General features: G+C 39.7%; 7 protein-coding genes and 1 long non-coding RNA gene across 9 annotated transcripts; 5 read left to right on the top strand and 3 right to left on the bottom strand.

Moving 5' to 3' along the window:
• Window positions 1–22,758: 22,758 nt before the first annotated feature.
• BCO1 (beta-carotene oxygenase 1) lies at window positions 22,759–195,559 on the bottom strand. Of its 2 annotated transcripts, none has more exons than XM_036752323.1 (12): window positions 195,307–195,559; window positions 66,616–66,708; window positions 64,888–65,016; window positions 52,850–52,979; window positions 45,838–45,985; window positions 44,358–44,505; window positions 43,136–43,356; window positions 41,246–41,503; window positions 35,259–35,364; window positions 31,270–31,364; window positions 26,239–26,350; window positions 22,759–23,047 (listed from the first exon to the last, which is right to left on the bottom strand). In XM_036752323.1, exons 2-12 carry the CDS (start codon window positions 66,677–66,679, stop codon window positions 22,857–22,859), a joined length of 1,602 nt encoding a protein of 533 aa, XP_036608218.1. In that variant the 5' UTR covers window positions 66,680–66,708; window positions 195,307–195,559; the 3' UTR covers window positions 22,759–22,856. The 2 variants fall into 2 exon arrangements, with proteins under 2 accessions (XP_036608218.1, XP_036608217.1); XM_036752322.1 differs by lacking the exon at window positions 195,307–195,559 and adding an exon at window positions 67,144–67,290.
• LOC118844434 lies at window positions 55,715–57,726 on the top strand. The gene is made up of 2 exons (XR_005009969.1): window positions 55,715–56,120; window positions 56,717–57,726. It is a non-coding gene; the product is annotated as an uncharacterized LOC118844434 (long non-coding RNA).
• Window positions 117,553–272,195, top strand: PKD1L2 (polycystin 1 like 2). Its single transcript, XM_036749929.1, has 48 exons — window positions 117,553–117,853; window positions 120,749–120,913; window positions 125,035–125,220; window positions 127,312–127,422; window positions 128,105–128,252; window positions 135,089–135,318; window positions 138,047–138,451; window positions 141,511–141,609; window positions 143,969–144,018; window positions 145,582–145,699; window positions 147,989–148,196; window positions 149,647–149,764; window positions 150,417–150,567; window positions 153,341–153,517; window positions 157,655–157,800; window positions 158,697–158,891; window positions 160,788–160,913; window positions 166,131–166,319; window positions 166,930–167,048; window positions 167,257–167,383; window positions 171,804–171,935; window positions 176,170–176,395; window positions 180,033–180,226; window positions 181,519–181,749; window positions 186,078–186,179; window positions 189,617–189,795; window positions 193,612–193,758; window positions 207,379–207,578; window positions 209,017–209,231; window positions 210,566–210,782; window positions 213,336–213,564; window positions 214,427–214,658; window positions 216,023–216,119; window positions 219,835–219,972; window positions 220,797–220,982; window positions 221,776–222,103; window positions 226,245–226,378; window positions 228,747–228,874; window positions 233,171–233,331; window positions 237,236–237,446; window positions 240,508–240,609; window positions 241,352–241,483; window positions 247,268–247,402; window positions 260,366–260,445; window positions 261,839–261,866; window positions 263,923–263,986; window positions 269,832–269,963; window positions 271,557–272,195. The coding sequence occupies exons 1-48, from the start codon at window positions 117,553–117,555 to the stop codon at window positions 271,652–271,654; spliced, it is 7,827 nt and encodes a 2,608-aa protein (XP_036605824.1). The 3' UTR covers window positions 271,655–272,195.
• Window positions 199,429–200,202, top strand: LOC118844433 (ARL14 effector protein-like). Its single transcript, XM_036752324.1, has one exon. It carries the CDS (start codon window positions 199,429–199,431, stop codon window positions 200,200–200,202), a length of 774 nt encoding a protein of 257 aa, XP_036608219.1.
• Window positions 272,196–315,950: 43,755 nt separating the features above from the next.
• Window positions 315,951–343,102, top strand: C3H16orf46 (chromosome 3 C16orf46 homolog). The gene is made up of 3 exons (XM_036748798.1): window positions 315,951–316,024; window positions 316,642–316,881; window positions 342,062–343,102. The coding sequence occupies exons 2-3, from the start codon at window positions 316,669–316,671 to the stop codon at window positions 343,100–343,102; spliced, it is 1,254 nt and encodes a 417-aa protein (XP_036604693.1). The 5' UTR covers window positions 315,951–316,024; window positions 316,642–316,668.
• A 24,430-nt stretch (window positions 343,103–367,532) lies between these two features.
• ATMIN (ATM interactor) lies at window positions 367,533–382,672 on the bottom strand. Its single transcript, XM_036748797.1, has 4 exons — window positions 382,245–382,672; window positions 376,692–376,817; window positions 375,633–375,832; window positions 367,533–373,480 (listed from the first exon to the last, which is right to left on the bottom strand). Exons 1-4 carry the CDS (start codon window positions 382,605–382,607, stop codon window positions 371,677–371,679), a joined length of 2,493 nt encoding a protein of 830 aa, XP_036604692.1. The 5' UTR covers window positions 382,608–382,672; the 3' UTR covers window positions 367,533–371,676.
• Window positions 382,673–389,857: 7,185 nt separating this feature from the next.
• On the bottom strand, window positions 389,858–438,508 carry CENPN (centromere protein N). The gene is made up of 11 exons (XM_036748796.1): window positions 438,423–438,508; window positions 433,978–434,158; window positions 433,374–433,419; window positions 430,285–430,344; window positions 427,854–427,930; window positions 418,186–418,362; window positions 416,965–417,066; window positions 407,659–407,716; window positions 395,909–396,021; window positions 390,743–390,869; window positions 389,858–390,472 (listed from the first exon to the last, which is right to left on the bottom strand). Exons 2-11 carry the CDS (start codon window positions 434,146–434,148, stop codon window positions 390,390–390,392), a joined length of 1,014 nt encoding a protein of 337 aa, XP_036604691.1. The 5' UTR covers window positions 434,149–434,158; window positions 438,423–438,508; the 3' UTR covers window positions 389,858–390,389.
• A 298-nt stretch (window positions 438,509–438,806) lies between these two features.
• CMC2 (C-X9-C motif containing 2) lies at window positions 438,807–454,823 on the top strand. Its single transcript, XM_036748795.1, has 4 exons — window positions 438,807–439,140; window positions 452,605–452,726; window positions 453,560–453,631; window positions 454,159–454,823. The coding sequence occupies exons 2-4, from the start codon at window positions 452,646–452,648 to the stop codon at window positions 454,243–454,245; spliced, it is 240 nt and encodes a 79-aa protein (XP_036604690.1). The 5' UTR covers window positions 438,807–439,140; window positions 452,605–452,645; the 3' UTR covers window positions 454,246–454,823.
• Window positions 454,824–455,287: the final 464 nt, after the last annotated feature.

Here is a 455,287-nt window from a genome sequence, read left to right as displayed (position 1 = left end):
TGGGGATAAGACATATAGACAAATAGCAGAGGTCCAGATAAAATGAAACCTGACGTTGACAAAAGTACTTTTCAACTGAGAGATCAAGGAAGATTGTAAGAAATGAAATGACTTCAGCATGGGGCCCTGAAGAAGAGAATTTCAGTGCATAAAGTTATAGAAGGAGTGTGTTCACAGGTATTGAGAACATACTTTGCTTGAATGCTGAAGAGGGCAGACCAAGAACTAGAAACACTTAGTACAATTTGGCCAGAACAGCTTGCATAGACAGGAGCAGAATGAAATAAAAGTGAAAAGGAAATCATAAAAGTGATGTTGGAAGGAACCTCAAAGGTCATTTAGTTTAACCCCCTCCAGAGCCTAGCACAAATGAGGAAACTAAATTCTAAAGAGATTGAGAGATTTGCTCCAAGCTATGTAAGTAGTAAGGGGGCAGAGATATTAGGATTCAAACTCAGGCATTTGATTCCCAATCCAGTATTTTTTTTTTGTCATATACCACTCATCTCTTTGTGAGTCTGATTGTAAAAGGCCTTAAATACCAAGCCAAGAAGTTTTTCTTTTATATTGTTAATGGGAAACCACTAAAAGTTTCTGAACAGAATACTGATCAAGTGTGACAGAGATTTGTGTGACAGCAGGCCTTTCTGCAATACACCTGTGCATATAAAAACTCCTTCAGTTTACTGATGATATAGCAGTAATACATTGGATTTGGAGTGGGAAGATCCAAGTTTGAGTTTCATTTCCACTACTTAATAGTTTTGTGAGCTTAAGCAAACCTTAGTTACCTCATCTGTAAGATGGGGACAATTATACTACTATTACATAACTCATAAGGTTGTTGTGAAGATCAAATGATAGAATGTAAATGAAAATGCTTCAGATTCCCAAAGTACAATGTAAATGGGGACTACTAAGCTCTTCTAAGGGATTATGTGAAGTATACTGTCTTCCGGGATATTAAGGCTTAAACTATTGCAAATAAGCATAGTCATTTTCCATACAAGTTCTGAACGTTAAAAATGGGTGTCCCAACACTGAGGGAGATTGTAAGGGACTTAGAGAGGCAGGGCCTCTAAGTCAGGATCTACATTATACTCAGATCACCAGGGAAATTTGTCAGAAAGGAGTGGGTTACCAGTGATCAATTTAATTTTTAAACCTGAAATTGCCTGGGTAGGATCACAGGAGGGACTGAGACCCACCTCCCATATAATATAACATGGCTATGTTTTCATCTTTCTCTCTTGCTCAGAACAGTAAACAATGACAATTTCAACATCAGTAATTTGTAGGTTGAGAATATAAGGTGTGCTCTGTAATTGATACAATGCAATCTTTCCAGAGGAACAGGTTGTCACTTTTTAAAAAATTTGTCCCATTTAACAAGTTCCTTGAGGGTATGTTCTGGGTTCTTCATAGTATTTAACACAAAACTTTTTGCATAGTAGATCCTCAATATTTGTTAAATATATTAATGAATGATTATATATTTTAGCAGTATTTCACATAATCTGAATTAAAAGGAACCTTTGATACTATTTAGACTTACCCAGAGATGATCAAGAATCTCTCCTTGTCTCTCTGGCCCTGCATGGGAAGTATCTTGGAGTCCTCTGGCTCAGCCTGTGCTCTCCACACAAAGATCACTGAGGCCATTGAAATGGTCCAGGGTACATCTATTTTCACTAGGAAGACTTCTGGTCAGTAGTGTTTTTAGTTCCCTCCTTGATCTAACCCTCATGTAAACCTTCAGAGGCTATAACTTAGGTCAAAATCTGAGTTTCTGAATCATTTTTTCAAAGCTTACATCAAGTCCTATATTTAATTGTTTATAGAAAATCTGAACTTGGATAAGTTATTGAATTATATGGGGTGGGGTTATTTTAAGGAACAATCTGATTATATAATGAGTGAATTTTTCTAGTGACCCTTAGCTTATTTCGGAAACTTGAGCCCAACACAGATTTAAGGCAACAAATTCATTATTGTTTATCTCTTAAAACTTGAAACATTTAGCACAGGGTATCATGAATTTCTGCAAAAACAGTAGTGGAAGCAAAGTATAAGTCATTACAATAAAAGACAACTTCAATTAGAGGTCATTTGCCTTCATGATACTTTTATTTTAATTTTAAAAGATTCATCCTCAGGTTATTTTTAGAGTCAAAGGAATTTATTGTGAAGGAATGTTCACGTTCTCAGGAGCATCTCTCAAGAGAAGCCTCAGGAATAGTCTATCAGACCCCAGCCCATCTATTAGTGTATTCTCTGGCATTGTCTTAACACTTATTTGATAGTGATCTTCTATTGTCAGCTTCAGTTAGGCAGAAACCCCACCCTGCCCCCAGTTCAGCCTCATCCACAGATGTACAAAATGGGTGTACCCTATTGCACTCAGGGATTCTGCCCTCTAAGAGTACACACTCTTAGTATATTCTGCCCTAAAGTCCATATACTCTCAGGGAAACTCAGAGAAGTCAATCCAATGGATAGATATAAAGGAATTTCCAAGATAGCTGGCATTAATGCAGATTCCCTGGGTTCACAGCTGTGAGTGAACAACATTTAGTTGCCAGATGCCCAGCAGTTGCTCATAGTAATACCCCAGACTTATCTGCAGGCCAAGGGGAATAATCCAAAGTAACTGACAGGTAAACAGTGAAGATCTGCATCTTTTTCTGACTTTTAATCTCTGATTTTTAGTTGATTTGCTCAGGGGAGGGAGTAGAAGTAAAAGTAGCTATACTATGGGAAGGGGGCTACTGGGGCTATTCATACAGCATCTCCATTCCCCTAATGACAGTATGGGCCACCTGGTTATGTGTGGCGCATATATCTGCTTGTGACCTTGTTAATGTCTCCCCTGCTAAAGAATTTGTAGGGATGCTATTTTATGTTTACTTACCTGTGTTTCCTGAGCCTTGATCAAAATGGGAATAGTAATACTCTATATTTTGTGGAGACCAAAATTACCAATGTGGATATAGGTTGATGGAGTGGGGGTGGGGCCCGGTGTATGATTAACTTAGCCTTCTGAAATCCTTTCTTTCTAATGAAGAGAGAAATATGTACCAGAGTTAGGAGAATGACCAAACCAGATTTTTAAAACCACATGCATTACATTGAAATCGTTGCATGGTAAGTACCAGAATTACTACAAAGATGTTGACTGTGACACCTCCGAAAAGGAAGTTGGGGGCTGGTTAGGTGACAGTAGAAGATAAATGACATCATATTATGCACTCTCTCCCGTGAACCCTTCCATGGTCCCCTAGGGTTGGTAATGACCTTCAGTATGGACCTCACATAGCAATATGTTCGCCCTTTTTTTAATGCGCTTAATGGCAAAATTATATATTAGAATTATATGTGTTTTTACCTTATCTCCTTACCAGATTATGAGGTCCTGAAAGTCAGGTATTATGGTCAAGTATCATATTTTTCTCAGTGTCTAGCTGGGTCTTGAAAAGGCAGAGAGAAAGAGAGAAAAGGGAACAAAGACACTAATAATAAAGATAGCTTATTTTTATAGAGAACCTTCACAACAACCTTGTGAAATAAGAAGTACAAGTATTATTACCTCTATTTTACAGATGAGGAAATGGAGACTCAGAGAGTAAGACTCAGAGAGACTCAGAGAGAGGGTAAGTACTTGCCCATGAGGACACATCGATCTAGTAAGTATTGGAGGTAGCATTGAAATTCAAATCTTTTAACTTCAGACTATTAAGATATCAAAACACATGAAACAGTATGGGCAAAGGCAGGTGTTAACTGACTGAGCAACCAGGAATATAGACCAGTAGATGAGAGAGCAATAAACTGACAAATACAAACCAGGACTGATACATGAAGATCAGATGAATAGAATAGGACAGGAAAAAAAATGTAGGGGAATAAGACCTTAATACATGGAGAGGAAATGGGAACTATGAGCCAACTCCTCTTTCCCCAGGGAAATGTTTTAAAAAAAAAAACAGCAGAAGAGAGTTGGAGCTACTTAGTTGACACTTCATTGGATTAAGAACTGGAAGAGATTTTAGACTCTGGACCAATGCCCTAAGTTTATGGAAAAGGAAATGGGTCCAGACAGGGGAAGTGTTCATTGTTATAGAGGTAGTGGGATTGAAACCTAAGTTTTCTGATTCCAAAGCCAGTATTCTATTATACCACAACTGTGACCAGGCCAAGAACCTCTAGATAACTCAAAACAAGTGATGTATTGAAGACAGAACAAAATATCAGGACAACCAGCACACTATAAGAAGACTTACAAGCAACCAAAACTCACCCATGGATTTGTACCACTGCATGTTAAGAGGTAAATTGTTGATAAAACTCAGAAAAGGTCAGCTATAAAATTAATCAGACAACCTAAGATAATTAACAGTATTGATTCAAAGAGCCCCAGGAAGAAAGCAGAAAGAAAATGCTGCTGTCATGACCAAAAGTAGATGAAAAAGGCAACTGAATTAGACATTTAACCGGTTTTGTTTCCTCGTTATTAGATTAAGCTTTTGACTCTCCACAAAAGTGCTGAGAATTGTGCTCTATGGGCTTCTTCCAAGTAAAAGAAGGCAGCCAGAAGTCTCCTAAGAAGTCATGGAAGAAGAAAGCCTAACCTGCAGAGTTTGATCAATGAATCAATGAACAACTATCACAAATATATAGTCAATACAACTATTGATGAATGTATCGTTTGTTTTTTTTGATTATCAGAATTTATGCTGAGCATTGTCTCCACCACTTGGCTTAGTCCTGGACTTCCAGATTCTATTTTGGTAGGGAATCAATTCATCTTCCCACTCCCCAATTTCCTCATTTGCTTTGCTTTCCCTCCATGCCACTGACCGACCCCATTAATCCTTCCAAGCAAGTTTATCCAACTCTTTTGCTCAATCAACTCATTTCCTACCTCCAAACATTCTTCTAAGGCTCACCCTCTCCTTGGCATAGCCCCCCCCCCCACTTTGCCGAATTCATTTCCTTTCATCACTGAAATACTACCTCTTCCACTCTGCCTTTCCAGATTAACCAGAAGAGAGGTACTTTCCTTCCCCACCCAATCTAAGCATGCAACTCCCACAACTCTTCATTCACTATTCTGCTAAACATATTTTGTTCTTTTGCTAGGACATAATTTCAGTGTTCTATGCCTGTACTTTTAGAATTGGAATATATGCAGTATGGCCATCAAGTGTTTGCCTAGGTCAGTGTCACCTGTCCTGGAATATAATCTGGAAGGCAGTAGAGGTTTCCATTTAATTTTTGATAGTGCTCAAGACAGTGTATGGCTCTGTGTGTGTGTGTGTGTGTGTGTGTGTGTGTGTGTTTGTAAGGGAGGATGATGATAGTAATGATGATAATAAGGATAAGGACTGAACCTGTGATTTCATTATAGGGAACTCCCAAATGAGGAAATTACCTCTCCTAATGTAGGTTGGTACCTTCTCTGCAACTTACAGTCTTTAGATTCTTGGAGAAGAACACTGAGAGGTTAAATGATTTATTCAGGGTCGTACATCCATTGTATGTCAGAGGCAGGACTTGAGCCCAAGTCTTGCTGGCTCTGAGGCTGTCTTTGCTACACTATACTGACATTTCTATAGCATTCGAACGTTTGTAAAATGTGTTTTATATGTTATATCATTGGTGATAACTTCCAGTTTGACTATCGTACTTGTCAAGGAAAGAGAATATATTTAGTGCCAGTTTTTAAATGATCAAAAACCATCTTTTAAACAGTCTTATGGTCTACTTTGACTTAGACTTTTGTACACAAGAACTCTTCTAAATTTCCTAAATTCAAAGAAAAACCTCCAAAAGAGATTAAAATTGCAAAGAACTTGGTCATAAAGCTAGGGCTTGTGAAGTATAGGTGCCTTTATTACTAAAGCAGTAAACATAAAGACTGAATTATTATCCTGTATGACTTCACTGTCACATAGTGAACCCACATAGTATGATTACAAAGTAGGTTTGAAGGAAGCCACCTACATTCTTCAGAAGATAAGACTGCTGTAATAATAAAAATTCCCGATTTTATAATGCTTTAATATTTACAAGGTATTTTTTCACACAACTACCCTATGTAAAATAGGGGAAATATTACAGATGGGCAAATGGAGGCTCAGAAATATATAGTGATTTGTCTAGACTGCATAGCTTATAAATGTCAGAAATAGGATTCAATTTCAGATCTTTCTTGATTCCAAGTTCAGAATTATTTGTACTAACCCCCCTCCTACTGCTGTACAATGTTTATAGTTCCTTGAATAATATTATATTTACCTTAATTACTTACTTCATTTCATCTCAGATCTTGTAGAGAAATGAATAAAAAATTGAACATGAACCAAGGAGTACACTTGAAGAAGTCACATACACATTGTGGTGTTCTTTATCCTTGGTTTATATTCGGTTTAGCACTTATATCTATGCAGTGAATGATGTGAAATATAATCAGTGGTAAAGATAAAGTTAACCTCAATAGCCCTGGCTATCAAGAATAATGTTTAGTTACCAGATCTGGTGGCTCATAGGTATACTATTTGCTATTCAACCTTAAACACAGGAAATAAACTCCGAACATGTTTGTTTTTCTGAACAAAACTCTTACCCTTTTCAGACCTCCAAAGCAAGGGCTATAACACCTGAATAAGATTAGGGATTGGAGAAGAAGTTTTCATTTCTTTCCTTTCTCAGGAAACTTCTTCAATCTTAAATCTGACAAGGGATTAGGAAAAAGAATGTTTATTGCTCAGTGTTCTCATTTCTTTTTCCACTGTCATTACCCTCGTCTAGGCCCTTATTATCTCTTGCTTGGATTATTGCGGGAGCCTCCTAACTGTAGTCTCGGCTGCTGTCCCTCTCAGCTCATATCTATTTTGTTCAGATTCTTGTTCAGATGCTACATACATCTGACCACTTTACTTGTCTTCTCGAAACCCTCCAGTTATTCTCCAAGGCCTACTGAATAAAGTTATAAATTCATATTCTGTCAAGATTAGAAGGAAAATTAGAGATTTCAGTCCTCTAATTTTACAGATGATAACATAGAGGTTGAGAAAGGGGAAGTGATTTGGAAGTGACATGGTCATACACTTTATTAGTAGCAAAACTGAAATTTAAAAAACCTTGGATACTTAACTCTTATGTAGTCTGGTTTAACTGCACCACACGCCAAACTCAAGCAGGCATTAAAAACCTTCTACAATTTGGTTCCAGTCTACCTAGACAGGTAGCCTGATCTCCTATTACTCCCTGACATAAACCCTGTATTCCAGCCATACTGGTTTCCTTATACTTCCCCAAATACACTAATATTTTTGTGCTTCGGTCTTTTTGTTCATGCTATTTCCTCCACCTGCAATGCCATTCCTTCTCTTTTTCTATTTATGGAACTCTCTTAAGGCTCAAATCAGTCATCCCTGATCAACCCAGTTAGAAGTCGTCTTCCCCTCTCCATTCCTATAACGTTTTGTTTATACCTCATCATATAATTTTTTGTAGTTATATCTGTACATAATAACTGTAGAACCTATGTCACATGATTGTTGGGAGGTCAAGTGAAATAATGTATATCATTTCATATTATAAAATTATTTCATGTTATAAAAGCACTATATAAATGTCAGTTTTTATTACATGTATTACCTTATGGATTATAAACTCCTTAAGGACAGATACTATAACTTATTCATCTTTATGCCCCCTACAAGGCCTACTACAGTCTCTTACACATGTACACATTAAGGCCTGTTGAATAAATAAATGTTGTGAGTAGTGTACTTCTCTTTATTTGTTTCACTACTCCCTTTGGGCAGTGTTCTCACAGAGACTTGGAGACCAGATCTTCATTCTGTGCCTTTTTCAGCCCTTGAAGCCAGATTAAGATGATCATGAAGTATATTATAAAGAAAAAGGATGCATAAATTACATATGAGTCCCCACCTGATTGAAACGTTTTGCTAGACCACAGAGAAAGTGAGAAGTTCCTAAATATGATAACACCTTAGTGACAATTTTTGGAAATAATTTGCTTTCTTTTTCAGTCTTTGATTTTGTTTTAATGTTTTTTGGTTATCTCATAGAGTCATTAATTTCTGTTTGGTCCATTCTAATTTTCAGGGATTCTATTTCTTAGGTAAGGTACCTCTTATGCTAAATTGTTAATTCTCTTTCCATCTACTTCATGGTTTGCATTCCTTTTCCAATTCTTTCTTTTAGCTCTCTCATTTCATCTACAATATTTTTAACTTTTTTTTTAAATCTGGCTTCACTTCTTCTAGGAATTCTAATTGATGTTGTGAGGATTTACTTGTAGGTGTTCTGGAGTAATTTTCCTCTTCTGGGTTTAGGTCTTGATCATCCTTGACATCACAATAGCTCTTTATCCTTTTAAAATTTACTCATTCTTCTAACCTTACTTCCCAGATTGGGACTTTGTGTTAGGGTCAAATTCTTCATACTTCTGATGGAATTGTCATGGCCTCGTATGGACCTAGCTTGTCTTATCTATGTTACTATACTCTCTAAGTATTATGTGCTACATTCTTCAAGCAAAATGGGGTGTCTTAGGCCAAGGGTTATAAAATTCCTCAGGGCCCTATTATTATTATTTTTTTAAGTTAATGTAATTGCATACTGGGCTTTAGATGTGATTAGTATAAAATGCCAAAGTAATAAGGTTATGATTTTCTATATAAGGTAGCTTGGAAATGCATTTAGCTGAATTGATGTCATCTGACTGGTAATAAGTTTTGTTTCATGTTTTAAATGCATGATATTGTACATGTTATTATTAAATTTCTAAATTCTCTTATGAAATTTGGGAAATTATATCAGCATTGTTATTAGAAAAAACAACTTTTTAAAAAATCTGGATGCTATTAGATTATGAATTGATCTGTTGAAGGAATGTGATAAAAATTTTTAGATATTTGAAAACTATTAAATATTTAATGGGGTATATTTTGTTTTAAAACATAATTTTACTATAATAAAGTAAGTTTTAATCTGAAAATTCTTGGCTATCACTTATAAAAAGTTTGAAAATATAAAGGATAGTTTAAAGATGTAACTTCATTAATATGAGTCAACTCTCAGGTATTTGCTATATATCCGAAACCCTAGAATGTGGCTGGTTTTAATTTATAAGTAAAGGATAAATGAAATGTAACTGTTAGGGAAATATGAGGAAATTAATAATTTTCAAGTCCTAAGCTGTGGTTAGTGAAAATTTGTTATTTAAGGGTAAAAACTCTTGGGACTATAATTTTGTTTTTGAGTTTTGATCACAGGAATGATTGAATTGTTATGAAGTCAGTAGTAAAAAATGGCATTGCTACAGTCTGAGAACTGCTACAGGTGGATATCTATCCCAGGAAAAAGTTGAGGGGATGACCTTGGCATGGCCTAAGGCAAGATCTTCATGTCTTAGTTTCCCCATGATGATATTTCCTTTCTGAACAGGAAATTTCCTCACCTTGTTAATTCTGAGCCTGGCTTTTGATACCTTGTAACTGACTAGCTATCAGATATGACTTATGTCTGGAACCAAACAGAGCTAAAGGTTTTTTTTCCCCCCCTGTTATGATATATGACATTGTTATAACTATATCCCTCCTTTTCCATTCATAGCAAATTTCTATAATCAGGGCAGGTGAGAAATAGAAGTTTTGTAAGTACAATACTAAATCTGTTAATTAATAGATTGACACTGGAACATCCCTGAGTTAATAATAGGATGCAAGTATAAAAAAGCTTAAAATTTTAATCTGTATTTATAATCAAATTACAATATATGGATGATATCCGAAGGGGTTAGTTAGACAAATTAATAAGACAAAGATGTAGTGTAAAACTTCTAATTAAGTGAAATAGTAAATTTTGAGAAAGCAACAGGATTAGACTATTTTTTCTAAGAAACATATACATATGTTTATGACTGTCTTCCAAAGGTATCCAGCATGGAAATTCAGGCTTTGTTTATGTTTTAGTAATAAATTCTCAAAATTGGATTAAGGATTTTACATATAAAAGTATATTGATAATTATAAAGAAAGCAAAACCATTTCCCCATTTTTAAAGTAACTAATAATTTTAAAAGACAGAAGACTACATTTTACAAGTGTTAGACCCTCATGAATTTTTTTTTAAGGTTGTTGTTGTATCAGGTACAGGGTTTAGGTAAAGGAAGAGACAGCAAATAAAATTCTCTGAAGTTTCAGTTTTGGAAAACCAAATTTAAGAGATCGTACTAAATTGTTTTAATCTTGTTACTGGTAGATTTTAGCAGAATTATCTAGGAACCTTTACAAATGATTTGGAATCAGAAAAGCAAAACCCCTTTCAGAGTTACCCTGAGAATGAAGTCTATTCCAGAATGTCCAAGAGAAGATGCGCAGGGACAAGTTGACTTACATGAAACATCTGGGATTCAAAATGTGTTGATTAAATGGACATTGGGAGTGGGTTACTAGGATACACGGAGACTTGATGTTAGTTAATATTGATGACCATTATTGTACTGCTTTGGCTTTTTTTAAAAATGGTGTTTATGTTTCTGCTGTTTTCTTGGTTACCTTGTTGATGTGCAAATCTCTCTTCTCAAAATTAGTTCTTTGTGAGCCCTCTAAGTAGTTTGATCTATTACCTGACTTACATAATTCTGATTATAAATATATGAAAAAACCTTATAGATTTGACTTACAGATAAGTGATCCATGGAGGGAGCGGGCTTCCCATTTCCCCATGAATCAAAAGGGGGAAATTGAGGGAATTAAGGAGATTAGGACAGCAAGTGGTTAATTGTGGAAGTTGAGGGAAGCACACTGACTCCATCTTGTGACTCAATTCTGCAGCTAGCTCACTTCCCTTTCTATTCAATTATGGGTATAGTCCAACTTCTGTCTTGTGTGAAAACTTTATTCAATTTTGGGAATTGAGAGAAAACCTTATTTATTGTTTAAACCTAGCCCTGTATGTCTAGGAAGCTGGACCAACTCTACCTGCTATTTTAGAGACCCTTAACTAAGGACATGGGTTATGCTGACCAGAAACCTGGTCAGATCCAAAGATTGATGCAAGGAGTTTTCTCACAATGATATATCTCAATGCAAACAGGGTTATGGGGTGTTCAAGGAGGACTGGCACCTGTGGTGTGAAGGCTTGCTGAGCCCTTTTCAGAGTTGCTTATCTACCTTTGGTGTCTACCTGTAGCTCCAAGAAAATGTAGCATTTGCAGTGGTCACACCCTGGTAAACCGTCTTGGCAGACAGGCTAAACCAGGTTGAGGGTAACTGACAGATTTCAAACCCATTAGTGAGCTAGTGGGGTGTCTACCCCAAGCATGCGAAGACTTCCCTAGCAGAATGGGCAGATGAAAACAGTTTGTTCCAGTGGCTATGAAGGCAGCTGAAGTAGGCACTGTTGAGCACTTAGTGCTTGGTGAGCCATCAAAGACATCAATTCATCCACTGCATTCTGGGGCATTGCCAGTTGTCTTGACTTTTGTCTTGCCAGTGGACTTCGTTAATTCCGCAGAAAAGAATGAGGCTAATGATTTTGTGCAGCTCTGCCTTACTTAAACCCAATTCATACACAAATCGGGACATCATTCCATGATGTCACTGGTCCTCTTTGAAAACAAAGTATAAACAACAATATCTCAAACAACCTATATGTTTTATCTGAAAACTGGCCCCATGCTGATCAATTAGTTATTGTTTCCATGCTCCTTTGATTGAATAGAGATACTTTGGGGGGATTAGGACACCTTCTTCCCTGATTTCGGGGAGTTACACCTGTTCACTCTTCCCTTCTCAACTTGTAGAGTCCCTAATCTTTCCTCCAATTAGATATTAGATTACCTAATGTATCCTAGTTAATGATATTCGCTTAATTTATTGGTCATATTTGATTACTTGTTTTTAATGTATAAAAATCTTTCTCCCTCTGTATTTAGGGTCTACCCCTAAGCGGAGGAAGACAACTGGTCCCAATTTGTTATGCAATTGGCATGTGCTGCTTAATAAATCAATATGCTTGGAAGTTCCAACCTTTCTTTCCTCAGTCATTTCATCTTTCACCCACCATAACCCTATGTGTCTTATATGAGGGGACAGTCTGATTTGCCCTCCTGGGCTTTCCAGGTTCCAGACCCTAATTTGAATCTAGGCAAAACACCTGTAGAATTACCCCTAGGTAGCGCTCCAGTAGAAAGTTGCTCGCCCAACCCCTATCAACTAGCTGGAGATTTCTGCATGTTCAGGATAAAAGTGCTGCCTGATTATCTCTATTCTTCACCCTGGGGCTGAGTCTGGGATCTCTTCACAGAGGGACAGTACTTGTCCTTGTGCTAGGGTGTTTGCTCTCTCCACACTGGGAGTAAGGGGTAACTATAAGGCCCAATTCTATACCTAGTGTCTAACTCCCCAATCTGTGCCCACATCTTTTCCATCATTCCTATCCTGGTTGCTTGCCTGTGCGCTGATGGTGATCTGAGGAAGCCAGGTGGTACAGTGGATAGCATGCTGGACCTGAAGTCTGGGAGATCAGAGTTCAAATCTAGTTTCAGACACTTAGTAGCTGTTTGACCCCAGGCAAGACACTTATCCTCTATCTGCTTCAGCTTCATGATCTATAAAATTAGGATAATAATATCACCTACCTCCCAGGATTATTGTGAAGATCAAATGGGATATTTGTAAATCATTCTACAAACCTTAAAGCACTACACAAGTGCTAGCTATTATTATTAGAATTATCTTATCGTGAAAGATAGCCCGCTGTGCTTTACTCCTCAGTATGGTGCTCTTCTTGGATCTTTGTTGGAATAGTTGTGGGAGAAACTGGGTTATACTTCTTTTTCTTACTCTGCTACCTGGGCTTGTCTCTTCTATTTCTTTTTTTCTTCAATTATTTAAAATAATCTGGCTTCTACATGGATTTTGAAACTGTATTTTCTGATAATTGGTGGGCAAATAGAAAGTAACTACTTATATCTCTGGCATACTCAGTCACTCATCATGTATTTATCAAGTGCTTACTATGTACCAGACACTGCCCTTCCCTCTAGGATTTCATATTCTAATGCAGAGATAAAATGCAACCAGCTATCTATGTACATACAAGATATATGCCAAGTAAGTGAGAAGTATTGTTTGAGGGAAGGCATTAGCCTCTGATGGAAGGTGAGATTTTAGCTGAATATTCCAGAAAGCCAAGAAAGCCTGGAGATAAGAGTGAGGAGAGCATTCCAGGCTTAGAGAACAGCCAGTGAAAAGGCATAGAATCAGTAGAAGAACTTCAAGTAGGTCACTGTTTCTAGATGGTAGAATATTCAGAGGGGAGTAAAGTATAAGACTGGTAGAAAAGGGCTAGGTTGAGAAAGTCTTTAAAAGTCAAATAAAGGATTTTTTTTTATTTGATCCTGTAGGCAATAAAGAGCCAAAGTTGATTGAGTAGGGGAATGACTTGGTCAGACAACTTTAGCAACATTATTTTAGGAGCTAAGTAGAGGATAGACCAGAATAGGGAGAGACTGCAGCAAGGAGACCAACTAGATGGCTAGCCTAGGCATGAGGTAATGAGGGCCTGCCCTAGGGTGGTGGCTATGTGAGCACAGGAGTAGACATATATAAGAGACATTATTATGAAGGTAAAAATGGCAGTGGGGCAGCTAAGATGATATGGTGGATAGAGTGCCAGGCTTGAGTTCAAATGCAGCCTCAGACACTTACTAGCTATGTGACCTTGGGCAAGTTACTTCACCATGCTTCCCTCAGTTTCTTCATCTATAAAATGAGCTGGAGAAGGAAATGGCAAATGACTCAAGTATCTTTGCCCAAAAAACCTCAAATTGGGGTCATAAAGAGTCCTGCACAACTAATTGATTAAAAAAATATATATGACAGCACTTGGCAACAGATTGGAAATATAGAGTAAGTGCCAATGTGGGATAAAGGATGACATGGAAGTATCCAACCTAGGTGGCTGATAGTGATGGGGTGATGGGACCTGGACCCCTAAAGACTCAGAATTTTCCCATACATCCCAGCAGCCCAGACCACCGACCCACCTCTCAGTACTTGATCACCTAAATACCTGGCCCATCCCAGACTACTTACCACTTCTTAATCCCATCCAGATCCTTTCACTGTCCTTACTGTATATAAGCATCAGTTTCATCCCCATTAACTGCAGGTTCACTAAGAACCTTGCCTGCATCTATCGGTGTTACAATAAAATTTTGTCCCTTGCCTGGAAGACAGTTTGAGTGCATGAATTCATTCCAGGTAGAGGCTGCCCTGTACCTTGACATTTAGGGGTTCCCAGCAATCCTAAACCGCATCAATAGTATGTTGTTGTTCAGTCATTTCAGTTGTGTTTGTTTGCCATTTCTCCAGCTCATTTTACAGATGAGGGACTGAAGCAAATAGGCTTAAGTGACTGGCCCAGGGTCACACAACTAGCAAAGTAAGTGTCAGAGGCTTTAGTTGAACTCATGAAGATGAGTATCCCTGACGCTAGGTCCAGCACTCTATCTACTGTGCAACCTAGCTGATGGTATACCCAACAGTAAAAAGGAAACTGGGAAGAGGAGAAGGGATTTGGAGGAAAGAAAAGGAATTCTGTTTTACTCATGTTGAGTTTGAGATGTCCAATAGGCAGTTGGTGATATGAGAATGAAGGTCAGCAGAGATTAAGGCTAGAAAATAAATAGATCTGAAACCATCTTCATAGAGATGGTAATTGGACCCTTAGGATTGATAAGATCACCAAATGGGATAGTATAAAGGGAGAAGAGGGTCTGGGACAGAAACTTGGGGGATATCCATAGTCAATGGGCATGAGTTGGAGGAAGATACAGTAAAGGAGACTGAGAAAGAGCAGTCAGACAGGGAAGTAGAGGGAAAACCAGGAGGAAGCAGTGTCATGAAGACCTGAAAGAGAGTGAGTATCAAAGAGGAGAAGGGGATCAACAGTATCACAAACTGCAGAAAGTTCAAGAAGGATAAGGATGGAGAAAATGCCATCAGATTTGGCAATTAAAAGGTTTCTGGTAATTCTGGAGACAGCAGTTTAAGTTGAGTGATGAGATGAAAAACCAGATTGCAGAGGGGTTAGAGACAAGTGAGAAAGGGGCAAGTAGAGGCACCTAGTGCAAATAGATTTCTTTAAGGAGTTTAGCCAAGAAAGAGGGTGGGGTGGCATGGTTAGGGCAGAGAAATATAAGGCGAGAGATAGGGTTTTTTTTAAAGGATGGAGAAAGCATGGCATATTTGTAGACAGCAGAAAAGGTGTCAATAGATCAGGAGAGATTGAAGATTAGAGAGAGGTTAGGATGGTAGTGGGAGCAATTTCCTGGAGACAATGGGAGAGGATGGGATCAAGGATGCATGTAGAAGGGTTTACCTTGGCAAAGAGAAGGGCCACCAGTTCATGCAAGACAGAGGTAAAAGAGAAGATAGTGGGGGAAGATGTCTGAGTTATGTGACAAGAGGAAGAGGGGGAAAGGGAAAACTCTTGGTGAATGGCCCCAGTTTTGTCATCAAAGTATCAGTTAAGATTCTCTCCTGAGAGAGTAGGGGAGAGGATGTTGTGGGAAGTCTGAGAAAGAATGAAAAGGTTTGGCATAGCAACTATGGTGAATGGAATAGTGACTCAATTAGGGAAGCGTAAAAGGATTTCCTTGCTGTAGAGAGGGCCCATTTAAGATTATGTAACAAATTTGTGGTAGACTCAGTCATCACATTTTAAAAATTTTCTCCAGCTCTGTTCAGAAGCATGTGAATTGGAACAAAGGGAGATGGTGGGAGTAATTCAAGATTGGGGTTTGGCAAAATATGATTGATGATAGGATAAGGATAATGCATAATTATATAAATAAGTCAAATATGGGACAAGTGATCATGAATAATTTTGCAAGAAGTCTACCAGATCAGCAAGGATGTGGTAAAGTGCTATTCATTGCAATTATATGCAAAGGGAAAATAATGGCCTTAGTTTGACATACAGCCTAAACGTTGGGAAAGCAGATTTCAAAAGGTTGAGGAAAAGGATAGGTAGGATCCCATAGATGAAAATTAAAGAGGGGAAGGCAACCGGGGAGGAATGGGAAAATCTTAAGGATTAAATTCTGAAGACACAAAAGGAAACAATTTCAGTGAGAAGAAACAAAAGCAGTGGTTGTCTAAAGTAATTGATGAAGATACATAGGAAATACAGAATCAACTTAGATTTTTAACTTATATACAGAAGATGGAATCAACGACAGGCAGCAAAGGATGAATATAAGAGGGAAGCATAGTCCTAGAAAAACAATAACAAAAGTGCTAAAGCTCAGAATGACCTAAGGCTAAGGAGAAGAGCCATCAGTAAATATAAGTTTATTAAGCCCTACCTCATGTCCAAGTTAGCAATGGAAATAGAGAAAAAAGTGAAATTGTCCCTCAAGGATTGTACAAGGGAGACAATGTGCACATATATAGCTTTATAATCAACACTTTCAGAGCAGATACACTATAAGGGGAAGTGTCAGCAGCTGGGGGAGGTAGGGGAGAGTCTCAGAAAGGCCTCATGCAAAAGATGAGATATTACCTAAATCTTAAAGGAAAGCAGGGATTCTGAGAGATGGGGGAAACAGGAGTACTTTCCATGCACAGGGAATAGCCAATGCAAAGGCATAGAGAAAGGAGATGTGTGTGAGGAATAGTAAGAAGGCCAGTTTGTCTAGACTAATTTGTAGAAGAAGAGATTAATATATAATAAGACTGGAAAGGCAGATTAGGACCAGGTTTTGAAGCATATTAAATGCAGAAGACTTTCTTTTTGATCCTAGAGGTAACTGGGAGACCTGTGCTTTAGGAAAATCATTTTGGTAGCAGTGTGGAGGATAGATTAGTGTGAAGAGAGACCAATTGGAATAGTTCCAGGTGAGTAGAAAGAAGGGGATATATAAAAAGAATGTTGTAGAGTAAGAAATGACAAAATTTGTAAACTGATTGGAGATATGGGTGGAGTGAAAGTGAGGAGTCAAAGATAATATAGGTTATGAAACCGTGACTTGAAAGATGATGGTGCCTATGATAATAATAGGGTAGTTTGGAAGAGGATTTGGTTTGGGGGCAATAAAGTTCTGGTTTTGACATACTGAGTTTAAGATTCCCACAGGATGGATATCCAGTTTGAAATGTCAATTGGGGTTATGATACGATAGCTCAGGAAAGTGGTAAGGACTGGTTATTTAGATTTGAGAGTCATCTGAATAGCAATGATAATTGAATCCATGGGAACTGAGATCAATAAGTGGGCACAGAGAAGTAAAAAGGAAGAAGTTTCTAGAACAGTGTGGGAGTATAACAGAGGGAGTGACATAGTTGATGACCCAGCAAAGAGTGGTCAGACAGGAAGGGGGAGAAACCAGGAGAGAGTGTTATGAAAACTTAGGAAGTTGTATTCAGGAGTATATGGTAGTTTACAGGAATGATAACTGAGAAAAGGCCAATTTAGATTTGGCAGTTGAGATCATTTGAGAGAGCAATTTGACAACTGAGGGCGGCTTTGGAGAGAACAGTTTCAAATGCATTCAGAAGTCAGATGGACGCTAGTGTAGAAGAAGTAAAGAGGAGAGGAAATGGAGACATTGAATGTAGACTGCTTTTTCAAGGAATTTGGCTGAAAAAAACAGAGAAGAAATATAGTACAATAATAGGTAGTGAAGACAGTAGGACCTAGCAAAGGTTTGTTTGTTTTTTAGTTTTTATTTTTAGGATAAGGGAGAGTTGGGTATATTTGTAGGCATCAGGGAAGGAGTCAGTATATATGGAAAGAGGGAAGACTAGAGAGAGGGAATGTAGGAGAAAACGGGATTAACCGCAGGGTTAGTGTTGGTGAGCAAGAGGATTGGCATTTTTTTTAGCCATATGGGAGAAAAGAGGAAGATCAAAGAAAAGTCCTGACTGAGCTCAGGAGGAATGAGATAATGATCACTGACAACAGAGGTAAGACAGAGCTGTTCAGTTTTATTTTGTTTTTGTTTTCTTTTCCAAGGAGAATGACTCTCACACTGGAAATGACAAAACAAAAATGACTTAGGATGAATTCACACCCAAGATAGATAAAGAGATAAGAGAACACCTAACTGACCTTAATGAATTCAAGTTACCTGGCCCAGATAAACAAAGTGCAAATATTGTCTAATCATCATGAAAGCAAAGATAATATAGTCAGCATATTCTAGACAAGGAAGTTTGACCTCAATTTCTTGCAAAATTCCTTTTTAAAAAAAATATTATTTATTTATTTTTAACATTCTTTTCTTTTTAAATTTTGAATTCCAAATTCTCTCCCTCTCTCCAACCCCCCTCCCACACCTACTGAGAAGGAAAGCAATATTATACCAACTGTACATGTGAAATAGCCATATTTTTTTAAAAAGCAAGAAAAATGAGCAAAGTTAGAAAATTCTACTTCATTTTGCTCTCAGAGTTCATCAGTTCTCTCCCTGGAGGTGGATAGCATTTTTCCATCATGAATACTTTAGAATTGTCTTGGATCATTGTATTGATTAGAGTAGCCAAGTCTTTCACAGTTGATCATTATTACAACATTGCTATTACTGTGCACAATGATCATCCAGTTCTTCTCACTTCACTTTGCATCAGTTCATATAGGTTCTGTCATGTTTTTCTAAAAGTATCTCCTCATCATTTCTTATAGCACAATAGTATTCTGTCACAATCATATGCCACAACTTGTTCAGCCATTCCCCAGTTGATGGGCATCTCCTCAATTTCCAATTCTTTGCCGCCACAAAAAGAGCTGCTATAAACATTTTTGTACATATAGGTCCTTTTTCTTTTTCTTTGATCTTTTTGTGATATAGACCTAATGGTGATATTTCCTGCAAAATTTCTAGAATGGAGCATCCCAACTAAAATACCATCTTCTAACAGGAAACAGTTTCCAATCCTCAATTCTATTGCCTTCGCTCTATTAATTATTTCCTACTTATCCTATATGTAGCTTGCATAAATACATACATGTGTGTATATATATATATATATACATACACACACACACACACACACACACACACACACACACACACATACTTCTGTGTGTATGCTAGTTTATCATCCCCTTCTCCAATTAGATTGTGAGTTCCTTAAGGGCTGGGACTGTCTTTTGTCTCTTTTTGTATCCTCAGAGCTTAGCACAGTATCTGGCACATAGTAGGCACTTAATAAATGTTTATTGATTGATAAACATCTAGAAAAGGAAGTAGTGATTAGAAATTAGACTTGTTCTGCTTGATCCTACTAGCCAGAACCAGCAGCAGTGGGTGGAAGCTGTAAAAAGGCAAATTTAGACTTGAGTAAAAGAACAGCTTTCTAACAATTATACCTGTCCAAAACTGGAATGGAATATCTTGAGACATAGCTCTTCCTTAATAGAGGTCTTCAAGCAGAGACTGGATGACCACTTGTCCAGTATGCTGTAGTGTGGATACCTTTTAGACATGCATTGGACTAGAAGATCAATGTGGTCCCTTCTAGCTCCAAAATTCTTTGAGTCTATTATGAACTACAGTTTTAGAGGTGAAAAATGAACATTTTTCAAACTGCTAACCAGCTTCGAAACTAACCTTTAACTTTTAAAAATAGCACATTGAGGAACAACTGAACAAATTATGGCATATTATTTAGTGGAATACTGGTGGTGGTTGTCCTTTGTTCTTCAAGAGTACCAAAATGACATCACTATGTTAGAGTCAAATTACAGTGTGTCCGACTATGGCTGATCAGATCAATACAAGCTCGGAATGTTCTACCACAGGTCAGGATGGATTCTCTAAATTTGCACATCTCATATTTCTTTTGAGCTACTTCATTTCTGCTTTACTCATAGAACACAGCACTTTCTCTGATGAGGGCATGTCATGCTGGGCAGTCCTGTGTCAGTGCCTCCCATGTTACATAATTCCAAAGTTCTTCAGAGAGGAGAATACTACTGTTACAAGAAATGATGAAAGGGTCAGATTCAGAGTAATCTAGGAAGACTCGTAGGAACTAATGCAGAGTGAGGTAAGCAGAACTAGGAGAACAATGTATATTCTAAAACACAACATTCTAAAGGCAACTTTTTAAAGACTTAAGAACTCTGATTAATGCAATGACCAATCATGTCTACAGAAGACCAATAGCTCATGCCACACACACTCTAAAAGAGGTAATGGACTCCAGACGCAGACAAGTATTTTTTTTTAATATGGCCTATGTGGGGATTTGTCTTAATTATGCATGTTTGTTACAAGAGAATTTTTTAAAATGTTTTCAATGTGGGGAGTGGGGTGGAGTAGGTAGAAAGGAAAGGATACAAACTTGTTATTTGGAAAAAATACAGAAAAAATCTTAAAGCCCATGTTTAAGTTTAATATTTCCAATGAAAAAAGTCGTAGACCAAAGACTTTTTTTTGTATTAGGTACTATAAGACTGAGGCAGTTCTAGTATTTTTTTTCTTTCTTCTGAACTAGTAGATTTGGCCTTATAATATAAGCTAAATTAGGAATGACTGAAGGTTTCTATATAAACTTGATATGATTATTGTTTCTATATAAATTTGAATTCAGTTGATATCATTACCCTGCTATACCATTCAGTGATACCATTACCCTGTGAAGTAATAGAATTTGACAAAGTTTTAGAAGTATTATTATGTATCTCACAGTGGGGGACTTTGTTTATGGTTTAGCACCCTTTTGATGTGTGCTCATATTCCTGATTTAGATTCCTAGAAGGCAGCTACCACCCTCAGGTTCTGGGGTAACCTATGTGTCTGCAGTACTAAAACTATAGTTCATAGGTAGGGAATGCTAGTAAATGTTTAACAACTGACTCAAAAAATGTGTACATGACATCCTTTTAAATTTAATTTGCAATATGATCATTTTCCTCATCACAGTCTTAAGACTAGACAATCAACAAAACAATAAATCAAACCCTGATTTGTAGTGTTTGCTGATTTTTGAGGTGTGAATACTCACACTGAAATTTTAACGATCCCGAACTATTTTGAATTGGCTCCAGCACACAACTTGTTCATAAGCCTCCACTTATATCCTTAGCTTTGATAGTCAGTCAGTAGACACAAGTAGCTCAAAGCCAAGGCTTTGACTAAAATGGTATAGTAAGAAAAGTAAAACATTTCCTTCCAGAAACCTGGGGCACAGTGTCCCTCAAATATATCAATGTCTTTAGGAAGGGTAGGTGCACATTTGGAGTATAATAATAGTGAGATACAAATGTAGGAATGTATGAGCCAAAACAACTCACATCTCAAGAACTGAAAGTCCTCAATGTCCTTTATCTCATCATGGAGTTCTTTAGCCCGTTCCCCGTGAGCACAGTGTCTCTGCTGGTGGGTTGCTTAGGTGGGCTCCCATCATCTACCCCTTCTCATAGTTCAGTTCTTCATTGGTACAGCTAACTCTCTCTTAAGTGTATAACCAGCTCTCTCTGCTGTCAGAGGTCCCTCTCCTGAAAGCCATTTGAATACTGCCTTTCTGTTTCTGTGTCTGCTTGGAAAGTGTTATTTCCAACTTGTCACTTACCCTCTTAGGGCCTACATTCTTTCTCAGCTGCTGGTTCCTGCCTGAATCGTGTCCAGGATTGTGACCGATTTTCATGCAGCCAATCCTAAACTTGCTTACTAATTTCACTAGAGAAAAATTTTCACACTTTATAAAGGGATAATCAGTGCATGGAGTTTGTGGGAACCGATTTACTGAAACTGAGGGCTGAAGGTACCTGGAAGTTCTACAAATGAAATTCTTAAATGACAATGCACAAGTTTCCTAATTGTGTAGTTTTATAAACCTAACTAAAAATGCCAGACCAGGATTTAGGAAGGAGAGAACCTGTATTTAGTCAAGTCCTTCTTTAACAAATTAAAATATTTTCCTTCTGATAAATATTTGCATGTTCCTAATGGGTAAATCCTTCCCTTCTATAGTTAGTAGCATTGCAATATTGCTTTAATGGAGTATATAGTTTATTGTAGTGAAAATTTTTGTGTAATGGTTGCTCAAAAAGTTTCCTTTTTCTTCAGTGCTAGATACATAGTATTTGCTCAATAAATATTTGTTGACTAATTTCAAGCCAAGACAAAAAAGAGGCAGTATGATATATCTGAAAGAGAATTGAATTAGACTGTGTGTCAGGAGAGAGCTGCATTCAAATCCTATCTCTGATACCTATTTCCTGTATGACCATGGATAAGTCACTGAACCTAAACCTCTCTGAGACCTTAGTTTCTTCATCTGTAAAATAAGGATAATAGTAGTACCTACTTCTCAGAGTAGTTATAAAGATCAAATGAGATAATGTACATAAGTGCTTTACAATTTTTAAAGTATTATCGAAATGTCAGCTATTGACATTACTATTTTTTAAACCAGACTTGTAATTTCACTGGTATGAGAATCCCCTACACCAGTGCAGGTTAGCAATTCACCCATGAGTTATAGTCTTATAGAGTTTCCCTGGGCATTAAAACTTAAGTGTCTTGCTACTGGTTACTTAACCACTATGTGTCAGAAGCAGACCTTACAAGCCTTCTCAACTCCAAGGCTGACCGTCTGTACACCACGCCATGCTGCCTCTAATTGTTATTATGATTTAAATGAAATAAAAGGCATTGAATGTACCATCCCAAGAATAACAATCAAATAAAACTGTACCAAGTAAAGAAAAAATTTCCAGGTTTATGACCCTATAAGATCCCACTCAGTTTGCCTATTCCCAACTATCAAAGTAGCATCACTATAGGCCAGTCCACTAGATTAGTTCCTAAACACATTGTCCTCTGCCTCTTCAGGAGAACCCACAGAGGGAATGAATAGCCCATGTAGATCCAGGTGTATCTCTGTATCAACTGATGCCCGAGCCAATTCTGTAAATTGTTTTGCATCCAGTATGAGCAGAAAAGGTGGTTTCTTGGGATCAGTGGAGACAATCACTGACAATATAATACCTTTAAAAGAAAAAAATGAACAAGTTTGGAAAATGGAGGGGTATTTTTTTCTATTTCCAAGATGAAAAGAATCTTCATTGATGTTGAAAATCTGAGCCTAAGAAAAACAATGTAGTTGGGGTAACCAAGATTTAAATCCAAATAAGAAAACTTGTAGGCAAAACTTAGACTTTTCTTATTTTGATCTTCAACATTCAAAGCAAAAGAATGACCATTAGCTTGGGCCATCTTGACAGTTGCCTCTTTAATATGAGGCAAGGACATAACAATGCTATCTAGTGTAACTTTGGAATACTTTTGAAAGGTCTGATTGTGATTGGCTCAGAATAGTTGCAGATGTGACTTTCCTTGTGCCAGTGTTGAAACCCCTATTGCTACTAGCATATATGCTTCCTCATTGTCAGCCCATTAGTAGAAAAACCCAAAGCATATAAGACATTCCACACAAATGGTTGGAGAAGCAGGCCCAAGTAGAGATCTATGCTTCAGGCCCAATGTCCAAGACAGAGCCCCCGGAGGAGGTTTCCTAGCTTCTGCTCCAGAAATGTTTAACTGGATGGAAGGAAGTTTGTAATCTGGTTCTACTCTTGTAAGGGAGGAGGTATTAGCATTGTATACTGGACTTGGAGTCAGGAAGACCTGGGTTCAAATCCTGCCTCTGACCCTTACTAGTGTGTCACAGGAAAGTCCTTAATTACTGTGTGCCTCAGTTTCCTCATCTGTTACATAGGGATGATAATATCTGTAATGACTACCTCATAAGATTGTTGTAAGGCTCAAATGAGATTAAAATAATGTTAAAGAATATACAAATGTCAACTATTATTATTAATGCTGAAGTAAAGTTGAATCTGAGAAATAAGAATTAGGGGTGGTATGCTGTGTGGGTCTATGGACAAACCTGATGGATTAGGAGGATGAGCCACAGGTGCTGTTGTGACTCACAATTTGCTGAATTCCTTTCTTAGTGAAATAGATTTCACTTTTCAAATCTTCATGTCACTTTTTTACATTTTCTCCTTGCCAGTGTCATGTAGTGGAAAGAACATTGGATTTTGATTTAGAGGACCTGAATTTGAATCCTGTTTCGGCTACTTCCTAACTATGATTTGGAACAACCATGACTGGTCCTCAGTTTTGTTTGTTTATTTTTTGTTTATTTTTGTGAAATGGGGGGGTTGGACTAGTTGACCTGCAGCTTGTTGGATGGCCAGTGACTAGACTGTTGAGGTAAACATATTGGCATGTTAGAGGAACAGCACAGAGGCCAAGAATCAAAGCTTGAACCTTCAGTGATTACAAATTAGGTGTCTTTCTGCACCTCCATGTGCTTTCCTCACTGTGTGTGGTAGTTAGTAGGGGCATTCTTATCCCTGTTTTACATGGAGGGAGCTGAGGCCCAGAGCAATGAAGTTACTTGACCAAAGTGAAACAGCCAGTAAGTCTGTAAGTTGTGGCTCAACTTTATATCTTGTAACCCTGAGACCAATGCTCTTGCCACTATCATGTTGCTATGTGAACTGTAGGAGAAGGTTTTGGGTAGCAAAGGGATTGAGGTAAACCTCTAACAGGGTGCTCTCCCATTTCTTCCTATTTTGACTGAAACTGGATGGCTCCATCAAAAGGTGGAAGTGCTGTAAGATACTGCCTGCTATAAATGTGGGGTATAGAATATGATTTTCTGGAATATCTGTTTTTCTTGGGTCTGATTAGTGTCATGCATGTGTCAATGAATCTGACCATTGTTAACAGAGTTTTCTTTTAGAAAGCTAAAAGGGCCCTTAGAGACAAGTCATGAATGAAGAAACTAGGACCCAGTGAAGTTAAATGACTTACTCAAGGATACACACAGAAGTCGACTAGAACCCAGATCTCCTAATTTCTAGCCCCTTGATGTTTTGATATTATTCAAACATTTTAAAACACTTTAAAGTTCCTTTGTTCCTTTCTATAAATCCCCCATATCTTTGTTGTGGGGTGGAAGGAGTAGCATCTCCACTAAGATTTGGGACTGAGGCAACTTTTTGTTACCATCAGAATTGGCCTCCAATTGCAACTGCCTCCAGCCCTCAATATTATGCATCTTTAAGGAGTGTGGAAGAAAGCGATGAAGTAAGACCATGGGGGTAGATGAATCACAATAGAAGTAGAGACATATCATGTGAAAAATGATTCTATATTTACATAAGGAGAAGTTGAAGACCTCTCTTCTCCCCACCCCTACCCCCACCCTTAACATCACCCTACCACCACACACATACATCTATAAGGGACTTCATCCCTATGAAGGGTCATGACCTTTTCAACCTGGATCCACTTAGGGTTACATAGGCAGTAAATGTCAAAACTAAGTCTCAAACCCAGGCTTCTGGACTCTTATGTCCAGAAAACTTCCCATTACAGTCTAAGGGTTCTTAACTGGGATCTGTGAAATAGTTCATCTGTCTCTCCATCTATTGTCTATTATTGTATTTCAATATAATATATCTCCTTTGTGATTCTACACATTTCTTTTTATTCATTTAGAAACTATTCTGAGAATAGGACTCTCTAGACTGTCGTAGACTGTGTCATGACACAGAAAAAGTTAAGGACCCCTGCATTACACCATGTTGCCTTTCATGGATTTCCTCTATCTGCCTGCATGCTGTGTGTGCCCCTGGAGTATCTGTAAACATATTCTTTCCCCCTTCCCTTTCCAACCCAGTAAAATGTAAGTTTCTCAAGGCCAGGGACAGTGTTAGTTTTTAATCTTTGTATTTATTCCGAGTGCCAAACACCTTATATATAGCTAAGTAAAAGCTTAGAGATAGGGACAGAACCTATGATTAAATTGGTATAGGAAGCTCCTAGATGAGGATCCTCCTTCTGCCAATGCAGGTTGGCTCTTTCTCTGCCATTTACAATCTTACTGAATTGCCTAAAGAGTGAGAGCTGAAGTGACTTCCCTGGGGTCACACAACTAGTTTATCAGAGGTGGAACTTGAAACCAGGTCTCCCTGGTTTAGAGACCAGCTCTGTATCCACTAGGATGCACTGCTTCTTAGTAAGTCAATGCTAGATTGAATTGAATAGGTTTGACAGGGAAACAATTAAATTTTCTGACCCTCCCAAATTAGTTGCTTTGGAAGTTGATTCCATGGCTTACTGTGAAAACAAAGCAGAGTATTCATGAGGCCAAAAGCTCTTACCATCATCTTCTTGTTGTGCATTAGGGGCAGGCACAAACACAGGCTCAGCAGGCCAACAGTGCTCCTCCTCCCATTTTAATGATGACTTTGTCAGAATATCAAATTTCGTTATCTGTGTATTTAAAGGAAAGACAAATAGTGACTAAAGTTTTGTGATACTGTGTTTTTTATATCTGGCATGCAATCAGACTTTCAAACTAACACATTTAAACCTGGAGTAAACATTTGTGGAAAGTTTGAGCATCTGTATAATGTTGACAGAAGAGCCACAGGTCTGGTGTCTATTCCCTATGAGCTTTATAGTAGAAATCCGTCTCATAAGGAAAAGAAAATCCTAAAACCTGAAAAGGTTTTACTTGCATCTCCAAATAAAACTTGAAGTTAGCTTTTTCAGCTCTATGTTAATTGACAGTTATGTCCATAGGCCAGGAAACCAGTTAGATTAGGCCCACACCTGGCAAAAGGGAGCTGATGCACAGTTCTCCGTCATCATTGACAAGCTGACATGTGGACATTGTTGGTTTTGTTGAGTCCCTGTGTTCCTCCATCCAGTTATGGCTCAGTGTTTATTTCAACTAAAAGGCTTTGTAATTAAGTTGCTGTTCATTCATTTTTCATCTTCCTTTCTTCCATGACACCAAGAAAGAGCCATTTTGCCATTCCACCACCATATTAACTCTAGAGGATTGATTGTTTTTCTTTCTATATGTTTATAATTCCTTTGCATGAATTCAAAAGAGTATTCTCTTTCATTTAATATCTTCTTCACCTTACCATGTCTGCCTTTATTGTGATCTTCTCAAGCTTCTCCCAAGTGTGATAGAAAAAGGTATCACTTTTCTTTGAATTGAGTTTCCCCATGGTACTAAGAACCAGGTAATTTTGCAGCTGAGGCAAGAATATAAAGTTACATCACCTAACCTAAAAGTATGGTATACTTGGGAGAGTAGATGCATATTCCATATATTTTCTTCCCCTGTCAACCTCATGTAGCCAAAGTAAATGCTTCTTTTGTCCCACCCTTGTTATGACTCTGCCAAGAACCTATACCTTCTTGACCCAGAATCACAGGATCTCAGGGTTGAAAATAACTTCAGAGGTCATCTACTCTGTTCTATACCAGAATAAGAATCCACTCATCAACGTGCAGCTTTTTCTTGAAGACTTCATGTCCCAATTCAAAGTGGCCTTGCTTCTTCATATATCTTCCTTTTTTCTTTCATCTTCTACATCTCATTGACTCCTTCCCCTCTGCTTTGTAATATCCCTAGTTCTCTTCAACTTTGAAAAATTTATTATTTTTCTATACTCTTTAGCATGCACAAAAGAGAGACTCAGGGAGAACACAATACCTCTCTAAAAGTATTTGAAGGATTGTTGTGGAGGAGGGATTAAACTTGTTCTCCCTGGCCCTAGTGTTAGAATTAGAGACAATGGGTAGAGGCTTCAGAGAGACAGATTTAAGCTTGATATTGGTTGGGGGTGTGTGTGATGGAATAAAACCTTTCCTAACAATTAGAAGTATTCAAAAGAATGGGCTGGTTCACAAATTATTAGGATACCTTCCAGTGGAGATCTTCAGTTGGTTAAATAATCCCTTGAAGGAAATTATGTAGAGATTTTTAGATCATGTACAGGTTGGATTGGTTGAGGTTCCTTCCAACCCTAAGCTTTTTTCACTTTATGCTGACCACTCTAGACACTGACCTATTTTTCTCTTTCCTTTCATTGCTAAACTGTCTCCTGTGAGTGGTTTCTATGTACTGCTTTCATTTCTTCAAACAAGGATCCATTATTTTGTCATTTTAGGTTTTACCCCCATCTGATGCAGATCAACATTTTTCTGGGTCTTTGTGAGTTCTAGTGGCCAAAACATTCATCACCTGTGGCCAACTGAGTTATGAGTTTAGCTATGAGTAGTAGCTAGGGGTCTTCAGTTGGCATTCACTATTGTCCCTAACTAATCCTCAAAACCTTTCCAAAGCTTGCGCTTTACTGGCCTAGCCTTCAAAAAGCACAGAGTCAACACCATACTGTGAGGAAGAATTAGAGTTAAACGTTTAGTAGTTGATTCCCTATTGAAAACTCCCTGTAATGTAGCTTCTTCCCCTAACACTTCCCTGAAACTACTGTCTTAAAAGTTCACCAACAACTTTATAGCTGCCAAATCAGAGAATCTTAGCATCTAGGATTAGAAGGATCCTTAGTGGCTATCTAGCCTAAACAACTCCCAAAAGAAATCACAAATACAATATAACCAACAGTGGTTTTCCAGCCACTATTCAAAGACCTTCAATGAGAGGGAATCTGCCACCTTCCAAGGCAACTCGTTTCAATTTATTATGACATCAAGCCTGAATTTGCCTCTTTGTAATTTGTATGCATTGTTCCTGATTCTGCCCTGTGAAGCAAAGCAGAACAAAGTTTTATCCCTTTCCCATGACAGCCCTTCAAATGCTTAAATAAAACTATCATGTTCTCCCTTGAGTCTTCTTTTCTCCAGGCTAACCATAACCAGTTTCTTCCAAGCAATCCTCATACAACATCAAGGTTTGGAGTCTTGACTCCATTTATTTTCTAATCCTTCCCCAACTATATTTTCCTCAAAGGATTCAAGGTCCTTCATCATCTTGGTTTCTCTCCTTTGGATACTCTCTAGCTTATAGATGTCCTGTTAAAGTTATGGCGTCTACCTATGGGTACCAAAATACTTAGATTTTGTGGTGGCAAAGAATTGAAATTGAGGAAATCTCCATCAATTGAGGAATGGCTCAACAAGTTGTAGTCTATGATTGTGACAGAATACTATTGTGCTATTAAAAATGATGAGCAGGATACTTTCAGAAAAACCTGAAAAGAATTACATGAACTGATACAAAGTGAAGTGAGCAGAACCAGGAAAACATTGTACGCAGTGACAGCAATATTGTACAATGTTCAGCTGTGAATGACTTAGTTATTCTCAGCAGTACAAAGATCCAAGACAATTCTGAAGGACATATGATGAAAAATGTTATCTACTTCCAGAGAAAGAACCTATGGAATCTGAATGCAGATCAAAGCGTACTGTGGTTTTTTTTTAACTTTCTTTTTCTTTTTTTGTCTACTTTTTCTTTCACAACATGACTAAGATGGAAATATGTTTTGCATGACTGCATATGTATAACCATTATAAAATTGCTTGCCTTTAGAAAGAGGGGGGAAGGGAGGGAGAAGGAAGAGAATTTGGAACTCAAAATTATTTTTAAAATGAAGGCTAAAAATTATTTTTATGTGTAATTGGAAAACATAAAATATTAAAATTTTAAAAAATAAAGTTATGATGCCTAGAACTGAACACAATACTCTATCTCTAGATAGAGTCTGACTAGGACAGAAAAGATTATCACTTCTTTATCACTGGAAGTTATACCTACCTTTTATGGCTGCCACATCATACTGCTGATTCCAACTGAGCTTATAGTCCACTCAAACCTGAAGATCTTCTTCACATAAGCTGCTAACTATTCCTCCTCAGTCCTGTACTTGTGAAGTTATTTTTTCAGTCCAGCTGGATACTTTATACTTATCTTAATTGAAACTCCTTTTAGATTCAGCCCCATGCTTTAGACCATCAAGATCCTTTTGGATCCCAACTCTATCATCCAGTCTGTTAGCTAGCCCTCCCAGCCTTATGTCACTTGTAAATTTGAGAGCAGGCAATCTCTGCCTTTACCCAAATATTGATAAAAAATTTGAAACAGAACAGGGTCAAGCACAGATCCCTTAGGGTACTCTCCTAGAAACCTTTTAAGTTGACATTGGATCATTAAATAACTACTGTTTGTGTTAGGCCATTCAATCAGTTATGAATCCATCCAACTGTTTTATCATCCTGTCCAGATCTCTCCATCTTTTGCAGGATAGAGTTTTGGGCCTGCAGTTTGGAAAACCTGAGTTCAAATACTGCATCAAATGCCTTTGCCTGTATGACCCCAGGCAAATCACTTAACCTCTTTCAGGCTCTGTTTCTTCATCTGTAAATTAGGAATAATAATATTATCTATATCACAGAATTGATATGAAGACCAAATGAAACTGCATACATAAAGCACTTTGTGAACCGTATACCACTCTATAAATGCTAGCTATCATTATTATTATTACAAATACTTTGTAAATTATATCTGTATCATATCTCTATTCTACTAGTTTAGTAATTTTCTCAAAAAAGGAAATAAGGAAGTCCAATGACCTTTTCTCAGTCCTCAATACTCCTTGAATTTCTGCCACATTTGACAATACCTCTTTCTTGCAACTCTCTCTTATCTTAACGTGTGACACCCCAGTAATCTTGGGGGCAGCTATGTGGCTCAGTGGATAGAGTTCTGGGCCTGGAGTCAGGAAGACCAGAGTTCAAATCCGGCCCCAGACACTATCTGTGTGACCTTGGGCAAGTCACTTAACCCTGTTTGGCTCAGTTTCCTCACCTGTAAAATGAGCTGGACAAGGATATGGTAAGTCACTCCAGTATCTTTGCTAAGAAAACCCCAAATACAGTAACAGAGAGTTAGACATACACTGAAATGACTGAACAACAACAGCAATGCAGTATCCTATTTGTCCTCTTGCCTTTTCTGACCCCTCTTCTGTCTCCTTCACTAGTTTCTCTTCTTTATTATCCTTTTAATATGGATATTTCTGAAGGCTTGGTATTGAACTGCTTCTCTTCCTTTTCAACACTATCTCCCATTGAGAGTTGAACCATTTTCATGATTTTAGCTATTGCCAATATGCTAATGACTTGGAAATGATCTCTCTCCTAAGCTTTAGTCTCTACTAGATACTTAGATATCTTGTCACCTCAAATTCAGTGCATTCAAAACATCACCTCCCTTTCTTCTTTGAATTGGCACCCCCTCCCAGCTTGCCTATTTTTGTTATTGGCATCAGCAGTCTTCTATCCATTTGGGTGTGTCCCACTTAGAAGCAAATTGATTCATCATCACAGAAACCAGTGTGTGATATTTTAATGACCTTTAAATATGTTACCTTTGTTGGAACTGGATTCCACTGCACTTCCGCTGCATAAATGTATCTGTATTTTTTCCCATTATGAGCATAATTAATACGGGGCAGCTCAATCCCTAAAAGAAAGGTGATTCATCAAATGAAGAATTAAAATAGACCATCAAGGAGACATCAAAAGGAAAAGGATAATTCACATCTTCATTGGCAAATTCTCCAGCCTTGTCTCTGTTGTGGATCTTAATGGTTTTAAGCTCACATGTATGTGGGTCTTAATGGTTTTAAAAAGGTGCTTTATCAAGATAAGCAACAGGACATTAAGTGGAAAGGCACAGGCATTGGAGTCCAAAGAGCCATTCTGATTCCTGACTCTGCTCTTTATGTGCACCGTAACTTTGGGCAGGTGACTTCTCCTTTCTGGGCCTTGATTTCCTCATCTATAAAATTATGGAGTTGGGTTGGAGAGCTCTAATATGGTGTCCAGCTTTGCAAACCTATGTTAATTTGAGCTTTACAACAATCCTGTGAAGTAGATAGAGATTATTATCCCCATTGAAGATGAAAATGAACATCAGAGAGATGGAATTGAATTTCCAAAGGTCAGTGGCAGATTTAAGACTCAAGACCAGATCCTCTGACTCCAATCCTAGGCTCTTTAGCCATAGCACTACCTAGCACCCTGTAAAACTGATTTATAGCTGGCCAGGATAAACTCCAGGGAAAATATAATTCATTTAAATATGATATCCAAAGGTAAACAAAACCCTCTCTGTTAATTGATTTGACTGCTGAAGAGTATTTAATAAATTAGGAAAGATATATATCTTTTGAGTGTATAAAATTATATAAGACAAACCCAATGTAGTTTAATGAGTACAAAATCACAACTGTCTTAGCTCTTTAGAAAAAAAGGAAATTCAGATCCTTGTGATTACACACATACATACACACACATTTTATGTACCTGTGTTTAAATATATTTTTATAAGTTAACAAAATCAACATTAGGCATTAGAACTAGACTGACAAATAATTTTATGAAATGTTTTTAATAAAATGTGAAGAAATACAAATGAAGGCAAGATGTCAGAGAAAATCAGAAAATCCTTCAGAAGAGACTTTAAAGGGTGAATAATCTTTCCAGCTGAGTTTCAAAAGAGGAACTTAAGGGTGCACGAGACTATTGGGTGTAGCAGGAAAGTTTCAGTGGGGGTGGGATATTGATCTGGGGAGGAGTGCCTTGCTCCATACATTAGTAATTAAGAACTCTTTCATGTACATACTTAGATAGATACCAAGGTGAGAAGCTCCTGGGAAGAATTTCTCAAGCCCCCTGGGGTGAAGAGATAATATCTTGGCTCTAATAGAGAGTATTTAGACTGAGATGATCTTCATGAAGCAAACCAGGAAACCTGATATGTTGTTACGCTAGTCTGCTAGGCTGCTACCTTTTTATATGCATTGGCTATGGCACAGGTCAAAGACAATTTCCTGATTCAGAGTGTAATCAGATTTCAAAAGCAGAACCCATGGTCCATATGCCCTCAAGAAAAGAAATAAGGCTCTGAGAGAAGAGACCTACAAAACAGGAGATTAATGGGACAGAAGGGTCGGGACTCAGGGAGATGAAAAGCCAGGGAACAAGGACTTAAGGGGACAGGAATACAAGGAGAGAAGGATAGGACATTAATTATAAAGTAGGCCTGAGACCACAAAAAAAAAAATGGAGTAAAATCGTTCATTTTTCTAAGGAATACCAAAGCCAGGTCTGACAGAAACTGTCCCAGGTATTGCTATACTTTACCAGAAGAGGGTTTGTTTTTATTGGCAAATTCAAATGTTTTGCCAAGTATGAGGCTATTAGTGACAGCATCTTATTTTCAGTGACTTCCTGCCTTTCTGGGAGTGGCCCTGCACCTGCCCACAGATCTGGGTGTTTGGTGCTTCCTGCTCAGAGAAACTGATAGTGGCTTCTTTAATGATGAAACTAAAGACTTAGGAACTCCAAGCCTCAAATACAATTTCACATTATTTCTGGTCTACATTCCAACCAAATTAGGCTAGCAGCTGTTCAATGCATGCCATCTCTTGCCTCTGTGTATTTGTGCAGGCAGAATCCACCATGCCTGGAATGCGCTCCCTTCTCCATTAGGAGAGGCAGTGGGGTATAGCACTAGTTTTAGAGTCAGAAAGACCTGGGTTCAAATCCTGTCTCAAATACTGGGCAATTAACTCTCTTAACCTCAGTTTCCTTATCTGTAAAATGGAGATAATAAGGTACCTATATCATAGGGTTGTTGTGAAGACCAAATAAGATAATGTTTGTAAAACACTTCATAAGTACTTAAAGTATTATGTAAATATGAGCTGCTGTTATTACTATTTCAACCTTTTGGAATCCTTATCTTAGCCTTAGCTAAGGGGCTACCTTCTTTACATAATATGCCCTGATCCCTTCAGCTTGAAGTATATTGATCTTCCTATAATTTTCCCAAATATTTGTCTGACCTCTCCTTTGCCACTATCACACCCTACCTTACATAATAATTCTCTGTTCACAGTAATATGTAAGTAATGAGGACAGGGATGGTTCATTTTTGTCTTTGTGTCCCCTAGTGTCTAGCACTGGGCTTTTCACGTAGCAAGTGCTTCATAAATGTTCAATTGAATTGAAGATCATGTCAGCAGCTCACTCAGACCCAGCTCATTCCTAGGAGCTGAACTGAAGCTTCCTTTTGCAAGGAACTATTTGACACCTGGGAAAATAAACTTCCGTGATTACTAGTTTGTTGGGGTTTTTCTTGTTGTTGAGGTGTTTAAAGACTAGTTCAAAGAGATATCCTAATCTACCAACTTAGGTTCCCTTCAGATTTTATTCAGACAAACTCTTCATTAGCTACATAGTTTTCATCATCTACAACATTTAATTATAGGCAGCCTTCTTCCACAGAGTAGTTCTGGGACACTATTAATTGGTATATTCTTAAGGAGCACAAATTTATTTTAATATTTGTCTAAGCAAAGAATAATTATGAAGGGAAAACTGTGACCCCCAAACCCATCATATATTGCATAGTCAAATAAACTAGAAATAATTTTTGAGTAGTTTGTTCAGGCCACTACCTTTTATTAGCACAGATAATTACTTCATTATCTCTTTTCTTCCCTGTATGCACAGGAAGGAATGGCTGAGCATGGAGAGGAGATGAACCAACCCGCATCCTCTTCTTTTTCTCTGTCAATTTCTACCCCTCTTTACAAGGCTGTATTTTATTTAGCAGGAGTATAGACTCTATCTTCACCTCAGTTTTTCACATAAAGCAGGTAGTAGATATAGAATTGCCAAATAAAAAAAGGTAAATCTGGTTCTCTGAGGTGATGGGAAAGTCCAGCCTCACCTTACTGGAGCTGTTCAATAGCACAGTAACAACAACAGCAACTTCCATTTCTGTATTGTTTAAAAGTTTACAAAATATTGCTCATAACAACCCCTTGGGGTGGACAGGGCAAGTGTTACTATCCTTATTTTATAGATGAGGAAACAGGTTGAAAGAAATAGAAATGACATACTTCAGAAACCATGACTAGTAAGGTGGGTATCTGAAGTAGGATGCGAATGTTTTCATTCTTTGGTAGTTAACCTATGGGAGTTTTTCCTTTCTGTCTTTATCTGGAAGAGGCAGTGTGGTACAGGGGCCAAGGCATTCAATTTGGAGTCCAAGGATTTCTATTCCAATTCTGGCTCTGCCACTTATTACCTCTATAGCCTTGGGCAGGTCACTTCCCCTCCCTGGGCCTCAGTTTCCTCATCTCTAAAATGAGAGGTTTGGGCTAGATGAATTCTAGGTGTTGTGAAACACAGATTTCAAGCCATATGTGCCTTCAAGGTTAGTGTGGCCCAGCTGGGTGATGATGCTGTGCTGAAATAGGGTGTAGGTTCAAAGTGAAGATGCTTCATGAAACTATAAAAATCTGTCCCCCTCACTAAATATGAGCGGAGAAAACCCATTTACCTTCACATAGTTCTTCTGCTTGGCAGTAGACTTGGTCATCTTTTTCCTTCAGAGCAGTTGCTGTTGTCGACTCAAGTTTGACTAAATTTTCACCCATTTTTGCATCCTAAAAGTGAAGAGCTATTCTATTAGAATGTTTCTTTTAGATGAAATTTACATGCATAAGAATCAGTTTTCCTTTTTAAAAAAGTCACAAGTGATCCAGCTAAAGTCTAATAGTTGTTACATTTAGAATGATAGAAATTCATTGCTAGATCATCTAATCTGGCTCTTTCATTTTACATATGGGAACTCTGATGTTCAGAGACCAAAAACTCTGCTGAATTGGTTAGTGACGGATTTTCTGACTCCTACTCTTTCCATTGTACCAGGTGGCCCACCTATTGAACGTTGCAATAAGAATAATAAAAATAATATTGAAAACTCTACTTCATAAATGCTCTGTGCTTATAAAACACCTTTCTCATAACAGTCCTGGGAGGTGGCTATGGCAAGTGTTACGATCCTCATTTTTCAAATGAGAAAAAGAAGACTCACAGAAGTTCAGTGACTTGCCCATGGTCACACAACTAGTGGATCCTAAGTTCAAACCGAGTTTTCTTGATTCTGTCATCACTCAACAAGCATTTATTAAGTGCCTACTATAGGCCAAGCACTGATTTAAGTGCTGAGAATACAAAGAAAGGCCAAAATATGATCCCTGCCCCCAGGGAGCTCATATTCTAATGGAGAAGATGAGAAAGAAACCACTACGTACATATAAGATCTATACAATGTAGATGGGAAGTCATCTTATAGGGAAGGTACTAGTGGTGGAGTAGGGAGTGGGAGTGGGGTCCCTGGCCTTTTCCATGACCCCATGTTCCCTCTGTATTACCAAATCCTTTCACTCCTAGTTATAAACCCCGGCCACCGTACCACACTGCCTCTCCCAGAAAGGTTTAATAGGTTTAATCATCACATTTTGAAGCAGCATGGCATACTGGAAAGGTCTCATTTAGGAGAGAGAATACCTGGGCTCTTCCTCTAGAACTTTAGGCAAAGTGCTTCATCTGTGTGAGCCTCAGTTCCTTATTTATAAAATAGGGAGGATAATCGGAACCTGCCTGCCTGAAGGAATATTGTGAGATCAACTGAAGTAATTTCTGTTTTAAAGCCAATCAGTCAATAAACATTTATTAAGTACCTACTGTGTGTCAGGCACTGGGCTAAGCTCTGGGGATGCAAAGGCAAAAGACAGTCCTTGATCTCAAGGAGCTCACAGTCTAATGAAGGAGACAAGATGCAAACAACTATGTACAAAAGTGTTTTATAAACTGTAGAGTGCTATGCCTGGTGTTGCTATTCTTCTATAAGTAAATCAGTGGCCTAATTCCTTTATTTTTCTCTGTACTCATGTCTCCCTGGTGGCTAACTATTCAGGGAGTCTTTCAGGCCACTAATATATGATTTACAGTAGTAAAGGCAGGAAGGGAGGATTGAGCAGGACCAATATTTGCAAAGAGGGCAAAGCAGGCATATTGTGTAGGTGCCTTCTATGGATCCACTCTGGGTGCTGGCAGCTCTGCCGCAGTTCTTGACTGCTAGGGTGGGTGATCCTGTTACCTATCAGGAATCATGAGTTGATGAGGATTTGGTAGGCAGGGGAAAGGAAGTATGGCAGTTGAATTGAAATTTGAAGTTGATGTGGCAGGTGGTTCTGCCATTAGAATTAGGTGATCTCTAAGGTCCTAGTGCTAACATTCTATGTGTATATATGAGTCATGCACTAGCTAATACCCCAATTACTTCCTTCCCTTTTCGCTAAAATTTTTGAAAAAGCTATCTACAAATTTTTTGCTATATGGGATGTATGTCTAGGAAAAGGAAGATATCAAAGGGAAATATAGGGGATGTAAAAGCAAATTATCAAATTATCAATAATATATTTCAAAAATTACATTGCCTAAACTTCTGGATTTAAAAAAATTAATTTAATTTAAATTTCTTTAAAGAAAAATGCAATGCTTCCATTTCCTTTCCTCTTATTCTCTTCTAAGCCCTCTGCAAAGTCTTCCATCTGCATTACTAAGATGAAACAACTGTCTGCACTGATCTCTTAATTGCTAGATCTAATGGCCTTTACTTAACTGGCATCTTTCTTGACTTCTCTGGAGCATCTGACAATATTGGCCATATTCTCCTGAATACTCTGTCTTCTCTGCGATTTTCCTAACTGCTTTCTCTTGGTTTTCCTTCTACCTATCTGACCACTTCTCAGTCTGTTTTTCTGGATCATTATCCGTATCACTCTCTAAACTGTGAGTGTACCCCAAAGGCTCTGTCCAGGGCCCTCTTTTCTTTTCTTTCTATACTCTCTCACTTAGTGATCTCATCAGTTCCTATGGGATGAACTATCATCTCTTTGCGGATGATTTCCAGATAGGTAGGTCCATATCTAGTCTCGAGCCCCAGTAACACATCACCAACTGCCTATTGGACATTTCAAAAAGATAAAAGAGAACTCATCTTTCCCCTAAAATCCACCCTTCTTTCAAACTTCCTTATTGTCAAGGGCTCCACTGTTCTCCTAGTCACGTAGATTCACAACCTTCACAATTCACAACACATCTCTTCTCTTCATGAACTACATATGTTCCATCCAACCATTTCAACTTCTCTCTCTCTTTACTTACCCCACACATTTAATCAGTAGCCAAATCTTGTTGTTTCTATCTTCACATCTCTTGCACGTGTCCCCTTCTCTGTACTCACACAGCCACCACGCTAGTTCAGGCCCTTAATTACTTCTCACCTGAACTATTACATGTATTGTCCCTGCTTCAAGTCTCTCCCCGTTCCAAACTACACTCTACCCATATGCCAAAATGTTTTTTCCTAAAACACAGATGTGATCATGTCAAACCCTCCCCTCTCCTTCCCCCCACCTCCATAAACTCTAGTACTCTATATTACCCCTAGGGTCAAATATAACCTTTTTTTTATTTAAAGCTCTTCACAATCTAGCCTTTCCTACCTTCTCAATCTTCTTGTGCATTACTTCCCTCCATTCACTTTACAATTTAGCCATACTAGCTACTCTATTCTTTCTATTCATTGCACACAATACTCACTCTCTCATCTCCATGACTTTATACTGATTGTCCCCCATGCTGGAATATTTTTCTTCCTCATTTCTTCCTCTTACAATCTCTGGCTTCCTTCAAGATTCAACTCCAGTGTCACTTTTATTAAGCTCCTACGAGGTACCAGACTTTCTGCTAGGAGATACAAATACAAAAGTGAGACAGTCCCTGCCCTCAAGGAGCTTATATTTCACAAGGGAACATTCAGCAAGATAGGCCTTTCCCTCTAGAGTCACTTTTATCTCCTTTGTATGTATGTTGTATAACTGATATATGTGCATGTTGTTTCCCCCATTAGAATGTAAATTCCTTGAAAATAGGGACTTTTTCACTGTTTCTTTGTATCCACAATACTTAGCACAGATGCTGACACACAATACTGTCTTAATAAATGCTTGTTGATTAATCCACTGTGTTCGTGTCCCTCATTCTTGGTGTACTTTTAGGCTAATTTCTAAAGCCTAGGTCTGACTGTTATTTCCATGCTCAAGAAGCTTCAGTGGCTCCCCATTGCTTTTAAGTAAAAATACAAATTCCTCTGCTAGGCATATAAAACCTTTCAACTATCTGGCTCCAGCTTCTCTTTCCAGGCTGATTAGACATCTCTTCCCTTCATGCACTATATATGTTCCATCCAAACTGGCCTACATGCTGTTTCCTGTACATGACATCCTGTCTCCTGCCTACCTGCCTTTGCAGGCTGTCCCTATGCCTTGAATGCTCTCCCTCTTTACCTCTGCCTCCTGGAATCCTTACCTTCTTTAGGAGGTCTTTCCTGATTCCCCCCAACTGTTAGGGCCACCCTCCAAATCACTACATGTATGTACACACATTTTTGTATGTACTTGTATCTGCAAACATGTTGAATTTCCCTTGTGAAAGATAAGCCCTTGAGAGCAGGGACTGTCTCATTTTTGTATTTGTATTCCCTAGTAGAATGTCTGGTACCTCGTAGGAATTTAATAAATGCTTGTTGATTGATTATCTGATATAAGCTGTACAATACTACACACAAGAATCACTGTTGATCCTAGACTTTCTAATTGATAGAGGTTCCTGTGTCATATCCATTGAAGAGTCTGAGAAAATACCAACTATAAGACCCATGATAATCTGCCCTTCCTTACCCCAACCCCTCTACTCATTATCACCTTGAAAAACTCCTTGCCCTCCCCTAAAATCTTCAACAAGGAATAAGTTCTCCAGAGATCTATAAATTAGATCATTATGTGTGAGCCCTTTATTTGTTGCTCAATTCATTTCAATAAAAAGTTGTTACTATGTATCCCCTGTGTGCTTCAAAGTTAAGCTCAATGTAATATAGTCACAGACCTCCAGCTGCATTTCCCAAACTTGATTTTCAAGGTGTAGGTCTACATAGTCATATTGGAACCACAGCTCAAAACCAGTCAGGCAACTTATGGGACAAAATGGGACTTTTCTATATAAGCAGCAATAAAAATAACTTGGACTCTTTCTGATGGTAATAGGTGGTAAGTGGCTTGGTCAAGCCCTAATAAACACAAAAAAGTCTCACGCATTTTTCTTAGGATAGCAACGGAAGGATAAAAGTTCCAGATCTTTATGTCAAAATCGCATGAAAAAGTAGGTGTGATTTCCTTGAGGTTTTAAACAGGACTACTTAAAAGTGTCTATGTTTCTACATTTGAAAAAAGCCATCAAATATGCTGAGTTCATTTTCTTATATTTGAGTTCAAGTGGCCCCCTTCTTGTAATTCTGCCTTGAAGGGGATGGGAGGATCCCCCAGGCAGCCGCCAGGATTTTGGCCTAGTTATAACCCCACTTCACAATGAGCCCTTCAGTAGGAGTGTAGACAAGCCAGTTCTGTGGAGTGTCTGTACATGTCTGCCCTGCCCTGCCTCTCCCCTGCTCTGCCTCAGCCTGGCTCTACCCTGCCCTGGACACCTCCACATATCCCCATGTAAACATGTTCAAGGGTGCCAGGGGTATCTGTCCTTCTACACCTTTGTTCTGACCTCAATTGGTCTGCACATTCAGGGGATCTAGGACAATGAGTAATTGTGTGTGTGTGTGTGTGTGTGTGTGTGTGTGTGTGTGTATGTGCATTACCCAATTTTTCTAAGAAATGTTCCTCTGTGAAAATGTTTCCTTGGCGAAAGCATAGCTAATTATTATTTGCAGAGATCCAGCCCCCAAATGGGCAAGTTCCCCTTCCTTTCTCTGATCTTCACCTCAGTTTCCTGATCTAAAAAATGAGAGGGTTGGACTTGATGGCTTGTGAAATTCTTTCATTCTTAAATCCTATGGCCCCATAAGAACATTTTTGAGAGAGGATGATAGATATGTCTATCATCATTCAACCAAGATGTCTTTAGATAGAATTGAGCCATGGGAACCTTGTTTGGCAAAGTGAGGCCACGTACATGATTTATGCATTCTATTTTAAGTTGCAGATTGACCTTTTCTTTGACAGAATAAAAAAAAAAGGTTGAGAAGACACTTTTATCAGAAGACAAACATTCCAAAATGACTAAGGCAATTCTCTTTTCAGGATTTTTTCCTCTTTGAACTAGAAATAACATTTTCTGTTTCATCAGTCATCATGGACAAAGAATTTATACTCTGTTATCTAGCCTCTCAGTGCTTAGCTAGATTGGTCCTTGGTCAGTAGTCTAGCTCTGGCTTCATAATTGAAACTTTTCTAACTTAGTAGAACCTGTTAAGTGTTTTCCTTAGTTGGCATAGCCTTCAAGAACTCAAGCTCACCTTCATACCATAATGAGGCATAGAAAGAGGACTTTTGTGGAGGTAGAAAGTTACTTACTTTTAAAAATCCATTTCACTAGTTTTTTGGTTGTTTTATTTTTTAATCACACTACCTTGTCCACCTGAAGAGGAACGACAAATCTCTTGAGGGATGGTATGGAAGTAAGTTTAGAGTTCTGCTCAAAGTATTGATTCAAGTTTGCCAAATAGAAGAGCTGATAAAGACTATGGTCCCTGTAGGAAATGACATCAAACACGATATGGCCATCTTCTTCATAGGCATTTACATGATGGAAGACAACCATGGGATCAGCATAAAACTTGGTCATCAGGATCCGTCTTGTCCTTCGGTCAATGATGTGAATGTAAGTCTGAAAGAAGATGGACATAAAACATTGGTAAGCAAAAGATGTGGGTTTTCCCATGATCCCATGAATCTAGGTGGCAAGTAATGTTTGTTAAATTTCCATGCCACACCACCCCAAACCTCCCTTTGAAGATGATCTTAGGGTAGTGTTTGCTTTCATGCTGAACATGAGGATTCCCTAAGAAGATACTGAGCAGAATTTCATTTCATTAGAGTACTCTTGCCTTGCCCCCACCCTCAGGTCACTGGAGTCACTCCATACATTTCTCATCCTCTCATCTCTATATCTCAATCCCATGTTTAACATTTACTACTTATCGAGTGATGTGTCGGGGGAAGGAATTCCAACACTTGGAAAAGTCTCCTTTTGGAATTTCCTCATAGGTCATTTGCACATGTTTGCACACTGGAGTTGTCTCATATATTTGTTTATTCTTTGTGTTTTTACTTTTCACTAGCCTCCTTGCCTGATTATCCTGGATTAACCAAAAAGTTTGAGGTGGGAGAAGTGGTAGTTTTGTTTTCTCATAGGCTAGTTCTAGACTGTCCCCCCATACCTCTTCCCTTTCCTCTTTTCCTCCCCACTTTCTTGTTTTTCTCTTCCCTTTTCTTTCTCCATCCTCAGAACCAAGCAATGCACAGGGGAGTGTGCATATATGTGGTTGGGGGGAGGGTCAGGCTGGGGAGAGTGTGGTCAGATTTGTCAGTAGCTATGATGGGAAGCAGTTTCAGTTCCTTTTATGTTCCATGTCATGACCTCATGATCTGGGTTTACTCGAGTAATTTGAGAAACATTTCTCTTCTGATATACAAATTCAGCCTTTAGGCCCCCTCTGATGTTTTCTGCTTGACATGGGCTGTTAAGCTGAGTAGCTTCTACCCATTTCTATGGCAATTCGATTCAACAAACATTTATTAAGTACTTGTGTGCAATGAATGTTTATTGAAATGAATTGAATTGCAAGGTGCCACAGTCAGATAAAAATGGCATGACCTCTGTCCTCAGGGAACTTACATTCATCTGTATGCAGGAAGAAAGAAATTCAGGAAGCCATAGGACCCATATTCTGACTTGCCATTCCCTACTGAGAGTAGGTGGATAGGGAAGTGCCTGAGCCCTTCAGGGACTCTACTTGGTAAACATCTGCTGTGGACACAACCATATTTTATTTGGCTTCCTTCCCGTCTCAGCTCCAACCACATCCTGCCTTCTACTTGGTCTGCCAGGCCAGAGGCCTGGGTGGAAGGGGCCAGTGGGTAGGCTAGAATGTGTTGGGAAAGCTGAAGTGGCAAAGGGAACAGAAGGAAGGAAGCAAGCAAGCAAGCATATTTACTAAGTGCCTACTGTGTGCCAGGTACTTTACAAATATGATCTCATTTGATCCTCTCAACAACCCTGGGAGGTAGGTGCTATCATTATCACCATTTCACAGATGAAGAAACCGAGGCAGACAAGTTAAGTGACTTGTCCAGCTAGGAAGTGTCTGAGAGGCTGGATTTGAACTCTGGTCTTCTTTATTCCAGGCCCAGTGCTCTCTCCACTGGGCCACCTCACTGGCCTGGCTCTCTTTGGAATGTCTGCTGGGATTGCTGATGCCCCACTGGCAGGTGCCTGTGATCATAGAATGTGATGTACCTTGTCTTCTTCATGGAAGGTAATGCAGGAAGCCCAGTTTGTGCCTCGAATGTAGGCAGTGGCCATCTTTAGAATATCCAATTTAAAGGGCTGCTCTAGGAAAATGATGTAGTTTTCAGTAACTCCAAAACTGTGGTAGTAGCTTGGGCTGAGAAGAGAGCGGGATGGGATAGAGCAGATGACTTCCAGGTGTTTTAAGTTGTTTTTCTTCTTTTTTTCCTCTAAAGAAAAATTCCCAAAATGTCAGTCCATATTCATAGCACACTACATAATTAGAACACATGCATAGGGTCACATAGGGTGTTAGTTTCCCACTGTCTCCATTGTAAAGGAAATTAGGCTGAGAATCCTAAGACTTCTGCTACAAATAGAACCACAGAATTTCAGTGTGGGCTGGAAGGAGTCTCTTCCCCTCTGACTCTCAGTTCTCTCCTCTATAAAATGAGGGTGTTAAACTATGAATTGCTGAGGTGGTCCCTTCCCAGTCTAGAGCCCTTGATTCTAAGTGTCTACAGTATTTTTTCAGCTCTAGTCAGGTAAGTTCACAACTCACCCCACTCTGAAGGAAGACCAGGAGACATCCCTACAAGGAAGCCTTGGGCTTGGCACAGAATATGCCTATGCTAGGCAATGAAACTAACAGATATGTGCAAGGGGCCTGACAGGAGAGGGGTGGGAAGGTAGTTATTAAGATGGTTTCTGTGGTGAGGCCAGGAGCGGGCCTCTGAGCTTCCTTATGCACTCTCAGGGAGCAGTGCTACCATATAACCAGGAGTCAGGTTTCAGGCAGCAGCTAAGGCATATTTAATCACACCCAGGTATCAGTGAAAAGTAGGGGTGGGGTTGGGGACAATTTAGTGAAAGAGGACCTTTCTTCCTTTAGCACCCAGATGTTGGTTCCAGAACTGTCCCTGCTATCATGATGCTATCATAGGATCCTAAGAGTTAGAGCTGGAGAGGACCTTAGAGACCACCTGGTTGAGGATAATAAGGCCTGATATATCAGAGAATCTCAGAATCACAAGGTTAAAGGGGACCTCTGAGGTCACGAAGTCTAAACCAAAACAAGGGAAAGAACTTCTTGTTATTAGAGGAGGAAAATGATGAAGCAGTCTGACTGAGTGTCACATGCTAATAAAATCCTCAGAAAAGAATCCTAGGGCAGATTTTTCATTCCTGATTATTGGTGATGGAAGAGAAGCTGCTCATCAGGAATCCATACCTGGTGTTGTGGGAGGTATTTTAAACACCAAATACTTAGTTTTTCCCTTGTCAACTATGGATGTGCCCATGTTGAGAACATTCCCTTGAGCATCATAGTGAGGATGAGAAGTTGCCACATTTACAGCTGCATAATTACGGTAATCAACCTGCAAAATACCATACAACATGTTGGTCAACAGAATGAACATTCATATGCAATCTGGGTCAAATGACCTTCTGGGAAACACAAATAAATGCATGCAGCAAAATCCTGATAAACCAGAAGAGGTTTGGAAATAGGCATTAGTCCTGCCGCCTAGTACAAGTTGTATAAAGGGTGAAAATACTGAGGAACAGGTCACTTCTTGTTCTCTGACTATCCTCAATGATCTGACTGAATCAGGAATAGAGGTAGGTACCTCATTGGTCTCAGCAACTGCCTGGGGATCTGAGGATTATTGTGTTAATCCTGACTCTACTGGGCTTCAGTTATTTCTGGTTAATTCTGGTTAATTTCTGCCAACTGAATTTCCTGCAGGCATAAATCGTCAGGTTCTCCTCATAGGCTGACAGGGAAGTAAAGACTTGCAGATGTCAGTTCACTAAAATTGTTGAATCAGAAACACTGCTGCTGTCCCCACAGGAAGGCCCTGCATTGATGGCTGTGGGGCAGAAGAGACTGAACTAGAATGTCTCAACTCTCTTCCAATTATAATAGTTGCTTACCAAGGCCACAAGACCCTCCCAAAATTCTTTATTAGGATCAAGGACTTAGAGTTGAAAAGGGTCCCTAAAGGCCCTCTAGTCTAGCCCCCTCATTTTACTGATAAGGAAACTGAGGCTTAAAGAGATTAAGTAACTTGTTCCATAGTCTAGAAATCACTAGAAAATGTGACATTTTTAGATTTGAACCCAGGTCTTCCTGACTACAATTCTAAGAAGAAGAACATAGCATTACATTGATAAAAACCACTCTCTTTAAAGAACTTCCCAGGGGCATTGTAGAAGTACCCGAACTTGGAGCTAGTCCTGGAGAAAAGGATGAAGCATTTGTCTATGGGTCAGAGGAACTGTGTGACTGCTTTTATACTGGCTAGAAAGTTAGTTTGGCTTCCCTACCACACTCGTGCTCATTACTCAGATTCATAGACATTCAGAGCTGGAAGAGATCTTGGAGATCATCTTGTTTAATCCCCTCCTTTGACAAAAGAGGAACTGATCAATGAGTACAGTGATTTGGCCAAGGTCCTTCTGAGTTAATGGCAGAACCAGAATTCGATCTCAGGTCTCCTGTAACACACTCCAACAGACTAGACCAATGCCTTCAGGCCATATGCTTCTGGAAACCAGGCTGCAGGGCCATGGAGTCACATCTCTATACTCTAAGGTTATGGTCAGTCTCTTCAGATCCAAGGAAGCTCAATCAGAACACTTTCTTATTGAGTTAGAGCTTGGAGGGCAAAGACAAGCATTGCTGTTGATTTGAAATTCATAGCTACCTTCTCCAGGGTCTCCAGAGTTTCTGGATTGATTTTCCTAATGTAATTTGTCTCCGTAGTAGCATAGAAGTCCTCTCCACATTTCATGATGTTGATTAGGCAGTTATCGGTGAAGTCTGGAATAGTGTGGGACAAGTAGGAAAACGCTCTGGGGAGAGAAAGAAGAAATAATTTCATTCTACATTCCTCTGCTTTAACCATTTAGCACAGAGAAGAGATTTCAGAGTCTACTGTAACTACTGTGCTCAGGAAGAGTAGTTTCCTGGGACATTTCCCTAGCTAGCAGTCTGGTCTGATGGGTGGAAGCTAGAAAGCACAGTGCCTCTCACAAAGCTGAGAAAAGCTAAAGAGGTATCCAGGAGTACAAGGTACTAAGAAATCACAGAATTCTACTCTCCACTGCTTGTAGAAAGACAATCTAGTACAGTGGAAAAGTGTATAGGATGTAGAACCAGAGATTTAGAGCTGGAACTTTAGTGGCCATCTAGTCCCATGCTCATCATTTTACAGGTCATGAAGCTGCAGTGTGGAGAGTGGAAATGACTTGACCAAGGTCACATAGTAGCAAAAGTTTGTCAGTATTTAACTCATGCCTTTTGGCTCTAAATCTAGGGCTCTTTCCACTTATATTATTAGAGGAATTGGATTTGAATCCTAGATCTGGAAGGGCACATCCTTAGCCCTCGAGCTTTAGCTTCCTCCTCTGTAAAATGAGGGGTTTGATCTAGATGAGTCCTAAGGTCTCATTATGTGTATTTCAGCTTTCAATCCTTCTGCTGGTGGAGACTGTAACAGAAGTCACCTAACCATGAGAGGCAGTTTGGTACATTTGAAAGAATGATGACTCTAAAATCAAAGGACTAGGTTTTAAATTATGTCATTGCCACTTATTATTTGTTTGGCTTTGGGCATCTCTTCACCTCTGGGCTGGGTTGTATTAGTTAGTCAAATATTGCTTCTGCCTCTAGGTCTATGATCCAGTATCCTTCAATTCAATCCAACAAACATTCATTAATGTCAACGTCAAAAACTGTGTTAGACAGAAACAAAAACAGCAACAAAGAAAAAACCCAAAACTAACCTGGTCCTCAAGGAACTTACATTCTGCTGGGGAGGAGGTAGAGAGGAAGCAGGAGAGGATACAACATATACATAAGCAAGTAAATACAAAGTAAGTTCATGAGACAAAGAATGCTAATTACATTAGATCAGGAAACATTTTTGGTAAGAGGTGACCTTTGACAGAAAGTAGGGGTTCTATAAAATGAAGGTAAGTATGAAATGTAGGCACAGGGAATTGCATGTGTAAAGGAAGGAAATTGAAGGGGAGCCATAGTGTGGAGGGCTCTAAATTTTTTAAATTAATTTATTTTTAGTTTATAACATTCAGTTCCACAAACTTTTGAGTTTTAAATTTTCTTACCCCTCCTCTCCTCCTCCCTCCCCAAGACAGCATGCAATCTGATATAGGCTCTACATATACATTCATATTAAGCATATTTTCACATTAGTCATGTTGTAAAATAGAATTATAACCAATGGAATGAACCATGAGAAAGAAGAAACAAAACAAAAAAAGGGAAAGAGCAAATAGCATACTTCAATCTGCATTCAGACTGTAATTCTTTCTCTGGATGTGGATAGCATTTTCCATCATGAGCCTTTTGGAGTTGTCTTAGAACCTTGCATTACTGAGAAAATCTGAGTCTATCAAAGTCATTACGCAATGTGTCTGTAACTGTGTACAATGTCCTCCTGGTTTTGCTCCCCTCACTCAGCATCAGTTCATATAAGTCTTTCCAGGTTTTTCTGAAGTCTGCCTGCTCATCATTTCTTATAGCACAATAGTATTCCATTACATTCATATGCCACAACTTGTTCAGCCATTTCCCAATTGATAGGCATCCCCTTGATTTCCAATTCTTTGCCACCACAAAAAGAGCTGCTATACATATTTTTGTACATATGGGTCCTTTTCCCATTTGTATGATCTCTTTGGGATACAGCCCTAGAAGTGGTATTGCTGGGTCAAAGGGATGCACATTTTTATAGCCCTTTGGGCAAAGTTCCAAATTGCTCTCCAGAATAGTTACATCAGTTCACAACTCCAATAATGCATTAGTGTTCCAATTTTTCCACATCTCCAGCATTTATAGTTTTCCTGTTTTGTCATGTTAGCCAATCTGACAGGTGTGATGTGATACCTAAGAGTTGTTTTGATTTGCATTTCTCTAATCAATAGTGATTTAGAGCATTTTTTCATATGACTATAGATATCTTTAATTTCTTCCTTTGAAAACTGCCTGTTCATATTGTCTGAACATTTATCAACTGAGGAATGACTTGTATTCTTATAAATTTGACACAGTTCTCTATATATTTTAGAAATGAGGCCAGAGACACTGGTTGTAAAAATTCTTTCCTAGTTTTCTGTTTCCTTCCTAATCTTGGTTGCATTGGCTTTGTTTGTACAAAAATTTTTCAATTTAATGTAATCAAAATTATCCATTTTGCATTTCATAATGTTCTCTATCTCCTCTTTGGTCATAAATTCTTCCATTCTCCATAAATCTGACAGGTAAACTATTCCTTGCTCTCCCAGCTCAGCCTTTATACCTAAATTGTGTACCCATTTTGACTTTATTTTGGTATATGGTGTATTGTATATGGGTCTATGCCCAGTTTCTGCCATACTATTTTTCAGTTTTCCCAGCAGTTTTTGTCAAATAGTGAGTTCTTATCTCAGAAGCTGGAGTCTTTGGGTTCATCAAACAATAGATTACTTTGGACATTGACTACTGTGTCTTGTGTACCTAATCTATTCCACTGATCCATCACTCTATTTCTTAGCCAGTACCAAGTAGTTTTGATGATTGATGATTTCTAACATAAGATCTGGTATGGCTAGGCCACTTTTCCTAGCATTTGTTTTCATTAATTCCCTTGATATTCTGGACCTTTTGTTCTTCCAGATGAATTTTGTTGTTATTTTTTCTAGCTCCATAAAATAATCTTTTGGTAGTTTGCTATGGCACTGAATAAGTAAATTATTTTAGGTAGAATCGTTATTTTTATTATATTAGCTTGGCCTACCCACGAGCAACTGATATTTTTCCAGTTATTTAGATGTGACTTTATGTGTGTGAAAAGTGTTTTGTAATTATGTTCATATAGTTCCTGGGTTTGTTTTGGCAGGTAGACTCCCAAATATTTTATTATATCTACAGTAACTTTAAATGGAATTTCTCTTTCTATCTCTTGCTTTTGGGTTTTGTTAGTAGTATATAGAAATGCTGAGGATTTATGTGGGTTTTGCAACTTTGCTAAAGTTATTTATTATTTCAAGTATTTTTTTTACTTGATTCTCTTAAGTATATCATCATATCATCTGCAAAGAGTGATAACTTTGTTTCTTCTTTGCCTATTTTAATTCCTTCAATTTCTTTTTCTTCTCTGATTGCTAAAGCTAACATTTCTAGTACCATATTGAATGGAGAGCTCTAAGTTGCAGGTTGAAAAGTTTGTTTAAACTCAAGATATTAAGTACATAGTCACTGGACATTGTTGAGTAAGAGATTAACATGGTCAGATCTTTGTTTTTAGGAATACAAATTTGGCATCTGTATAGACTAAATTAAAGATTGCTAGTGTTTAGTCATTTCAGTCATATCCAACTCTTTGTGACCCCATTTGGGATTTTCTTGGCAAAGAATCTGGGGTGGTTTGCCATTTCATTTTCCAGCTCATTCTACAGATGAGGAAATTGAGGCAAACAGGGTTAGGTAACATACCCAGGATCACATAGCTAGTGGGTGTCTAAGGTGAGATTTGAACTCAGGAAAATTAGTCTTCCTGACTCCAGGCCCAGCACTCTTTCCACTGTGCCACCTAGCTGCCCCTAAATTGAAAATAGGAAAAACTAACAGGAGAGAGAAGAATTGGGGATTTATTGCAATAGTCCAGGTGCGAGATGATGAGAGCCTACATTAGGGGAGAAGATGTGTAAATGGGGAGAAAAGGACAAATTCAAAGGATACTGTGGAGGAAGAATCAACAATAACAGCTAGCATTTATATAGCATTTTAAGGTTTGCAAAGCACTTTACAATATCTCATTGTATCCTCACAACAACCCTTCAAGGTAGGTGCTATTATTGTCCCCATTTTACAGATTCTTCATCTGAATTGCTCCAACTGAAGCAGACAGAGGTTAAATTACTTGCCTGAGGTCATAGAGCTAGTAAAAGTCTAAGTCAAGATTTGAACTCAGGTTTTCCTTACTCCAAGTGCAACACTCTATCCATTGATACCTACTGCCTCCCATTATCTGGCAATCGATTGGATGTGGGGAGTGAAATAGTCAAGGATGACTCCAAGGTTTTGAAGCTGAATGATTGGAAGAATGATGATGCCATTAACAGAAATAAGGAAAGTGAGAGTAGGGATGAACTGAGGGGAAAATATAATATGTTCTATTTTGGACATGTTGAGTTTGAGATGACTGTGGGGTGTGAAGATAGAGATATATAACTGTGAGTTGGTAATGTGAGACTGGAGTTCAGGAGAGAGATGAGGGCTAGATATATAGGATTGGGAATCCCCTGCATAGAGATGATAGCCCAGATGAGTTCACCAAAGGAGAGAGTACAGAGACTGAATAGAAGAGAGCCCAGGACAGAGCCTTGGGTGATGCCCACGCTTATTGGGAGAGAGGAGGAAGATCGAGCAAAGTAACTGAGGAGGAACAGGAAGTCATGTAGGGGACAAAACCAAAGAGAAAAGTGATAGAGAAGCCAACTGAGGGCAGTGTCCAGGAGGAGGGAGTGATCAATAGGACCAGAGGGTACAGAGAGGTCAAATATAATAAGAAGAGAGGAAAACGATTGTATTTTGAGATTGTTGGTAACCTTAGACAGAGCAGTTTCAATTGAATGATGGAGTAGAAAGCTAGGTTATAAGGGATTAAGAAGTAAAATGTGAGTAAATGGAGTCAATGAGTATAGACTACCCTTTCTGGTGGTTTGGCTGTGAAAGAGAGAGGACATAAAAGATGATAGTTTAAAAGGGAATGGCAGGTCCAAGTGGTGGATTATTTTTTAAAGGATGGAAGCTACCTGGGTGTGTTTATAGGTATAGACAAAGTAGCCCATGGGAAAGAGACATGGAGGACAAGAGTAAGAAAGGGAATGATTGATGCTCCTAGAAGAGACTGATATGACTAGGATCAAGAGTAAAAGAGTGGTTGGTCTAATGAGACTTCAGTGCATTGTTGGTGGAGTTGTGAGCTGATTTAACCATTCTGTAGAGCAATTTGGAACTATGCTCAAAGGGCTAGAAAACCATGCATACCTTTTGACCTCGCAATACCACTACTAGGTCTGTATTCCAAAAGAGATAAAAAACCCAAAAAAAGAAAAAGGACTAATATGAACAAAAATATTTATAGCAGCTTTTTTTCTTGGGATAAAGAATTAGAAGTTGAAGGGAAGTCCATCAATTGGGGAATGGCTGAACAAGTTGTGGTACGTGACTATGATGGAACACTATGGCACTATAAGAAATGATGAGTAGGATGCTCTCAGAAAAACCTGGAAAGACTTGCATGGGCTGATGCAAAGGGAAATGTACTGTGTACAAAGTAACAGTAATATTGTTAAGATGATCAATGACTTCACTATTCTCAGCAAAACAATGATCCAAGACAACCCTGAAGGACTTATGATAAAAAATGCTATCTATTCCCAGAGAAAGAAGTGGTGGTGTCTGAATATAGATTGAAGCATACTTTTAAAAAAAACTTTATTTTTCTTGAGTTTTTTTTTTGTATCTATGTTTTCTTTCACAATGTGACTATTATGGCTATGTTTTGCTTGACTACCCAGGTATAACCTATATCGAATTGCTTGCCTTCTCAATGGGGATGGGGGAGGTGGGGAGGGAGGAAGAGAATTTGAAACTCAAAGTTTTAAAAACAAATATTAAAAATTGTTTTTACATGTACCTGGGGAAAAATAAAATACTAAATAAAAGCTAGAAAACAAAAACAAAAGAGTGGTTGGTCTTGGCAAGAAGAAAGAGGAGGAAGGGAGAGAACAGGGGATGATGAAGAAGGATTTTGAAATGTGAAGTAGGATAGAAGAGGGAACTCCCTTTAGATGAACTCTCTTTTTCCAGTAAAGGAGGAAATGCGATTCTCTGCCTCTACACTTAGGTCGTCCTACCCAAAAGCCCTACTATTATTTAATTATGCCCTATGTTTGAGAGCCATGTGATCAGGAGTCTGGGAAAGATGTAGCTAGCTACCTCTTGGCAGATCTTGCCAACTGTTGCCATCTCAATTCTGCTCTTTATTACTTGTATTACAAGTTACTTCACTCTGGGTCTCTAATTCTTCATCTTTAATGTGAGTAGCATGGAAAGATTACTTTATTTGGAGTCATAGGATCCAGGTTCAGTTTCCAGGTTACTTCCTATCTGGGTAACCATGTGCCAGTCAACACCCTTTCATCAGCCCTTAGTTTCCTCATGTGCAAAATGAAGGGGGTAGAACAAAGTGATATTTCGGAACTCTATGAATCTATGTTCCCTGGCTGCTCAAGCTCCCTTCACAAGTGCTTCGGGCCAGATTTGAAAGCAGGTCTTCCAGACTCCGGGCCTTGGCTCTTTATCCAGTATGCCAACCTAGCTATCTCTAAGAAGGCTTCCATGTATGTAATTGAGACATCTATCATATTAACCTCAACTTAAATGTTTGTAGAATTGAATTGACTGTTTTCCAGTAGCCCTATTGGCAGTCACTAGTCTGATAGATAAGAATTTATCCCATGCCTAAAGGGCCCTGGGGTTACAAATCTAAAATACTGTGATAGTGTGGTTTTAATAGATGGTACAGACAAAGGAAGGACAGAAGACCTACAAAGCAAGATAGGAAAGAATAGGCAGAGGAGCGAAAAAGAGTTGTTTTAACAGTGAGAGCTTCTGAAAGCAGATCACAATTTAAAACAGGTAGTTACTTGGAAAATATATTTTTGCAGGGATCTGGATAAGCCATAGTTCCAAACTCTGACACCACAATCCTGTTGGCTTCAATATTGGAATTGTAGGTGTCACTTCGGAGGTATTTACTTCGGTAATAAACTTCACCTAGAACAGAAGCAACAGAATCTGTTTAGACCCAGATTGTTTTCACTGCTTCAAAACTTGTTTTAGTTATTTCCTTTCCATTATGCCTTAGCCCAATGTACCAAGAAATGTTTGTTTTTGTGTCCTCAGAGCCTCGAATAATGATAATAATTTATAATAACAGAATAATAATAATTTATATAATGCCTACTATGTATATGGCACTGGGTAAAGTGCCTTAAAAATATTATCTTATTTGGTTCTTACAGTAACCTTGGGGGGTGGGTAGGGGTAGGTGCTATTGTTATCCCCATTTTACAGATGAGCAAACTGAAGTGGATAGAGGTTAAATGACTCACCCAGAGTCACAAAAATCACAAGTGCTTAGGGCCAGATTTGAAAGCAGGTCTTCCAGACTCCGGGCCTTGGCTCTTTATCCAGTATGCCAACCTAGCTATCTCTAAGAAGGGTTCCATGTATGTAATAGGCATATAAATAAATGTTGAATTGGACTAAATTCAGTGCTACTCTTGCAGTTTTATATCCAACTAGTCCTCTTCACACACTGCATGCTCCAGCGAAACTGGTCTGTTCTTTGTCTCCAGAACACACCTTCTGCCTTTGCTCCCTTGGAATCTTCTTAAGCCTGGAATTCCCACCCCAACCTGCTGATTTCTTACCCAACCCAAATCAAAGGTCTCCACCTCCTGCAGGAAGCCTTCTCTGATCCTTCCAGCTGTGACAGGCCTAGGTCAGAATCTCCTTTGTTGTTTGAAAGATAGGGTCTCCATAGTGTGTATGATAATTAACTGGTTGATATTTAAGGAAGAGCAGATCAATCAGGGCCAGCAGCTACCAGCTCCTTCTTGTGATTGGTTCTTGGACATTTCCAGTGGGAGAGGGGTCTATGCTACACAGTCTCTGACCCAGTCCCAGACCCAGCTTCAAATTCATTCCTAGTTACCACCTTAGCCCTGACTTTGGCTTCTCCTTCATCTCCAATCCCAGGCCTTAGCCTAGCCTCAGAACCCAAGGATATTTTTTTTTATTCTAGGAGAATAAAAATAAGATCTTTTGGGAAAAGTTCAGTGGAAACTCTATTTTAAAGCAATTTTGGGGTGTTTTTCCTAATACCCTTTAGGGAGAAATAACTATACTAAAACTAGGTTTGACAACAGATTAAAATTTGACCATCTTGGGGATATTTTAATTTAGAAACTGTTTGCTTGTTACTGATTATTGTGTTAAGGCTTGTTTTGTGGTTGATTTGATATTGATATTCCTAAGACTCATTTATTCAGCAAGCATTTACTAGGTGCCTACGATGCATTAGGCACTGTACTAGGTAGGCACAGGAAATAATCTCTTTCCTCAAGGAACTTACAATATATAGGGAGGTTGGGGTGGAGGGGGCCCAACAAGAACACAGAGAAGTAAAAACAAAATATTTTCATGTACTGGACCTGTGATTTCATTGGTATGGGAACTCCCAGGAAGCAAACTCCTGCCAATGCAGATTGGTATCTTCAACATATAGTAGTAGGGTTGCCTGGGGCACCAAGAGATTACTATGACTTAAACAGGATCACAGTATGTGTCAAATGCCAAATTTGAATTCAGTTTTTCTGAAGATTCAAAAGGCAGCTCTCTAAAGCTATTTTATCTCTTAAATACAAACATATCCACAGCACATACAAAGTAGTTTCAGAGGGCTGGACACTAGCAAATGCGGGGGGGGGGGGAGGGGGGGAGGGGGTGGAGAGGAAGGGGGTCAGGATCGGCTTGTACTTGAATTTAGCTTTGAAGGAATGATTGCTAATGTTTTGATTCGCATAACTAGGGGTGTGCTGGTAAATTTTTTAACAACTGTGTCTCAGGAGAAAAAATGACCACAGAACATACTCTTAAGTTTAATATGCATTATTAGCTTTTTCTCCATCACTTTCTAAAGTCTAGACAATTAACAAAACAACAAATCAAACCCTGACTTGTACCATTTGCTGATTTTTGAAGTGGAAGTGCTTACACTGAAAATTTAACAATCAGCTTTCCAGAACCAGTAAGAGTTGTCCCCGGCACACCCCTGTGTATAACCCTAAATAAGACCCTTTAGATCTGGGTTGCACCTTCTCAGTGCTTTATTTTGGCTTCTGGCCAATTCAATGCAGCAAATATTTCTTGCACTTACAAACTGCAGAAACGTGCTGGGGCTCTTAGCCAGAGCTGCAAGTACAAATGAAGCCAGATTTATGCCCCCAGGGAGCTCACTGCTGAAACACATTCCCTCCTCATCTCTTACTTTCAAAATCTTTATCTTCTTTTAAGGTTTAAATCTGGTTATACCTTCTCCTGGGTAAATTTCCTTGATTCCCTCATCCAAAAGTTCTCTTCTACCTCAAAATTTCCTGGAACATTTTGTCAGTTTCTCTCCTTTTCACCATCCCTACCTAGTTTAGATTATGCTTCTTGGAATACTTGCCGTATCTCACTTTCAGAATGAACTTTTGGCAGGGGTTGGGGATGGAGTAGGATTGTGTTTTTGCTTATCTTTGTGTCTCCAGTGCTAAACACAGGCCTTTTCACATAAAAGTCTCTAATAAATGTTCAACTGCACTGAAGACAGGGATACAAATAGTTAAGACTAAGATCGATCTTACTGTTTACTAATACATAGTTCACTAGGTCACTATGAACCACTCCTTCTAAAGTTACTGTAGCTCCACCTAAAATCTCTCCACTTCCAGGAAGCTCTTCCAGTCATATATAAAATGGATGATAATGTTTGCCATTTCATTCTGACCACAAAATTCCTCTGGCACCTTCCCCTATCCCGCGAATACATGGATTTACATCTGATATGAATAAAGAAGCATATTTATGCTTTTGTATATCAGCTGTTTGGTTGCTAAAAGGGGAAGAAAATGAACTGCTGTATAAAGAAAAAGGATTAAGTCAACATGTAAAAGATATAAAGTATCTTTCCTATGTGAACAGTCTGGTTGCAGAAAGGGACGGAAAAAGATTTTTTATACATAGAAAAATGGCTAAAATCTATATTTGAAGAAAGAGCTGTTCCGTTAAAATATGAGAACAGACATAGGAGGACTGGCCTAAGAACTGAAGAGGACTTATATGAGAACAGGGAAATGACCTGGCCTGCAGGTATGGTGGTCCCTCTGCTCATTTGCATGTAATATTTTTAGAGCTTGACAGGCTAATACTCACAAAGCACTAAATCAAATAGCTGTTTTGAGATGATGGCATGACTTGGTTTCATAACTAATGGAAAATTGGATTTTGTGAGTTTTGTATCATAATAGAAAGAGGAGTCCCAGAGAACCAGGAACTTCTGATTTGAGACATTAATAGTAGTGAAGAACCAAACAAGAAAAGCTGGGTGAGAGGAGTAGTCCAGAGGTTCTTAAACTGGGGTTATGAGTCTGTAAGGGGTCTGTGGATAGATTCTGGGGCATCTGTGAACTTAAATGGGAAAGATATATATCTTTGTTTCAATGTAATTGGTGTCCTTTGTAATCTTGTATATTTTATTTTATGCATTTAAAAACACAATTCTGAAAAGAAGTCCATGGTCACCACACTGCCAAGAGGTTCATGAGACAAAGAAATTTGCAGCAGAAATACTCAGCTGATAGGATGGCTGTAGCTGCTACACTGGGAGTTGCTAATTGACTGGGGAAAAAATGGCTAAAGTTCATTGAAAGAGAGCTGAATTTTCACTATTGCCCTTTATTTCCCAGGCACACCGTCTGAATTCCACTTCCTTGTCACCAGAGAATGGGACTCTACCCCAGGAGCTACCCTTTGTTTTGATAGGCCAGCATTGGCCTTGTATTATTTGGTTCCAAGACTTCACTGGCACTTGAAGACATCTCTAGCCATGCTACTTTGCTTAGCCATTTGCCTCTTCCCCTTTATGTGTTGTCTTCTCTCATTAGAATGTAAACTCTGAGAGCAGGGACTACCTTACTTCTGTTTGTATCCTGAGCACTTAATAACCATCTATCTATCTATCTATCACATATCTTTAGCATCATCCATAGTTTGAAAGAGGTAACTCCTCTCAAAAGTGCCTGGTAGTTCTCTGTTGTCTTCCTCTGGTTTGAGAGGAAATAGCAGAGGAGAAAGACAAGCTCTGTGTCTTTGTTAGAAGAAGCTAGCAGTATGATGCAGCATCCTGTTGACTGAAGAGTTGGCTAGGCTTGTTTGTATTTCCCAGAGAACCAATCTGAGAAGTTTTGTAGTTTTCTGGCTTAAAGGAATCACAAACTCGAAACAGTACTTCAGGACGCTTTCAAGGGTGATTATGACTTAAAAGAACTTATTACTATTTCATCACTTTGAGACCAGGAAACTTGATTTGCCCAACAACAGAACACTAACAACCAGTCAGTGAACAGTTAAGCAGAGAAGCAAGTTTGTGTGGTTCAGATTGTTAAAGAAGGGAACAAAGACATCAAGACCATCAGCAAAGGTGATAGTTTCCCTGAACAAATGAGTTGTCATTATTCATGTTTCTCCCTTCTAGACACACAAACACACACATACTCACACATACCCACACACATATATGTTCATTCTTCTCAACAGCTACTGTTTCCACGAAGGGAGAGTGAGAGTCAGGTTTATGTGAGGACTGTCATGTATTGATTATTCCTACATTTACTTTCTATTGTGTAGCTGTGACGTATTTGATTATTTTTGCTTTTGCTTTATTGCTTAAATAAATGTCCTGTATTTCAAGAGTTAATGGGATCATCATTGTGAATGATTTTGCATAGATCGGAAGCATACCACTGGGGACTCAGGAGCTACAGTGGAGAGTAGGAGGAGTAGATTCCTCCCACAACAGGTTACCCCCTAGCACGCTGAGAGAGTTTGAGTTATAGCTGTATGGTAGTACCCTTTCTTTACAAACTCAGATCCACTAATCATTGGTCCTGCTAATATGAGGGCAGGTGGAGGTGAGAAAACCAATTTGAGAGAGAGAGAGAGAGAGAGAGAGAGAGAGAGAGAGAAATGTTCTGCGTCAGGGGGTGGAGGGCAAGGGGCTTTCCAATGTATGAGTTATACTTTGATTCAATGTAGGTTCTCTGTGTATTCCCTCTGTGCTAATAAACAGCATTGTATTTTCCTAGATTGTAAAATAAGAAGGCAGAGACCACATCTAGCTGATATGATTAGTGCAACTTGGCTCTATCCCATAAATATTTAGTAATGCCTACTGTGTACAGGATACTGTGCTAGGCTCAAAAGATACAAATACAAAACAGAAAGCAATGTATGTCCTCAAGGAGTTTACATTCTACAGATTGACTTAAGCTCCAGAGCTGCATTCCAAGTACTCATAAATGCCTAGTTGATTGTGAAAAAGAGCTTCACAAATATCCTTTGATGATGAAGATAATTTTAATTATAACTGAAGCTTTTTATTTGCTATTTTTCCCTCATAGGTAGCATCACATTTGTCATTATCATTATAATATCCCACTGAAGTATAAAATGGTGGGTATAATCACTAATATCATTCTAGGACACCAACCAAGTTCAGTATTTCCCCCTCATAGGATCAATACAGCCTTCTTCTTTAGCCTCAGAACTTCTAGGGTACACGCCATCTGTTTCCATTTTTGTTTCATATGAGGTAGAAAGTAAGGGGCGAAATGGATGGAATGGTCCTTCTGAGACCCCTCCCAGCCCTGGAATTCCTCTGACTGTCCACTGGGAAGCTGTTGCACATCACATAGGAGCATGTTCCATCTGACCATGGAGCTAGAAATGAAATGATTCTTAGGCTCCAGAGAAGATACTCAGGGTGTATTAGTGTTTGCTCTGACCTTATAGGATCTGAGAGGTGGAAGACACTTAAAAGACCATCTAGTCTAACCTGAACAGAAATCCCCTCTACAACAACCCTAACAAGTAATCAGTGAACCTGTGCTGAGAGACCAACTGTGAAGGGGACCTCACCACCTCTGGGGCAGCCTATTTCTACTTTAGTATAGACCTAATTGCTCAGAGGTTTGTTTGGGTTTTTTCCTTATGAACGACCTAAATCTGCTTTTCTGCATTTTCTCCCCATTGTTCCTAGTTCTGCCATTGAGACCAAACACAATAAGTCTGATCTCTCTTCTACATTCCACAGTCCTTCAAAAATACTTGAAGACAGCACTTGTGTCCTTTTACCTAAGTATTTTCAGTTGAAGGCTACATATCTGTCATAGGCATGAGGTACTACAGAAAGAGCACTGCACTTGTACAGCAGAATTTTGGCCCTGCCTCCATACTATCTATGTGACTTTAGGGAAGTCACTTAAACTTGCTGGGAATCAGTTTCCTGAACAAAGAAGTTGGATTAGAATAATCAGGGGTGGGGAACCTGCGGCCTTGAGGTTACATGTCCCTCTTGGTCCTCAAGTGCATCCTGATTCAGTCAAAGGGCTGTACTTGAGGACCCAGAGGGACATATCTGGCCTCAAGGCCACAGGTTCCCCACCCCTGGATTACATGATCTCTTAGGTTCCTTACAGCTCTAGATCATATATTCCTATAAACATAGAATGTCAGAACTGGAAGATACTATAGAGACAGCAAATCCAGAATTCTGTCCATGGTACCACACTGACCCTAAAATGGAAGTACTGATTTGTGTGAATCACTGTCTAACAATTAGGCGATAAATCTTAAAAGAACACATATCCCCCTAATATTTTAACAAGGAAAATGACAATCTTGCTGCCATCTGCCCAAGTACATAGAAGGCACCTAATAAGTGTTTATTGATTAATTGCTCAAGATCACAGAGATTTTAAGTGGCAGAACAGAATTTGAATACAGAATCTCTGATTCCAAATCCAACAGTCTTTCCATTATACTCTGCTGCTTCCTAATCCTCTGATTGTGTGGCCCTTTCCTCAGTAGGTAAGTTTTTACTTCCTAATGGATCACCCCTTTCCTGCTCAGAGACTCAGGAATGGCCTCAGATCACTGTCAGAGATAGCCTTCTGAATCTGATTCAGACCTTAGGACAATACTCATTCTCTCTTCTGGACACATAATGATGATGCCCCTACCTTTGCCCATACCAGAGGCTAGGAGAGTAACTTTGTACCTTGGCATTCAACATATCAGAGCTATCAATCAGCTATGTCTCTCACCTTGGTTAATTAGAGGGATCATTTTACTATTTGGATAACAGTGAGATAATGCCAGTTTGTAAACTTACCTCATAAAATAGAAACATTAACTTGTTTCAGGTAAAAAAAAATTAATGAGCTCAGTGAGGGCAGAGACTATGTCTTATCTGAACATTACTTCTTCCTCACAACTAAGAACAGGGATGTTTAATAAGTATTTATTGAATTGAATGAAACTGAGAAATTCATGAGAAATATAGACTTGTAAAAGCTGTCTTTTTGGTTCTTAAACTAACTATCACTGGGAAACAGCAGGATACTTACAGGGAGAGACAGAAGACAGCATGTACCAAGCAAGTCAAATCCCTACCACCACCCTGACCACCATCTCCCCTAAGGTACTGATACAGACAACCCAGGATCCTGAGCCCAAGAGCCTTGGGAATAGCAATGCTTTCAGCCCCATACCCTCAGCTAACATCCTGGGAAGCAACCCCTGCAGAAATGCAGCCTGGCCACTACTCTTGCAGGTGCTACAAAGTACCAAAGGCCCAGAATAGCAAGTTCTTGCCACCAAGAATCCTTGGCATAGTCAAATTGTTCAGCATTAGAAACTGATGTCATTTCATCAGTTGGAAATGACATTAGAGAAGAGGCATTACCATCTACCTTGCTGCTGTGGCCTGAGGACCCTGGGACCTCTCCTTCTGACTTGCAGCTGAAACCTTCCCTATGTGTCATTTTCTTCATAAGAATGTGAGCTCCTAAAGAACGGGAGCTGTCTTACTTTTCTATTTGTATCATTAATGCTTATCACAATGGTTTGTACATAGTCACAACTTAATAAATGCTTTATTCTTTCAATCCTCTTGTTTTGGAAAGATTTGTTATTTTGAAATCTCAATCAGATTTCTTGTAATAGTCATATTTGTAAAGGAATGGCATAGATTTTGGATCACTCTGCATTTGAAAGTGAGTGAGCCCTGCTGTATCTCTTGATAAACATATATAGTAGACTGAATTTTGAAAATAATTTTCAGTTTTTCATTTTAAAAAGGTAATAGATAGCTAGGGGGCACACTGGATAGAGCACAGGGTCTAGTCAGGAAGGTCTGAGCTCAAATCCAGTCTTAGACACTTACTGTGTGACCCCTGAGCAAGCCAACTAAACTCTGTTTGCCTCAGTTTTCTCAACTGTAAGATGGGTGTTATAACAGCTCCTACCTACCAGGGTTGTTGGGGGGATCAAATGAGATATTTGTAAAGTGCTTAGCATAGTACCTGGCATATAGTTGGTGCTATATAAATGCTTTTTCTCTTCCCCCTTTCCTTTCCCCTTTCAAAGACTATAGAACAGTAAATCTAGTTCTGCTGCTTACTACCATACAGGGTAACCCAAAAGTCTTTATGCTCTTTTTAGCTATTAATACTTAAATTGCCACTGAGACTTTTGGGATGCCCCAGATATGGCCTTAGGGATATCTCTTAATTGCTCTGGGATTTACTTTCATTATCCATAAATGAAGGGTTTGGTCTAGATAACCTTTAAGGTCCCTTGCAACTCTAAATCTCATGGATGAAATTTAGGGAAATCAATCTGTCCTATAAGATTCTCTTTAATTTGCTTCTATCTCCCTAAGCATACACATATTCCCATAGACAGAAATCCTTAAAGTGTTACTATCAAATATATTGGCTGCTTGGTGAATTTGACCAGTGATCTCTACAAAGCACCTGTCTGTACAATTCCTTCAACATCCCTATGTCCCCATAAATGTCCTTAAACGTTTAGACATATAAATCACCAGTGCAAAACATGTATCACCTAGAGAGAAGATCCTTGACAAAAAGAATTCCATGTACATCAAAATATTTACAGCAGCACTTTTGTGATAGCAAATAACTGGAAACAAAGTGAATGCCCTTCAGTTGGGGTATGGCTAAACAAACTTGTGTTAATGGAATATTACTATGCTTTAAGAATTGATGAACATGATATACACAGAGCAGCTTAGAAAAACATGAATAGATAGATATAGAGGGAGAGAAGAGGCAGAGGGAGAGAAACATACATAGTGACTAAAATATCAAAAACAAAACAATGTTTCAAAGGTATAAAAAAATAAGCTTGGCTCCAAAGAAGAGATGAAAGGATACCTCCCCCTTGCTCAATGGCAGATGTGGGGGTTCATGGGCTTGAAATATTATATATAACAGCATATTTTTCCCATGTGTTGATTGGTTTAGTTCAATTTTTAAAAATTCTGTTGTAAGGAATAGCTTTCTGGGAGGGCAGAGAGAAGGGTGAAGGGAAATATTTGCATAGTGTAAAAACAAATTATACTAATAAAAATATCACAGGAAAAAAATAAATGTGGAAACCTGGAAAGGATCATTGGATAAAAGATTCATAGCTAGACTGGTTCTTAGAGGTCATCTGGTCCAACCTCTTCACTTTACAGAAGAGGAAATTGAAGCCAAGAGAGGGTATCTACTTGCCCAAGGCCATACTGGTAGAAAGCAGGAGATCTAGGAAGCAAAGCCAGGTTGGCTGACTCCAAAACCAGTGTTCTTTTCACTGTACCACAGCTGCCTCCAAGGGACTGTCAACAATTTCATGGCCATGTGAACAAACGTATAAATAAAATCTACTTTGAAGCTTTCTCTGAGTAATATCTTTGTGCTTTGATTTTGCTCATGAAAGTTATGTTAAGGGTTTAATTTGGCATAAAATGGGATTAAGTAATTTCACCTTTGTCATTTGCATTCCATAAAATGATGATCCTGACAAATAAAAGTCGTTAAGAGATGAAAAAGAAAATGAAACATCTATACATACTGAGAGTTTCTGTCAATAATACATTCATTAGATACCTTGGGCCTCTGATCTGGTCTTTTGCCAAACAATGAATTCAGTTTGTCCCAAAATGTAAACATAAAATCCAGTTGGGTTGTAAACATGCCAACCTCTTCTTATAAATGACTAAGCTGTGAGTGCAGTGAACTTGAGGGCTCAGAGAAAACATGTCTCTGGAATTCCTCACAGATGGGCCACCATACATCTTGACACTACAGAACAAGATTAAAGAGAAGAGACTCCAGAATTCTCCTCTCTTGCTCATTATTCAGCATAATTAAATGTGTGCCTTTTGAAGGGCAGGGAATAAACAAATAAGTTATGGCATTTACTTTCACAGTCTCTGGCCAAACTTTGGATTAATGAAAACAGTCCTTTCACCTAAGCCAGGAAGTGGGTTTTTGTTTTTTGGGTTTTTTTTTTTATTTTTAAAGTTAGCTTGTGACTCCCACATCAGAAAGAGAGGCTTCTTTGAGATAGCTAAGGACCAGGAATAAGACATTTATTTTCCTTTTATTCTGGGTGGTGGTCACTTTCCCCTCATGACCATGTTCCCTTCAGAATTCAAAGCTCAATATTGAGAAAGGAAATTTTTTGAGGCAGTACTTGTATTTCTTCTTGTCTCTATACTCCCATTGTCTAAGACCTAATATGTAGCAGATACTTGTTAAATGTTGCTGATTTGGATTAGAGGTCATGTTTTGGACACTGGCTTTTACTAAACTCAAATTACCCTTGGGTGCACCTATTTATCGGACAGAGACAACAGCTTCTACTTAGCAAAGGCAGAAATATATATTAAGTGGCTCAGAAGTAACTAGGTTGGAGGGAGACTGGACACTAGGATCTGGTTAAGAAACTAGGAATATTTATCCTAAAGGAGACTTAATTGGAAGATTGGGTTAGCATCGGGACAAGAATAGTAAGAAAGAAACTATATAAAGCTGTGCAGAGTGAGTGATGTGTTCAAATAGTGACTGGATGGACACCTGTCCAGGTTCTTGTAGATGTGATTCAGTCTTTACTCAGAGGACTGGACTCTAGCCCAGTGTTCTCTCTGGACTCTAGCCCAATGCCCTTCGAGGTCCCTTCCAACTTAATAAAAGTCTATGAGTTTGTGAGAGCTTTCTAGATCTGTGATTCTGCACCTCAGCTGTCCAAGACTATAGGTACTTGTACTGTAGGTAGCTAACAAAAAAAAAGGCAAAAATTCATAGCTGCAGAGGGAAAGAAGACTTTCCCCTTCACCTCCTTCAGGCTCTTGGGAGAAGAGAACCTAATAATGCACATGACTGACTACGTCACTCCTGGTGAGTCATTATCATCTCTAGAATAACATACAAACTCCTTAGCCTGGTATTTCAGGCTCTCAGTCATCTGGCTCCACCTCACCTTTCCAACTTTGTTTCACATTATTTCTCTTCTCACACTCTGCATTCTAGTCTAACTGATTAAACTGGCTATTCTCTGAACTCGGACATTCCATCTTCCTCTCTGTATTTGGGCAATTTGTCTCTCGTTCCTGGAATGCACTCCCCTCTTCACTTCTTCTTTCCTTTAAGATCAAGCTCAGGTGCCACATTCTCTGGGAAGCCTTCTCCATAGCCCCATGTGAAAGGATTCTCTCCCTCTTCAGATTTTCCCAGATAATTTTTTCTGACTTTTTCCCCATCACTGGCTCCCTTGTATTCTTCCAATTTTCATACATGTTATATCCCCTCCCTGCCACCACTACCATGAAATTGGAAATTCCTTGAAGGTCAAGGACTGTGCTGTTTTTCATCTTTGCATTCTAGGCACTTAGCACAGTGACTTGTATGTATTAGGTAATTAACAAGTGTTTATTAAACTGAATTATTGACATTAACTCTTAAGCAAATAGCTATGTCTACTTTCCAAAATGATTTGCTGGTCTTACCTTTTTGAATGGTAAAGCTATGCAACAAGGCCAAACCATCAAACCAATGATTATATGTAGTCTCCCCAATGGTGTGCATGCCAGGGCCATTCCGTAGGAGAGTCCCATGAAGCCAAGTTGGCAGCTCACCTACAGACAGAAAAAATATTTTACTTTCATTTTTGAAATTAGAACTGAGCCACTGAAAGAAGTATAACATGAACAGAAATCACACAGCCCTGAATATGTAAAATACAAAACACTAGAAATGAGCGTTTACTAGGTGGATACTAGTTTTTCACTAGGGACTGTTAGGACATCAAAATTAAGCCTGTTCTGCACCCCAAGGTTGGTTTTCTAAAACAATTTTTATGCCTCTACTGAGAGGCATAAAATAAAATTAAGAAGGATTAATTACCACACTCTATTCTTATTGTTGAAAGATAATTGATTAGAGATCATAGGATTATAGAGTTAGAGCTCGGAAGAAACTTAAATGTTATCTAGTTCAGCCCCTTCCACTTTACCGATGAGGAAAGTAAGGCCTAGAGATGTTAGATGATTGGTAGTCAGGTGGCAGAGTGAAAAGAATGATGGACTTGGACAAAGGAAAACCTGAGTTCAAATCCTGCCTCTGGCACTTACTAGAATCTCCTTAGACATCTTTAAAAATAAAAACTGTCAGTATTACTTATGTGATCCTAGACAAATCACTTAAACATGTCTCAGCCTCAGTTTCATTATATATAAAGTAAGAATAATAATAGCACCTATCTCACAGGGTTGTTGTAAGGATCGAATAAATAATATTTGTAAGGCATGCTCAGGCAAAACTATGGATTCTAGCTAAACCAGATTAAAATAATTAGGAAATGGTTAACAAAATAAATAAAAATACAATACAACATAATGTTAATTTCTGGTTTTCTAAGTTACTATGGGAACCTCATCCTCTATTTGAGTTTGACTCTACTGAATGTAAAGCATTTTGCAAACCCTAACATGCTATTATTATTATTATTATTAATTTCCCAAGATCACATAGGCAGCCCTGATCTATCTTATTTTGAAAGAAGATTCTCCAATCTCCAAACACTAGTTACAAGCCAGTCCTTCTTTCATTATGTTCCTCACTGGTACCACTGCTTTTAGGAATGACAATCAAGCCAATTGCTACCATGCCACATGCAGAGGACCAAAACCTCTCTGTCTCCCTCGTGCTCTGGAGCTGAACAACACGAGCTATTCTCATCATTGGATATAATCATGCTGCTGCTTCCCAGGTTTGAGTGACACTGTCCTACTTAGGTACCTGTCCGAAAATTTAGAATTAGTTACTTTCCCCAACAGCCTAAGGGACATACAATAAAAGTGGCAGCAACTAGAGAGATCATAAAAAAAGGCCTGAACTAAACTCAATCTGTCTGTTAAGTGCCTACTATGCTCAGTGCTGTGCTAAAGGATGAAGGGAATAAAGCATGAAGTCTAGTAGGGGGTGTTCACCTTCAAGAAGAATGAGTAGATGTATATGAGCATATGAATTATATATAAATATGTGAAAGTATATATTTGGATAAATAAATATATTTATACATGCAGGTACACGTATAGGAGGGTTTTATGCATGTATATGAGTTTGCGAGCATGTTTCTAGCCTAGTCTTCCTCAGACTTCCTTATCCTCAGTTTGCCCAAAGGTTTCATCCATCTGAGACAGCCCAAGTTTTCCACCATATCTATCATTTCTTACCTCTAATTTTGGCTCTCAAAGGCTCTGGCTGTTCCTTCGTGTTCTTGCCAAAGATCATATCCATGGCAGGGGAGAGAATGTATTGCTGCTGTCCTGATGAGTAACAACAATGACGATACGATTAGAGGAAGGAGAAATGAACTGGAAAGAGCTTTTTCAGCCTCTCACCCTCTCTTTTTCTCCCTTTCTTTCCTTCCCCTATGAGAACCCTTCCCAGCTCTGTCTTCCTGCCCCCCCCCCCCTTGCTTCTCTCTCTTTATCTGGCCCTTCTCCTTCACAAGTTACTGGTGCCTTTATCTCTCTTTCTGCACGCACATTCTTTATTTATAAAAGGTCTTGACTGAAGGTCAATTGCCTGTCATTCTGTACTAGCAGATCTTTAATGCTCTGTGCACTCTGCAGTCTGTCATCTAACTAGTTTCTTTTGGGAACTAAACTCAATGGTTTAGGAGAGTGCAGAGAGAAACCAAGCTATTGGGGTTTAATAGTGCTGGTGGGAGATTTCAACACTAAGTTGCTTATACATACAAAGCACAAGGGGTGAGACTTTTAGGATGTTGATCCTGAAGGGGATGGAATTCAGGAAGCCCTGGAGGAGACTTGGTGTAGCACATCACCCAAGTCATTAATCCCATGTCTCTCCTTCTGGCAGCAGGACATCACAGCATTAGTTGGGATTGGGCAAAGCTGAGAAATTAAAAAAAAATAGAGCTAGGGTTCTTAACCTGGGATGCACAAACTTGGGGTCTGTAAATATATTTTAGGTCTATGAATTTGGATAGGAAAAAAATCCCAACTTTTAAAAATTAACCTCTAACTGAAATTTAGCATTTCCTTCAATTACTTAAAAATGTTATTCTGAGAAGGGGTCAATATATGACACAGAAGAAAGGTTAAGAACCATTGGTATAGAAAGATAGAAGGTCACTGTCTCAGGAAGAAAAAAAAAGGCAACTCAGGGCTATTAAAGAAAAAGCACAGTCACTTTTGAAAATATTTTTTATTTTTAGCTTACAACACTCAGTTCCACAAGTTTTTGAGTTCCAAATTTTCTCCCCCTCCCTCTCCTATCCCCTCTCCAAGAAGGCATGTAATCCAATATAGGTTCTACATATACCTTCACATTAAACCTAGTTACACAGTAGTCAAGTTGTAAAGAATAATAACCAATGGAATGAATCATGAGAAAGAAGAAACAAAACCAAAAAAGAAGTAAAAAAAAGAGAGAGAGCAAATAGTTTGCCTCAATCTGCATTCAGACTCTGTTATTCTTTCTCTGGATGTGGATAGTTTTTTCCATCATGAGTCTTTTGGAGCTGTCTTTGAACCTTGTATTGCTGAGAAGAGCCAAGTCTATCAAAGTTAGTCATCACAGATACGGTGTGTCTGTAATCATGTATAATGTTCTCTTGGTTCTGCTCCCCTCACTCAGCATCAGATATTTCCAGGTTATTCAGGTAAGTCATTCCAGGTTATTATGAAGTCCATCTGCTTCTCATTTCTTATAGCCCAGTAGCATTTTACATTCATATACCACAACTTGTTTAGCCATTTTCCAATTGATAGGCATCCCCTTGATTTCCAATTCTTTGCCACCACAAAAAGAACTGCTATAAATATTTTTGTACATGAGTCCCTTTCCTACTTGTATGATCTCTTTGAGATACAGCCCTAGAAGTGGTATTGCTGGGTAAAAGGGTATGCACATTTTTGTAGCCCTTTGGTCATAGTTCCAAACTGTTCTCCAGAATGGTTGGATCACTTCACGACTCCACCAACAACATAACAGTGTTCCTATTTTCCCACATCTTCTCCAGCATTTGTGATTTTCCTGTTTTGTTATGTTAGCCAATCTGACAGGTGAGATATAGTACCTAAGAGTTGTTTTGATTTGCATTTCTCTAATCAATAGTGATTTAGGGCATTTTTTCATATGACTATAGATATTTCTGTTTGTTCACTTTTAAAATTAAAACAGGAAATAACCTATTCAATTATGATGGTGAATAATGGAAATTGATTTCAGTTCTTATGGCCAATTAGCAAAAAAAGGCAGAAAGTGGAAGGAGAGAGGAGGGAAAATCAAGAGAAAGATTACTGAAGCTGGGAAAAACAGGAAGGGAAAACTGTAGACAGAAGAAGGAGAGAGAAACACATGTAGAAGTACTTAAGGGAGGATGTAGACTGCCCAGATCAGGTGGTCCATCTGTAGGAGAAAGTGGTTTTGGTCAAAGACAGAACCGTAATGTGCAAGGATTTCACCCTTGTAGAAGATAATCTGAGCTAAAAATCAGGGCATTTTGACCACAGTGGGATTCTGTCCCAATTCTATCCACAAGTGGAACCTGGAATTCCAAACTTGTGAATTTGTGGCAGTTAGGTGCTTGATTGAGAACAACTTAATAAATCATCGTGGGGGGGGGGGCAGTGTGAGGACGTGGGGAGAGAACAAATGGCTTTTGAAGTGGTGGGTATTTGGATTACAGTTTTAAGATATATTTCTTTGTGCCTACCAGGCCTGATAAGACAAAACACCACTGATTCCAAAAAAATGTTTTTAAAAAAGATGTAGGAAAGATTGACAAAAGTAATGATGAAACTAACTAATATAACCACATTAAGGATGTTTCTAATGTTAAAATTGTACAGTTTTTAGTTTTTTTGATGTTTAAAGTTAATTACATAAATTATTGTTAAAAATAAAAGAAGAGAGCATTGAGTGTCAGCTCATCAGGTTTGGCCTTATGGGGTACTTGTTCCTGGGTGAGATCACCATTGGTCCACTGAAGATCTTCTTGTTTCCACATTCAGAAACCTGGTTTTGTCAGCTTACCCAGAAGTGATTGGGCTCTGAGGAACATACTGATTCAAAAGGAACAAAAGCCAATGCCAATGCATTAGTTTATGAAGGCAAAACAATGTTTGGGAGAGCATAGGATTTGGATTCCAAGGACCTGGGTTGGAATCCTGGCTCTGCTATTTGATATCCCTTCCCAGGTTTGAGCTTCAGTTTCTAGAAACATAAAAATGATGTGATAAATCTAGGTAATCTCTAAAGGTCCTCCCAACTTGAAATTCTATGAGGACCTTATGACAACCCCTTGGTCTGAGCCTAGATGTCACTGTAATACCAGATACAGTAGAAAGATCACTAACTCTGGAGTTCTCATACTCTGGAGTTCAAATCTCAGGCTCAAACTCTGCTTCGAGCTGTCTGTATGACTTTGAGTAAGCTATTTAAGCTACTTGAGCCTCAGTTTCCTCATCCATAAGTCGACAAACATTTATTAAGCTCTTACTTTGCTCTAGGCATGATAGTAAGACCTGGGAATGCACAGGAAGGCAAAAGACAGTCTCTGCTCTCAGGGTGTTCATAGTCTAATGGGGAAGACAACATGCAAACAACCATGTACAAACAAGATAGAAACAGGATAAATTGGAGATAATAAACAGAGGAAAGGAATTAGCCTTAAAGGGGATTAGGAAAGACTTCTTTGAGAAGGTGGTATGTTTGATGGGATTTGAAGGAAGCCAGAAAAGCCCAGGAGAAGGAGATGAGGAAAGAGAGCATCCCAGGCATGGGGGACAATAATAGTAGCTAACATTTATTTAGCACTTCTTTATATTTGTTGTCTTCATAAAAATCCTGGGAGTAGGTGTCATTATCCCCTTTTGTTTCAACAATCCGGCTAGCAGCTGTTGTGGGGGTGAAAGACCAACACAAGCCCAACAACAAGAACACTGCCAAAGCCCAGATTCTTTTGATCTGCTTTACTAAGGAAAGCAACGTTAAGGGGTTAACAAGCTTATTTTAATCCAGCATACAAATATCACTCACTTAGTTCAGGGGAAAAAGCCAGCACCCTGAACTTCAAAGCAAAATACAAAGAAAGTACAAACATCGACAGACAGACCTTGTCTGATTCAAGTCCCAATACATAGTTACCAGAGTTTAACAAAGTCCCAGCATCCGGGTTTACGAGCTGGAGGGCTCTTAGCTACAGCTGCCCGGAGTCTCTGCATCAGCGTGCCACCAAGAGTGAGAGCCCCTGAGCAAATAGCTCTGTCTTCTCTTCTTATACCATTTCAGATGTCATCAAATGTCATCTGAATGACTAGAACTTAGGCTCCTATGATTGGCTCTTGAGTTAGCCCCTCCCCTTAGTACCCTGGGAGCTTCACACCCACATAGGCTTGGCACCTAATAGGGGTTTGGGCCTAGGGCTTAGCACCTAGTAAGACTCAGTGAAATACACTGAATTAATCAAAGGAAACAAAAGCCAAACTCTTCAAGGGCATTTGGTTGAACTGAGTGCTAAGAGTCCATTTTGCTTACCAACACACCTTTTTACAGATGAGGACACTGAGGCTGAGTCACACAGCTAGCAGGTATCTTGGGCAGGATTCAAACTGAGGTCTTCCTGACTCCATGTCCAACGTCTGTCCATGGTGCCACCCACATGCATAGTGAGGAGGTTGGACTTGGTATTTGAAGTTTCTTCCCACTTTAGATCTATGATTCTATGATATTCCTATTATACTATATTCCAACGACCAGATGCTCATAAGCACTTTCCAAGTTTTCCTCTTCTCAGTATCAAGGTAATTTGGGAAATCATATTAGTCATCAGAAGGTTGCTTGGTGAGTCAATACGAGGTCATTAGATGGTTTCATGAAAGCTATGATAGAGCCTGGAGTGGAATACCTGTTCCAACATAGTCAGTGGCACAAGGGTGAGGCAAATAAAGTGCTTGCCTTGGGCACTCAAGCAGAGAAAATTATATATGCATGTACCCAAAGATACTCAAGGAAAAATCCATAAAATATATATCTACTATCCAAAGTACTTTGTGCTATTATACATAGAAGTATAATTTTGTATTCTCACTTAAAGAGCAAAATTAGTTACTTATGAATCTGACATAAGGCCATACCTTCTAAGACAAGCTCCTGATATCTGCCAGATATGTCATCTTTCTTGCTTACTCCATGCTAGGAGAATACAAGACAAATTTTCATTGTTGAGCTTTCCTTTTTCACTATTGTGGAAAGAGCACTAATTTTGGAGTCGGGGACCTCAGTTCAAATCCTGCCCCTGACGCACACTAGGTGCGTAAATAACTCATACTCCTTGGGTTTTAGTTTCCTCACTTATAAAAGGAAAGTGTTGAACTAGATAGCCTTGGAGGCCCCTTCCAACTCTAAATCTACGCTTCTATGCTTCCCACTGGTCACCAAAACTTTCTGCCATTAAAGCACTTTGATACAAAGCTGGGAGGATAGCTAATACACTGGATAAGAGAGCAGAGATCCCATAAGAGCTTGACAAACTACAGCATTTTAATAAACTTGTAAGAGAAAATGCAGTAGAGATGATTGTTAAATATTACACTTGAGTGAAAACAAATCTTCACAAGTATAAGAATGGGTAATCTATGATTAGTCAGTAGACTGTCTGAAGCAGGTAAGTTTTAGTGAACCACAGCTCAATACAAGGCAGCACTGTGATGTAACAGTCAGAAAGAGTGAATTTGATCCCTGGCTGTATTCAAAGACGCAGGGGTTCTAGGAATAAGGGGGTGATGGTTTCACTATTTTCTACTTTCATTGGGCCTCATCTGGAGTACTGAGTTGAGCTCTGGGTGCCAGTTTATGAAGGACATTGATAAGCTGGAAAGTATCCAAAGGAGGGTAACCAGGACCTTATTTCCATGTCACCTGAGGATCATTTGAAAGAACTGAGAATGTAAATAGTCTGAACAAGAGAAGACTAGAGGATTCATCATTTAAATGGTTGTCACTTCTTTCTGGTCCTATACGGCAGGGCCAGGAGAAATGGATATAAGTTGCAAAGAGGCCAATTTAGACTTGATGTGAAGAAAAACAACCTAACAATTGTTGTTCAGTCGTGTCCGACTCTATGTGGTTTTCTTGGCAAAGATACTGGAGTGGTTTATCATTTCCCTCTCCACTGTGTCCTCATTTTACAGATGAGGAACTGAGGCAAACAGGATTAAGTGACTTGGCCAGGATCACATAAGTGTCTGAAGCCAGAATTGAACTCAGATCTTCCTGACTCTAGGCCCAGTGCTCTAACCACTGTTCCACCTAGCTACCCTAACAATTGGAGCTGTCCAGAAGTGGAATGGGTTGCCTTAAGAGACAATGGCTTTGGGGCAGCTAGGTGGCACAGTGGATAGAGCACCTGCCCTGAAGTCAAGCAGACCTGAATTCAAATCTGGTCTCAGACACCTGACACTTACTAGCTGTGTGACCCTGAGCAAGTCATTTAACCCTGACTGCCTCACCAGAACAGAGAGATGGGGGGAGCCGGGGGGGGGAGGCGGGGAGAGAGAGAAAGAGAGAGAGAGAGAGAAAGAGAGAGAGAGAGAGAGAAAGAGAGAGAGAGAGAGAGAAAGAGAGAGAGAGAGATGGAAAGAGAGAGAGAGGGAGAGAGAGAGACGGAAAGAGAGAAAGAGAGAAAGAGAGAGAATGAGAGAGAATGGCTTTCCTTTCCTTGGAAGTTTTCAGAGTTTGGGCTATATGTTAGTTAGAATTGCAGTATTTCTTCCATGTATGGATTTGCCACCAAGGGCCTTTCTAACTCTAAAATTCTGTAATTCTCATTCTATGATTCACTTTCGTGTGGCAGGTAGCTTTTAAAGGAATATCCTCATTTTAGGAAGGCTCTTTAAGTCTCTTTCTGAAAACACTCTGGTCTTAACAACTCAGTTACAAACCATACTTGGCAAAGAAGAGGCATATGCATATCTACATTTGAAAGGGTAACATTTTTAAACTTTGTGCCACACTGTTGGCATGTGTTCCCACTTCCTTTACCCCAAATGGTGGACTGCTTTCTCCCTTTAAAGAGTAGGAGAAATTTGATGAAAACATAAGTTTTGGTCTGAAGTCAAGTTTGCTGGCTTATAATTTGCAGGTTCTATGCTCTTCTGTTTTCATAAAATCAGTTACAGCATTTGACCTTCTCTATTCTAACTGTATGTCTCTCATTTTCCTTGGTCTTTCAGTACCCTGCAATAACAACAATAATAATTAGCATGTATATGGAGATTTAAGTTTTTCAAAGCACTTTACAAATGGCATCTCAGCTTATCTTCACAACGACCCTGATAGGGAGGTGCTATTAATATGCCCATTTTACAGAGAGATTGAGAAAGATTAAGTGACTTGCCCAGGGTCACACAGCTCAGCAGGATTTGAACTTTCTGATTCCAAGTCAAGTGCTCCTCTAGCCTTGGAGGCTGCTGGACCCCGCCTTCCTGACTCCAACACTTAGCTGCCTCCTGGTCTGCTGCCTTGAAACCAAAGGCAATTAGGTACTTTCTACTATCTTCCCATTACATCAGATGCTTCTTAGACATTTTTGTCTCTTTTGTAATCCAAAGATCATTTCCCCTCAGCAGAGAAAATAGAAACACAGTAACAACTCCAGAGGATTGTAGAACAGTAAGTTGAACAGGGATGCCTTCTCCCGGCCATCTGCTATCAGACTCTCCACCAACACTAGTTCTAGTTCTATTATACTTAGTTGTGTAGAGACTACATTCTCCCAATAGAATCTAAGCTCTCTGAGGGCAAGGACTATTCATTTTTGGTTTCATATACTCAGTGTCTACCACAGTGCCAGAATGCCAAATAACCAATGATTCCATTGCTGAAAGATATGCTCAATAACGGCAGAACATAAAACAAAAATTGGCACGTGCCAACTCCACCTAGCCCTTTGGTTCTTATCTCCCTAAGATTATGTTAATGCCAATCGGAAGCAACATGGGAGCTGTGGGAAGTCTTGTCACCTCAATCCCAAAACAGGTCCTGTGAGGTTCTGTTGGAGTAGAGTCCTTAAATGTGTTTTGGTGATTGTGATTGACAACTGGAGACTTTGGAGGAGTTTAAAGGAATTTTGTAACTTCAAGTCAAATGACTAGCTTGGCTCAGGCCTTCTGATCCAGCACCAGCAGAGAGAGAGACAAAACAACAATCCTCCCTTGGGTTTTCTGGTGGCTTTTGCTCGTTGCCCAGGGAAGTGGAATGGCTCAGAGACCTCAGCTATGCACTAAAAGAACTTTAGCCCTCCCTCACCACAGACTTCTTCCTGGTTGAGCAGCTGAGGACCAGGAGACACGAAGGCCTTCCTGAACTGCCCTCCTGGAGTTACTACTGGGGGCAGGGAAGACGCAATCCATCGTTGGGCGTGCTCAGTTCTCCCACCATGAAGCTCCCTTACCTAAGCGCGCGTGCGTGTGTGTACGTGTGTTGGAAGGGGGGAAAGGTGTTGCGCCTGCCGGTTCACCTTCTTTTCCAAGGTCCTTAGGCAATCCTCTTAGCTGCTGTGTTCACCTTCAGACGGAAACTGAGTTCAAATAACACAAAGTAGAAACAAACATCCCCAGGCTCATTTCTCAGAATGGGGAGAGGGGAGGCAGGGGTAAATGAGGGAGAGCTTCCAAGGCTGTTCGTGAGGCCGATGCGCAGGGTTGAAGGAGAGATCAAGCCGATCACTGAAAGAGAGCGAGCCGCGGATTTTAAAGACCAAGGCAGCCAATCAAAGGAGGCTACCTCAGCCACGTGGTCGGGAGGCGTCGGATTCCACGTCACCGACGCTAGGCTTACTCAAGAGCTGGGTTACAAAGGTAAGGTGTGGACCGCAATACTGTACCTGGGGCAGCATGTGCTTAGTGCCATAAGGGATGAGAGCCCCGGGAGATAAGAAGAGTGACAGGTCATTTTTATGGGGGCTATCGGAGTTTTTAGATTCCCACTTTCCCCATGAATCTTGCCGCAGGTTAATTATGAAAGAGAAGCTTTGTGGCTTTATACTCTCCGTCAGCCCATGGGAGCAGAGCCCTGGACCTTTGTAGTTTTTCTGGAAGAGCACCAAATGGAGGGCCCAAAGAAAGGTGTCAGATGCTGAATGAAGATGTTTTGGTGATAGTCCAGTGATGGTTCAGGTAGCAATGACTGGAGGTCAGTGTCCAGTGTCGAGTCTTAAAAGAAATGATCAAATGTGGGCCTCTATACCTTCAATTTTCCATTGGAAGTTAACGTGGCCCCACCTCATAGTAAATAATGGGAATAGATCTCCTCAATGTTTGTGCTGCCTCTAGGCTGCTCTGCCTTCTCCAGCTCTGTTTGTAGACAAGAGATAATGAGGATAAAGACTGGGCCGGTGAAAACTAGAATGAAGGCCAGCAGGGAGGCTTTCTGACCCTCTGGTCAATTGGGAAAGGCCACAGCAAGTACAGTTGACCAGGGTGCAGTTCTCTCCTCACATACCACTGAAGGGTAGCCCTTGTCATAAATATGGAAAACCCTCAGTGGTATGTGAGGAGAGAATAAACAGGAAATCTGCGAGCAAAAACTAAATGAAACAAGTAGCTGGGCCTCAGGCTCCTCTGTCAATGAGGGCATTGGACTAGATAACATTTAACAAAAATGTATTAAGCTCCTAATCTATGTAGTTTGCTGTGCTACATAAAGGACGCAGTCCCCACTTTCAAAGAGCTTTCATTCTACTGTGATGATCTCTAAGTCCTTTACCAACTCTTAACATTTTCTGTTCTATGGGGGACCTATTGCTTGAATAAAGGCAAGTGAAAGAATGATATGTAAGTATTTACTCTGATCTTAGCATTCAAGGCCCTCCACAGTCTGGCTCCAGCTGAGCTTTCTGGGATTTCCTCATGTTGTTCCCCTTCACCTTGTCATTGCAGATAAACTGGACCCCTTTCCACCCCTCATACTTGCCCTGCCTTCTCCTATTTATTTGCATTTATTCCTGTCACCTTCTATTCCTTGAATGTACTCCCCATTCTCATTTCTCATCTCCATCTGTTAAAGTCTCTCCCTCTTTCATGGCCACATTAAAATATCACTTCCTTGGGGAAGCTTTCTTTAGAACTTCTCCTCTTGCAACTTAATGTGATTCCTTCCTTCTCAAGTTTCTCACAGCATTTTATCTGGATCTTTCCTTTGCACTGATCTCATTTCTCTTCTAGCGGAGTTATGTCAATCTTTCCCACCATTACATTGTAAGCTCCTTGAGGACAGGACCTATCTCATACCTAGCTTTGTGTTCCTAGCAACTAGCACAAGGCCTTACCCATCGTAGGTACTTAATAAATATTTATTCAATTAGTTCATTTTCATTTAATTTCATCAATAGCAGTTGGAACGAAACAGACAAGTAAAGGTTAGGTATAGGAGCAAATGCAAAGAGATAGGAGAAGGTGGGGGGTGTGTAGAGACAAACCAGAAAATCAGAAGAGCTTAGGGTACTGGACTTGGAGTCAGGAAGACCTAAGTTTGAATCTTTGTGTCCGAGGCTTACTAACTGTGTCACCCTAACCAAAGCACTTAACCTTCTTTCAGCCTTAGTTTCTTCATTTTACAAATGAAGATAATAATAGCATCTACCTCCCAGGGTTGTTGTGAGGATCAAGAGAAATAACATTTGTAGAGTGCCTAGCACAGTGCCTGGCACTGGCACAGTGCTTAATGAATGCTGATTTCCTTCCTTCTTTCCTTGATTTGTTCGTTCATTCCTTCCTTCCTACCTACCTGTTTTCCTGCTATCATAGACCTAGATGTAGAAGGGACTTGAGAGGCCACGAGGAAGCCTAGACCTAGGGAACTGACATGACAAGCCCAAGGTCATGAAGGCAGTAAGCACTGCTTCCATTCTGTTTAAAGGTTCAGGGTTTACAAAGTCCTCTCTCTATATTGTCTCATTTGATCCTCACAACGCTGTAAGTATTGTTATCTCCGTTTCATAGAAAACTGTGACTTAGATTGGGGAAGTGACTTACTGTACAATAAGAACATATTGTTGTTGTCCTTCGGACTCAAAAGAGGAGCGAAATGGTAAGAAGGGTGGGATTTTTTTTTATTGTTTTCTCTTTTGGAATGCTAAGGCAATCAAGTGCCTTTAATGAGTCTTGCCTTTGTTTGAATCAGGCAGATAAAGTGGGACCTTTTGTTGTCCTTTGTTTTGGAGTGCTTCTCAACACTGAGGTAATCAAGTACCTCTGATGAGTCTTGCCTTTCAAATGTAATGGCAAGCAAAGTGGAACCTTTTGTTTTGTTTTGGAGTGCTTCTCAGCACTGAGGCGATAGGGTGTCTTTGAGTCTTGCCTTTGTTTGAATCAAGAGTCATTGATTGGAAACAGTGTATTTGATGTGGTGTTAGTGATTAAAGAGCTTTCCCACACCCCTTTTGCTAAGTAGCTACTGAGCCCTCAGGGCCCTGAACTGCATATTAGCTCTGAGGTTGGCGGTTCACTTTTGGGAGCACACTCATTGGAAGAATGTTGGTGAATTTTCCAGACAAGACTCTGAGTAGCCATTTGAGACCTCACCCCCTCACCCCCCACTTTGGAAACCCAGAGGTTGGTGCTTCTCTCTGTGGTAACTATGTATGTAATGTCTTTGGTCAGACAGATAGAAGCCTGTCTGTTGATTTGTGTTATTTTTCTCTGTTTATAATTTCTATTTGTAAGTTCTGTTTGTATTTGCTCTGAAGTTCAGGCTGTATGTCTAATTAAAGTGAGATTGTTAACCTTTTAAAGTTGCTTTCCTTAGAAAAGCAGATCAAAGAACCTGTGCTAGAAGCCCTCCTGTGTGCTCTTGTTGTTGGTGTTTCATCTCCACAGCAGCTGCTAGCAACTTTGTTGTTACAATGACATCACAATGCCCAGATCGGTGGCTAATCAGAGATAATATGAGCTTGGAAGGCTCTACCACAGTTTGGGCACAAATAGTTTGTATGAACATTTGAAGGAGTGATGTCTCTAAATTTGTGCATCTCACATTTCTTTTGAAATACTGCAGTTCTGCTTTGCTCACAGAGCACAGTACCTTCTTTGATGTGGACATGCCATGCTGGATGGTCCCATGTCATTGGCTCCTATGTCTCACAATTGATACCAAAACTCTTTAAAAAGCAATATAGGCCAAATGTAAAAAGAGGTACAGAAGCTCACTTAAGAAAATAATTCCTTAAAATTAGAATTGGATAAGTGGAAACTAATGACTCAGTGAGATTTCAAGAAACAGTAAAACCAAGTCAAAAGAATTGGAAAAAAATAAGAAAATGTGAAATACCTCACTGGAAAAACAACTGATGTGGAAAATACATCAAAGAGAGATAGTTTAGAATTGTTGGACTACCAGGAAACCATGATCAAAAAAAGAGCCTAGACATGATCTTTCAAGAAGTTATCAATTAAGATTTTCTAGAACCAGATGGTAAAATGGAAATTGAAAGAATCTACTCATCCCCTCCTGAAAGAGATCCCAAAATGAGGATTCTCAAGAATATTACAGCCAAATTTCAGAGCTTCAGGTCAAGGTGAAAATATTGCAAGCAGAAAGAAAAAAACAATTAAAATATTGTAGAGCCACAGTTAGGATCACACAAGATTTAGCAGCTTCCACATTAAAGGAGTGGAGACTTTGAAATGTGACATTCCAGAAGGTAAAGGAGCTAGGATTACAACCAAGAATAACTTACCCAGTGAAACTGACTATAATTCTTCAGGGGAAAAAATTGGTATTTTATTAAAGAGGGACTTTAAAGCATTCTTGATGAAAAGACCAGAGCTGAATAGGAAATATGACTTTCAAATATAAGACTAAAGAGAAGCATGAAAGAGTATCAATGGAATTAAACTGTTTACATTCCTCTATTGGAAGATGATACATGTAACTCCTAAGAACTTTATCATTATTAAGGAAATTAGGAGGAGTCTGCATAGACAGAGGGTAGGAGTGTGAGTTGATTTTGTTGGGATGCTTGCCAAAAAAAAGAACCTAGGGGTGAGAAAGAGGTATTCTCTGGGAGACAGGCAAACTGAGATATAGAATTGGACTAATTTTTTCATATAAAGGAAATACACAAAGAAGAGGCTTTATAGTGGAGGGGAAAATGGGGTAGGGTAAGCTCAATCCTCACTTTCATATTAGTCATATCAGAATTGGTTCAAAGGAGAAAGTGTGTGTGTGTGTGTGTGTGTGTGTGTGTGTGTGTGTGTCTGTACACACACTTTGGCATAGAAATCTATCTTACCCAATAGGGACATAAGAAGGGAAAGGGATAAGAGAAATGGAGGAGGGATGATAAGGGGGAGGGTGGATTGGGGGAGGCAGTGGTCAGAGACAAGACAGACTTGAGGAGAGATAGGATAAAAAGAGAGGGAAGGATAAATAGGAAAATGGGATGGAAGGAAATAACATAACTAGTGATTGTAACTGTGAATGTGAATGGAATGAACTAACCCATAGAACAGAAGCAGATAGCAAAATTGGTCGGAAACCAGAATCCAACAATACATTGTGTACAAAAGACACACACTTGGAACGGAATGAAAGACCCAGAATTGAAATGAAAGGTTGGAACAGAGTCTGCTATGTTTCGGCTGAAGTGAAGAGGGCAGGGGTGGCAATCACAAACTCAGACAAAGAAAAAGCAAAATTTGACTAATTGAAAGAGATAAAGAAACCACATTTTACTAAAAGGCACCATAGGCAATGAATTAATATAAAAAAATTTATAGCAAGTTTGTCTGACAAAGGCCTCATTTCTCAAACATATAGGTAACTGAGTCAAATTTATAAAAATAAGAGCCATTCCCCAGTTGATAAATGGTAAAGGATGTGAACAGGCAGTTTTCAGAAGAAGAAATCAGAGCTATCTATAATCATATGAAAATGTGCTCTAAATCACTATTGATTAAAGAAAGGCAAATTAAAACAACCCTGGGGTACCACTTCACACCTATCAGAAATGACAAATGCTGGAGGGGATGAGGGAAATAGGTATATTGATGAACTGTTGGTGTAGTGAACTGGTCCATTCATTCTGGACAACAATCTGAAACTATGTTCAAAAGGCTATAAAACTGTGTACCCTTTGATTCGGCAATACCCCTACTAGTTCTGTACCCCAGAGAGATAAAAGGAAAAGGACCTATATGTATGAATATTTAGAGCAGCTCTTTTTGTATTGGCAAAGAATTGGAAATTGAGGGGATGTTCTTCATTAGGGAATGACTGAACAAGTTGTAGCATATGATTGTGATGGAGTACTATTGTGCTATAAGAAATGACAAGGCGGGGTGGTTTCAGAAAAAGAAAATGGCAAGACGTATATGAACTGTTGCAGAGGGAAGTGAGAAGAACCAGGAGATCATTGTGCATTGTAACAACAATGTGGTAATGATGATCGAGTGTGAAAAACTTGGCTACTCTGATCAATGCAGTGATCCAAGACAGTTCCAAAGGACTCATGATGAAAAAATGCTATCTATCTCCAGAGAGAGAGAACTGATGAACTCAGTGCAAACTGAAATCTAATTTTTCACTTTCCTTTAGCTTTTTTTGTGTTATGACTAATGTGAAATTATGTTTTGCATTATTTCACATGCATAATTTATACCATATTATTTGCCTTCTCAGTAGGTAGGGGGCAGGTGAGAGCGAGGGAGAGAATTTGGAACTTAAAATTTAAAAAGAAAAGAACATTAAAAATATTTTTTTAAAGAAAGTTCCCATGAGGTTATGGAGCATTGAAGAAACCAATCAGGTTGGAAGGAGGGTGGGAGGAATCAAGCCAGATGACACAAAGCCTTGCATTAATTTAGCTTTCCTCTTGTTGCTAGTGGGGAACCATTGAAGGTTAATGAGTAAACAATTAGATTAACAAATAGAAAGATAGAGTCCACACTTATAAAATACTTCCTTTGTAACAATTTGTGAGATAAAGTATTCTAAGTATTATTACTCAATATTACAGAGAAGGAAACTGAGGCTCCAGAAGGTTTAGTGGCTTGTCTATGACCACACAGTAAATGTTGGTTCTGGAATTCCTACCCTGGACTCCTGATTCCAAGTTGTTAAGGCAGCACAGATTTGTAAGCATTGGAGACAAAGGCAGGTGTGAGGGGCCAGCAATCCAGGCAAAAGGTTGATACTGACTAAACCAAGAGGGCCTGATATGTGAAAATCAGATTAAACGGGTGAGAGAGAAGACAGAAGGAATCGGGGAGACCTTAACAGATTAGGAGTAAAAGGAAATTTTCCTTCTTTCAAGGAAATTTGGAAAATGTGTAGTGGGGGAATTGGAATTATAGTGGTACCTAGTTGGCACTTTAGAAGATTTAGAGCTAGAAGAAATCAATCATTTAGTCCAGTCCCTTCTTTTTATTTATTCATCTTTTTGGAGCGGGGAAGGCAGGGCAATTGGGATTAAGTGACTTGCCCAAAGTCACACAGCTAGGAAATGTGTCAAGTATCTGAGGCCGGATTTGAACTTGGGTCCTCCTGACTCCAGGGCTGGTGCTGTACTCACTGCACCACCTAGATGCCCCCCCCCCTGCCTTCTTTTTATACATGAGAAAACTCTTCACCTTCTCATCCCCCCACTCATGTACAATTCGTTGCCAAGTTTTGTTGAGTCTGTTTCCTCAACATCTCTTGCCTCTGGCCTGTTCTTTCCACACCACAACCACTTAAGTTTAGTTCCTCATCCCCTCTTGCCTGGATTATTTACTCGTATATGAAGAGAAAAAAATCATTGTGGAGGAGGGGTTCACCTTCTTCACCAACACCTGCTAACCAACTGTCACCAAAAGGCTTTATAGGTACAGGAGCCTTGGGAGTGGCAGCACCCCCATAGACTACTAGTCCTCCTTCCACTCCAGTCCTCAAGGCCATCATCTGAAGAAGCAGTTCTTGTGGAGGAAGGGCCAGTCATCCCTACCAATTGCTAACCAAGTGTTGCCTACAGGGCAGGCAAGCCAGCCTAGCTAAGATTACAAGGCACCCTGAGGGAGAGACATGAGGCAGTATATGCCAGGCAAGTAAAACTACCCCATCCACTCCCTTGGCCATCATCCTGGGAAGCAACCCCTGAGGAGATGGAACCTGACACCTGCTCCTGCAGCTGCCACAGCCACAGCTACTGGTGACTTAGAATTGAAAATTCTTGCCACCAAAGTCCTTGGCAGTGAACATCAGAAACTGTTAAGATTTTATCAATGGAAATTGCATTAAAGCTAAAGCATTGGGCCAGCTAGGTGGTGCAGTGAGTAGAGCACCAGCCCTGGAGTCAGGAAGACCTGAGTTCAAATCTGGCCTCAGACACTTGACACACTTATTAGCTGTGTGACCTTGGGCAAGTCACTTAACCCCAATTAACCTGCCTTCCCTCCTGCAAAAAAAAAAAAGGCATTGTCATTTGCTTTGCTGCTGCCTTGGGACCTTTCTATGTAACTTGCAGCTGAACTCTTCCATATGTGTTTTCTCCCCCATTAGAATGTGAGCTCCTTGAGAGCAGGGACTGTCATATTTTTCTATTTTTATCCCCAGCAATTAGCACAGTGCTTTATACACAGTGATTAATGGTTTCTTCATTTATTCATTCATTCTGAATTGGTCCCCCTTTATCCAATCTCTCCCCTTTTTACTCTGTCTTCCACATAGCTGCCAAATTGATATTTCTATTCCCTTGCTAAAATAGCTTGAATCTTCCTCCATTGTCTTACATGTAGGTAAGATACCAACACTTATTTGGCATTTAAACCCATCACAATCTGACAGCAGTCTGATCTTTCCAGGCTGATTACTCCCCTTCCCATATTCCACATTCTAGCCAAACTGACCTATTTGCTGTTTCCTATCCATAACATTCAGTCTTCCTTTTGCACCGTATCCCCCATGCCTACAAACCTCTTATTCCTCAGCACTATCTTGTGGAACCACTAGCTCCTCTCAAGGCTCAGATCAGTGTTATCTTCTTCAAGAAACCTTTGTTGATTGCCTCAATTGTTCCAGTTCCCACTCCAAATCCTTGTGTGTAGTATAGATTTTAAGCAGAGAAAACATTGCAGCATCAGCTCTTCCATTAGAAAGATAAAGTATCTCTCTAGTCTTACTCTTCCAGAGTCCTGCTACATCTGACCCTGAGAGTTCAAGGAATACCTTGAGGAGTTGGGATTGTGTCTCTTCTCTAAAACATCAATGAGAACTAGGTGTGTTCTCTTCCATTTCTCCTGTTAGATACCAGTAACTGTTCTCAGTTCCACTTAACCACTTAACATTATTACTTCAAAGATATACCAATAACAAAAGTACATATTTTCCTCTCGATATCTCAGGGACATACTATCCACTATACTACCTCAGTCTTTGGGTTCAGAATTAGCACAGTTCCTCCATAGCATTGGTCCCACCAAATTCACGTCCAGATACTACATGACTGCTGGATGAGTACTTATCTCAGTCACTACTGGACTGGGTTCAGAAGAATGCCTTTTGGTATTGATGCTAGGCTGGCTGAAAAACCTGGCATGGATGTAGACTCCTCAAATTCAGACTTTGCGTAGCTCCTGGAATCCAGGAAGCTCATTCTCCTGACCTTTTGAAAGTCATAGGGTCATAGGCTCCAATCTATTCAACTTTAATGGAAAAGAACAAATGCAGAGGCAAAGGAATGAGGTGCATTTCATAGGGGCCACATGTTGGCCTTAGAGTGGAGTAGGCCAATATGGCATTGTCTTAACACATCAGCAAGTAATCAAACGAAGAGTAAGCAACTGAAGACAATAGCTGAAGCTCTGGTGGGCTAGTGCTTCTGAACTCCCTCCCAGTTCTAAATATGTTCTAAAGTCTCTCTAAGGTACTTCCATTATATGAATCTCATAGAAGCAGGTTTCTCAGCCTCTCCCATATGGTCAATAGCATCAAAGGCACTCTGTGCATGTGTCAGACTCCTATTACAAAGGTATATCCAGAGATTTCAGCTGATCCAGAATCTGGAGGTGGCAGAGGCTACAGCCTAAAGGCATCCAGTAGATGCAATCCATGCAGCAAAGCAGTATCCTGTAGAGACTCTAAGACTGATGGAAAGCAGACCCATCTAGTAGAGACAAGGAGGGAGCAGACCCTCCTGGAACAGGTCAGTAACATCTGTAGAAGACATCAGTGTTATTGGAGTTTTCCCTCCATATGTGTGCCTTAGCCATATGCTCCTGCTGTTTGTATATGTACCCCTATATATGTCCACTCTTTGTACTGATGCTGTTTGTATTTTATAGGAGAACATGCTCTAGATATGTGCAAGAAATGTTTTGTTGCTATGTTTCTTAGTATGATATTTCATGAAATATAATTGTTTTAAACTAATTGTGTCTTCTAGCTCACCATTAAAGGTAAATGTGGGCCATCACCATTCATCTTGACTTGCCACTGGACTCTGATGACTCTGGAGGAGAGAGTGAGGCTGATGAGTTTGCATAGCTCTGCCTCCCTTTAATCCAATTCACACACAAGTCAAGACATCACCCCCCTGATGTTGTTGGTCCTCTTTGAGAATGAATGCCGAACAGCAACAACAACAAAGGTAAATGCATTTGTGGGGGTTTGTGAGTTATGTTTTTATAGGATGTGGACCTACAGAATACTTTGAACCTGGGGTAGCCATCCCTTGGGAGACCTGCTCTGCAAAAATTTGTGGGTGTGCCCAGACGCTACACTTAAAAGAAGGTGAAAAGCTTTGGAGGACAGTTGTAGTCAGTAGGTTTTTTCAGTATTGCCATTTTTTCAGTCCTGTGAGCAAACCCTTCTAAATGACTAGTGTCTAAGGAGAACATTTCAGCTCAAACTCAGCATGGCACAAACCATACTTATTATTTCTCCTCAAAAAATTCTTCCTCCCTCTGATTTCATTACTTTTGCCTGTGGCACCACTTTTCACCTAGTCTCCTATATTCAAAGAGCTGGAGTTACCTTCAACTTTATTCCCTTCCTCAATTTTCATACCTCACTAGCTACCCTGGGCAAGACATTTAACCTCAATTTGCCTTAGTTTCCTCATCTGTAAAAACAATTATAACGATAGCACCTACCTCCCAGGGTCGTCACAAGGATCAAATGAGATTATAATTGTAACATGCTATTAATTACTATTGTTCTCTATTAATTCCACATGGATAATATCTCTCTAATCTAGTCTTTCCTCTCTTGCTCCCATAGGAACTCAGACTTTTATTTTTATTGCCTTAGACTCTTGCAATAACTTCCTAGTGATTTTTTCTGCTTCTGTTCATCTCTTCTTTCTTTGTGCATTCCTCTGTTCAGAAATCTTTGGTGCCTCACTATTCTTTGCCAAGTAGAGTTCAGACACCTTAGTTTGACATGCAAGGTGTTCCACAATCAGGTATCAGTGGATCTTTCCAGACTTATCTCATGTTTACTTCTCTCCCACTCTCTAAGCACTGCCAAACTGCCCCTTCATCACATGATATTCTTTCCCACCCTTGTGCCTTTGACCAAACTATTTCCTTTGCCTCTTTACTTATTGGATTTTTATCCAGCCTTTAAGTGAAGCTCAAATCCTAACTCCTTTGTCTTCCTTTAGTCTCTAGTCCTTTCACTAATGGGGATAGCTAGGTGACACAGTGGATAGAGCACTAGGCCTGGAGTTAGGAAGACCTGAGTTCAATTCCAGCCTCAGACACTTAGCAATTGTATGACCTTCAGCAAGTCACTTAACCCTGTTTACCTCAGTTTGCTCATCTGTAAAATGAGCTGGGAAAGAAAATGGCAAACTACTCCAGTATCTTTGCCAAGAAAACCCCAAATGGGTTCACAGAGAGTAGGAGCTGAAGAGTTGGACAAAACTGAACAAGAACCTAGCACTGAATTGCCCCTTTGACCTTTGAGGTCTAAGCTCTCAGTCTGTATCTCTAATGCATTTTTCATGTAATGTTATGATTTATGATTATCTCTCTTTGTCTTATCCCCTTATTAGGCTATGAGCTATAGGAAGGTAGGGGCTAAGTCACAGGATCATAGATTTAGATTTGGAAAGAATTGTAGAATTCATGTAGGGCTAGGGTATCAAACGTAAATAGAAACAGGAGCCTCTCTAAATAAGGATCTCTGTGGTTCACATATGGACTTAGAAAACCACATATTAACATTACACCATGTTCTGTTGTATTGTATTTTGTTAACTCTTTCCCAATTGCATTTCAATCCAGTTCCTGTACAACTCTCATCTTCACTAGAGTGCAGACAGGGAAGGGGTGTTACCTTAGAGCAATGGTTGTCAAAGTGTATTCTGGGGACTCTGGGAGTTCCAGAGTTTGACAGCTCTGATCTAGTCCAAACCCCTCATTCTACAGATGAGGAAACTGAGGCCCAGAGTAGTTAAGTCACTTGGCTAAGGTCACACAGATAGTAAGTAGCAGAGGCAGGATGTGAACCCAGGTACTCTGACTCCAAATCCAGCACTCTTTCCACTGTACCCTGAGTCTTATCTACACTTTTTCAGACAGTCAGTAAACATTTGTTGTGCTTGCTATGTGCCAAGCACTGTGCTAAGTGCTAGGGATACAAAGAAAGGTAAAGCATAGTCTGTGTTCTCAAGGAACTCACAGTCTAACATACAAATAAATATGTACAGTCAAGTTATAGGCAGGATAAATAGGAAATAAGAGAAAGAAGGCACTAGGATTGAGGGGGATTACGAAAGGCTTGTAGAAGGTGAGATCTTAAAAGAAGCCAGTAGGCAGAATTAAGGAGGGAGAGCAAAGGGGCGCTGCACATAGTGGGCACTTGTTGGGTAGAAATGCATTGAATAGAAGTGGAATGGCCCCTTCCATGCAGGAAAGAGGGAGGAAGATGTTGCACTGGGAGAGAGCTACCATTTCTTCCAAAGGGAAGGCCAAAGTCCTAAACTATCACAAGACTGGGAAATAAACAAATACTAATTTGCCAAGGGATGACTTCTTTGTCCTCACATCCATTAAGGTGGGACTTTTTTTTTATTGTTTTCTCTTTAGAATGCTAAAGTAATCAAGTGCCTTTGATTAAGTCTTGCTAGGTGCTAAGCCCCAGGCCTGCACCCTTTTGCTGATTAGGTATGAAGCCTTTGGGCCCTAAGAAGGGTATATAAACTCAGAGATTAGCATTTTATTTGGGACTCTCACTCATTGGAAGAGTGTCATATGATTTCACTAGATGAGACTCTGGGCAGCCGTTGTTAAGATCCCCTGGCTTGAAAACCCAAATGTTGGTGCTTCCCTGGTAACTATGTACTAAGATGTTGGACAGAGAGCTAGAAGCCTGTCTACTGGTTTGTGTTATTTGATCTGCTGATATTTTCCGTTTCTAATTTCTTTTTGTATTTGCTCTAAAGTTCAGGGTGCTGGCTCTCCCTCCTGAACTAAGTGAATGATAAAGGGATGTTTAATTAAAGTAAGATTGTTAGGCCCTTAAAGTTGCTTTCCTGAGAAAAGCAGATCAGAGAACCTGTGCTGGCAGCCCTCTTGTGTGCTGGTGTTATTGGTCTTACACCCCCACAGCAGTTGCTAGCAACATTGTTGTTATAACATCAAAACCTGTTTCATAGCTTTGCATTTCCAACAGATTCCTTAATTACAAAGACATGCATTAAGTGCTTAGGATATGGGATTTGCAAAATTTAAGAAAGTTAGCCCCTGTTCCCTAAAATTTTCCTCCTTGAATTATTGCCTAAAACAAGTTAACGTTTCCCTTTTATGAGATAAGCTATCAAATTTCTGTGACTTCGTTGCTATCCAATTAAGCTTCCATCAAAATGAGCCTTTTAATTAGGACAGACAAGGAACATTGTATTGGTTTAAAGCTCTGGTACCTTAGATGCCAGGGTTCAAAGTTAGACTCGCAGCCCATTCTGACAGAGAAGTCCTGTTACCTTAGAGTAGTGGTTATCAAAGTGTGTTGTGGAGACCCTGAGGGTTCCTGAAACCCTTTTAAGGGAGACTGTGAGGTCAAAATTATTTTCATAATAATACTAAAATGTTTTAATTTCTGATATAGTAAATATCAATAGAGATAACCCACATAAACAAAAGTTTTGGGGGCCCTCAATAACTTTTAGTAACATAAAGTGCTCCTGGGACCAAAATGTTTTGATAACTACTCCCTTAAGAGTCTAGCTGAGATGAAGGAAGGGGCCTCTAGAGGAAGTTAGCCATCCTTTTTGAGGTTCTGGACAGGTAAGGGATGACTCATCAGGGAACCAAAATTTGCCCACTAAAGAAAATGTCACAGTTAGTCCCCCAGAACCCCAGAGGTGGAGGGAAAAAGACTATCTAGTCCAGCCTTCCCTCATTTTACAGAGGAAGAAACTGAGACCTAGAGGTGAAGTAATTTGCCCCATAGCTATTTATCGCTTGAGGGTTTGCAAAGTGCTTTACATATATTATCTCAGTTGATCCTCATAACAACCCTGTATAGATAAAGAAACTGAGGCTAAGAGGTAAAGTAATTTGTCCAGGGCCACACAGCAAGCAAGTGCCTGAGACAGAATTTGAACCTGGGTCTTCCTGATTCCAAATCTAGCATTCTATCCATGGGGTGACCTAGCTGCCTCTAAGTGCCCCCACTCACAGGAAGTAGTCAGATTGAAAGGTTGGTCTTTTGATTTCAAAGCCAGGTCTCTTTCCACTATACCACGTCACTTCTAACATTGAACTAAAATTGAGGAAAGCATAGACTATATCATGATTATCACATTTAAAAAAACTAAATTTCAAATTCAAATTATTCAGATTCTACCAACTTTTGCTAAGTGCCTATTATGAGCAAAGAAAGGCAAAAATGTAACAGTCCATCTTCTAGGAGCTTACTTTCTGAGAGGAGGAGATTGAATACAGGTGGAGCGTATATCTAGAGAAGTATATTAACAGGTGATTTGAAGAGGGAGACTGAGGGGGTCAAAGGGGGGGAATCAATGATCAACCTTTCATTGAAGAAATGTAACCAAAGCTCAACCTGGATGGATTTCATAGATTTTGAGAGATAGAGACCATAGGATAATGGATCTAGAGTTGGAAGGGACCTTGAAGTCATCTAGCACTCAGTGAAGGCATCGAGGTGGGGAGATAGGATGTTTGTTGAACCAGGACTTTATTAGCTGGAACACAGGATTGATAAAAGGGAATACTATGCTATCTGACTTCAAAAGATAAGAACTACATAATCATATCATGATTCATTGGGTACCAGGGTCCAGCCCAGCTAATAAAATTGAAATACCATGATACAGCAATTAGGAGATTAGAAGCATAAGGAAAAATCAAGAGTGTATAGGGAGGCTCCATGTGTTGTGAAGGAACTAACATTATGTGGCTTGAAGGGAGGCTGAATAGGTATCTCTAGCCTCATTTCCCCGACACTTCTCCAAGAGAGACATTGCATTCCTGCCAGACAGGAAGCAGGAAAGACCACTCTGCTCCCCTCATAGAGATGGGGGGAGGGATGGGCTAGAAATATATCTATAGCCTCCTTTTACTATTAATCACCTAGGGAATATGATTGAGTTCAAGCTATTTTTTTTATTGCTTTATAATTTTTTAGGGAAGGGGGAACCTCAGGACAAAGAGAATTCTTTATTAAAAGTATGTCAAGGTAGTAACACATTGACTGGCTGATCACTGGAGATTAACAATGGCTTCAAGATGGAGCTAGTTTTTACTGTTTATGTCAACTCCTGAAATAAATCAAAACCATGAGTTGAGGAATAAAGCATTTTTGATTGAGATAACAGGGTAGCAAACCTGCCACGCTGTGGGATATCCAGTGGATTTTCCAACCAAAGAGACTCATGAAAAAATTTTTGTGATTTTAGGAGGAGAGTGGGAGGAGATAAGTATGTAACAAGGCCTGGTCATGAGACCCCAGTGGCCTTTGGCTCTCTAGGCAAGGAAAGCCATTTCATTCTGGCTGTTTTGCACTTCATGCCATGAATCCCAATGGAAGGGGACAAAGACACTGGAAATTGAGATCCAGCTTGAGCAGGGCTCCCCACAAGGCAACAATCCTGGGTGGAATCACCTAGGGCTTGGTTCAGCTCAACCTAATCTCATTATCCTAAAAGTAGCAATGTAAGGACATTACTGGAATTTTGACATTGTCCTGATGGCTAAGGTTTAAGCAGTCCATATTACAGTTTTCTGTCATTACATTAACAATTACACTAACAGTTTTGTCAATAACTTTCATAATGAGATAAAGACAATTTGGATAGGTCCATGTCAGTACAAGGGGGTGTGCCACTGCATCTTAGTTCCTCCCCAAGGTAGCAAGTTCATGACATTTTCCAGGTACAAATAGGTAGGGGGTGACTTTCTACCTGATGAATACCAGCTAACACAAAGCTACAAACTGGACAATGCCTTCCCCCAACACTGATTCCACCAGGTCTGAGAACAATGAGTCCCTGAGTCAGCATAATTTTCAATAAATGTAAACTCTGGAGAATATATACCAAACAATACAGAATGAAGAAGCTCTCCTATTGGGAATAAGGTAACTCAATTCAACCAAGAGATAATGTCCTTGATCTCACCCTAGGAGAAAACTCTCTGAAGTCTCCAAGTAGCAAGCTGGGAATAGGGACATGATGGAAACTACCTGCTCTTCTCATGTCTTGCCAGAGTTTTTTTCTTCTGCAACCTGAGACAGATTTGCCCTCTTCTGTCTTCTCTCTGGAAGGTGGAAGGTGACTGGATACTACACTAGAAGACTCTCGCTTAAAGAGTAAACAGAGAGGGACTCCAGAAGGGAACTGGCCGAGAACTGGTTCTCACCTCTCACTAACTGCTGGGACCCTCATGCGGGGCAGGGCCTTCATCTGCACCTATAAGGAGAAAGTCCCAAACCAATGGGCTTTGGGACAGAGGCTACACATACAAATAACAACTTCTGTCCTCAAACATGTAATCCTTCTGATATATTCCTCCTATAACCACAGATACCTACACCTATAGGAAAAAAAAAAGGAAAATACAAGCAACATTGGCCTCAGCTGTTTAAAGGATGGACTAAATTGAGCTTGAGTTGAGAAACAGCACTGCTAAGACTGTTCCTCAAATTCCCTCTCTAAGAAGTTTTCCCCATTATACCTAGAATGCAATAGGATGTAAACTACTTGAAGGCAGGGACTGGTTCACTTTTATTTTTGTATCCCCAGCACCTAGTAGAGTTTTGGCATGTAATAAGTGTTTAGCAAATGCTTGCTGGTTGATTGATTGATCTTAATCCTGGGAACTGTTTGATTTTAGGGACACAAAGAGTTTATTTGTCAGGAGAATGAAAACCTAAGTGATTCACCATGTAAAGCAACATATGAGTTTTTTTAAGTTCCAAAAGGAATGAGGTGATAGTCCTTCTATCCTCTACCTTTGTGTGGAGTATTGTGTTCAGTTCTGGGTACCACATTTTAGGACAAAATGTGTGGGTAAAAATGACACTGCTAAAAAGCTTCACTAAGGATTATGAAGTCTTGAAAAACTGGCCATAGAAACTGAAAGGGGGTAGCAGGTTGGTGGATAGTGATAGATACACACAAAAAAGGATATCAATAAAACATTTTTAATGCACAAAAGAAAACCAAAAGGATCTTAAGGGACAAACGAACAATTTTGTTAAATTTTGTATATTCACAGATGAATGTATATATTCCCGTAACGTACTGTGCGCGCGTGCGCGCACACACACACACACACACACACAGAGCTTTTCTTTATAAAGGAAAACATTTAGACTTTCCAGCTCACTCTCCACTTTCCACCTGCAGCTCTACTTGATTTCAACTCTACTTCTCTCATTAGATAGTAAGCTTCACGGTAGGCACTGTCTTTTTTTAATCTGTATCCAAAGAGCTTAGCACAGTACCTGGCACATAATAGGTGCTGCTTAATAAATGTTTATTGAAATGAAAAATTATTAGCATCCTAAAAAACAATGTAACAGCTTAAGACCTTCTTATACAGTCCACTTAAACTCGATCTGCTTTATATATTGAAATGTGTGTTGTTAGTGATTAAGTTCACAATAAAAAAGAAAGAAAATCAAGACCTTAGGATCAAAGGTGGTGTTTTCATCATTGGTACTAATGAAAAGTAGAAGCTTGAGAAGAGAATGGCAAGTTTAGGAAGTGAACAGCTGGTTAATGTATCTGAGAACAGAATTTGAATTTCTAGATCATAGTTTAAAACACAGTAATGACATATTCCTGAAAAGGAATGGAATACACCCAACAAGGGCTGGAAGAATATATTTGCTTGGAGCCCTCCCAGTCAAATTGAGAGAACTTTTAAAGGAGACAAGAAATAGAAAATTGTCTGCATATAACAGCTAAGCTAAATATTATAAAGAGGTGTTAAAAGAAAATCTTTATTGGGGCCTTGCTCTCAGTAATGAAGTAAACCCAGGAAGAGAAAATTTAAAGAAGTTTATTGTAGCACCCAAGGCAAAGACGCACTGAGTTCACAAGCTTTATGCTGTTTTTAAAGACAAGTTTGGCAATAAGAGAAGACAGCCCTGATAGGTGCACATTTCTAAAAAAGGAAGGGTTAGTCTTATCTTAAGCGATGAGTTTACAGTCCAGGTAGATGCAGTTTTCTAAAAAGAGGATCAAAGTGCATGGGGCTGCGGTTGGCTTGTACTGTGACCACCCTGTGAGAGGGCTGGCACCCACAACTACAAAAGGGGGATGGGAGATCATGGGTTCACTTGAATTAATGTGGTGGTGGTGGCTAAATTTTACACAGGAGCTATGATATTAGAAGAATAGCAATAGAAATACCCAGAAAATAACAGGAGACAAAATACAAGGAAGAAACCAACAATAAAATTTCCTGCCTCAGGTATCACTGCAGATGCGCAAAGTATAGGTAACAAGTAGTAGAGGTCTTACTGCTGAGAGGGAGGGAGGAAATAAGCATCTGTATAGCACCCACCATGTGCCAGGCACTGTGCTCTGCCCTTTACAGATATTATCTAATTTGGTCCTCACGACAGTCCTGCGAGGTAGTTACTGTTATCTCCATTTTTTACAATTGAGAAAACTGAAGCAAACAGGTTAAGTGCCCAGGGTTACACAGCTAGGAACTGTCTGAGGCTAGATTTGAACTCATGTTTTCCTGACCAGGCTCAGGATTCTATCCATTGCTGCTGCTTAGCTGCTGCTACATGAAATCCCTTAGCCTTCTAAATACTGTTGTTGTTGTTGATTCTCCAAGAGGACCGTGACATCAGGAAGGTGATGCCTTGACTTGCAAGTGAATTGGATTTAGGGGAGGGAGGGCTGTGCAAAGTCACCAGACTCACTTTCACTTTCCGAGCCATCCGGGTCCAGTTGCACTACGTAGATCAGGATGGCTGGAGATTTCCCCAGCATAAGTATCGTTAAATAACCTTGGTGGGATGAGACCTATTCCTGGAATATAGCTCTGGAAGGGCATGCCTTACTCAGAAGAATAGGATACATATATGGGGAAGCATTTTATATTGAGCTTTTTATTTTGAGTCTATTAAATTATGTGAGAATACAGGAACCAGAAGGGATAATATGGTGGAGAACGTCTGGGAAAAGATTAACAGGAGGAGAAAAAGCATACTCTCTTTGAAGTATAGTATAGACCACCTGACCAGAAAATAAAGAAATAAATGAGGCTGTCAGGAAACAGAATACAAGCTCGGCTTAGAGGCATGATGTAGTGAGTGAGGGTAGGGGTTAGCCAGAAATTTGCTGGTGCCATCTTTCCCTGAAAGTCATAGCCGCTTTTAATTTTTTGACAATGATCATTTCACCTTTCAAGAAGGGGAGGAACCAAAGAAGGGAACCACTATTTGGAGCAAGGTTCAAAGCCTTTATACACAATAAGTTGCCAAATCTTCTCTTCAATCTGACCCCTTCTCACTGCTCATACAACTACCACATTAGTTCAGGCCCTCATCACTTTTTGCCTACTTTATTGCAATAGTCTCCTAATTGGTTCCCTGCCTCAAGCGTCTCCCCACTCCCATCTATCTTTCAAACAACTGCCTATGTAATTTTTCCTTTTTTTTTCAAAAGTAATTTTTTCAGGTGTAAGTGTGACCAGTCTGTTACTCGAAAGACTCCAGTAGCTCCCTATTGCATTTAAAATAAAGTAAAAATTCCTCTACTTGACTTTTTAAAAGCCCTTCATAACTTGGCCCCACCCTGTCTTTTCAACTTCATTGTAGAGTACTGTTAACTCTTCACTCTGTGATCTTACAAACTGCTTACCATTCCTCACACATAGCCCTCGTCCAGTCTTTTGGCCTTTGCTCTGGTCACACCTGAAACATACTTCCTTCTCATCATTACTATGAAGAATCACTTAATTCCTTCAAAAATCAGTTCAATCACTACCTTTCCTGATTCAATAATCCTAGTGCCTTCTTTCTTTAGTTTGTAGTATACATATGTATATATGCATATGTACGTAGAGATTCCTATATATATATACATTCATAGAAACACATATAAGAACCTTTTAAACCTTTAAAAATGTTTTATTTTATGTTATTATTTTTTAGTTTTTATTTTCAGTTCTGAATTCTCTCCCTCTTTCCTGCCCCTCTTCCACTCGTTGAAAAGGCAAGAAGTATGATACCCATTACACATATGAAATTTATGCAGAACATTTCTACATTGCCATGTTGTGAAAGGAAAAAAAGGCAAGAAAAAGAAAGTGAAAGAAAATATGCTTCTATCTACACTCAGAGTTTATTATTTCTCTCTCTGGAGGTGGATAGTATTTTTCATCTTGGGTCCTTTGGAATTGTCATGGATCATTGTATTAATCAGAGTATTTAAGTCTTTTGCACTTGATAATCATAATATTGCTATTACTGTGTACAATGTTCTCCTAGTTCTGCTACTTTACTTTGCGTAAGCTCAAGTTTTCCAGAATCCATCCCCTCATTATTTCTTATAGCACAATAGTATTCTATCTTAAGCTTATACTATAATTTGTTCAGCCATTCTCCAATTGATGAACATTCCCTCAGTTTCTTTCTTTGCTGTCACAAAAGGAGCTGTTATAAATATTTTTGTACATATGGGTCTTTTTCCTTTGATCTCTTTGGGGTATTGCCAGTAGTGGTATTGCTGAGTCCAAAGGTATGCACAGTTTTATAGTCCTTTAGGCATAATTTCAGACTGTACTACAGAATGGATCAATCAGTTCACAGCTCCACCAACAGTGCATTAATAAACCTATCTTTCTACATCCCCTCTAGCATTTGTCATTTTCCTTTTATATAACGTTAGCCAATCTGATAGGTATGAGGTGTACCTCAAAGTTGTTTTAATTTGCATTTCTCTAATTATTAGTGATTTAGAGCATTTTTTCATTACTATTGATATTTGATTTCTTCTTCTGAAAACTGCCTGTTCATATCCTTTGATCATGTAGCAATTGGAGAATGGCTTGTATTTTTATAAATTTGTCTCAGTTCCCTATATATTTGAGAAATGAGGCCATTTTTTCATAAAAACTTGCTGTATATTTTTTTCCTAGTTTCCTTCTAATTTTGGCTGTATTGGTTTTGTTTGTGCAAAATCTTTTTAATTTCATGTAATTAAAATTATCCATTTTATCTCCCATGATTTTCTATATCTCTCACTTAGTCATAAACTCACCCCTTATAAATAAATCTTACAGGTATATTTTTTTATGCTCCCATAATTTGCTTATGACATCACCCTTTATATGTAAGTTACGTACTCATTTTGAGTTTATCTTGGTATTTGTTGTTTAATCATTTCAGTTGTATCCCGCTCTTCAGGGCCTCATTTGGGGTTTCCTTGGCAAAGATACTGGAGTGGTTTACCATTTCCTTCTCCAGCTCATTTTACAGATGAGGAACTAAGGCAAACAAGGTTAAGTAATTTGCCCACAGTCACACAAATGTCAGAGGCCAGATTTGAACTCAGATATTACTGATTCCCAGCCCAGTGCTCTATCCACTGTGCCACCTAGCTGCCCCCTATCTTGGTATATAGTTTGAGATATTGGTCTATGCTTCATTTCTGCCAGGCTGCTTTCCAGTTTCCCTTGCAATTTTTGTCAGATAGTCAGTTCTTGCCCTTGATAGCTTGAATCTTTGGGTTTATCAAACACTAAGTTATTGTGGTCATTTATTTCTGCATATTTTGTATCTAATCTATTCCACTGACAAACCATTCTGTTTCTTATCCAGTAATAGATTGTTTTGATGATTACTGTTTTGTTTGAGATTTGGTACTGCTAGGCTGTTTTCTCTCCCCTTTTTTCCTCTATTGATTCTCTTGATTTTCTTGACCTTTCCAGATGAATATTTTTATCATTTTTGTCTAGCTCTATAAAATATTCTTTAGTAGCTTGATTGGTATGCCATTGGATAAGTAAATTAATTTAGGTAATACTGTTATTGTATTGGCTTGGCCTACCCACGACCAATTAATATTTCTCTTGTTGTTTAGATCTGTCATTTTTTGTGTGAGAACTGTTTTTGTAATGGTGTTCATATAATTCCTGCATCTTTCTTGCCAGGTAGGCTCTCAAGTATTTTATACTGTCTGTAGTTATTTTAAATGCAATTTCTTTTTTTCTCTTCCTTCTGGACTTTGTTGTTTATGGAAATGATGATTTGTCTAAGTTTATTTTGTATCCTGAAACTTTGCTAAAGTTGTTCATTATTTTAACCAGTTTTTTAGTTGACTCTCTAGAGTTCTCTAAGTATACCATCATATCTTCTACAAAAAGTGATAGTTTTGTTTCCTTGTTGAATGTGCTTATTTCTTCAGTTTTTTTCTTGCGTTATGGCTATGCTAGCGTTTCTAGGACAATACTGAATAGTAATGGTGATAATGGACATCCTTACTTCACCTCTGCTTGCCTCAGTTTCCTCATCTGTAAAATGGGGATGATAATAATAGCACCTACCTTCTAGTGTTGTGAGGATCAAATTAGATATTTGTAGCACCTGGCACATAGTAGGCACTATATAAATGTTAGCTATTATTATTAGATTTAGGCTGAATGTAAGGAAAATTTTCTCTCTATAAAGAACTATCTGAAAGTGGAATGGGGGATTCCCCCCCTACTAAGGATCTTCAAGCAAAGGCTGGACTTGGGTATATATCCTCTAGAGATGAATCTTATTCTGGTATGGTTTAGACAAGCTGATCTTTGAGATTCTTTTATTTCTAATTCTTGGATTTGCAATTCTGTGATGTTATTACTTAGTAGAGCAGTTACTTTTAAAAGTGTCATTATGCCTTATTATGATGTGAAATCCATGAAGGCAGGGACTTTTATCTAGATAAAATGTTTACATTTTGATAAGATGTTTACTTTTTGTTTCACCCATTAGATTATAAGTTTCTTGAGGGCAAGGGCTGTCTTTTGCCTTTTTTTATATCCCCAACACTTAGCACAATGTAGGTGTCAACCTGAATTTTAATGAAAACAGTCAATACAACAAAATGGAGGTCTTTAACTGGGGCAAAGGAATTGCAGCTCATGGTACCACACAGCAAGTGCTGGAGTACCCAAGGAGGGGGGCTGAGAACAGGGTTTTTATATAGAGCACTAAAGCAGTAAGAATGACTGGGTTAGTATCTCACAGTTTCACCAGATAATGTGTTTTGTATACCATGCAGAAGTCTGTAAAGAAAGCTTGGGAACCTGGGGAAGGGAGAGTTTGGGAGATTTACTGTAGAGGGCCAGCTCTGAGAAAGTCCATTCTGGGAAAAGATATAGACCAGGTTTTCCTTGAAGCCTGTTGTTGCCCTTGGGCTGATAACTCAGCTTGTGGGCTCTCCAAACCCCCTTGGCACACACGTGCTAAACACCACCTGTGGGCTGTTAACACGATATTGTTACTGCAAAAAGGGAACAAAGCATGAGGAAATAACGCAATGTAACAAACGTTTCGCATGAGAACTTGTTGATCTGCTTGCCTAAAAAGTATTTAAGCTCCCTCCCCTCGGTTAATAAATGGAGTTGTGCTATGCTCTCCTGCCTGGCCCATGTATTCTTTTCACTCTCTGTGGCATCCTTTTTCCCTCTGGTGGCCTGGCTCCACAACTGCTGGCAGCAAGTGGCGCCCAAACAGATGGACCTAAAGACGAACTTAAAGCAGATGAAACCAGAGGACAGAGACTCTGAAAGAGTGAGTCCCCCGCAGAGAGGCCCTGACAAAAACGAAGCTCTGGTCAGCAAGCAGAGTTGACGAAGATAAGGGCAATAATCTTTCCTCTCCTTTACTTTTGTTTTCCTATTCTAAGGTATCACCAGGCTTATACGGGGATTAGAGAGATGGGGCAGATGCAATTAGAAGAGAGAGACACAGAATATTATATGAAAGTCTTAGAGAGGCTAGTAGGAGAAAGAGGTTTCTTAATAACTAACAACAGCCCAATTACAGGAATTTCTAGAAACAGTAGAAAGGTGTTGCCCCTGGTTCCCAATTAAATACCAAATTAGAAATACTGAAAATCAAAGGAGAGATTAATAAAATTGAAACCCAGAAAACTATTGAATTAATAAATAAAACAAAGAGCTGATTTTATGAAAAAACCAATAAAATTGATAAACCTTTGGTCAATTTGATTAAAAAAAAGAAAGAAGAAAATCAAATTACCAGTATCAAAAATGAAAAGGGTGAGTTCACCTCTAATGAAGAGGAAATCAAAACAATAATTAGGAATTATTTTGCCCAATTGTATGCCCATAAATTTGACAACCTTAGAGATATGGATGAATATCTACAAAAACATAAATTGCCCAGGTTAACAGAAAAGGAAGTAAAATTTGTAAATAACCCCATCTCAGAAAAAGAAATTGACCATGCCATCAATGAACTCCCTAGGAAAAAATCTCCAGGGCCAGATGGTTTTACATGTGAATTCTATCAAACATTTAAAGAACAACTAATTCCTATACGTTGTAGACTATTTCAGAAAATAGGTGAAGGAGTCCTACCAAATTCTTTTTATGACACAAATATGGTACTAATACCCAAACCAGGTAGAGTCAAAACAGAGAAAGAAAATTATAGACCAATTTCCCTAATGAATATTGATGCAAAAATTTTAAATAAAATATTAGCAAAAAGATTGCAGCAACTTATCATGAGAATAATACACTATGACCAGGTAGGATTTATTCCAGGAATGCAAGGCTGGTTCAATATTAGGAAAACTATTAGCATAATTGACCATATCAACAACAAAACTAGCAGAAACCATATGATCATCTCAATAGACGCAGAAAAAGCCTTTGACAAAATACAACACCCATTCCTATTAAAAACACTAGAAAGCATAGGAATAAATGGAACCTTCCTTAAAATTATAAATAGCATCTACCTAAAACCATCAACAAGCATTATTTGTAATGGAGATAAGCTAGATGCATTCCCAATAAGATCAGGGGTGAAACAAGGATGTCCATTATCACCCCTACTATTCAATTTGGTACTAGAAACGTTAGCTGTAGCAATAAGAGAAGAAAAAGAAATTGAAGGAATTAGAATAGGCAAAGAAGAAGCTAAACTATCACTTTTTGCAGATGATATGATGATTTACTTAGAGAATCCTAGAGAATCAAGTAAAAAACTACTTGAAATAATAAACAACTTTAGCAAAGTTGCAGGATATAAAATAAACCCACATAAATCCTCAGCTTTCCTATATATTGCTAACAAAGCCCAACAGCAAGAGATAGAAAGAGAAATTCCATTCAGAGTTACTGTAGACACTATAAAATATTTGGGAGTCTATCTGCCAAGACAAACCCAAGGCCTATATGAACAAAATTATGAAACACTTTTCACGCGAATAAAGTCAGATCTAAATAAATGGAAAAATATCAGTTGCTCATGGTTAGGCTGAGCTAATGTAATAAAAATGGCAATTTTACCTAAATTAATCTATCTATTCAGTGCCATACCAATTGAACTACCAAAAAATTATTTTACAGAGCTGGATAAAATAATAACAAAATTCATCTGGAAGAACAAGAGGTCTAGAATATCTAAGGTATTGATGAAAAGAAATGCTAGAGAAGGTGGCCTGGCCATACCAGATATTAAACTGTACTATAGAGCAGCAGTCGTCAAAACTACCTGGTACTGGCTAAGAAACAGAGTTGTGGATCAGTAGAATAGGATAGGAACACAAGATGGAGAAGACAACAACTACAGCAATCTACTATTTGATAAACCCAAAGAGGCCAGCTTCTGGACTATGAATTCACTAGTTCACAAAAACTGTTGGGAAAATTGGAAAATGGTAGGGCAGAAACTGGGCATAGACCAATATCTTATACCATATACCAAAATAAAGTCAAAATGGGTTCATGATTTAGGAGTAAAGGCTGATACTGTAAGTAATTTGGGAGAGGCAAGGAATAGTTTACTTATCAGATTTATGGAAAAGAAAACAATTCATGACACAACAAGAGATAGAGAGCATTACAAAATGCAAAATGGATAATTTTGATTATGTTAAATTGAAATGTTTTTGTACAAAAAAAGCCAATGCAACAAAAATTAAGAGGGAAGCAGAAAATTGGGAGAAAATCTTTACAGCTAGTGTCTATGTTAAAGGCCTCATTTCTAAAATATACAGGGAACTGAGCCAAATATATAGGAATACAAGTCATTCCCCAATTGAGAAATGGTCAAAGGATATGAACAGGCAGTTTTCAGAGGAAGAAATTAAAGATATCTATAGGCATATGAAAAAATGCTCTGAATCACTACTGATTAGAGAAATGCAAATCAAAACAACTCTTAGATACCACATCTCTCCTGTCAGATTGGCTAAAATAACAAAACAGGAAAATGATAAATGCTGGAGAGAATGTGGGAAAATTGGAACATTGTTACATTGCTGGTAGAGTTGTGAACTGATCCAGCCATTTTGGAGAGCAATTTGGAACTATGCCCAAAGATCTATAAAAGTGTTCATACCCTTTGACCCAGCAATACCACTTCTAGGGTTATATCCCAAAGAAATCACACAAGCGAGAAAAGGACCCATATGTACAAAAATATTTATAGTGGCTCTTTTTGTGGTAACTAAGAATTGGAAATCAAAGGGATGCCCATCAATTGGGGAATGGCTAAACAAGCTGTGGTATATGAAGGTAATGGAATACTATTGTACTATAAGAAATGGGGATGATATGGACTTCATAACATCCTGGAAAAACCTACAGGACATAATGCTGAGTGAGCAGAGCAGAGCCAGGAGAACATTATACACAACCACAGATATATGGATTATGTGAGGACCAACCCTGACAGACTTCGCTCTTCTCAGCAACACAAGGTACAAAGACAACTCCAAAGGACTCACGATGGAGAATACTATCTACATCCAGAGAAAGAACTATGAAGTATGAATGCAGATTGAGGCACACTTCATGCTAGCCTTCCCCCCCCCCTTTTTTTTTCTTTTTCTCTCTTTTGTTTTTGGGTTGTTTTTTTTTTTTGATCCTGTTTCTTCTTTCACATGATTCATTTCATTGATCACAGTTCTTCTCCATAACTTGACTACTGTGTAAATTAATTTGATGTGAAGTTATACATGGAAGCTATATGGGATTCCATGCCGTCTTGGGGAGGGATGGGGGGAGGGAGGGAAGAAAATCTGGAACTCAAAATTATGTAGAACCAAGTGTTGTAAACTAAAAATAAAAAAAATGCTATATAAAAAAAGAAGGAACAATGGATCTTAAAGAATGGGAGGTTGTAGGAAACCGAATGAGTGAATATTTCACAGAAGTAGGGCCCGCAGCCTTTCCAATAACAGCCTTTTCTATTTGGAACATACTAAAAATTTGCCTACAAAAGCCAGAGGTTGTACCTGTAGCCACAAAAATTTTAAAGATAAATGTAGCCACAGGAACATCTGAGGAGGAGCAGTCAGTCAAAATGCCAGAACATCCCTGCAAAATCACAAAAACACTTGATTCACAGCAGGAACAAGTCACTCCATCTGCTAAGTCAACATCACAAATCTGAGCAGGAGAGTTAACATCCCATGAACCTGAGGGAGTAGTAGAAAGAGCAATTAGGATTGCTCGAGAACGGAGAGAAGACGTGCCCATAGAAATGACACTCACTTTACCAGTCACCCAAAGGCCTAATCCTCAAAATGCTCAACAGGTCATTTGGGAGCATACAACAATAGATTTAAAAATACTTAAAAGAACTGAAGCAGGGGGCCTCCAGCTACGTAGCCAATAGCCCCTATGTACAATCTATCATAGAAAACAGCCAAACAAGCCATGTGCTCCCAAGACTGGTACATGCTAGCAAAAACCACACTTGCCTGAGGATATTACTTAGTCTGGAAATCAGAATTTTTTGAAAAGTGCCTAGAACAATCAAAAAGAAACCAATGAACAAATGTAAACGTTTCCTTTGAACAACTTACGGGCACAGGCGATTCACTGATCTGAGAGATCAGATCATATATGAATTACACACCTGTGAACAGACAATGAAATGTGCCAAGGCAACTTGGCAGAGGATACTGGGAAAACAGACCAGAACTCTTCATTCACTAAGATATTACAGGGGGCAACAGAAACATTCCCAGATTTTTTTTTAAAATCATTATTTATTTATTTAATATTTTTAGTTTTCAGCATTGATTTTCACGACAGTTTGAATTGCAAATTTTCTCCCCATTTCTACCCTCCCCCCACTCCAAGATGGCATATATTCTGATTGCCCCATTCCCCAGTCAGCCCTCCCTTCTGTCACCCCACTCCCCCACCATCCCCTTTTCCCTTATTTTCGTGTAGGGCAAGATAAATTTCTATGCCCCATTGCCTGTAAATCTTATTTCCTAGTTGTATGCAAAAACTTTCTTTTGAACATCTGTTTTTAAAACTTTGAGTTCCAAATTCTCTCCCCTCTTCCCTCCCCCACCCACCCTCCCTAAGAAAGCAAGCAATTCAACATAGGCCATGTGTGTATCATTATGTAAGACCCTTCCACAATACTCATGTTGTGAAAGACTAACTATACTTTTCTCCTTCCTATCCTATCCCCCTGTATTGAATTTTCTCCTTTGACCCTGTCCCTTTTCAAAAGTGTTTGCTTTTGATTACCTCATCCTCCTATCTGCCCTCCCTTCTATCGTCCCTGCTTTTTTATCTCCTTCCTCCTTTCCTGTGGGGGTAAGATGCCCAATTGAGTGTGTATGTTATTCCCTCCCCAGGTCAGATCCAATGAGAGCAAGATTCACTCATTCTCCCTCACCTTCCCCCTCTTCCTTTCCAGCAGAACTGTTTTTTCTTGCCATTCTTATGCGAGATTATTTACCCCATTCTGTCTCTCCCCTTCTTCCTCTCTCAATATATTCCTCTCTCATCCCTTAATTTGATTTTATTTTTTTAGATATCATCCCTTCATATTCAACTCATCCTGTGCCCTCTGTCTGTCTCTCTCTATATATGTGTATTCCCTTCAGCTACCCTAATACTGAGGTTTCATGAATTATACACATCATTTTTCCATGTAGGAATGTAAACAAAACAGTTCAACTTTAGTAAGTCCCTTGTGATTTCTCTTTCTTGTTTACCTTTTCATGCTTCTCTTGATTCTTGTGTTTGAAAGTCAGATTTTCTATTCAGCTCTGGTCTTTTCACTGAGAAAGTTTGAAAGTCCTCTATTTTATTGAAAGTCAATATTTTACCTTGGAGCATGATACTCAGTTTTGCTGGGTAGGTGATTCTTGGTTTTAATCCTAGCTCCATTGACCTCTGGAATATCATATTCCAAACCCTTTGATCCCTTAATGTAGAAGCTGCTGGATCTTGTGTTACCCTGATTGTGTTTCCACAGTACTCAAGTTGTTTCCTTCTGGCTGCTTTCAGTATTTTCTCCTTGATCTGGGAGCTCTGGAATTTGGCAACAATATTCCTAGGAGTTTTCTTTTTGGGATCTTTTTCAGGAGGCTATTGGTAGATTCTTTCAATTTCTGTTTTACCCTCTGGCTCTAGAATATCAGGGCAGTTCTCCTTGATAATTTCTTGAAAGATGATTATCTAGGCTCTTTTTTTGATCATGGCTTTCAGGTCATCCAATAATTTTTAAATAATTTCTCCTGGATCTATTTTCCAGGTCAGTGGTTTTTCAAATGAGATATTTCACATTTTCTTCCACTTTTTCATTCCTTTGGTTCTGTTTTATAATATCTTGATTTCTCATAAAGTCACTAGCTTGCACTTGCTCCAAACTAATTTTTAAGGTAGTATTTTCTTCAGTGGTCTTTTGGACCTCCTTTTCCATTTGGCTAATTCTGCCTTTCAAGGTATTCTTCTCCTCATTGGCTTTTTGGAGCTCTTTTGCCATTTGAGTTAGTTATTTTTTAAGGTGTTGTTTTCTTCAGTATTTTTTGGGGTCTCCTTTAGCCAGTCATTGACTTGTTTTTTATGGTTTTCTTGAATCATTCTTATTTCTCTTCCCAATTTTTCCTCTACTTCTCTAACTTGCTTTTTCCAAATCCTTTTTGAGCTCTTCCATGGCCTGAGACCAATTCATGTTTTTCTTGGAGGCTTTTGATGTAGGCTCTTTGACTTTGTTGACTTCTTCTGGCTGTATGTTTTGGTCTTCTTTGTCACCAAAGAAAGATTCCAAAGTCTGAGTCTGAATCTGAGTCCATTTTTGCTGCCTGGCCATGTTCCCAGCCAACTACTTGACCCTTGAGTTTTTCATCAGGGTATGACTGCTTGTAGAGCAGAGAGTACTTTGTCCCAAGCTTGAGGGGATGCGCTGTTGTTTTCAGATCTATTTCTACACAGCAAGCTCTGCCACACCAGTGCACCTCCTCCCCCAACAACCCCCAATCCGGATGGGACTCAGATCTTAAACAGGCTCTGCACTCCTGCTCTGCCACTTAATTCCTCCCACCAGTTGGGCCTGGGGTGAGAAGCAAGTGTAGCTGTAGTTCTGTAGCTATACCACCTCCACTTCCCCCTAGGGTGGTGGCTGAACCACAAACTCCTTTCACTCTGTCCCCACAGCTTTTCCCACTAACCTTCTCTGTTGTCTTTGGTGTTTGTGGGTTAAGAAGTCTGGTAACTGCCACAGCTCACTGATTCAGGGCACTAGGGCCTATTCTGCCTGGCTCCCGGTCTGATTGGTCTGGACACAGCCCATGCTGGGCTCTGCTCCTCTCTGCTCCACTCCCAGCTCTGTGCGTGATAGACCTTACCCAGCGACCATCCAGGTTGTCCTGAGCTGGAGCCCTGCTTCCCTCTGCTATCCGTGGGTTCTGCAGTTCTAGAATTTGTTCAGAGCCATTTTTTATTGATGTTTGGAGGGTCCTGGGGGAGAGCCCTAGGCAAGTCCCTGCTTTCCAGCCGCCATCTTCCCCAGATTTTCTTAACAGACTCACACAAGCCATCCAAAGGAGTTTAGGGGACACTGAAGCTGCCAATATATTGTTACAAAAGCTGGCAGTTGAAAATTGTAATGCCAGTTGTAAGAGAGCCCTGCTAGGTGGGGTACCTCATATACCTCCCCGCCCCCAGGATTTTTAGGAAGGGCCACTGTCATAAATTCTAAGAATAGGGTGCCTAAGATAACCTAGAAGGATGGGCCCCTGGTATGGGTTGAACAGTGGCCTTTAACATCAGAAAAACTACAGGCCCTTACCAATAGTGTTAATGAACAATTAAAGGCGGGGCACATTGAAAGCTCCAAAAGTCCTTGGAATTCTCCTAATTTCGCTATAAGAAAGAAATCTGGAAAATGGAAAATGCTTTCCGATTTGAGAAAAATTAATGATGAAATGGAAACTATGGGAAATCTACAACCAGGACTCCCCACACCTAACATGATACCCAAGGGCTGGCCTTTATGGATTATAGATTTAAAGGATTGTTTCTATACTATTTCATTACATCCCACAGAGTATAAATATTTCGCCTTCTCCTTGACTTCTGTTAATCTCAAGGAACCTCACAAGAGATTCCAATGGAAAGTCCTGCCACAAGGGATGAAAAATAGTCCCACCATGTGTCAACAGTATGCTGCACAAACTTTACAAGCTATAAGAGAGAAATAGCCAAAAGCTTATCTCACTCATTACATGGATGACATACTGTGCTCATATCCACAGGCAGAGATTTTGAGCCTCATTTTACAGGAAACTGAGGCACAGTTAAAAAATTATGGACTCATCATTGCCCCAGACAATACATCTTGCTCCTCCATATTCATATTTAGGGCAGACACTGAGTCCCACATCAGTAACACCTACAAAAATCTCTATTTGTGGACAAGAGCTTAAGACACTCAATGATTTTCAAAAGCTGCTTGGGGATATTAATTGGATTTGTCCTCAACTACAAATAAGTACCCAAGAGTTGGGAGAACTATTTAAGATCTTAAGGGGAGATCCACATCCCAGTTCTCCTTGACAATTGACCCCACAAGCCACACAACAACTGACAAAAGTTGAGGAGGCTCTTCAAAAGTTCCAAACATATAGGATTGATCCCAAGTGCCTGCTGGAAGTTACTATCCTCCCTACACCAAAAATTCCTTTTGGGGCTTTACACCAACAAAATGACATCACAGAATGGATTTATTTGCCATTTCAAGCCTCGAGAAACATTTCTCCTTACCCTCAAATGGTTGCTCAACTCCTTTAGAAAAGCATAAAAAGAGTCACATTGCTGACGAGGAGTAGACCACATGCTGTTCATCAGCCATATACTAAAGAACAGGTTGAACTTTCACTAGCTAATGACCTTGAGTGGCAAGTTTTTCTAATGATGTATCAAGGTAACCACCTAACATTATATCTGATAGCAAATATGCTATGTAATCCAACGTATTAAGAAGAAAGACGTAACAAGGACATTAAAATTCTGTTAGAAAAACAAAAGGAAGGGGGAAGTGGGCAGGAAAAAAGGATAAGAAGAAGGTTGGATCAAGTGCTATATGCTATAAATTTTCTAACACCAGATAACCAAAACTTAACCCCAGCACAAAAACATTTTAATAGATAAAAACAGAGGTTCCAGATTGATGAGGACATACTAATCATGTGGAAAGACCCCAAAACAGGATGTTGGGAGGGGCCAGCTAGGCTGCTAACATGGGGGCGAGGGTATGCTTGTGTCTCCCCAGATGACGCAGAAAAACCAATCTGGATCCCAGAAAAAAACATCCGACCCTGTGACTACATTGGCCAACTGGATAAGGATGCTCAAAATACAGAAAAAGCCCAGAACAAAGAAGAGGAGAAGAAACAAAAGACCTAGGAGGAGGAGCGGCTGCAAGAGCCTCACTACCCTTCTTGCCATGATGATGATTTTGGGGGTGAAAGAAAATAAGATTCACTAGGCATGTATGCCTTTTCCACCATGGCTTAGGCTCACCACCTGGCAGAATGCAACCAAGCTGCCAGACGGCCTTGAACTTGATGTCTGGTCTGGACAGATGGGGTGTCATGGTCACAGTGGGTCCCATCACTGTGAATCACAGTATGTGGTACACACATCATTTGGGGGAGGGGGATTACTATATACAAGTTTGTCTCCCATATCCCTATTTCTTTGTATCTACAAATTTATGGCATAATCATAATGTGACACGAGATAGAAGTGATTTAGAATTTATCACCCACCTAATTGAACACAGCAAAGCCCCAGGAATTGATCCGGAAGGCATCACCAATGAACTATTGGAACTCCTAAAGCAAGTCAAAGCAACACTGTTGCCACTTTCTTCCCTTGTTCGCCTTCCTAACACTATTGTGTCTCATAGGGCCCTGTCTTCTACAAGTCATTATTTGACTCATCATTAGCTTAAGCTCCATCTTAAAAAAAAATGGGGGGGGGGGCGGGGAGATGTAGAGGGCCAGCTCTGAGAAAGTCCATTCTGGGATAGGATACGGACTAGGTTTTCACTGAAGACTGTTCTTGCCCTTGGGTTGGTAACAAAGGTTGTAGGCTTTCCAAACCCCCTTGGCACACACGTGCTAAACACCACCTGTGGGCTGTTTAAGGTGTTGTTTTCTTCAGTATTTTTTTGGGTCTCCTTTAGCCAGTCATTGACTTGTTTTTTATGGTTTTCTTGCATCCTTCTCATTTCTCTTCCCAATTTTTCCTCTACTTCTCTAATTTGCTTTTCCAAATCCTTTTTGAGCTCTTCCATGGCCTGAGACCAATTCATGTTTTTCTTGGAGGCTTTTGATGTAGGCTCTTTGACTTTGTTGACTTCTTCTGGCTGTATGTTTTGGTCTTCTTTGTCACCAAAGAAAGATTCCAAAGTCTGAGTCTGAATCTGAGTCCATTTTTGCTGCCTGGCCATGTTCCCAGCCAACTACTTGACCCTTGAGTTTTTCATCAGGGTATGACTGCTTGTAGAGCAGAGAGTACTTTGTCCCAAGCTTGAGGGGATGCGCTGTTGTTTTCAGATCTGTTTCTACACAGCAAGCTCTGCCACACCAGTGCACCTCCTCCCCCAACAACCCCCAATCCGGATGGGACTCAGATCTTAAACAGGCTCTGCACTCCTGCTCTGCCACTTAATTCCTCCCACCAGTTGGGCCTGGGGTGAGAAGCAAGTGTAGCTGTAGTTCTGTAGCTATACCACCTCCACTTCCCCCTAGGGTGGTGGCTGAACCACAAACTCCTTTCACTCTGTCCCCACAGCTTTTCCCACTAACCTTCTCTGTTGTCTTTGGTGTTTGTGGGTTAAGAAGTCTGGTAACTGCCACAGCTCACTGATTCAGGGCACTAGGGCCTATTCTGCCTGGCTCCCGGTCTGGTTGGTCTGGACACAGCCCATGCTGGGCTCTGCTCCGCTCTGCTCCACTCCCAGCTCCGTGCGTGATAGACCTTACCCAGCGACCATCCAGGTTGTCCTGAGCTGGAGCCCTGCTTCCCTCTGCTATCCGTGGGTTCTGCAGTTCTAGAATTTGTTTAGAGCCATATCCTGTTGATATTGTTAACAGCAAAAAGGGAACAAAGCATGAGGAAATCACACAATGTAACAAACGTTTCACACGAGAACTTGTTGATTGCTTGCCTAAAAAGTATATAAGCCCTTTTCCTTAGCTTAATAAACGGAGCTGTGCTATACTCTCCTGCCTGGCCCGTGTATTCTTTTCACTCTCTGTGGTGTCCTTTTTCCCTCTGGTGGCCTGGCCCCACAGCCGCTGGCGGCAATTTACAAAATAATCAAAGGCCAGAGTGACTATGTCTGGTCAGCCCCATTGGCCTGGGAGCCAAAACCAGACCAAGATCAGTCAGTTCTCAGTCAATTGTGTTTGTCACTGGCGCTTACTGAATGTTTAATGATTTTGATTTGATCATGCAGTTGGCCATCATAACTCAGTAATAGAAGGAAGCGCTAGGTTTTTAGAGTGAGAACTTGCATTTTCACTTGACTTACACCCAGTCTTTGTCTCCCAATAAAGTCAGCTGTGTGTTGAATCTGCTTCAGAAAGATCTGTGAAGAAGGTTCATTTTATAAATGTATTGAATAAATACTGTATAACAAAAGGAGGCCAAGTAGGCAGTTTAGCTTTGGACTGAATGCAAACAGATCTCCACATCAAAGTATTCCCTTGCACACTGCCCTGCTCTGTCTGACCTTCAGAGAACAAAATGCCTTGTCCCCACTTAGGAAGAAAGATGGAGCCTGAGTGGGAGGAGCAGGATTCAGGGAGAAAGGCGAGCCCGCTTCATTTTTTTTTTTATTTAGAGGTGGTAAAAACTTTAAAAGCTGCGTTTTGTAAGTAAAAGTTTTACAGCCTGGTAGAAAGTTTCCTCTGACTAGTGTCAAAGTCCTGGAATCAGAGATCAGGAAACACTGAGTTGAAGCCAGCAGACCTGTCCCTTCCCCTGTTTGAGCCTCAGTTTCCTCATCTGGAAAATGGGAATAATAATATTACCTTCTCTGGGGCTGTTGGAGAGAGAGAATCAGATAATGCATTACATAAATGTGAACTATTACTATTAATCCTTTAACATGAGCATCTAAATGGAATGCTTAGTTTGTTGGTCTGTAGTCTGTCGCTGTTTCTCTATTTCCTGGAATGTTTTTCCTGCAGTTTAATCAGAGTCTGAAGAGTGCTGGAGTGGAATTTAGTCTTTGAAATTCTCTTATCAATGCTTCTAAGTAGGTTCCACCAGAAAACAAAGTTAAGCTTTTACTCTGGAGTGATAACACTATCAGTTTGCTAATTGAAATCTGTAGACATGGGGCCCCAGAGATAAAAAGCCTGGGCTGGTGTCCTCCCTGGCTTTTCCACTTTGGGTTAGTTTTCTACATCAGAAAGCTGGTGACTCTTTCATGCCAATACTGAAACATTACTATGTAATATCAATGCTCAGGATTATATTCATGAAGGAGAGTTATGGTGGGATGGGCTGGGGAAGAGTCTCCTCACTTTTTTTTTCCCACCAGTAAGCCTTCTTGACAGCCAAAACATCTCCTCCTACCAGGTTCTCTCTTTGCCTGCTGTTGTTCCTTCCTCTGCTGTCCTGTTCATCGAAAACAACACACAAGTTATTTTCTTGGGTGTTTTTTTCAAAGGTTTTGACTGCTAATTACTGCAAGAAGACACATGGTAGATTCTCTACAAACAAAAGGGCAAAGTGCAGTTTTAATCAGAAGTCTGATCAATGAGTGAGTGCTGGCCCTACAGTAGAGGATGGTGGGCAGGGAACTAAGCATTAACTGTTTGAGGCACTTCAGGGTGTGGCATCTTTTTCTCTCTTAAGCTAGAAGTCTCCTGGTCCTTTGCTGTGGGAAGCATGATCCCAAATCCATTCCTGGCTGTACCTTCAGCCCTAGGGGTGACTTTATAGAACTCTAGGGAGATGGTAGGTGTGAATGGACCCACCCAAGGCCAGGAAGAATTCCTTCTAAACCTCCGAGGCCTTCTAGCAAGATTGTCTGCTTTTTAAATTTTCCTAATTAAGTTTCCTTTTTGTTTATAAACTTAATATATATCAATAAAAATGAACTATATACAAAGAAAGAGGCAATTGTGTAAGAAACTGTAAACTATTATGTAGTCTGTTTTTTCTACTATGTACATATGTATTTTTTTTTAAAAATAATTTAAATTTAGCTTGGTAGGTCCCACACTTCTGTACTTGTCTGTGTCTCCTTCAGAACTTCTTTTTGCTCTCCTATTTCTAAAAATGATTCATTGATGCTCTTTTCTTTAAGTGGTGCAGTAGTTAGAGTGTTGAGCCTGGAGTCAGGATGACCTGGGTTTAAATCCAACCTCAGATGCAAAACAGTTCCAAAGAACTTATGATGAAAAATGCTCTCCACCTCCACAGAAGGAACTGGTGGAGTCTGAATGCAGATTGAAGCACCTTTTAAATTTTATTATTCTTGGGGCTTTGGGGCTGCGTTTTTTTTTTGCAACATAGGCAATATGGAAATGTTTTGCATGATTACACATGTGTAATCTATATATATATAATTGCTTGCCTTCTCAGGGAGGGAGTGGAAAGGGAGGTAGAAAATTCGAAACTCAAATTTTTAAAAATGAATTGTTAAAAATTTTTGTTTACATGTAATTGAGAAAAAATAAAACAAAATTTAAATGTCAAAAAAAGGAAAAGGAAAAAAAATCCTACCTCAGACACTTACTAACTGTGTGACCCTGGGCAAGTCCCTTAGCCTCGTTTGCCTTAATTTCCTTATTTGAAAATGGGGTTAATAATAGCATCTACCTCCCAGGGTTCTTTTGAGGATCAAATAAGATAATATTTGTAAAATGTTTAACACAGTGCCTGGCACATGGTAAACCTTATATAAATGTTAGCTATCATTAGCTATTTTTTTTTAACATGACTATTACTACTCCACTCCACCCTCCTCTGATTCTTCCTCCGAAAAGAGGAAAGTCAAAGATGTTATTTCCTTGTTGAGCTACTCCCTTCAGGCCTCATCAGGAAGGCCACCTTGGTTGACTTTCTCCACAATGCCAGACCAGCTTTTCCTAGCTCCTTTGCCACCTTCATGGCCAGCCCGGTGCCTTCTTCAAAGAGCAGAACAGCACATGGCAGGGCAGCTGAAACTGAGAATCTGGAGCTCACAATATCACTTTTTCTGAAATGGCTGTGCCCATGTTGGTTTGTCCTCTAGCTTGCATTAGTTAACACACAGTCCATGGAATGGGCCCTTGGGCAGGGCTTATAGGCACAGGTCAGACAGGCCACACAGTGGCCCTCATTTCCATATGACAATGAACACCTAGGACTCACAAGAAAGCAGAGGGAAACATGAGGGGGAAAGAGTGAACTCAAGAGGGAAAAAATCCTACTTGCTTTGTATATGAGTGAGTGAATTGGTGACACTAGGTTCTTACTGTGTGCCAGGCACTTTGCTAAGCACTGCACAAATACAAGTGAAAACAAAGTCTAGTAGATGCTAAGTGTATATGCTTGTGTATGCGTGTATGTATATCGGAGTGTGCATATATGTATATACGTACACAGACATACGCACACACATTCCAGTCCTTTGGCTACCAGTTGGATGGAGCTATGGTGTTCTCCACTTACCAGTTGCTCCCCTGAAACCACTATCTGGTCATCATTCACTATAGCAATCCTTGGAGTCCTCCAGAGGATCGGTGTGATCCAAAGAATAGCTTTGTAGAAGGGCCCAGGTTGCCCTGGCTTCATTCTCCTCCTGGCCCTGTTCTGATTTTCTCTACTTCCAAATCATGCCTTCCATACTACTGGCTCATTCTGAGAATAGAATGCTAACACCTAGTTATCCCATTAACACCTCATCATCAGTCATTATATCAACTCAGGGAGCCAAACCCACCCTCCTTATGTGAAGGATTTAAGAAAGCACACAGCAAGAATCACACAAGATAAAAAGGTACAGAGTTGCTGCAAACCACACCTATGGAAGGATCAAGTTTGGTAGGATGGATCACTGATCTTCCAAAGGAAAGTCAATTCAAGAAACATTTATTGAGCACCTGCTGTATGCAAGGCATTGGAGAATCAAAGGAAAGAGCAGCTCAGTCCAGTCTCTGACTTGAAGTAGCTTACATCCTAATGGGGGAAGCTACTATATAAGGGAGTGGCCAGGGAGGGGCACTTAGATCCAGAGATATAAATATGGTGAATGGGGCCCTAGGGGAATAGATTATGAGACTCCAGTTAAGAATGATACAGAGTTGATTTCATCATGACTCATGGTTCCAAAAGTAGTACTGTGGAGGTAAGTGAGGGAAGTGTACAGAGAGGGCAGTGAGATAGTTGGTGAGGAAGTTGTGGAGGTTCAATTGTGGCAATTCAGTAAACCCTTAATTAGATATTTACTGTACATGTGCTAGGCCCTGTGCTAGGTACTGAGAATAAAAAAGGAAAAATGAAATAGTCCCTGCACTCAGAGAACTTGTATTTTATTCTAGAGAATACAATCTGTATCCATGTTAAATATGATACAAGATAGAGAAGAGGGTGAAGGAGAGAGAAAAGAGTCCAGTAGGGGGATTTAGGAAAGTCTTCATAGAGGAGATAGCAAGCACATGGGCTAAGCCTTGAAAGAAGTTTAGAGGGGAGAATGAACAGGGAATTCCAGACGGCGGGGTAGTAGGGTGGTGGTAGGGATCAGGAGGTAAAAGGTAACATGTGAAGTCTGGAAAACAGAAACGGGTCCAGTTTTACTAGAATTCAGGGTAGGGCAGACCTAAGTCTTATTGCTAGAAAAGTTTCCAGTCTTGAGGATGTCGAGTCAGCCCAAGGGTGGGAAACCTGCAGCCTCAAGGCCACATGTGGCCCTCTAGATCTTCAGGTGTGCCCTTTGACTGAATCCAAACTTCACAGAACAAATCCCCTTAATAAAAGGATTTGTTCTGTAAAACTTGGACTCAGTCAAAACGCCATGCCCAAGGACCTAGAAGGCCACATGTGGCCTCAAGACCACAGGTTCCCCACCCTTGGATAGACCCTAATATCTTCACAACAGTTCCTCCCCCCGAACTGATTCAGGCACCAGTCCCTCGTTGCTCCAGCTGGCCAGGAGAGAGTGATTAGAAAAGGAAACATGACAATCTAGCTCCCATCTCCATGCTTTTGCATGGGCTATCCCAGATCCCTGAAGTACACTCACTCCCTCCCTACCTATTCCTCTTCGAGTGCCTTGCTTCCTTCAAGGCATCACCTCCTACAAGAGGCATCTTCTGATTTTACCACTTGTTTTGCCTGTATACATATAGCTGTAAACATATATAAATATAGAGCATATAATTGCATATGTGTGTATATTTATTTATGTGCTGTGCAAGTTGACAAGCATCTATAAATGCCTAATATGTATTAGGTAGGGTGCTAAGCATCGGGTTTACAAAGAAAGGCAAAAAAACAGTCCCGTGCTCAAGGAGTTCTCTTTCTAATGGAGGGGATCCAACAAGAGAGCAAGTTGGTGCATACAATATGTACACAGAATAAATAGATCTTAGAGAGAAAGGCACTAGCAGCTAGGGAGAGTAGAAAAGTCCTCCTGAATAAGTTGAGAATTGAGCTGCCTTGAAGGAAGCCATGAAAATTAGGTGGAAGAGGTGAGAATGACGATCATTTTCTGGGTGTAGGGGGAAAGCCATGCAAATGCACTGAGAAAGGAGGCAGTGTTTTGTCTGAGGAACCACAAGCAGGCCAGTGTGGCTGCTTCTTAGAATTTGTGGAGGGGATTAAAATGTAAGACTACAAAGGTAAAACAGGCCTCAGGAGAGAGATTTCAGTTGGATATATAAAATTTGGGAGTTATCTGTTTCAAAATTATTAAACCCTTGAGAGCTGATGAGTTCACTGGGAGAGACAGAGACAGAGAGAGAGAGAAGTCAGAGAAGTCCCAGGACAGAACCTTGGGGATTTACTCAAGCACTACTATAGCCTGCCTCCGGGCTAGGACTTAGGTCTCTTTCCTGAACTCATCTATTGCCACATTCTTTCCAGGTAATCTCTTTTGATGATTTCTATTTATCCTACCATTCATCATCTTCACCCAAATGCTCTCCATTATGCTTTTCCCTCTGGTTCGTGGATTTCCTCACGCAAATATACCTTATTAATATACAATGCTACACCTTCTCTCTTACCTACCTTTTTTTCTTTTGAATATCTAGAGTCATATTCTAGAAATGGGTCTCATTACATCATGCCTCAATAATAACCTCATGATCAAATTACCTCCTTATGTCAAAATCTCTGTTTAATTTTGCTTGTTACCCATACTTCATGTGTACATTGCAGAGATCATGGGTTTTATTATTGATGCGTTTCCTCGATTTTGTGAGCTTAGGACAAATGCATGGATCCAGAGCATGAACCACCATTGGAGGAGATTAAGTACTCCATTTCTCAATAGTCTGTGTACCCAAGATTTAGGAGATTGCTGAGGAGAATTAAGGAAAGGTTAAGAGGTCATGGGTGTCACTCATGACCACTTAGAGTGATGGAGGTTTGTGAGAATGAAAGAGATTTTTTTGTTGTCAGAATCTACATCGAGCCCCAACTAGAAGAGAGCAAGAACATGAGACATCCCAGCTATGAGAAAAATAGTATATGTCTTCCTCACCAGGAGTAACGAGTAGGTAGTGTGTGAGGCAGTCCAAGCCAGGAAGCAGGTAGGTCATTGACTAGATGCAGACGTACTGTGTCTTTTTGTTGAGATTAAGCCAACGTGGGGAGTATCCAGGAGCAAACTCTGAATATGCTGATACTTTTCACTATCAGAATTATGAGTTTGAAGGACTAGAGCTTCAAACAACCTTAAGGGAAAGGGAAATGAGATTCTAAGCCCCAGAGGTGGGATCAGTAACTGATTTTTTTTTGTGTGTTGCTGTTCATTTCTATCTTAATTAAATAATTTTCTATTAAAACACTGCTATTTGGTCTTTTAACATGCTGCAGAATCTTTTAACATAGTGAGCAAATGTAAATACCCAGACCTGAATTCATTTCAGAAGATCTCAGTTTTCAGTTTGGGTCTGGACAAAAGCAAACAAAGCAGATGAGGTAGCAATTAACCTAAGCTGGTCAAGGTCCAGGGTTGATTGGATCATGGGCCATTCTCCTCCAGTTCTGGTAACTGACACGTATGGGTTCTGAAACAGCATGCATGACCTTGATCCTAGACCAACACAGACACCTGGGAACATTGCCATGTACCATAATGTTTATACAGGGCAAAGGTCAAATATCATTCATCTTTACATCTCCCCCAGTAATGTGCATTAGGCCTTGCACATAGTAGGCATTTAATAAATATTTCTCAAGTTCAATTCATTGAATGAAAGTCAGCTGCAGATTCAAGAAGGAAATTCTATGTTGTAAAATCATCTCACTCAAAGAAAATGTCAGCAAGGTCTATCTGGGGTGCACAGGAGGCATGTTTCCACTTTTATGCTAGAGTCAGACTAATTTTTGTAATGTGGTCTTATTCACGGAGGTTTATATCACAAAGGCTGGTGAAGCTTAGATTAATAGCTATTCAGACCATCTGGGAGAGAGAACTGTTATCATGGGGCACAGCTGTCAATCTGAGACAATAGAAGGGGGGGGAGCAGTAATTGGGCTTCTCTTCCAGCCAGTAATTCTGATTTACCTAATATTCCTTGTCTATCATGTGATTTTCAGATGCTGGGAGCTTTTCACATGCTTTTATACCCTCTTGGCTCAAATCTGACTGATAGCAAAGAAGTTTTGTCTCAAGCTAGCAGATGTTCCAATCATTTTTTAAAAAGGTAACATTTATCAACCTGATCTGTCCGCCACCAAGAGCACTGTATAAATTAGTCTGATAAAAAAACAGGCATTTAAACAATAACTATTGTAAGGTGGGTATAGAGAGCACTAAGAGTGGGTGTCTGTTTATTCTAAGATAGTACTTTTGCTAATAGCTGCTGCTATTATAGGATGACGTGGGGAAGGAGAGATTGATGGAATCAGACACGGTTGAAAACCAACAGACCAAGCTCCCACAGTAGAACACTGCCTATGTGTGCTGGGGGTGGAGGTAGCCCTGGAGAGCTTAGAATGTGGCCTGTAGTCCTCATTCTGTTCTACTTATCTCTGGGTTTGAGGGCCATCGATGCAGACCCAGAAAAGGGGATCCATTGCTCCAAGAACCAAGTGGCCTTTAATCGTTCATGCTATGAGTTTGTGGGACATAAGCGCCCTTTTGCTGGTGCCCAGAAATGGTGTGAGAGGCAGGGGGGCCATCTTATCTTCATCAACAGTCCAGAAACCCAACAGTTCCTGCAAAGAAACATTCCTGAAGAAAGGGAGTGGTGGATAGGACTTACCTGGAACTATGCATGGAATAAAACTGCAGAAGGTAGGCTCTGAAATAAAGGTATGAATTCTCTATTTCTTAATCTGAATTTCATTAGACATATCACTTGTTCCCATCTCAAGGGAGACTCATGCCACATGGTATGGCTCTAAGATGCTTGGTGAAGCAGCATGGTGGAGAGGGATGATCATAGATAGAGAGTTGGAAGGAAACTTAGAGGTCATCTCATATAGCCCTGTCATTTTACAGTTAAGGAAACAGAGACCACAGAGAGGTCACACAGGAAGCAGTAGCAGAGTCAGGGTGTTGTCAAGTTTCTCCTCATCTCTGGACCTCAATTTCCTCATCTCTAAAATGAGACCCTCCCCCTTCTAGTTCTACATTTCTATAATGTAATTAACAAATCTAATTTTGATTATTCTCTATTTTGCTAATGGGTAGAAGATCCAGAACCCAAGACCTCTGACTCCATGTTTATCTCTCTATCACATTATAGTGCTTGACACGTAGTAAGTGTTTAACATATACTTGTTGACTGACAGACTGCCTGGATTTGAAATTGGCATACGTGGGTTCAAGTCTTGACTCTGCCATTTACTAGCTGTATGACTCCTGCTCCACAGCTTGGGCTGGAATAACAAGGTCAGGGTTTGTCAGAAACCATTATCTGGGCCATAATGCTAATGCTGTCTCTTAAGAAACCAACAAACCTTTTAAAAACCACATAAATGAAAATGGCAGGCTCCTTTATGTTTGGCACAATGACTTAAAGGAATAGAACACAGAGGACCAAATGATTTCCCAGCTTATGTCAAAACTCTCTCCGCAGTTAGAATAATCATATCTGCTATTTGAGCTTCCTCATCTGTGAAATGATGGAGCCAGATTTGATGGCTTCTAAAGTTGTTTTCGGCTCTATATTTATGATCCTATGATCTGCCCATAGTCACAAAGCCAATATATGTGAAAATCAGGATCTGAACCCAGTTTTCTTGAGATGTCAAGTACAGCTTCCTTTTAACTAGGACAGCAGCAAAAAGGGTAAGCCCTTTCTAGCCGGTCACGTAGGTTTTTTTAGGTTCACTTTGGTCTGTGGGAAAGGTGGGGCTTTGCAGAGGAATGGGTTGGGCTGAGTTGAAAAGAGATGTTGAAACATGGTCAATTCACCGATTCAGAGTTCAGCAATAATTACAATTGTCATTTCTAGATTGTTTTATAAAATGCTTTCCTTGAAAATACCCTATAAAGCAGGTAGTACCCATATTGTTACTCCTATTTTCCAGAAGAAGAGACTGAGACTCAGGGCAGAGGAAACAACTTATCAAAAGACCATAATAAATATTAAAATTAAAAATAAAATAATAGCAACATTTATATTTTTGTTCAGTCATTTTTTAGTTATGTCTGACTTTTTGTGACCCCATTTGAGGCTTTCTTGGCAGAGATACTGGAGTGGTTTGCCATTTCCTTCTCTAGCTCATTTTACAGATGAGGAAACTGAGGCAAACAATGTTAAGTGACTTGTCCAGAGTTACACAGCTAGAAAGTGTCTGAGGCCAGATTTAAACTCAGGAAGATGAGTCTTCCTGACTCCATGCCTGGCACGCTGTCTACTGCACCACCTAGCTGCCCAACATTTATATAATATTTGCCATGTGCCAGGCACTGTGCTAGGTGCTTTATAATTATTATTTAATTTGATCCCCACAACAATCCTGGGAAGGTAGGTGCTATTATTATCCCCATTTTACAGATAAGGAAACTGAGGCAAACAGAAGTTAAGTAACTTGCCCAGGATCACACAGCTAGTAAATGTCTGAGGCCAGATTAATTCACAACAGACCCAGGATTTCAATCTAGCTCTTCCTGAGGCAGGGTTGTAGAGTGAGTAGAGTGTTGGAGTTGGAGCAGGAAGATCTGGGTTAGAATCCATCTCAGACATTTACTAGTTGGGTATCTCTGGGTAGGTCACTGAACTTCCCTGAGCTTCATTCCTCATTTGTAAAATGGGATCCATAAATTCATCTTCCTTGCAGGGCTGTTGGGAAGCTCAAATCAGATGTTGTCTGTAAAGCCTCAAAGCAGTTTTATAAAGGCCCACTGTTATTGATTAAGGGACTCCAAATCAAGTCCTTTCCACCATACAAGCCCTTAGCAAAGAAGCAAATGGAGCATCCCATTTCTCAAAATGTATAACCTAACCAAGGCAATGCAGATTCTGACAGTCGAATCATCTGGTACGTTTACGAATTCCTTGTTTTATAACTTCTATAATGGACGATTTCTACATATTGAGCTTCAAATCCTATAGAATAGAATGAAATACTGGGGGAAAGCGAGATGCACATATGTAAATGAATACAAAATATATACACAATAGACTATAGTTTGCTATGGGAGGGCTACTAGTAGTTGGGGGAAGAGGTGCTTCAGGAAGGACCTCATGTAGAAAGTGGCCCTTGAATTGAGCTTTGAAGGAGGCTGGGAACTCTAAGAAATGGAGGGAGAGGCAGGAGATAGGAAATGGAACGCTGCCTATTCAGAACAACATGCAGGCCAGTTGTCTAGAAGGAAAAATATGTGAAGAACAATAATGTGTAATAAGTCTGGAAAAGTAGGCTGGAGCCACATACTGTGTTTCTGTGTGCCTTAGAGTGAATAGCTCTGAGATACATTTTTTGGACATGGCCAATATAGCAATTTGTTTTGTTTGACTATGCATATTTGAGATAAAGGTTTTGTTTTTCCTTTTTTTTTTTTTTTGGCCATTGGTGGGGGAGAGAAAATAGGTTTTTGATCACTGAAAAATAAATTTAAATAATAAAAGAGGGGGAGAATGAATAGCTCTAATGTGTATCTTATCTTGCTTAGTATAGGAAAGAGGTACCTACACTTTTTCTCTTTAACCAAGTCCTGACCATTTTGTTTCCATCACAGGATGGATGGTTTGGTTGGACATGTCCAACATAAGCTACAGCCATTGGCATGAGGACCAGCCTCCTCTCTTCTTAGCCAGGTGTGGCTACATTATGAAGAATTCCCACTATGAATGGGCTGCAATGGAAAACTGCACTCAGGAGTTTGCCTTCATTTGTGAATTTGGTAAGCTTTTACCAGGCTTTACAGAATCACTCTCACCTCTTCCTTGGTGCATGTGCAGGCAGACGTATACACACAAACATGTCTATTTGGGTAGCATTTATGTGCTCTTAGAAGGGCACAGTTTCTAAGTATTCTATGGATTCTGTCCTTCAGAGGTATTTTATGTTTAATTCTCCCATATTAGGAGATACCGAGGAAATGTTTACTTAACATTTTGCTTCAAATGAAAGTCAAAATGTGTATATTCTAAGGTAATTGGCATGCTCTCCACTGACAGTGATGAAAACTCCCCTTAACCTTAGTATTGTAGGTGTTTGTGACTTGGTGTGCTCTCCCCAAAATCATTCAGGGATATAAGGGACCCCAGATGCCACCTAGTTCAATTCCATTATTTTCCAAATAAGAAAACTCCAGCCCACTCAAGTTCAATTACTTGATCGAGGTCACCCAGTAAATGGCAAAGGTGGGATGTGAATGCAGGTCCTTTGACCCCAGGACTAGTGCTCTTTCCAGTATTCCTCCCTCTGAAGCCAACTTGGTGATAAACTGAGCTAAGCTGATCTCTGGAGTTAGGAAGACCAGAGCTCAACCCTGGAGCACGGCCATCACTTTCTCGATACATGAACCTGGGCAAATCTCTTAACTTCTCTCAGCCTCAGTTTCCCCTGCTGTAAAAAGGAGATAATCATAGCGTCTGCTTGGTAGTGTTGTCGTGATGATCGAATGTGGTAACGATATGTAAATGTTAGCAATTAGAGATATAGCTATATGTTATATATGATCATATATTAATATAAACTATAAACATATTATATGAGATATATACATATATAAGATCTATATAAAACTGTGATGTGGCTAGGTGGCACAGTGAACAGTGATGGGTCTGAAGTCAAGAAGACTCATTTTCATGAGTTCAAATCTGGCCTCAAATACATAGTAGCAGTATGACCCTGGGCAAGTCACTTACCCCTGTTTGTCTCAGTTTCCTCATCTATAAAATGAGCTGGAGAAGGAAATGGCAAACTACTCCAGTGTCTGACAAGAAAACTCTGAATGGGGTCACAGAGAGTCAGAAACGATTGAAACAACCAAAAAACGGCAACAAATATAAAACTGTATAACTACAACCATATACACACACATATATGTATCTATATATGTATGTGTATGTATATGTGTGTGTGTGTGTGTGTGCTCATATGTAACATATAGTCTATCCCTATAAATCTTTCCAAATTAGATTAGGGCTTTAAGAGTTTATGCTCTGGTGGCTTAGCCTTCGAGAAGACGAGGCCACAGCCACACCTTGGAGTCTTTGTATTAAAATTGATCCCTTATCCCCTTGCCCAAGGTTGATGGTTTCTTCACTGGGATTGGTCAGAGGCTTCTCCTCTCTCAGTCCCTGGCTGAGTGAGGAAGAGACTTGGCAGACCCCACCCATTATCCTGCTGGCCCTAGTCAGGGGTGAGGAATGCAATAAGAGATGATATAAAGAAGTCTAAAGCTTTGGGGAATCAGGTGAAGTCAGACAAAATGTCCATTCCCTCATGTTTCCTATATGTTGATCCCCTGATCTGCCTTCCTGGTTCTTCATTCTTGCTCTGGAAACCAGTTTCTACCCTTTGAATCTTGGTACTTTGGAGATAGTCTGGAATTAGTAGAAAATAAAAGAATTCAAGATTTAAAAATTCCTTCCCCACAGATTAATGTGTATATGTGAGGATTGGGAGTAGAGAGTCTTCTTTCTGCCATTGGAGGCACATTTTTTTGATTTATTCTTTGTCCACTACCAGCTCAGACCAGTCTCCGCTCTTCAGTACCCTTTACCCCATGCAAAGGTTTGCCTGATTACTGACACACATCAGCCCATTTTCTGGGTGGAACTGAACAGCAATCTCCCAGCTAGCCATTCTCTGGCTAAGGCAATGTGTTGGCCTGGTATTGAGGTCCTCACTTATTATTGGTGCAGTGCCCATTCTCTTTGCTTAGGTTTCTGGCCAGACTATTGCCTTGGATCCTGGACCTTTGATCTCCTTCCATCTTTGATATAGTTCTGTTCTCTAAAGCCTTATGAGGCCACCTGACTTACTACTGCCCAGCTTTGATTTTGAGTACTGGTAGAGTGATATAGGGGGAAGAATATTAGCTTTGGAGCTCAATCTTGGATTTGAATTTCAGTTCTGCCTGTACTACCTGTGCGACTTTAGGTGAATCTCATAACTTCCCAGAGCCTCATTTTCCTGAACTACCATCTCTAGTCTGTTGTTACCTATATTTTTGGCACCTACCTTCCTGGCCAGTTTAGGAAAACCTGGCCAAAAGACTGGACTAACTACTTCTACAGTCTGGGCTACTACTATAAGCTGGTTTTAGGCAGTTTGGGGAACTTGGGAAAGTTTGGTGCCCTCATCACAATTATTGAGAATAGCTGATTCCTTCCTTCCCCACAAATTCATGTGTGTGTGTGTGTGTGTATATATATATATGTATGTATGTATGTATATGTGTGTATGTGTGTATATATATGTATATATCTGTATATGTGTATATGTATATGTGTGTGTATATATCTATATATCTATATCTATATATTTATATCTATATCTATGCACACACACACACACATATATATATATATATATATATGTCTTCTCTCCTCCTTTGGAGGACTGGCCAACCTAAGGCAACCCTCAAAAAAAATCTGCCCCCCTCCCCAAAAGACCATATTTGCCAGATGTGTAGAGGTCCATGGCTAGGTCTTAAAAACCAGGTTACGCCAATCAGGGAGGGGAGCATTTGATACTGCTGTAATTGGCATGAGGGTAGGGGAACACTAGAGGCTCAGTTGGCACTGATGCTCTTGTTGCTGAATAGCAGTGAAGCAACCTAAGTGGATTCCTGTTGTGCTGCAAGCTGACCATGACTAACATGTTTGATGGGGAAATTCTCTATCTTGGGGACTGACCAGCCACCTTCTGCCACTCCTGATCACTTGGCTTGGATACTACCTTCAAGGTTAGAAGGGAAGAAAATATTTTCCTTAGTATTCTGGTGTTAATTTCAGGTTCCTTTGACCAAAGGGAAGGGCTCAGAAAATCTTTTTTTGAAAAAACAGCAAAAAAGAGTATTTCTGCACACAAAGAAAAATACACAAAAGGGATTCTTTATGAAACTGTGATTCTCCATTTGATTACTGCTTGCTTTCTTTAAAAAATGCAGACATATATATACATATATGTAATAAATTTTACATGTTACTTTCAAAACTGTCTTGCTTGTCCATGCTTCCTTCTAACCTTCAGAAAGTATTTTCAAAGATGCAATAATCATGTGATAAGAAGTTATCATTACCTAGCCCTTTTAATGTTCTCTGTGCTAAAGACCTCAGGAAGCTTACAGCAAAGCCCAAGACTTGAGATTCTCTGCAGGGATCGTAGTGAGCATAATATTATAGTGCTGAAATGTATCTTAGAGGCTATCTACTGCAGATCCTTAATTTTGTAAATGAGAAAGCTGAGGATGATTGGTGAACAAATTTGACCCAGTTCATATGGGCAATGAGTAGTGAGCTGGCATTTGAATACATGTACTCTGACTCAAGAGATCTATATAACACAAAAGGAATATTAGAAAAAGACACACAGTGTTTTTTTATCTAGTGAAAGCGCCTAGCACAGTGCCATACTTGCCTGACCTGTGTGACTCTTACCTATATCCTTCCATAGATTCATCAAAGGGGGTCCATCCTGTATGCTAGGAGCCTTCCTCACTCTCTCTCAACAAGCCTGAAATATTGTAGGCATTTAATAAATGTTTGTTGAATTGAAAGTTTTCCAAAAAAAAACTAGACTCCCTAGAGCTTCACTGCTCTAGGATCTCCATTGGCACTCATTTCCTTTCTCCTGCCAACACAGTATATTCTGCAGTAGAAGGTCCAATTTAGGCCTGACTGGCCCAAAAGCACGGTGATATCAGCTTTCAGAGCTGTAGGCAGCCCAATAGGGAAATAAGTGCCTTCCTATGAGATTTTGGCAGTACCTGCTGCCTTTCTGGCCCTACATCGGCACCCTAGACCTCCTAACTGTGGTGACAAAGAAGTCTTTTCTCCTTGGCCACAGGGTTTGGCCAGAGCCTAGCCTGTGAAGGTTCCAATGCCACCATGCACTGTGGCTCAGGAGAAGTCATTCAGATAGATGATGGCTTCTATGGACGGCAGACTCCTCATTACTGCACCATGGATGCAGCTATGCCTGCAGAGCAAGAGGAAGAATGTGATGGGATCAGCATCCAAGATGAAATAGCAGGTGAGACTCTAACTGCTCTCTGAAACTTTGTTCGAAGGGGAACAGTTATGTCAGCAACACCCTTCCATGGAGGAGAGTGTTTGACAGAAGCACCCTTTTCTGGGGGGACAGATATGATGGGGATACTGATCTGTGGTTCATGTGTGAAAGGGGTACTCCATCCCAGAGTAACATGGATGACAGGGAAACTCTCTGTCTTAGAAGCAGGGTGTGAGATTGTAAGTAATAAGCTCTGTGAGAGGTGGAACTAGACAACAGTTTATGGCGGAAAAGATATAGTGTTTTCAGTGTGGTATAAGTCAGTAGTGGGAACTAGGAATATTAGGTTGAAGAAGAGAAGGTTAGGGCCATGGTTACTGTCTTCAAGTATTTGAAGAGCTATTCTGTAGAAGGGGAATTGGACATGTTCTATTCGGCCACAGAAGGCAGAACTAACAGCGGTGGACAGAAATTGCAAAGAAGAGACAAATTTAGGCTTAATGTCAGGAAAAGCTTTGTGGAATGGGCTTTCTCAGGCAGACTTTTCTCTTACTGAAAGTCTTCGAGCAAAAGCTAGCTTTTTTTCAAGGATGAGTTGAGCTTGATAGCCATTAGAATCCCTTCTAAATCTAAAATCCTGTGATCCTATAAAGCATAACGTGGCAGCCGAAAAGGCTGATGGTGGAAGCAACTAGGTGGCTCAGTGGACAGAGTGCTGGGCCTGGAGTCAGGAAGACCTGCTTTAGCGGCTGAGTGATCCTGGACAAGTCATTTAACCCTCGTTTGGCTCAGTTTCTTCATCTGTAAAATGGGGATAAAAATAGCATCTACCTCCCAGGATTGTGAGATAATTCCTGTAAAGAGCTTTGCAGACCTTAAAGCACTATATAAGTGGTAGTTATTGTTATTGTATTGTTATTATTAGTTATTCCCTGGGCTACTGTGCTGAGAAGCAGTGTCCAGAACAAGGGAGCTGTTAGTTGCCCTGGACACTGCTAGTTGAACCATGTCTAGGGCATTATGTTTCATTCTGTCCACCACATTTTAGGAAGTTTTTTGACAAGCTCGAATGTATCCAGGCCAAGGCAGCCCAGTTGGTGAGGGAAAATGCTATATGAGGTTTGATTGATGGAAATAGGAATATTTAGCATGTAAGAAAGAAGTCTTGGGGGAACATGATAGCTGTCTTCAAATATTTGAAGGGCCTACTCTCACAGCCTGCTTCTAAGAGGGCCTAGACTTGGATCGACTGACCCCAGAGAGTAGAACTAGGTCAGCTAGTAGAAGTTGCAACTAAAAGTAGGGAAAAATTTTCTTCTAGTTAAAATATCCCAAATTAGAATGGCCTGACTGGGAAAAGAGGTATGCTGGAGCCAGCTCTTATGGCTTCGAAGACCTGGTTGTTAAATTTTCAGGGGAAGTATTTGCACCTCGGAAATAGCAAATACTACAAATCAGAGTTTGATTTATTGTTTTGTTGATTATCTGGATTTAAGAAAGTAGTGGAGAAAATAATAATAATAATGCAAGTTAGACTTAGAAGTGTATCATAGGAACATTGCTGTTAGGGTTTTTTTCCCCTTTCCCAGAAATCTGGTTGTTAAGTATTTACCAGTACACCTCTGATTGGCAGGTTCCTCCTCAGTGAGGTATTTTGGCAGAATGACCACTTGTCAGAGATACTGAGGAGAGGATTCCTGGACAGGTACAGGATTGGTTTAGATACGCTTTGAAGTCTTTTTCAACTCTGAGATTCTGTGAATATAGAACTCAGACAAAACTGTTAATTTGTTAACACGCAGGCAGCCCCATGCCACTGAACAAAAGAGTTTTAGAGCAGATCTCCCAATAGCCCTGGAGCTTAGCTCCAGGCCCTCTTAACTGAATTGGATTCAGTTTCCTTAGTAGAATTTCCGGAGCAGGTGTACATCAGGGTTCCTTTGTGTTCCTTGAAACTCCCATCTTGCCAACAAATACTCATTCTGCCTTTGGCACAATTGGTTTCCCTCTGCAGATTCATTGCAACTGTCAGAGAAAAAAAAATCTCTCTGAAACTTGTTCTCCATTTTTCTTGCATGTCATACCTGTCCCTGTGGGCTGCAATACTCTCAGGACAGTGCCATGGGCTCCAGGCATGCCAGGTGGCAGCAGATGGGGCATTCTTTGGAGATATGTGCCCTTCTCTTGGCAGTTACCTTTGGATCCAGTACCACTGTGTGGAAGGTGAGTGATCTAAATGGGCTGTGCGGGTGAAAGGACAAGCCAGGATAGCTCTGTGACTCATAGAAGGATGACCAGAGTAGGATCTTCAACCTTTTTTCATATCTCAGCATCCTGAAGGAGCATCTCGCAGTCAGGCTTATTTTATCTTTATAGCACACAATGTCCAGGCATATCATATGTGTAGGTATATATCACAAACAAAAGTCATGCCACTAAAAAAACATGTCACATCTGATTTCAGACAGACCTCCTTTTATTTGATCCTTAATTAAAACAAATGTGCTCACTGTGATTTCTGCCTGAAAAACTTTGCTTAGTTACTCTTTCTCTGTACCTAGGTTCTTATATCTCTTTTATTCTAGATTGCATAAAATGTAGTCAAAGATAGGCTCTTTCCAAATAGGAGAAAATTTCTTAGGCTAGCATCTTTCTCTCTGGGTTAACCTTTTCCATTCTGGCCTTTGGTGCTCACATTTGCATTAAAGTTAATTTGCTGCAAATTGCTTAAGCTTCTGCATTGGCCGCCCTAGCAAGCTCCAAGCTTCTTCCAAGGTCCTTTTAGAAGGGTGTTGCCTTTCCCTTCTGGACATTTTCAAACATGTTTGGACAGAGGAGAAGAGTTTTTAAATATATAGAGGGTGGTTTCATCACAGTGACACTTAGCATTTCTCATGTTTTACAGGTCTGCAAGTGATTGTGCCTAATGCATGTTTCATCTCTGACAATATCACCATTACCCTTACATGGCTGCTCTCACCCTATACTGGAAACCTGTCCTGCATTATCAACACTGGTGATGGTACAGCTATCGATCCGTATTATCCCCCAAGGTAAGAGAAAACTGGGCCATGCTTAGCAGTGTATGTTTGCAGGATAGCCACCAATCACTTATCTCTTCTGCTGACTAGACCTGAAGCTGCTTAAAAATCCCAAGTAAATGTGGGCATTATATGGCCAACCTATTTTGAGCCAGAGCTGTAACTAGCATGAGGCAAATGGGGCTTTGCACCAGGGTGCTAACGCCTAGAGGGGCATTCTTCCTGCTCTGTAGGGGTACACTTCCTTCTTGGGGAGGTGTGCTTCCTCTCAATAGCAGCTGTTTTCTCCGTGTCTCACGTCGGGGCTCTGTGCTGGTTTTCTCTTGCACTGTCCCATTTCCCAAGCCATCACGGTGGCACCCCTCTGTGAGTGGAGGGATAGCCCTCTCCTAGTCCTGTGCACCCTAGACTGCAGACACTCCTCGTGATGACTCTGCTGTGAGCAGCTCCTGCCCGCTCTGCTGTTTGCCCCACCCCGTGTGTCTATGGGGGTGCTGGGGGGAGCAGAAAGAGGCCTGTTCTTGGGCCAGACTCTCAGGGCCTGGAAGTCTCACCCCCAGTCCGCAGGGTCTGGGGCTAGAGGGGGTCTGAGATGAGTCGGTCCAGTCCCCCTCACTTTGTACATGAGGAAACAGAGGCCCAGAGAAATGACTGGTTCTGAGACCTTTCCTCTGGTCACTCGCAGGGGTTCTTAGCTCCACCAGAACCTCCAGGCAGTATACAAGCACTTATTAAATGTGCCGGCCAATGTGCCGCGTGCTGGGAATACAAATACAGGCAAACAGAAAGATAGTCCCTGCCCTCAAGAGGCTGATGTCCTGATGGGGAAGACAGCACTAAAAGGGAGCTGAAGGGAGTGGGCAAGAAGCTTCCCTGCGCATGGGGGTGAGGGAGAGAAGGCCAGAGAAGTGCAGAGCCTGGCGGGAGTGAAGAGAAATGTGCTAGAGTCAGGAATGTTTTAGATTGGAGTGAAAAGACCTAAGTTTGACTCTTAGCTCTGACACTCGCCAAGTTCATCTGTGTCAACTGAATGTGTTCTTCACCTCTTGAGCTTCAAATCTCCTCCCCTATAAAAAATTAAGTGGTTGGACTAGATGGACCTCTAAAGTTACTTTTCAATTTTAAACTCTCTGTGCCAAGAACTGCGCCTGAGCTGTCCTAGGTGCCTCCAGATTCCTCAGCACTGCTGGGGATGCAGTAGATTCTGCCCTCCTGCTCCTCTTACAGGGGTCTGGGGGTCCTGTAGGCCTTGGCTCCGGCCGAGCACCGTGGCCAGTGGGAAAAGGGGGGCCCATAGCCCATGGGGCCAGCTAGAAACTCACCATGGTCACATGCCGTGGGCCTAGCCTGCAGTTTACCCAGCCAGGGTCAGATAAGCAGCATTCCCCATGTTCCCAAGCCCTCAGGCTGCTGGGTCTTACACTGTCATCTAGTGGAAAGGGCATGAAGAAAGAGACCTGGTTTCCAGCTCTTATTCTACTGTTTGGGCCTTGAATAACCTTGGGCAAATTATTTAACCTAAATGAGCCTCACTTTCTTTTCCTGTAAAAAAGGGATGAGTTTGCAAAGATCTATCAGGGGCCTACTGTCCGTCATGAGCTAACTTAGAACTATTCACACCCAGTGGTATGCTAGACCCTGCTCAAACTGATTCCGAAAAGCAGATTGTTAAATTTTCAGTGTCAGTGTTTACACCACAGAAATCGGGAAATGCTACAAATTGGGGCTTAATTAATTTTTTTTTATTGATCATCTAGACATAAGGAAAAGATGGAGAAAATGTGAATAATACATATTAAACTTAAAAGTATGTCGTGAGTACATTTTATTTTCCTTCGGGAGAGTTAGTTATCAAACATTTGCCAGCACACCTCACACTCCAGGTCCATTTTTGCTTTTTAAGGTTCTCTCTTTTCCTGAGGAGAAACTACTAAGAGCTCAGAAGCTTGCTGTTCACGTTTAATGAAACCGCTTACTAGGTTTCCTTATCATAGATCACCAATACTGGTCACTGCATGAGGGGTCAATCTAAGAATGCAGCTTTTTCTGTCTACCCTACCCCCCATCATTTTCTCTCTACTCTCCTCCCTATCCTCACACACTTACATCAAGTCCTTAGACACCTAGCCTTAACTCACACTGAATCTCCTTAATGATTGGCTCTCTGAAAAAGATATGAGGGTAATAGTGGACCACGAGGTCAACATTAGTAAATAATATGCTATGGCACCTAAAAAAAAAGGTCAATGTAATCTTAACCTTCATCGAGAGACACAACTTCTGGGAACAAGCAGGTAATGATGTCACCACACTCTGACCTGGTCAAATCCTAGTTAGAAGACTATGTGACATTCTGCATACTACATTATAAGATGCTAAAAAGTATCCAGAGGAAGGCAGAGTGGTGAAGAGCATCAAATAAGTTCATGCTAGTTTAGGGCTAGTTGAAAGACTTGAGGATATTTAGCTTTCAGAAGAGAAGACTTATGGGGAATATAATAACCATCTTTAAGTATTTGAAGAGTTTTCATGTGGAAGAGGGATTGGACTTTTTCTCTTTGCCCCTCAAAGGGTAGAACCAGGAGAAAGGAGTGGAGGCTGCAAAAAGGCTGATTTAGGCTTGATATCAGGGAAAACTCCCTACCAACAACAACTGTCTATAGTGGAATGGGCTTCCTCCCTTACTTGAGGTCTTTAAGCCAAAGGTGGATGACCATTTGTTGTATATTGTAGAGAGGATGCTCTTTTAGGCATAAGTTGGACCAAATGGCCTCTGAAGTCCCTTTGAACTGTGACATTCTGGGATTTGGGATTCTGTCCCTGATTTGTCCAACTCATCATCTCAATTCTGTGCTTCTCTTTCTTGCTCTCCTGTTCACAGATTCATAGCTCCTTTTCCAAACTGCCAGAGCATCCAGAAGAGCACTTGTTGAATTAATTCTCGTTTATACAATTGACTCTCTCTCTCTCTGTCTCTCTCTCTCTCTCTCTCTGTCTCTCTGTCTCTGTCTCTGTCTCTCTCTCTCCCTCCCCTTAAACTGCCCCTTTCTGTCCCAACCCAGTTGTGCTGACAGCAGTGCCACACTTTTTCTTTCCCTACACATGGAGGAACTTAGCTTCTTTCCCCATGTCTCTAGCATCAGGTAAAGAGTATGTCCTAGTCCTGAATAGGACATCTGTGACAAGCTGTGTGTTGCTATAACTTCAGATAGCTGTTTCCCCTTTCCCAGCACCCAGAGCCTGACACTATTTGAGGTGTTCTGGGGATGGGCAATCTTAACTTCCCCAAGTATTTATTTCATAAGACTGTTGTGAGAATAAAGCAATATCTTTTTTTTTTAATTGTAGATTTGGAGCTGGAAAGAACCTTAGGAATCATCTAGTTCAACTCCTTAATTTTATAGATAAAGGAATAGAGGCCCAGAGAAGCGGCTTGCCCAAATTCAAACAGGTAACAGTATATGATACAACAGGTATAATGTAAGGAATTCAGATTTGGAGTCAGATGACATCTCTATTCACTACCTGTATGACCTTGGGCAAGTCACTTAAATTCTCTGTGCCTTGGTAAAAAGTTGGTTTTGGTCTTAGAGAATCTCTTCTAGGGCCAGGTCTGATGATCCTCAAACTCAGTGCTCTTTCTACTACAATAACCAATCCATAGAAATAAAATTGAAAAAGTAATAAAACAAACATGAAGAGGCAGTGAGGCACATAGCATCAGTGCTTCGATGCTGAAGTCAATGGACTTAGGCCCAAGTCTTCCTGTGTGATGATTCTTGGCATGTAGTAAGCCCTTAATAAATGTTTATTCGTTCAAGTTATTTAAGTTCCCTTGGCCTCAGTTTCATCATCTGTAATGTGAGGGAATTGGACTAGATGGTTTCTGACATGTCTTCCAGCTCTAAATTTATGATAATATAATATTATTCTTAGTAGTACAGTCATTTCCCTGCCTTCAGCTTCCAAAATCCAGGAGATTCACTTTCTGTCGTGCGCCATCTATTGACACATCTGTGAATTTACCTTTTAAAATTAGGAGCAATGTCAGTTGACTACTCCATACCAAGACCAAAGAGAATAACTCTTATTTTTAAAGCGCATCAGCTAGCAGAGTTGGAGGTTTAAGAAAAGCAAACAAAGCATGACTTCTAATTGTTTATCCTCTCAGGGAGATGGGACTGACACATGAGGAAAATGAGAGAACAATTACAAATAATATAGGAAGAAGTAGTGCAGATTGTGAATAGCTTAGGATTTCAAAGGACAGAAAGATGTTAAAGGGAATTTCCTAGAAGAGGTGAAGTTTGAGGTGGGCCTTGAAGAATGGGTAAGATTCGAGCAGGGTTGGGATAGTCTACGACATGAAGAGAATGCTTTCCTTTTTGCTTTCTGTTTTTCGGAGGGGGGAAGGCAGGGCAATTGGGGTGAAATGACTTGGCCCAAGGTCACACAGCTAGTTAAGTGTTTCAAGTGTCTGAGGCCGAATTTAAACTCAGGTCTTCCTGACACCAGGGCCAGTGCTCTACTCACTGTGCCACCTAGCTGTGCCCACTTGCTTTCTTTTTTTCAAAATTTTATTTTTAATTTGTGGAATAAAACAAGCATTTTCATAACATAATACAATAAAGAAGGCAATCGTACATGAAACTGCGAATCTACTATGCACAACTTGTTATTCTTTTCAAATATACAACAAAATTATCATGTAAATTTTATCATGTAAATTTCTTTTTCTTTCTTCCCTCCTTCCCCACTCCGCCCTCCCCTGCCTCAGAGATGGTTACCATTAGACACAAATAGGTTCTGTACATATTTCTGTTTATCAGTTCTTTCTCTAGATGCAGATGCTGTCTTTCTTCATATGTCCTTTATAGTTAATCTGGGCATTTATAATAGACAAAATAATTTATTTGCTCAAAATCATTCTTAAAACAACATTGCTGTTACTGTATACAATGTTCTCTTGGTTCTGCTCATTTCACTCTTCGTTATTGAAAATGATTCTCTCCCTTGTTTTCTGACAATGCTGCCTATCATTACTATGTTCTAGTTTTCTTTTTCATATGAGCTTTTTGGAGGAGAATATGAAAAAGGTATTTTTCTATTTTCCTTGGTTTTGGCAATCCCAACTGGCACCAGAGCTAGATTGCTTCTCTCGGGTCACCATTTGATTCCCCAACATCACTATTTCAAGGAACTGGGATGTATGGGGTGCTCAGGGAAGACTAGCACCTCGAGTGTGAGGGCTGTTCATCCATCTTTGGTATCCACCTGTCATCCAACTCTCATCTGTGGCTCTGAGAAGCCATAGCATGCTCAGCAGCCACCCCCAATAAAATAGTCTTGCAGATGGGCTAAACTAGGTCAAGGGTAAACAATGGGCCTCAAACCTGTGGGTGAGTTAGGGGGATGTCTACCCCAAGCATGTGAAGACTTTCCCCAGTGGAATGGGCTGATGAGAACAATCCAACGTCCATGAAGGTGGCTGAAGCAGGTACTGTGGAACCCTGAGAGTTTGATCAGACATAGAAGATGCCAAGGTCATCCATTATATTCTGGGCCATCAACAGTCATCTTGAATTTTGTCTTGCCACTGGACTTTGATGACTCTGGAAGAGAGAGTGAGGCTGACTTTGTGCAACTCTGCCTCACTTAACCCTAATTCACTTGCAAGTCAAGACATTACCTATGATGTCACCGGTTTTCTTCGAAAACAGATGAATAACAATTTCAAGGAACTATGATTCTCTCCATAAGATACACTTCTTAATTTGGGGCGGTGGGGGTGGGGAGAGAAGGAAATGAACGCTTATATAGTATCTATTATGTACCAGGCACCGTTCTAGCCACTTTTATAAATATTAACTTATTTGATCCTTGCAACAACCCTGGGAGGTAGGTGCTGTTATTATCTGCATTTTATAGTTGAGGAAACTGAGACAAACAGAAGTTAAGTGACTTGCCTAAGGTTTGAACCCAGTCTTCCTTGCTCCAGGCCCAGCACTGTGCTACACTTAGCTGCCTGTTTATTGGTGTTGTCATTATCACCTCATTCTTCTCATCTTTTTCAATGGAGTTCAGATAGAAACGGTCCTGAGACAAGTCATTATTCTGCTATTACCCTTTTATATTTAATATTCTACAAACTATTGCACAGGTAGATAAATTGGTATAATTATTATCATTATCCACTATTATCATTATAATGAATATATTTAATAATTTAATAATTATGACATATAATTAAATATAATTAATAATGATGATGGCAATGATAGCAGCTCCCATTTCTATTATATTTCAAGGTTTAAAAAATACCTTCCCAATCCCACTAAGAAGGAATGCATAATCATTATTTGCCCCATTTTGTAGAGGGGGAATCTGAGGTTCAGGAAAAGAGAGTGATTTGCCCCAAATCTTATAATTAGTAAGTATCAACATTTGAAGCCAGGTCTTCTGACTCTTAAGCCAGGACTCTTTCTAACAAATCCTACTGCCTCTCTCTCTGTTGAGGCAGATTCCAGGCCCATTGCGTCTTAGTAGACAGGTAAGTGAAGTGATACTAAGTTTAGCCTCTCATCATCCTATTATACCTCTAAAAAGAAAAATGGGTCAGATCTTAGGATTTGTGATTTCTCAGTTTAAATTTGTGTTTGAGTTAAAACATAGGAATTTGGATATTTTGTGGTTTTGTTGTTGTTGTCTTCTGGTGGTAACATGGCCTTTGATCAGTCTTGTAGGCCTCTTTCCTCCAGCTCTTCATCTTGGTAGAGATGTGCATTGAATGATGGAGGCCCATTTTCACAGGTGGGATGTTTGTAACATGTCTGATTTTTTACCAGTAGTTTGTCTAGCAATGTTACTCATCAATTTACATCTCCTGGAGAGTTTACCGTTTTTGTCGAGTGTACAGCCAGTGAGTGGCATGTGAGTGCCCAAAGGCAAGTGACTGTCTGGGACAAGATGGAGAAACTCGTTGTGACCGGTTGTTATAATCGATGGGAGTCTGGAAACAGCTCCCACTGCAGAACCCTCTATGGAGATGCCCTATGGATACAAGTTGAACTTGATGGAGGTAAGATTCTGTAGCCAGAATGGACTTTGTTTTCTTTGAATGACTCAGCTCGCCTCGTTGAGCTTCCCTGGACGCTGGGGCTTGCTCTTCCGGGGCAGGACCAGAGCTTCCTGTGTGATGAGTCGTGGTGCTGGCTGAGGGGAGGTGCGTTAACGTGGTCTACCCTGGGGGAGGGGCCCTGGTCATTCAGGCGGCGCTTGATGATGTCAAAAACTCTATAAGAGGGGAGAGGACAGCTTGAAGATCCTCCTTTCCTTTTCCGGTTGGAGCCAGAGACACCTACAGCCGAAGCTGAGCTGACTAGAGGCTAGTGGGTAATCTTCTTACTGTAGAGGGGAAGCATGTATACGATTTTGCCTTATACCATCTCGCTTCTCTGTGGCCTTCTGATTACCCTTGTAAGGCGGACTTATTGGGCCTGGAAGCTTTTGATGAAAATATCAAAATGGGGACGCTGGTTTGTGGGCTTGTTATTGTGGAGTGTAACTACATGCTTTAGTTCTCCTGCCTTCTGCCTAGAGAATTCCTTATATCCTGCGGTTCCGGACCTTTTAGGCACATATGAGATTCTCTTTGAAATCATAAATTCTGCCTTCCTAATATAGATTCTTGTTATTTGCAGCTTACTCACAATACAAAGTGGAAATTTTTTTGTCTTTGTCCCTCCTGTACCTAGCAAGGGCTTTACACACCTCAGGTATTTAATAGATGTTTAAGTGAACCTTTTTTTAAACCCAGGGTCATAGGACTAGAGGCTTATAGATCCAAAGAGGGAAGGTACCTCAGAGCCATCTAGCCCAGCCCCCTCATTTTACAGAGAAAAGATTTTGACAAGGTCATGCAGCTAATAAATGTCAGGTGTGAGATTTAAAGTCAGGGCCTCTGATTCCAGAGGTGGTGCTCTATGCAGAAAAGTATGTAGGATACTTGTATCTCTCGTGGTGGGGGAAGGTAGCGATTCCAGAATTAGTGCTGGCCCATCTTTACAGTGTCAGGGTTAAAGATGCACCACCCAAGGTGAGTAAGCGATCCTTATAGACACAAGGGGGCAGCAGTTACCACCTTCCCAATGACGATTTTCTTATTGGTGTCACTAAGCCAACTTAAGTCAAAGCTGGAATAGAAAATGACAACAGCTCCTATTTCCCAGCACAGTTTACAAAGCTCTTTCCTCATAAGAGCCCTGGGAGATAGGTAGTGCAAATATGATTATCTCTAAATTGCCATTGGGGAAACTGAGGCTAAGAGGGAAATGACTTGTCCATAATCGCACAGCAAGGACACTATTCTATTTCTGTGAACTCTTTCTTCATTCAGAATAAGGTTGAGGGGCTGAATCCCTGGAATCAAATGGATGAATTTAATTGTGTATAATCTAGGGAGAGATTTCACTATCAAAAAGAAGGGGAAAAATTACAGGGGTTTTAAAAGCATCTGTGGGCACCCATATGGGTGCATGTATTTTCTGGCCAAAGACTGACCTCTTGCTAATTTAGGTGGTACCAGTTATTATAAAGTTTATGAATGTGGGTTCTGTTTTATACTTCAGATGTCAAGGACAATCACTATGCGTTTTCAAAAGATCTTATGAATTACTCACAGTTATCAACACACAAACTGGCTCTGGCCTCATCAGTCTGTGCTTTGAGGGATTTTCATACTGCCATAATCAGGCTCTTTAGCAGTAATTCAAAGAGGCAGCCAGCTGGGTAGACAATGAGAAGCCCCACCAGCTGAGCCCATAATCTTCTACCATCAGGGCAAATGAATAGAACTTCTCTTTCCCTAATTCCACATACTCTGCTTAAGCTAAATGTCTTCTTTCGCCATTTGAGGTCTCTCTTAGTATTAAGTTTGTCTTTATAAAAATGTTGTAGACATGAATACACAAACACAATTTGCTTTAGTCTAGATTTTCTAGAAATGCCCCTGTCAGCACATTTGAAGACCCTGAGTCTTTGCTGTAAAGTGCAAGATATAAGTTCCTAATATATTTTCATTTATTCATGGCTTTTAGTGGGTTTAATCAAGCTTACTTAAAACTAACAAATTATGATCACTGACAATAGGTTATAAACAGAACTCTAGCTTGTGAAATTTCTAATTGTTTGATAAATACATATATATGTAGATATGTCTGTGGGTCTGTTTATGCTTATACCACAAGCACCTGGAGTATTGGAAGTGGTGGCATGTACTTGCTACTAGGGGAGGATGAGGCTGGTGGATCACTTGAGCTAAGGAGTTCTGAGTTGTAGTAGGGCTAAAACCCAATTTGGCATTCTCACTAAGTTTGGACAAATATGATGAGTCTTACTTGGGTGCTGAGGGTCAGTTGGCTGCCTAAGGAGGAACAAACCAGCCTAGGTCAGAAAAACAAAGCAGATTAAAGTTTCTCTGCTGGTAAATACAAAGATAAGACTTTATATTGTATGGCCACTGCACTTCCAACCTGGGTGAGATAGGGAAACCCATTCTATAGATCAGGCCTGCACAGCCTATGGTCCACCAAAGGATTTCAGGTGGCCTGCAAAAAATATAGAGGGAAATATCCTCTAAATTTTTTGTGGACTTCCTGAAATCCTTTGGTGTGCCCACGGGCCGCAGGTTGTACAGGCCTTTTCTAGATAGAGAGACAAGCTGACAGACAAGTAACAAACAAACAAACAAATAAATAATAGTGCACTTTGTTGTTTTACTGTACTGAAGATCCTCTTCCTCCACCTAGGAGCTGGGGTAACTTATACAATATTGTCAGATAACATCATTCTGGCAGAATCCTTCATCCAGCAAGGGGTTATCCCACATAATTTGACCCTGGTCAGCACAGCACAGCCATTGCTTCAGCCAGGAGTTCACCATCTGGAAATTCGGGCAGTCAGCAACACCACCACCTCCAAACTTTCCAAAAACCTCACTGTTCACATCATTGAGCCACTGTCGGGTCTTCAGGCCTTCTGGGTTTCTGACCACTTGGAGCTGGGACAAGATCTTCTCATTAATGTGTCTGTGGCGCAGGGCTCCCCTGAGGAGCTGACATTTGAGGTGACAGGAGCCAATAGAAACTTCTCCTATGTGAAAGAGTGTTTGGGGAAAGAATCCGAGGTTTACAGCATCCCCATTCCGGAAAAAGGTAATGCTTGTTTATTGTTCCCTTGCTTTAATATCAAAGAGTTAACATTCTTTATTATAACTTAGAGCCCACTTAATCTAACCCTCTAATTTTAGGTGGAAAAAAAATGAAGTTCAGAGAGAGGGGAAAGTGCTTTCTTTCTTAAGGACATTAAGCTTGTCTTGGCAGAGCTGAGACTAGACCATGTCCCCTCATTCTCAGGCCAGGATATTCTACTGCACTACTGCCTCCCAACTTGTCATTTTTTTCCTGCTGAAGTATGGGCTACATTAACATGCCAATTGCTTTAATTAAAAATCTTGGGCTAAATAAACAGTTATGGGTGTGTCATCTCAGAATTTACAGAATGCTTGCTCCATTGATGTGTTTTGAAGCAACCTGAGCCCTACCATTGGTTTTCCTTTGATGAGCCAGAGTACTGATATTCTTCCACAAAGAGAGGGCTGCAGAATTGTGGGAAGAATTTATGATATGCTTAATGATAGATTTATTGTTTTCTCTAAGGGCAGTCTCTTGGGTTTCCTTCAAGTGGCACAACTGCATAAACATACTGCCCTTTCCTGTTCCAAAAAAAACCAAAACCCTAAACCTACCTACTGCTCTAGGCTAGAAGACCTAGAACATACTCAAAAATTGTTTTTATGATACAGGAAGAAAAGATAAGGAGCAATGATGCATGATGATTTAAGGAGTCTTCTTCATTTTCCCTCCTAACTTGATCAACACCATACCGGTATCAATATTATACCAAGTGCACCCTGCACAGAATAAAAGCAAAGCAGTCTCTGACCTCAGGAAATTTATAGTTTAACAGAAGGCCTTCAGACATAAAAGTCAAAATACATAGGATGATTTCTGTAGTGCTTTGAGAGAGATGGGTCAGAGTGTTAGCGGACACAGGGTCAGGGCAGTCAAAGGGGATGGGGAAAGTAGCAGCTGTTGCCACTAGTCCTAAGAATACACCAACCCTTCTGCTGCTCTGCAGCTGCCTAGATGTAGGCGGTAAAAGCAGGGAAAGCCCAAGCTAGTAAGCTAACTAGCCGAGCCGCCAAGAAGCCAAGCAAGACATTGTCAGAGCATTGCGGTCGTGGGGCTATGGCTTTCCTTAGTGGCTTCTCCTGTGCATTTTTGTCTGTTTTCTTGTGTTACATTTGTTCTTGTGTGCACCGTGCTGTGTGGTGAGTTGCGTGAGGCCTTTGGCCTCAGAGAATGTTGAAGGGATTGGTGATGATAAAACTCTTGTGTCACAAGGTCAGCAACATGTATGTAACTTCCCTTGAGCATGACTGTGTCAGAGGTTATGGTCCCCTGTGGGTCAAAGGTTAAGGGACACAGAGATTCTATTGGCTAATTTTGAAATAGTGATATTGATGGGGAAAATCTTGTAGGAATTCATGACCTAGAATTACAATTTTTTCAAAATAAATTTTTACTGATGTCTTTTTGCTTTTACACAGCCTAAAATTTCTTCTCTATCCCTCCTCTGGAGCTACAGTATATTGCAGATTTAGGGTGGAGTTTTGGTGTATGGCACATAAGGACACTATGATGGGGTAGAATGGTTTATTGAAACAGCCAAGTGAAACGTAGGAGGGTGTATGCACCAATGCAGTCAGTGATAGTCACATATGAACTCCCTCAACCTCACAACCCCACTGTCCCAGAGGACAGGGAACATGAACCAATAGCAAAAGGGGAGGAGGGGGTTCCTAAAAATTAACCAGGAAGGCCAACTCAGGATGAGGAAAAAGGACTTATAACTATGCAGTATCAGCAAACTTGCTAGAGAGTTTTAGCAGCCAGTTTTAACTAGAACTAGGTGCAGTTTAAACCTCATTACCAGAGTTGTGTAACAGGAGAAAGTCCTAGGAGACTAGGGCCATGGACACCTCTGGCTATTCACATAGGATAGGAGTATGTGGTTTGGGCCCCCTAGTAAATTCTCAATTACTGTGTTTTTTTAGGGTGAGGGAGAAAACCTAATCTTAGGTCATTTTCTGCAGATAAATCTGAGTCAAACTTCTTCTTAGTTTTCTCATGCCCCAGGTCTACTGGCCCAAGGCTAGTTTCCCCACCATGACCCTCCTGTATTCAGTAGCTAAACAGCCCATGAAGGTCAAGGGGCCACAGAGTGGCACGATATGGTGAAATGCAAAATGGTGCAGTGGATAGGAAGATCTGGGTTCGAATTCCTGCCTCAGACACCACTAGCTATATGACCCTGGGCAGTTCACTTAACCTCTCTTTGAGCCTTGGCCTCCTCATAGATAAAATGGAAATACCTACTTGGCCACATGATTTTTGTGAGTATCAAACAAGATAATATATATGAAACATTTTGTAAATCTTAAAATGCTAGTTTAAGAGGAGCTATGATTATTATGCAAGAGAAAGAGGTCATTACTTTCCAGGGAACCTGAACCAGGTAATCCTATCCTGAGGCAGCAAATATTTCCAATCCTGGGAACAGCACACAAAAGGGATAGTGGTGGAGATGTGGGTCACCTGCCATTGTGAGGGTGGTATTAGCTTGATCCTACAGTCTTAGCCCAAGAGTTCTCTGTAGCAGCTGGCCAGACACCCTGCTGCAGGAAATGCTCATGAATTGATAAATGTGGAGCTCACACAAGCACTCACAAGGATGGATCCCCATCTGCTGGTTTTTCCCATGTTTTTCCCCAGCTGAGCAGAGAGACCTCACTCAGGCAGAACTGCCCTGGGGGACTATAAGAAATTTACCTTTTTTTATATAGGCTCATATTTATAATAATAACACACAAGCAGAGCATAACACAAGTATTTCTAGGACCATTTGTGTTGTGATAATGAGGCTCACCTGTGTGAACTGCTTCTCAATTCTCCTACTCCCACAATGGCAGGCCCCCTCAGGCGCCATCCTTACTTAGGGTCTCAGCCACAGCAACTAAGATGAAGCAGCAGGCACTGCCATCAATGGACAAGAAGACCAAAGGCAGGGAAAATTTTCTCACCAAACTCAGATGAGTAGAATTGTTACATACAAACTGTGATTCTTCATCTTCTTAACTCTTTCCTTGCAGGAACCTTTCTGATCACAGTGCTTGCTCAAAACATCTTCTCAAACCTGACCTTGACAATTGGGAGAGTCAGTGTATCTGCTAAGGAGCCTGTCCATGAGGGTATGAAAACACATTCATAGCACTAAGTGTGAGCACATGGGATTAGCCTCCTATAATGACAGTCCCATAGCATAAAATCCTAGACTCTCTGGATAGGAAGGAACCTCAGAGTAGATATTGTCCAACTTCTAGGTACCAGAGTAATAATTGCCTTTACTGCATCCCTAGCAAGTTCTCATAGGATTATGGATTTATCATAGACGGAGCTGGAAGGGACCTGAGAGGTCACCTAGTCCAATCCATCATCTGCAAAGATGATGGCACTAAGACACAGAGAGGATCATGAGACCAAAACTTCAGAGGCCATTGAACCTAACATCCTCTAAGTCTAAAGTCACATGGTTCTATGAACCATATGCTATATACAATATCTGTTTGATGTTGGATAAGTGGCTTTCCTTCCCCGGTCCTCAGTATCTCTATCTGTAAAATTAGGGGGTTGGACTAGATGGGCTTTGAGGGTCCTAAGAACATTGATATTTCACTTCTCTATCATGAGAGTAGATATTGTCTGCTAAAGTCTTCCCCCCTGCTTCATCTTGGCATTGGAGGTGACTTCTCAAAGATTAGGCCAGATATCTGAAACCTGAAGTTCATTCTGAACAAGCTGAAAAAACCTTTGCTATGGGCTTGGTAAATAGATCATAGATCCAAGGCTGGAAGGAACCTCAGAGGCCCCATAGACCAAACCCTTCATTTTGCAGATGTAGAAACTAAGGCCTAGGGAAGTTTAGCCACTTACCCAAGTTCCACAGATTATAAGAATCAAATAGGATTTGAACCCCCATTTTCTATCTCTAGAAGAAGTACTTTTGGCACCATATCACAGCTACATATCCATTTTTTGTGGATAAATATAATTAACTTCAAAGAGGCTCATCACTTATTTGGCTACAAGATGATGAATTTTTTGCCCATACGGACTCATAAAGTTCATCTATTGACCAGCTAGCAGTTTGGAAAACTCCTAGGAGTTTTAGTCAACTATAAGCTCAATATGTCAGCAGTGTGATGGGGCAGCCAAAAAATAAAACCAAAAATGAACTGTAATTTTGAACTTCACTAAGAGAAGCATTGCTCCCAGGAGTAAGGAGGTCACAGTCCTGTTGTATTTTACCTTGCCAGGCCATAGCTGGAATACTGGGTTTACTCCTGGACTCTTCCTTTTAGAAAGAACATTAATAAGATGGGGAACAAAAAGGGGTGGGCAGCCAGGATGGTGAAGGGCTTCAAGAACATGCCACATGAAGAAGATCAGTGGAAGGAGGTGTGGATGATTAGCCTGGAGAAGAGAAGATAGGGTGGGACATAAGAGTAATCTTCAAATATTTGAAAGGCTGTCATGATGGGAAAGAGGCACTATATTTTTTCTGCTTGGGTCCAGAGGGAAGAACTAAGAACAGTGGGTGGAAGTTGCAGAGAGGTAGGTTTAAGTTTGATGTAAGGGGAAAAACTTTCTCAATAATTGGAGGAAGGAAGGAAACAAGTATTTATTAAGTGCTTACCACGTGCCTGACACCATGCTAAGTGCTTTACAAATATTATCTCATTTGATCCTCACAACAGCCAGGGGTAGGTGCTATTATCCTCATTTTACAGTTGAGGAAACTGAGGCAGACAGGTTAAGTGATTTGTCCGGAGTCATATACAGTTAGTAAATTTCTGAGGCTGGATTTGAACTCAGGCGTTCCTGACTCCATGCCCAGTGCTCTATCCGCTCTGTCCCCTGCACTGCCTAGCTCTCCAAAAGTAGAACGAGAGACTTCTACGGGAAATAATGAACTGCCTTTGCCTGGAAGTCCTCAAGGGAAGTCTCTGTGAGCCCTTGGCCTGTAGGTCACAGAGGGGATTCTTGTCCAAGTACAGGTGGGATTACATGGCATCTGAGGTCCCTTCCTACCCCAAGATTCTATGGTCCTAAGGTGTAGAAGGTGGGCATCTGCAGCAGTGGAAGAAAGAGCTGTCTTGATGAAACCCCAGATCCTCAAAGGAGTGAAGTCTGTAGTAGTCAGACAATTTCTATAGCAATAATTTAGATGGGAGAACATGTGAATTGCAGGAGCATTTCTATATGTAAATTAAGTGATTCTTCCCATTTTTCTTTCTTGGTACGTGTGTGTCTGCTCCACCTGGGAGGGCACCATCCTTCCACCACATGCTCTTGATATACAACCAGCAATGAGGAGCTCATGGGCACGTTGCACTGTCATTGCCCAGTTGGAAGATATGTTTGCTGCAGTAGGATCATTTCCATAAATCAGTGAAAGTCATGTGAAGGAATAGAGGCAGGAGTCACCTGTTACACACTCACCCTCACTAAAATGTTCACTTTTCTTCTAATTACATGTGTCTCATACAGCAATTCCTGCTAACCAAGAGCCATCCAAGATGAACTTCCAGAAGGAAAATGTGAGTTATTTTCAAAGTCTTAATCTCATAATTAAAAAATACTCATGCAAATCCATGGAACTCTTACATACGATACTCACACATACAGAGTAGAAGAGTGATGGATTCCACCCTGAAAATATAGATCTCTCTCTCTTTTTTTAAAGTTAAAGAACATCTTTTGTTTTCATACCAACACCACTGGCCAAGGTATTTCTCCTATCACTGCACTGAATCTTCCTTTGTGACAAAGAAAAACAGTTAAAGTTGTGCCTGACAGTGTATACAGTAGTCTGCACTAGTAGTTTCCCACTTCTCTCCTGAGAGGAGGGAGTTGTGTTTCATCATCTGTTTTCTGAAGCCAAGATTGAGCAGAGTTTGGCTGCCTTTTAGTATTGGGTTCTTTTTTTTTCCCCATTTAATTAGTATTGTTTACAATACATTGTTGTAGTATTGTTTATTATGGTGTTGTTTGAGTACTGTTTTCATTTACTTTGTTGTGGTCATTCACTGACATCAGCTCTGCATCAGCTCATACAAATCTTCCCCGTGTAACTCTGAAATTCTTCATATTTGTCATTTCTTGTAGTATAGTAGTATTCCATTATATACACAAACTACAATTTGTTCAGTCATTCTCCAGCTGATAGACATTATCTTTGCTTCCATTTTTTTTGCTACTATACAGACACAAAATGCTGCTATGAATATTTATGATCTCTGTTTTGAGATAGTGCCAGTTTTCTATTGTCTGTAGAACCCAAAAGGCCCACTTTATAGTGCAGCAGGCCCATCTTTTTGCTGTGGACAATTTAGGTATTTAAAGGAAGGAAACAAGCATTTATTATTAAGCACTTACTATGTGCCAGAGACTGTACTAAGTGCTGGGGATACAAATACAAGCGGAAAGAAAAATTGTCCCAGTCCTCAGAAAGCTTACATATTAAGGGGGAAAACAAGAAGCTTGAATTTCAATGGGGGAAGACAACACACAAAAGGAAGAATTTTAAAGAGCTGGAGGGTAGAAAAGGTACTCAATATCGGGCCTGTCTCCTTCACAAAATGAAGGCTCCAGGAGGAACTAACCAATGGAAGAAGGGCCTTGCAGAGGGATATTCCATGGTGAGCAAGAATATTTTAAGAAGGCTCTGAGAAAACTTAATCTTGCTACCTCTCCCAGATTGTTTTTGCTAGGTGTGCACTAAAGCCAAATTGGACACGTTCCTGTTTTTTGTTCTGAGATTGAGAGGCCAGATTATGCCACCAGAACAGGTCATTCCTTTTTGAGGCAAAGGAAATCTGGCTATGTGTGTGTATGTTTATCCACCTGTGATCTTATTGGTGTAAGGAAATTTTAATGAGGAAAGCCCTGTACTAAGATAGATCAGTACCTGCTCTGTGACTTGTGGTCTCTAAGAGTAGCACAGGACACCAAGAGGTTAAATAACTTGCCCAGGGTCATCCAGCCTATCTGTGTATAGGCAGGATTTGAACCCCAAGCCTTCCTGACCCTCTTCTACAACCATAATGTCTCTTTGTATGTGCTGTTACTACCAATGATAATATTCTTCATTTCTTCCGTAGAAGGTTAAAGGGAAAAGCCAACTGTATATTAAGCCAAATCGGTATGTGGATCCTTTCACTGCGGTGACTCTGGGCTGGCCAGATTACAACAAGAGGCTGAACTTTGTGTGGTCATGTGGTAGGTGCAGAACCATTGCTACAATCTTGGTACCTAGGACAAGTGGTATAAACTATACCGTGTAATCAACTCAACTTTTAAATACGAATTCAGTGGGGTGCAAGGGACCATCCTGAGACACCATCATATGAGGAAGAGACAGAGACCAGGAGCACACCAAGGTCACTGGGAGGTCACTGCCAGAGAGGAGGGGTAACAAAATGGAGCTAAGCTACAGAGGAGCTCTCCTGGTGTGTAACTGCTCAGGGGAGAAAGCGCGCCATCTGGCAGATTATTATTTTTACTAACTATTCTTGCTTGCTAGGACCTAAGCTCAATTGTTTCAATGTTGCTGAAGGATTATAAGTACTCTTGGCACCCTCTACATTCTAGTATCCTGAGAAACAGCCCCACCTGCTCCCACAAAATCACTTATGGCTCGAGGGACATTCATTCAAGGAGTGTAGCTTGATTCTTACTGGCTACCCTCTGAGCCTCAAGCCTCCTCCCACCTAGACCAGGTCCCATCTAGGCATAAAAAAGAACCATCTTCCCCAGTCCTTGTTTTGAGTACATTCTTCTCCAAAGGTACAGTCTCACAGATTGCCTCCTTACTCACATAACAATTCCTGCTTAAGGGGCCTCTGGAGTTTCTTCTGACTGGTTGTTGCTGTTCAGTCTTGTCAGGCTCTTGGTGACTCTGTGGACCATGCTGTCAATGGGATTTTCTAGACAAAGATCCTGGAATGGTTTGCCATTTCCTTCTCCAGTGAATTAAAGCAAACAGAGGTTAAGTGACTTGCCAAGAGTCACACAGCTAGTAAATGCTTGAGGCCAGATTTGAATTCAGGTCTTCCTGACTCCAGGCCTAGCAGCTCCATCCACTGAGCCACCCAGCTGCCTCCTCTGACTCTATTCCATCATTATTTTCTAAAATCTCTTGCAGTGCTCTTAATTCTAGCCAGTAACCTGTTTCATTTGATTCAATTTAACAAATATGTATTAAATGCCTATAAGTTGGTTATACAAAGATCAAAATACCCCCAAGGTATTTTGTGGTTGTTCAGACATTTTTCAGTAAGTGTCTAACTCTTTGTGTCCTCATTTGGGGTTTTTCGGCAGAGATACTGGAGTGGTTTTGCCATTTCCTTCTCCAGCTCATTTTACAGGTTAGGAAACTGAGGCAAAAAGGGCTAAGTGACTTGTGCAGGACCACACAGCTATTAAGTGTCTGAGGCTACATTTGAGCTCAGGAAAATGAATCTATCTTGCTCCATGCCCAGCTCTATCCACTGTGCCATCTAGCTGCCCTCAAGGTATTTACATTCTAATTAGCTCATGGCTCCAAATGATGCCACTTCTCTTGGATTGCCCTCCTACCTAGATTCACAATGTGTTAGAACTCAGAGAATTCTTGGAACATAGAATACCAGAGCTGGTTTCATATTTCAGTCATGTCCAACTCTTCACGACCCCATTTAGGGTTTTCTTGGCAGAGACACTGAAGTAGTTTGCAGTTTCCTTCTCTAGCTCATTTTACAGATGAGGAAACTGAGGCAAATAGGATTAAGTGACTTACCTAGGGTTAAATAGCTAGGAAGTATCTGAGGCTAGATTTGAACTCAGGAAGATGAGTCTTTCAGATTCTAGGCCCAGCATCCCATGCACTGTGTCACCAAGCTGCCCCACAACTGAGAGAGACCCTAAAATATTAAAGGAAAGACCTTTAGAACGTAGATCTTCTAGTCCAGTCCCCTCTCTTTACAGAGGAGGAAACTAGTGCCCAGTAGGTAGATGTGATCTCTCTAAGATAACTCAACAAATTAGTGACAAAGCAACTTTCAAACCCCAGTTTCCTGATTCCTTTTCCAGGGAATCTTTTCATCACCCTTGACTGCCTTTCCTTGTGCCCAAATTGTACCACTGGAGTGAACCGACTCTTTGAGATTTTTATTACCTTTATTGTTTGGGAAATATGCACTTCTGGGTAGGAAAATTTTCTGGCCAGTTAGAGGCAGCTAGAGGTCCAACAAACTTTTCATTTTAACTCTTGCTGGAAATTTCTCCAAGGTTTGCTTCCTATCTAAGGAATTAGAGAAGAGGGAGCATAATTGGGCCTTTCTGTGCGACTGAGGATCTTCAGGAACTGAACACGAGTTGACTTTGGACACACTCTGGAAGGGCTTTGGGAACTAAATTGCACACAGTTTGCCTCCTCCTCCCCCAATAAAAATTGAGGATAAGCCAGACGAACCAGAGAATGCCCGGTTTTCTCCTTCTCACAGAGATTCTTGTTTGTTGTCCTGGCAGGGAGGTGCTGGCCTCAGTGGAAGGAATGTGTCCAGCAGCAGCTGCTCTTCACAGACCAAAGGGAAATGCTGATAGAGCCTTCCTGTCTGCCTCCTCCCAATTCCGCTATCACCCTCCGCATTCTGGTACATGGCGAGCAGGGAGAACGGTGGCAAGATGAACAGTGCCTGTATGTGACAGCAGAGCAGAAGCTGCATCCTCAGATCAGGTCTGGTATTTGTGAATCTGTTCCTTGAGGGCAAGGGAGGCCTATCAGTCTTCTCTGGTCTCCTTACTCCTGATGTATGTATGGGGCCCTCGCCATAGGAGCTTAGTACATATTTGTAAATGGATGAATAAATTAAACATTTCACATAGCCATGATCTAATAGTCCTCTCCTGGGAGTAAGCTGCTTTGGAAGGTCATGGGGGAAGGGAGCAAGCATTTGTTAAGCACCTACTATGTGCCAGGTACTGCGCTAAGTGTTTTACAAATACTGTCTCATTTGAACTACTGGGAGGTTCTGTGTTCTGTCGCCATCTAAGCTTTAGAGAAAGGGGAGAGGGAGGGAACTTACACCCTGTCTAAAGACTGGAAGGGAAGGTGGGGAAAGAATCAATCAGCATGTGATTGAGCACCTACTGTGGACTAGCTACTATGCTAGACAAATGGAATACAAAGACAAATTAAAACAGTCCCTGCTCTGAAGGAGCATACTTTCTATCTGGAGAGACAAAATGTAAATGTACAAAATAAATACCAGTTTCTTGGCAGCAGGGGTGGGGAGGGGGTGGGGATGTGTGTGTTAGGCAGTGGTAGCTGTGAGAATCAGAAAGGCCTAGTGCAGAAAATGTATTTGAGGTGAGTTTTAAAGGAAGAAAGCTAAGGAGTCTAAGAAACCGTGGTGAAAAAGAATGGATTCTCAGCATGGGGGAATAGCAGGTGTAAAGGCATGTGGATGGGAGACAGAGTGTCATGGTAGAACTAGGTTAAAAGGTTGAAAGGCGACAGGAAAAGGTGATGAATTTACTCTGATGAGCCTGAAGGTCTTTAACCAGTCTTTCCTGACTTTTCAGTCCAAAAAGTTCATGCAGTTTTGGGGATAAGAAAAATCTTTGAAGGGCTGTCATATGGAATAAAGATTAATTAATAAGTATAATAATAGCTCACATTTATATAGTGCCTTAAGGTGTGCAAAGTGCTTTACATATGTTATCTCATTTGATCCTCACAACAAACAGCCCTGGGGGGTAGGTGTGATTATTATACCCATTTTACAGATGAGGAATCTGAGGTTAGCAGAGCTCAAGTGACTTGCCCAGGCTCCCACTGCTAGTTTCTGAGGCAGGATGTGAACTCCGGTTTCCCTGACTCCCAGACCATTGATTGCTCTATTGACTTCACCATCTGGATGCTTATGGAAGTTCTTTTGTTTGACCCAACAACAGGGCAGAAACAGAAATAGTGGGTGGAAATTGAAAGGATGTCAGGGAAAAAAAACACCAAACTTTCTTTCTAATCATTAGAGCAGTCCCAAAGTGGAATGGACTGCTTCGATAGGTGGTGGGCTCTCTTCTCTTCTCACAGTATCTTATAGCAAGGCCTCATTAGTGAATGGTGACAGTGCTCCTGTCTAACTCTCCTATTTTGTATTTTTGTGATTTCTCACTTCTTCCAGTTGTGAAAAGAATTGCAAGCCAGTGAATACGAGTGAAGAAGTCGTGTTGAGGGCCACTTGTAATGACCGAGAGCCTGTGACATACAGCTGGTATTTAGACACGTCCGTCCAGGAGAAGGTGAGCCAGTCTTTTAAGTACATTAAAAACAGTAATCGTGGAGCACTAGTATTATGGTCACCCTTGCATGAAGCTTTAGGGGTAACTTCTCTAGAGTTTAAGTCTCTGAAATGATGTGATGAGGGTCTGGCTTCTGTATTTTGTTCTGAAGCCACTGGGGTCTAATTCTAGGACTTAGAGCACTGGAGGACCCCAGGGATGTGATCTCTGAGAAAATGATTTTAGGGGAAAGGACCATGGGTGAGGTTTATGCCATTTTGCCCACTCCCCAAATCACAAGACCAGGCTGTCTTAAATGTGCTTGACGAAACTGCTGAGGCTCCAAGCTATAGAAGAGAGGCCTTAATCCTGTTCTTAGTATACAAGTGTCCCAAGGACTCCTCCGTGTGGGATAGACAATGCCGGTGCTCCAGTCACTCTGGGCCGGATGGGAAAACCCCTGGGTGGTTTTCTTCGTGGATGGGAGAAAGCTGCCTGCGATCTCCAAGCAGCTGGCCAGGGTCCTGAAGGTCAGGGCCCAGAGTTGGGGTTCAGTGATGCAAACTGGCAGGAGCTGAATCAGAGGGGGTTTGTGGGGACTGGGGACCCTGTATCCTATACTGTTCATGAGCTTGGTGCATCACACAGAGCTCAGGTTCTATAAATGTTTCAGATGGACCTTCCTGCTGTCTGTGGTCTCAGTGGATTCAGGCCAAGTTCCTTAAAGCTGCTACAGAGGAATACTTCCATCTTGCTAATGAGTAGCTCCTTCCTGTCTGAACTTGGGGCCTCAGCCACTGGTGCACTTCGAATTAAAGTCACAGGTAGGCAGGTATATAGGAGAATTTTTTTTAACTGGATCTGTGATTCGTTGGCTTAGGGAAATCTCAGTGAGGAAATGACCGCTATTCATGTGGCTCGGCATCTGCTCTGCAATTTATGGTTTTAGAGAATTGCCTGGAGCCCTAAAAAGTTGATGACTTGCCTTGGGTCTACAGGTAGGACATGCTGGAAAGAGGCAAGACTGAACATAGGTTGTCTTGACTCCAAGGCTAGTTCTTTATCCAGTTTACCACAGTGCCTCTTGTGGGAGATAAATATAAATATAAGATATATATATATATAGATATATATATATATATATATGTAGTTATACCTATAGTTATCTATCTATTTAGTTATTTCCAAGAAAGCTCAGAAGTCAGTCCTTCCTTGGATTGGCACTAGGTACTGGAGTGGATATTCTGGGTGCAAGAGTGGAGTATTTCATAGGTCCATTCAGTTCTGCACTTACTCCAGCATGTATGTATTTCCGTTTAAACAAACCCAATATATGAAAATCTGAGTTTTCTAGTAATAGTAAAGAAAACAACTCATTATAGCCCATTAAGGTTTTAAAAGTGCTTTCCTCATAAGAATCTTATAAGATGGGTACTATGAGGAAACTGAGTCTCAGAGCAGTTAAGAGTGAGGTAATAGCTATGGAATTAAGCTAAATAGCGAGATCATTCGATTTTGGAGCCAGGGAACCTTTGTTCAAAGCTTGATTCTGTCTCTTACCACCTGTGTGACCTTGGACAAACCACGTAACCTCTGAATTGCAGTTTCCATATCTGTAAAATGAAGGGCTTGAATTGGATCACCTCTGGCTCTAGGTTTGTGATCTATGATCCTGTGATCCCAAATGAGGGGATGTGACTAGACTACCTCTAATGTCCTTTCTCCCCTCTATCCTGAGTTACTTGCCTAAGATCTTACAGCTAGTAAGTATTACAGGTGGGAGGCTAACGTAGGTCTGCTGATTCCAAGTTGGTTACCATTTTACTACACCCCATATCCTCTTAATATAAATTGAGGGGGGATGATTTGCTATACGGAGGATTTCCTTTATTTATTAAACACATATTTTTTCCCAGAGATACATCATTTACACACAACAAGGAATATTGATGTAAAACCCTGCTTTACTCCATTAGCAAAGAGCCTCCTTTAAGAGTTCCCATCCTCTCAGCCAAGCCTTAGAGGTTTCTGTCCTTTGCCTACCATGGCCTGTTATACACGGCCACCAGCGACCCCTCAGAGGCATAGCCCCGCTCCAATTCCACATCTAGGCTCCAGCACTGGCTCCTCCTCTAGGTTCAGTCACGTCTGTATCCATATCATAACGGGTATGTTTCCCTTTAAGCAAACCCAATTTATAAAAATCTGGGTTTGCAAAACAGTTATAACAACAACAACAATAGCTTGTATTTTTATTGTACTTTAAGGTTTACAAAACCCCTGGATAGAAGTGAGTCAGGAGAATAAAGCTCCCTTGAGCTGAAGTCGGTGCTTGGGTGAAGCGCATGGTAGAAATGGGACCCAGGACAGTGGTTTAAAAAACAGTTACACTTTAAAATTCATTTTTACAAATTTTGAGTTCCCCTTTCGCTCCCTTCCTCCAGTCCTTCCCCTACCCATTGAGAAGGCAGACAATAATGATAGCAATTATGTATGAAGTCATGCAAAATGTATTTCCATATTAGCCATGCTATTAAAAAAAAGACAAGAAAACTTACGTGAAAAAAGTATGCTTCAGTTTGCCCTCAGAATTTCTCTCTCTAGATGGAGATAGCTTTTTTCTTTGTGAGTCCTTTGGAATTATCTTGAATTGTATCGATTAAAGTAGCTGTCTTTCACAGTTGATCATTACACCATTGCTGTTATTATATACAATGACCTCCTGGTTCTGCTCACTTCATTCTGTATAATTTCATATAAGTCTTCCCAGGTTTTTCTGAACCCATCCCCCTCATCATTTTTTATAGGACAATAGTATTCTTTCACATTTATATAGCACAGCTTGCTCAGTCATTCCACAATTAATGGGTATTTCCTCAATTTCCAGTTCTTTGCCACTACAAAGAGAGATGCTACAAATATTTTTATACAAATAAGTCCTTTTCCCTTTTCTTTGATCTCTTTGAGATACAGACTTAGTAGTGATATTGCTGGGTCAAAGGGTATGCACAGTTTGATAGCCCTTTAGGCATAATTTCAAATTGCTGTCCAGAATGGGTTGGACTAGTTCACAGTTCTATCAACAGTACATTAGTGTACCTACTTTTTCATATCCCCTTCAGCATTTGTCATTTACCTTTTCTGCCATATTAGCTAATATGATGGGTGTAAGGTGATATCTAAGATTTTAAGTTGCATTTCTCTAGTTATTAATGATTTAGAGCATTTTTTCATGACTATTGATAACTTTGATTCTTTTTTTCTGAAAACTGCCTTTTGATCACTCATCAATTGGGGAATGGCTCTTATTTTTTATAAATTTGGCTCATTTCCCTATATATTTGAGAAGTGAGGCCTTTATCAGAGAAACTATAAAAAAAAATTTTTTCCAGCTTTCTGTTCTCCCATTTTGTCTGCATTGGTTTTGTTTGTGCAAACCTTTTTAATTTCATGTAATCAAAATTATCCATTTTACTTCCTGTGGTCCTCTTTCTTGTTTAGTCATAAACTCTCTCCTTATCTCTAGAACTGATAGGTAAATTTTTCCATGATTCCAAGGAATTGGTTTTAAAGCAGTCTTCTCTCTTTGATTTTCAGCAACAACCAAGTGGGCCTATGGAGAACAGACCTACATTGTCAGCACCCTTCATCCTCCCAAGGTGCCAGCTTGTTCTGTCATTCCAGAGCAGGGGACCATTCTGACAAGTTTTAGGATCTCCTGCAAGACATCTGCAGAGCCTGGTTTGCTCACCTATTGTTTCTGCCTGAAACCAGGTAGAATCTAAGGACCTCCTTTTTCTGTTGGCTGTCCCACAGAAACTGTCCAGAACTCTCTTTGTCTTTGCAGGGGCTAGTATGCAATTTGGGAACAAGTAGAACTGTCCATGTAGGGATGAAGTTTTCAATGTCAAGAGTTCCCCATGGTAGTCTAGGCTCCTGTTTTTCAGCTCACATTGGAAAGAAGACTAGCAGGGTATCCTGCTAGTGAGAGGCAGTGTGGCAGAGTCGAATGATCATGGGATCTAGAGTCAGAAAAGCTGTCTTGAAATCTCATTTTTCTACCTTCTCTTCTACTTGTGTGATATTGGGCAGTGCCATTTGGATTCTTTGTTCGTATGAAATGAAAGGAGTGAACTAGATGAAGTTTATTGGTAACTAGGTGGTGCAGTGGATAGAGCACTGGGCTTAGAATCAGGAAGACCCATCTTCATAAGTTCAAATCTGGCCTCAGAAGTTAAGTGACTTATCTAGGGTCACAGAGCTAGCAAATGTCTGAGGTTGGATTTGAATCCAGGTCTTTAGTACCCTATCCATTGTGTCACTTGTTCTCTGGTTTATTAACCTTAGTCAAGTAGCATCTGTGACCAACAGTATCTGGCACTCCCCCAAGGAAGCTATTAATTCCTGTTATGAGCACTAAAGTTCACAAAGCAAAAAATTAATAAACAGTTTTATTCACAAATGAGTGCCTCACACACAGTAGGCATTTAATGTTTATTGATGATTGACTTGACTCGAAAACTCTTATATCTGAATATGTGTAGAGTCAAGAGATCTCCCCAAAGTAGATGAGGCCTGGGTTTGTCCCGTAATGCTTGTGCTCCCTTCCAGGGCCTTTTTGTCTGTGTTTTATCACTCTTTCCTCAATAATTTTCAGTCACTACTCTGCCTTCTGCATCCTAGGACCACGGTCTTCTTCAGCTCTGCTTCTAATAGCACAGAATCTTTGCTGACTTCCTTGACCTCTCCTCTTCTTCTCGTCTTCTCTAGCAAATGGTGCTAATAATCTTCCCCAGGGGACCAACTTTCTAGGTATTAACCTACATAAAGCCGTCAGTCTGGAGCCCCTTCCTTACCCAAATAACTCAAAAACTGCCCTCAGAGGTCAGTTGCCTCTGCAGTTTCAAAAATCTTTATATTTCTGGATACCACAGCACCTGCCCTTCCACATCAAATGGGCCCCTTCGAGTGCTATGGGAATGGTCCCTTTTGTCACTATTCAGATAAGTATGTATCTTCAACTCCATACAGAGTAATGGTAAGCTGACACTTAGCACCCAGGCAGTGTGTCTCCTGCTAATGCCAGTACCACTCCCACCTCAGGACTTGGAGTTTGGAGGAACATCTTCATTCTCTTCCCAAATTGAACTCAGAGGACTTGAGTTCAAAACCTAGCTTCACTCCTCACCACTTCTCTGAACCTCCCTTTCCTCACCAGAAAACTAGATGTCTCATAGACATCTCAGACTCCATGTATCTAAAACAGAACTCACATTTCCCCCTAAACCAACCATTTCTGTTAAGGGCACCACCACCATCCTTCTACTCTCTGACATTTTCAACCTTGACATCATTCTCTCTCTCTCTCTCTCTCTCTCTCTCTCTCTCTCTCTCTCTCTCTCTCCCTTTCTCTCTCCCTCTTCCTCCATCCCTCCCTTTCTACCTCCCTCTCTCTCCTTCCTGTATCACCTTTCTCCCCTGCTCTCTCTTGCTCTCCATATTTTCCCTCTATCCTTCTCCTCTTCTCTCCCACCCCAGTGTTGCCAGATCTTGCCATTTCTACCATGACAACATCTCTGGCATCTGTCCTTTTCTCTCCCCTCACACAGCCACCACCTCAGTTTCAACCCTCATCACTTCTAACCTGGACTATCAAAAGATATCAGAAGCAGAACCAGCTTTCTTTAAAACACAGTACTCCATCTTCTTGTCCCCATGCTCTTTCATTCACCTCTATCTAGGGGGAATCCATGACTTTCTCCAAGACTCAGCTCAAACCCTACCTTCCTCATGAAACCTTTCTTTATCCCTCCTGTTGCTAGCGTCATTCCTCTCTAAACTGCCACATATTATATTATATTTATTCTGTATTTGCTTAGATTTATATTGTATTCTCATATTTTTTGCACATACTTGGATATGTACATATCATCCTCCCCAATAGAATGTAAAGCTCTTTGAGGGCAAGGAATGTTTCATTTTGGTCTTTGTATCCTAAGTGCCTAATATGGTGCCTGGCACATGGTAGGTATTTAATAAATGCTTGTTAATGGACAGAAGAGAGACAGCATGGCACAGTAGATAGAGAGCTGGCCTTGGAGTCAGAAAGACCTAGGTTCAAGTCCCAACTTGGAAACATCTTAGCTGTGTGATCCTCAGACTACAAATTTCTGAGCAAGTAATGGTCTGCATTGCTATATTGGGAGGAGTGCCCACTACCAAAGAAACCACAGGTCCAAATGTTAAAAATAACATTTTTTTAAAAAAAGGACAGTAGTACAAGATGAGCATACATGGATAGGTTGTGACCTGATGGAACACCCATGTCAGTGAAATTACTCTTCTCGCCTCTATGTCTTAGGACTCTGGGCCCTCTTTGAATATTAGCTCAAATACTAGCATCCACAAGAAGCCTTCCCTGATTCCTTGGTTATAATGAAATAGAGGTTTGTTACAGAATAACATTATTCATGTCATAGGGATGATCTAGACTGAGAAGGTCCATTTATACTCCAGCCCCCTCATTTTTACATATGGAGAAACTGAAGCCTAGAGAGGTTAAGTAACTTGTCCAAGGTCATACAGGTAACAAGTGAAAGGCAGGATTTGAACCTGGGTCTTCAGACCCCAAAGCCAATGGTCTTTCCACTGTACCATACTATCTCTTTAAAAAAAGAGAAAAAAGCCTTACCTTCTTGACTATTAGAACACCTAACATCCCTCCAAATTCTGATTCTATGATCCTATGATCCCATTTTGCCCCAAGGGAAGCTAGGCTGGGTTATTCAAATGATCTCTTCCTTCTCACCCAGGATTCTTCTAGGGAAAAATCTGCACAAGGGTTTGGGTGGGTGGGTGGGGGGTGGTAGAGACAGTGGAATTAGCTGTTCTTGGCATAGCTTGCACTAGAGAAAAGGAAATTTTAAAGTCATTGGATCATGGATTTAGAGCTTAAAGGTATTCTAGAGACCATCTAGTCCAAAGGAACATGTTTTTAGACCTGGAAGGACCCTAGAGGCCATGGAGTCCAACCTTCTTGATTTACAGATTAAGAACTGAGGCCCAGAGAGTTTAAATGATCTGTCCAAGATCACACAGAGAATAGATGGGAAAGCCAGGATTCCAATGTGTAGTCAGAATCTAAACCCAATACTCTTTCTGTTGTTCCACAGTGTCACAAGAAGTTATGGCTTAAGCTCAATCATGGTTGAGGTGACCATCTGTAAAGTTTCTCTCATGGTCACTGCCTCTTGGCAAAAATCTTTCAAGGTCAAAAGCCACAGAAACTTGGGGAATTCTGGATAATATATACAGAAACACTTCTAGTTTTACAGGTTTCCATGATGATATCTCTAAAGGACAGTCAGTCTAGCCCCAAGATGATGGCTATACATCTATATAAAATGGATCCTGAGAAAACTTTTCAGTGGGCACCACTTAGTTTTTTTAAAAATCATATTTTATTTTTTCCGCAATTACATGTACAAACAATTTTTAACATTCATTGGGTTTTTAAAGTTTTGAGTTCCAAATTCTATCCCTTTCTCCCTCCTGTCTTCTCCTCTCTGCAATAGTAAGCAATCTGATATAGATTATATATGTGCAATCATGTAAAATATTTCTATATTAGTCATTTTGGTACCATTTAATTTTAATAGATTTTGGTAAAATTTGCTCTGTGGTAGGGGGGTCCTGAAAATTATGACTGTGTTCAGGAAAAGTTACCAGTTATAAAACCACTAGGACTTAAATTTAGCTGAGTTTCTTGCATTATTATCGAATTTGGTGTTTGTAAGGTCTTTGTTATGAGTGCTTATGCTTCAGTGATCAATAGTGTTTCTTTTGTAGGGCTTACTATCTTTCCAGAACTCTAAGATTCTTTCCTCTGACTTTTCATCTTCTTATTTTTAGATTCATGCCTCTATTGTGGTCACAAGCCAGAACTCCCATCAGTTTATCTACCGCTTGGAGAGGAAGAAAATAACTTTGTTCTGAAGATCCTTGTTTCTGTTGCCAATAAGGCTGGAGACATAGTCCATACCCATGTAGCAGTCAAGGTAGGTAATATCCTTTCTCACTCCCTCCCTTCCTTCCAAAGCTGGAAGGGACCTCATAGGTTAACATCCAGTATCATCATTTTGTTTATGAAGAAACTGAGGTCCAGAGAGGTCGAGTAATTGGCCCAAAGTAAATAACAGAACTGGAATAGGAAGAGGCAGTGTGGTATAGTGGATGGGTCTTTGGAAGTGGCATCATTAACCTCTCATTCCTTTAAATGAGGTTAATAATTATACCTTCCTTGAGGGCTGTTGCATGGATAAATTGATAATATAGATGTAAAACACTTTTGTAAACCATAAGGAAATACATAAATATGAGCTATTATTTTCATTTGCATGCCTGATTATTAGAGAATTGGGACATAGGATAATGGATGCAGAACTAGAAGGGTCCTAAGGAGCTACAGAGTCTACTAGCCTCATTTTACAGATGAGGAAAATGAAGCTGCAAGATGATACATGATGAGATAAGAAAAATTAACCCCAGACAGGTTAATTTTAATGTGATTTTAAGCAATTTGTAGCCCTACCTTCCTTAAGTACCTGTTATATGACCATTTCTCCAATGGGATGTATGTATAACCTTTATAGATACGTATCAGTTTCTTATAGATTCTAAAATGTCAGCTCTTTATTTATGCTATATTTATCGCATATTTGCTGCAAATATTCTTTCCAGTGCCAGTATTTCTTAGCATGGAATTTCTTTGGCCTTTCCATTCTTTGCTGCTTTTCACATCTTTGTTTTTCACTCACCCCATACTAAACTTGCTATGGCCTACTATTATTTTCTATGAGAGAAATCACAACTTATGACTCTGGCATCTATCCATGTAGTCCTGGAGGCCAGGCCACTTTCTCAGCCTCTCCCAATCTTAATTTCTCCCATTCAGGTAGAACAAGAAGGCACAATCAAGGGGAACCAGATACTCCATGCACTAATGTCAGAGAAGATAAGCAGCATACCAATAAGAAAGAACAGCAGCATGGCACTTATCCAGTTGTCTAAGTCGGTGTCCTCTGTCTTGAATCTGGGGGACCAGGATGAAGGCTTCCCTCTATCTCTGAGAGCCAGCCCTGCAAAGGAGGTCCTTGATGTGGTTTCTCTTTTGTATTGTGGAAAAGACCAACCCTTGGATCAGCAAGCCTCTGGCCTAGTGGGGAGGGGTTAGGCTTTAGAGATGTCTGATCATGGCCATGAAGAAGTTGATGATAGAGTCATAGGACTTAAAGCTGAAAGGGGTCTTGCAGATCATCTAGTCAACCCTTCAGTTCCTCATTTGATACCAGTGTAATGCCTAACCAATAGACATTTAATAGATCCTTTTTAACTCATTTATTCATTCATTCACTTAATCCCCTGTTTTACAGATGACAACACTAAAGTCCACGGAGGGGGTGTAATTTGTCCAAGGTCACACAGGTAGCAAGAAGCAGAGCAGGAATTTAAATGCAGGTCTGCTGCATCTTTCACATCCATGACATTTCCTCATCCTTTTAATCCCTTCAATAGTTCAACGCCATCATTTTGTAAATGAAGGAAATGATGCCTGGGGAGGTTAAGTGACTTGCCCAGTATTCCACCAATAGGAAGTAGCAGAGGTGTAATTCCTCTGCCTCAAAATCCAATTCTCTTTCCACTGAATGAATCATGCTGCCTTCATTAAGTTAAACTTTGGAGTTATTTTCTTGTTTTTTTCTCCCTTAGGATCCTTTCTTCCACCCAGGGTTTAAGACACATGTCCAAGCCCGTGTCCTCAGTCATTAGAGATCCCTGAATATCCTGGGTTCCCTCTTGACTCAGCAGTTCCTGGGAAGATGTGGATTCCCTCATGGACCCTGGCAGCAGGACTCTGCAACCATGCCTACTAGGATGAGCATAGGGCTCCCCAGCAGAAAGCAAAGGAAAGAGTTCCCCACTAGGCCATGCCCACGTTCTCTCGTATTGACAAAAGGGTGGAACAACCAAGAAACTATTGGCCAGATTTGAGTCATGGGAAGAAACCTGTATTAGGAATCAGCAGGCCCAAATTCAAGGTCCAGCTCTGACACCAGATCACTGAATGATCTTAATCAAGTCTCTTCCCCCTCTCTAGTTTTCAGTTTTCTCTTTTATAAACTTAAGGTTCTGGACTAACTGGATTCTAAGTTCTGCTCTTCCTCTGCCTCAGTTGTATTATTCAATGTTCTGAAGTCCTTTTGAGCTCTGACATTCAGCATTCGGTGTTCCCAGAGGAGTAGAGACTAGACTGTGTGGGTAGCAGGATTGTGGCCAAAATATTTGGCGAACATCAGCCCATCTTAGCTGTGCCTCAGACCAGACCAGGCCAGGCCAGGCTCCCACTACTCTGAAAGGATAGAATGCAAAGTAAAGAGTTAGGAGGGTGCTTAAAGCCCAATTGGTTCAACTGGCTTATTTTACAGGAGAGAACACTGAGGTCCACAGGGGGACAAAGACTTTTATTCACTGAGTTAGAGACAGCCAAGAATAGAGCTCAGGCTTTCCTTAGGGCAGCATTCTTTATTTAATATCATGTTGCCTCTAGGGGTAGAAGAGATGCTAGGAATACTCTAGGCTCAATTCTCCTCCTTATATTAAAAAGCCTTGAGACTCTGAGGGTCTCCTATTTGTCGCCATGCCTTTCAAGGTTGGGTCTTAGAGAGTGGATGCCAATTTTACAACTATCTTTGATTTTTACATCCCTACTGAAAGACTGCCATGTCTAGAGAGCCAAGTATGTGTTTTTAAGTGAATACAGTGAAAGTAATTACAATTAAGAGATTTGTGACAGCCTTGGAGGTCAGTGTTGGATCTCTGGTGTGGTGAAGGACCATCGATTCCCAAGCTTTTGCAGAAACAGGCTTAACTTGATTTTACATTAATTGGTATTCATTGGCATTTATGTATAATATACCTTAATCAGTTTTTTATCCATCCAACAAACATTTGTTAACTGTTTGTAACTTCCTTTTTCCATCCTAAGGTCAGAGAGCTTATCTTGAGGACCTTGGCTTCTCTTCCTGCTGATGAAACGCAGCTGGCTCTAGGGATGGCGGAGGCACTGAAAGATGTCACCTTCCGCCATGAAGAGCTCTCCCCTTTAGCCCAGGTCAGCAGCATCCCAACTCCCACCCTGTCCTCTACCCTACTTGCATGCAAAGCCCTTCAGTCCACTTGGGCTAGGAGAAGCCTGAGATAACATTTCTTATCCTCAGTTTCCTCATCTGTAAAAGGAGAGGGTTGAACTCACTGGTGTCTAAGATACCTTCCAGCTCTAAAACTGTGGGCCTGGCAGGGTCAGAGTTTAATACCACGGCTACTTAAAGTTTCTTTTATGTTCTTGTGGATCTTGTGGCTTTTTTGGAATGAAGTTTGTGTTACCATTCTGTTCAAAGTACTATCATTTCTAAAAGCAAAGGCCAGTAGATTTACAGTTTTGATTCTGTGACTTTGTGAGCAGTCATGGTTCCCTAGGCTTCTCAGGGCAGTCGCAGAGTTGTCGCAGTGTAATGTGTCTGAAGGAACATAAAACTTGGAGACCTCAGTTTGAATCTTACATTTACATATGATTCCTTGCTTACTATGCCACAGTTTACTGGCCTGTAGAATGAGGATGATAACTCTTTCACTCTCTTCTACCCAGTGTTTTAAGGCATATATCCAAGCCCATGTCCTCAGGCATTGGGGTCTCTGAGTGTCCTGGGTCCCCTTCTGACTCAGCAGTGCCTGGGAAGCTGTGGACTCAGACAGAAAATGTTTTGTAAACCTGTTAAGTGCTGTTAATGTCACTTTCTCGATGCAAGTTGGAATTTCTCATGGTTTTACCTTTGTAGTATTTTCAAGTGTTTGCCATTTATGCTGCTGGGTGTCCAAGAATTTCATGTAAGTCAGATCTTTGAATGATACCCTAGTAGTTCTCAAAATGTGGTACAGGCACCCCTGGGAGTCCCCAAGATCCTTAAGGTCAAAATTATTTTCATAATAATACTAAGATGCTTTCATTTCTAATATGGTAAACATTGATAGATATAACCCACATAAATGAAACCTCTTTGCAGGGGGAGGGTAGATCCTCAATAATTTTTAAGAATATAAGAGGATCCTGAGATAAAAGAGTTTGAGAACTGCTAATCTAGACCAATCTAGATCTCACAACCACCCTGGGAGGTGGGTGCAGTTATTACTACCATTTTACAGTTTAGGAAACTGAGGCAGATAGAGGTTAAATGACTCACCTGTGATCACACAGCTAGTAAGTGTCTGAAGCCACATTTAAACTCAGTCATATGCTAGTCATAACAAGCATTTTTCATGCTCAGGGCAAGCAGTGTGAAATTGGACTGGGGGGAGTAGAAAGAGACCCTAGGAAATAGTAAAGGCATTGAGGGGAATCTGTCCTGGATGAGGGAAAGGGGAGAGGGAGCAGTCAGGGAGAGGAAGCTTATGGTAGCTCCTATTTTAACGAATTATTCTTAACTAGGTCCTAAGCAGGGAAGCTAGGTGGAACAGTAGATAGAATGCCAGGCCTAGAGTCAGGAAGACTCCTTTTCCTGAGTTAAAATCTTGTCTCAGACACTTACTAGCTGGGTGACCTTGGCCTGTTTGCTTCAGTTTCCTTATCTGTAAAAGGAGCTGGAGAAAGAAATGGCAAATCACTGTAGAATCTTTACCAAGAAAAACTTAAATGGGGTCTGAAGAGTCAGACACAATTGAAAATGACTGAACAAAAAAAGAAATAATTGTTTCTACCTGCTGAAAGTGTGTTGTTATGGTTATTGCCCTCTAAATTTAAAGGCAGCTTGGCACAAAGATTCAATTTACCTCATTCTGATTATGGCTTTTCCAAAACTCTCATTTTACAGAGGAAGAAACTGAGACCCAGAGAGAGAAAGAGATCCTGGATGCTGAAATTGCCCTCTCTAGAAGCAATTTCCTTTTCTTCTACTTTTTCCCCATTCCTTTACATCCCTCCTTCCCATAGCTGTTTTTCACCGTTATTATGACCTTCAGCCCTTTTATGCCTCTCTGTTTTCCCAGGCTGTCAACTCATTGATACCTGTCTTCTCTCACCTCAGTCTTGAGCTTGTGGTCAACTATTTTAGCCAATCATCCTCTTCCCCCTTTGGTTCCCTCGCTCCCTTGATCCTCTGTAGTTCCTGCCTTTGCTAGACTTCAGCCCTAAATAATTTCATTTGTCTGCCTCCTCTGCTCCTACCCTTTAGCTGCTGAATGGTGCTAGAGGAAATCACCGAACCACACTGACTGATTTCACTGCAGACTTATACCATTTAATATCAACAAGGACCTTGTTGCTATATAAGCATCCTCTAATTTCTCATTGAAACATCCCCACATTGGATTTTCTGGGCCTTTTTTTTCCTTTCTTCTGTACTGGATGACAAACTCCTTGAGAGTAAAAACTGTATCTTATCTAAACTTTGTCTTTTCCTAGAACTTAGCATAGGACCTAGTACATAGTAAGCACTTAATAGTAATAATGGTAATGAAAATGATAATGATGGAGGCAACTCAGTGATGCAGTGAATAGAGCACTAGGAAGACCTGAGTTTAAATATGGCCTCAGATACTTTCTCGTTGTGTGATCCTAGGCAAGTCCCTTAACTCTGTCTGCCTCAGTTTCTTCAACCATAAAATGAGGGTAATATCAGCACCTACTTCGTGGGGTGTTGTAAGTATCAAATGAGATATTTGTAAAGTGCTTAGTACAGTGCCTGGCACGTGGTAGGTGCCATATAAATGTTTATTCCCTTCCCACTTAATAAATGTTGGTTAAATTAAATCAAGCTGAAGTAACTACAACAGAGTCATCATCAAGTTAGTGGCAAAAATAGAATTAGAAACCAGGGCCTTGCACCCCATCAGGCTAGGTAAGGAAACTGTCAAGATATGGTAGAGTGAAAGAAAGTTGGCTTCAGGATAATTGAGGGAACTTGGCTGAGACTTTGAAGGTTTCTGAAAGATGAAATTAGAAGGCTTTGGATAAAGATACAAAGGATACCTTCCCTACTTTAGAAGGTGGGGGTGGTAGCTTTGTTACTTGATGCAGCCTCTCCAGGGAAGGGGATTAATTTCTTTGTTTGGACCTCATCAAGGTCTTTGTTGAGATTAGACAATAAACATTGTGAGACTGAGCTGCTGGTTACTACATCGCCTTCCCTGCATCCCAGGGCCACAAATACAGATTCACAGTACCTCAGAGTCAGAAAGTACCCAGATGGTCACAGGATCATTGATTTAGAGCTGAGAGGAACTTTAGAAACCATTTTGTCCAATCCTTGCTTTTACAGATGAAGAAACCAAGGCCCAAGAAGTGAATAGTGGTTTTCTCAGTCAAATAGGCAGTAAGTGAAAGAATCAAATCTTCTGACCTCAAACCCAGAACTCTTCCCAAGCAGCTAACCTTAGGAATGGGATCTAGAGCACAATATCCAGAAAGGACCACAGGATTTCTATCTGGAAGGGACCTTAGAAATAATTTCAACCACCCCTTCCATTTTATAGAGGCAGAAGAAAAGACTTTTTGTCACACAGCTAGCAATTATCAGATCTAGAATTTGAACCCAGGACTTTTAACTCCAAATTCAGTATTCTTTCCATAAAGCCACACTACCACTAAAGAATATGTACTGATAGGATCACAGGGTTAGAGACTGAGTGCTGGAAGGGACTTTAGAGGTAACCTAGACCAACCCTATCATTTTATAGATGGAGACATTGAGGCTCAGAAAGGTTGACTTGCCCAGGATCAGATAGATAGTATGTAACATATGCATGCATGCATATTCTCTCTCTCTCTCTCTCTCTCTCTCTCTCTCTCTCTCTCTCTCTCTCTCTCTCTCTCATCTCTCTCTCTCTCTCTCATCTCTCTCTCTCTCATCTCTCTGTCTGTCTTATCTCTCTCTGTCTCTCTCTGTCTCTCTCTCATCTCTCTCCCTCTCCCTCCCTCCCTCTCTCTCTCTCTCTCTCTCTGTGTGTGTGTGTGTATAAAGAGCCATTGAATCTACTACGTGTGGAAAAATATGCCTGTGCTTCTTGGCTCTACTTTACCTCCTCAGGCAGCAAAGCCTGCCAAGCTCGTAGGGAGGTCCCTGATTAATGCCAACCACCTGTACTTGAGTGGGGGCTCCCTTCTCCTCCCACTGTTTGCTCCTTGTAGATGCCATGCTTTCACATGCTCTCATTTAGAACTATTCTTTCCCATTTAGGAATGGATTAGTTTAGTATTAGAGAAAGAGATGAGGACAACATGTGGAGGGGAGCAGGCACAAGAGTGTCACTCTTCTTTGGTTTATAGTCATGGATATAGGGTTCGGAGGGTCTGAACTTCAAACAGTCTAGCCACCATGGCCTGGCCTTTACTCAGCAATGTTTGACATCAGTGTTTAAACAGCAAATGTTTACTGAGCAAGACCTTGCACTGGGCACCATGGGGGGGTACAAAAATAAAGTCAGTTCAACAAACATTTATTAAGTGCTTACTATGTGCATTGCTCTGTGCTTGTAGTGGGGAATATTTGGCAGGAGCGAGGCCCTGGACTTATGATTTCCTTGGCATAGAGAACACCCGATGTGGGAAGTCCTTCCATTGATGCATATCACCAACTCATCTATAACTCAGTCTCTGAGAGCAATGTGGGGTATTGAGCGCTAAATAACTCACCCATGGTTACCTAACTAGTATGTGTTAGAGGCGAGGTTTGAACCCTGGTCTTCCTTACTCCAAAGGAGCCTTTTATCCCCTCTGAAGCTCTGAAGTTGTGAATACAATAATGAAGTCAGCCACAGTCCCTTCCCTCAAACAGCTAACAATCTCATGGCTGGGAGAGAGGGGACTGACCACTGGAAGGAAGAGACACGATAGGGACACAAAAGACTATGAGGTAGAATATAAGAGGGGAAAAGGACAGATTCAGACAAAATGCTCTAGAAGAATTTGAGGAGGGAGAGAGCCCTCTTGATTGTGAAAATCAGGGAAAGCTTAATAGTGGAAATGGCTTCTAAGCTGGTTCTTGATGGGAGAGAAGGATTTTAATAGGCTGAGAATGGGGAATGTGGTTCCTATCCTCATGGAGCTCACAGTCTAGTTGGGAAGATAAGTAATTCTAAAACAAGGCAAGTCAATCAAAATCCTGGTCAGGTCCTACAGAATTTCCTCATTTGGGCTAAGTCTCTATGGCGCGAAGGGGACAATGTTAGTGGTTTACCTCTGGAAGGCTGTACCCTTGTGCAGATTGGCCTTGGGGTTGGTCAGCTGCTGTTTAGTTCTGTCCTCAACTAACTTTACCATTCTTTTTTGGGGAACAAGCTGGTGGCCAGCCACGTGCTTTGGAATGTCAGCAAATCTCTGGCAATGGGGATATCTACCCCTGAGGATGGCACTGTCAGACAGAAGCTCCAGATGATGGCCATGCACCTGTTTCATGCAGTGGGAAATGTGCTTGAAGCATCGAGGACCCAGCAGCCCGAAGAGCCACTGGGCTCTGGCACTAGCCAGGTCATTGTCACTGAGAGAGAGAGCAGCAAAAGGCACTGACTCTCATAGAGACCTCACAGGATTTGTGGAAGGGTTTCAGGGGATGGGGGAACCTGGGAACCACAGCTGCTCAGAGCTCAACACTAGTTCTGTGGTGGTATTAGTCAGTCATAGGCCAGGCACTGTGCTAAGCGTGGGATACAGAGAAGGGAAAAACCCCACCTCTCAAAGAGCTCACAGTCCAAAGGGGGAGATAATAAGAAATCAACTATGTATAAACATGGTACATACAGGATAAATTGAAGATAATCAACAGAGGGGAAGTACCAGCTTTGAGGGAGGGCCAGGATGAGATGGCAGTAGATACAATCTTTATCAACAGGGGACCATACGGGATAATTGGACCCTCTTACTGCTCCCCCTTTGCCAAAGTACCCACAGACCATCCTTCCTCTCACTCCTGTGGGAGTTACACTTGGCCAAGTCTAGCTCAGACCATAGGGAAGAATGGCCCTCCTTCTGTGGACCACTCTGCATTTCTGTACCACATCACTAAAAGCATAGTCTTGTGGGAGAGAAATCTGAGCCTAGGAAGGACAGATGGACTGAGCCATATTCCTCTCTTTGGCAGGTGGTTATACAGCTGCTCAGTGCCCTGGAGAATCTACAGAGTGCTCTCTTACTGGGAAGGCCTCCTAGAGACTATCCCACCATGCTGAGTGTACCTACCATCTCCATGTATATCAACAGGTACTAGAAAGCTCACAGCATCCTCAGGAAAGGCCTTGGTCCCTCACTGGGAGCCCTTTCACTGTCCAAAAGGTTATTGGGAGGCCGCATAGTGTAGTGGAAAAGGTATTGGATTAGTAGTGAAAGGACTTGGGGATGTGTATTTGTCTAATGTTGATTTTCCTCTTCTCTCTCCCCCTGGGGATTGTTTGTCTTTCATTGAGGTCAGAGTGCAGCCACAAAGTTTGGATGGTGCTTCCTTTCATCTCAACACAAGCAATTCTGCTGTTTTCACTCTGCCCAGCATTGCCTCCCTCAGCTCCTTAAGGGATGATGATGAACCTGTGGACATAAGGGTGGGTGTTCACACCCCTGCCTTGAAGATTGCAACACCTCAGATTCCTTCCATGTTTCCATTCATTTGTTACCCTACATGCAAATGACTAGTGAGAAGTGGTTTTCCAGGTATCCATGCTAGAGCAATGCTGGGAAGAATCTCTTCTCCAAGCCTCAGTTTATTCATTGGTAGAATGGAGGCAATAATCTTTGTGTTACCTTCCTCACTGCACTGTGTAAGGATCAAGTCAGATACTGTATGTAAAATATTTTACAACCGTTAAAGCGCTAGAGAAATGTCAGCTGTCATCGTTGAATTCTGCCTGTGCCACTTCCTAACTGCAAGACTGCAGACAATTCATTTAACCTTTCTGGAACTCAGTTTCCTTGTCTGTAAAATGAAAGGGCTGGAACAGATAACCCCTAAGGAAGACCCCCTTTAGATCTAAAGTCACTATTATTTATTTATTCATTCATTCATTTAAAAAGGTAAGTTAGAATTGATCCCTGTAAAAAAAATCACAAGAACTCAAAAATTAAAAAAAAAATTACTGGAAGAAATCAAGCTGGAATGAAAAAAGTAACATATTAACTCTACTTGGCCCTGGAAAGCAGAAGTAGGAAGCTGCAGCAAGGCAAAATTAGGCTTAAGGAAAAACTTCCTAGCAGTTATAGCTGTCCAAAAAATGAATTGGGCTGCATCCCCTTCACCGGAGGTCTTCAAGCAGGGGCTGATTGACTCCTTGCCAGGTAAGTTGTAATGGTGAGAGCTGGTCTAGAAAGCCTCTGAAATACTTTGCAACTTTGAGATTTTGTGCTTCTGTTCCTTCCCTTGGCTTGAGGGCCCAGGGAGGTTGATAATAGGAAAGTAGCCACTGGGATCCCCCAAGGCTTAAAGATTGATGTTTGTTTAGTCAAGAGAGCTGTTTTTAAAAAAATTAGGTTATTTGTTTATTTTTAGTTTTCAATATTCACTTCCATGAGCTTTTGAGTTTTAAATTTTCTCTTCCTCCCTCCCCAAGATGGCATGCAATCTGATATAGGCTCTACATATACATTCTTATTAAACATATTTTCACATTAGTCATGTTGTATAGAAGAAGTAAAACAAATGGGAGGCACCAAGAGAAAGAAAAAAAAAGAGCAAATACTATGCTTTAATCTGCGTTCAGACTCCCTAGTTCTTTCTCTGGATGTGGACAGCATTTTCCATCATGAGTCTTTTGGAGTTGTCTTAGATCCTTGCACTGCTAAGGGCTAAATCTATCAAAGTCAGTCTTTGCACAGTGTGGCTGTTACTGCGTACAATGTTCTCTTGGTTCTGCTCACTTCACTCATCATCAGTTCATATAAATAAGTCTTTCCTGCTCTTCATTTCTTCTAGCACAATAGTCTAATAGGGCTGCTTTTTAGTCTCACTCCTCACCCTCTGTCCCTGGGCTTCTTCCTCCCACACTTGACTCACAGGTGGTTGTGTTGAGAGTCAGTATTGTGTATGTGTGCTACACACCCCATTCCTTTCTTTATTGTGACCTCCCACTTCTCACTGGGCCCTCTTTCTTGCTCTCTCTTCCTCCCCCCTACTTTCCAATAGTTTTGTTCCAGTCCCACAGCCAAGATATATACCCAGCCCATCCCAGCCTAGACCAGATGGCCTGGGAAGCAGTGTGGTCATGGTAGGAGGTAAGAGCTACAGACTAGGAGCTAGGAGATTTGGGTTTAAGTCTTCTCTCTGCCACCAAGTCTGTATGTCTTCAGAAAAGTAATTTTCTCTCTCTAGGTCTCAGTGTTTTCATCTGTAAAATAGGGGATTTGGACTAAAATAATCTCTAAGACACCTTCTGGCTCTAATAATCTAGGATTCAGTGGATTCCAAAGGAGATTTCTTCCTGAGGACTGGGCTTGTTGGCCTGTGATCACCAAGGTCATTCATTCCTGCCTGAGAGACCAATGCCCACCTTAGTAGAGACAGCTGTTCCTAGTGAGCATCTTAAAGCAGCAGTGGGTTACCCTACATTGGAGGCCTCCAAAAAGAGGTTGAATAACCGTATTCTAGAGGAAAGTTCTGTTGAGGTATTGGTTGGACTAGCTGACCTCTGCTCCCTTCTAACTCTGACTTCCAACCATTCCTCCAAGTATGATTATGATGTACAGACATTGCTGTAGACCATTTGGACTTGGGAGGTAGGAGGGCTAGGGGAGGGCTGGAATGGACTGGAGAGCTGGGAAGCAGTGGCTTATAGCTGCCCATTTTATAAAATTATTCACTACTTTTGGATATGTGAGAGGGGATTACAGTCACTCTCCCCTCCTTTACTCCAGTATCTTTAACCTGCATACATCCATCCTGAATTGGAAAGCTTCTAATCTGGACCAAGTCATTCATGCTCACCCCACCCATTGTCCACCCCCTTCCGTACCAGAGATTTATGACCTGGTTTACATTGTTAAAGGAGCCCAGGAAAGTTTTGATCAGTGAGAAATCTGCCCTGGCAACAGCCTCTTGCTGATTCTACCGTCCATCTCTTTCATCATCCACCTCCTACCACCTGTCCTCTCATTACTCTTACCTCCCCAGATCCACTCACCCAGCCCCTATTTTCCTATCCACCCACTCTGCATCTCACTCCCCAATAACACCTGCTGGTAATTACTTCTGGTCTTAACAAAACTCATTCCTCATAATTGCTCAATGAGAGATAACTAGCATAAGTGTTGTTGTCTCCATTTTACAGATAAAGAAACTGAATTTCAGACGGGTTTGCCCAAGATCATAGAATTAGTAGTTAAGTATAGAACCAAGACCACCTAATCCTTAAGCTTCATGGCTCTTTCTACTTTGGGATTCAGCCTTGCATAAGTATTCTCTTCTTTTTAAAATTGTGTTTTCTCGGGGCAGCTAGGTGGCACAGTGAGTAGAGCACCAGCCCTGGAGTCAGGAGAACCTGAGTTCAAATCCTGTCTCAGACATCTGACACACTTACTAGCTGTGTGACCTTGGGCAAATCACTTAACCCTAATTGCCCTGCCTTCCCACCTCCAAAAAAATTGTGGGTTCTCATCTGATTCTTTTGTTCTGTTTGTTATAAGTATTTTTTAAATGCTTACTATGTGCCATGCGTGTGCTGAGCAGTGAGGATTCAAAGAAAGGCAAAAACACAGTCTTTGATTTTTAAGAGTCACCATTCTAATGGGAAAGCAAAACATAAACAATTATACAGGTACATACATTCGGTATAAATGCAAGGTCTGGTCTTGGCTAAAGCCCTGTTCTCTGCCCCTTCTCCCAGATGATAGCCACCAGCCTCATGCTAGGCAAATCTGGCCTTGCAGTTTGCTACATCCAGAACTTCAGAACTTTCAGAAAATTCAGAACTTCAGAAAATTCTTCCCTGGTTTTTCAGCTTCTCCCTTCTATGCTCCCTGTTTGGGAGAATGTTGTATCCTTGATTTCATTGGAGACCTGGCTGCCATTTGGACATTGAACATGTGTCTGAGTAGACTAGAAGGTGGGCCACCTAGATACTTTCCATCTTACTCATTGACCAACAACTTCTTACAATCTAATAAGCTCCTTGGATGGCCCAGGACCCCAGGCCAGCCTTGCCCAAAGAACTCACTGTTGTGAAGTTGGAAAAGAAAAAAACCAGAGAAGGGGTGGGAGGAAAGGGATTTCCATATAGCTCAGCCTGTGATGGATGGTCTGTAGTTCCAAGAAGCCTATAGTATTCTGTTCCTTGTGACACCTCAGCATGTTTGGAAAGAAGGCTAAGTGCAAAGAATGAATGGCAAACTGAGATAGCTTCAGTGGATGGGTCCCTCCTTACCTAACTGGATCAAACAAAAGCGTTCTATTTGTGGTGGTACCTGCTGCCATCACAGAGTTTAAGAATTGGAAGAGACTTCATATCTAGTTAAACCCAAAACTGAAAAAGAATGTTCACTCAATACATACAATAAATGGTCATCCATTCTTTGCTTGAAGACTTCCAATGAAAGGGGAACCCATTTCTAAGGCAGCTCATTCCACTTTTGAACAGCTCTGATTATTAAGAAGTTTTTTTCTGACCTCAAGCCTTATTTTATCTCTGCAGTTTCTACCCCATTGTACCTAGTTCTGCCCTCTAGGGCCAAACAGGACAATTCAAATGCTTCTTTCACATCCCAGCCTTTCAACTATTTGAAGACAGTCATCACATATCCACTTCCAAGCCTTTCTTCTCTAAGATAAACTTTCCCAATTCTATTACACATTGAAGTTCTAAATGTTGGTTAACTCAGCATGCCAGAGATGTAGGGCCCAAAAACATTACCAATGGAACCCCCATTGTATTCACGCCTCAAATGAAGCAACAGCTGGCTTCTTGTCCTATCCATCAGGGGATGGAACTTAAGTATGTTACACTGGCTCCTCCCTCAGCCTAGGCTTTTTGGTTCTAGATGGTGAGTTTTCCTGAGAATCCCTTCCCTGCAAGTGGCAACTTTGATGTTCAAGGGACTGTTGGAGGCCTTCATCTGACAAGCACTGGGGGTCAGCTCATCCCAGTGAGGGATCTGAAAGACAACATTGAGGTAAGCGTTTGGTTCTACTTTGAGCATGCTCTCCGACTTGACAATCAGAAGCTCTAAGAATGAGACCTATTAGTCTGGTTTCTCACTCAAGGTTGGAATTGTGCCAAAAAAAAAGATACCTTGGAAAAAGGTCTTCAGCAGAGCTTCCTTAGAAGCAGAGATTCTAAAGAGGGAATTAAGGTAGTGAGAATATGCCATCCTGCCCCTAGTGAGAAGCTTTTTGGACTTCTTCTGAATGTTTTCCTAGCAGATGAAGGTAACTCAACAGGCAAGGTGGCAGACCTGACAGTTTGACTTGTCAGTCAGTAAATATTTATTAAGCTCCTGTTATGTACCAAACCGAACTCTGAGGCTACAAAGAAAGTCAAAAGACAGTTCCTGCTCTCAAGTAGTTCACAAGATTCTTCTCTGAACTCATGGGTTTTGTAATAAGAATGGCTCTTGGAGGTTTTGCAAAGCACATTTGAGCCTCACAATAACCCTAGAAAGCAGAAACTACAGGTATTATTATCTCTGTTTCATAGATGAAGACTCATGAGACTCAGAAGAGGCTTGCTCATGATCTCACAATTAGTAAAATGTCTGTGACAGAACTGAAACTCAGGTCTTCCTGTTCCAGAGGTGGAATACAATATCTCTTGATCAGTCAATAGACTTCTTAGACTCTGAGGACTTAGAGCTAGAAGAGATCTGGGTGGGGCCAAATTCTGGAGGACCTTGAAAAGCCTGGTAGTTAGAATTTAGACTCCTACCAGTTGTAAACTGGGAATCACTTAAGCAAGGGTTCTTAAACTTCAGGTCTCTGGATGGATTTCAGGGGGTCCATGAACTTAGGAAAGAAAGATTTACATCTTTATTTTCACTAACATTTGTTTTCTTTTGTAATCTTTTGTATTTTATCTTATACATTTAAAAGCATCTTCTGAGAAGGGATCCATTGGCTTCACCAGACTTTCAAAGGAATCTGTGACCCCCCCCAAAAAAGGTTAAGAAGTCCACACTAAAGGATTTTAACCAGTATTGGGGGTGTGGGGGGATGATAGTTGTATGTTTAAATAATCTTAGTCTGGCAGAATGTGCCGGGGGGGTTGGGGAATGTACCAACAATGTTACTAGCAGCCGCTGTGGCTGTGTAAGACTAACAACACCAGTACACAGGAGGGCTGCCAGCACAGATTCTTTGATCCACTTTTCTAAGGAAAGCAACTTTAAGGAATTTACAGTCTCACTTTAATCAAACATACATATATTATCCACTTAGTTCAGGGGGAAAAGCCAGCACCCTGAACTTCAGAGCAAATACAAACAAATTACAAACAGAGACAATAGAAACAGATCAACATTTTTGTCTAACTAAATCACAATACATAGTTACCAGAGAAGTACCAACATCTGGGTTTTCAAAGGTGGGTGGTGGGGGGGGGGTGCCCTGCTTCAACGAGTCTCATCACCAACACTCTGAAGAGTGTGCCCCCAAAGGCAAACGCCAACCTCAGAGCTCTTATACCCTGTTCAGGGCCCTGGGGGCTCAGAGCCTACTTAGTAAAAAGTGTGGGGCTGGGGTCTCACACCTAGTTAGTGAAATACTATGGGCCTGCCTCTAATTAGGCCTCCCTTTGTTGGTGCCTCCTGAGGCCTATTCAATAGACAGGAAAGATCTTTCACTTACAGACTGGCCTTACCAGGAAGCCCTCTTTATGATGGAAAAAAAAACTAGAAATGACTAGGCCCCTCTTCCCTGGCGAAGCGACCAATCTTCAGCAGAGGCCACTCAGCAGCCACAGGCCTCGGAAAATCTGGGAGTAAGGAAGAGCAGTTTCCTTTTTGAGGCTTTGCTTAAGAAGACTGAAGCATGATACAATGTAAAAAGTGCTAGATTTGCAGTCAGAAAACATGGGCTTGGGGCAGCTAGGTGGCGCAGTGAGTAGAGGGTTGGCCCTGGAGTCAGGAGGACCTGAGTTCAAATCCAGCCTCAGACAGTTGACACATGTACTAGCTGTGTGACCTTGGGCAAGTCATTTAACCCCAATTGCCCTGCCAAAAAAAATAAAGAAAGAAAGAAAACATGGGCTTGAATCCCAGATCTTCTGCTTAATTCTTATGTAACCTTGAGCAAGTCACGTAACCTTGAAGGGCCTCCATTTTCTCCTCTATAACACAGAGAGATTGAACTAGACTATTTCTATGGTCCCATCCAATTTTGGTGACATTCTCATCACCCGGAAAGACCCCATCAACTCTGAAACTCATAACTACTTAGTATCTCCTGGGCTTCTCCCTCCCTTTGATTGGAGTGAGTAGAGGGTGAACAGTGGAGTACTCCTCCCAGATCTTCCATTTAAGGACAATTGCCTGGGGCAGCCACCTCTGTATTTCTCACCTGGCTGTACTCCTCTGGACCTATCATGTTCCTGCCTGGTATATTCCTCTCCCTTTCAATATATTTTTAGGTGTGGTCTTCTCTCTTTAGATTTTGAGCTTTCTTTCTTTCTCTCTCTCCGTCCCTCCTTTTTTTTCTTTCTTTCCCTTTCTTCTCCATTGTTTAGCAAAGTACCTGACATATAGTAGGTGCTTAATACATGTTTACAGACTGGTATTCCATATGTATTGTGGGAAGAATACTCTGGACTCAGAAAACACATGACTGATTGACCAATGCTCTGATTATGGGTCATTCTCTCATGTTTTGACCCTGTCATCCTAGACTATAAGTTTACTTTAGAAAAGGGTTGGGAAATGAACAGGACTTTCAGTAACCATGTCTCTGGAGAATCACATGAAGATAGGAAAGGGCATGATGGGCTATGCTGATCATAGGATTTAGAGAAGGAAGGGAACTTGAAGTCAAATCAACTAGTTTGTTGAGAATTTATTAAGTATTATTTAACAAGTATTTATTAAGAATCTATTATATGACAGGCACTGTGCTAAGGGCTGGGAACATAAAGAAAGGAAAAACAGTAACATTTTCAACTGGCATCTGGATATTCCTGTCAGTACATCAAACTCAGTATGTTCAAAGCCATTTAAGATTTCTCTTCAAAATCTACCTTTCCTTCCAGCTTCCCTATTTCATTGGCCACCCAAGTCACCCAGACTCAAAAGTCTTTCTCAGATCCATCCTCTGCTTTCCCTTCCCATAGCCATCATTCTATTATACTCTCCCCCTTACTTGATTGGATTATTGTTATAGCCTTGTAGCTTGTCTCCTTGCCTCCATCCAGTCTCTCCCTTCTCCAAGCCATCTTTCACATAGCTTATGGAGTAATCTTAGAATCCTGGGACCATAGGACTTGAGAGACATGGAACCTTATAGATGATCTTCCTAGTGCATAGCTCTAATCAAGTCTCTCCTGTATTAAACAAATTTCAGTGGCTCCCTATTGCCTACAGACTAAAATACAAACTCCTTAACCTGACATTCTCCAAGCTGTCTTTTTAAGACTGATTTCATGAACTCTATGTTCCACATAGTCTGGACCACTAAGTGTTCCTTGACCTTATCTTGTCCCCTCCTGTCTTCATACATTTATTTCTTCTTCTTGTCCCTCATGTCTGGATCAGACTCCCCCTGGACCATTTCCATTAGGCAAAATTCTTTCACTTCAAGGCCCAGCTCAGGTACCACTTTTTCCATGATGCCTTCCCTGACCTTCTTCCCCAATTGGAGACCCTGTCACTTCCTGAACCTCTCAAGCCACTCTGGTCAACCTTTCCTATGTCCTTAATCCTTTTCTAACTTAAATCATTAGCCATCTGTATATATGTAATCGTACCTACCCCTATTAGAAGTTCCTTGAAGGCAAAATCTGTGTCATTTTAATCTTAGTATATAGCAATGCCCTGGTATAGATTTAAAAAGAAGCTCTTTAAAAAAAATTATGTACAACACACTTTTAAGTTTAGTCTGCATTGTTAACCTTCTTCTCTGTCACCTTCTTAAGTCTAGACAATCAACAAAACAATAAATCAAGCCCTGGTTTGTAGCATTTGCCTATTTCTGAAGTATAAATGCTCACACTGAAAGTTTAACAATGGACTCTAGAGCTTTTGATCTTTCTCATACCTACCCCTGTTTGTATCCCTAGTACAGAGTATGGGACCTACTACAAGCATTATTTGGACCTGATATACAATAGATACTCAATATGTATGCTGAACCGAATTACAGTTGCTCCTAGATTTCTGGAAACTATTTGACATTTTAGTAGCTATCATGCTATTATCTTTGTAGATAGTGTTGCCTCGATTTACAAAGTTGAAGGACACACAGACTGTGCTTAATCTGACAACTTCTGCCACTTTGCAAGTGAACATGACTTCTGGAAATGCTTCTCTGGTGATCCATCTTGAGTGGGACTTTGATCTCCAACTCACACTGTACCTGGGCTATGGCTACCACCCCAATGAGACCAGCTATGATGTCAAAACTCACCTTCATCCAAAGACTGATCTTACAGGTATGTATTCCCCTACTAGAATTTTAGCGTAACATAATATGTTGATGATGGCCATTGGCCTCAATCTATTCTGCTAAACATTGTCCATCCTAAACCAGCTAGACTACAGCTTTAGATGGAAGCTAGGGGAGAGTACTTGAAGCCATGAGCTACCCAGAGGGGATGGTGTTACCAATTCACCCCCTGTGAGCAGAGCTAGAATTTAGATCAATCATCCCACCAATGTGTGTTGAATTGAATTCCAGCTGCTCCTAGGCACCTAGCATTTTGCTAGCATTTCCATTTACATAGCATTCTAGTAGCCTCCATGTCATTGTCTCTGTAGATAGTGTTGCCTTGGTGTCTTGTTGACCATCTACCAAGCACCCAGATTTGTGTCCTATACTTGGTGGGTACATAGACAACACCTTTCCTTTTTTATTCTTTCTTGATTTTTGGCCTCTATGACACTGTGCTCTCATGGTTCTTATCCTACCTCTTTCACTATTCCTTCTCAGTCTTCTGTCACCCGTTCTTAAATCCCTAGCCCTTTATCATTTTGCTGATTATGCCCAACCAAGCCTCAGCCTGGGATCACTCCCAATATTTGTTGCCTTTGCGCCTACACGCATGCTGCTGAATGAAGATAGAGAAAATCATGCAGCTATTCTGAGTGGATCCACTACAAATCTCTGTAATATAACCTCAACTGGGCACTCACTACTGCTTGGCAATCTTACTATACCTCCCTTATGAACTCACTACCTTATTTGCCACAGTGGCTCCTCCAAACCTTTTCATCTCTCCTTACACCTCTGAGGGCTCCCCCTTCTCCCACTCTCTCAGTTGAGAATCTTGCCTCATATTTCACAGAAAAAGCTGAGGCTATTCACTGTGAGCTCCTTCTTCTCTCCTCTTCTTCATCTCCTGTCACTCAAGTGCCTTCTCCCACTTTCTTTTTCTTCACCTCTTTCTCACATGATGCAGTGGCCTTACTCCTTAGCAAGGCTAACTCCTCTACTTGTTCAAGTGATCCCATTCCATCTGTCTCCTCCAACAGATTTCCCCCTCTGTCATCTCCACTCTTTCACTGATTTTCAATCTCTCCCTATCTACTAGCTCATTTCCTACTGCTTACAAACATATCCATGTCTCCCCTGTCCTGAAAAACCCTCACTTGATCCTTCCAACCCTGTTAACTATCATCCCATATGTCTTCTGCCTTTGTAGCTAAACTCAAAAAGTCCATCTACAATATGCACCTCCACCTTTTCTCCTCACATTCTGTTCTTAACCCATATAATCAGTTTCTGACCTTATCATTCCACGAAAATTGCTCTCGCCTGATTGCCAAATCCAGTAGCCTTTTCTCAATCCTCATTCTCCTTACCTCTATGTAGTCTTTGACACTATTGATTACTCTCTTCTCCTCATTACTCTCTTTGCTTTCGGTTTTCAGGACACTACTCTCTCAGTTCTCCTCTTACCTATCTGGTCACTCCTTCTCTGTCTCCTTTGCTGAACCCTCCTCCAGACCACACCCTCTAACTGTAGGTGAGCCTTGGGGTTCTGTTTTGGGTCCACTTTTCTTCTCCCTCTGTACTACTTCATTAGGTGATCTCATCAGTTGCCGTGGGTTTATCTTTATGCTGATGACTCTCAAATCTGCTTTTACCGCACCAACCTCTCTCCTGACCTCACATCTCCAACTGCCTTTCAGACATCTCAAACTGAATGAATGTCCAGTATACATCTTACATACAATATGTCTAGAACAGAACGCATTAGCTTTCCCCCTAAGCCTTCCCCTGCTCCTTCTACCTTACCTATTACTGTAGAGGGCAACACCATCTTCCCAGTCCCTCAGGCTCACAATGTTGAAGTTATTTTGGATTATCTTGGATTCCTCACTAACTCTTACCCTGCCAAGTCTAAGCTGTTGCCAAGGCATGCTGATTTCACCTTTGTAACATCTTCCGAATATGCCCCTTTCTCTCCTCTGACATTGCCACCACTCTAGTGCAGGAACCCATCACCTAGTGCCTCAGTTACAGCAATAGTCTGCTGGTGGGTCTGCCTGCCTCAAGTGTCTCCCTAATCCAGTCTATTCTCCATTCAGGCACTAAAGTGATTTTCCGAAAATGCGGTTCTCAGCATGTCACCCCTCTACTCAATAAATTCCGGTGGCTTCCTTTTGCCCCCAGGAGCAAATACAAAATGCTCTGTTGACATTCAAAGCTCTTCATAACCCAGACCACTCCTACTTTTCCAGTCTTCTTACACCTCGCTTCCCTAACCCACTTCCCCAGTACACTCTTTAATCCAGTAACACTGGCCTTCTGGCTGTTTCATAAACAAGACTCTCCATCCTCAGCTCTGGGCATTTTCTTTGACTGTCTCCTGTGCCTGGAATGCTCTCTTTCCACTGCTCCAACTACTGACTTCTCTGGCTTCCGTTAAGTCCCGACTAAAATTCCACCTTCTATAGAAAACCTTCCCTAACTCCTTTTAATTCCAGTTCTTTCTGTCTTTTAATTATTTCCTATTTATCCTGTAAATAGCTTACTTTGTATATATTTGTTTCCATGTTGTCTCCTGTATTATATTATAAACTCCTTGAGGGGAGGGGCTATCTTTTGCCTCTCTTTGTATCCCCAGCACTTAGCACAGTGCCTGGCAGATAGTAGACACCTAATAAAGTTTATTGAATGGAATTGAATTGAATTTGCTGGTTCCTCATTCTTCTCCTGTCTTATAAATCTGGTTGTTCATGGCTCTTTTCTCTGTTCCCTTTTCTCTCTCAATACTCTTTTCCCTTAGCTTTCCCACCTACTCCCACAGTTTCAACTAGTACCACTTCTACCTGTGTATTCACCCATGAGAAGCTCTAGAACCCAATTTTCTTTTCCTTGCTGATCATCTCCTCCTGAAATTCCTCCTGTCGCCTCAGATTCAACATGTTCGAGGTGGTGGTGGTGGTGAGATCAGGCTATAGCGCGTATCTATTCAAGAGTCTACACAATGCACTCTCTCTCCTCTTTCCTATCAGCATGGACTTCATGGACAAGTTTTTTGCTCTGATGGCCAAGAAGCCTCCAAGAAATTGTCTAGTAGACCTTCCCCTTCTCCTTGGTACAGACTTCAGGGATTGCTGAGGCAAAGCAAATTTCCTGGGACCAAGTAGAAAATGGAGTCCTCAATTCCTGTGGTGGTGCAAGAAAAAGCTAAAGTGACTTTTTTAGTTGCAGAGGTTCAGGGTAGTGGGAGCCCTGCCAAACTAAGGAGGGAAATGAACATCTTCCTTCCCATTCCCCTCACCCCTGTGATCAGGGAGTTTGTATCCCTCTGCTTGGAGATCAATGCTCCCTGCCCACTTCCAAGCACAAAAACCTGAGTACCACTAGGGTTTGAGCTCTTGGGCATATTCCCACTTATGTCTAATCAAAGCCTTTTGCAGGGGCAGAGAATTAGAGGATATTCCTTACAGAGTTCCAGGTGGCTACTTCTTCCTCTTCTAGGTTCAGACCTTGATTTGGGATTTCATGGTCTGTATCGTTTCCCATACCTTTTTCTATGCAAACAAGTGTCCCTTCTTGTATAAAGCCCATTCTCAGACACTCTCACCAGACTGACCCTCCACTGAAATGCTCCCCTTCAGGTAAGCTGGCCACCTGGATCCTAAGTGCTGAAGAGCTGCCTTTTGGAGAAGGAACCTATTACATGAAAGTGATTCCTGTACCTGAGCTGGATCCAGTAGCCCATCGTGATGTCACTGTTAGCGTCACATGCTTCATTTCCCAGTGTGTATTCTGGGATGAGCTCCAGGAGGACTGGAGAGGTGATGGGTGCCAGGTAAGAGAAATCATTGAAAGTGGGAAAAAGGTATGCCCAGACTGTCACTTGATTTCTTCAAACCCTAATGATGTCTAGCTTGCTGGGGGTTAGTGGATCAAGGTTTCATAGACCTTCTTTGTTCCATAGTTGGCTTTGATGTGAAAGCCTGCCTTGTATACATCATAGGCTAAGTAAGATAGATTTCAAGATGGGTTAGGTGCAAAGCCAACATTACTGATGGCCCAATAGGGTACAATTGCTCTGAGGTAGTCTATCCCCCAGAGAATTGAACCTGTTTCCCCATGATTTAGCTGACAACTTCCAGACCATCTAAATCTCATGAGATGAAGGTGGTGGGAGGCAGCAATTGATTGGGTGTCAGGGATAGGGACAGGGACAAATACCTGGTACTAGCAATAGGCTGAAGCTCATGACCTGTCCAAATTTTCTTCTGCACATTGACTAACCCCGTGCTAGGATCTTGGCTCTAATCTCAGGGACTATAGCCTGATTAGAGGGGGCTTGTGGAGAAGCTTGAGAGTAGGTCTTTCCCTGGGTAGAATGACAGAATGTATGGCCTGCAGAACTTCCCCCAAACTGAAGCCTTCATCTTACCACATACCATGCCATCTGACACCCCTGAAGATGACTAATCACAGCTCATTCTATCCTCTTAGGAAAGTCTTTGTACCACTCTGGGCCTCAGTTTCCTTGCCTACAGAATGAGGGCGTTGGACTAGATATAACTCTGGTCCCTTCCATTTCTAGATATATGTCCCTGTGATCCCCTATCTCCAGAATACTGAAAGGTAGCTAAGTAGAAGATATTCTCACTAACCTTGAGAATGCAGGTTCTATAAAGGCTCCCTGGGGAGCTATCTCAAGGGTTCAAAAACTCTTCCACCTATGCCCAACACTGCTCTAGCAAGCTGAGACCCCTGATCCAGTTCTGGGTAGTTAACATTCTCTCTTTCAAAAAAGAAACATCCCTTGGACACATGGACACATTGACCCACTGACCATCTTGCTACAGCATTAATAGGTTTTCCTTTCTCTGTCAAAGTCAAATTGAACCCATGTTACTCAGCGCAGAAATGAGATCCCCACACCAAATATTGGAAATAGTGTCTGAGGCCCTAAGTTCACCTACTGGCTCTGCTAATTACCACCTGTGTGACCTTGAGCAAGTCACTTAACCTCTCTTTTCCTCATTTGCAAAATGAAGGGAATGAGCTTGATTGACCATCTAGCTTTAAATTTGTGATCTCATTATCCCATTAATGAAGTGCTTTGGGGGGGGGTGCTTTTAGGTGGGTTCCCAGACTACCCTTTACAACACCCACTGCCTCTGCAATCATCTCACCTTCTTTGGAAGCACCTTCTTTGTGATGCCCAACATTGTTGATGCAAGCCAAACAGCTGAACTCTTTGGGACCTTTGTGGATAATCCTGTGGTTGTGACCACCGTGAGCTGTCTCTGTGTGGTGTATGTGATGGTAGCGTTCTGGGCAAGGAGGAAAGACATTCAGGACAATGCCAAGGTAAGTGGTCTGGGAGGCAGAGCTTTCTAAGAATCAAGTTTATCTAATAATAGAATGGGCTGCCTTAAGAGGGAATGAATTCTCCGTTAATGAACATGTTCAGGTAGGACTGGGTGAACACTTTTCAGGAGTGGTATGAAGGGGATTTGTGCAATAGGCAGGAACTGTGACACTGCACAGTGGGGCACCTTTTCCTTCCCTACTACCCCTGTGTTTGTCAACTTTTCTTTGTTTTCCACATTAGAATGTAAGCTTCTTGAGGGTGAAGACTGTTTTTTTGCTTGCATTTTTTTTTCTTTTTTTTTAAATTTATTTAACATATTTAGTTTTCAGCATTGATTTTCACAAGAGTTTGGATTATAAATTTTCTCCCCATTTCTACCCTCCCCCCCACTCCAAGATGGCATATACTCTGGTTGCCCTGTTCCCCAGTCAGCACTCCCCTCTGTCACCCCACTCCCCTCCCATCCCCTTTTCCCTTCCTTTCTTGTAGGGCAAGATAAATTTTTATGCCCCATTGCCTGTGTATCTTACTTTCTTGTTGCATGCAAAAACATTTTTGTTTGTTTTTGAACATCTGTTTTTAAAACTCTGAGTTCCAAATTCTCTCCCCTCTTCCCTTCCCACCCACTCTCCCTAGGAAGTCAAGCAATTCAACATAGGCCACATGTGTATCATTATGTATAACCCTTCCACAATACTCATGTTGTGAAAGACTAACTATATTTTGCTCCTTCCCAACCCATCCCCCTTTATTGAATTTTCTCCCTTGACCCTGTCCCCTTTCGAAAGTGTTTGTTTTTGACTACCTCCACCCCCATCTGCCCTCCCCTCCATCATCTCCCCCATTTTTTTTTATCTTCTTCCCTCTTCTTTCCTGTGGGGTAAGATTCCCAATTGGGTATGTATGGTATTCCCTCCTTAGGCCAAATCTGATGAGAGCAATGTTCACTCATTCCCCACTCACCTGCCCTCTCCCCTCCTCCCACAGAACTGCTTCCTCTTGCCACCTTTATGGGAGAAAATCCATCCCATTCTATCTCTCCTTATCTCCCTCTCTCAGTATGTTCCTCTCTCATCCCTTAATTTGATTTTATTTCTTTTAGATATCTTCCCTTCATCTTCAACTCACCCTGTGTCTGCTCTCTCCCTCCCTCTCTCTCTCTCTCTCTCTCTCTCTCTCTCTCTCTCTCTCTATATATATATATATATATATATATATATGTATGCATGTATATATATACATACATACATAGATACATAGATATATACATACATACACATTCACCCATATATATACATAAACATATATGTATGCATATTCCCTTCAGTTACCCTAATACTGAGGTCTCATGAATCATACACATCATCTTTCCATGTAGGAATGTCAACAAAACAGTTCACCTTTAGTAAGTCCCTTGCAATTTCTTTTTCTTGTTCTTTTTCTTGATTACCTTTTTATGCTTCTCTTGATTCTTGTGTTTGAAAGTCAAATTTTCTATTCAGTTCTGGTCTTTTTACTGAGAAAGCTTGAAAGTCCTCTATTTTATTGAAAGTCCATATTTTGCCTTGGAACATGATACTCAGTTTTGCTGGGTAGGTGATTCTAGGTTTTAATCCTAGCTCCATTGACCTCCGGAATATCGTATTCCAAGCCCTTCGATCTCTTAATGTAGAGGCTGCCAGATCTTGGGTTATTCTGATTGAGTTTCCACAATACTCAAATTGTTTCTTTCTGGCTGCTTGCAGTATTTTCTCCTTGATCTGGGAGCTCTGGAATTTGGCGACAATATTCCTAGGAGATTTCTTTTTGGGATCTATTTGAGGAGGAGATCGATGGATTCTTTCAATTTCTATTTTGCCCTGTGGCTCTAGAATATCAGGGCAGTTCTCCTTGATAATTTCTTGAAAGATGATATCTAGGTTCTTTTTTTGATCATGGCTTTCAGGTAGTCCAATAATTTTTAAATTATCTCTCCTGGATCTATTTTCCAGGTCAGTGGTTTTTCCAATGAGATATTTCACATTATCTTCCATTTTTTCATTCCTTTGGTTCTGTTTTATAATATCTTGATTTCTCATAAAATCACTAGCTTCCACTTGCTCCAATCTAATTTTTAAATTAGTATTTTCTTCAGTAGTCTTTTGGACCTCCTTTTCCATTTGGCTAATTCTGCCTTTCAAGGCATTCTTCTCCTCATTGACTTTTTGGAACTCTTTTGCCATTTGAGTTAGTCTGTTTTTTAAGGTGTTGTTTTCTTCAGTGTATTTTTCGGTATTTTTTTGGGTCTCCTTTAGTAAGTCATTGACTTGTTTTTCATGGTTTTCTCGCATCCTTCTCATTTCTCTTCCCAATTTTTCCTCTACTTCTCTAACTTGCTTTTCCAAATCCTTTTTGAGCTCTTCCATGGCCTGGGACCAGTTCATGTTTTTCTTGGAGGTTTTTGGTGTAGGCTCTTGCACTTTATTGACTTCTTTAGGCCATATGTTTTGGTCTTCCTTGTCAGCAAAGAAAGAATGCAAAGTCTGAGACTGAATCTCAGTGCGTTTTCGCTGCCTGGCCATATTCCCAGCCAACTAACTTGACCTTTGAGTTTTTCAGTGGGGTATGACTGCTTGTAGACTAGAGAGTTCTATGTTCCGTGTTTTGGGGGGGAGGTGCCAGCTCTGCCACACCAGCACTGCCCCTTCCCCAACCCCCAACCCGGCCTGGGCTTAGATCTTCAACAGGCTGTTGCACTCCTGCTCTGATCTGCCACTTAATTCCTCCCACCAGGTGGGCCTGGAGCCGGAAGTAACAACAGCTGTAGCTGCCCCCCGGGGCTGGAAGCCGAACCTCGAACTCCTTCTACTCCCGCAGCTTTTCCCACTAAGCTTTTCCGCAGTCTTTGGTGTTTGTGGGCTAAGGAGTCTGGTAACTGCCGCAGCTCACTGATTCAGGGCGCTAGGGCCCCCTCCACCCGGCTTCTGGTCTGGATGGTCCACGCCGTTCAGGCTGGGTTCTGCTCCACTCCGTTCCCAGCTCCCAGCTCCCAGCTCCGTGTGGGACAGACCTCACCCAGAGACCATCCAGGCTGTCCTGGGCTGGAGCCCTGCTTCCCTCTGCTGTTTTGTGGGTTCTGCCATTCTAGAATTGGTTCAGAGCCATTTTTTATAGGTTTTTGGAGGGACTCGGTAGGGAGCTCACATGAGTTCCTGCTTACCAGCCACCATCTTGGCTCCGCCCCCCCTGCTTGCGTTTTTATACTCAGCACTTAGCACAGTGTCTGGAACATAGTAAGTGTTTAATAAATGATTTTTGACTAGACGAGGTCATAGATACCAAGATCCTGACTAGACAAGGTCATGACCTGGAGTCCTGTACAGACCTGAGATTCCATGACTAGGAGAGAGGGAGTGTGGTCTAATGGCCCAGCTAGGCACACAGTGGGTGTTTAATAAATGCCTATTGCCTGACAGTGGACCTGGAATCAGGAAGATCTGGATTAAAATCCCATACCAGACAGTTATTAGCTAAGACCTAACCTCTCTTAGCCTCATTTCACATATCTGTAAAATGGGGATAATAACAGCACCTGCTACCTCAAAAGGTGGGTGTAAGGCTCAAACGAGATAATATATGCGAAGCACTTTTCACATCTTAAAAAATTATGGAAATATGCACTATTATTATTACTGATATTAATTGGAGGAACAGAGTGATTCCTTATTTGGCCACCTTCTGTAAGTCTGCTTGGTAGTCTGGGACAAAATAACATAAGCTAGAAGTCAGCAAGCTTGCTTTCTAATCCAGTGGGGGGCCACTTAACTAACTGGGTGACCTTTGGCAAGATCCCTAACGTCTCTGGGCCTTAGTCTCCTTATCTATAAGATGAGGATCACATTTGCCTTGTCTATCTCACAGAGCTGTTGTGAAGCTATAAAAGACATCACAGATGTGAAAATGTTCAGGACTTCTGAAAACACAAGAAGGCAGTAGGTACCCCTTCCCTGGAGGTCTTTAGGCTGAAGCCAAATGACTGTTTGTCAGGGACGTTTTAGAAGGATTCCTGTTTGGGTGTGGATCGCACTAGATGACCTCTGAGGCCTCTCCCAGTTCTGTTCTTCAGTGATCCGGAATATTGGTCTCAGAGTCAGAAGATGTGAATTTGGGTCTCTGCTCTGCTGCTGACAAGGTTGTATTAGTGCCTGAAGCTGAAGCAGCCTATCAGCTCCGCCAGGCTCTCCTACCACTCGCAGGGAGAGATGACTTACCACTCTCTGACTGTAGTGATACTGGCACTAGCACTGCTCAGCAAATACTTTAATAACACCCTACTTCCATCTAGGTGAAGATCACAGTGCTAGAGGACAACGATCCCCTTGCCCAGTACCATTACCTGGTGACAGTCTTTACTGGCCACCGACGGGGAGCAGCTACCACCTCCAAGGTAAAAGGGCCCTGTAGGGGGTTAGATGGACAAACTCACCCCAGTTTACCTATGCATCAGAGAAGCCCAGCCCAGACCAGGAGATAGCACTTGTATTTCTATAACTCTGATGTCTCTTATGGGTCTAAAATAGAAATCATAGGATTAAGAACTGACAAACAAGCTCATCCCTAAGGGAAAGAAGTAAAGTTGTGGCACAAAACACAAAGAATAGTTTTTATACAGTAGTTTTTGGGTCCAGATACCTGTACCTTTCCCCGTCCTAATTTTGAATTATCAGTACCACAGTGGGGTGTAGTGGAAAAGTCACTGAACATAGAATCAGAAAACCTGGGTTTAAGACCAAGCTTTGACATTTACTAGTGGTATGAACATTGGCAAGTGCCTCCCACTCTCTTGGCCTCAATTTCCTCATCCATGAAACAGGGAGAAGAATACCTGTATCACCTTCCTCAAAGAGTTATTGTAAGGAATTTAGTTCTATTCAGCAAGCAGTAAGTGCCCGTGTATGCCAGAAACTAGGTTAGGAGCTGGATATTCAAAGACAAAAATAAAGTATAATCCCTGCCCTCAAGGGGCTTATACTCTGCTTTTGGAAAGTACTCTCGAAACCTTAAAGTGCTATGAAAATGTGAACTGTTACTATTATTCTGATAACATAAAGTTGAAAGAAACAGCTGTATATAGCAGGAAGTAGGTCAGACTCAGTCAGAAGGCATAGATTTGACTCCTGGCTCTGCTGCCTGTTAGCTGTGTGATCATGAGCAGGTCACTTCAACTCTGAATCTTTGCTTCCTCATCTATAAAATGGGCCTGATAATACTTGCATTCTCTGCCTCCCAAGATTATTGTGGGAAAAGCACTGTGGAAGGCTCAAAGTACCACATATGGCTTATTATACTTTTATTACCTAATTTTTATAATATACAACACATTTTACAATATAATAAATAATACATAATAGTTTTATAATATATCTATTCTATAATTGCCCAAATGTAATAGGATCCTTCATACTTAATTTCTATAAAAGTCCATACCAGTCAACATGTATTTATTGAATATGTTTAATTAAATACCTACTATGTGCATATCCTATGCTAAGCGCTATGACAAATGCGAACACACAACTGTTCTTTTAGAGCTTACAGTCTGCTTGCAGAGGTGAGACACAGAGGGCAAGCATTATTGTTGTTGGTGAGTTGTGTCTGACTCTTTGTGACCCCATTCAGGGTTTTCTTGGCAAAGACACTGGAGAGGTTGGTTTGCCATTTCCTTCTTCAGCTCTTTTCACAGATGAGGAAGCTAATTTGCCCAGGGTCACACAGCTAGTAAATATCTGAGGCCAGATTCGAACTTAGCTACAGGAGGCAAGCATACAGGAGAGCATTTCTTGAAGGTACATCCAGAGCTAAATAGAGAGATATCACTTCCAGTTGAGGTAGTGAGGAAAGGCTTCCTAGAGGATGTAGCACTTGATCTGGGCCTTGAAGGATTACAGCAGGCAGAGAGGTGAAACAAAGGCATATGAAGTAGAGTGGATGATATGATCAAAAGGGCAGATAATAGAGTTTAACTGAAAAGGGGATGGGGCAAGGAGGGAGTTGAGCTGTGTACCCAAGGCGACAGAAGTACGTAACTACATGTAACAACTGATGACCCCTGGAATATTTAGAGAGAGTCAAGAAATAGCTTTGACGTCCATTGTTAAAGAAGTCAGCATGGTACATATAAGTCCCTTGAGTGTGTGATGTCAGAATGTGGAAATGTTCACAAAGGGCCCTCCTGGAGTGAATCTGCAGAGTCCAGAGGAGGGGGAGTTAGAGAATGAGGAAATGACTGGTAGCTGGGAACCACAGCAAGCATTCTGCATACCCAAGAGAAAATGAGTGCCAGGGCAGGAGCAGAAATTGATGTTTCCTGGCTGTACCTGAGCCCAGAAGTTTAACAGGTCTGCACAAGAGCATCTAGGCCATTGTTCTTTACCCATACTGTTCATTAAAATGTAAACTCCAGGAGGGCAGGGCCTATTTTTTGCTTTTCTTTGTATCTCCAGCATTTAGCACAGTGCTTGGAACAGAGCATTTAATAAATGCTTTTAGATTGACAACGATTTCAGTTAGCATTTGGGAGCAGAATTGGGAATTCTCTGATCAGATGTCAAATTACTGAGCTGTCTGTTATCTCCACACCCAAGATGTACAAGTGGACCTAGGACTGAGGATGTAAATGATGTCACTGGCAATAGCTTAACTACCATCGGGTGTGTTTGAGGAGGTCCAAGATAGCAGAGGCCTGCAAACACAAGACATGTTCAAAGGATAATGAAGAGACCAGTTTAAGAATACAGAGGGAGAGTTTATCATAAGAGAATGAATGGTGGCAGGGAAGGCATAAAGAGCCAGAAATAGGAAGACATTGAAGGTTTCTGAAGGCAATTTTAGTAGGATAATCAGCACAGGTATACTCCATTTGGTAGACACTAAGGCAGGTAAGAAGGCATCACAGTAGTCTAGGTAGAAATTGAACTAGGATGGTGGCACTATTATGGAGAAAAAGGGATGATTGCTTGAGGCTTTGAAAGGAGGAAGAATCCATGCAATCTGGTTCCTGATTATTGGCTAGAATCTGGTCATTGATTAGGTATGTAGAGCGAGGGAAAGGTAAGAGTTAGCAATGACTTTGAACAGGAAGAAGGTAATGTTATCAATAGAAATGAGGAAGTAGAGAAGAAGGGAAGGTTTGGGATGAGTTCAGTTTCAGACAAGGTGAGTTTGAGATGACAGTAGAACAGGTGGGCATTTTAGCATCAAATTTAATTAATCAACAAACGTTTATTGAATACCTACTATGTATGTGCTAACTATTGGGGATATAAGACCTGGGTTTGAGTTCTGTCTCTGGTATTAGTACTAGTACTTGACCTTGGTCAAGTAGCAACACATGGAATTGTCTTTAGCTCTGTGATGTTTAACATAAAGGCAAAAACAGTTCCTGCCTTAAGAGGCTAATATTCTAATAGGGGAGAGAACACAAAAAGTTGCAATTTGAGATAGTCTCAAGCAGAATCTCTCTGCATTCACATTTAAGGACATTATCTAAGGGGTCAATCTCTAAGATGGCTATTAGAAAGAACCTGTTGACTAGCAGGTTTGTAGTAAATGATGCTGTGGTTCAAGCTGAAGATTAGCTGGGTTTCACCTCTAATAGAGATTGTTTCCTTGGCTCTATTCTCTGACTTTCCCCTGCCATCTCATCGATCTATGTCTTTGATCCAAGGGTGCTTGGTTGAGAGATAGATGACTGAGCCCAAATTTGTTATCATTTATAAAGCAGTGCAAAGAGCAAGCCCTCAAGTTGTCGGGTGGCACCCTGGCACCTCAAGGACTTCAGACATATTATTAGAGAATCTGAATTTGGATTTGTTATCATTTCAGGTGACAGTCACCCTTTATGGGCTAGAAGGAGAAAGTGAGCCTCACCATTTATCAGACCCAGACACCCCAGTCTTTGAGCGAGGGGGTGTGGATGTCTTCTTGCTGGCTACTCTCTTTCCACTCGGGGAACTGCAGAGCATCAGACTGTGGCATGACAACTCTGGAGACAGGCCATCCTGGTAAGCTCATGCAGGGCAGCCAGAGCCCAGGGAGTCAAGCAGAATGAGCAGGCAAGATATCAAGGGACTTTGTCTCCACTATTTGTCTCTTTTCCTAAGTTTTCCTCTCTGCAAAATGAGGTTAACATCCACTGTAAAGATCACAGCTTTTACCTCCCACAGACGCTAAAAGACTAAATGAGATAATATTCTAAAGTCGCAAGGCCTAAGGTGAAAATACCTCAAGGTATTCATAACATTCCTTTCTTCTTTTTCCTGTATAGGCCTAAAGGGGCCAGGTTCATGGCTGTGGTTATTAATGTAGAAAGGCAAACATTCCTGATATCCCTCCTGACCTCTGTGCTGGCCACAAAGTTCCAGGGAGATGGCCAGTTAGTGTAATGGAAAGAATGCTAGATTTGGAGCCAAAGGAACTGGATTCTGGTCCAGCTCTCTCACTCGCCACCTGTGTGACTTTGGTCAAATAACCTAATCTGTCTGGGCCTCAAGGTCCTTACCCCTAAATGAGGAGGTTGTACTAAATGACCTGCAAGACTCTTCCAGTTATAAGTCTCTGATCCTATGACTTTAGAATATCAAATGCCAGAGGTGGGAGGGGCCTTCAAGCATAGAATGTCAGAGCTAGAAGGAGTCATTGAATGTCAATTTTCAGACCTGGGAGGAATGTATAACATAGAACATCAGAGCTGGAAAGGTAAGATAATATATATAGTCCAGTCCCTTCATTTTACAGACAGGGAAATAAAGCCAGAGAAGAAGAATTTGGATTGCATGGATAAGAAGTGGAAGCAGGGGGTCCAGTTAGGAAGAAGGCTTATATAAGAGTCCTGGCAACCACTAAAGTCTAACCATCACACGATCTGAGGGGGAAGGAACTGCATAAGAGAGTGAGTCCAATGGATTCCTAAGAAATGTAGGAGAAAAAAAAACCCTATTAATATTGTGGTCTGTGTTGTAGGTACAAGTCTGCCAGAAGTAATTTTTGTCAATTTATCATTATTCAGGCAATTAGGTGGCATAGTGAATAGAGTACAGGATGAACTCAGGAAGACCTGAGTTCAAATCCTGCCTCAGACACTTAGGAGGTGTGTAACCTTGTTTAATTCACTTACCCTCTGTGCCTCAGTTTGTTGTTCTTGTTCAGTTGTTTCAGTTGTGTCTGACTCTTTGGGACCCCATTTGCGATTTTCTTAGCAAAGATACTGGAGTGGTTTGCAATTTCCTTCTCCAGCTCATTTTACAAATGAGGAAACTGAGGCAAACAGGATCACAAAGTGTTGGACATGATTGAAACAACTGAACAACCACAAAATGAGGATAATTATAGCCCCTACCTCACAGGGTTTTTGTGAAGGCTGAGTAACCTGTAATTGCATACTGTAAAACACCATGGAAATGGCGTTGTTATTATTCCAATCCAAGCATTGTTTTGTTTAAAAAGACAGGTGCCTAAACTGACACAATCTCATCATGCCTCAGATGTCTCTCTTTCCTCAAGATAATTTGAAGTAATATTTATGGGATTCTTGAACACAGGAAAATTTCACAGTGTGATGAAATGTAATTACACAACTCAGAACAAAGTAAAAGTTAATGTATTACTTCATCAGTCCATAACAACAGTCACTGAATTATGGAGGGAGGATCCTTTTCCTAAAACCACACAATCCTTTTATGACCTGTCAAGAGCAGTTAATAGAAATATGACAAAGAGATCTCCCTCTGACAAGCACTCCGATGCCTTCTGGGGGAGGGAGGAGGCAATGATTTCAACTAGAGATGAGCTATCCTTCTTTCTAAGTCTGGTTACCACCCCTAATTCATTTTCCTAAGCCTTTTTTTTCCCTTCTCGAAGGAAATACACTTTCCTAAAAGTAAGGCATTAGGTGAAAGAAAACAGATTTCAGTGGAGGGCATCGTTTCCTGAAAAGTTTGATTAAGTACTGATAAAGTTTCCTTGTTTATTTCTTAATATTTTTTCAATTGAACTGAAAAGGAGGCTCAGATATGCTTCAGTGTGCCCACAACTTAGGTACATTACCTAATTCTATTGTCTTCTCACCAGCACCAAGACTATCTCTTCAGCTGTCATCTATCTATAGCTCAACTCTGGTTTGTAGAACTAAATCAGGGCACTTGTTCTCCACTTGAAGACTCCAACTTCTAGTCCGTAGAACTGGAGGATGAATAAACAATCCTATTTTTTCTCTTCTACATTGTGTATACAAATGCCTGTTCTATTTGGTTTTGGTTAAATTCAGAATAAAAATAAAATTTAATTTGAGGAAATAAAATAAAATAAAGATGTGAATAGGTGATCTGACTCCCAAGGTACAGTGCTTTTTTTTCATGACACCAGAAAGGTCATTAGAGCCAGAGCAGGAAAATTTATCCCTCTTATGATTTGTAGGTAGGTCCAGAATTATAAGTCTTATGATATAAAGTCATTTGTACCCATGGTGAATGGTGGGAGAGGCTATCAGCTTTCATACACTACATGGGGGGGACACTAAGCTTGTTCTCCTGTTCTTTGTGGTCCAGATCACTGGTAGACTAGAATTTGTCACCTGGTAAGTATGTTGGCACCCTGGCTTAGTGCCAAACTCATAATTGCCAGTTTCAGAGGGCCCTTCCATGTCAGCACACTTGTTGAAATTTAGCCATCCAGAGGGGCTAATGTGATAGAAGGAGTGTTGGACTTTGGATTCAGAAGACCTGAGTTTGAGTCCTTGCTCTGGTACTAGTACTTGACCTTGGTCCAGTAACAACACATGGATCTGTATTTAGCTCTGTGATGTGTAACATTTTGTCAGTTACTTGGATGAAAGAAGGTATGTATAGATGGCAAGCTTTTATGAAATATGCTGATATTAGAATCTAAAAAGATTAGAATTAGAAGATGAGAAAATTAGAATCTAAAAAGATCTCAATAAGCTAGACTAGAGGGGCTGAATCTAGTAAGATCAAATCTGATGGAATTATATAGTCGTTCAATTCAAGGTTTAAATAAAAATCAACTTGGGAAGTACGAAATTGGGGAAGCAGGGCCAAATAGAGTTATTGTTAAAAAGATCTGAATGTTTTAATGGACTACAAGCTCAATGACAATAACTTCATTAAGAGGCATAATGTTCAAAACAAACGAGACATGAGTCTGTGATTCTAAGAAGAGAATGGAAGATGATATAGAAAGTTTGTGAAGTTTACAATAGAGAAGGAGGAGCTCTTTGTAAAGGCTGACTTCTGTTTTCTTAACAGAGTGTAAGATGTAGCCTTTTGCCGAGAGGAAGGGGCCAGAAAATGTTCATGAAGCTTGAGATGAGATAGGAAGGTTTAGGGTGGCCATTGTGGGGAGTCTGATAGAGCTAGACAAAAGATGAATGGGCTTCCTTAGGAAGTATCAGGTTTTCTCCCCACCCCACCCAGTAAATGAAGGCTGGATGAATCCTTATTGATGTTATAGAGGGACTTCTTATTCAAGGTTTGACTAGATGGTCTCTGAAGTCCTTTCTAACTATGAGATTCTGTGATTCTCTCAGAGCCTCTGTTTTCTAATCTGTAAAATGGGGGTACTAATATTTTTACTTCCCACCTCACCAGGTTGTGGTGAAAGCCCTTTATAAACTACTCTGTGTGTGTGGCCAAATTTTTCTACAAAATGTTAAATCTTAATTATAGAGGAAAAAAATTACTGGTCCTTTCTCAGGATTGGGATTGGACCAACCAATGAAGTAATGTGTAGCCCTGAGAACCCCTGTTCTGATAGGCATTAGGGTTACATTCTGGATCCCTTGATAATCTGGCTGTCTTTTCTAGGTATGTCAACCGTGTATCAGTCCATGATTTGACGTTGGATCAGAAATGGTATTTCCTCTGCAATTCTTGGTTGTCCATTGATGTTGGTGACTGTGTCCTAGACAGGAGGTTCCCCGTGGCCACAGAACAAGATATGAAACAATTCAGGTAAGATTTAGTTCCCAAACCTTCCATTCCTATGTTAACCTCGATTCATGCCTCACGGAGAAGAACTAGGCAGCCATGTGGCTTTGAAAATCTCAGAGAAAGAAATGTATATGGTGATATTATCTTATTATGCATTGGATGTCATAACCATAGAATGTCAGAGCTGGAGTAGGCCTTAAAATATAGGACAGAGAATGTTGATCACTTGGTAAGTAGCATTTATTAAGTACTATGTACCAGGCATTATGCTAAGTCCTAGGGATACAAAGAAAGGAAAAAGACAGTCCCCATTTCCAAGGATTTCATGTTCTTATGGGGGAGACAATATACAATTTACTACATACATACTAGATATATACAGTGTAAATGGAAAATTATGTTAGAGAGGACGGACTAATGGAGGAGGGGAAGGGGAAGGCCTTCTACAGAAGTTGGAATTTGAGGTAAGTCTTAAAGGAAGCCAGGATTTAGAGGTGAGTAGGTAAAGCATTCCAGGCATGGGAGTCAGCTGGTGAAAATGCAATGAATAGGAAAAGAGGAGTCTCAAATGTGATCAGTAACACCAGGCCAGTGTAGCTGCACTATAGAGTGTGTGGAGAGGAAAAGCATCATCTATTCTAGTCTAACCCTTTCTTTTACAAATGAGAAAGCTGAACCCCACAGAGGTTAAATGAGTTGATTAGGATTATTCAGTGTTGTGATACCTTAAAGAAAAACTCTGAGACACAGTTGCTAATCAATAAATTTTTTTAAACTTTAAATGCCATAAAAATGCAAAAAGATATCTTTGAATACAAACTCAATTCAGTTTTCTTGTAGGGCTTCTTGTATGCAAAAAGGAAAAAGGCAATAAAAATAAAAGGAAGTGCCTACTCTATTCCTAATGACTGGCTGGCCACCTTAGCAACGTACAAGAATCATGGGATCAGATGAAGGGCCAAACCATGTAGTATAGCCAAGGAGGATGAGATCCCAGTGAGAAATCAGGGACAATGCATGAAGTGTGGATGGGAATTAGGTAGAGAGTAGTGAGGGCAGGGGAGGAAAGAGGGCAGGAGAGACGAGGATGGGCAAAAGCTAAGAGTGGGAAATAGGAAATAAGAGCATTCAGTTTGGCAGGCACATAATATGAAATAAATCTGGAAAGGTAGTTGGGCTGAATGCCAGCCTAAAGAGCAAAGGACATGCACCACGGAGGGGAAGGTACTCTGGGCACAATTCAATTCAACAAACATTTATTAAACAGCTATTATGCAGCAGGCACTGACCTGGGGATACAAAGATGACCCTGCTACAGATCCTGTTGTCCAAAAGTTGACAATCATTTTGGGGTTTTGTAGGAATTATTGAGGGACTTCTCCATTGAGAAATAGGATATAATGTAGGAACAGAGGAGAGATCAGGAAAAGTGCTTTAAAACTACTGAGGTCAACTTCTGGTGCCAAGATGGCAGAGTAAAGAAGGAACCCTCAGAAGTCCTCCCAAATTCCCCTCCAAACAACTAGAAAACCACCTCAGAATTGATCAAGGAGCAGGGAAGCAGCTTACCAGCACAGCAGGAAAGATTTGTCTCACTGAGGTAGGAGGGGATCAAGGTCCAAGAGCAGCAGCAAGGCTCTAAGCCTGGGGCAGTCCACCAGGGAGGCCCTGCCCTCCTGCAAGCCAGCAGCCCCCTATGCAAGTGAGGAGTCTGTGCAGCACAGAAAGGCCTCAGCCCAGCAACCCCGCCCCCAGCACAAGTCACTAGTGAGGCTTTGACCCCATTGCTGACCAGTTGTGAATCCCCACCTCTGGGGCTGGCCAACAGGGAGACTCTGCCCCTGGGGCTGAAACCCCATTTCCAGTAGCAGGGCCCAACCCCTGGGGCAGATCAGCAACAAGATCCCTCCTCCAGGGCCAGATACCAGAAAGCTCTGTTACTATAGCAACTCAGTAGCAAGGCTCCACCCCTGGGGCAGGCCAGCAGCTAAACCCCACACCAAGGGGAGGACAACAGGAAGGCCCCACCTCCCAGTACTAGCCAGAAGGGAAGCCTACCCTTCAGAGAAAGCAAGCAGCTAAGCCCTGAAGCCCAGTGAAAGTGAGCAGTAAGACCCAGAGCTCCAGCACAAAAAGCTTGGGATAGTGCAGGACCAGAGCCCAACCCTCACATAAAGGGCAGAAAAAATGAGCAAAAAAAAAAAGAGCTTGACTATGGAAAGTTTCTGTGGTGATAGGAAGGATCAAGGCATAAGCTTAAAAGAAAAGAGTGTCAAAATAGGTACCTTTGAAGTCTCAAAGAAAAATGTAATTCAGTCTCAGGCCCAAAATGAATTCCTAGAAGAACTTAGAAAGGATTTTAAAAAGCATATCAGAGAAGTAGAAGAAACATTTGGGAAAGAAATAAGAGTAAAGCAAGAAAATCATGAAAAAAGAGTCAGTAGCATGGGAAAAGATATACAAAAATTTACTAAGGAAAATAACTCCCTGAAAAATAGAATTGGCCAAATGGAAAAGGAAGTACAAAAGCTCACTGAAGAAAATAATTCCTTAAAAATTAGATTGAACAAGTGGAAACTAATGACTCTATGAGACATCAAGATACAATAAAACAAAATCAAGAAAGGAAAAAAAATAGAAGAAAATGTGAATATTTTCATTGGAAAAACAACTGACCAAGAAAATAGATCCAGGAGAGATAATAGAAGAATAACTGGACTCCCTGAAAACCATGATTTTAAAAAAAAAAAAAAAAGCCTGGACAACATCTTTCAAGAAATTATCAAAGCAACCTGCCCTGATATATTAGAACCAGAGGGCAAAATGGAAATTGAAAGAATCCACTGATTACCATCTGAAAGAGATCCCAAAATAAAAATTCCCAGGAACATCTTAACCAAATTCCAGAGCTCACATATCAAGGAGAAAGTATTGGAAGCAGCCAAAAAGAAACAATTCAGGTATTGTGGAGCTACAGTCAGGATTACATAGCATTTAGTAGCTTCCACATTAAAGAACTGTAGGGCTTGGAGTATGATATACTGGAAGGCAAAGGAGTTAGGGTTACAACCTAGAATCACCTGCCCTGCAAAATTGAATATAATCTTTCAGGAAAAAATGGACATTTAACAAAATAGAGGACTTTCAAGCATTTCTTATTAAAATACTAAAGCTGAATAAAAAGTTTGACCTCCAAATACAAGATTCAAAGGAAACATAAAAAGATGAAACAAGAAGAGAAAACATAAGAAAATCAGGTTAAAAGATTCATATTCCGATATGGCAAGATAATATTTATAACTCTTAACTTTATTACTATAAAAGCAATTAGGAGGAATATATGTAGACAGAAGGTGTTGATATAATGTGATCAGATGATATCCCAAAAAAACAAAATAAAGGGGCAAGAGAGAAAATTGCACTGGAAAAAGGAGGGGGGAGATTGAATGGGGTAACTTATCCCACATTAAAGAGGCATGAAAAAGCTATTATAATGGAGAGGAAGAGGGGTGGTGGTAGCAGGCAAAGTTTAAACCTTACTCTCATCAGAATTGGCTAATAGAAGGGGGAGGGGGAACTAATAAAAGGGACAGTATATTGGGGAAGGTAGTGATCAGAAGTAAAACACTTGTGAGGAGGAAAAGGGTGAGTGGTAAGAGAGAGAGGGATAAACAAGCAAAAAATATCATGGAGGGAAATACATAGTTATCATAACTATAAATGTGAATAGGATGAACTCACCCACAAAATTGAAGCAGGTAGCTGAATGGATTAAAAACCAGAATCCTACAATATGTTGTTTACAAGAAACATATTTGAAGCAGAAAGACACACACAGGGTGAAGTAAGGGACTGGAGCAGAATCTATTATACTTCAGCTGAAGCAAAGATAGCAAGGGTAGCAATCATGATCTCAGACAAAGCAAAATCAAAAATAGATCTAATTTAAGGAGATAAAGAAGGAAACTATATTTTGCTGAAAGGTGCCATAGACAATGAATTCATATAAATACTAAACATATATGCACCAAATGGTATAGCATCTAAACTTTTGAAGGAGAAACTGAATGTGTTACAGGAGGAAATAGATAATAAAACTAAATTAGTGGGGGACCTCAATGTTCCCCTCTTGTAACTAGATAGATCTAGCCAAACCATAAACAAGAAAGAAGTTAAGGAGTTGAATAAAATTCTGGAAAAGTTAGATATGATAGCCCTCTGGAGAAAATCGAATGGGAAGAGAAAGGAATATATCTTTTTCTCAAAAGTATATGGCACCTACCCAAAAATTGACCATGTATTAGGACATAAAAACCTCACAACCAAGTGCAGAAAAGCAGAAATAGTAAAGGCATCCTTTTAAGATCATAATGCAATAAAAATTACATTCGATAATGGATAATAGAAAGAAAGATTAAAAATTAATTGGAAAATGATCTAATCTTAAAAAGCAAGTGAGTCAAAGAAGAAATAAAAACAATTGATAATTTCATTAAAGAAAATGACAACAATGAGACAACCTACCAAAATGTAGAGGATGCAGCCAAAGAGATACTTAGGGGGAAATTTATATCTCTAATTGCTAACATCAATAAAGTAGAGAAAAAATAGTTCAATGAATTGGGCATGCAACTAAAAAAACTAGAAAAAGAACAAAGTAAAAATCCTCAAACACCAAATTGGAAATCCTGAAAATCAAAGGAGAGAGCAATAAAATTGAAGGTAAGCAAATTATTGAATAAATAAAGCTAGAGGCTGGTTTTATGAAAAAAAATAAACCATTGGCTAATTTGATTTTAAAAAAAGGAAAGAGGAAAACCAAATTACTAGTATCAAAAATGAGAAGGGTGAATTCACCATCAATGAAGAAGAAATTAAGACTTGTTGGGAGCTATTTTGTCCAATTATATGCCAATAAATTTGGCAATCTAAATGAAATGGATAAATATCTATAAAAATATAAATTACTCAGATTAACAGAAGAAATAAAATACTTAAGTTACCCAATTTTAGAAAAAGAAATTGGACAAGCTATCAATGTACTTCCTAAGGAAAAAATCCTCAGGACCAGATAGATTCACAAGCAAATTCTACCAAACATTTAAAGAACAATTTGGAACTATTTGAAGAATAGATAACTATTTGGAAAATAGAGCTATTTGGAAAAATAGGTGAAGAAGGAATCTGAACAAATTCCTTTTATGACAGAAATGTGATGCAGATACCCAAGCCAGAAAGAGCCAAAACAGAGAAAGAAAATTATAGACCAATTTCCCTGATGAATATTGATGCAAAAATGTTAAATAAAATGCTAGCAAAGAGATTACAGCAATATGTCACAAGGACCATACACTATGAGCAGGTGGGATTTATACCAAGAATGAAGGGCTGTTTCAATATTAGGAAAACTATTAGCATAATTGACCATATCAATAAGAAAACCAACCGAGGTTCGTGAGGTCCTCTCCCTGGTGGTGGGCGGTGCAAGCTGGTCGAGTTGCTGGTTGCTACATGTGGAGCCGTTATTTCATGGCTGCAGAGGGCCGGGGGCTGAGGTGCGGGGGACTGTGTGGCAGGAGCCAGGCCAGTCGCCTGGCAAGGGTGATCCTCAATAGGACCTACTAGAGGCTACAGAAAAAAACCTAGGCAGAATTTAATAAACAGTGAAATAGGTTGTTCTAAGGAAGTAAGATGGATCCCTGTTCAGTTAGAGTTCAACTTCGTGCTACCAATGAATGTCATAAGACATACTATGCTGGACATACTGGCTTCAAGACTTTGCAAGAATTGTCATCAAATGATGCACTTTTACTTCAGCTTAGAACCGGAATGACCCTCTCTGGAAACGATACAATTTGCTTACATCATGCAAAAATTTACATTGATCAGTTTGAGGACTTGCAAAAGTCTTGTTGTGATCCTTTTAACATACTCAAAAAGCTTGCAAAGAAAAATTTGCGTGCAAGTGACTTAGATGATGCCACTTTCCTAAGTGCCAAGTTTGGAAGACAGCTTGCATCGGGTTGGAAGTTTTGTCCAAAATGCTCACAGATAATCAATGGAAGTGTGGATGTTGAATCTGAAGATCGGCAAAAAAGGAAAACTGATTCAGACAGAAGGACTGCTAAAGCCTTGTGGTCCTTGCAGTTTGCAAATCCAGGAAAGCAAACTGAATTTACTCCAGAAACTGGTAAGAGAGAGAAAAGAAGGCAGACTAAGGCAACCAATTCAGACAAGCAAGTGATACCACCAAAGAGCAAAGTCTATGATACCCAAGGCCTCCCGATATTAAGTTGGATGGATCTCTGTGACTGCCTTGATGAAGATTGCCTGGGGTGCTTCTACACATGTCCTAATTGTGGTTCTAGCAAGTGTGGAGCTGAATGTCGCTGTGACAGAAAATGGCTTTATGAGCAGGTTGAGATAGAAGGAGGGGAGATTATTCATAATAAGCATGCTGGGTAATTTGAAGTGTTCAAATGAGCTTGCTCTATTTCCTTGTAGCTCTAAAATTCTACTGTATACTCAGAATTCAAGCATGATGAACAAGTGACAAAAGATTTGAAAAATGTTATTACATCTGACTGTTTTGTGCTAAGTGTTTTAGAATTCATTGTGTTGTGTATATTTTACATGCACTTGAAAAAAATCAGCTTAAGTTCACTGTGGATAAATAAGCAAGCTTAGTAGTTGGGAACAGCGCTTGACTGTACAAGGAGAACTGATCTTTGCACAACTGTTAAAACCATTCTGGCATTCATGAATTAATAAATGGGGGCAAAATCTTCAAAGCACTTTATCAGATTACATTCCCTTTGAGTAAAGAAACAAATAATGAGAACACAATTATTTTGAGACTATCCTAAGCATTCTTACTCCTTTTCTACTCAGCTTTCTGTCAAATTAGAGATTCTTAATATTTTAAAATTTAAACTGTAGCCCAATAAATTATAAGCAGATGTAGCTCACTTAATTTATCACTTGGTCCGGCCTTCTAAATTGAACTTAAAACTCTGTTGTGATGTAGATTCAACTCTTTGACACCACCTCTCCCCCTGTTCCCCACCACCATCCTTTTCAAATTGAAGCCAAATAAGCCTCTGCACCTCATAGAATCTAGGTTTCCTGTCCAATCAAGAAGCATACTTACAGACATTTAAGATTTGTGTTCCTGTAATTTAGTATATATGAAATCTCAAGTTCCTAAATTGCCTTCAGAATTACAGTTGTGTTTCAAATATTATTAAAGACAACAAATTTTAAATGGTAGCACAAAGTCTTTGGGAAATTACCTAAAGAACACTCAGTACCCCTTGCTTGCAGATTTAGCTTTGAAGAAGTCTCCCTTCCAAAGGACTCTCACTTTAAAGATTTCATAAGAAATGTAAATCCTGCTAGTTTTCTGAATGGTAATTTGCAAGGCTGTTGAGATTTGGTACATTTTTAAACAATGAATCTACAAGTCCATTTCCTGTTCCTTGTTTGAAATGAGAGTGCTATGGAACCTTCAGGTCCTTTTTATGTTGCTGCTAGACTTCAGGGGACCTGACTATTAATAAAGGAAATGCTAAAATTGAACAAATGTTAATTTCCATTCTGTATGGATTGTGATAGAGAAGTCAGTGTTAACATGCTAAAAAGTTAAATTGAAATTAGAAATACAAGTATCCAGATTTTGTGTTTTCAGGTTTTTTGGTGTTTCTAGTTCAATTGCACTTTTGCATAATTAAGTTGTAATTTCTTTTGTAGTTTTATTTGACTTTCTACAGATAGTGTCTGTTTAATTAATAGCTGTGCTTCTGCAATGAATGTCATACTGATAGAATCTAGTGTTAGAGAATCTAGTTGTAATTTTCAAGTCCTTGATGGGACTTTGCATATTATGGCCCCACAGTCCATACTAATTTTGCTCTGTTGATGTGGGCATGTTTAGTTTTGTTGGAAAAATCCTTTTTAGCAATTGTGTTTACAAGTCTTTGCTTCTTTATCTATTATTCTACTGAGCATCCATGTTTATATAAGTAATATAGGTACTATTCACATAGGCATTGTACCTTGTCAGAAGTATATTAAATATTAAAATATCTTAATGCTATGTCCTTATATACTTCAGGAGGGAGGTGTTGAGTTCTTCCTAGTTGAAGGCTTCAGAAGACTTGGCAGTTCATTGTGTAGACAAAGTGATAGGAGCTATGATAATTCACAGAGAAGGGAGTTGTTTTGGAAGTTAAAGCTGTTGTCTAGGAAGATCTAATTCAAAACTGACTTACACTTTCATATCTAATTGTCTTCATTATCTCATTCGTGTGGGTACTCTATCCATCCATATATAGATTCTACTCATTCTATCTTGTGCACTTCTTTGTCTATCTTCCACATACTGTCTAAGCTGTATACCGTTAACACAAAAGGAATAAATACTTTGATGGCAGTTTTTACTTTGTCACAACTACTTTTAGATGTGTGAAACATTTTCTTGGGCCCAACACAGCTACCCTTTGTAGCTGTTTTCCTTTACAAACCAGCATTTTTGCTTTATATAAAGATAAATTAGCAATGTTCCAGCTTAATTCTAATTTTGGCCTTAGCATAGCATTCTGCCTTTGTCTAAATTTTCAAGGTTTTGGATACAAATTTGCCATATAGAAATAGAATACCACTATGTGAACTGTTACTACTTGATCAATTCAGTTTTTCTCTTTATAGTTACTTTGCTGCTAAAGGCATTTTGTTCTGTTGTAAAGTTTGTGTGTAATTTATTTGGTTTTTGCTAACAGCTACTGGAACTATAAGAAAATAAACCAAACTTCTCATCCAAAAAAAAAAAAGAAAAGAAAACCAACAGAAATCATATGATTATCTCAACAGATGCAGAAAAAGGCTTTGACAAAATACAACACCCATTCCTATTAAAAACGCTAGAGAGCATAGGAATGAATGGAGCTTATATGATAAGTAATACTTATCTAAAACCATCAGCAAGCATTGTCTGTAATGGGGATAAGGTAGATGCCTTCCCAATACAGTCGGGGATGAATGATGCCTATTATCACCTCTATTATTTAATATTGCACTAGAAATGTTAGCTATAGCATTAAGAGAAGAAAAAGAAATTAAAGGAATTAGAAAGGCAATAAGGAAACAAAACAATCACTGTGCAGATAATATGTTATACTTAGAAAATCAACTGAAAAACTACTTGAAATTATTAACAACTTTAGCAAAGTTGCAGGATACAAAATAAACCCATAGACATCATCAGCATTTCTATATATTACCAACAAAGTCCAGCAACAAGAGATAGAAAGAAAAATTCCATTTAAAGTAACTAAACAATATAGAATACTTGGGAGACTGCCTTCCAAGACAAACCCAGGACTATATGAAAACAACTATAAAACACTTTTCACACAAATAAAATCAGAGCTAAACAATTGGAAGAATATTAATTACTCATGGGTAGACCAAATGACAATTCTATATAAATCTATTTATTCAGTGTCATACCAATCAAACTATCAAAAATTATTTTGTAGAGGTGGAAAAAAATAACAAAAATTGATCTGGAAGAACAAAAACTCAATGATATCAAGGGAATCAATGAAAAAAATTCAAAAGAGGATAGTCTAGCCATACTAGATCTCAGATTGTATTATAAAGCAGTAATCATCAAAGCAGTCTAGTACTGGCTAAGAAATAGAGTGGTTGATCAGTAGAATAGGTTAAGTACAAATTACATGACGGTAAGTGACCATAGCAATCTAGTATGTGATAAACCCAAAGATCCAAAGCTGTGGTATATGATTGTAATGGAATATTATTGTGCTGTAATAAATGACAAGCAGGATGATTTCAGAAAAATCTGGAAAGACTTACATGAACTGATGCATAGTGAAGTGAATAGAACCGGGAAAACATTGTACACATAAGAGCAATATTGTTTGATGAAGAATTGTGAATGACTTAGCTATTCTCAGCAATACAATAATTCAAAACAATCTGAAAGGACTGATGATGAAACATATTATCCACCACTAGAGAAAGAACTGATAGTGATTGAATACAGACTGAAGCATGTTATTTTTCACTTTCTTTCAAATTTTTTTTCTTTTATTCGTCTTCTTGTACAAAATGGCTAATATGGAAATGTTTTACATAATTGCACATGTATAACCTATGTCTGATTACTTACCATCTTAGGTAGCGGGGAGGGAAAGGAAGGAGGGATAGAATTTCGAACTCAAAACTCTAAATAAAAATGTTTAAAAAATCTTAAAAAAAATAGTGAGGCAAGGGAAAATATTTTCATCTGGGGAAATCAGGGATCCCTACATAAAGGAAATTGCTCCCAAGGTGGGCCTTGAAGAAAGAGAGGAATCTCAATAAGCAAGAGATAGGGAGGGAGGTTGTCACAGGCTTGGTGAGGTGTGATAGGCAGCACACTGAGTTCTGAGAACACGTAAGTAGTTTAATTTAGCCAGAGCAGAATGACTGAAGGGTATAATGTGAGATAACTCTATAAAGGTATATTGGAGCCAGATTGTAGAGAGCCTCGAGTGCCAGGCCAAGGGATTTGTGTTCATCCTTATAGGCAAAGGGAGTCATTGAAGTTTTGAGAGCAGAGTTGTGACATGGTTAGACTATACCTTTGGAAAATTGGGCAGTTGTAGGAAGGCTGGATTAGACACTGGAGGCAGAGACCAGTTAGAAGATGTTCTAATAAACAATCTGGAGGAGAAGTGATAGGAACCTGATTTAGAGGGTGCTCACTTGCCTGGATACTCCCTAAACCAAGGTCATAGATCAAGGAAGTTTATTTTCCATGTTTATCTCATTGCCTCCCTGCTTCAAGTTCCCAGTACCCTCCTGACCCCATCACCCCACCAGGTAGCTGATACCATCATTGACACTAGGGCTAAAATGTACTTATTTCTCCCACCTGGGCTTTCTCCCCATGTTTACATTTTCTGATTTATATCTCTCACCTTGAAAAGAAGAACTTGGCTTGCCAAGAGAGGATATTTATCCAATAAAAGAAAGGGGCAAAGGGGTATCTTCTTCTGGATGCTGAAATCATATTGTATTCAGAACTGACTCTTATGGTAAAAGTGGCTTAGGAGAGCCCCTCACTAATAAACTTTACAATTTGTTCCTCTTCACTCCAGTCCCTGTGCCTCCTGACTCCAACATGCCTGGATTATTCTACCCTCCTCTTTCCTGGGTACTTACCCCCTTCTCAAAATTATGCTGTGGACACTGAGAAGTCCTTAGCCTCACTGTCCAGAGTTCCTGTTTCTTCAAGCTCTCTAGCACTTGGGAACCCTAGCATGGGGGCAGATTCTGAAGAGCCCCTGAGTGGAACAAACATAAAAGGCTTGTCAGCTAGGAAGGCTTATTGTAGAAACCTCCTCAGCAACAGGAGGGAAAGCCTGGGGGGCTGAGAGAACCAGGGTTATTGGGAGGAACTTTGTTGGAGGTTGGTTGACTTGGTTAAACTAGACCTGAGATTTCATTGATATAAGCAACTCTAGATATGAAAACTCTCTCTACCAATGCAGAACAGCATGCAGTGGCAATTTATAGTCCTGGCTCTAAGGCCAGCTCTCCAGAGGGGGGATGGCAGGGCAAATGGGGTTAAGTGACTTGCCCAAGGTCACCCAGCTAGTAAGTGTGTCAGGTGTCTGAGGCTGGATTTGAACTCAGGTCCTCCTGACTCCAGGGCTGGTGCTCTACTCACCATACCACCCAGCTGCCCCAACATAGAACTTCTTATAAGAAAGTTTAATAGAGTGAAAAGAACACTAAGTCAAAAGACTCCAAAAATCTGGGTTTGAGTATTTGGATGGTGATCTCAGAAGGAAAGGTATTAGCAACTGGGGGCGAGAGCAGTTAACTATGTGATCTTGAACTAGTTTCTTCCTTTGTCTAGGGCTGTCTTCTCATCTGTAAAATGAGGGGGCTACGTCTCCAGAGTTTTCAGATTGTGCACCGTATCAGTTAAAAGAAAATCTGAGCACGTACCTCTAATATGTGTATGTTTATTTATAAATTATTTATAAGTACTACAATAGTAAAAATCATGTACATTATAACACAAAAAAATAGAAAGTTTAAAAAAGATAAAATAAAAATTTTATCCTAGAGTCAGTAGGGAGCCACTAGAGTTTATTGAATAAGGGAGTGACATAAACAGACATGCACTTTAGGGAAATCATTTTGGCAATTCTGTGGAAGAGAAATAGGATTGGAGAGAGACTCAAAGCAGGAAGGTCAGTTAAGAAGCTGTTGTTGTAAACTGGGGCAAGTGATTAGGATCTGAACTAGAACCCTAGCTATGCAATTTAAAAGAAGGAGACATACATAAGAGTTGTGGACGTTAAAAGAGCCTGGTTTGGCAACTGATTGGCTATGTGGGTTGAGTAAGGATGAAGAGACAAGGATGATACCAAGGATGCAGGCCTGGGTGGTTGTAATGTCCTCTTTAGTAACAGAGAAATTTGGAAGAGCAGTGGTTTGGGGGCAAAGATAATGTAATGAGATCTGCAAAGGAGATCACAAATCATCCATGCCTGTTCATCTTAACGTGATTCACTCTCTCCCACCCAAAATGAAAATGGGGCAGGTGAGATAGAATTCTTATTCAGTGCTTACTGCTCTAGAGTATAGAGCCCACCTTCTGAGGGGCACCTGCTATAGCCACCAGGTCATCTCTAGGACAGGGGGAAGGTTTTTGGGGGGAAGAGGAATTTTTCCAGTAGCACCGGTGTAACAGTGGCTGCTGTGGGTACCCAGTTAACAATTAGATAATAACTTCCCTGAAGGACCAATATGGTTTTCAAATTCAGGAGGCTGGGAATTGTCACAGCCTATGGAGAAGAATGACTAGAGGAGTGTTGGGGAATAAGAGTAGGTGTAGTTGTATTTGAGATAAGCCCCATGATGTGACCCATCTTCCCAGCCTCTGATTAGTTGATCAAATGCTCCTCAGGGTCAAGCCCTTCCTCCCAGGGAACCAAGGTCTGCACTTTGGACACTACTTGATCAGATAACTTCTAGGGTCTTTTTCACTTCTCATGGTGTATGACCCTATGACTGGATAGTAAGTTCCAATACATATGTGAGTATCACAGAGAATGTGCATGTTGATGAAGATGATGGAGGTATAGGGAAAACTATCAACATTGACACTAATTATAGACACTGGGAAACCAAGAAATTAAGAAGGGAAAGATAACAAATATAGTCAGTCTGTTTAAAAGCAGTGTTGGGCACAGTCATTTATGTGACTTCTTATTAATGGGATTCATGCCCAGTTACCAGGCAACACAATAGCAGCCATGGGCCTCATAGGTCAGATGTACCGGGCTGGTCATTTTATATGACCCCCAGTACTAAGTTCTGTTCATGCATGTTCAATCTGCAGCATCTGTTATTTATGTTTTATAGTCATTTGCTTATGTCTTAAAACAGTTAGAAAGAACACTGATGAGGTTTACTGGGAAGACACCCAATCAACATCTCATGTGAAAATGGGCAAGGGGTTTTAGTTAAGGGCTAGAAATAATTTCTTCTTTTCCTTCCTCCCCTTTTTCTTTTTTTCCTTTCTTCCTTCAAACCTCTTTTCTACCTACTCTCTTACAGCCACCTGTTTTTCATGAAGACCTCTAAGGGTTTCCAGGATGGACACATTTGGTATTCAATTTTCAGCCGCTCCCCTCGAAGCTCATTTACAAGAGTTCAGAGGGTGTCCTGTTGCTTCTCTCTGCTCCTCTGCACCATGCTGACCAGCATCATGTTTTGGGGGATCCCCAAAGATCCAGCTGAACAGAAAATGGACTTGGGTAATTCCTGCCTGAATGGGGGCTGTGGGCCAGAGGATGGTCAAGATGCCAACATTGCTGTCAGTTTTGTTTGTCTTCTCATTATCAACCATCATTAGTATCATTAACGAGTATTTATTAAGCACTTAATATGTGCCAGACATTGTGCTAATTGCTGGAGATACAAAGAAAAGGTGGAAACATGGTCCCTGCCTTCAAGGAGTTCACATTTTAATGGGGGAGAGAACATGCAAACAACTATATACATATAGATATATTCATTGTAAATGAGAGGTAATTTTAGAGGAAGATACTTGTAGTAAAGGGGCAGAGCACAGAATAATGATGAGGAAAGGCTATTGGTTGCTTAGATACTAGGCTTTGCCTTTTAATCGATAGACATTGGACTCATTGGACTGTGACATTTTTGGGAACAGGGACTGTTATTTTATTTTATTTTTGTTACATTTTAAGTTCCAAACTGTCTCCCTCCCCTCCCTACCTTCACCAGAGAAGGCCACAAATTGATACAAATCTATCTAGCTATAGATGGATATATATATATAAAACCATACTAAGCATACTTCTATTTATCAGTTCTTTTTCTGGAGATGGATAGCATCTTCCTTTGTAGTTGATTTGAGTATTTATAATACTCAAAATAACTTAGTTGTTTACAGTTGTTTTTCGAACAGTATTGCTGTTACTATATACAAAATTCTGCTCATTTCGCTCGTTATTATTTCATGCAAGTCTTGCTATGTTTTTCTAAAATCAATGAGCTCATCATTTCTTATAGCGCAGTAGTATTCCATCTCAATCATATTCCACAACTCATTCAGCCATTCTCCAACTGATGGGCATCCCCTCAATTTCCAGTTCTTTGCCACCATAAAGAGAGCTGTTATAAATATTTTTAAGAACATATAGGTTCTTTTCCTTTTCCCTGGTCATCTTGGGAAACAGACCTAATGGTGGTATTGCTGGGTCAAAGAGTTTATACAGTTTTATAACTCTTTGGGCAAAATTCCAGATTGTTCTCCAAAATGGTTTGATCAGTTCTCAATTCCACCAACAGTCTATAGCTAATCTGATTGCTATGAGATGATATCTCAAAGTTCTTTTAATTCACTTTTCTCTAATCAAGCATTAGAATTTAGAGCATCTTTTCATGTAACTATATATAGTTTTAATTTATTCATCAAAAAACTGCCCATTCATATCCTTTGATCATTTATCAATTGGGGAATGACTCATATTCTTATAAATTTGACAAAATTCTCTATATACTTGAGATATGAGACCTTTATCCAAGAAACTATCTATAAAATTTTTCCCCCAATCTTCTACTTTCCTTCCAGAGAATGTTTTTTTCTGCATTTCTTTGTATCCCCAGTGCTTAGCATAGTACCTGCTGTGTGCTTAATAAATGCTAATTGACTGTCTTTTGACCACTCAGGTAAAATTGAATTCACCTGGCAGGAAGTGATGATTGGTTTGGAAAGCTCCCTCCTTATGTTCCCCATCAACCTGCTTATTGTTCAGATCTTCCGGAACACACGACCTTGGACACCCAAAGAAGAGAAAACTAGGAAGGGTCCTGTGTCCCCATGGCTCCCTCCTTCCACAGAGGCTGCACGGGAGGCCTTCCTCACCTCTGAGATTGTAACAAAGGCAAGTTTTCACTCTTTATGTTCTGGGACTAAAGAGAACAGATCCCTCCCGGCTGGGTTTTAATACAATGTTCAAAGAAGAGGAATTGTTCCACGGGGCAAAAAGGCAATATATTTGGCAAAGGTGCCAGCTTCTCTGACTAGCTCAGGCTGTTGATTACCCGGCTTCTAGGCTGGGCCCATATAGTGGAGAGAAGAGTGAGGACAAGAGAACTTGCAGCCACTCCTTAAGGGAAGAGGGAAAGGAACAAGCACTTATTGCTATGTGCTAGGCTCTATGCCAAGCACTTTACAAATGTTATCTTGTTTGATACTTATAACAACTGTACAAGGTAGGTGCTGTTATTATCCCTATTTTACAGTTGATGAAACTGAGGCAAACAGAGGTTAAGTGACTTTCCAGGGTCACACAGCTAAGTCAGGTTTTCCTGACTCCAGACACAGTGCTCTATCCACAGTGCCCTCTAACACAGACACACAGGGGATACAAAGATACAGAAACAGACCTAGGTAAACAGACTCCCCGGAGCAAAACTGTTTGGCCACGGTGAAAACTCATATATCTTGTTCTTCCTCCTGCTGACATAATTCTGCAATATAGGCGTCAGTTTAGAAACATTAGCCCTGAAGCCTGGTCTAGCTATGCTTTTATAAACTGCCCTTTCCAGGGCTATTGATGTCAGCTTTTGTCTTCCTGCCTCACAGATCAACTTCCTTCCTGACTGTGCTGACATGTTACTTTGCAGGAGTCTTGAGGGTCCCAAACCACTGCTAATTTTGGAGGTCCTTATACCCAGAATAAAAAAGAGAGTAAAAATACTAACAGAGAGCATCCCAAAAAGCCAGACCATCATTCGATTTTTTTTAGTTATATATTTTTACAGACTCTATCCTTGCAAAAATACTAATACTTGAGGGCAAAATCTAATTTTTTGTGCAAGGTCCCACATACTGTTAAGTATGACAAGCCCATCCAGCGTGCTACACAGTGTGACATAATGGTAGAGCACTGGATTGGACGTCAGGAAAGCCTGCATTCAAATCCTATCTTAGACACCTAATAGTATGCAGCCCCAGGAAAGTCACGTAATTTCTGTTTGCCTCAGTTCCCTCATCCGTAAAACGAGGGGTAATAATAGCACTTACCTCCTAGGGTTGTTAGGAGGATCAAATGAGATAATGATTGTAAATGCTTAGCATGATGCCTGGCACATAGTAAGTGCTATGTTAGTTACTGTCATCACCCATTCTGCCACTACAAGGGCGTATAAGGCCATTTAGGACTGACCTCAGATCCCTGCAGGAGACCAGTGTTTTTGTTTTTTCAACTTGCAGGATATTTGGAGAATTGTCAGCTCACTGCTTAAAACTCTGAAGATTTCATCACCTTCTTTAGGCTCAGATGTGGGGAAATCAATGGATATCAATAAACTATTGGCTTTAATAGAGGAGATCATTTGCCCACAGAACAAAGCTGGAAAAGATTTTAATGAGGAGGGCAGGAAGAAAGAGGATGTCTCCATCCTCACCCTCAAATCTGTCAACTTAAAAGGTAAGTTGCAAGAAGAATAAATCTCTTATAGAGTGAGGACATATCAGAATTTCCAAAAAGACAGGACACTTAATGTGACATATACCTAAAAAGGCAGTCCCACTGTAACATTCCCTAAGAGTAGTCCTCCAGCCTTGGCTTAAAGACTTCCACGAAAGGGAATGCACTACTTTCAAAAGCTGATCTTTCCACTTCTGAATCATTCTAATGGCAAGAAAGTTTTTCCTTAAGATAAACATAAATCCAACCATTGATCCTAATTCTGTTCTTTTGGGAAATTTATTCAGAAATTTATTTCCTCTTTCACATAACTGCTCTTCAAATATTTGAAGACACTTATCATGTCCTTAATGAGTCTTCTTTTCTCCATGCCTATTTCCAGCCTATCACCGTAGAACTTAAACTTGAACTTTAATACCACCCTAGTTGCCCTCCCTAGAACCCTCTATTTATCAACATCCTTTCTAAAATGCTGTGCTTAGAATTGAACACAATATTTCAGACCAGGTTTGATCAGGGAAGAGTACAGAGAACCATCACCTCTGAGGGTAGCCCAAGGTCAAGTTAGTTTTATTCATTGCTGTTTCAAATTGCTGACTTATATGGAGCTTGTAGTTCACTAAGACACCCGGATCTTTTACATATGAACTATTGCTTTCCCTTTCTTATGTTTGTGAAGTAATTTTTTTGAATCCGAGTATAAGAATACATTTATCCCTGCTAAATTCTATCTTAATAAATTTAGTTCTTTATTCTGCTCTGTCAAAATTTTATTTTGGATCCTGATTCTGGCATTTAGTAAACATAAATATAATAAATAAACAAATGTGAATATAATGTGATATAAATGTAAATGTAACATAAATATAAAAAGACTTCAAAAATTATAAAGTTCTTGGATGCACATGCATTTTTTCCAAGGTTGCTTTGGTTGGCAAATGGCACTAAATATGTATATTTTGTTGTATATACGTATATGTGTCTGATACAGATATAAATATAGATATAGACATATTACAGATCTATGACAGACAATATAATATGTTGCCAGATAGAGAGATGACCTCAGAACAGGAAGAGCTGGGTTCAAGTCCCTCCTCTGACACATAATGGCTATTTGACCCTGAGTAAGTCACTTAACTTTTTTCTCATTTACTCTAGGTATTTTTTAAGACTATAAGTTGCAGAAAAGGTGCTGATCTGACTCGGTAGAGAGAATGTTCTCATCTAGGAGTTCCCTATATCAACTAAATCACAGGTCTCCCTATCATAATGTGTGGATATGTATGTGTTAACTATCCTTTTCAGGTTTTTGTTTTTGAGAAAGGAATCAGCCTTATAGGAGGTCATGGGATCATAAATTTAGAAAGAAATATACAGTTTGTGTAGTCTAATTCCTTCATTCCACAGATGAGGAAGAAGAGGCCTAGAGAGGCTAAGAGGCTTTCCCAAGACAATATGGTGTACTGGACAGAGTACTAGAACCTAGAGTCTGGAAGACCTCAACTTTCATCATAGCTCCAACACTCAGGAGTGGGCTTGGGCAAGTCCCTGAACCTCTGGCTTTAGTCTCCTCATCAGTAAAATGAGTGGACTTGACTAGATGACCTCCAAAGTCCCTTCCAGCACTAAGTCTATGGTCCTATGAAGTGGCAGAACTAGGATTCAAACCTGTCTTCTGATTTCAAATTCTATGAAAACAAGAGCTTCAAGAAGGCAGCTCTAGAAATCTTCAAAGGGATGCTTCTGACCTCTGGACTTTCACATTGTGGCAGTCAAGAAGTAGCCCAAAAGCCCTGATTCCTGTCTGCTTAATTGTCAAAAAGGAGTCACTCTTCCCTCCCCCCTCCCCCACCTCTCCTGTGTTTCTACACCTCAGTGGCCCTCCATCTTCTATTCCACCCCTCTCAGCTCACCAATATCTAATTCAAGAAAAAGCAACCTTGGTAGAGAGCTGTGCTAAAAGCTCCTATACAGAATATCAAGGGGTGGGTTTAGCCCCTAATCTAGATCTTAAAAGGACAGAGAGGCCCAATCCTTCTGCCAAAGTAGTTAAATTTGTAAATCCTTTCTATATTAACTCAAACTTACCTGAATATCTGGTTCCTTGGACCCTTGCTTGAACTCAGCCTATGCTTAACTGTTTCAACCTTTTGATAGTGATGGCTCCTGTTTTGCTGACCCACATTTCTGGACCTCAAATATGTGCATTCTTTCTCTATGACACCTCTTCCCCACCCCCAACCTCTACCTACCCTTTGGCTTTCTCTGACCCTTAGATTGTTTCTGGCCCTCACCCCTGCACTACAGATTAGTCCTGCCCAGACCAACCAACCCTGCCAATGTGCCCAACCATTCTATAGAAAGCTCTGACTACATGCTATTACCAATCCTGTCCTGAGGCCAAGGAAGCAATATACCTGTGCTGGTATCCTATATTCAGAGTTAGTCCTTGAGGTAGCAGAGAGTTTGGAGGATTAGGGGACAGTAAGAGCAATTTCCTTTTTATGTCTGTCCACCTACTGGCATGTTATTTCTCTCTTTATCACCCAGAGCAAACCAGAATCCCCAGAATCAAGAAGGAGATGAAGAATTGGCTCCAGAGCAGTGATTACAGTCATTATCTCTTTATGCATCTTCAACACATAGAGAAAGAGCTTGAACTTCTGGGGCCTCATGGTTTCCAGGATCCTAAGAGCCATGCCCAGGCAATGGTGCAGGTCCGGACCCTGAAAAGCCTTCTGGGAAACCAAGATAGTTCCCAAGAACCAGCCAGTGTGAGGTAACCTTGGATCAGACTGATTCTGCCTTAGGGAAACAGCATGGACCCTACCTTCCACCTGACCCAGCCTGGCTCAGCTGGTAGCTACTGCAGATGGGGAGGAGGTGGCCCTTTTGGGAAGCACTCCTGGTCACATTTAATCAGATTTACCCTGTACATCTCTGCCAATCCCACTCTCTTAGTCCTCCTGAGAGGAAGAGTTCTTAAGTTCTATGTCCCTCAGGTCAAAAAATCTCTCATTGGATCTGCTGGGCAGAGGTCCTTATCACATTTACCCAGATTCACCCCTGGCCCTTTCCCAAGCCTACCTTCTTAGTCTTGCTGAGAGGAAGATTCCAGAAAAAGTAAGACTTCTTTGTCTCTCAGTAAGACTTCTCCATCTCACTGACAACAACATCTAGACCTTTGCAGCCTGAGAAAAGAGTCAGTTAACCAACTCCTTTGGGCTCCTTTCCAGGAGGAAGGCCATCCTCTAGTCCTTAATTTCTGAGGGGATCATCTAAGCCTTTAGGTATTTTGAATCTGAAGGCTTGCCCTGGATGGTACAGGGCTTTTTGGGAGAGTGGTGATATAATGGAAACTGCCCACCCCAACTCTATAAGGAGAGAGAACCTGGAAATGGACTAAAAATAATTCTCCTCACTCGTTATGGAAACCAAATTCACTGTTAGGCCAAGGGCATTTTAAAATGAAGATATTAACCTGAGTTTAACCATTCCCAGAAATAGTCCTACCCAGCTAATTGATGGGCCTTATATCTGCTTCTACGAGCAAAGTAGAATTTTCCTCAGAGGGTTAAACTCTGTGTTGTCCCCTCCCCCCTCACTCTCCTCTCACTTCTCCTTCTCTTCTTTCTTCTTAGAGTTCAGTCTATAGTGAGCATCATTGGGTCCAGCAAGCAAGGCTGTGCTAGCCCAGGCCTGCCCTGGTGGTTTGCCCTCATTGGCTGGCTGCTTGTTGTAAGCACCAGTGGTGTTGCAGCCTTTTTCACCATGCTATATGGGCTGCACTATGGGAAAGACAACTCCATCAAATGGCTTCTTTCCATGGCAGTCTCATTTGTGGAAAGTGTTTTCATCACCCAGCCCCTGAAGGTAATGTTCCCTACAGTCTTCCAGGGCCTGGCTTCTTCTTCCTGCCACCTACCTGAATGGGTTTGAGTTAGGTCAGTTGCCATATGGGGTCAATGTGTTTCCTGAGAAGACAGGCACCGGGTATACCATCACAGAGTATCTCAAAGTCATCTTTTCAGTACCGTTCCCTCATGATCATTTCTCCCCGAGTCAATAAATGAATGAAAGGTGAATTTTAAAATATATTGAGCCCTTACTAATAAGCACTTGGGATACAAAGAGATAAGTAGAAGAGTCCTTGCTTTCAAAGTCCTCACATTCTAATTGAAGACACAACACATATAAGAGGATAGCAAGGCCCAGGAGTCCTTAGGGTTCCCCACCAGGTCAGATAGTAATGTTCATGGGGTCTAGAGGACAAATGTTAAGGCCCAGTGGATCTTAGGACTTTGTGGCAAAGCAGATACTAAGACCTGGTGGTCCTCCGTCTTACCAAGAAGATCGTAGCTGGTGACTCTCTGTTAATCTAAGTGTCCAGGTCTACCCAGATTGTTACCTCTTAATTGTTAAGTGTGGTGCTTTCTATTTTGTTCACTTTAATGTATTTCCACAAATTTATTAAGCATCAGTCAGTCAGTACGTGTTAAAGCTCCTACTTTGTCCAAGATCCTGGAGATACAATGATGAAAAAAAAAACCTTCAAATCCAGCCTCAGACACTTGACATACTTACTAGCTGTGTGACCTTGGGCAAGTCTCTTAACCCCAATTGCCCTGCCTTCCCCCCCCCTGCAAAAAAGAAAAAAAACCTCTAAGTCCTCTGCCCTTAAGTTGCATGCATTCTACTATGAGAAAATAACAGGTACTCAGAAAGGTTTAATGCAAGGTAAGAAGTTGTGGAAACAAAGGATAAATCCAGACAGAATCATCTAGGAAGATTTGAGTAAAGAGAGGTCATTTTCAGCTGTGAGGATTAGTGTTCTCCTTCATGGAGAAGGTAGCTCCTGATCTGGGCCTTGGAGAAAGAAAAGGATTTGTAGAGGCCAAGATGAAAAAGGGGTATGTTTCAGGCAAGGAGAATGCCCCCTGCAAATATTTTGAAGAAGGAAATGGCAGAATAAGATAGTTAAGCTATTATATTACAGTTCACACGAAGAGAATATAGAGATTGCCCAGCGTGATGGGACCTTGTGCCTCTCTCACAGCGGAGACGTTGGACAGGAGGAGAAGAGATCTGAAGTCAATATCTGGTGGGCCCCGTGAGTCTTAGCACTCGTAGCCGGCGGCCCTCAGGAGGATGTAAGCTCCCTGAGGGTAGACGGTTTTGTTTTTGTTGTTTTATCCCCGGCACCGTACTTCGTTAATCTTTATTGAATTGAATTTCAGGTCCTGGGGTTTGCTGCCTTCTTTGCCCTGGTCTTGAAGAAAATTGATCAAGAGGAGGACTATTCAGTACCTGTGGCTGGACGCCTGTGTGGCCCAGGTAATTACTGGGAGTACGGCGAAAACTCCCCTGGTATAGCCCTCATTTGGGAGTTTGCGGGGGCTTTGCCTCCGCACCCCTGGAGCTAAAGTCGTCTTCTGTTATTACACGGACTGATTCAAAAGAAATTATCCTTCCTTTGCCTCGTATGAATATTCATTTGTTCAACAGAAATAGACTTTTCTTCACCAAAATAAGCTGCCTTAGTTAAGTGAAGAGTTTCCAAGGCTATATCCTGGTCCTGATGTCACCAGTTTGTTACGTGACACTGTGTAATTCATTGTCCGCTCTGAGCCTTAGTTGTCTTGGCTATAATATAGTTACACTCATAATCATGGTATCACAAGACCGTATGTGTAAGCATGGAGGGAGCCTCAGAGGTCACCTAGTCCAACACACTCACTTACAGACGAGGGAACTCCAGCACAGAGAGGTTAGGTAGTTTGTTCAAGGTCACGCCACTGACTAGGACCTCTTGACTCCAAACCCAGCTTTTTTCCACTTACTGTATTTGGTTCCAGAGAAGAGATTTAGGACCAGCGAGTGTGAGCTGTAGAGAGGCAGATTTAGGCTCTGTGTTGTTAAGGAGTTATTCAAATTCAAATTTTCCAAGTCTTTTCTAGTTTCAACTCTTCATGGTCCCAATCGGGGTTTTCTTGGCAAAGATACTAATGTGATTTGCCATTTCCTTTTCCAACTGATTTTACACATGAGGAACTGAGGCAAACAGGGTTTGCACAGCTAGTAAGTGTGTGTGAGGCCAGATTTGAACCCATGAAGATGAGTTTTTCTGGTTCCAATCCCAGTGCTCTGTCCACTATACCACTTAGCTGCCCTCTGAGCAATTAAAGCTGTTCAAAGGTGGGAATGAGCTGTCTCAGAAGGTAGTGGGTTTGTCAATAAGGTCTTCAAGTGAAAGGTGAGTTTGAATTAGGATATGCTACTTTAGCCAGATGACCTTAGGCCAGTCACTTCCCCTCTCTAGGCCTCAGTTTCTTCATCTGTAAAATGAGGGGGTTGGATTGAATCAGTAGTTATCAAACTTGCTGATCCCAGAACCCCTTTACACTCTTAAAAATTTTTGAAGATTTCAAAAAGTTTTTTGTTTATGACTGTCATATCTATTGTTATTCACATTAGAAATAAAAACTAATACATTTTAAAATTTTTATTTAATTCATTTAAAATAACAGTTAAATCCATTAAATCTTAACATAAATAAAATGCTCATGAAAAATAACTAAAATTCACAAAAGAAAAAATTAGTGAGAAGAGTGGCATTATTATATTTTTGCAAATCTCTTTAAGGTCTGGCTTAATAGAAAATAGTGGTATTCTCATATCTTCTTCTGTAGGGAGTTGAGGCCAATGTTTCTGCATTTAGTCTGTCGCAATATATTGTTTTGGTTGCATATAAAGAAAATTTGGCCTCACACAATTATGTAGTTGGACAAGAGAGGAATATTTTAATAGGCAAATAACATCTTAGTATTATTATAAAAATGGTTTTGTTTTCAAAGGCTCGCTGAAAGGGTGTCAGGACAAACAGGAGTCCTCAGAACACACTTTGACAACTGCTAGTTTAAATGTTTATTAAGGTCCCTTCAGACTTTAAAGGTGTCAAGTTCAACAGCTCCTGTGGCATTGCTTTAACAAGGGAGAAGGAAGAATTGCTACTCCTACTGCCTTCACAGTTTCCTGGACCTCCCCTCTTATTCCTGGATAGGTATCTCCTAGTCCCTGACCCAACACCACTTCTTTGGAACCTGTAAGCCTCCCCCTCAACAAGGTGTGAAGAGGAAGGATCTGGCAGAATCATCAAGGAGCCCAGTAGTTACCAAGCACTTAATGGTTCCTAGTAAAATTAGTCAGCAATCATTTATTAAGCATTTAATAAGTTCTAGGTCCTGTCCTAAGTGCTACAGGTACAAAGAAAGGTGAAAACAGTACCAGAAAAGAGAGGGCATCATCTCTCCTCTTGGACACTTACAGGAATGCATCAGAGCATGGGGAAGAGAGAAATAGATTTGGAGTCAAAAGATTCTAGTTCAAGTCCTGGGTCTGCCACTGACTAGTTAATTAATTAGCAATAAATAATAATAAATGCTTGCTGACTGCTTGTTGCCTGGCTGGTTAGCTGTATGATCTTGGGCAACTCTGAGATCTTTGGTTCCCTCATCAGCAGAGTAACAGTTTCTGTCCTGCCTCCTTCACAGGTTGTGATGAGGATCAAACGAGAGGACAGGAAATGGGTTGGACAGCATAGGATTATAGACACAGAGTTAGAAGGGGCCATAAAGATCTAGTCCAGCCCCTTCATTCTATAAATGCAGCAACTAAGGCCCAAGGATATGGCGTCTTGTGCAAGGTCACACTGCTAGTGACAGAGTTGAGATTCACTCTCAGGTTCTGACTCCAAGGTCATGTTCTTTTCATGAAACTGCATATGACGTGCTTTATACGTATGACATACTAGCAATCAACCACTTAGTATTTATTAACCACCTACTGTGTGTCAGGCTGGCCCTGTACAAGCACTGGGGATAAAATGAAAGGCAAAAACCCAAAACAAACAAAAACCTCCTCTTAAGGAGTTCACAATCTAATGAGGAAACAATATGCAAGCAACAGTGCACAGGCAAGATATATTCAGGATAAATAGGGGTTAGTCTCAGAGGGCTGGCACTAAGATTAAGGAGGATTGGGAAAGACTCCTTGCAGAAGGTGAAACTTCAATTGAGAATTGAAGGAAATCAGGGAAGCCAAGGGGCAAAGATGAGGAGAGAGGGAATTCCAAGCATGAAGGACAGCCAGGGAAAATGTCTGGGAGTGAGGATATGGAGTGTTGTTCCTGAGGAACAGCAAAGAAGTCAGTATCGCTGGATCACAGAGTACATTGAGGGGGGTAAGATTACTATAACAGTCTTATTGAATCTTATAGAAACTGATATAGAAAAAAAAACTGGTCATATTGCACCCTTCCCCTTCTAGACCTGCAGATCTGAATCTGAATGTAGAACACTATGGGCGTACTTCCTCTGGCCCCAAGGCAAGACCAGTCATGGCATGGGATAGACCCAAGAGCCTTCTGTGAGACACTGTGTCTGGGACACTGACTGAGTAGCTTGGTCTGGGTAAGACCAACCTGTAGCACTAATAGTTCCCTATGAAAGCCTCTCAGAAAACAGAAAGACACAGTGAGAGCCAAGGACTCTTCAGAGCAAGCAGAGACCTCTGAGTTTGCATGTAGCCTTTATCTTGAGAGCTCGTTTTGCTTGATTCAGAGACCAATGAGCATGACTCGGCCCTGGAGACTGACTGGGACAGGTATTTCCTTGAGTAGAGATCGAGGAGGGACCCCATCCAGGCCCTGTTCAAGATTCTCCAATCCTCTTGGGCAGGAACCTAGTCTGAAGTCAGAATCATGGGGTTTTCCCAAGGGAGCCCTACCTAAAGTAATTGTCGCTCCCAGAAAGGCTGAGATGCCAGCTCCCTAACTATAAAGTTCTACAAGATTTCTTGATTAGAATCCCCCATTATTCATCTGGTCAACAGCATGTGTGCCCCCAGACATGGGTTTGAGATCCCACCAACATTTCTCTTCTATTGTAGTTTCCATGTAACTTATGAAAGAAATTCCTATGGGTCACATATGTCAGACCCCAGGAGAAAAGCTCTCAGGCCACAAGGGTGCCACTTTCTTTTGCATTGACAGATTCAGACATTTTCTTCCGAGCCCGTAGGGACAGTCAAAGTGGCATTTACCAACCACCTCTTGATGCTGATGTTGAGAAGATGAAGAGGAATCGCCTCAAGGAGCAGAGAGCATTTGCCTTAATTCGAGAAATATTGGGTAAGGTCTCTCCTTAGCCGATTTCCTTTTTCATTCGTTTCCCAGTCAAGGTCGACTCTTCCCACCAATCCTAAAGCCCGTCCAGGTGTCCAGGGAAGAATTGTAGTGGTGGGAATGTTAAGGAGGAGAAGAGTAGTAGAGGCTTTATGAAGGAAGAATCAACAAGATTTGGTCACTATTGGGAAAGCCGGGGAGGGATGAATCACAGATTCAATTCAATTGAACCAATACTTATTAATTACGTTCTACTTATGCAGGTTCCTATGTTCAGTTCTGGGGTTATAACTAGATATAACACAGGCCTTGTTCTCAAGGAACTTGTAATCTTATAGAGGAAAAGACATATACACAAATAAATGTAATAGAGAAAAGTGAATGAGTGATTGATTACTTGCATTTGTTAAGAGGGTCTTGTTTTTCTTTACAGGGAAGAGGGAGAGGAAAATTTATTTTTGTTCATTTAAAAAAAGATTTAATTTTAAAATAAAATAAATGAAAGAATCAGGTATAGAAAGTGAAATGGGCACAAAGGAAAGAACCAGACCAAGTGCTAAGAGAAATGTAAAGGAGGAAGATGTCAGTTTCAGCTGCAGGGTGGAGTTGGAAGGATGTTAGGGAAGGCTTCATGAAGATGCGTCTGAGTTTGACCTTAATGGCCAAAGTTTTGTGGTCAGGAGAATGGTGGTAACTTTGGCAGGTATAAGTCTGGAGGGGAACCCTTTGTGGGGAAGACATTTGTATGAGGTCAGTCATCTCTTAGGCCATGAGAGAGGTTCATTTGGGAGGCTCACAAAGCCTCCTAACAGACCTTTCTTCTTTTCTAGCTTACATAGGGTTCTTATGGATGCTTTTGCTGGTTGCTTATGGACAAAGGGACCCCAATGCCTACTACTTCAACAGGCACCTGGAGAACAGCTTCTCTACGGGGCTGCAAGGTGTGCTCAGTTTCCAGGAATTTTTTGTGTGGGCCAAGACCACATTAGTGAGCAATTTGTACAGTTCATATCCAGGTAAAGAGAATGTTCTTTCCTCTTTCCCTTTATCTGTCCTTTTCCTCCCTTCCTCCCTAAAGTCCTTCTAGTCCAACCTCCTCATTTTACAGATGAAGAAACTGAGGTTCAGAGAGTTTGAAGGACTTGCCCAAGGAGAGGTTTTGCTTTATCAAACCAAATGTTTTTTGTAGTCAAAAAACAAGCACAGTGGGATCTTGTAGTCTCTGCATCTTTCAGTCAATTGTGTGATAGTGAGGATAAGGTCTAACTGAAATATCACTTGTGAAGTTCTGCTTATTCCTGTATGAATTCATCAAAGACAACCTCAATATCTACATAGATTAGTCTCATAAATTTTTTTATATAGATGGCAAATTAGACAAGCTGTCAACAGTTATGGGTTATTCTCTTGGTCTTCTTTTGGGGGCAAATATGAAGTCTATTTCTTTCATAGCTTTGGTACTTTCCTCTGATTCTGAAATCTTGAGAATCAGTTCCTCAATACCCTCAGAATTATGACACTTCTAGCACAGACTCCTCTGAGTATATACTTGGTTTAGTATTTTTTTAGTGTCATTTCCATTCCCTCTATAAGCATATCTAGGACTCTGACATTGAGTTTAAATGTGGTGGTTCCATTAAGGTTGGATGTTAGCTCCCCTCAGCCCCATTGACAATGAGGAAAAGTGAGTTAATGTCACAAGCTAGGCTCTGGGACCCAGTGTGTATAGTGATGGGACAGTACAGCCATGGACCCATGACTACCTCTCAGTGAATGGTTTACTCACACCTAGTTGACTTTCCTGCTCAGGCTTTATCACAGATGGAAACTCAAAGCTGGTTGGAAGTGCCCAGATCCGTCAAGTCAGAGTCCGCAATGACTCCTGCCCTGTCACCCAGGAGCTGTGGGCTTCTCTTCATGAGTGTCATGCACCATATTCCCTGGAGGCTGAAGACATGTCTGACTATGGTGAAGGTTGGAATAGCTCTGCTTGCAATGAAAGCTCTAGCCTTTCCAAGGCCTGGCAGTATCAAAGCCAGACCCAGCTACGAGGTCAGCCCATCTGGGGCAAGCTCACAGTCTATCGGGGAGGAGGCTACGTAGTGCATCTGGGAACAGATCCAAAGAATGCATCAAGGTAGTATCTACAAAGTCTTATCTAACCATGATCTATTACAGCTAAAAGACCTCCCGAAGAAATTCTCATCCAACACCTTTATTTTTCACAGGAGGAAACTGAGGTCCAGAGAGGGCCAGGGGCTTACCTGTAGTCACAAAACTGGTTAATGGCAAAGCTGGGCCTAGAACTCAGGTCTTCTGATTTCTAATCATGTCCTGTTTCCATTCCATGCTACTGCTATGCTCAGTCATGCTGTTGTATCCCTTTGGCATAACATCTGGGCACTTTGTACCTTTTAGACTGGTTTAATGACAAAACGGTTCATTGGTGCAAAAACTCAGTCTGAATATGCAGACAGGAAAGAAGGCCCATGTCAAGTCCATTACTTCTGCCCAGTAGCTATATCTGTACCATGATTATCATGGAGATAGCTCTGCAGCCCTCTACTAAACCAGAAGATGCTAGACCTCAAATTTAGTGTCTAATACACAACCTTCTTAAGGTCTCTTAGTAAATCTCCAAGCTGTGCTGAGGAGGCTATTGGTGTTGGACATACACCAACATATGGCCCTTGGCATTGTGGTCTCCTGGGAAAAGGACTAGATTTGGAGTCAGAAGACTGAGTTCAGTTTCTGGTACTCCTTTTTATCACTTGTTTGATCTTAGGGAAATCCCAGGCCAGTTTTAACATTTATAAATTGAGAGAACTACATGAGATGACCTGTAAGAGGTTCATTGTATTCTGAGTTCCTTAGGGCAAGGACTGTCTTTTACCGTTTTTCCTATCCCAAGCCCTGAGTACAGTGCCTAACACAGATAGATGCTTAATAAATGTCTGCTGACTGACTGACTCTAAGATCTTTTCTATCTCTAAATCTTTTGATTCTGAGATATCCCCTTCCAACCCTGGTCTAGGATGGAGACCTTGAAAAAGAAAGCAGGTTGGTTCAGACTCTTTCTGAGATCTCATCCTGGGACCTAATATAATTTATCTGTACTCCAGCTTCTCCTGCATCCAGAACCTGACTCTCTAGAGCTTGGAATAGGACCAAACTCCTAGAGTTGTGGAGAGGTGGAAGGGCAAGGATTGGGGCAGTCTGTGGCACCTCTTGGCAGTCACACTGGTGGTTTTCATTCCCAAATGTGCTGTAACACAAATTGTAGAAGTCATCTGTAAAGTTGGAAGCTCCAGGCTGTCACTGCCACCATCTTGGGCTATATCCTTAGAAGTCAAAGGGCATCAATTGACAGGACCTACCAAAGTGGGTGGTTGCATAGGCTATATCTGATCTTTTTAATCCTGCTATTTTAGATGCCCAGGGATATTCTATAGATATCCTTTTTACTTGGGTGCACAAAGCAATAGCCTTAATTTTTTAAATTTTTATTAATATGTTTTGTTTTTATATCACAGCTTTGTTTCTAAATATATCCCTCTCCCTTACCCTGCTTATCCCTTGTAACAAAGATTTTAAAACAAATATAGGAAAACAGTTCAGCAAAACTAACCAACACATCAGCTGAAGCTGGAAGTATATCCAAGGTTCCATAGAAGCCCCACTTCTGCAAAGAAAGGAGGGAAGGGAATTTTTTAAAACTCTTCTCCAAAGCCAGAGCTATTCATTATGATTACAAGGTGTTCAGTTTGGGGGGACTTTTGTTGATCGTTTTTCCATTTACATTGTTATTGTCACTGTGTATATTGTTTTCCTGGTTCTACTTAGTTCATTCTGCAACAGTTCACACAGGTCTTCTCAAGCTTCTCTGAATTCTTCATATCCATTACTTCTGATGAAGCAGTAATTTTATTAAATTTATGTACCACAATTTGTTTTGTTATTCCCCAGATTGATAAGCATCTATTTTGTTTCTAGTTCTTTGTTGCCTAAAAAGTGCTTCTGTGAATATATTGATATCTGTGGGGGCTTTCTTCAACCTCCTTTGGCTATATGTGGAGGGCACATTTTAAAGATCAAGCCCATTGACCTACTTCATTTATTTCCTAACCCACCTAATGGAATTACCCCCAATAGGATCACTGTAATCTATGGCAGAATCTCCACCCTTTGAGGTGAGATCAGTCAAGCCATAGGAGCTAGCAGTGTTGTATTGCAGAGTGAGGAATCAGAAACAAGAGATGGGGGGTCAGGATAGGATCTCATGAAAGAAGGATTTGGGTTGGAGAAGACCTGGCAGAGTCAAGTTGGAGTCTATCTTGTTTAACCAGGCAGGCAATTCAAAGGGAGGATATACAATGTCGAGAACATAGATATGGGTCAGAACAAGTGGGTAAGCCAAAATCAAAGGGCACACATGAAGAACAAAGTTCAGAGCAGAGAGCAAGCCGGAGATCAGGTGAACAGGCAGGAACTGGGAGGACGCAGGCATCCGGAGGCTGGCTAAGCAAGGCTAATGATCAAAAGTCCAAGGTGACCATCAGTAGATAGTGGGAGTTCGAGGGGAAAACAATCCATGCAATCAGTGAGAAATGCTGGGGCCAACACCAAGGGCCTGGCTGACAGAGATGGCTTTTAACACAAGCCCAGAGCTTTTTGATGGCACTGACTGAGAAAAGAAACTATGGAAACAGGATGAACTGGGCTCTTCAGGTGGAAGCAGGCTGAGCAGGGAGCAGTGGGAGCATGTGGCTGAGATGAAGAGTGGGGTGGAGCTGAAGCAATGTGGCAACTTCTAGAAGGGAGCTCCTCATACTTACCCAGCCCAAAGAATGGACCTCTACATGGTAGACAAGGGACCAACCACTGGGATTTGGTACCCCCTCCATGAGCTAGCTTTTGAAGTTACACCCTTATTGGCCAACAACTGAGCTGAGTGACCCACACATGAGCATCAGAGTGGAAAGAATATTGGGTTTACAGTGTCTCTGACAAAGACTTCATCTCTAAAATATACAAGGAACATAAGAATACAAATCATTCCCCAATGGATAAATGGGCAAAAGATGTGAACAGGCAGTTTTCAGAGGAAGAAATTAAAGCTTTCTATAGTCATATGAAAAAATGCTCTAAATCACTATTAATTAGAGAAATGAAAATCACAACAATTCTTGGGTACCACATCTCTCCTGTCATATTGGCCAACATAACAAAACAGGAAAATGATAAATGCTAGAGAAGATGTGGGAAAATTGGAACACTATTGCATTGTTGGTGGAGTTTCGAACTGATCCAACTGTTCTGAAGAGCAATTTGGAACTATGCCCAAAGGGCTATAAAAATGTGCATACCCTTTGACCCAGCAATACCACTTCTAGGGCTGTATCCCAAAGAGATCATACAAGGGGGAAAAGGACCCGTATGTACAAAAATATTTATAGCAGCCCTTTTTGTGGTGGCAAAGAATTGGAAATCAAGGAGATGACCATCAATTGGGGAATGGCTAAACAAATTGTGGTATATGAATGTAATGGAATACTATTGTGCTCTAAGAAATGAGGAGCAGATGGACTGCATAAGAACCTGGAGAGTCTTATATGATCTGATATTGAGTGAAGAGAGCAGAACCAGGAAAACATTGTACACAACCACAGACACATTGCTTCTGTGATGAGTAACTTTGATAAACTTGGGTGTTCTCAGCAACGCAAGGTTCTAAGACTCATGATGGAAAAGGTTATCCCCATCCAGAGAAAGAATCAGAGTCTGAATGTAGATTGAAGCAAACTATTTGCTCTCTCTTTTTAAAATTTTATTTTATTTTTGGTTTTATTACATCTTTCTCATGGTTCATTTCATTGGTTATAATTCTTCTTTACAATTTGATTATTGGGAAGAGAAGTTTAATGTGAAGGTATATGTAGAACCTATATCAGATTACATGCTGTCTTGGTGGGGGAAAGGGGGAGGAGAGGGAGAGGGAGAAAATTTGGAACTCAAAAACTTGTGGAACTGAATGTTGTAAACTAATAATAATAATAATTAATTAATTTAAATTTTTTTTAAATGCTGGGTTTAGAATCCAAGAAACTGGAGCTTCATCTTGAATCTTCTACTTGATACCCATCAGACTCTGGGAAAGTCATCTACCCTTTCTGGCCCTCAGTTTATTCTTTTGTAAAATGAGAGGTTTGGACTAGATGGCCTCAAGCATCCTTCCTCGCTCTAAATCCAATGATTCTATGTTTCTTGTCTCTTGGCAGGATTCTGCAGTATCTCTTCAACAACACCTGGCTGGATACCTTTACTAGGGCAGTGTTTGTGGAGTTTACTGTCTATAATGCTAACGTGAACCTTTTCTGTATTGTGACTCTGACTTTTGAAACAAATGCTGTAGGTGAGAAATGTCTGTTGAGTCTCCTGTTGCACATGAAACATACACACTGAGTACATGAGACTTCCCTAAGTCCTGGATGTCCTAGTCCCTGGATTAGAGTCTCTGAGAGTGTGTGGCAGAAACATGGGTCCCTCCTCTGGTTGTCTGAAGATCAGGGCTCTGGGGGATGAGGGTGGATTAGGAGGCTGAGAATAGGGGAGTGAGTCTCACAACACCCTTCAGATGTATCAGGTATGTCTGGAAGGGACCTTAGAAACAGTCTAATTCAAATCCTTTATTTTTCAGATGTGGAAACTGAGGACCAAAGGGGAAAAGCAACTTACCCAAGGCTATACACCAAGCTAGCCACAGAGCTAGAACTAGAACCTAGGTCTCATAATTTGCAGTTCAGGGCCCTTTGCACTATATTCCAATGCCTCCATGCCAGTGACTAGCTAGAGGAGGATTGATTAATGGAGAGAGGTTCCTGTTCTCTATCTGATCTCTCCTTGTTACCAGTGCCCTTCATTTTGGTCTTCTAGGGGATTGTGTATCCCATCTCCTATTTTTTGTTAATAGCTCAATTGCAGTTTAGGAACAACTTCCTGTTCACCTCTTCCTCTTTCATTTGCACATCTATTCATCATGAAGTGTTTATTACATTTCATGAATTAGGATATATGCCTCCAGAACACGAAGAACATCTAGAAGGCATAGGAATTAAGTTGTCTGTGCCCACCATCTGACTGGCCAATCTCTGTAGCAAATGCCATCTTGTCTTTCTCTCTATCAGTCCCTCCTCTAGTTTCTGTCCCTGGGCTCCCCTAGTGGAGTTCCCTCAGCCCCTTTAATGTCTGGACTTGTGAGGGCTTTTAAAATTTCTTTCTGCCCAGGCCCAACAGGAACCATGACACTTTTCTTAGGTAGGAAAATCAGTTTGGTGAAGTGGAAAGAGTTTTGTATCTAAAGTAGAAGACCTGGGATCAAACCCTATACTTTTTACATGACCTTGGGCAAATTACCTGAGTCTCAGTTTCTTCATTTGTCAAATGAGGATGAAAATAATACTCTTAGTACTTAACTTTATAGCTATGAGAAAAGTGTTTCATAAATCTTAAAGTTCTGTAGAAATGTGAATTGTTAATATTATAGATTATAATTGCCATGAGGGCAGGTGCCATATTATATGTAACTTGTGGTTCAGCACGCACAAGTTGTGTTTACACAGATTGGTTCCAGTCTTAGGGACTGACCCTAAAAGATTCCTTCCCTTCTGCTCCTCTCCCTCCCCTTTCTCCCTTCTCCTGCCCTCCCCTCCCCTCCTTTTTCTCCTCTCCCCTCCTCTCCTCTGTTCCCTTCTGTCCCCTCCCCTCTTCTCTTTTATATTTTGCCCCAACCTGGACTTCAAACTGAGACATCTCATGGTCCTCTTCAAGAACAAAGGACAAAGCACAACCGCACAATCTCAGAATATAGTTCATGTCTAAGTGTCCAAAGATGCGGGTGAAAGATTTCCCCCAAACGCCATACAAGTATGAAAGGTCATAATGCATATATCACATAGAGGTCAGCCTTTTTTTTTATCCCACAGAAAATGCAGAAGATGCAAAGGACTTGCCAGAGCTTATAAACAATGCAGAAAGCTCATAAAGGGCCTAAAATAACCTATAAACAATCAATATAAATGTCCCTCCCTAGTGGGTCCCACCGTTCCACAGTCTTAAAGTCCAATATTTAGTGCCAGCCTGTGAATTGCATTGTCCTTGGAAAGAAACTGAACTTGGGACTGCTAGGCAGATAACGCTCTCACAATCCAGTGAGTTCCTCTTTAACCCCACATAGACATATCCATTTTTAACCTTATAATACCAACCAGTTAATGTTGAGAGAAGCTCCAGGCACTAAGCCTGCCTCAGAGTCCTTTAGTCCTCTTAACAAAGTTGGACATGTTCACACCCTCCACAGAGACAAGTTTCAAAAGTCCCAAAGAAAGGCCCATCTTTCAATTGACCAGCTAATTCCCTACACTTTGTATCCATCCCAGCACCTATCATAGTATTCCAAACACAGGGCTTAGTAAGTGTTGAATTCAATTCAACAAGGATTAAATACACACTATTACAGGTTGCTAAGGACACACGACAAAAAAGAAACAGACCTTGCTCAGAAGAGCTTGTGTTTGGAAGGAAAGAGGAAAGGAAGGGAGGGAGGGAGGAAAGTAAGGAGGGATGAAGGAAGAAAGGAAAGATGTGGGAGGGGAGAAGAGAAGTGGGGAAGGCAGGTTGAATGAATACACTCTAGAGAACTGAGGCATTTTTAGTCAAAGGGAGAAGTAAAGTGGGGTTGCTGTGTGTTAATAGGATGTTCCCCCCCCATCTAATTTTTTCAGGGGCCTTCCTTCCACAAGCAGAACTACAAAGTATCCGACTTTATCCCCTCACCAATGGTTTACATGTCTTTGTTGTAGCAGCTGAAGCTATCTACTTCCTCTTCTTAGCCTACTATATGGGCATTCAGGTAAGATTGGGCACATTCTGAGCAAAGAGGCCTGAAGCTAAAACAGCCCGGAGTGAAGGGCTGGGTATCCAGTTTAAGCAAGTCTGACATCTCATTGTGGGTTTTTAGAAACACTACTCTACTGAGGCAAGGAAGGAAGGGGTCTCACGGTAAAAGGCCATCCATCACTTTCCTCTGGCATTGAGCATGTTGAGGACTCAGCCGGGTTGGCTCAAGGTAGATCTGGTGTCATCCTCTAACTCCCATCATAACCTGTCCCACTCTTTTTGATATCTCCCTACTCTGACTTCCAGTGTCCCTTGACTTTACTTATCCTCTGGGCTTCTCAGATCCTCCTATTGCTACCACCCTTTCTAAGTCTGCCTTCCTGGAGTAACTTATTGAGCTCCTGAACTTTCCTGGACTCCTCTTACCCATCCCAGGACTTCTTCATATATGACCATTAGTCTCTACCAATCTGGCAAACTGCTCCAGATCGTATCAATATGGTATCAGGGAAAGAATTCAGGACTTCAAATCAGAAAACCTGATTTTAAGACCTGGTTCTGAAGCTCTCTAGCTGAATGAACTCAGACAAGTCACAACCTCTCTGAGCCTCAGTTTCCACATATGTAAAATGGACCTGTAATGTCACTGGAATAGGGAACTTCCAGATGAGAAAACCCCTTCTACTCATTCCTTCTCTGGTACTTAAGTAGTCTTACAGAGTTACGGAGAGCATTGAGAGCTTAGATAACTTGCCCGTGATCACACGCACAGTATGTGTTAGAGATGAGGCTGTATGTGAGGTCTTCCTGACTTCAAGGAAAGCACTCCATCCACTTTACTAGTAAGACTAACACCTACCTCACAAAGTTGTCTTGCTTTGTAAGCCTTAGGGAGCTATGGAAATGGGGCTTATGTGGAATCATAGAATTGTAGAGTTGGAAAGGACCACAGAGGTCATCTGACGAAACCTATAACTGCAGCAGGAGTACTCTCTACAAGATGTCCAACAAAATATTCAATTGCTTAAGCACCTTTTATGAGGGTAAATTCAATGGCTATAGATAGGTAGATAGAGTAAACATTTATTAAGCGTTTATCATGCCTCAGGTCTTGTGCTGAGCATAGGGGATATAAATAGAAACAAATCAGACAGGCTCTGCTCTCAAGGATCTTACAGTCTAATAGAAGACAACACATAAAGGTGAGCTGGAAAGTGCAGAAGGGTAAACAGGGTAGGCCATGGTGGCGTGTCCCAGAGATGGATTGTAGAGTAAGGTGAAGACCTGGATCCAGACAGGATAAAGAGAAATTGAACCCATCAGAACCCAGGGTGGTTTCAGGGGAAGAGGCCATGATGAAGAGGTGTGGATGAAGGCTGGAGCAGAGGTGGCCTGACCTGCAAATGGCCAAGGAATAGCTCTTGAACAGCTCTGATGCTTAGAAAGTTTGTTCTTACAGCCTGCTAAAATTTGATACAAGCTATTCAAACAGTATTTTCAACAACGTAGGGACTCTACTTAGTTTGTAAATGTGTTTACTCTTCCAGGGAACATTGGATTGTATTATGGGAGCCTTCTGGAAATGATGCCTTCACCCAAAAGGAACAATCTAATCAGAACAAAGGGGCAAGAGAACCAAGATGTGATTTTTATTTATATGCCAATTTAACTTTATGTTTTTTTTAATCCAAAGATTAATATTTCCCCTAAGACTAAGCAAATAATACTTCTCAGATAGTAGGACGTGATCCAGAACAAATCTCAGCTTGATTGATAATCACATTTTATATAGTGAAGGGTAGCCCGTGGAAACACATACAGCTTCATATGTGAATCTCCCAACCATCGCAAGGAAATGGCAAACCACTTCCGTATCTTTGCCAAGAAAACCCCATGAATAGTACTGGTGTGCTGTGGTCCACAGGCTCTCAAAGAGTCAGACAGGACTGAATGATTGAACAATTAGTATGTAAACAGGGAGTATCTCACTTGCTTATATTTGAATCCCCAGTGCTTAAAAGCACAGTGCCTGGCACAAAGTAAGCATTTAACAAATGTTCATTCTGTCTGTATCTCTCTCTCTGTCCATCTTGCTTCCCATCCATTCATCCATCATCTATCTAGTTATCATAATTTGCCTTCTTTCAGACGTACACTATGATCTTGATCGATAGTCTTTGGAATGTTATTTGTGCTTTTCTTTTTGAAGCATGTTATATTTTTCCTTGTTGTCATGCTGAAATTTAACCGTGTCCAAGAGAGTTGAATATTCTTGGTTTTTTTTTCTCTTATTGTGGTCCTATAGATTCTATTGGTGTTTGTCACTTTTTAAAAAAATCTTGGAAATTTTCTTGAATGATTACTTGGAACATAATATTTGGGTTCTTTTATTTTTTCATTTACTTTTTTTAAAAAAAACTTAGTTATCAACAAATTCCAATATCTAAAACAGAACAAAAAAGAGATATGCATAGACAACCACAAGATTTTATGATGTACCATTTTTAAAAGTATATATCAAGGGACAGCTAGGTGGCACAGTGAGTAGAGCACCAGCCCTGAAGTCAGGAGGACCTGAGTTCAAATGTGGCCTCAGACCCTTGACATACTTCCTAGCTGTGTGACCTTGGGCAAGTCACTTAACCCCAATTGTCCTGCCTTCCCCCCTCCAAAAAAACCCCCACAAAAAAAGTATATATCAAATTTAAGTTTTTTTTCCTAAATTTTCTAGCATGTCAGTAATACTGAGGTTGCTATACCTCAGTTTATTCTCCTGGTCTATCACTTCAGTCTGAATATTTTCCAGTTCTTTCAAAATTGCAGTCATTCTCTGAGGGTGCTTTTCCAGTTGGTCTGCACTGTCTGCAATTTTGTTTTCTTCTGTAGTACATCTGGTATTGGTTGTTTCTATCGATTTTTTTCAAGTTTCCTATTACATGCTCTATTTTGTTCATTTTTCTTCATTAGTTCTTTCCATTTCTCCCATTTTCCCCTTTATCAATTTTTACATCAGTTAATTCTAGCTATCATGCTGAAAACACTTCAGAACCCTCCTCCTATCTTGGTACTTCTCTGTTGCTACGGCTTCCTCTGTCTGCTTATTAGTGGTATGGCTTTGGGCAGTTTATTTAATCTCTCTGAGACTCTCCTTCTACCCTCTGTAAATTGAGAGGACTGGCCTAGTTGGTCTCTGAGGTCCTTTCTGGCTCTATTCTAAGTTCCCTTTGGGGTCTGAAGTTCTATGATTCTGTAAAGTCCTCCTAGGTTTTAATATTCCTAAAGATTTAACTCAGTTGGAAGCCAGTTTCTTGGCTAGGAATGCTGGAAATTGGTTTCCCTCCAGCCTAATCTAGCTCATTGCTCATGCCAAATCACATTCTACTTTTTCATCCTATTCCTCAGTCCGTTTGGGAGGGTGAAGTTATGTTTCTTCAGGATGTAAAGATTATTGTTTTTTCCCTAGGAAAGTTGGTTTACTGGGCACAGCTCAGAGTTGCAAGAGTATCCATTCTGTTTCTGGGCCTTGCATACACAGGAAGAACCCAGATGCCCTTAAATATAATGTCCTAATTTCACAGCCCTGAGCCTAACTGATGTGGACAGTGGCATGGTATACCTGACTGCATTTTTAGTGAGGCACTAGCCTCATTAAACCCATAACTGGGTCTCAGTTTCATCTTGGAAATCTGGGGAATAACTTAGCCTTCTGATCCTACTCGTTAGCTTCCCATGGGCCACAAAATTTTCTCTTATAAGTAATGTCTGGAACAATATTCTGGAGTTGGGAAAAAATCCTACCCCACTCTTGTAGGCCTAAGAGGCATTAGGTTGGTCTGAATTACAGATTGCCAGAAATGTATGTATAATATTTAAAAGTACACCGGATCAGGTGGAAATCAGGAGCCTCACAGTCCATTCCTACTAGTCTTGAAAATGGCAGGCCATTCAGCACTGCTGGTCCTTAGTCTTAGCTTCCTGCACTCTCGAGCATGCCGTGGGCCCACATTGATAAAGTATATAACAACGCTGAAAACTGAAAGCTGAGCCAGCTTGCTCCCATTAGTTAGTTGTTCCCTCCTGTTATAGTCTCACTGGAGGAGAATTTATCCCTGAGGGTAGCATCATTTAGTCTAGGTTTTTTGTTGCAGTTGAGATTGTTCATTTTCCAAGAATCCCTTGTATTCCCCCAGGATTTCATGATTCCTAAGGAGCAGGAATGTATAGTCTTTTGGATTCCAGGGGAAGGCATCCTGAGCTTTTGGAGCTCAGGGCCCTGCTATACTTCAGGCACAAACTTCTTGTCTTGCAGGGTCAACTCATGAAGAGTCAGAAATGGAGCTATTTCCGAAGTAAATGGAACCTGCTAGAACTAGCCATCATCCTTATCAGCTGGAGTGCTTTGTCAGTGTTTGTGAAGAGGACTATCCTGGGGGCCCGAGATGTCAAATACTACTTGATCCACAAGGACAAGTATGATAGCTCTATCCCTTAGTAATCCCCTGTCTAAGGCTGCTTTCCTAAATCTTCATTGATGGGCCAGGTCCCCAGAAGCATCTGCTACTTCTCCTCTCAAAGTTTTAGGGGTAACTCTGAGGGGTTGAGGGTTTCTAGTTCTGTTGATTATAAGCTCCCAGTGAGTGCTCTCAATTGACTATTTCAGTTGAAATAATATTTATTAATGTGGTATTGTCAAAAAAAAAGTTGGTACAAAAACAAAAGTCTGGGGCATATTCTTCTGTACACAAGTGCTTGGGAGGAAAGAAGCTCAATTATGATGGACTTTCTGTGCTTGGATTAATTGGGGTAGGGATACAAAGTTCAAAAAGCTACATTTAGGCTAACTATCAGTAAAACTTCCTTAACAATTAGAATTTTGCAAAAGTGGAATGAGTTGCCTCAGGAGATCCATTTCAGTGGAGGTCTTCAAGCAGACATTAGAGGACCACCTGGCTGTGTCCTACTGAAGAATCTTTTAGGTGTGGATTGAATTAAGATGGCTTCTAAGATCCCTTCCAATTCTCAAAATCTGTTATTCTGGGATATGTTCTAAAATACCTTCCAACTTTGATATTCTCTAAGTCTGTGGTTCAAATGGGATATTCATGGTAATGTTACTCTTGATAATGGTTGATACAAAAATCTAAGGTACAGGATCATAGATTTAGAGCTGGAAGGGACCTCGGGAGTTCATTTTACAGATGAGGAAACTGAGGCCCAGTGAAATTAAATGACTTTTCCAAGGTCACAAAGGTAGTAAGTGACAGAGGTAGGATTTGAACCCAGGCCAGTATGTTTTCTATCGCATCGCACTACTGCTATAGTAGTTGACAGTAGTTTGATGTTTGTATCAACGTATTTGTGAATCGCGATCTTCCGCTCTCACAACCAAGAATTCTCTTCCTTCCATAATACTGAGAAAGCAGGCACTCAAATAGGAAGCAATTGATACTTGTTTGTTGACTGACTAGATACAAAGCTTTGTGACCAAAGGATGAAAACTAAGCCTTATCTCTGAAATGGCTCTCATTGATAGCTTTGCCATTTACAGGAAATAATATATCAGTAGAAAAGGCCTGAGAAGTTGGAGTCTGTTCCCAGCTTGGGTTTCCTTTTGTTTCTAGTTCAGTGAGTTAGGACTCCCAGGCTGACCAGAGACGGGAGATAAGGCCAATTCCACTGTGACAGAGAAACAATCAGGAAGACTAAAAGGATTATTGTACAGCCCTGAAGGCCCAGAGGAGATTAGAGAATATAAATGGGCAGTGAACTCAGTAGGACTTCCTCCAAAGGTATTCTTTAATTTGAGACGAGGAACAAAGGAAGCAGATGGTGGGGGTGACCCAGGCCTGAGGACTGGCCAGACGTGAACAGAAGGACAAGGGAACAATGGATTCAAGCACAGAGTTGAAAATGCTCAACTCTATGGTCAAGACTAAAGGCCAGGAGAGGAGTGATGGATTTAGAGAATAGAGACAAAGGGGCTGGAGGCTGGTAAGATGAAGAGTATAGTTAGGAGTAAGGCCGAGAGAAGAGAGGTGTGGAAAGGTGGGAAGATGGTCAGAGAGGGGAGCTGAATGGTTCACAGTCTGGGAGGTTGCCCAGTAGCTATGATGCCAATTATAATGAAAGCTCCTTGAAGGCTGGTTCTATCTTCCTTTTGTATTTGCATACCCAGCACCTAGTTGTGTCTAGCACCTAGCGGGTTCTCAATAAATGTTTGGCAGTTGACTGTATTAACAAGTATAAATGGGGGATTTGGTTCTCCTCTCCCCCCATAGTTGATGAAGTCACGGAAAGCAAAGAGTAGAACAAGGAGGTATGAGAGTATTCATGAGTTTAGCAGCAGTTAATGTGTGGTGATCCCTTTACAAAGAGTGAAAACCTTTTTCTGAGTGAATCAGGAGTAAAATGATTGGCTGGAGCTGAAAGTGGGTCATGTCCCGGGGGCCTTTAAATAGCTAATCCCTGGAAAGGGTCTGCCAGATTGAGTGACTATTACTAATTGTCGCCCTCGGGAGAATTTACTGCATGGGTAGGGGAAGGTGATTTTTCTCTTTTAGCCTTCATCAGCCATGGCGTCTGGCTTGTACAGGAAATACCCCATCTTGCAGTGAGAATGTCAGTTCTGGAGAGTTTGAGTCCTAGTTGAGGCAGCAGAGACACACTGACAGACTCAGATACAAAGAAGCAGTCACTGGAGGGAGGGGAAGTAGCTTTGAGGAATGGCACTTCTGACAGGAAAAAAAAATGGTTATGACCTCAAAAGAAGGTATCTCTAGCAATAAAGAATCAAGCCAAGAAGAGCCTAGCCCAGCAACTCAGCCAGCAGAGATGCTGTGCCCAGGGGAGAGCTTTGGGAGGACACCACTAGAAGAGAAAGGATTCCTAGGCCCTGAAAGACAAGCATAGTGAAGAGCCTTGGTGCCCTACCTAAAGGAGCGCCTCACTACCACGGTACTCTTAGGTGTGTACACATTCTTCTTGTGGATGCCACATGTATTAGTGAGAAAGCTTGCCCCAGGTGTATGGGAGAAATGCTTTGTGGTTACTGTTCTTACTATGCTATCTTAGAAAGTCCTTTTGCTAAGAGCAAACTGTTTCTGCTGGCTGATTATTAGCACACAAGTAGAGACTTGGGGCAGGTAGGTGTCACAGTGGATAGAGCACCCAACCTGGAGTCAAAAGGACCTGAGTTCAAATTCAGCCTCAGACACTTAACTGTGTGGCCCTGGGCAAGTCACTTAAACCTGTTTGCCTCAGTTCATCATCTGCAAAAGGAGCTGGAGAAGGAAATGGTAAACTGCTTCAGTGTCTGCCAAGAAAATCCCCAGTGGGGTCATGGAGAGTCAGCCACAACTGAACAAGTCATTGTGTACCTTCTTTTGGTTTTACCTATTCTACCCTGCATTAGCTCATATACATCTTCCCATGTTTCTCTAAATGTCTCATAGCCAGCATTTCTTACTATACCAGAAAATTCTATTAATTTCATATACAACAGCATTTTCTGGCCGTTTCTAAATCATCAAGTGGGTACCCACTTACTTTCCAGTTGTTTGTTCTGGCTTTGGCATCCAGAGACTCTATGACCAATAGTGAAATGGCTGAGTCAAAGGGTATGTCCATACAGCTTAGTCACTTTTCTTTATAATTCCAAATTAGAATCTGGGATACTTGTTTACAACTTCATCAGTAATATTATTCAAATTTTTAAATACCCTCATCCATATCTAGAATTTTTACAAAACAGATAATTCTAGTTCCATTTGCCTTCAGGATGGACCCTCTCTACCTGACATCATGCTGAGGAGTGTCATTTGCAAAGCTATATTAAAGAACCTATAATCTCAGAGTTAGAGGGGCCCTTGGAGGCCAGCCAGTTCAATATGCACCTTTCCAGGAATCCTCTCCACAATTTTTCTAGCATTAAGCATAAAGGTTAATTAAGTTCAGTCTTCCAAACAATTGTCATAGTCTGGTGGCTCAGGTATCTACTCAGAGTCATGCCCTCTGACCATAGTAAGGAAGGAAGGAAACAAGCATTTATTAAGCACCCACTGTGTATGAGGCCTGGTGTTAAACTCTTTACAAACATCTCATTTGAACCCTGGGAGGTAGGTGCTACTATTAGCCTCATTTTATAGTTGAGGAAACTGACACAGAGGTTAAGTGACTTGCCCAAGGTCACACAGCTTAAGTGTCTTAAGGCCTGATTTGAACTCAGGACTTCCTGATTCCAGGCCCAGTGCTCTATTCATTGTGTCACCTACCTGCCCCCTCACATCAGCCACATGGGATGGGGATAGAAGGGCCTGAGCCTCTGAGCCCCTTTGCTCTTGGCCTTCTAACCAGGGCTCACCCTTTGTTCCTCTAGAGCTGTCAGCTTTGGAGAAACAGCCAGTGCGGATGCAGCTCTGGGTTACCTGATTGCAGTCCTGGTGCTCCTATCCACTGTGAAATTGTGGCATCTGCTCAGGCTGAACCCCAAGCTCAATGTGCTCACCTCTACCCTGCGCAGAGCCTGGGGAGACATCTCTGGATTCATCATCGTGATGGCTATCATGTTCCTAGCCTACTCAATAGCCGTGAGTATTGCCCTCCTGAAAAGTCCAGTGTCCCCAAGGAACCTGGGAATCCTATGAATGTTCTCTGTCAGGGTTTGTTTCTAGGGCCCAGAGGAGCTAGTCAATGGTGTAAGCAACGAGCTCTTTGATTCAGTGTAATTAAGGACCAAAAGGGAGGGCTGCGTGACCAGATTGGAGACTTGAGGGAGCAGGAAGCAGAGACCAAGGAAAGGTATGAGGGCAGCTCACTGACCCCCGCACACTGGGACTGGGACCAACACCTCCAAGTGCAAAGACTCGGCAGGGATACAGCCAACGATATCACTAGGAAGCCTCAGACATGGTAGTCTTGAGGCCATGGCAGGAAGCAGGAGCCCACAATGGTCTTGGACTCCCAAAACTTTGCTTAAAGGCAGTTCACTTGGATCAAGAGTGATGGCAGCTCCTCGAGAACCCAGGTGTTTTAGTGTGAGGGAAGGGGTCCTGCTCAGGTGAGTCTGATTGGTTTACCTCCCCTTGGGTAACAAGCAAAGAGACGTGATTATCTAGGAAACTGGAAGTTTCTAACCTACAATTGGGGCAGCTAGGTGGTATAGTAGATAGAGCACAGGGCCTGGAGTCAGGAAGACCTGAGTTCGAATTCAACCTCAGATACTTACTAGCTGTGTGATCCTGGGCAAGTCACTTAATTCTGGCTCCCTCATCTGTAAAATGAGCTGGAGAAGGAAATGGCAAACCACTCCAGTATCTTTGCCAAGGAAAACCCCAAATTGGGTCACAAAGAGTTGGACAAGACTCAAACAACTAAACAGCAACAAAAAGCCTAGAATAGAAGGTTTCAGATATGTAAGGTTCAAGAGATGGATGAGGGCAGAGGGGACTGGCTGCTGAGGGGTGGCTAGGACATAAAGAAAGGGGCTTGTTGGAAAGGAGAGACGAACAAAAATCAGAGGTTTTTTCTAACTATTGTGCTCTGTCTATACAGGGTCTTAGTGTCACCTTCTTCACAGAGGCTCGGAAATCTATGAAATCTTTACAGACCTAAGAAACCCAAGAATAAAGATACTTCTCTTAGTGTTAATATTAATGACTCCTAATTTTATATGCAATTAAAGGTGTTTAAAGGGTCATCCTCACAGCAGACCTGTGAGGGAGAGAATGGAAGAGATGATGAGCCCAGGATGAGTGGAAGCTATTATTTTCTAACTAGGCTGTAAGATTTATTCAATATAACTCCAATGGCATCCTTTAAGAGAGACAACCTATTAAATGTTCCAAGGTCTAAGAGCAAAGCAAAGGGGAAAAGGTGTTAGCTCATGGAACAAGTCCATGAGGTTTTATTTCACCTGCCTGATTTAATTCATTTAATATTTATTAAGCCCCTACTATGTGCAAGGAACTATTCCAAGTGGACTGACCACATCCTGAGATATAACAGTGACTCCCTTGAAAGTTGGTATCTAAATATGCTTCCTACTCTCCAGGAAACTTTCTTTTTAAAATTTAATTTAAAAAAAATTATTCTCAATTACATGTAAAAACAATAAACATTCACCTTTTTTTGTGAGGCAGTTGGGGTTAAGTGACTTGCCCAGGGTCACATAGCCAGTAAATGTCAAGTGTCTGAGCCTGGATTTGAACTCAGGTCCTTCCGACTCTAGGGTTCCTTGCTCTATCCACTGTACCACCTAGCTGTCCCAACATTCATTTTTTAACATTTTGAATTCCAGAGCAGCTAGGTGGCATAGTAGATAGAGCAAAGGACTCTAGAATCAGAAGGAACTGAGTTCAAATCTGACCTCAGACACTTACTAGCTGTGTGACTGTGGGCAAGTCACCTAACCCCAGTTGCCTCAAAAAAAAAAAAAGGGAAAAAGAAAGGAAAAAAAATTTGAGTTCTAAATTCTCTCCCTCACTCTCTTCTCTTCCTCTTCCTCAAGAAAGCAAGTAATTTACTTTAGATTATACATGTGCAGTCATGCAAAACATATTCAGGAAACTTTCAGTTCAGCAGACTGTGAATGTCATCAGAAACTCTGGTTCAAATCCAGCCTCAGACACATATTAGCTATGTGACCCTGAACAAGTCACTTTACCTCTGCCTCAGTTTCCTGAACCAGTTTATTGTCTGGATAAAATGAGATTATATTTGTAAATCAATTAGCATAGCACCTTGCACATAATAAATGTTTATTTCCTTACTTCCATTGAGGAACTTCTGAAATGTGTGTTCACCCCAGCCCATTCCACCTACCCTAATATGAAAGGTTGTAGACCATTTTTTTGCAGCATTGGCAAAGCACTCTGGTTGCTTTGCAAAGCAGTTGCATTGGTTGGGCTGTGTAAAGGAGGTAGCAAATACAATAAACATAGGAGCCACTCAATTAGTGTTTATTGAATGACTCAATCAACTGAATAATGCCTTGGATTCAGATCCTACCTCAGCTGCTTCCTACCTATATTACCCTTGGCAAGCCACTTAGCTCTCAGGGCCACAGTTCCTCATTTGTAAAATGGGAGAAAGGCATGCTCTAGATCTAATAATGATCATAGGATTTAGAGTTGGCAAAGACTTTAAATGTTATCTAGTCTTACTCCCCAACTTCACCAGGGAGAAAAATGAGGCCCAGTGAGTTGTCCAAGATCACATAGCATTTAAGTGGCTGAGGCAGGATTTAAATCCAGATCTTAGTCAGTGATTCATTCATTCAGTAAACGTTGATTGAGTGCTTGTAGTGACCTCGTTGTGGACTAGGACCTTGTTTTTGCCTTCCTTTATATCCCCAGCCTTTTGCATAGTGCCTACCACATAGTATGCACTTAATAAATACTTGACTGATTTACTGCTTTGTTTATTACTCATAGCAAGTCTGGATTTGAGCTCACGTTGTCTGTGTCAAGCCCCACTATTCCTTCTACTCCATCACAGCTAGCTTCCTCTCCACCGTGGCTAGATGAATGTAGATGTCTAACTTGAATGACAGACAGTGACCTTGCACACTGTGGGGAACAGAATCCCTCTTGGTTTGTACCACTGAGCTTTTTGTCCGATAGTAATACTTAAGCTCCCTTTCTTTGGCAGACAAACTTGATATTTGGCTGGAATCTTCATTCCTACAAAACCCTTTTTGATGCAGCAGAGACAATGGTCAGCCTTCAACTGGGGATCTTCAACTATGAAGAGGTAACTGTAGCTTCTGTCCCCTGGGTTTCTTTCCCAGAGGATGACAGAGAGGAGTGATGGCCGTGGTACGATAGGAAGCACATGCTACTCAAGGGTGTTTCATCATCTCTGTTTCCCAGAAAGCTGCTGGGTCATTGTGCAGAGGCCATGACATGCTTGGCAAAAATGGCGGAGCAAGCCCAGCTAGACTGAGAAACTTGTATATTGATTGTCATAGAGTATCTCAGTGACAGGCTGGGCAGAGAAGTCAGAGGTCAGATGTTCAGGTGTCCCTGTCTTTATCCACCAGAAAACACATCATTTTTGTCTGGTCCTGAAAACAGCCAGACTGAGCCTCCCTCTTTAGGGAACATTACCCTCCCACACCTCCCTACCCCAACCTTCACTCCCTCTTGCCTTCCTCATTTTGTTCATTCCCAGAGAGGAGAATAGGTGGGCCTCCTCCCAGGGATTGTTCTCAGACCTGGGCAAGAAGAGGGCTATCTAACCCCCTCATGTCATGAGCAAACTAAGGCACAGAGGAGAAGACTTGCTTAAAGTCGTAAGGAAGGCACTGTGACAATATTTTCCCTTTCCTTTCCCCCAGGTAGCAGCTGTATAGATCATCCTGAGTGAGCAGTAGCCTGCTTCCCTAAAGTTGGAGCTAGATACAGTCCTATGGACTGCTGGGCCAGCTTTCTATTTGGGGGGAACCTCTTACAGATAGAGCCAATAGCATTCATTTGGCTTCCGTTTGTTTTAGGTCTTGGATTCTAACCCTGTGTTGGGCTCTTTCTTGATTGGTTCCTGTATCATCTTTATGACGTTTGTGGTGCTGAATCTGTTTGTTTCTGTCATCCTTGTTGCCTTTAGTGAGGAACAAAAATATCATCAGGTAAACTAATCCATTAGATTGTAATCCATTGAATTGTAAGCTTCTTGAGGGCAGGGACTGTCTTTTGCTTCTTTTTGTAACCCTAATGCTTAGCACAGTGCCTGGTGCAAAGTAGGTGCCTAATAAATGTTTATTGATTGATTGATTAAGCTTGTTGAAGTCAATATGCAGACAAATGAGGCCCAGCCTAGAGTGGTGGACAGCGTGTTATTGGGAGGGTGGGTCAGTTCACTCTTGGTCTTGTCTGACTGCCTCTCCTAGCAGTGGTACCAACCCCCTCGAGGGAAGCAGGGAACAGCCTGTTGAGGTCCATCATTTATCCTCTCCTTAAGATAAATTCAGGCTAAGAAGAGAATCAAGCTCTCCATATTTTTCCCCAATATATGTTTAGAATGACTCTTTGAGGAGAGGGAGCCTTTCGCTCTTGCATAAACCTACACAGAGCTTCAAGAGACAGCTAAGTAGGACAACCAAAGGAAGAGTGCTAGATTTGGAGTCAGTACAGACCTAAGTTCAAATTCCATCTTAGATATTTACTGGGTGTGTGGCTCTGTGTAAGTCACTTACCTTCTCTTGTCCTCCTTTTCTTCGTTTGGAAAATTGGGATAATAATAGCACCTACCTCAAAAGGTTGTGGTGAGGGTCAGATGAGATTCCACAGTGCCATCTGGATGCTATCTATCTTCATTATTATTCTGTCGGTTTGGGGATCCTGTAGAGTTCATCTTTGGAATGTTAGAGAGGAAACGGAATCATAACAAGAGCAGAGCCACTGGGCCAGCCCAGGGTGACAACATTTAGAGGGATGCTGATGGCACTTTCGGGCTTTGGGCAGCATAGAACAACTGAGCTCTGTACCTAATATGAAAGAATAATTCGGTGTCCTCTTTGTCCTGATGGCCATTCCCCAGGTGAACTCCCAGCAATTTCCTGAGGTCACCACCTCCCCCTCCCCCAGCTTGATTGAGAAAGCATTTCATGCCATTTCAGCAGGGCACGTTTTGTACTGCTAACCCAGGTACAAAAACTACTAGTTCCAGTTTTGAGAGGAAACCTTCCTCATGGCCTGTACTCATCCTTCTTTTTAAGGAGGCAGGTTTTTAAAGCTTAGTAGCTGGCAAAGATATTCATGAGAATTGGATTCTGGTTTTTTACAAATCTGTATCTAGCTTTATCTCGGTATCATTGGTTGACATAGAGGTAACCTACTCCATGCTTCTCCTATTATGACTTAAAGGTATTTTTTAAGACAAAATAATATTCCTAGAAGGAGGAAAGTTACTCTGGAAAGAGATGGGATAATAATAATCTCAGGCCCAAGCTAAGGAGACTTTTGCCAGCTATTGTCATTTGTGCAATTATTAACCTCTTAAGGCTATATTGTCAAGCTGATCTTGCTGGAAAAATATTTACTAAAGTGAAACTTTTGACAAGTGTCCAGGCCTTCCTCTTCAAGTCCATGGGAAAGCAGGCCTCACTATGAAGACAAATGCAGTACAATACAAAGGGCATTTATTTAGTCTTTACTGTGCAGAGAGCCCAGTGTAGGGAATTAAAGTTTACTTAAAACATGGTCTCTCCTGTCAAGCAGGATACCATTTAGTAAGAGGGCTAAGACACAAAAGACAACCATCTATCATAAACAATATTATACATGAGTCCATTAGAGAAGTGTAAGAACAATACTGTGTGAGGCCTAAGAGGAAAGGTTGTTGTCACTGACCAGGGAGATCAAGGACAGCTTTGTGGGAGAGGAGGCATTGGAGTTAGAAGGCCATCAAGACCAACTCATAACCAAAAAGGCCTCCCTATTATAACCTACCTACCCTCTGCTTAAAACCTTAAAGACTCAACTCCTCAAGCAGGTTGTTTCTGTAGCAGTATGGTCACCAAAGGCCAGGGTTCAGACTGCAGTTCTGAACAAGTTAGAAACTCAAGCCTACTTGTTTACCTAGGAATGAACAGGCCCTGAGAGAGTGAGTCACACTTACCCAACTCAAAGGGGGCTTCCTGACAAAATAGAAACCACCTCCCTATTTTTATTGGAGGGCATATCACAGGAGAACCTGATTCTGACAATGTCTTCCCCCTGCTGACAAAGCTTCAGTTATCTCCCTACTATTTCTAGGGGAAGAAAAGATAACTTTATCAGCTTGGCATTTTTTAAAGCAAGCCCTTCACAGTATGACTCCAGCCTACCTTGCAGTCTTGCTGTGCATTATTCCCCTTTCTGTGCTGTATATACCACTGATCAACCTTTCAATAAGCATTTATTAAGTAATTACCATGTGTCAGGCTAGTTGCTGGGAATACAGTTTTTTTTTTAAAAGGAGAAAGACAAACTCCTCTATTTGCAGTTCTTAGAACTGATGGCTCCATCTCTCATCTCTCTATCTTTACCCAGGCTGTCCCTCTGCCTGTTAGAATCTCTCTTGTACTTCAAGGCTCAGATTACGTACCATCTCCAAGGGGAAACGTTTCCAGATCTTGCTAATTGTTAGTGCCTTCTCACTGTTCCCCGAATCATCCTGTGTATACTTATCTAGATATATCATCAAATAAAACTTAAGCTCCTTGAGGATAGGGACTGACTGGTAGTCTTTGTCTTTGTATTCCCAGTGCCCAACACAGTGCCTCCAGTCAGTCAATCAATCAGCATTTATTAAGAGCCAGGCACTGTGCTAAGTGCTAGGGATACAAAAAGAAGCAAAAGACAGTCCCTGTCCTCAAGGAGCCTACATTCTAATGGGGATATAACAGGCAAATAAATATGTACAAACAAGTTATGTACAGGATAAAGAAAGAATTCATTTAAAGAGTGAAGGCAACTAGAATGAAGAGGGGTTGAAAAGGCTTCCTGCAGAAGGTGGAATTTTAGTTGAGCTTTAGGGAAGCCAGAAGGCATTAATGAGGAGGGAGAGCATTTCAGGCACTGGGGAAATCCAGAGAAAAGGTCTGCAGCTGAGGGACGAAGCATCTTGTTCCAAGAGAAGGAATGTCATATCAAGGAATAAACAGGAGGCCAGTGTTAATAAACTTGTATGTGTCAGGGAATAAGGTGTAAGAAGATAGAAAAGGTAGGAAGGGGCTCGGTTATGAAGGGCTTTGAGCAAATCCTTCAAATAGAGGATTTTGTATTTGATCCTAGAGAGATCTTGGTGGATAGAGGATAGATTACACAAGGGAGTATATTAGAAAAATGTTGCAAAACTGACATCAACAGGCCTTGGCAACAGATTGGATGTGGGGAGTAAGAGATAATGATGAGTTGAGGATGACTTTTAGGTTGGGAGTCTGAAGGATTGGGAGGATGTTATTGCCCTTAATAGTAATAAGGAAGTTAGAAGGTGGGGAGGGTTTAGGCAGGGGTGGGTGCCTTTTGACTGAGTCCAAGTTTTACAGAATAAATCCTTTTATTGATGGGATTTGTTCTGTGAAGTTTATATTCAGTGAGAGGGCTGCACTTGAGGACCTAGAGGGCCACATGTGGCCTTGAGGCTGAAGGTTTCCCCATCTGTGGTTTGGGGGAAAGATAATGAGTTCTGGACATGTTGAATTTAAGATATCTATTGGACATCCAGTTCAAGATGTCTGAAAAGTCATTGGAGATGAAAGATTGGAAGTCAGCAGAGAAGTTAGGATAGGATAGGTAGATTTGAGAAACATCAGCATAGATAGTTAATCAAATCAATGGAAGCTGATGAGATCACCAAGTGAAGTATTAAATAGAGGGAGAAGAGAAAAGGGCCCAGAACAGAACCCTGAGGGACATCTACAGTTAGAAGGTTACGATCTGAATGAAGATCTAGCAAAGGAGATTGAGAAAGGAGCAGTGTGGTAAGTAGGAGGAGAACCAGGAGAGAGAGGTGTTCTGAAAACCTAGGAAGAGAAGAGTATCAGGAAGAGAGGGAGATCGGTGTCAAAGGCTGCTGAGAGGTCAAGAATAAGGATTGAGCAAGTCATTGGAGGTGTGCCTTGCACATAATGGACACTTAATACAGCTAAGTTCCAATTAATGCTAACAATGAATTCCGTAGAGTATAATCAAATTCACAAAATTTGAAGGTACATATAATTATGTAAAAATGGTCATTGGTTCTGATGGGGGTACAGTCTCTGGGAACCCCCTTGAACCTGATGGGGTACAGTCTCTGGGGACCCCCTTGAACTCTCCTTGAATCTTCCCACTAGTTCCTTTCATTATCTAGGCCCAAATCTCTACCTAGTCAGGCCTTCTATTGTCCGGATGCTTCCCGCCCTCGATCCCATCAAAATCCTATTCTCTTGTTTCCTGGAGTCTGACCTCTAGTCAAGACCCTCCCTAAACCCCTCCTCACACTACTTGACCACCCCTCAATTCCTCACACAGTCTTTCTGTATATAAGCTCCATCTTGTCTCCACGAAGGCACTCAGATTCAATCTAGCTCAGTAGATTGAGTCTGGCCCACTTGTGAAAACAAGCATCACAAATGGTAAGATTTCTTAAGACTACCCATTATGGCAAATCTTTAATAAACTTTGTTTTCCTTGGCTGAGAAGACTTCAGTCGAATTCATTTGGCAGGACCCGGCATGTTGATATTTGGGGGTCTCAAGTACCACCAAAAACATATGGTTCCTTTACCTTCATCATTTTTCTTTAACCTCATCAGTTGCAGCCCAATGGAAGTATACAGTGTGTGTGGGATGAAAGACTCTCACCAATTGAAAGTTAATTTATAATAAGGAGCCATCTCAGAGTGGGTACAGAAATAAATTTTTATTCAATTCTTGAGAATAGGGCATCCTCTGCTAGAACAGATCTAGCAAGGGAGATGCTTTACAAGGAGCAAAGCACCAATAATTATACCTAACACAAGAGAATTCCGGCCTACCTGTGACCCTTCTCACCATTGGCTGGGAGGTGGGCTTACAATCTGAGCACGAAAGCTAGACAAAGAACCGGGAAATTGAAGCACAGAAACTCCAATTCTCATTCCCTTAGTTGATGATTACAACTGAGGTGACATCTATAAACCTAAAGAAGGAGAATAGGATAAGGGGAGGGGGAGACCCTCTCCATTCTTTCACAGTACTTTTACAGTAAAGGAAAGCAGGTCACAGTGGCCCTGTTCTTACTGAGCAAATCTTTAAACCAGAACCATAAGTAAGAACAAAAAGTTTCAGGATAAACTTTCCCAGAGGCTGAGCCATCAGACTCTTATGGCCTCAGAATTTTTCCACTTCCTTATTTCTCTATTTCTTGATTTTTAAACATTTCTTAGTGTATATATATATATTTTTATACATATCTTCCCTGTGAAGTCTTCACATTCTATTTACCTCACAAACAGTGCTAATGTGAATAATGTGACCACTTCATGGCGATTTATTATTTGCACTCATTGGAGCCTGGCTATTACATGTTTGTGGAATTGAATTGCATTTCACCTTTCGGGGCCTCAGTCTCTCCATCTACAAGATGAAGCAGTTCGACGAGATAATCTCTAAGGTCTCTTCCAGCTCTAAATCCTATGATTTCGTTCCTCTCGCCTCTCACCTCTCACCTCTGAAGTGCTGAAGGGGAGAGGTGAGCAGTGGGAGTAAGTGGTGTGGGTATGGGACCTCGAGGTGAGGGAGCCACCATAGGCTAACAAGGCAGACCAGAAACTATGCAGATGACTGTGTTCCGAATAGTTCAGTTCATTAATAAGTGACTGTTTCTAGGCCTCTACGTATTCACAATTTTAGACTTTGCTAACTGGGGCTGTTTGACAAGTCTGTTTTCCTTTTTTCTCCCTGTAGCCTTCTGAGGAGGAAGAGATTGTTGATTTGCTCTTGATGAAAATCTTCAGTTTCCTTGGCATTAAATGCAAAAAGAATGAGACTGTCATGACTTCTGATACCAGCCAGCCTTGGACTGCCCAGGCAGATGACAGGGTTTAAACTCCCTGCTCACCTCATGGTGACGTAGGCAGTGTCCAGGCACCACAGGACAAAGATGCAGGCCTGTGCAGGAAATGATGAATTCTTACTGTTCATTACATAGCATAGTGGAAATAGCAGACCTGCTTAGATTGTGAACTTCTTGAGAGCAGAAATGTCTTTGTAGCCTCAGAACGGCAGCCTCACACATAGTAGATGCCCAATGCATGTTGACTGACTGAATACTGCCTCAGGCATTTCCTAGCTGTGTGACCCTGGGCAGATCATTTAACCTTTCTGAGCCTCAGTTTCCTCATCTGGAAAATGGAGATGATAACATCCATAAGCACTCATCTTACAGGGTGATTGTGAGAGTCAGATGAGATAATATATATGAAGTGTTTTGCGAACCTTAAAACATATTGTCACTTGTTATTTCCTATTTTCTACCAGTGACATTGAAAAGTTCTGTTTCTCTGTTATTTTTTCCTATTTTTTCCTGTACTGGTTGTATTTTTTCCATTTTCTGTAACTTTATAGTAAAGTATTTAATAAAAAAATGTCTACAGTCAGCAACATCTCCCTACAAAGCAATTGTTTATCTGGTTGGTCATCTTTTAAACCTTTCTGGTCATTGTCATTTAAACATCAAGCTTCCTACAAAGCACAGGCTCAACCTCGCCTAGGTTTTCCCTGAAATCCCTAGTTGTTAGCACTTATTAATCTTTTGTATTACTTAATAAATACTTGTATTTACATGTTGTATCTTACCTGTTGAATATAGTCTCTTTGAGGACAGAAGCTATTAATTTAGGAGGGTGGCGGGGAGAGTTATCTCCAGCATCTAGCACAGAGCTTTGTATACAGGCAGCATATAATAAATACATATTTTTAAATGAACTTAATCTTTCTATGTAGTAAATTGCTTATTCTCGGTAAGACCATATTCACTAACCACTAGGCACAAATAGGCACAGGCAAACAATGATACCCTCAGATGCTGACTCTATTCTTGACCCTATTGGGGAGGTAGCTTGGTCTAGCCTTAAAGTACCAGCCCTGACACTTATTAGCTGGGTAACTTTAGGTAAATCACTGTATCCTACTGAGCTTCAGTTTCCTGATGTCTATGTTTTTTTCATATTGGCCAATTCCTAATACACTCTCCCCACCCCCACCCCCCCATAAAAACCTCTCCTTGTAACAAAAAGCTACAATAAAGCAAAATGAACTCACACATCAGCTATGTCCAGAGGGTATATAATTTTCTGGGTCTATAGCATATTGCCTAGAGAGAAGAGGGAAATATATTTTATCATGAATTCTCTGGAATCAAGATTGGTTATTACATTCATCAAAATGTCTTTTAGTATTTTCCTTTACATTATTGTGGTCATTATGGATATTGTTCTCTTGGTTTCACTTTCTTTACTCTCTACCAGGTATAAAGTCTTCCCAGGTTATTTTGAATTCCTCATATTTGTCATTTCTTAAAGCACAGACATAATCTGTTAAATTTTCTTTACTAAAATTTGTTCAGTTATTTCCCCAATCAGGTATTTACTCCCCCCACCCATTTTTTTGCTATCACAAAAACTGCATCCAGGAAAATATGTATATATGTATGTATGTATGTATGTATGACCTTTCCATCTGCCTTTGACCTCCTTGGGTTGTATGCAATTAGAGATAATTCACTGTCAAAAGATATGACCATTTTCATCACTTTTCTCGTTGGATCAATTCATAGCTACACTAATTGTGTATTATTAGTGTGGGTATCTTCTCAAAAGCAGATAACAATACTTCACCTACAGTCTTCACAGATTATGGTGAAAGAATCGCTGTGTAGATCTGAAAGCCAAAGGGCTATAAAAATGTGCATATCCTTTGTCCCAGCAATACCACTTCTAGGGCTGTGTCCCAAAATATCACACACCTGGGAAAAGGACTCATATGTACAAAAATATTTGTAGCAGCTCCTTTTGTGGTGGTAAAGAACTGGAAATGAAGGGGATGCCCATCAATTGGGGAATGGTTAAACAAATTGTGGTACATGAATGTAATGGAATACTATTGTGCTATGGGAAATGAGCAGACGGATCTCATTATAACCTGGAAAGATTTATATGATCTTGTGCTGAGTGAAGGGAGCAGAACCAGGAGATCATTATACACGATTACAGACACACAGTATCTGTGATGACTAACTTTGATAGACTTGGCTCTTCTCAGCAATCCAAGGTTCAAAGACAGCTCCAAAAGACTCATGATGGACAGAGCTATCCACATCCAGAGAAAGAATTATGGAGTCTGAATGCAGATTGAAGCAAACTATTTGCTCTCTCTTTTTTGTTTTGTTTCTTCTTTCTCATGGTTCATTCCATTGGTTATAATTCTTCTTTACAACTTGACTATTGTGAAAATAAGTTTAATGTGCAGGTATATGTAGAACCTGTATCAGATTACATGCCGTCTTGGGGGCGGGGGGGGGGGGGCAGGAGAGGGAGGGGGAGAAAATTTGGAACTTAAAACTTGTGGAACTGGGTGTTGTAAACTAAAAATAAAAAATACATTTAAAAAATCTGAAAGAGCTGTGGAAATGTATCAGTAAGGTGAATTTTAGTGTAAGTCAGGTAGATTTTGGTGTTATTCTAAGAGTTCAGTTTCCCAAGATCCATGGCCATAACAATCTCAGTTTCCCAGGCTCATGGTTCAAAAATATCTCCACACATTTGCACAGCATTATATAATGATAAATAATATAAACATGTGTGCTTAAGGGATGAGGTGATGTAAACTTGTGAGGCTATTGCTGGCAACGCGCCTTCTTTGTCTGCTACCCTATAAAACAGGTGGGCATTGGTCAGTGAGCTGGGGAACACTTTAGGGTTGAATGCACAAACTGGAAGCCTGTGTGCCTTGACTGGCACCCATCAAGGCTTGTGAGGGCGGAGTCTGTGTTTGCCTCAACCAGCCCCCATTGAGGCTTGAGGGGATTTAGGGGAGCCCTCTAGGGTTGAATGCAAAAGTTGTGCCTGTGTTGATCGACCCCATCAAGTAGGGATAGTAGCTCCCCCTTTGAGAAGTGATTAGGGAATCCTGTAGGAGTTTGTGGAATAAAGCTTATTATTAACCCTTCTGAAGCTGTCTTTCCTGTCTGACCAGATCAAGAGTGAACCTATTAGAGGCTAGAGTCCAGAAACTGCAGTGCCTCCTGTGTGTTATCTGTATAACAGTGACCTGTATAACAGTTATAATTTCTACACAACCCAATCTTCCACAGTTACACAGACACACACACACACACACACCGGGGTGCACAGGGTTGGGGGTGGAGTAGGTGGCTATTTCATTTGCATGTGAGAGCCTAGTAACAGACAATGAGAAGGAGTTTCTCACTTTCAGTCTTTGAGTAATCCATTTGTATAAGAAGGGGCCAGGAAACAGTTAAAGAAGAACAAAATCCTTTGGCCTTTTCTCTATCCGCTCTTGGAGTGAATGAAGGGACTGGAATGAAAAGCCAATTGGGAGGGATAGGGAATTAAGGAGTGGAGGTCTAGGGTGGGGTCAGGTACAGATAAAGAAAGGGCAGTTAATTAACTGGGAAGGGCTGATTGCCCTAGGCAAAAGCCGGGGATCTGGGCCTCATGGGAAAGCCCAGGGGCTTTTTCCTTTTCAGGGTCCAGATCCCAAAGACATGGTCTTTTCTTTCAGGGGTTTCAGATCCCATCCTCATCAGAGATGCTCCAGCTGCTGAAGATGCATGAAATGGTTCAACATTTTTGTGCATTTGTTTCAACAATCTGGCTAGCAGCTTCTGTGGGGGTATAAGATTCACCCACAGCCAGTACCCAGAAAGCCGCCAACTGCACAGGTTCTTCTGATCTGCTTCATTAAGGAAAGCAAGGTGAAGGGGTTGACAAGCTTACTTTTAATTCAGCATTCAAATATCATTCAGTTAGTTCAGGGGAAAAAACCAGCACCCTCAACTTCAAAACAAAATGCAAACAAATTACAAACATCAACAGACTTTGACTGATTCAATCCCAACACATAGTTACCAGAGTTCAACAAAGTTTCAACATCCGGGTTTACAAGCTGGAGGGCTCCTTAGCTACAGCTGCCCAGAGTCTCCTCATCAACCCCATCTCCAGAGCCCCACACAAATGGCTCTGTCCTCCCTTCTTATAGGGCTTCAGACATCAAACATCATCTGAATCACCAGAGCTCAGGCTCTGGTGATTGGTTCTTGAGTTGGCCTCTCCCCTTAGGACCCTGGGAGGTTCACATCCACATGGATTACTTAACACCTAATGGGGTTTGGGCCTGGGGCTTAGCACCTAGTAAAGCTCACTGAGATAAATTGAGTCACTCAAAGAAAACAAAGGCCATTTTGGTTACAACATTTTCAAAAATAAACTTATGGTACTAAGAAAATAAAAAGAACCAAAGTGATTAGTGATCAAGAATTCCAATGAGAATCTACAGCAAATGATTTTTTTTTAACCTCAGAACTGCACAAGAGGTCAACCAGAAGCCTGAAGGCACTAGGGAAAAAAAATAGCCAGTACCAGCTCAGGTTGCCTCTGTATTCTGAGGCTGCAAGAGCACCTTATTTCAGCTCCTTTATCACCTGGACTATCACAAGTGCCATCTAATAATACACAGGTGGGGCTGGGGTGGGGCTTGATTAGAGGTCTACCCCAATGGCATTCCCTCAATCTAGATGAAATTATAAGATGTGAAAGGCTTTGCTGCCTCATGGCTAAATCACTCCCTCCTCACCCCAATTTATTCTCCACTCAGCTGCTAATTTTCCTAAAGTACACGTCCAAACATGTCATTCCCCCCAATTCGATGAACTCCAGTTGTCCCCTGGTACCTCCAGATTAAGATATAAACTCTTTGACATATGAAGCTCTTTATAAATTTTTCCTTTTCTGCTTCCAGTCTTCTTACACTTTAGTCCCCTTCACACCTTCTAAGATCTAGTCACACTGGCCTACTTCTTGAAGGGACCCTATTAATATCTTGAGTCATACCTAAGCTTTGTTTTCCAGATTTTCCCTAGAGTTCTACTCAGAAGTTTTGATGAGAGAATCATGACTTACTGTTCAGGATCAGGCCACCCAAGATATCAGTTGAAATATGAGTTCCTCTAGACAGTGATGTTTCCCATTTTTGTTTCTGTATCCCCAGGGCCTTGCACATAGTAGGCACCTAATAAATGCTTTTTGAGTTGTTGCAACGTCAGTGTCTGTGGGCTTAGAAATTCAATTCACCAGTTCTTTCAGTACTCTGAGATATACTTCAAGTAGGACTGCAAATTTAAATATCAAGGAGTCAGGAAAACCTGAGTTCAAATCTAGTCTCAGATACTGTGTGACCCTGGCAAGTCACTTAACCTCTGTCTGCCTTAGTTTCTTCATCTGTAAAATGAGGATAATAATACCTACCTCCCAGGGTCCTTGTGAGGAGAAAATGAGGTAATATCTATAAAACGCTTTCCAACCTGAAAGCACTATAGAAACGCTCACTCTCTCTTCCCCTCTCCCCTCCGTGTCCCTTCCTCTCTCCTCCCTCTTTTTCTGTCTCCCTCTCTCCTTCCCTCTCTCTGTTTCTGTCTCTGTCTCTCCATCTGTTTCTTTCTCTCATCCGAACCTCTGGATATTTTTTCTTAGAGGCAGCTAGGTGTCACTGTGAATCAAGGGCTGAGCCTGGAGTCAGGAAGACTTGAATTCAAATCCAGTCTCAGATATTTATTGTGTTGATGAGGTTTGGGGTTGAGGGGTGCTCGAGATCCCAAAATACCGATGCTAACAGAGCTAGGGTATAGATATTTAGATAAGAATCTAGGGTGGGAAACAGGCAGAAGGCAATCCAGAGGTAGCCAGACAATGGAAGGCTAGGCTAGGCTATCTGGGCATGAAAAGCCAGATCAAGTGGGAAGATCCAGGGTGGGGTTCAAGTCTAAACCTCAATCAGTACTGTTTCAACAATCCAGCTAGCAGCTTCAGTGGGGGTGTAAGATCCACCCACAGCCAGCACCCAGAAAGCTGCCAACAGCACAGGTCCTTTTGATCTGCTTAACTAAGGAAAGCAAGGTGAAGGGGTTGACAAGCTTACTTTAATTCAGCATACAAATATCATTCACTTAGTTCAGGGGAAAAAGCCAGCACACTGAACTTCAGAGCAAAATACAAACAAATTACAAACATCAACAGACAGACCCAATGCAATTCATGGTTACCAACATCTAGGTTCAGCCCAGGAGCTCAGAACAAGGGTTGGCTCAGAGTCACGGGCCACCACTGCTGCGGCAAAGAGCTCCAAGGAAGAGACAGCCAGCCTCTGGTTTTTATATCTTTTTCAGTGTCAGGGGTGAGTCACACATGCGACTCACCCACGTGACCTAAAATTGTCACAAAGAGGCGAACTTAAACCCACGTGGTCTAAAAGCCTCTGCTGTCCCAGACATGTAAACTAGGTCGTTCCCCCCCCCCCCCCCCCCCCCCCCCGGAGTTAGCCCCACCTTGGGCCCCACCTTAGTTGCCAATCCACACCCACATAGGGGTTTGGGCCTGGGGCTTAGCACTTACTAAGGCTCAATGAAATACACTAAATTACTCAAATGGAACAAAAGCCAAACTATTCAAGGGCACTCGTTGAACTAAGTGCTAAGGAGCCCATTTTGGCGACCAACACAAGTACTTCCTTCTTGAAGAGGACTAAAATGATATCACTATGTTGGGGTCAAGGTACGAATGAATTTGACTCAAGCCTTCTCAGCCAAAGAAAAACAAAGTTTATTAAAGATTCGCCATATTGGGGAGAGTCTTAGGGAGCCTGAGCATTTGTGCCACTAATGCCTGCAGGCCAGATTGAATCTGTTCTGAGCTAGATTGAATCTGAGTGCCTTCATGGAGGCAAGATGAGACATATACAGAAAGATTGTGGGAGGGATGTAGGGGTGGTCAAGTAGTCTGAGGTGACTAGAGGAGGGGTACAGGAAGGATCTTGAGGAATCTAAGGAGGATCTATTTGGGACTGGGGTGACTAGAGGTCTGACTCCAGGAACCAAGAGAATGGGATTTTGATGGGATCAAGGGTGGGAAGCAGCTGGAAGCAATATGGAGGTAACAGACAATGCCGGGCTAGGCTAATGGAAGGCTTATGGCCTCCGGCAAAGGCCAGATCTAGTGGAAAGATTCCAGGAGAGGTCTACGGGGCTCCCAGATTCCATAACCCATCAAACATACAAACTTATGTTTGGGCATAAATAACATTGGCTTAACTCCCAAGCTCATTATTAAGCAGAAAACCAAAAATATCCACCAATCAAGCTCCTCCTGTCTTTGTTTTCTATAATTACCTCAGGGATTTTTAGAGATCTTTAGCAGGGATCCACAGAACTGTCTGGCCAAAGATTGCCCCTGTTTGTAAGTATTCATGATGATTGATGAAACTATGACTTATAGTCAATCTAGAGCTCTGTAGCCTCTTCCTTTGATATAAAAAGAACACTCCACAGTTATGGGGGAAGTACAGGGTTCCCCAGCCAAGGGAATTCCAGACTTTATAGCATGCCATGCTGGGCTATCCTGTGCAGGTGTCTCCTATGGCTTACAATCAATACCAAAGTTCTTCAGAGAGACCTTGAGAGAGATTTATATCACTTCTTCTTACTTCCATGTGAGTGACTGCCTTGTGTGAGTTCTCCATAAAATAGTCTTTTAGGCAAAAGTACTTTTGGCATTTGAACAATGTGGCCAGTCCATTGGAGTTGTGTTCTCTGCAGTAGTTTGAATGCTTGGCAGTTTAGTTTGGAAAAGGACCTCAATGTCTTGCACCTTATCCTGCCCGGTGATCTTCAGACTCTTCTAAAGACATTCAAATGGAAACAATTCAGTTTCCTGGCATGGTGCTGATATACTGTCCAGGTTTCACAGGCATTCACTAGACCTACATTAGCTAGGCAGCCTAATACTTCTCTCCCATACTTTTCTTTGGAGTCTTCCAAACACTGAGCTAGCTCTGGCGATGCATTTGTCAACCTCACTATCTATGTATACATCCCTGGAAATTATACTGCCAAGGGAAGTGAACTTATCTATAGTATCCAAAATTTCTCCATTTGTTGTAACTAATAATTCCATGTATGTATGGTGTGGTGCTGGCTAGTGGAGAATCTCTGTTTTTTTGGTGTTGTTAGGCTAAAATTTCCACAAGCAGCAGAGATTCAATTCGTACTTTGATGCATCTCAGCCTCAGAGGCCGCACTGAGTGTGCAATTATCTGTGAACAGAAAATCATGAACCAATTCTCCCTCCACTTTAGTCTTCTGGTCCCAGGGCAGCTCTTATCTCAGGGACTAGATGAAGGATCTGGACCATGGATGGGAAATATCACTCTGAGGCTCCCTGTCAAAGCTGACAGCTTCAACCAATCAATTAACATGCATTTAGGAAATGTCTGTTATGTGCCAGACAAAAACAAAACAGTTCCTACCCTCAAAATGCAAATATTCTATTGAGGGAGAGAGTGTATACAGGCATGCCTCATTTTATCGGACTTTGCTTTATTGCGCTTCACAGAGATTGCATTTTCTACAAATTGAAGGTTTATGGCAACCCTGCAGTTGAGCAAATCAATTAGCACCATTTTCCCAAAGGCATGTACTCACAGTGTGTCGCCATATCACATTTTAGTAATTTTCACAATATTTCAAACTTTTACATTGTTATTATATCTGTTATGGTGATTCTGTGATCAATGATCTTTGATGTTACTATAGTAATCATTTGGGGGCACCATGAACAATGCCCATATAAGATGGTGTGTTGATTGAAATTCTGAAACACATTGCTTTATTAGTTGGGCTAGCAATAGCCAATAAATTGAGGTCATTGGTCTCTCTCGGTGACCAAAGACCCCCAAGTAAGCTTCTGGGGGGGGCGGGGTGCATTTTACATCCAGATGTCTTCCTTCTGACAGTACATCACTGGGACTCCCCTGACAAACAAAAAGCAATCCTGATTGGGTGGGTTGGCCTTCAGGTGTGACTGATCACACCCCTCTCTAACACATAAAGAATGCCAGTTGTTACATGACAGAGAACTGCTTTCCAAAATCTTGGTTAGAAAAAACATAAGCCATCTCAAGTAGGTTTTTACTGGCTTGGTCTCCCTTTTTTTTTAGATCAGGTCACCCTAGATTTTCATTAGGAGAGGCAAGGTCACAAGAGTCATCCCCCTGGGGGAGGGGAGCTTAGCTTAAATTGGCTTCTGTTAATGGGTCTCTGCCAAGGTGAATGCCAGGAATAATTACATTCCTTAGCCAGTTCAAGCTAGAAGAGGTCTTTTTTGAGCTGGGCTAGATCAGAGTTTTGCCAGAAACGATATTTTACAGATTGATATTAAATATCAAATGATACAGCATAATATTAAGTTCCCTCAACGATTAACTTAATCGATAAATGTGCCTGTTCTGTCTGCTCCACCGACCAGCTGTTCCTGTTTCTCTCCCTCTGGCCTCCCTATTTCTTGAGACACAACAATATTGAAATTAGTCCAATAAATGACCTTACAATGGCCTCTCAGTTTTCAAGTGAAAGGAAGAGTCAATCGATGAGGCAAACTTCATTGTTGTCTTTTTAAGAAATTACCACAGCCACCTCAACCTTCAGCAACTACCACCCTGATCAGTCAGCAGCAATCTATACTAAGACAAGACCCTCCAAGAGCAAAAAGATTAGGCTCCTATGATGATTAGCATTTTTAGCAATAACGTATTTTTTATTTAAGGCATGTATATTGAGTCTTTTGGGCAAGATGATGAGATTCAAATAGAGTGGATCTATGAGAAGCCCATTACTTCAAGTACCACTTAAAGCTACTTTAGGAGAAAATGAGATTCGAGTAGGCTGGTAAATGAAATACTGAAACTAAACAGGGAGTGTCCCCCCACCCCCAACCCTCTGCCCTGGGCTTAACAATGGAATAATAATAATACATAATGCCCCAAACTCTGAAACTACTGTCTCTGATTACTTGTCTCCCCACTCCCTTGTCTCTAGTCACCTCACCTCCCCACCCGCAGCAAAGTTTTGCCAGAAAATGTTATTTTTTATCTTATATAGAAGATACAAGAATCCCTATAAGATACACTTAAAAGAAGACACTTATGTCTTTCTTAATTGGAGTATTTCCCCTCTAAGTTGGAGGTCTCCCTTGATGGGCATCTCCCTTAAGGACCCATCTCCCTATATCAGCCCCTCTCCCGGGGTGTCCTCTCTCCCTTAGAGGGCTGCCACCCCCCTTTAAGCTGGGGTCTCCCTGGAATTTTGTCACCCTTAAGGGGCAAAGGAGGCTCCTTGGTGTACATTATTCCAATAAATGCCTTTATTTAATTTGGAGACAGCCTGAACAAATTCTTTCAGGAGGACCTTGCACCCCAACATTTTGGGGTGACCCCTAGACCTCAACAATAATACTTTTGCACACTTAATAGACTACAGTATAGTGTAAACATAACTTTTATGTGCACTGGGAAACCAAAAAATTTGTGATTCACTTTATTACAATATTCACTTATTGTCATAGTTGGAACAGAACCCACAATATCTCCGAGGTATGCCCATACGTATATTGTGTACACACATAATACAATTGACACAGGGCAATTTTTGTAAAGAAGGTTTTAGCATCTGGGAGGATCTGGAAAGGCCGAAGGAAGGAGATGAAGCTTGAGCTGAGTTTGGAAGGATAACATGACTCAGGCCAGGCTGAAGCAGGTGTCCAAAGACTGCCTCCTGGGGAGTTTGCTCATGGCTCTTCCTGGAGTAACAGCCCAGCTCAACCATTTCTTTCCGTTCTCTGATTTCTGTGTCAGCATTGAGGGAAACTTCAGGTCACTTAGTCGAACTCCCTCGTTTTACAGCCTGGGGAGACCGAGGCCCAGAGAGGAAAGCTGACCTATCCAAAGCAGCATAGCTACACTCCCATTCTCGGGGTTCCCTGCTGGGGAGTCCTGGCTTCCCGGAACGCCCGCCCGCCTTCCCTTTACTCAAGCAGGAATCAGAGCTACCTGGCTGCCCGAGTCCAGACGCAGCCTTAGGAACGACCTGAGATTTGGGGTCCCTGGAGGTTCCCTTCCCTGAAACCACTTAAGATCATCAAGCTAGTCCGGGTCTCCTGGGCGGGTACTACAGACCGCTCTCCCAAGGAAGACTCGCCCTTTGGGGGCGGGGCCATCTGTGTCCCGCCCCGCTTCCAGACTTCCCCACCTCTCCTGGGTCTCATCCTTAGCCACGTGGTCCGGGCTCCGCACGGAGCCCGCCCCCTGGGCCTGAGTCGCTAATTCAGGGGGCCACGCTCCTCTTCTCCGCCCCTAGGCTCAGGCTGTCGGTCAGGCTCGGTCCCAAGGCCCACCTCCTCTTCCAGCCTCCAGCCTAGGAGCATTTGGTCCCTGGGCTGCCCCGCCCCCGGAGAAGATGGCGCTGCGAGCGGCCAGAAGCGTGCGAGCCGTGGCCTCGTCCCTGTGGGCGGCGGCCGGGGCTGAGACCCCCGGGTCCCTGGTCTCCCTCGCAGCCACCCCCGTGCGCCTCCGGGCCCACCCTGGCCCATGCTCCTCTCCCTTCCTAGCGGCCGCCGCCTCCCGGGGCCTCTGCACCAGCGCCCTGCGACTCGCCGGTAAGTGAGCCTGGGACCGGACCGGGTTGGGGTGGGGATGGGGCGTCGCGGGCCCGGGGCCGAGCGGGTCCACCCGCGGGGTCTAGCGTGGGCTGCCCTGGGACGGGCAGCATCGCTGTCCCGTTTTCTCTTCTGTCCAATAAGGCATTGGCCCAGGTGGTTTCCAAGCCCCTTTCGTCCCTGGATCATAAATTACAGCCCCCGCAGGGCTGTAATGTGTCCCTGGGTTACCCAGAACGTGCCCGCCCCCCTCTGCCCGGGCACAGGGGAGGTGCTCGTTACGTGTTGTAGGGGCAAACGTGCGGAGGGGAGGCTGTTACGGTTCAGACCTCCACCCCCTCGCGTCAGTGTGAATCGTGGGGGTTGGATTACAGGCTTTAAAAGTCCCCTGCTATTTCTCAAGGTCTCCGAATGTTGTTAAGATTTTCCAAGCCTTCTTTTCAGCAAAGGGGTGATTACCATCCCTTTTTTTTTGACTTACTCTTCCAAGTATGAAGGTTGTATGTTCTATTTGCTCTCTACGTGAACTGCTGACAACACTGATTGGCAGGGGAGGAGAGGACAGAGACTGGCCAGGCTTGAAAAGGTCTCTTTCCAGGCCATGCTCTTGCCTTTGCCCGATCTGTAGTTTTCATCTTTTGCAATGAAAAGTGGTTGAATGTGTAGTTTGTATTCCAAGCTCTCCCATCCTGTGTATGATTATCTTAGTCTTGGCAAGTTGCTATGATCTTTCCTTAAAAAAATAATCATTAACAGCTGACAGACTTTTTAATAATCTTCGAAGGTATCTATGTAGTTCAGTTCCTTCCTTTCACAGATGGGGAATGCTTGGCCACAGCAGTGAAGGGGCTTACATCAAGTAACACAGGTAGTGATTACAAGGCTGGGGTTCAGACCCAAGGTGAATTCTCCCCCAACGTTGGACCTAGTTAGTGGCAAAGCTGGGACTTGGGTTTCTTAACTAAACGCCAAGTTTCCTTATCCCTTGTCACACCGCCCTTCCTGCAGATAGCATTGCTCAAAGCCAAAACTATCTTGTCTTTTGAAATCCTTCATATTTTCTTTTTTCTTTTTTTGAAGGGGGGAAGGCAGGGCAATTGGGATTAAGTGACTTGCCCAAGGTCACACAGCTATTAAGTGTGTCAAGTGTCTGAGGCCTGATTTGAACTCAGGTCCTCCTGACTCCAGGACCGGTGCTCTACTCACTTTGCCAGCTAGATGCCCCTTATATTTCCAAAGTGTGTTTAAGATATAATGCCTTTATTTTTCTGATCTTATGTTATAGTTCGAAAGTTCACAGACAAGCATGAATGGATATCAGCTGAAAATGGTATTGGAACAGTGGGAATCAGCAATTTTGCACAGGTATTGTTTTTTTTTTTCCATATCTGTAAGGGCTTTTGTAATTCTGTAACTATCCTTTTCCTGTATGGAGTATGGCAGAATTTACTTGGAATTTGCTTTTGAGGTAATGCTGTTTAGTACTCTAAGATTAGGACTGGAAATCTTTTTTTCTGTTGAAGTCTACTTGCCTACTTAAAGTTTGAAAGTTATAGTTTGAAGCAACTTAATTTAGTTTTAGTCTCTTGTCCTCCCTGGGTCACCTCTACTTAAAACACTGACACCCAGGCCTTCTTTCAAAAAGTAGCTTGTGGCACTTATTTTTTAATTACAGTACTTTTATTTTTACTATGCTATAACCTTTCTTGGTTACTGGCAGTTGGAAATGTGACAGTATAGTCCCATAAGAATAGTCTCAGGGCAAATTTATCTCAGGGGCTTACTGCCATTAAACTGAAGAGGCTAACCAGGTGTCAGGCCAGAACGTCTCCACCTTAGCCTACAGAGTGAATTTAACTATTCTTTCTCCTATTACACCACCTCAGTTTTGTCTTACCCTAGCCTATTGGCTGCTCCTTTCCTATAGAAACTGTATATGGAGTTTCTTTTGACCAGGAATTTTCTTGATTTTTGAGTAGTGTGACATCAGTCTTTTGTCATTTGCAAAATTATAATAAGGTTTAAGTCTGAATTCAGATTTTATATGTAATAAATGGAAACAAGGCTATATTTGAATAGGATGTATTACGTATTTCGAGGACTCATTCATACATTTAATATTCTAGACCTTAGGGCAGATACAAAGAAAATAAGAGTGGCTCCTACCTTCAAGGACCTTACAGTCTAGTAATAAGACTTAACTTATTAAAAAGGACATTTTAATTATTGGAAAGAATTAGTAGTTATTTGATATTAAAAATTGTCCAGAATTACTGAATATATTATTTATCCTGGGTTTAACAAAGCCCTAAGTAGATTTCAGTTTATTGTGGTAATTGTAATCTACTGTTTTCATTTGCGTTTTTAAAAATCAGAGTTTAACTTTAAGCTGAAGAAAATTTCAATAGTGCTTTATTTGGGAGGTAGCTTGGTGCTGTGAGAAGAGTGATTTGGAATCAGGACTTTGGTTCTCTTGTTTCTTTTGTCACTTAGTATGTGATCTTGGGCAAATCATCTAACATCTTTAGACCTTAGTTTCCTTGTATTTAAAAGGAGGAGACTGGAACTAGAGCTAAGTTCCTGTTCAGCTCTAAATCTGATTTGACTGCTGAGCCTTCTATTTGTGGAACCGTTAATGTCTTATTTTGTTTTTTTTTTTCCCTTGTGAAAGACTGCTGAAATGAAGCAGTTGTTTTCATACGTTACCTTAAAGTGTTTTCTTATTAAACCTTTACCAGTGTCTTCCTGGTTGCTGCAGAAATATTCTCCCATTAGATCTGTGGCTGGTAGATAGAAAACTGGCCTTAGACTTAGGTAGACCCCATTTTAAATTCTGCCTCTGATAAATACTTAGTGTGTGACTCTGGGTAAGTCATGTTATCTTTCCATGCTTTAGGCAACTCTCAAACTAAGTTGCATAGAAGTTGCTGGTCTGCATTGGTGATAAAGGCAGTTTCTTCTCCCAGGAGTTTCCTCTACCAGTGAAACACATATTCAGTCATTGCTCCTTTCCGCTGTTGCTTTAGAGCAGAGATGTTCAGATCAGATCCATTTCTATTTGAATTTGACACCATTGCTTTAGAGGAATGAGTGGAAAGCCAATGAATAGGAGAGCTGTTGATTGTTTCTTTCAGTAATAATAGTAGTTAATGTTTATATATGTTTATATAGTGCTTTAGAGTTTACAAAATACTTTACATATAATGTCTCTCTTAATCTTCACGACAACGTTATAAGGTAGGAAATATTCCATTTTTACAGAAGGATATCTAAGGCAGAAGTTATGTGACTTGCTCAAAGTCACGCAGCTAGTGAGGCAGGAGTTCAAGCTAAATCTTTAAGACTCTCAAATCCAGCACCCTAATTCACTACTGTAACTTGTGAACTTATCATTACAGAATTCTTGGATGTCTGTTTTTTGCACGCCACTGTATTGGGTTCTTTTGGTAAATAAACATGAAATACTCATTTTCCTCAAGAGGTTTATAATCTAGTTGGAGATAGTCTTGCACAACCCACTATAATACAGGATCTGTAGGAGTACAAATAAAAGTAATATAATTTCCAACTAGAGTTATGAAGAGAGGCTTCATGGAGGAGGCGGGATTTTGAACTACTCCTTGAAGGATGAATATCACAACAGTTGAGATTTGTATCTAACACTCTAACTTTGCAAAATGCTTTTACATACAGATATTAACCTCATTTTACATGTCAGGAAACTGAGATTCAGAAAGGTTATTGGGCATTTTGAACCTTTAAGATACCCCAAAGGCATCTCAAATTCAGCATGTCCAAAATAGAACTCAGTATCTTTCATACAAAACCAACTCTTCTGAATTTCCCTATTTCAGTTGAAGTCACCATTATCATTCTTGGTCACCCAGGTTTGTAATTACAACTCCTTATTCTTTTTCACCCAAATATCCAGCTAGTTGTCAAATCTTGTCGTTTTGAATTGCATAAGTCTTCTATCAGTCCAATTCTCTTTACTTAAATGACCACCACCCTAGTTGAGTCTCCTCATCACCTGCTGCAGTTTTATAACTGCTCCTAATTGGTGTGCTGCCTCAAGCCTGACCATCTCTCACTTCTGGGATCAAATACTGTGTTCGGTATTTAATCTTTCACACTCTGGCACCAGTTTCCTTTTCTAACTTTATTGTACTTTCCTCCCTTTCATGTGTTTTTCAGTCTAGTCATACTACTCTACTTGCTGTTTTTCAGACACAACATTCCATCTCCTTATTATATGCCTTTACAGTAGCTGCTACCCATGTTTGGAATGTACTCCATCCTTACCTCCACCTGGCAGAACTCCTAGTTTCCTTCAAAGCCCAGCTCAAGCATCGCTGTCTCTACAAGGCCTTTCTCTAGCTGCCCAGATGCAAACGTCTCCTCCCCCTCCAATTACATTGTATCATCTATTCTTTCTATTTGTTTCTGCTATCTCCCTCAATGGAATGAAAGTTGAGGGCAAGTATGGTTTCATTTTTGTCTTTGTATCCTCAGCACAATGCCTGGCGTATAGTAGGTGCTTAGTTTTTATTTGTTGATAGAGTGGCTGAGACTTGCCTTTTGGTCACACAGGATGAAAAGATTTCCCTATCTGGCATCTTGATTCCAAATCCAGCACTCAATGCTTCTCCTTCAAGTCTAAAATTTCAGTGGGTAGAAATGTTGGGAGAAAGGAATGGGGTGAGGGTAAGCATTCCAAGGCGGTAGAGAGGCACAAATCAAGTTTGAGAAAGGGCAAGTCCATTTTGGCTAAAGCAGTTGGTTTCATGAAACTATGACATTAGTCATTTTATCTGATTTGAAGTTTTCCCCTTTTACCTTTAGGAAGCATTGGGAGATATAGTTTACTGTAGTCTTCCAGAAGTTGGAACAAAATTGAACAAACAAGGTGAGTATCTTTTTGTCTTTAAAGAAAAAAGTGACCTTTTTCATGAAATTTCCAAATAGAATCCAGATGTAAAGTTAACTCGATGCCCTTCTCCAGTCGTGTCAAACTCAAATAGAAACAGGCCATTAAGGATCCCTATGGGCCACATATTTACTTAGTTTGAAAATGTACTATTGTCTATGTCTTCTTGCATTTTCATTTATTTTGTTAAATATTTCACAATTATATTTTAATCTAGTTCAGGATGTTTGTTCAACACCTCTGCCCTTCTCTGTTGTCAACTTGTAACTGAAAAGAATTGTTTTGAATATAATAAAATATGAGGCAATGCTTTTTCCTTTGGTGAAAAATAATCTCAGTAGACATCATTACGGAAATTATTTATGTAGAGGTAGTAGATAGCAAGGTGGGCCTTAGAGTTAAGAAGATCCAGGTTCACATGTCACATCTGCCTGTGACACATACTAACACTAACCGTGAGCAAATTATTTACTCTCTCAGTGCGCCAGACCCAAGATTATATAGATTTGGGCCTACAAAAAGAGGCTTATATACCAGGAATTCCCTACCCACTGATGAAACCATTGAAAAAATTTTGTAAACTTAATTTTGGTGTATATTACTTTATAGGACTGTCATTCTGGTACATCACTTTCCTGGGACACTTGAGTGTTTAATCATCAAAGAAAATTTAATGGGTGTAGCTGGAATGGATGTCCTTATAGGAAAAAGCTTGATACTTCTCAGTGTCATTTATTACTGCTCTGTAAATGAATTAACAACTGAAGTCCTACAGCCCAAACCCAGGAACTTTTTAAGCCACAATTTTGAACTAGGGAAAGATTGAGGAGATAACACTCATAAGCAGGTTCCAGAAGGATCCAAGGAAATCTGTGGCAAGATAGTATTCTTAAATATATAGTTACATAGTAAGAGTTCTCTTGAAAAGTCTTAATCTTGTCTTAGCCAAAATAATGGGAGAAAGATGCTTCCACACATAAGTGGTGTAATCAGTTTGGTTTAGAGAGGGATGATTGTAGCAGTAGGAGTGGTCTGCCACATGGAATGAGCTAAGCTAGCTAGGTTTGATAAATAGGGTAAAAATCATGGGAGATGGTTTGGAGAAATAGGTTATATTGTTTAATTCTTCTCCACCCCTTTTTCCACGTACACACCTGTTACTAAATATGTATTGAGTGCCAATTACTTTACCTGATTAGAGAGGTACTATTGGTTCAGTTAAATTCATGGAGCTGCCATTTTGTGTCAAGCATGCTAAGCCTGGAGATGCAAAGACAACATTTGAAAACCAGCCTAGCATGTTGGAAACATTGGAGTTCGAGTCCGGAGAGACCCTGGTTTCAAATCCTGGTTCTGTTACTTCATGGGATCACAATTTGAGAGTTATAAGGAACTTCAGCAACATCTAGCCCAACCCATACCTAAAAGGAATTTTCACCATAGCATACCAACAAATGGACATCTGTCCTCTGCTTGAAGACCTCCAAGGAGGGGAAATGCACCGTTTTCTGAGGCAGTCCATTCCAGTTTGGAGCAATTCTAATTGTTAAGGAAGTCTTTCCTGATATCAGGTTTAAATGTGGTTTTTTTTGCAACTTTTACCCATTGTTCCTAGTTTTGCCTTCAGGAACCAAGTAGAACAAGTCTGATGCTTCCACATGGCCGCTCTTTACCTGATCACATCTCTCATTTTCCTGGAGTCTTCTTTTCTCCAGGAAACATCCCCAGTTCTTATATATAACATACATCTTATATGAAATTGACTTAGACCCTTTACCATGCTTGTTGCCTTTTCTGAATGTTCTTCATCTTATCATTCACCTGAAACTGGGGTTCTCCAAAGTGATGAGATCTGATAAGGGCAGAATACAGAGGGACTTCCTTATTACTGAAAGCAGTGCTTCTTAATAATCCCCAACTGGCTTTTTGATGATGGGTAATTTACTTCTTCATTCTGAGCCTGTCTTCTATATTTGAGTGATAACAGATTGCAGCTTATCTGAGGTTGTACAACTTCTGTTTCTGTCATTCCATAAATTCTCCTCATAGGATATACTGAACCTGCTTGGGGGTGTGGGGGTGAAGGAGTGTCCTCTGCTAGATGTTTTGATGTTGCAAGGTCACCAGTAGAGCTTGCAGACTCTCCATAAATTTTTTCACTTTGATTTTGCCATATTAGCAGCCTATATCCTTTTCCAATTAGGTAGCCTTCATAATATATTTTCTAGAGTATATTTTTTTGTTTGTAAGATATGGTACCCTACTTATACTTACCATGCACCTCTCCATTGCCCTTTGGATAATAATCCATTTCTTTAATTCTTAACAGGCTGTGATATTCCATGACTTGCAACCACAGCATTGCTTGGAAAATTTTGATGTCAGAAATATGGATTTTTGTTTCAGGGAGATTTGAGTCATTAAAAGTACTGTGCAGTTTCTCAAAGGCAATTCAGCCTGCTTTCCTCTTCATTTCTGGGCTCATCCATAGTGTCTGAAATACTTATCAACCAGCTCTATAGATTATCAATTCAATTATATACCATAATTTATAAGGATCATTTTTCATTGACTTGGTTTTGCCTAGGTGAAGTTAACCAAAACAAATGAGGACCTTTGGATCTCATTTAGAAAGCTTTTTCATGTTCTGGGATTTGATATAATGAACAGAATATCATGTGTAAATAGGAACATCTAGAGTAACTCACCATCTATTGAGAATCCCTGGTCCATCTGGCTTATGTTGGATACCCTCCTTGAAGTTGGCAAACACCTTGGGCAAAGCATATGAGCTCCTTGTTTTATGCCTTGCTTGATATTATTAGAGGGTTATAGAATAAATGAATCTGTTACATTCTGTTAGGGGTCCTTGACCAGCAAGGATCCCTATCTCAGTACGCAATGATGAGGCGGGAGTCCGGGAAGATGCAACTCCTATTTATTGGCAGACGTTATCCAGTTTTATAGGGTTTTGCACTACATAAGCAGAAGCAGGTGTTCAAGGGGTAAGGGGATGAGAGCATGGGAAGATCAATATCTGGTGGGAAGAATCTGGATTGTAGTAAACTATGATTCCTACAAGAGTATGGGAAAAACTAGGGCTGTAGTAAGGTGGTTTCCATGGGAGTATGGGAACAAAGCGGGGTGCTGTCCTACAGTATCTACGGAGGCATGGGAAGGCTCAGGCATGTAGCCAGCTGATATCAGAGCTGTATGAGCTATGTGAGGCACGGGGCAGGATGCCCTTGTAAAGTATCAAAGATGTTCCAGTAAGTAAAGTATCAAAGCATTGTTGTGTTAGGCACTGGTTCAAGAGCATTAGGTAGTGGCCAGCTGGGTTCCTCCTTCTGGGCTTGTGAGTCCCTGGTGAATGGACTCTGCCTGCATGAGAAAGGATGGCTACCAGAGCAGGAGGGGGGCTGTAAGGGGGGCTGCTAGGGACGGAAGTCTTCAGGCGCCTCACTGTTCCACCTCCTACTAAGCCTGTCTGGTTTTACCCAGGAAACAGGCCAAGCGCTAGGGTCCGAGCAGCCCTGGTGTCGGCACTAACTCCCTACATAACATTCTTCTATGTATGATTTTGAAATGTGTGGAAAAAACAGTTTAATAGAGAGACTTTAAGTTTGTTCTGCTGAACCAAAATTTTTTTTAAATAGACAATAAGTATAGGGAGATCTTATTCTCTACACCAGAGGTGTCAAACACTTGGCTTATGGCAGCCCATATTATTCCTGAATGTGGCATGAACCAGATTAAAATGTAACTGGGAAATGATTTAACAAAGTAAATAAAAATACATAATGTCACATCTTAAAAGTAAGTCAATATGCAGCTCCCAGGAATCCTTATGTATGGATTAGTGGCCTCTGTTTCTATTGGAGTTTGAAATCACTATTCTATACCTTCTAGTCAGTTATGACTGCCTATTCTCTTTTTGCATTTTCATCAAGGATGGTCTTTATAAATGTGTAGGATAGTCTTCAAGATTTTCACAAAGTAGAGGTGGGAAAGTAAAAATTAAGAAGAAATAGATGAGCAGTTTAGGAAAAGGCTACAAGATTTGTAGAGAGGCATCTTATAATAGTGATAGAGGACTTTAGTTATCCAGAATTGTCTGGAAGAGCCATCTCCCCTAAGAGTAGGGTGGCTGATAATTTCCTGGTTGGCCTTAATAATTTCATCCTTCAAAAGGTAAAAGAACCAGTCAATGAGAACTACAGCTCTGGACCTGACTCTCACCAAAAAGGAAGAATTATTTGGTTGCTGGTATAGGATTAATGGGTATCTTGTTGGGGAAGTGACCACTTTCTCTTGCAATTTGTGATAGGGAAGAAAACTAATATGTACCCTAGAATGTAGCAGAATAGATGTCAGAGGACTTAGAGAAGTGATAAATAAGATACATGAACTAAAGTTTTTCTAGGAAGTCAATCCAGAAGGAATAAGAAACTCAAAAATGAAATTTTGAACAAAGATAATTCCAAGGCAGGAGAGAAGAGTTCTTAATCAGACCCTTGTGGCCACACAAGGAACTCGACAACCTACTTTTAAAAAGATATGAAGCAAGAGTAAATAACAGGATGAATACAAATGTGACAGTCTTGTGAGTAAGATTCAACAAAGGTAGACAGAGGCACATTTTTTCTGAGACATTATTCACTGCCTTAATGGGCCAAAAGACCTTGAGCTCCCCCTTTATAGGTTTTGGGGTTACAGAACAAAGAACAGAATAGTGCGGGTGAGGAAATAATACATTTGGTTATAGAATTGATGACATCATGGGGTTGATAACGTGATTGGTTACATAACTGAGGCATGGGGAACAATATCATTGCTATTCTACCTGCAGGGTCAAAGATAGTGGGCCAGACTTCTGTGGATATGCTGTTCTTGAAGGATAGCTTGGTGGTGTAAAGATACCAAACCATACTCCCTAGTGTGCAGCCACATTTCCCAAACGTAGCAGATTTCCTTGAGGCAAGATTAGAACGGTGACTAGCAAGAGAACTGAATTTCTAAACTTAACTCATTATAGACTGTCTGAATTTATGAACTAAGTTAAGAGACAGAGAACCATAACTTGGGCAGTTACAGGACAAAATCAATTAACTATAAATAAGATCGATAAAAAATGATACAGAATTTAATCTTCTCAGTCCTGAAAAAATAGGATCTCAAGACTGCTAACAATCAGTCATGAAGAGCTAAGACTGGTAAGAAAAACTAAGGGCAGCAAAAACAATTTTTTAAGCTGTGCTGATAGTTGGTAGTTTTATATTTTCTTGAAGATAAAATGAAAATTCCTTAGCTGGCATTTAAAACCTTTCAATGTCTGACTCTCATCCACCTTTCCCTTTCCAGACTTATTCATATTATTTCCTATCACCAGCACTTACGTTCTAACCAGACTGGTTTACAGATTCTGGACATCAGCATTCCAGTTCCAACTTCTTGGCTTTTGTATAGCTTAGCCATCCTCCCACCCTACCATGTTTGAAATACACTCCCTCTTTACCTCCATTTTCCTTCCAGGGTCAGAAAGCCGTTTTTTATCCTCTTCCTCTCCCTGCTTCCCCTTGCCTATTCTCTTTCCTTCCTCAAATTATCTCATTCACTTATCTGTTTACTTGTTTGGATCACCCAAAGGAATTGTATCCTTAGCATTTGGCAGTGCCATGTCACATAGTAGGCCCTTAATAAAAAAAATTATAAACCTATCATATAAATAGCTCTAGTGGTTTCATTTGTTGCTTTTCCATATTTTTTATTTTCATTATTGATGTTTCTGACATGTAACATACTCTATTTTTTAAACTTTATTTAGATGAGTTTGGAGCTTTGGAAAGTGTGAAAGCTGCCAGTGAGCTCTATTCTCCACTAACAGGAGAAGTAACAGAAATTAATGTAGCTCTTGCAGAAGACCCAGGACTTGTCAACAAATCTTGTTATGAAGATGGTAAGATGCTGGTATTGATTTCTCAAGAGGTTATTAGTGATACAATTAGCATTTCATTTTTAAAAATTTAAACTTCATTTCCTCATTTGTGACAGTGATTTTTGAGTTTTCTCAGTGCCGAGATGAACTTTTAATGGGGATAAATAGATTAATCAAATTCTTTTCAAGAGTTAATTATCATTAAGTTAAGTAACTTAATGATACTGAGAGCATAGCTAGGTAATGGGGAATGGAAGAGGTACAAAGTTTAGATAATATTTAAAAATATTCAAGACCTATTAAGACAAAAGTATAGCAATCCAACTGTTTTTCAGTAGTTTCTAACAGTTAGTGGTGCTTTGACTAGTAAATTTTGAATACTAGCATAGTCTCTAAAACATTTTTCAGCTAAAGAGCTTCACCAGTTTTCAGAAGATTGATGTCACCCTAAAATTCATTTCTAAGGTATCCACTCATACGTGGTAAAAACAGTAATATTTTCAGTAGAGTAAGCTTATTGACATAGTCATCATAGTCATCCAGGCCTTATTTGTAAATTAGGAATATATTTTCCTTTGGCCTGGTACTTGACACTTGACACATTTGCTTTAACTCTACAGGCCAGTCCCAAAGATTAGGGGCCAGGTTGAATTTTTCTGTTTTAAAGGGAAGAAAGACTAAGGGAGTGCCCTAGCAAGGATAATAGTTCCCTATCTAAGATCTAGAAGCAGATTAGGGTAGCTTTCAACTGAGCTATCTGACCATAATATTTCCAGGGCTTTATAGAGTCTAGATGGAACTCTAGTAGGCAATGGCCTTTCTTCCTATAGCTCCCCTTGCCTGTAGAGCCAGAGCCTGACTTAGAACAGAGGTGTCAAAACATGTGACATGCAGCCTGAAACACTACCAAGTGTAGCCCAAATCGGATGAAAATGTAATTGGGAAATAGTTAAAATAAAAATACAATAAAACATAGATAACATTACATTTTAGAACTTAGTCAGTACAAGACCTATAGGGTTCCCTATGTACCTATAATTAATATCCTTATTAGTGGCCCCCATTTCTATTTGAGTTTGCTACCACTGACTTAAGAGTACTGAAGGTTAGTCCCCACAAATGCCTATGCTACTCTTCAGGCGTTTCATACTTATTCAGACTTTCATGATCATGCAGCAGATGCATACAGGTTAGAAAAACAAAGGGTACTTTTGTAATTTCTGTAAGAATATTAAGTGCCATGATGACACTGCAAGGGGTTCCAGCCTGCTGAATCTGATAGATAAGATGAGTTTAGTTTGGAGATTGTCTCAGGTGGAGAAAATTCAAAGTTAGAGATGCCAAAGATTATTTAATGAGAACTCAGATATAAATTTTTATATATATGTATAAATTTATTCTACATTTATTTTTCTTCACTCCTTTGCTACTCAACAGTGAGAATATTTAATCTATCCTGTGAAACTAAATTTTAACGAGGTCTTTGAATTTATTATTATGTTCAGCAAATCGCAATGAGTGGATTCAATATTAGATAAACCAACTGGTTGGATCTAAAATTCTTTTGTTGTTTAACAAAGTAATTTGGGTTTCAAAATAACTTCTTGATTACAGGTTGGCTGATCAAGATGACTCTGAGCAACCCGTCAGAACTTGATGAGCTGATGAGTGAGGAGGCATATGAGAGATACATAAAATCTATTGAGGATTGAACACTGGATCCCCAAATAAATTAGCATAAGAATACAGCCCAGTATAGTTTTGTCCTAAACTAGTGGTATATGGAAGGTTAGCAATTTTAACACTTCTGAAACAACACCATGGCATGGAAGAAAATCTTAACTACTCAGAAATGACTGGATAAAAATGCTTTTTGCTATTTGCACCTTTTGCACAACTTCTTCCTTGTAATTTCAAGTTAGTGTCTGTCTAGTTCTGAATTCATCGCATCATGTGTGGTAAAAGTGAATTTTAAGACCATGTACTTCAGAGCTAGAATTTTATCTGTAAAAAGCCTTAAATCAGTAATGTAATGGCCAACTTCATCCATCACCAGTATTGTTCGAAATACATTTGGTTTTCTGTCCATGGGAATAATTTACTGAGATTGGTTAACTGGATGGTGTCAGATGCAGTACAATACCAACTTAATTTTTTAATAAACTGCTTGGCTGAAGCTATTTTATACAGATGAGGCTTCAACCTTGCAGCAGACTAGGTAATGAAATTTAATAAACTTTTTAAAAACTCTGACTTCTTTACTAGTTGTTTGTTTTTACATGAATGTTCCATCTGGCATCTCTCACAATAACTTGCATATATTGGTATGCTAAGATCTGGGAATGACATTTTTACATAAAAATTTATAATCAATTTAAAAAAGTAAATTCAATAAGGAAGTTTCAAAGAATATTTCTGCTTTGAAGCATTTTCTTAAAAGCTGTGAAATTGGTTTTGTGTATGTTCTTTTATTGCCTACCTTCACTGTAGGAGCATATGGGCTAATTTAGTTCAATAAGCATTTAGTGAGTACTTTATTTCCATGTCTGTGCTAGGCACTGGGAACACAAAGACAAAAATAACTTGTATCCTGCTGTGGAGACATAACGTCTATACAATTAAATAAGCAATATGTGCAAAGTAGATATAAAGTAATTTTGTTGAGAGAGAACACTAACAGCTTTGGGAGTTTCCCCCTCTGAGAGTTCCCTATGCTGATAAAATCACAGGTCCAGTCTCTAGGCCAATATCTGTAGTTCCCAACCCCTGGAACTCCATTCCCTGACATTGCAACCCTAACACCAGGTAGAAAGAGGAAAGTTGGAGTTTTTTCATGTTTTCTTGTTATTTTGACAAAACCTGAGAAGAGTTGTCGTTGACCACTTTGTAGCTTCAGACACGTGCCTTCTCTGAGCTATTTTGATACAACATTTTATTGGTTTTCTCCTAATACGTTCAGTATCCCTTTCCGGATAATCATCTGTGTTCTGTTTGCTTTGTGTGGTTAGACACACAAAGGGTTCTGTCTTGGGACCTTTTTTCTCTTTATTCTAACTCCTATGGGCTCAATTATCATCTCTGGGCAGATGATTCCAAAATCTTACATATTAAATCCACACCTCTCTGAAGCTCCAGTATTGCATCGTCTATAAATGCTTGGCATTCTCTGTATTCAAACAACTCAAATTCAACATGTGTAAAACAACTTTTTCTGACTTTCTGATGAGAGCACCATCACTTTTCTAGTTACCCAGATTTATGACTTCAAAGTCATCCTTAACTCTCATTAAGTCTCTAATAGAATAGCCAGGTATTGTTGATTTTTTTTAAATTAAGATTTATTTTGAGCTCTAAATTTTCTGCCTCTCTTCTCCCACTTCTGGTTCCGAAAGCAAGAAAAACAAAACCTATTACAAACGTGTATGTAGGCAAAACAAATTCTCACATTAGCCAGGTATTTATTCTCCCCACCCCTCCAGAAAAAAAAAAAAGCTTCAATCTGCACTAGAAGCCATTGCATCTATCAGGAGGTAGGTAACAAGGTTCATAATGAGTTCTCTAATTGTGGTTGATCATTGGGTTCATCAGAGTTCCTAAATCTTTCAAAGTTGACTTTACAATATTGTTTAAATTGTTCTGGTTCTGCTCCATTCACTTTGCATTAGTTCATACAATTCCCAGTTTTTGTTAAACCCCCTTAAATGAATTATTACAGCACAATAGTGTTTCATTTTTATATAACAAAACTTGTTTAGCCATCCCTCAATTGATGGGTGCCCCCTCAGTTTCTAATTCTTTGCCACCATGAAAAGAGCCACTATAAATAATTTTATACCCTCTTTTATAACCCTCTTTGTTCTTTTGATCTCTATGGAGTATAGACCAGTATCACTGGGTTACAGGCTTTGCAAAGTTCAATAGCTTTTTTGGACATAGTTCAAATTTGCTTTCCAGAATAAATGGACTGGTTCACAGCTCCACCAACAGGGCACTGATGTACTTTACCTACAGCCTTCCTAGCATTTGTCATTTTCCTCTTGTGTCAACTATGCCAGTACCTAATTTGTTTTAATTTACATTCTTCTATGAGTGCTAAGAGCACTTTTTACATAGTAATTGATGGCTTGGATTTCTTCCTCTGGAAACTGCTTTTTCATATACATTGACCATTTATTAATTGGAGAATGTCTCTTCTTATAAGTTTGAGTTTCATATATATTGTAAAAAAGACAGACTTGCTGCAGAGTTTCCCAAATTTTTTTAAATCATTTAATATTTTTAGTTTTCAGCATTTTCACAAGTTTGAATTACAAATTTTCTCCCCATTTCTACCCTCCCCCCACTCCAAGATGGCATATACTCTGATTGCACCATTTCCCAGTCAACCCTCCCTTCTATCACCCCACCCTCTGCCCCACCCCCATCCCCTTTTCCCTTACTTTCTTGTAGGGCAAGATAGATTTTTATGGCCCATTGCCTGTATATCTTATTTCCTAGTTGCATGCAAAAACTTTTCTTTTGTTGTTTTTGAATATCTGTTTTTAAAACTTTGAGTTCCAAATTTTCTCCCTTATTCCCTCCCCACCCGCCCTCCCTAAGAAAGCAAGCAATTCAACATAGGCCAAATGTGTATCATGCAAAGCCCTTCCATAATACTCATGTTGTAAAAAACTATATTTTGCTCCTTCCTATCCCATCCCCCTTTATCCAATTTTCTCTCTTGACCCAATCCCTTTTCAAAAGTGCTTGCTTTTGATTACCTCCCCCCCCTATCTGCCATCCCTTCTATCGTCCCCCCTTTTTTTATCTCCTCCTTTCCTGTGGGGTAAGATACCCAATTGAGTGTGTATGTTATTCCCTCCTCAGGTCAGATCAGATGAGAGCAAGATTCACTCATTCTCCCTCACCTGCCCCCTCTTCCCTCCCAACAGAACTGCTTTTTCTTGCCACTTTTATGTGAGATAATTTACCCCATTCTATCACTCCCTTTCTCCCTCTCTCAATATATTCCTCTCTCATCCCTTAATTTGATTTTATTTTTTTAGATATCATCCCTTCATATTCAACTCACCCTGTGCCCTCTGTGTGTATGTGTATGTGTGTATATATGTATATATATGTGTACATATATATATATATATGTAATTCCCTTCAGCTACCCTAATACTGAGGTCTCATGAATTATACATATCATCTTTCCATGTAGGAATGTGAACAAAACAGTTCAACTTTAAAGTCCCTTATGATTTCTCTTTCTTGATTACCTTTTCATGCTTCTCTTGATTCTTGTGTTTGAAAGTCAGATTTTCTATTCAGCTCTGGTCTTTTCACTGAGAAAGCTTGAAAGTCCTCTATTTTATTGGAAATTCATATTTTACCTTGGAGCATGGTACTCAGTTTTGCTGGGTAGATGATTCTTGGTTTTAATCCTAGCTCCATTGACCTCTGGAATATCATATTGCAAGCCCTTCTTTCCCTTAATGTAGAAGCTGCTAGATCTTGTATTATCCTGACTGTGTTTCCACAATACTCAAGTTGTTTCTGGCTGCTTGCAGTATTTTCTCCTTGATCTGGGAGCTCTGGAATTTGGCAACAATATTCCTAGGAATTTGCTTTTTGGGATCTTTTTCAGGAGGTGATCAGTGGATTCTTTCAATTTCTATTTTACCCTCTGGCTCTAGAATATCAGGGCAGTTCTCACTGATAATTTCTTGAAAGATGATATCTAGGCTCTTTTTTTGGTCATGGCTTTCAGGTAGTCCAATAATTTTTAAATTACCTCTCCTGGATCTATTTTCCAGGTCAGTGGTTTTTCCAATGAGATATTTCACATTGTCTTCCATTTTTTCATTCCTTTGATTCTGTTTTATAATATCTTGGTTTCTCATAAAGTCACTAGCTTCCACTTGCTCCAATCTAATTCTTAAGGTAGTATTTTCTTCAGTGGTCTTTTGAACCTCCTTTTCCATTTGGGTAATTCTGCCTTTCAAGGCATTCTTCTCCTCATTGGCTTTTTGGAGCTCTTTTGCCATTTGAGTTAGTCTATTTTTTTAAGGTGTTATTTTGTTTGGTATTTTTTTGGGTCTCCTTTAGCAAGTCATTAACTTGTTTTTCATGGTTTTCTCACATCACTCTCATTTCTCTTCCCAATTTTTTCCTACTTCTCTAACTTGCTTTTCCAAATGCCTTTTGAGCTCTTCCATGGCCTGAGACCAATTTATATTTGTCTTGGAGGCTTTTAATGTAGGCTCATTGACTTTGTTGACTTCTTCTAGCTGTATGTTTTGGTCTTCTTTGTCACCAAAGAAAGATTCCAAAGTCTGAGTCTGTTTTCACTGCCTGGCCATGTTCCCAGCCAACTACTTGACCCTTGAGTTTTTCATTGGGGGTATGACTGCTTGTAGAGTAGAGAGTACTTTGTCCCAAACTTGAGGGTCTGTGCTGTTGTTTTCAGAGTTATTTCTACACAGCAAGCTCTGCCATACAGTGCTCCTCTTCCCCCAAGCCAACCCAGACTGGACTTAGATCTAAGCAGGCTCTGCACTCCTGCTCTGATCCACCACTTAATTCCTCCCACCAGGTGGGCCTGGGGCCAGAAGCAACTGCAGCTGTAGTTCTGTCCTCAGAGCTGCACCACCTCCACTGCCCCAGGGTGGTGGCCAAACCACCCCTAAAGGGGGTGAAAGGACACTCTGTCCCCTGCAGTTTTTCCCACTAACTTTCTCTGTTGTCTTTGGTGTTTGTGGGTTGAAAAGTCTGGTAACTTCCACAGTTCACTGATTCAGGGCACTAGGGCCTGTTTCACACAGCTCCCGGTCTGGTTGGTCCAGGCGCAGCCCACCGCTGGGGTCTGCTCTGCTCCGCTCCAAGCTCTGTGATAGACCTTACCCAGCGACCATCCAGGCTATCCTGGGATGGAGCCCTGCTTCCCTCTGCTATTCCATGGGTTCTGCAGCTCTAGAATTTGTTCAGAGCCATTTTTATAGGTTTTTGGAGGGACTTGGTGGTGGTGGGGAGCTCATGCACGTCCCTGCTTTCCAGCCCAGTTTCCCAATTTCTTGCTCCTTCTAATTTTAGTTGCATATGTGCAAAAACTTTTAATGTAATCAAAATGGTCCATTTTACCTCCTTTGAACTTCTGTCTTTTTTTGGTCATAAACTCTTCTATCCATAGCAGGCAGTTTCTTCCATGGTCCTCCAACTTGTAATGTCAACCTTTATGTCTAAATCATATGCCCATTTGGAGCTTATCTACGTATATGGTATGATTATTGGTCTATACCTAGTTTCTGCCAGACTGCTTTCCAGTTTTCCCAACAGTTCTTGTCAGTGAGTCCTTGCCTCAATACCTGGGATCTTTAGATTTGTAAAACACTAAGCTCTTATGCTTATTTGCTTCTTTATACTGTGTACCTAATCTGTTCTACTAATCAACCTATTTCTTACCTAGTACCATGCATTTTGATGACTGCAGCTTCATGGTAATTTTACATCTACTACTAAGACCTTTTTCCTCCTTTTTTTCATTAATTCCCTTGATATTTTTTACCTTTTGTTCCTCCAAATATATTATTTTTCCTAGCTCTATAAACTGATCCTTTGGTAATTTCATTGGTATGGCATTGAATAAATTAATTTAGGTAGTATTGCCATTTTTTATTATATTGGCTCAGCCTACCCAATGGAGCAATTACTATTTCTCTAGTAATTTAAAGCTGTCTTTGTTTAAAGGGTGTTTTGTAATCATGTTGTCATAGTTCCCGTGTGTATCTTGACATAGACACCCATTATCTATAGTACAAAAGTATTTTGTACTATCTGTAGACAATTTCTTGTTGGGTTTTGTTGGTGATAATATAGAAATGGTGATGATCTGTCTTTATTTTATATCCTGCATCTTTGCTGAAGTTATTGTTTTGATTAGTTTTTTGTTACTCTTCAGGGTTTTCTAAGTAAAACATCTGCAAAAAATGGTAGCTGTTTCTTCTTTGTCTATGCTTATTCCTTCATTTTTTTTTATCTTATTGCTATAGCTTGCATTTCTTGCACTATTAAATGATGATGGACATCCTTACTTTACCCTTGATTTTATTGGAATGACCTCTAACTTAGACCCTTTACAGATAATGTGGGCTGTTTTAGATTAATACTACTTACCATTTTAGGGAAAGTTCTCTTTATTTCTATGCTTAATGTTTGGTTTTTTTTTAACAGTAATGGGTGTTGTATCTTGTCAAAAAGCTTTTTCTGCATCTATTGATACAGTCATGATTTTTTGTCTTTTACTAATATGATCAGTTATATTTTTGGTTTTCCTAATATTGAACCAGTCCTGTATTCCTGGTGTAAGTCTGGACTGGTCATATAGTATATCTTTATGATACACTGTAGTCTCCTTGCTAATATTTTATATTATAATTCATTAGGGATATTGGTCTACAGTTTTCTTTTCTCTATTTTGACTTTCCCTGGATTAGGTATCAAAACCATATTTATGTCATAGAAGGAATTTGGTGTGGGACACCTTTTCCTATTTTTCCAAACACTTTATGTAGTATTAGAATTAATTGCTCTTTAAATGTTTGTTTAAAAACCATCCAGTTTTATGAGTTCATTCTATTCATATTCATGTTCCTTGGGAGTTCCTCATTCAATTTCTTTTTCTAAGATAGTTATTTAAGTATTCTATTCTGTTAATCTGAAAATTTAACATTTTGTAAATATTCATCTATTTCATTTAGATTGTTAGTTTTATTGAGATACCTAAGAGGGATAAATTCAGGGCCATTACTGTTAAAGTTTTACTCTCTGTTTCTCCCTATGACTGACTCATTCAGCTTTTCCTTTATGAATTTAAATGTTATGCACTTGGTGCATATATTTTTGTTATTGATATGAATTCATTGTGATATACTTGATCAAAATATAGCTTACCTGCTTATGTCTTTTAATTAGATCTATTTTTACTGAGACTGATTGCTACCCCTGCCTTTTATATTTCAGAATTTACCTTGGTGTATGTATTTGTGTTTCATATAAACAAAGTATTGTTGGATTTTGGTTTCTAATCCATTCTATCCTCTTAAGTTTTACTGATGAGATCATCCACATTCGTAGTTGTGATTGCTGTGTATTTCCTTCCATCCTCTTCTCTTATGCTTTTCCTTCTGTTTTCCATTCCATGTTTTAAAGTTTGTTTTGCTTTTAATTAACCTCTCAGTCCCCCTCCCCTCTTATTCCTCACCTCTTTGTAAGGGCAAGTTTTCTTTTTTTACTTTTGTGAGGCTTTTTGTTTTTTGTTTTGGAGTACTTCTCAGCACTAAGGCAAAGAAGTTCCTTTGATTTTGTTTGTAGGAAAGGCCACACCCTTTTGCTAGTTAGGTCACAAGATGTGTGAAAAAGAGTATACATACATACATACATACATACATACATACATATATATATATATATATATATATATACACACACACACACACACACACACACACACACATATATATAGCCTTTGAACTCAGAATCAAGAATTGAGAATCAAGAATCCAGAACTCTTAGAACTTCAGGAGGAGAGGTTTTATTTGGGGGCTCACTCACTGGAAGAGTGTTGTGTGATTTGACCAGATGAGACTCTGGGTAGCTGTTGGAACCCCTCCCCCCCTTTGAAAAACCCAGATGTTGGTGCTTCTCTCTCTGGTAACTATGTGTGTAGTATCTTAGTCAGACAGCTAGAAGCCCTGTCTGTTGATTTCTGTTTATATAATTTCTGCCTGTAGTTTGTATTTTCTCTGAAGTTCAAGGTGCTGACTTTTTCCCCTGAACTAAGTGAATGATATATGTATGTTTAACTAAAGTGAGATTGTAAACCCTTTCAAGTTGCTTTCCTTAGAAAAGCGGATCAAAGAACCTTGTGCTAGCAGCCCTCCGGTGTGCTGCTGTTATTGGCCTTACACCTCCACAACAGCTGCAAGCAGCATTGTTACACCCTTTCCTTTCCTTTTTGTTTTCTCTTTCCTTGTTGGGTGTAATATATTTCTGTTCTCAGCTCTGTGTAGGTGTCTATATTCTTTCCTTTGACCAGTTCAGATGAGAGATTCTAATGTGTCCTGCTCTCCTCCCTCCTCGTTGTATAGTTTTTTACTTTAAGTACTCCATTTTGGAGATAATTTTTCCCTTCTTCCACATAACTCTGCCTTACTTACTTGCTTACATGTTTACTTTTTTCTGCTTCTCTTGACTTTGTCACATTTTCTACTCTGCGCTGGTCTTTTCCTCAGGAATGCTTGGAGGTCTTTTATTTCACTAAAAGTCTGTTTTCCCTTTGTAGGATTATATTCGTTTTGCTGGGTAAGCCTACATCTTTTGTTTTCCAGGCTATTGTATTCCCAGGCTATCGTATTCCAAACTCTGTGCTCCTTTATAATGATGGCTGCTAAAGAGTGTGTGTGTGTGTGTGTGTGTGTATCTCCTTTTTGTGATTCTGAATATGGCTTCTTGAAACTTGAATTCTTTCTTTCTGGCTGCTTGCAGTATTTTTCTCTGACCTGAAAGCTCTGGATTTTGGCTCTAATACCCCTGGGAGTTTTCATTTTAGGGTTTTTCTTTTAGGAGGTAAATGGGAGGCGGGGGAGTTATTTCCACTTTGCTTTTTGGGTCTAAGATCTTGAAATCTCTTATATCAGGCTCTCTTTTTTGTTACAGTTTTCAGGTAGTCCACTGATTTTTAAATTATTTCTTCTCAATCTGTTTTTCAGGTCAATTGTTTTCACTATAGATAACATCTTCTTTTTTTGCCTTTTGACTTAAAAAATTTTTTCTTAATGTTTCATGGAATCAGTAGTTTCTATTTGTTCCATTCTAATTTTTAGGGAGTTATTTTCTTGGGTAAGGTTTTGTGCCTTTTTTTCCAAACTCTTAATTCTTTTTTCACGTCTTTCTTACATAACTCATTTCTTTTCTCATTTTTTTCTTCCACCAGCCTCATTTGGTTAAAAATTTTTTTTTGCTTTAACCCTTCTAGGAATTCCTGTTGGACTTGTGTCTAAGCTGCATTTTTCTTTGAAGCTTTCCTTGGAGATGTTCTTAAGTCATTCTCTTTTGTGTTTGTGTCTTTAGAGTTTCTCTTTCACCATAATAACTCTTTATGGTGGAGTTGTTGGGTTTTTTTTTTTCCTGTTTTCTCATCTTCCAAATTACTTCTTGACTTTAGACTTTATGTTAAGGCTTGTCTCTGCACTCTTCTGTGGGGAGGTCTGCGCTGAGATTCCATCCTCTTGGGTCCTTCCTTTGTTTTATTTGGCTCAGCTGGTGTGTGTGTGTGTGCGCGCGCGCGTGCGCACGCGCGCTTGGGCTTTTGGTGCTTCCTGAGTGATGTGACCCAGAATGAAGTCTGGTCACTGCCCTCCTCATCTGAGTTCTGCAACTTCTTGATCTAGGTTTAGGTATGTTTACTTGTCCTGGAAGTTTGGAAATTTTAGTAGACTGCTCCTGCACTCCATTAGCCTACTGGTAGGCTCTGTAGGTTCAGAGGTCTGAGATTCCTGCCCTAGTTATTCCACTGCAGGCTTCAGCCTCAGCTGGAAACTAGAACTGAGTACCTGAGAACAGAGACACATAGCTACCATTGTTTGCTTCTGAACTTGTTCCTTGCTCAGTGCACAACTAGGATTCCCTTCCTCAATTTGCTCTGTGACCCAGAACTGGGTGCTAAGCAACTGAGCTGCCAATGGTACCTGTTCCTATAACCTGTTAACCAGGGACCTCCTGGGATCTCATTTTAACCCCAAAGCTTCCTGTTCTGGTGCCCAGTCTTGCCTCTTTTAGTCCTTGGACACTGCATGCTTTCTTCTGAACAGACCTTGTACCCAGATTCTCCCCAAATTAATGTGGGCTGGGGAAATGATTCATTGTCACTTTTTCTTGGATTTCATGTTAAGAATTTGATATGGTATGTTTTCTAGATCTTTGTGGAGGAGGTTTCATGGGGGAGCTTTGCTGTACTTCAATTTCTGCACCATCTTAACCTCCAGGTACACCACTCCTAGTTCAAATCTGCTTCACATAATTCCTATAGTATTTTAATAGCTTCCTAATCAGTCTCTGCATCCAGTCTCTCCCCTTTCCAATCCATCTTCCAGGGCTGCCAAATTTATTATCCTTAAGCACAAGTCTGACCTTGTCACACTCCTGTTAATCTTCTGTGACTTCCCATTGCCTCTAAGATAAAATACAAATGCCCAACTTTGGCCTTTAAAGCCCTTTAGTCTAGCTCTAAAATCTCCTAATTGTCCATTATTCTCCATCATTAACTGTTCAGGCAAAATAGCCCATTTGCACTTCCCATAGATGACATTTCATCTTCTACCTCTGCACTTTTGAAATATTTTTACTTGTTATTTTCACCTTCTGTGATCCCTTGAGTCTTTCAAAGCACAACTTAGATGTCATCTCTAGGACACTTTTCTTGATCCTCCCCAATTGTTAGTGTCCCTCCTCACCCCACCAAATTATTTTGTATAATTACTTACTATTCTCCTTCCCTGCCTCCCCACCTAATGTAAGTTGTTTTTTCATTCTCAGGTCTTAGCATTAATCCTGGAATATAGTAAATGTTCGATAACTGCTTACTTGAACTGCCCGTATTCAAATCTTCCTTGAGTGAAGCCAGTAAGGATACCTCTGATAGCTTGAATTAAATTTGGTTTTTATAAGCATTTGGATGTTTCTCATAATAGAAAAAAAATCATCTTAAGTTGAAAAACCAATTAATATAGTAAATGTGCATTTATATTCAAGCAGCCTTAATGCCAGATGTATCTCTCTGTTCTGCTAACTTCAATGTACCATGACTGCCTGTTTGAAGTCTTGAAGTATTACTCTTCTTATGAAAACTTCAGTCTTAAAATCATATGGAAACATGAAAACAACCTAAGTTGGAACAACCTGTTTAATCTACCCTTTGTAGTTGGGAGACAGCTATTGGCATCTGTTCACCATGTAGGGATCCCAGTGGATAGCATTAATAAGTGTTATGTGGTAAATAATTACTAAACAAAATTGTATTAGGTCAAGAACCTTTAATGGCTTTCTATAGACTGCCAAATAAACTTCAAACCTAGCATTCAAGACCCTCTACAATTCAGTTTGACACATTTATTAATAGCATACAGTGTGCAAAGCACTGAGGTACAAATAACTGAGCAGTTTTCATCAAGGAGATTATGTACTCTTAGAGTTTGAGGTTAAAATAATATGAACAATTTATATAGGATTGAGTGTGAAAGGGCAAAGGAAAGGTGCTTTAAGAAAATTTTCCACTTTCAGTTGATACTCACTGAGGAGGAGTTGGTACCTGAGCTGAGGCTTGAAGGAAGATGATTAAATGAGAGCAATTCCAAGCGAGGGAGCTTGGTAAGGCAGTTTGCCTAGAATAGAGTGCAAAAAAGGGACTAATGTGAAATAAGGTTGGAACCAGATTATGGAAGACTTAAAATTGCTAGACCAGGGAATCTGTGTTTTATCCAGTAAGCACTCTGAAATCCCTGAAGGTTTTTTGAGCAGGGGAATGATATCATCAAACCTATTTATGAAGATTATTTAGCAATATTGTGAAGGTCAGATTGGGAAATTTTAAAAAGTCAGGAAAGGAGACTAGATAGGCCATTGCAACAGTCCTAGGGTTATTGATAAGACAAGACGGGGTAAGAGCCTGTTCTAGGATGAGGGCAGGGTTTGCTCACACCACCCTATGCCTGGAATGCCCTTCCCCTTTTCTGCTTTGCCTGCTTTCCTGCCCCTTTCCTATTAAATATGTAAAACCCAATTCAAATGCCACTTCTTAAAGAGCCCTTCCTATTGCCATGGAAGTCAAATGCAAAAAAGTTCCCATAGATATAAAAATATTCATAGTAACATTTTTCTAGTAGAAAAAATAAAATAACATTGAAACAAGAACTAATACAAAGAGCAGAACCAGGAGAAAAATACACTGACCACATTCATACATCTGAATTCAGATTAAATGTATGATCAATCCTGGTTCCAGAGACCATGATAAAATATTTCTTCCTCAAGTTACCATGCACTTTTCTTTATGTTGTGTATTAAATTAATTTTTGCTTAACTTTTTCTTTGTTAAGATTCTTTGGAGAAAGGATGTAAATATTTTAGAGTGACTGGAATAAAAATAAGATACAGACTGGTTGGTGAGAAATAGGATACTGTCTATTGTTGTGTATACCAGTGGACCCCCAAATTCTAGTTTGTGCCAGTGTAGAAGGTTAATAATGAATGTCTTGTCACCTTTAAAAGCTATGCTCCCTGAATACTTCTATCCTGCCTCCTTTGGAGAATAAATCTGTGGAATTAAGAGGAACAGAGAGCAACTCTGCTTTTGGAATGTGGAATTTAAGCCTGGTACTACCTCCCTCTAGTGTTGGGAGTTTTCAGGCATGTAAGCTGAAGGCCTCTCAAATGTTTTCAAGGCAGTGGAGAATTATTTATGCTAATGCTTTCCTTACATTTGGTAAAGAACTTTAGTACCCACACTCTTCAGGAACCAAGACATAAGTGACTTGTACTCTAAAGACATGTAGCTGGGCATTTAGAAATTGTGGGGAAGTCCTCTGCATTTTCTTTCCCTGGAATTTTCTAAAAATGGAATGGGAGGGGGGCTACCTTCTTCAATGAGATCCATGCCCCTGGAATTAGGGCATAATTTAAATGCAGTAGACTAGGTAAACTTTAAGGACTCTTCTATGTTTGGTTCAATGTATTCAGGATGTGCCAATCACATACCCAGAGTCTTGAGAGTAAGACTAGTACTATTATTTATAATATCCCTGAAAATAAAGATCCATAGCAAGAACAAAGCAAGTAGTTCACAGCACTCAAGATTGGTTATCTACTTTTACAATTTTTACTTGGCATTACCTACAGAATTTCAGAGCTGGAAGGGACTTCAGGCCACCTAGTTATGCTCCTATCTAAACAAGAATCACCTCTATAACATCCTCAGCAAATGCCACCTTGCCTTTGTTGAAGATCTCTTGTGAGGCAGGACACCATTGCTTCCAAAGGCAGCCCATTTCACTTCTGGATACCTTTAATTTTTAAGACTTTTCCTTACATTGACCTAAAATCTGCTTCTCTGCAACTTTCCTGCTTCTACTTCTACATGGCCAAAGGAAAATATAAGAAGGTAGGAATGTTGGGGCAAACTAAGTTCTAGGAAACTGAGAACAGACAACCCTACCAACTTGAAGACTAAGGAGAATTTGTGAAGGTGGCTCATAAATTGATTCATCCTTACAGGAAGATGATTGTGAAAAGTATAAATGAGATCAAAAAGGCGCTCCAGGCATAAAGGAATGAAAATAACCTGCATATGGCATATTGAATTCTGAGAACCGTGAGTAGCCAATTAAACATTTATTCTGGTACCTATTATGGGTAATAGGTATTCAAAAACAAAAATGAAATCATCCCTGCCATTAGGGAACATACATTTCAGTCTGACTAGAATGTAGAGTACAGAAGTCAACACAACACACTATCAGTTGGACAACAAGGCTTTGTCTTAGAGAATCAAAATTTTGAATGCAGTGAGTGTCAGCATTCGAACTTTCAGTAGCTAGAAACTTGAAGTTAGCAATTTATTAGCAACAATGACTAGGACATGCTATGTGTATGATACAGTGGCCAGACTTCCAAGTGATGCCAGCGAGCAGTTAGAGATGGTGCAATGGAGTTTATTAATGCTTAGAGTTAGTTTTGGAGGTTATATGCACAGAGATGACAACAGAGATCCCCTGGAAACAAAAGATCACCAAGTATAGAGATTAAAGAAAAGAGGGATCAGGGCTGAATCTTGGGGAACTAAGTTCAGGATGTAACAGAGATAGATGGGTGAACTAGCAATAGAGACCAAAGAGGATAGACTGAGCAGAAGAATAAGGAACAACATTAGAGAAGCCAAATGTGGATTATCCAGCCAGAAAATGAGAATGGATGGGTTGAGAGCATAAGGAGCCAGATTGGCCTCAACAAGGGTAAGAGTCTTCCTCTTCTGATACCAGAGAAGAGAATGAGTAAAGATGTAAAAATGGCTGATGTTTATATAATCTTCAAGGTTTGCAAAGCTCTTTACACATATCTAATTTGCTCCTTAGAACAGCCATGTTAAGTCATTCTATCATTCCTATTTTACAATGATGAAAATGAAGCTTAGATTAATAACTATGTATCATTTTGAGGTTTGTAAATGCTTTACGTAGATCTCATTTAGTACTACTCCTGACTACTCTTCAAGGTACCAGATATCTTATCCGTATTTTACAATGAGAAAACTGTAGCTGGGATGTTGGAAGTGAACTAATTTGTCCATGGTCACACAAGTTAATGTCAAAAGTGTGGTTCAAATCCAACTTTCTCTGACTCCAAGTGCAGTATTCTCTCCATGACACCATGTTAGTTCTCTAAGAAGTTTTGGAGTATAGCACAGGGAAGATAAAGGTGTACATAAAATATGGCCTAAATTTTCTCAACGAAGTTGGGGCAAGTTAGCTTCAGTTACTGTCAGCTTTATCATAGGTAAAGATCTAAATATATGAAAAGGCCTTTAGTAAAATCAATCTGTTCACCATACCTCTATTATATTATTTAGATACTGGCTCAGGAGAGTTAGGAGTTAAACTAGAGACTCAAGCCTTGAATAAACTTTATGGTACCTTTGTTCTTTGTTTTGCTTTAAGGTTCCTTATGAGCTCATGAGTCACGAGTGCAGAAGAGTAAGCTCTTGGGCTCTGAGTCTAGTGAAGACCATGAGAGCAGGTCCCCATCTCTATGAGAACAGGCCAATAAATGTAGTTAGCTATGAGATGAATAGACTTCTCTACTTCCTTTTTCACTCCTTTGCCTACTCAACTAATGACAGTACTCAAGGATTCAAAAGCACACATTAGGGTATCAAGGTAACACCTTTCCTCCCCATCAGTCACTGCCCTAGAATCCCCTGGAAGTCAAGAAAGCTGGTGAAACATCAGACACATCAGAGACGGGCCTTCTTCCACATAAAAAGAGAGATGGAAAGCAATACTGGTGGCCCTCTCCCCAGGCAAGCTAATGGATAAATGACCTCTTAACTCAGGCCCTAAAACTTTCAGGACCCTCTTGATACCTGTCTGTTGTACAGAATATCCTTCAATAAATCTCATTTGGAGACAAGTTTTATTTTGAAGTTGTTTTCCTTTCCTAGGATGGATGCTGATTGGTTACCACAAAAAACTTTCCACTTAAGAGAGACAATTGTCACTAAATATGGGAAATAAATACAAAAGATTGAATTATCTCCCCTTTCCAAATTATTCCCTGTGGATAAAACAGTACTAGTTCTGCTAATTTATCAGAAAAAAATAAAAGGCTTGTCAGATTCCATCAACTGCCCAGCTGAAGTTGTGAAACCAACCTATGGGATTAGGTGACTTCCTCCAGTAAGATTCAGTGGTTCTGGAGTGGGAAAGAATTTGAATGGTGGAGGATTGGCAAGGGGTGAGGTGAGACAAGGGGGAGAAGTCATCCAAGAGTGGGCAGTAGCTGGTTGAATTTGTTAACTAGAGTCAAGATTGAAAGCACAGGATTATGGACTGGGACAATAAGGTCGTAACTGCCACACTTAATAAGCCGTGTAAACCTGGCTGGGCAAGTCATTTCAGTGACCTGTTGCCTCATGTGTAAAATGAAGATAATAATACCTGTACTGTCTACCTCACAGAGTTGTTATGAGGAAAGCACTTTGTAAACTTTAGTGCTACAGAAATGGTTTATTAATTCAACAGAATAACCTAATTGAAAGTAAATTCTAAACCCTAAATTTCAATGAACTTCAAATCAATAAAGAATTTATATTAAGCACATGGTATCCACTTCAATTGGCCCACTGTAGTGTTAAGGATCTTAAGGAGGTTATCTGGCCCAACCCTTCCATTTTACGTTTGAGAAAACAGACCAAAAAAAACTGGTCCGCCCAAAGTCTCACAGGTCGTTAAAACTGGAATCCGAAGTCCTCAGTCCCATCCGGCACTGTAGTAAATCCATCACGGAGGTATTATGTAAGAAGCCCGGTAGTGGCCCACAAGCCACAGTCCCCGCTCTGGGCTGAGACCTCAGCTCCAAAGTTGAAGCGCATCCTTTGCCTACATCACATTCTACGAGGCATCCGTTTGTCTACTTGTTCGGGTTCGATTAACAATATAAGCCCCGGGAAGCCAGGGACCGTGTCGGTTTTTGTTTTGTTTTTAAAATCTCTGTCCCCGCGCCTGCTGCATAGGCGGAGGGTCCAGGGAAGCGGTCTAAACGCGAGGCCGCCCCTCCACAAGGTCGGGCCTCCTCGTTTCGGGCGGAGCTTCCCACAGCAACCGGATTTCCGGGCCAGGGTCCGGGCTCGGCTTCGGACCCCTACAGGGGCCGGACACCCACTTACCCAGAGGCCCGGGCGGGGCAATGACAGGCTTCTTGCCCCCGAGGGTCTGTTGCGAGGTAGTTGTGCCTCCCACCCTTCTTCAGCGCAGTGGCTCCTCGGCCCTCAAAAGCCCAAACGGCTCGTTACACGCCGGTTACTCCTAACACCTGGCTTGAACTCCGCTCCCGGACCCCGCGCCAGTTTTCTCGCGAGAAGCCGATTTTGATAAACATCACTTCCGCAGTCCACCTCCTCCGAGCCTCTCCGCGTGGCCGGTAACCCAGGGCAACGGCCGCCCCCGCCCATAGCTTGAGCGGATTAGCGGGCGGCCAGCCCGGGGCTCCTAGTCCTGTCACGGCCAGCCGGGCCCCACCCCACCCCGCCCAACTTGGCCTGAATCAGCCTCCCATGTGGCTGTGAGGCGGCGTTGGCGGTTTTCCCGCCCCCCGGGGCGGGAAGCAAGGGGCCGAGCCCCGTCCCGAGGTGGGCGGCTCACCCAGCCTGGGGCTAAAGAAGGACGGAAGGTAGGACCCTGCGCGCGCAGGCGGAGGGGATGCAGCGGATGTGGGGGAGGGTGGAGAGGGGAGGGGAAGGTGGGCGGAGCCATTGCGCAAAGAGGGTGGGGCAAGGGAAGGAGGCGGGACGGAGAAGGGCTAGGTCGGGAGCCGTTTTTTGGGGAAATGGGAGGCAGGCTGGTTGTTGTGGGGACTAGAATCTTTTATTTGGAGCTCTCGGAAGGGGACCTCGGGGACCCTTCAAGCCAACTCCCTCGGACCAGGCAACTGAGGCCCAGAGAAGCTAAGTAACTTGTCGAGGGTCACACAGGTAGCTGGAATTTGAACTCAGGTCTTCAAACTGCAAAAGCAGCGCTCTTTCCGCTAAAAGAGAGGACATATGACCTCGAGAAGGGGTAATGGCAGGGTCGGCTGTCGATGGCACAAGTCGAGGGAAAGGCAAACAAGGAGGGACGGGAGGGAGTGAGGATGGAGGTGAGAAGAGCAAGCATCATTCTGGACACTTGCTGCGGTGATAGAGGGGACCAGCACTATCAGCTAGGGAGATGATGTTCACTGGGTCAACATTTGCACCTAGGATACTAGGATTATAGATTTAGAAACGGAAGGGGCCTTACAGATGATCTGGTGCAACCCCTTCGTTTTACAGGTGTAGAGACTGGGGACCCACTCTGTGGTGTGTTGTGTGAAGTATGGCAGGTCCCTCCCTTACAAGGAGCTTACAGGGTAATTGGGGCATAATAACAGCAAGAACTGACATTTCTGTAGCACTATAAAGTTTGCAGAAGCACTTTACACATGTTTCCTCATTTGAGCCTCTGGGTGAACTGGGTAGATGGGCATAAATTTTGTGACCACATGGATTGTCTGGGGCAAGATTGTAACCTAGCCCTTCCTGACTTCAAGTTTAGCATTGCATCTATAGTGCCAGGAAAATAAGCACAAAACTGTGGAGACCAAACAATTTGATAGAGAGCAACATTATATACTACCATTGTGTAGTATATTCAGAGGTACTGAGAGAATGCTACATCATCATACATGGCTAGGATTCATCTGTCAGTTTATAAGGTTTCATGTCTTGAAATATCAAGACTATGTAGCTACATGTTATATGTTCACAGACATAATATAGACATAAGTGTTGATTATAGCAGGTCATTTGCTATTATAACTCAGTACCTCAGAGGACTTAAACTTTCTAAGCTTCCGGTTCCACAGGAAGATAATCTAACTGTAACAGTATAGGAGCTAAAGATGTAGGGCTATGGGCCAGATGATAGAAGAGTTAGGTGGATTCATAGAAGGTTGAACAGCCAGAAGGGTATTGGTTAACGTTATCAATTTCCCCTGAACTTTGCTTCTTACTTCACCTATGCTTTTCAAAAGGACTTGGATGAAGACGTAGATAACGTAGTTTGCATATTGTCTTCTCCACTAGACTGAGTTCCTTGAGATCGTGGACTATCTTTTGCCTTTCTTTGTATCTCCGGAGCTTAGCACAGTACCGGACACATGAGGTGCTTAAATAGTTCATGGTGATTGACTGGCCTATTTATCTTATTTATGAACAACATTCCTTTTCTCCCTATAATTCATCCTATACGCAACTGCCTGTCTTTTTTCATCCCTCCCTCCATTCAACCGATTGCCAATTTTTTGTTGATCATACCTTCACAATAGCTCTCATAGCCATCTTCTTGTCACATGGCTAACAAAAAAAAACTCACAGACTTCTCACCTGGATTGCTGTACTAATTGGATTTCTGGATTTTAATCTCTCCCATCTCTGTACTCCACATAATTGCTAAAATAAATTTTCTAAAGCACAAATATGACCATATTACTCCCCCTTGCTCATGAATTATTTCTAGGATAAAACCCTTTACATCTCTGGTTCCAGCCTACCTTTCCAGGCTGATTTCCCATCTTCCTTACTTTCTTAATGCCATATCTTCCCTTCCTTTTGAAATTTCATAGAATTTTAGGATGTTGTTGTTGTTGTTCTTTTATTCCAGAAGAGGACCAATGACTCTTCCAGGGTGATGTCTAAAGCCATCAGCCTCACTCTCTCCTCCAGAGTCATTGGAGTCCAGTGGCAAGACATAAGTCAAGATGGCCAGTGATGGCCTGGGATGTAGTGGGAGACCTTGGCCTTTATAAGCTAAGGTCTTTCCTAGGTCTCAGTTTTTTTTTTGAGACAATGCCCATTCATTGATTAAGGGCTAGAACAAGGGTGGGGAAACCTGCAGTCTTTTGACTGAAGTCCAAGTTTTACGGAACAAATCCTTTTGTTAAGGAGATTTGTTCTGTGAAGTTTGGATTCAGTCAAAGGGTCACACTTGAGTATCTAGAGGGCCAAATGTGGCCTCGAGGCTGTAGGTTCCCCACTCTAGGCTAGAATTTTAGGACATTGGAACTAGAAAAGACAACATTAAAGGTTCACTTAATGGATGAGGAAACTGAAGCCTAGAGAGTGAGAAGGGATTTGACCATGGAAGAGTTTCAATTTTGATGAACTAAGCTCTTCTCATTATTAACCCTTTTTAATTTGTGGTACCTGTTGCTGTCCTGCTTGATGTATCATAGAAGAAGTTAGCATATCAAAAGCAGTTCTATTTTTCACAAATACAAAGAAAATTGAGTACCACTAGTTCAGTGTAGGTTCTTTTCGTTTGGATTGGTTTGGTCTCTAGTTTGGTTTGGAGTCTTAGTCTGGCCTCACCACTGCAAGTATAATATCTGCTTAGGCAGTAGATTTCAATGATATCCATCAACAGGGTCAGACTCAGGTATGTTTAAGGTAAGTAGGGCATCAAACAAGAGGCAGCATGTCACAGTCGATAGAGAGCTGGCCTCAGTTAGGAAATTTGGAATTCAGGTCCCATTTCTCAGGACAAGTCACTTAACCTCTCAATACTCTAAGCAACTCTTTCAGACTGTGTATAAAGTTGAAGAGAAGATGGCGACTTACATTGGTAGAGGGAGTTTCCTCATATTGAAATCACAGATTCAGTTCCTAGTCTTATCTCTATAGTAAGATAACAAATGTCTAAAAGAGACTGACCTAGACAGAGGAACAGAGGGAAGATACCTTGAAATAGTAGAATAATTATGAATGAATGTGTGAATAATAACAAAATAATATTAATTTGACATTTATAGATCATTTTAAATTGTGCATAGCACTTTACATATTATCTTAGTTTATGTATTTGAATGGATAAAATGATTAAAGTAGACCATAATCATCTTATGAGAGGCCTAGTAAGATAGTTTGGAGTCTAGAAGATCTGGGTTCAAATTTTGCCTCTGACACATGCTAGCTGTGTGACTCAGCACAAGACATTTACCCTGTTAGTGCCTTGGGCAACTCTGTAAAACCCTTAAATTACAGAAGAATTGCCAAGAGTTCCCCATGCCAGTGTAATCATAGGTCCAGATTAAAAAGAATAGAGCAAAAAACGCCCTGTCAGAGTAACAAAGGGCAAGGAGAAAGTTATATCTGCTGATTAACCAGAGCCCTCTGTACTAGCTTTCCTAGAAGGTACTGCTATTGCTGCTGGGGATATTGAGCTGAGTGGGGACAGTGTAAGAGAACAAAGTTCCTCATACCTTGCCTTTCCCCATAGTTGATTGATGCTAGAGCTCATCCTCACTGAGAACAACTCACTTTCTTGAGATGAGTAAATCAGTTACCTCTGATTGCATCACTGTTTTATTCTGTGTAGTGTCATTATCTTCGTTTCTTCAGAGGAGACATCTGAAAGATGTTGGCCTCTGCTCTGGCCCTAAGAGTTCACAGTAAGTGATGTCCAGTTGCACTGGAAATCTTCTGAAGCCACTCAGAATAAGAAAGAATGTGACTGGCAGCTGCTCTCCTTTACTCTTTCCTCTTTCCCCTTAGATCTCTGAGTAATTTTCTTTGTCAATGATAGGCAAGTATGTTAATTTTTCTGGGTCTTAGTTTTACTCATGTTAAAATCAGAGGAAGAATTAGACAATCTCTAGGATGCCTTCCAGCTTTAACTCTTATGATATTATATGATCCAACTTTTCTGGTTATTTCCTTATGCTCTTTAACCCCCCTTTTTAAATTGAATTTTGTTTCTTTTTTTATGTGTACTTCTATTTATCAGTTCTTTTTCTAGAGGTGGATAACATCTTCCTTCATAGGTCATTTGTAGTTGATTTGAGAATGTATAATCCTCAGAATAACTTGGCTGTTCACAAGTATCCTTCAAACAATAATGCTGTTACTGTATATGACATTCTCTTGGTTCTGCTCACTTCGCTTTTCAATATTTCATAAAAGTCTTTCTATGTTTTTCTAAAATCAACCAGCTCCTCATTTCTTATAACACGGTAGTGTTCTATCACAGTTAAATACCACAGCTTGTTTAGCCATTCTCCAATTGATGGCTATCCTCTTAATTTCCATTTCTTTGTCACAATTAAGAGTGCTGTTATAAATATTTTAGAACATATGGGTCATTTTCCGTTTTTCCTGATCACCTCGGGAAGCAGACCCAGTAGTGGTATGCTGGATAAAAGGATATACACAGTTTTATAACCCATTAGGCATAATTCCAGATTGCTCTCCAAAATGGTTGAATCAGTTCATAGTTCCACCAACACCAACAGTGTATTAATGTCCCAGTTTTTCCATATCTCCTCCAACATTTGTTATTTTCCCCTTCTATCATTTTAGCCTGTCTGATAGGTGTGAGATGATATCTCAAAGTTGTTTTAATTCGCATTTCTTTAATCAGTAATGATTTAGAGCATTTTTATTTTTTTATTTTTTTGGTGGGGGGGGGCAGGGCAATTGAGGTTAAGTGACTTGCCCAAGGTCACACAGCTAGTACATGTGTCAAGTGTCTGAGGTCAAATTTGAACTCAGGTCCTCCTGACTCCAGGGCCGGTGCTCTACTCACTGCGCCACCTAGCTGCCCCTACAGCATTTTTATATGACTATATGAATTTGATTTCCTCATTGAAAAACTGCCTGTTTACATCCTTTGACCATTTCTTTTCAGTCAGTAAGAAGCTGCCTTTTCCTCCTCCCATCCTCTCCCCACAAGCTGAGAAAGAAAAATAAACCTTTGTTATAAATACGTACACACATAAACACACACACACATATACACAAATATATGTATATCTAAAATGCTATTCAATATGTGTATTATTCAGGAATAATATATATTCAAACAAAACAAATTTCCACATTGGCTATGTCCAAAAAAAAGTCTCATTTTGCACACTTTCACCTCTCTAGCAGGAAGTAGGTAGCATATTTAAATGATTTTTCCTCTAGAATTGTTGTTGGTCATTATGCTGACCAGTATTTCTAAGTTTTTTAAAAGTGTTTGACTGTACAATATTTTTGTCTTTGTATAAATTGTTCTTTTGATTCTTCTCACTTCACTCAGCCACCAGTTCTGGGTTTCTTAAAAGCCATCCCCTTCATCATTTCTTACAGGATAATAGTATTCTAGCACATTTATGTATCATAATTTGTTTAATTATTCGTCAGTTGATAGGTGCCCCCTCAGTTTCTAATTCTTTATGAAAAGATCTATAAATATTTTTGTACATTTTCCCCTTTCCCTCATATTTCCTTGCAGAGTGAAATGTATTTCTATACCCAACATTTTGTGTGTGTGTGTGTGTGTGTGTGTGTGTTCCTTCCCTCATGTAACCAGTTTGGAAGAGAGTTGCGTTCAAATCTCAGTAGTTCCCCCTACTTCTTTATCCTTATTTGTGTAGACTTCCACTTGCACACTCTGATTATGAGAGATAATTTTTCCTAACTTTTCTCTCTGTTTTTCCCCCTAGTGTATTCATCTTCTCTTCTCTTTCCAGTCTTTTTTTTAAATCATCAAGACATAATAGAACCAGTCCCAGGCTTTATCTAATTGGACTCCCTTTCTGTACCTTGATGTTTGTAAGGTTCAGAGGAGACACATTTATCAGATGATAAATTTGAATTTAAGCAAGTTATTGTTGTTTAATCCTTTAAAAATAGCTAATAATAGTTAGCTTTTATATAGTACTTACGTTGCGCCAGGCACTATGCTAAGCACTTTACATTTATATCATCTGATCCTCATAACAACCATGGGAAGTAGAAAATGTCCCCATTTTACAGATGAGGAAAGTGAGGCAAACAGAAGTTATGCCTAGTGCTACATAGCAGTAAGTGTCTGAGCTAGCTTTGAACTCAGGTCTTCCTAACTATAGGCCTAGCACTCTTTCCTTTGTACCACTTAGCTACCTAATGCTTTATTATTGTTAATTCATATTTACTTTTTTTATATTTCTCTTGATTCCTATGTTTGTACTTGAAAGTTTCTTCATAGCTCTGATCTTTTCATCAAGAGTACTTGGAAGTTCTTTATTTCATTAAAAATCCATTTCCTCCCCTTAGGATTATACTCAGTTTTTCTGAATAAATTATTCTTGGTTTTAAGCATCTATATCATTTATATCTCTCCTTTGCCTTCTGGAAGATAGTATTCCAAACTCTCTGCTTCTTTATTGTGGTGGCTGCTAAAACTTGTGTGATCCTGACTCCTTGGTATTTGAATTCTTTTTTTCAGCCTCGTTGTAGTGTTTTGGTTTTTTTTGTTTGTTTTCATTGACCTAGAAGTTCTGTATTTTGGCTATAATGATCCTAGGAGTTTTCATTCTGAGGCTTCTTTCTGGAGTGATAAGTGGATTCTTTTATTTCTATGTTGCCTTCTGGGTCTAAGAGGTCTGGGCAATTTTCTTTTATGATTTCTTGAAATATGAGGTCTAGCAATTCCAAAAGACTCATGATGGAAAATGCTATCCACATCCAGAGAAAGAACTATGGAGTCTAAATGCAGATCAAAGCATACTATTTTCACTTTTTTTGTTCTTTGGTTTTTCCCTTTTTTTCTGATTCTTCTTTCACAACATGACTAATGTGGAAATATGTTTAATGTGATTGCACACGTATAACTTATATCAGATTGCTTGCTGTCTTGGGAATGGTGGAAGGGAGGAAGGGGGAGAAAAATTTAGAACTCAGAATCTTATAAAAATTAATGTCGTTAACTATCTTTACATGTAATTGGAAGAAAATTAAATATTATTTACAAAAAAATAAAGAAATATGAGGTCTAGACTTTTTTTTTGGTCATGGCTTTCAGGTAGTCCAGTGATCCTTAAATTTTCTCTCCTTGATCTGTTTTTCAGGCCAGTTGTTTTTGCTATGAGATACCTTAAGTTTTCTTCTCTTTTTAGTCTTGACTTTTAATATTTTTTTTGTTGTCTCATAAAGTTATTAGTTTCCATTTGGTTCACTCTGATTTTCAGGGAATTTGTTGCTTTGGCAGGGTTTTATACTTCTTATGCCAAGCTATTTATTTCTATTCCATTTCTTTCTTCTTGTTTCTTGTTTTTTTAAAAATTTATTTATTTTTGGTTTGCAGCATTCATTTCCATAAGATTTTCAGTTCTAAATTTTCTCCCCCTCCTTCCCCTCCCCCCTCCCCAAGATGGCTTGCAATTTAATATAGGCTGTACGCTACATTCATATTAAACATATTTTCTTTTTTAGATTAATTAATTTTTAGTTTTCAACATTCATTTCCATAAGATTTTGAGTTACAGATTTTCTCCCCATCTCTCCCCTTCCCTATCCCAAGATGGCATGTATGCTGATTGACCCTTTCCGCAATCTGCCCTCCCTTCTATCATTCCACTTCCCCTCCCCTTATCCCCTTCCTCCTTACTTTCTTATGTATTTATTTTAAGATTAAATTTTTTTTTGTTTTCAATGTTCATTTCCACAAGATTTTGAATTACAAATTTTCTGCGCATCTCTCCCCTCCCCCCACCCCAAGATGGCATGTATTCTAATTGCCCCTTTCCCCAGTCTGCCTTCCCTTACATCACCCCACTCCCTGCCCCTTTGTCCCCTTTCCCTTTACTTTCTTGTAGAGCAAGATAGATTTCTATACCCCATTGCCTGTATATCATTTCCTAGTTGTGTGTTGTATCAGTAAGGAAATAATAGCAATGTAGATGATAATTGTCAAAATGCCTATTTAGTTCTGTATTGCAAAGTATACGAGACTCTCCACATAGAAGGTAGAAGAAGTAAAACATTTACTCAGACACCAGAGAACCGTATCGCATGAGCCATTTATCCAATCTATCAGAGCAGTAAAACATTCCATACACAATATCACAACACGGAGCCTCGCCATCTAAAACCTCTCTGACCCCCTGCTGGGGTGTTCCCAAAACAAACTCACAGTACAGCTAAATCAGCCTGTTCAGTTCTAATTATCACAACGGCAGCCATTAGCAGCCATAACTGCTCGCTGGCGCGCTCTCTCTCTCTCTTTCTCTCTCTCTCTCTCTCTCTCTCTCTTTCTCTCTCTCTCCAGTTACTGTGACATAACTTCCTTTTCTTTCAGGAAGCTCCTCCTACCACATGTGACTCAAGCTTCCTGTGGTGTAAGCAGGTCACATGGCCTATTAATGGGTGGGAAAGATTTTCAAATCTAAATTGCTACTATATTCGACCCCAAGATCTTTCTTATCCCTCACATAGGGCAATGGGAATTTTGGGATAACTGGTATCAACAGAACTTTACACAACAATATAAGAGGGACAACACAATTTAAGCATATAAAACGATGTCATCATTCCCCCCGTCAAGTGAATGGGGCTCAAAATTTTGGGGTAAGTGGCAAAGGTCTTATTCTCCAAAGCTTCTTCCTGCTGAAATTGGATGTAGAACTGTCCCTCCCCCAAGAGATTAAGAATCCTATTCAAGAGGTCAGTTCTTTAGCAAGCTGGCATCAGGAACTCATTTGACACCAGATCCAGGGATCATACATCACAGTCGTGGACAGGTCCAGAGATGACGATCCATCACAGTTGTGGACCAGTCCAGAGGTGACATCCAAACGTATCAGAGGGTGACATCTGGCTTAAGAGATTAAGCATCTGCAGATGGTACTTAGCCTGAGGGAAACAAATATCACAAACAAATTTAGCAGACAAAAAAGCCAAAAAAGAAACAAAAAGACTATCATAGTCTCATTCATGATAGAATACATGAGTCAAGGGTGCAATTTCATAATTATTTTCTCCTGGGTAAACCACTGTTACAGTATTGTCTTTCCTATGTGCTATAATTTCTGCAGCCTTTGGAACATCATCAAGCTTCTGCTTTACCCATACTTTAGCTCCCAATTTTATTCTATCAGTAGAACCAAATCCTTCCTTTCCTCTGATAGTTGTTTTCGAAGGAGGGTCAGTTTTCACAAGGAGTATTGTTTCACAAAGAATAATAATCAATTGAACTATTCTGTCATTTTTACACAACTGTATAGGTTCTTCACCTAAATTCTGGAGTGTCACAATAATTTCTCCTTGATAACTAGAATCTATCACTCTAGCCAATACATGTATTCCCTGAGCTGCTAATCCTGGTTTAGGTAATATCTGTTCAAAATGATTCTTAGGGATTATCATACATATCCCAGTAGAGATTTTTCGTATCTCTTTTCTATCCAAGCAAAAATTCTTAAAACAGTGTAAATCATATCCTGCTGAACCAGGTATTCCTGGATACGGTGGTGGGACATCTTCCCTCACAGTCCAACACTCAATATTTTGGATCTTATGTGTTTGCTATTTTCTAATTTGCAGATTCAGGGTCATCCTTCTGGCTAGAGATGTACTTCCTGCAATGGTATATTATTCAAATTACGTAAAGCAGTGAACAAATTATCTTTCCGATATTGATATGAATTATTAGAACTTAACTTTTTTAACTGTTCTTTCAACAATCCATTCATTCTATCAACCTAGATGCTTGTGGATAATATGGAATATGATATATCTACTCTATATTGTTCAACATACAATATCTCTTCATCTCATTACCTTTGAAATGTGACCCATTATTACTTTGAATCTGCATTGGGCTTCCATAATATATAATATAATATAATATGTTTTACAGGTGTTTTTCTGGGTTGCATTCTTATAAGGAGAAGCTACTAGTAGACCTGAATAGGTGTCAATACAAGTACATATACATTTGCATCCTTTATCTTGGGGTAGTGGCCCAATATAATCTATCTGTCACATCTGGGTTGGAGCTTTTCCCATTGCTATTTCCCCAGTTACTACCCAAGGAACAGTTTGTTACTTTTCCAACTGACATATATGACATTCCTCTACTACTTGCTTTAACAATGAATAAGAAATACTAACACCTCGATCGTGTGCCCACTGGTGTGTGGCCTAAATGGCCAGCCATTTGGTGGACCCATTTTGCTAGTACCGGATCATCAGGTGGTATCAGAGTAGGGACAATATGTTCAGTAACAATCCTTGCTAGTCGATCAGCATGTGCATTGTACTCATGTTCTGGCATAGTGAGGGCCATGTGAGCATCTATGTGAAAAACTGACAAATTAGTAACCAAAGACATGTTCTGTATCTCTTCCCATAGTTCTTTGCTCCAAATTCGTTTACCATGAATTTCTCAATTTTGATTTTTCCACATTGGCATCCATGTAGATAACCCATTAGCTACTGCCCACAAATCAGTGAATATATGACACTGTCCTCCTTTCTCTGTTTTAATAGTTTGATGTACTGCCGTACATCAGCATATTGACTACTTCCACCTATCCCAGTACTTTCCAAAGTTCTCTTAGTACATGGGTTATAGGCTACTGCTTTCCAATGTCTTTTATGGCCCAAATATTTTGCTGTCCCATCAGTAAACCATGTATGTTTCTTCTGTTCTTCAGTCAGTCCATCATATCTGTCATTCCATTTTACCAAGGATTGTACCAACTGTTGTCTTGGTTCAGGGGATTTGTCTTATCCATCAATGTCGATGCTTGCGATAGATTCATGTAGAGCAGAAACTCCACTTTTGCCTGTTTTCAATATATTCTGAATATACCATTTCCATTTAATTATGCTAGCCTCTTGTGCATGTCCAATTCTGTGAGATGCTGGGGTACTCCTTACCCAAGTCATAATCGGGATTCCAGGCCTTAATATCACTTGGCCCAGAGTCAGTTGTTGAGTCCCTGCCAAAGCATAATATGCAGCTAACAACTGCTTTTCAAAAGGTGTATATTATAATCCAGAGGAAGGTAGTTTCCTTGACCAAAATCCTAAGGGTACATTTCACCTTTGTTGTTTCTGCCATAAACTGCAATTCACCTAGTCATCTTGTACAATCACTTGTAATCACATGAATCCAGAGCTAATTGTATAGCAGCTTTAGCTTCTTCAAAAGCTTTACTCTGTTCAAGTCCCCAATCAAATTCATACCTTTTCCTGGTAACTTTATATAAAGGTTTCAAAATCTGTCCAAGATGTAAAATGTGGTGCCTCCAATATCCAAACAGTCCTATGAATTTTTGTGCCTCCTTATTTGGTGGGAATAGGACAATCTTGGATCTTCTGTTGAGCTTGTGGGAGAATTTCTTGCAGTACTTTATTCCATTGTATACCCCAAAACTTTACAGTTTGAGCTGGCGCTTGAATCTTTGCAGGATTAATTTCCCATCCTTTGCTTTTCATATGCTCAATTAAAAGTATCAGACTCTTCTCCACTTCTTTTGCATTTTCTCCCTGTATCAAAATATCATCCATGTAGTGGGTAAGCTGTACACCAGCTAACTTTAATTCATCCAAATGTTCAGCCACAATCCTATGACAAATAGTTGGGCTGTGCAGATATCCTTGTGGCAATCGGGTAAAAGTATATTGTCAGCCCTGCTATGTAAAAGCAAACTGGTCCCATTGTTTGGAGTCTTTTGGAATCATAAAGAAAGCATTGGCCAAATCAATAACTGCGTACCAAGTCCTGTCGTATTTCTGGATCCTTCTGTTAAGGTAACAGTATCTGAAACAACAGCATACAAGAGTGGAATAACTTTATTCAATTGTCTATAATCCACTGTCATTCTCCATGTTCCATCTGACTTTCATACTGGCCATACAGGATTATTCCATTGAGTGGTTGTAGGGACTAACACTTCTGCTTCAACATATTCCTTTATAGTATTGGCAATTTCATTCTTGCCCACCTGGCACACGATGCTGCTTCAAAAGTAATTACTTTAGAAGGTTCAAGTAAAGTGATTGGGTCCATTTTTTCTTTTCCCACCAAAACTGTATTAATTCCTATCTTCCTTAATGCAAATTGATATCTTCCCTCAGGCAAATTCAGAGTCATGCCTTCCAATGATGTATTCAGGAATGGGTACATTGACCATGGTATATTCTTTCTTAGGCAATTGTCCAATTTTCATCATCAGTTTGACTTGTTTGGCTGATATTTCAGCCCCTCCTAGTCCTGTGATGGTAATAGGAGTTCCATGCTTAAATTTGTCAGGGTTTCCATAAATCAAGCTGGCCTCTGCCCTAGTGTCTATCAATGCCCTAGTTATATAGTATTTGATCCATTCTTCCAATATATAGTCAGATTAATATGGGGTCTGTAATCCCATCTGTGTGTTTCTTTAATCTGAGCTGGAGCTCGGCCTATTCCCTAGTCTCTTTGAAGGTGTGACTAACTTGGATACAAGGGTTCAAGATCTGTAGCATTTGTAAGGGCAGTTCTTACGTCTCTATTCCGTTGTTTGCTATTAAGCCCCTTATCTTGGTACATTTTGTATAGCTCACTAGTTGGAGTACCATCTAGTCTTCTAAAATTTACCCCTCCTTTCAACAGAGCAGTAAACATTTCTTGTCATTCTATTCTGACGTTGAATCCGCTGGTTTTTTACCCTTTTCTCCTGAGGAAATTTATCATTTCCCCAGTCTCCTAAGTCACTCAACTGTGAAATCTTATCCATCACCTCTGAAAGAAGGTTCCCTACTTCTGTAATCAGCAAAGTCAGAATTACATGTTTTTAAGTGGGTGCTGTTTTAACTATCAAATTCCTATGAGAGACTTCCAAGGGAGTTTCATAATAAACTTCAGCATTCCCCATCATAATAGCAGTCTTCATTATCTCCTCCTTCAACTTTCTCATACAGTCCCTGATTGAATACCAAGGTCTATCTGCAGTAGGCCATATACTGTGAGCAGGAAGCCAACAAACTGGTTGGTTGGTTACCTCCTTGCAAATTATAATCCCTAAAAACTTGCTGTACAAAAGAATTCTGACTAATACTTATGAATCTCATACAATCCACAGTATCTACAGATACTCCTATATCCCCTTCATCACTGATTCTCACCATCTAAGATATTAACGATTCTCCCATTCTCTGGGTGAACCTACTCAAGATATCTGTGATTTCCTGCTGTGTAAAATCTTCCCAAATCTCCCTGAACACAGTATTATGATCCTGTGTTTCTTGCCTCCTTCATTGTATGGGGTGCATTTCTCTTTGAGAAGTCTGGTGTGATCCTGTGGTTCAAGAGCATCATAGAATGTATCATTTCTTGTCTCAGCTTCTGACATTGTTTCCTCCTGTCTAGATTCTCTCCCCCTGTTACCATGGTAACCAAACTGGCTGCTAGACTCGACCTGGGCTGAACGGAGGTGCACTCTTGACCTCTTTGGCTCCCTCTGCCCTCTAGCTAAATTTACAGCAAAGCTAGTAGATTCCTGCTGTTCTGCCACCTGAGATTCCCCATCTTGCTGTGGCATAGGAGAAGTATTCTCAGACATTTCAGTGACTGTCTGGGTCTGAGTTCTCTCTCATAACAGTCTGCCCCTGCTTTCCTTATATAATATGATAGGCTGTGAGTAAAATCCAGCTTCGTATAGAGATCTCTGTTGGCACTTCTGTTCCTGGCTCAACAGTAACCTCTTTGAGACATCCCTCCAAATCTCTAGTTCTTCCTCTGTGTAGACTCTGTTTCCAGTCCTCACAGAGACCAGTGCCTTTAGACCATTCCCTTGCTAGAGAGCAATAAGTTACATCCTCCCATCCTGGGATAATCATTTCTTCCTCTAAAGCCCTTCTACCTCTAAACAGAGATCTTATACCTTGTAATCCTGTTTGTGACACCAAATAATGTATCAGTAAGGCAGTAGTAACAATGTAGATGATAATTGTCAAAATGCCTATTTAGTTCTGTATTGTAAAGTATACGAGACTCTCCACATAGAAGGTAGAAGAAGTAAACTATTTATTCAGACACCAGAGAAATATCCCACAAGCCATTTATCCAATCTATCAGAGCAGTAAAACATTCAGTACACAATATCACAACATGGAGCCTCACCATCCAAAACCTCTCTGACCCCCTGCTGGGGTCTTCCCAAAACAAACTCACAGTACAGCTAAATCAGTCTGTTCAGCTCTAACTATCACAACAGCAGCCATTAGCAGCCATAACTGCTCTCTCTTTCTCCATTTCCTGTGACACAACTTCCTTTTCCTGTCAGGAAGTTCTTCCCACTACATGTGATTCAGGCTTCCTGTGACATAAGTAGGTTACATGGCCTATTAATGGGTGGGAAAGATCTTCAAGTCTAAATTGCTACCATACATGTAAAAACAATTTTAAACATTTGTTTTTAAAATTTTGAGTTCCAAATTCTCTCCCTTCTTCCCTCCCCACCCACCCTCCTTGAGAAGGGAAGCAATTCAATATAGGTTATACATGTGTCATTATTCAAAACACTTCCATAATAGTCATGTTGTAAAAGACTAACTATATTTCCCTCCATCCCATCCCATCTCCCATTTAATCAGTTTTCTCCTTTGACCTGTCCCTTTTCAGAAGTGTTTGCTTCTGACTACCCTCCCTCCCCCAATCTATTTACCTTTCTATCATCCTCTCTCCTTATCCCCTTCCCGCCTGCTTTCCTGTGTGGTAAGATACCCAATTGAGTGTGTATGTTATTCTCTCCTTAAGCCAAATCTGATGAGCGTAAGGTTCACTCATTCCCTTTCACCTCCCCCCTCTCCCCTTCCATTATAACCATTTTTCTTGGCTCTTTTATGTAAGATAATTTACCCCATTCTATCTCTCCCTTTCTCCTTCTTCTAATATATTCCTCTCACATCCCTTAATATATCATCACTTCATATTCAACTCATCCTGTGCCCTCTGTCTATATATATGTATATTCTCTTCAACTACCCTAATACTGAGAAAGATCTCATGAGTTACACATGTCTTTCCATGTAGCAGTGTAAAGAGTTCAACTTTGATAAGTCCCTTATCATTTGTCTTTCCTGTTTACCTTTTCATGCTTCTCTTGACTCTTGTATTTGAAAGTCAGATTTTCTATTCAGCTCCAGTCTTTTCATCAAGAATGCTTGACAGTCCTCTATTTCATTAAAAGTCAATTTTTTGCCATGAAGTAGTATACTCAGTTTTGCTGGGTAGGTGATTCTTGGTTTTAATCCTAGCTCCTTTGACCTCTGGAATATCCTATTCCAAACCCTTCGATCCCTTAATGTAGAAGCTGCTAGATCTTGTGTTATCCTGATTGTGTTTTCACAGTACTTAAATTGTTTCTTTCTGGCTGCTTGTAATATTTTCTCCTTTACCTGGGTACTCTAGAATTTGGCCTCAATATTCTTAGGAGTTTTCCTTTTGGGATCTTTTTCAAGAGGTGATCAGTGAATTCTTTCAATTTCTATTTTACCCTCTGGTTCTAGAATATCAGGGCAGTTTTACTTCATAATTTCTGGAAAGATGATGTTTAGGCTCTTTTTTTGATCATAGCTTTCAGGTAGTCCAATAATTTTTAAATAATCTCTTCTGGATCTATTTTCCAGGTCAGTGGTTTTTCCAGTGAGATATTTCACATTTTCTTCTATTTTTTCATTCTTTTGGTTCTGTTTTATAATTTCTTGATTTCTCATAAAGTCATTAGCTTCCATTTACTCCATTCTAATTTCTAAGGAATTATTTTCTTCAGTGGTCTTTTGGACCTCCTTTTCCATTTGGGTAATTCTGCCTTTCAAGGCATTCTTCTCCTCATTGGCCTTTTGGAGCTCTTTTGCCATTTCAGTTAGTCTATTTTTTAAGGTGTTATTTTCTTCAGTATTTTTTGGGGTCTCCTTTAGCAAGTCATTGACTTGTTTTTCATGGTTTTCTTGCATCACTCTCATTTCTCTTCCCAATTTTTCCTCTACTTCTCTTACTTGCTTTTCCAAATCCTTTTTGAGCTCTTCCATGGCCTGTGTCCAATTCATATTTTTCTTGGAGGCTTTCAATGTAGGATCTTTGACTTTGTTGGCTTCTTCTGGTTGTAGGTTTTGATCTTCTTTGTCACCAAAGTAAAATTCTATAGCCTGGGTTTATTTTCATACTCTCTGCTCATTTTCCAGCCAATTACTTGACTTTTGAGCTCTTTGTCAAGTTGTGACTCTGTTTCCAGAGTGGAGAGTGCTCTGTCCCAAGCTTCAGGGGTTTTGCATGGCTACTTGTAAATTTTCAGTTCTTCTTAGGTGGTCTGATCCAAGGAGATGTGTTTACTCTTCTCCTGGCCAATGCTCTGGTCTGTGAGTGACCTCAAGCACTCTTTTGTGCTTGTGTGAGAGGGCTCCCTCTCCACAGCCACCACAAGCTCTGCCACACCCGCACTCCTCCTCACCCCAGGACCACCAAGAAGGACTGTGACCTAGATCCCGGGTAAAGTAAGAATCCTGCCTTAGAGCCAGCAAAGAGATCCATGCACCCCTGCTCTGATTAGCCGCTTGATCCCCCCACTATCTGTGGGCCTGAACCTCCAGAAGCAGCCACGCCACTGCCCCTGGGCTGGGGCCAGACTTCATCCTTGTGCTCCCCTCCCAGCACAGTGCAATAGACCCTTCCCAGAGACCATCCAGACCATCTTGGGCTGGAGACGTGTTTCACTCTGTCATTTCATGGGTTCTGTAACTCTAGAATTTGTTTAGAGTCATTTTTTATAGGTGCTTGGAGGGATTTGGGTGAGAACTCAAGCAAGTCCCTGATTTTACTCCGCCATCTTGGCTCCCCCCTTTCTTCTTGTTTGATTTTCATTTTTACCCTCTAGCACTATTATTTCCTTTATGAAAACATTTCAGACTCTTTTTATTTTTATATCTTGCTTTACATATCTCAGGAATTCTAATTGAATTTGTGTCCAACCTGTATTTTTCTTTGAGGCTTTGCTTCTAGATATTTTGGAGTCATTCTTTTCTTCTGGGTTTGTGTCTAGCATGATCTTTTCTCCATAATAGTTTTTTTATGGTGGAAATCCTTTTGTTTGTTTGTTTGCTCACTCTTCCAGCCTACTTCCTGTGAGGGAAATTATTATTTTTATAATAATCAGTATGATATGTGAAATGAATATACTAATAGATTTGATTTTTAGAATTGCCTTTTCCAGCTTGTGAGTCAGAGCTCACAATGCACCTTGCAATGATCAATGAAACTTTGACAAGGCTCATAATTACTGGCATCCTTCTGCCTGTGTACCTGAAGTGAAGCAAATCAAAGATTGTAAAACCTGTTCCTGTCACAGAACTCTGGTCCTGTGACCCACCAAGTGACCCACCAAGACTTGAACATTGCTGTTCCCACAGAACTTTAGCATAACAAAGCACCTTGTGGTGCTTTGTGGGATTGTGGGCTGGTCATGGGGAATGTCTCTGGCCCTAGAAATGATTGTTTGTAATCCATCTTACCCCTTCCCTTCCCACTTATAATTTGTGTATATAATCTCTGTGTTCACTTCAGCAAGGTGGAAATCTGATCAGGAGAATTTCCAATTTGCGAATCTCATCCTCATAATGGAACTAATTGATTAAATGCTACCTGATTACTGGCACTTTGTCTCTGGCCTGCTGTTTCATCATTCTCAGGTTTGAGACTGGCTCAGTAAAATCCAGTTAACATTAATTAGTGTCAGAAGTTTTAAGGGGTGGATCTAGGATGAAGTCTTAAGCTCTTCAGTACTGGGAGAAGGGATAAGGAGCCACTGGAGTTTTTCAAGTCCCAGTGTACCTGTGCAATGCTCATTCTCATGCCAATGGGTTTGGCTTTTTGATCAAGCCTACCTTTCATTGTGAGGAACATTCCTGGGGCCTTTTCTTGCCTGGGGATAACTGTTAACGCCTGTTTGCACATGGATTTGACTTTTGCTTGTGTCTTTTCTCTTATAATGCACGGCCAGCTATGCCCTGCAGTTTTTCTTTTCTCTCTTTTATAAATGCATGTCTGAGCTATGTATGGACTGTGGGTTTTATTTCTGCATGGGGTAAAAATTTTTTGCATAAGAATTGTTTACAAGTTTGGTTTTGTGTGTGGTTAAACTGATTGAAATTAACATTTTAACTGAGCACCTGATTAGAGTTGTGGAATATTTACTTCTGTAATTCAAATGAATTGCTAGCGCAGTGTGGAATATTTGTATACTTGTATTTTGTGTATTTGTGTTGTTATAGCTCCTTTATAGTGTATTTGTGAATTGTGTATACTTATTAGTTAAGTGGTATTATTATCTTTGATTATACACCTTTAAAATTGGACAGATGTGTGGTAAAGGCAAGGGGAAGATACAGCAATTCCTATTAACAAACTCCCAGAACAAACATGTGCCTTACAAATATATAAGAAATATGGCCTTGACCATCCCTTATATTGCCAGGATTAGATTGATTTGACTAGTGAAGACCCTAAACTTTGCTGATCTCATTGGAACAGCTTTGATAAGACCAGATTAGAGTATTTAAGGCAGAAAGTGATGAGTGAGGAAACTCAGCCTCTTGAGTGGGACAGCTATGATAAATGGTACTCAGAGGCAAGGAAAAGTGAGCATAGGTCTAAATAGAATCAGTGAAAGAAAGGATTGAATCTCTTGAAAACCTGTTCCTTAACAACCCGCAAACTACCCAACTAACTACCCAAACTATACCCACCTGTTTCACACAAGAGGCACTGCAGTTTTTGAACTCAAGCCTCTAACAGGTTCTCTCTTAATCTGGTCAGACAGGAAGGACAGGAAGACAGCTTTGGAGGGGTTAATAATCTTACTTTATTCTAGTCTAGTGTTCTCAAGAGGCAGTTGCTGATAATGGGAGCACCAGCTCCTACAGCATTCCCTAATCACCCTTCTTGCAGTGGCTGACAAGAAGGAGGGGGGGCAACTACCCCTACATCTCAGTGGGTTCAATCGAGACAGGCACAGCTTATGCATTTCCCTAATTCCCCTCAAGCCTCAATGGGGGCTGGTTGAGGCAGGTACATGCATTCCTCTATGCATTACTCAAATTCCAAATGGGTTCCCCCATAGGTTCCCCTGTGGATTCCGCATGGTTTCCCCACTTACTGACCAGTGCCCACTTGCTTTATAGGCAACAGACAAAGAAGGCATGTTGCCAGTATTAAGTTGACAGGTTAACTTTAGCAACATTGTCATTTTGCGCCAAGTGTAGTATCACATTATGTCACCCTTTATCTCACTGCGCAGTCTCAGTAGGACTATTTGTCACTATGATTCTGGGAATTACTATCTACAATCCTTGGGGTTATTCTAGGAGTTATTATCTAACACCTGGAAACTAGACATTGCTGTGGCCATGGATCCTGAGAAACTAAACTCTAAAAAAAGATAACAAAATCCTACTTACTTATACCACCTTTACCAAAAGACTCCACCAGCTCCCCAGGTTCTATGTTCCCTTTCAAAGTGCAAGCCAAAGTTCTCCCAGGAAAACCCCTTGAGGAGAATGGTTGGAAGAATGAGCAAACAAACAAGCCTTCAGACTTTAAGCTAGGGATGATCTCCACATACTTCTAGAGGTAAAGTTTGGACTGGTCCTGCTGTTGCTTTCTTGGAGTGTTGAATGCTGTGATATTCCAGGATTTCAGGGATACCTGTAACCATTCAGAGTTCCCAAAGCAGTCTGATCCAGGGCAAAGTCTGATCACTGTTCCTTTGGTCTGAGTTCTGCAGTACCCAACGCGGGTTTGAGTCTGAGCAACAGGCCTGTGGGCATGCTTATTTGGAGTTTCAGAAGATTACTGTTGGACTTGACCAGTGTCAGCTGGCTGGAAAGCTCTGCTGTTTCAAAATGACAAAACTGTAGGTCTAGGATTTCTTCCCTGGTTATTCAACTGCAGGCTTCAGGCCATGCTAGAAATTGGAACTAAGACCCCATTCTTATTGCTACTACTTCTAAACTTGTCCCACACTCAGTAGACGGTTTAGGGCCTGCGACCCCTCCTTACCCTGGAATGCCACCCCTGGCATGCATATATGTATATGTGTATGTGTATGTATGTGTATATGTAGGTGTGTGTATATACACACACGCATGTAAGCACACATATACACATATATTCACAGAGAGGGAGAAAATTCATTAAGTGCTTACCATGTGCCAATTCAATACACCCCTCCCCACACACACACAATTTGTTAGTGCTTATGATGTGCTGATCCCTGTACTGTGTAAGCCAAGCACTGGGAATACAGATAGAAGCAAGCAAAACAGCTGCTATCCTGAAGGAGCTTACATTCTAACAGTAGAAGACAAGATATAAACGGCAGCTGGAATAAGGATTATAGCTGGAGTGTAGTTATCATGGTATGGAGACATTGGGGAAGAGTACAGAATGCATCGTCAGAAAATTCAAACAAACATTCTCCTCCTTTGTTTGCCTTTCCAAATCATTCTTTATGCAATTAAGTAAATTATAATCAAAAGGTAATTAGCTGATACCAAAAATGAAATATATTTGCTTTAAACAGTATATTTAAGTAGCAAGCATTTAGATATAGAAACAGAGAAGGAATAAATAATTAGAAACCAATATAGAGTATTTTTTTTACCACATTAAAAAAGAAAAAGTTTTACTGATGCTCTTTTAAATATTACTATCATTTTCCAAAACCAACAACCTTCATCCACAAAACCTTTCTTTATAACAAAGAAATACAATTAAGAAAAACTAACAGATATATTGAGCAAATCTGATAGTATATGCCTCATTCTGCAGTTATGGTACACGATTTTCTAAGAGGAGAGAAGTTATTTCATCATCAGTCCTCTAGAGTTAGTGGCCACATTTTAATCATCTTTACACATTTGCAAATAAAGTCATAGAATTTTTGAGCTTGAAAGAAAGCTCAAATCTTCCCTTCATTTTACAAAAGAAAAACTGAGACCCAGAAAAGTTAAGTGACTAGCCCACGGGTGGGGAACCTGCAGCCTGGAGGCCACATGTGGCCCTCTGGGACCTCAGAGTGCGGCCCTTTGACCAATTACAAACTTTGCAGAACAAATCACCTTAATAAAAGGATTTATAAAAGGATTTATTTGTAAAAGGATGGATTGTGACCCCTATTTCTACTTGAGTTTGACATTACTGCCTTACATAATTTCTTACAGCACAACAATATTTGTTTACATTTATATACCATAATTTGTTCAATCATGCTCCAGTTTGTTTCTAGTTTCCCTTAGTTTCTAGTTAGTAAGCACCTACTATGTAGAGAACATGGGTGTTAGGCACTGGAGATACAGGAACAAATGTGAAACATTTCATGCTGCCAGGGAGTTTATATTCTAGTCAACATACAACATGTACAGATAAAACACACAAAAAATAAAGGATGATGAGAGCTGGGGAAAACAACACTAGCCACATGTGGCCTCCAGGTTTCTAGTTTCTTGCTACCATAAAAAGAGCTGCTGTAAGTGTTTTTGTACATATGGGTCCTTTTTCTTTTTCTTTGATCTCTTTGGGCTATAGACCTAGGAATAGTGTTGCTGGGTTAAAGGGCATATACACAGCTAAGTTACTTTTTGTGCATAGTTTCAAATTACTTTTTAGAATGGTTGGACCAATTCAAAGCTCCACCAATGGTGCATCAATGTCTGTTTTCTATAGCTCTTCCAACACTTGTCATTTTCCTTTTATTGTCACATTTGCCAGTCTGATGGAGTGAGGTGCAACCTCACCCGAGCTCTCCTGACTCTGTGGTCAGTGCTTTATCCACTGCACCACCTAGCTGTCCTACCAGTTGCTTTTGCATTTTGTTAATTAGTGATTTTTGGAGCATTTTTTCACATGGATATTTGATAGGTTGGATTTTCTCTCTAGAAAACTGCTTGTTTATATCTTTTGATCATTTATCACTTGGGGGATTGATGCCTTTGTTTTCATATCACAGTGATTCTTGTATATACCCATCCCTTCCCCATGCCTATGTACAAATTTCACCTTTCCTTGTAATAAAGAAAAGCAATTATTTGATATTTAAAGACTTTCTTAACCTATCTCTAAGCATTTTTTAGCTCTAGTAGACTTCATTCCCCTTCATGCATTCTATGATCCAGTCAGATGGGCCTTCTTACTGTTCCTCATATATGGTATTCCATTGTACTGATTTCAGTTAGATATAAATGAAAGTGCAAATACCAAACTAATGGATAAGATCAGCAATGTTTTACCATTACTACCTTTGAAGAACTCTATGTTAATTCATTTTCTCTAGTTCATGCTCTGCACAGCTGTCAAAATGATTTTCCTAAGGCCTAGTTAGGTATGACTATGTCATCCTTCCATTCAGTAAGTTTTAGTGGTTCCTCATTGCCTCTGAGATCAAATATATTACCTCCCTTCATGCACTGGTCTAGCCAAATTGGCCTTCTTTGTCCATACATTCGTCTCAGCTTTGGCTCTCATAATCCCTTGTTTCCTTCAAGGCTCCACTCAAGTACCACCATCTGCATGGAGCCTTTTCTTTTTCTTTTTTTAATTTATTTAATATATTTAGTTTTCAGCATTGATTTTCACAAAAGTTTGAATTACAAATTTTTCCCCCATTTCTACCCTCCCCCCACTTCAAGATGGCATATACTCTGGTTGCCCCGTTCCCCAGTCAGCCCTCCCATCTGTCACCCCATGCCCCTCCCATCCCCCTTTCCCTTCCTCTGCACAGCTGTCAAAATGATTTTCCTAAGGCCTAGTTAGGTATGACTATGTCACCCTCCTACTCGGTAAGTTTTAGTGGTTCCTCATTGCCTCTGGGATCAAGATAAATTTCTATGGCCCATTGCCTCTGTACCTTATTTCCTAGTTGCATGCAAAAACTTTTTTTTATTGTTGTTGTTTTTGAACGTCTGTTTTTAAAACTTTGAGTTCCGAATTCTCTCCCCTCTTCCCTCCCCACCCACCCTCCCTAAGAAGGCAAGCAATTCAACATAGGCCACATGCGTATCATTATGTAAAACCCTTCCACAATACTCATGTTGTGAAAGACTAACTATATTTTTCTCCTTCCTAACCTATCCCCCTTTATTGAATTTTCTCCCTTGACCCTGTCCCTTTTCGAACGTGTTTGTTTTTAATTACCTCCTCCCCCTGTCTGCCCTCCCTTCTATCATCCCCCCTTTTTTATCTTCTTCCTCCTTCTTTCCTGTGGGGTAAGATACCCAATTGAATGTCTATGGTATTCCCTCCTCAGGTCAAATCCAATGAGAGCAAGGTTTACTCATTCCCCCTCACCTGCCCCCTCTTCCCTTCCTACAGAACCACTTTTTCTTGCCACTTTTATGCGAGATAATTTACCCCATTCTATCTCTCCCTTTCTCCCTCTCAATATATTCCTCTCTTATCCCTTAAATTGATTTTATTTTTTTAGATATCATCCCTTCATCTTCAACCCACCCTGTGCCCTTTGTGTGTGTGTATAGACATATATATATATATACACCTACATATATACATACATAGACACACACATATGTATATATATGTATACGCATGTGTATATATGCATATTCCTTTCAGCTACTATGATATTGAGGTCTCATGAATCATACACATCATCTTTCTATGTAGGAGTGTAAACAAAACAGTTCAACTTTAGTAAGTCCCTTATGATTTCTCTTTCTTGTTTACCTTTTCATGCTTCTCTTGATTGTTGTGTTTGAAAGTCAAATTTTCTATTCAGCTCTGGTCTTTTCACTGAGAAAGCTTGAAAGTCCTCTATTTTATTGAAAGTCCTCTATTTTATTGAAAGTCCATATTTTGCCTTGGAACATGATACTCAGTTTTGCTGGGTAGGTGATTCTTGGTTTTAATCCTAGCTCCATTGACCTCCGGAATATTGTATTCCAAGCCCTTTGGTCCCTTAATGTAGAAGCTGCCAAATCTTGTGTTATCCTGATTGTTTTTCTACAATATTCAAATTGTTTCTTTCTGGCTGCTTGCACAATTTTCTCCTTGACCTGGGAGCTCTGGAATTTGGCGACAATGTTCCTAGGAGTTTTCTTTTTGGGATCTATTTGAGGAGGCGATCTGTGGATTCTTTCAATTTCTATTTTACCCTCTGGCTCTAGAATATCAGGGCAGTTCTCCTTGATAATTTCTTGAAAGATGATATCTAGGCTCTTTTTTTGATCATGGCTTTCAGATAGTCCAATAATTTTTAAATTGTCTCTCCTGGATCTATTTTCCAGGTCAGTGGTTTTTCCAATGAGATATTTCACATTGTCTTCCATTTTTTCATTCCTTTTGTTCTCTTTTATAATATCTTGGTTTCTCATAAAGTCACTAGCTTCCACTTGCTTCAATCTAATTTTTAAGGTAGTATTTTCTTCAGTGGTCTTTTGGACCTCCTTTTCCATTTGGCTAATTCTGCCTTTCAAGGCATTCTTCTCCTTATTGGCTTTTTGGAGCTCTTTTGCCATTTGAGTTAGTCTGTTTTTTAAGGTGTTATTTTCTTCAGTATTTTTTTGGGTCTCCTTTAGCAAGTCATTGACTTGTTTTTCATGGATTTCTCTCATTTCTCTTCCCAAGTTTTCCACTGCTTCTCTAACTTGCTTTTCCAAATGCTTTTTGAGCTCTTCCATGGCCTGAGACCAATTCATGTTTTTCCTGGAGGCTTTTGATGTAGGCTCTTTGACTTTGTTGACATCTTCTGGCTGTATGTTTTGGTCTTTTTTGTCACCAAAGAACGATTCCAAAGTCTGAGTCTGAATCTGAGTCCATTTTCGCTGCCTGGCCACGTTCCTGGCCAGTTTTTGTCTGGGTATGACTGCTTGTAGAGTAGAGAGTGCTTTGTCCCATGCTTGAGGGGCTGTGCTGTTGTTTTCAGAGTTATTTCTACACAGCAAGCTCTGCCACACCAGTGCTCCCCCCCCCCCCAAGAACTGCCAACCCAGACTGCCGACTCAGATCTGGGCAGGCTCTTCACTCCTGCTCTGATCCCCCACATAATTCCTCCGACCAGGTGGGACTGGGGCCAGAAGCAACTGCAGCTGTAGTTCTGTAGCTGCACCACCTCTGCTGCACCCCAGGCAGTGGCCGAACTGCAAACTCCTTTCACTCTGTCCCTGCAGTTTTTTCCCAGTAACCTTCTCTGTTGTCTTTGGTGTTTGTGGGTTGAGAAGTCTGGTAACTGCCAGAGCTCACTGATTCAGGGCTATAGGACTTGTTCCCCCTGACTCCCGGTCTGGTTGGTCCAGGTGTGGCTCATGCTGGGCTCTGCTCCCCTCCACTCCCAGCTCCATGTGATAGACCTTACCCCATGACCATCCAGGCTGTCCTGGGCTGGAGCCCTGCTTCCTTCTGCTATTTCTTGGGGTCTGCAGTTCTAGGATTTGTTCAGAGCCATTTTTCATATGTGTTTGGAGCGTCCTGGGGGAGAGCTTTAGGCACTTCCCTGCTTTCCACCTGCCATCTTGGCTCCATCCCCCCTCCCATCATCCTTTATCTATTTTTTTATGTATTTTATTTGTACATGTTGTATGTTGACTAGAATATAAACTCCTTGGCAGCAGGAAATGTTTCACATTTGTTCCTGTATCTCCAGTGCCTAACACCCATGTTTTCTACGTAGTAGGTGCTTAATAAATGCTTGTTGATTGAATTAAGCTGAAAAGACTAACAATAGCCATATCTGACAATATATAAAATGTTCTTACTCTACCAAGAAGAGAAGTCTGTTTTATTGTATATTCTGTAGTACCAAGATTGGTAATTAGAACTATTTAATGCTCTTTTCAATATTTACTATATTCTAGATTTGTTTGGTCTTGTTTTTAATTATTATAGTTCCTGAGAGAGTGTGAGACAATAGAGTGCTGGACTTGGAGTTAGGGTTCACTTACCTCACAGAGTTGTTATGAGAATCAAATGACATTAGCTATATAAAGTGCTTTGCAATCTTTAAAACCCTTTTCCTTCTCTTCTTTTGGACTGCATGTTAGGTAAAACCACATTCATAACAATAGCCCCCATTTCTGTAGCATTCAGCATGTTACAAAGTAATTTCCATACAACAGTCGTAGGGGATAGGTGGTGAAAGTATAATTTCCATTTTCACATGAGGAAACTGAGGCTCCTAGAGATGAGAGAATTTTCCCAAGATCACACAGCTAATAATCCTGGAAGAGCCAGAGCTAGAAACCAGATCTCCAGACTCCTAGTACATTGCTTTCCAACTTGATACCCAGTTATTTTAAATAGTCTATGAATCCATATGCAATCCATAAATACATATAATTATATGCTCTGTAAATTGGATGAATAATATGTTGCACATATTACTATTACTATTTTCAAATATTATTTTAAATGTAACCATTTTAAAAATGTATACAGAATTGTGATTAATAAAAATGAATATTTGTGAGAGTGTCACTAATTCAAAGTTGCTTTTGAAAAATTTCTTTTCTTGATATATTGCTGTCTTGGGAGAAGGAAATCTGACTTTTGTATGTTGAAAAGTGGCTCTAATACTCAAAAGGGTTGTGAATTATTTATCTAGTTCAATGTTCTTCCTATTACATTATCCTTAAACTTGCCTTTAGGAAGTTCATATCACCCCCACCCTTTTTTTAAAAAAAAAATTAATGTTAGTGCTACAGTGCTGTACTTTGGATTCTTTAGTGTTGAAAAGCTGTCTGTGAAGTTCATAGGTTCCATTATTCTTTCCCCAATCTAGGAGGCTTCAATAAATTATGCTCCAGGGCCCCTACTTCTATCACTTCCCATTTTTCAATGAAACAGTTGCTTCTTGTTCTTAGTCTTCTGGTAACCGTGATATATTCTTTTCAGATTTCATTCATCTCCTTTGCTGTCACATGTGGAAAGATTTAAGTGCTGCTGAACATATTTGAACCATCCAAGGTAAAACAGAATGCTTTCTCTTTTATTATTAAAATTCTGGTCAAAACTTACAAGTGTAAGATGATTATTGCTTTGATCACATGTCCTAGACTCTAAACAGGGTTGCCCAAATGGTTTGCCTTAGTATCTAAACTAGAAATGGAAAATTTCTTGGTAGTGTCTTTCTAGACCATTTTTGCTTCTGGTTAGGTTTATTTGACTGATGGGGTTAGGAGAAAGGGAAGAACTGATTAACTGTATTTTCTGTCCCAACTAATACTGAACATAAGTGCTAAGATGTGTGTGTATATGTGCGTGTGTGTGTGTGTAGACACACATATGTATGTATACGCATGTATGTGTGTACATATGTATGTATGTAATACATGCATACACACATACTATATACACAGTACTATCAGAAATATCTTCAGTATTGAACTGCCAAGTATGACAAGAGGCCATCTGTATTTAAGCAAAATTGAATTTATCTTTGTAATACTAGCCTCTGGTTTAGTATTTGGCATTGGATTCATTTTCTGGAGTTGGTGTGTAGTTGGCGTGCATCTCAAATGTATGATATTTTCTGGCTATATTGAATATTAAACATTAAACTTGTGCTCTTTTTCAAATTGCAGTCTAAAAGCTTTAAGAAATTTGAAACCATGATGAATTTCTGTCAGAAGAATAAAGTGGATTTCTCAAATGACAATGAAATGTATAAGACAGAAGAAAGCCTACTCAAATGTACTAATCCAGATGAAAAGAGAGAAAAGAATCATGTTTATTGTCTTCTTGATATAAGTGACAATATACTTGAGCAAGAGCAAAATATAAGATCCAAGGAGTTTTTTATTGGCACCGGATGGGAGGAAGCAGTGAGTTCTCTTTTAAGTATTAAACTATCACACGACATTTCTCAAAAGTATATCTCTTGAATGTTTGCTACATTCTTTCTCAGATCTTGAAAGTTTTATCATAGCTTTAATACATATATATATATATGTGTGTGTGTGTACATACATACATATGTATATTAAAGTTAGAATTACTAGCTATGTGGGAATGAAGAGATGGAGTACTTGCTCAGTTTCCACAAAATTGCTTGAAAACAGGAATAGAAAGTTTTTTCTATGGACTTACACCTTTTTCAGAGAATTTACACTGTGTTAATAAGGGATAGGTAATTAATCCATGCACCTTGACCCTTCTTCCTTCCGCTCCTCATTTTAGGGATCACTTCACTTCTTGCTTGTATCTTTCCTCGAAAGTAGAGTAGCTAGAGTTTACTGCTGTTTTTTCTCATAGGACAGTATTTAGCCTGGCTGGCCCTTGTAGTATGATAGCATACTTTTGGAAGGCTATGGAGACATGGGGATATAGGGAATCTTTACTCCATGCAGGGGCCAGCACCAATGTATTGGTGAGAGTGAGGATATGAATAAGGGTGGCCTGGTTCCAAGGCATCTGTTTCTGAAAGCACCCGAGTTGGGCCTTGAAGGAAGCGACAGATGTCAAGCTTCAGATGGTTTTCAGCAACACTGATTCAATGTTGGACCCCTTGAGAGACCTGAAAAAACTGGGAACTTGTAAATCTTTCCTGGCTCTTGTTAGTTGTAGATCAAGATAGGGCTTTCTGAGTTAACTTGAGGAAGTTGTGGGACTCCCCCATCAGCCCACATGCTTTGGCTTCTTTCCCATCAGCTTTTCTTCCTAGTATCTATTAACTGTTGTGTGTACTGACATATTGAGGGCCTTCTTATTGCTGTGGAGTAGACAAAGAAAGCATTGAAAGTGGAAATAGCCCAGATGGGAAAGTGGCACCTCTAATAAAAGTTTATATATGAAGGTTTCTCTTCCATTAGCATGGAGAAGTGAGAGGACTGAGATCATCAGCTGTATAGGGGGAGGATTGGTTTTTTTGGTATGCCCAAAATAAACAGATGTTTATTGATGATGACAGTGAGTATTTGGAACATTGTTCGTTATATATACAGGGCATTTAGTAAGGTTAAGTGGTTTAGACAGCTACTGTTAATAAAGGATTGAAGTTAGTGTGGTGGGTGAAATAAAAAATAACTGAGAAAACAAAGGTTTGAGATTCTGAACATATCAGTTTATTAAGAAGTGCATGCCAATTGCATAACTAATCGGTACCAGGCCTCCTCAGCTTGACCTTGGACCCCAAATACAGGAGGAGACAGATTTTTATGCATTAAAAGAAAACAGAAGAAGAACCAGGAACCAAGATTAGGGGTTTTCCAAACTGGGAAGGGGAGAGTGAACAGGTGTAATTCACTAAAATTAGAAGAGGTTTCCCACACAGACACCCAAGTGTCTATATTCAATCAAAGGAACAAAGAAACAGTAACCAATTGACCAGTATGGGACCAGTTTTCAGATAAGACTTATGGTTTTCTTGAGATGTATAATTGTGAGAAAATTCCTTGCATCAATTTTTGAATCTGGGTTTCTGGTCAGCATAATGTTAGGTCCTTAGTTAAGAGTCTCTAAGGAACAGGGAGAGGTAGTCCAGCTACCCAGTCATGCAGGGCTGGGTTCAAACAATGCAATTGAGTTTTCTTACAATTCCCATAATTGAATAAAGTTTTCTTACAAGACAGCAATTGGACTAGACCCATAATTGCATAGAAAAGGAATTGAATTAGATCCAGAATTGAGTCACAAGATGGCGTTATTGTGGGTAACTCATTTCCCACAGTTCCCTCAGTTTTCCCCTTTGATTCATGGAGGAGGAGCCAATCTAGAAGCCCCATGGATCTCTTATCTATGAGCCAAATTTCTAAGGTTTTTACTATATTCATATAATAATTATATAAGTCAGGCTACAGATCAAACTACTTTAAAGGGCTCACAATGGACTGATTTTGAGAAGGGAGATTTACATGTCACCAAAGCAACCAAGAAAACTCAGCATAAACACCATGAAATAAGAGGCCAAAGCAATACAATGATGATCATCAGTATTAAATAACATCAACTCCTCGTACCCTAGTAACCCACTCCCAATACCCATATAATCAGCAGATTTTATCTTGAGTCCTAGATATCCGATGGACATTTTGTAACAGGCCGTATTCTCAGGGCAATTTTGAAGGGGGCTCTGCTTCCCTGGTTCCAAATTACTTGTAGAGTTTCCTAGGTAATTCTGCTAAAATCTGCCAGTAACAAGCCTTAAAACAATTTAGCATAGTCTCTTCAATTTGGTTTTCTAATAACTAGGTTATTTGGTGAAAACCAATTCAAGCCTTATAGAACTAATCCTATCGACAACAGAGCTGGAAGAAGAAAATCAAATTAGAGGCCTATAATTCACCTGAGACTTTATCACCTGAGAATTATCAGTTGCTGTTTTTATCATTACCCAAACCCTATAAATTCAGGATAGTCTAACTTGTAAAATGAATCCTTCTGTCTTTTAAGATTATCAGACAGATACTTCAAAATGGGAAAATAATTTCACTTTATTTACAATTATCAATGTAATTCTATATGTAAAATCCTTAATCCAATTTTGAGAACTTATTACTAAAATATTACCAAAGCTTCAATTTCCATGCTAGATACTTTTAGAAATCAATAATATATATTTGTGTGTATATATATATATATACATATATGTGTGTGTGTACACACACACAGACACAAATTATACACACATACACACACACACACACACATACATACATATCTTAAAGAAAAGAGCCTAATCCTGCTGCTTTCTAAAAATTTACTATTCCATTTAATTAGGAAACTTTTACATTATATCTTTGGCTTATAAATTGTAAGATTTTTCTTACATCCTATTATAGTAACTCAGAGATGTTCCAATATCAACCTATTAATTAATAGATGTAGTGTACTTACAAGACTTCTACTGCTCATCTGCCCTGATTATAGAAATTTGCTATGAAAGAAAAAGGAAAGTTTTTCATAACAGGGGAAAAAAAACTCCCTTAGCTCTGTTTGATTCCAGGCATGAGTCATATCATATAGCAAAACTCCATATTATTCACAGGGTATGAAGAAGCCAGGCTCAGGATTAATCAGGTGGGGAAATTTCCTATTCAGAAAGGAAATGGGGCAGCTAGATGGAGCAGTGAGTAGAGCACCGGCCCTGGAGTCAGGAGTACCTGAGTTCAAATGCGGCCTCAGACACTCAACACATTTACTAGCTGTGTGACTTTGGGCAAGTCACTTAACTCCAATTGCCCTGCCTTCCCCCCCTGCAAAAAAAAGAAAGGAAATAGCACAATGGGGAAACTGAGTCAAGAGGAATCCTATCTTAAGCCATGACAAGGTTATTCCCTCAACTTTTCCCAGAGAAAGACATCTACCTATAGCAGCTCTGTTGCACATGCCACTTTCTACATTTAGCTGTTCATGACAATTCAGACAGTGATCCTTGTAAATATTTTATCTTCATATAGCAAAATTTCATTAATCACAGCTTAGGGCTTGAATATTATTAATTTTCTCATGTTTCCTTAATAGTTACATGTCATTTAAGTTAAAATTAACCATAATACAGCAAATACCTGATAATTGACTCTTACTAATGTAGTAAAGTTTCTTCTTTAAACCACCCTGTATATTCCCATAATTTTTGTAAGTGCTAGCCAGAAATTTTCAAATGAAAACTCATTATTATAGTAAACTTGTAAATTTCCCTCCTTTGACAAGGAACAGGAGAGGGATCCTATTTTCTTGTTTCCAGGTTCATGCCTGAATATGAAGTTTCAGGGGGCTTCACAAATAAGAATATATTAAAGGGTTTTTGTAACTTTTTTCCCAAACAGTAAATTATTATTATTATTTTAAAAGAAAATATACCCCATTAAGTTGAACAGTTTTCAAATATCTTTTTTATTATATTCTTTTAAAAGCTCAATTCATAATCTAACAGCATATAGATTAAAAGAGAAGTTATTCAATACGGTGGTTTTTCACAATATTTCTGACACATTATCATGTATTTAAAATATGAAACAAAACTTACTACCAGTCAGAGGATGTCAATTCAGCTGAATACATTTCCAAATTATCCTATATAAAAATAATTCATTTTATTACTTTTGCCATTTTATACTAATCACATCTAAAACCTGGTATAGAGTTATCCAATTAAAGAAATAATAATAATAGTCAATATTTATATAGTGCTTACCATATGCCAAGCACTTCACAATCATTTTATCATTGATCCTTTCACCTGGGAGGTGGGTACTATTATTATTTTCCTCTTTACAGATCAGGAAATTAAGGTAAATGAGGATAAGATAACTTAGTTACAGGAAAAATCTCAACCAAATCAAATCTGTGGTTGTAACCACAAAGTCAAAAATCTCAGTTTTCTAGGGCTGTTAGGCACCTGAGCTTCCCAAAAGATATTCTTAGTTTCCAGTCCTCCCCTCCCCCATAATCGTTGTGAATATCCACATTATCTAGAACAGTGTCTGGGTCCAGGCAATGTGGGAGTGGGGTTGACAGTCTCTCTTTTTGGACCCCTCTGATTTAAATCATCCTTTCCATTACTTAATTAAATTTTACTCATTGTTAAGTTGCTCCCTGATTTAAACAAGCTTTTCTCTTTTCATGGTCAAGAAAGGGTTACCAAGAAGTGACTATAGAGTTCTAGATAAATTCTAAGATGCAAACCATATAGCTATTTTTTTTTCACTCTGGAATTACTTTCAGACTAACTGCCTTTCTTCATTACACTAAAAAAATAACTCGGGCAGCTAGGAGGTGCAGTGAGTAGAGCACCGGCCCTGGAGTCAGGAAAACCTGAGTTCAAATCCGGCCTCAGACACTTGACACACTTACTAACTGTGTGACCTTGAGCAAGTCACTTATCCCAATTGCCCTGCCTTCCCCCCTCAAAAAGAAAAAAGAAAAAAAATAGCTCTGTCAATCTTCAGGGGAAAAGTGATCTAAGTACTTTTTACCTCTGGAATTTTAACAGAATTTATTTCTTATTTTTCCTTAAAACAAATTCTACGGACTAGTACCTCAAAACTATGTTCAGTTTCTGCTAAGTGCCTTATCAGATAGGACAAAGGAAAGAGGGTGAGTTCCTGGAATTACCCAAAGTCCCAGGAATTCTCCCCTGCAATCTTAATCTCCGAACTCCTTAATGATTTTTCTTCATTCTCCTTAATCTACAAGTCTCCAAAATCAACTAAGATGTTTTTAGCACTTCCCATAATCTGGAATCTCTAATTCATGTGTGTAATGACATAAATACCCACAAACCAGGAAAAAGTTCTTCTTTAATTATCTGACTTTCAGACAGGGCCTTATGAGACACAATAGTGTTAAGAAGGCAAACAAGGGAAGAAAGTGGCAACAATGTTGCTTTGATTTGCTTTAGAAGTTGCAATAACTCATTGGTGATGCCTTCAGGATCAGTTCCTGGGGCTTTACTGTGTTCAATTAGGTGGGTGATAAATTCTAAGTCACTTATATCTCATGTCACATTATGATTATGCCATAAATTTGTAGATACAAAGAAATAGGGATACGGGAGACAAGCTTGTGCATAGTAATCCCCTTTTAAGTAAATATGGGGAGGATTGATCAACACATTGACAAATCAAAAGGGGCAGTCCCCTTTATGAATATAGATACAGAAAGTCAAAAAGCAATTGTCTCTTTAAGATTCAAAAAGTCCTTTCTTATACAGCTGACTGGCAAGGAACGTCATCAGTTGAAATCCTCTGGTCCTTAGTATCTGTTCTAGCCATCTCCAGCACTGCATCTCAGCATCTTATTCTTCTCTTCTTATAGGAACCAGCTTTCTGTCCATTCTCCTACAAGAGTGATCTTAGCACAATTCAAAATTACCACCTCCAATCTCCATAACCCTTATTATTCTCACAAACTCAAAACTTGAACCATGGCCAAACTGTCATATTTAAGAAATTCACATCAGAAGCCAGTGTCCTACACTCTACATTCATCCATTATTAATTTCCTCATCAGGAGGATGAGATGTCACTTAAAGAATTAATAACAGGCTTCAGTACATACATAAATACATTAAATAGTCAATTTTTAATACAATGCATATAGCATCTTAATCTTTTAGTCATGTCATGTTTCTTTGATGAAAAATAAACCACAAGCCATTTTTCTTTTTAGCATCATTAATTGTAACAAGACTTTAGAATCAAATAACAAAATAACATTCTCACATTGCTTGAAGAATATTTACAAAGTGAGCCCTAAGTGGCTTGTATGCATTTCTACCGTTGTTTACTAAGCTTTACTAAGTTGGTAATAACAAACAAAATTTCTCGTTACTGCAGAATTCCTAGATGTCACAAAGTTTCCTAGTCAAAAAGGCGTTATAATAGAATCTCACATTGATAACAGTAGGAGACTGATCACAGGAAAAATACTGCTGCTCTTAGAATCCTCTAAAACAAAGTGAACATCTTAAAGTGAGTCTTAAGCAGGTTGTATAATTTTTTGAAAATATTATTAGATTGCCCATTAAGATAACACAGAAGAGCTCATATCTTATACTGACTACTTGCTCTGATCATAGAAATTTGCTATAGAAGGAAAAAAGCAGGGACATGTGACATGCCAAATATGACAGGATAAAACATCCTTGGCTTTGTTTAAGTTATAGTTCTTAAATTATGCAGTATCTGTTTCCATAGCTAAACTCAGGAATAGTCAAGTGGGAACATTCCTTTTCAAAGGAACACAAGGGGAAACTGAGCCAGGAGGATCCTATCCTAGATTGAGACTAAGATTGTCCCCTCAGCTTTTTCCCAAATGCAGACCTCCACCTGTTAACAGTACAGGATCACATTCCCTCTGAGTAGCTTGTGGCATTTTTCTCAGATATTGATTTAATACAGACAACTATACCCAAATTCATACTCAAAGCAAAATTAGTTATGATCCCAAGTGCCTTTTGCCCTAAACAGCAAGTTTCACCAATCAGTTTAGAGCCAGGTACAGTTGCTTTTAGTTGTAATAAGCAATAAAGATTTGTCAGGGCTCACATACATATAAGGGATTTAATTAAACATCTTTCCTTCTCAAATTTAAGCCAATCATTAGAATATTTTCTGTCTATTGTACATGAACCTGTAATTTCGCAGCAAGCCAAGTTCATTGTTTAGAATTTACATAACTCAAACTCATACTCTGCCCATGCAGATAGTTTCCGGGGGCCTAGGCAATTTGCAAAATAAGGAGAATTAACATGGACTCCAGCAAGGGGTTAATGCTGGTTCCCTTTGCCTGTTGCCCTCCATACAGGAGGACTGTTCTAAATGGGCAGAACCAACCTCCTTCTTATCCTTTTTTTCCTGCCTGCCTCCTCCTTTCTTTTGTTTTTCAGTCTCAATATGTTGGATTATATAGACAGCATATTTGCTATCAGATATAATGTTAAGTGGTTCAGAAAAGTCCCTTAATGCCGCTATTATAGCATACAGCTCCATTTTCCATTTTCCATTTTCCGGATTTCTTTCTTATAGCGAAAATGGGAGAATTCCAAAGATTGTTGGAACTTTCAATGTGTCCTGCCTTTAACTGTTCATTAACAATATCGGTAAGGGTCCGTAGTTTTTCTGATGTTAAAGGCCACTGTTCGACCCATACCAGGGGCCCATCCTTCCAGGTTATCTTAGGCACTCTATTTTTGGAATTTATGACAGTGGCCCTTCCTAAAAATCCTTGGGGGAGGGGGAGATGAGATTGTATAGTGACCTTCATATATCCCAAGAGGTCTTTCCCCCATAGATTTATAGGTAGATGTGATAAAACATATGGTCTGAATTTTCCTTGTGTCATTTCAATTGTGACATTGCCATATTTAAATTGTTTTATTCTTCTTGCTCTTAACATTTTATCCTTGAGCTAGGGTTTTGGAATTTGACTATGATATTCCTGTGGGTTTTCCTTGTAGGATCTCTTTCAGATGGTGTTCTTTGGATTTTTTCTATTTCTACTTTCACCTCTTGTTCTAATGTTTCAGGACAATTTTCTTTAATTATTTCTCGTATTATTGTATCAAGATCCTTTTTTTGATCATAGCTTTCAGGTAGTTCGATTATTCTTATGTTTTCTCTTCTTGATCTGTTCTCCAGATTACTTGTTTTTCTTATGAAACATTTCACGTTCTCTTCTATTTTTTCATTCTTTATATTTTGTTTTATTATTTCCTGGTCTCTTATGACTTCATTGGCTTCCCCTTGCCCAATTCTGATTTACAAGGAGTTTTCTTCCTTAAGATTCTAGATCTCCGTTTCTAAGTGGTTGACTTTCTTTTCATATTCTTCTTGTTTTTCTTGGATTTTTTTTTTTTTTGGTTTTTCCTCAGTCGTCTCCCTCATCTGATTTTTCAAGTCTTTTTAAAGTTCTTTTATGAATTCTTTTGGGGCAGGTGACCATTTGAAGTTACTCTTTGGGGGTAGAAGACGGTTTCTTTGCTTCAATATCCTCCTCTGAATATGAACCCCAGTATTCTCTATTCCCATAGTAACTTTCTATGGTTGAATTCTTTCTCCTTTGCCTGTTCATTTTTTAAAAATTGTAGCAGCTTATTTTTTGTAATCACTTCTAGCCCTGGGGCATGGAGAGTGTTTCCTCTTGCCTCAGATCCTTTGATTCTTCCCTGTGGCTTGAAACTGAAACTGAACCCAAGACCTCTAGCCTCCAGTAAGTGCCCTCAGCCAGCCTGCCCCACTGCTTCTGCACTCATCTGGCATATGCTGGCTCCTTCTCACCCAGGACTGCATCTTGGCAGCACAGCTGGGTGTGGTGTTCCTTATCAGCAGAGGTTCCCTCAATCTTCCCTGACTCAGACACCTAATTCCCCTCACTATTCCAGGGGTAAAAGTTCTGTGGCTGGGGCCAAGGTAGCCTACCAACCCATCTAATGTTTAAGAGTAATTAGCCTGGAGGTGTTTACACTTGACAGGGACCAAACCTTGTCCTAGGATTTTCATTCAGATCTTCTCAGATTGTCCCAGGAAGACCACTGTTCTGCCCCCTTTTATGTATTTTTATCATTCTATGTTCTCCCTGAGGGGCATTTTATATTGTTTGTGGGGGAAATCGGGAGAGCTTGGAATTTTCTGACCACCATCTTCCTAGAATCCTTTCCAGGCCTAGTTTCTTATCTATAAAATGAGTCACTGGAAGTGACTCACTTCCAGTCATAAATACTTTTATTCCTATTAGCTTATAAGATCATAGATTCAGAGCTGAGAGAGACCTTAGAGATTATTGCTTCCAAGTGCATCATTTTACATATGAGGAAACAAAGAGTTAAAGAAAGTAAGTGAGTTGCTTGAGGCCACACAGTTATAAAGTATCTCAGGCAGAATTTGAACACAGGTCTTCCTGACTCCAAGTCTAGTACTTTATGCACTATTCTATGCTGCCTCTAAGACAGGCCTTAACAATGTAGCTCTTCTTTCTTTTGAAAATTCCAAAGAATAAGAATTTCTTTCCCAGAAATTTATTCATCTCTCTCCCTTTCCCTCTCCCTCTTCTTAACGTCCTCTCCCTCTCTCTCTTTCTTTCTCTCTGTGTGTGTGTATGTGTGTGTGTGTGTATAGGATCTATTATATAAAATGCTTAGTTTTAGAGATACAGAAATGGAAAAGAACATAATATCTGCCCTCAGGAACAGTGAAATATAGTAGAGGGTGAGATGTGTACAGAAATAACTATAACATGGAGCATAAAATGATTGAGTGCCAAGAGAAATCACGCATAGTAGCTTGAAAAATCCAGAGGAAAGGAATAATTTCTAGCAATGGAATCAGGGAAGATATGAAGAATTTGGCATCTGATCTGGGCAATGAAGGAAGGGAAAATTATGTCTGTAGGTAAAGAAGGGGGAAATCCTTCAGGCATGGAGGGACATTGAATACAAATACACAGAAGTGGGAGAGGGCAGGACTAGAAGAGGGCAAAGTAAGTTAAACCAGTTTGACTGGAGTTCAGACTGTGCAGAGTGGAGTTTTATGAAATAAAAGTAGAAATGCTGATTAGGACAAGATTGTGGAAAGCCTTCAATACCAATATAAGGAGTTGGTATTCCATTTGGTTAGCAGTGAGAAACAATTAAAGTTGGTTTTTTAAACAGGGGTTTTATCAGTTCTGTGAATTAGGAAGATTACTTTGGCAGGTCTGTGAAGGATGGATTAGAGAAAAAAGTAAGGAAACCAAATAGAAGACTATTAAGATAGTTAAGACAAGAAAATGAAGGCCTTAAGTGGAGAAAGAATGTGAGAAATGTTTTGGACCTGGAATTAAAGAAGATATTGGTAACCTTGGAGAGAGCAATTTGATTGGTGGTGTCTCAAGCCAGACTGCAGTTGAGAAAGTTAGGTGATAAAAACATTGCCATGGGAGTGTCTTCTTAAATTATTAACATAATGTTGTAAAATAATAATAAAATTTTAGAGCTTACAGACTTATCTAGTCCAACCCACTAATTTTACAGAGGAGTTTGCCAAAGAAATGGAATAAGGACACAGTGTTTTAGGGGTAAAGTTAGAGTGATAAGCCAGGTTTTCTGACTTTAAGTACGGTGTTCTTTCTGCTGCTTTACCCTATTAATAATTTATGATACACCAATAATTTTACGTCCCATAGCTGTATTAATAACCAGCTATTCTGGAAAAATGTTAGATTACTATAGTAGATAATTGAATAATAAAGAGAATCTAAAATTTCAAAATTCTGAATAGAGTTCATTTGTACACAGTTGCTTTTTCAAACAACAACTTAAAGGTCAATTTAAAAATGAATAATCTTTGTTTAGATGGAAAGTAATACAGATTCTTAACTTTTAAGCATATGAAGATAATGCTAACATCTAAGCTTATCGAAAATTCATATACTAATAGTAAAAAGCCCTCTTTGAAAGGATTGTTTTAGAATGAGAGGAAAGACACTACTATGGTTACTTTTAACAAGTTAATGAAGTATAACAAGGGATGAAATATGTCCTGAATAATCTTTGATTAGATTAGTAAAAAGGTTCACTTATATTGCCCAGGCAGCTTGATGATTTTTGAACTTCTGAATGAAAGCATTGACCAGAATACCATCATAAGTGAAGAGAATTCACCTTGTTACCCAGGATCTTTGGGATCCATGGAGATAGGAAGACAAATTAGTAGGGGAAATAGATGAGGAGATTTAAAGAATTCTTTAGAAATACTTTAGTACTTCATTGGATCTGTTGTCTAAGTGATGTGGGTACTCCCTCCACCAATGGAAATCAGAATTCCTCCACAGCCTCTCATCCTGTGAAATTATTATGGCATACCTTTTCACGGTTCTTCATAGATTATCCACGTAACATACTGGAGGTATTCTAGGCCTTTTTAACATTTGTTGGAGATTAGTGCAGTAGCTAAGCCCTCTATCTAGTATCTCTTTCTCTTGCTACATGACTTATCTCCTCTTTTGACCATACATTTCCTATATAACATATTTTTCTCTACTGCTTACATCCATATGTTGCAGCCCACCATGTGTCTCTTTTTTCCTTTGGCTTTTTTGAAGTTTTGACTTTTGGAAATTCTAGCATTCCATGATTCCAGCCATATAGTATTACCAAGAAAAACATAGATATTTTTAAAAAATGAATTGTTTGTGTCAGGGTATTATTATTCTCTAGAAAGAGTATAAAAAGCATTTAGCTTTGTGAGAAGCCTAATACAGTCTTTTCTATCTCCAAATCATGCCACTTATTCTATGGGCCTTCTCTGCTTCCACCAGAACTTAGGACTTCCCACCCCTGGGACCCTGGATTCTGATAGGTGGGATTTCACTATATCATGCCCAGAATTAAGCCTTTCTAGCCATCACTTCCAGGCCATCTCCTAACTATACCACTGCATGCATACAATCTACCCCCGCTTTCCAACTTTTAACTCCTCTATATGTATTATCTTCCTCTGTTAGTATGTAAGGTTCTTGAGGACAGGGACTGTCTCGCTTATGCATCTGTATCTGCATGCTTAGCATAGTGCTTGGGCACATATCAGGTGCCTAATAAATGCATCTTCATTCATTCATTTGACTAAGCAACAACAAAAAGCAATTACACATTTTAAAAAGGAAATGGTTTGAACTGAAGATAGTGAAAGGAAAAAGGGAGGGGAGGCAAGTGACATTGGAACTGACTTAGTTTGAAAGTGAGGGCAAAATGTTTTTTTTATTTGTTTTTTATTTTGTTTTTTTTTTGTTTGTTTTATGGGGTTTTTTTTTTTTTGGCAAGGCAATTGGGGTTAAGTAACTTGCCCAAGGTCACACAGCTAGTACACGTGTCAAGTGTCTGAGACTGGATTTGAACTCGGGTCCTCCTGACTCCAGGGCCAGTGCTCTACTCACTGCGCCACCTAGCTGCCCCAAGGGCAAAATGTTTTGAAGAATATACATCTAATTTACACATAGATGAATAATCTGGATGTTACTGTGTGAAAGGAAGTAGTTCATAGCACAAAAGAATTAGAGAGTTGGAAGGACATTAGACATCATTTAGTCTAGCACTTACTCAAAGTGTGAATGACTTGTATACAACATCACTGACAAAGTCATCCATACTTTACATGAGGACTTCCAGAGACAGGGAACTCATTATGGGTAATAATGAGTTATCCCCTGTGATTTGCCCATTCAGTTTTTGGACTGCTCTAATTAAAATTTTTTCCATCTATTTAGCTGAAATATTTTCCCCTGTAACTTTAACCCACTGGTCCTGGTTCACCCCTCTAGGGTCTAGTAGAATAAATCTAATCACTTTCTACATGATAATCCTTCACATATTTGAAGATAGTTATTCCCCCCTCTAAACCTTTTCTTCAGGCCAAACAACCCTAGTATCTTCAGTTGATCCTCATATGGGCTCTGAAGCCAGACATCCCAATGTCTTCAACTAATCCAGTTGGTTACTTTACTCAAGATATATTTCCAGATGATCAATTCTTCATTTTAACTTTTCAGAAGATCTACAGTTTCATTGTCATGGATATTTCCTTCATTGACAGAGATCATAGTTATTTCATGATTAGTTGCTATAGCTAAAAAAATTCATCATTAATATAAATGAAGAGATCTAAGTGTCATTCCCCAAATGGGGAATGAACTTAATTTGAAATGTCTTTCTCTAAAGAGGTAAAGTATTTGAAACAGATTTCGCAGGTAAAAATAATTATAGCTTATATTCATATCCTTAGGATTTACAAAGTGCTTTCCTCACAACCCTGTGAGGTATTATTGGTTTTGTTTTGAAATCTGTATTGATTTGTTTTGTTTTTATATCCCTTTCATTTTGTAGTATATCCTTCCTCCCCTCTCCTGAGAGTCATCCCTTGTAACAAAGAATGAAAGAGAGAAAAGCAGTTCAGCAAAACCAACCAACACATAAATCAAACACATTATATGCAGTGCTCCATACCTGTAGACTCCTACCTCTGCAAAGAAGGGAGGATGGTACGTAGCACAGGTATTATTTATACCATTTTATAGACTGGGAAATTGAATGCCAGAGAGGCAAAGGTACTTGTCCAGCTTCACACAGATTAAATAAGTAGCCTAGTCAGTATTCGAATCCAGGTCCTCTGACTCCACAATATGCTTTCCGTTATACTATGCTGCTTCTTCATTCAACTACAGACAAGTCTGAAGAATTATGAGTCACTACCATAACAGTTCTGAAGAGTGAAAATGCCAAAATACAAATGATGAACCTGGATGAAACAGGAAATAAAGAATGCATACAGTCATTTCATAGTAAGCAATAGGATGTATAGCTGTGAATTATCCTGTTTAAAAAAATTGGCCAACATAAGGTCATAACCTTAAGTGACTTTTTCTAAACCTTCAAAGAGGAAATATAGAATGTTTCTAAAAACAGAGAAAGAGCAAATGCTACTCATTCCTTTTTATGAAGCTGTAATAGCAAGAAAAGTGGGACTTTTTGCTGTTTTTTCTTTTGGAGTGCTTCTCAGCACTAATACAACTAAGTGCCTTTGACTGAGCCTTGTCTTTGATTGAATCAAGAGTCTTTGATGACCTGCTTAAGTCACAAGAAAGCCTAAGTCACAAGTTTGAGTCACATGGTTGTGATGCCTCTGACCCTGAAGAAGTGTATATGTATTCTGAGGTTAGCACTTTGCTTGGGGGCTCACTCATTGGAAGAGTGTTAGTGTGATTTGGCCAGAGAAGACTCTGGGTAGCCATTAAGGAGCGCCCCCACCCTGGCTTTGAAAACCCAGATGTTGGTGCTTCTCTCTCTGGTAACTATATATGTATTGCTATGGACAGATGGTTAGAAGCCCTGTCTGCTGATTTATGTTATTTTCTCTGTTTATATAATTTCTGCTTGTAATTTCTGTTTGTGCTTTTCCTGAAGTTCAGGGTGATGATTTTTTTTCCCCTGAACTAAGTGAATGATATATGTATGCTTAAAGCAAGACTGTAAACCCCTTAAAGTTGCTTTCCTTAGAAAAACAGATCAAAGAACCTGTGCTAGCACCCTCCTTTGTGCTGGTGATATTGGCCTTACACCACCACAGCAGCTGCAGGCAGCATTGTTGTTACAAAATGGCATAGTCAGGAAGGATCTGCAAACTAAAAGGAAAGTATGGGGCTGGGATAATTGTTTGTTTCCCAGTTGCGATAGCTATGATTCTGTGGAACCATGGAGCAGGAGTGGGAAGAGTCCTCCAAAAGCTCAGAGGAGACCTTCCAAGAGCACAGAGGAGCCTCTGAGAGTGCATAGGAGCTTCTGAGAGCACAGAGGAGACCTCCAAGAGCTCAGAGGAGCAGAGAACTGCCTGCCTGTCAACTTTGGTGAGGTGAGATCAGGAATGGAGAGCTGCCTGCATGTGAACCCAGGCAAGAATTGGGAGCGGTCAGCCCTCAGAGAAGGAACCATTGAGTTTGGAAGTTAACCTCGAGTCAAAATAAAAGAAGACTTTACTTGGACACTCTGTATTGATTGAAATTGTAATTTGCTGTGACGTAGGAGTGGATAGTGTTTGTATTTTCTGCCGTTCCTTAAGAATGTCATGTTGTGCTAGGGAAGAACCTGGCCTGGGACCCTCTGCTTCTGTAAACAAGTATTTTTGGGAATGCTACTGAATGATGTTTTGCTAAAGGATGTTGCTATCAATGTTATGGTTTAGTTTATTGACAATGATGTATGCTGTGTGGGTACCCTGAGAAATGCTATAAGATATACTGAATGATATGTTTTATTTAAGACTATGTGGCAACCTTACTAATAAATTATTATGTGATAGGATCGCAAAGTATAGTGCCTCTATTTGTTCCAGGATCCATGGCCATTTAGATTATAAAACCAAGGAACCTGGAGGGGTGGAATGTAATGGAAAGCAAAGTGGGACTTTTTGCTGTTTTCTTCTTTTGGAATGCTTCTCAGCACTAATACAACCAAGTGCCTTTGATTGAGCCTTGCCTTTGATTGAATCAAGAGTCTTTGATGATCTGCTTAAGTCACAAGAAAGCCTAAGTCACGAGTTTGAGTCACATGGGTGTGATGCCTCTGACCCTGAAGAAGTATATATATATATATTCTGAGGTTAGCATTTTGCTTGGGGGCTCACTCATTGGAAGAGTGTTAGTGTGATTTGGCCAGAGAAGACTCTGGGTAGCCATTAAGGAGCACCTGCCCTCCGCCCCGGCTTTGAAAACCCAGATGTTTCTCACTGGTAACTATGCATGTATTGCTATGGACAGACAGAAGCCCTGTCTGCTGATTTATGTTATTTTCTCTGTTTATATAATTTCTGCTTGTAATTTCTGTTTGTGCTTTCTTTGAAGTTCAGGGTGCTAACTTTTCCCCCTGAACTAAGTGAGTGATACATGTATGCTTAAAGTGAGATTGTAAACCCCTTAAAGTTGCTTTCCTTAGAAAAACAGATCAAAGAACCTGTGCTAGCACCCTCCTTTGTACTGGTGTTATTGGCCTTACACCTCCACAGCAGCTGCAAGCAGCATCATTGTTACAGAAGCACATATAGAGGTGCTGCCTAAATCTGACAAAAGATGATACTAAAAGGAAATTTGAAGCTGACTCATTAATATAGATGAAATTTGGAGGTAGGAAGTACCTGGTAATAAAACTCCTACCATTATAGTCTGACCAGTCTTCTACAACTTAGTCTTAGAGAATTGTCTGAGATATCGAGAGGTTAAATGATTTACTCAGGGTCACACAGTTAGTATGGATAAGAGGTGGACCAGGTCATTCTGACCTGGAGACCTCTATCTACTATTGCACATTGCAAAAATATTAAAGTATTAGAAAATACAAGCTAGCACTGCACATTGAAAATATAAATCATCATGACCAAGTAGGATTTGTACCAGGAATGTAATGGTTGTTCTGTTTGTTAAGTAAATAATATAATATATAGTAACCAGAAAAAGCAAAAATCATCTAAGCATATGAATAGATACAGAAACACCTTTGTCAAACTACAACAGCTATTCATGATTAAAAAAACACACTAAAAAGTATAGAAATAGAGAGGTTTTTTTTCTTCCTCAACTTAATAAAAAGTATCTTATTTGAAATCTAGAGCCAACAAAAACTATAAGGTCTACTTACAGAATTTTTATATGTCACAGTACTAGAAATGCCAGCGATTGCAATGGGACAAGAAAAATACAACAAATTAAGAGATCTAAATGTTATCAGAAATGACAAGATTATTATTCAGAAAATCATTCAGTTTCAAACAAAAAATGAATTCAGACAATGAATTCAACAGGGATGCAAGACACCAGATAAACCTAGAAAAATCTTTCATATTTTTATATTACAAATAAAGACCAAGAAAACTCTTGCAGATTGAGTTCAGTTGTTAAAATGTTATTAAGAGAAGCCACATTTATGACAGTAACAAAAACATTAAATATCAACATACTTAAGCACATGCATGACTTTTACAAAGATTGCATTGTCTATAACAGTACCCTCATTTATAAAACTATTTTGATAGAAATAAAGGAAAGACTAAATAAATGGAGGAAAATCCATCATTCACAGATGGGTCAATTTAATATAATAAAATGACAATTCCTATATTAATTTTAAAATGTAATGTCAGTGCTAATCAAAATACCAATGGATTTCTTTATAGACATGGACATAGTTATTATGAAATTTTAATGGAAAACAAAAAAAGGCAAATATAAGTTTAGGGGAGGAGGAAGAGAATGCTGAAGAAGGTGGCCGTACCCACTTCAATCTGAAAACATTATTGTAAAGTGATATTACTGACCAAAATTTAGATAAATGGTTGGAAGTACCAAAATAAAAATGCCAGAAAAGAAGTGCCATAAATAAAACCAAATATGTAGGATAGTGTTGACAAACCTATCAAACATTTAAATTGTAGAAATAATTCATTATTTAATAAATTTGGGAAACCTATAGATAGTAATATAATCAAAAAGAAATTTAGATCTTTATATCATATGTCATAATAAATTCCATCTTGATCAGACTTAAACTTAAAAAAGAATTGGAAAAATTAGGAAAGTATGTTTTATCTTAAATTTAATCTATTAAACAAATAGAAAAATATTTGAATGTTTTAGAATATATAAAAATAAAATTCACAACCAAAAATAATATAATCAGAAGGAAAAAAATAACAATTTGGAGAAAATATCACAACAAATGTAATACATCAAAGTTTAACATTATAATTTTTAAGGAATTATATAAATATTTGGGACAACAGCCAGTTTTCATTTAATAAATAGTCACGGGTTGTGAACAGAGGTTATAAACATAAATGTTCCAAGGATCTGTAGTTTTATCAGTGTGGATACTCCTTCTGCCTACACAGATTTTAAACCTCCTAAAACTTAGCAATGGTCTTCCAGAATTACTATAGCCAAAACATTTTATCACCTATATTAACTAGGTGATGAGGCTTTCAGACTTAGCAAGGCTTGCTCTTAAACAAAAGACATTCAATCTTATTATCAGAGAAGGGCAAATTAAAACCATTTTGAACTATGATTTCATACCCATTGAATGAGCAAAACAAACTATATGACACAAAACAGTGCTAATGGGCTTGTAGAAGGTATGCTCATTCATTGCTGGTAGGATTGCACATTGCTATCATTCTTTTGTCAAGAATTGTAGCACTGTACCACTGTTGAAACCATACACTAGGAAAACTCACAAAGAACATGTTATCTGTTAAAATATTTGTGGCAACGTTATTTGTAATTGTAAAGAACTCAAAATAACATGCCTCATAGTGAATGGGGAGTAAACTGTGGTTATTGCAACATAATGAAATAATATAGCATAACAGCAATGAGAAATGAAAACTGTGAAGAAATTTAGAATGACATGAAATAATGTGAAGCAAAACTGCAGAATTAGAACATCATATCGAATGGCTGCAACTGTATGAAATGTCTCCAGAAATACAGAGAATAATTGGTTGGCAAAGGAAAGCAGCATAGAGGTAGTAATGAGTAAGCTATTATGGATGTTTTGTATGTTCAAATCCATTTTGAAATGTAAATAATATAAATGTATGTTTGCTTTTTATTGGTTAAAGTTTTATACAGTAAATTACTTCAATACTACTGTCATAGAGCTAGGATAGCTAATAGGTAATAGCTAATCTAGTCCTTTAAGGTTTTTAAAGTACTTTATATACATTATCTCCTTTAAGTATTATGGTGAAAGTCTTTTGCTAACCTGAAAACTGTGTATAAATATGAATTATTATTATTATTTGTTATATCAGGATCTATTATTTCATCTATGTGTTTTTCAATAGACACCATTTTTAGCTTTTTCTTACAGGGCTGCATTCACATGAGTTGCTGTGATCAAAACAAAATTCATCTTGTTATAGCCATAAGCCTAGATAGACAGTCTTAGGTTTAACTTGTTTTCAAGGCCTTTCTAGTTTTGTAAGACCTGTTAGAACTTCCAGGGCACAAGGAAGTGTCAAAGCAGAATGTTACTGGTTTAATAAATTATTTAATACTTTGTTACTTCAGGGATCTGTTATTTCATTTATTTGGGTACTCCTCCCGCCAGCACAGCCTTCTTTTGTCTTGGCAGAAAATCTTCATGAAAGTCTGTGGATTACGGATGAAATTTTGTAACTCTGTAGTCAGACTGATGATATGCTCCAAATTTATTGGCTGGACCCCAGGTGAAAAGTGTAGTAGAACCTTGTTGGCCCATTCTTGCATTGTTTCCAGCTTGATAGAACCTTTCAGAATCTGTGTTCCATTGGCACAACCTTCAGGAGCTCAGGGTCACCTCCAATGCCCTAATGAAGCGCTAAAATAGGACTTCTTCATTGGAGGAGTTTATTACATCCATACCGTAACAAAAGCATTGAATTAAGACTTTAGTGGAGGGAACTCCCAGAGAGAAGACTTCCTCTACTACCATAGATCAGCACCTGCTCTGCAACTTACTTGCCTTTGACACTGAATTTTAAGTGACTTGCTGAGGGACACGTGGCCAGTATATGTTAAAGGTGAGACTTGAACACAGGTCTTTCTGATTCTTAGGCCAATTCAGAGCATCACCCTCAAAATGGAAACTTGGAGTACAGACTAAAACCAGTTGGAGGGAGGGGAAGGGGAGAGAGGGGACTTGCTCCTTTTCTTTTTTCCTTTTTTTTAAAATAAAATTTTGTAGATAGCTTTTTCGTATGACCTGAAATTCCCCCATATCCCTCTTTTTCCCTCTCCCAGAGAGCCACCCTACTCCTTGCTCCTGTTTGCTGACAATATCTTGATCAGAGTCCTGAACAAACTATTGCACAACTGTTAACTGTACATTCCCAGAATGACACCATGCAAAAGCAGATGCAATCTGAGCAACATAGAATGATTCTCAAGGCTTGTTTTTAATTGAAAGGAAATCTGCTTTGTTCTGGCCCTCTTTAGTCTTGGTCTTCACCACTGTTTGCACATGCTTCTTAACTTGAACTAAAGTTCCGTGATTATTTTTTATTTACATGAAGAGTTAGAGAATGAATAGAATATGTCCTTTGTTGTTTTATTTTTCCAGAAGTGACTTTAGGCAAGTAATTTTTCTCTGGGATTTCTGGTTCTTGGTTCCTCATTTGTAAAACAAAGATTTTTACAACACTTAACATTCTGCAACTTTTTAAAGGATTATAGGCTGTTTTGTTGAGTTTCTGCATTGCTAAAAACTGATGAAAAACCTGAGGGAAAAAAAAAAACAGACTATGTCCCCATGTATACTAGAGAAACCTCATTTATGGCCAGTGGTTTTCATCTGCAACATGGAACTGAAAGTGACCACCAGATTTTGCTGCTGGACAAACACATTGTCCAGTTATGACAAACCAGGAAGCATCATGGTGGAGTGGAAAGAGTGCTGGATTTGGAGACAGAAACCCTGGATTTGAATCCTGGCTCTGCCACTTAGACCTGTATATACTTGGGTAAGTCACTTAGCCTCTTTGGCCTCAGTTTCCTCATCTATAAAATGAAGGTGGCATGGACTTGACGGTTCCTAAGGTCCCTTGTCACTTGACTAAAAATGAATATAGCCATGGACTGGTGACAAAGAGCAGCAGACAAGTCAACCTTATGCAGAATAATATGAAGAAAGATGGTAGAGATTTAGTGTGGTTCTGAGCAAAGGAGGCCCAGCTAATGGCAGCAACTACAGGCTGATACCCCAGAGCAGGTTTTATATATATATATATATATATATATATATATATATATATATATATATATATATATATATATATATATATATATATATATATATGCTTGCTGGCTTCATCAGTACCATTCACCCACCTACCATCATCTTCAGATGTACAGTATGATTGTCTAGTATGAAGAATGTCTAAGTAACACTGCTGTCACCATCCAAATTATGTTTTCATTAGCATTTTGTGAGAAAAATCCGAATAACAGCCATGTGTGCTAAGCGCTTTTGAACTGTTGCCCACAAGAATGGTTTTCACCTCCATTATATAGGCATGAATAAAGTTATAGGTTGAGTTGGTAAAGTGTTTCTTCAGTGTAAAACTACTGTACTAAGACTGAAGTATTTTTTCGCCCATCATTTGGCAAATTGGTAAAAACAGATCAATTCTTATCTAAGATTCCCTAAGCTAATTAAACATTTCCATTTTTCTGCATCCATATCCATTTTTCTGTATTAATTAGTCCACAACATTATTTATTGACTTTGGCCTACAGAACATGTTGGCAGTGGATTTGTTTGATGGTGATTATGGTTTGGGGATGGGAGAATTTCTTACTGTAGTATTTTCCTCAGCAGTCTTTCTCTGTGTGTGTGTGTGTGTGTGTGTGTGTGTGTGTGTGTGTGTGTGTGTGTGTGTGTTTCTCTCCTTATAAAGCTTTGAGTATAATATTGAAAAGAGACCTGCCAGGTTTAACTTAGATCAGTATGTTGTAGCCCTTTAATAGGAAATACAATCGCAAAGGTATGCCCATTTGAAACGTTTAATCAACTAGTGTATTGGCCCACAAATTAAACCTAAAGTTTGTTCTGATTCTGTTTTATGCTGTGCCAGCCTTTGGCCATAGTCTGTGAACTCCTTTAAAAGTAATCCTGGAGGGGCAGCTAGGTGGCGTAGTGAGTAGAGCCCTGGCCCTGGAGTCAGGAGGACCTGAGTTCAAATGTGGCCTCAGACACTTGACACATGTACTAGCTGTGTGACCTTGGGCAAATCACTTAACCCCAACTGTCCTGCCTTCTCCCCTCCAAAAAAAAAAGTAATCCCGGAACAAGCCCACAAATGCAAGATTCCAAGCAGCTGAGTTCAAACAGAACTTCGTTTATTTGGTTTAATTAAATGAATTCAACAATATTCATTAAATATCTACTAAATTACAAAGCCCTCTACTAGGCATAGGATTTTGAATCATTTAAGGATGCAGTAGATTTGTGAAAAGAAAGAATCAATTATTATTACTACTGATATTATGAAAGCAAAGTTAATTCTGTTTGATTTAGAGTAAATGGTAGATGGGTTCCAGAAAAAAATCTACTTTAAGTGAATTCATACAATGTCCTTGGAATTAAAGCCATAGAATAAGAGGAAAAGACCTCAGGTTGTCATCTGGGACAGTTACCTGACTTAATGCAGAGAGTTGATTAAGTCATCCAGTATAGATGTTGTCTATTTTTCTTGAAGCTCTCTAGAAGTGAGACTCAGTTACTTCTATCTATAGTCTATTTAAATAATACATCATTCTGGTGTCCAAAAAGGTTTTTCTAATATCCAAACACAATTTTACTGTCTCAATTTAAAACTCTACAAAAATTCTCTTAAGCCTTATTATGACAAGATTATGACAGTAGAATCCAAGTTCTGGAAGGTCCTACTAAGGCAGAAAGGCCTTGAGTGTGGGCCTAGCAAGGGACTATATTTCTGTTGTCTGAGGACCATTACAGATAAATTTTGGGAGGCTCATCACCAGATGGTTAGCCACAGGGGGTTGAATTTTTCTGCCATACCAGCTCATTATGACCAAGTTATAGAAAGCTTGTGATTTGTGTTGGTTAAGGGAGCTTTCATATCAATGAGATCACAGATCTTTGGATAAGTTTTGTTTGTTTCATTCCTCTGGTTATAAAAAAATTGCAGAATTATTACATTGCTTTTATTAATCTTTAATACTTTTGGGTGTTTATAAAAGGTAATTTTATTATGCATACTTAAAAAAGGATCTTAAAACTTGTTTGCTTGTCAAAATAATGAGTTTTAAAGGAATTTTCATTTGGCATTCAGTAAACAGCTATTAAGAAACTATTATACAAAGCACTTCTATGCCCTGGGGAAGATAAAAGTTTAAATATAATACAAGTTCTGCCCACATCAGTCTTATGGTCTAGCAGGGAAAATAAAAATATAGGTAACTATATTATATAATTAATACATGGTAAATGCATTGGGGAGGAAAAACGAAGTAACTTGTGATAAACAAGAGGAAGGTTTTTACTGACTTAGTGATCCACTAAGACTTTCTGGAGGGATTTGAGTCTGGTTTTAAAGGACTGGTAGGAACTCAACAGGCAGAGTGGTGATGGAGGGCATTCCAAGCAGAGGAAACCATGTAAAGAAAAGTATGGCTATGGAGATCTCAGTACATGTTCATGGTGCAGATAGTAATTTAGTTTTATTGCAGTGTAGGGTATATAGAAGGGAATAATATAAATCTGGAAAGGTGCTGGAGACCTGATTGTGGAGGACCTTGGGTCTCAGATAAAGGAGCTTAAACTGAGGATACAATAGGGAACCACAGAAGATTTTTGAGCTATGGAGTTTCACAGCCAGATCTGCACTTAAAAATGCTTATTTTTGCTAGGTTAGTGAGAGGTTAAAATCATAAATGGCATTTATGAAATACATATTATTAATAGTTGATTAGAAAATGAGATTGACCTATTAGGAAAGTTAAACATATTGAAGTTTAGCTATCTAAACAATTGTGCTAAAAATGGGTTATATTGTTACATTAACTTATAGTTTATTTCTGTCTAATGTAGTCCGTGGTAATTGAAATTTAAAGTGACACTAACACTTTATATATACCTTATATACTAGAAAAGCAATGTGGTTTAATGATAAGAGCACCAGCTTCAGAGTCAGGGAACCTGAATTTGAATCCTGACTGCTATTTAGCAGCTCTTGTCCTTAGGCAAGTACTTCTCTGGACTGAAGTTTCCTTCTCTATAAAATTAGGGTTTGGACTCAAATAATCTCTAAGATCCCTTCTATCTGTAAATTCTGTGAGACAGGTCATTTACTCAGCACTGTGTCAGCCCACTACCTATTGCTTATTCTTCTCTGCAAAGTTAAATTGAAATCTCTGAGTGAAAAACTGAGATGGCACTTCCATTTCAGGGTGGTGCTTTTAAGAACAGTGACAGAAAGTTTTTAAAATCTAGAAAAGCAACTTTAAGCTTTTTTGGAGTTGAAACACCTTAACATGCTACTTGGAATAAATATATTTTAAGCATTTAGTTGAATTAGAATCAAGTTTGGGAGCTATTATGTTGAAGTTCTATAGTACTTTAAGAAAACTAGAGAAACCTTGTATTGTTTCCAAACCAAGGTTGAGAAATAATTCAGAGCATACGTTATCGGTGTTCTATGGGGCTATAATAGAGGGTCTCTAAAAAAATTGCTGATTCTGTAATTTTTCCTCTAAAATATTATATATTTGGATATCAAAATATGTATGTATTTAATACCTATTAGATAGAGAAATTTTTAAGGTAGAATTATCTCTGGCAGTTTTTTATCTTCCTATCTATGCACAACCTAGTGTCCCCTTCCCCATTACCCTGATACACTCAGGCTGCCCGAAGGCCTTCACTGTAGCTCTTCACTCAGATATTTCCTGCTCTTCAAAGTTTTGCATACTGCAAAATCACTTGCCTACCCCTGACCTCCCTCATCAAAAGTCTTATTACCTTCAGTGCAGCTGGTCACAGCATTATATTAAGAAGAAGACAATCTCAGTAGAACTATGTGTATGCTATGAAGTGTGAATGGGTGATGGTTCAACCTTCCCAATGTATTTGCATTTTTAAAAGAGGATGTTTGTTAAAAGAAGGACCTTCTCATTGGTAAAATTTCAGTCAGTGTAACAGAATGAAATGAAAATTTCAGCTAGCCATTGGTGGAATATGGGTAACAGTGGCTATCACAGATAGGGCAGCCTGACCTGGAAGTCTGGGAGTTCCTCTAAATTGTTCCTAATTTTCACAGATTCTTTCCTTCTTCCTCTTCTAAATTAGCTTGTTTTCTGAAAGCTCCAAATTATTCTCCGCCCCCTCCTGCTCCCCTGCCCCAAGGGCTCTTATGGAAGTAGCTGCTAGGATAGGGGTGGCTATCAGAATGTCTGGGCTATTTGTAAGTCAAGGACTGCCTGCCTTTAGTCTTTTACTGTCCCTTCAGGTCTACTCTGTAGATTAACATCCTGTTTTGCTTTCAGGTACAAGGCTGGGGTATGGCTTCTCCAACTGCCTGCATTTGGGCAAGAAAGAAATGCAAAAAACCAAGGGCAGGAGAATGTGTTAGCAGCTGCTTGCTATGTTTAAATATGTTACAAGTCACTGACAAAAACATGATGCCTTTTGCTGAGCCAGCCAAGCCCGAGGTGAAACTGCAAGCCAGCACACCGGTCCTTGTGATGACAGGAAAGGAAGAGGCCACTCCCCCAAGCCAGGATATAGCCAACTGCACAGAAAGTCTGTCCAAGGAAATCAGCAAAATCTGCTTCCCAACCCCTAATCAGGGGGAACGGAAGAGCCTGCAAGTAAAGGAGTTTGTTTGGCACCCAGAGAAGTGGTTTGCACCGGACAGTTTCAAGGATGTCAGAAGGCCAGAAAATGCTGGTGTCCACTCAGACAAAGATAGCACTGCTTTGGAGTCTCTGACTTCTAAGTCTCTTTTAGTTCTGCCTCCCCTCAAAGCATCTTCCAGAAATAACCTGGATGTCATTGTAAAGAGGAGTAAAAGCATTTTCACTAATTCAGAAGAGAAACTGCCCAGTTCAGATAAAGCTGAGAATATTTCTTGTATTTACGGAAACAAGACTTTTGATCACAAAGGAGAAAAGAGACTTGTTGAAACAATAAGGTGTTCTGTGGACAAGCATATTAAGTTAAATGATGCACCTTCCTTTTCTCCACAAATTACAAGGACTTTATTTCCTGAGCCTGAGCAATGCTGTTTGCACTGGTCCTTCCTGCCGGAGAAAGATTTGACATCCAACCCTAATTCAGTTAATTCCAAAAAGTTTAGCCATCTTGCTACCTTGCGGCTGATGGAAAAACAGGGAATGCAGAATGGTAAAGTCAAAATCAAAAATGAGTTAAGACCTCCTGTTAATATCAGAAAGCGAAATTTCCTTGAGGCCAAGCGAGAAAACCGGTCTAAAACTGTGGAGGCCAAGGTTTTTTCAGGTCCTATGTTGCCATCTCTAACTGTGAACAGAGTTGTAATCCCCATGTTGCCTTATAGACTCCTATAATGTTTTCATATTATAATCTCCTGGAAACAAATGCTTTTTGAAATTCTCTTTTTTTCCTCTAGAGCCTGAGGAAACTGAAGGTCTACTGTTTGTGTTTTATTCTTGTGCTTAGAAACAATGTGCATTTGTTAACCTTCTGGAAATACTGTTTAAGTATATGCAAATTGTAAACTGATAATTCCAGATTGGGAATTCTTCTGACTGCCCTTGGCATGCCCAGTGGGAGTGAAAGGGATAATATTTCAGGGTGAATCCAAATGCTTGTCTGTTTTTACTAGTGTTGGCTCATATTGTCTCTGCAGGGCCATTTCCCTGTTTTTACCAGTGCCATAATCTGATCTCATTGGAAGAGTTTAGACTAAACTGAGTCTTCTCTGCATAGAGATCTCCTTCATTAGCTAAATCTGAAACTCCCCACTTCTGTTTTCTCCTGTGATGAATTAGAAGAGAAGGTTCAATTTAAAGAAGAAATTGGAGTGCTTTCTTTCCATACTTAAAAAAAAAATGAGCATTGTGATGGTTAGGGGTAGGTGGGAAGGGAGTACATGCAAATGACTGGCAAATAGAGCCAGTATATTCTAAATGGGGATTTATGTATGAACTTGTAGCTTAGTTTTCATCTCCATCCATGTGTACTATTTTATTATTTTCACCATTCCTGCAATTTGGAAGTTCAGTATATTTTGGTTAGAGACCATTTTTCCTCATGTTGTAAGAGGCAGAAAAAAATGAAGGCTGGAATAACTGTAAATTTAAGTTGTTGCTTTGCTTTTAAGTTCTTACTGTATTATAAGATTTCAGACCTCACTTTAATAGAAATTCCAATCTTATAATAAAGTGAATAGATATATAGAATGTAACATTATCCATTGTGGTATCACATTCTTCCTTAGTATTCAGGAAATTCTAACTACTTCTATAGAATTCAAATTGAGAAAGACATTTAAGTTAATCACTTGTGGAAAAAGTCACTTTGACAGCTTTCGTAAATGCTTCCCATTCCTTAGCCCCTCACAGCCCTGACTTTTAGGACTCCTTAATCTCCAGACTATATGAGCCTGACTAACTGGAATTTGGACCTTGCCTTTTCCCTTCCCTTACTTCTCTTATAACACATATAGACCTATTGCCTTTACACAGTATGCATATTCCTGCATATCAATGTCTGCATACTAAATACGTTTTTTCATTATACCAGGTGAGCTTTCTCCTTAGAATAATAGTGTGGTGAGTTATTTTGCAAGTTGAATAGTCAACCACTAACTTCTGTGGATTATAAATCTGTATTTTCTTATATTATATTTGTTTAAGGCAGGTTACACTTGTTATTTTCTACCTTTCTCTGTGTCCATTAGCCATATGGAACCTGGTGCCAGAAGGAAGCCATACACTGTTGCCAGGTACAGTAGGACCACTGAGGTTACCCCTTGCTGCTCAGTCAGTTACAAAATCTACCGTATTGTAGTCCCTCTGGCTGCAAGAAACTAATAGGGCAATGAGTGTTATTTCTAGAGGAGCTGTAATGAGTTATTGCTAATTATTATTTTTAATGCTTTTGCCACCTGCATCTTGTTCTATGTGAGGTAAGATTCTCATGTTCCATATTTGACTGAGCGAGCTATCATTTCTGTGACCCAATCCTTTGCCTTCCCTTTGTAGTACATTTTGCAAGCTAGTGGTACAAAGCACCTTGTTATAGCTATGCAATCACTTTGTATTTACCAGAGGTCTAAATGTGAGCCTGATTGACTCACAATAATGTAGAAATCCAGAATTGCTACTGATTTGATAACAACAGCAATTTCACATTTTATTGAATCTTTCAGAGAGGACTTCAAAGTGATCTGTAAACTTGAATTCCAGAATTATAGTTATTATATGATAGTTGTTTTAATACTGACAAAGGAAATAGAATATTGTTTGCCAAAACACAAATATTGGTTGTAGAAAAAAGGGCATTGCACTGACAGGAAACCAATCTAGTTTCCAGTTTTCTTCTCTTCTGTTTACTAGATGTTTCTTTTTAGATAAGTCAATTACCATATCTAAAACCCAGTTTTCTCACCCACAAAATGGGGTTAGACTAGATATCTCTGTGTGTTCACTTAGCTCTAAAACATTGTGATCTAAGTTATAATAATTTATCTTTTTTTTTTAATTTGGAGGAATTATCTGATCCAAATGAGTTAGATTTTTAAACCTTGCAAGTTTCTGCCTTCTAATTAAAAGGATTATAGAATGTTATCATTTAGAGAAAACTTAGAGACTGTCTTGTCCCAACCTCATAATTTAACAAATTGGGAGACTGAGACCCAGATTAGGTAAGTGACATCCAAAAAATACATAGCTAGTTAATGGCAGAGTCAAGATTAGAGCAGATTTGACTCCCAATCCTGTGCTCTCCACTTATTCAGACTAATTGGAAAAGCCAGTCTGAATTAGTGAAGGATAAAATTATAGAATATGTTTTTAAAAGAAAAGAAGTTTTATTATTTTAAACCACAAACAGTAATTAGAACCAGGTTAACATAGGGGAGTGCGTCTAGATGTGAACCTAACATGACTATTTGGGAGGTGTGTTTTATTTCTGGATTGTGGATCTGGGGCATGACAGAGAACCTTTTAAGATTCTATCAGATTTGCTGACCCCCTCGATCACTTTTGGTGATTCGTGGGGAGGTAAATGATACTGCTGAAAGAAACCTACAAAGGATTATGATGTATTAAGCAGGAAACTTAAGGGCTTGTGGACATGTGTGTGTTTTCATTTGATTTAAAGTTGGAACTTTAGAAAGAAAAGGAGAATATGGAGAGTGAACAGCTGGCTAAGAATATTATATTGAAGAATGGAGTTTAGCTTTCTGGACCATGGTTCAAGATATAGAAGTAGTAGGCCTTTGGCTAGTGAGAGTGTGCATCTAAGGAGAGCTACGCTATATTTTTGTGGAGATTGGCTTGATCTAAAAGACCTTTAAAAAGAAAATGGAAAGAAAGGGAGAAAAGTGCTTAGAGATAATTGCTAAACCAAACACCATAGAGAAGAACAGATATGACAGAAAAGAAAAACAGCAGATTTTGAGTAGTTTACAGAAGAAAAATGGGGATATGGGAAAAAGTAATATTGATGGTTCCCTACATCAATAATGTGGCTAGCAGCTGCTGTTGACATGTGAGACCCAACAAGACCAGCAACAAGAGCTGCCAGCACATGTTCTTTGATCTGCTTTACTAAGGAAAGTAACTCTAAGGGGCTAACAATCTCACTTTAATCAAACATACATATATAACTCAGTTAAGGAGGAAAAGTCAGCACCCTGAACTTCAGAACAAATACAAACAAATTATGAACAGAGACAATATAAACAGACCAAATTAAAATTCATAGTTACTAGGAAAGCATCAACATCTGGGTTTACAAGCTGGGGGGCTCTTAACAATGGCTGCCCAGAGTCTCCAAAAATCAACACTCTTCCAGTGAGTGAGAGCCCCAGACAAAATGCTAACCTCTGAGTTTATATACCCTTTTTTATGGCCTGAAGGGTTCACATCTAATCAGCAAAAGGGTATGAGCCTGGGGCTTAGCACCTAGTAAGATTTAATCAAAGGCACTTGATTACTTTAGCATTCTAAAAGAGAAAACAGTAAAAAAAAAAAAAAAAGCCCCATCCTGATTACCATTACATTCCCAAATGTATCTGTACCAATAGCTAGTACAAGTAATAAAATGGATTATGAAATATCTAGCACCTATGTAGAAGGCACTGTAGGAAAGGCACTACAAGAAACAAAGTAAATATGACCTTATATCACTTGAGCCTGAATGGGATTCAGTTTATGACTGGAATACAGCAATGTAAGGATATACCTTAATCAAAAGAAATATATCAGAAAGGGTGATAGAATAGCACTTCTGTCAAGAATATACACAGCTGGAAACAGATGAACATGAGGAATATGGGTGACATGGTGGAAAGTATCTAGGTGAAGATAAAAAGATGGAGAAACAAGTGATATCAGAAGTATGTAGTATAGATTGCCTATCCAGATGGATGAAGGGGATGGCAAAATCATGACAGAGATCACCATGTTCACCCAGCACCACGAAACAGTTGTGATGAGGGACTTGAAATACCAGGACATCTGATGTAGTGCTCTCTCTCTGCTGAAAGCAGAGCAACTAATAAATTATTGATTAAGCTTGTTACTTTATCCTTTAAAAGGTAGAGGAAGTAACAAAGGAAACTGCTATTTTGAATAAAATAGAAATGAAATGAACCTTGGGAGGAAGTGACATCATGTCTTAAAATTTCATACTAGCCAAGGAGGGGATGCTGGATAGATTCAGTTATGTGCTATAAACATTAAAAGAATACATTTTTACAAGTTAGGGGGAATCTATAATTTTATAATCTAAGACCCAGGAATAAATGGAAAATTGTGAAAGTTAGGAATGAGTTTCTAACAGTGCTGTCTTGAATGCCCCTAATCCAGAAGACAAGAGAAAGTCCTCTGAAGAGACAAGTGTGATTGACTACATAGCCAGGTCAAATTTATAAAGGAAGTGATGTGGAGGTAACCTTGAGTTTTTGAAGGATATACTAATGGGAGCTGAGAAGGCTTTTGCTTCTGTTTTCTGAGGAAAATGATCTTTGAATTGGGAAGACTAGAAATAGTTGACAAGAAGTGGAAATCCAAGATAAAGAGGAGATGGTAAGAGAATGTTTAACTGCTCTTAATTAGGCTCAGGACTACCCTCTAGAGTACTGAAAGAAATGGTCAATGTAATTGCTGAGGTTCTCTCTCTGGCCTTTGAAAGATCATGGGAAGTGGAGTTGCTGCAGAACTAGAGTAGGGAAGATGTCCTGTTGGGGAAAAAAACAAAAAAGATGATTCCTGTAAGCCATTATACAGTGAGCTTGACTTCTGCTTGGCAATAGAACATATTGTTTAAGTTTGTGAGTATTGTGACCAGATTATAAACAGGTCATGCTAGACTTAACCTCATTTCTCTTTTTAACATGGTAAGTAGACTATAATAACCAATGAAATGCTGTCCATATTACATACTTAAAATTCAGCAAAGCCTTTGACAGAGTCTTTCAGGCTATCGCTGTAGACAAGATAGAGAAATATAGGCTAGATGACAGTACAGTTAGGTGGATATCAAGCTGATTGAGCCCAGTTGGATCCAAAGAGTAAACCATAAATGAGTTGTCAGCTTGGAGGAATTCTTCTAGTGTAGTGCCCTGGGGCACAATGATGCCATAGCCTTCCTCTAATTGGAGAAGCCTGGCTAGCCAAACCACCTCCTGCCTCCTCCCTAGGCCTCCAGACTGGTTCTGAAGGTGGCTGGAGAGGAGGGGCTAGAGCAAAGCACTTTCCCATCTCCTCTCTTGGCTTCCAGACTTGCCTAGGGCTCATGGCTAATGAGTCAGGCCAGACAAACTACCCCCTTCCCTTGCTGATCTGGAGCCACTACTGGACTCTGCTGCTAGCTGGAGTGGCAGATGGAACAAACCAATGCCTACCTCTTTGCTAGACCTCAAACTAGGCGCAATAAGGCTTGTACCTAGGCATACCTTGGACAAACCAACTCTGATGCTTCAAGAGCCACAACACTGCCAAACTGGTTGACAGCAACACCAGATTGCTACAAAATAACAACCTTGAACTTTCTAATCACCTACTTTCCTCAGTCCTTGCTGTCTGGACTCATTTCTCAATGGTTAGCATATGCCTTCCCCTTCCGGTGATATTGAACCAGCTTTCACAGCTCTAGCTGTCTAATGTCTAGTTCTCATCTCCCTCAAACCCACCCTGCAATTTCCCATTCCAAATATATACACCCCTTCTACTGGAATACCTGCTCCATAATTAATTCCTTTCATCTTAAACATCTTCCTTTCTTTTGCCACCTATCTTCTGGTACTCATTGAGGTCTGATATCCTCTTGATAATGTCAATAGCATTCCTCCCCATCCTTTCTAGCGCTAGTTGCACTTTCACTCATACCCCAACTTGCTGGTTGTTTGTGTTGACTGCTGGTTGTTGACCAATTAGTACCTATTGCTACTTCCAAACTGTACCTCTATTGTCATCGTTCAGCAGCTTTGACTCCTTTGAAGTTCATTCAATCCAAATTTATCACTCAGTCCAGATTCTAGCAGGTGTTATATACCAAGCCCTGAGCCATTCTATCTCCTTTCTCAATGAGTTTAGCGCTTGGAGCACAGTCTTTCTCTCCACTCCAAAGCTCCCTGTCATTCTAAGGGGCTTCAGTATACATATTGATGTTCCTCAATTACCCTAGCTTCTCAGTTCCTCAGTCTACTGAGTTCCTGTGATATAATATGGAGATGGTCATACCCTTGATCTTGCCTAATACTACCCACAAGTGTTCTCCTTCCATGTTCAAGATTTCTTAATTTCCTTTTTTTTTTTTGATAATCTTTTATCCTTCCACCTTACTCCAAGCTTACTCATCTCAAGTCTACTCTTCATCCTTACTGTGAGCTCTGTACCTTCTACAGGCCATCACTCCTGCACAGACTACACTCTCCTGACTTCCCCCTTTGTCAACCAGTTTAATTCTACGCTATCTTCTATACTTGAATCCCTTGTTCCCTTGTCTTATTGCCAATCACACCCTGCCAAGCCACATCCCTGGATCACTCTCATCATCTCCTTCACTCCTTTTAACAAGCTGCTCAACAGAACTGGGGGAAACCACAAAACCATGCTAATTGGGTGCCCTATAAATTTATGCTAGCTAATCTCAACTGGTCCCTCACCATAGCAAGGCAGTTCTAATACTCCTCCCTCATTGATTCCCTATCCCCATCATAACAATTACAGATGTTGTTTTTTTCCTCTTCTCAACTCTCCTATGCCACTCCCTCTTCCCACCCATTCTGATAAATGCTTCACCTCATACTTCACTAAATAAATTAAGGCCATTTGTTAAGCGCTGTCTTCTACCCTTGTTGTCATCTCAAATCTCTGATATTTTCCCCCACTGCCTCTTCCAGTCCACTCTCTCACAATGAGGTGACCTTTCTGTTTACCAACCTTTCGACATGTGTCTTTGATCCTGTTTCCTCTCATCTGCACAATAGCGTGCCTCCATCATCTCTGCTCTCTAATCTCTCCTTGTGCAATAACTGTTCATGCCTACAAACATGCCCATGTCTCTTCTCCTCCCTCTTCCTTCTCCTTTCTCTTCTTTCTCTTTCCTCCTCCTCCTTCCTCCTCCTTCTTCCCCTCTTTCCACCCCTTTCTCCTCCTCCTTGCATCTGTACTCTGAGTTCACCCATTTCTCTCTGGAGGTAGATAGCATTGTTTTTTTTATCATGAGTCCTTTGGAATTGTCTTGGATAATATAATAGTCTTGTAATTGGTCTCCCTGCCTCAGATCTCTCCCCACTCGAATCTATCTTCTGCTAAGGTACCACAGTGGATTTCCTAATGCATAGGTCTTTAATGCCCCTTATATAATGCCCTTTGTAAGCTGGCTCCTTCCTATTTTTCCAGTCTTCTTCCGTTCTAGTTCCCTCTATACTTTCTACAATCCACACATACTAGCCTACGTGCTGATCCTCACACATTATACTCCATCTTCTGTGTCCATCTCTCTGCACTGGCTTTTGCCCATGCTTGGAATGCTCCCCTTCTCACCCTCCAACTCTTTGAATCTTTGACTTCCTTTAAATGCCCCTTCCTCCTCCCTCACAAGTTGCTAGTGCTAGCCCCTCTAAGGCTGCCTTCCACCAACTCTGTATTTAACTTAGATTTTCTGATTTATATATGTTATCGCCCCCATTAGAATGTGAGCTCCCTGAGGGCAGGGTGTTATTGCTTTTCTTTGCATCTTCAGCACTTACCACAGTGCCTGGCACATAAGAAGTACTTAATAAATGCTTATTGATGGATTGATCTGTCTTTCAACCTGGGCTGTTCAGTACTATTAACAATTACAAGAGCATAGAAGATATATTTGTCACATTTGCAGATGACAAAAAGCTAGGTGAGATAGCTAACATAGGATGACAGGATCCAAAAAGATCAAGGTAGAACAATGGAGCAGATCAAATGAGATGAAGTTTATTAGGAATAAAAGTAAAGTTCAATATTTGGAGTAAAAATATAAATTACACAAGTATAGGAGGGGGGAGATAGGTCTTGACAAAAAAAAATCATGTGAAAGAGATATGGAGTGTGTATTGGACTGCAGGCTCATGAGTCAACAGTGTGACATGCATGGCATCCCCCAAAACTAATGCTATCCCTCTGTTATGTGGAATAGCATAGTAGCTGAACACACAGTGGGTGATGATCTCTGAACCAGGTCTTCATCTGACCATATCTAAAGTACAGCAGTCAACTTGAGGTACTACATTTTAGAAAGGACATTGATAAGCTGGAGCACATCCGAAGGAAACAGTGATGAGAATGGTGAAGGGTTTCAAGACAATGTTATTTGAGGATTAGTTGAAGGAACCAGGAACTTTAGTCCAAAAAAGAGAAGACTTAGGGGGATATTCAAGCCTTGGAAGAATTGTCATGTGGAAGAAGAATTTGTTTTGTTCTGCTTAGCTCCGGATGGAAGTTGGAGAAGCAGATCTTAGCTATGAGGAAAAAAATCCTAACAATAAGAGCTATTCAGAAATGGAAAGAGACCCTTTGGGAGATGCTGAGTTTTCCTCTGTAGAGGTCTTCAAGTAAAGGCTAGGTGATCATTTGTTGATGTTGTAGAATGAATTTCTGCTCTGACATGGTTTGCATTAGATAGCTTCTGAGGTCTCTTCCAAATCTGTGATTCTGTGATTTTGTAAATATAATCCCAGGAACAGACTGCCTTTGTTATGTAAACACTAATCTAGCTAAATTTGGAGATGCTTATCACCCAGAATATTGCCTATATGCTGATGATTTGGGGGAGGTATAGCAACTTATGAAAACTGTCTATTAGGATATGTAAGGGTTATGAACTACACTAGTAGGAGTTCATTGATAGAAGTAATTTCAATTCAAGAAACATTTTGGAAGCATCTACTGTATTTATTTCACTGTGCTAGGCATAGAAGTATAAAGACAAATATGAAATGATCCATGCCCTCAAGGAGCATTCTATTGCAGGATAAAACACATGGAAAAAATTAAATATAGAGAAATTCTAGGAGGTAGCACTAAAAACTGGGTGGATGAAGAAAAAGTCTGCATAGTAAGTAATACCTGAGCTAATCCTTGAAAGAAGCAAGAGTTTCTAAAAGGGAATGCATTTCTGCCATGGAAACCAAAGATGGCATATTGAATTTGACAAATATCTAGTAGGCCAGCTTGGCTGGAAGTTAGAATTTGTGAAGGGGAACAATATGAAATAAGTCTTGAAAGATTCATGTAAGCTAGAATCTGGATGGTTTTAAATGCCAAGTTAAGGAATGTATATATTAATCCTTAAGGTAATATTTGGAAGCCACTCAAGACTTTTGGGTAAAAGAGTGACATGATCAGATTTATATTTTAGAAATATTAATTTGTAATCTGTTACAGGATAGAGAAAGGAGAGGTTGAAAGCAGAGACAATTATGAGGCTGTTGCAGCAGTCAAGGCAGGAGGTGATGAAGGCATGAGCTAGGGTCATAGCGGAGTAGAGAGAATGATACATGTGAGAGATATTGTGAAACTGGAAATAGAATTGATAAGACATGGCAACAGATCAGATTTGTTTGGGTGGTAGAGTAAGAGAGGGAAGAATCAAGGATGACTTTGAGGTTATGAAGCTTGATAGATGGACAGATAGGAAAGTCTGGCAAAGATGAATTTTGGGGAAAACATCATGAGTTCTATTTTGGATGCATTGAGTTTGAGATGCCTAAGGGACATCCAGATGGAAATTTCCGGCAAACAGTTGGTGATGCGTGTGAATTTAAGAGAGAGACTAGGACTGGATATATAGATTTGGGAATCATCTGAATAAAGATGATAATTACATCCATAGGAGCCAATGAGGTCACTAAGAGAGGTGAGAAAAGAACACAAGATAGAGCATTAGAGAACATTCACATTTATTCACATTTGACACATAGGAGATGAAGGACAGTTCAGTTAAGGAGACCGAGAGGAGGAGAACCAAAGGTGGTGGAGTCAAAAAGCACAGGGAAAAGAAAGTACACAGGAGAAATGAATGATTGGTTATGTCAGCAGCCATGGAGAATTAAGTAGAGTGAGTACTGAGAAAAGGTCTCTCTGGTTATAGTTAAAGAGATCATTTGTACCTTGGCAGTCATATGGTGGGCTTGGAAGATTCCAAGAGCAGAGAAGTGAGTGGAACATAAGGAAATGAATGTAGTAAATGGGTCACTCTAGGAGTTTGGCTATGAAATGAAAAAGAGATAGAAGATGATAGTTTGAGGGAATAGCAGGTTCAAATGAAGGCGTTCTGTTTGTTTTTTAAAAGGATGGAAATGCCTGAACATACCTTGTAGGTAGCAGGAAAGAAGGAGGAGCAATGGGTAGAAATTCCAGGGAGGCAATTTTGATTCAATATGAAGGACTCTTAAAATATAATGAGACATGTATTCTCATTCCAATTGTTGCAGTAACGGGCCCTAAATTGGCATCTTGGAAAGTGGTGTGCTCCATCAGCAGAGGTGTTCAGTCTAGATCACTTAGATTAGAAGAAATTTTTTTCAGTTTTGTTTTTATATCACCCTTACTTCCAAAACACATCCCTCCATTTCTCTACTCGGTGAGCCATTGCTTATATCAAAGAACAAAAAAGAAAGGAAAACTATGCAAGAAAACTAACCAACATCTTAACCATGTCTGAGATAATGCTGTAAAAGGGTTTCTGCTTCAGTCAGGAATTAGTCCAGATGTCCTCTAATATCCCGTATAATTCTAAGATTCCAGTCTTCTGTATACCATGGTCTCAATGAGACCCTTGGCTTTTCAGGACCATGCTACCTTCATACAATGAAACCCCATGAGCATAAATGTATATTAGTTCATACAAAGAAGAATTGTGTTCTTTGAAGAAAACTTCCCAAATCATATTTATCTTGGCCTCTTGGAAAATACTAAGAGAGGTGGTGTTCCCACCTTCATAAATCATGGCAAAAAATACAGCTTTATCCGACAGGGCTGGGATTTTGCTTACAATACAATTTATGCTGTATAGAAAAGTTATTTCAAAAGGGGTACACAAAACAGCAAAATAAATGAGTTGCTGGACAGATTGCTTTCTAGTCCATGAAGTGAAATCTGTCATTGCTTAGCAAGGTATAATGATAGTTTGCTCATCTTATCCTGCTGTAACTAATAGAAACTGAGGATCAAACAACAAGCATTTATTGAACTGTTTACTGTGCTGCAGTCATTGTGCTAAGTGCTGGGCATAAAAATAGAAGCAAAAACAGTCCCTGTCCTCCAGAAGCTTATATTTTAGTGGCGATGCTGCTGGAAGTGTGGAAGGAGGGGAACTACCTAAAGATTGAAGGCTGATCTTTGTGATTTGGCAGAGATAGGGTGTTAGTGGGAGGGCGTGGGTGGGTTAAAGCAGAATAAAACCATGCTACATTGTTACAGCTTGTACTTATGTCTTTGTGGGAACTGCCCCTGCCCCGTCATTTGCTGGCTTTATTTGTATTCTGTGTTTTCTCTTCAGCTTTATTTACCTGACTTTTAATCAGAGACCATCTTAAGAAATAGCTTGACTCAGGCAAGAATTTTCTGTGCAGCGCAAATGTGTTAGTGAGCATAACAAGAAACTATAGATACACCTAATGTCACCAAAATGTTGTGATCTCCCTTAGGGGAGGGCCTCATATCCTACCCTGGGGAGACCTTATGGTTGTCGCAGCATCAGGTCTAACCCAGCCCTGTTGAAGGGCCAATAAGACTGTTGACAAATTAGCAAAAGGAAAGGCCTAGTAAGGACTTAAGTAGCCTACATGCACCTTTGCCCTTCCCTGCATTTTTCAGCCACCACAAAGCCTGCCTGGTGTTCACTAGGCCTACAAGGGATTTTTCTGCAATCTTTGCATTAGCAGTGCTAAAGCTCCAGATGTCATTATGGTGTCCAGGAGCATAAGATACTAACATTGTTTTCATTCATTCATTAAGTAAACATTAAGTGCCTACTATGTGCCAGGTACTGTGTTAAATGCTGAGGATACAAAAAAAGGCAAAAACAATCCTTGCCCTCAAGAAGCTTACAAGTAATGGGGAGACAATGTGCAAAAAATATATATAAAACAGGCTAAATACAAGGCAGCATCATGAAATGTTTAGACAACTGGCTTTTGTTGGAGTCAGGAAGGCCAGGGTTTAAGTCCAGCTCTGAGATAACATATATGACTATGGGCAAATCTTCTAATTTTTTCAGTTGCCAGTCTGCATTTGTGGAGGGAGTTTCCACACCAGTTGTTCTCTATCCTGTCAAAATCAGAAATTCCAACCAAAAAGCAAAACACAATATCGTTTTACAAGGCACCTTTCTTACTAAGATGGAAGCATCTTCCCATTATTCTTTTTGTGATCATCATTGTTGAAAAGGGGCAGGGATTATCTCACTTTCCTTTACAAAAAAGAAAAAGTATTTAATTCATATAGGCAATAGTAGAATCCAGAGCACAGGTGTCCTGAGCCGACATCGAGCCCATAGCTTATGATTGGTTTTTGAGAAATGGATTTTAAAGTATGGTAGGAAGAAACAACCAAGAAAGTGTTCTCTTTTCACATGGTAATGTGCTTTTCATCACTCTATTGATTAAAAAACAATTAAACCTTTCATATGTAACTGATGAGATAGCAACAATTCCTCTTATTTCACTGCTTTGGATCTCTTATCTCTAAAACTCCTTAGAATGAGCACTTTATTATTGGCAATCAATTGGGCTCACACTCTTCCTCATTTATAAATATCTAGCTGCCTAACTCTTCTCTTTCAACAGTAGGTCCTTCCCCACCTAGGACCCCTCTTTGAGCTGTCACTGTATCTGGGAACTTACTTCCCTTTCTCTGGACACTGATTTTATCAAACTCTCAAACCACCAGCCCTATCACTGTTATTCCTCAGTTTCCCTCATTCACAAAAGTTCCAGTATTGGTTTTACTTTTGTCCTTCAAGTTTAGCTAAATTAAAAGGTTCTCGTATATTTTGTTGAGGACACAATACTCCATTACTTAGCACAAGATGCAACAGAATCCATATCCAGGAAGCAAGTCTCATTTTTCTTTGAAGACTAACACAGTCACTAGTCATGAAGAGAGGTAACTTCTTCTTTCTCTGTCATAGATTCAGAATCCTACTTTGTCTAGATGGAAGCCCTTCTAGAAGAAAATGTTAATTAGACTTAAAACCAAATGTCAACTTCTCCATCTCACATTTTACTGCTTCCTTGATAAAACCTTAGTGGCTTTTAAAACCCTATGCCCTAATCAGAATCTGCTTGGTCCTTTAACTTGAGGGCTCCTTCATCGATCAGGTCTGGTTCCCCTTTGTCCACGGTTTAAGTATCTCCCAAACTTGGAGCAGTCATCCTGGTTGGGAACTAGGGCCCTTTGACTTGGGAGATTCCTCAGAGAAAGATTTTTTTCCTTTCAAATAACACAATAATGGGAAAAGGCTTCTTTGGTTTAAAATAGGAGTGATTGTCACCCAACTTAACATCAAAATTTCTTTGAAAATCAGACCATGCATCAGTTAGGTAATGCAAAGGTCCATGACCAGTGAAGAGCTACATAGTCTTGCTCAAGAATAATCAACCTAAGTTCAGAGAGGACCACGATCCAGGTTGATGGATTTTCAGCCTTTGCAATTTTCAAAGACAACTGCTAAGTCTTAGAGACATTGCAGTCTGTGCTGGTAGAGAGAATTCCTACCAATGAAATCATAGCTCCTCATGGTATAGAAGTAAATAGTTTCTCTCAGCAAATGGGTTTATCCCATTTAAATTAAGAAATGACATGTATTTGTGGGCAGACATCGAGAAATAGCAGAGTGTTGAAGGGCCTGGGGTGCTGTGGTCCATGAGGTCACAAAGAGTTGGACACTACTAAATGACTGAAGAACAACAAAATCTCCAGCCAGTTTTCACTGTTGGAGTGGGGGAAGGAAACTAGAGTTTTCACACTGACAAGACAGTCAGAGGCTAGTTGCCCCATTCTAGATACTCCATCTCCCATAAGCAAAGCCAGCCTAGAACAAACAGCCTGAGGTATACCCAGTACTATCTCAGCTGCTAGGGGAGTTGGGGCCTGGAGAGCGATATTCTGAGATACTCTGGACAAAAGCCAACTTGGGACCATGAACCTGTGCTTCCTCATCAGGTAGTAGATAATCAGGCTAAGCAAACAGGATTTGCTAAGTACTGGAAAAAGTTATTTGGCCCCCTGTAGTCTCTTCACTGTGATCTCAAAGTGCTATATAAATGAATTATTATCCCATAAAAGAATTACATGCTGCATCCTCAGTGCTTTTAAGATCCTGCCAAGATGCTGACTCATCTTCTTGTATTTACACATGTTGGGCTATAGACAATGAGCAGATGCTATTATTTAGGACACTGAAGTGAATTGTAAATACTAGCATTTCCCCACAGCTCCTGACAAGCCAGTGTAAACAGAGGGAGGCAAGGGTACTTAAAACTTGTGTTGGTGCCTACCATTAGCACAGGCTTTAAGAAAACAATAAAAACAAAAATCTACATTTTTATAAAACTTGGTAAAAAATAGTATTTCAAGTTGTACAGTCACAAGAAGTATAGTTATCAAACATTCACACAATTCCCTTGGCACCTTCAGCTCCTGCTGTTCCTTGTGCCTTGTCTTTTTGGCATCTCCATTTTCTGCTGGGTTCTTGCCGTCTTGCCAGGATCAGCCTTTCCATTATTCCTTTTGGATAATTTCCCTCCTGGATACAAATTTCCATATTCAAAACTAGAGCCATAAAAGGAGGGAGATTGGGGTAGGCTTTGGCTGTTGCCAGTGAGGCATGTTGCAGATGTGGCCAATGGTCAGTTTCTTCCCCCTTCATTTTTATCCTATCGTTAGCCCGATCAGGCACATTGCACACAAATAAGCAGTTCTTATGATATGTGCTGATTGGTTCTCTCAGGAGAGAACTAATAAGGCTATTTGGCTGTTTAGTGGCTTGGAGGCTTGTAGTTTGAGAGGTTTAACTTGGGAGGAAGCATCTCCAGGAGTAATTGCCATCTGGTCACTTTCCCTAGCTCCTGACTTGGTGACTGCAGAACATTTTCTGTTGTTTTATATTAGCATTTTATATTGTTTTAACTTTTGAGTGTGTTCTTTTAATGCATAATTAGTAAGTTTATTTTATTTGGATTTTATAGTCCTCAGATGCTTATTGCATTTTAACTCTCAAACCTGATTTATTAGTCTAATTTAGGCTTAAGCCCCAATATTTAGAAGTTAGGGCAGTTTTGTTTTGCAGTGGCCTTTTGGTTAATAACAACAAGAACGATAAATAAAAAAAGCACTTGGTATATGTTATCTCATTTGGTCCTTACAATAGCCTCATGAGGTAAATTCTTTTATTACCTCCAGTTTACTGATGAAGAACCTGAGGCTCATGGAGGTTATGTGACTTGTCCAGTCAATCACATAGCTAGTAAGATTTTGTGGCTGGATTTGAACTCAGGTCTTTCTGACTCCAAGCCTACTAGTACTATCTGCTTTGTCAACTAGCTGCCAATATTTAATTCATTTTTTCAAGTGAAGGGAAAAGTATTGTGGTCAAAAGAGATCTTTGGGTGATGTGATGCAGAATTTTGGGTCCAACTGACAAAAACATTTCTTCATCTCTTCTCTAGGACCAAAATTGATTATTGTAGCTCCCTATCATTCAGCTTCACTTTATTCTTTTCTCATACACATGGTTGTAGTCATTGTGTAAATTATTTTCGTGGCTCTGTTTCTGCCTGCATCAGTTCATACAACCCTTCCTATGATTTCTCTGAATTCCCCATATTTGTCATTTCTTACAGTTAAGTAATATTACATTATATATGCCACAATTTGTTTAGCCATTCTCCACTCAATTAGTATCTTCTGTTTTAGTTCTTTAATTCTACAAAAAGTGCTACAATGAATATTTTGATAATTATATGGGAATGTTCTGTTTTCCCGCCCCACCCCTCAGTTGTATACTCCAAGTAGAATCTCTGTCAAATGGGATTTATGAATAGTTTAGTTTATTCATTTTTCACAAATAATTCTGGGTTCTTTTGTTTCTTCAAATGAATTTTATTTTGTCTAGCTCAATAAACCAATGCAATCCAATCTAATAAGCATTTAATTAAGTACTAATTATGCGCAATTTTGATTGGTGCATGACTAAATCTCTAAATTAATTTAATCATTTTTAGTATATTGCCATGGCACAACCACAATTTAATAAATATCTCTCCAATTATTTATCTTCCTTAATTTTTGTAAAAAAGTTGTTAAATTTTATTTACAAGGATTTTGAGTATGTCTTTGTAGATTGACTCCCAGATATTTTATGCATTTTGTTGTTATTTTGAATGGGATTTTCCCATCATTTCCTCCTGAATTTTGTTATTCGAAATAGAAATGCTGTTGATTTTTATGGATTTATTTCATCCCACTATTTTGCTAAAGCTATTAATTAGTTTCTTTGTTAATTCTCTAGTGATTTCCAAGTAAGCTGCCATATTGTCTGCAAATAGTTCAATTTAACCTCCTTTTTGTATCCGTTTATGCCTTTAGTTTATTATCTTATTGCTAGTACTCCTATAACTGTGTAAATAATGGTGGGGAGAAGGGCATCTTGTATTTACTGAGAAGACATCTAGTGTTTTTCCATTGGAAATAATGCTATATCTGGGGTTTAGATCTTTTATTATTTTGAATGATAAAATGGAATGACCCTTCCGCTCCAGTATCTTTTAGGTTTGGTTTTGTTTTAGTTTGTTTTGTTTTTTGCATAAGTGAGTACTACATTTTGTCAAAGACTTCTCTGAATCCACTGATATAATCATGTGTTTGGGGTATTTTATTTCTAATAGGATTAATTATGTCAGTTGTTTTCCTAATATTGAGCTATCCTTGCATCTCTGGCATATATTCAAGTTGGTCATAGTGAATAAGGTATCTATCTATCTATCTATCTATATGTATACACACATATGTAAATGTATGTATATATGTGTGTATATACATGCATACAGAAATGTTGCTGTAATCTTTTTGCTAGCATTTTATTTTAAAATTGTGTTTAAGTATTCCTTAATGATATTGGTATATAATTCTTTCTTTTATCTTCCCCTGGTTTAGGTATTAGGATCAAATTTTTCCCATAAAAGGAGTTGAACAGAGTAGTTTCTTTCTCAATTATTGATATTTTTTTGTAGCCTAGGTATTAATTGCTCTTTAAATGTTTGATAGGTATCACTTTTAGATCCATCTGAACCAGAGGTTTTTCATCTTTGGTAGTTTCTTTATAACTTATTCATTTGTTATTACTGAAATTGTATTAAGATCCTTATTTCGTATTCATTTATTTTGAGGATTTTATGTATTTTTTTTTAGGTAATCAACTATTTCTTTTGAATTCTAACTTTTGCAAGCATATAAATATGCTGAGTGGGTTATGCTAATTATTTTTATTTCTTCTTTATTCATTGTAAATTAACTATTAATTTTTATTTTGGTAATTTGATTATCTTTTCTTTAAAATCATAATAGCTAAGGGTTTATCTATATTGTTAAGTATTTTCAAAAAGCTTTTTAGTTTTGGTTATTCCTATAGATTTTTGTTTTCCATTTTATCTATTTCTCTGATTTTTAAGATTTCTTCTTTTTGCTATTTGGGGATTGTTAATTTGTTCACTTCCAATTTTTAAATTATATGTTCACTTAACTAATCACACTGATTTAGCTGCATCCTCATAGTTTTGGTGCGTTGTTTTATTGTTGATTCTGTTACATAGCTATTGCTTCCATAATTTGCTTTTTGAACCACGTATTCAGGATATCATTATTAAATCTTCATTTAGATTTGTATCTTTTACTTGTGTTCTTGTATTAATTGCTATTTTATTGTTATGGTTTAGAAAGAATGCTTAATATTTTTGCTTTTTGTATTTATTTGTAATGTTTCCTAGCACCAAGTTTATTTTTATTGTTCCCATGTGTTGTTGAGAAATATATTTAATGTTCTCATCCAGAAGATTCCATAAATCTTTAAACCCAATTCTTCAATAATCTGTTCAATTCCATATTTTCCTTTGTCTTTATGTGAGCTATTTATAACTGAGAAACATTAGTTTCCTACAACTATTGTGTTACTATCTGGGTCTTTGCAATTCAATTAACTTTCACTTTATGAATTTAGATGTCATGTCATTTTTTTATTTTTAAAAGTTATTTATTTATTTTTAGTTTTCAACATTCACTTCCATAAGATTTTGAGTTCTAAATTTTCTTCCCCTCTCTTCTCTCCCCTCTCCTCAAGATGGTGTGCAGTCTGATATAGGCTATACATATATACATTCATATTAAATGTATTTTCATATTAGGCATGTTGTAAAGAAGAATTAGAATCAATGGATGAAACCACAGGAAAGAAGAAACAAAAAAAAGAGAGAGAGAGCAAATAGTATGCTTTGATCTGCATTCAGACTCCACAGTTCTTTCTCTGGATATGGATAGCATTTTCCATTGTCAATCTTTTGGAGTTGTCTTAGATCTTTGCATTGCTGAGAAGAGCTAAGTCTATCAAAGTCAGTCATTACACAATGTTTCTGTTACTGCGTACGATGTTCTCCTGGTTCTGCTCACTTCACTTAGCATCAGTTCATGTGAGTGTTTCCAGGTTTTTCTGAAGTCTGCCTGCTCTCCATTTCTTATGGAACAATAGTATCCATTACATTCATATACTACAACTTGTTCAGCCATTCCCCAATTGATGGGCATCCCCTCAATTTCCAATTCTTGGCTACCATAAAAAGAGGTGCCATAAATATTTTTGTACATGTGGGTCCTTTTCCCATTTTTATGATCTCTTTGGGATACAAACCTAGAAGTAGTATTGCTGGGTCAAAGTGTACGCATAGTTTTATAGCCCTTTGGGCATAGTTCCAAATCTCTCTTCAGAACGGTCAGATCAGTTCACAACTCCACCAACAATGATTTAGTGTTCCAATTTTCCCACATCTTCTCCAATATTTATCATTTTCCTGTTTTGTCATGTTAGCCAATCTAATAGGTGTGATGTGATACCTCAGAGTTTTTTTGATTTGCATTTCTCTTAATCAATAGTGATTTAGAGCATTTTTTTTCATATGACTATAGATAGCTTTGATTCCTTCATCTGAAAACTGCCTGTTCATATCCATTGACCATTTATCAATTGGGGAATGACTTATATTCTTATAAATTTGACTCAGTTCTCTATATAGCTTAGAAATTAGGCCTTTATTAGAGATACTGGTTGTAAAAATTGTTTCCCAGCTTTCTGCTTCCCCTCTAATCTTGGTTGCATTGGTTTTGTTTGTGCAAAAGTTATTCAATTTAATGTAATCAAAATTAGCCAATTTGCATTTCAGAATGTTCTCTATCCCTTGTTTGGTCATAAATTCTTCCATTCTCCATAAATCTGGATGTTATATCATTTAGTGCATATACATTAAATAATGATAGTTTCATTATCTACCCTTAATCATAACAGAACACCCCTGTTTTTCTCTCTTTTGGCATGGTGAACTTTTATTTTTGCCTTAATGGTATGGTTGTAACTCATGCTTTAGAAAAAATTACCTGATTGTTTCAATTTTATTCCAGTTTCTCATTTTCATTCTGAGTCCTTATTTTTATATGTTTCTTGTACACAGCAATGACACAAAAAAGAATCTTTATTTTTTAATTCTGTTTTTTGCATGCAGCAAATTATTGGGTTTTGTTGTATTCTTCTGTTCTCATATATTTTAGTGGTTTAATACATTTACATTTAAGATCATGATTATTAGGTATACATTTTCTTCCATTTGTTTCTTTTGTATTGATTTTTACCCCTTTCTTCTTTTAAGTCAGCACTGACCCTATGATCATCTTTTATACTAATTTGATACTTGTCTATTTACAACCCCTATTTATCTATCCTACCCTAAGGTGCTTGAATTTAATTTTAAAAATACCTTTTGTTTTTATAGCACCCTCATTTCTGAATAGCTTATTCTCCCTTCCCTACCCTGCATGCCATTTCTTACAGGGTTTTTTTTTTTGAAAAGAGAAAAAAAATCAGCAAAACCAAATCATGTCTCACTGTATATATAATTATTGAATTTAATTAAATTGTTAATTTCCTGTTTTCTTTTCCCCCCATTATATTATTTTTGACCCTTCCCTTTCTTCAACTAGATAGGTGTACTATTCAAAATCTTCCCACCCTCATAATGATACATTTGTGGCCTAGGTTGAAGTGCTCGACTTCTTAGGGAGGGTGGGTGGGAAGGGAAGAGGGGAGAGAATTTGGAACTCAAAGTTTTAAAAACAGATGTTCAAAAACAAAAATAAAAGTTTTTGCAGGCAACTAAAAAATAAGATACACAGGCAATGGGGCGTAGAAATTTATCTTGCCCTACAAGAAAGGAAGGGAAGAGGGGATGAGAGGGGAGGGGGGTGATAGAGGGGAGGGCTGACTGGGGAACAGGGCAACCACAATATATGCCATCTTGGAGTGGGGGGGGGGAGAGGAGAAATGGGGAGAAAATTTGTAATTCAAACTGTTGTTAAAATCAATGCTGAAAACCAAATATGTTAAATAAATAAATTTAAATTAAAAAAAAATCTTCCCACCCTATCCCATACAACCTGACACACCCACCACCATCCAACCTCTTAAGTGATCATCTTTTGTAGCATCCATTTCCAAGAAGTGTTAATTAGTTAATTTTATCTTTATTTTCATTTCCATTTGGGTTATTCTGAATTTTTCTGTCCAATTCATGTGCTACATGTATATGTTCCTTCTTTATTCTGTGTCCCTCATTAAAGGGACATCTAGGATAAAAAAACGTTAAGCTCTCCCATCTATCCAACTCTTTCGTTAATATGTCTGTAGATTGTGCCCTCTCTTCACTTTCCCATTTGAGGGAGGAGGGGGGCAGCATGTAAAAAATAGGCATGAGAAACATTATGTATTCTGTCATGAGGCCCAATCATATTCTTTCCCTTTACAACGCCTTTACTTTCCTAAAGACAGCATAATCTTTCCTCTAAATTTGTATTATTCCTGCCAACCTTGGTGCTAGATATTACCAGAGTCCCATACACCCTATTTCCTAGTCCTGTGAGGTTCAACTCTTGCTTGGAAAAAGTGGACTGACTCATATGGTGCCCATTTCCTGCAATGAAACCCATTATGAGTCCCCTGTCTCTCTCCCCCCGCCCGCCCCATAAGAAGATGCTTTAATGGTACCTTTTAATTTCCACTCCCTCTTCCTCCTCCTTTCTCCAATGCTCTTACTCTCCTATTGCCCTCCAAATTTATCAAAATGCTTACTCTTTGTTCATATGCAAACTTAGTGGGAATTGATACTATATTATATTTATGCTATATTCTCTCCATATGAGTAACTTTCCATCATATTATCTCCTGACACAAAAGATACTGATTCACTTACTTGTAGGGGAACAGAGGATTTAGTCTGTAGCATACTAATTTAGTTTTTCCTCTTTCTTTCTCCTGACTCAAGTTCTCCTTAAAGCTTAGGATTCTCTTTAAGGATTCCTTTCTATTTTTTATCCCTTAATCCAATTTATTTTTTAAAACTAATAATAGCCTAGAAACATGAAAGAATTTATTTCATTGCTTAATCTTTTCTTGATAGTTGTATTATTCGCCTTTCTGATTTTTTGTTTGCAGTGTTGGCAAGTTGACTCACCTATGGTTTCTTTTGCAGGAATACTTCTAATTCTTTTGTTGTTTAAGGTTAATTTTTAAAAATTGACAATCAGGCTCTGCTATGTTACATCTCAAGCTCCTTTGCTTTTTAGAATATTCTATTCCAGTCTCTTCTGTTTCTCATGCATGTTGGGTAATTCTGGACAATTCTTCATAGTTGAAGGTCTTTGTCCTGGTTGGTTGCAATATTTGTTAATTGGCTTTGAAATTCTGAAATATAACCACCACATGCCTTGGAGTTTCAAATTTGGGAATATTCCTCTGCTAACAATCTTTGGATTCAATTAGCATTTTACTGTTTTCAAGGCTTCTGGCCATTTTCTTTTGTTATTTCCCACAGTAAGATAATCAGGACTTTTAATTTATTATGTTTTTCTTATGAGACCTGCAAGCCTTAAATTATGTCCACACATTCTGGTTTCAGTCACTTTGGCTTATATATGATAGGTGGTAGTGTATGTGAGCTTAATACTCAAAGGAACCTAGGGAGTTTAAGAGGCAGAGGTGAGGAAAAAGCGCATCCCAGGTGTGGTAGAAATCCTATGCAAAAGCAGAGAGGCAGTAGATAAAATGCCAAACTGAGTGATCATCAGCAAGTAGGGCAATTTAGTCAGAAAAGGTGAAAGGGGATAATGTAAAGTTAGCCTGGAGAATAAGGCTGGCGCCAGATGGTTAATATGTTTAAATGTCAAGTTGGTATATATTAATTTGTATTTTATGCTAGGTGCAATTAGGGAATCATTGAAGTTTCTTGAAGATAGAAGTGAAAATAGGCCTTTTTCTGTTTATTAAAAATATTGGGATACTTCTAGCTGTAATTACTAGGCATGCAACTTGAAAATATATTCAACACTGTCTTATTATCCCTCATCTCTTCTCTCAACCTGGAAGGCCTGTAATTACATGGGAAACAAGCACTTTCTTCTAGTACAAATAACCTAATGTTATTTTTATTGTGTGGGACAGGATAAAATAATCAGTAATGTTACGGATCTCATTTATTTCCACTTGTATAGTTAGATGAAAATTAAACCCAGCATTTCACTTTTGTAGTGGTAAGACTGATTTTCATCTAATTTTCATATCTTTCAATCTCCATCATGGATGAAGAATTAGCTACTGCTTCAGCAAAGCTTAGTTTCTTTTCCTTTTTATTTCCTGAGAAATGGAAGGAGCCCCACAATACAAACCACATTGAGGAAAGATCTTGTGACATCTGTTGTTACTAACAGATATTGGTAATGTAGCATTATTTGCTATTTATTGAGATCAAAACACCTCATGTCGAAGGTATTCTTATCATTCATAACCACCCTGCAAAGGCTGGTGATTGTGCCCATGATTTCTTGGTTTTTTGTTAATCATAAGAGTTAAAACTAGAATAGACTAGAAAATTCCTTCATTCTGCAAATAAATACTATTTTACAGATGAAGAATTTGAGGCTCATGGAGGGAAAGGGACTTATTTCAGAATTGTGATTTCCATAGTGAGAAAAAGAATATATTACAAATCCAAGGAATTTTAAAACAATAGCTTATAATTCTTAAATTAATTCCTAAATATACTCAAGGATTTCCATGGACAGGAATTTGTAGTCTGAATATTTCCAGCTATACCTTCTGCAATGTTTCTGTAAGTTGTTTAATGAGGTCTGTAAGTGTGAATTTCTCAATTTCTCTCAGTAGGCAGACTTTTTAATGGGGGAATTTTTTTTTGAGTAAAAAGATGATTTAGAAGTTAAATTAGATGAGGCAAGTTGATTTAGATTCATTGACCTACTAATTTTTGTTCTTTCAGTATGGGTTCCATATTTTCTGAGGTCACAGCAGTTTTACTAGAATCAGCAGGAAAGGAAGATGCAACTTGAAGGAGGATAAATTTCAGATTTATTTCTAGTCTACAGATTTGAGAATTGAAATCACAAATCTCACTCCGCCACCCAGAATGTGAAAAAGTTAGTAGCATTCCAGTTAGCTGGCAGCTGACAGAAAAAAAGAGAGAGAGAGAAAGAAAGAAAAAAGAGAAAAAGAAAAAGTGCTAAGATGAAGATGTCAAGATTGGTGACTAGGCAGGAGTGTTGTCTCCTTCACCAGCAGTCTGAGGTATTTGACCAAAGTCACTGTTGGCAGACAATGGGAAGCCTCTCAGCAGTGTGCACCACTGAGAATAAAAAAGATAACTATGGAGATATTTTTATTCCAAAAAGACTTTGTACCATCGACAGGAGTATGGAAATGCTTCACAGATGAAACCAGAAATCTGATGCCATTTGCTTTAGATATACTTGTAGCTATGTTACACATCTTCAATTTGCTTTAGAACGCAACAACAAAGAGAGGTTCATGATGAGGCAGGCTTTAGCAATAGGATTCTAATGATTCTTTCAGAATGTCAGTCTCATAAGCACTGGTGAACAAAACTCTTAAGTGCATGCTTTGATTATATTACAATTAGACTAGATTGAAAGGCAACACCCAACTTTTTATGCATGACTTTAATGTCTCCATTGAAGGGAATAAATAATGGCCTTTTCCCGAGAATTTCAATATGGCTGACATGGATGTTTGTTTATTTTCAGTTCATGACCTTATGTATCTGCCCCATTCAAATGATTGAAAATGTGCTTACAACTTAAGATTTCACAATTTGGTCATGTTGATGGATCTTGGACTGCTAGTATTTTATAAGTCACATCTGATTGCTTTAGTCTGCTACAAGGGAGTCTCTTTTGCTACACAAAATAAAAAACAATAAAACTGTATTGTATCATTATGAGTTCTAGTTCATTATTAACTTAGTTAATCCTTTCAAGGGACATCATTGCCTGGCAATGATCTTCCTTCTGCTTAAGAGATCTTTATGTTGGCCAAAGTCTTCCAGAAGGATCTAAACAAATTCCTATTATTTAATGCTCCCCCCAACCCCATCATTCTTCCAGAAGTTTTAAATTCATCATTTTTCATTTGAACCAAATATTTATAACATTTAAATTATTTTTGAAGCTATATTTTAACATCCATCATTTCTTGATCTTCTCTGCCACTGAATGCTCCCTTATAACAAATAAACAAAGTCAATCAACAAAGCCATTTGTTATAAACATTGTTTATAACAGTTAATGTCCATCACCCCTTCACCATTCTATGGGGAAATCTCTGCATTTCATCTGTGTTCAGCTGCTTCTTATTTTTGTTTACATCGTTGTAGTTTGTGTGCACACTTTCTTGATCGTACTTCTCTCACACTTCTTGACTCCATCTGTTTTTACGTTTCTGAGTTCTTCACATTTGTCATTTCCTTCCATGATTTCCTCAACTGATGAGCGCTTAATTTGTTTCTAGTTCTTTGCTATTGCAAAAAAAAAATGCTGCTATGAGTATTTTAGTTTGTTACAAACAGGGCCTTTCTGTCAACCTGTCATTGAGCTCCTTGAGGTATGTGCCCAGTAATGGGGTTGCTAAGTATTTGTACCAGATATTACTAATATGCTGGCAAAAATTGAAGTACTTTTTAATAGATGCTCTGAAGTAGGATTTACTGATGTGGGTCAAAATATAATTAAACTACTGAACTACATTAACTTAATCCATCTCACACCTTTTAGATCAGAATTTACAACAAAAACAAAAACTGTTATAAGATGAAAAAGCACTAGATGATTCTTTTTTTTTTCAAAAGACTTAACACAGGCTATAAGTACAGTGGCCACTCACAGGTCTGATCCAACTCTGATAAGCATAGAAGCTTTAGTCTGCTGTTTTTCTGACCTGGGCTGGTTTGTTCCTCTTTAGGCAGCTGGTGGCCTCTCATTCCCAGGGGGCTAGCCACATTTGCGTTGAGCTTTGTGTGAAAACCCAATTGGCTTAGCCCATTGCAGCTCAGAATCTCAGAATTAAAACAATCTATCAGCCTCAGCCTTCCCAAGGAGCAGGGATTACAGGTATGTGCCACCACACCAGTCACAAAGTTCTAAAAGTATGTCGTTAAGTTACATTCCTTTTTAGGATGAGCTTCCTTTATCTTATGCAGGAAAACAGGCCCATATAGAATGAATGCTTATCCTAGAACCACACAACCTTTTACTGAAAGGGTAAAGGTAGTAGCCAAACATATTCTAACCTCCAAATCTTAGGTCTTATGCCAGAACCATAATTATTTCCATAAAAGTGGTGTATCTTTTTTTAAAGGTTCATGTTTGAGAATTTTTATCAACCAAAGTAATTCTTTGAATCAGTTGGCTGTTTTCCAACAGATAGTTCATAAAATTTAAAACTTTTTGCTTAATAAAATTTATTGATTTGTCATCTAGATCTAAAGTGAAATTTTTATCACCTGTACAGATACCATTTAGCATTTCTTTCTGCTAGTAAAATTCTTGGCATGTTTATTTTCATAGTCAAACAAAAGTTGAAAGCAGTATGGCTCTTAATGGGAAATGAGCTTTTTGTAAAAAGTTTAGAATGAAGACAAGCTAAGTTTGAGTAAAGACCTTCACGAATTCTTAACAATATAGTTTAAATGATTTCGACTTCTCTTTAATCACTGAATTTTAGGTTTTATAGTGAGCTTTATTTCATTTTTGAGTACTTCAGGTAACTGGAGAAATGCTTTTAAAACAAGCCTCATTTGTTATTTTTATTTGTACATGCTTTACTTTCCTATAAATATCTACTGACTGAATTAAGAAAAAAATATCCATTATCACAGAAACAAAGTGCTTCTTCAAGCCAAGGATCACAACACACAGTATTTACACAAGGCATAAACAAACATGCACTGCTCCTTTGCCAAGAGAGTTTAAACATTAAGGCAATGACAATCCTAAGAACACATGGAATTGCTAAGTTAAGGCTTTATATGTTTAAGTTTTGAAATCCAGATCTATATTCATTCTGATCAAATCACAGTTCTTTCCTGTCATCTATCACATTGAATTCAACTGCTTCAAATGGGAAATTATTGATCATCACTAAAACCTCCTAAAATCATTATGTTATGGCCTCTGTATTAGACATGTGAAATAGCAGCATAACATAACTTTAGTTTACTTCTGTCAGTAAGTAGTTCCCTTCTGAGATTTGGTATGTTTCTTTAAACCATTGCCTGCCATCTGCATAAGCATGTCTAATAGTAGGACCATAAGATGGTTTTGTAAACTTAGAAAATGTGTCTGTCAAACTAAAGAATCTCAATCTTCTCAAACTTGGCTAACATTTTATGAAACCAAAGAAAAACACCAGCAATATTCTTGAATCCTCTCTCTTCTATATTAGTCATATGATGCCCTCCTTATTGAAGCCATTTGCCTTTCTTCTCACACTTATATTAGGACCTGTACTATTTGGTATTCTTGCCTTAAAGTTTTAACATCCCCCCACCCAAAAAAAAAAACCCAGAATAAACATGGTATTTAGGATAAATCTACTCTAGAATGTCCAGCCCCAAGGCACAAATATTATTCCCTTACCAGAGCATTTCATCGAGAGATGTTGGCCATTGCTGAAGATATAAAAATTGGGGCACTTTAAAAAGAAACACAGATTGTACTCTTGCCCTCATTTAGCCAAGGAGGAGAAAGAGATAAGGTTTGGGTTTGTTTTTTTTTTTTTTAAAGTAGGGCAGGATTCCTTAACATCAAGAGGAAACAAATCCATTAGATCCATTTTGTTTGCTTTGGGAAGTAGCTCTTGAGCACCACTCAGTCTCTGACACTTAGAAAATCAATGTGAGATTATTTATGAAAAATTCCAATCTGGATCAATAAATGATTTTCATAGTTTCACTCCTAATTTTGTTAGGGGACAATTACTTTCAACAGAACATCACTTTCTATCTATCATTTTCCTTTAAAGAGCACTGTTACAGGAAAATCCCTTGTGGAAAAAGCACATTTTAAAAGTACTAGATATCTATGTAGTAGCTCACAGAGTAGTTAGTCACTATATCTTTTGTACAGTAATTATTTTAATAGATAAAGACTGAAACAGGGCTGCTGTGTTTTTTTTAATTCCCTAAGTTAGAAAACAGATGGTGAAATTCCCAAACCAAAAAATAAAAAAAAATGTGGCTGTCATTTCCATAAATCTAGCTACATATATCTGACATAGCTTGCTAGGCTAGAGATTAGAAAGCATTAGTCCACCCCAAATACTAGCTTCAAGGACCAACAGGAATTTTTAGTCAACATTTTTCAAGTTTTAGGTGCAAAAATCCCCCAAAATTTAGTTTCTTTTTCTCCCTAGTAAAGCACTTTCTATACTCAAAGACCAAAATGTTTCAAAAACACAACACAAAATAGGTTATAGTCCAGAAGCAGGTAGACTTGATTTCAGTGAAATAACTTTAAATGTACAAAGGAAAATACAAGAACTGTGATAGCTATTACTATCAATGAAGTAGTATCAGGGAGCAACTAAAAAATAATTTATAGACATTGACACTTTACAAAACACAAGTTCATGTTTACAAATACAAGAGGCAAAATATCTTGAGAAAACTGCTAAGGGACTGCATAATCAGTTACATTCAACACAGATAAGACCACTGTTGTCCTCTATTCTTTTATTTTCTCCCCGCAAAGGGAAGTTTCCAAGTGATTTCCGCCACACTTGGACTCATGTCTTAGAAGTTTGACACGGAACACAGTTCAGCACATGTCTGTGTTTCTACAGAACTGAACTGAGACTCCATCGTATTCCAGGCCAAATCAGCCAAAAGAAAGTCATCCATTGCAGTCTGAGTTTCATTGCTAGTAAAGAACAAATTCCCGAGGGTTTCAAAACCACTATTCATAGTCTGGGTTTCTGTACTATTCAACTGGACTTTTTCCAAGCCAGGTATATTTTTATCAACAGAGAGTCCTTCAGTTTGAGTTTCTGTGTCAGATGAATCAGTACTCACGGAAAAGCTAGAGTGCTTCAGAATATTTGCCAGAGGCAGATGAGGACTAGTATCTAAGAAGAAGTTTAAATCTGTCTGTGTTTGAGTATCAAACATTTCCAGGCCTAAGAAGTTGGAATTCCCTTTACAACTGTAAGACTGAGTGGTGTTGTCTGCCAGTAAGAAGTCTGTTTGGGTTTCTATATCCAGAGATTCCAAGACTGGTTCAGTGTTTATGTTGCTAAGGTCACTCTCTTCTGTTTGAGTTTGGATATTTGAAGCTGAAAAAAACTCTTCAATGTCAAAATCAATTCCTGTGTTCTGGGTTGACCCAGATGACAGCTGAGTGTCAGCTCCGGTATTACTGTCAGACAGGAGACTACGGCTGTCCAAAGTTTGGCCTGGCAGACTACTGGACAGTATGTTTTCCAGATCACTTAACAAATCTATTGTCTGGGTTTGGTTATCAGTCATGTTTTGTGATGGGAGTATATTATTTTGTGTGCTGAAATTCATAACAGGTGTAGATTTTACAACATCCTCATTCAAAGTCTTACAGCCATCCTGGGATAACAAACTGTGAGATACAGGGGCAGTGACTAAACTATTGTTTGCAATGTTTGGGGTAGAAACATTGTATGCATGGACATTCTCAAAAATATCATTACACATGACAGCTTGGTTCATCGACATTGTGGCATCTGTTGAACTCTGGATTCCACTGGTCTGAGTTTCTCTAGAGATTCCACATGGCTGCAGACAAGCATGAGTAAAGGCATCTGTCTGCGCTGCTATAGATGAGGTTACCTTAGAACTGGGTAAAAATGTTTGAGTCTGAACACTGATGGGCAGAGAAACTTGAGAATCAAATGTTAAATCTGTCTGAGAACAAGAAGATACAGAGGAATCAGGAGGGACCCAAGGTGAAGGAGACATGAGAGTTTGTGATGCATAAGATACATCTGTCTGTACATTGATGGAAGAAATTTTATTCTTTTGACACACATTTCCTAATTCTTGTAAAGCATTAGTTGGGTTTTTGCCCAAATTCACTTGTACACCTGTACTAATAGGCTCAACAGCAACAGGATTGACTGTTTTTGAAAGCGGTAAACTTTCCTTAAGTGAGAAACCCTCTGAATCCAATCCTAGTATCAAGGTTCCTGTTGACAAAGGAAGCAGATGAACAGTGCTTGTGACAGACCCTTGATTATCAACACCAACCACCATAGGCTGGACTGAAGAGTCTGCTGCAGGCACAAAGATAGGCAAATGTGAAAACTGCATAACAGGAAGCTTAACCAAAGCCACTTTGGGCTTTGGCAAAAGCAATTTCTGAGTATATCTTGGAGGTGTAAGGGTTTGCTTTCTGGCATTAGAGCTACAAGAATCTTCAAAAGAAGCCACCAACTTTATCTCTGAAGTTTCCAAGTCTTGGGTGTCTGTTCTAGTAGCTGGTTTGTTGATCAGTGATTCAAGGGCCTTATCAGACAACTGCTGGTTATGCAGAGAGTTTTCCATTTTCCTTTTCTTACCAGGTGGGTCCCTAAAAACATTAATAGAATTTTAAAAAAATTATTCTAAAATCCATGCAACTGATTGATCCTCAACAACATTTGTTATTATTGTTCAGTCAATCTTTCAGAATAGAGGACAGCTACTTTTGCCTAGGAAAGGCTATCTATATACCCTGTCTCCACTTCCTTACCTCCCACTCACTTCTTAACCCCTTGCAATCTGTCTTCTGCCCCTTCCACTCCACTGAAACTTATCTTTTTCAAAGACACCCATGATTTCTTTACAGCTATAAACTTCCGACCATCCTCAGCTGTCTTCATTGTGTTTTCATGAAACTATTTGTTCTCTTCTAACTGTCCCTCTTCTGACAAATCCTTTTGGTTTTCTCTGCAGATGCATCATCCATGGCCTGCTCTATTTGTGTGGGCCTATCCCAGGGCTCTGTCCTGGCCCTCTTCTCTTTCTACACTCCTAGGGATCTCATCAGTTCCCACAGGTTCAGTGACCATCTCTATGAAGATGACTTCTTTATCTACACATTCATCTCTTTCCTGAACTCTACTTCCACATTTCCAGGGGCCTGCTTGGCATTTCCACCTGGCCATTTACACATGCATCTCAAACTCTACATAAACCCAGTCGTCCTCCTAAATTCCCTCTTTCTACATGGAAGGGGGGAGGGGCAGGAAGAGAAATCAGCATCTTTCTAGTCATACAGATTTTCAACGACCTAGGAGTAATTTTCAGCTGCTCATTCTTATTTGTCCTTATATCCAATCCAATGCCAAGTATTGTCAAGTGCTATTCCTCAAAAATTTCTTTTATCTATCATCTACTCAAAGCACATCCACTCTAGTTCAGCCCTCTTATCTCTTATTTTAACTATTTCAGTAGCCTCTTAATTGGTCTCCCTACATAAAGTCTTTCCTACCTCCAATTTATCCTTCAGGTGGCTACCAAAATTGATAGTCCTAAAATACTGGTCTAATCATGTCACTGCCCTTAGAATAAAGTACAAATCCCTCCATTTAGCTTTAAAAGCCATTGATTTGGCTCCAACCTCTCCCTAAATGGATTATGTATTACTCCCCCTCATTCATTCCACCCTCTAGGCAAATATGCCCTACTGATTTCCATTCCTGACATTTCATGTCCCACCTCCTTGCCTTTGCCCAGGCTCTCCTGTGCTGGCCTTTCTCATCTGTCTCGTAGAAGCTGCAGGCTCCTTTTAAGACTCAGCTTAATTGTCAGCAATTTCCAGAGCTCTTTCCTTACTCTGTGAGTGCCTCTCCCCAATCAGTGTGAATTTTTCTGTCTACAGATCCTGTATTTACTTAGTGGTGAACATGCTGTATCCCCTCTCCTCCCTCTCCAGGATATCCAAGCTCTTTGTGAGCTAGGACTGTCTATCTTATCTTTGTATTCCCAGAGCCTGGCCATATAGCAGGCCCTGGACAAATGGTTGTTGACTGAATGACTGAATGAATCCCTTCTGAGAGATCTGCTAAAGGGCTGGTCTTGCTGAGGTGAGCAGAAGAAAGAGAAAGTGTAACACACAGAGAAAGAGCAGGCTCCTTTGGACATAAACATAATGAAAGCCTTCTGTGATTTGGTGAGTGTGGAGACTCCTCTCACCAACCTGTCTATAACTCAGTAGATAAATTTTAGAGAACTGCCTGAGGCTTAGAAGGCTGAAAAATGTACCCACGACAGAATGGCCAGTACAAGGGGCAAAATTTGAACTCAGGTCTCCTTCATTCGATGTCCAGTACTCTATCCATTTAGCCAGGCTGCCTCTCAGTGAGACTCATAGATTAATTTTAAAACCACCATGTAATGGAATACTTTTCATCTCTAAATTCTGTACTGTTATAATATATAAATTTTATCTTTCCAACTAAGTAAAAACCACAGCAACATACTAAAATAACATCTAAAACTCCTACAACTTCTGGAAGCAAAATGGTCTAGTATAACATCTTCCAATCTATAAGCCACAAAGGACCCTGAAGGGAGGTGGCAGAAAGAAATTAGAGCTGAAACTGCTATGGCACATTTCAAAGGCCTTCCTTGAGAAGCTTCTCTCTGCCTAGCTGCAAACTGTCTCTTCTTCAATCATCTCCCCAGGAATGATCCCACCCATCTGCTCCACAGTTCTGTCACACTTCATTTCCTCATACCTGTGCTCTGCAGGGATCTCATGGCCAGTTCGATAAACGTGTGACTGCAATGCTGTTCTGCTGGCATACGGGCAGCCACAGGTGCACTGGAAAGTCTTGCCACAATCCTCTGCATGTCGTTTTAAGTCCCATTCAGTACCATAGGAGTTGCTACATTTATCACATTTATGCTTCTTTTCAGCATGCATTTTCATAAAGTGCTAAAACATGAGAACAAAAATTTAAAATAACTGTTCAAGATTTTAAAAGAAACCATAAACTTAATAACATCAGGCATGACTTTAGATGGGGAAAAACAATGGTAGTCAAAAAGGGGCAGGATTTAGGAAGGTACGTAAATGACAATTCACCACATGCCTTTCTCTACCCTATCACTTTATTTATACAGATCGTCTCAAAAGTCTTAGTGCAGTGTAAAGCTTTAATAGCTTAAAACTACGCTAAGATTTTTGAGACATCCTGTGTATTTGTGGAGGATAGAGGGTGGAGGGCAGGAAAAGGAGAGAAGGAAAAGTTACTGATACCTACTGCTGCTTCTAGCACCAAATCTATCCTGTTAAGATTCTAAATATGATCCTCCATCCTCTCTGATCACTCCCTTCCCTCTGTAGGCCCATTCCTATTCCTTGGTACCCCCACCCTTCACCCCCGAGATGCCTGCTTTGGGCACTTTTTAAATGGGGCATGTCCCCATCCTCTATGAGAGACGTCTCTTCTGAGATGGTCCCTTATGACCTGGGACATACCCTGCCCACATTACATACTCTCTGAGACACTGGATCACTCTCATCTCTCAAAATCTATTCTGGATCCTCCTCCCATCCTATGTTAAATGAGTATTTTCTCTACTTCGATCCCTAAACCTGAAAACATTCCCCAAAACATCCTTTTCTAATACCTGCACTTTCTCCAATGGGATGCTGCCTGTTGCATTCTAACACACTTTCTCTTATAGAATGTCTTAGTTTATTGTGAGTTTTTAATAATAGAAACACATTATATTTATATTAACATTTATAATTCTTCCTCCCAGAAAAGTAGTTAAAAAAATTAAAATACCTGTTTTACAAGAGAAAACTGTGAAAATGGCCTGTCAGGACCTCTAGGGCATCCTTTAATAGGGCAACAATAGAATTTTGGTGTCGTTTTTAAGTCCTTTCTTACTGTTGGATTTATTATTCCATCCTGTAAAAGATGCAATTTTATATTTAAATTATGGTGTCAAAAGTCAATAGAACTGCATATGTTTTAATTCCACCCCTTTCAACTCCTTTTAGTATTCTCTGGTCTGCATTCTACCACTCCTAGATCCTTCCCTCCTCTCAAGGCACTTAGCTATATGTTCAGTTTTATGCACATACCCAGTCTCCCTAAATAAATATTAACTTTTCTGAGGACAGGACCTCTCTTCTATTTCTTGGTACCCCTTGCACCCAGCACATTGCCTTGCATAAGAACTCATATAATATTTGACATTTTATAGCAATTTAAAGCTTACAGAGTACCTTCCATACATTATCTAATTTGATCTCTAAAATAACTATTATATACTACAGGTATTATTTTACCTCCTTACAGAAGAAACTAAAGCTCTGAGAGTTAAGTGATTAACCTTGGCTAATAAGTTGGAAGCGGCATCCAAACCCATGTTTTTCCTACTTAAATATAGGCCCAGTAGTTTCATCACATGTTATGAGATAACACTACTGCTGTTGCTAGTCTGTCTTCCAAAATCTTCCAGCTAGTATAGTTAATTTGGTCAAAATCTTCCAAACAGGCTCATCCAAGATAAACTATGCCTTTGAGAAAACCTTGTATCACTGAATCACCCTGGAAGGAAAATCTAGCTGACCAATACAACCCATTTGATACAAGAGTTTTATTTTAAACTATACACTAGCACCTGAGGGCTTCAATTACTATACACTCACTTAATTTTTCATTACAATAGTATCTCACCTACACAGTCTTACTAATCCATGTACTTTTAAAGTATTTTTCATTATTCTTTTATCATACTTACCCTTTCAGTCTTAACATATATGTGTGTATATACTGCTAATGTAAATACAAGTATGGAATAATGAGTATGTTAATGTGAGGAGAATGAAGGATGATGAGACTATGAACAAACAGATCCACAGTCACCTTTCCAAATGTTCAGCTCGACCCAGACCAAAACATACCTGCTTAGCCACAGGGCCATTAAAGCTAACTCAGATCAAGTCGGCTTCCCCATTATTATTTCCTGCCTTAACCTTCAAAGGCTAGTTGTACAGCACTGCTTGGCTCCTTCTCTAAGTAAAAACTGTTCTTCATGGATAGGTGGTGCAGAGTGCTGGGCCTGGAGTCAGGAAGACCAGAGTTTAAATTTGGCCTCAGACACTTATTAGATGCAGATTTGGTCATGTTCCTGGACAAGTCATTTAACTCTGCTTCAGTTTCCTCATCTGTAAAATGACCTAGAGAGGGAAATACCACTCCTCCCCACCACCCCCCCGCCAAAAAAAGAAATACTACTCCAGTATCTTTGCCAAGAAAACCCTAAATGGGATCAAGAAAAGTTGGACATGACTAAAGAACAACAAAGATCTCAGGCATCTTTTCTCTCTCTCTTTTTTAACTATGGCTGCCTCATGGACAAGTCAGTCCAAGCTTTGGGTGGGAGAGAGCTGTTGGAGAAGATGTGCTCGGCACTAAAGAGGTTAGGAAAATATGACTTAGTGTATGGAGAATATGCAAGTACCTCACAGATCCTATGCATGAATGAGAGTCAGTTTACTTGTGAGATTTTCTGTGCTGTATCTGTTGTGCACACAAACTATACACAGAAAGAGATCATGTTTCTGAGGTATTTTCAATGAATGGGCTATGTGTGGCATAAAATTAGCATTTGGGAATTACGATTCCAGAAAAGAAAGAAATATTTTGGAGAAATGCTCACAATTTGTGTAGTAAGCGGAAAGAGTTCCGAATTTAGAGAGAGAAGACTCGGGCTTGAGTCCTGGCTAGTGTGCCTTTGGAGAAGTCATTTTTGCCTTCTGGGTTTTCTCTAAAATGAGGATATTGAACTAGATTATTTGGTACAGTGGGAAAAGTGTTGGATTTGAAGTCAGAGGACCTGGATTTGAATCCTAGCTCTACCTTATGTTCTCGGGCAAATCGCATCTCAAGGATTCAGTTTCTTCATTTATTAAATGAGGTGTTGGACTAGATGATTTCTGAGGGCCCTTGCAACTCAAAACTTAGGATCTCTAAGGTCTTTTGCAGTTTTAATAGTCCATTAGTACAAGAGGAAAAGGAAGAATGCCAAAAATGAAAAGTGGACGAGAAGACTGAATGCAAAAGGGGCCATATGGCCACAGGGAAATCATGTTTCATCATTCCTTTCTGGAAACTCCTAAAAGGAATAGTTCATTCTTTAAATTTTTACTATAAATTTAAAACAAATCAAGTCTTAGCTCCATCTATAGCTTCCCCAAATAACTTGGGAGCCTCCTTTCTTTTTCTGGCAAACTATTTCTAAAAATTCTGGATTCAATCTAATCTAAGCACTTATAAGCCACATTTTAAAATATAAAGGAAGCTTACAGGTTCTCAAAGCACCACTCTCCTCCCCTTCTCCCCAAACATAATAAAGAACACTTAGCAGTCAAGCAATGGGCACTTTTGCCTACTCTTCCCTGAATCACTTAGCTTTCAATCTCCACAAAGCCCTCTGCAGATAAAGCTGAGCCTGAATTGATTTCCAGTTTTCCTTTTAGGGCATGAAATATGGACAAGAATTAAAAAAACAAAATACAGACCAAAAACACTGAACACAAGCTAGCAACATAGACCCAACTCCTACAGACGTGGGGGGGGGGCACGGGAAGGAAGGTATTAATGATTCATTTTTTAAGGGGGGAGGAATATTTATCAGGAAGGAATAGCATAAAATAAGCACAAACTGGCTAGGCAATGACTCACTGAATGAGTAATATGTAAATATAAAATAATTTATAACCAGGACCCCAAAAATGTAAAAAGAAATTTATGCCAAATATTAAGAAAACTTCCCCAGTTCAGGCCTACCATAAACAGAATGGTAGGCACATATTAGGTAGATAAATAATTCTTGACTGATCAAAAGGAACTTCCTTTACCTACACCCACCTAGGAAGCAGACTGAGAGTAGGTGGTTCCTGCTTTCCACTGAAAGAAGCTCATCTAACTCAGAAAAGGGGGTTGGATAAATTGTATGGGCTTTCCTGCAGACAAAATGGGCCTGAAAAGCCAAATTTGAAATGGAGCTAAAAGATACCCAGTTTAAAAGCAGCCTTCCAAACTCCAGGATAGATTATCATGAGATCCCAGCTGAGATGACACACTCAAAAATTATATTTTCTCCAAAAGTATCCTTTTCCCTCTCAAATTCATTAAATTGACTAGATTGCTAATGCCTGCCCTCTTGCAGTTTCCTTTCTTTCATGTTCATTTTTTTGAAACGAAATTTTTGAAAAGTGGGTAAATATACCTGTGTTCTTGAACTAGCTCTGAAAAATAGTTCTTATATACCAACTGTTTAGCTCAAATCTTTAGCGAGGTACATCTATCTCTACAACAACAGCATAATTCGAAGAACACTGCACTCCAAACTCAGAAAACCTTAAGTCAAGAGTAATGGAGTAAATGTAAGTCATTTACTACCTTTGTGATCTTAGGCAAGTCACTTCACTTGTGTTAAAAATAAATAATGGAGTTTAACACTTGTACTGTCTACCTTCCAGGGGTGTTATGAAGAAAGTTTTGTAAACCTTAACATGCCATAAAATTACGATTATTACTATAATTCCACAGACAGAGGCTAAACATAAGTTATTAAAAAGGTACATCTTGGGAGTGATATGCCAACTAGTATCTAGCAGGATCCAGGGCCTAATACTTCCCCTTCATCTCCAAGTCATGTGGCCTTCTTACTCCCAATGGAACTGGGCCCTCCTGCCACAGGGTTCCCTAAGCTATGCTATGTGCCCACAGCCCCATCCCTTTCACTCCCCCATTTTTACCTCTCTAGTCCCCCTTTGTTTAGAATGTAAGCTCCTGGAAGCCAGGCAGTCTACTTTGCTTGTTTTTATATCCCCAGCACTGTGCCAATCTTAGAGAAGTCAGTGCTTAATATATGCATTTTCACTCATTCACATTGCCTCCAACATGAATATTTGTTGCATTCCTTTGAAAACTGGAGCACAAAGATGGGCTGGAACAATCCATTGAATCAGATGACCAGAATCCTTAGCTCTCTGAAACAAAGCCACTTGAGATAATGGAAGTCAGTTAAAGAAAACAGGACTAGACTACTACAGATTTTAAATCCTCCCTGAGAACTCTAGTTTCTTTCTCACCTTAAATTTAAGTCTAAAAACACTCTAATTTCTCCTCTTTGGACTAACAATCATAATTTTCTGAGCCTGGTAAGGGAGTTCCCCCACATTATCTCATTAGGATTCTGAAACCACCTAGCCCTCCACCTTTCCCCCACCCCCATCCACAAGTACTCTGCAATACAGTGACAATAGCATCCCAGCCGTTCCTAGCACAAGCTGCTCCATCTCCCTGCCTGGAAGACTCTTCCCTCCTCTTCTCTGCCTCCCTAAAGACCCGGCTAAAATTCCCTTCTATAAGAAGCTTTTTTGATTCCTCTTAATGTCAGTGCCTTCCCTCTACTGATTACCTCCAATTTATCTTGCGCGTATCTTGTCTGTACCTAGTTTTCATGTTGTCTCCCTCATTAAAGCGAGCTCCTTGAGAGCAGGAACTGTCTCTTGCCTTCGTATGCCCAGCTAAGCACGCTGCCTTGTTCAGAAAAGGCACTTAATAAATCCTGACTGAAGCGCCTATCCCGGACCGTGGTCCTCAAACAGCAGGTGCTTCGCTGCTGTCTTGACAACCAGTCTTTCCCCTCCCAACAAGGAGAGGAAGCCTAGGTTACACTTGCTTTGTGTAAACCTGACTCTCACTGCTGCCAGCCAACTATAGCAATCCAACAATAGATTTCGTCCAGCGGACTTATCTGCAGACCACACTCCCTGCCAATACTCCAGGTCCAGGTAAAGGTGGAGAGCCCAGTAGCGGAAGGGAGAGTCAGCGGGATGGGCGCACCCCAATGCAATGCCGCCTCCTCCACAGAGCTCTTGGGTACCCCCCCGGGGTAACAACCTTGCCCCTGCCCTCGGAGGGCACTCTGTTTACCCCTCTGTGGTGCAGTTATTTAGTGTTGGTGAGCACCGTACCCGTCGCTGTTTGGTGGTCCAGGCCTCACCTGTGGCTGATGACTTTACTGGGTGCACTCTGAGGTCGAGCGGAGGGGCGAAGGGAGGGGTACTGGGGGCCGGACCAGGGCTGGAGCTGCCGGCAAGCATAGAGCTCGGGACGCTGTATACAGTAGGAGCTTAATTGCTTTTTTTTTTTTTTAACCGAGGAGAGCAAAGGTTTACCGGGTGTGGGGGGGCATGCCAGGCCGGCGCTGGCTACTCGGCGCACCGACCCTCGCCCATCACCAGGCAGGGGCGTGAGTGCGTGTGCCTTTGGTGGGGACAGGCCGGCCGGGGGCGGGGGCGGATGGGGCCTCACCTGCAGGCGATGGCTCTTCACCAGGTGCATATTGAGCGCGGGCCCATTGGGCAGGATCTTGCCGCAGCCGCGCACTGTGCACAGAATGTTGGTGCGCACGGCACGGGACAGCTCCGACACCGACGGCCGGATCAGTTCGCCCGCAGGAGTCGGGCTCGGCGTCGCGGTTGAGGGCTGCCGCTTTCCCCCCGCCGTCCTAGCCCGGCTTCCTCGCAACCCCGTGTCGAATCCCCACCGGCCCGAGGTCGCGTAGGTAGCGGCATCTCCTCTACTGGCTCGAGTCGCGGCCGAGTCTGAAGTCGTAGCCAGCAGCGGGGCTGGGGTCAAACCCGCGGACGGGGCCGCTGCGTCCGTGGCCGCCATGTTTACCTTCGCGGCAAGCCAGCCCTGCTGGGCCGCCTTGCTCCCCGGCTACTTCCGAGGAGGGCGGGGGCCCGTTGCCTCAGCCAACCACAAAGAGCTTCTGGAATACGTCACCATTCCATGTTACCGCCCCCACTACAGAGCCTCTGGGGAAGGCGGGACGGAGGGCGGGGTCTGTTCTCCAGGAGGCGGGGCTCCACTCCAGCTGTTCTCGCAGTCTGCTTCCAGTTCCAGACACCCCTTAGAAAGGATCTCTTCTCCTTCCGAGGTCATCACCTTTTCCTAAAGAGGAATGTTACCTTTGTACGACTTGTTTCTAGGAGGCAGTGAAATTAATTGTCTTTACATATAACTACAATTTCTATAAATTAATTTGAATATATATGGCATGGACCAAATGGTCAGGGGGCCTGGAATCGGATCCTTGCACCAGCATTTGCTAGTTACATGTAATTGTGACCAAGTTCACTCCCCTAAGCCTTAATTTCCGATTCTGTAAAATGGGGAAACCAAGGTTAGAAACATATAAGGGTCCATGTACACAAAAATATTTCTAGTGCAATTCTAGTACCAACTAGGAGGAAAGTGCCCATCACTTACCTAATGGTTGAAAAAACTATGCTATAGGAATGTAATGGAATTACATTCTTACTCTGCAGCAAGAAATGGATGTGAAAAACTTAGAAAAATTTGGGAAGGATTTGTATGAACTGATGAAGTGAGCAGGACCAAATGAACAATTTACAAAAAGATAACAATATTGTAGAGGAAAACAACAATGAAAGATTTAAGCATTCTGATCAATGCTGTCTTTAGAGGACTTATGGTCAAACATGTCTCCCATCTCTCAATAGAAAGGTGGTGGATTTTAAGTGCAGAATGAGGCAAATATTTTCAGATACAACCGGTGCATTTTTTTGTTTTGCTCAACTAAATTTATTTCTTACAAGAGAAGGTTAGGGTAGGAGAGGAAACAGTGATGTTAAAAAAGAGAAGTGAAAAAACACTTTTTAAAAATAAGAGAGGCAATAATATTTGTTGAATCTATCTCAGGATTGTGGAGAAAACCTTTGTAAACCTTAGAGTGCTACAGAAATCACAGATCATAGATTTAGAAGGAACCTTAGTGGACAACTGGTCCAATACCTTCATTTTACAGATGCACTGAGGCTCAGAGAGGGTAAGCCAATTGTGCCCAGGGTCACAAAAGTAGGAAGCAGCAGAGACAGAATTTGAATCCAGATCCTTTGTTCCAAATCCAAGCATTCTTTCCACTATGCCATGCAAACTACTACACCAGGGGTGAGGAACCTGTGGCCAGTAACAAAAACGTCCTAGGCCTGGCATTGTGATTATGCACTTATAACATGGACTGCAAAGATATATGATGATAAGCTCACCCTTTTTATTAGCAACCAAAGACTCACTGGAAAAGATTTTTGAACTAATGATCTTCTGCCCTCTCCAATCTTTTTAAACTCCCAATCTCTTCATTCCATCCATAACTCTTTATATGAAAGCAACACTTAGGGTTTCTCCTTACAAAAGACATCTTTGCATTTGGAGATATAAAATAAATGCCTAAGATTTATCAAATATAATTTTACTCTTCTATAACTTGAAAAATTTCATTTAAATAGTAGTCAAAACTAAGAGGCAGAACGGCACAACAGAGAAAGGGCATGCCCTGGTGTCAAGAAGACTTAGAATCACAGGTTAAGAGCTGGAAGAGACCTCAATAGCCATCTGGTCCAAATGACTTATCCAAGGTCATACAAGTAGTAAGTATCAGAGGTAGGATTTGGACTCAGTGCTTTTACGACAGAATCACTAAATCCTACTTTTGACATATTTGCTATATGATCATGGTAAATTACTTAACCTTTCAGTGTTTCCAGGCAGGTAAGGCTATAAATTACAGATTAGATATGTATGTGTGGAGAGAGTTCCTACACTGATAAAATCATGGGTATGGACTAAAACCCCAAACCATCTAAGCACAGACTATTAAATTGTAGTGTAAGATACATAGTCTTCCCTATTTATAAACATGCCCAAATGTCCTTTCCCATTTCTAAAAATCCATCACCTCCATTCTTTGCTTCTCCCTGCTTTCACCCCCAAACTCCTAGAAAAGGCTATCTATACTTGTTGCCACCATTTTCTTACTTCACAGTCACTTTTCATCTCCTTGCAGTCTGGCTTCTAACCTCATCACTCGGCTAAAATTGCTTTCTCTAAGGTTACCAATGGTGTATTGTCAAATCCTTGGCCTTTTCCTCAGTTCTTACCTTTGACTTCTCTGCAGTATTTGACATCATTGGTCACTGTTGTCCTAGACACGGTCTTCACCACTGAGTACTCCTAGTTATCCTGTCTGGCCACTCCTCCATGCAAACACTAATGCTTATGCTTACAGGTATATTCTCCAGGACTCTGTCCCAGGTCTTCTCTTTTGCTACACTATCTTTCTTGGTTGTCTCGTCAGCTTTGAATTCAACCATAATGTTTATGCATAAGACTCCTAATGCTATATATCCAACCACAATCTGTCCTGAACTACATTAGCAACTACTGTTCAGTATTTTTAACTGTCTGTCCATAGTCATATCTAAAAATGAAGGGGATTCATAGAGGTTTCCCATAGGAAGTACCACACAGGCTGAGCCATGCCTTAAAAAAAAACACTAGAGATTGTAAAAAGTGGAAGTGTGGCTGGGGTGCATATCAGGTTTATGGGGATAGACAACCTGTGCAAAAAACTGAAGTAGGGGATGAAATGTTGGGAACAGCAGCAAGGTCAGTTTGGGTGGAATATAGTAAGAAACTTAGAGACAAAGGCTGGAGGCAGATTGTGAAGGCCTTTCAATGTTATGCTGCAGAGTCTATATTTCATCCTAGAGGTAAGAGAGAAGCCACTGAAAGTTTCTGAGCTGGAGAATGATATGGTCAGACATTTACTTTCAGATTATTTTGGCAGCAGTGTGGAGGATACATTGGGGAGGAGAATGATCAGGAGACAGTCTCAATAGTTCAAGCAAGAGGTGATGAGTGCCTAAGGCAGGCCTGGGCAACCTGTAGCCCTCAGGCTGCTTGCGTCACACCAAAGGATTTCAGGCAGCCTGAGAAAAATATAGAGGAAAACATCCTTTGTATGTAGAGGAAATCCTTTGGCAAGGCACAAGCAGCCCGCAGTCTGCAGGTTGTGCAGGCCTGATCTAAACTAAGATGGAATTCCTGTTACCAGAGAGAGGGGAAGAGATACAAAAGATGTTATGAAATTACAATTAACAGGATTTGGCAACTGGCTGGATAGTTAGAGATGGAAGGGTGGAGGGAAAGGAATAAGCATTTTTAGAGTACCTACTCTTGACCAGGCACTGTGCTAAGGGCTTTATAAAAAATATTATCTTATTTGATTCTACAACAATGTGAAGGACAGGGAAGAGTTGTGGATGATTACAAGGATTTTTTTTTTTGCTGTTTTATTATTTAATATTTTTAGTTTTCAACATTGATTTCCACAAGATTTTGAATTACAAATTTTCTCCCCATTTCTACCCTCCCCCCACCCCAAGATGGCATATATTCTGAATGCCCCTTTCCCTAGTCTGCCCTCCCTTCTGTCACCCCACTCCACCCCCCACCTTATCTCCTTTCCCTTTACTTTCTTGTAGGGCAAGACAGATTTCTATACCCCATTGCCTGTATATCTTATTTCTCAGTTGCATGTAAAAACAACTTTTTTTCTGAGCATTTGTTTTTAGAACTTTGAGTTCCAAATTCTCTCCGTTCTGCCCTCCCCATCCACCCTCCTTGAGAAGGCAGGCAATTCAACATAGGCCACACATGTATCATTATGCAAAACACTTCCATAATAGTCATATTGTGAAAGACTATATTTCCCTCCATCCTATGCCTGTACCCCTTTATTGTTTTCTCCCTTGACCCTGTCCCTTTTCAAAAGTGTTTGCTTTTGATTAACTCCTCCCCTGATCTGCCTTCCCTTCTATCATCCCCACCCCCATCCTCTTTCCCCTTCTTTCCTGTGGGGTAAGATACCTGATTGAGTGTGTATGTTATTCCCTCCTTAAATCAAATCAGATAAGAGCAAGATTTACTCATTCCCTTTCACCTGCCCCCTCTTCCCTTCCAGTAGAACTTTTTCTTGCCACTTTTGTGTGAGATAATTTCCCCCATTCTATCTCTCCCTCTCTTCTTTATTATATATCATCATCTCTTCATATTCAACTCACCCTGTGCCCTCTGTCTATACATATATTCCCTTCAACTACTGAGAAAGGTCTCATGAATTACAAATATCATCTTTCCATGTAGGAATATAAACAAAATGGTTCAACTTTAGCAAGTCTCTTATGATTTCTCTTTCCTGTTTACCTTTTTCATGCTTCTCTTGATTCTTGTATTTGTAAATCAAATTTTCTATTCAGCTCTGGTCTTTTCATCAAGAATGCTTGGAAGTCCTCTATTTCATTGAAAGTCCACATTTTGCCCTGTAGCATTATACTCAGTTTTGCTGGGTAGGTGATTCTCGGTTTTAATCCTAGCTCCTTTAACCTCTGGAATATCATATTCCAAGCCCTTCAATCCCTTAATGTAGGAGCTACTAGATCTTGTATTATCCTGATGGTGTTTGCACAATACTCAAATTGTTTCTTTCCAGCTGCTTGCAACGTTTTCTTCTTAATCTGGGAACTCTGGAATTTGGCAACAATATTCCTAGTTTTCTTTCTGGGATCTTTTTCAAGAGGTGATCAGTGGATTCTTTCAATTTCTATTTTACCCTCTGGTTCTAGAATATCAGGGCAGCTCTCCTTGATAATTTCTTGAAAGATGATATCTAGGTTCTTATTTTGATCATGGCTTTCTCTCTCCTGGATCTATTTTCCAGGTTAGTGGTTTTTCCAATAAGATATTTCACATTGTCTTCATTTTTTCATTCTTTTGGTTCTATTTTATAATTCCTTGATTTCTTATAAAGTCACTAGCTTCCACTTGCTCCATTCTAATTTTTAAGGTAGTATTTTCTTCAGTGGTCTTTTGGACCTCCTTTTCCATTTGCGTAATTCTGCCTTTCAAGGCATTTTTCTCCTCATTGGCTTTTTGAGGCTCTTTTGCCATTTGGGTTAGTCTATTTTTTAAGGTGTTATTTTCTTCAGTATTTTTTTGGGGTCTCCTTTGGCAAGTCATTGACTTGTTTTTCATGGTTTTCTCACATCATTCTCATTTCTCTTCCCAATTTTTCCTCTACTTCTCTAACTTGCTTTTCCAAATCCTTTTTGAGTTCTTTCAGGGCCTGAGACCAATTCATATTTTTCTTGGAGGCTTTTGATGCTTTGACTTTGTTGACTTCTTCTGGCTGTATGTTTTGATCTTCTTTGTCACCAAAAAAAGATTCTATAGTCCAAGTGCTTTTACGCTGCTTGCTCATGTTCCCAGCCAACTACTTGACCCTTGAGCTTTTTGTGAGGGTATGACTGCTTTCAGAGTGGAGAGTGCTTTGTCCCAAGCTTCAGGGGCCTTGCACTGCTGTTTTCAGAGCTACTTCTGTTCTTTTTTTTCCCTTTTTTTTGGGGGGGGGGCAGGGCAATTGGAGTTAAGCGACTTGCCCAAGGTCACACAGCTAGTACATGTGTCAAGTGTTTGAGGCCGGATTTGAAGTCAGGTTCTCCTGACTCCAGGGTTGGCGCTCTACTCACTGTGCCACATAGTTGCCCCTGCTACTTCTGTTCTGAGGTGGTATGATACTCCTCTCCTGGTCTGTGCTCTGTTCTGTGAGTGCAAGCACTCCTTTTTGCTGTGTAGCTACCAGGAAGACTCCTTCTTCACAGTCACAGCAAGCTTTGCCACACCATCACTCCTCAATAACCACCAACTAGGACCGTGACCCAGATCAAAGCAGGGCAAGGCAAGAGAACCTTGGCTCAGTGCCAGCAAAGCTTTCCCTGCACTTCCACTCTGACCTGCCACTTGATTCCTCCCACCTTGTGGGCCAGGGACTCCAAAAGCAGCTGACGCTGGAGCTCTGGAAGTAGCCACTGGAGCATCCTGCTATTGCTGCCCCACCACCTCCGCCACCTTCCCCACCCCCGGGGCTGAGGCCAGACCACGCACTTCTCTCACCCAGATCCAGCAATTTTCCCACTGACCTGCTCTATGGTCTTTGGCATTCGTGGGTTGAGAAGTCTGGTAACTGCTATAGCTCAGTGATTCATGGCCCTGAGGCCTGCTCTGCCCTATCTCCTCCACTCTGGTCTGTCCTGGCATGGCCCATGCTGGGCTGCGCTCCACTCCCAGTACAGTGTGATAGACCCTTCCCAGCAACCATCCAGGCCATCCTGGGCTGGAAACCTGCTTCGCTCTGTTATTTCATGGGTTCTGTAGCTCTAGAAGTTGTTCAGAGACATTTTTTACAGGTATTTGGAGGGATTTGTGGGAGAGCCTAAGCGAGTTCCAGCCGCCATCTTGGCTCTGTCCTGATTACACGGTTTTGAATGTGGATGACTAGAAGGGTGGTGGTACCATAAAGGGCAAGTTTGGAGGGGGTAGGGGAAGAAATGAGTTTTGTTTTGGACAAGTTTTGTATCAGTGATGCTTAAAGGAGATGTTGGAACTCAGTAGAAATTAAAGCTGGACCAATAAACAGAGTCCATTTGCATAGAGATGATTAATAAACACATGAGAACTAATGAGACAATCAAGAGGGGAGGGTATATAAAGAGAAAAGGACCCAGGACAGAATCTTTGATCATGGATGATGACCTCATCAAGGAGACTGAAGAATGGTTGTGCAGACAGAAGGAGAACTAGCAGAACAATTTCATGAAAACCAAGGAAAGAGTATACAGCAGGAAATGGTTGTGTCAAATTCTACAGAGATCAAGAAAGTCTTAAAGGACTGAAAAATGCCATCAGGTTCAACAATTAAGATATCACTAGTAGCCTTGGAAAAATGTATTATCCAAATTATAATATCCAAGACAAATGTTGCTGTTTTACTGACAGTACCTCCTTTAATAATTCATTCAGTAAACATTTATTACTTGCTTTGTCAATACAAACGTCTGTTGGCTTATGGACTAAAACAATCTTTTCCACAAAATTATGTTTTTCAGTCATTTGAACCAGAGAATTTTAATTAAGATCATTGATTTATTTGGTTTTTCCACATCTTTATTTATAAGCTATGGTTTGGCACACAGTGATTCGAATGAATTGTAAATGTGATAAAACATAAAATGAAGAGAAGTATGTTCATACAGGTTTCTGTGAATATCTAAATCTATGTCATATGAAAAGGGATTTGATGATCTGAGTGTGTAATGGGCCTGATTTGTAGAACAATTTCATGTTCTCTCTGTAAAGTTTATGTAGTACTTGTTGGTATTTTAATGATTTGCTCTTTGAGCCAAGACTAAAGAAGATCAAGTTACAAAACCAAGGGTTGGACAGGTGGAAAAACTACGACAGTTGTCACTTACAAGGACACATCATTGAAATGGCTATGGCACAGCCGTCTTCATTTTAGGCCATTCAGGGCACTACTACAGGACCAACCTACCTGCATATGCTCCTATGTTAGGAGAACAATTTGTTTGATTTTTTGAGAGAGAAGAATCAGATTCATTAAGAATGCAAGTCTTGTTTTCTCAATGGCTTCTTATTGAAATACTAGTACTTAGAAAGGAGAGGTACATGTACAAGAGAATGGAAATGTTTTAGAACATAAGACAAGGGACTTATGTTTATTCCAAATAAAACTTATTTCTCTCTAATTGTAAAATAGTTCATTGCTTTGTGAGGAATACAAGTAAGCAGTGGTGAAAGTGGTGCATCTGCAATACCTGAAATAAAGAAAAGAAAGTTAAAGTGACTGTGGGCCAAAGGTTTCACTTAGCCTTAAAAGGCAAAGATCTGAGGGCAGATCAAGGAGCCCCTCATTCGTGTTATAAATTCATATTACAAACAGCTGCAACAGAATATAAAAAATAGGATACTGCAGGGTGTCAGACAGGAGCAATAAGAAAGCCTATAGAGATTACTGGCCAGAAAAATTACTTCGCATTATTAGCATTAAATAAACTTAAATTTTGTTATCGAAGCTAAATACTTACCAGCTGGTGCTAAAGATTTCAATGCTTCCAAAAGATGTGGACTAGAGAACTTAACCAGGCATCTGAAGGGTTCTTCCCTTTCAGCCAAGATGCCGTTTTTAGAGTCAATTTTGAATTTGGTTTCAAGCTGTCAATAAAGAGGTAAATATATGAGCATATTTTAAAAAGACTATTATAAGCAGGTTGAGAGAACAAGTGGATCAAGAACTGGCCTCATTCAGAAAAACCAGATTCAAGTCTTGCCTTTGACACTACTTGCTATCTTGTCTTAGGCCAATAACTTAACTCTCAGACCCCCAAGCTCACTGAAGAGCAGATGTCAATCTGCAGTGGTAGAGAGGGAGTTTCTTATACCAATGTAATCACAGATTGAGAACTAAATAACTATGGCATATTAATCTTCTTTTTATTTTTCTCTCTTATTTTATTTTTTCTCAATTACACGTAAAAAAATTTTTAACATTTGTTTTTTAAAATTTTAAATTCCAAATCCTCTCCCTCCCTCTGCTTACTCCTCTTTGACAGGGTAAGCAGTTTGATATAGATTATACATGTGAAGTCATGCAAAACATATGTCCATATTAGCCATGTTGTAAAAGAAAACACAGACCAGAACAAAGAAAAATAGAAAAAGTAAAAAAGTATGCTTCAATCTATATACAGACTCTATAAGTTCTTTCTGTGGAGGTGGATAGCATTTCTCATTATAAGTCCTTCAGAAATTTCTTGGATGGATCAGAATACTTAAGTCATTCACAGCTGATCATACAATATTGCTAATACTGTGTATAATGTTCTGGTTCTGCTCACTTCACTTTGCATCAGTTCACATAAGTCTTCCCAGGTTTTTCTGAAATCATGCTGCTTGTCATTTCTTATAGCACAATAGCTGAATATTTACATACTTGACAAAAATTAACATATTTTTGGATGTCATTTTAATGTAAAAAAATCTCATGATCTACTAACATTATTCTGGAAGCACTTATTTTGAGCAGCAACAATTTTCAAACATGGGTTACTTTAACAGAAAAAATATTTGAAAAGTTGGAGGTGAATAGTATATAGGTGTGCCATTTTTTACATAAGAGGTGTTTTATCTTAAAGATTTGTGTGTTTGTTTTGTAAGTAAAATCTTTTTAAGCTTGCTAAGAAAGGGCAGTGTAATGAAACTTATTTTTAGTTTAATAAGATGTTTAAATATTCTCTTGTACAAGAAACCTTAATTCCTTTCTGTCAGTTATTAAACTGGTAGTCTCAGAAATTCCATAGAGATAGTGCACATGGATTTCAGCAAGGCATTTAACAGTCTCTCAAATTATCCTGGGGGGCAATATGGAGAGAGAGGGCCAAGATGATAATGTAGTTAATGAATTTAGAAATGGTTAAACAGTCAGACTGAAAGAGTAGTGATTTTATGGAGCTAAGTCAATCTGAAGATTTCTAGTGAAGCGTCCTTGGTCCTATCGCTAGTAAATTTTTTTTTTGGAAGGGGGGGAAGGCAGGGCAATTGGAGTTAAGTGACTTGCCCAAGGTCACACAGCTAGTAAGTGTGTCAAGTGTCTGAGTTTGAACTCAGATCCTCCTGACTCCAGGGCCAGTGCCCTACTCGCTGTGCCACCTATCTGCCCCTAGCTAGTAATTTTTAGTAAGTAATTTTGCTGAAGCCACAATAGCATGCTTATCAAATTCACAGATGACATGAAAGAGGAATAGTCAAAATATTGGAATGACAGCTAGGAGTTAAAAAAATTCATAAAGTTAAAATATTGGGCTGAATCTAATAAAATGAAATTAAATATGGATAAATATAAAGTGCTACACTTAGGTTAAAAAATAAGTTGTGGAATTATAAGAAGGCATGGCTAGACAACAGTTCATGTAGGAAAAACTAGGGGCTTTTAGTGGATTGCCAACTCAATATGAATCAATAGCTTGACTTATATCTCAATATTTCAAGCATCTGTACTTTCAGGAAGATGGCTATTCCCTCCACTGACAAAGATCACAACCACTCTATAACTTAGCAGATGGTCATCCAGAGTTGTGGTGGCTAAAAAGTTAATCATCCTCACCAATTTGGTGATGAGACTCTCCAAACTTAATCTGGCCTATCCTTAGACAACATAAATTCAGTCCATTCCTGGAGCCAGACTAAAATACCTTTCAGTGAGGGTTATAATCTGTTAGAACTTTTACTCTTTTTTTCACTCTTTTACTTGGAATATTCTTCAAAAAGAGAGAGTCACTTCTGTCACAATGAGGCACCAGAACAGGACTTTCATGAAGGGACAGTGTGATATGGCAGGCAAAACAAAAAACCAAAAATCTTTGGCTTCATTAATAGAAACACGGTGTTTAGACTGAGGATGATGAGGCTACCACTACTTTACTACTCTGATCCAGCTACATCTGAGGTATTGGTTCAAATGTAGGAAGGTCATTGATATATTAGAGAGTATCCAAAGGGAGGTGACTAGGATAGCCATCTTCCTGTCTGATTGTATTGTGTAAGGATCACTTCAAGGAACTGGCAATATTTAGTGTGGAGAAAATAAGACTTAGATGGGGATGATATCACTCAATTTATGAAATTGAAGGACTGTTATATGGAAGAGGGATTAAACTTGTTCTGCTTGCCCCAGCAGGTAAAACTAGGAGTAATGAGTAGATGTTGCAGAGAGGCAGATTTGACTCAGTGTAAGGAAAAATTCCTTAACTATCAGGGTGTAATATCAATTAAGTTGGGTGTCTTTGATTGAGTCTTAGTAGGTGCTAAACCCCAGGCCCAAATCCCTATCTACTAGGTGCTAAGCCTATGTGGGCATGAAGCCCTCAGGGTCCTAAGGGGAGTTGGTAAGTCAATAGTAGGCACCTAAGTTCTGGTCACTCAGATGACGTTTCATGATGTCCAAAGACTGTATAAAAAGAGAGAAGAGAGCTATTTGCTGGGGGCTCTCACTCTTTGAGGCATGCTGATGTGGAGACTCTGGGCAGCTGTAGTTAAGAACCCTCCAGTTTGTAAACCTGGATGTTGGGACTTTGTTAAACCCTGATGTTTGTGATTTGTTTGTATTTGCTCAGAAGTTCAGAGTGCTGGCTTTTTCTCCTGAACTAAATGAATGATATTTGTATGTTCAATTAAACTGAGATTGTTAACCCCTTAACGTTACTTTCCTTGGTAAAGCAGATCAAAAGAACCTGTGCTGGCAGCATTCTTCTTGTTGGGCTTGTGTTCAGCGGCTAGGCGAATTGTTGCAACACAGGGCTGTTCAAAAGTGGAAGAAACTGCCTCGTGAGGTAGTAGGCTCCATATGACTGGAAGCTTCAAATGGATGCTGGATGATTACTTTTTCAGTAAAATACTGTTCAGATATTCGTTAGACTTGATTTCCTCTGGTGTCCTTTCTAACTCTGAGATCTTGCAGTACCACTGACAGCTAAAAGGCAATTAACTAACTAGCATATGTATTGTATGATGTATATGTTTGGCAAGCCAAATAGGTTTGATGCCTGAGGTTGAATTGGTGGGGGGATTAAAATGAGTTGTTTGGGATAAATGGGTAACCATGAAAAGAATTCCGTCTGAATAAACAAAAGAGAGGCAGGAAGTCTGTTTTAGGCCTGTCACTGTTACTTTCTAGATGAGTAACCCTGGGAAGGTCACTTCTACTATCTGTACCTCAAATACCTCATCTTTAAACTGAAGGGTTTTAGACTAGAAGATGATCGTTAATGTTCTTCGAGCTCTAAATATCTTTTGATTGTATAAAATAAAAAGTATTATGATATGGTTTTCAAGTTACCATTCCAACAGGAGTGTATGGATTTTAATTCAATCAGCTGTCTTACACTATGTTTCAGAAAGCACAATAATACACATGGCTGGTGGCAAGGTCTAGACAGTCCTCTTTTTCTGTAGAAAAGTTTTTCTAAAAAGATCTGGGGCATTTAGTAGAATGTAAGTACAGTATCAGTCAACAATGTGATATGACAGTCTTGATTACATTAAGAAAGGAATGATGTCCAGAACCATGGAAGGAATAGTCCTGCTATTCTCTGTCCTGGTCAGACAATATCTGTGGTTTTGTGTTTAGTTTCTGAGTGCTCCATTTTAGAAAGAATATTGATAAGCTTGAGGGAATCCAGAGAAGGCTAAGTGGAATGGTGAGATAATGCCATGTAAGGGTCAGTTAAAGAAACTGGCGAAGCTAAGACTGGAGAAGATTTAGGGGCTACATGATAGCTGTCTTCAAGTACTTCAAGGGCTATGATGAAGGACAGAGAAAAGACTTGTTTTTCTTGGCCACATATGGCACAATTAGCAGCATTCAGCAGAACCTAAGAACAGCTACGTACAGACTGTTTGGGAGGAAGAGCTTCCTAACAATAAAAGCTATTCAAAAGTAAAATGGCCTGCTTTGGGAGGTAGTGAGCTCCCCCCAACACTTAAGTTCTTCAGGCAAAGGCTGGTCGACCACTTAACTTGAGTATAGTACATATGTTCATATGTGAGTTAGATCGGATGACTTCTGAGATCCCTTCCAACAGTAATTCTATGACACTAACTAGCCCATGTCGGGATAGAACTTGGACAATAGTCTAAGAAACTGAGTATAATGATTAGGAAGGAATAACTTATTAAATCTTTTCAAATGTTATCCTGTAAAAAGTACAGTCTCACTATGTTTACTTAAGCATATATGTAAACAGTGAAAAGCAAAGACTACTTTCTATTTGATAACAATAGAACTCATTCACAAGTGCAAAATAAGGTCTCTCATGGTTACAAGTGCTTTATAAAAATTTTCAGGAGAGCTATCCATTTATTGTTCAGCCGTTCAGTCATGTCCAATTCTGTGAATCCATGGACCCTACTTTCCATAGGGTTTTATTGGCAGGATACTGGGGTGGTTTTCCATTTCCTTCTCCAGTGGATTAAGGCAAACAGAGGTTAAGTAACTGCCCAGCGTTACATAGCTAGTAAATGTCTGAAGCGTGATTTGAACTCAAGTCTTCCCAGACTCCAGGCCCAGTGCTCTATGCCCTGAGCCATCTAGCTGCCCCCATCCATTTACTAGTTTTGTACTAAAATACCTAGGTTTTTCACTTTAGCATTTTTAAAAACTGTTATAACTTAAAGTTAATATTACAGACAATCTCTACCTTATATTGTGCAAATTCTATTCTTGGTTGGACATAATTCCCAAAAGTTTCCTGTGTCACTCTTTGGATTCTTTGCTTCTCTTTCATATTTTCATGAATGATCCTTGGGTCCACTGTGGGTATAGGAGGAAAAAAATAACTATTTAAAATTTCTGGGTTATCAGAAATACATTTTATTGCTCAAGAAATTTTTTTTTGAAAGATTAAATACAAGAGGATTCTGGGAACGTGGTAGAGTAGGCAAAAAAACTTTTCAGCTCTCCAAATTTCCTCCGCAAAGAGACAGAACATCACCCCACAGCAGCAGAAAGAAACATGGGGTAAAGCAGTTGTCCTCCTAAGACCCCAGGAAAGACCTGAACTCCAGGGGCAGAGGTTTGGTCTGAGTGAAAGTGCCAACACCTTCAGGCCGACTCTGAAGAATCAACAGACAACAAGCCCTGGAGGCAGCTAGTTTGAGAGGCTGCCTCAGCCTTACAAACTCTCGTCTTGAAGACAGAGTGAGGGGGTCTGATAGCTGAGCAGAAGACTGAAGGACCTTCCACTGTTGAGAGATGCCAAGCAGCGCTGTGCTGAACAGACTGTCCCCAGCTGTGGCCACAGTGGGGAGCTAGCACACACATGGTGAGTGCAGCAGTGAGGGGCAGGGACCCTGTTGGCCGTAGGCACTCACAGGAGAGTGGAGTCCCTGGTTTCAGTTCCAGGGCAGAGAAGACAGCAGTAGTTTGCAACCACTGGAGGGACTGCAGGAAACAAGATCATTTGTGGGACAGTGGGGCTGGGGGCCCTAGCTGTGGCTTAGGAGTGGAGAGGAGAGACCGAGGTTGGGCCCTGAGCCAGACCTCAGAAAATAACAGTAAGAAGGATCTGAAGCTTGAAGCATCATTCCCCATACCTCGGGACTACAACTTTTGATTACACTAATAGCTGCTGAGAACAAAATAAAACAATAAAACAGCAAATAAATTTAAAAAAATAGAAATGCATAACTGAAAGAAAAAGAGCCCAATCATAGATAGTTACTATGGGGATATAGAAGATCTGGGTTCATATTCAGAGGTAGATAATGGATCTAAAAAAAATTCTTTTTTCAATGAGAAACGTCAAATGGTCCCTCACACAAAAAGAATTCTTGGAAGAACTTAAAAAGAAGTTTTAAAATCAAGTAAGAGAGATTGAGGAAAAATTAGAAAAAAAAAATAAGCAATCCAAGAAAATCATGAAAAGAAAGTCAACCAATTAGAAATAGAGAATCAAAAACTTAAAGGAAGGAAATAGTTCCTTGAAAACTAGAATTGGGCAAAGGGAAGCTAATGATGTCCTAAGACACCAAGAAATCATAAAACAAATTCAAAAGAATGAAAAAATAGAATGGAAAGTGAAATATCTCATCAGAAAAACAATTTATGTGGAGAACAGATTGAGGAGAAATTATAAATATAAGAATAGTTGGACTACCTGAAAATTACGATTAAAAAAAAGAATCTTGACACACTATTATAAGAAATATCAAGGAAAATTGCCCTGAAGTTCTAGAACAAGAAGGCAAAGTAGAAATGGAAACAAAATCCACCAATCACCACCTGAAAGCGATCCCAGGGAGAAAACTTACAAGATTATCATAGCCACATTTCAGAGTTCTCAGGTTAAGGAAAAAATATTGGAAGCAACAAGAAAAAACAATTTAAATATCATGGAGCTATAATAAGGATCACACAAGACCTAGGAACTACTACACTCAAGGACTGTAGGTTTTGTAATAGACCAGAAAAGCTGGGGTTATGACTAAGGATAACTTGCCCATCAAAGTTAAGGATAAAAAAGACATTGAACAAACTCAAAGACTTTCAGGTTTTTGGGACAAAAACCCTAGAACTTTAGGGAAAATGTGACATATAACATCCAGGAGAAATATAAGGTAAACATTAAAGACCAGTTACAAGGGACTCAATAAGGTCAAATTCTTTACTTCATATATGTGAAAATATTAGAAGTACTCTTATGATTGTCATCATTATTTGGGTAGTTTGAAAGGTGTGAGCTGAGCTGAGTATGATGGGGTGATCCTTAAAAAAACTGTGTAGGGAGAGATAAAAAAAGAGCAAGTATCTCATATAAATGAAGCATAAAAAGAAAAACTGATACAGAAGAAGCTAGTAGGGGGGAGGGCAGGTAGTGCTGGAACCTCACTCTCATCAGGAATAGGTTAAAGAGGGAACAACATATATATTTAGAAGGATATAAAAATCTTCTAAATTCAGAAAGAAATAAGAGGGCAAGGGGGTGGGAGGGGGGGAAGATAGGGGAGGGACTCTTAGATGGGTGGGTAGGTTAAGGAGTAGTAGGACAAGGTATTAGGTAGAAGTAAAGCAGAGGAATGAGGAGGGATAGGGTAATAGGGTGAGAAGAACAGTGAGGAAAAATAGGAAGGAGGAAAATATACAACAAGTAATTGTAGCTTAAAACGTGAATGGGAAGAATTTACCCATAAAACAGAAATGGATAGCAGATTAAAATTTTGAATTCAACAACATGTTGCTTTCAGGAAACATTATAAAAATGAGATACACACAAAGATAAAATAAAGGACTGCAGCAGAATTTAGTATGTAAAAAAAGTAAGGATAGTAATTATGATATGAGACAAAGTTAAAGTTAACATAGATTTATTTAATCAAAAGTGAAAAATAGAGAAACTACACTATGTGTCAGCAATATTATTCAATATTGTTTTAGATCATTTAAAACACCTAGACAGTATAAAATACCTGAGCACATACTTGCCAAAACAGACACAAGAATTTTATGAACATAAACAGAAAATACTTATTATACAAATAAACTCAGATCTAAATAACTGAAGTTTCATGAGTAGGTAAAGCCAATATAATTTTTAAAATGACAGTTTTACCTAGCTAATCTATTTATTCCATTAAATTACCAAAAAATTTATTTTACTGAATTAGAAAAAATAATAACAAAGTTTATTTAGAAGAACAAAAGGTCAGGAACTTCAAAGAAACCAGGGAAAAAAGATGTAAAGGAAGAAAATTCAGTAGTATAAGACCTTAAACTATGTTATAATGTGAGAGCATTGTTGAAGTGTAAAAAAGATAATTTTGATTATTTTAAATTAAAATTTTCCTGTATAAATAAAACCTATGTAGCCAAGAATAGAAGGAATGCAGAAAATCAAGGGAAAAAAACTTTCATAGACAATCTCTCCCACAGGATGTGATTAGGTTGGAATACTGCTGTGGTGTAGGAAATGATGATCTGGTTGAAAAAACATAGAAAGACTTGGACTTACGAAGGAAAGATGCTATCCACCTCCGGAGAAAAAGATGACAGGAGGCAATAAGCATAGTACGGTCTTACTTATATGTGTATGAGTGTATATGTATATGTTTATAGATATCTTTGTATATGTATATATATATATCTCCACGCTTAATTGTAGCCTTCTTTAGGGTGGTGGGGGGGGGGTGGAGTAAAAAGAACACAGCAGGGAACAAAAGAAAACCAGTGAGGATGCAAAGAAAAGCTGAGCAGCTTTGAAAACAATGTGTAATATTTATTTATATAGGTTTTTTTGAAATGGAAATTTATTGTTTTATATTGAATCCTCTCTTATCGTCTGCTGTGTATAGGACAATGTTTTTTTTTTTCTTTTCTCATTTTGTATTTAAATTTAAAATAAAAAAATTATCAAAAAAGATTAAAATATAAAAAAATTTCAGCAGCTTCAAAATGTATTCATTACCGACTATACATACTACACTATTAGAGGGTAGTTTAAAAAGAGACAGCTTTGCTACAGTAAGAAAGAAGACAAAATTTGGAGTGAGAATATCTGGATTCAAAGCTTGTCACCAATTTGTGACTTTGGGAAAGTCACAGTGCCTTTGTGACTTAGCTTCCTTATCTGCAAAATGAATTTAATTATCTGTACTACCTACCATATAGGGTTGTTATGAGAATCAAAATTTAGTAATGTGTATTAATAGCTTTGTAAATATAAAACACAATGCAAATATCAGCTATTACATTATATTTGTTTTAATTTGTTTTGGGCTTAGATCTGTAGTTCATCTGTGTGCAGAACTCCCAGTGGGGAAATTCCTTTTTACTGTTGGAGAAGGCACTGCCTGGGGACAGTTAAGAAGTGGCACAGGGTCACCAGCTAACACATGTTTGAAGGAGCAATTGAACTCAGGTCTTTTTGATTTTGAAGTCTGATACCTATGTCACAGCTACCCCTCGATTAGTAAATTACAAGGATTAAAAGACATAGTCCTTGTGCTTATGGAGTTCACAGTCTAGTAGGGGGAAAGGCACAGATTCAAACAAATACAATATATTTTAACAAAAAGAAAACACAACTATACTAGCTATCATAAATAACCAATGACATTCACTTAGCTCAAACTCCCTTCTTTGTATTCTCATAGCATTCCTCGTCTCTCTTTTGTCACTTTAACTCGTTATTTTATTCCACAGTTATTTGTATCTGATTCTTATATCCTCTACTAAATAAAGCTCCACTAGGAAAGAATCATTATCTTGTATGTCTCTATGTACCATACAGCACCAAGCACAAGGCCCTGGGCATAGAAGATGCTAAATAAATATTTGTTGAATGAGTGAATTCAGGGGCTGGCATCCTTGGTTCAGCTGTTGCCATCCATCCCACTCTGATAATTTTATTCTTCCCTTTCATTTCCAGCTCTTGTTGGGTCTAGAGCGCTTTAATGTATTTTATGTGCAAAGGTACAGCTGTCATATTGACATAGACTTCTCTTACACAGTAATTTTTAAAAGTTGCCAATGTAAAGAACACATCTTTTGACACCTCCTCTAATGCTGGCCTCTTTTCTCAAACCACCCTATTCATAGGGACAGATTAATCAGTATATTCCTTGCTGGGCTACCCAGTATCTTCTCTTCTTTGGAAATTCACAGCAACATATTTAACTATCCTTTCTCTCCCATCTCTTGAAACTAATCGTAATGATAGATCTTTAGAGTTCCATTCAAAATAAGGAAGAACTTTCTATTATTTATGATTGTCTAAAAATTGGTAACCACAAGAAGTGTATTCCCTGCCACATCAAGCAACAGAGGCTGCCACTAGTGATGTTGAGGAGTATAATGGCAAGCAAAGTGGGACTTTTTACTGTTTTTTTCTTTTGAAGTGCTTCTCAGCACTAAGGCAATCAAATGCCTTTGATTGAGTCTTGCCTTTGTTTGAATCAAGAGTCTTCGATCACCTGCTTAAGTCACAAGAAAGCCTAAGTCACATGAGTTTGAGTCACATGGTTGGGACACCCTCTGACCCTGAATTAGTGTGTGTGTGTATGTATATATATATATATATATATATACATACACACACACATACTCTGAGGTTAGCATTTTGCTTTGGGGGCTCATTCATCAGAAGAATGTTTGTGTAATTTGGCCACACAAGACTCTGAATACCCCCGGCTTTGAAAACCCAGATGTTGGTGCTTCTCTCTCTGGTAACTGTGTATGTATTGCTATGGACAGACACAAGCCCTGTCTGCTGATTTGTTATTTGCTCTGTTTATATAATTTCTGCTTGTAATTTCTGTTTGTATTTGCTCTGACGTTCATGGTGCTGACTTTTTCCCCTGAACTAAGTGAATGACATATGTACGTTTAATTAAAGAAAGACTGTTAACTCCTTAAAATTGCTTTCCTTAGAAAAGCAGATCAAAGAACCTGTGCTAGCAGCCCTCCTGTATGTTGGTGTTATTGGCCTTACACTTCCACAGCAGCTGCAAGCAGTACTGTTGTTACAAGGAGACAATGGAAAAGTCAATTCTGACAATTAGAATTTTTTTTTAACAATACAATGGGTTTCCTTGTTAGGGAATAAACTTTTCATCAAAAATCTGTACAAAATGCAAGATCATCACATTAAGAATATTCTAATACTTTAAATGAGGACAAATTATTTACATATGAAAAATAATTCAGTGAGGGAGGCCTATTCAAATTGACAAAGAAATGATAGGTTTCCAACTTTCAAATATTAGATTTTTCATTTATGAACTGCTATGTCAGAAGTGTATGTTGATTATTTAGTCTCAAATTCAAATTGAATCTGGATGCCCTGATTTCATTATTTGAAGGACGAGGGAAAGTTTGAAGCATTTTTGATTTACATACATTCCACTTTATTTCAGTATTTAAGTTTAATTAATTAATTCTACTTTAAGCATCTGTAGGAGAAGGTACAGGCAACTAGAGAAGGACTTGAGCCAATTAAGAGAAGAGAATTGTGTAGGTGACTTGTAAGAGTTTGAACTAGTGAAATAGGTCACAGGTTGAATTTTGGTTAGAAATTTGAAGAAATTGAGGAAGAACTATCTCTAGACCCAGATATGAGTCCATATTCTATTTCCAGGTTGTGAGAGAAGCAAAATCAAGGACAATAAATTAAGGAGGATTAAGAAGGAACAGGAGAATAGACTCTGAAGAAGTAAACTCAAGAGATAAATTGAAGATAGTTGGCAAGACAATGCAAAATAAATAAAAGGTAAATGGAAGAGGGATAAACAAATGAACAGAATGGATTAGTGAGTGAGGCAAATGGGTGAAACAGGCAGGAGATTGATTAGTTCAAGCCAAAAGAGGAGATAGGTGTGGCAGAGAAGTTGTTGAGGCTAAAGAAAAATGAGTGAGATTATCAAATTCTTAAGAGGTCATAACTGACTGTAAGGGCTTGACCAGGTATAAGGTTGAAGTGTAAATACCCACAAATAAACTGTTTTTTAAAATAGCTGAAATCAACCATTTTGGAGAGTACGTGAAAATATGCACTGACCTGCATTGTATGCAATGATCATACTTCTGCCACTGCCAAATGACTGTTATGTGTTCCAAGAATAGCCTCATCTTTCTCGGAGAAAATAAAGGGGCTCAAAGAACACATCTCCACGATCCCAAGTTGTTAGGAAGAATGAAGTATTCAAGAAGAAACAGGAGAGGTTTTAATGAGAGGGGAATAAAAGAATGTCAGATGGGAGGAAGGAAGAAGAGGTTTGACAGGATAGTGGAAGGTAGAAATGAGTCACAAAGAGGAATAAAGAGCTATTTAGTTACAGCTTTAAAAAAATATTTGAGGCTTTTCCTAAAGAAGAAGAAGCTGGATGTTCTGAAGAGGAAGGTGCTTTCTTCCCAAGAATGATATAGTAGAAGTCATCAAGTGGTGAAGTGAATAAATGGAGGAAGACCTGAGATCAAATTCAGCCTCAGACCCTTATTAGCTTTGTGACCCTAGGCGTTTAACTGTTGCCTGCCTCAGTTTTCTCAACTGTAAAATGGGAATAATAATGGTACCTACCTCCCAACGTTGCTGGAAGGATAAAATAAGACAATATTTGTAAAATGCTTTGTAAAACTTAAAGCAATATATAAATGCTAGCTTTTTGTTGCAGTTGTTCTGTTGTTTCAATTATGTCTGACTCTTCATGACTCCATTTGGGGTTTTCTTGGCAAAGATACTGGAGTGATTTGTAATTTCCTTCTCCAGCTCTATTAAGACACCTGTTGGAGCACGCTGACAAAAACAAAGTAGTCATTAACTTCTTGAATTACCTTAGTGATTTATTTCATCCTTCAAAGGTAGAAGAACCAACAAAGTGAAATTTTATTCTGATCTGATTCTCACTAACAGGGAAGAACTAACTGGTGGTTGAGGTGGAAAAGATGGGTATCTCGGGGGAAAATGACCCCTTCCTCCAAGAATTTATGAAAGAGAAGGGGAAGAAAATCTAGACACAGTTTAACACAAATCCTACATTTTAGTTGATTTCAGTTGAGATTTTAGTTTCTAGAGGTAACATGACATGGAAAACATATATTTTTCAAAAACCTCCCTTTAGTTCAGCTGAAAATAGTAAGAAATAAATATTTTCCCAGCCTAAAATAATTTCCTTACACTAGGAAAGTATGCAAAAAGATTAAGAACAAAAGCTCAGGTCTAAGAAAATGGATTAAGCCTGGTAACTAAATTTAGAAGAAAAAGTATGTTTTCCAGTTAAGATCCCTGTCTTCCTCACCCCAAGAAGTTATTGATACTATGACCCACCCATGAGCAGTTCCCTCTTTTCCATTCAGGCACCACTTGTTGTTCATCCATTTCAATCCTTCAGTCAAGGAAGGAAGGAGAAGTTTTAGTATATGAAGCGACTACCATTTTTTAGATGAAGATTTTACTTTGGTTAACCCTAAGCTATAATTTAATATATTGTGACCTTTTTATTGAATCTTGAATTGCCTCAAATTGCTACATGGTACAATGGAGAGAGTGCCCAGATTGGAGTCAGAAAGACTTATCTTTGTGAGTTCAAATCTGGCCTCAGACACTTACTAGCTGTGTGACCCAAGTCATTTAACTGTGTTTGCCTCAGTTTCCTCATCTGTAAAATGGGCTGGAAAAGGAAATGGCAAACCTCTCCAGTATCTTTGCCAAGAGAACCCCAAATGGGGTCATGAAGAGTCTGACACAACTAAAAAAACAACAACAGAGAAATATCTGAGAGCATTGTGGGGCTGGAGGAAGGGGATGGAACTGTCAATTTGGACATTCTGTAAAGTAGAAGTGCTTGATTTTAGATTAATGTTAAATTGTTTCTGGAAGAGTTGTACCTAAAATGCACAGTATAGCATTCCTATTCTTTTTCAACACTAGATTAGATCTCACTGGATCCCATAATAGGGGAAGGAAGTCCGGGAGGAATGAGAGATTTTAAACAATGAAATCCTGAAGATAGAAGAGAAATACTTCCAATAATGAGGTAAAGTAAAATTTGTCTCAAGAGTCCAGTGTGGATGCACCAGCCGACTCAGATTTTTAAAAGAAATGTACAAAAGATGGGAACAAAGGCAGATAACAGAGGAGAAATATTAGAGTGTGGCACAGTCCAATAAAAATGGTATACGGAATGCTCTAGCTCAGAATAAGCTGAAACTTGCAAGGAAAGCTGAGGAGACCACAAACATAGTTTTTGGTTTATTTTTGTTTTAGCTGTATTGAGAGAAAAAAGAGGATCAGAGAAGGGACAGGACCCTTGCTTAGAGTGGATAGGATAATGCTCACTGACAAGAGAGAGAGAAGAAAGAGAGGCTCACTTCTTATTCTGTCTCTGTTTTCTCAGCCACGGAGAATGGCTCTTATACCAGAAAGAGAAAACAGAAATGACTGACCAGGAGGAGATACTTAAGATAAGGCAAAAGTCAGGGAGCACTTAGTTGCCCTTGATTAATTCAAATCACCCTGGAGCAGCTAGATAGCACAGTGGATAGGATGCTGGGCCTGGAGTTGGGAAGATGCATCTGTTTGCCTCAGTTTCCTCATCTGTAAAATGAGCTCAAGAAGGAAATGGGAAACCATTCTGGTACCTTTGCCAAGAAAAACCTAAATGGGGTCAAGAAGAGTGGCACACGACTTAAAAAAAAAAAGTCAAATCACTTGGCCCAGTTAACTATAGTCAATTCTGCTATAATGGTAACTCACAGAAATGCTAGTAACTGAGTAATTTAGAGTAACTCATGAGCAATAGCCTTTCCCGTACCCACTTTCACAAGCAAACTTCAGATCTTTTTCAAGGTAAAGTGCCATTTATTATATATCTTGTGGCACAGTGGGAGCTAAGGATGGGGAGGGATGTTCTGCACTCCACCCTACCCTACCTACACCAGTAACCAGAGTCAGCTTTGCAACCTAGGTTCAGTAAGAACCAGGGCTGCAGACACTGCCATTATTTAATTATAGTATTTATGTATTTATTAGCCATTTAGCTTTTATAAAACAATTTTATTAGGGTCTTATTTTTTTAATGTGTCACTGAAGAAGTTTCTAAATGCTATGACCCTAACCCCATTTATCACCCATTTATCCAGAAACGCTATGGTTTTTATTTCAAGATTTTGAATAGTAAGGTGATTTTTAGGAAGACATCTATCACCTTATAGCAGAACTGACTGTATCTTCCTCCAGTACTAAAAGATATGGCTGATGTGACAACTGAATCAGTCAGTGACCCTTGGAAGATCATGGAAAATAAGAGATATATCACAAGATTGAAAAAAGTCAAACGATGTTCCAATTTTCAAAAAGAGAATATAACAGTCTGCAAACTGTAGGCCAATGAGCGTAATGGTTCGTTAAAAAAGATGGTTGGTTGGTATCTAGAAAGGGAAACTGATCACAAAGAACCAGCACAGCTTCATCAAGAACAGGTTGTGCCAGATCTCATTTCCTTTTACAAAACTAGTTAATGAAGAGAATGTTGTAGATCTTAATTTACCTAGGCTTTAGAGAAGCACATGCAATCTCATGCTATTCTCGTGGAGAAGATGGATTAGACATTAATAAAAGTATATGGATCCAGAATGACTGGAAGGCCAGACTCGAACGGTACTTGTATTTTAGTGTCAGCATGGCCGGAGGTATCCAGTGGAGTGCTTGCTTCTGCATCATATAACATTTTTATCAGTGACTTAGGTAAAGATATAATTCTTTTTAAAATCAAAATTGGACATGATACGAAGCTTTGCAGGATAGCTAGAGTTCACTGGAAGATTCAAAAGGAACCTGACAGATTACAGTTTTGAGCTAAATATAGTAAGATGAAATATAAATGACAATGGAAGATAAATGTAATCTTACACTTGGGTTAAAAAACCTCACAAGATGGACAGACAGCAGTTCTTCTGAAAAAGATCTGACGGGCTTACTGGGCTTAATATGAATCAGGAGTGTGTAAACTGTGAGCTCCTTGAGAGCAAAGATTGGTTTTTGTTTTTTTCTTTTCTTTGCCTTTATTCGTATCTTCAGTACTTAGCACAGTGCCTGGCACATAGTACGTGTTGAATAAATACTGCTTGACCGATGTGGCAACCAAAAAAAGTTAGTATGATCTTTGGCCACATTAAAGGAGGCACAAAAGCTTCCAGGAATAGGGCAGTATTAGTCCCACTGTACTCTCTACTTATTAGACCTTATCTGGAAGACTGTGTTCGGTTGTGGGAACCATGTTTAAGGAAGATATTGGTAAGGTGGAGAATGTACAGTGGAAGGCAACCAGGAAAGTGGAGGGCTTTAAGTTCATGGCATATAAAAATAGTTTGAAGGAAGGTGGCATGTTTTGAATGGGGAAGATTGGGAGGAAACTTGATAGGTGTCTAAGTATTGAAAGGGCTATCGTGCAGGAAAGATTGGACTTGTTCTGTTTGGCCCTAGAGGGCAGAACAAGGAACAGTAGGTAGAAGTTACAAAGAAACCAATTTAGGCTTAATGTCAGGAAAAACTTCCTCACAATCTGAGCTGTTCCAAGGTAGAATAAGCTATCTTATTCTCCCTCCCCAGATCTTCAAAGGCTGGATGATCAATAATTGTTAGATATATTATAGCGGAGATCCCTTTTATATCAAGGCTGCGCTAGATGCCTGGTGAAGTCCCTTCCATCTCTCAAATTCTGTGAAAATAAGATTCTGACATTCTGTTGGGAGAGCTATGAACAGTCTCTTTTCTTCAGCAAAGATTAATTTTTATCATTTGGAGAACACTGCCCACGAAGTATGTTGACAAATTATACTTAACCAAGATCTCATAATACATTATGTTAATGAATAATGTAAAAATATTAATAGAAACTTTAAAAGTAATAAAACATATAACCAAAATTTATTATAAAGAGAAAAAATTAAACCAGTTACCTATTTCAGCCTCAGAGCTTTCTTCTTCTAAAGGTGTGAGGTGGTAAATTTGAAAATCCTAGAGAAAGAAATTTAATGTTAGTGCTTCTGTCAGTCTATTTCTGAAAATAACATTCTAATTTACCTGGCAAGAGGAAATTATTAGAACCTTCCATTTCTCCTATCAAAAAAGATTTCATTTTATTTTTTCAGTGCATTTTTATGAATATATCCCTTCCTCAAAATCCAAGAGCAAACAAACAAACAAAACAAAACAAAAAACAAATCCAGAATTAAAGCCTTTAAGGATAGCTGTATCATCTGGCAAAACAAATTTCCACATTAACCATTTCCAAAAATATGTCTTTCCACATTTTAAGTTTGCCATCTTTCTATATGGAGGTGAGTGGCATGTTTCATCATCATTCTTTTGGATCTGGAACATCATTGTGTTGATCAGAATTCTAAAGTCTTTTAAAATTGTTTTTTATATAATGTTATGTATAGATTATTCTCCTAGTTTTGCTTGCTTTAATCTGCATCAGTTGATAGAAGTCTTCCCAGTTTCCTTTAAAATTGTCCATTCCATCATTCCTTATGGCACAATATACTCCATTCCATTCACATAACACAATTTGTTTAGCCACTCCTGGGAGCACAGGAGGGAGGGAAAGGAGGGAAGAAGAAGGAAGGGAGGGAATGGGGGAAGAAGCGAGAGGGAAGGAAGCATTTATTAAGCACCTTCAATGTGCCAGGTGCTAAATGCTAAACGCATTTAAATTTGCTAAATACTTTAAAAATATTACCTCATTTAATCCTCACAACCACCCTGGGAGGTAGGTGCTAGTGCTTAGTATCTCCATTTTACAGATAGGAAACTGAGGCAAAGGCAAGTGACTTTTCCAGAGTCACACAATTAGTAAGTATCTCAGGCCAAATTTGAACTCAGATCTTCCTGACTCCAGGCCCAACATATGGGCAGCTGGCTAACTTTCTGGGCATAGTTCCAAATTGCTTTCCAGAATGATTGGACTAATTCATAACTCCACCAATGGTACACACTAGTGTACCTGGTTTTCCACAGCCCCTACAACATTTGCCACTTTCCTTTTTTGTCATCTTTGCCAGTTTGATAGTTGTAAAGTAGAACTTTGAAGTTGCTTTAATTTCCATTTCTGTAATTATTAGTGATTTAGAGTATTTTTTTTTCATTATGATTGTTGATAACTTAGATGTCCTCCCTTGAAAACTACCTGTTAATACCCCTTGACCATTTATCTATTGGGGACTGGATCTTAATCTTATTTCCTTATATATTTTGCATATAAGAACTATTATCAGAGAAACTTGTTGCAAAGATTTTTGCAAGACATCTCTTTACCTTCTAATTTATACTATGTTAGATTTATCCAGAGTAATCAAAATTGTCCATTTCATCTTCCTATGTCCATAGATTCAAAAGGTTAATTTCTTCTTTGTTTCTCCAATTTGTTTGTGATGTGACTTTTTCTATCTAGGCTACATATACATTTGAAGCTTATTTTGGTATATGGTTGAAGTGTTGTTCTAAACCTAATTTCTGCCACTTCACTGTCTAGTTTTCAGAGTAATTTTTGTTAAATGGTCAGTAACTGGGATCACAGGGTTTATCAAACACTTTGTTTCTGTATATTGGGTACATAATGTATGCCACTAATCAACTTCTCTGTTTCTCACCCAGCACCATATTGCTTTGATGACTATAGCTTTATAGCAGAGTTTTGAGATGTGGTACTGCTAGGTCCCTTGCCTTCCTACTTTTTTTTTGAATTGCCTTGATATTCTTGATGTTTTGTTCTTCCTGATGAATTCTTTATTATGTTTTCTAGCTCTAGAAAGTGATCCTGTGGTAGTATGATTGGTAAGGCATTGAATAACTAAATTAAATAGAAATGCCATGTCTGTTATATTGGTTTAACCTACCCATGAATGTTTCTCTAGTTACTGAAGTTTATCTATTTCTTCAGAGTTGGACTCATATAGTTTTGGGGTGAATCTTAGTAGATATAATCCCAAATATTTTATAGTTTCACTAATTATTTTCAATGGAATTTTTCTTTCTAGCTCTTCTCCTAGGGTTGTGTTGGTTACATATACAGAAATACTGATGGTTTATTTATGTGGCTTTATCAGCATGCTTTGCTCATGTTATTATTTCAGTTAATTTTAGAGAACTTTTGCTCATGTTATTATTTCAGTTAATTTTAGAGAACTTTTGGGGTTCCTTAAGCACATCATCATTATTATCAACAAAAAGCAATAATTTTGCCTATGCTTATTCCTTTAATTTCTTTCTTTTTTAAATTATTATAGCTAGCATTTCTAGCACCATGTTAAATGGTAGTAGAGATGATGGGCATTCTTGTTCTACCCTTGATCTTGCTGGAAAGGCCTGTAACTTTTCTGCATTACATATAATATTTGCTCTTGGATTTAGACATAAATTATTTACTATATTAAGAAAAAGTTCATTTATTTCTGTGATTTCTAGAGTTCTTAATAGAAAGAAGTATTGAGTTTTGTAAAAAGCTTTTACAGCACATATTGATGTAATCATATGGTTTGTATTTTTTATATTTTAACATTGTTTATTATATTTCTAGCATTATTTATTTTGAACCAAACCAACATTTCTGGTGAAAACCCAACCTGGTCATAATGTATAATCATTCTAGTATGTTATTGTAACTTGCTTGCTAATATTTTATTTAAAATATCTGCATCAATGTTCATTAAGCATATTGGTCTATAGTTTTCTTTCTCAGCTTTGTCTCTCCATGGTTTAGGTATCAGGGCAATATTTGTAGAAGGAGATGGATGCCTTCTTTTGTTATTATTTTAAACCACTTGTGTAGTCCTAGAATTAATTGTTCTTTGAAAGTTTGACAGAATTAACTTATAAATCCATCTAATGCTTGAGTTTGTTTTTTAAAAATCTTTGAGAGTTTTTATGTCCTATTCAATTTCTCTTTCTGACAATGGGCTAGTCTAATTATTCTTTTGTTAATTTGGGTATTTTTTATTTTTCTAAGTATTCATCCATTTCTTCTAAGTTACCAGTTGCATATATTGGGAAAAATGCTTTCTGAAAATTTCCCTTACTTCATCTATAATTGTAAACTCTTTTTTTTAAATTTTTGATAGAAATAATTTAGTTTTCTCTCATTTTAAAATCAGGTTAGCTAATTAATTGCTTATCTACTCTATTAGTTTTTATTAGAGCAGCTATTAGTTTTATTCATAGATTCAGCAGTGTTTTTTTTTTGCTTTCAATTGTATTAATCACTGCTTTTCAAAATTTCTACTTTATTATTTAGTTTGAGATTTTCAATGTTACTCAAGTTTTTTAAACTGCATGTCCAATTGATTGATTTGTTCCTTCTATTTTGTTGATGAAAGTCCTCAGAGAATTAAACTTTCCTCTTAGAACTGCTTTAGCTGCATACCATAAGTTTTGGTATGTATTCTCACTACTGTCATTTTCTTTGCTGAACTGTTCTGTTGTTTCTATAATTTGTTCCTGCCCCACTAATTCTTCAGAATTATGTTAATTAATCTCTGATTACTTTTAAGATCTTTAAGAGACCTTAATTGAACATAATTTTTGTTGCACTGTAATCAGTAAATGCTGGAGAAGGAAATGGCAAACCACTCCAAAATCTTTGTCAAGAAAACCCCAAATGGTGTCACAGAGTTAGACATAACTGAAAAACACCTAAACAACAAAATCAGTACATAATGTGTTGAGTATTTACATTTTTTTCTTGGTGAAGTCTTTATGTTCCAACACATGGTAAATTTTTGTAAAAGTATCATATATATCTGAGTTGTATATCATTTCCTTCCTATTCCCATTCGATAATAGCCAGAGATGTATCTTCTTTAATTTTTCTGAAGTTCTATTCAGACCCTTAATTTCATTCTTGTCTAGCTTTTGGTTAGATTTTTCTAGGTCTGAAGGGGTACATAAGTTCCTCCAAAGTTTTACTGTCTATTTCTCCTTCTAATACGATTAGTTTTTCCTTTAAGTATTTAGATGTCTTATTTTTTTATTTGATGTCTGTCTATATATATATATGTGTATATATATACATATATATATACACACACACACTGATTCATTATTTATGGTACCTTTAAGTATAATATAATTTTCCTGCTTATCTTTTTATTTTATTACTGTAGCCTTATCTGAAATCATGATTGCTATCTGGTTTTTTTAGTTCGGCTAAAGCAAAAAAGATTTTAACTCTATAAGAATCTGTGTTTCAAGCATTTCTTGCAAGCAACATAGTCATATTTTGCTTTCTATTTTCATGTTGCTATTCTTTTCCATCTTATGGCTGAATTCATTCCATTCACACCCACAGTTATGATTGTTAATTGTGTTCTTTCCCTTCATCCCATCCTCTTGTAATTTTCCCTTTTTGCTCTCATAGCCCTCTTTTACACATAAGAATATGGTAGAAGAGAGGGAATCTGCCTAACATTTGTAATATTATAATGAAACATCCTTTTTCTCTGTTGTAATTTTTTGTCTTTACCCCAATCCTGATTCCAGGTTTTTACCAATTCTTCCTTTTCTTTTAATTCTCCCTTCACATTCCTCCCTCCAACATTTGAGTTTATTTTACTTATGACTATTCCATTAACTATCCTGTCCTTCTTAGACCCTTTTCTACCCTTTTTTTGTTCTTTTCTATTTATCTTTTGAATAATGTATTTCCGTATCAAAAAGTGTGTGTCTATAATTGTGTTCAATCTTTCTTTATTCAGTTCAGACGAAAATGAGATTCAAAGGATGCCAGTTCCCCCCCATCAATATCTCTATGACTATACACACTTCATTTTATACATCTCTAGTATATGTAAGGGGCAGCTAGGTGGCAGATTGTATAGAGCACCAGGCCTGGAGTCAGGAAGACTCATCTTCGTGAGTTCAAATCTGGCCTCAGACGCTTACTAGTGGTGTGACCCTGGGAAAGTCACTTAACCTGTTTGTCCCAGTTTTCTAATCTGTAAAAGGAGCTGGAGAAGGAAAATGGTAAACCACTCGAGAATCTCTGCTAAGAAAACCCTAAATGGGGCCAGGAAGAGTCAGACACAGTTGAAATGAATGAACAATAGCAACAATTATATGCAAGATTTCCCTGTCTCTCCCATTTTTGTTTTTTCATAAAACCATTAAAACAAAACAAAAACACTCATAATTTGTCATTTTAAACTTTCTCTATGATCCATAAAATATTAAAGTTCTAAGAAGACATCTCTTTTCCCTTAGTAATATGTACATAATTCATCACTACATATTCCCTTTCAATTAAACAGATATGTGTACCTTCTTATGTTTCTCTTGGTACCTGCATTTCTATTTCAAATTGTCTACTCAGTTCAGACTTTTTCATCAGGAATGCTTGGAAATCCTCTACTCCACTAATGGCCCATTTTTTCTTTTGTAGGTTCTTACTTATTTTGCCAGAAAAGTTGTCCTTTATGTATTCTTTATCTCTTGCTTTTTGGAATACCTTATTCCAAGCTCTCCTCTTCTTCAAAGGACAACTGCTAATTCTTGTTTAATCCTAACTGTCACTCTTTAGCATCTAAACTCATTTTTCTGGTTGCCTGCAGTATTTTTTCTTTATTCTTGAGATCATGGATTTTGGCTATTATGTCTCTAGGAGTTTTCATTTTAAAATTTCTTTCTGGGGGTGACCAATGGATTTTTTTCTATTTTCACTTTGCCCTCTGGCTCTAAGAGTTCCAGGCAGTTTTCATCTAAGAAAATTTCCAGAAATAAGTTATGTAGGTTTATTTTCTGATTAAACTTTTTTAAAGAGTCTGATAATTTTTAGATTGTAATTTTCTGACCTGTTTTCCACATCAGTTGTTTTTGATATTATACTTCTTAGACTTTCTCCTCTTTTCTTTTCTCCCAGCGTTGACCTGCAAACCACCAGCCCAGTCCCTTAAGCAATCGTTGAAGGGAGAAATCATTGTGGAGAAAGAGTCTACCATCAGCAATAGTTGCTGACCAACTGCCATCAACAGGCAGATGGGCCTGGGAGCCTTGAGAGTGGCAGATCCCCCCAACCTCCTCCTCAAGCCACAAGTCCTGCTTCCAGCCCAGAACTCACAGTCAGCATCCAGAGGAGCAGCTCCTATGAAGAAGGAACTAGCTATCCCCCCATCACTTGCGAGCCAGCTGCCATCCAAAGGACAGGCAAGTCAGCATAGTTGAAGCAGCAGAGCATTCTGATGGAAAGACAGGAGGTTGCATGTTCCAAACCAGGGTTAAGGAACTTGCAGCCTTGAGGCCACAAATGGCCCTTTAGGTCCTCAAGTGCAGCCCTTAGACTGAAATCCAAACTTCATAGAATAAGGTTTTGAAGTTTGGATTTCAGTCAAAGGGCCACACTTGAGGATCTAGAGGGCCATGTGTAGCCTCGAGGCTGTAGGTTCCCCACCCCTGTACCAGACAAATTAAACCACCACCACCACCACCTTCACCATCATCTTCTCTCAGACCTTATCAGAGACAGTCCAGGCCCTGAACCTAAGAGTCTTAGAAATAGTGATGCTTCCACTCACTCCCTTCAACCATCATTTTAGGGAGCAACCCTTGTGGGGATGCAGTCTGACAACTACACCTGCAGGTTCAACAACCACATCTATTGAAGACCCAGAAAAGAAAGTTTCTGTCATTAAAGTTCTTGGTACTGTCAAATGTTTTAGCATCAGAAACTGGTATATTTTTTATTATGGAAATGACATAAAAGAAGAAGCATTAACATCTGCTTTGCCACTATAACAAACATGGGACCTTTCCATCTGAATTATAGCTGAAACCTTTCATATGTGTTGTCTCTGCTATCAAAATATAAAATCCTTTAGAACAAGGAAAGTATTACTTTTCTATATGAACCCCCCCCCCAATATAGTAAGTACTTAATACTTCATTTATTCATTCATTCTTTTGGTCTTATTTTGATATGTCATATTTTCTTATCAAGTCACTGTTTTCTGACTGGCCTACTCTAATTTTCAAGGCATTCAGTTTTTGAGTGAATTCTGTTCTAAGAGTCAGGCTCCCTTGCCATCTTTTCCTCCCTAGCTTTTCTATTTTGTATTTCTTAATTAGTTTCCTCCAGATACTGCTGAAGTCCTTGTGGCTTTTTTTTTTCCTCTAAGGCTTTTCCTAAACTTGTTACTAATTCTCTTTGGAGTTTACCTCATGGGCATCTCTCAAACCTAGGTATTCCTCATAGTGTTTGGAGCTTTCCTTAGATTGCTCATGGTGGGTATGAGAGTGCTGGGGGTCAAGGTACACTGACCTGGGGTCAAGCTACTGTCTGGTCCTAACTACAGTGGGTCAGATTAGGCCTCCTTTAAAGGAATCTGGGGTTGTTTGAGTGCTGGACACTACCTAGTGAGGTAGCAGTGGGCAGACCCTCTGGTTATAGGGTTCTAATGCTCTGTCTGCTGTAGTTTTTGCCTGAGGTCCTTCCTTTTGCTACTGGGCTCAGAGGATACTCCTATCCTAGGTCTCCCCCACATGCTTCAGAGGCTGTTGGGCCTGGATTTTGCCTAAGGCCTTTCTGTTTATCATAGCTTAGCTAAGGCCAGAAGTGCCATGCTGGACCTTGCCTAGAAAACCCTGAAAGCTGCTCTCTCTTCTGGGAACTGTTAAAACTGAGTTGGCCTCAAGTTCTATTTATTTCACAGTTCAGAATGATGCCCTGGATTCTCCCTAGAACCCCTTAAGGCTAATCCTGAGCTAGGCTCAGGAAGCCAAGTGGGGGTTTAGGGAAGGATTAGAAATCAGGGGATCCTTTGGGATTTGTTCTATGAAGTTTGGATTCAGTCAGAGGGCTGCACTTGAGGACCTAGAGGGCCACATGTAGCCTCGAGGCTGCAGGTTCCCCACCCCTGGTAGATGCTGTATGGCTCAAGCAAGGAATGCCAGAACTGCCCCCAAAGACTCCAAGGATATCTGCCTTTTTGTTCTTGCCTTGCCCCAGTTTATCTATTCCAGAATCTGAGGATTCATGGGTTGAGTGAGAGATCTATAGGTGATTCTATTTCTTAGTAGAGTGGTATATCTCAAAGCCCTCCAAGGGGGCTTTGAGGAATACTCTTTATCTGGGAATCTGGGATCTTCTTCATCCTAGCCCTCTGTTATGGCCATCTTGCCACAATCTTCAAAAAAGATTTCAAAGGAGACCTTTTTAAAAGGAAAAAATAATCATATTTTTAACTCCCAAATGCTGCTTCCTATGGATGAAATGCTGAAATGCTGGTTTTCAGATAGTTTTGATATCATGGGAATAACACTGGATATGGAGTTAGACAAGCTTTGCTACTATCTTTGTGACTTTGGGCACTTTACTTTATCATATATATACATATATATATATATATATAAATTTTTTATATATATTTATTATATATAAATATATTTATATATACTTAATTACTTTACAAGTCTGACTTTCTGCATTCACAAATTCACAACATCTCTAAGGTTTCTTCAATATATAAATACTATGATCCTTTTTGCTCCCTAGTAATTAAAAAATAGTCATTTAACAAGCATCTATTAAGTGCCTACTGTGTGCAAAAAACCCTGGGCACAATATTACTATATATCCAAGTATTCACAGATAAACAAAGCAGACCCATCACAGTCTCAATGTATTGATATACATTTGGCATAAAAAGATAAATCACAAATAACAGAGTTAGGTAATTCATGAGAGATTTTTTCCCCTCATAATTAAATGGGAACAAAGTCCAATTAAATAATTTTGAACAAGAAATAATTTTTAAAAATTCTACAATGCATCATCAAGTAACCTAGTTTATCCTACCAAAGAACATAGCACCAGAAACTGGACACAATAGTTTCTAAAAAATATATAATTAATGTAAAAGCATATAGGTCAAATGATTGTGGTCACTTCTATGCTGTTAATACTTACTAGTAAAGAATTAATACATTCTAATTAAAATTGCTTTTCTGTAAGGTACTTCCACATTCAACAAAATAGAACCTCTTTGATAGCTAATGATCAATTAAAATCAATGTCTGAATGCCTAGATGATAACACATGCTGGGAAACTATTTTGTTTATTTTCAAGTTACCTTATTGAAAGACTGTCCACTTCACTAGGTCAATAATACATCATGCAATCTGCTCTTGGAGAAGGTGAATTCTCCCACCTGCTAGGTTGTTTTTAATCAGACCTGATACAAAACTTAACTTTGAAGAGATGTACTGAATGGCTCACCTGATTAAACTGTTTAAAAACAATAGCCTTAAGAGAATCCAGATATAGGCTTCGGAGTTCCATTTGTCGGATCTTATGGTAATTGCCAGCAGTCATCAGTGCCTTGAGATGAAAATGAGCAAAACTATTATGATTGTTGTCCTCTATGACTGTTTTCCTCTAAAAAATGGAAAACTTTGGGAAAAAGTAACCTAAAATGAATGGCTTCTGAATGATTCCTATAAGTAATTATGGATATATAATTTGCCTAAAATCTACAGAATATGTCATAGTGTTCTTTAATATTAAAAAAAAACTGGGTGGAGGGATAGGAGAGAAGAGAAGGAAGGGTGCATAGTTTGGTATACTAGAAAAAGGAATCAGGAGTCAGAAAACCCGAGTTCAAGTGTGGACCCTAATGATTACCAGTTAAATGAGTATAGGCAAGTTGCCTAAACTTTTGGAGTATATTTCATCCTGTACAAATAATAATATTTACACTACCTACCTCATAGGGTTTGTCAGAAAAGCATTTTATAAATCCTAAAGCATTGTAGAAGTGTAAACCACTGACTGCAAAGTTAATATTTGAAAATAGCTAATCAATGCCCTTGTAGGACATCAACTGCCTAAATTAGGACAAACATGTCTGACATTTGGAATAGTAATTCGTTTTATGATAACAGAAAGTAAGAAAGTGTCCATTTCTAAGCTGTGGTACGATACCCTTTTACCCCCAATTTAGGGAGGATGAAATTAGAAAACCATAGTAGAAAAACAGCGTGAGTTCAAATAACCAGCACTTAAATGGCAAGAATCACTGAGATCCCATAGCAAAGTGAATTCAACAATAGTTGTGATCCTTGCTAAAACATTGCCCTGCAAAGCCATGTGCGAAACAGAGATTATAGTACTTGAACTGCTTATTTCTCATTAAAAATCTGAAGGGAGGTTCTTGTGCTTATGATCACAATGCAGTATAACTATAAGGCTCACTGAAGCATAACCTGAAATGGTAGAGCACAGGTGCTGGGAAGCAGCAGTTGACAAGGCAGGCTGGTATAGTCAGATCTGGAGAGGCTTCTGGGAGACAGAACAGGTACTGGACAGTGGTTATGCCACAATTATCACTTGTCTGTAGTGAAGAAGAATCATTGGTTTCTCTAGCCACATGCCCAGCTGGTATCACAGACCCTTAAGGAATGATGATGCAAATCTTTAGCTTGGCAAGACAGTCCATACCTGCCAGAGCTCTGGAATGTACTTCTTAATACGGCAGTGAGAGATGAAGACAAAAGGAGTTTGGGAATGATATACCACATAGGTAGTTTTGTACTGGTTTGGTTTCATGTAACGTGTTCCCCAGGCAACTCGAATCCATACTGCACTATCCTCACCGTCTCTGAAGCTGATATGCACCTTATTAAACAAAATTAAAATTATGCTTTATTAAATATATTTCAATTGGTTACAATAGCATTTTCTATAAGGTTACTAAAGCTTTTGGAAACACTAAAATTCAGTGTTATTTTCTCCTCTTTCCCAAGGACATCATCTGGACTACCACAAGTCATCCCATAGCGTTTGGGGAATCTTTGGAAACAATATGATGATGATAACTATAGACAACTCTTTTCATATATTTACCTAGAACAGGGGTTCTTAACCTCTTGTGTGACAGGGGAAAGGAAGGGAATAAGCATTTATTAAGTGCCTATTATGTGCCAGGAACTATGCTAAGGGCTTTACAAATATTATATCATTTGATCCTTACAATAACCCTGTGAGGTGACTGCTTATTTCCATTTTACAGATGAGCATACAAAGATTTAAGTGACTTGCCTAGGGCCACACAGCTAGTAAGTTCCTGAGAATGGATTCAAACTCAGGTCTTCCTGACTGCAGGGCCAGTGCTCTATCCACTGAGCCACCTAGCTGCCTCTAATGGCCCAGTCTGGCAATCTGGTGAAACTTACAGACTCCCTTCAGAGAATTTTTAAAAAAAATCATAGTTGAAAGATGGAATTTTTTTCCCCATCCAAGTTCAAGAACTCCCTGGAATCTATCCATGGATTTCCCCCTGCCCCACCCACCTCCAGCAAAGGGACCGTGGGTTAAGAATCTATGATCTATAAAATCTTTAACAAGGAAAATACCCAACTACCAAATACATACATGGACCAGAATGGAATTTTCCTTCATGATCATAGATGTAGAGATGGAAAGGACCTTAGAGATCAATCAATTAAACAAGCATTTATTAAGTACGTACTATATACCAGGCACTAGAGATACAAATATGAATGTAAGAGAGGCTTTGTCCTCAAGTATTTAATAGGATATACAAACTGATGGAGGCAAGGGCACAACAACTGAGAGAGAAACAGCAGAGGCCTCTAGAAGGAAGTGGCACTCAGTATGTGCCTTGAGGAGAAGTAGGGGTTCCAAGAGGCAGAGATGAAGAGGGAGAGAATTACAGGCACTGGGGACAATGTGGGAAAATGGACAGAGGCAGGAAATATAACATCGTGTCTGTAAAAGAGCAAACATAGTTTGGCTGAAATGTGATGAGGATGAAGGGGAGGAAAGCGTAATAAGCCTAGAGATATAGGTTGGAGCCAGTCTATGAAGGGCTTTAAATGCCAAACACCGTGGTTTGTCTTAAGGTCCATGGGCAGCCATCGAAGCTTCCTGAACAGGGGAATGATATGGTAAGACTTGTGCATTAGAAATAACTTGGCCAACACATGGAAGATAGAATCAGAATGTATCTGGATGCAGGGGAGACCAATTAGAAGGCTCTTTCAGTAGTCTACATGAGAAGAAATGAGAGCTTAGATTAGAATGGTTGTGGTGTGAATAAAGAGAAGGGGACAGATTTGAAAGGTTGAGGAAGACAAGCCTTGGAAACTGATTAGATATGAAGGGTGAGTGAATTAATGAAAAACTATTTATTAAGCACTTACTAGGTCATCAGGCACCAGTGCTAAGTGCTGGGGATATATATATATATATAAGCAAGCAAGACAGTCCCTGCCCCCAAGTAACATAGTCTAAAACAAGAATATAACATATATAAGTGATGGTCAGGGAAAAATGTTTTTGACAGGGAAGTTAGAGGGAATGATGGTTGGGAGTCACAGGACAAGTGAATGACACTGTAGTGTTCACGTGATTATAGCGTTTAGACCTAGGGAATGGTAGTGATGATCTGATAACTGTTCTGAGAGCTACATGAATGACAGGTTTTGAACCAGGATGACTAGAGGAATGCTGGCATCCCCTCAAGAGAAACAGGGAAGTTAGGAAGTTTAAAGGGAAATGCTATAAATTATCTGGGACATGTTGACTTTGACATGCCTATGAGATACCCAGGTAGAAATGTCAAGCAAGCAGGAGATACAGAAATGGAGTTCAAGAAAGAGGTGAGTGTTGGAGCATTAAGATTTGGGAGTCATTCCCATATAGTGACAGTTGAATATAGAGGAGTTGATGAGATCATCAAAGAGGGAATACAGAGAAAAATGAGGGGGTCCAGGTCCCAGGTGGAGCTCAGGGATTCATCAAGACATAGGAAGTCAGACATTGATGATAATCTAGTCCAGCCCTCTCCTTTTTCAGATGAAGAAACTAAGCCCCAGATTTCACATTACACTACCTTCAAACCAAACTGGCTTAATTGCTCTTCCCTGAAGGCATTATATTATTTCCTGCATTCATGCTATTATACAAGCTGTCAACAATCCCTGAAAAGCTTTTCCACCTCACCCACTGTCTTAAAGAATCCCTGCCTTCATTTAATATTTAATTCTTACGCCAATTCCAATGGGAAGCCTTTCCAGATTCGTAGTTATTAGAGCGCTCGTCTTCCTCAAATTATCTGTTTACCCATTTGTAGCTCCCCGGTAGAATATAAGCTTCCTGAGAGCTGGGACTATTTTTTATTTTTGTCCTTGTGCCCTCACTGTGAAAGAGACAAAGCATGTTCACAGAGAAGGACATACAGGATTTACAACTGATAGAGTCAAGGGCACAACCACTGGGAGAGAAGAAGCAAAGGCGTCTAGAAGGAAGTGGCACTCAGTATGGGCCTTGAGGAGAAGCAGGGTGCTTACCGTGCTTTCTTAGGTGCTTAAGGTGAATTCTTAATAAATTCTTGTTAAATTGAATTGCCTAAGGTTACGGAAATAGTTAAATATAACAAGACAAGGATTTGAACCCAGGTTCTTCAACTTCAAATTTGGTGCCTTTTTTGCTGAACTAAGTAGACTTGTCCTAAAACACCAGGGTTACAGGATCATAGAATATAAAGCTGGGACATTAGAGGGCATCTAATCCAACCTCCTCCTTTTACAAAGGGCAAAACTGAGGCCTAGAGAATCTACCGTGACATGGTCCTACAGGGTGTGTCAAGGTTGGAATTTAAATTCAGTTCTACTGATTTCAGAGCCAAACCACCTTGCCACCTCCCATTGCTCAAGAGTTCGAAGTATAAATTGTAGTATTATTTTAAGAGCAAATGGCTTTTTAATGAGGTCTTTTTGGTAATTCAATAATTAAGTCCCACTCTGACTTTATAAAAAATAGTGTCAAAGCAAGCTACCTCTATCTATAACTTATTCTCTGATCTTCAAAAATTACTAATTTTACAGAAATAATACACATGGCCACTAATTTTCTGCTTCAAAAAGTTTGTTTTAGAACTCAAGAAAATTCTGTTGTTTTTGTTTTATGGGAGAATTTGAACAAAGTTCAATATATAGCTAGGCATGGTGATCCACACCTATAATCCCTGCTGGCTAGCCTTAGCCTAACTAGCTAGCATTTATATAGCACTCTAATGTTTTTAAAGTGCTTTACAAATATTTTCTCATCTTATCCTCCCAACAACCCTGAGAGGTAGGTGCTATTATTATCCCCATATTACAGATGAGGAAGTTGAGGCATAGAGAGGTTAAGTGACTTGTCACCCAGCCATTAAATGTCTAAGGATAGACTTGAATCTAGGTCTTCTTGATTCCAGGCCCAGCATTCTATCTACCAAAGCAGCAAGTTGCTGAGCCAAGGCTGGTGGAATCCTCAAGTTTGGGAGTTCTGAGCTGTAGGTCTAAAGCCAGAAAGTTGTCCACACTAAATGTGGCATTAAATGGCAAATCTTCAGGAATGGGGACCTAAGGAGGAATGGAGTGACTCAGGTTAGAATCAGCAGGTCAGAGTTAATGGGCTGATCAGAGGTTGAGTAAGGCCGACTGCCCATTGCACTGCCATCCTGGGTGAGATAGGGAGACCCAGTCTCAAAAAAATTTTTTTTGATAGATTACCATTTCCTCTGAATGAGTCAGTTTATACTCTGAACTCTTACAGAAGGAAAGAAAAAGCCAAGACAAGAATATTTTCAACTTGTAAGACAAGTTTGTGACATGTAGTTTTGAGTTTTGAGGTAGCAAGGTGGCACAGCAGATAGAAAACTGAAACTGGAATAAAGAAGACCCGAATTATCTCATGCTGCTTATTAATGTTGTTGTTCAGTCTTTTCAGTCATGTCCAACTCTTTGTGACCCCATGTGGGGTTTTCTTGGCAAAGATACTGGAGTGCCTTGCCATTTCCTTCTCCAGCTCATTTTACAGATGAGGAAACTGAGGCAAACAAGGTTAAGTGACTCATCTAGGTTTACCTAGCTAATAAGTGTCTAAGACCACATTTCAACTCAGGAAGATGAGTCTTCCTGACTCCAGGAAGAGCATCTATCCACTGGGCCTCCTAGCTGCTGGTGGGAAAAAGGGGGGTAGGAGGGTAAGGACTTCTTGGATGGTGGTTGTGAGAAACAGGAGTCCATAGTAACAAAGACAATCTGTTGCCTGCCCAAGAACTAAATGTTGTTTCACACTGCTGATGGCCTTTCTAATGCTCAAATTCTATGAAATTCACGATGGAGAATGCTATCTTCATCCAGAGAAAGAACTGTGACGTTTGAATACAGATTGAGGCGCACTACATGCTCTCCTTTTTTGCTTCTCTTTTGTTTTTGGGTTTTTTTTTGTTTTGTTTTTTGGTTATGTCTCTTCTTTCTCAGGATTCATTCCATTGGTCATAATTCTTCTCCACAACTTGACTAGTGTATAAATTAATTCAATGCGAAGTCATACATGGTAGTTATATGAGATTCCAGGCTGTCTTGGGGTGGGAGGGGGGAGGGAGGGGAGAAAATCTGGAACTCAAAATTATGTAGAACCGTGTGTGGTAAACTAAAAATAAATAAATAAATTTAAAAAAAATTCTATGAAATTCTGAAATTTAACCATTACGTAACTGCAGTTTCAAACCCAAGAGTTTTCCTCTGTAGGCAATCTGTGGAATAAATCAATTATTGATATGCCTTTTGTTTTCAAAACTTCTAGACTATTTTCTTCTACTTAAAAATACAGATATGAAAGAAAAATTTGGCCTACAATATGTTTTTCAGGCTATTAAATTTAAAATTATTTTCTATGATACTTATGTTCCTTAAATTATTTCTGCACATCCTGTCTTCAAGTTCAATTTGGCCAATATAGAATTCACATGCTCTTTTAATGTTGTCAACTCTTCATTTTCGCCCTGTCCCATAACCAATCTGTTGCCAAGGTCTGTTGATTTTACCTTCGTAACATTCTTTATGCAGATCCCCTTCTCTCCTCTGACAGGGCTACTCTCCTTATGTAAGACATCACCTCATGCCTGGCCTATTGCAATAGTCTGCTGACTGTTCTCCCTACCACAGGTCTCTCTCTACTCCAGTAAATCCTCTACTCAGTTGTCAGAGTGATTTTGCTTAAGTGCAAGTCTGACCATGCTAACCCCCTGTTTTTCACTCTAGTGGCTCCCTATAGCATCTCTAGGATCACATAAAATCCTCTCTCTGGTTTTAAAGACTTTCATTAACCTGCTTTCCCCACCCCAACTTATTACCTTACACTCACCAAGTCCCAAGTCCCACATGTTTAGATCCAGCGACACCGTTCTCCTTGTTGTTCCTTGGACAAGGTACTCTATCTCCTGATTCTGGGCATTTTTACCGGCTGTCCCTCATGCCTGGAACTCTCTCCCTCCTCATCTCTGCCTCCTGACTTCCCTGAAGACCCAGCTAAAATCCCATCTTTTACAGGAATGAATAAATATTATACTTTAAATGAAAGTGAACCAAAAATACCTAGTTGGGACGTGGAGGCCTCAGTTCCTATTTTGTTCCATGACTCCTATTCCTGTTTGTATCTCAATGCATGTTCTCAGAGGACAGAGGATTAGGTTATAAGCTCCTTGAGGGCAGGGCCTGGCTGTCTTTTGCCTCATTTTCTATCCCCAGTGCTTGACACAGAACCTGGCACATAGTAGGTAACTAATGATATTTATGAATTAAAAAGTTGTTAGTACTCTACCCTCATCAGCTTCAATCCACATAAAACAAAAGGTATGATCTCTTTCTAATCAATGCTGGACGTTTATTTATCAAAATTACATTTTCTAAAAGTTGTGTGTTTCATCTTCCAAACTATGGATTATCAAAAGGTAGCATCATATAGTGGATATAGTTCTACATTTGAAGTCAAGAAGAACTGAGTTCAAAGCCTGCCTCTTACACTGACTAACTGTGTAATAATTGGGTAAGTCACTAAAGCTCTGTGATACTCAATTTCATCTGTAAAATGAAGCTGGTTAATAGCACCTGTCTCACAGGAATATAGTGAGGGTCAAATGAGATTATGTAAAAAAAGCAGCTAATATTTATATCCCTCATAGTACCTAGTATAGCACCTTAAGTACACGAAGTGCTCGATAAATATTTGTTGAGTAAGTGAAACTAAATATAGAAAATTAGTAGCCCTACAAGAGAGGTTTTCTTTCTTTCTTTTTTTTTTTTTTGGAGGGGAGAAGGCAGGGCAATTGGGGTTAAGTGACTTGTCCAAGGTCACACAGCTAGTAAATGTATCAAGTGTCTGAGGCTGGATTTGAACTCAGGTCCTCCTGACTCCAGGGCGGGTGCTCTACTCACTGCGCCACCTAGCTGCCCCTAGAGGTTTTCTTAAAGATGACAATTGTCATCTTTAAGTTGACAGACTAATATTCTGAAACTCATAACTTTGAAAAGTTTTACTTTTCTTATTCTTCTATAGCAAAAGTTAGTTTCTAGTTAGACAACTATGACAAAAAGGGCAAATGTGGACTTAAAATACTTTTACTCAAGAAATAACATCAACGTATATGTGTGTGTGTGTGTATGTGTGTGTGTGTATACATACACACATACACATTCAACATTTTAAACATACTGCAAAATTTATAGCAGAACCATTTTTCACATAATAGATGCAGAGTTGCAGAGGTACAGGCAGCTGACTAATTCACCAAATAAGCAGAAATTTTTTCATTCACTTGGACATACTTGTACTACTGACCAATGTACTCTCTAATTTTTTTTTAAAGCTATGAGCAGATGACCATGCTATACAGTGTAATGGGACAGTGTTATATCAGGAGTCTGATCTCTGCCATTCACTTGCTATGTGACTTTGGGCAAATCATTTATCTCCTCTGAGCCTCAGTTTTCTCATAAGTGAAATGGAGAAAATAACAACTGGTTTTGCCTTCGTTAGACAGCTACTATAAAGATCAAATTAAGATAATGTATATAAAGGGAAGATCAAGCATTAATAAAGTTTTAAAATTCAGTGCTGTAATCAACTAAAAAAATCTGTAAGTTAATCTGCTACCTTTAATGATGCAGAATCATTTTTATCACATATTCTAGTTAGGTATAAATAGCAAGCAACTCACATAAATAGCTGTAATCAGCAGTATCACCTTTACACAACCAGACCAATTCTAACTTTTTCATTTTTTTTGGTAGATTCTCTAATATTTATAACAGGCATCAATAAAATTTTCTCTAAAACATGTGAAGTTCACCCAAATCATAAACACAAAGGGTAAAAAACAAAGACCCTGGATCTAACTCCTAATAGTCATTATTCTCTGTGCCCAAAAACTCTAAGCTAGAAGGCTGAGGATGTTTTACTTAAGGATGCTGACATCACTAACTTTTAAGGGTAGGTGCAAGCCAGAGGTAATGAAATGGGAGAGAGCGCAATAAGATCAGGAACTAGCTCCCTGGTGTCTAATATTACTAGGGCACAAGAAGGGTCAGTAAACAAGAGTTCCAGGTCCAGGGAGAGCCTCTGAGGGCTGCGGACAGGCTTTCAGCAGCTACAGTGGGGCACACGTTTTTCCATGGAAAAACAGGAGTATCTTCCAGTGGGCGACCATGTCATATCCAAATTCCCTAACACACCACTCTATCACAGTCATCTATACTTAGTAGTCACTTAATAAATATTTCTTGGATTGGTGACCTGGTTACCTTGGAGGAAGAGACCAGGGATTATCCCTTCTAACTTCTTCCCTACCCCTCCCCTCAAGTCATCTAAAAAAGAAAAGTGATTTATTTCCAGAGTCAGCCTAAAAAGCAGTGTCAGTTTGATTTCAGGGCAAAAGAAAGTTCTTCTCCTAAAATTTTTTTTAACAGAAAAAAAGTTAAAGATCAATCCATATGAGAGGCGTAAATTGTAAACCCAAGAAATGAAGCACAATAAGTAAACCCCATTCACACTAAAGTACAATGTATCAGGCAAGTTTAAAGGACTGATGTCAAATCCCTTCCTGCTTTGACTAGAGGAGGATCTTTAGAAAACAGAAGAGTATCCCAGACGAAGAGTTAAGAGACCTCAGTTTTTATCTTGCTTCTACCAGCTGAGGTGGCTAGGTGGCGAAATGGTCAGGAAGACCAGACTTGTCAGGATCGAATGTTGTAAAGCGCTTCCCACAGTACCTGGCACATAGCTGGCACTTAATAAATGCTTATTCCCTTCCTTCCTCTCCCCCCCCCCACTTTATCTCTGCACTACCACCGATTCTGGGAACCGAAGGGCCTCAGTTTTTTCATATCCAAAATGAGAGGACTGTACTAGATGATCTCTAAAGATTATTCTAGGTCTAACATTCTATGACTCAAAATGTCTAAGAGGAACATGACCAAGAAGGGACAAGGACATGGAAAAGGGAAGCCAGAGGACAGTGAAGATTAATTTTGTCTAGAGTCCAAGAGACAACTATTTCTACCCGTCACATTTACCTTTAACTGAGAATGGACAAAAAAAGACTGTGTAGAGAGATATCTCTGTTATGTGTAGATTTCAGTTGCACCACAGCTACTGGGTTACTTTTCTTTCTGAGAACTAGATCAACTAGTCACTTGTGTTCAATTTAATAAGAAACTCTCTGGAAATATCCAATCAGTGTTACTAACAATATGGATAGGGTGTCTGTACAAGCCTTTAATGCTAGTGAGGACATTTATAAAAGAGAAATATGTTGTTTGGCTTCCCCACCTCTAATCAAGGAAGGGTAGCCACCTTAATTTCTTCAATCCCTGATATATTCATAACAGGCTTTTTGACAAGAGTAGGTGTTTAAAAAGAAGAGCCAAAGTGTTTTAGAAATATATCTGGACAAATTTAGTTATGACATATATGGGTCAAAGTTTCTTAACAAGGGAAGGAAAAATATTTTTCTTCACGTGGCAAAAAAAAAAGAAGACATCTAGAGAAATTTATAGGGGTTACCTGAGATTATGATAACTAATGTGTGTAAAGTTAGCAGATGATTCTAAAGGGGCTATGAAGAAAGAAGAAACAATCATGACATGGATTACAAGTGGAAGACAGGATGGAATAAGACTTTCAAACTGAAGACATCTGCTTGGTAACAGTACAACATGGTACCTGAGATGCATTAGTAATATTTATAACAAAGAATGAACAAAATATAAGAGCATAAATATCTTCCAATTGAAATAAACATATCTTTTATCACTTACGTTTTTTAGGGCTCTTTGAAGAACCTTCTTAAAAGAATATTTAAACTCTTCCATATCAAAAAGGTCAACCTCTTCACCTGTCAAAGTGACAAGGAAAAGAATGCAATAGCCACAAAGCATGAGAGTAGGATGACTTTTGGTAAGGCAAGAGACCCATCCTTCTGGACCTCTCTTTTGACAGCACCTGACACTGAGGACGACATTCTCTTTCTAGCTGTATTCTCCTCTCTGGAGTTTATGAAACAGCCCCTTTTGGGTCTCCTCTTACTGTGGGACCTTTTCTTCTTAGTCTTCTTTTGCAGAATCACCATCCATGTCATGCCCTTTACATATGAGTATACCCTACAACTCTCTGCTCTTTTTTTTCTTATACTCTTTCATTTGGTGAAAACTTCCCTAGGTTTGCTGTACTGGTAACTATCAGATTTATATATCCAGACCTAGTGTCTCTCTCCTAAGCTCTAATAGTGTACTAATAACTGCCTCTTGGTCATTTTGAAATGGCAGTCTTGCAGGCATCTCAAACTCAACATGTCCAAAATAGAACTCAAAACCTTTCCATTTTCTCAAACTTCCATATTTCACATACAGAGTAATAGCATTCACTCTCCCTCATGCCATATAACCAAGTTGCCATATTTTTTTGCCTCCGTAACATCTCTCATATACATCCCCCTTCTCTCTCCACTCATAATCCGCCACTCTAGTTCAGTGCTGTATTACCTCTCAACTGAACTATTTCAACAGCTTACTTTGTCTCTCTGCCTTAAGTGTCCCCCTTACACCAATCCATCTTCCATAAAGTCATCAATGTGGTTTTCAGGAAGCACAGGTCTGACCAGGTCATCCCCTTATTCAATTAACTCGATTGGGTCTCATTTACCACCACGATCAAATATAAACTCTTCTGGTGCCATCCTACCTTTCCAATCTTTTTATATATTACTCTCCTCTATGTGCTTTTTTGGTTCAATAAAACTAGTCTTTTTGCCATACCTCACAAATGGCACATAATCCCCCATAATCTCCCAACTCTATGCCTTCTTACTGACTATCCCCACAACTGAAGTGTACTTACTCTCATTTTCCACCTCTTGGAGTCCCTGGTTTCCTTAAACAGTTAGCTGAAATGCCACTACTGCCTGAGTTCTTTTCTGGTCCACTCAGTTGTTAATACCTTCACCCTAAGATTATCTGATATCTGGTGTGTGTGTGTGTGTGTGTGTGTGTGTACATGTGCTTAGAAGAGCATCCCTGCTGTCCATCAATTGGAAAAAGGCTGAACAAGTTGTGGTACTTGAATATAATGGAATACTATTGTTCCATAAGAAATGATGAGCAGGTGGATTTCAGAAAAACCTGGAAAGACTTACATGAACGGATGCTGAGTGAAGTGAGCAGAACCAGGACAATTGTACACAGTAACCACAACACTATGTGATGACCAGCTTTGATAGACTTAGCTCTTCTTAGCAATAAATGATCTAGGACAATTCCAAAAGACTCGAGGTGGAATATGCCATTTACATCCAGAAAAAGAACTATGGAGTCTGCAGATCAAAGCATACTAGTTTCTTTTTTTTTCCTTTCTCATAGTTTTCCCCTTTTGTTCTGATTCTCCTTTCACAACATGACTAATGTGGAAATATGTTTAATATGATTTCATATGTATCAGATTGCATGCTGTCTTGGGGAGTGGGGAGAAGAGGGAGGAGGAAAAATTTAGAACTGAAAATCTTACAAAAGTGAATGTTGAAAACTAAAACTAAAAAAAGAAAAAAAAAGAATAGCATCCCTGCTCAGATAGTAATCTTCCTTTTGTCATATTCTGGAAATTTCCACACTTCATGCTTGTACTACTTATTTAATTTGCCAGCCAAATCCCTAATACCTTGCTCATTGCCTACAACAATCAGAAATGGGAAAGTCACCTCATATGCTGTCAGAGATGCAGGGTTAAATGAGAACCAGCTGCCTACCTCCCACAGCTCTTCACCCCCCCATAAATCTCATGGCTTTTGCTGAGTCATGAAGAAACACTGATGTGGACAAAACCTTCCATCCCAGAATCTGGTAACCTTTATGGATGTAGCCTTCTTTTGACTGTTACTCTCTTATTTATTTCATTTTAGGCTGTATATCTTCTTTTGTGTAAATCACAATGGGCCAATGATTTATACTTTATCCAACAGGCACAGACAGAAGCTGCTGACTTGAGTAAATATCCTCACAAAGAATTCACAAGCTAACCATTTTGTGCTACTCCAAAATGCAAAACTAACAAACCACACAAACACAGTTATTGTTAAACCATCACCATGGTACCTTTGTACTTATATCTCTTTCTACAAAGAAAAGGTGATTAGGTAATTTTGAGAACACGCATTTCTCAAATGACAACTGTTCAGTCTAAGATTGCAACATCACTTACCTGGGGCTTTAATCATTTTATAAACAACCCAAATTTTCTTGATTTGGCACGTTTGATGATCTAAAACAAGGGGGAGGAGAGAGAACTGTTTTAATTTTACTACAAGTCTTTGAAAATATTTGGTCCTAAGTACTCTATTTTTCTGGAAGAATTTAGAGAAAAAGAGTAATTCATGAAATAAGTTATATATAACTTGTTATACATATCAGTCCTTCCTGCAAATATATGCTCTGCAGAAATTACTTAAAACTATTTTGAGCAAATAAAAGAATAAGAGTTATTTCCTATGACGAAGTATTTGAAAACATCTTATTCTTAAACATCTCAAAGCATTGGTTTTAAGAGTCAGAAGACCTGGGCTCAAGATCTCACACAAACATTGATGAGGTTGAGTACTCCTTCATGAGTAAAATGGAGGTAGTTTCTATCTCATGCTGTTGTGAGGAAAGCAAATTTAAAGTGCCAAGTAAATATGAGTCTTTATTTATTCTATTATCATATAGTGTTTTGGAACATTTTAATAACAGCAGATCTATATCATAACTAAAATTATGCAAAAATGGCAATATCTCATTTATTTAATGGCACTGGGAACCTAGTCTTCCAGATAAATGAAGATTATCAGTTTAAGAAACATGGTTTTCTTTGACTTTACGTTGAGAAAATTCTTATAAGATAGATGAAACATTTTCCAGCTTTCTTAGAAAGAGTTCCTTGATCATACCTTGCCCTTTTAAAAATTATAACTCAGGGTCATCAATAAAAATTTGTTGTTATTGTTCAGTCATTTTGGTCATGTCTGACTCTTCATGACTCCATTTGGGGTTTTCTCGGCAAGGACACCGGAGTGGTTTGCCATTTCTTTCTTCAGCTCATTTTACAGATGAGGAAACTGAGGCAAGCAGGGTTAAGTGACTTGCCCAGGGTCACACAGCTAATAAATGTCTATGGCCAGATTTGAACTCAGGTATTCCTGATTCCCGGCCCAATGTTCTATCCACTTCACCACCTTGTTGCCCAATATTGTTGTTATACTGTACAGTGACAAACTCAGGTGAGCCTTTATGGTAGGGAAGTTTGCTCCTGGAATAAAAAGATTCCAAGTTTTTTGCTCTTTCAAATCTTATCTGCTTTTTGTAGTTTTTCTGACTTCTTCCATTAGCTATTACTTGTGGCTGTCAGTATATCTGTTTCTAACAGGCCCATTTAATTTATGATTATGGGCTAACAAACTAGATCATCAAACTCTTTGAAACTGTCCATAAAGTAAGAGTAAATGGTCTCAAGAGTGATTTGCTTAATGACGTTTCTTTTGTAAAAGTCTGAACTTTATGACCTAGATGCTATGATCTCTATTTTATCTGTTCAGAGACTTCATTTACTTCCTTAGGTCTTTGTGTTGTTTCTGAGTCTGGCTGATAAGTAAAGTGTTACTATAATGGGAATTTTCATTTTCAGTGTAAAATCTGTATTTCATGGATTTAGAGGAATTTTAAAAAGTAAAATATGCTAAATGATTTATATTTTAAAACTTTTTGCCTATTTTGGCTTTTAATGCCAACTCGGAGACTTGTAAGCAGTGAGTACACTAGCTACACTGAAGGGGATTCCATGTCAGTCACTGAAAAGTTTGTAATGAATTTGGGGGCATTTTAAGTGTCAATAAGAAAAATGTTTTAGAAAAATATATCACAACTAGATCTGTTTAGATCGTAAGTGGGATGGTCAAAGTTTTGTTGTTTTAATTTTTTTTCAGAGAAGAAAAAGTTGCTTGCATGTGATGGAAAGCAGATGAGACAACACAGACTTAGAGACCACACACAGGCTATAGTGGAGACCTGCTGTAAGAGGGATGTCTACCATAGTCTTCTGCCATGTGGGACAGGTTAGCTTTTCTAAGGCTCTACCTCACGAAAGCTAAACTAGTTTTTCCTTAAAAGTCATTGAAAGTGGGGCACCTAGGTGGCGCAGTGAATACAACACCAGCCCTGAAGTCAGGAGGACCTGAGTTCAAATGCAGCCTCAGACACTTGATACACTAGCTGAGTGACGTTGGGCAAGTCACTTAACCCCAATTGTCCTGCCTTCCCCCCTGTAAAAAAAAATTAAATTAAAAGTCATTGAAAGTTTCTTCAAGACTTAATTGGCTCCAGGGAATAAGGCTTGGATTGTTAATGTAGTTTCCAGGTCACCTGAGCAGAAAAGCCAATGGCCTCATCTGAGGCTTTAAACCACTAATTAGCAACAGCAAGCTGTGCCTAGCTGAATCAGCTCTTTATCCCCAATGAATATCCTTTCACTGCTCCAAATGTCCTCTCTTTAGAGTAAATAAACTTCTTTTTGTTAACTGTTAGATGGATTACAAGTGTCTCGAACCTGGCATACCAGCCTGGTCTTGCCTACTAAAATAAAAGTAATAAAAGGAAGCATTTATATAATACTTTAAAGCGTTTTACATATGTTACCCAATTTGGTCTTCATAACAATCCTGTAAAGCAGATGCTGTTACCATCCCCATTTTACAGATGAGGAAGCTGAGGTCAAGAGAGATTAAGTGCCTTGCCCAAGGTCTCTCGAAAACAAGTGTCTGAGGTAGGATTTCCTGACTTTATCCACTGTACCACCTAAGTCCCCTCTAAGCACTGACTGAAAATCACGAAGGAGGAAATGTTAAGTGTGGTCAGTGCTAGAAAAATGGAGCTAAAGAAATTATAAGATCCATGATAATGACTGAGAACAAATTCCTGAAAAAAATACAACCCGCATAGTAGGTAATACCAACTACAGACAATTAGATGGCACAGAGGAGAGAATGCTGGACCTGGAATCAGGAAGACTCAAGTTCAAAGTCTTAACTGCTGTCTGCCTCAGTTTCCTCACCTGTAAAATGAGGGTAATAATAACACTTACCTTCCAGGGTGGTTGAGACAATAAAATGAGATATTTGTAAAGTACCTTGCAAATCTTAAAGTACTACATAAATGCTAGCAAAGAAAATACCTTTGAATTCCTGATTAAATACTAAGTCAAGAACTATCAAATGGATAAATTTAAAACACAATTAAGTTATAGAAATCCATGTAACTTACAAATTATGTCTAAAATTGCAGCTTCTTTCATACTTGCATGTTTCTTCTAAAAGACAAAGTAGAGAATTTGGAGAAAATAGTGTCAGATTGATTCTCTCATTCATAGCACACGAACTAGATCTCACTAAATCACTAGTATTTATTTTACTTTCCACGCAGTCTCTAAGCCTTTTTTCTTCATCAAGTACTCTCTTATCCCCAATATGCCTATATATTCAACCTCTCTCCCACCAAACTTCATGCCTCGTCACTGTTTTAACATTTTGAATAAACATGTTTACATCACTTGGTAAGTTAGCAGCATAACTAAATAGGTTAAGACTGATGTATTCACATGCCAAAAAAAAAAAGCCCTTACAATTTTCAAACCCCAAAGTGGCCAATAATTGTAATTTACATCCTTGTTATAGTAATAAAGTATTGTGAACATATGAATTTATATATGAAAATTTCATTGTGATACTCATAAATTGTTCTGTTCTTGGCTCTACTATTGTCTTTTAGTAACTCTAGGAAATTGTTTTTAAGTTATTTATTTGTTTTTGCACCATTTAATTTATCTCCCCTATGTCTTCACAGTGCTAATAATTTTAAATATTATCACCTTACAAAGCTCAACCACTTCCTGAGAGACACTTTCCTTGCATTGTCGAAGGTTTATGGTATTCAGCTGACTTTCTGGGAGAAAGTCCCATATTCTCAGGATTTTCACTATTTCAGCAACTGGGATTTTCAGGATAGTCCTCCTGATAAACTCAGCGACAATCTCATCCATCCCTCTGATACTTCAAAGGAAAAAAAGAGGAGATACTATTAGCAAAATATCTATAATAGGTTTAAAAGGATGACATCATAATTTGGAAATTTTTAACCCATAATTATTTTGCAATAATATTTAGAGTTCATCCCCAAACACCTACCTGTCACTCAAAGAATCTGTAGACATTCTATCACACTATTTTTTTTTTATTATTTTTGCTCAGGTGCATATGTGAAAATATGAAACTTGAATAAAACATATCCACTTTAATACTTTAAAAGATTTCATCAGTGGGCATACTTCTTCCAGCAATGCAGACTGGAAACACTCTAGGCCTTAATGGACAATCTTCATGAGTTACTGTGGCCAATAGAATCCATCATCTGGTGGCCAACTTTCCAATGACGAGGTTCCTAGAATAATGTTTGTTGACTTGAAAGGAATTAGCTAGGTTCTTTGTCTGATAACAAAAAAATCTTTTAATGGACTGGTGCTTGGTCTCCACGCCATGATTTATCTAGGTACTGATTGCTATAAAGTATAAAGATGTATCTAGATAGATCATTTGGGATCACTAATTTCTATTGATTCCTCACCTATTTTGATAAGGATAGTCTTCCAAACATGGCCATCCCCAGCACTGTATACTAGTCCGCATCCTAATCACCTGCCCCCGCCACAACCCTCATCCCTGGGCCTTCCCAAGGACTTTCTCCACCCACCACTCATCCTGGCCACTGACTAAGGGCTCTCTTTGTCCCAGGACCTTCTCCAGAAGCCATCCTCTGGATCACAAACCTTCCTCACCTCCCATGTCTTTAGCCTCACACTGTTTCCTCCTGTCTTCTGACCTGCATACCACTGAGCTGTATTTTCAACTTCTCTGCCTGCTAGGAGGTAGACTTTCTAGGATACAACATCCCCACCTGTCACAAGAAGGAACCTGGAGGACCTCTGGACTCAGTCCTCAATGGTTCGCATACTCCCATCCTTCCTCTCCCCCCAATCCCTTCATGTTCCTCATCCCAATCATTTAGAATCTCTGGCTGTCCATATACAAACCCTGTTCCCCATCCTTAGCTGCTCGCTCCCTCCCTCCCACCCTCCCAAATCTGCCCAACTACCTACTGCGTGCTCTCTGGAATGCCTGCTTCCTAATTAACAAAACTTGCTTTCATTTTAAACCTTTTCTTTTTTAACTCTTTCTGTCTTTGAGTATTCACTGAAGACCTGGGTCCCTTCTGCTGACGCTGAATCCCTAGCCACCTACTGGCTCCTTCCCTGCTGCCTACACACATACCCCATGTCTTTCCCATCTGTCTACATTAGGTGCTTCCGCTTCCCCTCTCGCTCAATTCTAAACTTTTTGCATTATAGCTTCCTATTTCTTCATTCAACTAAAACTACTTCAAAGTCACCAATGTCTCTGAATTGCTTGTTTCTAAGTCCTCATCCTTCTTGACCCCTCTGTAGCCTTTGACACCATTGCTCACCTTCTCCTCATTGATCCTTACTCTTTTCTAGGTTTTCAGGACACTGCTCTCTCCTGGTTCTCCTAACTCCTTGACCTTCCTTCCCAGACTCCTTTTTCGGCTTTGCTATCATCATCCATGCCCTAATCATGGGTGTCCTCTAAGGATCTGTCCTGTGTCTTCTTCTTTTCTCCTTCTATACCAAGGATTCTTAACCTTTTTTTCTGTAATGGACCCCTTTGGCAAACTGGCAAAACCTATGAACTTCTCAGAACAATGTTTTTTAAATGTATAAAACAAATTATATTAAAACAGTTGTCAAAATATTTTTTAAAAACACAAGTTCACAGGCCCCAGATTAAAAACCTTGTTGCTACCTGATGTACTAATTATTATTTATTATTCCTTAATTTAGTGATCTCATCAACTCCCATAGGTTCAGCTGTCCTATCTCCCTCCTCCTTCACACAGCCACAACCCTAAGATACAGAGGTATCTCTTGCCTGGACAATTCCAACAGCCTTCACAAGTCTCTCTGCCTCAGGCCTTTCCCAACTCCAACCCAAACTCCATTTAGCTGCCAAGGTTATTTTTCCAAGAGGTAGGCCTTACTATGTTACTTTGCCTATCCCCTTCAACAAGCTCCAGTGGCTCCCTATGTGAAATCCTCTATTTGGCAAAGCTCTTCACAACCTTGCCCTTTCTATAGTGCCTTTCCAGTATTGTCATTCTGTACTTTCCAGGCCTACCTGCAGGTCCTCACATGATATACTCATTTCTGTGATTTTGCACTGGCTGTCTCCCCCTTTCCTAAAATGTTATCTCCTCCTCCTCCTCCTCTGCCCCATTCTACCTGGCTTCCTTCAAGATGCAGCTCAAGTCCCACCTTCTGTAGATGCCATTCTGGTCCCTTCCAGCTGCTAATGCCTTCCCTTAGATTACTTTCCATCTACTTTATACATATTTTGTCTATATTCAAACACACTGTCTTCTCTATTAGGGTGTATATTCCTTGACTGATTTTTGCCTTTATTTGTATCCCTAGCATTTAACAAAGTGTTTGGCACATTTTTGCTGTTCAGTCATTTAAATGCTTGTTTCCTTTATTGTTCCCTACTATCCTTTATACTCTTTGAGGACAAGGGTTATATCTTATCTAAACTCTGCAATCCATCCTTCATACAACTGACAAAATAATGATCCAAAGAGCCTTTAGTAACTTCCTCTCTTCTTAGACAGGGATCTGAGACAAACAAGATCTAGCTCCAAAATGGCACATGACCTAAAGGAAGGTACTTCCTGCCTCATTTCACAATACTTGACTTCATGGACTTTCAGCTAAAATGATTCCAGAATTTGACCTAAGCTTCTCCAAAATTTTAGCATCCCCTGATATGCATTCCTTGCCTTTTCAGAATTATGGTCTTTATTTACTACTTCCTAATTCCCCTCAGGTTGAGTGCCTTCACCCCTTCTTCAAAAGGTACCTGTTGTCCGGCTGTCTCTTCTGCCCTTCCTATTTTATTTATACTGGCAGTTACACGATAGAGTAGATAACAGTGCTAGACTTAAGAGTCTGTAAGAACTAAATTCAAATCCTGCCTCAGATGCTTTAACTAGCTAGTTATGTGCAGATGGGAAAGGCTCTTAGCTTCTTTAACCACCTGTTTCCTCATCAGTAAATGTGGATAGTAACGGCACCTACCTCCTAGGGTTACAGAGAGGGACCAGGAAGGAACAAACATTTATTCAGTGCTACTACGGGTCAGGAACTGTGCTAAGCACTGGATAACTCTCTCATCTGATTCTCACAACAACCCTGGGAGGGGTCTATCATTATTCTCATTTTAAAGCAGAGGAAACTGGAGGTGACAGAGGTTAAGTAACTTGCAGGGTCACAGGGCTAGTGTCTGAGGATGAATTTGAACTCAGGTCTTCCTGACTCCAAGCCCAAAGCTCCATCTGCTGCACTACCTAGTTTGACTCAATTGATAAGAATGAAATACATGCAGAGCACTTTGCGAACTTTAAAGCGCTATATAAATGTCAGCGATTATTATTACGCTTCTTTGTGTTATATTCCCATCTTCACCTAAGTGTCCTTGGGTCAAGAGGGTGTCGTTTTCACTCTTACATTCCCACAGTTTAACACCGCGCCTTGCCCTATTTCTGAGGACAGCCAAAACAGTAAGTAGCAAGGGCCAAAGGGGAGCGAAGAATCAGCAGCACTTTGCAGTGGAAAGAGCTCTGCCTCTAAAATCAAAGGATCTAGCTTCAAATTCCGCTTCTACCACTGACAACCTGCGGGACCCAGGGCAAGTCACCAAACCCTCCTGGGCCTTAGCTACCTAATCTGTAACATGAGAAGGTTGGGCTAAATGCCATCGGATGTCCCTTCCAGCTCTACGTCTGTAATCCTATGACCCCAGAAACCTCAATTTCCCGGGGGGGGGGGCGGTGCGGGGGGGGAGAGCAGCCACCGCAATTTCACTTGGCCTCTCCAGACCCGGGTGGGGGTGGGGGGAAGCAAGGAGGAGGGGTAACGAATGGGGGGGGGAAGGGGAAGACTGCATTGTCTCGTTGTCATGACGATAGCAGAACAGCGAAATCTAAGCCTACCCAGCCTAGAAATCTCTGCCCCAGCCGCAGCCAGAACACGTCTGGAGGGACAGCAACATGAGAGGGAGGCAGAAGAACCTGGATACCTCGAACACCCCAAACTTCCCACGGGAGATCGACGTGCTTCTGCGCCCGCAACTGACGACCAACAGCAGACATTCCACGCAAAGCGTCCACTGCCAGCTCCCCACACCTTACCTAGGCTAGAGCAGCTCCCGCCTTCTGGGCCGACATCACCTTCGCGGATCGCGCCAGTTCAGGGTTCGTCCTACTTGCCTTCAAACTCCACCAATTGGAGCTTACGCCGTCGGCCAAGACCCGCCCCCACCGAGTGGCAACCTGGAGTTGGGAAGTACCATACATCCTGCGGTTGGGGGGGAGGTGTGGAAGAAACTACCGGAGTGCCGGTCCCTCGCTGCTTAGCCAGATGGCCCTTTTTAAATTTTAATGTAGGTAGCGCCCTTTTCTCCATAGACTCGTAGTTTTCCGACTTCATGAATATAGAGAAACGGGAGCTTTTGAACCCTGGGGAGCCGCACCACTTCCCCAGCACCTCTAGTAAAGCCGCCCGGGCGCAAAGCTAGACTTACGTGGGGGCGTCAGGCTCTTCCTGGAGGAGGACTCTCGGGCTGGAGTTTCGCGCTCGTGGACTAGAAGGTCTGGAATTGGCTGGCCCCTTTCTACGTCCCCTTACGAGCTCTTCCCCCCCCCCCCCCCCCCCCCCCCGGTCTCTCTCTTCTTCACTGTCTGACCTCGAGGATCTGAGGTCGCCTCCTGGGGTAGGTGTGCGGAAGCCTCAGGCGCGTCACCGCGGCCTCGTACCCAGAGCCAAGCGGCAACGGCTAAGAGAGAGCGGACTTTCGGAGTCTGGCGGTTGGGACTTCTTCCACGGGCGACCTTCAGGGCATCTCCTGAGGTGAGACTCGGCCCAGGACTTATCGACGGAATGGTTTCGGACCCCTGTCAGTATTCGATTTAGATTTGCCAGGGACTTTAGACGTTCTCCAGCCCACCCACCCAGCCCCACCCCCATTCCCGGCTTGCCGGTGGGGAAACTGAGGCCCAGATAAACTATTGGACTTGCCCAAGGTCACAGAGCTGAGGGGCGGAGCCTGTTAGGCTTCATTTGAACTAGGCTCTCTGAGACTGGCATAAGTAAGACGCGCCTGTGTTCTTTTGTTAGGGAAGGGGAGGGGAATAAACACTTACTAAGCGCTTACTGTGTTTGAAGCACTGCATAAATAACCTCGCCATAACCCTGGGATGTAGGTGCTGTTATTAATCCCATTTTACCGCTCAGGAAACTGAAGTAAGCTTTACTGAGTCTAGGTGACTCTTATTTTAAGTATTTGAGTTAACTAATCCTAAATTTATGTGAACAGGCTTTTTAAAAAACAAATCTTTATTGATATCTTTTTTTTTTCCATCCCTTAAATTTCCTTCTCCATCCCGTCCCTCTCACTGGGAGCCATCCCCCTTAGGACAAAGGATTCTTAATCTTTTTTTTATTTCCTTCCCCCACCCTATCCCACCCCTTTGGCTGTCCGTTGAAGCCTATGGAATCCTTCCCAGAATGCTGTTTTTAAATGCATAAGATAAAACGTAGCAGAAAACCGACTATACTGAAATACATTTATCTTTTTAAAAATAAGTTCAGGGACCTCAGGTTAACAAAAATTAAAAAATAAGAAATGTTCAGCAAAGGTAACCAACATGTTGAAAAAATGTGAATTATATGGCCCCCCATTTATGCCAAAAAAAAACCCCAAAACCTGGAATGGTTATCTTCTTTGAGGCCAAGTTTAGTATTATAATTTCACGGAATCCAACCAATTCCAACTGGTTTTTTTTGTTCTTTGCATTTACGTTTTGCAGGCTTTGTGTATTTTATTTAATTTCACATCAGTTCATTTCTTTCCATGGTTGTGTATTCATCAATTCTAGCTTTACAGTAAGTGGACTATTCTTCAGACCTCTGCTTAAAGCCCTTTATATAATAGGAATTTGCCTAGGGAGAAGCAGAGGACCGACAGGTGGGGACTGGATGGAGACACAGATAGGAGAGGACTGAGGATACTTTGGATGAGGACAGACACTCTCGGGGGTAATACTGAGCTGGGCAAAAGGTCTCAAACCTAGGTGGCCCTGACCCCTCTGGTGTTCTGCTTCCACCTGGACGGTTTTTGTTTTGTTTTGTGTTTTTGGTAAGGGGATTGGGAAAAGCTGGGAGCTGAGGGGTGAGTGGGGGGAGGGGGGAGCACAATACTGTACAGTAAAGGTAACACAGGTGTATTTTTGGAACGCGGATTTCTTTCAGAATTCTTTAAGTAAAGTTGAATTTGCTAATTCAAATTTAGGTAAAGTGATAAATGTCTCTATATAGCACATTGTATCTTTATAGCACAGTAATACTCCCATTATATTTATTACTACAGTTTGTTTCACCACATCCCAATCAATGGATGTCTTCTTTGTTTCTAGTTATTCACGTTCACAAAAAAATGCTACTATAAATATCTTGGTGTATGTGGGGGTCTTTCTTATCCTTGACTTTTGGGGGCTATTAGACATTTAACTGGTTCTTCAGTTCAAACAGTTAAGAAGTCCTATGTGCAAAATACTGTTCTACACTAGGGGTGTTGGGTTAAGTTTAAAGTTTGGGTTCAGGTTTACAAAGTTTAGTTAAACTTTGTGCCTTCTATCATAGAGTTCACAGTCTAGTAGAGGAGATAAAACAACTACAGAGAATTGTAAGAGACGCACAAGAGCACCTGTTGATAGTGGAAAATTATTGGTTATAAAGTCCAGGAAGATTTCCTAAGGGATTTAGCATTTGAATTGGGTTGCAAAGAATTGGTGGGAATTCTATAACAAGAGACAAAAATGAGAATGATGTGCATTTCAGGCTTAAAGCACAGCGTTTGTGAACGCATGGAGCTTGGAAATGGGATGTTGGGTTCGGGGAACAGCTACTAGTTGTCCATTTTGTTGGGAGGTAGAATACGTGTGAAAAAGGAGTAAGGTGGCATAAAGCTGAAATGAAGCTAATTTAGTATCATAGGATCATAGATCTGTAGCTAAAGCTGGAAGATACATGTAATTGAGGGTCTCAAATGCCAGTCTGAAGTTTGTATCTTATATTTGAGGCAATTGCGTTTTTTTTGAGCAGGGAAGTAAATATGATCAGAGTTGTACTTTGAGATTATTTTAGCAGCTGTATGGAGGATAGAGGCTAATCAAGTTAATTTCTGAGAGAAAGAAGGTGAGGATCTGAACTAGCATGATGGTGATGTAAATGAATAGAAGGGGGAAAGATGTGAGAAATACTATATAGTGCAGCGGTTCTTCTTAACCTTTTCTGTGTCATGGACTCCTCAGAATGATGTTTTTAAATGTATCAAATAAAATACATAGGATTACAAAGGAAACCAATTACATTGAAATGATTATTAATTTTTTAAAAAATTATTGACCCCAGGTTAAGAACCCCTACCATAAAGGAAGAATTTACATGATTTGGTAGCTGATTGGTTAGAAGGTGAAGGAGAGGGCAGTAAAGGAAAGCTATGTATGGAATAGACTTATAAGCCATTATATTAGGAAGGCAGAATTTATGATTTCAAAGAGAATCTCATATGTGCCTAAAAGGTCCGGAACCGCAGGATATAAGGAATTCTCTAGGCAGAAGGCAGGAGAACTAAAGCATGTATTTACACTCCACAGTAACAAGCCCACAAACCAGCGTCCCCATTTTGATATTTTCATCAAAAGCTTCCAGGCCCAATAAGTCCGCCTCACAAGGGTAACCAGGAGGCCACAGAGAAGTGAGATAGTATAAGGCAAAATTGTATACATGCTTCCCCTCTACGGTAAGAAGATTACCCACTGGCCTCCAGTCAGCTCTGCTACCGGCAGCTCAGCTTCGGCTGTAGGCGTCTCTGGCTCCAACCGGAAAAGGAAAAAGGAGATCTTCAAGCTGTCCTCTCCCCTCTTACAGAGTTTTTGACATCATCAAGCGCCGCCTGAACGACCAGGGCCGATTGGTTCTTGACTTGGCCCCTCCCCCTAGCGTAGACCAGGTTAACACACCTCCCCTCAGCCAGCCCCATGACCCATCACACAGGAAGTTCTCTGATTCCTGGCATGGTCGCTGGGCTTCCTGTCCCGGAAGAGCAAGCCCCAGTGTCCAGGGAAGCTCAATGAGGTAAGCTGAGTCATTCAAAGAAAACAAAGTCCATTCTGGTTACACTCCACCCCTCACAATGTTCTAGGATGCACAATCCAATCATAATTTAAATTAAATTATATATCCTAGAACATTGTGATCCAATTATGCAGGAAACTAAAACATATCATTCACAATAAAGCAAAACATATCATTCAGTGACATTCCCAAATATTGGTTTACGATTCAAATGTGATCCACCCCTAGATCCCAGCCAGATAATCTCTTCAATCAGTCATCCCAAAATAATTATTAATAATTCAGATGTCCACCCCTAGATCTTTGTATCCATTACATAGGATCAATAATATCAGAACAATGAAACAATATGGCAAGGATAACACAAAATAAGTACACAGAACACTATCATCATTCCCCCCCCCCAAACAATTGGGGCTCAAAATCTTGGGGTAAGGGGTGAAGGTCTCATTTTCCATTTCTTGCTGAAATTGGATGTAGAGGTGTCCCTACCCCAAAGAATCCCATTCCAGAGTTCAGTTCTTTAGCGAGCTGGCAGGAATTCCAAGAATGCTACGTGCTTAGGCAGTCACTGGAAACTAAAGGGTGCTTAAGCCTGCAGGAGACAGAACTAGCGACAAGGTTAACTAAAACAGAGAACCAAAAGAGTAGGCAAGTATGGGCTATTATCCTTCAAATAAAATCATCTCCAGTTTAGTTGAAATTTCAGTTATGCAGAGATCCAATATCAGAGCCAAACTCAGATGGGAAATGTTTCTTTTTAAATGGAACACAATGAGGAAACTAAGCCAAAAGGATCCCACCCTAGATGGAGACTAGGATTGTCCTCCCAGCCTTTCCCCAGATGTACAAGGGAAACCAGGAGGATCCCATCCTAGATAGACTAGGATTGTCCTCCCAGCCTTTCCCCAGATGTACAAGGGAAACCAGGAGGATCCCATCCTAGATAGACTAGGATTGTCCTCCCAGCCTTTCCCCAGATGTACAAGGGAAACCAGGAGGATCCCATCCTAGATAGACTAGGATTGTCCTCCCAGACTTTCCCCAGATGTACAAGCTTTCATCCGTTAATCACACAAAGTCACCTTCCCTCTGAGTGGCTTGTGGCAATTACCAGCATCAGCCATACCTGTGGGGTCCGTGAATCTAATATTATAGCCCTATTCATGGTAAAATATATGGCTCAGGGGTACGATTTGGTAATTATCTTCCCCTGAATAGACAACTGTTACAGTGTTGTTCTTCCCATGGGCTATGACTTCTGCAGCCTTTGGAATATCATCTAGCTTCCGTTTTACCCATACCTTAGCTCCCAACTTTATTCTATCAATGGAGCAAGCCCCTTTTGCCCCTCTAGTAGTTATTTTGGGAGGAGGGTCAGTTTTCACAAAGGGTATTTTTTCACAGGGGATAATAATCACTTGAACCATCCTATCATTCCTACCAAATTGTACAGGTTTTTCACCCAAATTCTGGAGTGTCACAACAATTTCTTTTTGATAATTTGAATCTATCACTCCAGCCAATACATGTACTCCTTGAGCTGCTAATCCTGGTTTAGGTAATATCCGTCCAAAATGATTCTTGGGGATTCTCATACATACTCCAGTAGGGGTTTTTCTTATCTCTTTCCTATTCAACCTAAAATTCTCTATACAATGTAAATCATATCCTGCCGAACCAGGTGTTCCTGGACATGGTAGGGGGACATCTTCCCTCGCAGTCCAAAATTCAATATTTTGGATCTCACGTGTTTGCTGTTCTCTAATCTGCAAATTTGGGGTCATCATTCTGGCTAGAGGTGTACTCCCCCCTAAGGGCCTATTATTCAAATTACGTAAGGCAATAGACAAATTATCCTTCCAATGTCGATATGAATTATTAGAGCTTAATTTTCTCAGCTGTTCTTTCAACAATCCAGTCATTCTTTCAGTCAGCCCAGATGCTTGTGGGTAATATGGAATATGATATATCCATTCTATATTATTCAACACACAATATCTTTTCACTTCTTTGCCCTTGAAATGTGACCCATTGTCACTTTGAATCTGCATTGGGGTTCCATAGTATAAACTTACACTATCTAGGGTTTTACAGATGTTTTTCTGAGTTGCGTCCTTATAAGGACAAGCCACTAGTACACCTGAATGGGTGTCAACACACATACATACACATTTACATCCTTTATCCTGGGGTAGTGGGCCAATATAATCTATCTGCCAAATTTGGGCTGGAACTTTTCCCCTCGCTATTTCTCCAGTTACTATCCTAGGAAGAGTTCGTTCTTTTTCTAATTGACATATACAACACCCCTCTGTTATTTGTTTTAACAACGCATGAGAGATACTGATACCCCGATCCTGTGCCCATCGGTGGGTGGCCTGGACCCCTAAATGGCCGGCGGTCTGGTGGACCCATCTTGCTAAGGCTGAGTCATCAGTTGGAGTTGGAGTAGGGACAATACATTCAGTGGCAATCTTTGCGTGTGCATTGTACTCACGCTCTGGTGTGGTCAGGATTGCGTGAGCATCAACATGAAAAACTGACAAATCCGTAACCAAAGACATGTCCCATATATTTTCCCATAACTCTTTACCCCAAACTTGTTTGCCATGAATCTCCCAATTCTGATTCCTCCATATAGGCATCCAAGTAGCTAATCCATTAGCTACCACCCATGAATCAGTAAATATATGACACTGTCCTTCCTTCTCCATTCTGATGGCCTGATGTACTGCCATCAGTTCAGCATATTGGCTACTTCCCCCTATCCCAGAACTTTCCAGAGTTCGCCTAGTACAGGGGTTATAGGCTACTGCTTTCCAATGTCTCTTCTGTCCTAAATATTTTGCTGTCCCGTCAGTAAACCAAGCGTGTTTCTTCTGTTCTACATTTAGTCCATCATACCCATTATTCCATTTCACTAAGGATGGCACCATCTGTTGCTTAGATTCAAGGGGTTTTTCATTTCTCTCAGTGCCAATGTTCGCCACCGATTCATGTAAAGCAGAAACTCCACTTTTGTCTGCTCTGGACCTATTCTGAATATACCACTTCCATTTGATTATGCTTGCCTCTTGTGCATGTCCAATTCTGTGAGAAACTGGGGTACTCATTACCCAAGTCATAATTGGAATTCCAGGCCTTAATATCATTTCATGACCCAGGGTTAGTTGCTCAGTTTCTACTAAAGCCTAATATGCAGCTAACAGCTGCTTCTCAAAAGGTGTATACTGCACTCCAGATGAGGGCAGTTTCCTTGACCAAAAGCCTAAAGGTACACTTCGGCTCTGTTGTTTTTGCCACAGACTCCAATTTGCATAGTCATCTTGTACAGTCACTTGTAACTCCACTGGCCCATTTTGCATAGGCCATAAGTCCAGAGCTAATTCTATAGCAGCCTTTGCTTCCTCAAAAGCTCTACTTTGTTCAAGGCCCCAATCGAATTCATATTTCTTTCTGGTGACTTTATACAAGGGTTTTAAAATTTGTCCCAAATGTGGGATGTGGTGTCTCCAGTAACCAGATAGCCCTATGAACTTTTGGGCCTCTTTCTTATTAGTAGGGGTGGGAAAATCCTGAATTTTTTGTCGAGCTTGTGGGGGAATTTCTCGCAGTCCTCTATTCCACTGTATCCCCAAGAATTTTACTGTTTGAGCTGGCCCTTGAACCTTTGCGGGGTTGATTTCCCATCCTTTGCTTTTCATATGGTCAATTAATAATGCTAAACTCTCCTCCACTTCTTTTATATTCTTTCCCTGTATCATGATGTCATCTATGTAATGTGTAAGCTGTACACCAGGTAGCTTTAATTCATCCAAATGCTCAGCTACAATCCTGTGGCAAATAGTTAGGCTATGAATATATCCTTGTGGCAGGCGTGTAAATGTATACTGTCGGCCTTGCCAAGTAAAAGCAAACTGGTTCCATTGCTTGGGGTCTATTGGGATCATAAAGAAGGCATTGGCCAAATCAATAACTGCGTACCAAGTCCCTTCATGTTTTTGTATTCTCTCTATTAAAGTAACCGTGTCTGGAACAGCAGCATACAAGGGAGGAGTCACTTTGTTCAGCTCTCTATAATCTACTGTCATCCTCCATGTTCCATCTGACTTTCGGACTGGCCAGACAGGGTTGTTCCATTGAGTAGTTGTAGGGACTAACACTCCTGCTTCAACACATTCTCTTATAGTGTTGGCAGTTTCATCTTGCCCACCTGGCACACGATATTGCCTCAAAGTAATTACTTCAGAAGGTTCGGGCAAAGTGATTGGATCCATCTTGATTTTCCCCACTAAGACTGCATTAATGCCTATTTTCCTCACAGCAAATTGGTATTTCCCTTCAGGTAAATTTAAGGTCATACCCTTCAAAATGTCTATTCCAATGATGTATTCAGGAATAGGCACAATAACCACACTATATTCTTTCTTGGACAACTGTCCAATTTTCATCATCAATTTAACTTGTCTGGCTGATATTTCAGTCCCTCCTAGTCCTGTGATGGTAGGAGTTCCATGGCTGAATTTGTCTGGATTCCCATAGATAAGGGTGGCCTTGGCCCCAGGGTCTATTAATGCCCTAGTTACTGTACTTGACCCATTTTTCCAATATATGGTCAAGTTAATGTGAGGTCTGCAATCCAGCTTACGTATTTCCTTAATTTGGACTGGGGCTTGGCCTGTTTCCTAGTATTCCCTAGCATGTGATTCACTTCGGTATGAAGGTTCAACGTCTGTAGCATTTGCAGGAGCAGTTCTTATTTCCCTATCTCTCCTGTTATTGAGTCCTTTATCTCGGTACATCCTGTACAATTCATTGGTTGGAATGCCATCTATCATTTCAAAACCTACCCCTGCTCTCAATAGAGCAGTGAACATTTCTTTTCTTGTCACTCCATTTTGGCGCCAAGTTTGCTGGCTATTCACCCTTCTCTCTCGAGGAGATCTATCCCTTCCCCAGTCTCCTAAGTCATGTAACTGTAAAATCTTATTTATCTCCTCTGTAAGATGGGTCCCTACTTCCCCAAGTAACAGATTCAAAATTAGTTGTTTATAAGCAGGGGGAGCTGTCCTAATTATTAAATTCCTATGAGGGATTCCTATGGGATCATTGTAATATTTGTCTGCAGTTCCTGTCATGATAGCAGTCTTCATTACCTCCTCCTTTAGTCTTGTGATACAATCTTTAAGTGAATACCAGGGTCTGTGCTTGGTGGGCCACATAGAATCATTAGTATATCTCTTATTGCATCCCACAGCAGCTAATGCCAGCAGAGTAGTCCTGCTAGCATCATCTCCTCGCTGATGATGTTCCCTAAAAGCTTGCTGAACTAGAGGATCGTGGCTGATACCTACGAATCTCATACAGTCCCTCTTATCTACTAATATTCCACCAGCCCCTTGATCACTGAGTCTTACCATCCAAGATATTAATGGTTCTCCTACTCTTTGGCTGAATCTACTCAAAATATCTGTGACTTCTTGTGGTGAGAAATCTTCCTGAAATTCCCTCGTAACTAAATTGCCACCTCGGGTTTCTGTCCTCCTCCTCTCTACGGGACGAACGCTTGTCTGAGTATTTAACCATCTCCCATTCTCTGTGGGAGGGATGTCCTGAACCCTAGTAGTGTTTTCTGTCTCAGCCCCTAACATTGGCTCATTTTCCCCCCACTCGCTTCCCCTGCCACCATGGCAAGGACAAAGCAGGCAGTCAGGCTTGGTCTGGGCTGAGTTGGGATGCACTCTTGGCTTATTTGGCCTCCTGTTGCTCCTAGCCACATTAATAGAAAAGTTCTCATCTCAGTCAGTGGGTTCTTGAGCAGCAATTTGTTCTCCTGCTATCTGAGATTCCCCTTCTTGCTGTGGGGTAGGAGTGCCCCCATCTCTTTCACTTAATCTCAATCTTTCATATACTAGCTGGTAGGCTGATAACACTATCCAGCTTTGCCTAGCTAGTGATGCCCCTGACTGAATTCCAACCTCTTGTAAACACCTTTCCAAATCCTTAGGATCTCCTCTCTGTAGCCTTGGTTCCCAGTTTTCACAGGGTCTGGCTTTTTTAGCCAGTTCCTTTGCTAAGGAGGAATAAAATGGATCCTCCCACCCTGGGATATTCATCTCTTCCTCTGAAGTTCTTCTGCTTCTGAATAGAGATCTTATATCTAGCGATCCCATCCACCTCATCGCCAAATATATTAGGAAGGCAGAATTTACGATTTCAAAGAGAATCTCATATGTGCCTAAAAGGTCCGGAACCGCAGGATATAAGGAAATTCTCTAGGCAGAAGGCAGGAGAACTAAAGCATGTATTTACACTCCACAGTAACAAGCCCACAAACCAGCGTCCCCATTTTGATATTTTCATCAAAAGCTTCCAGGCCCAATAAGTCCGCCTCACAAGGGTAACCAGGAGGCCACAGAGAAGTGAGATAGTATAAGGCAAAATCGTATACATACTTCCCCTCTACGGTAAGAAGATTACCCACTGGCCTCCAGTCAGCTCTGCTACCGGCAGCTCAGCTTCGGCTGTAGGCGTCTTTGGCTCCAACCGGAAAAGGAAAAAGGAGATCTTCAAGCTGTCCTCTCCCCTCTTACAGAGTTTTTGACATCATCAAGCGCCGCCTGAACGACCAGGGCCGATTGGTTCTTGACTTGGCCCCTCCCCCTAGCGTAGACCAGGTTAACACACCTCCCCTCAGCCAGCCCCATGACCCATCACACAGGAAGTTCTCTGATTCCTGGCATGGTCGCTGGGCTTCCTGTCCCGGAAGAGCAAGCCCCAGTGTCCAGGGAAGCTCAATGAGGTAAGCTGAGTCATTCAAAGAAAACAAAGTCCATTCTGGTTACAGCCATGAAAATGATGTGCCCCTCAACAGAAGTATGAAAGTCAGGTTGAGGGGTAGATGTAGGGAGAAAGAGAAGTTCTATTATATTTTTTAAAATTTTAGTATTTCTTCCAATTAAGAAGCATTTTATTTTCTCTTTCTCCTGCTTATCCATTCTCTTGAACCATAAAAAAGAAAACCTTTTTAACATATGCATATTCAAGCAAAATAAATTTCTCACAGTGACCATGTTTAAAAAAGGTATGCTTCATTCTTCAGTTTTAAGAATCACCTCATGGCGCAGTGAGTAGAGGACCTGTCCTGGAGTCAGGAGGACCTGAGTTAAATCCAGCCTCAGACACTTGACACACTTACTAGCAGCATGACCTTGGGCAAGTCACTTAACCCCAATTGCCCTGCCTCCCTCCCTCAAAAAAACCAAAAAAAAAAAAAAAGGTAAAAAATAAAGAATCACCTCTCTATCAGGAGGTGGGTAGCATGGTTCATTTTTTTTTTTTTGGCCTTCTGCAATCAGAGTTTGTCATTGCATTAATCAGAGTTCTGAAATCTTTCAGAGTTGTTTTTCTTTCTAAGGTTCTCACTGAATAAGTTGTTCTTTTAGTTTATGTTTACTCTGTATCAATTCATAGAAATAATCCTAGATTCCTCTAAAGCCTGTCATTTCTCAGATGTAGTAAGTTCCATTTTGTGAGATGTTGATGGGACATGCCATATACAGATGTCTACCAGGCAGTTGGTGATTTGGAACCGAAGTTTCAAAAAGATATAAGGAGTTGGTATGTAGATTAGGAAGTCATCTGCCTTGTTATTATGAAAGCTGATGAAATTTTAAATAGAGAGAAGAGGGTGTAGGACAGAGCCTTCCAGGATACCCATGATTAGGAGGTAGGAAAAAATGGATGAATCAGGAGAAAAGGGTGTTATGGAAATCAAGGGAGAAAGGTGCCAGGAGGGAAGGAATGTAGTTACTCTTTCTAGGAATTTAGTTGTTAAAGCGAGGAGAGTTTGTAATTTCATAGTTTGAGAACATGGCAGTATAAAGTGAAGGTTTCTTAAGGATGGGAGAGACATATTCCTATGTTTAAGGGTTTGCAAAGTGCTTTGCATGTATTACCTCATTTGGTCCTTGCAACAGTACTGAAAAGTAGATGTGTGTGTGTATTTTCACAAACGCTGATACTGGAGCTCAGAGGGGTTGTGACACACCCAAATTCACATAGAGAGTGAGACCATATTCAAACCCAAGTCTCCCTGAGTCGGCTCACTGTGCTTTCCACTGTATCATGCTGCCAGGAAGGAACTGGTAGATAAGAAGAGATTGGAGATGAGAAAGAATCAGAGAATGAATAGGGCATGTTGCCAAAAGTAGTGGGAGGGAAGAGCATAGAATGAGATGGGTCATTGTGCATGTAATTCTACCACAAGGCTTTCCCAATTCTTCTCTGTCCCTCTCTTCCTTGAAATTAATTTTGCATTGATTGCTCTGTTTACTCGTGTACTTGCATACCTATTGTATGCTCCCCATTCCCTATCCCTGGTAGAACATAAGCTTCTCAAGTCCAGAGACTGTTTTTAAGGATCTGTCCCCAGTTTCTAGCATAGTGCTTTGCACATGGTAGGCACTTAATAAAACTTGTCAGATTGAATTCTTATAACTATATGCAAGTCATTGTGCTAAGCACTTGAAATACACAGTTACAATACTGCTCTTGCCTTCAGGGACCTTGTAGTTTAATTTTACCCGTGTTGTAGCAGAACTGTTATAAGTAATAGTAGGAGTCTTAATTCTGGATAGACACTAGAAAGGCTAGAAAAGGGTAACTATTTTTGAGAAATAGGTACTACCAAATTGGTCTATCTGGAATTGTTCTCCCAAAGGTCAGCTTCACTAAGCTATTTCTTGGTTTTCATAGCTTTCTTCTTTTTCTCTTTTCTGAATACATAGATACACTAAGGTTCTTTGTTGCTGTGGTTCTTGTGGAAGTAGCATGGGTGTTCTCATAGATGACTGTGTGGTTTCCAAGTCAGGTACAGTCTGTGACCTTATTTTCACAACTGCTTGAGGGCCAAATCCAGCCCACCATGGTGAGCTAAGAATGGTTTTTAACGATTTTAAATGCAATAAATCTTTATTTTAAAATGCAAAAATCTTAGCTTTACTGTTGTACAAAAACAGATGGCAGGCCATAATTTGCCCCCTGCTTTAAAGACTCCATGATTATTAAAGGAAATCACTATCCTCATTTTACAAATGAGGAACTGAGGCTGCGGGAGGTTAAATGATTTACCTAGGATCACATAGCTAGTAAATGTCCTCAAATTCAGGTCTTGAGTCTTGTTCTCTATCCATTGTGGTTCTTTAGCTGCCTAGGTTTCCTAACTTCTTGTATCCCAAACTCGTCGCCTGAGCATTAACGCACAAATACCGTTTATTTCTTGTCATTGCCCCAGTATTTATGACTTGCAGTGTCTTCATTTCTGTTTCTTTATTTGTATGTATTTAGCACCATTTCTGTGGCTCACATTTTTACATGTTATATGTACATTGTTTCTATATATATATTTTACATATATATGTACATTGATTGCTTCTGTTTTATAATTATTTTAAAGAAAACTGACTTAATTAAATGATTGAAACATTTATTTGAAATATTCATATTTCCATAAAGGTTTTCTATCCCAATTCAACAGTAAAGAAATGAAATCATAATTCTATATTTCATTTTCATTGTTATTTCTAAATCAACAGTAGCATTACCTTAGTAATAATAATTTGGCATCTGTTGATATGGCGATGTTTCTCATCAATCAAATGGCATCCTCAAAACTTCCAGAAAATCATTGGGATACAGGGAAGAGCTCTTGTTTCTTATTACAAAGATTTATCCACAGCTTCCTAGGGGAATGATATGTGTTGGGATAAGAAGGTGGATGTGGGCCTCTTTAGTTATTATTAACTGAAGTAGATTATTAAGTAAATCAAATTTCTTGAAAGAAATTCTTTTCTTGTAGTCCTGAAAGTACCATTTAAGTGTTTTGCCTTAAAATTTTGTCCTTAAATTCTATGAAATCACATTTGATAAGCAGAAGGAATAGTTGTATGTACAGAGCCTGTTCTAAGGGACTCAGAACTAAGCTAAATGAATAAAAGATGTTAAGAAAAGAATGAAAATTTTTCTGATTCAGATGACTGCTTGGCAATTACAGAATTTAAATATTTCTATTTTGATATGGTTAACATATGCTGCTAACTGGAAACAGTGCCAAGAAGCAAGTGTATTAACATTTGCAATATATACATATTCAAGATTTTGCTCTGTTAACAGGTGGGAAATTCTATGTGTTGGTACACTGTCCTTAATCTGAGATGCATCCAGACTTATCCCCACACCTGCACACTGAGGAATGTAACATTTTAATTAACTTATTAAAAGAATGCCACAAAAAGGTAAGGATTCAAAAACTGTAATTTCTTTGAAAAGGAAATTAGTCTTGGGTATTATTACTTAATTATTTTATTAGATGTTCCTACTAACTGCAGTAGTCATAGCTATCTGTACTAATGGGGAATATAATATAGTGTGGACAATCCCAAATGATTTATAAAACATTTGTCTTTGGAATTCACAATTCAAACAAAAATAATGAATTTAGTATTTTCTCTTTATGTTTTTATATCACAAAGTATTATTTTGATAGTCATTGAAAGTTATCCCAAGGAAGTATTTTTAGAAATATCTTTGGTCCAGTTTGACCCAAATGATTGTGTTAAGGAATGTTAAGGAGTCCCCTGAACTTGTCTTTTTGAGTTAACGTATTTTCCAGAAACACCAGACCCAGAGCAGGTAAGAGGCCCCTGAATGTGTTGAGGATGAAGCTCTACCTGAGCTGGAACTTGTCTCTTTAGATAAGATTTTAATAAGTTAATGAAAGTAATCTTAACAAGTGAGAGTTAATACACCTCCCCCAAAAAAGAATCTTCTGTGTTTTTGGTCAGATGGGCCCAGATAGATCTATTTAAGAATTTAGACATTTTAATTAACTATCATCAAATTAATCAGAGGCAATGTTGATGTCATAGATAGAGAGCTTACTGCAGAGTCAGGAAAACCTTGATAGAAGTTTCCTTATCAGGATTTCCTTATTCCAATGAATTCACACATCGTTTTTTTCTTTTAAATGGAGTTGACACATGAATGGAAAGTTATTTAAATATACTTTAGTACAGTAGAGACCATTCCATTTTATTGAATAAAATATCTTGTGTTTTTTGCCATATAGCACAATGTCCTGAAATTTTTTGGTCACTGTAATGATCTTGATCGGGAAATGCGGAAATGTTTGAAAAAGGAGGTAAGGCCACCTTAGTGGATTGTAAGGTGGAAAAGAAGCTACCAAAAGAACTTCCTTTTCCCCCAGGAAGACTGCATGACTAAGGGCCCCTCACTTCTGACCTAGGCCAGAAGGTGTATGACCTTTTGTATTGCATATAAGGTATATGTATGTTTCAGATGGCTATCTCATTCTCAGTAAAGGATAGAGTGACTTAAAAATCTTTAAGATAAAAAATGCATCAATAACAGATAAAAATGCTGATCTGAAATAGGGATAAAAGTAACCACCATCCCTTGGAATGAGTATAAAGGTTGGTAAAAGGGCTAGAGACTCTTAGGAGTCCATGAAAGGAATTGGGGAAGACCCAAATGGAACAGATAGATGATAGTCATCTTCAAGGAATGGAACGTTTTCCTGTATATCCCCAAAAGACATGTGTAGGAGCAATGGGAATAAATAAGAAAGAGACATTTAAGCTTAGTGTAAAGAGGAGCTTTCTAACAATGAATGACTATTCAAGGTTCTCCTCACTGTTTGTCTTCCAGTATGGAGAAAGGAGGGCCAAGAGCAGGGAATTTGGAGAAGCTAAGCGACAGAAATTTTCTAATATTTCAGAAGAGTCGGAGAACTGAATTTTGTTTTGACTGGACGTCTTGGCTGATGAATGAACATCTGGACATTTAGCTAGTAACTGGAAGAATGTCACCGTGTTTGAACTCAATAGTTCTTAAACAATTTCACCCTTTTATGAGCTGCAGAGAAATTTGGAAACTGATAGTATAAGACTTTTCAAGACTGAACCTTCCTTGCTATCAACAAAACATCAGCATTTGAATAACAACTATTTGTTTACTGCCTCCTTATAAGAAAGTCATTATTTTCCTTATGCTTACTAACCTGGAGGAGTTGGGAGGGGTGAAGGTAGGATGTTGCTATCAGCCTTCCCTTCATAGCAACATAAAAATATTAATTCTTCACTTCAGTACCTGAAAGTCAGCATTCAATTCACAAGACATCAGCCATCTTCCACACCTCAGTAAACAGTCTTCATGAGTTGTTGTGGCTGAAAAAAATACTTTTTAAAAAGGTAGTGGAATAAGTTGAAGCATGGAGAGTCCTGGGAATCTTTAGCCCAAGATAAAATTGTTCTGTCTTCTCATCTATACATGGACAGCGGTTTCCCTCAATGATTAAAAATTTGTAATACAAATTGTGATGTCATACCTTTCTTTGGTTTTCAAGATACTTTTTTGACAAGTTGAAGTTTTGTCTAATTTTATAGAGAGAACACAAGTAAGATGTGAAAATATTTTAAGAAGTTGAAGCATTAGGTGAATTTATTATCAACAAGCATTCATTACTCCCAGTGCCAATGCATTCATTATATATGTATACACATACACATACTATATATTTATATATATATATACATATAATAGCTATATGCAAATGGGAGGGTATATATAGTATATAAATTTGCAGATACAGATGTGTGTGTGTGCGTTACATAATATAGTGCCATACTTGGATTTGAACATGATTCTAGAATTAGCCTTGACCTTGCAATTGATCAGTTCATGTATTGGCTGTCTTCTGCCCTTGACCTCCTCGGCCTCTTGTCTTTCCCATTGTTCACAACAATCTTCTTCCCTGGATAAATTCCACTCATAAGCC

Source organism: Trichosurus vulpecula, chromosome 3 (genome assembly GCF_011100635.1).
Source record: "Trichosurus vulpecula isolate mTriVul1 chromosome 3, mTriVul1.pri, whole genome shotgun sequence".
In the NCBI taxonomy this organism is placed as follows: Eukaryota; Metazoa; Chordata; class Mammalia; order Diprotodontia; family Phalangeridae; genus Trichosurus; species Trichosurus vulpecula.
This window is presented reverse-complemented; position numbering and strand designations above follow the sequence as displayed.

Excerpts from the sequence above, each read along its gene's own strand:
- ATMIN (XM_036748797.1), bottom strand. The coding sequence starts at position 382,607 with ATGGCGGCCACGGACGCAGCGGCCCCGTCCGCGGGTTTGACCCCAGCC. Across the intron at positions 376,818-382,244 it reads TGAAGAGCCATCGCCTGCAG|GATGGAATAATAAATCCAAC; the intron begins GTGAGGCCCCAT and ends CATCTTTTACAG. Across the intron at positions 373,481-375,632 it reads GAGATCCCTGCAGAGCACAG|GGACCCACCTGGTAAGAAAA; the intron begins GTATGAGGAAAT and ends TAATGTTTTTAG.
- PKD1L2 (XM_036749929.1), top strand. The coding sequence starts at position 117,553 with ATGTGGCCTGTAGTCCTCATTCTGTTCTACTTATCTCTGGGTTTGAGG. Across the intron at positions 158,892-160,787 it reads GAGCCAGCCCTGCAAAGGAG|GTCAGAGAGCTTATCTTGAG; the intron begins GTCCTTGATGTG and ends TTCCATCCTAAG. Across the intron at positions 263,987-269,831 it reads AACAAAATTGAACAAACAAG|ATGAGTTTGGAGCTTTGGAA; the intron begins GTGAGTATCTTT and ends AACTTTATTTAG.
- CENPN (XM_036748796.1), bottom strand. The coding sequence starts at position 434,148 with ATGGATGAGATTGTCGCTGAGTTTATCAGGAGGACTATCCTGAAAATC. Across the intron at positions 433,420-433,977 it reads AAGTGGTTGAGCTTTGTAAG|AAGAAACATGCAAGTATGAA; the intron begins GTGATAATATTT and ends TTTGTCTTTTAG. Across the intron at positions 430,345-433,373 it reads TGCAATTTTAGACATAATTT|ATCATCAAACGTGCCAAATC; the intron begins GTAAGTTACATG and ends CCCTTGTTTTAG.
- C3H16orf46 (XM_036748798.1), top strand. The coding sequence starts at position 316,669 with ATGATGAATTTCTGTCAGAAGAATAAAGTGGATTTCTCAAATGACAAT. Across the intron at positions 316,882-342,061 it reads GCACCGGATGGGAGGAAGCA|GTACAAGGCTGGGGTATGGC; the intron begins GTGAGTTCTCTT and ends TTTTGCTTTCAG.
- CMC2 (XM_036748795.1), top strand. The coding sequence starts at position 452,646 with ATGCATCCAGACTTATCCCCACACCTGCACACTGAGGAATGTAACATT. Across the intron at positions 452,727-453,559 it reads TAAAAGAATGCCACAAAAAG|CACAATGTCCTGAAATTTTT; the intron begins GTAAGGATTCAA and ends TTTGCCATATAG. Across the intron at positions 453,632-454,158 it reads GGAAATGTTTGAAAAAGGAG|TATGGAGAAAGGAGGGCCAA; the intron begins GTAAGGCCACCT and ends TTTGTCTTCCAG.
- LOC118844433 (XM_036752324.1), top strand. The coding sequence starts at position 199,429 with ATGGATCCCTGTTCAGTTAGAGTTCAACTTCGTGCTACCAATGAATGT.
- BCO1 (XM_036752323.1), bottom strand. The coding sequence starts at position 66,679 with ATGGATATGATCTTTGGCAAGAACACGAAGGAACAGCCAGAGCCTTTG. Across the intron at positions 52,980-64,887 it reads TAGCTTTACCATTCAAAAAG|GTGAAGTTTATTACCGAAGT; the intron begins GTAAGACCAGCA and ends CTTCTGTTCTAG. Across the intron at positions 45,986-52,849 it reads TGCAAAAATATATTTTCCAA|AGCGTTTTCCTACTTGTCCC; the intron begins GTAACTACCTGT and ends TTCTCTCCCCAG.